General features: G+C 40.6%; 17 protein-coding genes, 1 non-coding gene and 2 pseudogenes across 22 annotated transcripts; 7 read left to right on the top strand and 13 right to left on the bottom strand.

Moving 5' to 3' along the window:
• The first annotated feature begins 93,628 nt into the window (after window positions 1–93,628).
• LOC146639754 (uncharacterized) lies at window positions 93,629–94,842 on the top strand (annotated as a pseudogene).
• A 43,686-nt stretch (window positions 94,843–138,528) lies between these two features.
• stk33 (serine/threonine kinase 33) lies at window positions 138,529–151,850 on the bottom strand. Its single transcript, XM_085354956.1, has 14 exons — window positions 151,827–151,850; window positions 147,003–147,119; window positions 146,390–146,503; window positions 146,159–146,263; window positions 145,843–145,981; window positions 143,320–143,402; window positions 142,631–142,718; window positions 140,800–140,875; window positions 140,608–140,720; window positions 140,390–140,475; window positions 140,243–140,315; window positions 139,741–139,886; window positions 138,964–139,059; window positions 138,529–138,606 (listed from the first exon to the last, which is right to left on the bottom strand). Exons 1-14 carry the CDS (start codon window positions 151,848–151,850, stop codon window positions 138,529–138,531), a joined length of 1,338 nt encoding a protein of 445 aa, XP_085211082.1.
• A 4,580-nt stretch (window positions 151,851–156,430) lies between these two features.
• Window positions 156,431–156,501, bottom strand: trnag-ccc (transfer RNA glycine (anticodon CCC)). The gene has a single exon. It is a non-coding gene; the product is annotated as a tRNA-Gly (tRNA).
• A 3,367-nt stretch (window positions 156,502–159,868) lies between these two features.
• trim66 (tripartite motif containing 66) lies at window positions 159,869–172,761 on the bottom strand. The gene is made up of 17 exons (XM_085354943.1): window positions 172,678–172,761; window positions 171,787–172,000; window positions 170,364–170,493; window positions 169,921–170,037; window positions 169,698–169,812; window positions 169,304–169,450; window positions 168,135–168,252; window positions 167,097–167,920; window positions 165,069–165,278; window positions 163,883–163,988; window positions 163,705–163,786; window positions 163,461–163,611; window positions 162,036–162,895; window positions 161,814–161,937; window positions 161,464–161,538; window positions 160,668–160,820; window positions 159,869–160,557 (listed from the first exon to the last, which is right to left on the bottom strand). Exons 1-17 carry the CDS (start codon window positions 172,684–172,686, stop codon window positions 160,321–160,323), a joined length of 3,672 nt encoding a protein of 1,223 aa, XP_085211069.1. The 5' UTR covers window positions 172,687–172,761; the 3' UTR covers window positions 159,869–160,320.
• Window positions 172,762–179,452: 6,691 nt separating this feature from the next.
• dennd2b (DENN domain containing 2B) lies at window positions 179,453–233,432 on the bottom strand. Its single transcript, XM_085379188.1, has 20 exons — window positions 233,220–233,432; window positions 221,566–221,664; window positions 211,025–212,302; window positions 209,509–209,654; window positions 203,318–203,439; window positions 201,880–202,095; window positions 201,400–201,496; window positions 201,187–201,231; window positions 200,889–201,073; window positions 200,044–200,153; window positions 199,492–199,561; window positions 197,114–197,191; window positions 196,021–196,161; window positions 195,751–195,899; window positions 183,684–183,861; window positions 182,837–182,878; window positions 181,870–181,981; window positions 180,597–180,836; window positions 180,211–180,297; window positions 179,453–179,901 (listed from the first exon to the last, which is right to left on the bottom strand). Exons 2-20 carry the CDS (start codon window positions 221,637–221,639, stop codon window positions 179,867–179,869), a joined length of 3,405 nt encoding a protein of 1,134 aa, XP_085235314.1. The 5' UTR covers window positions 221,640–221,664; window positions 233,220–233,432; the 3' UTR covers window positions 179,453–179,866.
• A 6,254-nt stretch (window positions 233,433–239,686) lies between these two features.
• tmem9b (TMEM9 domain family, member B) lies at window positions 239,687–245,777 on the bottom strand. The gene is made up of 5 exons (XM_085354930.1): window positions 245,581–245,777; window positions 243,977–244,068; window positions 243,765–243,873; window positions 243,333–243,467; window positions 239,687–240,787 (listed from the first exon to the last, which is right to left on the bottom strand). The coding sequence occupies exons 1-5, from the start codon at window positions 245,650–245,652 to the stop codon at window positions 240,632–240,634; spliced, it is 564 nt and encodes a 187-aa protein (XP_085211056.1). The 5' UTR covers window positions 245,653–245,777; the 3' UTR covers window positions 239,687–240,631.
• Window positions 245,778–249,956: 4,179 nt separating this feature from the next.
• On the bottom strand, window positions 249,957–269,143 carry scube2 (signal peptide, CUB domain, EGF-like 2). Of its 2 annotated transcripts, none has more exons than XM_085354908.1 (23): window positions 268,907–269,143; window positions 268,398–268,514; window positions 268,127–268,252; window positions 267,808–267,942; window positions 266,985–267,110; window positions 266,778–266,894; window positions 265,497–265,586; window positions 264,771–264,887; window positions 264,549–264,671; window positions 263,882–263,998; window positions 263,564–263,686; window positions 263,150–263,266; window positions 261,843–261,932; window positions 261,586–261,708; window positions 260,877–261,044; window positions 260,351–260,557; window positions 256,048–256,218; window positions 254,434–254,601; window positions 253,802–253,963; window positions 253,514–253,711; window positions 253,074–253,226; window positions 252,367–252,446; window positions 249,957–251,098 (listed from the first exon to the last, which is right to left on the bottom strand). In XM_085354908.1, the coding sequence occupies exons 1-23, from the start codon at window positions 268,992–268,994 to the stop codon at window positions 250,952–250,954; spliced, it is 3,063 nt and encodes a 1,020-aa protein (XP_085211034.1). In that variant the 5' UTR covers window positions 268,995–269,143; the 3' UTR covers window positions 249,957–250,951. The 2 variants fall into 2 exon arrangements, with proteins under 2 accessions (XP_085211034.1, XP_085211043.1); XM_085354917.1 differs by having other exon boundaries at window positions 260,351–260,554.
• Window positions 269,144–272,352: 3,209 nt separating this feature from the next.
• On the bottom strand, window positions 272,353–274,075 carry sinhcafl (SIN3-HDAC complex associated factor, like). 2 transcript variants are annotated; one of them, XM_085354893.1, is made up of 5 exons: window positions 273,948–274,075; window positions 273,677–273,776; window positions 273,476–273,590; window positions 272,738–272,891; window positions 272,353–272,629 (listed from the first exon to the last, which is right to left on the bottom strand). In XM_085354893.1, the coding sequence occupies exons 1-5, from the start codon at window positions 274,073–274,075 to the stop codon at window positions 272,452–272,454; spliced, it is 675 nt and encodes a 224-aa protein (XP_085211019.1). In that variant the 3' UTR covers window positions 272,353–272,451. The 2 variants fall into 2 exon arrangements, with proteins under 2 accessions (XP_085211019.1, XP_085211012.1); XM_085354886.1 differs by having other exon boundaries at window positions 272,738–272,888.
• A 2,025-nt stretch (window positions 274,076–276,100) lies between these two features.
• On the bottom strand, window positions 276,101–309,832 carry dennd5a (DENN/MADD domain containing 5A). 2 transcript variants are annotated; one of them, XM_085379137.1, is made up of 24 exons: window positions 309,615–309,832; window positions 300,679–300,750; window positions 299,769–299,878; window positions 298,192–298,876; window positions 293,281–293,468; window positions 292,194–292,505; window positions 290,846–291,061; window positions 290,514–290,748; window positions 290,098–290,187; window positions 288,410–288,560; window positions 288,197–288,290; window positions 287,408–287,539; window positions 286,983–287,135; window positions 286,786–286,873; window positions 286,608–286,695; window positions 283,624–283,752; window positions 283,004–283,125; window positions 282,772–282,917; window positions 280,036–280,154; window positions 279,764–279,945; window positions 279,430–279,512; window positions 278,565–278,688; window positions 278,051–278,219; window positions 276,101–277,596 (listed from the first exon to the last, which is right to left on the bottom strand). In XM_085379137.1, the coding sequence occupies exons 1-24, from the start codon at window positions 309,712–309,714 to the stop codon at window positions 277,413–277,415; spliced, it is 3,972 nt and encodes a 1,323-aa protein (XP_085235263.1). In that variant the 5' UTR covers window positions 309,715–309,832; the 3' UTR covers window positions 276,101–277,412. The 2 variants fall into 2 exon arrangements, with proteins under 2 accessions (XP_085235263.1, XP_085235271.1); XM_085379145.1 differs by lacking the exon at window positions 290,098–290,187.
• Window positions 309,833–312,845: 3,013 nt separating this feature from the next.
• Window positions 312,846–322,683, bottom strand: tmem41b (transmembrane protein 41B). The gene is made up of 7 exons (XM_085354876.1): window positions 322,494–322,683; window positions 320,256–320,373; window positions 318,705–318,833; window positions 318,062–318,155; window positions 316,163–316,267; window positions 315,041–315,179; window positions 312,846–314,954 (listed from the first exon to the last, which is right to left on the bottom strand). The coding sequence occupies exons 1-7, from the start codon at window positions 322,588–322,590 to the stop codon at window positions 314,785–314,787; spliced, it is 852 nt and encodes a 283-aa protein (XP_085211002.1). The 5' UTR covers window positions 322,591–322,683; the 3' UTR covers window positions 312,846–314,784.
• A 2,501-nt stretch (window positions 322,684–325,184) lies between these two features.
• On the top strand, window positions 325,185–342,232 carry ipo7 (importin 7). The gene is made up of 25 exons (XM_085379020.1): window positions 325,185–325,366; window positions 327,583–327,664; window positions 329,962–330,115; window positions 330,222–330,380; window positions 330,474–330,630; window positions 330,748–330,837; window positions 330,933–331,027; window positions 332,870–332,954; window positions 333,068–333,202; window positions 333,438–333,537; window positions 333,628–333,704; window positions 333,831–333,947; window positions 334,277–334,366; window positions 334,481–334,646; window positions 334,735–334,895; window positions 335,456–335,584; window positions 337,323–337,389; window positions 337,507–337,632; window positions 337,718–337,815; window positions 337,938–338,033; window positions 338,217–338,437; window positions 339,463–339,671; window positions 339,775–339,981; window positions 340,077–340,193; window positions 340,803–342,232. Exons 1-25 carry the CDS (start codon window positions 325,283–325,285, stop codon window positions 340,898–340,900), a joined length of 3,120 nt encoding a protein of 1,039 aa, XP_085235146.1. The 5' UTR covers window positions 325,185–325,282; the 3' UTR covers window positions 340,901–342,232.
• Window positions 342,233–344,199: 1,967 nt separating this feature from the next.
• Window positions 344,200–347,354, top strand: LOC146639743 (uncharacterized; annotated as a pseudogene).
• A 44-nt stretch (window positions 347,355–347,398) lies between these two features.
• swap70a (switching B cell complex subunit SWAP70a) lies at window positions 347,399–357,292 on the top strand. Its single transcript, XM_085354875.1, has 12 exons — window positions 347,399–347,543; window positions 349,609–349,749; window positions 351,207–351,380; window positions 351,466–351,690; window positions 351,978–352,124; window positions 352,225–352,333; window positions 352,520–352,701; window positions 353,405–353,512; window positions 353,931–354,097; window positions 354,347–354,545; window positions 355,047–355,143; window positions 355,814–357,292. The coding sequence occupies exons 1-12, from the start codon at window positions 347,448–347,450 to the stop codon at window positions 355,930–355,932; spliced, it is 1,764 nt and encodes a 587-aa protein (XP_085211001.1). The 5' UTR covers window positions 347,399–347,447; the 3' UTR covers window positions 355,933–357,292.
• Window positions 357,293–364,779: 7,487 nt separating this feature from the next.
• On the bottom strand, window positions 364,780–473,707 carry sbf2 (SET binding factor 2). The gene is made up of 42 exons (XM_085378896.1): window positions 473,584–473,707; window positions 454,409–454,494; window positions 432,986–433,123; window positions 429,326–429,460; window positions 428,817–428,927; window positions 427,618–427,723; window positions 421,723–421,855; window positions 419,799–419,907; window positions 419,333–419,446; window positions 417,807–417,884; window positions 417,404–417,517; window positions 416,498–416,626; window positions 416,262–416,360; window positions 415,905–416,109; window positions 415,684–415,793; window positions 414,328–414,477; window positions 408,143–408,211; window positions 396,718–396,888; window positions 396,148–396,419; window positions 394,957–395,129; window positions 394,614–394,687; window positions 389,934–390,129; window positions 388,983–389,110; window positions 387,721–387,896; window positions 387,451–387,584; window positions 387,153–387,354; window positions 386,707–386,903; window positions 386,379–386,519; window positions 384,776–384,859; window positions 383,685–383,759; window positions 381,176–381,354; window positions 379,458–379,634; window positions 378,917–379,018; window positions 375,356–375,541; window positions 374,166–374,292; window positions 373,729–373,856; window positions 368,962–369,186; window positions 368,769–368,876; window positions 368,464–368,654; window positions 366,941–367,028; window positions 366,739–366,870; window positions 364,780–366,123 (listed from the first exon to the last, which is right to left on the bottom strand). Exons 1-42 carry the CDS (start codon window positions 473,636–473,638, stop codon window positions 366,025–366,027), a joined length of 5,706 nt encoding a protein of 1,901 aa, XP_085235022.1. The 5' UTR covers window positions 473,639–473,707; the 3' UTR covers window positions 364,780–366,024.
• A 3,223-nt stretch (window positions 473,708–476,930) lies between these two features.
• adma (adrenomedullin a) lies at window positions 476,931–479,276 on the top strand. The gene is made up of 4 exons (XM_085354874.1): window positions 476,931–477,046; window positions 477,640–477,742; window positions 477,852–477,977; window positions 478,102–479,276. Exons 2-4 carry the CDS (start codon window positions 477,648–477,650, stop codon window positions 478,373–478,375), a joined length of 495 nt encoding a protein of 164 aa, XP_085211000.1. The 5' UTR covers window positions 476,931–477,046; window positions 477,640–477,647; the 3' UTR covers window positions 478,376–479,276.
• A 3,976-nt stretch (window positions 479,277–483,252) lies between these two features.
• ampd3a (adenosine monophosphate deaminase 3a) lies at window positions 483,253–496,312 on the top strand. Of its 2 annotated transcripts, none has more exons than XM_085354872.1 (15): window positions 483,253–483,310; window positions 490,364–490,586; window positions 491,108–491,282; window positions 491,711–491,876; window positions 491,976–492,195; window positions 492,299–492,428; window positions 492,917–493,111; window positions 493,249–493,380; window positions 493,473–493,636; window positions 493,716–493,842; window positions 494,360–494,523; window positions 495,249–495,369; window positions 495,571–495,744; window positions 495,904–496,014; window positions 496,136–496,312. In XM_085354872.1, the coding sequence occupies exons 1-15, from the start codon at window positions 483,253–483,255 to the stop codon at window positions 496,310–496,312; spliced, it is 2,337 nt and encodes a 778-aa protein (XP_085210998.1). The 2 variants fall into 2 exon arrangements, with proteins under 2 accessions (XP_085210998.1, XP_085210999.1); XM_085354873.1 differs by lacking the exon at window positions 483,253–483,310 and adding an exon at window positions 487,754–487,778.
• Window positions 496,313–496,778: 466 nt separating this feature from the next.
• lyve1a (lymphatic vessel endothelial hyaluronic receptor 1a) lies at window positions 496,779–498,588 on the bottom strand. Its single transcript, XM_085354871.1, has 6 exons — window positions 498,461–498,588; window positions 498,177–498,360; window positions 497,951–498,090; window positions 497,345–497,524; window positions 497,166–497,238; window positions 496,779–497,068 (listed from the first exon to the last, which is right to left on the bottom strand). Exons 1-6 carry the CDS (start codon window positions 498,546–498,548, stop codon window positions 496,924–496,926), a joined length of 810 nt encoding a protein of 269 aa, XP_085210997.1. The 5' UTR covers window positions 498,549–498,588; the 3' UTR covers window positions 496,779–496,923.
• Window positions 498,589–500,774: 2,186 nt separating this feature from the next.
• Window positions 500,775–535,826, bottom strand: irag1 (inositol 1,4,5-triphosphate receptor associated 1). The gene is made up of 38 exons (XM_085354870.1): window positions 535,808–535,826; window positions 535,600–535,719; window positions 535,324–535,504; window positions 534,885–534,949; window positions 534,742–534,802; window positions 534,491–534,649; window positions 532,664–532,781; window positions 532,511–532,561; window positions 532,335–532,412; window positions 532,203–532,259; window positions 532,067–532,126; window positions 531,887–531,942; window positions 529,449–529,542; window positions 529,243–529,368; window positions 529,093–529,172; window positions 528,118–528,829; window positions 527,221–527,368; window positions 523,196–523,224; window positions 515,494–515,712; window positions 513,198–513,304; window positions 513,058–513,119; window positions 512,169–512,342; window positions 511,946–512,023; window positions 511,771–511,796; window positions 511,464–511,520; window positions 510,378–510,809; window positions 510,114–510,192; window positions 509,477–509,594; window positions 509,352–509,382; window positions 507,321–507,461; window positions 506,975–507,106; window positions 506,204–506,354; window positions 505,952–506,001; window positions 505,059–505,190; window positions 503,654–503,715; window positions 502,910–503,020; window positions 502,656–502,784; window positions 500,775–501,232 (listed from the first exon to the last, which is right to left on the bottom strand). The coding sequence occupies exons 1-38, from the start codon at window positions 535,824–535,826 to the stop codon at window positions 501,070–501,072; spliced, it is 4,668 nt and encodes a 1,555-aa protein (XP_085210996.1). The 3' UTR covers window positions 500,775–501,069.
• Window positions 535,827–536,792: 966 nt separating this feature from the next.
• On the top strand, window positions 536,793–544,806 carry ctr9 (CTR9 component of Paf1/RNA polymerase II complex). Its single transcript, XM_085354868.1, has 23 exons — window positions 536,793–536,955; window positions 538,205–538,303; window positions 538,649–538,888; window positions 538,976–539,093; window positions 539,175–539,264; window positions 539,581–539,837; window positions 539,940–540,047; window positions 540,129–540,365; window positions 540,475–540,693; window positions 540,898–541,081; window positions 541,169–541,257; window positions 541,354–541,539; window positions 541,744–541,831; window positions 541,921–542,069; window positions 542,156–542,272; window positions 542,356–542,501; window positions 542,586–542,657; window positions 543,027–543,162; window positions 543,297–543,452; window positions 543,545–543,687; window positions 543,776–543,872; window positions 543,987–544,099; window positions 544,190–544,806. The coding sequence occupies exons 1-23, from the start codon at window positions 536,911–536,913 to the stop codon at window positions 544,602–544,604; spliced, it is 3,504 nt and encodes a 1,167-aa protein (XP_085210994.1). The 5' UTR covers window positions 536,793–536,910; the 3' UTR covers window positions 544,605–544,806.
• A 1,959-nt stretch (window positions 544,807–546,765) lies between these two features.
• On the bottom strand, window positions 546,766–555,028 carry eif4g2a (eukaryotic translation initiation factor 4, gamma 2a). Its single transcript, XM_085378777.1, has 20 exons — window positions 553,727–555,028; window positions 553,562–553,618; window positions 552,059–552,184; window positions 551,806–551,908; window positions 551,593–551,724; window positions 551,445–551,511; window positions 551,165–551,316; window positions 550,947–551,057; window positions 550,661–550,843; window positions 550,397–550,538; window positions 550,096–550,313; window positions 549,909–550,016; window positions 549,714–549,806; window positions 549,528–549,623; window positions 549,209–549,424; window positions 548,832–549,090; window positions 548,478–548,682; window positions 548,141–548,349; window positions 547,937–548,058; window positions 546,766–547,827 (listed from the first exon to the last, which is right to left on the bottom strand). The coding sequence occupies exons 1-20, from the start codon at window positions 553,858–553,860 to the stop codon at window positions 547,762–547,764; spliced, it is 2,799 nt and encodes a 932-aa protein (XP_085234903.1). The 5' UTR covers window positions 553,861–555,028; the 3' UTR covers window positions 546,766–547,761.
• Window positions 555,029–576,716: the final 21,688 nt, after the last annotated feature.

The raw sequence follows: 576,716 nt of genomic DNA, 5'->3' as shown, positions 1-576,716 counted from the left end.
TGAGAATGTTTGATGTCCCTTCAGTTCATTTCAATCGCAGAAAGGCATTTTGAGAAAATTGAAACAACCCATTTCTTCCTCTGATCTTCTTCTGCTGTACATGGTTGTCAAAAGTGTTCAGCTTTTCTTTGACATGCGATAATGAGCCGGCTATCCAGGTCAAAGGCCCTTTAAATTTGATCTTTTATTTTATAAATGAATTTGTTATTTCTTATGAAGAAATAATAAGTCAACACATTTTCAAAGATTTGAAGATTTTAAATCCCACTCAAGAAGGAAATTATAATTAAGGAATGGAAATAGTTTCGTTGATGCACTGTAATTTTAAAATTAAACAAAATAAATAGCTTTTTAAATGTGAACATTTAATTATAGACCTTATGCTGTTTGTCTCTTCTCCTGATCCTTGTTCTCTGTTCGACTCATCAACAGTTTAGGTCGAAAAAAAGCAGTCAAAAAGGTCACTGAAAACCATTTTACATGTGATTTTTCTCTTTTAGTGGAAATACAACAAATTTTAATGTGCCAGTACACATGCTGCATCATTTAGCTCACTATCACAGGCAGCACACCACATGGCTGTCCCGTGGTCTTTCACAGAGACATTGATTTGTTGCTGTTGCAGCTCAGATCCTTCATCGAACCTTGTCTAAACTATGAATGTTGCAGACTGAAATGGTTACTATGTGATGCATGTGACGTAGGATATTACCCAAGAGGCACCAAACACACCTGCTCCTGCATACGAGGCCAAAAAAACCCCAAGTAAAAGCACACTAAGTCAGCTGTTGGCCATAAACCTTAAAGATGCATTAAAGTCAAGGTTGCACCTGGACTTCTGTTATTTAGTGAGGCAAAAGTTAGTTCACTTCCCATTCCCTGCATGATGATGATGCATGATTTTGAACTCTCGTTCTTACCTGGTGAGATGCACTGCACTGCAGGGATCGCTCTGGAGACCAAGGCCGAAACAATTTGAAGGTCATTTAGGTAGAAGAAGGCTCTTTGCGCCCAGAAAAAAAGCTCAAAGGCAGCATGGTGTGCAGTATTTGTAAGCCACTCTAGAAAAGTACACAGAGAAACTTCTCCTGGCAGGGCCCCGCTGTAACATAAAAGTAAACATCTTTGAAGTTCTTGCAGTGGTGAAGCACCTGGCTAAGCCAACTAGTAGCATTTTAATGTGAATATGGAGAAAAGAGCTCTGTAAGCAGATCCAGAAAGGGTCTGGTGCCCTGTTGTTAGAAGTTCATCATTAGTATTCAACAACTCCCGGCAAAACTCTCACTGTGGTGTAACCGACACATAACCGGATCATCATTCAAAATAATACCTAGGTAAGGTCAGCTACGAGCAAACTGTGATCTTTGGTTACCAGTAATTACTTGCAAATAGACAAATTATTCATATTATTGTCCAATTTATTTGTTTGTGGCATTGAGTTGTGACAGTGGTGCCAGGGTCTCTGCATAAAAGCTTCCCGGACGGTTTAGAAATAAGAAATTATTTGATCTAGTAGAGTACGATGCTACTGAGCATCGAGCCTACTGCTCCTCTACGGAGGACTGGTTAATGCATTTGTGCATTCTTAAATAATGCTCTTGGTTTGAGAGAAAGAATCAATGAATTGGCGGTGAACATACAGGCATTATATGCTCATTGTAAGGCTATTTGAAACAGCTGTGTGTGTGTGCGCGTGATTTTGGTTGTGTGAGTGTGTTTTCCAGTGAGGGCACGGTGAGGTACAAGCCCTGTTCACAGTGATGTCACGCAGACTCTCCGTAGACTGGCTGAGTAAGAGGAACAACAGAATTTCAGCTGGAGAGATCAATTATAGATAGAAGAAAATGAATGGGAAAAGTAATTTAATAAATTATTGACTTGATGTCTTATATCATGTACAAAAGCAAATGAAAAATTAGATTGTGCATTTGGATGAAGTTGGATTTAAAGAGCTTCAAAATTATATTTAATTAGACTATAAAAAAAAAGTGTCATGGGTATATGAAGTTTCACTGGGAAGGGTAAATTAATGATCACATTTGCAGCAAAAGCAAATGATGTGCCAACTAAGAGTGGGGCTGTCTGGATAGTCAAGGATTGGGTGGGGGTGGGGGTTTGAAAGAGTCCACACCACAGTGGTCTTCTGTCTTCCTTTTCTTGAGTCAAATGGACCGATTTGGAGGAAGTGCTTCTCTGCTCTGTAGGCTTTTTGCCGTTAAGAGCTCACTAGGTGCTAAAACAAAAGCACAGCTTTTGCATCTGACAACAGAGTGTTGTCACTTCGGCAGGTGGTCCTTGTAACTGTTTAAATGACAGTCTGTCTCAACTTTGTCATTTTTACTGCAGCTTTTCTATCTTCAGGTAATATTGCTCTCCTATCCTCTCATCCCCTTACTCTCATCATAGGAGAAAACACCTGTAATGTCTGTTATTTTCATTAAAACTGCATCTCCTCTATGTTTTCATTTTTTGTGGTTCTGATGGCCTGTGCACCTTGCGTGGTTAGTCTGAAAGTCCAAACCTGCCTCAACTAGCACACAATTCTTTTAAACACCAGCTATTTAAAAATCTGTGCAAATACTTCCTGCATTAAAAATATTTTTCAGACTCACTTATTCTTACTGAAGCTGTTGCATCGGAATAAACAGATCTGACCAATCAGACCACTGCGTTCTGCAACAGGTGCGCTGAAGCTCAAAACACGCACAGGTACTGAATATACAAAGAGCACAATAATACTATTTTACCTCAGATACATACTGCTCCTGGTCAATCAGCTCTCTGAAATTATTTCTCTGCCTCCTCAGATGTGGTCCCAACTCTGCCAGCAAGAGTTCAAATTGCCCCACTGACATCCTGAAATATGTACAAAAGTGGTCGCAATCCAGCTTCTACTCTTGGCCCAAACTGTTAAGTTCTCTCTGCTGCTGCTTTCTCGTGAGAATTGGACAAACCCAGAATCTCAGTTTTCTTGTTTAGAAACATCAGAACCAGCTCATTATTGCTTGATGTTGACTTCATCTTTTTTCACAGTGCATTTTTTGAGGACAAACTTTCCACAAAAACTAAACAAGCTGGGTGTGTAAATATATTACATGACAAGTTTGGATCTGAAAAATTCTAAATATCACGTTGTTTTTTTGCAATGCGCTCAATGAATAAAGGCCTTTATTTATAGTTTAGTTTGATCCAAACCAAGACCACCCGATTTGGCTGGATCAAGTATTTGGTCCATACATGTGGTCAGTGAGAGGTTTCACACTACTGGTTTTTGGTTTGGACCAAATGAATTAGCTGTAAAAGCACATGCAAATCCATGCTAAACGTCTAAACAGCTGCACTGATTAAAAAGGAACATGTTCCATTAGATGTGTGATTCCAAAACATGGCTAATTTACTTTGTAGACAAATGATACATGTTTTCAATATGAGCACATGATTCAGTTTTTCTGGGTTTGAATTTAGTGTGAACTTTAATTTGCAGTGCTGTTTCATTATTCCAAAGGACACATTCAACACTGAATTAAACATTGGGTTCAAGACTTCGAAAAAAGCAGATATGCCGGATCGCCCAGCAGCCCCGGGAAAGTAAATACAGATTGTAATTAGGTGGAAAAACTCTAAAGTTGGATTTCACTTTCTCCTTTGCATGAACTGTGATGTGAAGAAGCCATGGGACAAATAGGAGGAGAGGGGAGGAGCAGTAGCGGGAGAAGCAAAGGAGGAGAGATGGGGGAACAAAGACTAATTTATGTGTGAGCTTCCATTGGTATCTCTGGGATGTTGTATCCCCTCAGATTGTGTCGCCCGGTGTCTGGAGAGGCAGAATGCAAATGGAGCCGGTTTCTAGGTGAAGTTGGGCACAGTCACAGGCCCGTGTTGGGACCTGGTTATGCAGTTGCTAAACAAGTGTTCTTTGTCATGCCGGGCCCCTGAGGCTGAGCCAAACGAATCCTATCATCTACAGTGTTGTGTTACTTAAGCAAAAATACTCAAGTTTGCAGCAAGTATTTATAAGATGAAAGAACCTCTTCGGGGAATGTCAGAATTAGTTATTTTTCCCCCAATTAATCTGTGTTGAGAGTATAGTTTCATGGTCCATGCATGGGTTCCCCGGTGGATTGGTTTGGTCTGCTGGGGTGTTATTTGCACAATAGTCAGTGTGTCAGAATTCATAGAATAAGGAATTGTTTATCTTCTTTTTATGTTTGCTGATATGAAACCAGTCCAGGAACATCATTATCTAATAACAGACAAGCATCTTTATGAGAATGTGGACTGCTCTTTTTACCAGTGGATTTATTTTAGCAAGGAAAAAAAAAGAATGTCTCCCAATTTGTTTCTCTTCTCTCCCCTTGCTTTTGCTAATCTAATAAATGCTCACACACTGACTAATACTAGGCCAGAGTCCTTGATGAATTAAGAAACACTGTGTTGACTAATTGACAAAATCATTGAAAAGTAAAGATAAAATCCTCACTGTAATTGAATGTGAAGCATCATTTATCTATAGATTTGTACCAGACTGCTTTATTGGATTGCTTTCCTGCGCCTGAAGTATGCTTTAGCAAATTGACCTAAATTCTTATGGGGAATATAAAAATCAGCTAAATTTACTTTCAAGTCCATGAGTTTTACAATCCCTCTAATCATGGAAGTTCAGTGCTTGAATTTCTCTTCATTGTTTGGAAAGGGGGGTAGGCTGCATGTCAACAGGCATTGCAGCAGCCCGGGAACAGAATGAGGTGCTAATAAAAAATGTGTGACTCTACTAATGAATCCGATTCTGCAATTCTGCAACTCAAGCACTTAATTATCATAAGACATTCACTAATGTGCTCATTCAAATGGGCAACACTTTGCTTGGAATAAACTGTATGGCTTAATGACTTGAGAAAAAGAGCCTGATGACATCCTGCTCTCTTATCAACACTTCCCCGAGACTGGCACGAGAGATGATGGGTGGATACGATCAAACTGGCCTGTAAATGAAGCCACTGCAATCACGGGTGTCTTAAGAGTTACTGAGATGTGCCATTTATCCGTGCGTGCTTTATATTTTTATACATTGATCTGGGTTTGTGTACAGATGAGGAAAGACAGACATCTAAATGGTATGTTACTCGAAGTTTAAGTGTAAGGAATTGAAGCCATTGCTTTTTGTTCTAACATCTGCTGGTGAAAGGAAATAAAATTAAAAAAACACAGCAGCAGCAGAGGGCCTTTTGCTCTGAGTTTGAAATAGGTCTACTTTGACAGCCAACGTCATTATGTCAGTATATGATCCATCCATTAGCTGCACCCTCAACTTTTGTGGCATTAATTGCTCTTTATGTTCATACACCTGCTTGTGCACATGTATGTGAGTGCTGCGTGTGAGTGGTGTGTGTGTGTATGTGAGTGGTGTGTGTGCCCACACATATTCACACAGGCTGTTCAGACAAGTAGAGGTGTAAAATTAAATCCCTCAGTGCAGTGGCATGCAGATGATGTGCTTCAATGGCCTAGCTGCTCTTTGCACCAGTGTAATTGAATAACCTACAGAAAAGTCATCACATTCCCACTTTGCTATTCCCTCTCTATGTAACATGTAAAAAGTCCTCTTGTAACTACCTGGGAGAGCAACCCATCAACAGCTGTTAGAGCTGACTTGAAGGTTAAATATTAGGAAGGAATCCAATTTCTCTTGTCTATTCAGCTCAGCGGTGTGTTAGATTGCAGCTGGACTGTGCTTACGGAGTGTGGGATATGAAGTGGGCTAATCAATCCCCTCTGCTTCATTCTCAAATTCCTCTCATATCAGGTCCCTGCCCCCCGGGCAGGCCTTCTGCTTTCCGAAAGCCAATTCCACACGAAATAAGAACTGTGACCTGCAGCTAGAGGGTGAAGTTGAGTTTTCCCTTCATGATTAATCTCTTCTTGGGTGGTTTTCAGAAAAAAAGGAGAGGGGGAGGATAGAGAGAGAGGGTGAAAAAAAAAATAAGAAAACATGCAAGTCGCTGCCTTGTGACCTGCGAGTTTTTTTCCTCTGAATGAGCCCGGTGCACTGGAGCCTGCTTATCTCCCGAGAGAAAGACAGAATTCATTTTTTGACAAGGTTTCATGTTGACATTGAGAAAATGAACTACCCGATTCTATGATTAAACCTGGGCTGTCATAATTGTCATCTGAACCTTGGCGACAATGAACATTTGAGTATTTTTTCTCTCCGTAGCTTCTTGTTTGTATATGTAGCGGCTCAAAAAATGGAGCTTTGATTCAAAGCTTAATAAAGTATAGCGCTTAAATCAGGGTCATATTGCTTTCATTTTGTCATGAGAGGATATTGACATCAAACTGTAGGTAAAACAAATATTATTCATTTACAGACTTTTTGCAACATTCCCTACCATTTGACTTTAAAAGAAATGCACTTGGTGTAGTGAAGAAACTGATGTTGCCTGACCTAAAACAAAGTGGCGTGCTCTTATTTTTGAGCAGATGGGCTGCCAGAGTTGAAGGGTAAAATGATATAACTTTAAAGTGCCAGTATCGCATTTTACAGGTTTTAATGGCATCTGTCACAAAGAGTGGACCTGTCAGACACTACTTTCATGCAGCTGAATTGCCCCTAATGGCTGTTTCTCCTGGTTCAGACCCACTTTTAGATGCAGAGTTTATGTCTGTCTAAGGAACAGGCACGTTAAAAGCATTCAGCTAGAATGAGACGGACCATCTTTTGGGCGTTTTTTTTTTTGTTGTTTTTTTTTTGCTATTGTCCTTTGTTCCACGTTTTTGAGCTAGCTTATCATGTTTGTTAAGGGAAAACTCCCTTGAGGACAGCTATGACTTGAGTGTTAAATGGTCAACACTGAAAGCACCAGTGTAGAAGAAATGGTCTCACACTGGGACCCTAAAAAGGCCTCTGGAAATGTTTACATTTTTAATAGCATAATGATGATACTGCATCGAATGTACATGTACATCTACTCACTCATCCTGTAAATTTTTTAAGTGTGTAAACAGTACATTTGGGTTGAAAACCCCCCAACAAAAAACAGCCCATTTGCCCACATACCACCTACCAAACAAATTGGCTGAGAACAACAAAGTCCAATCTATGTCTGAATATCTCTTTGTTTGTGTGTTTTCCCTCTCCAGCAGGGCACTTATGAAAGTGTTCTTTTGCATCAGAGATAAGGTTTGCTGGCCCACTGGGAAGCAACTGAAAGTGGGTTTTAAAATATGTGGGAGACCATATTCCTACAGCTAGAAGTACCTCTGCGCCAGGCTAAACAGTGGGCACAGGCCTCAACACACACACTAATGGAAGAGTGAAGTAGCATACGGTGTAGGAGTGCAGATTTGGGCCCAGGTAAACAAGGCTCTACCCACTGTTGGTCTAAAGGCCTGTAAGTTATTCATTAAATATATGTCAGTGCTTTCTACTAATTCCCACGGTAACAGCCATATTGTGTTTTCTTTCTTTTTAATTTAAGGTGGCCTGCTTTCCAATTACACACATTAAAGATTGGTTATGATTGATTAAGTTTTTTAAAGCTGCAATAAAGATTTGCCTAAAAAGCTTTCACCTCATGGGATAATATTAAAACAAAACATTGAACTATAACATATAAAACAAAAGTTATAGTTTTTACAAGTTTTCCAAGTTTTCTAAGTTGAGTCTAATAAGAAGCTATGAGAGACATTAATTAAGCTCGACTTTTTCCGTCTGGTGCACAACTGAAGGGCAGTTGCGTTTGAAATAGCTTTACTTTGACACCCAAAGGTGCTCATATTCCTGCATTCAGCAAAAGTATCTCAATACCTTATGTGCAAAATAGTTATTTATAACTTGAAGGCAAATTAAACATAAATATGATGTTTGAGTTTTGAAAGTAGACCTATTTTTGAGATGTCCCACTCTTTCACATCCTCTAAAGTGGAACTGCAAGTTTTACATTAGGTAGGGAGCTCTGCGATGGAGGAAAGAAATCCAATTTACTTTAAGTCTCCGCGTGCAAGACAAGTCCGTAGCTCTTGTTGTGTTGTTATAAATCAGGTTAGAAGAAGAAATGTAAATAGTTATGTTGAGGAAATTGCTCAGAGTAATGTGTGAATAATTATTTATTTCTATTCAGTTTCTGTAACAGATTACTCAATTTTTACTGCTTTTTTTAAAAGTCTAAATTCCTTACCTGTGTCTCATATAACTTGCAAAAAAGTCTTTGTTTTATTGTAGTGGATCATTATATACTGCTGTCCTCATTTTGTTCTTTTATTGCTAAAAAAAAAAAAAGGGGGAAATAGGAGCAGCAATTTATTGAAATGTACATAGAAATATAGTATATAAAGCAAAAATAACGTTTTTACAATTCTAACAACCTTAAAGGACAATATTTAGTATGATCTCCTTTATTCTAACACAGCCTGAACACTGTTAGGGAAACTTTCATGTAATTTCTTTAAGTAGTATTCAGGAATGGTTCACCAGGCTCCTTGAAGGACATTCAAAGCTCTTCTTTAGATGTTGGCTGCCTTTTGTTCTGTTCTCTGTCAAGATGATCCCACACTGCTTCAGTAATGTTGAGCTCCAGGCCCTGGGGAAGAAAACCCATGACTGATAGCGTTCATTGTGTGTTTTACCATCCAGGTAATGCTTTTATTGAGGTGGCAGTTTGTTTGGGATCATTGTCAGTTGTTGGCAAAAAAAACCCAAAAACCATGACATTGATACTGTGGTCAGCAGTGTTGGGGAGTAACGGAATACATGTACCGCTGTTACGTATTTAAAATACAAAATATGAGTAACTGTATTCCGTTACAGTTACCGTTTAAAAAGGTGGTATTCAGAATACAGTTACTTTGTTGAAATAAATGGATTACACTGCGGTACTTTCCTGTTTCATTTTGTCGCGGGTCATGACTGTTTGGGTTTTGCTTGACAGCTACGTTCTGTTGTTCCAGGCGCCAGCGTTATGGTTGCCATGGTTACAGGGCGACGCTCTCTCTCTTTCTCTGCGACTGTGTGTTTCCTGGGTGAGAGAGCGCCTTTTCGTTGTTGTTGTTGTTGTGCTAAGCTAACAGGCAGAATGCTACAAGCATAGCTCTAAAGAATGTAGCATCATGGGCAGTGTAGTCCGTGTTGCAGGGAGAATGGACTGCCATACACGTTATGGGTCTGTGAGCGCGAGGAGGGAGAAAAGGGGGAGTGGAAAGGTACGAGTTGTCATCGAGGAAAAACGGGAGCTGGAAGCATGTAAATATAATAATAACCACTGCAGTCAAGAAGAGTGCCTGAGCCCAGATGTAAGTAAGCTATTAAGACTGGACTGTAGGTTGGCAAGATGGCGTCGTAGCACGAACACCCGTCTCGCTGTGCTCCGGTGAGGTCCCCCGATTATCCGTCTAAAATACGTGTTCACCTGGTGAAACGTTACAAATGTGCGTGGGAGTAACTCTATAATGAGTCTGGACGACTATTTTTCTAAAATGCCTAACGTCAGGTCTAAGAAAAAGACAGCTCCGGTTGTGCAAGCTAGCGACATTGTGGGTCCTATGGCGGCTGAGCCTGAAGAAGCTAACGCCAGCGACACAGAAATCTCTGCTGACGCTGAGGAAACTGGGAGTGATATCGACCCGAATATCCTTGCGGCTCTGAGTAAGATAACTGACAGCATTACAACTTTATTGGATGTTAAAGTTGATACTGTGCTGGCCGCAATCCGTGAACAGACGTCTCGGATCCAGGCTCTGGCGACACGGGTGGGAGACGCCGAGATACGGATTTCAGGTGTGGAAGACACGGCAGGTGTATTGCAGGCGAAAGTGGCTCGACTCGAAAAACAAGTAACTGACATGGCAGACCACATGGACGATTTAGAGAACCGCAGCCGCAGATGTAACCTTCGCCTGGTCGGGCTTCCCGAGGGCACGGAGGGAAATGATGTTGTCGCCTTCATGGAGTCATGGCTCCCCTCCTATCTCGAGCTCACAACTAAAAATGGGAAGATCAAACTAGACCGCGCTCACCGCTCTCTAGCACCGAGGCCGGGCCCCAGCCAGCGCGCCAGACCCATCATTATGAAGCTTCACAACTTTGCTGATAAACAACGTGTGATGGCCGCAGCTCGGCGCCTGGCTACGCAGCCGAACCAACCAACAAGTCGGATCAAAGTCTCCTTCTTTAATGATTATTCAGCGGCGGTAGCCAAGAAACGCAAGGCTTTCGACGAGGTGAAAAGCTGCCTGAGGAAGAAGAATGTGGATTATGCGCTTCTCTACCCCGCCACACTGAGGCTGTTTGCCAACGGCAAGGAGAAGAGATTTAACACACCGGAGGCAGCTGCGTCCTACGCGGACTCGCTGCCCTGAATCCCCGTAACCACCGGAGTACTCCTTTTCTTCACACTATGCCTTAATTAACCGGTGTGAGTACTTGCCGAATCTAGGCGTATATGACTCTTTTTTTTCGTCCTCGCTGCTTATAAGCGACCAGGTGAAATCTTCCACCCCATCGGGCACCGGACGGACTGTGTTTTCGTCTATGGGTAGGCGTGAGTTACGCGCGTGCAATGCCCTTCGGCTTTCCCGACGGGCAGGAGGAGATTGGTTTTTCCCTACATGTTTAGTAGGGCTGTTGCCAAATCACTGTTCTTTGAATGTTCCGTCACACAGCTCTTTCATGCCTTTTTTATTTTTATTTTATTTATTTATTTTTTCAACCAGGGTGTGGTGAACCCTTTGGCTCAATATGCTTTGTGTGATACATGAATAAGTCTAATAATGAGTAGGCTGCGAATATGCACCTGGAATGTACGAGGGGTTCACAGCCCTATTAAGAGGAGGAAGATATTTACTTGTCTAAGAAAGGACGGTGTAGATGTTGCTATGTTACAAGAGACACATCTTGATAATAATGAACACTTGAAGTTGCAACAAGGATTATATGGACAAGTGTTTTTTTCATCCTTCACTACAAGAAGTAGAGGAGTGGCAGTGTTGATTAGGAAAAATGTACCTTTTGTAGTAACTGATTGCGTTAAGGATCTGAAGGGCCGCTACGTGATAGTCAAAGGGATTTTGCAAGGCCAAAATATCTTATTACTGAATGTTTATTTTCCACCTGCCCACCCAACTACCTTTCTTACCAAAATGTTTCTGGAATTAGCCCCATTTCTTCCTAACTCTACCGTTATTATTGGTGGTGATTTCAACTTAATGTTAAATCCGCTTATGGACAGATTTCCACACAGCATTGCAACTCCTTCTCCTCAGGCCAAAGCGCTTCATGCTCTATGCGACGAGTTTGGACTTGTGGATGCTTGGAGATATACTCACCCCTCCGATAAGCAATACACATTTTTTTCGGCTCCGCATAGGTCCCAAACTAGAATTGATTACTTTTTTCTCCCGAAAACTGACTTAGGTTCAGTAGTATCGTGCGACATAACAAGTATAATCATCTCAGATCACGCTAGGGTAATCATGGATCTCGATCTTAAAGCTGCGCTTCATAGGTCCCGCCACTGGAGGCTTAATACCATTATTCTTAAGGATGAGGAATTTACCTCTCACTTCTCTGCAGAATTTAAAGCGTTTTTGGATATCAACACCCCCTCAGCTACTACTGCCTCTGTTTTGTGGGAAACATGCAAAGCTTATGCGAGGGGCCTAATTATTTCGTATTCTGCGACAAAGAAGCGACAACGGATGGAGGAACAAAAATCTTTAGAGAGCGAATTGATGGATAAGGAGAAAACATATATTGCCTCCCCATCACCACCATTATGGCAAGAAATAACCGCACTCAGGTCAGCGCTGAATTGCCTTCTTACCAGAGATGCAGAGAAGAAACTTAAATACACCAGACAGAGGTTCTACGAGCATGGAGATAAGGCCGGTAAATGTCTGGCGTACTATGTTAAGAAGCGCGCAGAATCGAATACCATTGCAGCGATATCTGATGAAGGTGGCCACAAGATATATGAAAACAAACTGATAAATGACTGTGTTAAGAAGTTCTACGAAGCCTTGTACTCTTCTCAACAAGTCCCGGAGGGGGTGCAGCTGATGCATAATTTCTTCACCCAATTCGACTTACCAAATTTGTCAGAGGAACAGAAGACTGCCCTTAACAGCCCTATAACTAAGACCGAAGTGTTTAAGGCTATTAAATCACTGCGAAGTGGAAAGTCGCCAGGGCCTGATGGCTTCTGTTGTGAATTTTATAAACAGTTTCGGGATATTATTGTGGAACCGCTTCTTGATATGTTCAACCACTCCTTCATTACGGGTGAATTCCCGCAGACACTGAAGGAAGCCAACATTTCCCTAATTCTAAAGAAAGGGAAGTGTCCTGATTTGTGCGGATCCTATAGACCTATAGCCCTCTTGAATGTAGATAGGAAACTGCTTTCTAAAATTCTGGCCACCCGCTTAGAAATTTTTTTACCTGTGCTGATAAGGGAGGACCAGACAGGCTTTATAAAGGGTCGAAACTCAGCCACCAATGTTAGACGCTTACTGAACGCTATTGTAGCTTTCAAGCAAAAATCTATTGACGGCCTGGTGCTTTCTCTCGATGCGGAGAAAGCATTTGACAGAATTGAGTGGTCTTATTTGTTGTATACTCTGGGCAAATTCGGCTTAGGGGAGAATTTTATAAAATGGGTCAAAGTTATCTACAATAATCCACAGGCAGCAGTCCTGACTAATGGACTTAGGTCTGATTACTTCAACACTCATAGGGGAGTTATGCAGGGCTGCCCCTTATCGCCCCTTCTATTCGCTCTGGCCATAGAGCCTCTTGCTGAGGCCATAAGGGCGACGCCCACAATACGTAGTTTAGAGATTGGACAGCTGTGTCATAAAATAACCTTATACGCGGACGACATCTTGATTCTTTTGACTAACCCTGTAACATCCGTACCCAGTCTCATTGAGGTGATTGACAGGTTTAGCCATTTCTCTGGCTATAGAATCAATTTGGCTAAGTCAGAGGCCATGCCTCTCGGTACTCTTTTCACAATGCCGGCTACTGTTCCTTCCTTTCCTTTTAAATGGTCTCCTAATGGATTTGTGTATTTGGGGATCTTTATTACCCCGTCTCTCGACCAATTGTACAAAGCCAACTTCACACCCTTATTTGGCAAACTCAAACAGGACCTAGAGCGGTGGGCGTCACTTCCTGTCTCCTGGCTAGGACGCATTGCCCTGATCAAAATGAATGTGCTGCCCAGGCTATTGTATCCTATCCAAATGATCCCCGTCTTGTTCTCTAAGAGAGTACTGAAGGACATAAATGGTTGGCTCACCTCTTTCATCTGGAACAAGCGCAGACCCAGACTCAAGATGGCAGTGTTGCATCTGCCAAGCTCCAGGGGCGGCTTGGATCTACCTAATATTAGATTGTATCAGCTTTCTGCCCATTTAAGATTTGTGAGCGACTGGGTTAGGGGTAAAACCTCAATCTGGTCGGATATTGAGACAGCTCTGTCACAATGCAAACTGAGCGATCTATTATTTTGTAATGATTTTAACGGAATTAAGGCCCTTTGTACAAATCCTGTAACAATCAACACCCTAAAAGCGTGGCGAATTGTCCGCCGTCTTGAGGGAAGATCGAGAATAACATCAACCTTTACCCCTATAATGAATAACCCTGCTTTCCCTCCGGGTTCTTTGGACCCCGGCTTTCAACGATGGTCTGATAAGAATATTAAGTCTCTTGGTGACCTTTTCTCGGGTGGTGAACTCATGTCGTTTGAACAGCTTACCAACAGTTACGGCTTGCCTAGACAGGATTTCTTTCGTTTTTTGCAAATACGACACTATATCACTCACAATACAACCCTTGCTGAGCACCCTGAAGTATCTGATGTTGAGAGGGTTTTGTTTGGGCAACAGCTGACGGTGTCTCTGAGTTCATTTTACCATGTGCTTAATGCTTTGACTACCACTGATGCGCAGGGGATTAGAGGTGTGTGGGAGAGGGAACTGTCGGTAACCATAGATGAAGATAAGTGGGATACCGTTTGGTCTCTCGCAAAAAGGATTTCAATTTGTACTCGGACAAGAGCAATCCAATTTAAGATTTTACACAGATTACACGTATCCCCTCACCGCAGACACCTCTTCAGCCGCTCTCTTTCCCCTGTGTGTCTTAAGTGCAAAACTGATGTAGGGACTTTAACTCACTGTTTTTGGTCCTGTTATAAGCTTCAAGAATACTGGGCTGACATTACAGGTGAACTGGGGAAAATCTTCCACGTTGATATAGAGATGGACCCTTTGTCCCTGATTCTAGGTCTTCCAAGTGACCGCCTAAAAGCGGCGGCCAACAAAAGATTGTATAACACTCTAACATTTGCAGCCAGGAAAAATATCCTCTTACAATGGATCAACGATAGGACTCCCACTGTCTGTGGCTGGCGCAAAATAGTTTTTGAACTGATTCCTCTGGAATACCTCACACACGTTATACACCACAGTGTGGGTCAGTTCTATGGGATGTGGCACCCCTTTTTGGACTATATTGGACCGGACCTTTCCGCTATCTTATTCAAAGGACTACTACACACGTGATCACCACCCGGGCGCTGTAAGACTGACTCACCACCTCTTGTATGTTATATTTTGTATTTTGTATCTTGTATTATGCCTTATTTAAGAGCTGTTGTGTACGTTTTGTGTTTGTACTGTTTTGTTGTTCTGTGTCTACTGTCGAGACACTGTCGTGTTAAAGGAAAATCTGCAATAAAAACAATGATGAAAAAAAAAAAAAAAGACTGGACTGTAGACCGTGTTCGTGTTTTCCTCCGAAAACAATAAGTTCTGTTGGAGCAGCCTTTCAACGCCTCTCTCTGTCTCTCGCAAGAAAAGTTGACCCACACAACAAAGTAAAGCTAGTTTTCGGCTACGAGCCGACAGGGACCCCGCTGTATTAGTCAGAGGTCCCTTTACTACAGTTCGGAGTCGCAGACCTTTCAGTAACAGTAATAAATCACACAGCAGTAGTACATTCACGTTGTTGTAAAAAGCATGATAATATATTAAGTAATCCAAAGTATTCAGAATACGTTACTGTCATTGAGTAACGTAACGGAATACGTTACAGAATACATTTTGGGGCATGTATTCTGTATTCTGTAATGGAATACATTTTAAAAGTAACCTTCCCAACACTGGTGGTCAGTGGTTGAGGATATCCTGAACTTTGCTGGTTTTGTCGCTATTAGCTGCTGTTAGCCTCTGTTAGCTACTGTTAGCCTCTGTTAGCTGCTGTTAGCCTCTGCTAGCTCCTGTTTTTCAATGTTTGTGAAACTTTCTTTAAAGTGAATCTAACATTGTTGGACTTGGACGCTTACAGACATGTTGTGACAATGTTCATCTGAGGTAAAATGTCATTTTTAGGACACTTGAGCCTAACATTAACTCACATGGCATAATCATAGCTTAGTTGTCATCATTGTCAGCTGTCGGGAGATGTGTGGGTCACATATCTAATCTGCTGAAAATAAGTAACTGCAACAATATCAGGAAAAAAATAAGTATGTTTATGCACATCCTTGTGTTTTTGAACCCTGATGTCAGTTGACATGGAATGGAATCATTCCATGTCAGCATTCTCCATGAATCATTCTTCAGTAAGTTTATACGAACGCATCTGTTGCATTCGTTGAAAAAATACAATTAGACACTGATCAGTGTATATCTACGGGTACAGAATTCTTTTTTTGTTAAATAATCTAAGAAAATGACTGAACTTTAAGGACAAACTGCACACTATTCCTATATATGGCAAGTTTTCAGCTAATAGATCTCTGGAAATCACCTTGCTGGTGCAAAAGTACTATTTTATGCCTGTCAAACTGTGTTATCTTGGAGATGTTTTGTAGATTCAACAAAGAAAATAATGTGTTTTTGTGACAGGCTGCTAGTAAAAAAGTACCTAAAGATACAGTTTATCAACCCTGGAGTTAGGCACTTCTTGGGTTCCTTTTTTATGCTTGAATGATTCATGACTTAGCAAACAAATAGACAAAATAGACAAAGAGAACAAGGGTACAACGACTGGATGGAAAATGAGTGAAACAGCAGCAAATGTCTAGAGGAAGCTTTTGGAAGACCTTTAGAAAGCTTGGAGAACTGTTGCTCAAGACCACTTTAAAAAGAAATGAAAAGAAATGATGTCTCCTTGGAAGCAATGAAAGACTTTTTAAGACTGGCCATTAACAAAATTCATGCATACTGTAAGTCATTAGCGTATATTTGTAAAGTTCAATATAGTATCATGTCAATATCAATATGATGTCTCAATGAGCTGAAAGGAGATCCAATGGCAACAGAGTAAAACAAAACAAACCACAACACAAAGAGAAACAGTGGAACAATGCTATAATGTTGACCAGTGCACTGAAGACAAATTTAAATCTGAAGTTCCACATTATAAGTCACTTCTGTTATTTTAATCTAAACAGGGAATTATTTATAGCCACTGAAACTGTCGTAACCTCTTAATAAAATATATTTGTTTAGAGATTTGTTTGTCCTCTAACAGCAATGGCTGGCATTCTCAGTTATTATGGTAAAAATTGAGTTTTAATCTAGCTCTCCATTTTGGTAAGTATGCTTCAGAGTGTAGGCACATATTCATAACCTTTCTGCACAAGCAGCATAAAACTTTAGCTCCACTCCTTAATGATGCGATGATGATGATGTGGAAGACTGACACTTTGTCAGATGGTTTTACCGCAACGGTGAGGGTGCAGAGTGTGAGATGCAGCCACAGTCCCTCTCACCTCATTGTCCTTTTGCAGGATGGAGGATGGAGTGCCGATGCCCTCTCTTTGCACCAGCTACAACTGTCATCTCAAGCTCATTCAGAGCTCCGCAGCACTTAGGCCCCATTTGCTTTTAAGGATGTCTGACAGGACAGCAGCCATGTATGATCAAACTTTACTTTCACTGTGCACTTGTGACAGTTCATTGAGAGAGGCTCTAATGTGCTGTCAGCAGTCCTCTTCACTCAGCTGCCTTGATTTACCTTCCCCATCTGTCTCAGTCAAACAGCACTAAGTTGAGAATGATTGGAAGGAAGGTGGCCTGTTAATTCCACACCCTTGAATTTAGTAAGAAACTCCCTTCACCTGAACAAAAATGGTATTTCTTCATATAATACTTATTCTAATTACATTGTTTGTGAAATAGTGTGCTTGATTTCTAGCCTTGGCCTGTTCCTGTTTAAATATGTAGGAAAAGACTAATCTGTGACTTCCACTTCACATACTTCCAGGAACACTTTAGCAGTAGCTTTGATTATAGATGGGTTTTGCATCGTCAATATTTTATTAGTTTAGCTCCTAACAGCAGATAGGATGGTTTTGAATTGTGAACTTAAAGCTGCGCTAATCAATATTTATGCATAAATATTATTGAGGGTGAAGGGGGTCACTCGTGGGGATGAACGCACAGGGAATTATCACCCGACTCTACGGCAGCTATCTGTGGCACACTTTAGCATCTTTCGGCGTATTGTTTTGATTTTCTGACCCGTATCTTTGCAGTTTTGGTTCACTCTCACAGCCCTCGTCAACATTAACTTTCACAAGCAAGTATTTTTAGATAAAAGCTCTAAAAGCCTGCTGTATGCTATCTGCTCAGCACTAAGCACCAGGCTGACAAAGTTCCCAGCTGGTGAACACACTGGAGTGTTTACCAGCTTAAGACCCAAATATTTTGCTCAGGAGGCAAAACAAAGTGAATGTTGGACCTCCATTCGCCTAGCGGTTAGGAACACATCCTAATGTTGCTGTGTAATAGCTGCATGTATAAATTAGCAATTGTTTGTTGGTAGGCTCTCTAGATCAGCTTCAAAGGTAGATGTTATATAGCTTTCTGGTGTTTACCGTTTCTCTGTGCTGCCCCCAGATGGGCTAAAAACCCACATGTCAACACAATTTTAGGTGAAAATTTATTTCAGTAGCTCAGCTGTAATTGAAAGTAAAGTGACCCAAAGTGCAATGCAACATGAGGAAACAGCATTGGGAACTTATGTGATTATGGAAGTCTGTCACTTCCCTTAAAGTGCTTTTTTAATTTTTTTTGTTGCCATAAAAGAACAACAAAAAAAAAAAAAGAGCACCAACTTGAAAATATTTGGCTTCTGAATGCTTTAATTAATAAAGTATAGTTTCTTCTATTGGAATTTTGTTCAAAGAATACACATGTACTCCTACCAAACCGTGCAAAACCTTGCTTATAAGTGTCCAGCTGTCTGTACAGTAATTAGCCTCAATAATGAGATGGACGAGTACTTACAAGTACCGTGTTTCCTCCTGTGAGTTGGAGCACTGGTAAATTCATTTTTACCATAAGTGTTTTATAGCTGTTATATGTGTTAGTTGTTGAGTGGCTATTGAAACATCAAAATAAATGTGTCCAATTTCATCCTACGATATCACCCCATTGCTTTTTATTCAGTTTAAATTACAGGATGTGAACAAAGCAACTCCACCCCTCTCTGCCATTATTCCAGTGATTACTATGTCCAGAACCATTCAGTGTAAAACGGAGACACTAGCAGTAAGTACAGCTCCTTTTAAATGTTTCTCACGTAATGATTTACTGCACTTGATGAACTGCACCAAAGAGAAGGGAGAGAGGGATCGCTCTGTGTTTGTAAGCTTCAAGACCTCTCTGTCACTTTAGCTCGCTGTAGTGCTCATCAAAAGATGATAATGTTTCTGTTCATTTCATTCTAAGGTCTTCATTCTGGTCTTTTATGATTTAAGCTGCATTTTTGCAGAAGTGGCTGCTTTTACAAGCTGAAATACAAGACTCATGAAAGCCTAATAAATGTGAAAATGAATGACATTTCTTTCTCTCTGTGTTCCTCTTTCTGCTTTGATCATACCATCCCATGACATATCCATCGCCGGCATTCAGCTCCTCCAGGAGTGGGCATAGCCTAATTGGTGCTACGAGGAATAAATCAAAGCAGGAAGTAGGACTTGTTCCAAACAGAGCTCATAATGTACTAAAAAAAAACCTCTTGTGTTTCCTGCAACTGTCCACTGAGTTTACGTGTCACCTCATGTAACGTTTTTCCAACGCTGCTGCAGCTGATGTATGGCTGTTAAAGAGTGCCTGTGATTCAACATTACACAGCCATCCTGTGGGTACCTGTGCTGCTCTCTTGGTCCTTATTCTAATCTTATTTAACAGTCTCTGCCTGACATGCAATTCAATGCAGGCCCCCAGATTGGAGAGTTTCCAAACAATCCTGAGCTCACCCAAGCTTGGAATTGGTTTTCCGTGGAACATCTCCCTCCTCCCTTTGGGCACTTTACCAATTTGACCAAATTTGTTCCATCACTGGTTCTAAGTACCAGAAGTGTTTTCTGCCCACACTTGGACTCGTTTCTGCAATTTGCACATTCTTTGCAGAACATTAACAGCTTTGTCAGGGGCTGAGCTAACAGCTGTTATGGCATGGGGGCCCATGTTTCAGAGGCAAAGAATTTTTACAAAACATTAGGAAGAAATCTGTTCCTATCCTATCCCACAGCTTTAATATGCAAGGCAGGTCTGTCTTATTTAGCATCCATAAGCAGCAATAAATTGCACTGGACTGCAATGTAGTTACAAGCAGCTATGAGGATGTTTAAAAATGCATTTAAAATCATATGTCTCTCCTTTAGGAGATATATTTAACTACTGAACAAATGGGTAATCTGTGGCTGATAACACTGTGCAAGAAAGCTGCAGTGTGTGCAGAGGCTTTATAGCAATAGTTTATCTTAATCCTAAATTCAATTCAGGTTTATTTACATATCACCAATTCACAACAACAGTGGCGTCAAGGTGCTTCACACTATGATGTGAAGACCCTACAGTACTGAAGAAAACCCCAACAATCACACGACCCTCTCTGAGCAAACACTGCAATGGTGGGAATGAAAAAACTCCCCTTTAATAGGACAAAACCTCCAGCAGAATCAGACTCAAATTTATATCATCATATTTATATTAAATTTACATTACCTAAACCACGCTAACTGTTGAGCCTATCCCAGTTGCCTATCCCATTTGTAATGGGATGAGAAGCGTAGTACACTCTGGACTTGTTGCCAGTCTGTTGCAGAGCTAATGCAAGAAAGCCTAAAGCCAATTTAAAATCACCAATTAATCTAACTGTGAGAGGAAGTGAATTTGAACCCAGGACTTTCTTGATGTAAGGTGACATCAAAACAAGAAAACTCCTTACCATGCATGGAGGCTTTTACCCCAAATCCAGCACCCTGAGACTGTACGGTAAGCAGACGGAAGGAGGCTGAAGACCACTGAGTGTCAGAACCACTATCAAGAAACAACTAAGATCAAAGAGTACATCAGGAACATGGTCACAACCAATCGTGTGTTTAGCGAATGCCTCAAGCAGCAGAAGCTCAAGAAAGAAAAGGAGGGAGAAGAGAAACCATCATGGAAGGACAGGCTCCTGCATGGCATGTACCACCAGCAGACAGAAGAAGTGGCTGATACTGAGAAATCCCACCAACGGCTGGACAAATCAAGGACATAACAGCAGGGTGCAAGATGCTAACCGACACAGCATACATGGAACACCATAACCAAGTGGCTGCCTTAGTATAAAGGAATGTGTGCTGAGTATGCCCCGCAAGTCTCCAAGTCGAAATGGCATATACTGTCAAGGGTGGTTGAGAGTGACCGAGCCAAGACCCTGTGGGGCTTCCAGATACAAACGGCAAACTTTTGCATTACATATTTGCATATTCTTTAGTGTGTCCTTTATCTAAGTTGTTTTAATTTAATCAAATCCTGTCAATCAAATGCCTGCTTATATGTGGAGTTTCTATTACTATGCTAATATTATTAGAGTTATTAATCTGCTGAACTTTGTTTTTGTATGCAAATGTGACCCTTGAGTCACAGATGGAGGCTAAAACCTGGGTGTCACTTTTTGACAGTAAGGCCATCCTCATGCTGCTCTGACCCACCTGTTAAATGACTGAGTCAAAAAAAGGAGAGTTTGCTCCGCAGGAACATTATCTGAACTGGTGTATTTTTACTCTAAGTTGAGATAAATGTGCTATGCCACAGAGGCATCTGTCCAGTTGGCGCATACTGGGAATACAATGGACCACTAAAAGTTGATATACTGTAATGGGCTCAGATAATTAGAGTTATAAAATTCTCCATAAATGCCCCATTGAGATCAAGAGTATTAGATTATGCCCACAGAAATGCACGCCCACTGCATTTTTTAATTTAAGGGATGAGTGTTAGCAGAAATATCATTTAGCCATGTGATCACATTGGAGGTGTACATACAGATAAAAACCGGGATGCTTCATAAAGCACTACTTTAGAGTTGGGTGATAAGTGCTTGAATTATAAGTCAGCTAATTTGACCGAGTGATTCTAAACTTTCTGGCAATTCAGAGGCATGAGCTGCTTCAGGCTCCAAAAGTAATTAACAAAAACTTAAAATAATTTGAGCTAATTCTTTTCTAGCTATCTGGTAGAAAATGATGCATTACTGTATATTTTGATTATGAGTGGAAAGAACGCCTTTATCTGCTAACTGAATACCTAATGCTTAGCCCGCTTCTTTAAAGGCGCTGCTCCGGGGGATATTTGCAGTGTGCGTTTTCCCTCCCTCGTTTCATTTGCGACTATCCTCTTTACATACACAATTCAAATCAAAACACTTTGTCATTACATGTCAGTCTTCACCTGCAGCTAACAGCATCTCCGCTTTCTCTGCATGGATATACTCATTATGATAAAGACTAAATAAACTGTGTTGGAGTTGCTTTTATACTGACACATCTTTACCTCTGGTTTTTATTGAAAGAAAAACTCAAAGCTGATGCTTGAAATGAAAAAGGTCCCGTAGATGTTATGAGATGCATAACAATTTAAATGTCACATTTTGTTCATGGGGTAATTGTTTTGTTTTAATTTCCCAAAAATGATTTATCTTTGCCCAGAATTTGTTTATGTTTGATTTGAGCTCAGCTGAATTATGTACACAGCAGCATATGAGTTTGGTATCAATTTATTTGTGTAATTCTGCAGGACTTGTGTGATTCTGGCCTGCTGCACTATAGCAGCCCCACCTCCTCTGCACTGCTGGTTCCCTGTGAAAGCACAGGGAGGAGAGACTGAGAGATTGAGAGCTGGTCCTATTTAATGTCCTCTGATGGGCTCAGCCTGTTCTTTATCTCCCTCTGCATCATACTGCTCTGAGTGGCTGTAATAGCATAATAGACTCATCTGTATTTGTTTTTAGACCATTGACTTGAAACCTTGTTGATACATGTATTTCAACAAATGCAGGTAAAGGATGTGTTCTACTGCCACATAAGAAATAGTATTCTTCCAAAAGAAAAAAAAACAATCAATCAGTCTATCAAAATAGATAAAGAACAGCTTTGTTCATCTTATTGTGTGTGTTTTAGTGTAATGAATTTACAGTTTTCATATATCTGGCCACTGCAGTTATGATGTTGCAGAGCCAATGAGCAACTGATGCCAACTGTATGCATGAAACAAGTGGTTAGACTGCATGAAATGGACATCCTGTGCAAGTAATTTACTGCCATTCACAATTTAATATGATCAGTTCCTATAGTATGGTACTGTAATATGTACTGTAATAAATAAAGCCTTTATGTGTGTAACTTGTTGCTAACTAAAGACTGGCAAATAAATATTTCAGACACGCCAGTTTTGTAGATGTTTGACATTTTGCTGTCATGGCGTTTACTTTGTTGGTTAAAGCTAGACAATAAGATCAATACCGTGCTTGTGTATTGCATGTTTGGACCTACTTACAAAATAGGATTACCATAACATAAGATGATAAGTGGCCATATTAGCAGAAATTAACTGGACTGTTTTTTTTTTCTTTCTTTAGTGGTAAACCACAGTGATATTTGAGGAAAAAATGGAGACAAACAATGGATAAAGGCACCTGTATTTTTAAAGTACCTATTTTGTAAATGCAGTAAGTTGCAGGAGGATTTTTAAAAAATGCTGAATTTTACTTTTCATAGCATTAGCAACCTAAAACATTCCCCTTTGCTCTTCTAGGTAATGCAGCGCCGTATCCAGCTGGATGGGGCTATGTAAATGCAATGCATATGCATGTAACTGCTGTGCCACCCAGCCCAGTATCCCCGCAGCCTTTTAGTGAGGATGTCATCTTCACTTCCTTGGGATATAGATGCCCAAGTCAACACAGCAAACCCTACTTAAAATCTAAGCATATTCAGGCCAGTGGAAGATAACAGGGCTGCACATGAGACCTGTGTTAATGTCTTCTGAAGGGCACTGGGATAAACAGGCACTTGTCTACGTGGTAGAAGGAGGGGTTGTCAGATGGAGGAAAAGTAGGGCTGGGGATGGGAGATAGCCAGATTCTTCTAGGCAACTACAATGCAGCTGAATCCCCCTCCCCACTTCATCTTCGTCTTTCTCCACCCAGCTTTCGGGCCCCAGTCACTCTTATATTGTTTTGTATGAAGGCCAGTGTCCTTATTTATGATTTTTTCTTTTCTTTTTTTTGTTCAATGTGTGTGCAGGGAGACTCCAGTGGTGGTGAAGTTGCCATGACTTTCATTAAAGCCGAGGCTGAATGAAATATGGATGTGGAGGGAGTGAATTAGAGTGATGGAATGGGCCAAATATTGCCTTCGTGGTGTCTGTGCAATATTGTCTTGAGGGGATAGATACTCAGGCCTGAGGAAGGTAAAACCCCTCTCTAAGTTCAGTGAATTCATCAGCAGGCCAGAGAAGTTTGCCTCCATGCAATGTTGATGACCGTTGTGCTTCAAAGTGTCTCGTTGCAAGAGAATAACAACAGAAACAGTGAAAATATCCCTACCCTTTTACCTGTAATGAGGGTCGGGCCTTAACGAGCAAACTCACTTCAATGTTATGTCAACAAATGTATTATGTGGCATTTCAATATCAGTAACACTCAGATAAAAATTATTTTGTATTAATTTAAAGAATAGTGCTGTCAGTGTTAATCTCATTAAAACAGCGTTAATGCCATAACTGCATTAACGCGGCAAATCTCTGTTAGCGAGTTAACGCGGATCGCCCCGTGCGAGGGCTGCACGGTGTCAACGTGTTAGCACAGTTAGCTAATGCGTTAGTGCCCTGCAGCCCCTAGCACGGGGCAATCCGCGTTAACTAGCTAACGGACATTTGCCGGATTAATGCAGTTATGGCGTTAACACCGTTGTAACAAGATCAACGCTGACAGCACTATTAAATATATAAGTCTGAAAAAAAGGCAGAGTCATTCATAAATTTGACACATTTTTCCTCATTATAATACAAAAAATTTTATAAAACAAAAACTTTAACTTACCCAAGATTAAATATTGCCAACAGAGAAATAAAAATACTTTTTCCTCTATTAAAACTACAGTGGAGCATACTGAATATAATATTAAACATTAAATTCAAGTATAAGCTGCATATGTCAGTATCCAGATCAAACACAATCCATCCAACCTGAAAAAAGAGCATGTTTTTGCAAATGCCAAACAGATGGAAGCACAAAAGTACTATTTCAGCACACACTGAATAATTGGCTGTTGACACCAAGTTGTTACACCACACAAGTTGGATCCACTTGGTCCTACCTTGTTGTTATGCAGCATAAACGAAATGCAGCAGAAACAACACTATGAATTCAGTTCATACAGCTTAAAATAATCCCGAATAGGCCTTCGTGTGGAAAACTTTGCAACGTGATACGAGTTCACCTCATGAGTTTATTCAACAGTACCAGCACATGGTTGATTCTCTGAGTCTTTTTTTTAAACCCTAGAATTGAAAATAAATAGGCTCTCCCTCAGATTTATTATGATTACGCCATAATTTGGGTCACACACAAACTGACAGAGTTGCTAAAGGCTTCAACCTTCTGCTGTGGTGTATACATAAGAAATCTACTCAAGAAAACTTTTGCAGTACCAAAAAGTGTATTCTCATCGCGGTGGTGATGTGGGAAGGGCGTGCTGAAGTGGGAAAAGAAAGCTTAATTGAACAAACTAATGAGTAGTTCTTATTTCCACTGGGGATGTGCCAGTGAGATTGTTTGACAGTTTATCTGTGATAAATAAATTCTTTAGGAGCTAATTAGCTTATAGGGCCTCAGGGGAGGGGGGTGTTGAGTGTCCGTGCGTGTGCGTGAGTGTGTTTCTTTATATTTCCATATCTTCAAGTCGACAGTAGTCCTTTTCCTTTCACGCCACCCCCTCACTCATACACACATGCACACACTCCAAACCATTCCCAAACTTAAAAGCATCTCTCATAGAGCTACTAAAGAAGCTAAAATTAAATTGACTAATTAAAAAGAAAACAGATAATCTTTTCTTTAAGTGAACTCAATTTGTAAGATAATGCACAGTCATCCTTCTTTCATGATGTTACAATACAACTACAAGAAAGTGCAGCTTTTTGCTCCAGTCGGAAAATAAATTTTGATCATTTGGAAAAGGATTGTCGAGGGTTACACAACAGGATATAGACCACGCTCATGTTTGAACTATAAATATGGTAAACGGTCTGGTGTAGAGCTGTTCTACTCTAAATGAGAACACAAAGCAATCAGAATGGAGCTTTTGTGCTAACTGATTAGCTTAGGTTATCACAAACAAAAAAGAACATAGCTTATAGGACTTCCTGATATTATTTCATGCACACAATGCTAAAGAGTTCTCTACTATATTGGAAGCAGTACAACCGCTTGCAATGTGCAGCTTTAGCTGGCGCATCTTTGTAAACAGGTTGGCATGTTCTGCTAGCATTCTGCTACTAACCAAAGCAGGTTGTTGCCAACCGGTTGGGGAATACACGTTTTTCCCGAACAACCGGGGGTTGCCAGGGGATCACAGAGCTGTCTGTGGACTTGTGTGATTCTGACTTTACTAATTGATTTCCTAGTGATGGCCATCAACCATTTACCACATACAGCAACCACTTGCTAACCAATCAGAGAAGACACATTTTTCCCACACTATGAGTAGCTGGAGTGTTATTCACTTAACTTTACATTGGCACCATGACTATCACAGGGCTAAAATGGTGGCAGAAACATTAAGGTCACATGTCGGGTTGCCAACTTTTTAACTATCAAATAAGGGACACTCTGGCATGCCAGAAGCACAATGCACAGCTGGGCATAGTGTAAATATGTACTGTATGTTTTTATTATTATTTAAAAAATGCAGTAAAATGCTGACATCCAATTTAATCAATAAAAGAAAAATACAGTAAATCATAACAGAAATCCCATAGGCATTTCCTTTGAAAAAAGGCAAAAGAAATTCAAATAAAATACGGTAAATAGAGGCTTCAATTACCCAGCTTACTTTTTCCAAGAAAATGTTTTGCCTCTCCTAACTGATTCAAGCAGCCCTTTGTCATTTTTGCACAGCCAAACAGAAGTCTTTACACGAATGGTGAGAGTTGATCGAGGTCTTTAGTTCATTTTTGATCAGTTCTGTGCTGCATCTCACCTCCATGGCCATCGAAAACTCCCAGCCTTAGTTCAATCATTGCTGACAGATTTAACCCAGCTATGTTTTTCTTCCCATTGTTTTTTGTAGTTGCACAGCCTTTTCTTTTTAGCAGGTTTATCCATACCTGTTTGTCTTCTGATTATGCTATGCAGACCACAGCAGCTTATTTTTACGAATCACGTATTACTCCTCACATTTGGTGTGTGTGACTAACGGCTGCAGTCAAATCAGATTTCATAATTGTAAGACTGCCGTCTATTGGTCAGAAAGTGGCAACCAATTTTGCTCATTATACAGGATGTCCCCACCAAATCGGGGCAGTTGGCAACCCTAGTCACATGTTTAGTGGTCATGTGTCTGCAAAACCTCTGTAGTTAGTTTGGTTCTGTCGAAAGTCTTCGCTAATAGCAGTAATCGCTGTCGCTAATAACGCACTATATTCCTTTTAAAGTGGAATAAAGACATTCTGATCATAAAGAGGGGTTGTGGCTAAAGTCTCTGTACCGTCACACACTAAACTAGATGACCGCTGATTGTAACCTTAAATTAAAAAGCGAGAGCTGCATCGTTCATCTCATTTAAAAATTGTCCTTTAAAGCTACTTCATGCAAAGAATGAATTAATATGGGCAGCAAGCAATAGCACTAAGTCACATAAATGTCAATCAGTCACTTAATCCCAAATAGCTGCCTGCTAGTATTTTTTTTTTCTTTTTCTTTTCTTTTCTTTTTTTGCTAGTTCACAGCGCTCTGATCGGGACTCCACTTCAGTGGATCATACACATCAGTCACCTTTGCTGAGAATTTCACCTATCAAGGACTTCTATTCTATATCTGTGTTTGGTTGTTGGAAGATGTATGCTACAGCCCGTCCTGATAAGAGCATATCTGCAGTGGGACCACATTGAGGAGTCAGAGGTTGGCCCTATCTCAGCCTCTGGGCAGGGAGTGCATCTGGGCGTCAGGGTCTGGGTTCCCCATGAAATGCAGAGTCTCTGAGGCAAGAATCAGCCAACACTCACTAGCTGCCTATCGCCTCGTTGAATTCCTTTAGAGTCGCCTTTTTCCCACTACAGTACATATTACCTTTATGATGGTATTTGCGGTTGGCGAGTTGGTTTTAAATGCACATAAAATGCACCATGCAGTAGTTACCTTGAAAATGAATGGCAGTAATTTGAGTGCACTAAAAGTCATGCCTTCAGAAAATTAGTATTACTTCTTACTGAAGAGTTGTTTTCTAAACTTTCCTCCTACACAAGTTGGATTGTTAAATGTTGTAGTGTTTTCTTCACTTTATTCAGAAGCGCACAATTCATTGAAATATGAAAGGTAAGTAAGTATCGCATTTGCTGACACACTTTGTAACAGCTTAAGGACCAAAAGTCAGAGTGGATCTTTTAAGTGAAAGCTGAAAGCGGAGTTGCCCTTTACATACAGTACATAACCGTGCACAATGATGAATCCTCTAGAAATGTTTTGAACAGCTTCTGAATAGTGAGGTATAAACTGTCTGAGAAAGTTTGTTGAAGACTTCAGCGAAGATAAACGAAGTGAAAACTTTTCAGGTATACTGGAAGACATTCTTGGTATTGTCAAGGAATCTTCTTTTGTTAATCCATTAAGCGAAAGATTCCCTATGTGTGCCATGGTCAAACATTCAAGAGGGGGACTATGAATTTCTATGCAATCAGAGTGAGTTGAAGTGAGAATTTGAAGAATAGAAAGTGGAATACAATATGTGCTGGTAGAATAGAAAGAACATGATAATTATGCTAAATTATAAAGTGTTGCTGACATCTGGCACCCCAGAATTTCTTTCAACAAATGAAGAGAAATAAACACAGAACAGTCGTCTGTACTGAAGGAATGTAATCCTCTTGCCTCCCTGTGCTCTTTTCTTTTCTACTGACAATGATAATTACAGTTTTTGTTGGACGGCTTTCAAGGATTTATCTCCTTTTTGTATTAATGGCTTTCTGAAGCTTTTAAATCCCAAAAGTTTAATTTGTTGGTTCTGTGTAGCCATTGTGAGTTTTCAATTTTCCATACTTTTGTTTGAAATACCTTTAAGTTGTGATGTGACATTCTTCTTAATGTTCTGTCATAAAAATATTTCCACAGTTCAGCTGCTCCACTAAATATATAGACACTGTGCTCGATTTTTCATCCAAAATGTGAAGCACATTTTCAGTTTGTCCCGGGGTCACTCTGTTTGTGCAGCTAAATGGGTTCGATTCAATACCTGCTCACACTCAACAAGTCCAAAATACATAGTTTGTAATTGCCTTCCAGCAAAACACATAAAAGTGCTTTCTGAATGGTCACCCCTATCAGCAGAAGGCCATCATTTGTCAATGCCTTCCAAAACCATTTTCTGATCTGATACCATTAATGTTAAGGTTTGACTTAGCAAGATTTAGGTATTAACGCTGAAGAAAAGGAAAGAAAAAAGCGTTCTCTTATGTCGAAATCTGTGCCCACTCAAGCTTATTCTACAGTTTGCGGACTCCAAATTCTGCCTGCAATATCATCCTCTCTTTGCTCCTCTTGTGCCCATAGGAAAACGGGCACAATAATATTCCTACTGGCAGAAGGATTTTGTCACTTAGCATGAAAAAATACCCCAACGTGCAAGCTGGGCTGCCTGCTCTGCAGTAAAACGTATTCTAAAATTCACGTTTGTAGCCACTTCTAACAAGCCATCTCGGTTTAAATCAAAGAAAACTCCCTACCACCAAACACTCGTTAGGGCCGCCTTTTCAAAACGTCCTCCATGTTGCAGTTTGGGGACAATAAGTGACATACAGCAGAGCGTATCCCCCTCATTCAAAGCCTAGCACTTATAATCAAGGCAGGTTTTAATCTGACTGAGCCACCTGTGAGGCTTGTCAGAACTTGAGCCCACGGGGGCAGAGCTGGGCTTCATTACTGTGCTGCTGGTTCTGGCCCAGTCCTCCCCTTGCTTTACCTCTCTGCTTTTCTATTCTACAGCACCTTGCAGGCATGGTACAGAAATGAGAGTCGGCTGCTTGGTCCTCCACATCACTCCATGGCCGCAATTTGTCATTTTTCACACGAGATGAAGCCTTTTATGAAACGAAATGAGTTTCCCTAAAATGAAGCACCACAAAAGCTCCATGATTAATTTGCTTGTTAGGCTATTGCAGCTGTCACCTGTGGAAGACATCTGGACAGCAGATTGACTAATGCCAGCAGTAGGGCTGAAACATGGCTCGCTCTCTTTTTCTTTCTCTCTCACAACCTACCCTACAGTCAGCCTTTCAGTGGGCTTTTAAAGGCACTTCTCACTGTTTGATATAGCCCCTTTCTGAGGGGCAATTAATAAGCATTACTTGTGATTGACATGGTAATTAGTTGCATTAATGTGGTCATAAGAGGCTTTGTACAGTGTGAGGGGGTGCAGTGAACTGATGTTAGGACACGAGGAATGAGCACTGCGACCTCACTTAAAAAGTAATTGTCCCTTTGATTACCGCCACTTTTTTGACAGTAATTTTGTCAAAAATTGTCATTGCCAGAGTAAAAAAAAAAGTCAGATTATCCACTTACTAATTGCACAATTCGTTTAAGTAATGCAGTCCATATAAAAACTGGTTTCGGCTGTGATTTGTTGCCATAGTTATAGCACTGCTAAGTCACACTGCAGTAGGTTTGGTGTTCAGGTTACTTGAGGAGATCACACTTTGTTGAACATGTTTGCTATAATGTATAAACAGTCTTTTGTTTTCAGGGTTTCAAATATTTGACCAAACCATGAGTAGTTTGTGTTCCCAGTGGTCCCAAAGGAAACCTGAACTCCAGCCTCCCAGTCCACAGTCAAGCGTGTTTGTGCCGTCTCCACCCACATACCGCCTAATGTGCACTTTTTGTTTGTTTTTGCGTTGTGATTGTTTCAAACCATGGAATTAATTGATATCTTTTTCTATGCAAACATGAAAAAAACGATAATTTTACAGTGCGAGTCTGTGCTCTGAGGATATTTGCTTCATAAACTTTGGTGAAGGATTCCACATTATCTACATTTTCCTGAAAGCTCTTTGTGATGAGACTCTTTTTTTTTTTTTAGGCTGTTTACCTATTCTGCTGCTGGCTGATGTTCAGGTAAATGTCACATACAGCTAGCAACATAATCACAGCTGGGCAGCTGATCCAGTCTTTCACCAATCCAGTGGAAAAGCTCATATATAGTTTGCTGTTTCAGGAATGCTTACGTGGGTCATATCTACAATAGGATAGAAGCAAATTGTTGATTACTTACTGTTCAAAAACATCACTGTTACAATAGTAAGAATAAAAGGATGAACGATTAAAAACAATAGAAAATAGAATGAGTTTTCAGTAAATCTCTGGACAGACAGGAGGAGCTGCAGATTTTCTTTTAATTATAACAGTATATGATGTTTGTCATGAGATTGCATTTAAAGATTGTCCCACATGTCATATTATCTTTGAGTTAGCTACTGCACATCCCATATCATGACAATAAGCATAACTAACATAAAAATACAACTTTATGTTTCTGAAAGTTTCTCACTACACTCCGTGTTTGGGTACATTTAGTGTGTAGATAAAAGTCAGGATAAATCTAGACATCATAAATGATTTTTGTTTGTTAAAGAACTAAGAAAGAGTGAAAAAAAACATTACACCTACTCTAAATGTCACATTTTCTTTCTTCTATGCGAGCTGTTGGAGATCCTAGAACCCACTGCTGAACAAATGATGCAATAGCAAGCGCAGGCTTATTTTTTAATTATTGAGGAATTAGAGGGTAGCATTGGTTTATTTTTGTATCCTGCATAATAAGGAAGCATTTATTAGAAACAAGGCTTTGTTGGCATAACTGCTTTTCAGTAAATTCAAAAACACAATACTCTGAGATTCACAGACCCAGGATTTGATTAGGCTGTTTTGAATGGCATTGGGTGCATATTATGTTATTACTGTGACCAGTTCCTTTCTTCATATAACTGTAAAATTCCAGACGCAGGGAGGAAGAAGGAGCACAAAGTGGGCCTTGCTACTCTAACAATAAACACTGTAATAGCAACATTACTAAAGGACCTAAAAGAAGGCTGAACACACACAGAGATACACTCAGTTAATATCACAAGCACGCTGTGCATGTGTGTCCTTCGGGCAGTTAGGTAAGATATTTAAAGTACTGTGGATGTGCCTGACTAAAAATATACTACTATTCAGGTTCAGGCCACAGTTGTGGCAATCAGATTGTTCAGCGCTCTGCTGTACAGTGCAAATAAAAACACCTCGACTGATATGTAGAACAAACATATGTGCTACGGTTGTTGTTTGTTTAAGGCGCTGCTTTATGCCACCTCACAGGACAGCTAATGACAGCTGCTGTTATTTTTAAGGTAAACTCCAAATGTTTGCAAGGCAATGAGAGTGTCAAAGTTTGTTTTTTTTCTTTTGATTCTTTTACAGTTTCTGTTTACTTTCTACCTCTGCCTTACATTTATTTGTTTAATTTGTCGCTGTTTGTCAAATCAGTAAGCCAGTTTTTAGAAGTGTGTAGTGTTTACTGGGAAAATGATCAAATTCTTTGTATTTTAAAGAGTCAGCGTTTGTGCTAAAAAGAACGCTTCTGCTGCCGATAGACGTTATTCTTCCAAGCTACGGCGCACAAAGGAAACAAGCTAATGACTAACTTACAAGAGCACAGATGCATGTTTTGCCTTATTAGAACGAAACAATGCTCATTTCTAGAGCATAAAACAGCAGCATATAAATATTATCACAGTCATACTGTGTACAGTTATTATATAGTATGGGACTGTGAGAGTGCTCAGTGTAGTGATGTGGTTTTTGCAAGCAGATCCGGTTATTTTCTAATAGCATTTGAATCCTTGCATGATACAGTAAGATGTAAAGGCACTTGTCTATAGGAGCAGCAAAGTGGTGCAGTGATTATCACTGCTGTCTAATGGCAAGAAGGTCCTGGGTTTGAATCCTGGCTCAGGCCCTAAATAACAGGTTATCACATGCTCTTTGATTTACAGTGCAATAAAAAAAAATTGACTTCTTCCCGATTTCTTTGTTTTTTGAATATTTGTCTCACATGTTTCAGTTTATAAAGCAAATGTTAATATTAGACAAATATAACCCGAGTAAATACAAAAGGCCTTTTTTTAAATGATGATTCCATTTATCAAAGGAAAAAGGCTATCCAAACCTCCCTGGTCCAATGTGAAAAGGTAATTGCCGCCTAAACCTAATAACTGGTTGTGCCACCTTTGGCAGCAAGAACTGCTTTCAAGGATTTGCAATAACAAGCAATGAGTCTTTCACATCGCTGGGTAGGAATTTTGCCCGTCTCTTCTTTAGATAATTGTTTTAATTTAAGATAGAGAGTTTTTTAAGGTCATACCAAAAGCATCTCCATCAGATTTACGTCCAGACTTTGACTAGTCTACTCCAAAACATTCTTTTTTGTTTTTTGTTGTTGTTGTTCAGATGTGGACTTGTTTGTGTGTTTTGCTTAATTGTTCTGCTGTATAACCCGAGTGTGCCTGAGCTTCAGGGCACCAGCTGATGGTTGCTGGAGAGCAGAATTCACAGTCCAATCATGTTCTGTCAGTCCTGAAGCAGCAAAACAGCCCCAGATCATCACACTACCACCACCATGTTTGACTGTTAGTATGATGTCTTTTTCATGAAGTGCTGTTTTATACCAGATGTAACGGGACTCAAACCTTCCAGAAAGTTCAACTTTCGTCTCATCAGTCCACAGAATATTTCCCAAAAATGTTTTTTTGGCAAAAGTGAGACACAACTTTGTGTTCTTTTTTGTCAGCAATGGTTTTCTCCTTGTAACACCCCCATTGATGCCATTTTTGCCTAGTATCTTTTATATTGTTGAATCATGAACTCTGACCTTAAATGAAGGAAGTGAGGCCTGCAGTTCTTTAGATGTTGTTCTGGGGTCTTTTGTGACCTCCTGGATGAGTCGTTAATGTGGTCTTGGGGTAACTTTAGTAGGCTGGTCACTCCTGGGAAGGTTCACTAAGGTTCCAAATTTTCTCAGTTTGTGGCTCTCACTGTGATTGGCTGGAGTCGGCTTAGAAATTGCATTGTAACGGTCTCAAGACTGCTCAGATAGATGTAACTTACTTTGTTTCTCATCTGTTTTTGTGTTTCTTTAGATAGATACAAATGCTTTTTCACATCGCTGTAGATCAATTCTTCATTCCAGTGATTGAAGTTGGTGTAGCACCTCTTTTGAGATCAGCCTTTTTTTCTCTTTTCTCTCTTTTTTATTTTATTTTACTAAAACGTAGTATGTTTGTTTACAGCATTTTAAATTTAAACCAGTGGGTTTTTTTCTTGCACTTGTTAAAGTTGGCTTGCCAAGGCAGAGCTGCTATATTTCATTTAAGTTTGCTCCCACAGCAGCATAACAGGTAAGAGATGAAAAAAGGCTTTAGAGTCATAAAATCAGTCTACATCTTACTATGGCAGTCCTCACAAACACTGGACCACAAGGGGACAGAGGGTCAGTGTTCAGTGTAAATGCACTTAACTCCTTAGCTAAACTTCTGCTGCATCCCTGTAGCTACAGCCTCAAAGTCATTTTAGACACAACTGACAGACTAATCTTGCCCCTCCCAGGCACTCAGCCAAATGACGCCTCACTCTAAGACTTCAGATCCCGGCCCGTGCTGTCTCTCTGTGCTAATATCTCTGCTCTCATAATGGCACAACCAGAAATACAAGCACGGCGTGGCATATTGCCATGACGCCTGTGTTTTTGAGATCAAATGACCAGCCACATAAAAGCATAGCCAGCCAAAACACGGATGCAAGCGCACACACAGCCACGATGACATAGGCACACTCACACTACACTACAATGGCTGTCGCAGGGCTATTTCAATAATCCCCAGCATGTATGTTTAATGGTGAGGGCCCAACAGGAAATGATCGGCAAATGAAACGAAGCAGCGGGTTATTACGTACCACTCTGGTGTCAGCGCAGGCCTCCTCACCATTAATTTTATTGTAACTCATTTCTGTGGCCAGAGTGGAGCAAGATTTAATGTTTCCATTCCCCACTCCTGTTCTGCATGACAAATTGTTTTAATAAACATATACTGGGTCATAATAAAGTAATAATAATCCTACCAGTCACCTTATATCACTTCAGTTAAATTTTCCCACAAGCCAACACTGGTTACAATGACAATTACATGGTAGCCAGTCCTCAGCAAAGCAAACACAATGGGCAGATTTAATATAGTTTGTAAATATGATTAGTGTGCTGTCGCGTTATTGGAGTCTAGTATTTACATTTCTCTTCGGGCCTTTTTACTGTACAGGATCAGTATTAAATAAAGCTTTTGCTTTTTTCCTCCTGCTCTCGTTCTCCTACCAGAATGCCTCCCCTCGCTCCCCTTCACAACTTAATGAAAAACGTTGTTGACCGTTAATATTCCACGGATCAATCACCATTTTTAATTTTGCGGATAAATGTGCTATTGTGAAACCCTCAAAGAGCTCTCCCATGTGCGTGCGTGTGTGTGTGTATGTTCAAGCCTGTGTGCTGTTTTTGTGTGTCTCCAGGTTGGTTTCTTAGTGAAAGGGAGAGAATGTGTTCGCGTAATGGCTCATGGTTATTTGCAGGGGCAATTTTATGCTACATTTCAATTATTGCCTAAATTAGTTTTTAGCTCCTGAAGTCATTGCGTCTACCTGCAATTTATTCAAGACACAAATATTTACTCTGCAGAAACAAAATCAGCATGTTTTTGTGTGTGTATGTGCTGTTTTTTTTTAATACAGGAGGTTGCACTAACCCTTTCAACCTGTACAAATAAGAGAAATGAATTCAGGCCATTATGTGACATTTTTGATTGAATTGCCTTTTGGTACTCTAAAGCTTTGTGATACATTAATTCAAACAGTAACTGCTTTTGCATATTAATGTACACTTTGTGGCCAGGGATAAGCCTCCTAGCCTCTGTGCTCCTTTTAAGGGAACTCTTAATGCTACAGTATACAGTGATATTTATAGGTGCACTTGTAAATCAGTTAATCAGCAAATCCCTTCTGCAACTATCCAAAATATTGTGGCAAGGCTTCCCAGGGGAATGACATTTTAGCAGGAAATTATTGCCCATTGACCATTAATCAGCACCCACTTAAGTGCTCTGAACAACAATTATAAACTGTGGTCCACACATGAAACATACAGTAACCAATACAAGAGCTGCTTCTGTAGCTCAAGAAAAAAATAACCAGAATTAAATGTAAAAATGAGTCTAGATTGACCCAACGAGCACAAGAAATTGTTTTGCCATTCAGAACTTAAGACCCGGCTGTGTTTAGAGACAAAAACAACAAAGTGTATTTCAGGAAAAGTTAGGGTTTCATAACTTTGTTGAAAATGGTCACGCTTAATAAAAAGACAACTTTGGCTTCCTGCTGTGCTAACATGTTGTCAGCCCACTCATTCACCCTGACCTACATAAACTTCACCCCCTTATAATAATGGAAGTGTTATCTCCTCAAATAAAACCAGGAGTCAGCTGAGACCAAGGGGAATGGTGGACATGAACAAATAAGGTTAGGGAGAAAACATCCCTCTCTTGCACTGCTATACACTTTGTGTTCATATTTTCTTATATATAAGGGTTTTAAATGACACTCTTTTTCTGATTCTTATATATTTTCTACCTTTTAATGCTGTCTGGCTGTGGATGCATACATAATGTATGACATAATTCTGGTAGAATACCTGACCACTCTTGGTAGATTGGTAGAGCTCATGTATATTGGTTGGTTTTGTGTGTAGGGCTTTGGGAAGGTCTTTCAGACGCTAAATGTTAGCCTTTATCCATTTCAAAATTAGGGATCATTGACATTTTGAAACACCAAGTTTTCCAAATTTCAAAAATATAGCTGTTGAAGAAGTTGAAGAATTTGGAAATAGCCCTCCTTCGTCATTATTGCGTCCACTTTGTGGAATATACCAGTGTCACTGCAACAAAACAGCCTGACACCATGTGTGCATACTTTTTATCTTGTGTAGATCAGAGAAAATACAAAAAAAAAAGGGTCATTTAAAAAAAATGTTTGCTCTACAATCATTCCACTGTGGAGATGTCCATAGGTGCAGTTGCAAGAAGGTTTTCTGTGTCTCCAAGCACAGTCTCAAGCTTGTGGTAGAGATACCAAGGGATGGGCTAGTACATGAAGAAAGCAGGACAGGACGGAAAGGCACAAACTGAGCCTAAGGACCAATGTCTTTGTGCAAGGAGGAATGGGACAAAAACAGCCAGTCCTTTAGTGGAACTTTTGCTCACAGTCCAGCACCATGCAAATTGTATGAAATTCCCCAGAGAATACTGGAACTGGCTGGTCCTCCTTGGGCATCCCGTTCTCTTCACAGATGAGAACAGTTTCACATGATATCAGGGAAGATGACTGCCAACCACCTGCTCAGTGTTCGGCTCCTCTTTATCATCTGTTGCTAGGTGTTAATCATAAAGAGGCATCTGTTGAATTGTTGAATAAAATACAACAGTAATTAGTGACTAAACATGTAATTTACATTAAGATACGTAGATAGATAGATAGATAGATAGATAGATCACCAATAGAAGCTGAAAAATTTGCAGAGAGTATGTTTGTGGTGGAAGTCTGCATGTTTTTCCTGTGTCAGAGTTGTGTGTATGTCCAAAGAGGTTAGGTTAAGTGGTAGCTTAAAATTATTCCATATTTAATAATTAAAATTAATTTTAGATTATATTGTGTAACGGCAAAACTAAATACAGATCAGAAGAGACAAATAACTACTGCCCAACAAAAACAACAACAACAAATGAGAATGTAATATGTAATGAGAAACAGTAATATGCAGAGATGATAATAATAATGTAATAATTAACTGACACATTTACTGGAGTGCTGTTCATATGTATCTATAAAGGATCTATAGTTTCACATTGTGACACAGAAGATGAAAGCTGATGATGATTTAAAGCAATGTAATTTTTAAGTTAGACTTGCAACCTGCTATACAACAATGAAGGCTTCCTCAGGTATATTTTAGGGTTTTCACTGAAACACAACAGCCATGACAAGTGTAATTTCTGAACATCCTTAAAATGCTTATGGTGAACACTCACCTTTTCACTAACCCTTGACAGCAACAAGTCATATAATGAATCTGCTGAGAGAAAGAAAAACATGTCTGTGTGAGTGCAGGGGACACTGGAATAGATAAAGCGGTTTAAATCAAAAGAAGCATGTGTACTGAATGCTAACTATTGTGTACAGGTAGCTCAAAAGCTAAAGCCACTAGGATCTCCTCAGTCATTAGCTTAGCTAGCAAGCCCACTCTGGTCTTAATATCACGAGAGGGAAGAGTTGGTAGTTAATAGTTGGTAGTTGGTGGTTAATAGTTTAACAATAGTTATCTGACACCTCTGTTAACTATGTGCAATCTGACTAGTCAGAGAGATTTAGCACCATGATGGAGCAATGACAGTTTGTTAAATTAGCAAGTGTTGCTACTAAGCTTGAGTTTGGCATCATTGTGCTTGCAGCAAATTGGGAATGGGCCTTTTTCCTCCTTCAAAATTAGTTGTTTGATGTTTTTTACAACTGTAAGGAAGAGGACTCCCTTACTGCATTTATTTATATTGTATTGTCTGTATAGCACTTTAGAGCACACCTTTCACTTTATTAAAAGCACCTTATCAAGCACTTTATGTAGCATTGCACTTTAAGCATGGATTTGCACACAAGCAGTTTAAATATTTATTGTCTATTTATTGGGAATTTTAAAATCAGTTGGTAGCCTTATTTCAGATCCTGCACAGCTGCTCCTCGTCAAGGAATGTGGTGGTTGTCTGTCAGGAGAGAAGAATCGTGATTGAGATTGTTAAGGTTTACCAATAAGGAAAACTAATGCAAATGTGTGTGTGAAATCTAGGGATAAAAGTGTTGAAAATAAGTGTTTGTAAGTTAATGATTACTCACCTTTCTTGCCTGTGTCCTCTTCAAGGTGTTTGGGCAAATGTTTCCCCGGGGGTCCAGACACCATTTAAAGGTTCCGGAAGAGACCATTGGTAAAGAGAGTGTGGTGAATCTTTTTGTGCTTGGGTTTCTGGGTTTTTATAATATTGGGTTTGGTGTAACATTAAAGTGTGAAATATTTATTAATATGTAAATGTGAAAATGTATTTATGTATTTATTTATTCTTATTGATATATTGTATACTGTGGTGGAAGGTTGGGATTTAAGAATTTACCTGAGAGTGGAATAATGGTTAAGTCTGTGACAGCTGAACATATTTAAGGCATTAGAGGTGGATTTTTTGTGCTGTGAAGAAGCTCGACAAGTTAATTGTTGTAAGGAGAGCCATATAGCAAATAAATACTTTGTTCCACTATACTTGCCTTGGTCTGTCTCACTGTGTTTCCAGCCGCTAAGGGCTGCCCTGTTACAAGTGGTGTCAGGAGTGTGTCACTCATGCCACAGTGAGAAGATGATGACAAGAGGTGGAAGAAAGCCAGGCCAAGAGGAGCAGCCTGATGAAGGAGTTGGAGCTTCATCTGAGCTAGGGGCCATGGCAGCAACAAGCCCTGAGAACAAATTGGAGGAGTTGACAGGGTTGGTGAAATCTCTTATGCGGTCTCAAGCAGCCAGAGACCAAAAGTGGGAGAAGGATTTGTCACGTCAGGAGCAAAGGTGGAAAGGCATGCAGCATCAATTTCAGCAAATCCAGCTACAAGTTAATGCTGTAACTGATAAACCTGATCCACCAGAGGCGCCAGCGCCCCCTACAACATCTGAAGAACAAGAACTTGGATTCAATGGTGAAGACATTCCAGTGGCCAGTGGGTCCAGGTCTTTAATTGAACCAAAACTTTTTCCTCTGTCACCAGAAGATGACATTGAACATTTTCTGACTACGTTTGAAAGAATGGCAAACGTGTGTCGATGGCCCAGAGATGAGTGGGCTATTTGTCTGGTTCCCCTGTTGACAGGTAAAGCCCGCACAGCCTAAATTCTTATGGATTTAACAGACTCTGAGAATTATGATAAGGTGAAAGAGGCAATTCTGGCAAAATATGAGATCACTGCTGACACCTACAGACGCCGCTTCAGATCTCTGAAAGTTGAGCCAGGTGAGACGCCACGTGAACTTTATGTAAGATTGAAAGACCTGTTTTCAAGATGGATTAAACCTGAAAAATCAACTGTAGAAGAAATATCTGAGCAGATAATTCTGGAGCAGTTTTTGAGAATGGTTAATCCAGAGCTGGAGATTTGGATACGTGAGCATGACCCGAAGACTGCAAAGGAAGCAGCTAGCCTCGCAGAGGTTTTCACTTCAGCCAGAAAAGGAAGCAAGAGCACCTACTTCAGCCGGGAGACCCACTACGCCCAACCAAGTAAGTCCATTGGGGGTGAACAGGGTTCTGGTCAAGTTCAGGCTAGAAATCTTTCTAGTTCTAGGCAGCTCCCTTCCCATAGACCTCACAATGTGAAGAAATCCTTTAAGTCGTCAGTTCAGGATATTAAATGTTATCACTGTCATAACTTTGGCCATACACAACAATTTTGCCCTGCCCTTAAGTCAAAACCAGCCCTCTCTCCGGGGCGATCGTGGCTCAAGAGTTGGGAGTTCGCCTTGTAATCGGAAGGTTGCCGGTTCGAGCCCCGGCTTGGACAGTCTCCGTTGTGTCCTTGGGCAAGACCCTTCACCCGTTGCCTACTGGTGGTGGTCAGAGGGCCCGGTGGCGCCAGTGTCCGGCAGCCTCGCCTCTGTCAGTGCGCCCCAGGGTGGCTGTGGCTACAATGTAGCTTGCCATCACCAGTGTGTGAATGGGTGGATGACTGGATATGTAAAGCGCTTTGGGGTCCTTAGGGACTAGTAAAGCGCTATATAAATACAGGCCATTTACCATTTATCTTTTGTGTGCAGTTCCAAGACCAGCCACAGAGCCAGTAGGAAAGAAAGCTTGTACTGTCCCTGTTTTAATTAATGGGCGTAAAGAGGAAGCTTTGCTTGACTCTGGGTGCTTCCAAACTCTTGTACATTCTAGCATAATTTCAGGAGAAAAGCTAAGTGGGGTTGGGGCTACAATAAGTTGTGTGCATGGAGACGAACACAGGTACCCCACTGCTGAGGTTTACCTGACAGTGGGAGGTCAAACCTACTTGTTAGTGGTAGCTGTTGTTCCCAGTTTGCCATATTCAGTGATACTTGGTAATGACATCCCCACTCTTTTTGATCTAATACATCAGTCAGATTATGACCCTCAAGTGAGTGCTGAGAAAGACATTCAAGGCTTAAGTGATGAATCTGGAAGCTCACTTCCTCTAGATATGACAGTTGAACCATTTAAACCCTGTCATGTAGTCACAAGAGCACAAAGTGCAAAGGAAATGATGCAAGAACTACCCTTTTTTGAGGAGTCTCTCGAAACGGAGCCAGGGAAGATTAGGAAGTCTAGGGCTCAGAAAAGAAGAGAAAAGTTCAAAGGCTCAGGGGAAAAAGGTACAGCATTGTTCCCTAAGCCAAATAACCAACTTGAGTTTGATGTTCCCTCAGATTTAGGTGCAATCCAAAGAAGCGACCCTACTCTAAAACCCTGGTTTGAGAAGGTAACAGAGGTAGAGGGGGCTAGTCAAGGTCAGGTAAGCTGTCTTGCAGACACTGTTTACTTGATTAAAGGAGGCATCTTGTACCAGAGAAAGGGGAAGTGCGAAGCTGTGGCACTCCCACAACAGTTCAGAGACAAAGTTATGGATTTGGGTCATTCAATTCCATGGGCAGGTCATATGGCTTTTCACAAAACACTGAATAGGATCAGCAGCCGTTTTGTTTGGCCAGGGATGTATGTCCAGGTTTCTGAGTTTTGCCGTTCCTGTGAAAAATGTCAGTTGACCTCAGGCAAAGGAGTAGCGCGAGCCCAGTTGCAACCATTGCCAATTATTGAAACACCATTTGAGAGGCTAGGCATGGATATTGTGGGCCCTTTAGAGAGGAGCTCCACAGGTCATCGCTACATATTAGTCATATGTGACTATGCAACACTGTTTCCTGAGGCCTTCCCACTCAGATCAATTAAAGCTCGTCACATTGCTAATTGTCTTCTGCAGCTTTTCTCTAGGGTAGGCATACCAAGAGAAATTCTGACGGATTGTGGAACGAACTTTCTATCCAAGTTGTTGCAGCAGGTTTATAAGTTGTTAGGGATAAAGGGACTTAAGACCACCCCTTATCACCCCCAAACGGACGGGCTAGTGGAGAGATACAACCAGACTCTCAAAAGTATGCTGCGCAAGTTTGTCTCTGACACAGGTGCTGACTGGGATCAATGGCTGCCATACCTTCTGTTCGCCTACCGGGAGGTCCCGCAGGTTTCCACTGGCTTCTCGCCTTTTGAACTTTTATACGGTCACCAAGTGAGAGGCCCCCTGGATCTGCTTAAGGACTGCTGGGAGGAATCCAAAGCAGAGGGCGAAAACATCGCAGCCTATGTCATCACCATGAGAGAGAGGTTGGAGAAAATGGCATCATTGATGCAAGACAACATGGAAGCTGCACAAAAACATCAAAAGACTTGGTATGATCAGAAGGCCAGGGATAGGGTCTTCCTTCCAGGTCAGAAAGTACTGTTATTGCTTCCCACTAGCGATAACAAGTTGCTGACAAAATGGCATGGACCATACGAGATCGTCAGACAAGTGAGTAAAGTCACTTATGAGCTGAATATGCCAGAAAGAGTTAAAAAATATCAGACATTTCACGTGAACTTGTTGAAGGAATTCCACAGCCGACAAGAGCCAGTCTATCAGTTACTGGTGCGTTCAGTTAAGGATGAGGAGGTGACTGAGAAGTTCTTTCCAACTAACATTCAAGTTTGTGCTTCAGTTGACCTTTCTCATTTGTCTCCTACTGAGCAGGCTGATATAAAACCACTCGTGGACCCACAGCTCTTTCGAGAAACACCAGGCTTCACATCACTGGTTCAGCATAAGATACGGGTGAAGGAGGATGCCCCCGTTCGACAAAAGAGCTACAGAATTCCAGAACGGTTGGTGCCAGTGCTGCAGAAAGAAATAAAACTGATGTTGGACCTGGGAATCATTGAGGTGTCAAGTAGTGAGTGGTGCAGCCCGATTGTTTTGGTACCAAAGAAAGATGACACCCTGAGATTCTGTATTGATTTCAGATATTTGAATGCAGTATCCAAGTTTGATCCCTACCCAATGCCCAGGGTGGATGACCTGCTGGAGAGAGTTGGATCAGCAACGTACATTACAACACTTGATTTGTGTAAAGGATACTGGCAAGTGGCTTTGGCGCCAGAAGCGAGAGAGCTGACAGCCTTCAAAACTCCTTTTGGTATGTACCAATTTAAAGTCATGCCATTTGGGCTTCAAGGTGCACCAGTGACATTCCAACGATTAATGGACCATGTACTGAGAGATGTGTCAGCATTCTCTGCAGCATATCTGGATGACGTGGTGGTGTACAGCCAGTCCTGGGAAGAGCATGTCATTCACCTACAGAAGGTGCTACACTCCATCAGAATGGCTGGACTGACTATCAATCCCAAGAAGTGCCCCATAGCCAAGAGAGAAGTGGAGTACTTGGGCTTTGTAGTTGGCTCTGGGAAGATAAAGCCGCAGGTTGGAAAGATTGAAGCAATTCAGTCCTTCCCAGTTCCGACAACAAAAAGGAAGGTGAGAGGTTTTCTGGGTCTAGTAGGCTGGTACCGGAAATTCATACCTTCTTTTGCAGAGCGATCCACTGTACTGAATAACCTCACAAAAGGCTCAGCCCCCAACAAAGTGCGTTGGACAGAAGACTGTGAGCAAGCATTCAGAGACCTCAAGGAAGCAGTTTGCACACATCCAGTTCTACACAGTCCAGACTTCAACAAGCCATTCATCTTGCAAACTGATGCTTCGGGAGTTGGCCTTGGTGCTGTCCTTCAGCAAGAGGTGGATGGTGAAAGAAGGCCTGTGGTGTTTCTGAGTCGGAAACTACTCGACAGGGAGACGAGGTATTCGACGGTGGAGAAAGAGTGCTTGGCCATGAAATGGGCTATTGAGGCCTTGAGGTATTATCTTCTGGGACGTCACTTCACTCTGGAGACTGATCATCGTGCCCTCCAGTGGTTGAACCGCATGAGGGATGCGAATGCCCGCATTGCAGGATGGTACCTGTCTCTGCAGCCTTATGACTTTACGGTCCAGTATAGGCCGGGGAAGTCAAATGTGGTTGCTGATTGTTTATCTAGGATGACAGAGGACTGAAGCACTTCGCGCTTAAGAGAGGGAGGAGGAAATGTAAGGAAGAGGACTCCCTTACTGCATTTATTTATATTGTATTGTCTGTATAGCACTTTAGAGCACACCTTTCACTTTATTAAAAGCACCTTATCAAGCACTTTATGTAGCATTGCACTTTAAGCATGGATTTGCACACAAGCAGTTTAAATATTTATTGTCTATTTATTGGGAATTTTAAAATCAGTTGGTAGCCTTATTTCAGATCCTGCACAGCTGCTCCTCGTCAAGGAATGTGGTGGTTGTCTGTCAGGAGAGAAGAATCGTGATTGAGATTGTTAAGGTTTACCAATAAGGAAAACTAATGCAAATGTGTGTGTGAAATCTAGGGATAAAAGTGTTGAAAATAAGTGTTTGTAAGTTAATGATTACTCACCTTTCTTGCCTGTGTCCTCTTCAAGGTGTTTGGGCAAATGTTTCCCCGGGGGTCCAGACACCATTTAAAGGTTCCGGAAGAGACCATTGGTAAAGAGAGTGTGGTGAATCTTTTTGTGCTTGGGTTTCTGGGTTTTTATAATATTGGGTTTGGTGTAACATTAAAGTGTGAAATATTTATTAATATGTAAATGTGAAAATGTATTTATGTATTTATTTATTCTTATTGATATATTGTATACTGTGGTGGAAGGTTGGGATTTAAGAATTTACCTGAGAGTGGAATAATGGTTAAGTCTGTGACAGCTGAACATATTTAAGGCTGCCAGTTGTCATTAGAGGTGGATTTTTTGTGCTGTGAAGAAGCTTGACAAGTTAATTGTTGTAAGGAGAGCCATATAGCAAATAAATACTTTGTTCCACTATACTTGCCTTGGTCTGTCTCACTGTGTTTCCAGCCGCTAAGGGCTGCCCTGTTACAACAACAATTTTAGTTTTAGTTCCTGTGTCCACAGTAATATGAATGTAGTATGAATGGCTTTGTTGTAAAACCTTTGGAAGTATACTTAAAAGCCCCAAATTTATGCTTTCCTTCACATTTTCAAAAGTCCTCGAGTGGGTCGGATTGGAGATTTTGCCAGGCCGATTCTGACCCTTAGTACTTATGTTTTACATCCCTGATGTAGCGGTAGCCTGAAAAATATGTGGATTTTGTGGAAATTCCTGGTTTTCCTATAGAAAGTTAGCCAAAGTCAGACTGTAGTGCTTTTATATTTGGAACTTGTCAAATTGCTAATGTGTAACAGTAATGAGCAAAGATTAGCATTGTTGTCCTGCCGTATTTTGCCATTATGGTCTGACTGTTGTTTTTTTAGCAGGATATTTCAGCTGATATAATAGAAGTTTACCATTTTCATGTTTCTTATTGGATCTGAGTGTGTGTTTTTGACTCGTAAAATAAATACTGCCTTTCAGTGTCGCTACTGTCTGGAGTTGTGATGGGCCTGTTGTATGTGGAGGTCTGATCCTCTGTGAAGTTGAGGGCCAGAGTCTGCTTTGAGTTGTATATACGCTTGCCTGTCACAGCTCACAGCAGTGCCACTAATTGTTGTCAAACACCGCTCCAATTTTGCTGGACACCCTCTGCAGTCGAATCAGGAGGGATAAAAAAAAAAGCACACAGTTCAACTCTTTGCCTATCATTCAAATTGGAGTCTTTTCTGGCGGACTCCTGCTGGTAGCCTTTAGTAGCCTCAATTTTCCCTCACACATACCACCGACCCATCCAAAAACCAGAGTGACATGAAAGGGTTCTCTTCTCTTCCACCACATCCATACCATTGACAGTTGAATGAAATATTTATTTATGAAATCTAAAAACATGTATTCACCCTTGACTCTAGATTCTGGGAACATTGACTTCTGAAGCACCTCACCGCCACCAGAGCCTGGCCCTCCAGTGAGTCAATTATGATGGCTTAAAGGAATGTCTGACTCTCTCTTCAAGTGTCTACTTGGCCCTAATTTTTCATCTCAGACTCTTTTCATCTGATTTTGTGCTGAAAACATGAAAACAGTCAAGGCCAGTTCTTTTTAACCTGCACATAAAACTGAAGTCAAGATTGACATATTGGGATGTTTCATATATTCACTGCAGGGCCAATTTCCCCCTCAGCTTTTCCGAGAATGGCTTATGTTTGTGTCATCTGTGGTATAGTGAGGTGATTTTAATCTCATCCAGATGCAAAGTCTACCGCGCTCTCTCTATAGGTTCTGATTATTTCAGGTTTCAAAAAAGTATTGCTTGGACTCTTTATCCCACAGGTCTGATCCAATTTTTACTAACTGTGATAATATTTGAGTTGGCACAGGAGGTTTGTGCTTTCATTGGTTTTTGCTCTCATCACCAAGACCTTCAAAAGGGATGCACAACCTTTACAAATGAATTCATACTTCTGTAATTGTGTTTCATGCTGCCTGCCCAGTGCTGTGTTGCCCTACATTTTACTGCCTCATTTTTTTTTCTTTGCAGTTTTTGAAGAAGGGGAGAAAAAAAGTGTTACTTGTGGAAGCATGATTACCATCGGAAGCTGCTCGTATTTTTCATCGGTTTGTCTTGTGGTACACAGTCAGTGTAAATATGCAGAGGCAAGCCACGTTGTTTTGCAGAGTGGAGACTTGAGGGGGCACTTGTCAGAGACTTTATATGTGATTTCAAATTTTGAGATATTGGTTTTCTGACAGAAAATGATGTCGGGTTTGTCAAATCCCTGAAAATTTGTGTGGGTGTTTTTCTACTTGTAATCGCTCAATTTATTCAATAATAAACAATTTTGCCCAACTGTTTGGATGTGGTTATTGTCAATGAGTTTGTTGCATTTGGTGACTGACTTGATAAATAACAGAGAAACTGGATCAAATCAGATTTAACCATTTGGAGTTTTCATTGACTCATGGGCGATTTTGCCTCAGGGATTTGAGCGGGTCGTCTACCAATTTGAAGGCCGGTGGATTGATCCCTGACTCCTCCAGTTTGCAAGCTGAAGTAACCTTGGGCAAGATACTAAACTCCAAGTTCAGTATCAGCATCCAGTGTGTGTGTGTAAATGTTAGAAAACGTGGGATAGATAAAAGCTCTGTATCCATATATGTGTCATTATTGAAAGTGCTTTGAGTGCTTATCTGAGTAGAAAGGCAGTATGGAAGCCAGTGCTTGATTGCTATGAAACTTTAGCATCTTGGTTGACACTGGAATTGTGTGTGGAGTAGCAGCTTACAGAGTTTGTTTTGTTTTTCCTGTCACTGAAAATTACCAGTTACCATCTGTGCAAGTATTTTTTTAATGACCTACCTGTTGCATTTCTAAGTTAAGTGACCTTTAGTGACTGTCTGAATAATTACATGTGAGAAGTCTACTTGCTTCAACAACTTTAGATGGGATGGAACTTGACGATCTAAAAACTAAGCCTGTGGATCTTTGTTAATATTTGTTTTGCATTGTAAAAATGTGTATGGTGTCAAGGGGTCATTAAAGTTGGTAGCCCAGAACGCAAAAACCACAAATGTTGATTATTTTGTTAATATTTTTACTCCACTGCGTACAACTCTAGACACTGTAGCCCCTCTGAAAAAGAAAGCCTCACATCTTGACTCCCTGGTATAATTCTCAAACAGGTACTTTAAAGCAGATAACTTGTAAGCTGGAGTGGAAATGGCATCTCACTAATGTAGGAGATCATCATTTATCCTGGAAAGCCAGTTTGCTGCTCTATAAAAAAAGCCTTCCGTAAAGCTTGAGCATCTTACTATTCATCACTGATTGAAGGAAATAAGAACAACCCTGTAGCCAGGCTGATAAAATGCTAGAGCTCTGTTGAGCCAGCAATTTCTTTAACCTTTATTAGTAATGACTTTCCTAATGAATTTCTTTACAAATAAAATTTTAGCCATTAGAGAAAAAATTACTCATAATCATCTCATTTAAACCGTTGCCTCACTTGGCCCAGTCGTCGTAGGTGATATAGTTAATTTAGTTAATATACTGTAACTAGATAGTTAATATATAGTATAGGCCTATAACTTTCATTTTATCTCAAACATTCTTGAAACAGTAGTTGTAAAACAGCTAACTGATCATCTGCATGTTTTATTTAAATTTTCAGTTATGTTTCAGGGTCATCACAGTACAGAAACAGTTTTAGTGAAGGTCTTCTTATGTGCTTGTCCTGCTAGACCTCAGTGCAGCGTTTGATACTGTTGACCATAACATTTTATTACAGTGATTAGAGGATGCTGTAGGTACTAAAGGTGCTGCACTGCAGTGGTTTGAATCATATCTAACTAATAGACTCCACTTTGTTCATATAAATGCAGAGTCTTCTTCACACACTAAGGTTAATTATGGAGTTCCACGGGGGTCAGTGCAAGGACCAGTTTACATTATACATGCTTTGTTTAGGCAGTATCATTAGAAGGCATAGCATACATTTTCACTGCTATGCAGATGGCACCCAACTTTATCTATCCCTGAAGCCTGATAACACACACCACTTAGTTAAACTGCAGGAATGTCTTAAAGACATAAAGACCTGGATGACCTCAAACTTTCTGCTTCTAAATGTAGATAAAACTGCCGTTATTGTACTCGGCTCTAATAATCTTAGTCATGCGGTTTCTAACCAGATTCCTACTCTGGATGGCATTACCTCAGCCTCCAGTAACGCTGTGAGGAATCTTGGAGCCGTTTTTGACCAGAATATGTACTTCAATGCACATATTAAACTAATTTGTTGGACTACTTTCTTCAATTTGCACAATATCTCCAAAATTAGAAACATCCTGTCTCAGATTGATGCTGAAAAACTAGTTCATGCATTTATTACTTCTAGTCTGGACTACTTCTACTACTATCATCATGATGTCCCAAAAACTCCCTGAAAAGCCTTCAGTTGATCCAAACTGGTGCAGAAAGAGTACTTACAGTGACAGAGAGAGCATATTTCTCCTGTATCGGCTTCTCTTCACTGGCTCTTTGTTAAATCCAGATTCAAATTAAAAATCCTGCTCCTCAGATACAAGGTCTTGAATAATCAAGCCCCATCTTATCTTAATGACTTTATAGTACCGTATCACCGCATTAGAGCTCTTTGCTCTCAGACTTGGGCTTACTTGTGGTTCCTAGAGTATTTAAATGGGAGGCAGAGCCTTCAGCTTGAAGGCCCCTCTTCTGTGGAACCAGCTTCCATTTTGGAATCAGTTTGGATTCAATAATAAAAGTTAACGTGAGGGTTCCCAATGGTCAGGGACAAATGCAATCGCATGGCAGGATGCTGTGAATGGACCAAACTTCAGTCAGGAGAACGACTGAGATAATCCACCCACAATACGAGGTTAGTGATTAATATACTGCAACAACATGGGAATAGAGCAGCTGCGAGAGAATTTAACATTAATAAATCAATGGTACTGAAGTGGAGGAAGCAAGAAGAATGAGTTGAGTAAAGTTTGATTTATCTGACTGTTTTGTTCTGCTTAATACGCCTTATAATCCGGTGCACCTTATGCATGAAAACACACCCGTTCATCGATGGTGCGCCCCGGTGTGCCTTATGGTCCGAAAAAAATGTTAATATTAATTCGTATATATCCAATTTGTATCATATTTGCTACATCCTGCATTTTTTGTAATTTATTGCTTAAAAATGTCCTGTGCAGTTTGTTTCATTCCTGCGGGGGCGAAAAAACAATCCTACTGATGATGTAAAACACATGTATCAAATATACATTTGGCTTTAAAGGGTTAAAATAATCATGGCAGCAATATAAGGAATAATACTCATCAGTCATCACTTGCTTCAACATAATGAATAAAAATCATGAGACTATTAGACATGAGAGAAAGAAGTAGAAAAACTTGAGAGGTATCATGAGCAGCAGCTTATACAGCTGTGGCTCCAGCAAACATCAGCTGATACTAGAAATTAATTTTAAATAAATTCTAACAACAGCTGATCAAGCTTGAACGTGCTGCTGTTGTTGTTTAGCGCAACATCCGCTGGTTTCCTGTTTCTGGCGCAAAGTGGGAGATAAACAAACAAGAGAGACGATCAGCTGATCATTGATCAGTTTCATGATTGACGTAGCAACAGGGGAGGGAGGGAGAGAGAATGAGGGGAGAAGAGGCAGCTGTGCAACGTAAAGACAGAATAACTCCAGCTTTGTGTCTTTTTTTTCATTCTCCCTGAAGTCCAGAACGAATCGCGTTCCTTTTCCTCTCAATACGGATGTATTGTAATTGGTCCAGCCCAGAGTTGATCATGACCAATTGGCTAATCCACCACCTTTCATTGTTTATACCATTACAAAAACAAACAAACATAAAAATGAAAAAATCATCATCGGCCCACTGGGCAAATGTCCGGGATGCCCAATGGCCAGTCCAGCTATGCTGGTGGGTAACAGGCATCTCCGAAAACGTTAGAGCAGTTATGCAAATATGTGATGTCTTGATGAATCGAGCAGGTATTTGAAGTTTACACAGCAACATTCTCGCATGAAAATATCTTAAAAGTTTATTTTGTGACCCAGAAAGAGTAATATTTTAAACTCCGCCACTCTGTGTTCCTCTGCCACTGCCTCGTTTGAGTTTTAGACGAAATGGATTCTGGGATATTGCATTTCATCATTTCTAGCTGACTGGAGTCCAGACCAGTCAATCAGATTTTTTTGCATCCAAGTCTGTGATTGGCTGGTTTTGTGTCACAAATATAACGGTGTAGAGAAAGAGTTGAGCGCGCACGGGCAGAAATGTTGAGAGCGCGAGCAACACGTTGCGAGGAAGCGCAAATGCAAAAACTGAGCGACAGGGGCTGCTATTGTGTGTGTATGTGGATAATAGCAAACACTGAAATACATTTTTTGCACGCAGAAATGAATTTTGTTCACTCAAATTCAGCTTTTCTTCGCTCAAAATAAATTTCTCCTCAAAATACAACACTTGCACCTGCAAAAAAAATTTATGTGCGCTCAAATTTTTTTTACGTGCGCTCAGAATAGTGGCACAAAAATAACACCATACATGACAAGGTAATTAACAAATAATTCACCAAACAAAAAACAAGATGGGTGGCAACAGGGTCAGCCGCTTGCATAGGTTACATCGTAGGCTCCACAAAGATTCACAGCAGAAGTATAAATCAACCATAATCACAGAGGGGCACCATGAGGACATGCAGCCCACACACAGAGGTCCCATCCAACCAGGTGACTCAAACCAGGAAACTTCTTCCTGCTTTGCTTACAGTTCTAACCACTCCATCACTGTGCCTCCCAAAAGTGCAATTGCATGCTGTGCCATTCGCTACAGTTTGCTAGCAGCTGTAAGAACACTGAGAGTCGAGTCATTAATGAATCCGATTAAACAACTGTTTTTGGCATTTTTGCTAAACAGTGGAAGAGTGCATTTGTTTTGCCCTCCAGGGGATGCTCCTATAATGATGTAACATCACGTGAAAACTATGAATAGCCATGAAGTCCTGTTGCTAACTTCACTATCTCTCCATTACCTGGATGATGGTGCAGTAATGGAAAATGGTGAACCAGTGGATGCATTCCCAGGGACAGGAAATAACAGGACTCTTTTCTGGAAGCTGGCAAGCACTGTGACATTGAGATCCTTTGCATGAAATTACTAAGTTACCTAGGCCATTAGACGCAGAATAAACTAAACGTGCCCCATTTAATCTACCAGACTTTAAACTCAGCATCTTGACATTCATGAAAAGAAGTAGAGAAGAGAGGCTTTAGAGACCTCCCTGAAGGGCAGGCATGAAGAGAGGCAACCAGAGATGGTAATGTGTGTGTGTGTGTGTGTGTGTGTGTGTGTGTGTGTGTGTGTGTCATTTCAGACCCAATCCTAACCCTCTCAGTCACTCAGTCATCTCTCCTTACAACTCAATACTAAGGACCTGTGTGTCTCTGTCTGACACTCTATGTAACTCTTCATTATCCTCCAGCCAAATTCAAAACAGCCCCCCTCCCTCACCTCACAGTGGCGCAGCAGTAGGGGCCCTTTTTGTCAGCCCAGAGTCAAACAAGCTACCCCCACCCTACGCTTTCCAACATGGCTGGAATGTTTTCCTGTTAGTTTAAGTCTCATCTCAACTAATTAATATTTTTGCTTATAGCTGCTGTAGTTCCCATGAGAGGCCCCTTAATTAATCATTTATAAATCTACACAGCCTCCCAGTTTATTAGTCTCTGCCTTTGGCGTTGGCTGACTGCATTGGGAAACCGCAAATGATTAGTTACAGGAATGAAAGCTTTTTTTCCCCTCTTCTCTCACTCCCTTGTTTGCAGCTGATTAGGGCCTCACACAGAGGTATTTCCACAGCCCTGCACTGCACTTTAATTCATTCAGAGCACCTGACACATTATTCACTCTCCCACCTCTCTGATCCTCTGCCTATTGTTTGAACCAATGTTTTTCCTCAGCCGCACTGAGGCATGGCGATCAGTTAAGGATCACTCTCAGCCCAGTCAAAACAAAAGCCACAGCACCAAACATGGAAGAAGGGAATTATAACGCTGAATGAGATCTTGACCATGTGGTGAGCCTGAACTGGCCTGCCATGGAGACTGGCCTGATTTCCGGACGCCCTTTTGGGATCAGGTTGAGGGCAGGACTGGTGATGGGAGGAAAACGCATTCACAATTAATCCCTTAGAGCTAAGGACTTCAAGCCATGTCACAGCGCTAAAGCTGTCAGACATTTATTGGAAAAGAGGCAATATTTCCATCAGTTTAACAGAAAAATAAATTAATTGAATCAGCTGAAAGCAGTGTGGGAGGTTTTCATAATGTCTTTGCACTCTCGGGGAAGAACGCCTCATGCAACAGGGTTCCTTCATCCAATTAGACCTCCGCTGGCTGGCTCACACCAGCCTCACTCTGCTCAACATTCCACCTTATCGCTGCCTTTTTATCCCTTTTATCATCAAAGTGACTGCACTTTACTTTGGCATATAGGTAAAGCTTCCAAAACCCTCCTAGAGAGATGGACTAATTATGTTATAAGAGTCACACTGTGCAGCTCTGGACAGCCTGCTACACATGCAGCCGTGCTGGTTGATCCTAATGTTGAAATGATGTGAGGTTGGATGTTCAGCATTAAACTATACTGCAAAGGAAACGTGGCATAAAACGTAAAATATAATAGCAAAACCTGGACCTCTTGCTGTAAAAAATATATCCCTTGATTACTAGTTTTTCTGTTTCCAGAACACCTCAGCTCTCTGCACAAACACAGCATATCAAACTGGACTTAACTGGACATTGTGAGGTTCATCACAGCTATTTGTTAATCAGCACGGCGGCACACTTTCCCTGCAGATAACACAGGCAGAAAATGTAATCATCCGAGAGTGCAGGAGAGAGAGGGGGAGAGAGACTGCACGAGTGAGGTAATTACATTCACGTTCGTATACATAGTGACAGCAAATGTGTGGCTGTTTTTGTCTGCATAAGGACCAATTACTTTTATTGAAATGTGTAATAATTTCCCTCTTTTTCCATAGTGATGGGTCTATTAATGGCTCAGAGACTAACTAGATCAAAGAAAAGCCCTGCAGAAAGCGGAGCTCCATCTGCACTGTCTTTTGCACTGAACGTCGACGTAAGCCACATTAGTAGTATTTGTGCTCTTTTGATGGCGCCATTGCACTGTAATGCACCGTAAACTAATTCCAGGTGTCATCTCAAATAGAAAATTCTAACGAGAAAACGTCAAACCAGGGATGGAATCAGAAATAAACATACTGGCCAGTACAGTGAGCAAAATGCATACATCCAAACCTTGCAAACAAAGGCCGTGCCAGCCAACAGACTTTACCTCAGGACGCTACCAACAGGACTGATCAGTGTGGTGATTTTTATGTAGTGATTAAACTTGGTCATCTGATGCTTTAGGACGCAAAATGCCATTTTCCACAAATGAAAGAGCAGTAAATGCATATTCAGAGCAAACACTAAACACCAAATCGGTGTATTGTTATATACCATTCATGTCTGTTAGCATTAGTTCAATTAGTGTGCTCCAGAGACCTAAAAAAAAAAAAGAGCAGGAGTGTGAATTGCTTTTCACACACCTCTGTTTACAAATGTGTTTTTTTCATGTACAGTTTGTACTAAATTAAAGAGTCTCCCCTTCCCTTTCTTCTTAATCTTTTTTTTTTTTAATTAAACCAAGACTGTCGTCTCTTTATACAGTACACTGACGGATCACCTTATAATTTTTAATTTCTCAGCAAACTGAATAATTTTTTTGTGGTTTTTAGCTCTTGGTCCTGTTTACCTCCTGGTTGAAATATTAGGTTCATCACTACATGGAAGCCTCTGCACAGTGCCACCGTGTTTACATGTTGTCATAAATATCAGTTATGGCACTTTGATTGGCAAATATGTTATATTCCGTATGTTAAATCATGCTTTAGCTGTAACATTAGTAACTTTAGTAATATTAGAAAATAGCATTAGTAACTTAACTGTAATAGTATTCGTGTGCCAGTGTGTTAGATAGACCTGTTTAACTGTTGCTTAATGCAGATATCTAATTAGCCAATCACATGGATTTACACATGGTCAAGACGACCTCCTGAAGTTCAAACTGAGCATCAGAATGAGGAAGAAAGGTGTTTTAAGTGGCTTTGAGTGAAACATGATTGTTGCTGCCAGACAGGCTGATCTGAGTGTTTCACAAACTGCTGATCTACTGAGATTTTCCTACACAATTATCTCTAGAGTTTACAGATAATGGTCTGAAAAAGTAACAGAGGGATAATGCCGATGCTGATGGAGATGAGGAAGGATCAGAGAGGGACCAAGTCACGAACCATCAACCTCCATGCTCCAACTTCTCTTCTTTTCATGCACATGCCAGTAACCCTTCTGCAGCCAATCAGTGCTGGGAATAAATCGGAGGAGAGAGAGGTTAATGAGGATGACAAAAAGATAATAGGGGGATAATAGATGTGCCAGCACACTGTGTGCATAACAATACCAGAGGTCAGAACAAAAATGACCAGACTGCTTCAAGATGGCAGGAAGCAGACAGTTACTGAAATAACTTCTTGTTACACGCAAGGTACGCAGAAGAGTATCTGTTAATGCACAACACATCCAACCTTAAAGTAGTTGGGCTGCAGCAGCAGAAGACCTTGCTGGGTGCCACTCCAGTTGTCAATGAACAGGAAACTGGGGCTACAATTCATACAGACCAAATGTGGACAATAGAAGATCGGAAAAGTGTTGCCTGCTCAAATGAGTCTTTATTTCTGCTGTGATGTTTGGATGGTAGGGTCAGAACTTGGCATAAACAGCATGAAAGCATGGATGCTTCCTTCCTTGAGATGGTAGCGGTGTAATGGTGTGAGTGATATCTCCTTGATGTAAACTGGGGATTATTTAAGCAACACCTTTGTCAATATCGTTGCTGACCATGTCCATACTTTTATGTCCACGCTGTACACATCTTCTGATGGCAGCTTCCAGCAATATAACGACCGTTGTCACAAAGCTCAGATCAAATCACACTGGCTTCTTCAACATGGGAGTGAGTTCACTGTACTCAAATTCCCTCCATCATCACCAGGTATGAGTCCATTACAGCACCTTGAGGGTGTGGTGGAATGGTAGGTTTACACCATTGACGTGCAGCTGACAAATCTGCAGCATCTGTGTGATGCTATCATGTCAATATGGATCAGAATCTCAAAGGAATGTTTCCGGCACCTTGTTGCATCCCTGCGACAAAGAATTAAGACAGTTCTGCAAAAAGGAGCCAGTGAGCATATATACACGCACGCACTCGAGCTACCGTCTTGGAGTAGAGCATCTGCTTTACTTAACATCTGAAACCGGGCCTTCTTGTAGTGAGCCACTCTGTGCGGCCCTTGACATGAAACAATGATCTTTTTTTTGCGATAATACCGGAGGCAGTTTTCCTCGGTCCCTTATTTTCATCTATTAAACCCTGTCAGTGCAGACTCTCTTGGCAGTTCTTGGCGCTTTGTGTCTTTTGTGTCCCATACAAGGCTGAATGATGAGCGGAAAAAGAGCAGGCACACTTCGAAAATAAAATTTAGTTGTTTTGGCCTTGTTACATCAGATGATTATGTGTGTTCGAGGCCATGGCTTAATAGGTAACTGAAACACACGGCAGCTGTTGTTGTGGACGGCCATTATACAGCGCAAGGGTTTGACAGTAATAACACGCCTGTGCAATATTGTGCACTTTGGCTCAACAACACTACAAATTTTAAAATAAGCATGCAGTTGAATCGGTGCCTCTTGTTGACAAAGCGTTAAACAAAACATTACATTATGAGCCTAAAATGTTATCTGGAACTGTTTATATTCCCCCCAAACTACAGGTGTTTCTTTTTTTCACGTCCACCCCGCACAAATATTCCAACGCTGATTTTTGTCATGCTGTTAAATTAAGCAGAAATAATTTAATAGCGCCTGGTGAGTTGGCACACAGAGGAATAAGCTCATAAAACCTGACAAAAACAAGCAATGCTCCATTATTCTCTTCGTTCTTCTGTGGCCTTGAAAAGTGCGAAGAGTTAACTTTAGATATGAATTTAGCTTAGGCCACTGTGGTTGGCTTCAAAGCTAAAATTACTTAGAAATATATTGTTTTCGGCTGAAGTGTAAGACTGAGCCTTAGGGCAGCTCTTTTATTCTTGCATTGTTGTTTTGATTAGATTTTATTTTTCAAAATTGCACAAAACAGAGTGCAGGCTTTAGCACACAACTAGAATAACTAAAAGCAATATCCTTTGGAGTGCTGCTGTCTTTGTGTACTTATACCCACCTTCTCCATTATTTCTTACTCCGTCTTCCATCTCTCTGTTGCTTTGTTGAACACCTAAATTAAAACAGGTGAAATATTGAAATCTGTTTTATGAATGAGGCTGCTTGTTTCCTTTGATTTGTTCGTGCAGTAATGAAACTCTTATCTCTCCTGCGAGCTATTTGGTTGTGAAATTGCTGCGCCACAAACCTGACACATTAGAAGCTATGATGTGGTTTGGAGGAGATATACCGTAGCATGTGCAGCTGTGTTGTCATTCTAACATTGCTTTTTTGAGCACTGATTAACTGGATTAATAGTAGCTTTCTTATCCAATCATGAGCCACATCAGCAGAGGAGAAAAGCCATATATAAAGTGAGACGGGATGGTACTGTTGACATAACCTGACATCGGTACAGAAATAACATTATTGAATTGAAATATAAACCTAGAATATGCAATAAAGTTATAGAAATTTTATTACATGATCAAAAAGGCTTCAATTTGGAGGTTTCTTTCTCAAAGGCTGATAACTGGAAATTGTTTTATTATTTTATAAAATAAGTATAATAAGAGTTGTAACTGTAAATGCATAAATTCAAGGGTCTGCCTGAAATAAAATAGGCTCTAGAATAATAAATAAATAGAATAATAACCTCTGGAATACTTTGTTATAAAAAGGAGATCACGGTTGACTCAATATATGCAAGTGCCCAAAAAGGGTCCAAAATCGTCACTCCATCACCTCCGTGCGTAACAGCTAGTGTGGTGTGTTTGTGGCCAGATATTTCTATATCGACCTCATCTATCCAAAGGACACTACTCCAGAAGTCTTATGGTTACAAGTTTGTAAACCTTTGACAGCTGTGCTATCATGTTCTTTTTAGAGAGAAGAGTCTTTTTCCTGGCAAGTCCAAACAACCTGTACTTGTTCTAATTGTACTGTCATGAACTTTATCACTTAGCACGCTAACTGAGGCCTGTAGAGTCTGAGATGTAGCTCTTGGGTTGTTGGGATGTGCGCTTCATGGAAGATTTTTGGCATTGTTTAACACACATCTCAATGCTCCAGACAGCCTGCTATTGGTTATCCTCTTAATTTCTGTGGAAGCAGTAATGGTGTTTTTCACAGGACTGCATTGGACTGTGTAGAATGATTAGATTAGATTAGATTAGATAGAACTTTATTAATCCCTCGGGTGGGTTCCTCTGGGAAATTCGATTTCCAAAAAGCACAGCACCGACAGAAGTTTCAGAGTTACAGAATATTATATATATATATATATATATATATATATATATATATATATATATATATATATACACACACACACACACACACACACACACACACACACACACACACACACACATATATAAATACAGAGACAATATAAATAAAATATACGAAGGGGATAAATAGAATAAATAGGAATAAAAAATAAAAATACAAGTGAATGAATTGCACATTTCGAGTATTGAGGTCTATTGCACTGTTGACTATTTACAAAAGTATTGCACAAAAGGTATTGCACAGTGAGGTGAAGAGGCACTACAGCTTAGTTGTTCCCCCCTCCTTTGTCCTCCTGTTTCCCCTCCCTCTCCCCTCCAGAGAGGAGTTAAACAGTCTGATGGCGTGTGGGACAAAGGAGTTTTTAAGTCTGTTAGTTCTTGTCTTTGGGAGAAGCAACCTGTCACTGAACAGACTCTTCTGGTTGTTAATGGCCGTGTGCAGAGGATGCCCAGCATTGTTCATAATGTCCATCAGTTTCTTTAGTGTCCTTTTCTCTGCCACTGTCACCAGAGTGTCCAGCTTCATGCCGACCACAGAGCTAGCCCTCCTGATCAGTTTTTCCAGCCTGGATGAGTCCTTCTTTGCTGTGCTGCTCCCCCAGCACACCACAGCATAGAAAAGTACTCCAGCAACCACCGACTGGTAAAACATCCTCAGGAGCTTCCTGCAGATGTTAAAAGACCTCAGCCTCCTGAGGAAGTACAGTCGGCTTTGGGCTTTTTTATACAGGTGCTCTGTGTTGCATGACCAGTCCAGTTTATTGTCCACCCACAGCCCGAGGTACTTGTACTTGTTGACCACCTCCACCTCCTCCCCCTCTATCTGAACCGGCAGTGGACCTGCTCTAGACCTCCCGAAGTCCACAACCAGTTCCTTAGTCTTTGAGGTGTTGAGTTGCAGGTGGTTTGTGTGACTCCATGCGACAAAGTTCCTCACCAGACTTCTGTACTCCTCTTCCTGATCATCCCAGATACACCCCATGATGGCTGTGTCGTCTGCAAACTTCTGAATGTGGCATAATTCAGAGTTGTAGCAGAAGTCAGAGGTGTACAGGGTGAAGAGAAGAGGGGACAGCACAGTTCCCTGTGGTGCTCCTGTGCTGCTGACCACTGTGTCAGACGTGATGTCCTTCAGCCTGACGTACTGTGGCCTGTCGGTGAGGTAGTCGGAGATCCAAGCCACCAGGCAGGGGTCCACCTCCATCCTGTTCAGTTTTTCCTGAAGCATACAGGGCCGGATGGTATTAAAGGCACTGGAAAAGTCAAGAAACAGGATCCTGACCGTGCCTTTTCCCCCATCCAGGTGTGAGTGGGCTCTGTGTAGGAGGTACAGGATGGCATCCTCCACTCCGACACCCGCCTTGTATGCAAACTGTGTGTGATCTAATTTAGAATAAATAGATTGTAATACAAAGTATGCTTCCGGTTCTGCTACTTTGAGTCATTCAAAAGTCACTAACACGCGAGCATGCGGTGTTCTCAGTTTCTCTAGTTTCACAACTGAGGCTTCGAAAGAGGTAAAACCCAGAGGATGAAATCATAGTGGGTACTCCACCTTTTTATGAAGGATATGTTGCCGGTTGACCTTTTTGTGTGCAGTTTGCATGTTCTCCCTGTGCTTGCGTGGGTTTCCTCCTGGTACTCCAGCTCCCTCCCACAGTCCAAGTCATGGATGATAGGTGAATTGGTGATTCTAAACAGGCTGTGGATGTAAAGCAGATAAAGTGCCTGCTAGTGCATAGAATAAAGGACTGCATGAATGTATGGTTAAAATGTAGCTTGTAGTTTAAAGTGCTTTGAGTGGTCAGTAAGACTACAGGGAGTGCAGAATTATTAGGCAAATGAGTATTTTGTCCACATCATCCTCTTCATGCATGTTGTCTTACTCCAAGCTGTATAGGCTCGAAAGCCTACTACCAATTAAGTATATTAGGTGATGTGCATCTCTGTAATGAGAAGGGGTGTGGTCTAATGACATCAACACCCTATATCAGGTGTGCATAATTATTAGGCAACGTCCTTTCCTTTGGCAAAATGGGTCAAAAGAAGGACTTGACAGGCTCAGAAAAGTCAAAAATAGTGAGATATCTTGCAGCGGGATGCAGCAGTCTCAAAATTGCAAAGCTTCTGAAGCGTGATCATCGAACAATCAAGCGTTTCATTCAAAATAGTCAACAGGGTCGCAAGAAGCGTGTGGAAAAACCAAGGCGCAAAATAACTGCCCATGAACTGAGAAAAGTCAAGCGTGCAGCTGCCAAGATGCCACTTGCCACCAGTTTGGCCATATTTCAGAGCTGCAACATCACTGGAGTGCCCAAAAGCACAAGGTGTGCAATACTCAGAGACATGGCCAAGGTAAGAAAGGCTGAAAGACGACCACCACTGAACAAGACACACAAGCTGAAACGTCAAGACTGGGCCAAGAAATATCTCAAGACTGGTTTTTCTAAGGTTTTATGGACTGATGAAATGAGAGTGAGTCTTGATGGGCCAGATGGATGGGCCCATGGCTGGATTGGTAAAGGGCAGAGAGCTCCAGTCCGACTCAGACGCCAGCAAGGTGGAGGTGGAGTACTGGTTTGGGCTGGTATCATCAAAGATGAGCTTGTGGGGCCTTTTCGGGTTGAGGATGGAGTCAAGCTCAACTCCCAGTCCTACTGCCAGTTTCTGGAAGACACCTTCTTCAAGCAGTGGTACAGGAAGAAGTCTGCATCCTTCAAGAAAAACATGATTTTCATGCAGGACAATGCTCCATCACACGCGTCCAAGTACTCCACAGCGTAGCTGGCAAGAAAGGGTATAAAAGAAGAAAAACTAATGACATGGCCACCTTGTTCACCTGATCTGAACCCCATTGAGAACCTGTGGTCCATCATCAAATGTGAGATTTACAAGGAGGGAAAACAGTACACCTCTCTGAACAGTGTCTGGGAGGCTGTGGTTGCTGCTGCACGCAATGTTGATGGTGAACAGATCAAAACACTGACAGAATCCATGGATGGCAGGCTTTTGAGTGTCCTTGCAAAGAAAGGTGGCTATATTGGTCGCTGATTTGTTTTTGTTTTGTTTTTGAATGTCAGAAATGTATATTTGTGAATGTGGAGATGTTATATTGGTTTCACTGGTAAAAATAAATAATTGAAATGGGTATATATTTGTTTTTTGTTAAGTTGCCTAATAATTATGCACAGTAATAGTCACCTGCACACACAGATATCCCCCTAAAATAGCTAAAACTAAAAACTACTTCCACAAACATTCAGCTTTGATATTAATGAGTTTTTTGGGTTCATTGAGAACATGGTTGCTGTTCAATAATAAAATTATTCCTCAAAAATACAACTTGCCTAATAATTCTGCACTCCCTGTAGAAAGTGTGGTATAAATGCAAGTGTATCACTAACTTTATTTTCTGGCGCTGCACAGGTAGCATACAGTTAGGCTGTATGTGGTGTAGAGTGGAGGGATTTCTTCTGCAATGCTACGACTACACATTTGCACAAGCATACAAGAAGAGCTGTGGATGTGTGTATGAAAACTTCCCTGGCAAGTCTTTGCAGGTTTATTTTATTTTTTCAAATATTTTTAGTGCAGCGGCTTAAAATTCTCATTGCATGAATTCGTCCATCTGTTGAGAGGGTGACTCCCTTGTTTCCAACAAGTTTAATCTACCACTCTAAAATTAACCTGCCTGAAAGCAGGTTAAACATGTAGCGTCTGTTACCATGGTGAGCCAGCCTGAGTAAAGTGATATCTAAACACCCCATTGATCATTGATGCAGTAAATCCACTGTGCTCAAAAGCAAATAACTAATCATTATAACAGTAATATGCAATTTGCTGCGAAGCAAGAAAAGGGTGAAAGAGCAGCTTCTTCATATATTAGCTCTGTTGTCTATCTCTGAAATAATTTTCAAATTTAAATAATCAACAATGAAGATGAAATACAAACCCTGTTATTTCACTGCTACTTCATATCATCATCTCTCATTCAAACATCGCTCCTCCTAATCCACCACAAGAGATTAATAAAGTTATTGTTGCATTTTAAAAATGCTTTTAGCGTATGTCCATAAGCCTTGTGAAGAGCATGTAAACCAAAGTGTAATACTGTAATCTCAAGCATGATGCCATCACCATACAAAAACTTCACCCCCTACCTGATGCAAAGACATTCCTTGCTTATTTTTTGCATATTAGTCACACTTGTTTCAGATCACCAAACTAATTTTATACCACTAAAAGACAAAGATAACCCAAGTAAATGCAAGATGTTGTTTTTAAATTATGATTTCATTTATTAAGGGTGAAAAAAAGCTCTCCAGACCTAACTGATGAATTAACTGTGAATAACCACATTTCTCTTTTTGAAATCCGGAGCCTGATTCCTGCCAGACCTGTTGAATCAAGAAATCACTTACACAGAAGCTGTCTGACAAAGTGAAAAAGGAATAGGCTAAAAGATCTCACAAGGCAAAACATCATGACATGATTTAAAGAAACAGCTGAGACCTATGCATCTGGAAAGACTTTGGGACCCCAGTGAACCACAGTGAGAGCCATTATCCAAAAATGGAGAAAACCAAAAGGTTTGGATTACTTTTTTCCCCCCATGATCAATAAAATAATTTAAAATCTGCATTTTGTATTTACTCAGGTTATATTGGTCTAATATTAATATTTGAGTTTTTTTGTATTTCAAAAATGCAAAAACAACAACTGAGAAGTTTTTCGTGGCCCTGTATCTAGAGTTATAGAGTGCTAAAGAAAAGGAAGAGACATATGTGCGCTGGGTGAGTCAGTGTTGATGGCTGACGGTTACATGGAAAAAAAACAGAGACATTTTAAAGCTTGGGTTTTGTGACATGATGTCCAGTCTGCTTGTCCTAATCTGCTGTAATAGAATCCTGATTTCTTTGACTTAGAGATGAGAGTCACTGTGATATAGTGCCCAGGCACCATCTGCAGTTACGGCCATCATAAAAGGACAAAGAAATATCTGACAGGTTTAAAGAAGAAATTGTCACGAAAAAATTGCAGTCGGAAATTAAGAGCTGAAAATGAAATAGTGAGCACATTATATGTCAGTTTTTGTGTATCGCAGCTATTAATCAATTACCCGATGGGTTTATGAACTGAAAATTAACCAGCAACAATTTTGAGGATCAGTCAATGTAAAAAAAAAAAAATAATCTTTTTCATCTTCTCAGATGTGACAGTTTAATGTCTTTTGTGGTCAGAGTTGACAGTAATTAAATTATCTTCAGGTTTTTTTACTGGACAAATTTGAATGCATCACCTCAGGCTCTGAGAAAGGATAAAAGGCATTTGTCTGCATTTTATGACATTTCGTAGAAAAAACATTGAATTTATTAGCGGAGAAAATAAGTTGCCATCAAAATATGCACTTATACAAGCTGACTGTGTAAGGAATAAGATAGTAATAACAGCTAATAAAATGCATCTATCCCACAACTCAATATCTAGGCAGTTGATGTCATGTAAAATTAAATCCTGCTTTGTGTATCTCTCCTCGTTGTAGGAGTAAATGTAATCTGCTGGGTTGTTGAACACTGTAGCCACAAATGGCTAAACACCCCTTTGTTTTATATATGTCTGTACTTCTTTCACCGTTGTACAGTATACCAGGATGAGAGATGAATCAATATTTGAGATAGCTACTAAATTATGCATTTAAAAGGATGGTAAGCCATTTTGCACTGAGAGCTTCTACATGTAAAGCAGGGCCCTTTCATAGGACCTTTAATGGTTTTGTGGTGTCATTGTGGACCATTACGCTGAAATCAGACCAATTTGATAATGGCTTTCTATTAGTGACCTTGGATGAAAGAATCACAGATAATCTACATCTAAACTAATGCATTTTGTCCTTGCAAGGACAAAGAATTTGGTTTAGAAATTGGCACCTCACCAAATAGAGGCGTCCATTCATCGGTGACGCTCGCACACAAACACACTCACATATACAGTTTATACAAGTGCACGCTGCGATGTCGGCGAGCAGTAAGGGGGCAGCAAATCACCCTCTGACACCAGAGGAAGAGAGGCAGGCTGGTAACCTTGTAAAAGACAATCGCTGAGGCCAAATTTAATGAAATGGCTAATAAAATTATTCGGCATATGGTCCCCAGTAATAAGAAACAGGCATGTCCCAACTTTAATGCTATTTACCCACCTGACTAAAGTATAACACTGATTTGGCACCTATGTCCAGATTGAACTGGAAAATGACTTGCTAATCTGTTTAGGTATTTGGAGTAATTGGGTCTGGTGCCAGTGAGGGGGATTTCCTTGACTGTTGAAAGTCTCTGCTAGTAGTCCATTCCCAGCTCCTTGGTATAATTACTCTGACAGAGCTGTGGCCACAGGGCCTGTGAGCAGGGCTGCTTTTTAAACTGTAAATTATGAAGGATTAGCATTTATGAATTTTAAATCAGGACTGTGGTAGGAGACACTAAAGCTGCTTAGTGATTGCAAACGGCAACGTCTAAGCAGGCAGCTCTACACCCCTCACTCTCCAAGCTGTTCAGTGTGTGTGTGTGTGTGTGTGTGTGTGTGTGTGTGTGTGTGTGTGTGTGTGTGTGTGTGTGTGTGTGTGTGTGTGGCTGTTTATTCAAATGTAGCTCCGCATAAACACAGAATGCTCAGACTGGACTCCCACTATTCGCTTAAAGCGAATAAGGATCTGACATCTTAACATCAGCCCCATCCCAGGCTGTACTGCGTGTGTGTGTGTGTGTGTGTGTGTGTGTGTGTGTGTGTGTGTGTGTGTGTGTGTGAAGTGAAGGAAAGTGAGGCTGTGTTTGCCAACTCATGCGGGGTGCATCTCCCCTGTCACTCCTTCTCAGGCTGGTGTTCTGCTCTTCACTACTGTGTGTCACACTATGCAGAATATCCAATGGGTGATTATGTTAATGGGGGACTTGATCCATGTTAAATTATGCATAATGGATTGATGTGGCACAAAGTCATCAATTAGACAGATATCAGCACTAAAAAGTGTGACACAGCATAATCTTTTTTTTCATGTGTTTTCAGTTGTCAGAATGGCAACTGTAAGACCTCGTGTGCATCAGCACACGCAGGCTAACAACACGTTTAGTTATCCAGTTTGACTGTATAGCCCTGTTATTGTGTTGCCATCTGGAGTTGACCTTGCTTTGTTTCTGAATTTACAGTCATCAAACTCTTCAGCTGAGGTGTGAGTCCATGACTGGCCTGTAGTGATATTTAACGAGGCCTCATGTCACACCTCTAGGAGCTGCCTGCACCAGGGTCACTGAGCCATGACCTCAAGCCTGCAGTGTTCACTGGTTTAGCCAGGTGGCAATAGCAGTAAGGGGGGGCATGGAGGATTTGTTGGGTTGAGCATTAAAAACCCTCCCCATGAGCCGAAGAACCCCAGAGTGCAACATTTTCTCCTTTCCAAGATTTCACACTCGCTCATCTCCAGAAATGCTTAACAAATATCAATCGACACAATACCATCAAAATTAACACAATTTGTACGCGTTTCATCAAGTTTCTGGAAGCTTTTTAAATTGGATAACAAACGGGCAACAAAACTTCACCCAGATATTAAGGGAATCCACTTGGTCTGTTATCCTTCAGGAGACATTTGTCTGACACAAGTTAGGTCCACTTATCACTGAAAATCAATGCAAAGTTAATCTGAATGATCATTTTTATACTTTTTTGTGTGTGGTTTCTTCTTGGACGACGATGCTTCTATCCATATAGAAAGAGGGGTCACTGAACAGTTTCATGAGCATGAAAATGATATAAATCACATGAAAATAATCTTTGCAGTCGCCAAATCTCAATCTAATTGAACATCTATTTCTGAGTCAGGTGTTAGAAAGTGCTCTTTAACACCTTCATCAACTATTTTTTGGGAAGAATTGTGTTCAGCTGTCCAGTAATGGTCTTTTAAGTTTTTAAGTATCAGTGCCGGGATGTATTGAAGCTGACACCTCTTAAATGCTCAAGCACACAAACACCACATTGGCTTTTCTTTCATTTTAACCCTCCCAGTAGTAGGGTACTGTGCATTGGTTGAAGCCAGATTTATTTTTAAATTATTGTAGATGACATTTTTTTCTGATTAATATCTAAGCAGACCACGTGTTTAACTCCTTCCCCCTTTGAAGGCCTACTAGGAATAACCCTTGTTTAGAGGTTTCTGTCATATTTCGGCCTGCTTCCAGAACATAGTTGCTGGGTGTGCAACAGACGTTAGTGAGGGTTATCAGCCTACCAGGGATACCCTTGGAGAAGCTGAAATCCTTTTCTCGGGTTCGTTAAACCATTAGAATAGGATCTGGGCTTTTTACGGATATATACTAACATGTCAAAACTCGTCATTACAGGTGCAGAGGAGTCATCTGTCATCTCTATGGGGGGAAAAGTGTCATGGTCCGTGGTCCTGTGTCTGTGGAATGCGTGATGCTCGGGTAGCCACACCCCCGGGCTGGGCCATCACCAGCACACCTGCTCTCCATCACGGTGATTACACGGAGATCCACTTAATCCGGCGCTGACGGATGCTCCACGCCAGTCCGTTAGTCATCCCCACAGTGGTAACCAGACTTCCACGAAAAGTGTGCATTCTTTTCTGCTTGGAACTTTGTTTAACCTGCCTACTTCTGTCCAGGTTTCTACTCGGCGTCTGCTACCTGCCTGTCCTCCAGCTCAACTGGATCTCGCGGTGCTCACCTGGCCCACTCGCCATTCCCACGGACTTCCTGCCCCCACGGACTGCCACACTTCCCTCCCGAGCTCCCACGGTCCCGTTCTATCGTAAGCCCCTACTCTAACTCAGTCCTGATATGTTTTTCCCGCTTCCTGGCTCCCTAGTAATCATCTCCCCTTTCTATTGCAGCCCCCCGCCGTCCCGATCCCGGCTTCCTCGTGTCATTGTTTCCCCGGGTTTTTAGTTTCTGTTTTGCTCTCTAATTTCCCCGGATCGCCTTTCGTTGTTTCAATAAAGTGTCTTTCTGTTAGCTCGGAGTCTGCGCCTGGATCCTTTCGTGCCCGCGCACCACGGCCCATGACAAAAAGTTGGAGATCTTAAATCTCCATCTCTCTTCCAGTTTTTCTCGGTGCTTAATTTTGACACAAAGTTGATATGATCCTGATTATTCTTCATCCATGTGCAAAAACTGACCACAGAGAGACCCTGCTGATAAATAACTGCTAAAAGTAGACATGCTTAGAAATCTCCAGCGCGTTAGTGGACAAGCCCTCAAAGCTGAGGAACAAAGCCATATTTTGAGCCAGGAAACATTTACGTTTGCATCTCCTCTTTCACCAACCTTTTTGTGCCATAAGGACTGTCTGACTAGAGATCACGCTTTCAGAAAACAGTAAACTGAACAAACAGTGTAAAATGTTACATGGCAAAGTGAGGCCATGCCATAAATGCATGTGCCGCACTACTGTAAAGTACTGTAAAGAAGGCAGCAAGGACTCAAACATCTATGTGAAGTCCACATGAACATTTAAAGGAGTTTTATAACAGTGTAGACCTGACAAGTTAACAATTAACATGTCAGGCAGGTCATCAGCCACATTGACAATGAGTTTGAGTTAAAGCAGGAGACCAGTCTTAGGTAATATTTACCAGTAAATGATGACAGCAAGACCCATTGCTAATCCGTTACAGGAAAAGGCTGAAAAAGTTTCTACAGAGATTTATTTTGTTTGTAACTACTCTTTCAAGAGTTTCTGAGATAAAAGATGAAGTTTCTGAGATGAAGGTTGGAGGTTGGCCTATAATTAGCTAAGACAGCTGGATCAAGTGATGGCTTTTAAGTAATGGTTGAATTACTGCCACCTTTAAAGACCTGTGGCACATAGCCCATTAACAGAGATAGACTGATCATGTTTAAGATTGAAGTATGAATTAATGTTAGGACTTCTTTGAGCAGTCTTGAAGGAATGAGATCTAACAGGCCCGTTGATGGTTTGGAAGAAGTGGTTATTAAAGTTAACTTAGAAGGATCAATTGGAATAATCAGGCCCCATCTTATCCTAAAGTCCCCATAGCACCATATTAACCCGGTAGAGCACTTTGCTTTCAGACTGCAGGCTTACTTGTGGTTCCTGGATATTTAAAAGTAGAACGGGAGGCAGAGCCTCGATCAGGTCACTCTTCTGCAGAACCAGCTTCCAGTTAGGATTTGGGAGACAGACACCGTCTCTGCTTTCTTTAATCACCATGTGTTTATACATTATCATCATAATCATCTTCTCCTCGCCACCAGCTGGTCGCAGCAGACAGCCGCCCTTCCCTGAGCCTGGTTCTGCTGGAGGTTTCTTCCAGTTAAAAGGGAGTTTTTCCTTCCCACTGTCGCCAAGTGCTTACTGAGAGAGGGTCACTTCATTGTTGGGCTGTTCTCTCTATTAGCCCCGGCTCGGACAGTCTCGGTCGTTGTGTCCTTGGGCAAGACACTTCACCCGTTGCCTACTGGTGGTGGTCAGAGGGCCCGGTGGCGCCAGTGTCCGGCAGCCTCGCCTCTGTCAGTGCGCCCCAGGGTGGCTGTGGCTACAATGTAGCTTGCCATCACCAGTGTGTGAATGTGTGTGTGAATGGGTGGATGACTGGATATGTAAAGCGCTTTGGGGTCCTTAGGGACTAGTAAAAGCGCTATATAAATACAGGCCATTTACCATTACTGTAGGGTCTTTACCTTACAGTGTAAAGAGCCTTTGGGCAACTGTTGTGGCGATCTGGCACTATATAAATAAAATTGAATTTAAGTGAATTTTAAACTGATCTTTTTTCAATTTGTCTGCTTAATGACACATTTTTTAAGTGGGAAAACAAAAATTGACTGTGGTTCATCATAACTTTATAAAGTAATCTGTCTGTGATTGCACTTAAGCATACAGCAATAGATTTAAGTCGGGGTGTGGTATTGGTTGGGGGCTTTAGGAAGGTTTTCTGAAAAACAAAAAGTTTAACATGTTTGGTTTTATGGACTTTAAACATAGTTCAAAAAGTGAGCAAATCAGTTTTAATCAGTGTGAAATGTACTTAAAGGTAGGTCTGGTGAATTTGCATAACAGTGGTAGCGGTCTCTTCTTGTAGTTGTGTTACTGTGAGATGTATGCCTTTAATAAAAATACTAATAAAAGAAAATCCAGAGTGTCCCCATCATCAAAAGGACATTTCAAAGAACATTGGAAATCTCAAATGTTGGTTTTTCTGCTTTGTCCCAACTAAGGATCTTCTCCGAACACTCTGAGCATAAGTGGACACATCTTATTGATTTTCTTTCAAGCCAAATTGCATTGATTGCTGTGAATATGGCAGACAAATCCATCTGGTTGTGCGCCTACTGTGACAAAGTGGGGAGGTAGACGGGGAGCTGCGGCTGGGCGTGCCACAGCAGGGGAACAGGCTTCATTACACCAACTGAGAGTCCAGTGCCTAACACAACCCCAGCCCGACCCCCATCCTACGCTCTCCGTCCGCTACTTACCCCCAAATTAAACTGAGAGCTTTTTAATTATTTATCAATACCATGCACTCATCGTGGATCAATCAGTGTGAATGGTTTTTAAACATAATGAAGGAGCCTGCTCCGATGGACTTGTGAAAATTGATTGTGATCTTCGCCATTACGCCTCGAGTAAAGATGAGCTGTGTTGACAGCACTGTTGGTAATTTGAGGTTTGGGCAAAGATGAAGTGGAGCACCCCGGGAGCTCTCCCCCTGCCTAAACACAAGTGTGCTTCAGAAAAGCCAAACAGTATCTGATGCTTAGAGGCCATCTCATGCCACATCATTAATCAAGCTCTTAAACAGGACACCTCATCTTATCACCACATCACACCGTACTCACGAAAGAGGCCAGGCCTCTTCCTGGGGCCACGAGCACCACACATACCTCCTCTGAGAACACTTCTCACAGCAAATTACACTGGTCCTCACCACTCCCAAGGTTTAGCAAAGCTTGATTCATTGTGCTTCCAAGGCCGAACGAACCTAAGCAACCTCAACTTTCCCTCTCTGCTTCCATATTTCTTTCTGGGTGCATCATGTCAAGCAGAGTGAGGCGCTATCCCATCTGGAATTATTAGCCAGAGACACACACAATGCAATCTAATTTCATAGCACCACATTCAATCACTATGAATTCAGTTTCACAGGGGCAGTAAATAAGGCATGGGGTGCAGGTATTTCAAAATGAATTAATGCTCGGAGATGAATTTCTGTACCTGAATCTTATGAAATTAGAAAAATATCACCTGTCGTTCACGTACATTGGTGTCCATTCAAGAGCTGCGAGCAAACACGCTGATATTGAATTCAGAAGATTGTTTGTGAGGGAACAAGCCAACATAAAGCAGGACAGTATAATGAGATTCTTATTTCATCCTTTTTTTATGGTGTTGGGGGGGGGATGAGGGTGGAATTGGATTATGGGGGACTTATTTGTATGTGATATTGAGCACTGCAAAATAAATTCACACCTATTCAAATTGAAATCAGACTTAGGTGCATCAGATAATCCTTTTTAAGATAGAAATAAGAAATAATCTACCCCTAACAAAACAGATATATAGCCTACCTTGCCAAAAGCATTTCAAGATTTTTTACAAATATTTACCAGTCAAGTACGTGCTTGATTTTTTTTTTCTTCCTCCCAGAGGCATAAACAGTTGCATACATATTCATAGGGAATTTGAGCCTGTCTCCCAATCATCATGTCACAAAGAGTCTTAGCAAAAGCGCCTTCCCAATAGCTCAGTTTGTCGCTGGATCAGGAAACCTGATTTTGTTTTGAATCCCGGAGCCTTTTGAGACGTCAGGCTGTATCAGCGAAGAAGCCTGTGATGGCTGCAGTTATACAGCATGGCGGCTCCAGCTGCTCATGAATCTTTTTGAAATGGCTTATTTCTGAGGGAGTGTTGAGACGTAAGCCTGAAAGAAGGACAAGGTTTAGCGTGAAGATGAGCAGAGGGTAGCTGCTGCTAGGATGTGATGTGTTGGTGGTGGTGTCAGTAGTTGTGGTGAGACTGTGAGAGGCTCTAATGTGAGAAGGGATGAAGCAGAGAGAAAAAGAGAGGGTGGTGTTGGTGTCGGTGGTGGGCGGGTGGGTGTAATGCAACCTTGACATGAACCCAAACTAGATGTGAGCTTCAGACACATTTCTCCTGATGCTGCTGGCATCCATATGAGCAGCTTAGTGATTTATCTCCCCGCTGGCTGGAAGCAAGTGGGCTTGCATGATGTCCACTCTGCGCCTGTGTGCACTATAAGCCTGTGGGTCAGGTGGTGTGAGGCCATGTCTGTTGCACTGATCTCTGAGCTAATGAAGACTGTCGTAGTGTGTAGTTCTTTTTTCATCTCAAACCCTGCTGGAACATTTGGCTCGTACAGATGTGACAGCAGAGTGGTAAAAAACAAAAAAAGCAAGTGTGGACATATGTGAAGGCCAAGCCCTTGATGATAGAGTCACCTATTTATTTTGCTTGTGTGCCAGCCCTTTGTGCATTATACAGAGCGCTGAATTTTTTAGACCAACCCAACAGCTATTTGTCCACAAAAAGAAAGCCGGCAAACAAATGCAGGAGGATGTTGTCCAGAAGTTTAAACATCACAGCCCTCACCCTTATTAATATTTCAGTCTCTTTGTGTCCATTACAGATTCTCCCAGTTCTCAAACTAACACTGTCTTCCCTTTTTCATCCTTTTCAGTCTTATTTCTGTGCATTTGTCCATTCAGATACATGTTTATCACATCCTCACGAAAAGCAGCATTCATTGCCAAGGACATGCTGTTTTTATGCTAAGTGGTAAATTAACCAAATGTAAATATATATATATATATATGTATATATATATATATATATATATATATATATATAATTTAAAAAAAAATACAGAGGACACCACACTATATAATTCATCTTGTAGGGAAGATTATTTTATCTACAAATATTTCCAAATGTTAATAAAAAAACTGCAATTTTCTTGTAGTAGTTTGGCTTTTTAAGGCAAGCTTAGGTTAATATTAGAGATGGACCGATCCGATATTACGTATCGGTATCGGTCCGATACTGACCTAAATTACTGGATCGGATATCGGAGAAAAATAAAAAATGTAATCCGATCCATTAAATATCATGAAAGCACCTCACAAAACTTGCAACACGCCGTAACTCACCTCAGAACGTTAGCACGTCGGAGCAGTATGCATCACGTGATAGAGCGGCTGTGGCATGCGGGACCTGTCGGTGGTCTGGATAGCATGTGGAGCTTCGCTAGCAACCTGGCATTTCATCTCCGACAAAGTTATCCCCGAGAGAAGTAAAGCAAGTGTGTAAGTCCATCTCTGAATTTTTGTAAAGCATTCCTGCGTTAAGCTTAACAAGCGACTGCCTCTTCTTGCTGCTACTTCAATCATGAAACTGCTTAACGATCAGCTGATCGGCTTTTCTGTCGGGAGTACGTCTCTCTTGTTTGCTTTTGGCCCACTTTGCACCAGAAAGAGGAAACCAGCGGCTGAACAACAGCAGCACGTTTAAGCTCTATAAGCTGTTGTTAGAATTTATTTAATATTGCTTTCTACTCGAGGATCTTTTTCTACGTAGCTGACGGCTGGTAACTGTGCAGGGGCGGATCTAACAAAGTTTAGCCAGGGGGGCCGATAGGGCATTAACAGGGAAAAGGGGGCACAAAGACATACTTTTCTTTCTTATTCTCATTTAAAATGTCTAGCTTTTAATAAATAATTATCTGACAGCCAAAGTTTTAATTTGATGCAAAATGAATAGAAGTCCATTACTGTATATAGTAACTATTAAGTCTAATATATATATATATATATACCCTAGTAAGCTATAGTACTTTTTCCTTTGTGAAGGTACCATCTGTGCAGTCTGCAATTTTGTTGAAGAAAGATGTTGAATCTATTTAATATTTCTTGAAAAATAATTGATTTCTGTGCATTTTTTTTCCCACACTGCATCAAATTAAGGTTGATTACGTCGATTAAGCATCATGAGGTGGAGCGTGAGGGGTGGTTCCCTATTTTTTATTTATTTATTTTTGTTGTTGCTGGGAGTTGGAACCCTATTAGTTAGGTTGCTTAATATATATGCTAAGTACTCTTTAAAATACCAGAATAGGGAGGATGGTGTAGGTTTAAGTTTATTAGATTGATCAGTATTGCTGAACTATGAAATATTTTTTTTGGATACAGGTATAACAGAATAGCTTTAGTGTAGTTGTTGTTTTAAACTTGAGTATGAACTTATACAAAATGCAGCAAGATATTTAAAAAACAGTTTTGTTGATTAAAAAACACTATATCGGATTCATATCGGTATCGGCAGATATCCAAATTTATGATATCGGTATCGGACATAAAAAAGTGGTATCGTGCCATCTCTAGTTAATATTAGGGGGAAACAATCACTAGTGTGAAAGGAAGCAACATCTAAAAAACAGTACTGTTAATCTTACAATCTCCAGCATCATTAGATGAGATCATGGGTAGGAGCAGGAAAGTAACTGAGTACATTTACTCAAGTATTTTGCCGACGTTGGGTATTTCCATGTTTCTGCTTTTACGCCACAATGTATCGGATCCAATTACTGTATGTTGCAAAATAATCATGTATAATTATCTCTAGTCCATTCATTTCTATAGAAGTAGGTACTTTTTTCAACCTTTGAACAGACAGAAAAAAAAAGAAAAAAAGATTAAGCTGCAATTCCTCAAATGGCCACTTGGGGCTTATGCCACAAATTAAAATAAAATGTCAAACTTTAAAGCACAATTATATTTTGAGAGCCTGGTAGTAAAATGTTTTTATTTTGTTTTTTAATCAAGCTGACTAGCACTCCAAACTTTCAGCCAAATAGAAACATTTCTACCTTAAAAATAAATGAATAAAAAATGCAAGTCCATTCACCGAGGGCTACGTGCATCTTTTATACACAGTCTATAGTGTAGTTATTTCTGTGCCCTAGCTGTAGCTTCATACTTAATAGCGTTGGTTGAGAATGCTAACCGCCTTCTCATTTAACTCCCAGCAAAAAAGAAAAAGCGTGCTTTCCAAAAGGTAGAGCTGTTGTTTGAAACTGGAAACTAAAGTGAAGAGAGTTATTTGCTCTAACCCCCCCCCCCCCCCCCCTCCCCCCCAACAACAGACAAAGAAAGAATAAGTTCATCACATCATGTTGGAGGGGGGGGGGGGACAACATCTGGAAGCCTCTGGAGTCTTCTCTAAAACCTTCCTCTATCTCCCGTTGTAAAGTAGCCGGCAAACACCGACAGAAAAAAAGTTATTTGGGTTGTAATGAGTGACCTTTCCATGAAGCAGCAAACATGCATTTTTATGCCAGGGCATAAATAGCTGAGCTACATAACAATTAAGGTAACCTTTCTGTTTGAATAAGAGGCAATTGCTCAGAGAACTGAAATAACATGAATGATAAATTATTTTTGTAACCCAGTGCACAGACGGTGAAGAATAACGAACAATGAAGTGGGGGAGGGAGAAGCAGTGCCTTGTCTCAATTGTAAATCCCAGTTATAATGCCTCGTTAAAAAGATTTGGGAAGGCGAAACAGAAGCAGACACAGTCTCTCTTTCTTAAAGGTAGACAGGTCTCTGTGGGATTCATTAATGTGTGTCCCGGTGGTAGTCTTCCTCTTACAGCACAATCGCCTGGGTTAGCACCAATACTGAAATTACACCTAATTGGACAATTACTCAAACTCAGAAACCTCCTGCAATAAGCCAACAAGGCTCCTAATAAACACCTTGTCTTCTAATAAAAACAAGGAAGTCATTTGCGTCACCCATGAGGCTCGATTTTTTTATTTTTTTTTTTTATCTGTGCTAAATTTATTTTTAAAATAATTGCATGTGCTGTGAATGAGAATATTAAAAAGGTTGTTGAGAAAGGGGAAAGAAGATGTGTACGAGAGGGAGAGGAAGAAGGACAGCGATGCAACCCTACCTTAGGCTCAGTGTTGCAGTCTGCTCTCCTAGGGGAGAGCTCATTTGTTCCACAGATAAGCGTGCTGCATAACTCTAATATTATTTCTGTAATGCCGTAACGTAATGAAATAATTACTGTTTTGTCTCTCTTTCAACCAACCAAAGCCCACCCTGCTCCCCTCTCCTTTGACCCCTCCCCCGCCTGCATCAGCCACAGACATATTTCCTCCACATGTGAAACATTCATTTAACAACGACAGTCGTAATAGATTTCTGTCAGCTCTGTACTGTTTCCATTAAGATTGCTTATAACAGCTGGTGGACAGCTACAAATTTAAAGGTGTAGCGCAAGCACCCACTCGCCACAAGCCTGTGGTAACTACTTTAAGAGGACGTTTCAAGCTCAATTATGCATCTCCAAGCATATACAGAATTTGCTGTAGCCAAGTTTGACCTTTAAACTTGAAAAATCCTCTCCTCCCTGACGTGACTCAAAGGCTCTTTACTCACAATCGCTTTTGAACCCATCTATCCTCACCCTGACCTTTTTATGGTGTGCACCACTCTGGAAAGTTAGCAACCATTTTCACATCATGCTACTAACGTTAAACAAAAAGACAGATGAATAAATAATCATAGCTGACCTCACACAACTAGGGACAGCAGTCTAACACCTCCGCTGGCAAGGGTTCACCGAAATGCCACTCTCCTGCCACAGCACATGAAGGGACGGAGGAAAAAAAAGAAAGAGGAAAACAACAGGAAGCGGGGATGAGAACCCACAAGAGGTGGACAGTGACAAATGGTGTGGAAAAAACAACACAGGCAGCCATCTGAAGGGAAGACAAGAGTAATACTCACAAATAATTAACTGGGTAAATATTGGAGAGCAGACTGACTAATTACTTCACACGTCTCACTGCGCTCTCATTATTGTTGCTGCTGCAGTTAACCCTTTCCTGCAAGGCGTGGCTGTGCGAAGGCCTAAACTCTTTACAGGAGAGTAGATGACTTTTTTTTACATTTGTTACATATTCATGGAGTTGGAAAACAGAGAGGAACAAACAGGAAAAGAAACACCAGGACAAAACTCAGTTTTAATAGCCACATTGCTGGTTTTGTGCTGTGTGTTTTAGCCAGTTAATAACAGATTGGGGGCATGTTACTAACGGTTATGTGAGTAAAGATCAAACATCTAAAACAAACTGAGGTTCAGTTGTGGTTGAAACTGTCTTGGAGAGCTGTGGATCCAAATCTGTGTTCATTCGGGAGTCCACTTAGGGCTGTCATTATCTCCTGAGGTTAAACTGGGCCTCAGGGCTAGCCAGGGATCTTCAAAGTCATCACTACATCAATCTTCAACAGTGACTGGTGTAGTGATTTTTAAATATTTGAACAAATGGTCAACCTTAATAATTCCTTCAATGATTAAAATATGTTTTTGCTGCTACTGTGAAATCTAAATGTAGCAACTTGCAAATATTGGATATTTTACTCTCCCATTGAACTGCTGATAGGTTTCTTCAAATGTGACTTCGCAGCTATAACCCTCCCTTTTGTCAGTTAGATGGTGCAGATGGTGTGGCAGGTGTAAGGTAAGCTAAACGGTGAAAGAGAAATGTTTAATAGCTGAATGTAAATTGGATGAATGTAAATATAGAGCTTAATCACTGAGAGGAAAGACTATTAAACATTATTTAGCGGCACTTCAGATGAGCTCAAGTTGAACTGTCCTCTAGTTTGTTATGAGAAAACCCTGTTTGCATCACGGCTGTGTAGTCTGTATAGTTTGATTATTTCATAGCTGTATCGTTATTGTTGTATATTGTAACAGCATAAAATATAAACTGATTTCAGATTAATAAAAATATTGAATAAAATATTATTTCATATATTTCATGACAGCGATGGCCTTACATCACTATTATGTCCTCCTCTAGGGCGAGCCTGACCACATACCTGTGTTTGATTCTGATCCACAGGCGAGTAATGATCACAGTAACAATCATTACTGTGATCATTTGCTAGTTATGCCCACTGTCATGGAGTCTACCATAAACCTGATCTTTGAGGTCTATTCTTTTTTATCCAAATGTAGGAGATGTTACTACTGCAAATGTAGTAACAGGCAATTTGATTTAAAAGAATAAATGTAGGTTACGTTTTAAACTATGCATTAATTCCTCACATGATGCAGAGTAAGAAAAGTGTCAACTCTACTGGTTTTCGCTGCACTATTACCCCCGCTGTTAACACACATGTGCAATCCAACATTACACAGATTTCGTACAAGAGAGCTGGCAGGTGAACACAGTTTACTGTCCAATCCAGTTCCCTCTGCGGTTTCATATCCACGGCTGTCAGGTGATGCATTAAAAAAAAACAAACCCTGATTCTATGTAGGAAATTTGCTTGAATGACAAATGTGTGCAGATTTTACAGACAGCGGGTCCAATAAATGTCTTTTAAGACCTAAAGGGTGGGGATATGGGATGCGTGTCTCAGCGCTGTTTCATCATACATTGAAGTTTGAACTAACAGTCCTCAGGTAAACTGGTGAATCGCCTCACACAAGGACGTTTCTCCAATAATCTGCAAGGCAGTGGTTAATGACAGCAGCTGTGAGGCAGGCATGCACCACTTCCAAGCTGATTTAAGTTTAACAAGCCACTCCAGAGTGCTATTGATTCAAATCTATATTTGACAGGATACACCGTGAGCATATATTAAATGGATAAGAACACTTCTTGGACACTCAGAGAGCCTTGCCAAATGGAAGAGAAAGCATTAAGCAAAGATAGGGTGTCTTTTGTTGAGTGATCAGTGTTATGCCGATGTGGCGCATGTGCATCCGTGAAGCTCTTTTATGTTTTGGACATGCAGCTTTTGAAAAAGACTCTAATAAGCATCATAAATACCAGTGAAGCATCTCATCTGCTCTCTAAATACTTCAAATGCTTTTGGATGGATTTTGTTTTAATTAAGCCCAATGTTAAAAGACAGCGATGAGTTTTAAGGTGACTCTAGATTCATAACTTCTTTGAAAAATACCTGCAAATCATCACTACAACTTTGAGATTAAAAAATTATTTTTGTGGGAGAAGCTAAATGTGCCACCTGCCAATGAATGTGAGCTTCACTGCATATTCAATACAACTTTTCTGTTAAGTACCAATAAACTACCAACCAAAACGTGGCACTCAGGGCTGACAGTTATCTAAAAGGGGCTTTTTTTAATGCAAAAATAACATTGCCATTAAACACAAATAGAGTGTCCATTAGTGAATCAACTATATCTCACTAATTAGCAATGTGTTTGAATTTGATCATTATTTTATTTATTTCATTTAAAAAAAAAATCAGGTCAGACGACACAATCTCACACTCGTCGTCTATTTCGTGTAAGCTGTTAAAACTATCTTTGATCAAGCTATCACAAATGTAAATTACATTTTGTTTTTCCTTGCAAAATAATGTCCAAATAATTCGATCACATGGCCAAAAAAATGATCAAAGATTATTTAAAAAAGCTTTTATCAAGTATCAATCCGTTCAAATCTACTGGAGAATTTCTAAAACCTTTAGGAGCAACAACAGCAGAAACATTAATATCATTTATGTGGTGCTAATTTCTCTCATGACACGATCTCTGTGTGAAACTTGTGAGGGAGCTCTATATTCCATTTTACACAAATTATTGAGTAAACATGCTCGGTGCAACCTTTGACAGTTTTTGCTACGTGTTTCAAGTTATTCAAATTAAACAAATGTGCGTCTCAAATGCTGATTGGTTGATTGGTCAAGCTATGGAGACCTTGCTGAACAACTAAAGTGCACAGTGTAAAGTACATTTGCGCAAACAGTAGATTTTTCTACGCACACATGGTGGCGGGTTCACAACCTGCTTTGGTGAAGAAGATAATGAAGTAAACAAACACCTACAGCACGTTTTATTGTACAGTAATTACACTTGAGTTGATGAGGTGTGCGATTGTTAGTTTCATGCCTGGATGACGTGGCCTACAGGAAACACAATTACTCATTAAGAGACTGCGTGGCTGCTGTGGGTCAACATCATTTCAGAATATGATTGGTTTAAGCACATTTCCCCAGTTTTCTTATTCAACCGTACATACCAGCGAGGATGCTCATTTTCCTGGTTGACTATTAGGATGCCTCAATTAAACGGGGATTTATTTTATTAATGCAAATCCTGATTATTATTTTTTTTTAACTCAGATCACAAAAATTTAAAAAACCCCAAAAATGTTCATTAAAAAACTATTTTCATGACGTGAGGCAGGTTAGATTAATCTCTTTTAATGGCTTAATGGAAATATGTAGTATATCCTCTTAATGAAAGTGATGTTGGAGAAACAGCTCAATCAAATCAGGGTTCGTTTTCTCTTTTACAGTCGACAAAGAAAGCCTTAGTGTAGCTAGCCGCAGCTGAAAGAAGCACCAATTTTAAGGAGCACTTAGAGAAATTGCATAGATGGGTCAATAATGTAGGACTACAAAATTCATGCTCTGAACCGCACCTGAATCATAACCCTGGTAAAAACAAGAGAGACTCCCGACCTGCTGCATTTCTGTTTGACAAGAGTTTGACAATCCCCATGACCGAGCAAGGCAGCAGAGGATTTGACAGAGGAGCTGTTCTCCTCACTTTTATGATCTTTAAACCCTTTTTTTTCTGCTTCATGGCACGCTGTGTAAGATGAAATTAAAAAAAACCACGCCTGCTTGATTATATGCATTTTTTGAAGTGAGGATAACAAATGTTTTGAAAATCCACGATGAATTGGGATCTGTTTTCTCCACCAACCCAACTGACAGCTTCCTAATGCTGCCACATTAAAGTGGTTTTCCAGCGCGTGTGATGCAGCTTTAACTAGGTCCCGGGGGCATTGTTAGTTATCATTGCCTACTGCTGGAGTGAGCCCCGGTGAAAGCAATTTTAGCTTTCCTCCCAATCAGTGGTGCAACATGAGAGATGGCCAACGAGAACAAACGGCCCAGCTCACCACTTCCCACCGCCGATCTTATCTGAAATGCTGCTCCCGTCCCGAAAGAGCCCGCTAACGCAACAACCCACCCCCTCCCTTAAAAAGACATGAGATGGTTGGCCCCAGGCCTTCCCAATTCATGCAGATATCCGTAAATTAGACTCATAGAGACAGGCCAAAACGTCCTCTGAGGGTATTAGACATGAGCACTTATGCCGCAGAACATGTGAGAGGCTTTCTGGGAGTGCAGAGGGTATGATCAAAATACATGAAAATGCCATCAAGAAGTCCCACCACAGTCAAGGGTTTACATGTTTCTATTTTGGCCTGTTGTGCATGTTCTGCTATGGCATCAATACACTCGTACCTACCGGCAAGGTAAATTCAAATCAAAAATAATGATTCTTTTTTACCTTCAACCTGTGATGTATTTGTGGGAAAATCGTTTTCTAGGTAGACAGCGCTGCTCTTAGCACAGTAAAAGTGATTTGAAGTGATGTTTTAAGAGTTGTTTCTGCAAGGTCCTGAAAATAAGTGTGTTTTAGATGGATGACCTTGTAATCGTTAGGTCTCTGGTGATTAATTCTGCTAATTCCGATGTACCAATACGGGTTATTATTTATTTATTTTTTTAGATACACAAGTATTGTGTGTATTTTGACCATGAGTGAGTGGCTGAGTCAGTGGACGCCACGTCACTGTCTAAACAACCAATTTCTCTGGTTCTTTGAACTGAATCCAAATGTGAAGGGATCAATTAATCTTAGTGGGTCTTTTATGTGTTTTATCCAACAGCAGGGAGCAAACAAACTACAGCTGATATCACCAAAGCACACACTGACAGGCCACATCTTTGTTCTTTGCAGCCCTTTATCATAAATGGTAGTTATTTGACATTAACTGTAGCATAAGTGTTTGGATGTGCAGTCTTATACATTGTAATTCAGTGGTGATACAGCTACAAGCAAATTCCTGTGAGTTGGTGCTGTCAAGTGCTGGTGGGAGACATCAGAGCTTCCTGTTAAGAGTGAAGCCCTGAAAGTTAAACCCTAAAATAATACATTATGGCTGTCCTTCCAGATTTTACCTTCACCACACAGTAGATTTTAAATAGCGTTATTATGTAGTCTTTTACACAGAGAAACAAATAAGAGATTGAGTGCGAAAGAAACAGATGAAAAAGGAAAACCAAGGGAGGCTCTAGAGCTCGTAAGGTTCATAAGGCATTGCCCGGTCAGACGAATGGTTGGTGGTTTGTTCCCTGGCTTCAATGGTCTGCATGCCAAAGTGTCCTTGGGCAAGATTCAGAACCCCAAATTGCCCCCAATGCATCCACTAGTGCGTGAGTGTGTTTGTGTTAGATAAAGTGCTAAAAAGCGCACAGAACAGAAACACTGTGTGGATAGCTGAATGCGGCCTGTAGTGTAAAATCCCTTTGAGGGTCACTAAGATAAGAAAAGTGCTGTATAAATGTAGGTCAGTTTAATGTTAAATTAAAAAGTTTTTTTATAAAACTAAAAACACAAACATGAAACAAATATGTAATGAAACAAGTTTCAAGTCGCAGTAACTTGGTTTTCCCACCATGATAACAAGCACAGATACTAATAGCTGCCTGGAAACCACATCTGCCTGATCTAAACTCTGCAGTACACTCTAGAAAGTAGTTGGAGTGAGATGAGCTACAAGATAAAAACACCCAAAACAAAAATATGCCTTTTATCTTATAATCTACATGTAGTGTGCACAAGCATGGCAATGAGGAAATAATAACGATTCAAACTGGTTGGATGCCTTTATGGTGACTAAGGCTCTAATTGTGTCTCCCTCAGAGACATGTAGCTTTATAGGCCTTGTAAGGCTTTTTCTCCCCTTCGTTCCCCTACTTCCTCCTTCCAGAGTGCCTAATATCAGATGTCAGATAGCCAAGGTGGAGAAAAAAGAGAGTGGTCTTCGAGACAGGCTGAGTTATGTGGCCGTCTGAGGTCTTATTACCAGTGCACAGCCTACAGGCAGCTTAGCCATTAGGGAATACACTGAGCATCACTCATACATTAACTCAGCTGACCCAATAGCTGATCAATACTGGAGTATTCTGTGAGTTCTCGAGTAGGAATCGGGACATAACATTGCATGATACACCCGACGCTTCCTTCAATTTGGTTTATGATTTTTTCATGTGGTCAGACATTATTTTGTTTTTGTGTTATTACAGCAGTGAGCTGTGCACTTACATATATATATATATATAAGTGTGTGTGTTTGTAAAGTTAAAACTCTTTATTATGACTTTGTTTCAGTATGCGCGTCCCTATATGCTGCAGATTTAAATGCATCAGAAAAGAATAATTTCTTGGCACAGTGGGTCACAATTGAGTTTGTGGGGGTTGATGATTAAGATAAAAACACATTGTGGTGTATTGAGGTAAGTGTCCTGCCGCTCTGTTCAGATAAGACTCCAATTAATCCAGGCTGAATTGCAGTAATGTAAAATAAAGATAATTACTAAATCACCAGGCTACATTGCTTTGATAGATTTTTGTTACTCAATGTTATTGCTGCAAGGAATAAGAAATTAAATGGATTATATCACAGTATTTTCAGATGGATTACAACTGCTTTTAAATAACCGCAAGAGCAATTTCATCAGCCCTGCAATTCGAGAAGCCACTGACAGGCACTGCATGATTCAAATTGAACTTGCTCTCATCATTTTAATAAAGCGCTTCAGTCTTCACCCCCAGCAGGCGCGCTCTCAAGCACACACGCACACACAAATTTTGCGCACTATAGGCTCTATGCAATCTCAATAATAACAATAATAATAGACACATGTTTATGAAGGACACTTTTAATTCCTGCGCAGCAAAGCCTGTCTTGTTTTCAAAACTTGTTTAAATGTTCAAAATCATTCGGCGAAAACAGGGTGAGAAGTAGATAGCTGATGTCAAAGCAGGATTTCATTTTTTTTTGTGTCGGCCTCCAAAGAGTCTTGGTACAGGCGACACTGGGACAATTTGTAGTCCGATGTTTCAATAAACATTGGCCTTTGAGAACTGCTTGAGCGTTTGAAGTTCAAGGTTTAAAAACAGTAAATAGTGGACAAGTAATCAAAGGCATGTGATGAGAGATTTCACGGGTGGTTATCTCCAGGTCCTTGCTGCCATTTCTGTGTGTGCCGGGAGATTGTGGAGAACTCGGCGTGCCAAGTGCCCAGGGCTGCTGCAGCGACTGCTCTCCTTTAAAACCATGCTGGCACAGAGCCCCCTATCGAAGCCAAGGCCTGACTCTGTAAGCATTCATTATGGCATCCATTAGAATAAACATCTCAACCTCCCCCAAGACCAGCTCCCTTGCTTTTAAGTGCCGTTTGACAAGGCTGCATCCAAGCTGCAAAATGAGAACAGTGCCCACATTTTATTGTATTTATTTATTCATTTCTGTTTTTAGGCTTTTTTTTTCAGACAGAGTTCTCCCACTGTTTCTACACGGAAAGCTTTTAAATGTTTGTCTCAGAGTGTTCTTGCCTCCATGGAAAACCGACAGCCATGCCAACAAAGAGTGGAAGAGGGCCTAATTGCTAATCTGTGCTTTTCTTAAGTGCATCGACACAACAGTATAAGGTGGATTTGTGTCAGCACTTAAATATATTCATTAAACATACGCTGTGCAACATTTAAGCTATTTCAATAACATTTCTGTACAGTTCAGGGGAATCGCACTTTCACCAGCTTGAGTGCCAGACTAAAAGCGAACCGCAGAAATTTTAAATGCAAAGGCTCCAAACATCTTTTAAGAGCTGAAGGACGCATACAGAGACGAACTTTAATCAGAGCGAGCTGCAGAATGGAGTTTACTTATTGACGCGATTGATGCAGACAGGCTGATGGTAAATATTCCACAAAACCTCATGAAAGAGGTTGTGAGATTAGAAACATCATAAATGCTGCAAAGTCTAGTTATTCAGGCTTCCACTGTCTCCTGTTTGATAGAACTGAAGTGCACGAGATGGCCAGACTATTTGCTAGTTTGTGCTGCAAGTTTCAAATCTAAAGACAGTCAATCTCTCCTCTGTAGGTCAAGATTAACACTCAGCCCACAGCTTCCTTGTTTACCACATTGCTGAAGACAGATGAACTTGTGATCTTCTTGAGTTTTCATGTTACATTTTAAATTCAAAAGAGAGGATCACAATAACAAAGTGCAGCCTTCAGTGTAAAAAAAAAAGAATGTGTCTTCTCTAATGCGGCACTTCTTCTGCCAACAAACGCAGTCTGGGTAGAACAACAGAAGAGCAAAAAGACAACAAAAGGGAGCACAGAAACAAAGCGCACGCGTTATCATCACCGTTATTGACAATAGCAACAGCAGTAATAACAACAACAAAGGGCATCCTGGGATATCAAGTCACATTTGTTTCTCCATTTGCCGTGTGAAACGTACTGTAATAAGGCTGCCTTTCCACTTTCATTTGGCGTGCCAGGGTTGTCAGCGGGACGTGGACAGGAGGGTTTCATCAGCTCACTTTTTACCCAGCCAACTTCACTCTCAACCTATCTAGGCCAACAGGCGTGACACTTTGCGTTGGAGTACAAAGTCTCACATAAATGAAATTCAGATGATTGGTAAAAATGATATGATACACAAACGCGAGTGTCATCAGGCTGTCATGTCTGCCTTGTTCCCCCTCTTGGTGTGTAGTGGCACGCCTTGGGCCTGCGTCGCCTCGCCTCTCCCCTCCCCTCCCTCCACATGCAGTCCAGGGACGCTGGCCGTCTGGCTTACTGACAGGCAGAGAGGGAGATGAGCTGGATTGGGCTGCGTATGCCCCCTTAATGCAAGCGGAGAAATAAAGAGAGACCAGCAGTCAACAGCTCATAAGTAAATCTCTTTACGAGTGAAAGCGAAACAGACGCCAAGACAGCGACTATGAAACTTTCAGCAGGGCATCATGGAGGTTGAGAGAAAGGGAACGCCGTGCTGTGTTTTAGTGCGTGAAGACGGCACAAAGAGACGAGAAATGAAGAATGAGGGGATTTTGGATGTCTCAGACTGCTTTTGTTTGAGTTTCCGATTAAATTCTGCCGATATTAACATTTTAGCTGACGTCCTTCAGCAATTCTGAAGCAGTAGTCCGTAATTAGGTAAACAACTTTGCAGTGCTGAAGGATCAGCATCGTATTAGATTGAGGTGCTCTTCTTCTGGCGACTTCAGAAATTTTAAATAAGTCATCAGTCAGATACTGAGGCCTCTGCTCTCTGTCTAAAGATATATATGATTGCTTTTTTATACATATATATAACTTTTTCCGCCAAGTAAAACCATCGCCCAGCATCCACCTCTGATTACTAGCTATGCCTGCAAGTCCATCATTCCCCTCGGCAAACAACAGGGGGAGCACTGACAGTAGACACTGATGGTGTTTATTGGAAATTAAGCAAATTGGATCATTTGCTGCTTGGATGCAGTAGAATGATGTTCCTCCTCTTCGAATTTACAAGTAAAGTACCTAATAATGCCAAGCAATTAGGAAGGACTGTCACTACACAACAGGGACTGGAGTGATTGCTAATGTGGATTAGGCTGCATTATCCAGCCAGTGGAAGGAGTAGGGTCGACACTGAAAGGTGGTGTTATACGAGCACCAAGGACAATGCCTTAAATGCCACACTTCAGCAGTGAGAAGGGATTTGTCTCTAATTAATTTTCAAAGATTTCTGTCGTCCGCGTTTCTGAAGGCCAGCCCTGTAGAAGCTCACTAGTGGAGTGCCCTCCAGTAGTTAAAGCCCTGAACAAATGTTCAGCATCATTAAAAAATATCAAGTACCTTCTGCTCTCTCATCTCTCCCACTGCATCAACAGTAGTTCTGCTTGTAAAGTGACAAAAGAGTTCAGGTTTCAGCGTATAGTACAATGCAAAGACAGCGAAAATAAGTAAATCAAACACAGATGTTTTTGAGTTTTGGTAGTTTCTCTTTCAGCTTGTTTATAATGTGCCATTTGGTACATGAGACCAACTTCGGCCCATTCTGAGGGAATATTTCAAGCATTTTTCCTCTGTTTCCTAAACTTTGCACCATAAACGTGACACTCTTTCATCGGAGAAATAGCTGCAGGACAGTTTATCTGAGCTCTGCCATCTGACGAAAGGGTTTAGTGGCGACGAGGGATGTGGTTCTGGATGACAGATTTTAATTACAGGAACACAGGGTAGTGACACTCGAATGACCAGTCGCAGCTTAGCATCAGCCAATCACCGCTGATAACCAGATGATGAGCGCAGAGCGACCAATTAGCTGTGAAAGGGCAGCAGTGCCACATCAGCTATACTGCTGCTATGCTGCATGATCTTCATTGTAGGTGCAAATCTCAGAAGACAGACCGGAGAAGTCCTGTCACAGTGGTTAGATGTGTGGATCTCCCAAGTCACTAAGGAGGTATAAGCATCTGTAAGGCAGGTAGCAGGTGTAAATTATGTCAGTGTTCACTAGATTCCTCATGTGGATGCCTCATTAGTTCGTAATCCTGCTTCAAGATGCGGGCTTCTGACATTCTGTTTGTCGCAGTATGCATGGGTAGCATAGCACCAACACTAGAATAATTACTACAAGGAGAAAAAAAATCATGATTTCAATCTCTTGTATTTTTTTTTTTCGCTTGGCTAGAGTTCTTGAACCAAATATTTGCAGTGCAGCCTCGACTAATTTGCTCGGCTATCATTTTTTGTGCAATGTGTATACAGCAATCAGCCACAATATTACAGCCATCTCCCTGATTTTGGTTTCTTCCCCCTAATGCAGCCAAAACAGCTTTCAGCTCTTGGTTGGGACAGTGATATCCAACAATGTTTATAAGGGTGCTACATAAACACTGACGCACAGTCTCCTAGCAGAACTCTGCTTTCTAACAAGACCATTTTCTATGGTTATAATGTCAGGGCTGATTATTGTATGCTTGGGCTTGTTTCTTGGGCCCAGTTGAGCATATTTTGTGTCACCTGGTGGCATCTCAAGCACATTACATAGAATTAGGTCCATGATTTGTTGAACAAAGACTATTGGCCTTTATCAAATGCACTGTTTAGGAGTTACAGACATTTTATGCATAGTCCCCTGTTTTCAGAAGCTCAAAATAAACTAGACAAACTAACATGATTTTAAAGTTAAGGATTTTTGTAGGGTATATAAAGCACCCTAAGGTGACTCCTATTGCAGTTTGGCACTATAAAAATAAATAAAATTGATTTCAATAGATATTTTTTAATACTTGGATGAAAATCCTTTGCAGTCAATGACCGCCCGAAGGCTAAAACATATGGACATCACCAAATGCTGCATTTCCCTCCTTGAGATGCTCTGCTAGTGCTTTACTGCAGCCACCTTCAGTTGCTTCCTGTTTGTGGTTCTTTCTGTATTTAGTTTATTTTTGTATGTAATAACTGTGTGCTGCTTGCTCTGTTGGGTTGAGATTAGGTGTCTGACTTGTCCATTGAAGCTCTGTCTGATCAATTTTGCAGCATTTGGCTGAATCTGAGCAGAGAGTATAGCCCTGTACACTTCTGTCAGCAGTCACATCGTCAATAAACACTAGTGTTTCCGTTCCACTAGCAGTCATATGTGCCCACACCATAACATTGGGTCCACCACGTTTGATAATGTGGTGTGCTTGGATCATGAGTTTTCCCCTTTCATTCCACACTTTTGTCTTGGCATCATTCTGGTTCAGGTTATTCTTGGTTTCATCCAAACAGTTTTCCCAGACGTGTGCAGGTTTTAATCTGTCCTGCTTGTTCTAGATCGTAACCAGTGGTTTGCACGCTAAGTATTTCCATCATGAAGGTATCTCTTGATTGTGTGACATACGTACCTCCTCCAGAGTGATCCTGACTTGGTTAGATGTTGTGAATTTGGTTTTCTTAATTATGTTAACTATGAAAATAATCCTGTCATCAAACACTTTAGCAGTGTTGTGTGGTCTTAACTCACTAGAACCTCCTTGGGCTTTACATTTAAAGTTACAGTGAAAAGCTATCAAATATAAATTCAGCATTTAAGATAGTATGTCTGGTTCATATGTCACGACCAGAGATGGGCAGTAACGCGTTACTTTTTTCAAGTCCATGATTAAAGTAAAGTAAGTAAAGTAAGGGATTACTATTGCAAAAACGGTAATTAGAATACCATTACTTTCCAGTAGGAATGCTGTGTTACTGCGTTACTAAAACCGTGATTTTTTTCCGAGAATGTCTCACGACAGTGACGTAAGCAAGTGCGACGTTCGTGACAACAGCTGTGTGCAGATCAACAATGGATAATATGTCAAGTGCGGGAGAGAGTATGAGCGTGCAGCGTTTAAAGCGTGGAAGTACTGACCTTACTTTGAGTTTGATTCCATAAAAAGTGACAAAAACATTAGTGTCCGTTATGCGTGGGAAGAAAACTTCTTTTTACAGTGAAAAAAAAACCCTAAACTTCCAAGCAAGCACCGAGTGCGCTACGACGTAATGGGAAATTCACAGAGAAACTCGTGGATTCTTCCACTGACCATTGCGGCACACCTGCACCAGGGTGAACCTCCACCTACGCCACTCCTGCTTTACAGGTGAAAATAGAGCAACAGGATCGCTAGTCTTTGACTTTATTTATTTTCTGCTGTGTTTCACTTGCATCTATTTGAAAGAGTGAGTGTAAACACAAATATATATATATATATTTTATGTGCTGGAATGTGCAGAAAATAGGTTTAAATATTAAACAAATTTCTTCCAGTCAGAATGTTGCATATAATTAAATTTTTGCTTGATGCATAAAGTTAAAAGATTAAAACTAATAAAACAAGTTAAAAAAAGAGACTTTTCCATTTGATTACATTTTGTATGATGGATTATGCAGAAAAAGTAGAATTGGGCTGAAAGATCTATCGCTTTATCACCTATTCAGGTTGTAAATCGTGTTTTTAAAAAGTAACTAAGTAATTAATTACTTTTGAAAATAAGTAATCAGTAAAGTAACGGGATTACTTTTTCGGGGAAGTAATCAGTAATTAGTTACTGATTGCTTTTTTCAAGTAACTTGACCAACACTGGTCACGACATAAGAAGGGACCAGGACTCATCAGGACATGATAATATAGAAAGTGCTTGTCAGTCATTTGTGCAATGTTAATGTTAGATTTTCTTTGAAGTTTTGGACCAAACTCTGGATGTTTGTAGATTACCCCTTGGCATTACATTTAAATGTAAGTGTAATTATAGCAGTAGTTTTGGTGCCTAAATTGTCCCACTTTCTCTTTTTCTAACATGAAAGTCAGTTAATATGTCAGCAATTTTCACAGGAACAACATATTCAAGTTGCTACTTGTGTTTGGTGTTGGCATTGTGAGTTAAGAACGAAGGGTTTACTGCAAAGTATACAACAACTTTTAACAGACAGCTTCACTGCTTGATCACTCACGAGTGAAGCTGTTGTTGCAGGTGTAGTTAATATCCTTAACTGCGATCATATTTGCTTTAGACCAGTGGTTGCTTCACAACTGGAGCCAGGCGTTGCGGTGAGAGTGTGACGCTCAGGCCAACAGCAGCACACAGCAGAGGCCTTTGCTGCTTTACACAGAGCGTAGAGTAGAACATGAACAGCTTCTTGTTATTTTGTAGTCGCAGCCTGCTGGTCTGTAGATACATAGGCATTTGGGCGAGTGGCTGTGAGTAGTGCGGTGTGAATGGTAACACCCAGGACAAATTACATGGCGAGAGAAGAGGGGCCTCTCTCCTGCTGAGCCATGGTGGCATCACAGGGGCGGAAAATGACAAATCCTTGAAAAGGTCATACAAGACGCCTGCACCGTGATACGAGCTTACAGCCAATCTGACAATCTTAATTCAAATCATGACATTCCCCCAAAAAGTAGAACGTTTTCATCTCGTTTTCATGTCAGAACAGCAGCCTGACCTTTACCATGTAAGAACTTCACCGAGTTTTAACAAATGCTAATCAGAGTCCTTCATTAACAGGTCTCTTATACCCCCCCCCCCCCCCTCCCCCATTAGCAATTTATGCATTTCACACTCAGATTCAAAAGAGTAATAGGGTTTCTCTTGTATTCTATTAATACATCTGTCTGGATTGAGCCATCTGAAAATGACATGATGGATTTGAAGATGGCAAAGTGGTCATGATGAGAAGAGAAATGGACATCCTGTAGCATTTAAAAAAGCTAGTAATCTCAGTTAGTAAAACTAGGGCTCATTTCCTGTTTTTCCCCCCATAATAGTCATTTTTAATCTTATAAACTGGAAGAAAATATCTGTCAATGAGTTTTATGCTTCAACCAGCTCTATACTTGTACGGCTACTGTGCAGTACTGTTAGGGTGTGTCCCACAGCCTAATACTACTACACAAAAAACATCATCAAATATTTACCTGCAGGGTTAAAAACCTTACTGCTGCTCACCGTCTCTTTTTTAAAAACTTGTGTTTTTTGTCATAATAAACAATAAAAATCAGAAGTAAATTCAAATATTTTTTACACCAAACTTTGAACTTTTTGTTTGGGAAGAAGCACATTAAGGTGTGCTTGTTTTAGAAGCTTTGACAGATACCAAAAAGCTTTCACTGGCACTTCTTGCCTCTCCTTGCCCTGCCATTACAAAACATTACTAAGTAATGCCCCCTGGAGTGATTTGGTCTGTAGTTTGTTGAAATTATGGTCCATTAAGTAACAGTCCATAATACATTACCTCCATGTGACAGCAGTACATGCCCAAAATGTGGACAAGGAGTTCTGATCTGAGAAAATGTGCTTATAGCTTAGTTAGTTTTATCCTGTTTTTTGTGTTTTGTTTGATTGTTAGTTCTTTTGTTTATTGTGTTTGGGCCACACACAGAAATCTTAATAATTTTTACAATAATAATTGTAAAAAGTGAAATTTTGTTGAACTTTTGCGCTCAAGCGAAGCAGCTATTCAGATTCTTTGCATTTCGCTAACACATGTAACATTAATGTTACAGACTTATTTTAATGCTTCAACAGCGTATACAGCTACAACAGTGTATGGGTATATCCATAAACAGTAGTAAAGATGTGACGTCACCCTTTTGTTTGCGAGCAGATGCATGTTTTGCCACGAGGCAAAGCCGGCAACTGTTTGAAGCCCCAGGCTAGTGGGGGCCCCCGAGGGCTAGCAACCTTTCAACTACGGCAGTGTCAAAGTTTAGTAAAGCGACGGTAGGAGAGCTTTGACTTCCCTTAGGAAAAAAAATATGGCCATTTGTAGGGTTTTATTTGTTATGTTATAGGACTATTGTTGTTGACAGAATATTTGAAGTATAATGATGCTGAATGCTGAAGGGGGCTGTGAATTTTTGCCTGGGGCCCCAACAGAGTCTAGAATCACCACTGTCTGTGAGGTCCCAGTTTGAAGCCTGCCAACTGACCATATTAAAATGTGCTAACATGCCGCTTTTGAAGTGAGAGAAAAAATTGCAAGCCAATAAACATTAACCTGCATAATTCTCCTTTATGACATCGCCTTTAAAATGACACAAAGTTAGCAAATTAAAATAATGTTATTTTAAGCATGGCCTGTAAGTAGTGGTCATGCTACACTGAAAAAATGGGAATTGGCAGGCTTTTGAATTTGCACAAATGAATTTAGTTAATGCTACACAAGCCTCTCATGTTTCTCTTATTTACATGATTAAATAAAGTACCATTTACTTGATTATAAACAATACTGAGACTACTCATTTTTCTTGCATTGATTTAAAATGACTAAATTAGAATACTAAAACCATTGTAATCATGTTTGACCACAACCGGAAATGATGCAATATATTCAAAGACAACAACTAAATGTGATTGGATAATAAGACCTACCTTATCCAATAAGACAACAACATAATTTAAGGAGAGCGCAATTGACCGCCAGATTCTGGAAGACTGTTCAGCCACATGCAACCTTTGGCACTGAGTCAGGCATAGTGAGAAGGTAAGTAATTTAAATACATTTGTTTTAGTTGGGTACGTTTTCACAGAATTGTTGTAGTGCATGCTATATGAAACGTAATCTGTAATGCATCTACATGTTGTTTTTACAGTGCTAGCTAAAGTTGGTATTAGCTTTGTGGCTAAAGCTGAAAAATATTAACAAATTGCACATAGTCGGGAGAAAGCAGCTGTTGTCGGTCAGATATGGAATTTATGCATGTGACAGAGAGCACTGACGTTTTTGATGGCTTAGCAAGTTAAAACGTCACTGAGAGAGCAATAGTGTTTGTGTTACTCGTGCTAGCTATGGCTACATTGGCTAATTAGTCTGGCTGTAACCGTCAGAGTTTCAGAAGCTGGGAGGGCCACAGTGCCATACCTTAATTATTGCTGATGACATGCACTCAAGTTATAATAAGGATCCTGCCACCTTAGACGTGGGTTTAAGAACCTGTGCCCATAAATGCCAAATCATTTTTCCATTTAGTCATTGTTTTAGGTGAAGTGTCACTTACTTGACTATTCTATTGGTCACGGCCAAATAATACAGCAGATATCTACAAGGAGATAAGTTTGTTCAACAGACTATGTCTTATTAAGTGATGTATTGTGAATTTTCCAACATCGGCCCAAAACAAATTAGGACCCTTTCCCCCCCCCCTCTTTTTTTCTAGTTTGTGTAGAACATATGTGAGCTGCTTCTCAAAACATTATGTATAAATGAGGGAAAGATTGGTACTTTAAAGAAACCATTGATGCTCTTCTGGACTGGAATACCTTTTTTCAATTAAAATTAATGTTTTTTGTGATGGTGGAATTTTTACCTTTATGATTACAGAAGTCAAAACATCAGATGATGATAGCTTACCATCTAAACTCCCCATCTCTTGGCAAGTCTGAATTAGAGAGCTCAGCTGTATCGGCCTTTCTAGTGGATTTGCTTAAAGAGGAGATAGCTTAAGTCATTAGGTACATATTCCCTGACATTCTAGAGGTCAACCTTGCACAGTGTGTGACATAAAGAGTATAACTTATAGAAATGGAATGGTACTGGCCCAAAGGGCAGCAGGTGGATTGCCAGAATACTGAAAAACCATATCTGCATTGTACCACAGCATATTCTACATTGTCAGAGAGCTTGGTGGCTGGTACAGAGAGCACGACAGAGCTTTTGAGCTCCGCCCAGTATCCACAAGAATATTCACTCTCGCTTCACTCTGTGAACTCCTTGATACTTATCCATTGGTTGACTATGAGATTGGATCAGTCCACATTGTGACTTTAAAAAGGCATATAGAAATAAAAGGTGTTCATATAAGTGTAATAGGTTCAGTCGCATGTATTTCATTAGATAAATTCTTCTTTTTTATGTCTGATCTTTATAACTTTGAGTATTGGGTATGGATAGCTTTATGAAAACTAAACTGAAATGATTCTTTCTGAATGTCTGAATGCCTACAGAGTCCTATGGGGAGTCCTATGGTCCTAAAGACTGTTTTGGCTGACGGAACCTGTCGAAGGCTCACTCTCTAATGGAGCGCCTGAATCAACTGAGGATCTCATCGTTGAAGTCAAGAGACAGTGTTGTCTTCAGGGCAGTTTCAGACTTCAGTTTATGGATTCCTTGTTTGGGAATGAGTTTCTTAACCTTACCTCAGTTTCAGAAGTAGCAGACAAGGGGACTCTTAAAGCTATTGACATGTCAAAGCCCACAACATGGACATAAAAAAGAGTAACAGAGTTGGTGAAACTCAAGATGGAAAAGACTTTTTCATACAGAAGACATGAAGTTGTTCGTGATGCACCAATGGTGGAGGCTTTCATGGCAAGATGGCCTGCTCTATTTGATTTCCATGAGGTAAGGTTTGCCTCATACACGGTGTTCTTGTGGTATTAGCCTAAAATGGTTAAGGCACAGTTGTTATTTGACAGCCCATTTCTTCAGCATGAGTGATTGCGGCCTTCTTCCAGGTATTAAACCTTTGAAGCTCATTTCTCTGTGCTCATGTTTTCAGATCAACGCTGAGTTTAAGAGAATTGCCACTATCCCCCCTCAAACAAAGTTCCTGGCTCAGCTGGATCTCCACTTGGACAACCTGGTGAAGTTGGTCAACAGAAGAGGAGAGCTTGGAATAATACTGAAAAGAATTGTGGCATAAATGGATAATGTAAGTGATAAAGCCTCAACATTCACTTAACACGATCCTCTTTGGATGAAATTTTATAATTGTGGAAGATTTCAAATGTTTCCCATGATAAATTCTCTCATTTTGTATTTTTACATCTGCTTGTTTTTTTTAACCTTCACTTTGTCAACTTATTATTAATTGCCAGTAAACCTATTATTAATTTGTGTGCCTTTACTTTAAAAACATTCATGTAAAGTACACTATTAAAACTTAAATGAAGGACAAGAGCTGAATGAAGATGCTAATTACATACATTTCATTTCAGTGTGAAGATGTTGATGCTGAGTGTGTTAAGGGAGTGTGTATCTACATGGGTGAAGACCCTGGCATGCTTATCCAGGAGTATGTGGTATGTACTTGTGGGTTTTTTTTTCTTTTTGGACTTTCCACAGTGTGTCATATTATTTACTTGGAAATGACTAACATGGCTTCTTTTTTACAGGGCATGGAAGAACGTGCCATCAGTGAGACTGTTGAAGACACCACTGTTTGAATTTATCTTCTTAAAGAGCAAGCTTCAGCAGATGAAGAAGAGTTGTCCTTGCAGGCATCAGGGTGGCGAAGACTTTGGATAATGTAGCATTTGCTGTGATAATGCTATTTGGACTCATGTATGCATTAAACCTTGCCTACCCTGCTGACCTTCGCTACAACTTTGACGTTTTCCAGAAGGTTTTCATGGAACTGGATGGAGCTAAACTCTCTAAAGTTCTTGCTTTCAAAAACCATCTGTTTCATTGAGAAGTCAAAGACTGCACTTCTGCAATTCTTTGCAGTTTTTCATTTTGTGTTCAGTAACGTTATACTGCTTATGTTTTTATTGCTTTCCCCTCGTGTGACTGCAATGCAGGATAATTTTTCCTTTTGGTATCATGTTGTAAGAAATTTTTACTGACGATTTTTAGCAATATGTTCTAAGTCAACCTTAATGTCCTGCTTACATGTTTAAAATGAAGATTAAAATTCATGTAGGTGTTTGGTATTAGTTATGTAACAATGTCATTTAAGGCTCAACTTAGTTGAAATCTTATACAGGTAAATACATGTACAGAAGCTGAAACTGTTGTCAAATAACACACAAGTTATATTTGGGTAAATCTGTTTATTCATAAAAGCGTGTTGCTTTTTTTTTCAGGTAGTCTTAATTTAGTTTACATTTTCAATTGTGTAATTAATACAAATGTTATATGTAAGAGATGACAGGATCATCTATAAGCACTTTCTTTTATTTGCTGCTGAGGTCAGTTTTTTGTGAAATATTTGCAAATATATTCTCAAACTAACTTTTTCTTTTAGTTATTTCTGCAGGCTATCTTTAAAAATGTGTTAACAAGTTTATATGGATGCGATTTTGGACTTGTTCATGGCAGAATTGCTGCTTTCACTGCTGTTACAGTTTAATAAAGGTGAATTGTTCAGTAGCACTCAGTCTTTGCCTTTTTTGTCAATAATAATCAGTTAATATTTCAATTGAAAAAATTAAGTAGGATTTAAAGCCATAATTTGTGTTGCAGGAACATAATTGCAATGTGTTTACATTACATAATATCATTGCGTAACACTGGCAAATAAAAATAAGTTGGTGTTAAACATTAAAATATATTGACATTATGCAATACATTGATATTATGATAATAGATTAATATTAGTACATCAAACATGATTTTTTAAAGTAATCTGATGTAAATAAAATACTTTGATCTGACAAGCATTAATTACTTGAGGGAAAGTGGAAAATTAAGTCAGTCATACTTATTCATATTATGTGGGACCGATGTACACAGTAAAATCAAGTAAATTGAAAGAACTTTTTTTTTTCAGTGTAGTAGTAGGAAATTGTTTGCAGAGGTAGGGCAGAGGGCAGTCTATAGAAGTGGTCAACAAACCTTTTTGGGGAAAAACCCCCCAAAAAACAAACCTTTTTTCAGTTTATGCCCGACAATATTTTCACGGACTGGCCTTTAAGGTGCCACGGATAAATACAACAAAATAAAACCAGTACCAGTACCCAGAAAAAGATAATTTATTCATAACACACGGGAAAAGACCCAGGGAAACAGAGTTAACAATGAAAACGTTAAAAAATAATGATAAAAACCCTGAAAACCATAAATTTCACACCCGAGCCTCAACTCTCACGCCCTGGTACCAAGCGACTCGGTCCGTGGCCCGGGTGTTGGGGACCGCTGGCCTATAGAACTACAAGTTATTTTGCAACCACAAGTGTCGCCCTCTAATTGTCATTAAAAAGAATGCAGGGTTAAGGCACTTTAAGCTACAGCTATCTTTTACATTACAGTAAATGTCAGTCTTATACAATCCAATGCAACAGCCCTGCCACCAAGTGTTTTAATTCCCAAGGAGAACAAATGTGTACACCTAATTACGTTTATTGCTGAGACGAACAATCACACAGTGTAGTTCAATTTCAGTTAACTAAAGTAAAAGAAATTAAAGATCTTGAAGTTGAAGATCTAAAATCTTGACGAGTTGCTGTCTAGGGAGATTTTCACGCAATATATTCACCAGTGTGCTCTGATTTTTGTTGCACTGAAACAATCCTGAGCTCTTGATGAAATCTAAACATGGGCAGCAATACCAACAGGCTACTGTGTGGACCAGAGGAGATAGGGCAGCAAAGCCCCGCTCACAGCTGGGTGCCCAGATTAATAGGCAAGATAGACGTAGTGTATGTGTTTACTCATCACTCTGATTGCGTCTGTCAGGGACAAAGGCTTTGTTTAAACAGGTTAGGACTGTACAAGACTGAATGCAAAGCTTTATAAATGAAGATATGCTGAGAAGCCCTGGTAGCGGTATAATGACTTCCATCATAAGACACACAGCGAGCTCATCCCTCACATCAGCGCAGCTTGAGCCACCTTTGCATTTGCATATTTAAATCTACTTACAGTATCATACACAATTCCCCATCCTGCTCACAAAAACTATCCAACCACTTCAGAGGAAGAAGGTCTTTTAATATATGAAATGCCGATGGTGCTGTGTCAGTTGGTTAGAGTTCAGGCTTTACAAGGAGCAGCACTTCAGCATGTGACCCGGTGCCGCGCGTATTGTCTGTTTCATTGTAACATTTCTTTTACCGAGGTTAATGAGCTTGACACCGGGTGCCCTCAGCCTGCTCAACAGAGTTACCTTGCACCCCGCCCTCTTTTCTCTCTGCATGCCATCAACCCGCAGCCTAACATCTCCACAGCTGAAAACAGCAATTTCACTTAGCACATGCAGCCAAGGGAAAGTTATCAAGCAGCAGAGTGCTCACCTGTGCTTTTCAAGGCTGTTCTGCAAGGTCATGCAGCCGGGAACGAGCTTGGTCTGTCAGTAGGAGCCTCTGAGGGATTAATCGTCCCTGCACTGTCTTATTCATGCTCTCTGACAAACTGATCCATGACTTTTCCTGCTTGCTAATCATCAGAAACAATTTTAACACCGTGCTGTGCTTTTCTTTTCTTTTCCGATCTAATTATATAATAACAACCAAACGCGAGCCAATTTAAAGGACCTATCTTCAAATGTGTGGCCTCATGCATATTTAATTGAACATGATTGTAGCATTAACAGCTGAATATGCAGCCGGCCTTTTCTCACATTTGTTCCAGCCTTAAGTGAAAGTGCCCTTAAATTAAAAGGCTATAGAAATCAATACAAGTGGCATCCATGGGAGAGCGCACGGCTTTGACAGTCTGTCTCCTAATGCATCTCTCACCACATATTCTGCTCGTGTTTCTAAAAGCACTTAATGTGCAATAAGCAGCTGCCCACCTCAGAGCCTGCCAAATGCTGGAGATGACTTGTCTGAAGAAGCTTAAAAGTTTGGGCTAATGCTATGTTAATGGATTATCTAGCCCTGCCTCTTTGTGAAACCGAAACTCGCTGTGTGGAGAAGCGCTGTCAAAACGATTCTTGACGTAAACTGGCGTGCAAAAAAAAACATCTTACAATCAGGCAAAGTGCTTTTCGAATTCAGTGAATCTGCTTCACATTAATTCATTATAGAGCACATCATGGACCTTATGTTACCTGGCTGATTGCTCGTGTATTTAAGCAGTTGTATTAATATATTTAAAACCACATCAAATAAAATTCACTTCAGAGAGAGCAGAAGGCGCGATGGGGACAATCTAAGCTTCCTGACACACTGAGATGGAGGTCTGAGCTGTCCACTCTGGGTCATTTCCACAAAACAATTTGATACAGATTTCTTACTGGTGGGAGATTGCCTGTTTTCTTCCTCTTAAAGGTATACTTCCTTTCTCGTTACATATCCCTCATCTTGCTTCGGTTGGAGGCTTTATCCCTGCACATACACTCGAACGCGGTGATTTGTAAGAGCAGAAGAGTGAATCTGCAGCGCCAGCGAGTGAAGCTGCGAAGGACTGCATGAAAAGAACTCATTAAAAACTGTGACTCATACACACGCAGACGCTCACAGCTTGCTCCCGAGTTTAGATAATTTGCGAGTAAATCCAAGGCTGTTGTCCAACAACATATTTCTAATTGTTCCTGCACTCACGCATGCTCGTTTACACGTGCGCGCGCACAAGCGCGTACTGTATGGCACATAAGATCTTCCCTCACGCAGTTAGAGTCAAAAATGAAAAATAGATGAGATCTTTGTCACTCAAATGGCTGTGGGCTTCTTAAGTGCTGTCAGAGTACGGATGAGGCCAACATGCATTATGGAAGACAGTGCCTGGCTAAGCACCTCGACTCTCCGCCTGGTCCGCGGCGCAAAACTGTCTAATGGAGTTGAAGACATGGTTGTGTAGCAACCTTAGATTCTATAATAATATCTAAAGTTAGAAGTTAATTAATCTCAGAGGTATATCGTGGGCTTAAAGGCCTCTCCGCACTGTCTGGTGCTGCTAATTCCCTCCATCTGGGGTGCTGAGGAGCATTTATGGGAGTTTACCAGATTAGTCCCAGAAACAGGATCTTTAAAGGGAACTGCTTGTTCTCTTCAGATTGGAGATCTGTCTTCCTTGCAGGGCAGTGTGGGGGATAGGCTAGTAAAGCTCTATTCTATGCTTATGTGACTTGTTTGACTAGAGGCCTAAAAATGGAATGTGCTAAACGGGGAAAGCCTTTTGTTACTGATGTGTAAAGCAGGACATGTATGGAATTCATTTGAATTTGTGCAGAGTGCATGCCTTTCCAATTACACTTGTAGTGGATTTTCTTCCAGATCGTGCACATCCAGAAGAGGCTTAGGTCAGTTTTAGATACACATCTATGTAGATTAACCAAATACTGTGGTATCAAACATTTTGGAATTAGGACTTATCTAAAAGTTGTTCGAGCTGATTAGGTGGCAGAGATCAGTGGCCTGTGGCTCACAGCCACAACTCAGTGTGGCTCACTGGAGCTAAAGTTGCACGCAATAATAGATGAACAATGATATTTGTTTCTTTTGGTTCAATAATATCGTGTCCTCCAACTTTTGGCAAGATCTAGACCTGTCCTGATAAGACCAAGGTCATCTGTTAGGAGTGTCTGCATAGGAAATGAGTGCAAGCTCCCAGCAGACTCAGCAGGGAGGCTGGAGAGTTAATAGTCGCTGCTCTGGTTTTAAAATCTGTCTGCAGTCCTTGCCGAGTTCCCTATTCTCTGACCACGGCTGGCACACAGAGCGGAGACCGTTTGAAAAAGACACACGTGAAGCAGGGGGGCTGGAAGTAAGAGACAAAAGTGATAGTCAAAGTGAGATTTAACAACACAGAATAGGGGAAGGTTCATGTGGCACCGTCTTCCAGCCCTTTCCCCCTAATCATTTTCAAATGTTCCCTTCCGAAAAGCGCAACTTTCTCTCTTTATTCACATACCAGAAATTCAAATTACATACAGTGCTGCAGACTGGATCCAGAGTCGACTGCGTTAGTTAAGTGAATTTCCCCATGTGCCATTTTGGGTGTGCGCGAGAAGCCGTCTTACCTACAGTTTGTGTCAGTCACAGCTGGCAATGACGAATTATTAAGGTGGATTTGACACAGCTGGCAATGACGAATTATTAAGGTGGATTTGACATAAAATGTTGGACGTAGTCCCCCTCTACCTTTTCTCCACCTATTAGTCTCTGAGAGCCTTACTTGACAGGGAGTGCCATCAGCTAGCATCAGCTCAGGCAGCAGAGCTTTCTCTCCTCCCCCGCAGATGCACCTTAGGCCTGCAGTGGTCTCCTCCTCTTCTTTGTTCCGCGCATCTGTTCAGCATCAGATGACAGCACTGATTAGCCTCACTCAGGGTCTTAATAAGACAACTGGAGTACAGAAAGCCGGCACAAGGTGAACACAGACACACAAACACACAGGATGTACAGCTGTAATCACTACATGCTCTTTCTACACTTTACCTACTCCCATACCTTTAACCTAACTATGACTCTGTCCTTAACCCTAATGAGGTCTGGAATACGTCCCTCAGTACTGGTGATCTGTCTATTTTTCCTAATCTCAGCATCTCGGTTGGTAAAGTCCACCCTGCTCGGACAGAGAACTACTTATTATAATTTTCTCATAATGTCGACCTCTGGACTGTATCCAACAGCGCTTCGGGGAGAAATCAGGCTTTTTTTTATTCATAGCGCTCTGAATTTTTATTTGATTTGTTCTCCTGAAATGCAGACTATTTGAAAATATCATTAATCTTCTAAAAAGTTAATCAGGTCACTCTGCTGTGATTTCTTTGAAACTAAAGTGATGCTTTCTGTAAATAACAAAAACTGGAACAGTAGTGTGTTCCTGTCAAATGAAAGAGTAAGAAGCCAAGTGTGACTGTTCCAGGTATTCATACACTGCTGCTGGCCTGCAAATTACACCTCTCACTGTGTCATCATTTCCTTTTTATTCGCAGTTTTCCTGCAGTTATTTGTATGTTTGCTAACACGACAAAAGGGGGCACGAAAATAAGCAACGTCTACACCAATTGACCAGCCTAGCTTGTTTCTTCAACCTTAAACCAATGGCGGTTTATTAAATTCAAACATAATACACAGTCTTCCACAAGTGTAACATGCACAGTGTTGAAGAAAAACAATCATTTAGCTGTTGTTTTTGCTTGCTATTTTTTTTTTTTAGTCAGATGTGTATGTACTGCTGGTACGAGTGGGTGTGCAACCCTAGCTCTCGATAGTGCTGTGTTTCTGCAGGGTGAACTTCTCCCACTCGTCTTCACCATCTCCCCCTCTGCCTCCTGGCGGATGCTCCTCACTCTGATATGTGTGTCCCAGCCCACCTGTTCAGGCCTCATTACTGTCAGGCCTGTGTTAATAAATATCCAGGTGTAGAGCGCTTCTCGGTGCCTGTACTTCATCACCAAGGAGCTCAGTCTGCTGGTCGCCCCCTCCTCTCCTGCAGCAGGGCTGACAGGAACCATGATTACACTGTAAGCACTGTAGTTATTCACCTTCTGCCCAAACTCCGACACTGCACTCCATCTTACACAGGGACACGCACACATACAGCGCTCATGTGCACGTACACACCTTCTTACAGGAACACACACACACACTGACAAACAAACACTCGCAGATATTTGCTCTTTCATTCCCATTAGTTTTTTCCCCTCCAGTGCAACGGGGTGTGCAGGCAACATGGACGACATGTTGCCATTTGCACTGTACGAATATCCCTACAGCAATGTTTGGTGACGGCACCCTCACGAAATCATTATTGTAGTGTAGGTCCACCGTGCTGAGCACTTAATCATGCATAACATGAAAAACATGTTGTTTTGAAATACAGTCCAACACCTTCCTGTAACTCTGTAAAAAAAAAAAAAAAAATAGGCTGTGTATTTTATAATCAGATTTTTGCTGTTTAAAAAATGTCATTCTGAGCAAGTAATTGTTATGTCAAGAAGAATGAAATCTCTTGAATGTTGCATGAATCAGTTTTTAAATGTGTGATGTTTGTTCTCTGTTAACAGTCTATCTGACATTTTAGTTTTATGTTAGCATGCATTTCACCAAGATTCCCATTGTGTGCCATTTACAGTGCATGTTACTGTGCAATTTCTGTCTATGATTGACTGCTAAAAGTCTTCAGGTGAATTCAAAGATTTCTTTTTCCCGGTGCACTCAGACAGCATGTTTCAAACACAAATCTGCTTAATTCAAGTATTTTATGGAAGTATATGTCAACAATCACTGTGCAACAATGTGGAACAAGAAGGGACACTGATACTGTAACCAGAACCAGGAAAAAGTAGCCTTTTAAATGATTTTAACCTTAGGTGAAGTTCACATAGACTATATGGAAAACCAAATCGGGCTTCTCCAAGTGAAAAAGAATCACGCACCCAGCCATGCAGTCTGCCTTTACAAACATTTGTGGGGGGAAATGGGTCGTTCTAAAAAGCTCACTGAATTTGAGCACGGTGTTATAGCAGGATGGCACTGTCTGTGAAATTTCTTCCCTTCTAGAAATTCCGCCATTCACTGTAAGTTCTATTCCTGCAAAGTGGAAGCATTTAGAAACCACAGTGGCAGATCACAAAATGTTACAGAGCAGGGTCACAGAGTGTTGCGGCACATTGTGCTTAAAAATCACCGAGTCTGCTGATTCAATAACAACAGAGCTCCAAACCTCCTCTAGCGTTAACATCAGCTTGAAAACTGTGTGCTGGGAGCTTCATGGCATGGGTTTCTATGGCTGAGCAACTCCCATAAGTATAATGTTTAGGTGTTTGAGGGACAGTGAGAAAGGGCACTTAAAAAGAGAAAGAGAAAAAAAATCTTCTGGATCACCTGTTGAGAGAAAAAGAAGAGAAAACAAGCAAAGAAAACAGAGCAACATACTAAACACAACACCATCACATTAATCTAGCTAAGTGTAAACAGCAGTGAATACTAAATATCGAATGTTGTTGTGTAGCAAGCAGGACCGACAGTGCACAATGTGCTTGGAAATAGCAGCCAATAAAGGTGTAGTTTATGTCTATGAACGGTGAACACCCGTGTCACACCTGTGTGGATCAGCGCGCTTGTATTCAAAAGGTTTCCCCATGTAATGGTCTGCTAGAGGTTGTAGAGAGACATAGCCCTGTCCCCCAGGGCATGAAGCAGGCATGGAGGAGATCCAGCCTCCAGACATCCAGAGGCCCCAGAGTGCGAGAGCCCAAGGAGGACCACCGGAGGGGCATCCGTGACTTTTGTTCATAATGCTCATCAAGTCTATTATAGATAATAATAGTCATTGAAGTTGTATACATGCTATTTGTGAAGCACAATAACTTTTTTGCATTGACTTTTTGTGATGTGGTGATGTTTGTATTTTAGTGTAGTCAATTATCAGAACTAATACATCATCATCATAATATTGTATTAATGAATTAGCCATTTCACTCTCAAAATGTAAACTTTAAACTAAAAGTTTGTAAGATAGTTAAATGCTCTCCTCAAAAGGCGGCTTCGAATTACAGAGCATAACTGTTGAATATAAAAATACGAGTGGGTAATTCTTTTCAGCATAAAAAGCATATGTTTACTGTTAGGAGTACTTTTATTTAAATGACAGAACAGAACACTTACTTATAACTTTATTATACGTAGTCTATAACTTTACTGTTAACTTTACTAAACCTTTAATGAGGACTCGCTTTTAAAGTACAATCAATACATTTTTAACTTTGCTTCCTTGCTCACACAGTTCACTGAATATTACAAAACATCCCAGCTCATTTCTCCAGAAGTAAGTATTAATCTTCAAAATAATCCTGGCAGCTTATTATGCAATCACAACTCCTCTGTGTGTTTTTGTGCAGGCCCTTGTCTCGTTGCATTTATGAGGTCAGTGTGTCTGAGTAAGTGGGTCAGCCAGGCCTGTGTGAGGGCTCTAGTCTCAGCAGCTCTAAGCAGCCGGCGCAGTGATGGCGGTGGCCTAGGAAATGACAGGGAGGACGCAACCACTTGACTCTGGAGAAGCAATCAGACTCTAAGGGGTTTAATGCACTGCCTTGGGTCTGAGCCACAGCAATTGGGTTTGATAGCTGTGTCATTATGTGAGGAGGACGTCTGGAGGTCTTCAACGGCCGGGGATTAGAGGGCGGACACAGAGACGGAAAAAAGAGAAGAGGAGGAGAGCGGGCGGTGGGAATCCCTGTGTCTGCTACTTTGGACGTAGGCCCCCTCTCACCTCCCTCATCTCCCTCTTCTCTCAGTGATTTCCTTCCACAAAAGTGACAAATAAAGCAGGCCTTAGGGACACAATACTCGAGGTCACTCCCACATTGTGTTTCTCTGCTTGTTATACACCAGACATTTTAATTTGGTGCCATGTGCACAATTGGAGTTTATTTTTCGCAGCAACAGCTAATTAAGAGAATATCAGTGACAGTGTCTAAAGCCTTTTCTCTCTTTGCTTATACGCACCTCTTCCTCCCCGTTACCTCTCAGCGCAGTCTTAGCGCAAATCTGAGAGATTCCGGGAGAAATGACAATTACTGAGTATTTGACACGTAAATCTGACACCTCACTATAATATCGCTAGGCAATTTTGACAGTCTCATTTAGTGCTTTAAACCCAATGATATAACTTTCTCAAGGAACGTGTTCACAAACAAGTTGCGACTGTCGAGTGAGAGCTCACAGAGCAGCCTGTGCTCATGAGTCTATGAGTGAGAGCGAGAGTGAAAGAAGTCAACCTGTGATGGATGCGATGGCAGATGCTAGGGTAAGAGTTGTCATCAGCGTTCCCAGCACCTTATGGAAGAGTGCCAGGTATGCGGCTTTGATTGGGCCTACTGTGGCTGTGCTGTTTGCCACAGCACCGCTTTGATTAGTGCCTCCATGAAAATGTATGCCCTATGCTCAAAGAAAACTGGGGGAGTAACTACCTGTCAGGAAATCCACAAACAAGGCTACTTAGAGCATGGGGAACTGTATATTTTAAAGTCTAATATTTCGTTTCGTTTCATTGTGGGGGGCTTGCCAAATCCCTGCTGATACCCCACCCAAGCAAAAGGTCCCCCGATAAAGAGGTGGTACCCGATAAGGAGGAGGTACACTGCTAGCCCCCAACCCGCTTGTGCGTGCACACACAGACACAGACACACACGCACACAAAGATGAGAAGGAGAAAGCACTCTCTCAACCACACAACAAAGGCTGTCTGCCAGATGCTGTGAATACCAAAAAACCCCTGCAACACAAAATATATAAATTAATCAGAGTGCAGGTAAATAAATAAATAATGTATATGAGGAGCTAATTAAATGTGTTTATTCCTGTTATCATATGCTGCCCTCATTTCCACCACTTGAAGTCATGAATCATTAAGTGGCTGCTAAATTGGTCTCTGGGGCTGTCCTAGTGGCAGGGGGCGGTCAGATCCTGTCTGGCAGAAGGCAGGTGTGCAGCGGACGGACGGATGGCCTGTGCTCCAGTAGTCCTCGGACAGTGGCGCCTGACAGAGGGGAAGCAGGCATCATGCTGGGAGGTGAGCGGCCAGAGGAGAGCCTGTAGCAGAGCGGCTGACAGGACCGCCCGTCACCACGCTGGCTCCGCTTTGATTAATGAGGGCATTTGAAAGACAATTAGTGGGAGCAGATTTGCCTTCAACTACCTTATCAATCAGAACTCTTTTAATTCAATGTGTAGCACCCTCTGCACCAAAATGAGTGTGTAAGCATTGTGCGTCAGGGCAGGAACAGCCTGCCAGTCAACAGGAGGTGGGAGAGGAGAGCCAGAAATACAAATGACAGTTCTCCCAGGACTTTAGAGACATACGAAATGGGGTGGGTTGTTCAGCTTGTAAATGTTCAAGTGAAGGCCAGATTTGTCCTGTACTCTGCTACTTATTTTACCATCACATCTGCAAGAAATCATCACTCATGATTCGACTTCCCTTCTAAAAACCAGTTGGTTATTATAGCTGGTTTTTACATGTAGTGGATTAAATGCTGCTATTTTGTAGGAAACCTGGCATTACAAAGAAATGTGGTATCCTTTTGTCTTTTATTAGCTCTGTTCATGTCACGTCTTTAAGCTAAGTTTTGAAGACCCAAGGTTAAAAATAGTAACAAAAATTAAAGGAACAGTTTAAAAACACATCAGATCTCAATAGGGGAAAAGGTCATGCTGGATTTCTATACTGATATCGACTGGGTAATGTGTTAAGAATGAAAGGATGCCACATCTTTTCATGGAAATTAGATTAATCATCCTACACAAGGCTAAATTCAAAGATGCCTGGAAAATCAAAGTGGGAAAAATGATGCAGCAGACAATTCCATTTTGACAAAATTTCACTGCAGCAACTAACAATGGTACTCAGTAGTTTGTATGGCCCCCACGTGCTTGTATGCATGCCTCATAGCATTGGGGCATATTCCTAATGAGACAACTGCTGTCCTGGTGGATGTCCTCCCGGGGCATTACTGAGCTCTTGAACAGTCTGAGGTGCAACCTGGTGCCTTAGGATGAACTGAAACACAAAGTCCCAGAGGTGCTCTGTTGGATCAAGGTCATACCTAATAGCAACCAGGGTGCCGCTGGCTAGCCTGTAGAGGTTTGTGCCTCCCTTCATGGATATGCCGCACCATTGATGACCCACCACCAAACCGGTCGTGCTAAACAATGTTACAGACAACATAATATTGTCCACAGCTTCTCCAGACCCTTTTCCGTCTATCACAGATGCTCAGGATGAACCTGCTGTTATCTGTGAAAGACACAAGGCAATAGTGGTGGACCTGAATATTCAGGTATTCTATGGCAAATGCCAACTGAGCTACATGGTGCCAGTCAGTGAGTACAAGGCCCACTGGGCCCTCAGGTCACCCTTGTGAAGTCTGTTTGATCAGAGACATTCATACCAGTGGCCTACTTTTAGGCCTTTTAGGCCTCTGGCGGTGCTCACCCTTGTCCTCCTGCTAATGGGTTAGGGTCCTGTTTAGGGTTAAGGGTTCTACGGTTCTGCTTAGCTCTCCTGTGCTTGGAGACACACAAACCTTCTGACACCTGGAGGTTTGTGTATTGCCCCATGCTGCCACAAGTGACAGTGACCCTAGCCAAATATAAAATTACTAAAAAAAAAAAAAAAGCAGTCAGAAAAGGGCTCCACCTCTAAAATAGTTCATGTTGATGGTTGTCTTATTGTTGCCCTTCTAGTGCACCAACAGCAACATATACTATACTCTGATTAAAAAGGTGTTCCTTTAAACGTTGCGCAGTGTATGTCAGCCAGCACAAATCCACCAACCCTCCAATTGCAGAACCCTCTAATGGTAGAATATGGTATATCATCTTTAGATGGAAGCTAGCAAGCTAACTTTTTTCTGTACTTTATTATAACAGCAGGTAGAACAGCCACACTGATCATTTTATTCAAATTTAAAGAATTTGGACTGTTTTTAACTCCAAGTGGAGCCTCGGTCTTCCTTTTTGGGAACTGAGGGAGTCTTTGGAAATGGCTAATAGCGTCAAACTGGTTTAATGTTTACAGTGTGGAGAATCAATATAAATGACTATTTAACAAAAAAGCATGATCATTACCTAAACCTAACCAAAGAGGTTTGGTCCCTTAAAATTAGAGAATGAAAAGAAAGCAAATAAAACTAGAAAGATTTGCATTTCCTGCGAAAATGCAGTGTGGATGCTTTAAAGCTGAAGCTGTATGCAAAAACTAGCTGAAAAAGCTGAAAAGTTGCAGAAATTGTAAAAACTTTGCAGAAGCAAAGGAACTTTGCTAAAATGGAATAACTTAGCAGAACTGCAATATCTTAGAGGAAACATAATACTTGGCAGAAATACAATAGCATAGCAGAACTTAGCAGAAATATTGTAACTTACCAGAAACATGATAACTTCTCAAAAATACAAGAATTTAGGAGAAATAGTATAAGATAACAGAAAGAATATATTTAGCCAAAAATACTTAAGCATTACAGAAACACTATGATTTAGAAAAATAGTACAACAGAGCAGAAATACTGTGATTTACCAGAGACACTGTGATGAACTATGAATATTGTAATTTTAAATCAATACTGTTTTAGCACAAATACTATAATTTGACAGAAATACTATATTTAGCACAAATCTTATAAAATAGCAGAAATAGTATGATTTAGCACAATAGTAATAACTTAAACAGAAAAATTGGAAAAGCAAAATGGACAGCTGAAAAAATGCTGAACATGCTAAGGGTCCCTCAAATATACTTGTTAAATGAAAAAAATTGGCAAAAAAAAATATAACAGCCACACAATCACAAATATGGACACATATGGAAACACACATGCACAGAGAGAGACACACACAAGATCCAATTCAGTCAACCAGTCTAAATATATTGAATTTGAATCTTACAATGAGATCATCCCATAAAAAGGCTTCCTCTCTCTCTCTCTCTCTCTCTCTCTCTCTCTCTCTCTCTCTCTCTCTCTCTCTCTCTCTCTCTCTCTCTCTCACACACACACACACACACACACACACACACACACACACACACACACACACACAGAGAGAGAGAGAGAAGTAAGTTTCTAGCTCAGTCAAGCAGCCTTGGAGCTGCTGAATTTGAATCCACCAATCAGAGAGCCTGTGCACTTTTTCCCGCCAAAACAGGTGCACGCAGCACAGAGAGACACAGGATTTTTGCAGTCTATTTCTCATAATGACGACTCCCCTCAAACAAATGACCATAATTTCCTAACCGTAGGGGCTAGAACGGTCATTCTTACACCGTTTTGTTCAGAAGAGATGGGGGAATCTTCAAGTGTTGACAATTTATCATTAAAATATGAATTATTAAAGATAATTGACTTCTAATGCACCATAACTGAGTAGAGCAAAGCAAAAACTGCCTTGACTTGCCCTCAAACAACGCTTTCTAACTCTAAATCTATTTGGAGTATCAATATCATTCTTTCACCGTAAGAGACAGCAGGCTTTGGTGAACAATCATGGAAATTTTCAGGTCTCTGTGGAAATCCATTAAAAAGATATGACGAGAGAAAAAAGTGGTTCATTTCCAGAGTTTGAAATCTGAAGAAATCTGAGCGAAGGACGAATTTCCTACCCTCAAACAAGTCTAACTCATTTCAGAACGGTAATAGGTGAGAAAATAATTCTTGAATTGTGAGCGTCAGGAGTGTCTGAAGATATACTGGGACAAGCCTTATGTCTTAACTTTGCTTCGTTAAGGAGATATGACGATTCGAATATGCCTCTCATTACAGAAATCAAGCGGTGATTTTGAACAAGCTCTCCATTGACTTTCTATGGAGAGTTTTGCGACTTTGTGTTGGTCTGAGGAGATTTGCCAAAATTCTATAAATCCCACAACAATGATAGTGACATTTTCGGAAACCCAGCAAAAATACCTACGTTTTGATGTATAATTTGTGGAAGTTGAGTGAAGATTGAGCAAGTAGCAAGAAGTTGTTCGGACATGAAGAGAAGACTGCAAAACCTTCAGTGGCACACTGGAAGCCAAGTGCATAGCAACCATAACAACGCATGTATTTTGTGAAAAATCACAATTTTGCAACTGAAAACTTTAAGAGGCATAAAGGTAAAACGGTAAAAGATTTGAAAAAGCTGAATCATACCTGAATAGCCCAATAATTTGAGAACATTTTAAAGTTTGAATGGTTGTTCTACGTGAAAATATGAGGAAGTAGTTAAGTTTCAGAAACAAACAAATTTTAGCAGAATTGCAGAAGTTTCCCATTCATTTCAATGGGACAAATTAAGCTTAATATTTTAAAAAGTATAATAGTGAAAAGCATCCACACAATAAAAGACATAAGACATAACCAAACTGGAAACAAGCATGTAATTTATGCCTTGCCAACCTCCTTGCCTCCTTATATCGACGTAGTTGGACTTTCTAACAGAACTGTTAATGGTCAGCATTCAAAACTACTAAGCTGTGTGGCGAGACATTGATGCCAAAGGGCACCTCGTGAGTAAATCTCTTGACAACAGCAGCCTCAGACGAAACAGCATTTATGTGAAGAATTTGACGCCCTGGGATGAGAACACGTTGATTATTATGATGCTGCTTGTCAACTGAAAACCTATATTTTGTTGACCTATTCATCAACCCCGAGCTCAAAAGACAATTTATAATGTCTGAACCCATATTTCGGAACATGATGTTGACATAATGACTAATGCTGTTTGGTGAGTCTGATTTTAACCCATCATAATTACTTCGTTGTTGCTTTAGAAGAAAGCAGGATGTTTCATTTATATTTGCTGCCATTAGCCAGAGAAATAATGGTCTCAATCAATCTTTTGTACAAGGTTTTCTAATTGTTACGACTTTCTGAAATTAAAAAATCAAACCACTTATGAAACGGTGGCTGCAAAGGACATTATACAGGATATGTTTTTTTCTCCATTTCATGGTGGCTCAGAAGAGAGCTAAACAAATATGTATGCAGACTTCATCTCAATGCTGCAGCATTTCTTTTTATTCTTTAAGCCGTCTTCTTATACAATTACACTTGTCAATCAATTGAAATGAAATTTTTGAACTACTGGAGAAATGATGTAGATCTACCAATGCGCTTAAAAGTCTAAAAGATATGTTTTCATAAAGCTGAAAACAGGCAAGTGAGGAAGTGTCTCTATTGATCCACCTCCCTGTAAATAAAACAGGGGCAATGGGCAAAAAGAAACAAACAACCCTGGCAGAGGGATGGGGAGAAAAAAAAATCAATAGGTTCCCTCACTGGTGGGTCTTCTCTGGTCAAACTATTCTCTCTGGGTTTGACTTTCTGCAGACAGGAGGAAGCACACAGCCAACATTCTCTTGATTTCCACATTTCTTTTATAATAGGACTTCACTGTGAATGCAGCTCGTGTGCATTTAATCCACACAGCTACCGGAGAAGACTGCAGAATTGTGCGGTTCGGGGTTTATCACACAAATGTTACTGTGAGTTTTCAGAGGGGCTCGTGTGATTCTATGCTTATAGTTTAAAGGAGCACGTGACCAATTTCAAATATCAAAATCAGTTTCTGAACAGCGTGATCTGTGAAAATAGTTGTGAAAATGCTTGTTTGAGTTTGAAACAGTTACTCAAACAACTCAGTTGATTGTTTTTAGAGTGGGTCAATCATTTAAAGACACTGTGTTGCATTACTGTAAATCTAAGATACTTGGTTGTGTAAAACTCTCTACTAATATTACATAACAACTGCAGGTAGGGTGAAGATAACATGGTGAAATATATATAGTAAAGCTATCTTAAATAAATACAAACAGTGAACAGACCTCAAAGTAAAATTCCATCCGTCAACCCTTTTTTTTATTGTTAATGATTGATTTAAAAAAGAAACTGCACAGTGTGTGGACTGAACTTTCTCAGCTTCTGGACTGAGGCATGCCAGAAAAAAAGTTTGAGAAGCTGGACTAAATTAAAAACTCAAACCCCCGAAAAAGCAGATCGAATTACTTCATCCATCTTTTATTTACAGTCTGTGGATTCCCAAGAACTTTTTCAGTGAACTAAAAAGTTTCTTCAGACCCCATACAGCAAAAGCAACGCTGTATATAATGTAAGAGATAGGAGATTTTGTGCTGCTGCTCATTGATATTTAATATTTGCAAATGATGTCACTCAGTCAGTGCATGACAAGACAGATATGCAGGCTAAAAAATTATTGACTTTTTCTTTCTCATGGGTGATGGAAAAAGCAATTGCTGAAAGTCCGTATTCAGCACTGCAAGCCATAAACCCAAAGTGCCTGAGCGTTGTGCTGTCCTCTCCACATGTGACTTTCTGAATACAAGACACTGTGGCAGGTCCTACAAGGGAGAGATGTATGAACTATGCACAGTTTTTCACCTAAACTGAGAAAAGAAGCGCTGTGCAGTTGGTCCTTGGTGTGTCCAGACTAACAACAGATCATTACATTCTTACAAGTGAGGCTCCTCTGGTAAGTGAACTCTGCTGGATCCCTCTTGTGTCTGACCTCTGTAACCCCATCCATCCTTCCATCCAATTTCCAAACAGCTTATAACAACCCCCTAGTTTAGGGTCACTAGTCTAACCAGGGCTAACGCAAACAAACATTCACACTGACATTTACACCTACGTCCAGTTCAGAATTGCCACCACACATTAACTTAACCTCACCTCACTTGGAATTAACCTAACACATATGTATTTGGACTGTGGGAGGAAGCTAAAGTACCTGGAGGGAACCCACACAAACTCCAAACAGAAAAGCCCTCTCACTGCTAAATTTGAACCCAGGACCTTCTTGCTGTGAGGCCAGTACACCTTCCTTGGTTGGTATTATTTTTCCCTCGTAATCCCATCCGGGAGGGGGGGGGGGGAGATGATGCTTTATAGTTTTGTGTCACAATCATGGATCTAATTGGGGCACAAGATCTTGGTTTATTTGCCATCTCCCTGTCTGTGTTAAATGTGTGAGCTTTGTGCCAACAGATTGTTTTCAGTGATGAATGAAATTATAACCAGATCACATCATAAAGCATCAACAATTAAGCCATGAGTTTAGAGCCTTTGCTGAATATAGAAGAACGCGTGACATCATCTTGACGGGGCAAACGCATTTAATCGTCCTATTTCCGTTATCCCATTTGATGTATTTGGCTGCAGAGTGGGTAAAACCAGGACAGTTGTGGACATTCTCCTCTGCATGCCTCTTTTTCTTGTTCCAGCTTAGTGGGCAATAAGCAATGCTGCCTGTTTCCCATTAGCAGTTTTATTTCACGGGAAATTTGCTTCCTGCTTGCTGTAATTGGTATGTAGGCACCTCCTGATGTGGGCATTAGAATTTTTAATACAATCTTTTACACAGGTGGGAATGTGCATATATTACCCTTTTACTTTACTTCCACAGTATTTGATTGCCATTCACAATTATTTACACTTATATTTTGTGAAACAAACCTGGAGATTATGGCTAATGTTTTGTTTTGTTTTTTTGTTCAAACGCTTCACAACGGCGATCCTAATGCTGAAAACTTTTTTTTTCTGCAAAAAAGCAGAATGGTTTCAACAAAAGACACCACTGTTTAAATCTCAGCAAAAGCAGACTTGTAGTAAAAGGCAACACACTGAGACGCTTCTCCCTAAAGACACAGTAACAACAGAATTGGCAACAACAAAAGGGCCGCATACAACATGTTCTTTTAAGATTATTTGTCCGTGTAGCAAGAAAAAAGGAGTTACTTACATCCTGCTAATTAACTCTACCGGCACCCTTTTAATTCATAATATTTCTAAAGGTTTTGGTTACTGCAAATTGATAGTCAATTGTGTGGTTGGAATTCAAGACACATGTGGTACTTAATGGCAAAACTGCAGCAAGTCTTTTATCCAGCAAAGGCCAGAGCTGGGTGCCATAATGATATTCATTTTCAAACAGGAGAACATTCTAATGGGCAATTAAGATGATCAAGCCTGCCAAGATACACGTGAGGAACGGTGTGCTGGTGCCAGTGATTACATGTCCTCCACCCCTGCCTCCTTCCTCCGCTGGCCCGGGCTTTGTCTTATATGTGTGCATAATAGCAGGAAGGGAAAGAGGGAAAAGGCTCCAAAAGCACAATATAATTGAACTTTCCACATTATTTCTCACTAATATGTGCTGCCACTTGGTCTCATTAGTGGAATGATGTGCTCTGCCATTCTGGAATGAACTCTTTGCCCAAGTAATTAAGGCTCCTAAAGTTTCTAGTCCTTTGTTTAAAGAATTCGTCCTTGTGCTCTCCATGCCCCATCAGCTGCCTAATTAGCAGGGCCTTTGTGTGATTAAAAATTCTCACAGAGATTCCGTTGGATATTTTCCTCTGTTAATGAGTGTTTGTGGACAGCTGGGAATGAGCGCGGGCTCCCGCCTCGTCGGACCTCCTGTGCATTGGGCAGACCTCTGTCAGAGCCCAAGAGTGAGAGCTGTCATTTTCGTAATGGGGATGGAAATTGGTCAAAACCTACCAAGTCCCCCACAGGAATGGAAATGCCTTGAAATATAAATGAGGATGAATATTCATATTTCTTTGACTTCAATAAAAAAAAAAAGTGCTGAGTATTAATATACATGTCTGTCAGTTAAGGCAGCACAAGGAACTCGCTGTGCCGTGTCTGCCCATTAACGCAGCCCTTGGCTTCATTTGCTATTATCCTCAGGTTCTTTTTCTCCCTAAAGTTAGGGTCAGCCCCTTCCACTGAGAATTGCACATTGGAGGCTTTCCTTTTGTTACAGTTCTCCCACTTAGTGGAAAGCGAGAGAGAGAGCGAGAGAAGGAAGGCCCTGAAAGAGCCAGAAAGACATTTAATGAAGCCCAATCGGAAGTAAAGTAAGCAGGGGTCAAATCCAAATGAAAGGAACAAGCCAGTTATGTGTGCACTTGGAGGACAGCAGAAATCCAGAGGGAGAAAAAGGGGAGAAAAGCGGCGACACTGAGAGGAACGGGAAGTAGTTCACACCGGTTTAGCTGTCTGGGACAGAAGCACTTCAGCCTCGCAGCCGATTCCCTCCAAGCTGTCTTCATTTGTCTCATGATGGACTCACAATGCAGCGACAAAAGAACGTTGATGTAGTTGTTCATACGATAGCTCATTTCTGCATATATATTTAAATAATCAGCTGAATCTGTTTCACACATTGCCCCCAAAATTTCAAACAAAATTTGAATTTGCACACTTTGAACCACAGTCAGCATATTTTTTAAAAGATCCGTGTAAACACAAACAAGTATAATGTAACTATACACTTCTCTTGTACTCATAGTGCTACTGTATGATACGACATCTCCTAGAAGAATTTTGATTATTAACCTTTCGATGTGATTTTCAGACTCATTGAGGATGCACAGAAGTGTCCAAAGTGAAGGTTAAAGAGATTAGGTTGATTATCAAATAATAAATCAGCCAGCGATTTTCCGGCCTCACATGATGTATTTGTTGATGTTTGGACCCTGTCTCCCTGCCATCTTATCATATTAAATTTGCATGTTTTTTTGATCTATAAAAGGCCTTTGATGTGTTTACTCCCCTTCTCCACGCATTAACCGCTATTTATGTATTCCTGTAGACCTCTCACAGGAATCCTTCCATGGTGAAAAGTTGGGTCCTATTTGGATGGAGTTAAATTTCCTGGATGCATTGAGCTCTGGGTAATTTGTTTGTTTTTAATTAAAATCTAATGTAGCTTTCTCAAGGCCTGGAAACAGTGCAGCTCTGCCCAGTGACTGGGGGATATTTAATAAGCTGCAGTGCTGAAAGTTGTTTCATTAGGTGTGAAAAGGGCTGATAACTCAATAGCCACCAGCCAAACATCCTCTCTGTGTTGGTTTCCTGCCTCTTTAATCTGTTTTTTATTCTGCTTGGCATGCTGTAGCAGTAAAGGGGACTTCACAAAAAGGAAAAGACATTCATCACCATCGGGCCTCCGACAAACCAGGGTGACAGAGCGAGCCAGCTAGTTTGGCTGCGAGAGGAGATGATCAGACTGCAGAGCACCACAGCACCTTGTGTGAACTTAGGGATGAAATTGTGTGTTTATGCGCTGTCATTTCATTTGTGCATCGTGTCCTTTGAGTATAATCAGTAATTGTCTCACTTTTGAGTAAATAACATCAAAGCCCCATAGCCATCAACAACATGTTCCCCCATCTATTTCCCCTTATTTATTCCATCCTTATCTTTATACACCAACATGGTGTCAAGTAATAATAATATGTGCATAAAGGCTGCAAAATCACTGATATTTAGAGATATTCAGTACAGCGCCCATCACAATCAGTCATCTTTTAACTCTTTACCCCTTGAAAAACTATTAAGAATAACCCTTGAAGCTCTTTTCTGAAATGAGTGGGTTTTGTCATATTTCAGACCTGCTTATTAAACAAAATGACTGGGTTTGCATCAGAAGTTAGTCAGGGTGGGCTCTGCCTGCAGCTGCCTTTGGAAAAAAAAATATCCTAATGGTCATCAAACCACATCATTGCTGATATATACTGAGGTGTCAAAACTTGTCATTAATTATTTCACTTCAGTGAGGTTTTCAGGCATTCATTTATTCACAGCTCTCTTTAGGTTGTACCACAGCATTTCAATCAGGTTGAAGCCATTACATTTTTCAGCCATTGTGTTGTAGATTTGCTGTTGTGCCTAGGATCACTGTCCTGTTGCATGACCCAATTTCACCCAAACTGTAGCTGTCATTCAGACAGCCATACATTTATTTTACTTTAAGATTCCTTAGTATAAAGAGGAGTTTATGTTTACCTGTGGCTTTTAAACAAGCATAAATCGTCACCACCTCTGTGCTTGACACTTGGAGGTGTCACGTGTATGACAGAAGCTGGACTGTCAAGGCAAAATTCAATTAAACCAAATAAAATACACATATATATAAAAAAAATCTAAACAATGAGTTCATAAACTCCCCGAGCTCCAGAGGCACAAATCAACACAAGATAAACAGGCTAGAGATTGGAGCAGTAAGCAGTCTTGTGTCGCAGGCTTGAGACACAGATGATCTGACAAAGGCCAAAGGGAAGACTACAACCATATATACACAGAAAGTAATGAATGTAGAGTGGAAACACTTGGGGAACAAAACACAGCTGAACCAGATCAGAAAATGAAACACGGGGAAGTAACACTGAAAACAATGCACAAGAGACGACAACTGAAAATATAACATGAAGTGAAATGACAGAGACCTAACACAAAGACACATATTTGGCAAGATACGAGAGATTTGCTGGGACACCCACTCCTGAGAAGATTGTGGTATTTTGTTCACACACACCTGAATGCCCCAGACCACCAGTTTTTATACAGGTGCTCACAGGTATGATCCAAATGTTCTATCATAACATAAACTGTGACAAAAAGTGGTTAAACCAGCAGGAGTGTAACATACACTTTTTATGCAAACAACTGGTACAATAAAATCAGAACAGACAACATCAAAACATCCCAATCCTGCGTACACAGTGTACACAGTCGTCAGTTCTCGTAGAGGAGTTTCTTTGCCATGTTGAGCCATTAAGGTCCTGGGCATTTAATCAATGTGAAAATCTACAGTAGAGGTTTTTTCCCTCTACCTGAAAAATGTTACAGGCCAAGTCTCTTTCTTCGTTCCATACTGAATGTATAACACAGTCCCTAATTTGCTGCCAGAGATCTGTGGCATACTTGAGTGTTCCCCCTCCCTCATGCACTCACTCCTTCAGGGAGGACTTCTGAAGCTTACAGTAATAAGGCGACAAGTATGCCTTCGTGTGTTGAACTACATCAAGCCCACTAATCCTTATAGAGTGATGCCGCCCACTGATTTAGATTGCCATTATGTGTTTTATAAACGTTCCACTCTGAGGTTTTATATTCAAAAAATCTGGGGAGGTGGAGGTGGAATAGACAATGTAAATGGTCCTTTCATTACCATTCATCCCTCCGCATGCCAGAGTTTAACCAGGGCAACATAGATGTGCTCACTCAATGGCTCTGTTCCACCTGAGATGAAAGGCTATTTACATCCAGCGATGATGATGATGATGATGGTGATGGTGATGGCGATGGCTGTGGGAGCTGGCATCGTTTCCAAGCGACCGGGTTTCCCAGCTCGCTGTCATTTGCCAGGCTCTAAGAAGCATACTGCTAGAGCTTTGCGGAAACTGTGGCCAACACACCTAATTGACCAGAAGCACTGTGCCTTTAAGTGAAAAGACAAGTAGAACACCTGAAGAAATGAATCTCCTCCTCCTCTGTAGATGTATGTGACCGCACAGAGCAATCCCAGGTCGCCGCTTTATAACTGTGAAGCCCTATAATTGTCTAATTTGAGATACAGTGTAGCTTGATCTGTAAATGTGAAAACCTTGGGAAAGTGGACCACAAGAATAACTGTAAAGCCAGAAGGAAAGTTTTTTATTTCATGCAGCCCTGATAAGTTGATTGCTGATAAGTGTTATTCATTACAGTGAGCAAGCCAATTAAAAAGACAGTTTTATCTAATTTGATAGTTAGACATAATTTGAAAGAATTTAGACTGAAAACTCTCAGTTAATAGTGTGGTTTAATTTAATTTTACACTTTCTTTCCAGAGTATTGGATTAAAAGGATTGAAACTTTGTCTTCCAATTGCACAACTCCATTGGGCTATTTAATTAGCCATTTTGCTGCTCAGACATGTGCATAAAGCAAAACCCCATACTCCATATCCCAGAAAATAAATGAATAATTAAAATAAATGTATGCTTAAAGGCAATTAAAGCAGTAACTGCTTTAGCAGCTACATTAGTACCACTTGTCCCAGAAAGTGTCTGTGAGGAGAGTAAAAGCGCACACGCTAGTACTGCCTTGTGGTCTTCTGGGTGGAAAATGGCTCCACAGCAAACTTGAGGTAAGAAAATGGAACAACTGAAACAGGTTCCTCTATTTTTCATGAATAAGGTCACTTATCAGTGAATGTAATGTCACCAAGTTCTCTTCATCAATTCAATAACAGTGTGAAAGTGGAAAAAAAATAGTTGGGTCATTTCTTTGTAATACACCCCTGGGCTTTTTATTATGACTTCATTTCCCGTTGTAATATTGGGACGTCTCTATAATTGTAAAAGTGTAATAGACTCTAATATAATTTCATTTTGAACCCTGAATGGTCTATGCCATCTCTGCTCAATTTGAGTAGAATAATGATTTTTAATGTCCACACATGGCTTCCTGTGACCTTATTCAATCTCTGGGCTGATCAGGAAATATATTGATTCAATTACAGTGCTGATGACAGGCGAACAGAGGAGAGGAGGGAAAAAAGGTCAGCATATATTTGAAAATGTAAATCTTAACAATGTCTTTTAGGTTTGCCGGAGAAAAAAAAAGCCATTATCAAATGCCATTTGGCTCCAGTGGCATGTAGCCTTCTGCCTTTTTCTCCCACACCGATGGGAATAGTTAGAATATTTAGGATATCCATAGTGGATTTTTTCGTTGTCAGCATGTGAGTTATATTCAGAGCATGTGCCTCTATTTTGCTGTTTGCTGTGATTGTAGTGGAATATAATGGTTCGCATTACTTCTTGAGCATTACATGTCCACAACTGGCCTTCCTAATGACCTTGAGGTAATGACTTTACAGTGCTTTTGTATATACCGCACAGCTCTTTTGCTGCATAAGCTTCTCTATAAGTAAGTTAGCTTAGGCTGTCTGCACTCAAACACTGAACAAAACCCTCAAATTCATGCCTTTTCAAATTACATGCACACCACACCAGGCTCTGCTAATTATTTGTTTGGTCATTAAAAACTCATTAAATTTAAACTGTTCATTTGCATACCGCTGTGTGTTGCATCATAAATTATTAATTGTAGATAAATAAATGAATTCAATTAGAAAAGTAAGTAATGTAACATATGCGCCGGCAGAGATCTCGTGTTCGTCTTTCTTTTGACATTGAGGGTTTTTGTTTTTTTCTCTCTGGCTTCAGATAAACAAAGTGCCGCGGCTCCTTTTTCAATTGTCCGCATCAAAAGCTCGTCATAAAACAAATGAAAAAAGTTATTGTTGAAAGGGAATGACTGAACAAAATGTGAACTCCAGAAAGAAGATTTGAGGCAGTGCTGACGATTGCAGATCACAGCTGCTTTGCCGAGATGAACATGCTAGTAAATTCTTTCAGCAGACAAAAGTGGAAAATATTTTTCTTTTTTTTTTTAATGTTTTCTCCGATTAACTCCCCCCTCCTCCTCTGTTGTAACTCTTTGGCTTTGATGAATATGAATAAATTGAGTTTTTCTCTTGCTGACAAATATTTAAGCAAACCAGCCAAAGAAAGGCAATTTTCTTTAACCCAACTCATTACTTCACATCTGTATGTGTTTTGTGGTTGGATCATCTTGTCTCAGGGCTCAAACAATATCCCATCTCATTCCAAACAATTACTCCGCAACCCAACTCTCGTGCTTTTACTTTGTGTGTGCGTGTGTGTTTTATAACTGCTGCTGTTGCTGTTTGTGCTGTTTCACTTACTTTATATGCCCACTATTTTCCAGTTCCAGGGATTGGTAAATGTTCACCCTTTTTCAAATCACTTCATTAATTAAATGGGATTGGGAAAGGTTCTGAGCTAATGGATTAGACTGGGGCTGGCTGGTTCAGGCCTTTTACCAGAGGTCACATTTCATTTGCTGCCTATGTCAAGCGACCAGCAGCAGGGCCTCAGAGGCAATCTAATCAATGTCTGCGTGCCATAGCCCTTGAATGAATCCATTAAAGTTATGTGGATGCATCCTGCACAGAGGGAAAAAAAACGTCTCCAGATAACTCTGATAGAAATTAGCCATGAATTAGGAGAGAGGCTGGGCTCATTCTGGATTCCAGCCAAAGCAGAATTAATAGGCCATCAGAGCCTCTTGTGTGTTAAATCCCATTTGTTCGCCCGTGGTTTATGAAAGTGCCTTCTGCATTGCTCCTGGTTTGGTGTGAGACCCCCGAACACCCACCACAAAACTTCGCTCATTAAATAAATTTCTGGGAGGAGACGAAGCAGGGAGGGCTGCAGATCAGGGACAGAGCTGCAATCTAGGCCTGTCTTGTTGGAGATGATCATTCTGAGGGGCCCGGCTGAGTCGGGGTTGTGATTGCATTTGGGGTTTGAATGGTTTTAGTCTGCAGCCAGGAATGGAGCTAAGAGGACTTTAGCTGGACACTGGGGGAACAGCAGCCGCGTGGGCTTCTTCGGCACCAACTTTATCTAAGCAGTGTCCACTAATCCCGCAAATTGATCCTCAGTGTTTCTCTGTTTAAGCAGAGGAACAGCTCTGACCAAATCTCTTTGGAAAAGAACGTCTGAAATGCCTAAACCTATCAGAGGGAGAGGTTTCACCACTTCGTGGCACACCATCATTATTTTCTGTATGCCTGAAAACATACTGCATCATATGAGATAATTACTGGACATATTTTACATGCTTTTGGCATGTCTGACTCACAAGTCAGAGTGTGCAGATTGTTGCTTATAATGCACTTGCGCATTGTTATCTTCATCCCTGCATGCTTGTTTGTCTGTGCAAGTGTACACACTTCATTTTAATTTCTATAAAAAAATTCAGTTGGACCAAATAACCAACATTATTACAATTCTAACTCAGTCAGACAACTACCATTTCAATCTGTCCATCTTATCCATTTCAGGGCCGCGGGAGCCTATCCCAGCTGTCATGGGGCAAGAGGCAGGGTACATCCTGGACTACACGCCAGAATGTTGCAGAGCTAACACAGAGAGACAGACAACCATTCACACTCACACTTACACGTCCTTCTTGCTGTGAGGCAACAGCGCAAAACAGAAAATAGAGTTTAGTTTAGCTCTAAGATCCTCCAAATATTGTTACAGGCACAAAATGGGGTGTGATGAGCATTTTTTTAGCAAATAGCTACCTGCTTTGAAACAATTGCTGACTAATACCAACCAACCACAGTCCAATCAGCTCTCCACACGCTGAAATGGTGTGCATGACCTAATCGTAACATGAAAATTATGCACGTACACGGCTGTGTGGGACCACAACATATGAATTCAGGATACTTAGATAAAGACAAACAATAAGAGAAGACAGAGTTGTGCAGTGTAAATGTCAGTGTTCATTTTTCAGCATGACAATGGTCTCAAAAACTTTGTTAATATGGTACAAAGCATACTTGGATAGAAGAACACACAATGGAACACAATCAGTCTTAGACTGGCCTTCTCAGAGCCTGGACCTCAACATTATTGAAGCAGTGTGGCATCATCTTAACAGAGAACAAAAGACAGTCAACATCCAAAGAAGAGCTCTGAATGTCCTTCAAGAAGTCTGGACTATTCCTGAAAACTACTTACACAAATTACAAGAAAGTTTGCCTAAAAGAGTTCAGGCTGTGCTGAAGGATGCAGGTGGTGATACAGAATATTAACTTTCAAATTTGTTAGACTTGTTGAAACTCAGTTTTTCCCTTTTACACTGTATTTGCATTTGTATCTTTGCATGTTTCAATAAATCAGTGCATATCTTTGCCATTTTCTTTACAAAATATAAATAAAGGAGAGAAGGCTCGTAAATTTTGCACAATACTGCAGCTTCCAGGTGAAAAGTGAAGCCAGTTACAGAAGAAACGAGAAGTGCCTCACTGACTAACTACATTAGCTGCATTTAACAGTAGCTACATGTTACATTTGGAGGGTGTCCTCACTCTATACCCAAAGTGTTCATGTGTGATTGCAAATCTCGCCACGAGCACAGATCTCTTAATGCCCCAGCCATTATACTACAGCTAACTTACTGTATAGTCACACATATTGACATATTAAATATTCAAATCAACCTGGTCCCATGATGCCTGTATTTCAAAATATTCAGTTTGTGTTACTCAAAAAAGCAAATAAATACAAATTCTTTTTTTTTTTTTCATTTTCAGGTTCGCGTGTTAGCTTAATTAGCTAGTTAGCAACAAATAACACTTGCTGGTTACAGATGTCAGATTCACTATCTGAAGCCTATTTTTGTCTGCTGAATAATTACTTAGAATAATAAGTGATAAATCATTTTAAAAACTGTAAACTGCATGTGTGCCATACGAGAATGGAAAGTTAATGAGTGCAGAGCCTCGCAGACAGTCGAGTGGGCAGGATGTTTTCAGTGGCAAGTTAATTACGAGTCTTGTGATGTAGCGTCACAGACGGCAGATGTAGTGATCTGCTGGTAAAAAGCAGGTAATACTAACACGGTTATTGAATGTCATGATGTCACAAAAAAAAGTTGCAAACTTGGAGGTTTTTAAACTGAAAGTTTGGAGTCAAAAATGAAAATAAATAAATAAATGTAGTTCCACGTTCATCTGAGCCACTGTATGCAACAAAAGGCACACATACTCACCTTGACAACACGACAATAATCGCCAAATGAACTGTTCCCAAACAAATCAAGCATTCAACCAATATAACATGGAGATGTGCAACTCAGAGGGGACGACTCAAACTGCTGCTGCACAGAGGAGTTTGCATACTGAAGCCACAGGAGAGCCATTACAGCTCAACCGTTCTCTTCACTGCACTGATAAACAACAATTCCCAGAGTCCCCTAGTCCTCCATTGTCCGAATTTACATGAGGTTTGGGGGCTTCGGCACATGCGGGTGATAGAGGTCAGAGCAAGTGTGTATCCACAAACACACGCAACACAAGGTGAACGAAAACTTCCCCTAAAACGGCACTGGATTCAGAAACTTTTAAATTGCTTGGATGCAGAATTACACCTGAATGTACACATATACTGTACTGATACCTATGAATGCGTGCATGAAGCATGCACATGGTGCGTTCATGTACACATGCACACGCATGCCAGTGCAGTTATTTTCATGCTGTTGTAGACACACTATATGCAAATGAGATCTAAAATGGCTCTCATGCTTGCCCTCTTCCTCCGGTGCCAGAGTCACGCATCATTGTCAGCAGCCAGCAAAACAAGATGAAATAAAATTCTAAGCCGTCCTGGCAGTCAAGGACACCATTCCCTCACCGTAATAGCCTGTATCGCCTAGCCACTCCATGTGTAGCTTTTCTTCATTGCTCTGGGCTTTTATTCCTGGCAATAAGCTCTTTATCACTCCTCAACACAATTCATTTAAAACCACCGTCAAGAAGCAATCAAACCTTAAGTAAGAGGATTCAAAGTCAGTGTGTTATTGTTAAGCAAAGTAGCATTACTTCATTTACATAACGCACCCAGACAGAGATGCCAAATAGGTAATAATAAAGAACAGCATGAAGGAAAATAAACAGTTAATATTTGTTCTCGATGATGGGGCCCCAAATTTAAATTCAACACTTCATGCGTCCGTGTTGTTTCCTCTTCTCTTCTTTCTCCGGATTGCCTCGATCCCTGCCTGTGGAATGGCATTATGTTTAGGTTAGTTGTCTTTCTGCCTTGGACACCTATGATTTAGCAATTCTTGACATATCCATTACGCCACACAGATTGGCTGTTGTCCGTTCCCTGTGTCTCGGAAACCTATAGAAATGACATCTACCCTTCCATTTTTTTCTCAAATGTCCTCGATTCACAGGTGGTGCATTTAGAAAGAAGTGGATTCTAATTTCAGGAGTGTTCTCTTACTATTAACTATAGCTACAGGAGGAACATCAATCTTGACAAGGTCTTTTTGAGCCATGTCTAAAAATGCAATGCCATTTTGTGTTTTTCACCTGCTCGCCACAGTCTGACCGTAGAGGGGCATTTCGATTGCCGGTTTTAAGATTAACTATCTGCTTTATTTTTCTCTCTATAACAGTGTTTGGGAAATGGTTCACATGTCATCACTGTATATCTTTTGTATGTTGATTGCTTAGGTAGAACAACCCATCTCATCTCTCCCAGAGCAGAAAGTCAGTCAATTTTATAACAGGTGCAATCAGTGTCATCATCAGCACCATCATCTTCTTCATCCCTGCAGTGTTTACTTTACTGTGAGCTTCATCTTCCACCTCCAGCACCTCTCTCATTGATGTTTGCTCGTGGATTGATCTTCATCCTCACATATTTGCAGTTCTGTTGAATCCTAATTTTTAAATTCATGACTTTCTACAATAATTGATCAGGTGAAAGAGGAAGTTCATCAAGCAGCAATTGCATCAACCTGTGAAAACAGACACACACACAGCTTAAAGTGTCCTTACTGATAATGCTATAATTTTCCAATTTCTGCCCTTTTTTTATCTCCATGTACCGTACTGTGCAAAAGTCTTGAGCCACCCTTAATTTATGTTTTGCAAAGAAAATGGGAAAGAGGTGCTAAAATGCAGAAATTTCCTTTAAAGTAATCTTCAGGGATATTTCTCCAGGCTTCTTGAAGGGCATTCAAAGCTCTTCTTTGGATGTTGGCTGACTTTCCTTCTGTTCTCTGTCAAGATGATCCCACACTGCTTGAGCCCCAGGATCTGGGGAGGCCAATCCAAGAATGATAGTGATCCCTTGTATGTTTTTCTGTCCAGCTATGCTTTTACTGCACAGACAGTTTGTTTGGGATCTTTGTTATGCTGAAAAATGAACAGTGTTTGCCCAACAAACACTTTCCAGATGGTACTGCATGGTGGAAGCAAATCTGACGGTACTTTTCTGAGTCTATAGTTCTATCAGTTTTGACAGGATCTCCAACACCACGGCTGAAATGCAGCCCTAGACCATGACAGAGCCTCCACCATGTTTTACAGATAGCTGTAGACACTCACTGTCGTATCTCTCTCCTGACCTTCTCAGTGCATACTGAGGACAATTTCACATTTGGATTCATCACTCTATGTGAGTAGTTGCCACTGATTTTCACCCTAGTCCTCGTGTAACTGCATACCTCAGCCTGTTCTTTCGATTTCCCTTACTTAAGAATATCTTCTTGATAGCAACTAAGACCATTTCTGATGAGACTTCAGTGAACAGTAGATGGATCTGTTGGAGGACCAGATGTATCTCTCAGATCCTGTTTTAGGCCTTTGCTGGATTTTTTTCCTATTTCTTAAGGAAATGACTTCGATAGTACTCCACTTGGCCAGTTTCCTTAAATGTTTTAATGACACACTGGACACAATGCCAAGATATGCCAAGTTTTGTGGTAATGGATGTTTGGGGTTGCTGGTTGGTGTATATCTGCCAAACTGTGTTATCATTGGCATTTTTGTAGCTTCAACTAAATAAATTGGAATAAATAAGTGTTTTTGAAACAGGTTGCCCAAATACTTTGTAAATACTTTGTCATCCCTTGAGTTGCTTGAATGATTCATAGTTCAGTCTAAAGTGGAACAAACAAAAGAATATGTCAGCCAATTTCCAAAGAAAATTTTCAAAAGAGCCTCAGAAAGTCTGAAGAACTATTTCTTAAGATGGTTTCAAAAAGTTATAAGAAGGTCTGGCTCCTTTGAAGCAAAATCTAAAGAGATATATAAAGGGGGTGGCTCAAGACTTTTACACAGTACTGTGTTAAATGATCCTTTTCCATAAATTTGTCTTCTTGAACGATGACCTTGAGCTTGAAACTTCCACTTCACTGTATTTGTTTCATTTAATTGGATATAATAAGACGGTCCTTCACAAACGCAGAGGTATTTAGAATTAAGTCACAACTTGTGAAGCTGTTTTGATTGAAGTTATTATCCACCTAATAAATTGTGGTGTTTGTTAATCATAGTTATATGTGTGATGGTTTAATTCCATGTCCACTGTCCCCTTGTTCTACTGCTTTCCATTTAATATGGCAACTTCATCACCAGGGAGATTAAAGCTAATGCCTAAAGGAGCACAGCCCAAAATTGAAAAGAATTAACTCTAATTAGCACACTGACAAATGGCTAATACGGTGGCAATTGTTATATTTTTATTATATAACCTGTAATCGTACCCTTGAGAACCTCATTTTAAGTTATGCTGAAATGAGGTTGAGGGTCATTTTAATAAAAAAAAATTCATTTTAATTTAGTAAAATTAAAAACGCAGGGTTAAAAAGAAGCATTTCTTCTGTCACAGCTCTACTCTTGCCAGGGTCTTCACCCTTCATGTTGCATCCTTTAGCAAGTGTGGCACAGCACCTAACGATACGTAAGCCCACCACATCAAGCTCAGCATCATTACACCGACACCACAACCCCAGCAGGCAGTACAGCACATAAAAGACCCTGCAAACGGTCCCATCAGCCTGTAAACTCAGCTAATTAACAGTAGCTTCATGCTTTTTGTACGTTGCCAGCTCTGCGTGCTTCTTCAAGGCCACAGGATGTAAGCCATGCAACAATCTGCAAGCCAATTGTCACACACCGAAAAAGTGAGACGGGTAGTAGTGAGCAGGGATTTACTGGCTGTGATAGTTATTGAATGGAGTATTTTTTTTTTCGCCTTTGTCACCTGCTGCTTGCCGTTGTCGCTGCCCTCGCCAGCGTCTTTCCTCACACAGACAGTAATGAAAATAATAATAATGATAAGAATAGCATCACTTCAATCTCACTTTCAGTGATTACATTGTTCCTCCCGTTTCCGTTTCTGCTTAAATTATATTTAACTTCATCTGCTGTGGTCCGCAAACAGGATTACTGGTACTTATCTGAAATGAAAGTGCATTTTTAACGCAGTTTAATAACGAGAGTGGAAAATCCAGTCCATAGCAATAAAGCTGAAACTAATTCATTTCGATGGCTGTCGGCACAGAGTGTTTCCATTCTTCCTCGCATGCCCATTCTTACTGTTTAAAACTGTAAAAGAAAGGCGGCAGAAGGCCATTTGTGTAATCTGCCGCTGCCTGACACGAACATGGTGATCACAGAGCCACTGAGGAATCTTCATCCAGCTTTTAAGAGGCTCTTCAAAGAGCCACTAAAAGGCTGGCTTAAAAGCAACCGAGATCATCAAACTCTGCAACTTTTCTTAAGAGTCTTGAGCAGAGTGGAGGGTGAAGGGTGTGGACCGGGGGGGGATGGAGGGCGGGGGGAGGAGAAACTACCGCATGTCCTCGTGCATCTAAAGTGGTCAGCAGTTTGAACCTGTCCGTGCCTCCTGTTCCATTATGGAATAGTAACACAGGGGCCTGTTTGTTCGCCAAACACAATTAACAAGGTTTCTGCTGCACATCAATAGTGCTATTTGCATAGGGTATTGATCTGAAGTCCTTATAATCACAAAATGTTAATTGCACCAATTAATTCTCAATCTGTTTGTGCCCTTGTCTGGCCGCCTTGAGCCCTGAAGGTCAGTGTGAAAATGAACTGCTCTTTGATTCTCCTCCAGGAAAAGATTTTTCCCAAGACAACACACTTTGCTACTCTGAAATCAAAAGGCCCTACCATCCTTTATCATTATTATCATTCCATGTGAGTAGCAGCTAATGGGTTTAAAATCTTGTGATCTGATTTGTCCTTTTAAGCAAGGTTTTTCTTGTCTCGTTCATTAACCAGGGCTGGCTCCACTTCTCTGCAGCAGAGCTGTGGCTATTTACACCTCAAAGACACAGTATCCCCTTTATATTGACTAATAAGTCATTTTCTGAGACAATGCATTGCCCATTTGATTCATAGCCCATACACACTGTGTGTGAGTTTCCTCTGTCTCTGGTCCTGCTACACCATGTTATTACATGTTGAAGCATGACCTCCTGGTTTATTGTCTGTTTGAGATGATCAGAATAATAAGTCAGAGCTGTCTATTCGCTTCTCTTCTGTCTGTAATATGTAGGTAGGCCTCGCTCCTTTCTTCTGTGCCACACTCATATTTTTTCTACCTAAACATCACAGCGTATATATCGCTCTAATTATCATTTTAAATGGGGTATACATGCATTTTGCATATACTGTATACATAGTGAAGATAAACAAATGTGAATAATAACACTACACATTTAATATGACTTATTTAAGCCACAGGAACTAATTATATTTTTTGCACTGGCTGTATTTACCAGTATTGATTGCAGTCTCCGTTAATTGCTTTTCCCTCTATCTTGATACAGTCAACAACAAGAACGCAATTATAGGTTTTGCAACGTGTTTCGCTGATATCTGTACATAACAGTGCACAAGGACCTCTCTTCCAGTCCCCGTCATCCATGCCTGAGCACAGCCAAATGAAAAATGAGCCACCCTGTGTGAAAGATGAATTTCAATCCACTACACCTGTGCCACCCCACCAAATGAAAGGACTGATTGCCTCCAATTGCATATTTAAAATGCTTAATTCCTCCATTAAGGAACCTATTTACATGAATTAGGGACAATTAGCATTTTCAGACCCACTTCAACTTTGTTCGCCCCCATCCATTAACATTTGAAAGTGTCGGCTGCCAGACACAAGAAAGCCCCTCCATCTGATTTGTGCTGACCCCCTATGATGGCTGCCTGAATGGACTTTTTTATCTGTACCACTTCACTAAGGAGGAGGGAGGGGTGAAGAGGATAAACTGGGGGACTATAGTAAGTCACCTCATCGTGGTTAATCAACAAAAGCCAGTGAATGAAAGACAACAAAGTGAAGGGCAAAGGGGTGTCTAATGGAGGGCAGCTAAGGTCCAGGTCTTCAGCATTACACACCTTTTATCTAATAGATACTACATTCATTTAATGCAGTCGAGCTCATGTTTTGTCCCTCTAATAGTGGGTTACACACTGAACTGCGGTGGAACGCAGACCGTTGTTCAGTGTGGAAATTATGAAGAAAAAAGTTTCTAAAAGAGAGGAGGATGAATTTTAGTGTGTACACCTCTCAGATTTGTGAAATTACTGAACCTTGTAGCCAAATCCAGTCGACATAATGGAAAATGAGGCCTCTGTGAAGACTGTTTGTGCACAGCCTTGAGTATTTCCATCGGTCAGCAATTACAGCTTGTGATTCAAAGCGCTTACACATCCTTAAGATGAGCTTTTTGATGGAAGAAAAGCTGCCATCCTCTAATGAAGGTGACAGAGGCCGCCTTATTCTCCAGAGAATTTATTAGAAGGGGAAAAAAAGTGGGGCGTCGCATCATGTGAGTCACACGTAATGCGTTTTATTGTTGCAAGAGAGGAAGGGAGAGCTTGAAAATACATTAGTATCTCTTTGAGTTGCATAAACCTTTGTGTGTTTGTTTTTGGTTGTGTACTGTATGCACGTGAGAGAGGGAGAAAGCGAGGGAGTATGATTCTGCAGACATGTACGCTATGTTTTTATGGGTTATGGGTGCAGTAAATCATATGATTTGCTCTAAATCAACATCATTTTTATTATAATGTACTTTTTTTTACTACAATGACGAAAGAGGTTTGAAATATCACCTACACGTTATCACATTTCAGCAAAGAACATCTGAAGATTTGGAAATATCGAGTCAATGTCACGTACTTGCATTTAACTTTTCTTATACTGCCGCATACCTCAGGCTTTATGCTACTTTTTGCTTCATTTCATCCATTACTGACTGTTAACCTAACAGGCTAATGCATCATATTGACTACACTCTGTCTCTCTGCTTGTCACACTGGGCATTTGCATATTGAATTGCATCACATGACACAGATGGATGCACTAAATTGGCACAGTCAGCAAGAACAGAGGAGAAATTTCTTCATGAATTACATTTCAAAATGAGCAAAACACCACTAGATCTGCAGCTTTGTCAGGACTTTCTGAGTTTGGGTCAGATAGCAGAGCTCTGTGTGCCACATGGTCAGATCATGTAGGAAGTTAACATACAGGTGGTAGTGCTGAGTATTTCATTCTTGGGGAAAATTGTGTAACGTATACAGTTTGCAAAAGCAGAAAAAGAGATATTCTCCCATTGACCTCAAGTGGTATTAAACCAAGAAAACACCAATGAAGTCCACGATTCACTTTAACCATCTTAAATTCAAACTTGATTAAAAATTCAAATTAAATGTAAAGAGAGAAAGTGCAACAGAAGCAGGCTGAAAAGGCCATCTGTTAACTCCATGGCAGAGTGGAAAGGTTGTTTTCTGCTCTGTAGCTTCCTTAGAAAAATGAATTTCATCTGACCAGAAGTTTTGCTAGCTAGAGGGCTTTGCTCTTGAGCTGAATTTGTACAGTAAAGGGAGTGGGTCGACTTGAACTGGCCTCCTCGCCGGTTCAAATACCACTTTGTACAACAAGAGGTAACGCTGAGATGGCTGACCCTAAGTTTGAAACACTCTGCTCAGCTGCAGGAGTGTCTTTGCAAACACCATGAAGAAATCACACTAGCTGCGGCAGAAGGAGCGAAAGCCTATTCATGCAATCATATGTAAACATCATCACATGCTATGAAATGTACAGCGGGAAACTTTTATGCCCCGGCCACCTGTGTTGCCTTTTTCCTTTAAATCTTGATTGGAGGTGCTGAAGATGACTAACAATCAGCTTCTGCAGAACATCCGCTGGATTTTTGTGCTCGCTGCAGCTTTAGTCGATAGATTGCATCTTGTATATTCCTTTGCTTGTTACATCCAGTATGACTTCCCGAGGCTGACTGATCTAGCCACATTCAACCTGAATGTTTGAGTACCTCTGTGGGTCGGGTGTCAAACCACATTAAATGGCCTTAAGTTATTCTATGTGAAATTAAACTGTGGACGGCATTGTTGCCTCACAGCAAGAAGGTCGTGGGAATCCACCACTGAATCTATTGAATCCACCAGCTGACTGGGGGTGAGCTCTCTCTGAATACTCTGGCTTTACTCCCCTGGTCCAAATACATGCATGGGGTTAAGTTAACTGGCAATTCTAAATTAGCTGTAGGTGTGAATGTGAGTATGAATGGTTGTCTATCTCTCTGGGTCAGTCCTGTGATAGAGACTTGTCTAGGCTGTACCCTGGCCCAATTTTTATGGGCCATTAATTGCTGTAGCTGTTTTTTATGTTGATATATATATATATATATATATATATATATATATATATATATATATATATATATATATATATATATATATATATATATATATATATATATATATATATATATATATATGACAGATATCTGCTCTATCTGTCTGTCATTCCCAGATTTGATGCATACATCGTGAATATTTGAAGCTGTTCCTGTGGCCTGGGCCAGGTGTTTAGTGTGTGCAGAAATAAAAAAATAAAAAAAACAGCAAACCAAATATACTGAGAATCTAGTTTTAAAAAACTAATTACGTGTGGGGTTATTTTACTTATTTTTATTACTGTTTGACCACCGACATCAGATGGAGCCGCCATGTGCCACTCTCATGAAACACCTTGCAGTCCTTCCAATATTTAAGGGCACGCCAAAGGACAGGCAAATACCATCATCTCACTGGATTTAGCAGCCTTATTATACTCCCTCTGCACAAACTCCTTCTATGATATTTCAAAATTGGTAACTTCCATACTCTCCAGCAATTCATGACAATATAATTCTTCTTCCCTTACACTACACAAAGAGCCCCTGATATATTGATTAGGACTAATATGATCGGTCCCGTTTTATCATCATAAATGGTGCATGAGATAGTGTGCAGATAGCATAAATCTCACTCCTGACAACAGATGCTAGTTTAAGTCCACACCACACAAGTTAATGCTATAATGAACACAGCCTCTTTGAATGCACATATTGTCTGTATTGCTAAGGACAGGTCCTACTCACTATCATAATTGTGCTATTGATTACACATAACTCATTTTGTCTGATTATGATTACAATTTCACATTGACTTTCCGTGTGCGATGAATTCACTTTCCTGGTGTCACTCTTGTTGACTTGTATGATCTATGATTCATCGATACCATCGACTCTCCCAAAGTTCATCCATCCATATGTGACTGGCACACCAGTATTTTACGTTAAAAAAAAAGATTGAGGGGAGGCAATCTGCATGTCAGCAAAATGTCACCATAATTGAGCTCGGCTGATGTTATTGTCCCTTAACGAAGTTCTGGCTGTTTTATAAACAGGGCTGGGACAAGAGGCATCAGTCACAAGGGAGACTGTTAACATCACCAAGGACAAGAGCACCTCATAGGGAGGGCCACTCTCCCTCATATCAATTTAAATACATTGATTTATTTATCTATCTTCAAGGTGTGGCTATCTATCTATGCATTGGCTCACTACAGCGATGGCAGATGTGTTTACAGTTTACAGAACAAAAGGAGAACATCTACTATTTACAACAGCAAGAAAGACAGCACACCGAGGCTAATTGGAAAGGGCCTGTCACTGATTATAGACACACTAATGCACACCGTTTGCGTGTGTGTTTGTGCGCGCACGTGTGTACACATTGCCCATCTGTGCCCTGCGTGGGTGCATGGCTATTTGGTCCGCACACACCTGTGTAGCTCTGGCAATTGCTCCGCTGGTGGACACCGCTGTGACAGTGAGCTGCCCTCAGAGGTCTCTGGATATCCAGTGTAAATCCAGCCCAGTGGAGCTGTGAAAAAAGCTAATAATATGTTATTGCAGTCTAGGTCCCCCCGTCGCCTCTCCATCAGAGCACCACTGTCACCTTACACATGGACCACTGTGTGATAATGGACAATAATGCGGAGTAGCTGAGAGTGAGAAGTCCAATCTGCCTCCTAAGTGGTAAAAGGGCTGAGAGGAAAGCACAGCCCATATGCTGCGTGAGCGCTCCTGACTCTGAGGCCGTGTGTCATCTTATCATGAACCTGTGGCCACCCCTTTCCATAAGGCGATCACGCTACCGATTATTATCTTATTTCATCAATCACAAAGGTTCCATCTTAACGAGAGGGGGGACTGCGTGAGATTTCTCAATGCAAAACTCACTAATTACTTCCTCTTTCCCTGAGAAGTAAGGCTAATTAGCGAATACAACTCCTCAGCTTTGTTTTTGTTATTACCATTTCTTTTTTTTCTAGTGATGCAGATACTTAAACCAGCAACACTTAGGACCATTGCCTAATTGTTTCATCATGATGTGTTTATTCATATTTAATGTAGAAGCATTTTCTCCTGCAAAAACACGGTCATTAGCGAGAGCTCTGCAAAGAAATAAATAAGCAGATTTGTTGTGAGAGGGTTTAAATTTCTCAAAGAGAATCTAAAATGATGCTATCAGTTGTGACTTTAGGCATGTTTGCGGCTAGTGAAGCACCGCTGCCCGTAATCCGGTGAGCTATTGTTGTGATTTCTTTGTTTAGAGCAAAGTTTTACAAAATAACCTTCAGAACATAAATAACAAGTCCGTTTTAAAACCTAAACATATTAAACATGCTTCCTTTGATCAGGCTAGTGTATCTGCTGTTGCTTGCAGTGAACCATTTCCCTTTAGAGGAATGTAAAAAAGCACAGTGGTAGTGCTTTCAGCCAGACTGAGGCCTCTAGTGGCAGCTGAAGGTAACATCCTCGCCAGTAAAACTTCTCTTAAACTTTCAGTATGACTTCATTAGTTAAAGGTTAACGGCAGTTGTTGAATTGGTTAATCTTCTGAACTTTTATAGTCTAGCCTTTTATACCTTGCACCTACAAAATACAACTAATTTTCCCATCACTGTACCTCTTCAATGGGTGCTTTGTGATTAACACACTGCCAGCTGTCACACAAGCATCACAGCCGCATAACTCCTCAGGTTAGAGTGCATTTAAGACAGCAAATTACGGTCTGCCTTTCTAATTGTAATTTATTTAATGCTGTGAGGGCGCAGGGGGCATTTTATTTTCCGTCCGATGATTGAATTTCTGCCTCCTTTCCCGAGCTGTATTTTGGTGCGTGACCATGAGCTTTGTGGTTTTTCAAGTCTCATGGGACCAATTCCTATTATTTACTTGACTGTGACCCTGTAACGTGACCCTTGAAGTCTCTCATTCTCCAGGAGCCTTCTTTTAAATTGCTCATCTAATGGCGACCTGCATTTTTACTGAACTGTAATGAATGTTCCAATTACGCTGAAGGTGATGGAGGCGATTTTCGTATGATGGAAGAGGTGATTGGATCTCCCACACTCCATTTCACTATCTCTCTGCTCTTCAGGCATTCCCACAGACCTGTGGTCAACGCTAGCAGTTGGGAGGAAGCTAAGCCTCCACTTGTGGTAATGCACCCTCTCAGTGCACTGCCAAGCCGTGCACCAATGAGGTGACTACAGAATTAAGTGCTTGAAATAAATGAATTCATTCTGGCAGAAATGTGTCAAATGACCTTTCCGCTGCTCATTACACATGGTCCACATTACACCAGAGAAATGCTCCTGTTGTCTGGGGCTCCTTTGTCCCCCCCCCCCCCCCACCCCACCCCCATCTGCCTTGTCAAAGGGGAATGGTAATTAATTGAAATCATTTCCATGTGTTAGGTTGTGTGAATCCCTCCTCAAGGTGTGTCAATGGGTCGATAGATATTTGGAGTGTATAGTGGAGTCAGGTGATAAGAACTCCAGTCATACTGTGCTAAATGACTGCAAAAGCTCCATAAAACCAATTCAAGGGCAGATGAGTTTGAGGGCAACAAGTAACAGAAAGAGAGGGGAAAAGGCATTGTCCCCAGCGGACTGTATTCTGACAGCAGACGATGGTCACTATCCACAGAAATTGCAGTGTTTTGGATCATTCAAGGCTGGGCACATATTTCATTTTCCACTCTTTTTTTCCTTCTGATTAAAAGGTTGTTTGTGAGAACCCAAGAGTCTCCTTGGAGGTGGCATCCGCCTGCTTGACTGAATGCGGGGCATTTCACCGAGCTCTGTGCACAAGAGAAGGGAGCTTATCCAAATGCAGAGGCTTGCCTGTCTGCCTGCCAAAGAGAGATGTGGCTTTAAGAGGGCCATACATGGCGTTGATTAGTTTTACTGAGCGGTTATGCAGAGACCAATAAATTAAATATGAATAAATTAAAAATGTACTCTAGCAGAAAATTGCTTGGAAAACAACCACCTCCCCATTAAAATATGTATAGTAATGCCTTTTATGTGAAGTAACTTGGGATTAGATATCACTGTAAATTAACACACCATCCAACCGTAGTGAAGAACTTTTCACTTTTAACAAGGACTTATAAAAGAGGTATTTACTCCAGTGTGTTCAGTAATTAATTTGATATTCAAATGAGCTTACAGTATGCATTATAATTGCAAATATCCCAAATAAGAGTAGTTTTAAAAAGGGGGTAGTGTCAACAAAGATTGATGAGGCATGCTTTGAAATTGCCATCTGTTTCAAATGTTTACTTGACGCCGGCACTTCCCCTCCCCTCTTCTTCTGTGGAAATAGAGGCATCATGGCATCCTCCCGCCATCCGGGCCATATGTATCTGTTATTTTACGAGGGGAGGTACGCTGCGGTGTAATACAGCCGCATCTCCGCACACATCGCAAACACTGAAGGGGCTCGAGAACATCGGCATGTGTGATGAGCTCCCGCAGATAACGTCTCTGCAACATTTCCATGACATTGTAGCTGTGTTCCCTCATTACCACAATGTCATAGCAGCATTGTGAGGATGTTGGGTTGGGGTGAGGATGGAAGGGTGTGTGTGTGTGTGTGTTGGGGAGTGGGGGGGGTCAGCAGCAGGTATCGGGCTTAATTAAAGGGAGCTCTATTAAGGTTATTGAAATGAACCCTCCCCTCCTCTCCTGGAGCAACTCCCTCTACACTCCTCAATGGAGAAAGGTGGATGAAGAAGGGGGTGGGGAGGGGTGTTTGAAGAATCCTTGCCTCTTTTGACATTAGCCAGCGTGCACACGTCACACAACTACTTGCCACAAGTGCCTCTTATGCACCCCACCTTTGCAGGAGTGACACTGTTTCCCCCCCAAAAAAATGGGGCTTCAGAGTTTTAATCCCTCCAGCCCATCAACCCACCCACTCTTACTTCCATCTGTCGGGAGCACTGCTGGAGGGAAAAGGGGTGGGGGAGGATTGGAGGGAATGAGGGGGGGCATGGGGCGCATCCCTCGTTCCATCCCGACGAATTTTCTAATTTCCTTTGCTTCCATGCTTTGTCCCAAATTCACGCCCCTAACCTATCCACCATACAGCCTCTCATTCTTTCCCCTCCTCTCCCACCTCTGTGCTCTGTTGTTTTGGCAAAAGGAGTGAAACTGGAGGCTGCTGTTTGCTTGAAACACCATGACAGTGTTTTAACAACATCTGACTTTAGCAACATAGTTATGACTCTTCCATGTGTCCTTCATGAGTTTCACTCTGTTAGAATTTGTCCCAACCGGAGACACATATAAGCACTCCTATATCTTGCTGTACGTCAAATATCCACACCCCACTGCTGTCCTCTTTTTCTCAACTTATCACCACAATCATAAGGCAGAACCCAAAAGGAAGTATGTCTGAACATTTTATTTATTTTTCCTCTATGGACCACGCAGATATAAGCATACAACATATTAATTAGTGCCACATCACATGGGTGTCACAGTTTTAATGGGCAGTGGCTCAAGCAATCAATTCTAATTACAGAGCTTCATGCACAAAACTAGGTAGCTTCAGGGACGACACCCTGTGTCAGATTAACTTCAGGGAATTATTTCAGAATCAATTCAACAACTCACTACCAGCTACCATCTGCTGTTCAAAGCAGTGAGTAAACAAAAATCATGTTTTCAGGAATCACCCAGTCCTTTTGGCAAGCAGCTTTAATCAAAAATAATTCACATCTCATTTGCATATCTATTCACTATGTTAGGGAACATCACCTGAGATTACTGTAGAATGTCTGCCTGGATAAAATTTGACTTAAAAAAAAAAAGAGTCCACTCATTCAAGAAAAAGTGCAAACTACATTTACACATACACACTAAAACACAGAGCCTGTGCATGAAAACGGGGCCCCATTGTTGGCACTCATTCACTTCAAGATGCAAATGGGTGGATTTGAAATTCACCCTCTGTGTGTTATGCTTGGATACTTTAATGTTGTATCTATGCTGGGGATTATTCTCTCTGCAGCGGAAAAACCTGTGCTTGAATGGCAGTGCCCTCAAAGTAGCTCCTACTGCTTTCAATGGCCTCCAAACGAGATTAGACCCGTGGCTGCCCCCAGTCCCAATCCTCTGCATTCAGATGGAGCGTAACCAGCCTGTGTGACAGTTTTTCTGTTTTGACACTGAGAGGGTGCAGTCACTGCATATCGGACGTTTTGGAATTGAGAGGTCAGAACAGAAAGAAAGAAAATCCCTATTGCTCACTCTTTTTTTGTTTGTTGTTTTTTAAATAATATCCAGTAATCTGCACGAGTGTTTTCTCTCCTATTTATAAAGCAAATAACCTAAAGTGACAAATTAAAAAAAAAAAAAAAAAAAGACAAAAATTTATACCTAAACAGTTTACAACAACTAAAATGAAGACTTAGGGAAGAGAGAGATGTCAAGATAAAACATCAAAATCTTACCTAACCTTGTTGTTGCTGTAAGCTAAAAGTATCAGTGTTACACATCAGACTCATTCAGGCTCCACATTTGGCAGCAACTATAGAAATGCATGAGTCTTTATGTTAGCTGTTTGATGTTCTAAAACAATTGGCTATTTAATACAAATAATTTCTCCAGGAGTTTCTCCCCATGTGGGAGATTATCTCAGACGGAGTCTCTTTCTTTTGGCACACGGCAGTCCTGAAGCTGAAACTGAAGCTGAATCAGCTGCAGTGGTTTTCGGCCTCTTTGTACTATTTTCACAGTTATGTGACACTGTGTTTGCTGCTTAGTGTCCGGCCATCACAAAAAGGCCGCACCATTCCTAGTATTTACATTCACATTACTGTTAAATAAGAGATCTCAATTAAATAACAGAATGAAAAACAAAACAATAAATGTATGTCCAACACAGCCACAAAAGGCCAGGTTTGTTTTTGTTTTTCTCTCTCTTCATGTTTTATAATGGGATATGGCTCATTTTTTAGTTTTATTCTAAATGGTTTTCAGTCTTGGAGCTAGCTGGTGGTTTGCAGGGACCAGTTGTACTTTACTGGGGGTAGAAAGTCTCTGGTCGTCTGCCTTACTTGGGTTTGGGGGATTGTTTCTGTCCTGAACTGAGGTCCTTCTTGTCCGTAGGCCTACGCTGCTTTGCACTCGGCTGTGTGGAGAGTTTAACAAGAGCATGAGACTGCAGGCATAAGACTCATATTAATCTTACATAACAGAATTAACTATGACACCCATATAAAAAAAACAGCTGCATGGCTACACCTTTATTAACATCTTCTAACATCTTTAAGAGGTGAATCTGGCACCATCTAGTGGTAGTTAAACATGAAAGCCAATATACAGAAATTTAGCTATAAAAAAACCTTCTTTTTTTTTAATCCAAACGGTAAATCAGTAGACATTTGTAAACTGACATTTTAGATTAGACATGTATGCTGCTGAAAATACACACTAAAGAAAACTTTAAATTAACCAAAAAACATAGGATGTAGGAGATTCAACAGACCTGTGTGGTTGCTGGCTGTGCTGGGGTGTCAGAGCTGTTTATTTGTTTGTCCTGCTGAAGACTGCCACTGCTTTCTTTAGTCTTTATTCCACCGTCCTATGATAACCACAGGGAAAACACGAAACATGGACTTCATGACCACACATAATGGCCTATAAAGAGGTAGTTTAAAGGAAAATTCAGGTTTGTCTTGTTTCATTTTAAACCTTTGACACACACACACACACACACACACACACACACAAACACACACACACACACACACACACACACACACACACACACACTGAGACTCAATTTATGTGAATTATTAGCAGTATTAATTGCTAACAGGAATAAAAAGAAATCAAGACACTGACGACATTACAGTAACTTTTAAAACTGTGTATGAGTGCTTCTAAAATGTTTTTATATTTAAAAGAAAACTTTTAAGGAACCAGGGAAATTTTTTTGGGTGGGAAATCAGAGTAAAGCAAGCATGTGACAAACACATCACACCAGCCATTATGATATAATACAGATGAAATCTAACAACTCTGTAACTCTGTTGTGCTGATCATAAACCTACAGCGATGACTCAAGATAAAACCCAATAATTGCCAAAAGGGGAAAGTGGGGTGTTTAATAGTGAGTGATACAAAACCTACATTAATCACATATAGCACTTAAGTAGATAATAAGAGACCTTAAGAAACACACATTTGGGGTCCTAAAACACATACATAGGCAAGTAATGTGAAAATGTTGAGAGAGCTGTGCTAAAGAGAAACACATTACCAGTTTAGTGGATGTGGAAGATATGTCAGAGCTGCTGTGTCTCATGCAGTTGCTGTTAGTTTCTGCTGAAAATGCCGGGTGGACCGGGACTGAGTCCAGGTTTGCCTCAGAAGTGATGAAGGGTGAAACTTCTGAAGTCTTATTTCCTGTTTTGGAAGTTTTTTTAGCAACATCTACATTAGGTAGATTCACATGCCTTTGGTTTATCACTGTCATCTGTTTCTTTATAGTCTATGCTAAATGAAAACAAATGCCTCACATTTAAATATTACATTACTAAGTCAATATCACTGCCTTGGCCTTATTTGGCAACTTTTCCAGATCCATTTATACTGTGACCTGCATGTCTGCTCAATTATATATCAGGAGAACTCAAATATAGTAATCAGCATATTAAACTACAGCTTATCAAATGATAGCAACAGTACTAATAAAGTGATCAAATCAAAATCAAAATGATCAAGTGATGACTTGGAAGATTTAATTTAATCTTCATTATTACTTTCTTCCTGCTCCAGGTACTGACGCATCATCTCCAGCACATTGGGTGGTACAACAGGCATAGTAGAGTCACCCTGTTTGACAAAGCGCACTATAAGAGCTCTTCATGCGACTTATCTGAAGTTCATGAATGCTGAAAGTGCCTTACTGTAATCCAGGGGTTCTCTAGTAGCTGATTAGCAGACATTCGGTATGCGGGGTCCACCTTCAGTAGGCAAGTCAAAAGATTTTTAGCTGTTGAGACAGACTCAAGACGATCAGTGAGTGTTCGTAATACCAACCTGCCCAGTAAAACTGCACATATGAAGCATTTGCGCTGCTACTTTATATTACCATAAGAATGTGATTAAGATCATGAAGTGTTACCTGCATCACTGACTGAGGCCCAGATGGGTTGAGAAAATTTGACTCCAGTGTTCATTATCTTCTTAAGTAGGTTTTTCCTTGTTTTGGAGACAAATGGAGGTTCTCCACACAGTCTACAGGGACACATACCTCAGACATGTGCACTCATGAATCGTGTACATGTATAAAAATAGTACGTGTGCGCCTACTTACAACATATACATAATGACTCCTATGCTCCACACGTCGCACCACTGGGTATAACCTCGACCGCTCATCATTTCAGGGGCTGGCAACAACACAAATGCACAAATGTATGACTTGGTCTGCATGAGCTACAGAAATTTGTGGTGGAAAACCACTTTGTTAAATGATGTTTTTTAGCACCAGCAGCGCTGCTGAGCCCCATTTCAATAAGTTAACACTATAATAATGTGTGTGTTATGTTTTGTCACCATATTTGCAAGGACACATACACATGCAAACTGAGTGACACACAAGGTGAAAGTGCAAAACCACAGTTAGAGGTAGTAATGAGCCATAAAAGTTAGAGATGAATACATAAAGGTGGAGGAGGCTCATCTTTTGAATATATTATTATATATTTTTAATATATAATGATTTATATCTTTTGTAATGTATTTTAAATTATATGCTGGATCTACAAAACATCCTTTGTGCAACCATGAAACACTCCAGAGACATATTTATATGCTGAGAAAGTAACAAAATGACAGAAGGAATTTGCAGGCATATAGCCCAGCACATAATTGAACAATTATACCAAACAGGTGCTAATGAATCAAATCATTAACGTGGCTAAACCAAAACCATTAACTGTAACAGAAACAGCTGTGTAGGAAGGATTAAAGTGGCTGATACCCTGACATAATAAAAAGGTAAGGATTCTGAAACAGTGACAGTTCGAGCTAAAAATCTTTAACCGTGAAACAAAATGAGCCTCAGCAGGAAGACAGAAGGTGGTCAGCCTGCAATGCTTGGTCTCTCACAGGCCAACATTTTGTGGCAAACAGGTTTTTCTGGACGTGTAGTCCAAGATCATCTGTAGAACCACACAGAAACGGTTACGGTTCAAAACAAAGAGGCAAGCCAAGGAAATAGAGTGCAGCAAACAATTGATACATTAAGTTAACATTACAATCTGAGGATTTTCCAGCATTGCCGTCATGGAAGACTTCCAGCCAAATAGCCAATCCTCTGATGTAAAGACAAAGCCAAGTTAACTCACGTATGCAGAAAAACACGAGATGTGGGGTACAGAAATGGAAGAGCAGGTGCTTTGGGACAAGTCATAACCTGAAATATTTGGCTCCAAGAGGAGGCGGTTTAGTCGTCTGAGTGTTAACAAGGACCTGAGAAGTCCTGGCATTAAACATCATCAAGAATAAATTTAATTTGTCCCAGACTGAGTACCTCAAACGTACAACCAAAGTTCTAAAGATAAAAATTCTCCTAATATCTTTGATAATAAAAGGAATGAAGGGACACAATCCCAGAAAACGCTGATCTTAGTATCACAGAGTAAGTCAAGGATTACCAAAGAGAAAGTGGCAGCTGAGGAAGCATAAATTCACTGAAAGACTGGCAATAACTTTATTCCAACTTTTACAAACAGTTAAAGTGAAAATCTGCCTGTAGAAGAATCGGTACTTTTTAAAGGCATAGGGACACCACAGTTTGTATCCCGTTAAGTTAAAAGATAAATATTACTTTTGAAAGCATGACCACTTTACTGGTTTTTTCACAAGGACTAATAGCTTTTACACTGCATTGTAGATATAAGTATATAATAGCATATTTAGTCATAACATTTAACAATATACTTTTTATATAAAAACAAAAACAGCATTTTACAGTCCATTTATGAATTTTGCAGTCTGTATTTAAACTTAAAAATGTCATAAAAATACTTTGGCGCCCTCAGTGGTAGAATCAAAAACAGGAGTGATCTCTGCTACTCTGTTCATCCGCACTGTCATCGTGTTGGTCAACTAGCATGCTGCAGAAGATCCAAATATCTTACCCATATAGATAAGGGTCCCACAGGCGTGTGTCATTATGTTTTCGATCCCGACACCACCTGTCTTCACCGATAATCCAAAGTCTGCCACCTAGGTGGAGAACAGCACTTAGGAAAAAGGTGTCACAAATAAACATGATTCAGTCATGCTGACAAAATCCATATTAGATTCTTTGTTAAAGGTGCTTCAGTAAGGAGCTAGGCAAGTAACATCAATACAAGCCGACACTATACAGAATTTTTCTAGGGGAAAAAAAAATCGCAATACTTGCAAAGTTTTAAAAAAAGAAACTACTCTGAAAAACAATTTATGCTCTGCTATGACAAAACTTTCTAACAACATGTACTATAAGTGTGTTAGTGTATGTGCAGCCAAAGACAAAGACAATCCTGGCCTTGTTTTAACTCATACACCAGGTATCTGCTTTGTCTGGCTCGCCATCAATACAAGCAACATGCTGTGCTCAGCATGTCATCTGTTTAAAGACGCAGTTTAGACTCCATTTGTAAAGGTGGACTATAAAGGAAGACCAGAGGGAGACTATCATAATGAGATAGTATTTAAAGCCTTTACTAACTATAGAGGAGACAGTGGGCGAGGAGAAGGCGCCTATTTGAGGCTTTTTCTCAGTGTGGCAGAGAATGGATAAGATGCATTTATGGAAAGCTCTCAGTTTGGTTCAACATTTTACCTTGACATCGATTTTGTCACCATCCTTATCAGGAGAATTTTTCACAAGAATGTTCTCAAGTTTCAAGTCCCTGTGTACAATATCTGTAGGATGTGAAGAAACAGGAAATTTTACACGGACATAAAAGCTTCAAATATTTTTATATATATTTACAGGATTAGGTGCTGCAATAAATATCTCAATCAATTTTTTTTTTAAAATTAGAAGTAGACCAGTGGTTGCTTAATGATGAGACCAGTGATAACTATTTAACTTTTCATGAGTCATAGATAAAACATCAATCCCAACATAATTATTGTAATATTACCTGTGCAAAAGGCAAAAACAAAAATGTGGCTGCATTTTGGAGGTTACCTGCATTTTCTAAGTAGTTAATGCTAGTAAAGCAGGGGGCAAATGTCCCCAAAGGGAGTTATAAATACTAACTTAACTAAGCAGATTTATGGGTTGGGCCAGTGGAACATGACAAAACCTTTATGTTAATATTTTGACTTCTTGTGTTGAATTATAAGCCAAGAATTGAAGAAGCGAACAAGAGAAAAATACATATGTAGCCTTTCATCAAGGTATAACTTTATGGTCAGTCACTAGAATAAATTACATGTTCCATACATGCTAACACAGTTATGTTTTTCCTGCTTACAGCAGACCAGGCTGAAGGGCCTTGTTAACTTAGCACAGAGAGGGAAGGCAGGAGGAAAAATACAATTTGCCCTGGGCAGTCCTATTCAGTGCACTATTTGAAGCAACCAATTATACAATGCAACAGTGCTGATGGTGTGTGAAAGGTAAGTTAGAACAAATGATGTGCCCAAAACAAACACCTGAAAATGTTTTTTTTTCTTTTGTCTATTTAACATTTTTTTGGTATGGTAATTATTTTTCTTTAAAGTGCTTTCTGTCACCTGAACTCTCAATTTCTTTTTTCAGTTACGTAACAATTATACACACACTAAAACAGAAGTACCAGTTGTTAAATACACTACTTAGTTCTGCTTTTTTTCTAGTTACTTAATGAAATACTAGTGCAAAGAAATTAATTTCGAACTATAAACTACACAATATAAGGTTTGGTGCATTTAATTCCATTAAGGAATAAGAACAATAAGGAACAATACAGTTCACAGATCCACACAGCAAGCAACTACCAGTGATGCGGGAACCAGAGACCACTGCTGAGGTGAAGTGGGCAGCTTATTTGTTAAAATTTTCTCAGCTTCAAAGCGAGTGATTGAGGAGACTACCAATAAGACAGAAGCATACCACTGACTGACATATGAGGGGTAATTCATTCGAGGCAGGCAGTGGGCAATTACTTTTTCCAAGGGGCAACATGAGAAACTGGGACAGTTTTGGACAGTCGCACCAATAAGATAAGATAAGATAAGATAAGATAACCTTTATTAGTCCCACACGTGGGAAATTTGTTTTGTCACAGCAGGAAGTGGACAGTGCAAAAGTTATGAGGCAAAAATTAGAATACAATAAGAATAAATACAGTACACAACTGTACAGAATAGAATAAAATACTATATACAGTAGAATAAAATAAAATAAATATACAATAAGATAAAAATAGAATACAAATACAAATACTATATACAACTGAGTAAAAATACAACGATGACAGAAAGGATTATTGCACTTAGTATTATTGCATATGTATGGATGTGTGTGCTTGATCAGTTAAAGTCTTTATTATGGAGTCTGACAGCAGTGGGGAGGAAAGACCTGCGAAATCTCTCCGTTAGATGAACTAAACTCTGCTCAATATTAACTTTATATCTTCAGAAGCTTATTGGCGTGGCCCACCCCAACAGTCCCAGTTTCTCATGTGGCCCATGGGGAGCAATAATTGCCCACCCCTGCACTAGAGTGTTTCCTAGACAATCAGAGCCTGGTATGTCCGCTAGCGACAAGCGAATCACTTCCTGTGTGGACGCCCCTTAATGTGCCGATGGTACATTAAGGGGCGTCAGAAAAAATGTGATCTACAAATTTAAGCCAAGTTATGCAACTTGTCATTTGACAAAGAAAGGTTTCTGGAGAGCTCATTCTCATTACTATCATTAATAAAGATGAAGCCGAAGAACACCACCACAAAAGGACTTTCCATGTGAAAAACTCCTGTTAATTAGTATTGTTCCCTAGTTTGTTCTACATTAGTCATTAGCCACATGAAATGATGCCTCATTACCAAGAACTGTCCTAAATTACCTCTAACCTCAGATTTTACCAAAGGGGAAACAGCATTTCCAAATAAATGGTTTAATTAAAATGTTTATTTCCTGGCAGCTGGGCATTACTGCCATTTTATCAAAATAAGACACCTTGCTACAGTGACTGAAAGCCCTAATGGCAAGGAATATCACATCATTGAGGGCAAAAACAATTTGAATACAATAATGGCATTATAGCACCAGTATAAATTAAATGAAGCACAATTCATTCAAAACACAGGCTGAACTACATTTTTGACAGTATAATTAGCATAGATTAGATCAATCTAGAAAATGACGTTACCTCTTTTATGAAGGTGCACAACAGCATCAGCTAAACTACAGATTATATCCCTCGTCTCGTCCTCTGTGAAGAACTTTTTCCGCTGCAACAGCTCCCTCAGATCACCCCCTTTGCACAGCTCAGTAACCAAATAAATCATCTAGAAACGAGAAGATAAATGCATCTTACTATACAGTCAATTTGTGTGTTCATCAGTAATATTTATGCAGAGCGGCATGCAGCAATAGACACAGTGATATGTTACATGCATTACATTCACCCACTCACTTAATTATGCTAATTTTGAGTTTGTGATTTAAAGGATAGCAACGCTTACCGTGGTCGAGCGGTAGACTGCCTCAAGATGTATTATGTGCGCATGATTCATTTGTTTGAGAAGGTTTATTTCGTTATCCACCATTTCTACTTTCGAACTTCCTGCCTAATGCAACAGAAAGTCAAATCACAGCTGGATTTGTTACCCTCCAAATATAAACTTCCCTTATTAGTGCAACTTTTTAAACACATTAAAAAACAGGCTTCCTCGAGGGATGCCAAACACACTCACCGGTGGTCTGCAAAACGTCTTAATGGCCCATTTTGTCTGTGTCTCTATGTGGGTGGCTTCATAAACAACTCCAAAGGCACCTTGACCCAATTTATTTTCAAATTTATAAATTTCCTATGGGCACAAAAATACTAGAAAACATTAATACATTTGTAATATCCATCTGTTCACCGTCAGTCATATACAGCAGAGGATTTCCCCCGAGCAGGTGTTGAAGACCTCAGGATCATTTCACTGTTGTTTTTCAAAAACATTATGTCCTAACTTAAGACCTGAATTGCAAAGTTGTGAAGCCCTCTGAAGGAAAAAAAACACACCAGTCTCTGGAGCCGCAGAATATAGTATTTTTAATCAAGTTACAAATGATTAAGTTGCTGCTGCAGTTCGCTCAATCTCAGGTCTAATTAACTTGATTGTTATCTGTGTGCACGCAAGACTGAGCACTGGCTGCTTTGGATTTAGAAAAGTGAGCAGTGAAATTAACCAATGAAGGAGGCTATACAGCAGCAAAGTGGAGTTTGGTTTTCTAATACTGCACATAGTGTGTAAAACAGACGTCATCAAAGACTAGGTTTTACTTTGTCAGTGGGATCGTGTTACAGGATCAACATACCCTGATGTCTCCATCATTTTTCAGCCGCATATCTAGCACATTCCTCTCCGACGTGCATCTACTGGTCCGCACAGACTTCAGGTTCATATCTAGTCCACTAACATCTCCTTTTGTCATCTACAGAAGGAAGGAGAAGGCAGTCATAATCTTTCTTGAATTGGCATGCGTATAAAAAAAATTCATTCTTAACTGACGAGCAGCTGTAATCCTTTGGCTAATCAATTTTTTTAAAATACTAAAATCTGTCAAATTTGTCAAATATTGGTATTACAGCAGGTTTTTCTAAAACAAATAAAAAAAGCAAAGTGATTTTTATATTGTTTTATCTTAAAATCCCAACATCATAACAAGATTATTTTTCATCTTCTAGTCAGTCAAGAAAAGTAATAGCTTTCCTTCATGATCCAGTTTGCCATCATTCCTAATCATTACAGCCCAATCAATCCTTGGCAACCATGTTTCTAAACCCTAAGGCATTACATGTGTCGTGGTAAGAAGGCTTAAAAATAAGGAAATGCTGAGAGACACATAAATATTCTCCAACGCAAGAAATTATCACTGCTAGTTTCAAGCAAGTGTCAACGATTACGTTTATTTTTTAAGCTTCAGCTACTAATGCTGTAGACATTTTTAAAAGTTTCCTAATGACTTTAATTCCAAAAGTCTGGTGTTCAAATAGTGTACAGAATTACTAAAACTTTACTTCTCCCAGTCTAAGTTGTCGCCTTTTTTTCTGGTTTATGGTTTATGACCAAAACTCTTGTCTCTGTCTGAGCCCATATTCACTTTAAGCACAATTTACCCAGCTTGAAAAACAGTCTCTAAAGCCAAATTAAATGTAAAGCAATTATCAAGTGATGGCTGGGAGCGATGAAGTGGATCCACCACACGCACAGCAATTAATTATTAACAAGGAAGTGGTGTCTTTAACCTCTTCACTCTGATGCATTATTTTAGCCCTGACAGGGCTCTCATAACAGGCCTGTCTCTCCCATTTTCTCCTGTCTATTTTCCAATCAAAAATGATTGTGACAGCCTCTGGAAATTCCAGTCACCTCAATCATAGCTCATTTGTGGAGACAGCAGCATGTGATGAGTGTATCACTGAGGACTTGAGGAGACTGGAGGAGGGTCTCAGCTCCTCAGGTATCTCCCAGACAGAGGTGACTGGTCCTTGGCCCCAGATCTCTGATGCAAAGGAAATAGGATATCAAGTTCATGTTCAGGTTAGGGTGAGAGGTCTGACCTTAAAAGGGTCACAGACACAGGTCTTGAATTGCTTTAAGCCTTGTGTGCCTATCTAGAATATCTATACCTGTGATTCTAACAATTCAATTGAAATGCATGACTTACTTAAATCTGTTTGTTTTTTTAAACTTAAAGTCAAAAACAATTCAACAATACAAACCCAAACTAAGGGCCTTAAAGGAGCAAAGAAAAGAACCGAAGAGAATTAAAGTAAAGACAAGCACTGTACCGCCACCTCTCCCATCAAGATTTTTTTTAAATGTAAAACATAAATGCATCTGACAAAAGCTACAAATTGCCTCCATTGAGGAAATTCACTGAGAGGTTGTGCTCTTTAGTGAAACAGCCACTGACAACACTGAAGAATTGCTAATGGAGTGGCAAAGACATGGTCATTTAGTGGCTTGCAAAGCATGGCCACTTGTGTTTGTTGCATGACCAAATTGCTGGAAATACAATTGGGATTTGAACCACTCTGCAGTGGTGGGGAAGAAGTGTGCCCCTGTGCCACCTGTGTACCTAAAATGTTTTCCATTAAGGCTACGTCTTCCTTCCAGCTACCCCTACATCAGTACTTACAAAATGCGAAATTTTGAAACCTCCCTGAAGGCTAGACTCCTTATTTTCCTTTTCTTGACTTGATTAAGAAAGTGCTGGAGTACCACCAAAATCTATGTATGGATCTTCTTTCCAATCTCTATAGCACTGACCCAAGAAAATACACATAATTATTAACTAGAGCCAGTGAGGAAGGAATTGCAGTGATGGCACAAATAACAAGTCTGTTTTCAACCACAGACACACTGACGGGTGAGCAAACATCAGTACACCCTTTTATATTGAATTTGGTCTCATCTCCAGGTTCAGGAGGTAGTAATTAGAGCCCCAGGTCAAGCCCCTACTTGTCCCACCTCTCCATCATTCTGTCAGACAGCAATTTCAGCTTATTTACATAACTAACTAAATATACAAATGTTTTCCAAATATAAGCATGCTATAACAAGCAAAGAGAAAAGACACATAAGGGTTCATTTAAAACCTTTTCCTACTTTTCTCTACTTAAAACAGCTCTTCTTTCATTTATTCATGATCATGTACATGTAGTTTTTCTAACCCATCAGTGTCAATCATATGAAGCAAGGACTCTGCTGAACATAAAAAGCAAGAATAGCCCCTTGCTGTGGGAAATGATATACATAATGATTTTTGTGATCTTATAGACTAAACAACAGATTTAGTTATCTATTAACTGTAGTCAGCCAATACTAGAAATAGTTGGTATAGATTAGCTGTAGCATACTAAAGGTTGATGAGATTGCATGTAAGTGAAAAATGTTGGTAAGCACACAGAAAAACACTTAGCCCTCTCTGTTTGCCCAGACCAATAACATGTTACACATTTCAATTATTGTTTGAGGCCTTTAGAAGTTCATGTTTCTTTAATTGCATAAACTGTAGGAATAAGTTGGACTCAAGCTCTGCGGGACTGCCTCTAGCTGTAACGAGCAGCTGCTTAAATATCGCCTGAAAATCAAACAAAAACAAAATCTTCCTAACTGCAATTAAAATGTACACTGCCATCCGTTTTGCTCGGGCCCCAATATTACATTTTACTCATGTGAAACTTAATCATTTATTGACAGCTTGGCTTTGATGACAAATGATAAACTTCACAGTCCTAATGAAGCGTGGAATTACATTACCTGATGAGGCAAGAAATTGCATGTTTAGAATGCGAATATCCCATCTACTAAGTTATGGAGTGAATCCTAATATTATGCAGAGATAATCAAAGCTTCTGGTCTAAATGCACTACACCAACAACATTAAGCCATTAAAGCACACACCAGACTAACTAAAGAGCAGTAAAATTACACTGTACCTGGCAGCTGATGGACAACAAGACTGACAAATAAAATGGAGGTGCAACTAAGTTGCTGCTCCCTCACTGCAAACAAGAAATGCATGCAGCTTTCCTATAAACAAATCATTTTAAAGCCGCCCCCCCCCTCAAAAAAAAATCCTGCTGTGTTCAATGGTCATGTTTGATAAGTGTCTATTGGCAAGAAAACACGCTTTGCCAAAAGGAAGCAAAAGATCAAATTCTGCCATTTGCTCAGGGCTCTCCACATGTTGCTAGGAGATAAGGGCCAACAAATTCAAATTTTCTCATTGGTTTAATCCTGGTTAAAGCTAATCTCTGCCCTTGCTGGGTTCAGCCTTGGGAAGCTAGGGTGGCAGACGTGTAGGAAAATGTAGGCCAGTGCAGAAACAAGAACACCTCAAATTTACATCGATGAGAAGCCGGAGAAAAGTCACATTCATATTGGAATACACAAATGGCCCCACCTGTCAAATACTAATGTCATAACAGCTTCTACAGTATTCATCTGTTTTTTAAAAAAAAAAGAAGCAGTGGGCCTCTTTATGGCCAAATAAAGTTTTAGGACACTTAAAACTACTCCCTTTTACACAGACTGTTTCACATAAGTCAATATGACAACAATAGTACACAAGTGTTATTAATCACATCATTTAAAGCTTTTCTTATTAGTAGCATCTATGTTTCATGTCACCTGCTAAAAAAGTGCTAGCATTTAAATTGTTGTTTGACCGATTAGAATTCAGCAGGTCATTTACATGGATAATGCCGAGTAGAAACTGCGAAGTGACTTTATATATCCAGCTAAAAAAAGAAGTCTTTTTTAAAGAGAGATCTGACCAAAAGGGCAGCAGAAATTTCAACAAATATAACATAAAAGTTCTATAAAGATATTTTAAGCAGCCCTTGATACTTACAAAACATGGCATTTCGTTATTTTATATGGAACCCATTCATAAATGCTGTTTACTACTACTAATTACCAATATAAGCAGACATTAGACATTAAAAAAAAACACACAGAAACGTCTGTAATCACTTTTTGGCACACAATACTATTTCATGTCAAAATGGCTGCAGTTAAAAGGGAATGCCGGGTGGTTTAAAATAAGAGGACAATGTTAAGAGCCAAGAAACATAGTCACTATAACCGCATGAAACACGCATTCAACATCGACTACTCTAAAGTATTGAATAACCGGGTCATTAAAATGAATGTTAAATTATTGTCCTGCTCGGTGTGTAACCTCTGTCATTATACTGCCAGTTAATCTAACACAGAGCCTCAATCCTAACACTTGACGCTTGTAACCAAATGTGCTAGTTAGATAATAACGATAGCTAGTTGAAATCTACAATAATTATATAATTATATTATATAATTATATTATATAATTATAATAATAATAATAACTGTGATATCCCAGAAACGGCAGGGAGACATTCGGTATCTAGTAATGTAAAAAATCAGCTACTCCTCGCATAAAAACAGCGCAGAAAGCTTTAAAAAAAGTGACTTCTTTAATAAGGTAACGTCTCCCACGGTTACACGTTGTCATGGCAACGAAACGTGAGGTTGCAAAAACGTTTCCTCTTGAGAAGACAGCGTTAAATAAAGGTGACCCCACTCATACACGCACGGCTGTACAGTGTGTACAGTGTTGCGGCTGTAAAATTCACCAAAAGTTTCTTACCTGTTGGAATGAGACATTTTTCATTCAGCAGGTTGTGCTTCACGCGAAAACTTTTTTTTTTTTGGCGAACGACTACGGGAAGCCAAGAGGGACAGAAAGGGAGTTAAAACTCCACTGAGTCAATAGCGAATGCTTCAGGGGCTAGTAGTAGTATATTTTTTTTTTACCTGATGCTTAAAGAGAACCCTATTAATAATGAACCTGACAGAACAAAAGAACAATTCATACCCGGATATTTAAGCATAAGGAGACATGTTTTTTCTTTGCGGCATCTTGAATTTTTCTTGGTTCTTAGTCTCCATCTAGTGGACACATGGAGAGCTTGTCTGGTGAGTTTGAGTTTTAGATTCATTTTGGAATAATTATTCAGGGATGGGAAATTAATGTTTCCCAGGATGCCTGGAACTGGAACTGGTTATAGAGGGCCGCACCAATAGGCTTATAAAGAAATAAAATTGAGCAGAACTGAGTTCGGTGTATTGGTGTGGCCCCTTGGGAAAATGATCTCACATTATGTTTATCATTTTAGATAAGTAAGAAAACATTTATATTAATTATTGTTTAGAGTAAGATCCTAAAAGACACAAGTGGTGAGTAAAGCAAACTTTAGACAGACTTCTTTTTCTTAAACTCTGAGACTTGTTAACTCAGTCAGATGTTAACACGAGCACAACAACCTGACACTAGTGCAGCCTTGCAACCACAATGTGGTTTCTACACTAATATATAGAGCCAGAGTTCCTGTCACATCAGAAAAAAAAGAAAGATCTACTCCAAACTCAGAGCTACAGTCATGTTTTATTTTTTGACATTTCCTTTGGTGTCTGTTGATTTTCATTTGACTCTTTTAAATGTTATTTGAAGGTTGTTTGTTTGTGTTAATTTCCTTTTACACTGAAATCACAAATGGCTTCGTGAGACTCATAATTTGTAGTTGTGCTGGATCCAGGTTCACCCATTTTATCTTGCATTTAGAAATATAAGAATGTTGATGTAATGCAGCTATTTTCTACCCACAGAAATCATGTATTTGAGAGGATATCGCTACAAGAAGTTAGAAAATAATAGTGTGTATACCCCTAACATCCAGCTGTAATACAAATCAAGATAGGGAATCATAGTTCTATCACATACTGTTCCTGTTTGGAAATAATAATTAAAAATGTAAATTTTACTGAATTTTAACAAACTAATTTAACAACTACATTTAAAATGTCATTTGAAATGTTTGAATAAAGATGGTATTCTGAAATGCTTAGCAGATTAGTTCCACATATCTGGTGATGAGTGCAAAAGGCTTGAAGTATCCAATAAGCAGTTTTGTGTGGTAACATGTAATTAGTAACCACTGACTTCCTTCGTTAGGCAGACTTCTGCCTTTTATCTAAGGCATTATTGATCATTTTGGCCATGGACTTGGAGCCACTGTATTCTCTACAGTCTACACAGTGCTTAAGGACCATCACATGATAAATGAGCTTTGTAAAAAGCTTGGATATCTCCAACTAATTCTCTGCTCCAAACACCTCCTGGAAGTGGCAGCACTCTTTCTGAGCTTGTGCATATCTGCTGAGCAGTCCTGCTCGCTGCTCACTAAGAAGACTGGAACGCCCATAAATGTGCCACGGAAGAATAAAGCAGTTACACAGTAACCAGCAACCCAAGCACTTAAGGTGACTGAGTAAGTCCACATTCACAGTTTTGTTTTATTTTTTTACTGCCTCTGTGATGTTTAAAATGTGTAATATACTGAACTGCTGCAAACCTACAAAATAATTCAGTAAAATAAAATCCCCAGTATGTTTACTTTATCCATTTACAATTTACATAAACATGCAAGGAAGCACACAGAGGTTATTTGATTTACCCAGTTAATGGAATGCTTTAAGATCCAGTGTGAGTCAGAAGTGTCTTCATCCCTGTGCTCCTGCTCAGATTTACTCTTTCTGGCCACAAACATAAGTGAACTTTGTGCAGGGAATCTCCAAATCAGTGTGTTGGAATGCAGACCATAGCTGACATGATACCACATGGATCCTCACACTGATGGGCTGATTTAAGAAATGGGGCTCATTAGTTCATGAAAGTAAGTCATCCAGCTCAGCTTCAGTAACAGCTAACACCAACAACTACATGTATGGTCACTGACCCAGTGCTGCTTTCCCCTTGGGCCTCAATGATCTGCCACAGGGCACTCTTGGCATACAGGAAGGACATTTGGTCACTTCACAGGCTCCCTCAGGATACACCTGCAGCTTCCTCTTTGACACATCAAAGATCAAATGCAGTATATCATCTACCAACTGATCAGACTACAAAAACGATGAATTTTTAGAAGCATGGATTTCTTTATTGTCCACAAACTGCAAAAATTGTGAAAATTGCTGAGAAACTCGGTAAATCATTTGGCAAAGTGACTGGATGAAAACTGTCTCCCGGTGACCATTGTTTTATAGTATAATCTAGAACAAAAACAAGTCGAAAAATATGAGTGTTTGTTTTAAAAGTAATCAAATCTTAGCCAGTAGCATAAATACAAGTGGAGGGTGAAGCAAAGTAAATGAAAAAGCTCTCTGAGAGGCAGTGAACACAGCATGATGCCAGCTTAGTCAAATTATGGAACAAAGATTACTATATTTACTGTGCATGGTTTCTCAGAGAGGGCAAACAAGCTAATTAATTTAGGCCAGAAGAGAAGAAGATTGAAATTTTATACCCTTCTGCAAACCATCATTCTATTACAGCCTGTAAGATAAACACTGAGTGGTGGTAAAATGTGCACATCGCTGATTCCAAACCCATATGAAACAGACTGTAAAGGAGGTTTTCTTGAGTCACATTAAACTGATATAGTGTATTTCGTTTAGGGCCAACAGAAACAATAAGGAAAACCCATGAGAGTCATATATTATATATCTTTGTATGCTATAACAATATTACTGGTTTAATGAGTATATCAACATAACGACAATGGAAGCACACTCTCCAATAAAATGTTGGAGAATCACCGCAGAACAGCTGGGGAGAATACGATGGTAAAAGAAAGGGAGTCAGTATTTCCCTGCTTCACAAGGCCTGTGACTCTAAATGTGGCACGGTTGTTGGAAAATTGTTGCCTGTTCTAATGAGTCAAACTTCTGCTGTGACGGTTGAGTCAGAAGCAACATGAAAGCATGCGTCTGTCCTGTCTTAAAAAGTGTGAGGACACACTTTGGCCATCTTAGAACTAGTTTTAAACAGCACATCATACATGGGTATTGTTGCTGACCATGTATAGTGTATACATCTATTAAAGTCTGCTTCCAGCTGGATAACACACCATCTCACATAGCTTAACTCAAATCAAGCTGGTTTCTTGAATATAACAGTGGGTACACCGTGCTCAAGTGGCCTCCACAGTTGCCATACTTCAGTCCAATAGAGTACCTTTGGGATGTGGTGCATCGAGAGATTTGCATCATGGACGTGCAGCTGACAAATGAGCAGCAACTGCATGATGCTGTCATGTCAGCCTGGACCAACATCTCTGAGGAATGTTTGAGCATTTTTAACAGTATGATATCTCATTATAAAGCAAAAAGAAGAAGAAGAAGTAGAAGAAATAGCTCAATGCTTACTAACTGTTTCCTATTCTTTTTCTAGAATAGAATGACGGCAGCTGTTTTTGTGGTCAAAAACATGAATGTCATTTCTTGTTAGCTGAAGGTGAGACTCTTTCTGTTAATTCCAGAGAGGGCTAAATAATTCTCACATCACTGTGCTCTAAAGTATTTAGAGTATTTATATTTCATTACATACATTTAATCTGTGATGGGAAGCATAGCAGATAGATTAGATAAATGCACAAACATGTAGTAATTTTCCAGAAAAGAAAGGTTGAGATTGGTGTTTGCTCATCTGCTTTTCCAGCCCCGTTGTTCCTCAGCGGAGCCAACTTGATGATGTTACAAGAGCTAAGTGAGCTGTTAAAACTGTCCCTCTTCCTCTCTCCAGTGTACACAGCCTATCACTGTGCCAGCTGCTCAGACATGCTGTGAGTTGTCTCGCAAACACCGGTGTCCCCTGTGAAAACTCAGTGAAAATCTCTACCACTCTTCAGTTAGTGCTAAAATTTAAGGATTTGGCAGAAAAGTCACGCAACACAATACTGACAAGCAGCCTAAAACAAAGGCAGGACATTTATACCTCTAAGATTATTATGCACAACAGATGATTTGATAAATGTGCTTGTGTCACACAATAAAACCACATCTAATTATGCTTCATCCCATTCAGAAACATCTATCATCACCTTTTGTGAAGCGCCTTTTTACCCGTTACCCCACTTTGTGAACACATTACCTCAACGAGGTGATGTAGGATTTTCACATTAATACCATAGGTGCTACTAAAAAGCTCACACCAGTTCAAATCTCAGTGACCTCGACCTTAAGTTTTCCAAAACTCTTGTCAATGCACATACAGACACATCAGGGGAAGCTTAGAGTTCGATTTCTTACCCAAGGATACTTCAGCATGAGGAGAAGGAGTCGAGAACTGATCGACCTTATTTTCCAATTGGTACGCAACTCACTCTGCCAAGTGAGCTACCGCCACCCTTAAAATGCATCGCCCGGGAATCGAACCCAGCTCGCAAGAATGGGAATCTTGCATGATACCACTACACCAGCGATGCTCGAGATGCACCAACCTTAAAGACTCCTTAAGGTGGATGTGAGGTCTGTGGAATTGTCAGCTCTGAATTTCAGAGTTCTCATAAACAGAATCTATGGCTAACACACACACAGGCACGTTACCAAGACTATAAAATGCCAGCAGATGTTTCCAGGTGTAACGTGCCAGTTAACCTCAGCAAGGCACACAATTTAGATCCCCTCTCTGCCCCCTGCAGCACTAAAAGACTCCAAACTTCCCTGCGTCACTTTCCAGCTCGTGTTTTTCTCTCACTGCATTTCTGTCTGCCCTTTTCATTGTTCACCAAAGGTCACAGAAGTGTCTCATTATTATCATGTGATGTTTTACGTGAAGACTGAAGACTGAAAGGTCACAAGCCTTGTTCACAAATAAAACATAGCAAGAGGCCTCCTGACCAAAATAGTGTACATATAACAATTATTGCTGTGTGTGTGTGTTGGTTAAAAATAAAAAAAACAGACTGATCTCGAGAGGAGGATAAGCAGTGTAATGTAAAAACAGAACTTTCTTCTTTGTTCTTAAAGCACAGGCTTTTTGCAGCAAACTACAAAAGTCACAGAAGTCAAACTGCAACTTGCACCAAGAGGGGGGTTGTTATTTTATTTTTACAACGCTAACACTTTAATGCATCACCAGGGGGCTTCTGTTAAATGTCCTTCTCTCTCCAGGAAACCCTTAAAATCCCTACGATGAATCTCGCCTTCCATTGTCTGATTAAAACTAAAACAAATATCCTGATGCAGAAAATCCTATGTTAAGTGAATTCTATGACACTTAGAACTCTTGAACTTCTACTTTTAAATATGAGGATTGTTTTGTTTTTAACTTTTTTAAATGTTTTTTTTTCACATGCAATTAAAACATCGCAACTTTTTTTCTCCACAGTTTGTGTGACGCGAGGCAGGAGCCAGCAATGTCTCCTGGGCCACGTTGAAGGGTTACATCACGTCTGTGCTGCCGAAAGAGTCCAGCAAGTTACTTCTCCCTCTCTCTCTTTAATGCTCTCCAGACAATCAGATTCATTATTACATGCTATGTGTTCTGATGGTGTTCTGTTTGAAGTGGCCATGAAAGAGCCTTTTAAGAACCGTGCAGACTAGGTGGGCGGTGCTGTCTGCATGACTCACTTCTACATACATCAGGGCAAAGAAGCGATGGGTTTTAAGAAGCATTTCATTACGTAAAACTAAAAGATAAAACTTCAAATGATGCATGCTAACTGATTTATGACTCGGGAATATTCAAAACAAATGTGAAAAGAAACTCGTAAAACTCATGGTGATGTGCATTTTGCCCTGCTCGCAGGCTTCCAGGAGCTACTAACCTTTAGACTGATTGCTTTCTTACATTTGACAGATTGAACTGAAGGTTTGGGTTACAATCATAGGTACAGGCCGATGATAGTGGCTGCTTTGAAAAAAAAAAACTACTTCAGAGCAAAAAGACTGTCAAATCTCAAGGAAACAAGTGTGACTAATTACACAATTTTTAGTTCTTTAGTCTCATCTGATTAATTCTTAAAACTTCTGTCCGCTCACAAAAAAATCTCTCTCTACTTTATGTTGCATCAAAGCAGTTTGAGAGATTATTCAACCAAATATATTTTTTTAAATGTCACGAAGGTTTTAGAAGTAATAAAAGAGTCTTTTCTGAATATTTTTGCAGTTTCGGCTGTGTAATTCTGAGCACTCTTACCACCCTTCCACACACCATTAAATAAGCTATAAAACACCCATAACCTCGGACTGTATGTGACATGGCAGTGACAGGATTTTGATATAAAGTTAACATTGCTTCGTTTTGATCCAGCATTTAACCTGCTTTGCAGTTTGTAATATGTCCCTGTATACGTCTTTTCTCCCCATTCCCCTTCCTTAAGAACCACTTCTTGACAGTCACCCTTCCACTGAGACTGTTTCAGATGAGACAGGTCTCGTGTCTGGATTTCTTCTAAACAACACGGCTTTCATCTGCTGTAGATTTTTTTCCCCTCCACTTTCCCATTTTTTGGAAATCACCTTGCTGTTGCTTTTTTATGCCTTTTAAATTGCGTTATTTTTTGCTTTTATAGCTCAAACTAAATAAAATTAGGGGGAAATGTGTTTTTCTGACAGGCTGCTAGTAACAAAGTGCTTAAATATACAATTTAAATGGTTTTTTTTGCTAAGTTATCTGTTATGTGTAGACACAACACTGATTAACCCTTGAGTTAGGTGCTTTTTTATGCTTAAATGATTCATAGGTCAGTTTTAAGTGGCTTAGCAAACATGTAAAATGAGGAGAAAAGCGGCCAGTGTCCAAAAAAAGAACTATCTCTCAAGACCACCATAAAAGTTACAAGACAGTCAGGCTCCTTGGAAGCAAAATATAAAGAAATGACAGGGGAGTCCAGACTTTTCTGCAGTACTGTATCTTAAATAAGAATGCTAACATGCTTTTTTTCATGAATGCGTTTTATTGATATTAATATTTGTGCATTTATAATTACAATTACAAAAAAGGAAAAAAGACAACATTTCTCTTGAAACAGTGACAGCAACTATGGCAGTTTTCCCTTACGCCTATTAGATCTACTGATGTCAAAAGGAATAGCATTACATATACTATACATTCGCTACTTTTGTACATCCATCGCCATGAGTCACACAAAGCGTATATTAAGCTGCAGGAACCAAGTACAGCATAGTTAAAAACAGGAAATGCGCTACAGCGTTTTTTTTATAAAATTATGCATTTCCTTTCGACAGTAATTCTCTACACACAGCAGCAAGTACATTTTTATACTCATCAGTAATCAAAGATAACAACACCTTAGACTTTCAGTAAGCCTGAGACATCCCGATAAGAGAAGAGTGGAAGATTTTGCTCCAAGAGAAATAATTTGCAATATACATACACAAACTTATCTGTTAGCTAAATGTGAAATTTTACATTTCATGAACTGTTTGCTCCAGATATTAAATTCTCCAATAATAAAAATGCCCCGGTGAGCTCTAACAGTGCTTACGGTGCCCACGATCTCTCACATCCTGTCTTCCTCTAATCTAAACAATTTGCTGCTGCTTTTCAAAAAAGGCTACTGACACACATAATTATAACAATGATCAAACCTATGTTAATTGCCTGCAATCATTCATATAGTAAAATCAAAGTTTATACAGTGACACGTGCATAAATGATTTGGAAACTCGTGAATATGGTAAGTACAGAATTTACCGACAAAGTTTCAGAGTACTGCGTATAATCAGGGCTATGATGACCTGAAAAAGTCCACTTAATAAAGATGCAAAGTGCGATTAATAAGCATCCAACTACAGCATCCTCTGTACAAAAAAAGCATGTGATGAAAGATATATAAGGTATTTTATGTTAGCAGAAAATAGCAAGCAGTGCAGTGTATCAGGAGCATATGCTTAGCCGGCAAAATATGACATGATAAAGGAAGTATTACAGCATCACCTCACTACATGGCTGTAGAAGCAACAAACCGAGATCCACAGAGGTATGACTGCGTAACCTATACAATGTGACCTTCACTTATTTCCATTTTCGCACTCAGCCCCTCCGATGAGTTGCATGGATAATAATGACTCCTGCATTAGTTACTACTCTCAATCCTATTTTCGCATGTTTAGCTGCCATCAGATGGCAGTACTGTCATATCACTGCAAACCACAAGGTTGGCTTGCTTTTAGAAACACTGGTGCATTCCCTCTGGCTGCTAAATGAAAAAAAAACAGCATATTTATAAACAGAAATAACATGTTTTCTGCCATGGTTGCGCACTATTAAGCTCTAATTAGAAATGATGCCTCCTCGACTTGAGAGACTGCCTCCTCTTCCTCTTCCTGTGGCACTGCTCTCTTCTCTCTGGCCAAGGGAACCCGCTCTCAGTGGTCCTGTAAGCCTCGTCGTACTCATCGCTGTCTGAATCCACCTCAGCCATGGGGAAGACTCTGCCTGGGAAAACTTCCTTCAGGTTGGAGGTGAAGAAGGCCTCGAGGCTGCGGCCTGCTTGGGCCACCTCAGAGTCAGGCTGCAATGACGGGGGGGGGGGGCAGTAATTATAGTAAAGTAGTGACCAGTGATGATATCGAGACTGATGTATATACACAGAAACAAGCAGAATTTAGACTTTTAACTTACGTAATTGAACTTTGCACAGTTGCGGAACATGAGATACATGTCGGCCACAAACTCATCAGGTGAGCTGTAACACTGGGTATTCCCCTTGCTCAGCTTGGCCCTGATCACAGACAGGTCCATTGGCCTCTTGATGATCTGGTAGTAATGGCGTGCCTGTGTGAGAAAGCAGTGGCATTTAAGACTCTTATATTATCCCCCCAGCCACTTTGGTTCTCTAAAACCAATTCCAATTTAATTATCTCAGGAGCACTCTGCTCTTCAAAATGCATCACATTAATGTTGCATGAGCTCCATTATGTATCATTGTGACAGACGTGCTTCTACCTGTGCACAGGGTGCATGCTTGCATCGCAGTCTTAAACTAAGTTAGATACTCAAGACCTTTGATAGCATATGGTAACATGGAGGTGACCTGTTTCTCTGTTGAAGTTTTGTTTATGGGTTACAAAACAGCTTAAACACAATGCACAATGAAATGTTGCATAAATAGATAAGTGTAAGCTGATTTAGGCATGAATGACAATTATAGAATGCCTCAAATATCATATAAAATGAGCTTCGTAAATACTTTATGAAGAAGAAAATGTATTCAGCACAATTTTAAGGCTCTAAGGATTCACTCACTTGGGCAAAAACTGAATGTGAGCAGAGCTGTGTTACATATAAAACCCATGAGGGAAACTTTAGACTGGTAGTAAAACTCTTAACTACTATGTGTCTGTAAGTATAATGAAAACATAAATATATTCTGCAAAAATAAATTAACTTTACTGTAAGAAAATGTTGATTAGCTTACGAGTGGACTGACGGGCTCTTGGAATGGCGCACTCAGGATGTTACTGAGGATCAGAAGTGTCAGCCGCTCACATTTCTGCAAAGATTCAGCCAAACATGAATGAAAACTGGCGCGACAGAAAGAGAAGGATCACAGTTAAAGAAAAACTAAAAAAAACATTAGTTATTGCCACATACATTTTTTATAGCCATTTTGATAAGTACGTAAACACTCGTTAGTCATGATATTTATGGAGATTTTTTTAGCATTTAGATGAACCCCCTCGGGTAATATGAGTGACAGCTGTGTTACCCTCTATAACATAGCAAATTGACTGCTATAAATAAGTTTGTTCTTATGAATTGACCTACTTTCTGGTCACATGGAGATAGCAAATTTGCTGATGCATTTTCTCCAGATGCTCTCTCATTGTCACCGTTGTATTCGACACCTTGGTGTAGAACATCTCTGCACAGGGTGCACACCCAGTCACCTCTGAATGAGGGAAGACACATTAGATTAGCAGTACCAGCTTTATGTAAACTGTTTAACAGGAGGTGTGAGGATTGTGCTGAAATTTCACGTGAGCTTACGAGGGGAAGGTCGGCAAAGGGGGGATATGGCAAGAGAGGTGGAAGACTTTTGGACAGCGATCACAGCATAGCAGGTCTCCTCCGATCAGACAAACGGCACAAAAATCCTCACTCTCCAACTCTGTGCTGTCTTGCTCAGTCTGGACTTCCTCTGTGTCTCCGGGAACAACGGGATTTGCAATCAGGAGCGGCCTCTGACCTGGACCGATCTCCTCATCCAGGTCAGAGCGAAGCGGTTGCGGGTCATCGGTGGTCAGCTCGGGTTCAGAGTCTACATCGAGCTCAGATGCCACAGAGCCCTGAGAGTCTGGAGGCTGATCGGAGACCACGTCAGAATCAGTCTCGCCCTGAAAAGTGGGGTCGTATACAGGCTGGATGTCGGACTCCGTTTCAGCATCACCTGATTCTGTATCTGCATCCAACCCTCGGCCGTCTGGTCCCGCATCTGATTCTGGATCTGCCTCATACTCCAGACTTGGCTCTGAGTCGCCACACAGCCCCATCTCTGCAGACTTCTGCTCAGCTCTACACTCCAGTTCAGCCTCAGATGAAGACGGTGCATTCAGGTCAGAATCTGGTGATGCATCTGAGTCAAGCTGTGGGTCTGAATCAGCCTGAGAGATGACTGCTTCCTCTGACACTGACCTGGGATCAGAGTCAGAATCCAGATCCAGTTCATAGAAACTTGGTGCCACATATTCAGAGTCAGCGGAGAGCAGTGTGGATTCTTTACGAGGAACAGGTACCCCTATGTTGCTGTCGCTGCAGTCTGATTGTGCGGTGGACTCATTACAAGTTTGTCGCTTTGGTGCTGCAAGCACGCGGGTGGCCCCACTAGTCTCAGATTCTCCTGTTATTCCCTGTGTTTACCAGAGAAGAGAAAGGAAGGGATTTTTTTCATATTACAGTTTAATCTCTTAAAACCCTCATGCATAAATACTACAGAGGACAGCAGCTAGCCAGGGTCATCCTAAATTACCCCTAAAGCTTACTAGCCAACACACTTTAGCCATAACCAAGTAAACAAATGAAATAAATGGTGTGGTGACAGCTAATTATATGCCTGCTATGGTGCTTCTAACTCTTTAAACCCTAACCTAATTTACCCTTTAAACCAGGGGTGGGCAACTCCAGGCCTCAAGGGCCAGTGTCCTACAGGTTTTATGTGTATCCTTGATCTAACACAGCTGATTTAAATGGCTAAATTACCTCCTGAACATGTCGTGAAGTTCTCCAGAGGCCTGGTAATGAACTAATCATTTGATTCAAGTGTGTTGACCCAGGGTGAGATCTACAACCTGCAGGACACCGGTCCACGAGGCTTGGAGTTGCCCACCCTTGCTAAAAATGCTAACCGTGACGGGTTAGGGTTTAAAGGGTTAAAACATCTCCCTTCTTGTTTTGAATGAAACAAATGCACCACACCTGAGGGAGGGTTTCGCTCTTATCCGTCCCACTGGCAGGTAGAGGGTCACTCTGTCTTCGTCCGTGTGGTGGGAGCTGAGACACGAGTATTTTGAGACGCTCGAGGCAAATGACTGGAACCCTGGGCCTTGCAGAGTCGTTCTGAACATCACTATTAATTTAGAGGGATGTAAAAATAGGTTAACAAGCTGTTTTCATGATTTGTGCATGGACTGATCTTTCATTTTTTTAAGACAATACATACCTGCTGTTGCTGTTACTTGAGAAGCTGCATTTCTTGTTGGCATCAAAACCAATCTCTTCATTTACGTAAGTGATGGGGTGATCTAAAAAGTATGAAGAATTCAAGCAGTTGAAAATGTGAGGTGTTTTTTTTTTATTGACTATGTCAGAAAAAAAAATCTCTGAGTGTTTTCAACCACCTGGCTCTGTCTTATAGGACATTAAAGGAGGTTCAGTTGAAGTTTCCTTGGCCACACAGAGCACCCCATCTGATGCTCTCCTCTGTCTGGGATCCAGCACGTAATACTGAAATCAGAATAAGCATTAAGTAAAACTCTTTTAATAATGTACACTTTTATTGATCCCCATGGGGAAATTCTTCTCTGCATTTAACCCATTCACTCAGTGAAACAGTGGGCAGCCACCAGGGAGCAGCGTGTGGGGATAGTACCTTGCTCAGGGGTACCTCAGGGTAGCCGTTCAGGGGATTCAAACCCCTGACCTTCCGATCATGGGGCAACCACTTTACCTACTGAGCTATCCCTGCCCCATCAAGAAATAAAAAACTCCAGCACCATCTTAGTCATTAACTCCAGCAGCAAAATATGCTGTTAAACCAAATAATGGCTCCTGCAGGTTTCTACAAGCACGCGATTTTTCAAATGACAGAAACTGTCAAAAATGATTGGAAAAATGGGCTCCTCATTCCCTCGCTTATCTCCTGAGAAAACTGTTCAACTAAACGCCTCACAGATTTTATTATTTTTTCCTTTTTTACAAGAGTACTGCACAGATTTAGTATCGCACTCTCTGTCAGACGTTGGGAATTTAACTATTAAAACTGATTTAGCAGAACCATCGTTTTGTATTCTTTCTCCCTTGCTCATTTTCATTCTCCCGCCTTATCAAATTGAGCACCTCCAATATATGCATAGCACCAAATCAGAGGTGTGGGTGCACCGTGCCAAGAGCAGCTGATTTCGCCTAAGCTGCTAGGCTCAAGCAGAGATGAGAAGTGGGCTTTACACGTGCACAGGTGTGCTAAGCTCACTTCTTTCTAACTCTGCATTCCTTTTATCCTGCTCTTTCTGCACCTCCAGAAGGCTTTGCTCTTTCTTCACATGGCAGATGAATTCTTAAAAGCGCTTGAAAAACAGCAACCTAGTGACAACTGAGCATCTTAGTCCATCGATGCAAAGTGGATCTTGGTATTGTTTTCGCCTCTAGTTAGTTTTGGAGTTACAGTTTTTATTGTGGAACTGTGTATCACCAGAGATGACAGTGCTGAACACACATGTGGCGAGTGCACCTCCTAACTGTGATCAGTCCTATTCTCCCTGACAGCTCAGCCTCCCCACGTGCAATCATATTCTGATGCGGGGTTACCTTATTTGCAGCTCCCGCTTCTAGGCTACGAGCCCATCCTGTGGGCCTTTCGGCGTAAGGGCTGGCGGACGGGGCTGCCAGTTCTGTCGGGATGCTCTGGGAGCGCCTCTTCCTCCTCGAGCACACCGAGCCAGTGCTCAGCCTGCTGCTATTCTGCACATCAGACACACACTCGTGGGCTGTCACTGTCACCTCCAGGGATGTGGATCTCTGTCAAAAAACATAAATATATCCACACACACAACTGAGCTGGGGTTTCAAGCAGCCTTGCATGCACAGGTGCACCTGTTCATGCCATTAAAAACTGAAAGGAGACAAAAAAAAAAGTGGATGGACACACACGGGCACACACCAAATGAACAAAAACATCACTCAGAGCCTATTCAGGGAACACCTCAATCCTTACAAACATGTTGAATATATTAGTGTTATTGTTGGAGCAATGAAAGCTTTGGATATCACACCAATTATCATATGTAAATTCAACCCGAGAGCTACAGTGTGGCCCTTTGATTAAGCCACCACTCTCACAGTTTCTCTCATATATTACAGTTTACTGATCCAAGTCTTCCAAAAGGTTTTTTTAAACACTTTGGCTTGTGTCTCTTTTTCCGGTACACCATCACACATTTTCAGGCCAGGCTGACACCAAGCACATGCTCCTTAGTATCATGCGATTAAAACACTCACCTGATCTATGCCCCCTGGGAAACGTATGCAGGATTCAGGCTGTAGAGGAAAATAGACTATAATCCTTCTCTCTGGAATCACGGAGGGGTATGGGAATTTATCTCAGTGCAAACCAGAACTAAAAAACTGGCAGCTCACACTATTCCCTCAGCGACTCATTAATGACAGGTTAAGTACACAAATGACTGTGCCCAAGTGGCTTTATATCACTTTCAGATGCTGTGACTTGAAAATGTAAAAATAACATATCTTTGTGGTAGTAATCACCCATCTTGAGAATTTTTAAAGAAGGGCGATTATGCGGCTGCTAAAACCCCTGGCATCACGAGTGATTATGATGAACAGCGAGCTCCTGGATTTAAGCATGCATTGAAGTGCTCGGCTATAATTGTCAGAGCAGCTCTTTTGTTTTCCCATCATCCCTTCTTTTTGAAAGCAAGAGCAGCTTTCTGTTGCGCCATCTGTTTTTGAGGCTAGCTGTCAGCTGTGGGAAGTGATCATTCTGGCATTAATATAAAGTGTTGCTTTTGGTTTCAATTGTTAATGGATATTAATTAAAACTGAATGCCGCCTCAAACGCTCCAACACTCGTCTACATGTCAATATTTTAAAAATATACAATAGCCCTTTCAAAACGCGTAAATCGCGGCTCTCCGAGCTTTTCATTCGACTTAAACGTCCCGTCATTAAGCAATTTCTAATGCAGGCTTTGGTGCCTTTGTGTAAGCAAGTGTTTGAACGTCTTTGTTTTCACAGGAAATAGGCTTGACCAAACAGTAGCGGGTTCTGAGAGGCACATATAAACAGCTTTGTGTGGTTTACCATAGCAGGGTTAAAAACTTCGCTTGAGCCTCTAGAAACTTTGCAGAACCACGTGTGAAGTGAAAAACCGAAGGCTGAGGTGCACAAAAATCCCACCGCATGGCTCGCTTTCATCTGAGGGCCAACTGTCAAACAATGTTCGCAACTCTGCTGCTTTTAAGAAGCTTTATGAAGCTGGATTTAAGCAGAATTTTCTTGTTACAACGAGGAGCGTACAAGAAGCACACTGTACATAAAACGCTATTTTTAGCTGATCGGCTATTCTCAAGGTGTCGCCATGTTTGATTTGGCAGATTTCTATGTTGGTCGCCCTTCCTGACACGACAGCAAAGAGATTTCTGTTTCATTTGTATAATCTTTTGCTTTAACACACATTTTTTGTTTGTTGTCTTTTTCATCTTGTTTTTTTAATATATTGTAGCTTCAGCTCTTTTTTTTAATGCATGTGCATATGGGTATATATTATATTGCAATATCCTCTGTTGGTGAGGTTCCATTTTTAGCTTAATTTCTCACCCTGGCATCTCTGTGGTCTTTGACGGTCAGTGCAGAGTTGGTCCTCTTTTGCTCTTTTCTCACACCTGATAAACACAGCAGCAGCTGCTGCTGTTGGACAGGACTCTGCACCCTCCTGCCCTGTTGTAGCTCTTGATCCAACATCTCCCTCCTTTCAGCAACCGCTATTTGTCCACAGGTCTCCTCCACACGATGCGTTTCCACCCGGTTCTCTTCACTCATTGGATCCCTTTCCAGAGCCGTGTAGCTGAGCTCCTGTTGCAGAGATCTGCTGGTCGATAGCTTCCCCCGACGCCGGTTTGGTCTCCCACGCTCTGCACTTAGCCGAGCCTGGGTATTTGGAAGAACTTCTTTGCGGTGTTGATGATGAGAAAGATAGGACTTAGACTGAGAATGTGGTTGTGAGTCAGCAGCTTGTGGCTGAGATGCAGATGCTCGGCTGCGGCTGAGCTGATTGTGCCTTCTGTTTGGGACAGGTGATGCAGGTGGAGGACGCTGCAAGGAACTCTCCTGGTCCCAGAACCTCTGGATCTGCTGGTTCTGGTGCTGGGAAGCAGAAATATGAGCCGGCTGAGCACAGCTGGAGTTATAAAGTGTGGTGTCCAGCTGGCTTTTGTCCAGACTGGGAAGATCTGGCTGCGAATGAATGCCATGAAGGCAGCACATCTGAGGCTCACAGCAGGCTTGGTACCCACAGCCCGGCTCTCGTCCTCTGTGAAACACTGGTGGCAGAGTCAAGCAGGTAATGGGCTGGGGTCTCATAATACTGGAGCAGGCCAACCCTGGGGGATAAGCGCAGTTTCCCCCCTCAACAGTCAGCTGACCTGCAGAGTAACAGAGTCACAGTGAGAGCCCGGTTTCAGAGATAGTATTTCACATGTCATGCATCAAAATAATGCTGATTAATTATCAAACAGATATACATAGTTACGGTTCCTTTTGTGCCTACTTAACTTTTTTTTTTTTGAGTGAGGAGGTTTCTCCTAGAAAAACATGTTCTTAAAAAAAGTCTTCTTGCATTAACGGATTGATTTTTACCTAAACAGGAAATTTGTTTCGTCCAGTAACTAGCATCCCAGTTGAATTTTATCTTCACAGGACTCCAAGAATCTGAGTGGTGTGACGCCTCAAGCAGCTGCTGCATCTGGAGTGAAATCTGCAGGAAAGGAAATATGAAAAAGATGGAAGATCAACTTTATTCATTTAGGGTCAAATCACAACAACAGTCACCTCAAGGCACTTTAGATTGTAAAGACCATTAAATGATAGCGAGGAAACCCCAACAATCAGACAACCCGCTGTGAGCAAGAACTCGGTGACAATGGGAAGAAAAAACTCCCTTTTAACAGGAAGAAAACTCCAGCATATATTTGTAGATGATTATGCATTTCCTTTGTTCCTTTCACTAAAAATATGTCATTCAGTTTTTTATAATAAACTAAATCAACACAAGGGATAAAACATGCTTGTTAAAGTGGACTTCATATAAAGGTTTTTATGATAGGGCAAGAGGTGGACTACACTCAAGACAGATTTCCAGTTGATTCACATCCATGAGCTGATTTAGAGGCACCAGTTAACCCAAAGAGCATGATTTGGACTGGGACAAATGCGAAAAAGTGATGCGGTGGGCAGCTTGAGGTCCACGCACAAGGCCCCAAGCTGCCCACTACACCACTACGTGACAAAAGAGTCAGTGGACAGATGTGTCTCCATACAAATCATGAGACCAGAAAGACAAATGGATGCAAAGTAAGTTTAAAAGAACACTTAAGTGGTTTAGTTTGGACTTCCACAAAGAGGCGAATCTCCCAAAACAGTGGATCCTGCACTGCTTATCATGCAGCTTTTCTATTTTTAAACCCCACCTAACAGGTAAATGTCAAACTCCAGGCTGCCAGTACAGAGCACACGGAGCCTTCTTTCTTTCTCATGCTGAACTAAAGCCAGCAACACAACTTCAGCAATTTTCTCAGGCTGCTCCTTCAAAAAAAAAGTAATCTCTAGCAAACTGACCTTCAAGTACAACTGGAGTTCCCCTTTAAATGTAAATGTGTGGCTTCTTTTTCAAAGACGATAAAAAGAGACTTCACACTTGTTGTTCTACTTTACAAGAAATTAATTATCACTTCTCTCACAGGACCGGACTTTGTGTGTGTGCGTGTGCATGTGCGGGACGACGTCTGTTAACTGTCTCATATGCATACCAGAGCTCTGCTGAAGAGCACCGGGCTTGTGCAGTGATGGGTCATAGCCCAGGTGATGAACTTCTGAATATGGTCCAGCTGGCCACATATCTCTATTGCCCCTTGCAGCTGGTCCTCCAGACGCTGCTGGAAGCCCTCTGCAATCTTCTGCAGAAAATTAAAAAAAACAAATGTAAACATGAAGTTTTGTGTCCTTACTTGCAGAAGGCAAGCCTTGTGATTGGACTGCAGGTTAATCAACAGACAGCTTTTGACAGATGTAGGTGCTGGGATGTCGGTTTAAGCAGCTGCGACAGCTTATCACGAGCTAGCGACGGCATCGTGGCAGTTACAGATTCTTTGCGTGTAGATTCGTGGCCGGCAAGATGATTAGATGGAAAGAGAAAGTAATTACCTCCAGTTGCTCTATTAATAGGTTGGCTCGTTTGTTAAGCTCGTTCATCATAATCATCTTTGCCATTTTAATCTGGTTCTCTGCCTTCCTGTGTGCAATCTTCACTCCGTGAAGCCTGGAAAGACAGAAAGGGGGCAAATGTCTCAGTCCCTCCCTAACCCACCATTTGTGGGCAAAGTTGCTCAGAAATTGGATTTTAATGACAGTGTGGATGAAAACCAACCTCTCCTCTATTTGTTTAGCGCTGTTCTCCACTGCAGACCTCTTCTCCTCCACCTGAACCATCAGACTCTCAAACAGCCACTGCTGATCCTGTAGGGCCTTTCCGATCTGCACCACCCTAAACACATGAGAGATCACAGCATCCACCAGAAAGTTCACTAATTTATTCTTTGAGCATGACGAACACCAGAATTGAATTTGTTTCCCCCGAGGACAAGACATTATGCAGGTGACCTTCGCAGCACCTCCTGCTTTCTAACATCACAGAAAACAAAAAGGTATGAATACTTAATGAATGTTAGGCTGGCCAAGGGTAGTGTATGCAGATATAGATGATAAAACTGACAAGGCAGTTAAAGAGTGTTACTGCTCACAGGAAGTTTTTTTTAACCTGTGGTTAGCCCTTCTCGGCAGTGTCCTTGTGCTGTGCATCTGAGGACTGACCTGTGGTTTTTGTGGGAGGACAGGTGACAGCTGCTACAGCACAGAAGGTCACATGACTCGCAAAAAAGCTCCAAGGGCTCCTGTCTGTGAGAGTGGCACATGAGGAGGGACCAAGGATACGACCCCGGGCCTGAACGACATACAGAGAGAGGAGGGGGAGGGGGGCAGAGCAGCAGTCAACAGGCAGTTCACAGTCAGGCCCACAGCACGCAGCATTAAAGTAAACACATTAGAAGAAAAGAAAGACTTGCAGTGTCATCAGCCTGTTTGCTCAAAGTTTGCTCAAATGGCATGCAGGATCACATGACAGCCTCTAACTGTCTTCTTGATAAGTTATGAACACTTTTTATTATTCCAAAGTGTCTTTTAATGTCATCAGTATAGGACAGATATGCTGATGTGAAATACTTAAAGAGCTGTAAATCCTTAGAAGTCGCCTCTAAAGTGCCATGCTGACCAGACCAAGCCTCAGTTCTTTAAGTTGTTTATTCTCCTGCTAGCTAATGGTCTGAATATAAATTCTACTTGTACCTTATACCTGGATTCTTTTTCTTTTTTTTTAAATGTTGAAAATAAAAGTCAGTCAGTGCTCTTACTGTTGCGTTAAACATACATGAAAAGAAACTGAAGAAAACTGAAGAAAACTGTTACCAGTTTTGTTGACAAGCATTATTAAAGCTGACCTAGTGCTATACTTTAACACCAAAATAATGTTGTGGCACCCGAAGGAAGCTGAGGTTGCAATTGTATGTGTTAAAGTGTTTAGTGACAAAGATGTCAGTGTTTCAGCTGCTGTCCAACTGGCTTTTGAAGTACCATTAGCAACATCTCACTTTTAATACACACGCTCTAAAGTGCTTCTCACCTGTACCTCTCTCGCTATATAAGAAGCTTTTGGCGCACAGAAAATCCATCTAACATTAGCTGGATAATGCTAATAAACGTACCCTACTGCTCTCTGGTGGCCGGCTCACCTCAGCCAACCCCCCTCCTGCCTGCAGATCATCAGAGATCTCTGTGGTAGAGAGCTGAGCATCACCTTGTGTGCATCAGCCTGATCTGACTGACCACATCCTGTCTATCAGCGCTGTCACACGGTTTTTCTCACAAGTACACAAACCAAATGCTAACCCTCCCACATCACAATAATGCTGTCTGGGACGTGCTCATTATGATTTGACAACTTGTGCAAAAGCAGCTGGCAACAAAGCTGCCAAACATACGCGATGGGCTTAAAATAGCAAAACACTAATATTAGCAAAAATGAAATCATCCGAGCACTGAGACACGTGTTAAAGACAGGTGCATAGAAATACATGCAGCTATCATGCATTAATCATTGCAAAAAGACACCAGTCCTGCTAACTATATAATAATGTGTTATACAAGTCTGTAAAGCCAACAAATCAAACTAATGTCTTGCCTTGTCCAGTAGGAGGCAGGGAGCTGGAGCCCCTCTGGTGCAGTTCTGGGAACTGGGTGGCACTGGGCCTCTGTTGCTGGTGTGATTCCATGTACTGGGAAGTGTTGGGGGTTCTCAGATGCTGGTGCACATCTGTGCACTGGTAACACAACCACTTGTTGCAGAGCGTACACAGACTCTGTGCAAGAGTCGGCTCTGTGCACTCTGAGCAGCTCTGAAAGAGAAACTTTGCCTTAAGTCATACAACGAATACACAAACACATGACAATGTGTTAAAAAGATGGGGTGGCACATGACATGTCAGAAAAAATTGTGCTGCTGCTTCATTTAAGGTGGAATCACACTTTAAGGAGCTGTTATGCGTTTGCATGCTTGCAAATGCCTCCGAGAGTCTTTGTAGAGCGACTCGTGTGGATAAATATAAGTACCCAACCAAGAGATTATCTAACACAATAAAATATCTAACACTGAAATCTAAAAAAGCTGGTTTTCATCAATAAAATGTTCAAATGCTCTCTCTTGTTTGTCGTCTTTAGTTTCAAAATAAAAGCACAGAACCTATAAGAACAAAGCACTTTCACTTTTATTAATGTATCCTTGCCAGGACATTTGTCATCTATAGTTGATCCTGCCTAATTTTGGAGCCGTGAACAGCACCTCTGGGATAAAATCCGCTTTTGAAACTCTAGTCCAGAGACAACAGTAGGAGTATTCCAAACATCTAACAAGACTTTTGGGTTGAGAAGAGGGCAACACAAACATAAGAAACATGCCAGCTTTATACAGAAAGTGCACGGTGCACAAAATGCCACATGAAAGAAATATAATTTCCTGTTGTGTCAAAAAAGAAATTAAAGATAGGAAACAAGATTCAAAAATGCGACAACTTACCTTCTCCATTTCCGTGCTTTGCGAGAGGATGTGTTGCCTTCTCAGCGGGAGGGAGTGAAGAGGAGAGGGAGAAAGAGAACTGCCTGACGCCTCAGCAGCAGAAACACTGAGGCTTCTACCTGAGGCAGGAAGCAGTGTACACCGAGAGGTGGCCCCAAAGGAGGCGGCTTACATGACAGGCTCACTGTGCTCTCTCCTCCCCCAGATCATCCAAGTGTAGGACCCCTCACTGCAGACGAGGAGAGAAGTGTCATTTTCATATTCATTCACTGCTCGCTGGTGCAGCCAACAAAAAAAAAGGGAGGGAAAATCTAATCCTTTTTCTTAAATAAGCCTGTGCATAATAATTGGGAATTAGGGAGATAACATAATTATTTTTTGTAGGGCAAAATATCCCCGGAAGCCTTTCCAAATTAAAGGAAGGAAGACCAAGTGACCTACAATGAGCAGGGAAGGAGAAATTGTAATGCAAGCACCTTTAGGTTCTTTGCAGCAGGCAGGATTAGGTGATGCAAGGCTGAGGTTTTGTCAGGCTAAGTTGAGCTGGGCTAGGATGGGCCAGCTGTGGCCTTCTTCCCTTCGTCAGCACGAGGAGGGGACAAGTCCCAGAGGGGCTACACTCTAACGTAGCTCACGGAAACGGGGTCAGGCTCTGATGGGACTAGGATGCACTCCTGCTATTCCTTCTAAAACTACAAAATCAATCAGGACGTTAAAATGAACAGAGCACTGTAAAATGAAAGTAAAGAAGTACAGATGTGAACACAGAAAATATAAATATAAATATAACACTTGCATGTCTTTCAAAGATACAGTTGCAAGATAGTGTAAAAGCAGAGAAACGAAACCAAAGAAGAGGTTACTGCTTAAACCAACCAAAACTTAAAATAGTTCCACATCAAATACCCAGAAGCTTTGAATTAAACCAATGTGGCATCTGGACCTATGAGAAAATCTGCCTAACAACAACCCTTTACAGTCTGACCTAAAAATCTGACAACTTTCTCATCCTTGGATACTTCAGCGGGGGAGCTCAGAGCAATCCCATTCCCCATTGTGAACTCAAAGACCCAATTTGAAACACAATTAGCCAGTCGTGGTGCACCCTGTGTCTCGTTCACTCAGCTCTGTAGCATTTTCAAACTGCGCACTCGCTTTCTCTGCAACCTGCACAGCGTTTATCGCTCACGTTGAAACCTCCCGCCAGCTTCCCTGCTCTGCTAAGCTGGCACTAGATACGCATACCATCTCCGGAGACGTCACAATTATAGAAACCTGCGCTATGATCTCTCCCTTGAAAGCACCTCCCGAGTAACATCTATTAACACTGAGGTGATGAGGTCACAGAGAAAGCGGGATTATCTTCAACCACTCTGAAATTATCATGCTGTTTTACTATTCCTCCCTTCAATCAACTCACTGTTACCAAATCCATGAACAGGAAAGAAACGTCTTCACTTTTCACTCATCAGATGTTAATCAAGCACAAAGTCTTCCTTCACAAAAGGCATCACATGTGACAAAAACATCCCGACCTTCTAACTCAATTTAATTTAAAGATAGAAACAAGTCTTAAACACATATTTTCCACATCATGTTTATCTTTTGAATGTGGGCTAGTTGAACCGGTATAGCTGATAGGCTATAAAATAACATGACATTTATTTTCAGTGTTATTTATTTTAAAGGGGTGTTTATAATTTTTTTGTCACCAGGGGGCAGAATAAGCAGGCAGACGAACAACTCTCACATATTATTGCTCTTTAGCTGCAATGGCTACCTTCTTAATAAACTACTTTCCACATGTGCCAACAACACAATTTAATATTCAAATGTAATATTACTGACATCGGTTCAGCCTCAGCATGTAAGCCATAAATCCAAAAACACTGAACTAGCAAAAGACTCATAAAGCTGCACAGTAAAAATTCCCAGTTCGTCATTACACTGGCAATACTGTTGATATTACAGGTAGTCTGTAATTAAGTGTTCTGTGCAAAACTCCTGAACCACCCCTCAAGGGGTGAACCTGTGTTGTGTTTACATAACAGGCAACTTAGCAAAGAACCAACAAGGTGATTCTCAAACAGCTATTAGCCAAAAAACTGGCAAAAACCATAAAATCTACAGCAGATGAACAGTATCTGAAAGTCATGTCCTTAAGAAACAGGAAAATATCCAGCAAAGCAAAGCCTCATCAGAAATGAGCTCAGTAGAAGCATGTCATTTTTAAGAAAGGAAAACAGGGAGAAATGAATGAGGTATACCAAATTATACAAAACTGTGCTGAAAATCAGTGGCAACAGGTCTTATGGAGTGATGAAATTTGAAATTTATAGTCCAAATATTGTCAATAGGCATAGTGGAGATCAAGAGAGACTTACTACAGTGAGTGTCTAGAGCCATCTGTAAAACACAGTGAAGGCTCTGTCAGATTTGATGGGATTATGAATGCAGAAAAGTACCATCAGATTTTAAACCACCATGCAGTACCATCTGATTGGCAACAGCTTCGTAGCTCAGGATGACAATGCAAACCCTTTGAGCATACCTGGATAGAAAAACATACGACTGAACACTGTCAGTCATGGACTGGCCTCCCCAGAGCCCGGGCCTCAACAACAGCAGTGTGAGATCATCTTGACAGAGAATGAAACAAAAGGCAGCCAACATCCAAAGAGAAGCTTTGAATCTTCAATCCTTATGAAACCTGTAAAACTATTCCTGAACACTAAAGGAATTGTAATTACACTAAATTACAAGAAATCGTCCCTAAGAGAGTTCAGACTGTGTTGAAAAAGAAAGGTGGTCATGCCAAATATTGACTTTCAAGCTTGTTGAAATTGTAAAAGCTCAGTTTTTTGCTTTTTTTTTTTTTTTTGCATGTGTTTCAATAAATCATTGCACCTATTTCCCATTTTCCTACCAAAATATAAAGAAAGGAAGGGTAGCTCGAGAATTTTGCACAGCACGATAGGTTAACCACTGCATTTCATTTATAGTAGTACATGCTACAACATTAATATATAATAATATATATGCAAAACATAAAATAATATTGGATTAAAATTTGTTAACTATAGGGTGCTGCAGCTCTGCAGCACTAAGGATGCTGGGAGCTGCGGTCCTCTAGCAGGCTTCTCAAATGCTAATTTGGATTTACATTAAACTACATTTCTTTACATTGAAGCAAAAGAAAACATTTGAAATTAAACTTCACTGAAAAAAGTATAATATTAATATAATATTCATAGCAAAACTTACAGAATAAGGAGCTCAATTCACGCAATAAATAAGAGGAAAAACATATCGAGAAGTTCATCACAGCCAGTGGCCTCTAAAACGAAATTGGCCTATATGAAATCCAGAGCCGTGCAGAAGTTATTTTATGTGAGTCAAGTCACAGGACATGCCACAAACTAAACAAACAAAAAGTTTCTGCACACCACTAAGTCATGGGGTGTATAATTGTGAAAGAATCAATTTTTTACCCTCTTTATCTTATCGAGGCGTTAAAAAAATTAGTTTTAGCTTAATAATAAATACAAGTTCATCAAATTATTGCAATGAATACCTGTTTAGTGTTTAGGTTGCATTATGACTGAACTGTAAACAATGTAAAACAGCACATCCGTATCTGAATAGCACCCAACCCTTGTGGGAAACTTACATTAAGCGTGAACAGTAATGTGTAGTTTTTGTATTAGCCCACTGCATAAGGCTGTGGGAATTCGGGATTTCCTGTGATTTTCCTTCTGGCGTATTACGCGTTCGGCTACCTGTTCCATCTGTTTATGGATGTGCTGTCAGCACCTTATTAAAGCTTCTTCAAATAACAACAGCAAGCACGTCAGAGACATCGCAGAGTACCTGCCCCTTCATCCACAGCCTGCCTCTGCATCAGCAGCCAGCGCATCACTGAGCGTGATATTATTTTTTAGAAAGTGCGCATGAGATTCCGCCCCTATCATGGCATCATGGTGCAATCCACAACACAGAGAAGGACAGCACGCAAACACAAAGTAAACACACGGATACTTTCCACCACTAAGCAGCTACAAACTGTGCCTGTGTACAAATTAAATCCCCTCACGAAGCGCACGGCTCGTGCAAAACATCCTGTCAGGTAAACATCAGTGTGCGCGCGTGTGAGGATGTCACAGTGTTGTTTTTGGTCCGGAGGAAACGAGACTGTCTGCCGAGAAACTCCGCTTCTGTCAGCCTGCCCATCACATCTTGTGCCCTGCGTCTGCACAAAGAGAGTTTATCCTTTCTTTTTCTTTTTTTCTTTTACCTTGACCCGAGCATCTCCGAGTGTTGATCCCCCTTCGGATGTCGCTCTTTGGCCCGGACAAAATTTTGGAGATTCCAAGTCTCGCAGTTAATCGTGAGATTTTATAGTCCTGCAATACTTCTGACGTTTCTCAAGGCTGAAGTGTGACACTTGGCGAGAAGACTGCAAGTTTACAATTAGAGCCCACCGTCACTGAGCGATACAAAATATTAACGTGTAATACCTTTCGAAACTTAAATGCAAAATTATGTATAAACACGTAATTACAAAATTACAAACAAATCATCAACGTGACCAAAATTTAAAACTCCACATTTTTCTGAAAACGGGAATCGTGTGTCAATTTCTGAGTAAAAAAAAAAAAGGTGCAACAGTGATAAAATATTACGCATTTTATCGCCGAGTTACTGCAGCATCATTTCAGCTGTTAAATTTCGGAGATTAGCTGGAATTCATAGTTTAATTGTGTTTGGTCTCTGAAGCGTTTTGTAACTATGTTTTTTTAAAGTGTTGTGCATTATCATTATAAAACATGATAGCGTTTTAAAATCAAGCAAGCATCTGAAAATCATAGATGACTTTAGTGCCTGACTAAATGTACAGAAATTCAGCGGACATGTGAATGGTTCATTTAAAATCTCAACACTCACATCAAACATCAACATCAGGAACATGTATGACTTTAAAAGTCATCTAGTTAAAATAAAATAAAGATATGGAATACTTTATTATTAAAGCAGTGAAAACATTCAAATATTTCTTTTTTAAATCAGTCAAGCGAGTGAAGCCGGCGTTCATAATGGTCACAAATAGAACATTAAAACATTTTCTTAGACAGCTTAAAGAAGTAGCAGGTATATTCCCAATTTAAGGCATCACTCTACACACTCATCCTTTCCTGGTCTTGAATTATTGATACTATAATCTGCAGGACCGTTTTACTGCAGCCACTTGGCCAGTTTACCCCATTTGCCCTGCTGATGTGGGCAATGTAGCAGCACATATCCTTGGTGTCCGCAAGTTAAAGTACAGCCATAATTTTAGCAGTATGTTGGTGGTTTTAGGACCTTATACTTTTACTTGATTTTTAAATTTGATACTTTTTTTTGAGTATGTCTTTATGCCACTGTAGCTGCAATCAATTTTAAAGGAAATTATTGCACCTTTTACTTTTTTCCTAGACATATTTCAGATGAATATTAGGAAAAATCTGTTTAAAAATAAAAAGATGTTTAAGTAACAGAGCCACCAACCTAAGAGTTGGATTCAGCTGCAACATTTAACTTCCTGACATATTTTGGGTTTCATTCTGTTTATTAAGTGTTGCATGCTGTGTTAAGCAGCTTTGACTTTATTGTGCTACGCTGTAAAAGAAAACCAATATCCTCATATGAGGAGATACTTCTTTTTTCTTTTTACGTAAACTTCCTGTTCAAAGAGGAAGTTTACAGAAGTTAACTAGAAGAAATCAAAATACAATCTCAGGTCACAGGAAGTTAAAGTGGTAAGAAGCTGTAATGTCAGCTGGACTGGGGGATTTTAAAACTCCCAGTTATTACACCTATGAATGATAATATTCCACAGTAAAATATTAAATACTAGTACTTGTGTGTATTTGTTTGTTTGTTTGTTTGGTTGCTGTGACCTATTGACCTCTTGTATTAATTCCCTCCTATCTTTCTATTGGTGTCTTTTATTATGGTGGTACAGCTTTTATCTTGCTATTACCCATGTGCTGTAGTCATTCTTATTGGTAGCTTTTATCTATGAACATAACTCGTTATTTTTTATTTTTTTTATCCGTTATCAATGTTTGAACCTTTTATTGTTTTATGTAAAGCACTTTGGTATGCCCAAGGCTTTTAAATGTGCTCTATAAATAAAGATTGTTGTTGTTGTTGTTGTATTTACTACATTCTGAAAGCATAATTGTAGGTTCACTGTTATTATAACTTGATTTCACAACTTTTGCTCAAGCAAAAAAATTCTTTCATGGCCAGCTCTTTATCCGAAAGTCTCTGCACGACCACTTCACATCAAATGTCACTCTTAACTGCGATAAAGACACTGGCAGGAGAAAAGCACCACGGCACCTGGAATCAACAGCGAGCCGCTCAGTTAGGAGAGCTAATAACAGCGTGGCAGCGACAGCCACCGGAGTGATGTGCACAGACGTAATTAGGTTACCAGCAGCATGTGGTAGCCGGTGTTAGACTACTGCGCCTTTTGGGATCTTACCAACCTAATACACAGCTTTGGGAGAGGCTGTCATTGAGATGTCAGCGATAAAAGGAGGTGAGTTTTCATCATCAGGCAAAATGTGAAATATATGTCTATGTCTGACTGGGAAGTCTGTACTGCTTTGGGCCTTGTTTTGATAATGAACGAATACAGTTTAATAAGGTTAAAGAATAAAGAATAGAATAAAGTTTAAGTTCAATGCTTACACTTGGACACTGAAACAATTTTAATGATCACTTTTAATAAAAGACTGTAAAAATCTCCAGGAAGAGTTCAAACCATCTTCTTCATTGTATTGCATGTACAGTTTTTGAATAAGCTTTAGGTCAAACAGAGAAAAACACTGTCGTAAAATAATGCAAAAAGGAAAACATATCTGTACATCTACGCCCTCCTGCAACCCATTTCAAGTCACATACACTCACAAACTCCGATAACACTCTTCACAAGCACGACTAGACATCAGTGGTTACTCTACGACTCACATGCTGTGTACCGTCCTGCTATTGCTATCTCATACTATAAACATAGGCTGAAGAGCATCACAGCTTACAGTGAAATAATATGTACATGCTTTTAGAACATTTAAAACAAAACAAAGTATGAAAATGGGAGTCGTCTTGACGCAGAGACTTGAAAGATCAGGTCGTCTCCTCAGTTCTTTTTGTGGAGAAACTTCATTTTACTTCCTGGAAATAAAATACATGAATCTATTAAGCCGTGTAAAACGAAGCCACGAATATTCGGTATAAAAAAAAATCTGATTTCTGGCAAACATCCATGTTTAAGTTCTTATTGGTGAAGCCTATCACAGCTAGCTCGTGTCATGTGAGATATTTACAATAAAAAATAAAGTGAGAGTGAAACTGTGCAGAGGTTTGGTAAAAGCTGCTGTGTAGCTCTGCCTGTTCAGATGACATTAGCATATGCAGAATAAATATTTGATATTTCTGTTTATAACTTTCCAGCTCCTAAAATATGTCTGCTTCTGAACTCACCAAGGCCTCTGAGGAACTTGTTGACTCCACTCTGCTCTGTGTCTGGCAGCTCCTCCAAATATTGATCTACCCGCTGCTCAAACAGACCTGTCAACACAACAGCAGAGATTTTTCTTTTTAAAAAAAAAGGAAAAGGAAGGGTAAAGAACGAGAATATGAAACATCAATACTTCAGGGAGCTGCTTTGATTCAGTGAGAAAGCATGCTGTTGAAAAACTTTCAGCCACTAGAGGTCAGTGTAAGTGCAATGCTTTCTTCTGCACAGAGAGCACTAGGAATGCAGGGGTGGAAATGCACAAAGAAAAGCAAACAGCTTTCTCATGAAATGTTTTAAGGAAGAAAGAGCATTCATAGACCCAGCTGACACTCAGAGAACAGCAGTCTACCTTTAGCTCGTGTCTTTCTGAGCTCCCGGTCTTGGATGAACCCTGCAAACATCTGAGACTCCATGAAGACTCCCAGGAAACGTCGGATGCTCTTCGATGCCACTGATTTGCGGAAGGCCTCTCTTTGGAAAATGCGCTCCCCACGCTCATTCTGAGTGATAAACAGGGAGTAATGTCCAATAGTCTCCAGGAAGAAGCGGATGAACGCCTCCGACACCAGGCTGTTCAGCGAGTTATACTCTGTGGGGGATAAAAACGAAGGCGTTAATCGATAAAATAGGCCCACAGCTTTTGTTAAACCTTGAAGTTCAAGAATTTTGCTGTGCTTGCAAAGTAAAGTTGTCGAATAAAGACCAAACCTCAGTCATGTTAACGACAAAATTGAGACATAACAATAATGATGTGACAGCTTTGTGCTTATCCTATGTCAGAAGATGTCAAGTGAAGCACAATGACACTGCAGGAAAAACCTGAAATCCTGCCCATCAGAGCACCCAGAGCTACAACTGTCATTCAAGGCTAGTTTACCACAGGTCAATATTTTTTACTTATTTCTTTTCTTGATTACTCGTGTTGTTATTGTTTTTTATTACTTTCCACTAATATTAGCACAAGAAAGCTAATTGTTGTAGTTGTAGTTTCATTTTCCCCTTCACCTACAGTCCAATGAGGCTATACTGTGGGTTGCACAAGTGTATTGGCTTTCTGGACTAGTGAGAACTGGTTATGAGTGGCACTTGGCACATGTAACATAACCACACAGAGTGTTAGCTGTTGGTCTTGGAGGGGAATTTGGAAAGCAGAGATAAGACTGTCTGAAGTAGCCTTAAAAAAACACAAATGATTTGGCCTTATTATGTCAAAATTCTCTTTGTTTCTGTGCCGTAAAGCATGTTGTGACAGCCCATTACAGGTAAGCCATTCATGATTCCTTGATAAAAGCCTCATTTCCACACCAGGAGTCAAAACCTGGCCTCCTGGGTGAAAACCGGGAATCCTGACTGCGAGGGCACATGGGAGCTACACACAGAGACATTGACACATTAGAAACAACTGCACTTATGCTCCAGTCAGCTTGAAATGTACACTACTACCACCAGAAACAGCATTAGCTCATCTCAAAGATGAGCCTTTCATGACTCACTGTCAGCCGAACAGAAGACGTCATTTCCCAGCCAGTTTCACAGACTTGTAGACCGCGCTCCCTGTCGCCCTAATTAACAAGAAGAACATCTGCCGCGTTAAACCGAGAGATGTTCAGTCGCTTATTCACCTTCGTCTGACTCGCTGTCAGAGTCCTGAGTGATGATGTCATTCCTCTGCTCCAGCGCTTGCTCGAGAGCTGCTTGAAGTTTCCGCGGCAACAGCGATGCCTCGTCATCCATCTACAGACAGTTGAAAGTGCTGCAGTTACTACAGATGAACAACAGTGGCGTGGAGACGATGCTCTGCAACCTTTTACGAGCATGACTGTCTAATTTTTGGAATAAGAAATGTTTCGATCTTCCTACTCGACCTGATACAGTCAGGGTTTTTTTTGGTTTGTTTGTTTTTGTCCCTTACTCATGATAGCTCTTATCTGCTAACTTGAGTTAGTTACTGCTGTGTACGCACATTATTGAGACATTTTGCTGTGACAGATGTTTCACCACAATTACATGTTGCCACAGAAAACCAGGATACCCAGGAATGATCTCTGCGGTTCCTCTTAGTTTTTTTTCTCTATTTCTTTACTGTTGTCCTGCTTTCTGCATTCCTCTCTGTCTTCCTGTTTGCCTAGGAAGGTATGTTCTATGTCTCTCTTTCCGTCACTTCCTGTGTTATTTTGTTGCTTTTTTTCTTCCTAATGTGGCTATATTTTTACTTCCTGCCTTTGTTCTTTTCACACCCTCATTGTTGTCAGATGTAGTTCACCTATGCATTATTGGCTTTTTTCTTGGGACAGATCACCTCTGTGTGCTTCATTACTTCATCTAGTCATTACATTCCTATCCTGAGTTTTGAACTTTTATTATAATTATTAAATTTTTCTGAGTTAAGTCACAATTAAAGCTGCTTTTACTTATTAATATATTGTTCCAGAAATAAGAAATGCCAATTAATGTTTTTGAGCAAACGACTGAACAACATGTAGGGTGTTAAAGGAAATTTTCCATTATCTTTACATTACCACTTGGGGCACAGTGGTCACTGCTCATGCTAATGCTAATGGTTTTCTTTTTAAATGCCATTAGACCAACCTGTCTAATGAAGCGGTCAGTTCCCAGGTCGACCATTAAAGCCTAAAAAAGAGAAAAGGAGGATATCATTATTTGATTAGCACACATGAGAACTCTTTGATGAATTATTTAACTTTAAAGTCCACTGTACATAAAATGGTCAAAGCTACATGCTACAGCACAATGTTAGATGTAAACGTACTTTGGACAAATGTCGCAATGAATGAATCACAAACTGGAAGAGTGACAGAAACAGGTTTCTGGTATCGCGAACAACTCGTTATTGGGTCAGTCTTAACTCTGATTAACATGGTCGCTTCTCAGTTTGATACATTAATGTGGCCCACGCTGGGGAAAAACTGGGTGTAGTAACACTTTTGTAACAAACTAATGGCCATTTCATTTCACGCGGCTTCTACTGCCAAAATATTTATTTTATACGAAAGAAAGAATCAGATGGAGAGCACAGATGCCATCCGTCCATCCACATTGAGCCATGTGTGATACAGACCAGTGTAGTAAAGTCTTGCCACACTTCACTTCACCAAGATTCTGTTTTGTAGAAAGACTTGGTCTAAAACCTGTAACCATTATTTTTACTGATCAACTAATTTACCCCGGCTGGGTAAATTCATCATTTGGACGTCACCTGGCTCGTTCCCTAGTATAATAAAAACGGAGACAGAAAGAGAAACAGCCACAGTTGCCAGGTCATAATGGAATTACTGTGAATCTGTACTGTTTTAACATGTCATCCAAACATGTCATTCAAATCCCTTACATTCAGGACTCTACGCAGCAACATTTACACATCGCTGACATCAACATGAAAATTGAAAAATTCATGGTCTAAATACAATGTACTCACCTCTTCTACAGGCAGCTCTTTGAGTTTAGGCATCGAGCTGGAGAGCAGCCCCACCAGGAACGGAGTGGGACAGCAGACGATATCCAGCATGGACCCTGGCAGCACCGGGATAAAGGTGTGTTGCCAGGAGAAGGGGTAGAGGAGCGCCACCACAGCATGCATGCAGCTGGACAGGGTGCTGATGATGGGAGACAAAGAGGAAGGCAAACACATCAATCATGTTTAACCAGATTAATTCAGACAAGCTTGAAACAGGGAGTATAAAACGCTGAAAGGGTTGTGCAGTCAAGCATTTACTCAAAAAGCACCACCTGCTGTGGTCATGCTAAGTTGAACGTTATATTCTTCTTTAAAATGCAATGTTTGGAAAATCATTACTACTAAATCACTAACTGGGGCCACATTCCAAACTATTGGAGCACAGCCGATGTATTTCCATCACTACACTCCAATTCTCCAAGTTAAATGACTATTTGATCCTCTTTTCCCTGAAACTGTTGCCTTTAAATGAGCCATAACAGTACAGCTAAGTATTCGGACTCTTTGTTCTTCCTGCAGCTCTTCTAAGGTGCAGCCAGATCCAACAGACTGTTCTTGAGCTTCCACAAATACACTTGTTTTTCTTTTCTTTCCCCCCAAAGTTTTTACGTTATCAGAGCTTATTATCACAGCTTCTGGAAAAATTAATGCCTTAATTTATTGCACTTCCACTTCTCGCGCCAACAGTTAACACCATTTACTATAGACCACAACGAGGAACCGTAACCCCACAAACTGCATTATTTTGAGATTGCCCCACTCTGTCTGCAGGGGTGGCGTGACTCTGACATGTTGCTATGGTTAAGCTGGGGTCTTGTTGACGCAATAACAAAACGCAGCAGCTCGGTTTAACTTCGACAGCTGTGGTATAACATGAAGCTCACAAATAGCAGCACGTCTTTCTCACGATCCGTCGCTTGTTGACAGTGGCTGACCCCGCCCCCCCTCCAGACTCCCCTCAGTCTTCTACATACTGTCCAGTCCATGTACACAAAGAGAGTGAAAATAAACTGTGGGTCCAATCTCTCTCTCTCTCTCTCTCTCTCTCTCTCTCTCTCTCACACACACACACACACACACACACACACACACACACACACACACACACACAAACCACTAAATCAGTATAGCTCAAGACCGAGACCAGTGATCAAACATGGTATATGACGCACGTTATCTGAGATATATACATTTCATCAACAGCAGTACAGCAAACAAAAATTCCTCCCTTTTATGTGACCTATGTCTGTTTCAGCGCAGAGAAACTTTACTGAGCAATATACAGAGAAAACTGACAAACTCCCACAGCTTTTTTTTCCACAATATCCATTCCAGCTACATGTCTGCCAGAGATTTTTTTTCTGAACTTCCCATGAGTCAAATTGACAAGATTAAAATGTTTTCTAGACAGGGTAAAATAAAATTACATCAGAGAAACCCAAAGGCTACAATAACCACAGCATTCAACCTTTCTTTTTTTTTTTTTTTACATTTCACTCACAACATGAAGCACTTGCAGCTTTGCTTTGGCCAGTCTGATTTCCATTTGCCTGAGGTGGGCTTGATAATTCCTAACAGATCCCGTCTCCTGGGTTTGACGAGTTCCAACAGGGAGTGATGGGGCACAGATCTCCGAAAACCTTCGCCACAGGCTACACACAGCCCTGCACACCACTGATACCAAAAAGGATCAATTACACTCATTCCCCGACCGCATACTCCTGGGAGAAAATGAACTTGCAACGAAAACACTCCGCACTACCAGAGGTTGCCACTCAACTCTGGAGAACGAGTGGGACATTCCCGTTTGATCTAGACCAAAGCTTCAGGCATACGCAGGTCATAAAATAAGAAGAAAAAAATGCTTTTTGGCCTCCATATACATTGATTGGTAAAGAATAGTAGAATGTAAAAAATAAAACAGTTTGAGTTAAACAGTAAAGCCATATTTTTTCCTTGGTACAGTGTAGATAAGTACAGAAGCTGGATTTTAGCCACTCAAAATTGGTGGTACCAGATAAGATTATAGGCCTTTATATGGCTTTTTTAGCTATGACATCAACATTGCCACAAAGTCGGTCAGTGCCACTTTATTCTAAATATGAAATTCCACTGAATTCAATTTCATTTATGTAGCACCAAATCACAGAAAGTCATGTCAAGGTAACACCTTTCAGTAATAGAGAGAAAACAAACAACCCTCTTTGAGCAACCACTTGTTAATAGTGGGAAGGAAAAACCCCCTTATAACAGGAAAAAACCTCAGTCATCTGCTGTGACCGGTTGGGGTTGAGGGGAGGAAGATCAGGAAGAGGAGGAAATCTTTTCAAAACCACTGAATGAATTAAAATTCTTTGGTTTGTGACCATCAGAAGTATAAAACTAGCAGTACTTCTGTCTCAGATGTACTTTCTGTACTTTCTAGTGCTAATTAGGAAATTTAACCCTACAAATCAAAATGAAGTAACTGACAAATAATCCAAGTCGGAGGTGGAAAAAACTGCAGTTCTTGGAGTGTCCACTTGAGACAAGTCGTCACAGACGCTTGTGGTAAAATTTCCAACTAAACTGCATTCTTAAGCAATTTTACAGCTTTGTACAAAAATATTTTTGGTCTCTGTGGATAGTTTCCCCCTTCATAACAACTGTACTGCATTTGGACTTTGTTAAAGTTAACAGTCCAGCCTATTTGAATCATACTCTGACGATATAGCTCTAGCACTCCTGCTAGGCTTCGCTCACAAATTTGAGTCACTGAACTGGACTTCTTGCCCGTGTTTGTGTTGCAGGTGCCTTTTGGACCATTTTGAATTAAATATCATGACTAATACTACTATGTGTTCATTCCAGATCATTCAAGAAGTTTAGTGCTTCAGTTTTGAGGAGTAAAATTGTAGTATTTTATTTATCTGTTAACGCTAACTAGTAAGTACCCGTGTCTTAGCATTGCATCTCTAAAGTTTATAGATGTAGCTTTCTAAGGCCTCGGACAGTGAGTGACTGCTAGAGGCTGCTGGCTGAGTCTAGGTGAAACTGGTTACAAAGAGCATGGTGTGCCAAAAACCTCCTTGTGGTAGATTTGGTTGCAAACAATTTGCCTTGACCACCCTCAGGACACTAACCGTTTCTGTTTTGCGTAACACTATTCAGTTTAACTCTTGCTTGAAAATAGTTTCCAAGTGTTTGCGGACAATTTGGCATCTACCATGCAAACTGCAATAAGGGCAGTCTGCTAGTGACCGAGGTAACTGCAAGGAGGTTTTTCACTAAAGTACCATGGCCCTCTCTGCGATTCCCAGAAACCTTCAGAAACCACTCACCAACCAGTGACAGAATACACACTTCACTGGTTGCTAGGCAAACCGACCACTCTGTAGGCCTGTGTAAAAGGGGGTCTATTTTACCGTGACACACTTGTTTTTTCTGTCGTGACTGATCGTTACCATATGGTGGTTACCCAGTCTCTAGGCCTGTGTGACTGAGGCCTAACCATGCTTGCTAGCTTGCTTTGCTGATAACTTCCACCCTTTATTAAAGTCCAAAAGCACGTGGGTGACATCACAGTAGGCATGTCCAGCTTTTATATGCAGCCTATGTACAAAGTAAGAAGGCATAGGTTAGCATTTAGCATTATTGAGAACATGTTAGAAATTACATGAGTTACCCTAACGTAGATACAAGAGCACAAAAAAAATCGGTTTTTGCCATTCAATGACACCCAAAGCAACAAAGTGTGTGTCAATAAACTTGCTGACGTAAACATATGTAAATATACATGAATTTCCATAGTTTAATAGACTACGTGCACGTTAGCACATGCTACTTCCGGTGCGGAAACCCCTGTGGGGAGCTTTGTTTCCGGTGTCCTATTCGCACCCTGTTTACTGTCCAAAACAAGTTAAGCAAGTGAATGAATTAGTGATGGGTCGTTCGCGAACGAAATGGCTCTTAGAGCCGACTCTTTGACGTGAACGACGCGAGCCGGCTCCTTATCGCGAGCCGTCACGTGGGTTTTTTTTTTTTTTCTTTCTCTCAGCCTCTCTCTCGCACTTTTTTTCCGCTTCACTCTGCACGCGAGCCTTGTGCTTTACGCTGGGCAGAGGGGGGAGGGGCGGTAGTTACACTCAGTAGCACAGGAACAGAGCCAGAGAGAGAGAAAGAGAGGCAGGGACAACAACATTAGAAAGGTATAGTAATCATCCACAACTATTTTCGGTTGCAGATGATAAAGGATTGAGAAAGTTTATTCATGCAGGTCCATATGACAGAGAATATGCATGTTCTTTTAGTTTTCATATTATAATTTATATTTAATTGTGTTGTGGTTTGCAGTGTTTTGTGTTCTTTTCACTTTAAATTTGTGAAAGGAAAAAGCTGAAAATGTAAATAGTTAAAACTTGAAATGTGAATAGTTGATTTTTGTATTAGATGATTTATTTATTACATTTTATGTGGAGTGAATAAATAAAAGTATATTTACGGTGGCCCCTAGAGACAAAGCACATACAAACTTCAAATCACGTACGAACTCTGAAGCATGTACAAACTCCAAAACACGTAAAAACACGTACAAACTCCAAAACACGTAAAAACTCCAAAACACGTAAAAACACGTACAAACTCCGAAGCACGTAAAAACTCAGAAGCATATAAAAACTCAGAAGCACATAAAAACTCAAAACACGTACAAAAGAACAACAGAAGTGCTCCAGGATGCTGGGCGCAGTGTTGAGCCTTTGTTATCTTGTGGCTACACAAGCCAGCAAGTACCAATGACCGGATTTGGTGTGTGGTAATAACAGGTAAATGAACTTTTTTTTAAATTATTTGAATATATATATATGAGTGCCTGTGTATAAATACACAAACAATACACACATGCTTTCAATTGTGTAATTTAAGTGATCTAGTAGCTCTGCTTTGGAAGTTCAGTTCATGCTAGAAATGTGTTTTGGAGTTTGTACGTGTTTTGTCTCTAGGGGCCACCGCATATATTTATATATAAACATATATAAATAAAACCACTTGTTTTTACGTTAGTAATTCCTTTTGTGCATAATTTTATATTATTGTTAATAATAAATTAATTAAAGCAACAAAACAACCTGAAGAGCCGGTTCGGAGCCGAAAGAGCCGGCTCTTTTTAGTGAGCCGAACCGAAAGAGCCGGTTCTCTAAAAAGAGCCGGAAATCCCATCACTAGAATGAATCAAGCGGCGATTTACATTTCTATAGATGTCTTGGGCATTTACCCAATATATCTGTAAATGATGTTCATCGACTTGTCGATATTTTTTCCCCCGCGCCTCAGAGCAAAAGAGAAAAGGGATTCAAATGTTATATTTCTCAGTATCTGTAAATACCGGTCCCTCGTTTATCGCGGGTGTTATGTTCTAAAAATAACCAGCGATAGGTGAAATCAAGTAGCCAATTTTATTTTTTGACGGTGCAAAACGTTTCGTGGACATCGTGGACATACAGTACTGCTGTAATTTTGAAGGTAAGTCACAACATACCCTTCGTAAATACTAATGTATAGAAACCGTTACCAGCAATCGTTCAGCAATTTTTCATTTTTTGCTTTTTTTCACGGTTTGTTAACATGCTGTGTAGGTGTGTACTTCACTACCTGATATCGACATAATGGGAAACATCTGGCTTGACTATTCTTCACCTGTAGTTTGAATGCTGAACATTTGCCTGTTTAAATCATAAGAACTGTCACTATACAGAGATGTGCTTCTGAATGTGGACGATGTGTCTTCTGATTCTGTAATGCAGTTCTGCTTGTGTTGAGTGATGTAAACAATTGATCGATCTAAACTCTTTAAACGTCAAAATTGATCATTAGATTTTTTATGACACAACAGTGGTGAGTGTTTCCACCTTCTGCTCTTTGTAACTTAACGCGATCTTTCCGTTTTCGAGTTTTGGACATGATTTTGGAGTATGTCTTCGCAGTAGCGATTGACCGCAAAGTAAAGCTACTTGCTGATTGTTTTTAAATGTACTCTTAATTTGATCTGTTATTGTATATTTTACACATGTTTGTATGGGATATTGTATTTGTTTTAAATGTTATATACCTATGTGGTATGTGACTTTTGTTGCTATGATGCCAGGTCTCTCTTGGAAATGAGATTTTTAATCTCAATGAGATTTTTTACCTGGATAAATAAAGGATTAATAAAAAATACCGGAAATGTACAACCCCACATCCGGTCTCAAACCAGGAAGTTAGCATTTTCTTGTGCACAGGGTCTATACCTTTTTACTAATAAAAACTACACCACAGAAATTAATTTGACTCATTTAATTTGATGGAATACATCTATGTTTCAATTTATGATGCCACTCTCAAGAAAAGAAGAGAAAAAAAAGATCCCGAGAGTTCAACAGAGATAAAGTCTGTTCAGAGCTGTTGTGTGTTGAGGTTTGGGAGCTAATCCTCACATATTAGCTCTCATGGGTCTGCTGGGCCTGGTTTAATGTGTGTGACAATGAATTGGCAGATACTCCAGGAAACATGGGATCGGGAGGCTTAGTATGTGAAGCCCAGAAGAAGAGTAGGATAAACTTCAGTATTCAAGAAAAAGAGAGGCAAGGCTGTATCATCACATGCTTTGCAGCTCTGTGTTGTATCAACCAGTCTTAGGACGGTTTGGCAAGATGAATTCCACAGACAGGTCTGTAGAAGACCAAACCACAGCTGTCACTTGCCAGCTGATCCACAAAACCACTCCTCAGTGTTAGGCCTCCTTCAAAGCCCCTAATAACACCTAGAAGTCACACGAAGTCGCAACAGAGTACATGCAGAACTGTATAGCAAGGGAAAGCTCCCAGTGGTGTATTTTTATCCTTTTAGCAGAATGTTCTCTGCTTGCTCCTTTAGCCCCACAAATGGTTTTCCCTCACTTCCTGTGCACAAGGGTCTCCAGCCACGGTCTCAGTCAAACAGCACAAACTATTTTACACTGAGAAATGGCCCCCTGATGGAAAACTCCATACATGTTCTTATTAAAACCACAATAACATCCGAGTTTAATCAAGGCTGTCTGGAGAGCAAATGTAAGTGTGCAGGTGTCTTCCGTTACATATGCTCACTGATGTAAAAATCAGCTGGTCAGACTCATGTAATAGCCACATCTTTCTCCACTGAAACATTTCACATATTTACAGTGCGTTGATGAGTTGAATACCACATGGGAAAGCGTATGAGTTGCTAAAAGTGGTTTTGGCTTTGTACCAGCTCTGCAGAACATGCCAGAGAAAGCGTCTGAGAGCAACCGTGGACTAAATGAAACAAGCACGCTGCAGTACCTGCTGATTTGAAAATGCCTACAGCAACAGCAATAATTCTACCTGTCTGAGCGCTACAGTCACCACATTGATCATAATATTGCAGATCTGCAGCTGCAAAACATGTTGGCAAGCTCCACGGCTGCAGTTCACTTTCAGGCAATTTAGTGCAAAACCAAAAACACGACACCTCATACGTGATTTTTTAATATTTTTTTCAATCGTGTAGTTTTACTGTAAGAGGACACAGGAACGGCTCTATGCAGAAACACAAACAGCCTGCTGCACCACAGAAAAGTGAGCTTGATTAATTCACCATGGCTGTGAGAAAGGCTTTCAGCTATTGTTTTGTTTCCCTTCACAGTTCCCTCCTCTTTTCACTGTTTTCTCTAAAAGCCAGACTTCTCATATTTCATTAAATTCTTTTCTCTTCTTCGCTGCCCGCTCAATTACTCTTACGCAGCTCTTTCAGACATACACTGATAAGTGTATAAAGTGACAAATCAAATTAAAATGATACAAGTACGATTTGGAATTTGCCCTCATGTTTATTATCAGTGCATGGAGAGAAATTTGTGCCTGGTGTATCTAAAAACTGGCCATTAAAAAATTGCAGGTTTAATGTAATTTTTTCATTTGCACAAAAATGCATTGTTAGTTATTTTAATTAAATATATTTATGCGCAGCTGCACAGAATCATATTACCATATTATTAATATCTGTAATCTAATATACAGCAGGAGTATTTCTCTGCTTATGTTTAACAATAAATCCAGACATTTAATTTGGTAACCGTTCTCAGCTCTACCCTGAGGGCTGACAGTGACTGTTTACATAAGCCTGCAGGACTGACAAAATTCATTCAACATCTGCAGGTCACTTGAGTAAAGCAATTACAGAGCAGCACAGCTAATGCTGAGTGTCTGTGAGTAGACATCCAACTAGTTTTTACAGGCATCAGAGGGTGAATGACTTTGTCTTTTCAGACTTTTGTGTAGAAGGAGCAAAATTTCTGGAAATAGCAGCAAAGCTCTCGGTTCATTTTTACAAGACTTGATTGAACGCAGCTATTGCCTAAAATAGCTTTTCCTCTCGGTTCCTTCGTGTCTTGGGTATACATTTGAGGGGAAAGAAACATATATCACGGTCTGCTATGGATTATGTGCCAGAGACGGAGAGGGTGTAGCTCTTTTATCACATGAGTCATTAAAGCTGCACAGAGATCATGTTTTAAAATTAAATAAAAAGACTGGAGCACTGCATATACACATGCATAAAACCATAGACATTAAACATGGACTGGTTTGAGCAGATCAAACATTAAGAGGAATCTGTCGAGAACGCTGCCTTATTAAACGTTGTGTATGTTATTTTTGTTTTGTGTAAGTTTTATGTCTCCTTTCTTTACATTTTAACTGACCTTCTGCTTCTCAGTTATTTAAATTTGGGAATAAATCTGAAGTGGGTATTATACTTCAGTTTATATTTCGGAGCTTTTAATAATTAGGTACAGTGTCATAAAAGTTTTTGCCCCCTTTCTGATTTCTTAGTTTTTTGCATTCTTGTTTGAGTTAAATTTCACTTGCCTTATCCAGGCTTGATAACTGAGAGATCCTTTAGGCAGCTAAAAGATCTCAAAAAGCAATAAATCAGACAAAAGGGATTTCCAACGAATCACAGTGAGAGCCATTATCCACAAATGGAGAAAACTTGGAACAGAGATGAACCTTCCCAGGAGTGGCTGTCCTACTGAAGTTAGTCCAAGAACGCATTGACGAGTCATCCTGGAGGTCACAAAAGAACCAGAGGAACATCTAAAGAACTGCAGGCCTCACTTGCTTCAGTTAAGGTCAGAGTTCATGATTCAACAATAAGAAAGAGACTGGACAAAAATGGCATCTATGAGAGAGTTCCCAGGTGAAAACCACTGCTGACCGAAAAGAACACAAAGACTTGTCTCAAAAAAAATCCTCTGGATCATCCTCGATGATCTTGAGTTGCATTACATCTGCTGTAAAACCAACAGCACTTGATAAAAAGATGATCATACCAACAGTCAAACATGGTGGTGGTAGTTTGATGGAGTCGCTTTCCTGCTTCAGGACCTGGACGACTTTCCATTATTAATGGAACCATGAATTCTGCGCTCTACCAGAAAATCCTGAAGCAGAATGTCCGGCCATCAGTTTGTATTTTGAAGATCAAGCACACTCAGTTTATGCAGAACAATAATCTAAAACACACCAGCAAGTTCACCTCTGAAAGGGTCCAAAAAAACTCAAAACAAAACCAACAAAGGTTTTGGAGTGGTCACTCCAAAACCCGGAATTTATTAGGATTTACATGCTTCGGTATGACCTTAAACAAGCCGTTCATGCTCAAAATCCCTCCAATGTGGCTGAATTACCACAATTGTGCAAAAAAAGAGTGGGCCAAAATTTCTCCACAGCAGTGTGTAAAACTCATTGCCAGCTATTGCAATTGCTTGACTGCAGTTCTTGCTGCCAAAGGTGGCGCAACCAGTTAGTAGGGTAATTACGTTTACATATAGGGCCAGGTAGTTTTGGATAGCTTTTTTCCATTAATAAATTCAATCATCATTTAAAAACTGCATTTTGTATTTATCTGGTTATTGCTGACTGATATTAAACTTTGTCTAATGAACTGAAACATGTAAGTGTGAGAAACGTGCAAAAAGAAAAACAAGAAGAAATCTGGAAATTTAACCTTTAGATGGTGGTAAATAAAAAGACACCTGGTCACCAAAGTTCAAATAACCCTGAGGGGACAAGAGCAGCTTCACAAAAGTTCATGACAATCCATCTAAGAGTTGTCAAAAATTATAAATGTAAACTTGATGTTTGGAAATGTCTGAGGATCACCAGAAGGTATAAGACTCTATTCTCTGGAAACCATCAGTATGCTTTGTTTATCACTTGAGCTAGATATTACAAAGATCTATCAACATTGACTGCTATTTGCTAACATATCATAATAATACTCTATCTCGAGTCACTTTGTGATTCCCACCCTATGACTCCTCGATGCTATCAGCTCCGCTAATGAGCAGCTCAGACAAATTTTCTCCGGGGACGCAGAGCGCGAGGTCACTTGTACGTAGGGAGTGAACGTGACATCGTAAGTCAAATGGTGACAGTTGAGCCACAGATCACAGAGGGCAGAGTTGCACACACAGGAAGTGCATTCCTTCCCCTCGCAGTCACTGCCCCCACTGATGTTTGTTTAAACTGGGCTCTGATACATGAAGAGATTACTTCTCCACTCAAATCTCCTCCCACTCCACCCTTGACTCCAATGCTCTTAAAGTACCCCTCTCTTTTGTGTAAGAAGAGGACACTGAGTCCTTGGAGACTTCACATTTTACCTCTCCTTTGAAAGCGACCCGTTACACCTCTGATATCAAAACTCCACTCCTGCTTGACTTTTTCTTATACTTACCAAACATCAGACATCAGAGTGAAACTGTTACACGTGCATCTGTCAGGCTTCAGTTGGCAAATCCACAGCATAACCCTGCTATTACACGTCTCTGTGTTTAGAAGAGGGATTCCAATAGGCCGCATGAGACTAAGGCAGCCCTGAAATTTTCTAGATACAACAGATTGGACACTAAACGGCACTTATCCTGCAAGTTCCTCTTCAGAGTGAGTGTGATGTGTCATCGCACAGATTGGAACAAATTGAGAATTTAATTTAATATAGATTCACAGCTTACTGAGTGGTCACGCGGCTGATGTAAGTGATCTCTTGTTGTGCGCTGCACTCAGGAACGCAAGCTTCTTTCCAACTATCCTTAAACTACTTTTTGATTTGAGATGGCAAGGAGGCAAGGAAAACCAAACCAGTCTGTCAGGGCCTCTTAGGCCAAACTTTTTTCCTTTCGGCTGCTCCCCTTTATGAGTCGCCACAGTGGATGATTTGTCCCTAGCATCCCTCTCTGTCACACCAACCATCTGCATGTCCTCCTTCATTACATCCATGAACCTCCTCTGTATTGTTCCTCTTTCCCTTCTGGCTGGCAGCTCCATCCTTTTTCCAATATATCCACTATCCCTCCATGCACATGTCCATCTTGAGCCACTTTAATAAATCTAACACAACTGGGAAAATAAGTATAAAAAAAAGATTTGAAACTAGACCATAAACTCAGGAACACTTTTTGCTGAGGTCACGAAGCACAGGAGCTGACTTGTCTTTTCCCACAGATTTCAATGTACCCAGACGGCTGTTTGTTTAAGGCACTCTTTCTTTTATATACAGCCTTTTGTAAAGGCACAGAGGGAAAATGCCTGTTATAGCCCACACTGAAAGAACACAAGTGTGTTCCCATTTCAGTTGCCAATATAATCACAGTATAAGTAAAACGTCTTTCAGCAGCTCCCTCATTTTTCATCAGAACTTTGTGTCTGGTCTCAAACCAGGGATCATGTTTGTGTGTGTGAGGCAAACGTGTTAACCGCTACACTAGAGAGATGCATCTATATAGAAAATGAAGGATGAAGTCTGAGTCTTGAGGCTGAAATCTGAAATTTTGGTGTTGTTTTTAAAAAATTTCCAGGAGAATTTGAAACAAATTCTACTGGGAAAGAAACAAAATGTCTGAAATTACCCATCCAATGAGATACTTTTTGTATATGCAAATATAAAGTATGCACATATGGTTGCACAGGTCAACTTTGCAGACCAATTCTTTAACTCGAACACTTACCTGAGTTTATCAGCCACGAAGATGACTCTCCGCTCCAGCAGCAGCGAGGCAAAGATGCGAATCACCTGCCGCACGCTGAGACACTTGAACAGACTTTCAAAGTCCACGTGCTCCAGTCGGGAATCGGTGGGCCGCCTCAACTCAATGACCTGAGTGATCACAGAAAGCGTGAGTCTGATTTACTGAGTGCACTTTGCCAAAGTGTACTGAGCTAACGGTCGTAAACAAAAAGCAGTTGTGTTTTGTTGTGCCTGTGCCTGTAGCTCTGACCTCATTTCCTGCACCGGGAAGGAAGGTTTTTACTTTGATAATCTTCCCTGGAGCGGGAAAGGGGGACTCCATCAGACTCCTCATGAAGGGATAGACCAGAGCTGCTGAGATGCCTCTCCGTCTCTCTACCTCATCCAGGATCTGAAAAGAGGATGTTGACAATTAATGGAAACATACTGTTGTGGCTTTAAGCGCTCATGGTTGTCTAGCTCTCATTTTCTGTTTTGAAAAATAGCAAAGGCATCTATTTCCATGCCTTTGTGTGAGGAAAATTCCACCCAGTGTGCCTGTTTTGGTCCAAGCTGCCTCCTGTCTGGAAAGTTGATTGGGGAATCGCTCATTTTGGAGGTCATATGATACCAACCCTGTTGCTCTCTCTTCACACACATACAGCTTCCTCTGAAAGCAAACACTGACCTCCTTCTTTATCATGATAACTTTTTTTTTAATAAATCTAATTTACATTTGAAACATCGCAAGCATTCTCTTGCTCTCTTTGGGCATCTGCTAAGGGTGCTTAAATATCACAGGATCCAAAACTAGTTAAAGTTTGGCTCTAGTAAGTAAACACCAGTACAAATTAAAGGCACACACCCATACTGATAGTGTGTGAATACTTCATCAATATGGGGAAGTTATTCTACTTTTACTCAGTTACTGCAGTCTCATTGGGCAACTATATATATATGCACCATATCCTTAAAACATTCAACAGTCTGGGTTGAAATAATAAAGGAATCAGATAAGGCTGAAAGAGTCACACAGAGTGACTGCTCTGTTCTGCGTTAGCACCAGTGAGAAAAAAGCAAGAGAAACAATTACTCTGGGAAATCAGAGGGTTACAAAAAAAGGAAAAGAAGCTGAAACAAGCCTTACTGACAAACAAGCGTTCGGCACAAGGTCTGCTGAAAGTCATTTCCTTCAGCTATGAGACAGGTTAACCACAGCTACAGCACCGCATGCAGAAATTTGGCTTTTTTTGTGTGTGTGTGTGTGTGTGTGTGTGTGTGTGTGTGTGTGTGTGTGTGTGTGTGTGTGTGTGTGTGTGTGTGCATTTACTGTGTGTGTGGCTAGAGGACAAGACTGAACTCACTGTAGAGAACAAGTCAAAACAGCCCAGCCTGCTGATGACACAGTACACCTCAGGAAGGCGAGGTCCTTTCCCAGTCGGCTGCAAGAGAAAAAAGAATAAACTCTTTACCAGAAGAGACCCATTCAGAGATATCCTTTAAAAAAATGATAACTATAAATGCACTTGAAGAAAGGGCTTAGCAAGGTAGCCCTATACCCAGTGCTGTCCAAAAGTCTGGAGTGACACCTCTTTTCTTTATATTTTACTTCCAAGGAAACACATTTTTTAAAGTGGTCTTGAGCAATAGTTCTTGAGGGTTTCTTGGCTGTTTTGAGCCCAGTCCTTGTACCTGATGATCTTCACAGGAATATTTGTTTTTGCTTGTTAAGACACTTAACACTGACCTATGAATCATTCACGCATAAACAAGGAACCTAAACTCAAGGGATGCACCAGTGTTGTGTCCTCACATCATAGAAAACAAAGAATCAACTTTAGACATTTTGTTACTTGCAGCCTGTCACAAAAACACAAAAACATTTGTTCACATTTCTTTAGTTCATTCTATTAAAGAAAACGCCAAAAATAACTAAATTTAAAAAGCAGCCGTGGCTCTGTCATGGTTTTGGGCTGCACTTCAGCCAGCGGTGTTGCTGGAATTAATTACAAAAGGACAGAAAAGTACCATCAGATTTTGATCTGTCAAGCAATGATCCTAAACACGCTGCATACCTGGATAGAAAAACACACGACTTAACATAATCAGTCACGATTGGCCTCCCCTGAGTAAGAACCTCTACGTTATTGAAGAGTAATCCAACAAGGGGCGATTCAAGACTTCCAAACACTACTGTATATAATTACAAATACATAAAGGGACCATAAAACTACACGGATGATAACGTGAAGATAAGTTGCTTAAATGTTGTATGTGAAGTCTTTGACTCAATCTGTCATCTGAGGTGAAAGTCTTTCATGCGGATAAACATAGGTGGTTTATCTGCTCTGTCTGATCCTATCTGCTGTCCTCTGTGCGCTCAAATAGAAACACCGGGAGCACAGACACTTAAAAACACGGACACAAATGAACACAGGCCACACAGACGAATCCACTTGTCCATATTAGGAATACAATTTTCTCCACTAGTTTCTCCTCTGCCTTTCCAAATGGATGATTAAATCAACTATGTGGAGCTTGATTCAAGTCCTCAGGAATGCTCGCCTGCTGCCAACTGCTGGACAGACAGCGGGGAGGAAACAAAATTACTGGAGGAGAGCAGCTCACCTCTCTTCCCCATCTCCCTATCTGTCTCTGTCAACCGTCATTAAAACCTGCTTCCATCAAAAACAATCTCAGATCAACAAAGCGGATCATGCATAAGAAAACACTTTGCTGATCTAAAATTTACCAAGAAATCTAAACAGCACACACGCTCCTGGTAAGCGTCTGAGACCGTGCATGCTGCGTGCACGCTTTTTTTCCCTTTCGTTTTTAAAGGCAAACAAAAATCGCCAGCACATTAGCAGAATCCCACACAGTCATGCTCTCCACCCGCAAGCTAAATGGGAGGCTCAACGAAACACTTCAAAGCATTCGCCAGCCTAATTACGGAGAGGAAATGCTCCAGAATGACAATGTTTGGATTTTTCATGGTTTCTTTTTGTCTTGCCTCGCTCGAGAAACCGTTGTTAAATTCAATGAGTCAGTCCTAGACTCATTGAATTGAATAGACCCATTTCTGTAATATACTTACATATCTATACTATTGCTAATATATATTGTAATATATCTATATCACTAAAGCACTTCTGGATGGATGCAAACTGCATTTCGTTGCTCTGTTCCTGTGCATGTGCAATGACAATAAAGTTGAATTCTATTCTATTCTATTCTAACTGGGTTTTTATCTTCAATTATTATATTTTACAACATTTTCATGGGCTTTTTATGACTGCGTTCTATCTTTTAAGGCAATATTTCTTCCCAAGTGTATTCAATTTAAAATGCAACAGAGCTACACATTTCATTAAACATATACTTATTCAATTACTGTATTTTGTAGCCACTGAAATCTCACCTGTGTAGTTTGGGTGTTTGTTGCTCTGCTAACACTATTTAAAGTATTTACTGGGCACACACACATGCTGCTCAGCTGCTGTAACAGTAAGTGCGATAATCTTTGTCCGCATCTATTTTTTCAAGCGTTTCACACCCTGTTTAGTTTTTCATGTTTTATTTTTGACATTATTATTCTTAGCGATTTCTTTCCTTTTCGGACAAAGCACACGGTCACATCAGCAGCGCCACAGGAAACTACACCGAGTGTTCAAATAAAAGCGTCTGTCACAACAAACAGGGGCTCAGCGGGGTGTGAACAGGGAGATGAACAGCGGCTTACCAGCAGGCGCCTGCAGTACCCAAACCTCCTGCTGCCGTCCTCCCCAGTCAACATGAAGGAGAAGGTCTCGCTGAGGCCAAAAACAAATATATGCACATGAGGAGCAACGCAAAGACACAGAGTCGTGAACACAACGGCAGATACTTGTGATAAAACAGAGCATGATTGTATTGGGCCTGGCATGGTTATACATTCAAACGGTGCAGCAGGTGGAGTGCACAGATAAAAGGGTGGAGGTGTGTGAAAGATTATCATCATTATTATATTGTTGTTGATTAAATAAAGTACAGTATCATTTATTATCAGTTATAACGTCCACTGTGGCTTTGGGTTTAGTAAAAATCCACCTTTTACAGAACGGAGCCAAATGGAAAAACTTTTAACATGCATGAGACGTCATTTCAGAAGCTGAGGTATTCAGCAGAGGAAAACCTAAACCTCGCCTTAGAGGGTGAGGTGGATGTGAAATTTCTATAGTTTCTGTTTTTTCTGTTGCCCAACAGACAGGAAAGGAAAGGAATTTGACACTGTGTGGAAGACTGCTGGACGTACCTGCTGTACTCTGAGACCGGACTCCAGTCTTTGGCATCTGGGAAACAGAACTGGGGAATGGCTTTGAGCCTCTGTTCTGCCTCCCTCATCTGCTTGGTGGGCCTATCCAGCTGTGAGGTGAGGAGAGTATTCCAGTCAGCTCATCCTCCTTCACATAACTCTGTCATCCTTTATTAAAATCCCCCATGGATGACCTACAAATGACCAGACTAACTTTTCTCCTGTTCAAGGTTAAACTCCCTCATGTCCTCTCTAATTCAACTACACAGAGAGTGCTCTCTGGCCGTGTGAGATTAACTTCTCCCAGTGTACACGTCAGCTGAGAAGTAATTAGAGAAATACTCTTTCAGGGTTTTTCCTGTGGCGTGAATGGATCCTGGTTATTTTAAATTATAAACAGACCTACAGGGCTTTAATTTATAAGCTGTAATAACCCGCACAACTTCAAACAGCCTGCAGGGTCAAATGTGAAAAAAGTGTTTCAAGGCTCAAAATGGGGGGAAATTTTAGAAACCCTCTACAAGATCTTTTAATAGTAAGAATAATATCATTGCAGTAACTGCTTTTATAAGTCACGTAATAATAACACTCAGGAGGTTCTGAACTATTTATGCTTTGGAAACCATTCAGTGGTGACATATCTGTGCACAGTTTGTGATTTCTAAAAACCTAGTGACGTCGGTTAAGGAATTTTATGGTCACTGACACGATAGACTTGATTTTTTTTTCAATTTCTTTGCTTGTTTGCTTTGTTTCAAAGCAATTTGCACTCTCTGCGTTCTTGCTACGCCCCACGTAAAAGTTGTCAGAGGTGACCAGCAGCAGGACCCAGTTGCGGCTTTTACCTTGGGGAATTGGTAGGTGACCTCTGGGGAGTAGGAGTTCTTGGTGGGTTTCTTTTTCAGAGAAACAACCACAAAGTACTCAAAGAGTTCTCTCTCCTGCCACTCGATGAGCTGCAGCTCCAGCGTTCGATAGCTCGGGGCTCGTCGCAGGATGGACTGTAACTTTAATAACCTCTGGGTGTGAGCTGAGAAACATAATACACGCAAAATTGTCAGTTTTTTGTAGAGAATGAAATCTGAGGCTACAGCAGGTCAGTCAATTAAACAGAAGGTATCTGAAAAATGTGCGCTCGCTAACCTTTGAACCTGTCGTCCGAGTCGCTCTCGCTCTCGCTGTTGTCGTCTGGAGACACACAGAGAAAAGGGGTCTTTATGGGTCAGGGTGCTTCTTCACAAACATGTGTTTATGTCACAAAAGGGACACAGAGGGAACGCTACGTGGGTGGCTGAGATACAAATATTTACTCGCTTATCTGGACAGAAGATGAAGGGGAATATAGAGAAGCAATACCTCTCAGAGATGCAGTCTCAACATTGGACATGGAAAGCTTCTTCAACCTCTTCTTCCCACGTTTAGTGCAGTAAATGGAGTTGATCCTCTGGACCAGCTGTAGACGGAGGAAGGAGGAAATTCTATCAGGAACTTAAGGTTTTGTTTCTCTTGAGCCTAAGTATAGGAAGCAGAGATGTGCACGGCCAAAGCTAACAGTGTGAAATACAGTACGTGTGTGTTAAAGGGTGCAGACAAATACAACAGAAAGGCATTAAGGGGAGTTCTTGAGAAAAAGGCAAATTTAAACAGTGATTACACGCACCAAGGCACTCTATCTTAAAACATCTATTCCAAACTGTGGAATTACAAGTGATCCAGAGCTCCACTGACTCTGACTGAAACCTGAGATGGCCTGTGAAGCGGGAACACAGAGTGAACACGGTCGGAGCTCTGCGAGGACTTAGTGTAGGTGTTTTTGTACAATTTCGCAGTGTGTACCTTGGGGATCCTCCAGTGCCTGTGTGAGGGCAGGGTATCGGTTGTGCTACAGAGGCTATCATCCAGCAGGCCGCAAGGTGAGGGCGATACACCAATCTGGGGGAGAAGCAGCATTTCGTCGTGGCTGTAGCGTTTGGTCAGCTGCGACATCCGATGGCTTTTCCTGTCGCTCGGAGCAGGCAAGTGAAGGGACTGACTGCTGGGCTTGGAAGGCAGCTAGTTACAGAGAAAAGAAAGCAGCAGGTTTGGTACCTTTCATTCACTTGTAATAACACTTAGCTTTAAGCAATATCTTTATATCTCAGTTACATTGCGCAGTGATCTGCCTTCCTAGTTTTTCATTTCCTGTCATAAAGAGGTGTCCAACATAAGGCCCGGGGGCCAGAATTGGCCTCTAATATGGCCTGCTCGACAGCTTTGGAAAGAGCCTGAATTTTGGACTTCAATGACAGAAATTTCCATTTTTTCATAGAAATCTGTCATTTTAATGGTGGTTTCAGAGTACAAAGGGGGAAAAGGACATATTCTGTCAATTAACAAGAATTTTTATTTTATTTTATTTTCTGTTTAATAATTACAGGACAGTCTGTGCAATGAGCTACAAGAACATTTTCGGTAATTGTAACAGTGTTTTCTTACAATTTGAACCCAGTGTGGTGCTGACTGATTTTATTTTTTCATTTACTATAACAATGTTTCTTTATTATGTAGAAAAACTGACAAGTAATTCAATTCAGTTTTATTTATATAAGACCAAATCACAACAACAGTTCCCTTAAGGCACTTTATATTTTAAGTTGACCCTACAATAACATAACAATAACATTTATTTTTTAAATTGCACTTATTTTTCTTTTATTAAAATATACCAGGAATTAAATGTGTAGATTAATAGCTTTGCACTGACAGAAAGGTCAGTTGCACCGGTCCGTATGTGGGCCACAATGCTTTAATGTGTTAGTGTCAATGCAAACAAAACATTAAAGCATTTAAGCAGGAGAATACGATTTATTGTGAAGCAGTCACAGGGAGTGGCGTTCAAAGGAACAACTTAAAAAAGCATGTGCATCTTCAAAGCAGGGGTTTTTCCTGTACATGTGATAACTTGAAACGTTTGTCATCTTCTCAGCGCTACTCTGGAAATGACTGACTTCTCTGATGGACTTCTCTATCAAAAGTAGCGGTTCAAACAGTGTTTACAGCAGCGTTAAACAATGCTTGTTGTTACCACATGTACCCCTTTTGTCCCTTCTACTTTACATAGTGTGAGGCATGTGCCTGGCAATGAAGTGAGCAGACTAAATCAGCAGATGGCCCTTTCTGTAAACATCGCAAGGTCTAAACACGTCAAGCTGTTTCCTGGAGTGACTCAAAAGAGGTGTGAGATTCTTTAAAAGACGTTATCCAGGTTTCATCCGTGACACCCCGAAAGGGTTACCTGAGGCGGAGAGTTCAGCTTCCTGTCCATGACGGACCAAGAGCGGTTGTTCTCCAACAGACGAGACGTACGGCCCAAACTCCGCCGCTTCAGGTCGACGTCCTCATATGGATTCTCCTTCTCTGTGGGAATAAAGTGAGTGTTCACGATAGAAGTACAGCTGGCAACAGTTTGTGTAAGCAGGCCGTTTCTGAGAGAGGACAGATGAGGCCGAGGGGTCAAAGAGGGTAAATAGAAGGCGATTAAAGGTGTCAGAGGTCCAAGAAAGCCTCCCTAGGTTATTTCAAAAAGGGATGAGTGATGAAAGGTAAGTCAAAGGACATTCACAGCCGACTCAAGTTAATTCCCAACTGAGTCACTGTCCAGATATGCAAACTGTAGTGAGAGAGCAAAAGAAGAGTACATCATGAGTTCCACAAAGACCTTTCCAATAACCACTGGTTCTTTCAAGTATACATCAGCTAAGTATATCATTTTATGTTTGTTTTTTGCATAAGACAATCTAATAAGGCATCTGACAAACAAGAGTTCAGGTCTCATTTGGCAAATTATTTTAGGCCTGCAATAAGCATAGATTTTGCTACCGCTCCATAGTTGTCCTTCAGTCACTAAATGATGGCAGGAAAGCAAAGAGCATGAACATTACAGAGCATAGCATGGCTCTCGCTGATGTCACCTGGCAGGGGACCAACTTCAATAAAGACAGAACTTGTGTAACACCACAGTCCGTGTCTATTCAGACATGTGCTCTGAGAATAGCTTTTTGGCAGGGTCTGAAAAAGGTTGTGAGAAAGAGAAGAAACCACGGCGAAGAACAAAAAACAGAGCCAGATGGCGTCGAAATGCATGAAGGGAACTTTTAAAAGAAAGAAAATCAGTGTTATCTGGCAACAGAAGTGCATCTGGTAGCTGTGTTTTAAAGGAAAACCCGGTGAACCCTCCAACAATGAGAGTTTTTTAAGCACCTAACTTAAAAAAATGCTTGCATAGCTTTGTTCAGTTACCTATTTTTAGGTTAATGATTTAACCTGGACACACACATCCATGCACAGACAATGTACACTGGATGGGGAGCGTCGGGGCGTTATGTTGTGTCATGCAGTCAATTAGTTGAGTGGAGTTATTTTTATGTGCATCATTAAAGCTGCGGGGCAGAATCAGAGGGCTCAGTCTGACCCCACATTGTGCCGCTGCGCCATTAAACCGAAGCTATACTGTAATGAGAGCCTGCTGGGAAAATCATATGTCTCTATAGCTGCTCATGCACTGGAGGGTACTAATCTGCTGCTCTGATTACAAACATCAGGATCTCTCCCTAACACACTCCCAGACACGCAGCATTACGCAGGGAGGGGACACACCTCAGCTGCACACTGTGATTGTACACACGCACAATAGACGCTCTGGGCAGGGCGAGGCTCAGAGCAAACTACACCAACAATGTCAGGATCAATTTACCCTCTAAAGTGGCGATCTTGTACCAATGCTCAACCACTGAAACAAAACTACATCAGGGACGGACGCTATAGAAGAACCTCTGGCAGGACCGCAAACCGTACAGCGCCTCCGTCACGAAGACAGTCTCTCCCGTGACCACGCCGGCGACGTTTTGTGGCAGAATGTACAGTATTTCAGGCACCATAACAAAATTACAGCTTGCTTTATGTGTCTAAGGTGCATCTGTTTAATCGCTCGTTACACGTAGCAGACAGTCGCCCAGATTCATTCATTCGCAGTGGGGTAAGAGCAGACAGCTGAATCATTGTGTCAGTGGTGCAAAGGGTGTGATTCATCAGCTTGTAAACAGATCAATCACCGGCACACCATTTATCAGCTACACTGGTTAAAAGCACTTACACGGTTCCCTGATGTCACAATATATCATGCAATCGTAGTAACACTGTAGCGCAGGTCAAAAAAGGCCAGCGATCTTAAGATAAACACCTAACATCAAGCACAAGTGCCAACTGACAACAAGTGAGTGGGCGTCCTTCCAAGAAAGTCAAAGAAGTCAAAGTTCTCATGGGAAAGAAAAACATTTATTTATTTATTTAATTCTTTTCATTTCTTGCATAGTCAGTGTTCATGTATTTTCATCCGACATGAAAAAGAGACCTCACATCTGGGAACCATCGCAGCACTTTGTTTTATAGGGTCTTTTTTCTAGCCAGCGTTACCAGGGTACTTCCTCAGGTTAAGAGGAACTTTGAGTGATGCAGGTATACTGTAATTGGCTAAAAATCTGAATGTAGCTATTTAGAGAGCAACTCTTAAAGATGAGATGGAGTCCAGACTTTAATAAAGGGAAATAAGATGCAATCTTGATTAAATATAAAACTCTGCACTCACAGTTCCCTTCGGTTTGCTAGTGGGCATCCACCCCATGCAGCAATGTGGGGAGAAAATGAAGACGCTGACCACAACAAGAGGTGACGCTGAGCTACCAACCACTGGCCTGCATTACATCAGCCTCAAGAGTTTGTTGAGGGGCGAATACAATCAGAATAAAGGCTTGGAAGGAATTTGGAACACAGGGACATCCCCAGTGGGTACTTACCCACAGGTACTCCCCAGAAATTGTTTTGTTTGAAAGCAGCTTTAATGTCAGCTTGCTTTGCATTTGATTTTTATAATTACAAATAGCAAAGAGAAAAACGTGTCAAGAGCAAATATGAAACACATTATGGGAGACCTAGACTATATATATATATATAATCTAAACATCAGCAAAAGGGTTTTTTTCCTGTTTCTTTCCGTACACGCTTACTTGTTGAGTTCAGAGAATATACGGGAGGTTGTTGTTCTTTGTAAAAGATGGCTGTACCGTGTAATAAGATACACAAAAACCCTCATTTCCTACCAGCGTGGCTGCTTCTCAAATGAAACTTTAGTTTGAAAGCTTTTGTTTGAGCACTTCAACTCGAAGACAACATCTCTGTCGAGAACAGGCAAAGATCGGGAAAAGTGCGTCTCCAACCCGCAAACTCTCACCCTCACAGTGCCGGATGAACAATAGGAGCTTTGTTGCGAGTCACATGAAAATCCGTCATGACTTGACGCGCTATCTCAGACCGCTGCACATCCTCAGCCAAAAAGAAAAAAAGAAAAAAAACAGAAGAAGAAGGAGAAGAAGAAGTGCACTGACTGGGAAAAAATGGTTATGCTTGTATATTAAAAACATCCTACCCTTATTTAGTCATCACTGAGCGTTTATAATAAAAATATTGCAGAGTGTGTAAACTGTTTGGGGATTTTTTTGTTTTTTTTTTTGTTTTTTTGCACAAGTTTCATCATGAGCTTGCACATCGCACTGACACATTTTCACTGCATTAAATATGTACCGAGGGAGTTGGCAGCTGAACTGGGCAAAGGGCCTGGGGTCATTTGCTAGTGGAAAGGAATTTTGGCTCCTCGACGCGTCCAGCATTTCATACACAAATTATCTCAGACAACAAACCAATGATTTGACTTCTCTCCGGCGAGAAACGCTTCATGAAAATGTAAGAAAATGATGCTTAGCAATTTTTTTAAAAAGCAAATCTGTGACCACACAAAAAATTCCATCCTTACTCTAACATTTGGTGAACTGCCACTTACTGATTACTGATTACATCTATCTGCATCAATAAAGGCATTTCACTGTGGGAGTTCCCACTGCTCCTCTTCGCCCTGCTGATGCCGGATAGCAGAGTGAAAATGCAGATACCCAGTCGATCTCTACAATAAAATTCAACCCGTGCAGCCACATGTTATCCATTAATCTTATTTTCAGGCTCAGTGCTCACTGACTGCTCCCACAGTGGGATTTGTTTTCCACACCCCACACATTTCTACATGAAGCAAAAGCGAAAAGGGGGTGGGCCACCATGCTTATTACAACTTTAAGAGTCACTAAAACATAATAATAATAATAATAAACATCCGACTTTGTCTGCCAAAGCTTCTGTTACAATCAGACTAATGATATGCATTCAGCACCCACTTTATTAGGTACACCTTGCCAGTACGAGTTTGGAGCCTCTTTCACCTTCAGACCTGCCTTAATTCTTCATGTGATAGAGTCAACAAGGTGCTGGAAACATTTCTCTGAGATTTTATTCCATATTCACATGACAGTATCACACATTTGCGGCAAATTTATCGGCCACACATGAATCTCCCGTTCCACCCCATCCCAAAGGTGCTCTTTTGGATTGAGATCTGGTGAGTGTGAGGGGAATTTGAGTACGGTGAACTCATTTTCACATTCAAGAAACCAGATTGAGGGGATTTGAGTTTTGTGACATGGTGAGTTATCCTGCTGGAAGCAACCACGGTCAGCATCAATACTCCAGTAGACTGTCTTGCTCTGTTGATACTAAGGCTACGTTCACACTGCAGGCGAAAGCGCATCAAATCCGATTTTTTTGACCCTATGCGACCCATATCCGATCATGGTATGACAGTGTGAACGGCACAAATCCCATATTTTCAAATCCGATCTGGGTCACTTTCGTATGTGGTACTGAATCCGATACATATCTGATGTTTTAGAAAGCAACTGCTGTTTGAATGGTCATGTCGCATTAAATCCGTCTTTTACGTCACTGACACAAGACAGACGCCAATTATCAGCGCTCGAGAAGACATCGTGAACGCTTCCTGTCCATCCAGTGTAGATGTTAGTGAAACTGTTGGGAAGACAACGTGAACATTTTATTTGTACTGTATAATCTGCAGATTCTGACAGAAATCTGCAACTATCCTTTGAAGCACAGCTCCTCTCTAAAACAGCAATAAGGATCATTACTTATCATAACTTAAAGCAAAAATTGGGAAACATAAAGTCTGAAGTCTTTATTTTAAGGACCATCAGTCAAACAATATTGTTTGCTCTGGGTCTAAACAGAGTGCGTTGTGTGTGACGTCTTCTTTTGCGCATGCGGGCCGCTTTAATTGAGCATTAAGACCTGCAGTGTGAACGTAGCCTAAGAGGTCCAAAGTGTGCCAAGAAAATATCCCCCACACATTACATCACCAGAAGCAGCCTGAATTGATCCAAGGCAGGGTGGATCCATGCTTTCATGTTGTTTATGCCAAATTGTGAGCCTACCATCTGAATGCAGCAGCAGACATTTAGAATCATTATACCAAGAACCATTTTTCCACTTTTCTATTGCCCAATTTTAGCGAGCCTGTGCCAACTGTATCCTTAGTTTCCTGTTATTAGCTGACAGGAGTGGTTCCCAGCCTGGTCTTCTGCTGCTGTAGCCCATCTGCTTCAAGGTTCAATGTGCTGTGTATTCAGAGATGCGGTTATATATAAATTTCTGTTACCTTCCTGTCAAATTAAAACAGTCTGGACAAAAATCTTCTCTGATTTTTGGCATCAAGAAGGCATTTTCACACAGAGAACTGCTGCTCACTGGATATTTTTGTCTTTTTCGGACCACTCTCTGTAAATCATAGAGATGGTTGTGTGGGAAATCCCAGTAGGTCAGCAGTTTGTCAAAAACTCAGACCAGCCCGTCTGGCACCGGCAACCGCGCCTCGTTCAGAGTCACTTAAATCACCTTTTATCTCCATTCTGATGCTCAATTTGAACTTGAGCAGATTGTCTTGGCTATGTCTACAGATCTAAATGCATCGAGTTGCTCTCACGTGATTGGCTGATTATATATTCGCGTAAATGAGCAGTTAAGCAGGTGTACCTAATAAAGTGGCCAACAAGTGTAACTAGTGGAGCTAAAACTTTTTCACATGATTTGGGTGTCCTTGCCTTTGATTTCCTTTATAGTACCTGTATCATTATATGTTTGGAGCAAACCGATTTGAAGATTATAATTAATGCCTCAGCTGTCACATTACTCTTACAACAAATTTGTATTTCCTTCATAATTCATATGTAACCAGACACCTGTTGTAAAAAAAAATTACCATGGACAACTTCCCTAAAGACCAAGATTGCGTATAAATTGCCTTTTGTTGTCTCAACATAAGTTCAAAATACAAAAATATTCAGTTTACTATCACAGAGGAATAGAAAACATGAAAAATAAATGCAAATTCAAGACACAAGAACCAGAAAAATGTTGTATGTCTTACTTTGAAAGGTGACTTATACAGTAATACAAATTACAGATCAACGATCTGAAGATCAGTTAATGTTTACATCTTGTCTTGTTTACAGTGTACTGAGCCAGTGTGCTTACCTACTATGTCCTCATAGGCATTCTCCTCTAAAGTGCTTTTGGAATTGGGTCGGCTCCGTGCGTCTGTGGTCAGTGCGCCATTCTCCGTGGGCGAGGACGGATATGAAGACGGCAAGCTGGCAGCATCCTCCGACTCACACGACTCTCTAGAAGAAGATAAACAATTTGAAACAGACCAAGGTGCTGAGGCAAAATTACAAGGACAAGTCAACACGAGCCAGTGTCTTACTCAGAGCATGTCAACACGTGATAGAGGACAGAAAAAGTGCAGGTTGTATTAAAATATAATCCAGACAGCTGGCCCTACTTCTAAAATGCACTACTTGTCATCTGGAAGAACAGAAACAGGTGGTTAAAACACTCCTAGTGCTGATAAGCGCATTAAAGTCAGCGTTTGTCCTTTAAAAAAAACCCTAAATCAGAAGAATTAATGTTGAAATAAAAGGATCATGCTCCGATCACCGAAAAATTCTAGATAAGTCCAAAGTAAACATGCAGATATCTTACTATTCCTGCGTGTTGTCTGCACAGTGTAAAGCACATGCCACATGTCGAAGCACTGCACAAACTGTTAGCGGAGCTACATCGGCGCAGGGATCTACAGTACGGTCAAGTCGCGCCATCGACAGCTTGTGGCTATAAGCTCGGTCTGAAATTGCTTGAACCACAGGAATGTTAAACACAGAGTCACAGGGATGAATGTTTAAGGATTTCATGCCCGTTTCACACACGGGGATGATCTGGACAGGCCCGACGCTCACAAAAAACAACTGAGGACTTCTGATAAAGAGGATTATGAAAGAGTTATAGGAGCAGACCTTTTTTATGGGCCTGCATACATTTCTGGATAGGATCTGGCATTTCAAATCCTCTGTCAAAGTATTATTTTTCAGTGGCAACCTTAACAGCTGATTCAAGAGCTAAAACAAACTCAGGACGTGCAGCAACCTTGCAAACGGACACACTGATGAGAAGCCTGTTGAGCTTCATCATCAGCGAAGCAATTAGCCATAATGAACAAGCCTAATTTCTCACAAGGCAGTCAAACATGTTTGATGAGTTATCCTCTTAAAGGAGATGAAGCCAGAAACTAGGTCCAATGCCAAATTATAACATACCACAGAAGTTTGTCATTTAAACTGTCAAGTTTGCAGAGTTTATTAATGTACAGACTGGGAATGGTAAATGTGCAGTTAATTCAAAATCTGTAAACTACCTGTATAGCTCCAAGATGCTTTTTAAAATATTTCTGGGGATGTTACATGTGGTATGCATGTAGTTGGAATATGCAAGATCCACAAAATATTACGTTTTTATTACACTGTAAGTGCATGCCAGGTTTCATACTTTCTCCCTAGCCCTTCAAAAACTTCCTGTTTTAAAGTGGTTCGTCCTGTTCACTCAAAACTCCAGACTGTAATAATAAAGCATCGTATTGTGTGGTAATGTACAAGTTTCCTGTGCTTATACTTGTGTGATTACAGACACAAAAGCAGGCATTTGATTTTTGCCTCACCTGTCCCGGATTCTGATGGGGGCACTTCCTTCGGCCTTTGCCGTTCGTGTCGTGCTGGGTGCAGGGGTCGAGGGCAGCGGCGGCGGAGACTCAGAGGCTCTGTCTGGAGGTAGTCCATTGGTCGACGATGCACCCTTCTGGTCTCGATTGGCGTCGTATTCAAAAGTGCGTTTGGGTTTAGGTAAGGGGTTGACTGGTGTGCTAACAGAGTTCTTTTGGCTCGGTGGTTCTGGGCTCTCGGACCTGGCTGAGCTCACACTAAACCTTTGTCTGAGTTTAGAGAGCTTGTCGGGCACCAAAGCGGTGTCCGGTTCAGTGTTCACTGAACAAATGCTGCTGCGCTTACTGGTACATGTGCTGTCCAGGTCGTCCCCTATCACAAAAGACTTTTGTCTCGTCTTATCCGGCGCGTAGCAGTTACTCAGGTAACGTGGAGGGGGTGGGCTGGGATTCTCCTTAAGGGCTTGCTCGATCTTTTGTATCCTGTTGAGGACCGCTGACGTCTCTTTGCGAGTAGACAGGGAGCGCACGAACGGTCCCGTAGAGTCTGTCTTGCCGATCCTTTTCTGGAAACGTCCGTTTTTGTCTGGAAATCCTTCCTCCTCCTCCGTCTCTGTGAAGGAGCATTCAGAGAATGCCGTGCTCATCCTGCGAACCCCCTTAAAGTCAAAAGTCTTCTCGCTGCAGGGAGAAGACAGCAGGCTCGGGCAGCCCTCGCTACTCCCTATGCGCTCCCCTCCTCTTTTGTCCAGACACAAGCTCATCCTAGGCAGAGACACCCTTCTGCACTCCCATTCTGAGATCTTCTTGCGGATTGTGGCAGGAGGGACACCTGTTGCTGAAGAGGTGAGAGAGAGGGCGCGCTTGTGGCCTTGGTAAGAGGAAGGTCCCAGTGAGAGCGTGCTCCAGCTCAGTGTCCTACCATTAAGTCCATCTCCTGGAGCGAGATCCCCTTGTTTCTCCTTCTGCTCCTGGGCGCCCTGACTTTCCTGACAGGACTTGGTTTGAGCTGGAGGCTTGTAGATGGAAAGCCTGTTCTCCAGGCAGCTGATGCTCTTTGACTTGGTTAGACGCCCCTGGCAGTCAGGCTCACTTGGGAGAGATGCACCGCTGCACAGGCTAGCTGTCTTGTTATTCCATCCACCGCGTAGCAGAAACCTGCCGTCAGTTCTGACGTACCTGCTCTGCTTGCCAGAGTTCTCACTGTCGCTGAGGAGCGGCTGCTGGCTCTGCCGCTGGCTGGCAGAGAGAGCAGGACACGGTGATGTAGACTGGCACCTGAAACAAGGCGGAGAGAAGTGTGAAGAAAATTTACATTTAAAAAAAATATTTCAGACTGACAGATGGTAACAAACCAGTGTCATAAAAGGTGCCAACAAGTCCGCGTGCAAATGTGGAACAGATGGGAGAAAACTGTAAAGAATCAGCCGAAAGATTTGAAATCATTTCCGAGATCAAAGACAGCATGAAAACCTGAGCCACGTATTTAGAATAACCACACTAAAGTATTCTGTCTCTGGCAGCGCGGGATTCAAATACAGGCCAAAGGAAATACAGACTACATTAAAACGCCACTGCGGATTTTTCCACATAATCAAAAAAAACTTGAGGAGAATCAGTTTGGACCTCACACAGAAAGGAGCATGCCAAGCGAGATTTATCTTACCTGTGAAAGTCTCGCTGCTCCGCTCAGGTGCACAAAACTTTTGCTGATCCTTGCAGCTAAGTGGTACTAGGTGCTACTGTGTTCTCGCACTTACTGCAGACTCTGCAACCGTTTACCTCACACACACTATCACACACACACACCTTTTCTCACGGTGCTCACCCGCTTTAAGATTTCCACAGAGTGCCAAATTTTCCACTTAACAGCAGTTTAACCTACCACTCATAGCACATCAGGAGCTTTGTCATGAGCTGAAAGGTGACTAACTCTTGTGAAAGTGAAGTGTTGGGAAGATCTGATGTCATAGCCATGGTTAGAATAACAAGAGCTATGGGAGGAGGAAGCTGAGGGCTGTGGACTATGATCCAACAATGCAGGTTGGGACAGATCCGACTTCACGCCTATCTGCCCATCCCTGGTTTCACTCTTCCTACTCCAGGGTGGAGAAACTTATACAAAAGCTGGGGGCTTGGTTGCTGAAGCCATGGCGGATGCATCTCATCTTACTTGCTTTGAAGGTGTACTGTATGAGAAATGAAGACATGACCTCACATCTGCAGAGTTTTAATGGTAGTTTCCAGAGTTACTCTGGAGTAAACTGAATGATTAATAACACTAACACTATTTTCATCATAAGGCTGAAATGTCAGTGGAGACAAAGGAAATATGACCAAATATGATTCTATAGTCCTTTAAAAGCAGGATCCCACTGACATCTGGTCCTTCACAATTTACAGTAATTCTCATGTTTTAATATATGAGGATAAGCAGCCCCTATTCAATTTAATTTAATTCAATTCAATTCCATTTTGTTTACAGCGCCAAATCACAACAACAGACCCTGTAGATCCTACGATAATACATACAGAGAAAACCCCCTATGTGCAAGCACATTGGCAACAGTGGGAAGGAAAAACTCCCTTTAAACAGGAAGAAACCTCCAGCAGAACCAGTATCAGGGAGGGGCGGCCATCTGCCGCGACCGGTTGGGGTGAGAGAAGGAAGACAGGATAAAAGACCTGCTGTGGGAGAGAGCCACAGATTAATAACAAATGTGATTCAATGCAGAGAGGTCTATATTAACACGTACTGGGTGGGAATGGTGAATGAAGAAGAAATACTTAATGCATCATGGGAATCCCCCAGCAGCCTACACCTATTGCAGCATAACTAAGGGAGGATTCAGGGTCACCTGGTCCAGCCCTAACTACAGTGGGGCAAAAAAGTATTTAGTCAGCCACCGATTGTGCAAGTTCCCCCACTTAAAATGATGACAGAGGTCAGTAATTTGCACCAGAGGTACACTTCAACTGTGAGAGACAGAATGTGAAAAAAAAATCCATGAATTCACATGGTAGGATTTGTAAAGAATTTATTCGTAAATTAGGGTGGAAAATAAGTATTTGGTCACCTCAAACAAGGAAAATCTCTGGCTCTCACAGACCTGTAACGTCTTCTGTAAGAAGCTTTTCTGTCCCCCACTCGTTACCTGTATGAATGGCACCTGTTTGAACTCATCATCTGTATAAAAGACACCTGTCCACAGCCTCAAACAGTCGGACTCCAAACTCCGCCATGGCCAAGACCAAAGAGCTTTCGAAGGACACCAGGAAAAGTATTGTAGACCTGCACCAGACTGGGAAGAGTGAATCTACAATAGGCAAGCAGCTTGGTGTGAAAAAATCAACTGTGGGAGCAATCATCAGAAAATGGAAGACATACAAGACCACTGATAATCTCCCTCGATCTGGGGCTCCACGCAAGATCTCATCCCGTGGGGTCAAAATGATCATGAGAACGGTGAGCAAAGATCCCAGAACCACACGGGGGGACCTGGTGAATGACCTGCAGAGAGCTGGGACCAAAGTAACAAAGGTCACCATCAGTAACACACTACAACGGCAGGGAATCAAATCCCGCAGTGCCAGACGTGTTCCGCTGCTGAAGCCAGTGCATGTCCAGGCCCGTCTGAAGTTTGCCAGAGAGCACATGGATGATACAGCAGAGGATTGGGAGAATGTCATGTGGTCAGATGAAACCAAAGTAGAACTTTTTGGTATAAACTCAACTCGTCGTGTTTGGAGGAAGAAGAATACTGAGTTGCATCCCAAGAACACCATACCTACTGTGAAGCATGGGGGTGGAAACATCATGCTATGGGGCTGTTTTTCTGCCAAGGGGACAGGACGACTGATCCGTGTTAAGGACAGAATGAATGGGGCCATGTATCGTGAGATTTTGAGCCAAAACCTCCTTCCATCAGTGAGAACTTTGAAGATGAAACGAGGCTGGGTCTTCCAACATGACAATGATCCAAAACACACCGCCCGGGCAACAAAGGAGTGGCTCCGTAAGAAGCATTTGAAAGTCCTGGAGTGGCCTAGCCAGTCTCCAGACCTCAACCCCATAGAAAATCTGTGGCGGGAGTTGAAAGTCCGTGTTGCTCGGCGACAGCCCCAAAACATCACTGCTCTCGAGAAGATCTGCATGGAGGAATGGGCCAAAATACCAGCTACTGTGTGTGCAAACCTGGTAAAGACCTATAGTAAACGTTTGACCTCTGTTATTGCCAACAAAGGTTATGTTACAAAGTATTGAGTTGTATTTTTGTTATTGACCAAATACTTATTTTCCACCCTGATTTACAAATAAATTCTTTACAAATCCTACCATGTGGATTCATGGATTTTTTTTTTCACATTCTGTCTCTCACAGTTGAAGTGTACCTCTGGTGCAAATTACTGACCTCTGTCATCATTTTAGGTGGGGGAACTTGCACAATCGGTGGCTGACTAAATACTTTTTTGCCCCACTGTATATGCTTTAGCAAAAATGAAAGTTTGAAGCCTAATCTTAAAAGTAGAGATAGTGTCTGTCTCCCGAATCCAAACTTAAAGCTGGTTCCACAGAAGAGGGGCCTGAAAACTGAAGGCTCTGCCTCCCATTCTACTTTTAAATACTCTAGGAACAACAAAGTAGGCCTGCAGAGCGAGAGCGAAGTGCTCTAATAGGGTGATATGGTACTACAAGGTCATTGAGATAAGATGGGGCCTGAATATTTAAGACCTTGTATGTGAGGAGCAGGATTTTGAGTTCACTTCTGGATTCAACAGGAAGCCAATGAAGGGAGTTTTTAGGACACCCTGATAATAATGAATTACAGTAGTCCAGCCTAGAAGTAATAAATACATTTTCAGCGTCAGTCTGAGACAGGACATTTCAAATTTTAGAGATACTGCGCAAAAAAAAGAAAGCAGTCCTACATATTTGTTTAATATATGCATTGAAGGACATGTGCTGGTCAAAAATGACTCCAAGGTTCCTCACAGTGTTACAGGAGGCCGAGGTAATGCCATCCAGAGTAAGATCTGGTAAAAATTGCATTTTCAAGATTTTTAGGGCTGAGTACAGAAACCTCAGTTTTATCTGAATTTAGAAGCAGAAAATTAGAGGTCATCCAGGTCTTTATGTCTTTAAGACATTCCTGCAGTTCCTGCAATTGGTGTGTATTATCTGGCTTCATGGATAGATAAAGGCTGGTGTCATCTGCATGGCAGTGAAAATGTATGTATGCTATGCCAGCGATGATACTACCTAAGGGAAACTACCTATATTAGGTGGTTTCCGAAAAAACTGCAGTAGTAATGCAAAAACAAAGTGAGGTTTATGGCTAGTGTAATCTGCAATGGCTGCAATGTTTAAAAAGAATTTCAACTTTCTTTGAAAAAAACCTGTCCTTTTTATTCTTATTATTCCATTTTCTACAGTGCGGGGACAACTGCTACAACACTGAGGGGATCACATTTTTAGATTTTTATTAAAGGATGAATATAACGGGGCTATAACATGACATGGTGCAGTTTTATTTTTGGGGGGGCACTGTCCAAAAGCCTCGAGCCACCCCTCATTGCCTCATATTTTGTTTCCAATGATCCGGACATTCTGGGAACTTTTAAAGTGGTCTTGAGTGATAGATCTCCAGGCTTTCTTGAGGTCTTTTTAATTTTTCCTGTGGACATTGGTTACTTTTTTCCAGTCCTTGTACCTAACAACTTTCAGAAAAATGCTTTTATTTTGTTAAGCTACTTAACACTGACCTGTGAATCATTCAAGCATAAAGAACGCACCTAACTCAAGAATGTTATGACTACACCTAAGAGAAAACTTAGTAAACAACCAATTTTATATTGTGTCTTTAGGCACATTGTTACAAGCAGCCTGTCACAAAAACACATCATTTGTTCCCATTTCTTTAGTTGAGTCAACAAAAAATACCAACAATTACAGTTTGACAAATATAAAATAGTATTTATACACCAACAAGGGGATTCCCAGAGAGCTTTTAGCCACAAACTTTCATTTCTCAGCATGCTGTGTATTTTCCTAAAAAAATTAAGGAAACTTGGCAACTGGAGGACAAAAGAAGCAGCAGTCCTAAAAAAACAACAACAGATGAACAGTATCTCAAAGTCATGTGCTGAAGAAATAAGGAAAAAATCCATCAAAGGCCTAACACAGGACCTGAGCGATACATCTGGCCCTTCAGTTGATTCATCTACTGTTCAGCAAAGCCTCACCAGAAATGGTCTCAGTAGAGGGATGGCTGTCAATTAAAGAATTCTTAATGAAGGTAAACAGCCAGAAAAGGCTGGGGTATGCCATACACAAGAACTGGACTGAAAACAAGAGGCAACAAGTCTTACAGGTTGGGGATCTTCTCAAAATTGACTGAATAGTAATGAATGCAAAAAAGTACCATCAGATTTTGAGCCACCAAATGGAAGCATCTGTCTGGCAAAGGATCCATTTTTCAGCATGACAATGAACCCAAACCCACTGCCGGTGTAGTATAAGAATATCTGGATAAATTGGCCTCCCCAGAGCCCGGACCTCTACATTAATGAAGCAATGTGGAGTCATCTTGACAGAGAACAGAAAAACGGCAGCAAAATACAAAGATGAGCTTTGAATGTCCTTCAAGAAGCCTGGAGAACTATTCCTGAGGACAACTGAAAGAAATTACAAGAAACCTTGCCTATGTTGAAGAATAAAGGTTATCATACCAAACACTGACTTTCAAGATTGTTGGAAATATAAAACCTCTGTTTTTGTCATATATATTGTATTCCCATGTATGCTTGCACATTATGTCTGCACCTATTTCCCAAACCAAAAAAAAAAGCCAAATAGACCCCATGGTTTCATGAATACAATCCTTTTAAAGCACTGATGTTAATCAGCAGTCAGCATGTGTTGCAGTGTTTCAGTGGGGAGCTGTTGAAAAGAATTTGTCTGGGAAATTAAATTCCTACTGCTTTCCTGGCAAAACTCCGATCATAAATTCTGCCAAGGACTACGTCTGCCACAGGAACCTAGTGAGGGAACAGCATCTCTGAAGCTAAGTATCAACTGGAATGTTTTAGTAGCAACCAGACCAAACACTCAACAATGCAATCCTAATACCACTAGCAGTGCAGTTTATTGAGTTAATCATGACACTATTCATTTTCTCCCTGGGGTTTTACTTTGGGAAAGATTGGAAGTGCTGTGTTTCCATGCCTAACAATGATTCCACAATGTGACAGTAAACAAGCAAAAACAAGATGATCTGGGAGAAAACACTCACGCTGGCTTCATGCTGGGCTTTCAGAACATCTTAAAGAGAGAACGCAGCATAATTGTGCACAAACTGCTGTGTCTTCACTCTGACATGTCTGAACTGATTTTCACCCCTCCTCCAAGAGGCTTTTTCAGTTCTAACACGAAAAGATGTCCCAGGTATTTAAACCCTAGTGGAGAAAGTCCCAGGAGGTGCTTGTTGACCCACTATTAATCATGTGTGCATCGTATGCACAGCTCTCGTCCCACAGCATTTCATTCAGGCTGAGGTCATTGTAACCCTTGATTTTATTCTTTTTCAGCCATTCTATTGTCAATTTGCTGCTGTGTTTGGGATCCTTGCGCAGTTGCATGACTTAATTTGGGCCAAGCTTTAGCTGTCCAACAGATGGCTTCACGTTTAACTCTAGAATACTTTGGTATGCACAGGAGTTCATGGATGACTCAGTGACTGCAAGGTGCCCAGGTCCTGTCGCTGCAGAATGCGCCAAAATCATCACCAATCCCCCACCGTGCTTTGTTTGGATTTTCACCAAACATGGAGCTGTGTGTTATAGCTAAACATCTCTACTTTGGTCTTTTCTGATCAAAGCACAATGTTCCAGAGATTGTGGTATTGTGTAAACACACACCCCAAGGCTCCAGACCAGGAGGCTGCAGAAACATCTGCTTTTATAACGGTGTTCACACTTGCTGATGATCAGTTTTTCAAGTGCATTTGATTATCAGCACCTGGTTGTTATTTACTCTCTTCTTTCCTATCAAAACAGTGAGGGTGTACTTAGCTTTCACAGGTCTGCACAGAATCCTGTGAAAACTTCCTGTCTTCACACGCCACTTGACAGCTTCATATTATTTCAGTTGTAAACATAAAATAATACGAGTATAAGAATAATATTAGAAAACCAACTGACCTGTAGTCTGACTTTGAAGACCTCTAAATTAGATAGTCAAAACGTTGTGCTGAGCTTCACCTTTTCTATCAGATTTTTGCCTATTCAAGGCTTTGGGTGCTTTAAGAGTTGTAAAAATAAGCCCAGTTTAGTCAGCTTCAGATGGACTGGCCACACATACAGTACTCTACAAAGAGCTGAATGCCAGTCACAACCTGGCCTCTGGCTCTTACTCAGGCTTCCAGGGCATTCCAACCACAAGCCACTTCCCGTTACTGACCAGGATGGAGAATTCAGCCTGTTCCCTAAACTTATAGCTCCGCATGTGCCGACTTTACCAGCTCTCTGTCAATTATCAGTGCGTAACACCTAAATATGGCAAATGTGTACCAATGAAAACAGTGTAGTAGTCTTCACTGTAGTCTTGCAGGTCCATGTCCATTCAGAGTACAACATCAGACGAAGATCCTGTATTTGGACAAGTTTCCAGTTTCAACTCATTTTAATCGAGACTTTGCCCATGTGCTGTTGCATATTAAAATGCTCCCCTCCTGGGGCTTCACAGTTAAGCACAAGCATAATTTGTCCTAGAAATTTATCCTTGGTTAATTTCATACGTCGGTGAGAATCCATTGAATAGCACATAAATCTTCTCCATCTGTTAAAACATCTGGCTGCATCTCACGAGCTTTAAATATGATCTTAAAGAGTCTTGTGTAAGACGAGTCCCTGAGGACTACCAGCTGCCAATAATAACAAATACTTTTATTAAGAGACGCAGGTTAAATGGACAAATGGGGTGCAAGGGGGATGATGAGAAAGCTTTGTGCTACTGCGATCAGTGTTTTACTTACAATGACTAGTTGCGAATGTTTACTATGGAGAACAGTGTGTACACAGTAATACCTAAAATTTGTTATACTAGATTTATGACACTGATTTAAATCCTAAGTACCCACTGAGACTTTTACCCTCATAGAAATCCCAGCAACACCACCTCAACTGTGCTGGATTTGTTTGATAGTAATAAACATTCAGTATATTAGATTAGCACAAGAAGAATCCCTCTGTTGTGAATGTATTTAGCTTAACAGTACAGACATACGATATTTCTCTCATTTTAATTTGTGCTCGCACTCAAAAGTCTGCAAATGTTCTCCTCTCTGTTGTTCAAGACTTACTCAGTTTCACTCATGAATTAAGGATGCAGCCACATCAGCACATAAGTATAAACACAAGGAATGTCACACACTGCACCGGGGATTCGATGCAGTACCACAAATTATGCTTTATGTGGTTTTCCATTTGCATTAGGCCTGATTGAAATGAGCAGCTACAGAAACCAGCTCCATTAGGTTACATTATAATTCTATGTAAGAAATGCTCTCTTCTGTGTGTCTTGCTTCATCAGAATGAAAAATGAGAAAAGGAATAGAAATCAGCAACATCCCTGGGAATCATTAACTATATAAGAATAATAGAAACCATGGATTTAAAAAAAAAATGCTGTTTAAAATCAGCTATGGCAGAGTCGTGTAACAGCTTCAACAAAGACAAAAGGGTCGTTCTTCAAATATGTCCAATTTTCAGGATACCTTAAAAATGTATTTCTTTTTCTAATGTTTAAATTTAGACCACAGTATCATATAAATTCATGAATTGACATGAAAACATGCCAGTTGTTTGTTTTTTTTAATCTCTTTTTGTACATTTACTTAAAGACCACGTGTGGTGGTTTTTTTGTCACACTGCTTAAAGGCATTTATAAAATATTATTTCTACAGTCTCTTCAGCACATGAAGAAAAAGAAGAATGCAACAAATCAGGAGATAATAAAGCTGATTTATTATTTATTAGGTTTGTTAAAAGTATGCATGTGCAGCCATTTATTTGCTGCAATACTGAAAATATTTGAATTCTATATATTTCAATTTATCAACATATGAAATACGACACATTTTATTTGATGTGACAGGAAATGTGACTCAGAGGGGCTTTTGACAAATTTGACAGGATCATAAAGAATTATATTTTACAAAGCATTTGTAAATGAGTTTTCCCGCAGTATGTCACTGTCACTTCTCGACATGCTGACACACGTTTCAGCTCAGTATTCAGTTCAGGGCTGAATGGGGCACTTGTCCAGGAAACAGGATCATACTTGCAAAAGCTTTGGAAGCCTTATCATGACTGACAATCATTAGTTGTTTTTTTTCCATGAGTGAAAAAAATAGGAAAATATGGATAAATTCGAGCAGTGGATTTGTTTGTCTTTCAAGTCGAGTCATTTGGTCACTTTGAAACCACTTAATGCTCCCTGAAATGCACATACCCAAGCCCACCCTGTCCAACATGTCACTGACCTGTCAGGGACGTCCCGAGGAGCTTTACCTCCTGCAGCACGAGGTGCAGCCTTTGAACTCTTGTTGGCAGTCATGTTCGTCTGCAAACCACCCGCTCACCTACAACACAGGGATATCAAACATTTAAACATGGGTTTTATACGGAATATTAAACCATTTATATTGTTTGTATTTGTCGTGAATATTTTCAGGATATAGAATCATAGAGCTAAAAAGCTTATTTTAGTTGCTCTCTTATTCCCAAGGAGTTGCCACGTCAGATGACTCTGCAAATTTTCATACTGGTCCTGCTGCAACCCTCCCAGGGACTTGTGTCCCCTGCCGGTCTCAAGCCAGAGATCTTTTGCTAAGTGAGCATATTAACCACTACACTAAGGAGCCACATAACAAAACACAAAGCTAACAGAAGGCAACACTAACTCTACTGATACAGCACCTCTCATGTACATGTGCAGCCAAAAACAAATGAATAAACAGATACAACATAGCAGTTCTTTCATCTGTTGTGGTTATGGGTCTATATAACTGTAGTATCAATGTGTCAATGCAAGGTTTTGAAACAGCAGCTGTTACTATTATCCCCCATCAATGGTAGCTTTACTACTATTGCATCTGACAACTTTTCACAGTTCGGGCTAATAAAGAAATCCTACAGAGTTTTCCATTTCACCCCATCTGCCATCTTGAATCTCCAGTGTAAACACTGCAGATGACTTTCAATAAACTGAACGTAAGTGGCATAACTGACAGAGTATGTAGACAGTATTGTGCTGGAGAAGCCCCGGAGCTCCCGGCACAGCTGTGGGGTTTTTACGCCTAGAAAAATTTCCTTTCGGAATCAAAGCATACGGGTATACAGTGCTGCCAAAGAAAAAGCTAAACTTCTATTTAGCAAGCTCTTTATAAACATTATGAATCATATATAAATACATATATTCACATGTGCTACTCTGCTGATACTAACATTAAAGGTTGAGTTCAAACAAAGTCCAGAAAACTAATTTAGCTTACTTATTTCTAGAATTGAAAAGAATACAGATTTTTTTAAAACAAAGTTAATATTTAAAGACTCTCATAACGCTTAAACTCATATTTGAAACCCATCTGTTGTGCATAGGGTGGAGGTCAGGGTGGATAGATGGGTAGGCAAACCCTCTTAGCAAATAAAGTGCTAATTGCTTACTCACCATATTGTACACATAATACTATAGGTCTACTTTTGGGGAAGGAGTGGGGCTCTTTAGTTATTATTATGCTAGGACAGGAAAGCTGTGAGACAGAGCAGAGGAAGCCACACGGCAGATAGGCCCGGGCAGATTCCAACCAAGGTCTCTGCAAGAGTCTTACGGGCTATGGATTACCCACAGTACACAACAGACATTCAGGGTCTGCTATTTTAACCCACATCCTAATCTTTCCATATGCTCTTCATGCTTTGCCTAATTGTAATCAATGGCTCATACTCAAGCAGTATGTCTGGTATCACACAAACATATTTACCACCTTTCACGTCTAAAATAAGTGAAAAGAACATAGCAATGAAAATACTATTGAGCGTGTAATTGTTTTCATCCTAAACAACCCTCTCTTTATAACACTATGAAACGCTGATGTAGCACTGAAACTGTTAAGTCGTTCTTCCTAAAACATTTACTCAAGTTTGTCAAAGCAGTTAGTTAAAGCCTCCCTTCAAACTGAGGGCCAGTGCCCCTGAAAGTGCAGCAATGAACCTTTCAAAAAGGCTCAAAGCAATTGTTCTGGTGCATGAGGAGGTCAAATGGAGATCCCTAGAGATCAGAGTTGGAGGATAGGAGGGTGCTTGGCAGCATGACTTGTTTACAGGAAGCTGTTGTATGAAGAAGCCAGCCAACCAGTAGTGGAGCTGATTCCTATAGAGACAGATGAGAAGAGAGAGGGAGCATTCCTGCTGTCAGCTATTTCCTGTGGATTGTGGACTGGGCTAGAACGACGAGGCATGCATCGTTATTTTCATCCAACACAAAGAACGATTTTGCCTTGTCCTGTATACGACTCCGCCAGTGCTGCTGCTCCTCTGTGAACCATAAAACCGCAGAGCTCAAAGTAAAAACAGAACATTAGTCCCAAAATAGGAGGGAAAATGTGGAAAGTTGCATCTATTTCCTGTCATCCAAATAGTTACGTAAGATTCATCATAAGCATCCACTCACATGCCTCGGAGAGAGACAGAGTCATCAATCAACATGCTGTTTGATCTAAAATTAGAGAAATTCTCAAATGATTTCTACAAATCACATGTCCGGCATCGAAGACTATCCTAATACGCGTGTAACTATCTAGACTGATTCACGATGGACTAAACAACGATAAAAATGTAAGAAATCATGCTTGACAGGAAAAAAAGGGACGTTGAGAAAAACATTCAGAGAACTTGAGAAATAAAATCTTTCATCTTATTCAAAATTTGACTAAGTTAAATTAGGAAGCATGAATCCAGAGACACTGGCAGCTGTGTAAATATGATTTATACCTGATTAAAATATGGTGAGTTTGGAGATGATATTCACTCCACTCTCTTCTCTCTGATTTGATCTCTAACACCTTAAAGAAGCGCAGAAATAATTTCTTTAACATCATTATTACCTTATGTAGCTAACTTAGAATCAATTTTAATCTGTGTAAATTTATTGTTTTCATTTTTTTTGGACTCAGAAAGCTATAATCACAGAAATGGGTCACAGAGGCCCAAGATGGACATTTCAGTGTAAACACCAAGGCGTTAGCCAACTGACTTCCTGAGGTCTGATACCATCTCTCTACACAAAATTACTGGCTGTAAACAACCACTTCTAAGAAAGCTCTAGAGTACCTTTAAAGTGCATTCAACCACATTCAATACAACTTTTCTCTTGAGATGTCAGAGCCAAGGGCAAGCTAACGGTCAACAACTGACGAAACACTTGACATCGCAGAGTGTTAAAATCTTTGGGGTTTTACGGGGTTTGGAGGCAGGACACAAAAAGGCACACTTTAGCCTGAGGTTGCTGTCCTGTTGTTGTAAAAACACAATTCTTCTGTCTCCATCTTTCCCCCTCCGTGTCCACTCTTTTCACCCACACGTCCCCGTCTTGCTTTTTCAGATGTTTCTTTCTAAAGGGTTTGTTAGGAGGAACTTGGATATGTGAGGATGGAGGAAGTCTGATAATGAAAATGGGGCAAATTTGTCATTAAGCAACATAACACAAAACAAAGCTGACTTGACTAACCCTGACGTTTGTAGTGCATTCCTGAATAAGTTGAACTCTTAACTTCCAAGTTCCAATTAGGAATTTCAATCTGGAATGTCCCCTCAACTAGGATTTCCAACCTGACACGTCAGAGCAGCCCTAGCAATCCCAAGATAGCAACTCAAGATAGCGGTACTGAACGTAAACAGGAGTAAAACGGTAAAACTTTTCTCTAATGGCACTGTTCTGTATCCGTGACTCACTAAATAATCCATACGCAGAGCAGTGACTGACACTGAGGCTCTATCCATGAATATACTGTAGCGGTATTTTTAAGCTCAATAAAATAAGTATTATGTTGTATTGCTAGCGACACTTGAATGCCTCTATCTTGCTAAGAATCAAAACAAATCTTGTTTTCCCATGCCTTTTCCTGAACGTTCTCCAACATCTGAATTCCGAGGTATCTGGAACACAGCATTACATCAGGGGTGTCAAACATAAGGCAAAAGGAGAGTGTGGAACTGCTGAATAAAGCAGCAGTCTAAAGATCACATGTAGGCCTGAACCAGCCTGCAAACTATCTTAATCGAGCTCTCTGCAGAGGGGAAACCGAACAATCTCACAAACCCCAGTAAGAAGCAGCATTAACCATTAAGCTAAATAGCCTTGAGCTGGATGACTAGACAAGAGTTTGTACTGTTATTCATCTTTTTTCCAATTTTTCCTATGAAGCGGTGCATAACTGACAACTGACAAGATAAAGGTTCATTTAAAAGCTGTATACCATTAAAATAGTTTTTTTTAAGTAATAATATTTTAATTGTAACTTGTAACCAAGTTACCAGTCAGCTTTTTTTTCTTTTCTTTTTTTTGCTTGTCCCGTTTGGCTCTTTTGCCATCAGAATTATTGTCTAAAGGCGAAGAAAGATGCCCAACGGATTTACTTTACCAAATGGACCATCCCAGCCTTGCCGTATTGGTCTATTTGACTCACCTTTTTTTTATTGTTTATTTTATTTCATTTTTACTTGCTAAATACGGGGACAGATTTGACTGGGGAAAAGAAAGGGGAGAAAGAAAGAGGGAAAGAAAAACAGCGGGGAAGAGGGATGGGGATAAAAGGCAAAAAACAAAAACCAACAAAATAAGCAGACAAAAAATACATATATCGATCACCTGGATCACCTGTTGAGAAAGAAAAAAGAGAGAAGAAGCAGAAGAGAAAAAAAAGAGCAACATAATAAACAAAATCACGATGATCTATGGGAATATAACAGTAAATACTAAATATTAAACATTATTGTGCAGCACATAAGATCGAAGGCGCACAGTGTGCTTTGAGATAGGAGCCAAAAAGGATCTGCTAGAGGGTGTGGGGGGGCCACAGCCCCGTCCTCCAGGGCATGAAGCAGGTATGGAGGAGATCAAAACTCCAAACATCCAGAGGCCCTCAGAACACAAGAGACCAAGGAAGACCAACGGAGGGGCAGCTGCGCCACTATCCCAGAAAGAGTTAAGGAGAGCCCCAGATGAGAGGTCACTCAGCAGCCGCGAAGCAGAAGCCAGGGGGGGTTGCAGTGACGTGCCCGTGAGCTCCGCCGGCAGCCAGCTGTGCCAGAGTGACCGAGCCCCAGGCCGAGAGGCTGAGGGCTCCAGTCAGCTTTTCAATGTGAAGTCCTTTTCTTACTGTAACACTGTATCATGGGCTCATTACAGCGTCATTTTTTGTTTTGTTTTTTTTTTTAATTTAATATTAGGCCTCAATTAGTTTTAAAATGCCAACTTTCCATCTTAAGTAAACATGGGTGGAAAATTATTTAAATTTAATAAGACTAATAAAAGTTCAGGGACTGGACTTTAACATCTCTAGTGATGAAGTCTTTTGAAAAGCTCAACAGAAAGGAGATTCTGCAGGAGATGGAGCATAATGATCCACTGCAATTTGCATACAGGCCTTGTAGGGGCGTTGAAGATGAAGCCGTGGTTGAATAAATTTCCTGTATCGTCGTCTGGAAAGGGCCAAAGCCCATGCTCTGCTCCTATTTACTGACTTTTCTTCATCTTTTAATTCAATCCGGCCACATCTGGATTCCCAATATGCAGATGATACGATGACTGTAAGTCTTCTTTATGGTGAAGAGTATTCCCATGGGCCTGTTGTGGGTGAGTTTGCTTCTTGGTGTGATCAGCCATTTTTGAAGATCAACACCCTGAAACTAACAACATCCAGTGCACTCAAAGTCACATTGTTTGGTTTCTGTGACCAATACATTTTGTCTGTTTGTCGCTAGCCAACTTATCATCCTGTTTTACAACACACTGAACCACAATGCACTCTTCTAGCTAGTTAGGCTAGTGTAAGCTAACTCCCCAGGTTCATCCTATATATGGTCACGTCCTGCTTAAAAAAACAAGTCCTATGAGTTTGGCATTTTGTCTACACCCAAAATGCCGCTAGCACATCCATCCTTTATTTACACTATTGTCTCGCCTAACCATGTCGACTAACACATATCCGCATTTCCAAGCAACTGGCCTGCTTCCTCTTCTTTCAAATCTTAGCTTAGCAAAACATCCAGACTTAGTCAGCTAAAAGTTTTTCTTCCTTATTTTCTTTTTTAAGCGCTACTTCTTAATCCCTTTACTTCAACCTCAACGCAGAGATTAAAAACTATCTGGCTGTTTTTGCCTCTGGCATAAAAACAAATCCTGTAAGCCAACGTGTCACTTTTGGATATTCAACACCATCGTCTTAATTAGCTAGCTTTGCCATTTCAGGGTTTTTCCTGGTTCTGTCATGTTCATGTCCAGAAGTATTATGTGATTACATATCAATGACGCATATGTTCCCCCAGCAACAGGAGCATATTGATGAAATGGGACCATGACAGTGTCTCCATTAGACTGTTTGGCCTGGAATAAAAGAGCTCTTTGTGCTCAGTGTGTCCTTGAGAGGGAGAGATGGTTAAAAAGTAAGTCTTTTATCAGTCTGTAGTCTATGTGTGTGTGTGTCTTTTAAAGAGAGTCCACATGTCCTTGGCACTGTCACTTTTGACATATTATCTGATACATAGTTCTCCCCGCAACTTGCAGGAATGTGCTAATATTTGCATTATCCGTCAGACCTTGGCTGCATTCAAAATATTAAAGTCTGTTCTCAGAGGGTGAAAGGAAGCACAGCAGAGGGGCAGAAACACCTGGAGTCAAAGCCAAAACCTTTGTTCTCATTCAGTGTAAGGCTACACAAATACGCACCTGGCTAAGAGCAATCTTCACGGAACCGCTTAACTTTACGTAACATTTTCATGTTATTATCAAGACTGGCAAACTTTAAAAATATGCATCAGAAGCAGCAGACACAACAGCTTTCATAAACAGAGCTGCCTGCCTCTTGTTTCTCTGCTTTTCTGGTTGACCTGGTTCTCTATTTCTGCTGATCAGCAACCTGACTTCAAGGTTTTTCAAACCACTGCAGAGCTCACAGGCAGCCAAAAACAAATGGGGAAAGGAAGGGTGAAAATCTCTGCGAATTCTCAACTCTTTCCAGACGTCACAACTTGCTGGCAGACATGAGTGCAAAAGCCCACACACTGATCCACACCATTGTTTCAGTACCTCCTGAAAGACCAGTTTTGTCCCCAGCGGACAAAGTCCGTTGAGCCAATTTGAGCCGAATCATGTCAGCAGAGCAGCGTGGGAGTTGAGGTACAGATACATATTTTCAGAAGGGCACCCAGGATTTGATATTCAACAGGATGAATACACATAAAATCATTTTCACTACATGTAAAGATTGTTTTTAGGCATTTTATAAGCCAACCATGATGGGAAAGCAAAAATTCCCATCTGAAACTGAAAACCTGAAGTATATATGTGCATTGTGTTCATAGTGAGACTCTCTGGAGACCCATTTGAGACTCTAACGGCCTCTATCTGTCTATGTAAAAGAAACCCACCAAGGTCAGTGCTACTGGCAGTTGCACATACCCATACCTATATAATTACACTACCACATGTTTTGCCATGCTGCCACTGTAGCTCGATTGTCCAGGTGGAACCAATACTTCTTTTTTTATCTCTGTTTTTTTTTTTCAGGGCAATCATGGCATATTTTCTCCTTGTGGAAAAGATGAAAACCCCTTCTGTATAACCTAGATATGAGCATGCACAGCTGCAGAGGCAGGCATGTGGAAAACAGGCTTATGTCCATCTGAGCTGCAGCGGGGAGGTGGGGGGGGGGTGGGGTGAATCTGTCACAAAGCTGACCTCCAACAGAAAAGTCTTTGACTTTTCCAAGGACACAAAATGTGCTCTTGTTTGCCAAATTCTTAAAGCTTAAGTAAACAGAGAAAGAGATTAGCTTTACTAATACCTGCGTGGTTCATTTGTTCTCCTATGAGTCATTTCTCAGAATCTATCAGTTTTATGCAAATTAAAGGAACAGTCGAGTCTAGAAATCTCATTTTTCTAAAGACTGTTTCACGGTGTTGCGCAGTTTTGGAGATCTCAGCTGTAGAGATGTATAACTTCAAGGGTTCTTTCCTTGTAGTACTCAAAGAACCAAAAAAGTGCATTTAAAATATTCTGCAGCAGTGTCTCTTTCCAGAAATCACAGCCCTGTTGCTCAATAAATCCACAAACCTTGTTTTTTACCAATACACACCGACCGAGACTATCACTCTGCGTGAGCAAATGTTCATCTGCCCACCACGGGAGACTCAGTCTACTGACAGCGTGACACTAATCACTAATCAGCCGCCCATCCTCGGCTGAACCGTAATGTTACCCAATTACTAACAGACAGCCAAAAGAAAGCAGTTCTTACATGAAACAGTTCATAACAAGCTATATGGATTTCTTTATTTTCTCCCATGTTGGACGAGGGCCAGCAGCATGACCACTCATTCATAACCCAGTTTCCACTGTTCATACACTTTCTTTTCCCATCACTAGTTATAAAAACTTAAGAACAGCTGGCACTGGATTCTTTTGGCCATAAATGTGATGTTTCCCCGAACTTCACCGCACAGTTTTAGTTAGAAACAGAACAAATATGAGCTGTTTGTGGAGCACTTAAAATATGTGGATCAAATTACCCCCTTTTTTTAGGCTTCGCTGATGAACAAATCCTGAAGAAAACAACTGGGCTCCCATTGATTACACTGGCATTAGCACTCTTGACTTAAAGTAGCCAGTGAGTTAATTAATATAACTGGACGTGATCTCATTAGGGGAGTCATTACGCATGTGATGACTGAGACAGATAAAGACGTTCCTCGGCTTTAGCTGTTTTGAGTTCAATAATCTGGAAACTCAAGTCAATATGTGCTGATTAATGGCACTGGGAAAATTATGCTCCGAGTCAAATTCACTAGCAATTCATTAAAGATTATAGGCTGTCTACTTTATAAGGAGGCTTTGTAAATGCAGCGCTTGCACCATTTATTCTGAGTATCAACAGGTTGTGACAAGTGTTTAAGAAATAAAAACACAGCTGAGAGTGTGTGTACTCCAGACATCCAACCCGAGCGCTGCTCGTATCTCAGCACGCAACTATACATGACAAATGTAGCCCCTCGAATAAATATAGTCAGGACGTCTTACGGCATGATAACGTCTACATGATGATGTTTTGTTACCCTGACATGGCATGCAAAATCCTATTAAAACATTACGACCCATTAACTATACAGCCCAGGGGGGCGCTTATAAACGGTTACATATAGAGGTTAAGTTACACAGTAGCTTGAGGCTTAATTTTTACTTCACATGAAATAGCTTGAAAAATATTTTGGATTTTTATTAAAAGACAAACAGAAAAAGGCTGTAACCAAAGTCTTTCTAAAGCTTTGTGGAAATCCTGCACTTGTCATCTTTAATGAGAAAAAAGCAAAAAGCACTATTGAACCAGAGGCACTGTGAGTGGGTGAGAGGAAGTGTAGTCGTGTTGGCACTGCAGCTGGAGAGAGCTTGAGAAACTTCCTAGGAAACCTTAAGACACACCAGTCGTAGATTTCTTTTGGTAAATGCAAAAGGGATTAAGCTTAAGGCAGTTTTACACTGTGCAATTCTGGGCAGCCCCAGAGGAAAGACGACTAATATAAATGAATCACGATGGCATCTTTGGTTTGGCACATGGAACGGTGAGTGTCACTACGTTACGCTGTAAAAGAGGTCCATAGCTGGCAGCTCTGAAGGTCTTGCAATCAGTGTTAGCCAGACAAATTTTTGACAACAGAACTGCTGCTGTGACTGTAGTCTACTAACAAAGCACCATGAATAGAGCATCATATGAGGTACTGATCAACCTAACACCAGCGCTTGTGAAAACCAGAACACCAGTGATATAGCAGCTCATCCCACTCATGATCCATCACAATTCACGGGTTATTGTCCAGTACAGAAAGAAAGTGATATGTTTTGCTTTACTTCATGAGCTAATGAGAGGTCAGGCAGGCTCTCAAACACTCATATCAAGGATAGAAGGTGGAAGTAAAATGTACTAAAGTAAAACACTGGGATGCCAATAAATCTAGTTTGTATGTTGAGGCCGCAGCATGGTGACAAACAGTATGACTAAGAGTGTGCCTTAGACCTAAATCAGTGGGTAATACTGTATGCCTGAAAGTTAATATTAAGTCAGCATAGCATGACCTTCAATGAACTAAAATCCCACGGCGGAAAGCAAGGTTAATATAGTTTCTTAGCTGAGCGACAGCAGATCGATGAGATCAGTGTTTATAATCCTAGAAAGAAACACACACCTTATTGTTCTGTGCTCTCTCCACAGGTGTGACATCTGCTGTGTTTTTAAGCCACGTGAATGTGAGAGCTGAATTGGTTAAAACAGTCACAGGCGAGCCAAAGGCACCGGCATCATATGTCTCCTTTCTGCGTAGATATAGTCACATAAGATTAAATGCTTTCATGAAAGGCAATGAAAAGCTTGCTTTCAAAAGAAGCTTTGTGACTTCTGTGGCTGTTTGAGGGAAGCTAAGGGAGATGGTCTTGTGATCTGCAGATTTATGACTGGGAAATCTGTCAAAACCGGCATGTTGGAGAAATACACCCCCCAGATCTGAAGAAATGTGGTTGAGGATCGCTTTAGCATGACGGTGAGGAAAACTACAACCTCAGACCCTCACGATTCTCAGTAAATCCCAATGAACCTATCTTGAAGACAAAAACAACTCTTGATTGTGATGTTGAGTGAACAACGGCCCGTTTAGGCTAGACGCACTCCTGTTAGAGTGAATGGAGAACAGAGAAGAACTTCCTCAATAGCTTTGTGTTGACAGTCCCATCCAGTGAGAGGGGAAGGTCATTGTTTGATCTGCACAATGGAAAGGCTTTTTTAAGGGAGGAAAAAGAAAGCTTAAAGAAAACCGCTCACAGCCATAGGGTTTGCATTATGGTGAGTGAGATAAGATCATAAGGATTTAGGCTGTAATCTGTTAAGAAAACTCATATTCAGGAACCAAAACATTCAAGAAAGACAGCCACACAGCTCTCCATACTTAACCTACACAAACCTCAGTGTAGTGAAAACACTCTTTTCCCAGCGTTGTTCTAAAAAAAAAAAAAGGTGCTTTTAGAAGTTTAAATTGCCTGAAACAATTGTGATACATGGGCCAGATTTTCCCCCTTTATCCAAGTAAGTAAATGCACATGTTTCAGAGAATCACAAAAAAAATAAAATAAACCAACCCTGGACCTGCATCTGCGCCAAAGCCAGGTCAGAAGAAGTTAAATTAAAGGCTCCAAACTAAGAAGTAGAGCTGAAAACACGTACATGATCATTTTAACCCACAGAGGTGTGATTAATGATACTTTTTAAGGACTGCTACATCACACGAAATGCAAATGATCTCCAAATGTGTGGCGCAAAAAGCGTTAACAGATAAAACTGCACATGCACAAGAGTGTAAAGGTTAAAATACGCAGAATGCATGTTTTAAAAAGTATTTGGGTTTTTACCCTTCCCTGGCCAAAACAACAGAAGTCACCCCCCTCACCATAAGCCTGAACTCCAGCAGGAAAAAGGACACAGGGTGCTCAGTTCAGAGTCGTGTGATCTGGAGTCTTGTGCTGTTTTCTTACTTATCTGCTGGTTTGACTTTAGGGATGTTTGACCGATAATAACTAATTACAAAGCCCGCAGAGTTACTGCCTGCATCCGCTGGGACATTTTTCTTCATTCAAAGGGTCAGCTGTCGGGGGGGTGAAAGCAAAGCAGTCTGCCGATGACTGCACTTCATCGTTCAGCATGCCATTGACCAAATATGGTCACATGGAGACACTTTAACGCACCTTGCAACTTTTTAAAAAGTTATTTTCCACCCCTGCTTTGTCCCACTAGCTGCTTTGTGACAAATTAAACTTCCTGCCGTAGCTCGTCGGGAAATTTTTGTTTGTTTAAAAAAAAAAAAAGCAGACGGCTTTTACCTCCGAGTTTCCCCTCACATCCATGGCTGCTGGTATTTTGAGATTATAATCCCTTTGCGACGCACAGATCCCGTTCGTCTACACGGTGAAAAACTTTGGCTGGCTCTGCCGGATACCTGCCCTTCTCAATAAACTGCGACTCATGTCTTTCCAACTAAAACCGACCAGAAAAAAAGAAAAGGAGGAAAAAAGGAAAAAGCCCTCCTGCCTCCCCTCTCCTTTCTCTCACAGACTGCTGCAGAGTACAGAGGCTGGGCTTGTTACCTTGGAAACGGGTTGTTTGCCCACTCCCCCCCCCTCCACCTCCCTTCCTTCTGCCCCTTTGCCCTCCTCCCCTCCCCACCCAGGCATTCAAGCCTCTGGCCTCTTGTTTATTGTCAGGACGAGTTGAGGAGCGTGGATGAATATTCAGGAGCCGAGGGCTGCTGATGGGACGAATCCGCGCTGCCAGAGCTGGCTGCTGGGCATTGTCATGCTGAAAAATGCTCCACAGCACACACAAAGATGCCATTCATATGTCCAAAGTGAATGGGAAACACTGACCGAGTGTTGCCCACATGTGCAAATGCATGTTGGCCGTATAATAGCGTTTCATTAATGATAGAAAAAGATCCCTTATGACATGTTCACCATTAAAGTGCGTACACACATGAAGACTCCTCATGTTATTCATTTGTCCTCCAGCAGCTTCACCAGAGTGCATTCAAAGTCAGTCAAACACGTTATTTTTAAGGCACCTTTTCTAACTTTTAGCTCAAAATGCTTCGTGATGACTCAAAGCACAATCTGGTTCTTACAGGTCCTGTTTAATAAAAACTGCCAAGCGTCTGTTCCTCAAACTAGAGACTCCAGCGGTGTCCTCTAAAGCCAGCTGTGCACCAGGACTGTGCTGTTCCCTGAAGGGAGAGTACACCCCAGGGTGGAGGAAACGATGTGCAAGAAATGAGACTTGGAACAAAAATCATCTCTTTTTAGTCACCTTCACATTAAAAGGAAATGCACAGATCCACCCATCTTGTTCTTCAGCTTATCAAATTCTGAGTTGCAGGAGGCCCTGGAGCCTATCCCGGCCGCCGTAGGGCGAGATGCAGGATGTGCACCCTGGATAACCAGTCTACCACAAAGAGACAGACAACTACTCACACTTACAGCTACAGCCAACTTAGAATCACCAGTTAACCTAACTCCATGCGTGACTTTGGACTGTTAAAGGAAACTGGAGTAGCTGTTCCCATGGGAACATCACACAGAAAGGCCCCCAGACTGGACTCTGGTCTGGGACCTTCTCACCATCGTGTCCCCCCTTCAGACACTCAACTAACCAAAGTTACTGCTTCTATTAATCAGAACAACAGTTTTTAGTTACAGTAACATGATAAATTCAACTTTTAAGTTAATGAGCTTTATTTATTGAGTAGCACCATATGCAGAACAGTTATAGTTTACTAAAATTTGGGTGTTTTTTCAACCCTACGCAGACCTATAAAAAAATCATCAGATTTGTGATGACTGATTCTATTAATCATCCATCTCTGACCACCTCATGATGAGTATGGCGTGATATCACTTTGTAATGTTCACTTAAAAGCAAAAAAGATGACTAAGAATCCCTGAAAATCTGTTTCATTCCTGACCTCTACCTTTAACCTTGTTGCACAGATACGCAGGTGCACTCCAAGATCCCATGTCATCACTTGTGGGTGTGGTTCCAGGTGTAACAGAGGAGAGACCTGGCAGGAGACACCAAATCAGACTCACGGGTGATGCTTTAAGCCTAAGGGCAGTGATTTTTTTTTTTTTAAAGCCAGGTGTTACATCAGTAAAAGTTACATCAGTCATTTATAAACAAGAGAAAGACACACTCATTTCAGCCTGTAGTGCGGTGTTATGGTGAGGTCTCGCATCCAATTAAAAAAGGTTTGCACTGGACACAAATAAAGGAATTTCTAATATATGTTTTGTTCTTTTGGCAGAAGTTGATGGAAGTTCAGAGAAAACCGTTTCCAACTATTTCACAAGAGAGTTCCCTTTGTCATCCATGGTTATCTGTCTGTACATTTCTGCCCCAAACACTGAAGGAGCACCCATAAACATTCTCCTTTCAGTCTCTTGGGGTGTCTTATCATCCCACAAGCCTGGGAAGAGAGAGGAAGTCACAAAACTCAGACATCCGTGATCGCGGTTCATTACATGAAGTCAGCAGGAAGCCTACAGATCAGTGACTGTGCAGCTTTTCTTACAGAGACCCCGTCAAATCCTTTCAAGGTCTCATAAAGATCGTCCTTCCTGAAAACACTTCAAATCCGCACATTTTCAGCACAAAAGACTTAGGCACTAACAGCTTTTTGTGGGATTTTTTTTTTATTTTCACCACAACATAATGTGGAATTCATTGTTCCACTGATCACAGTGGCATCTGGACTTCTCATTAAAAGCCACATCCTCTTCTCACAGGACACGGGAGCATCAAAGCACAGACTCACGAGCATACATGAAATTTTACCAGACAGGAAAGGAATCCCAATTAAGACAGATTTCTAAAACTTTATGTGAATCCCTTCAACCTCAGTTTCGGGACTAACCACAGAGCTCTGACAGCAGACATCGTATTCATTCGTTACACACCTCCTGGAGCTGCACTCATGAGGGAATAAGCAGTAATCTCATCCAACATGAACAACAGATACGATTACGCCTCATCTCTGTGAGACTTTGGCCACTGACACGCCAGAGAGAAAATCATTACTAAGCCTTTCTTTTTCCTTCCTGAAGTTTCAATGAGAAGAGAGGACAAGAAATCAAAGTCACAGCACAATTATCCCCTAAATAGTGTAATAAACACCATATTGAGTTTCAGAAAAGGACCCAAGGCAGCTCTTTAACTTCCCGATTAAGTTGACGTGTCTTTTCAACACCCTGAGATGCAGCCTGACAGCACAGAGGGAGAAGATGCAACTTGTCGAGTTGACACAGCCTCTTCACTTCGAAAGAAGTGAAGAAATGGGCTGGAAGTGTCTCTTTTAACTGTATCTGACATCACTCTCAAGAGACTCTCACTTACTTTTCTTTGTATTCGCACATGTTTGAATGCACAAAAGGCCAAATGGTACTGTGGCTGTTAGGATCAGTCCATCGTTCACCTTAGAAAAGCTAGGTAGTATCAGCCACCTTGAGGGTTACAGTAAATAACAGTTATCAGCTGGTTCTGTGTTATAGAAGACCCTTTAAGAAAGGGGTGTCAAACATGAGGTTTGGGGGCAAGAATTGGCCCAGGAAAAACTGTAATCCGGCCCACTGAGCGGTTTTGGAAAATATGAAAGAGGGCATAAATATTTTTTCTTTTAACTGTATTTTTAAAGGTTTTATTTCTGAAAGACATCCCCCACAGCCATTCGCCCTTTAATAAGTAGTTAAGACACATTTAAACAATTAAATGACAGAAAAGTTGCTGTTTACTGTCTACTATAGAAATTTCAGTTGAAAACAAAATTCATCAATCAACAAAAACTACAAGACAATCTGGGCAGTGTCTTAGTAATTGTCTTAATTTTACACATTGATCATGTAGAAATGCACTTATTTATTTTATTTTTATTTTATATCAAGATATCACAGGGATTAAATGCTTAGTTAAACACCTGGTGTCGGTGTAAAGGTCTCAGCACAAGATCAAAATGGGACGCATGTAAAATGAGTTTCACATCCCTGCTTCAAGGGGAAAAGGGGGATTGCAGTCTATGAGTAACCATGATCACTCTTTGATTATCGAGGGGGGAATGTTTAACCGAAGCACAAAACTTTTCTTGTTCTCTCAGTCAAAGTAACAATAAGATGTTATTGTTTCTAAAAATGCTCTGAATAGCTGCAGCTTTCACAACATGATGTGCTGGCGGAGCAGCAAGCAGAACAGTTTAGTACAAGGACATTCCTTTATCTCATGGCATTTCAGCTTCTGACCACACAGCAGCCACAACATCAGTCCGAACTGAATCAGAAACCTTGAATGCAGCGATACGGGGTAACATTTCATATACTGAGTATGCACATATGTATATACATATAATATTTATGTTGACATAACCATCTCATTCCGAGGATCTGGCTTTCTTGTGGGTACAAAAATAGACTCTAAATAACAAAATCAGTGCATTTTAAGAAGACTTGGCTTGAGGTAACAACAGCAAAATGAATGTAAGTCAGTGTAATGTATTGTGGAGATATGGAAACATGACTGTCTGTGTGTGTGTGTGTGTGTGTGTGTGTGTGTGTGTGTGTGTGTGTGTGTGTGTGTGTGTGTGTGTGTATTAGTAGGGACAGGTTTGACAAATACCTGGGAAAGTCATTTAAAAAATTGAACGGGAGCTTGTTGGGGCATGAAATAAAATAAACACAGATGGATGTAAAAGCCATCGATTCTGCACTGGATCAAATTCAAAGTCTGAGGCGACCCCTGTAGGCTCGTCGATGCAAGTGCAACAGTAAAACTGAGAAGAGCTACTTTCCCACATAAACATTAAACACTGAAGTTATCATCTGACATCGATCTAAATCACTATCTGCGAACTTTTTTTTGAGTCACACACCTTAATTATATCAAAAATGACTAAGGTATCGTTCCGTTCAGCTGTTTTTCTTCACAGAAACTCTCTAAATCTGCTGCAAAAACTACAGCTTACTTTTAAAAAAGGAAAGTTTGGTTAGATTTCTATACAAAGAACATTTAAGGAGGTAAAACAAAGAAACAAAGCCTACCTGACTTTCTTTCTTGGAGCTCAGTTAGGTCACTGATCCATTCTTGCACAGAGCCCGTGTCGCTCTCTCTCTCTGTGTGTGTGCGTATGTGTGCAGCTTGAAAACTGCTTCTTCTTTTTTTTACTGGGGAAAATAGTCTTCTCGGTAGAACTGCATGCAGAGAGAGAAGGGAAAAAAGGAAAAGCGGACTGCACAGGAAACGATGACGTAGCTGTATGGAAATCACTGAGTTAAATGAAAAGAAGATGGTTGGAGTTATCAAACATCTGCAATTTAACTGGTTTGAATGCTTGTATGGGACTTTTCTCTGCGAAATCCAAATTTTCATCATGACACGGTAACTTAATGGGTTACTATGTCAAGATGAGAAGTAAAAGAAGAAGAAGAAAATGCCTGTCGAGTTTTTTTTATTGACCAAGCTGAATCCCAAATTAGTATTTTTCCATTGGTAGAAAAACTGTTGCCAACACAGAGAGGACAAGTTATGAAAACAGAGATTTACTAAGCCAGAAAAGCACCAGACAAAAGAACACTTTAAAAAAAAAACGAGGTATTTAAGGCTGGATTACTAACATGTCAAAGTTTGGGAGATGTTTGTCTCCACGGTTCCCAGAAATGCATTCAAGCAGAAAGGTTTCTCCCTTTTTTTTTAATCTATTGTTTTTCTTAGTTTGGTTGACTTGTGGATTTAAACGATTTAAAGTGATTGTCAGAGTTTAGAAAAATCGTATACACGCTGTCACTGAAGGGAGGCTTCCCAACTAACTTTGAGACCGGGGTGTTTCCAGGATTCTTGCCTCGTTTTTGCCACAGGAGACCAAGAACAAAGCTCGCGGAGGGGGGGGCTACAGGAAATCTGAATATTTAATCACAACCAAAAATCAGTGCAGAAATCTGGTGTAGAAAATCTGACATGATTCACACCCTCTTACAACATCTAAACATAATTTTGTGTTTTGAGAAGTCGGGGGCGGGGGGCTGAGCTATTATTAAGACGTTTTACTTGAGTAAAACCTGTAATCCAAATCAGGCAGCTTAATAGTGCACAAGTTGCATAACTAAAATAAAGTACCTGATGTAAACATACTCAGTCAGTTGATATAGATACATATATACATATATATATGAATAAAAACTTCTCTTGGTCCTATCCATGCTGTCATCTGATGCTGTTGGGTGTTATAAGTACCAGTGTCACAGGGTTACATGAGAATTATGCTTCCGCGTCAGCTCTGCATCAATTTATGCCATCACCAAAGCCCTAAATCAAGCTTTCCTCCAACCTCATATCTACAAACGCCCCCTCTTTGTGATGACTTGGTTACCAGTTGTATTGTTTATTAACACGTATGTTGAAATAAAAGCTAAAATGATGAGGAGCCTCATATGGTTCCTGCTTTTTTGTGGCTCTTTTGTGATTAACATGTGACAAACATGACCTGAACCCGGGCAGGATTCTGGTGTAGATACAATGATCGTCTTTGTTCTAAAGTAAGTTGGTATTTTATCTTTGTCCTGGGACCTCTGCAGCATATCAGTCAGCTCAAAAAAACAAAAACAAAAAACCCCCAAATATATAAATCGTAATAAATGACAACAAACTAGTAGTTAAACGTGTTTTCTCAGGGCTGACCTGGGACCAATGTAACGAACAGATTACAAGTGCAAGAATCAGAAATATTACAGAACTTTATTTCAAAGTTAAAGGTACCACATATACAATAGTTAAGAACACTTTCAAATGTCTCCCAGCGATGGCAGTTCATCCACTCTGCCCATGTACTCACACAAACTATACACAAAATAAATTCTGTCACAGAAACCCTGCCTGTTAGACAACAAGGACACTGACTGTGGACGTGATGTTTGACCAAGCGTTTAAAACCCCCAAAAAACCTGCTAAACCAAAAGACGTGACGCTACATTTAGGCAGTTGGAGAGGGCACAGATTTTAAAGGGCCACTAACAGCCGATAACCAATAGCACAGCTACTGTAAGTTCATTATGACATCGAGAGGAAATCACATTGATTTCTGCAACAAGGTTCAGGGAAACTACTTGTTCAGTTACCAAATTTAATTCAGTTCATTAAAATGATTAATTTCACACCAGTTATGAGACATTAATAATCATGGTAGGAAGGAAGGATCGTAAACACATTTAGAAAAGATTTATTTATAAAACATGCATTTTTAAAGCAGGAGTATTTTACATGATTTTTCTTTTCCTTTTTGCTCCCATGGTGAGAGCAGTGATCGTGTTTGTTTTAGGGTGGAAACTATCGACCCCGCTAAATGCCAACAAGGTAACAGCCAGTTATGACCAACATCTGGATGTTTTGGTCAGAAATCAAGTGTAATCAGACTTCTTTGGACTAAGAGGACTCTTAGCTCAGATTCATTAGTCAAAGAATAAATTGTGTTTTAGGTCTGTGTATTTAAACTGTGCAAGAAATTAATTCAGAGTAACCTCGTGTGTTGCCTGCAGACTAAACCAGAGCCGGGAATGATTTCTTACCTATGTCCACCTCTGATGCACCACACACGTTTAGATTTGATTCAGAAATGAGAGAAACGAAGCGATATAATTGGAGGGCGTCTGTCACAGTGTTTTTCTGTTATTGTTGTTTTTTTGCTCCACCATTTACTTAATCACGGTTTTTAACTGAGAACAACATGGCGGTCAAACACAGATTTCCTCTGTTCCTGGACCTGCCTCCTCCAGCGCTGCTGGGCATGCTCCACTTTGTTCAGGACGTTGGATCGAGAGTGTGACCGGGACAGCACGTTGTGAGCGTTGGCGAACGGCTGCTGGTCCTGAAAGCAAAGTTAACACAGTGAGATTAAAAAGTCTGATGTACGTCAAACACGAGCGTCTCGGTAGTTCTTTTTAAGACTCAAATGTACATTTTAATGACCGTCTTGAAAACAACAACAACTAATAAAAACCAACACAGTTAACACACATGTAGATGTCCTCTGTTCTGTTTGGGATGTATGTATGCTGACAGCTGCTCAAGCCGGGTTAGCAGTGAGAATCATTTAAATTAACAAAAGCCTAGTCTCCGGTGGAGTGTTGTTATAGCTTTGTATTTTCTAGTTTCCTTTCACATTTACTTTATTATGATTGTTTTCAATTCAGTTTGGTTTCTGTTGGTGTCCAGAGTGGATTTTCTGATTTCAGTTTTGGTTTTTATTGTTTGAAAATGTTTCGTTTTATAAGTTTCACTGCTAGTTTAAGGCTTTTAAATTGTTGCATGGCGGCAATGTGTCAGAGGCAAGATTTAGAAAATCAGTACAAGTAAAACAAAACTTTTGGAAAGAAGTTAATTAACAGTCTTGTAAGACACCATGAGTCCCAATAAACATGTCCATAAACGCCTCATAAGGCAAGTTGTAATGAAATTTTACTAAACTAAGAAACACTAAAACTAAACCCTAAAACTTTATAATTTACTAAAACTTTATTTTAGTTTTCAGAGTTCACAAAATCTTTTTTTCTTTTAAAAAGTCTAGTGTAGTTAGCTAAAATGTATCCAGATGTTAGTTTAGTTTTAGTCAACTATAATAATCTTCTTTACTGGATATTATTTAAGTAAAAAATGGCTATGGGATTATGTTGTGAGGATGGGAAAGGGAAAGCCCTGTCTGACTAAAAGCAAGAGCTTTAGTCAGACAGTCTCTCTGTATCGAGCACTAAACATTACAAGCCCACCATTTCCTCTATAATTAATGTTGCAGGAGTCCTTCCGCTTTTATTGGTTTTGCTTGCAAATTTTTTTTTTTCTTCATCTAATTCATGTTAGAGCACAGGAGAAACATGTGGTCTGAATTTTGACTACAGGCTTTGGGATAAACAAGACAACGCAGCACCTCAGCTGTTTGTTGTCAGCTTATTCACCAGAAAAACAATATACTGACAAATCTTAAACTTTTAGTGGCAGCATTAGCTTTTTGTACAGTATAAGACAAACACCACAATTCTTCTTGCCTAAACTTTGCCAGTGAAACACAGTGAGACTGCTTTGCACCCACCTCCCACAGTCAAAGGTAGTCACTGCTTTTTTCTCTAAACAGTCTTTCAGACTGGAAATTAAATTAAAACAACCAAACTGTCTGCTCTTACGAAGAAATTTGAGCATTTTCACAGTGCCTTTTTATTAAATAATTAAAAAGAGAAAACAGCAAGAAGTCAGGAATCTACTGAACTGTTTCCTTTTTGTTTCTTTCTCCTACTTGATACTGCATATGAGTGTGTTCTGGCTTTTAAAAAGTACAGATTAATGAAAACACAAACTCAGGCTGATTGTTCACTGTGCAGCAAGCGAGCAGCATGAACAAATGTAATAAACAGACCAATGTTTGACTTTGAAAACTGACACGTTAAAGTGGGAATCCTTTCAGTCATGTCAATTAGGTGACACCTGGTGGCATCAGACAATGTTTGAGCTCACAGATTTTGATGGTGAGGACGACTAAAACCAAAATATCTTTATCTTATTTAAAAATAACAACATAATCAGCCTGTTTCCATCAATTTGTGAATAACTCTGATCTGATTTTATGTCTCCTGTGGTATCAGTTGGTAAACAGCTGGGAATATTGACAGGAGTTGGTCATCTCTCTGAGGAATTCGTTTCCTTCCTGCCGAGTGAAGCTCTTCGTTCATTTTAATCGTTTCCACAGTGGAAAAAAATGCAGAAAATGAGCATCAGCTCGTCCTGATGAACGATAGCAGTAAGTGCTAAGCTTACTGACCCATACACTGCATTTCCTGTGAGTATGTTACAGTAAGGGTCAACTCATATTTCACAAATTATTTTCACGTGAATCTGCAGCAGCAGGAAACCTAAAGCTTCACCACTACTTTTTCACATCACAGGTTGTGTTCTCACCCACTGCACCACAACCACACTTCCTGTCCCAGATCTTTGTCATGCCCATGTTCTTATAAATAATCACGATTTCACCATCAGTAATGTAGCAGCTGTCATCAGCTTTCTTTTAACTATGTTGTGAACAGAAGGTAGTTACAGCTTGTTTTAGATCCTCCCTGCTCCCGTGTTTGCCTGCGATTGTAGTAACTACCGTGTTCTCCAGTCTTTGCTTGAAACATGCGATCAGATTCACTTGAGGCATTTTCAGCACAGCACAGCACCAAAAAAGGGTTTGAAAATTAACAGAGGCACTTGTAAACTTTTAAAGTTTACCTACAAAGGATGACTCCCATGTGACATTTCGGCCAATGGGTCCACATAAAAATCCTCATAAAAGGAGCAGAAGAGTGGCGCAGCAGCAGTGAAAAGAAACTATACAACAATGCTCTCAGGTGGAGTGCTGTAAAATTAAAGGGACCACATACCCCAACATCATCGTCGCTCTGTATAAGCTGCGAGTGCCCAAACAGGCGCCTCTTCAACATGGGCTCCAGGAGAGTCAGGTAGACCATGTAGAGCAGCAGCAGACCCAAAATGGACAGGTACATTATGATGGTAAACTGAAAATAAGAAACAATTACTGTGGGATTGCTCGTTTCCTGGTTTAGAAGAAAAAAAAAAAGTCACTGAAACAATCAGATGTCCTCTAAGCTGAACAATAATCCATTAAGTCACACACAGCATGAGTCACATGATAGGCTGGCTGTTTTTCATTTTTGCATTTTGCTTTAGACAAAAGAGAGGCGTCACAATAAAAGTACAATAAGACTATAAAACTAAAACTCAATCATTAGATACAGCCCTGCGTCACAGCAAAGAAAAAACAACCACGACTCTTTGATCTAACTTGAATTTACCTTAATGGTCCCCGAGCTCCTCTCTTCATATTTACACTCACAGCGTAAACAGTACGCCTCCACATCTTTCCCGTCCACTGGCATGGGATCAACCACGTGGAGACAGTTGCTGACGAAACATTAAAATTAACAAGCTTTCAGCTTTTCAGCTAAACAGACCAAGGACAACTTGCATCATTGAGAGAAACACAGCGACGGATTTGTTAGCATACCAGTCCTTAAGAGAGACATTTTGTTTGTAGATTTGACCCTCGACTTCTCGGTACGGCGGACAGATGCATTTACAGCGGATGTCCTCTGAATTCTGCAACAGAGACGGCAAATGTTCATTTTTTTGTTTGTCAAACACATTTGCACAATATATGGTACACAAAAGCCTACACATTTCATTAGTATGCAATTATGCAATTAATTCATTATTATGCAAATCATAATAATCGGGCAGGGATAGCTCAGTAGGTAGAGTGGTGGCCCCATGATCGGAAGGTCGGGGGTTCGACTCCACTGAACGGCTACCCTGAGGTACCCCTGAGCAAGGTACCGTCCCTGCACACTGGTCCCCGGGCGCTGCACTGGTGGCTGCCCACTGCTTCACTGGGTGAATAGGTTAAATGCAGAGGAACTATTTCCCTATGGGGACTAACTAAACACTTTACACTTTACACTTTACATCATCCCAAAATAAACTTAGAGGATATTTAAGCCCAATATTTATATTTGTTCATTTAATAATCTGACATTCTGATATATCGGATGATTTCCTTTTCTTTCAGACAAAGAAAACATAAACAGATTCATTAACATTTTTTCGTGTGGTTATTAATTTACTCGTTTACATTCTGCCCAGCTCTGCTCAGATTAGCTGATTGTTGTTTGTGCCGTTTCAATCAGTGTTGCCAACAGGGAAGATGTTTAGTGCCCTCTGATGGACAGACTATACAACATCAACACCCATAACATGGCAGAAGGATGTTGCTTGTCTCTTTTTAATTTTTTTAATTTTCATTTAATAACAGCTTCTATCAGCCATCAAATTAGTAAAACCAGGAGTGTGTTTGTTAGGATTGATCTGTTAATGAAAAGTAAATCTGAGTAAATGATGACTGAGTGGACGATGCTGAATAAAATGCCGCGATGCTGTTTTTAAGATAGATGGATTCAAATGGAGAGCCTGCATTGAAGCAATTAAACTCTGGGGTGAACAAACTCAGGCAGCTGAACTCTGGCTTTCTCGAACTTAAAACTCAAGAGTTGCCTGTGTGAGAGGTAATCAACTTGGACTTTATGGTCAGACACAGTTTGTTGAACCTGCTTACTCAACCATAACACTGATTATTATAGTTATGTCGATACAGGTTACAGATGTCACACGCATTCAGTACAGTCACGTGACAATACCTGCATCTTTGGTTTTTACTCACTTTTTTTTTTTTAGATGGAGTGTCATTATTTTATTTAGATACTTAACTCCTTCACTTTTCTCTATTTAACTGTGCTCCTACTTTACTGACCCCTTTCGTCCTGTCGTAATGTATTTTATCCAGCTTTATGTTTAATGTTTTGGCCGCTGTTAACACAGGAACTTGCCAACTTCGGGATAAATAGCCTCTTTTTTCTGTTCTACATCCTCACCATCAAGCAGCAAACATAGCAGCCACATTCGCGCATTAGTTAACTTTTCTGACATCCAACTGTCAAACCCACAGCGACAAGTCATCGTTTAGAGGAGATTGAAAGAAAAAGGCATTTCATTTCATCCAGCCATCATCACCATTTCCTCCACATAACTAGCTAAGTCTGCTAACGTCAGCCTTACCTTCGCTGTCACTTGGCTCAGCAGCACAAAACAAGCCAGGAGGAGAGCCTCGAGAAAAAACACCCACTTCATGTTTACAGGAGTGCAGCTCGTTAACAACACAGGTCCAAATGTTTCCACGAACAGCTCCAGCAGTGTGAAGCAAACCCTAACAACTGACAAGATTAGCCATCAAGCTAACTAAACAGCAACAATCGTCAGCTTCCTAGCAGCTGACTTGTAATTTCCGGAAATGGCGGTTGTCTTCCGCACACAGTACTGAGCGGGCTGTGCTTGGTTAAAGACATAATAAACGATGTCCGGCGGGCGGGACATTTCAGATAATGCCAAATAGCTGCTTGTTTGTCGCCCATCAAAGGTTGTTCGAAATATTATCCAACATTTAAACCAGTTACTTTCAATTAATTGGGTTATATTTCTACAAAAACAAACAAACAAACAAAAAAAACCAATAAAAGTAAACTGAACTGCTAAGGACGTGAACAGAGGCGGAGCCAGACATTTGAAACACCCGGGGGCTTAGCCCTAAAGGGTAGTATGCATGTGGGATTTTTTATATAATTATTTAGCCTTGTTGTGCAAACAAGCCTGCATAACTTAATAAATGTAGAATTTGAAAAATAGTAAACCTAAAAAGAAACACTAGGTACGAGATACATGAGTACCTATGATACAGTGATACTTTTGGTAAACAACCATTTGACTAACATGTGTCTCACCTGGGGCCCGTTCTTCGTACGTCGCTTACTACATCCAAGATCAAATGACACATCCAAGATCAAATCATCGCGCTAACCGTGAGCTCGCTAATCCGGTTCCCCGAACACACCTGCTGTTGACGATTACTACAGCTGGACGCAGTAATGTGACATCACTGGGTGTAGTAAAAGGGGCTACGCATCGATAGTAGAAACATTGATCGGCAACCCTCTGATTGGTCGGCGAAAATGTCGAAGGAGTGCGCTCGGCTCGGTATTTTTCGGCAGCAGAGCAAGAACTCCTGAGTGAGGGATTTCAGGAGTTTCAGAGTTTAATCAGAACGCAAGGGAACACTGCAAAGGCTGCAAAAGCAAGGAGCGAGGGCTGGCAGAAAGTTGCTGACAAATCAAACTCGTAAGTAATTTAATAATAATAATAATAATATATTGGATTTATATAGCGCTTTTCAAGGCACCCAAAGCGCTTTACAATGCCACTATTCATTCACTCTCACATTCACACACTGGTGGAGGCAGCTACGGTTGTAGCCACAGCTGCCCTGGGACAGACTGACAGAAGCCAGGCTGCCATATTGCGCCATCGGCCCCTCTGGCCAACACCAGTAGGCGGTAGGGTAGATTTATTATATTACACTATATTATCCAATATTATATTACATTACATTATATTATAATATGTTATATTTTATCCTCTTTCACATTAGAGCCACGACAGGACCCACTAGAACATGGGAACAGGTAAAAGTGAAATATAAGAATATCCTACAGAATGGTAATATTTATCACTTATATTGCTTTTAGTCTCTTGGAAAGAGACCCTGGAATAATCTGTTTGTTTATAACAGCAACCAAGAAAAGGGCAGAGGAAAAAAAGACAGGTGGTGGTCCTGCACCCCCTCGTCAACAAGTTGGTTAAGTGAATAATACCCTCACGGGAAAATCGATATCTCTCTATGAGCACACTGTCGCGCTGAGCTAAAGGATCCTGTCTGTCCCGCAATATACGCTGAATTCTGAAAACTCTCCTTATCAATCTTGCACCTTCCGCAATGGGTGGCTCGCGTATACGGACAGGACATGGCTGCGACAGGCTTCCCAAATCCACCTTCGCTTTTATAGCCGTGGTCTCTCATCTTGATTACACGAAGTAATTTACAATTGCTACTCTGAAATATGAATTAAATCTGTAATAATCACATACATGTAATAGAATGTTAATAGTACATTTCCCTTTTTTAGGAAATGACCTGTGTGAAATCAATAAATGGATCAGGTGCTGCATTGTCTTTAGTTACATTGATAATATTTATTTATGGTGAAACAGTGGTGGAATATCGCTGTTGCTTTCGTATAAATGAAGCGGACATACCTGCGTGGCCGCGATCTAATCCTGTTTACATAAAGTAAACCTGCTCCCGAGCAGGTTTACGCTTACGGCTCTGTTGCTATGACAGCAAGTCCCGGATGAGCTTCGGGGAACCGACTGATCCAGGATCACGCGAAATCGTCAACAATCTAATCCGGCTAACCTACTTAGCGAGGTACGAAGAACGGGCCCCTGCTCTTGTTCCATCTCTGTTCTGTCCTCATTCTGCATCTCCCTCTCTGTTCCTCTCTCTCCCTCTTTGTGCTGACAATCATCAAATATACAGTTGAAACCAGATATTTACACACTCTTCAGATCAAAACACAAACACTTTTTTAATTGTAACAGACAAATCAGACTAAATGTTTATTTTTTTAGATTGATAAATATAAAAAACATATTTGTTAACTTTAAGAGTAAAGAGAGAAACTATCTGTATTTCTTAATTGTAAATGGCACCAAATTGTATTCAAACTTGAGCCACACTTATGGAGCTCCACAGTTCTTTTTCTGGTGTTTTGGTTGACATCTCTGGATTTTCCCATTTCAAAGAAACAGGCTCTGTGTTTTGCCTTATATGCATCCACAGCTGTGCCACCAATTTACTCACATGGACTCTACTAACCTATCAGAAGCTTCTTCAGCTCAGAATGGAATGTCTGGAGTTTTCTTATTAATTAACAATAAACTTAGTGTATATGTAATCCTAAATTTGATGAAAGTGATAAAAAATAGACAGCTCTGTCTCTCTTTATTCTGACATTTAACTAATTCAAAAGGTTACTCTAAATTGACGTTGTACAGTAAAAAAAATGTTCTTGTGTTTTCCATAAAGTGTATGTAAATATCTGGTTTCAACTGTGAATATACTGCTGTGTATTGAAATTCCTCTTGTTTTGCATAGAAATATACTGAACAACATACAAAGCATAATATATAAAATACTACCAGAGTTTTTTCTTTGAAAGAAGCTCCTTATGTCCATTCTTGTATATCAGTACATTACTGAATCCGATTTATTTAGCCATGGAGGGTAACAACTGAAAATATGAAATAGACACACATGTAAGCTAAGACTCTCTAAAGAAACAGCATTGTTGTTGTTCGGCTTTTCATTTCGCCATTTGTTGATTCACTTGAAGAGAAAGTAACGTAATATGGGTCCCATATTACGTTACTTTCTCTTCAAGTGATCAGTTTGATATCAATCTTTCGTGATACACCGTCATATTTACATTATTTGTACAGTACGAATGATTTGCTTTGGTACCTGGTTATACTTCAGTTCTCCTCTGTCTGCCTAGCTCCGTTTCTCCAACAGCGCACTCGTAGGCAGCAGTTGCCCCGCCCCGCTTAGTGCCTGAGCTCGGATCATACCAATATTAGGGGGGATTTATGCACAGTTGTAAATTCCCACAGTGTGCACTATGTGCTTCGAATATTGTGTGTAGTTTTTTGCTTTATACAGTTGTCAGCCAGGCATCTAACTATGAAAAAATTACACTCCAAAAGACCCCGGGCTTCTGAAAAAACAACCCGGGCTTAAGCCCAGTAAGCCACCCCCCTGCTCCGCCACGTCACGTGAAGATAAATCGAACGCACCCTTCGGTTAGACAAGCTGGTAAAGAGCAGGTGTATCAAACTCTGGTCCGGGGAACACCAGGCGGGTCATTCTTCTTGGAAGACAATTATTATATTATCATTGTAGGTATTATCATTACTTACCTTACATTCTAAAGTGCATTGTGTTTTGGCGCTATATACATAAAATCTCAACTCAATTAAAACGCTAAGATAAATAAACAAATCGACCATTTATTTTTATAATTTCTTTATAATTTTATCTTTTTTAGCATTTACACTTGTGCTCAAGAACTATTTTGCATTATAAATATTTTCGAACCACTTTTTTCATATAGATTCTTTTCGAATTCATGGGGTTGATAGAAAATGTCCTGCAACTGTAAAATGGCCTTTATAACTATGGAAGATTGGGGTTTTTTTTTTCAGTGATGAAACATCTTTTATTATCCAAGATAAATCCAAATTATGTGCAACCTTGTTACTCTAATTACTCTAGTTTATCCCTGTCTCCATATCATTTTTGATAAAATAATCATGTTTTTTTCTTGCAAGCATTTTATCTCAAAAGTTCTACCTACTAACTCAATAATAATAATAATAATAATACTTAATAAAGACCAACTTTATTATTCCTCTGGAGGTGTTAAACATATACAAACACATGAACTTGTACAGAAATGAGAAAAAGTGGTTGAAAGTGGTGGAAATCAGTTTCCGGTCTTTATTTACAGCACATTCGATGTACAAAATCATAAAAATATACATACTTGTTTCATCTAGGAGAGGTAAATATAGTTTACTTCTATTTTACAGAACTTTTCATGTATTCATGGCATCACAAATTGTTCCGTTTCTCTGCAGAGTAATTCGTTGTCTTTGGTTGCTAGTGACCTAGCTGAAGCAGTCATTGTCTTGTGACTAGTTTTGGAAAGGAAAAGTATTTTTTAAAGAACAGCAGTGCTCATCCAGACACCTTAGAAGACCAAATACGTGAGCCAACAGCAAACGCAGCCATGCTATACCATTAAAGTGTATGTAGCTGCTACAAAACATTAGCGTTTCACCTAAAACTTTTTACATCATATACAAGACATTCATCAGAATAATTGCTTTTGTGGCAGGGCTACTTCTTTTGCAGTGCTAATTTCCCCAAGAAAACTTGTGTGCGCTATTTGTTCCTGACATTTTTGCAGTATTTCTGTCAGTATTTCATGCCTACCTGTGCAGGCCATGTTAAAAAACTAAATGTTAAACCTAAACCTATATACAGTGTTACTGACATTCAGCATATATCTGTTCGTCTATCATATTTGTTTTTCATCCAAATGCAATTAGAGTCCCATAATGCCGCCATGCACAGTATTTCTCAACATTCCAATACCCAATTTGGAATTTAAATCCCAACTTTAAAATTTAAAGGGCCGTATAATGTCATTCATCTGCTGTTAGAAGTATTTTCCAAATGAGATCTCCTAATTCCTCTCCGAGGAAGCCCATATAGATCTGTGGTTTGTACCACTTCCTCAGTTAAAAATTTCACTTTTCCATTGGGATCGTTTCATCAGGTGCGGTCCTCTTGTCCAACACGTAACCTTAGAATGCGCAGGGGTCAATTGATAAAACACATAAGAGGGTCCAGTTTCTAATTTAAGCTTATTATGAAAAAATCCTGGAACCTTGTGGCAACTTTTTATTTATTTTTTTAAGGACGAAGGAACCTCAGGACTTTGGACCGCAGGAAGCGAATGAAGGATTTGGGGAACATTTCTCTCGAGTCTTGCGCTGTATAATTGAAGAAGTTTTGTGGGTGAGCCAGCACGTCAAACAGTGCCTTCATGAGCTTCTTGTCCTGAGGGGGGGGAAAAAAAAAAAAGAAGTGTGTTATCCAAAAGAATTCCTTACAGTATGTAGTCTAAGGAGCTTGGAAAGAAAAGCGTCTGGACTTCTTTAAGTTGCTTGAAGACGTTTCACCTCTCATCCGAGAAGTTTCTTCAGTTCTAAGGGTCAAATGGTGGAGAGTCCCAGATTTAAACCCAGTGGGAGTTTCCCCCCAAAGAGGGACAAAGGACCCCCCCGATGATCCTCTACCTAATCACATGAGCCAAGGTGTGAAAACGGGTGTAGGTAACAATCAGCCACGGTTTCGGGGGAGCTCATTGTGAAACCTGGCCCCACCTTATCATGCGAATTCCTGAGGTCAGATGGCCCAGGGTGTGAGTGGGCGTTAAGGTGTCTGGGAAGGAATCTCAAAACTGGATTATAGATGGCAGACAGTTGGTGTCGTAAACCAGCGCCTCTGTTCAAAGATGGTCGCTCACAGTGGACATAGATGGCTTCTTTCACTCCTCTATTCAAACCGTCTGTCCTCTCTGTCCAAAATGTGAATGTTCACATTTTGGACACGTGATTAAGTAGAGGATCATCAGGGGGTCCTTTTGTCCCTCTTTAGGGGGAAACTCCCACTAGGTTTATATCTGGGACTCTCCACCATTTGACCTTAGAACTGAAGAAGCTTCTCGGATGAGAGGTGAAACGTCTTCAAGCAACTTAAAGAAGTCCAGATGCTTTTCTTTCCAAGCTCCTTAGACTATGATGACCTGGATGACTGAGAACCTTCACAGACTTACAGTATGTAATTTTTACACATAGGAAACCACAGTGACACAGGTGTCACTGTCCCTTTACACACAGAGGGAAGTTCCTATTAAAGTTTCAACACTTACTCTCTCACAGTTTTCTTGACAATAAAATGGGTCGGGGCTCTTATGGGTTCATGTGAGCGGTACTCTGTATTTCTACTTGTTCCCAAAAGAGGGTGCTACATGGTCACTGGAGCCAAACCACTAACACAGTGAGGAGTCAAAACTGGCCAGCTGATCTTTGTCAAATAAAGTCTAAATGGTCAGCTGAAAATAGCCCATGAGATAAAACAGCTAAAACTCTTAATGAGCAGGTTAGTAAGTCAGGAATGCAATGCTTTAAAAGATGAAAGTAATGGATAAATGTAAATATATACAGCTTACACTAAAGGTTTTAGGTATTTTAGACCTACTCAGGCTGGAGACCACAGTGCTCCCTGTTAAACATTTGTATAATATAATTATAAAATCCTGATACCTTAAGTATTTCCTGGTGATGCTCTGAAGCATATAATCTTCCATCTCTGACGATGTCTTCTATCAACTCTTGGTAGTCCTCTGAAACAAATAACGTTCATAAATAGCTTAGTAAGAAAAAACAAACTAGATTTAAACAATATTCAGAGGTATCATCGGTTTATTCTTTCTCAATTCATCAAATTTAAAAGGGATTGTTCAAAAAACAAACAAACAATAAAACAAATGTAGAACCCTACAGAAGACTTAATGGAAACCGCAGTTTCTACAGGCAGGGGCAGATTTTTTTTTTTCCTCTTAAACGAATGAGGCACACAGTATTCGTTACACCCCACCCCCCAAAAACAAGGGACAAAAACCCACAGACATCTTTTTCCAAGTTGTCTCTGATAATCCTCAGGGAGGACACCATGTACCAATTTCAAATAACTATGGGTCGTAATGGCACCCAGCACACATTGTCTCTTCTGGGCCATTAAAAAAAAGAAAAAAAGAAAAAGATTCCTGCCAGGCCAAATGCTGCATGAATGAAATGAAAACACTTTGCTCTGCTTCTGAAAGATAAATGCTGAATGAAAATGAGGATTTCAATCATTTATATTGGAAAAATGAGAGACACAATATAGTGTGCGCTGGTTTGGTGGGACCAGGTTGTGAACTTACATGGAATTACAGTATTAATCTTATTTCCAAGACAAACCATCTCACCATCATACGTCACATATGGAACCTGGAAGCCTTTGCCGCTGTTTCCCTCATTGGACCTGAACTGTATCCAAAGCCTCTTGGAGCGGGAGGTGAAGGCAATGGGACGTTCGTACGTCTGACACGTCTCGTAGGTCGTCACAGAGTTGGGGAGAGCTGTGAGAAGCACAGAGGAAAGGCCTTAATACGTAACTACTGATGAATATGAAAACCACTCTTATGACATTAAGAGATGTTTTTCTACCACTGTGCCGATTCATCCTGCTCTGTACACACAGACTATATTGTAAGCAGACACTTGTTTTCATAACTTCTGAGGATTATAGCGTTTTAAAAAAAGGATCATAATCGTAACTTGAGCCCAAACCAAAGCAAATCCAACCTAAAACCCCTGTGTTATATTTTATTTGTTAGTTAAATGGCACAAACACAGTAGAACTCACCGCTTTTTCTCATCACCAAGTAGTCTCCACATTCATCCTCAATAGGCAGGTAGATTTCAGGGACAACAATAAGGATCCTGCGTTTGGGGGGAGGGTTAATGATCCAAGTGCACTCGATATTCGCAGGATAGTTTCCCGGGTAGTTGGGAGATTCGATGTAACCTGTAAAATCCCCGAGCTCTCCTCCACATCGTCGGTCTGTAAGTGACACAAAAATTAAAAATATCTCAAATGGAATTCTAATATTGGAAACTAAAACCCTGCCCCACCCCCTACAGATATACATACTTTTGCACTGCATGATGTTAGTGGAACCATCATAGTCGGTGGTGGTGTTTCCAGGGCAGGTGACACAGTAGTTCTGACCAAAATCCCCTTGATATGTGCCCATTGGGCAGCGAATGCAGCGGTGTGTGCTGGTGTTGTAGTAATGTCCTGGAGAGCACTGCACTGCAGGAGCAAAGGCCAGCGATAGAGAGCTGTTAGCTGATTTAATGCCACCAACATTCGGGGTACAAAAAAATCGTATCCTACATTATACCTGAAAAATCTTCAGTTAAAACGTTATACATAAAAAAAACAAAACACAACAACAAAAAACTCTGCGCTTGAGTTAGAACGGAAACTCTCTGTGCCTGGTAAAAACCATACAACAGCTGCAGAGGGCAGCAGAGTCCCTATCAACACCTGCAAATGCTACACAGTGTTTTGAAGTCACAAAAAAAGACTTCAAATCCCCAAAACAACAGATGGTTCACTTTATTTCACAAGTCTGGCAGGCTTTCATAAACGTTCTCGGCTCCAAAAGAACCATTTAAACCCTTCGTTTATATTAAAGCTAAACTAAAGCGAAAGCTAAAATATACCAGGCAGACGTTATTAGGTTTTATATCCAGTGACATAACTAAAATCTTTCATACCTTTGGTCTCACACTCCTGAAATGAGACAGCCCCGATGCGCCGGGTGCCCAGGTCCCCTCCACAGGGGAAGCAGGAGGTGCGCCCCACCTCTGGTTGGTACGTTCCAGGTGGACAGAGCTGGCAGGGGATGAAGCCATCGTGGGAGTGCTGACCAGGGGAACACTGACCTGAACACACACACACACACACACACACACACACACACACACACACACACACACACACAGTTAGAAGCAGGAAATGCTCTGTCCACTTAAAAAAAAACAACAACAACTTTGCTTTACTTTTATTTAGCAAAACTTAAGAAAATACTAATGGAAAAAATGCTGTGTTACATCTCCACCTCTCACTGCGTGTAACTCCTGGGTGACTAGTACAAAGTGGATGTGTGATAGCTCGTCTTGTTTAGTCTGTCAGGCGAGATGTGACTCTGATAACAGCACAGGAGGAGAACAAAACATGGTGGCTCCTTGAGCTTTTTATTCAGGACTGAAAGAAGTTAATTCATATTCAAGCTTCTTCAGATTTACACAAAGCAAAACAACTGCCAACGAGATCTTTATCGAGGCACCACTGCTTCCTTTGTACCTTCACAACTTTATATTTAATTTTCTGCGGCTGTTGCTTTTTTTGGATTATTTATTTGATATAAATATCTATAAAATATCATACATTTTTTAGTAGGTAGTTAAATAACACACAATCTCTTTTTTCATTGTTTATTTATTTGTTTTTTAATTTGGTGCAGTAAGACTGGCTATGAGAGGGGTCTGTGTCAGTAGGGAAAGCTGAAAAACATTTTTTTTTTTAAATGCAGTTAAAAGTCTAAAATTCATCCCTTCCTTCACACTCTCCAAAGCTGCGCAGTGGGTCAGTCTTTGGCAGGCTGATTCTGGCCCCTGGGCTTTATGTTTGACAGTTGCTTGGCATTTACATGTCACCATAAAGTAAAAAAGAGAATTTACTATTTATTTATTTGTGACCTGCTTTCTGAGCCCTAAAGGTGACTAGTTTTTGCACAAACCAGATTAATACTGGCTCAGGTGGTAGAGCAGGTCATCTACCAATCAGAAAGTTGGTGAAACAATCCTCGACTCCTGCCTGCATGCTGAAGCATTCTTGGGTAACATACAGAATTGAGTGTGTGTGAATGTTAGAAAGTGCTTAGCTACAGATAAAAGCACTGTATGGGTGCTTGGGTGAGTTGATTTGACCATTTTAACTGCTTGTAAAATTAAAAATTAGCATTAACATTTGGCTGTAGGATCAGTCAATCTGTGAAAACTTGGAAAACACAGATTTCTGAACCTGTCTTTAATTTGAAACTTGGCACCTGTAAAGTTTTGATAGCACATGATCAAAATCTGTCCACAGACAGACACTCAGAAATCTTCCAAAGCACTTAAAATAGCCCTCGTGGTAGGTTCCTGTCTTGTGACATCTCCAGGATTTCAACACATACAAAGTCAACACACAAGACATTAAATGTCAAGTTGCTTGCAGTAAAGTATGTTTAAAGGACACATCATAAAGAATTAAGACAAACCAGTTTATAATACACTATAAAATTTTATTGTTTGATGTTTTTTAAATGTTAAAATATGGTGTTTTACCTCCACACTCTGAAATGTTTCGAGCTCCCACCACTTTGGAGACTTCTCTTCCTTGAGGTGTAGGACACACCTCACAGGACATCTGTCCCTCCTCGTCCTGATACGTTCCAGCTGGACACGACAAACACCGTCCCTGATCGCCATCGTAGTAGGTCCCAACACCGCAGCTCACTAAGACACAGATGGAAAAGGACATCAAGAGAGATTAAAGTTTAGCCGTTCTGTGACATACTTGTAGCGAGACACTGTTGCATGCCCGTCTCTAGTGCACATAAAGCAAATGTCGGCCTACAAAGTTTCTCCAAAGAGTTGCTAAGCATGTGCTGACAGTTTTATCTTTGTGCTATGCTAAGTTGAGGGGGAAAAGTCATATTTTTTGAATACTAAACACACAGAAATATTTTTCAGACAGTAATTCTGTGATATAGAGTCAATTACAAACAAATGTAACTGTTTGAGGATGATGGAACATTTCCGCAAAAACTAAAAACAAACACTTAAAGATAAGCCATCCAAAACAGACGTTAACGTTTGAACTTGTAATTAAAGTCAATTTAGTAGACAGATCAGGTCAGGTGGCGCTCATGGACAAATAACCACACCATAAGAGTGTGTGGGTAAAAAAAGAACAATGCGATAAGCAGACATGAATCAACAAATATAGCAGATTGCCTCGTGGTTACACACAATCAAGCAGTCCTAACCACAGCGTAGATGTACACAATAAACACCGCAGCTACAGTGAATGATGAGACCATTAAAGAAACCCAGATCACAGCTGCCTCTCAAGTGTAATCAAAGAGGATCATGTAAATACTTGAACTGGATAAACACAGTAAAGAGCAGTGAGCGCCAGCTTTAAGAAGGCAGCTGAGCCTGAACAATTATTTATCTGTTGACAGCGTTTTCCTGCCATCTTAAAGGTATCACTGAGCTCAGTGTAGATTATTGTACCAGAGAGTGGTGCATTAGGCTGTATGGTTACAGGCCATCTTTATATGGCACCACACAATCAGATGTGAACAACGTGCAGGTAACATATCAGGACTGCATCATGTAAAGTAGTGATGCTGTTGTGATGCCTATATAAAGTTCTAGAGTCTTCAAATAGAAAACAGTAGAAGAGCATGTTCGTAAAATGTTTGTGAAATATGCCCACTGGATTCAAATGTCAGATTTGTGTCACTAAACAGAGTACGGCTTGATACTAACAAAGGATAACCTACATGATGCCTAAAGGAGAGATAAGTACATTTATCTTAGCTACAACTGTGTGATAAGATGTCAGCTATGAAAATGCTTGTGCATTACATTAACACAGTGTAACTATTGCAGGTTTCAGGTTCAAGTCTCATTTTAACTGTGTCTTCTTGTAAACTTTTGCTTTTCAATTACATTCCCTTATTGTTGGTTATTCCCTTTAAGTCAACTTTTATTTGTCTGTTTAACATTTATCTTTATTGATCTGTTTTACATGATTGTTTTGCACTTTGTTCAGTGTTTGCTGTGCCTAAATGAGCTATACAAATAAACTGATCTGAAGTTATGAATTTTATTTGCTTTGGACTGCATGAAACACACACATTAAAAGTCCAAATGCCATTAAAGTACATTTGCAAACCAACCTAAAACAGCCATGCAAAAACAAAATCATGGGGACAAAAGAACAACAGCCTCTCCCAGTGCTGCCTTTACTGCATCCACACCTACACCTGTCTTAATACTTGACACAACATGGCTGTGCATCAGAGAGGAACTTTAAATGCCAACGTAAGCACCCTCAGCTCTTTTAAAAGCAATCACAGCCGCAAATCAAAGGGAGAGCTTCCCTTTTATCGTATAAAAGCGCAAACACTTGATTAAAGGGGCTAAAACACTGTTTTGCTTTGGTTCCTCCCATTCAGACTGATGCCTGTAATTAATTTGGCAATTACTGTGTCTGTCTGATAGCCGTAAGAACTTCACTTGAAAACTAAAGCTGAGCTCACACAAGAATAAATCAATTAAACTCCTGAGACTTTCGAGCAAAACGTGCCTCATATGTAGCCTTCAACCGGGCTGAAAGAAAACAACCAATATCAGAGAGAGCTCGACACACAAAAGCTTTCACACAGATCCATTATACGTGGCTCTGTAGACTGTTAGGTTTTCGTTGGGAGAAAGAAAATGTAATTCTATCAAGAGCAGCTCATTTTTGAAGCCTTTTGTTTATTCTAAAAGACCACAAGGAGCCATCACTGCATTGTCCTCTAACAGCTTTTATTTGACAGAGGGAAGCTGTGAGGGAAGAGACAGTGAGAGTGAAAAAGAGGAAAGAAAGAAAAACTTGAAGTCTTTCAAATGCAAAGAACGGTTCTATAGAGTTCTCGAATTGATGGCCCCAAAGAGGTTTAAAAGACCTTTCACCTCTATTCAAGTCCCTGGTTTTTGCCTACTTGATGACATAGGAAAACACTATGGTATCACAGTAGTAAGGAGCTGAACCCAATAAAAGAGGTCAGGTTTCTGAATCCCCCCATTCTACTTGGTCCAATCACTGCTCGCGCCCATCAAGCAGGGGCCCAAACAGCTGATGCTAATTGATTCCCATGGTGTGGGTGAAGTCAATTCTCTTTAGCAGTTTAGTGGCTAGGGGTCATGCAAAGTGGCCCCCAGCTGGGGTGCAAGGGTAGTGGGGGGGGGGGACAGCACTTAAAGTGCCAGCTTGAATCAACAGCACTTCCTAAACATCTCCAACGTTAAAACAAACACACAAACAAGTTCACTGCGACACTCACATGGATGTGAGAACATGTGGACCTGTGGACACGTTCACATGAAGCCTCTTATGTATGCTTTGGTTGTTTTCCTGCACATAAATAATGTAGAGTTGAAATAAATTTTAGACTCAAAATGATCATGTTATTAATAAGCTAACATCACAAGTTATTTAAACTGAACCAATGTCCCGGAATATAAACGTTACTTCAACCAATAACCCAAACACAGCACAGAGGAGGAGGAGCTGCCACGCTTTAAACTGTGCACAGTGTTTTCTTCAAATCCACAGAAGACTGTGTTCTTCTCAAGGAGTGAGAATGAGCTTCAAATGGGGTTTTCAATGGAGTGGGCAAATTGAAAAGGACTAAACTGCACTCCAAACTAAGCCAGAGCAAAAGATGGGGGAGGAGGGAAAAATATAGCTCCTTTAAAGAGCTGGAGGTTAAGAAGAATGCCTTTCAGAGCCCCCCTCTCCTTTTTCCCTCCTCTCCCAAATTACATGTCTACACCCTTGCCACAACCAATAGACTGCCTAATGTTGACCTGAAAGCAAAGCGGGGGACGGAAGGAATAAAGACACTTAAGATGTGAAATAAATCATGTCAGGAAAGCTTAACAGCAGACGTAGCTTAAATGTTAATGATGAGACCAAAGAAAAAAAAAATTACAGGGAGATGAATGGAAAGCAAAACTTATGACTTTCCCTCAACAGACATTATCTCATGAAACTACAGAGCGGCTATAGTTTGACACATTTTTTTGGCCATCAGCCATATTCCTGAGATCTGGGGATAAAGATCTGGGCCTACATTAAGTTAAAACATCCTCAACACTGACGCATATATTGAACAAAGCGCATACTGCCTGAATAAATATTTAGACATCACAATTTAGGAGGAAAGGCACCAGTTTCCCCTCGCTGATACTGAGAAGATGTCCAGCACGCAGCCAACACATTGTGAGGCCTGAAAATAGGGGCATACAGTTGCAGCCGCCAGAGAAAACACAAGCCTGCCTTGAGCTCTCCACCATCGACAGCCCTATTTAAAGAGCATTTTTCTCCAGCGCAGGTTGTATATAAAATTCAAGCAAGAGGCAGCAGGAGACCTGCCATCAGCCCTAACGTTACACTTTTATCCCATGGAGATGCTGGAAGATCTCGCAGCTTGGAGGGCCAACAACAGCTTCTCTGTTCTTCCACACAAGCTCGCTTTCCCCCTCCAACTTGCTCATTACAGAATGTCTGCAAACCAAATATGGCATTCATCTGGCCCACACCTGCTCCAAATCCAATCATTAAACCCGCCTGTCTAAATATATCTCACTGGCTTGGGCCAATTCAATTACTTAAAGCCATGACTATGGGTCTACTGTGTGTATGGGGTATGCTCACAAGTGCTGCTGCCTCAAAAAACAAAGCGGTGGGAAAGATGAAAAGCATTAACGTTTCCAGTAGAAGTTTTGCCTGGATTAACTGTTTGTGCTCTGCTCGTTAACAGGATTTCTACAGTGAATAAACACTACACACATAAACTCAACTCACCACATTTTCTGCCCAAGAGCATCTGTCCTGCTATGCAGTGTCCTGGCAGCTCTGCCAGCTGGCTCGGACTCCTGGATAGATTGTAGTCTGCTCCGGCAAAGTGGAGGTGGAACTGCTCCCGGTTGATGGACTTCCGCAGGGTCCTGATGGTCTTCCTGAGCCTCTTCTCTGAACGGCGGCGTGCGCAGTTCACGTCACAACCCTCTGCTGAGAAAAGCACTCGATACTGCAAGAGTTTCCAAAGCAAGATTTCCTATTGTTCACCTGCAATAACCTACGATTTCATGCCTAGATTCCCATAAGCTTACTTCACACCGCTAACGCAGAAATCAAGGAAATTAAACAAAAACACCCTTTGCCCCAAATCTAGAGCCCATCACCAGAGCCAAGTCAAAACAGGAGATACTTTTACACAGCTTGGTTTGTTTAGTGACAAACAGAGCGGCGAAAGACAGATTTAAGAATCATAATCACAGGTCGCAGACAGACAGGCGGGCAGCCAAGCAGAAACCACAGAGAGACCAACCTGTTACCTCCTCTAGGTTCACATCCAGCTCAAACTCAGCAGTGATTGAGGAGCCGTCCTCCTCGCCGGCCTTCCTGCCATGGCGGCTACGCATTCTCTGTCCGGATGAGGTGCAGCGCAGGCTCACGTAGCTGAACTGGACATTTTCAGTGAAGAGAAACTTCCTTTCTGTGAACATGGGACACAACAAACCCCCAGCAAGCACAACAAAGAGAAAAATTGCACAGTTGTTAACAGACAGGAAACATTAATCACATACAATAATCTTTGGTCATGCACAGTGAAAAGCTAATAGAACAAAGGGGATGCAATGGCAATGAGATGTTGGTTTCCTTTCAGTGTCTGTGAGGGATGTACCACGCTGAGCCCCTTTTGTAGAAGCAAAATAATCCTACAATCAGAATCGTGTTTGATTGATAGCTAGGTCACACACAACTGAAAGGCATCCTGTGGCCAATTACATCCTCCCTGTCACTGGCAGACAAAGTGCTGTGCTGAGATGTGGAAGACACTCAAAACCACATCACTTTCCCCACAAATTTCTTTCACATTTGCTCTTGGTTTTTGGTTTTCTTTGAAGCATCTTTAAGGTCTGCTTCAGAGTCTTTAGATGTTGGCAGTTTTCGGTAAACCCAAAATGTTTTTTAACCAGCAACATAAAGACGATATAACTCTAAGTCTTGTGCTTTGAGTCGGCGTGGCGCTGTACCTGAGCGCGCTGAGTTTAGGCTCTCCCTGAGTTTCTCCTGACTTCGTTTTAAGTTGCACCTTGCGGTGCCAGACTTAAAAGTGGCCGTTGTCTTAATGCGGGCAAGGCTGGCCGTTTCTCGACCTGCACGACAGGGGGACAGAAAATATCGTTATCAAGTGAAGACAAGTAAAGCGTGACCTACCTGTTCCTGTGTTACTGTTTTCTTTGGCAGAGCGGAAAAAAAAAGATGTAAATCTGCGATGTCCTGTACTTGCCTAAGCAATATGAGCCACTGTTGTTCTTTTGTGCGTCAGCCAAGCAGGGCAGAGGCATTCCACAGGTCACTGTGTAGGAATCCTCCGTCCCTGAAAACACACGAGGCCGTGACACAGGGACCGACACTGACAAAAGTAAGGGCCAAAAAAACAACTAAGACAAAAGACAGGCAGCATGTATGAACATGAAGTCCGTCAACAGACTTTTCACTCAATTAAATCTACAACTGTTGAGCTTACTGACTAGTTGCACTTCCACCTGACTGAATTGTGCTGTTTGAAGACATAATATACAAAAAGTATCCTCGATGTATCATAAGCTTCTTCACCAATCCACCCTGGTCCTTTTTATCTCTCTCTAACTAACCTGTGAACCTGCAATTGTCAAAATATCCTGATTTAAATGTGGGACTTGTAGCAGTGCTAATCCTGCTGGATTAGTTGACATGTTTTGCAGCTGCTTCACTCTGACAGCCCAACACCAGCCATCTGCTTCATATCAGCAAGTAGCTCTTGTTAAAAAATTTTTATTCACACCCCCAGTTAGCTGTTACCACAGCAACAAGTACTTTTCTTGGGGTCCGCAGAGAGTCAACAAGTAAACTGAAGAGGGCAATACGATAAAAATAAACTATGAAAGAGACAAACCATCAATTTATCTAATTCAGGGAACCTATCCCAGCTGTCATAGGGTGAGAGCTGCGGTACACCTTGGACAGGTCATCAGCCTATCGCAGGGCCAACACAGAGAGATGTACCCATGCATGTTCTTGGACTGTGGGAAGAAGCCAGAGTACCCAGAGAGAACTCACTGTGAGGCGACAGTGCTGACCACAGCACCACCCAATGATAAGACCATTAATGTATATTCCACATACATGCTGTCTTTTTATGCAGCTTTATTTTATTTGGATATTCTTAGTTTATTAGTATTTCATTTCATTATTTTTTTTATCTTTAATGTCATATCTTTCTCAATTTTTTTTTTAGGTGCTTCTAATCTATTTATAGGTCATTTTATCGTCTATTTCTTAATGTTTTTGTTCTCTTTTTAATTTATTATATATATCACATATTATTGCATATTATTTGCTTTGCTTTATCACTCTTTGTTCTCATTATCTACTGGTTAGTCATCTGTGAAGCGCTGTGAACTGCACTAACTTGCATGAAAGATGTCCATACAAATAAAGACTGATTGCATGACAGATGATATATAACGTAGCCAAAAAATTGCTCAGTTATTAAACCAACACACCGGTTTATCGCAGCTCACACTATACAGAGATCTGGCTCAACCAACTCACCGCTGCTGATGTGTACTTGAGACTGGCAGGTCAGAAAGCAGCGATCCCCTCCCTCCTGCTTGCTACAGTTCAAAGTAGGTTTAGATGGGGGCTGTGCAGGTGATAAACCCTCAGCCGCTAGATAAAAACCACAACAAAACTCAAACATGTTCAAAAGCAGGAAGGAGGAAGATGCACATGAAGATGAAGAAGCACAGAAAGTCCAAAATCCTGACAGCTTTGTAGCATTTTGGATGGATTACTCAAGCACAAGAAAATTAAAGAGTAAACAAATAAATAAATAAAGAACAACTCAAAGTATCTCCTGTTTTTGTCCACAAAGGTGTTTGCTGTCACACTTCATCACTGCACAATTTCCATTGAGACGTGACAATAACAGACCTGCTTGTCATTCAGAGACAGGTGCTAACCTACCGATGCAGTCCTTTTTGTTCCAATGTAGCTTATAGCCGGGACGGCAAAAGCATTCAAATCCACCCACGGTGTTCTCACAGCCATGCTCGCAACCGGCATTGTTCACACTGCATTCATTTATATCTGGGATGGGAAAAAAAATAAAAAATGGGGAAAAAAAGTTACTCTTTATCATTTCAGAGATCGATTTCCAAAAACGCCAGTGAGCAACCACTCACATCTATGTGCTTAATCAAATAAAACATTTAAATGCATCAAGCACTTGTGTGTTATGCTGAACTTGTTATGTGTAGTGCCCTCCACCCAACTTAGTCTCACCTCCACAGTGGGCCAGTCCATACATGGTATAGCCTTTGTTGCACAGACACTGAAAACCACCCGGGGAGTTCACACAGGTGTGATCACATGTGCGCTCGAAGAAGCATTCGTCTATATCTGTAATCAAAATCAGGCAGATGACATAATAGCAGGGCAGTCAGTTACAATCTTCGCCAGCAGGAATTTCCCCATCTAATGACGACCATTTTCCTACTCAGTGAAGTGCGACAGGTACATTACACTACAGCAGATTAAAAAAACAAAAGCAAAAATACTAGCTTTTCATAGAAACGACTTCTAAAAAAGAAATCATTGTCATCAATCATGCCAAACTCTGATGCAAAAAAAGGTAAACAAAAGTAAACCCCAGAAAAAGGGTTTACATGCTCCCTGATGTATTCAACTCTTTAAAGCCTGAACCATGAAATAATTGTCAAGTAATTCAAGTTGAATAAAATCACACTAATGATGTAGAAGTCTGAAAAACTCAGAAAAATTCAACATGATCCTAATTTTCTTTTTGTAAAAAAGAAAAATCTAAATGATTTAGTGATTTAAAAAAAAAAAAAGAAAAAAAAGAAACAAGAGAGAGATGTTGTAAATGTCATCATTATCTTGTTCATGCAAGTTCCTGTTACTGCTCCTGCAGCTCAGGAGCCACGTCTACCTTGACAGGAGCGTTCGTCTGTCAGCAGCTTAAAACCTTTTCTGCAGTTGCACTCAAAGCTGCCGATGGTGTTCTTGCAGGAGTGATCGCAGCCGCCGTTGTTGACCTCGCATTCATCGATATCTGCGGGTGAAACAAGTGAGATTCTAAGAACACATTTTCACATGCAGGTTTGTTAGCGTATTAAGATACTATCCCTCGTTGTGAAGACGGCAGTCTGACCTTTGCACGTCTTCCCATCTGGCTGAAGCGTGAAGCCAGCGGGGCAGCTGCAGCGCACGCCGGTGGATGTGTCTTTGCAGGTGCAGTCGCAGCCGCCATTGTTCACGGCGCAGGTTTCTAAAAATGCAACACGTCTTATCACTGCATGCAAAAGACCTTTCTCCTAGTGGGGAATGCTGTGCTTTCCATTTGTGACAAAATACTAGAACTTAGCAGAATAAAACGATTTCCTGTAAAGTACCCTTTAAACAATTTCGTCCACTGATTTAAAAGGTTAAATTAACGTGCAGAATTTAACAATATTGTGCGTCTAACGTCACTGAGATGTTTGGATTAGGGCTGACCCGTACAGTCTCACCGGATGAGACTGCATACCTAATAAAGTACCAATCACACAATGTTTTACATGTATTGAGTGACCCAGAATCACACAACTGATGAATACTCAACATAGAAGAAAAGATTCACATGCTTTCCTTTCCAAATGGAAGGAAAATGTGAAATGTACCACACTGTCACATACGTGTATATTTCAAGTGAGATCGGCGGTGAGAAAGTGAGCATGCAGCCATTTCACAGTTTGCTCAAAAGACTGAGGAATGTATCAGTTTGCTAGAAATAAACTCCTCTCCCCACTCCTGAGGGCTTCCTGGAAGCTTCACACGTAAAAAAACAACAACCAAAAAAACCCACACAAATTCAAAACTGGGGGAGTCTTATTATTACCCATTAACAGCCTTCGTTTGACCCGCTTGTCCACCTCTGTAAAGGACGTGGCATTGTGGTCCAAGGACTCTGTGGTGGCTTCATCTCGCTCTGTGACACACAAAACCAGAGTAATGCTTTACTGTTATCCTCAGTGAGTGTTTATGCCAGCCATCAGGGCGCAGATGTGTTTTGACACTTGAGATGTTCAGCTTGTGGTGGCTTGGTGTGTGTCAGATAACACGGCAGATCAGAAAAGTGAATCACGGAGACAACGTCGCAGTGACACGCCCAGACCTCACACACACTGCTGGCTTGGAAGGAGAGATATTACCCGCTATCTGACGGCTGATCCTTATCCTTTACAACTGCTGTGTGGAAAAATGCACGCTGCCTAACAGGAGAACTGATAGAGAGAAAGAGGGATCCTCTAATTTCATCCATTCGTAAGGGTAGCCTCCTCGTAACGCAAGAAGAAAAAAAAAAAATAGTGTAGGCAGCTCCTGGACTTCGCCCACCCTGGGCTGAAATCTAGATCCATTTTGCTACATACTGAACATAAATGAGTATATATATGTATGTAAAAACAATTATCATCAGGTTAAAACATTGTATACATGTTTTGTGTTTCTTTGTTAAAGCTTTAAAATGCTGTAAACATCATCTAGATTTGAAAGCATGACTCCAATTAAGTCATAAAAAAAGTTCATCTAGCCTACAGCGTTATTTTATTATTGGGTCAGTTGACACTTAGAGTATGACTGCTTTCAAAACGCCATATTTTTTTAAGGCTGAACCATTAGGATGGGCTTATTATTTGGCATCTTTGGAAAAATGTTGCAATGTCACTTAGCAACCTTGCACGCTGGTTGGAAAATGATGTGAGGACATTAAAGATAGTAGAGGATATTTGATGTGATGTGTTTTAGATGACAGAGTGGTCTAATGTGCTTGCTGGATGGCTGGCTATGGAGTGGGAAACATTATCTTTACCAGGCAGGATTGGAATGACAAAGATATCTTCACCATATTAACAGCTCATGGAGATAAATTTTTGTCTCACCTCCTTTTTATGCATGTACACCTACCACCTGCTCACCTGATCCTAAGCATGCTTTTTTAAAAAACAACAACAACGTATATACAGTTTGTATGCACGGGCATATACTGTCCTCTCTTCCTCCAAAATTCAATAACATATCAATCATAAAAAAAATGATGTGTATCCCAGCATTTCTTTCACTACAACATTGTGCTCACTGTTTTGCATTCCTCGTCTCACCTCAGTGTCAGCCTGCTTACCTACACATGAGCTCCTGTCAGGCTGCAGAGTGTACCTGCTGTGACACCTGCATATGGAGCCGTTCTCAGTGTCCTCGCAGATGTGCTGGCAGCCTCCATTGCCATGGTTACAAGTCACTGTAAGGTAAACAACATGCAACTACTAATGCAAATAATCAGTTCAACATAAGAAGCCCGATGCACTTGCGAGTGTTAGCGTGCACGTACAGATGCAGTCTCTCTGGTTCTTGGCCAGCTCAAAGCCTGGACGGCACTCACAGGCCACACCCCCTTTGGATGTCTCCTTGCAGATGTGGGCGCAGCCGTGCTCCTTATTCATACAGTTGAGGCCCTCTGGATAGAAAGAGGGAGAGAGGTACACAATGAAACTCTCCTACAGTGACTGACCAGCTACACACAAAGGCGCACATACTGAGAGATTAGTCTGGAAACTTGAAAGACACTGATTGTTCTCACGCCCCTACACAAGCCAAAAACATCCACTGCTGCGTTATTCTTAGCGCCTCTACAGAGGGAACAAGAATCTAAAGTTCATTCCCCAAAAAAACCTCCAAACAACAAAAAACAAAACAACATATTCAATGGTGATTTGTAGCAGCATTTATATGGACGGGTCACAGCTGAGCGGATAGGTCCACTGGGATATAAAAGGGTTGTCAAGACCCGATGGAGTGGAAAGTAGTCACATTTGAGTCGACTTCAGTGAAGGAGACGAAACAAAGGCGCTTCAGACTAATCTGTGACACAGACCGCATAGACCAGAGTGTTGCAGTTATTGACTTATTTTGTTCTGAGGGACACAGAGATCCTTTTTCCCACAGCATGTTGCTGTTTCAGATGAAAGCTCAGTGACAGGAGCCAGCTTGAACCTGTCACCCCTCATTGTGTCATCAGTCTCTTGGAGAATCTGCCACATCTTTCTCTCTCTTTCTTTTTTACTAGTTTTACACAATACACAGGCATCCACAAACACACAATCTTTTGTAGATGAGTTAGCGACTATTTCAAACTTTGTGTTACATATACTCACCAACAGAGCGGTGGATGCACGTGTGCTGGTTGTCGCTGAGGAAGAAGCCCTCTTTGCAGCGGCACTCGTAGCTGCCCATTGTGTTGACACAAGTGTGCTGGCACCCACCGTTGTTGAACTGGCATTCATCCACATCTACAGGACAGTGAATCGATCACACGAGTAAACAACTTACAATGCTTCAGGTGGGAGGTATTCACTTACATAAACCAACACAGACCGTCTTCAGCGTTTTATAAAGCATGAGTTTACACAGCTGAGGACACAAGCTCCCTGTCTACCATGAAAGATTGCTTATTTAGTTTAAAGCTAATCTTACCTAGACAGTTATGTCCATCATGTGCCAAATGAAACCCATCATAACAAGTGCAGCGATAATTGCCTGGTGTGTTGTTGCACTCATGCACACAACCCCCATTGTACTCCAGGTCACATTCATCAATATCTGAGAAACAAACAACACATAAAGGTTGGGGTGGGGAGAAAAAGCTAAAAATGCTAAAACATCTTAGGCTCTGAACAATTAGAACAAGGTGTGGCTGCAACAGGAAGAAAAGAAATCTGTGGCTAAACATTTACACAATGCTTACCTTCGCACTGTTTTCCATCGCCTTTAAAACCTGCTTTACACGTGCACTTATAAGAGTCTTGGGTCGTTTGACAAATAGCGTCAATGTGACAGCCATCACTTCCCTCTGCGCATGGATCTACAGGAATGCATTATCATCAAAAACACGTTAGAAAATTAACAAAAAGGCGACATATTTGTGAGAATGAAGCCGGAAAATTCAGATTTAACTGATAAAAACGAAATAAAAGAGTATGAGTCGAAATGGGGGGGGGGGGGGGAAGTCCTGTGAAAACCTGAATGTTAACAACATGCCAAAAAACAAAACTTTTTGGAAACGTTTATGTACACAGAGCGCGCAACCTGCCACGGCAGTGCTGTTTTTTCCTATAATACAAAGTTGTTAGGAATTAGGAGAAAATGCTAAAAGTCGCTGCTGGTGAAACGACATGGAGCGCACTCCTGGGAAAAGCGTGCGTAAAGTCTCCACGACTGCAAAAGACAACACACACACACTCACTACAGTCCCACCTCGAAACTCTGGAAGCGCTGCGCTTTGGCGACTATTTAACAGGAGCAAAAACAAACAAAAGTCCCTTGCAGCCCAAACAGCTCCCATGGTGATATGATCCAACTTTAGAGGTCTTTCTCAAAAGGACGCGTACGCACTGAAGTCGCGAGCGAGCGTCCGCCTCATTTTCATTCTAGCCTGTCAATCCGCTTCACAAGGCGCTTTTGAGAAGAGAAAGGAGTGAGTGAGTGAGAATAAGAGCGTGCGTGCGCGCGCGAGCACGTGAGAATGGAAAAAACGCTTTTGAAGCAGGGTTGAGTCAATAGAGGGAAGCCAAAGAAAAGCGGAAGCGTCAAGTGTGTGTAACAAGCATCACAACGGCAGCGCGCTGCAGAGGCTTCTATTTTGAAAAAAAGAAATGCCCGGAAGTGTTATGGTAAATGCTAATTTACAAGCTCCTTTGAGTGGCTTTAAAGTCTAAACAGCGTTTGGTGTCTGTGTATGGTAGCACGGAGGCGAGCGACAGTCGACAGTGACTGTTGCTTAGCTGAAAGCGATTTACTCGTAGGGCATCGTTTCGAAAATGACGACCTGTGGTCGTTCCAGGCGCCGGTTGCCTCGGTAACCCTCTAATAAATACGCTAGAGGCAGAGCAGTTGGAATTACTTACTCATGGGCTCTGGTTAGAGGTAACCTAGTGGTAAATATGCTACAAGGTCATGTGTCAATCAACAATATTCTACATTCTCATCAGTAGTCGCCTTACTGCTCGCCTGGGATTTGAAATAAAAAATGTTTGTCCCGAAGTCCCACCCACTTCGGTGTTTCGCCCGGAGTCGCTTAATGTCTTTGCCTTTCAATGATCTCTAGTGGCCTTATCGGTTTGAATCGCTTCCAGTGTGGACTCAGCTGCATATTAAGTTCTCTCAATTTTTACATATGTAATATAAAATATATGACATAACATAAGAGTTTACATGTCAGATAGCAAACCAGATGTCACCGGGGAAACTCTGTGTTGCCATATGCGTTTTTGTTAGGGACACACCAAGTCTTGTTTAAACTTTAAGTTGACTTAAGTTTTAAAATACTTACAGGCTTTTTTCACTGCCGTTGTAATGTTTTACGTGCACTACTGTGTGTGTATATATACTACGAGTGCATTAAGCTAAATATTAGCTAACTAGCTACTCCTGGAAGCGAACGTTAATTAAAAAAGCGTGGTTGCTAGGCAACGAACGATTTTAGTTCTAATTGATAATCGCTACACGAAAGACGCCTTGTTTACCAGTCAAATAAATAGTTAACTTTAAAGTCAGGCGTTGTTGTGAAAGCTACAGACCTGAGTAAGAGTGGAGTACGTACACTTGCTTCAGCAGGGCTGTTAGCTTAGTATCGACGTTTACATGCATTTATGAGCTTTTACCATCGGACAAATAAGCTAACGATGGTAGAATTTGCTAAGATTGCACCATACTGATTTTTACAGCCGCAGTTTTCCCTACTGTGACTTAGGTTCAATTATCAAAATGCAACTCCAGTTGTGCAATATAAGTGAAATCCCAATCTAGCCAATAAACAGGAACACCTTTAACCCCTGCAAACAGCAAAGGGACCAAAAGCTCCATCAGCGTTAATGTAGCTCTTTTCCACCACCTGCTGGTGCAGAAAAATATGACAGGCCGCTATTTTTTTTTCTATTTTTTTTTATTGTAATACAGAACTACTTTGTGGTACAGTATAAAAAAACAAAACAAAACATACATTGCATGTTCAAAGGAAGCGCACAAAATTTCTGAAAGGCTCTACACCAATTATCTAAAAATTTCAGTTACAAAAGTTTTTGTAATAAATAAACATAAATTACATAAGAACCATAACGGAAAGATCAAATAATTCTTTAAGGCACATCTGATATCCCAAAATGTACCTCTTAAAAAATATGGCAACTCCCTAAGGACAAAAAAAAAAAGCTTATTTTCCAGCTTAAAAGGAAGCAGCATTTCTCCTTTTAATAAGAATCATAAACATGTTCAGCATTTAACAACCCTGCCGCAGAAGATAATATATTAAGCAACTTTACAGAGCATTGCCTGTCAATTCTTTTAGTTTGAGACCACTTATAATTATGTAAAAAAAACAAAAAAAAAGCAACCGTTATCACTGCAGTATTAATTTGAGACAGTATGGCAAAAAACTGCAATCTGAGCATTATTTTTGACATGACAAAGACAAGAATGATTGTGAGACAATGACTTAGGACAATTAGAAAAAAAATGCAACATTATTGCTAAAATAATGGATGCTTTTCACAAGCCAATTTTGGTTGAGCAAGGATCCATCGCTTTACACCTGAAGTAGCAAAAGCGACGGACGGCCCCAGAGCACTTCTCACATTCAAAACGTCTGCATAGTTTGAACTTTGACAGTCGCAGCCATGACAAACACATTTCATTAAAAGCAATTTTTTTGAATGGTGATAATGGGAGCTAAAATGTAAAGCAACTTCAAAAGATGAATCACACAGGAGGAGGAATGTTGCTGCTCACTGTTGTGTTTAGAGAAATGTATCTGATCAAAGAGATGTGAACAATGTGAACATGTGGTAAAAAAGCCCGTTCTTTTCTTCTTGTTGTTAAAGTACATGTTTTAACAATGTTGGGACACACAAAAGCATTTTCTTTTTTTAAACAGACGTAGTGGTTTTCTATTCCTGTTATTGTTTAAAAAAAAAAAAAAAAGTTTCGATGTTCCAACAGCCAAAATATTGTATTTACAAAATCCACTAAAAAACAAAAGCAAAAAGCAACAAACAGGGATGTACTGCATGCATGGTCGAACCACATCTATCAGTTAATGTGCACACACTGCTGAACAAATTTAAAATGGAGTGTTTCAAACTTGTGGCATGCTAAAGCTGTATACATGTCCAAAGATTACGTGTTCTCATCTATATACACATATTAAAAGATCATTAAATCGATAAAGAACAGTTATACTAGTGATCCCCGGTGTCAGGAAAAAGCCATTTTTGTATTAAAAATAAAAAATAAAACAAAAATTCAAAGATTCATTTGCACTAATAGACAAAACAGCAAAATGTTGAAGTCACGCCACTCACAAAAAAGCTGGTGTCTTTCATTTACACACAATTTGACAACTAATGAAAAACAAAACAATCCTGATATGTATAAAAAAGGTGACAAAGTATTTACAGAAGGATGATCATGTCATAAAAACAAAAATTATAATCCAGAGTCAAAAGCAGAGCTTTAGCAAAATTTGTCTCCTCATCCTATAAATAACACTAATGCCCTTAAGGTTTTTTTTCCCCATTTGTGCTTTCTATAAAAAAATAAAAAGGAAGGAAAGTAAGAAAAATCAATTCTTTACAAAAAATCTTAAAAAATACCTATATAAAAAGGAATATTACAAAGGAAAAAAGGTCTACATAACTGTCTATGGGAAAGAGGAGGAGCAGAAATGAGAGGTCTACCACTGGAGACAAATCCAGGTGGATGCCATGGATAACCCCAACAGGGAAATTCAACAACAACAATAGCATTCACCAGGTTTCTTTTATGTCTTCTGGGTGTTGTGTGTCCGGCAAGTGTGTGGCCACTTGCGTGGGCGATGTCAGTGTCTTCTGTTTTTTGGAACTGCAGCAGGGCTTGAAAAGCCGGGGATCAATAATCACCTCTCCAAACCGACCCTTGTAGACAATCCCACAGCACACCTTTTGTCTAAAAAGTTAAAAGGTGAAAAGTTACTTAAACAATGCTTAATCTTTTTTTTCCGTTTTGAAAAAGATATAAATTTTTTTTCTTCAGTGTAGTCAACGAGTAGCTTGCCTTTTCCAGTAGGAACGGTCCAAGAAGGAGAAGATAGAGGGAGCTGAGCGTCTTTGCTTGGACTCTATGTCTGAGCCATCATCTGACTGGTTGCTGTAACTGGGAGACTGGGCAGGAGACACGCTGGAGGTCGTGCTGTGTGCATCAGAGTCTGCTTAGGAAAAGGGAATATATTAAATATTATCATATTTACATTTGTTTGGTAAGGTTCTGTTGAATTCTAAATATTTTAAGACAGTAATTTAACCGATCACTTATTTAGCAGAAAGTTAGCCACCATTTCTAAAACTGATCAAAACTTTTACACTTCATGGTTCAATGACTGTTTTTGACAGCAAGTCATCACTTTTTGGATTTTAGAGGAATGAATTTGCTTTTTTTGTCCTACTACACAGTTACACATGATTATATTATTATTAGTTTTTAAATAAAATTTGATCAGTGAATGACATTTATCCAGCACCCAAATTGGCAATTAATTCTAATTAACTTTCAGCCCTGAGATGAGCCTGAAGCTAAACAGCGTGCCCTAACCCAAACAGCCACCAGATGATGCTAGCAGTTGCTTTTAATTAGCCAGAGAAGACAAACATAACAAACCCAAGACTGATGGACAGTGAGAATGAGCTGCAGCTAAAGTGTTTAAAATCAGTTGTTTGAGGGCTAAGAAAAATGTATTCTGCATCTGTCAAGATTACTAAGAATAGATCACGGTTTAATGTTTTTAAAATGACTCACTCTGTCTCTTGAACTTGTGCAGCTTCTTTAGCTTGCTTTTCTTCTTCCCATCTCCATTTTTTATCTTCTTGGGTTTTGTCACCTTAAAGCCTGGACCTGCTCTTGCATCCACCACCTGAATTAGGTTAGACACAACAAGTCAGCAGTCCATTGAATGGGACAAATATGCACTAACAGTACCAATAAGTGGATATAACTTACATGGTTCCAATTTTTTTTGGAGCCAAGAGGCAGCTTTTTCCACCTTTTCACCAGTAAGACACAGGCGTTGCAGATGTCTCCAACACGATCCTCAGAGAGCCTTCAAAGAAAGAAAAAAATACACAAAAAAAAAAAAATATATATATATATATATACACACATAAAAAAAAAATAAAAATACATGAGTCATTAATAAAGTATGCAAAAAAGAAAAAAAAACTCAAAAAACGAATGCACAGATAATTCAATATGAATAAATGCGAGCTCTTACCCAAAACACAGCCTGAATGTCTCCTCATATCGACTGCTGTCTGTGAATCGAGAACTGGAGGACTTGGTCTTGCAGATGCAACAGCCTTCGTTACTCCTGTAGATCTTTGACTTGTGAAAGCCAAACATAGTCTATTTCTTGGTCGGTGTTAGGGTTAAAATCCTGAAAACGGAAGGAGGAATAAAAATATGAGCACACGATCGGTAATTGTCCCAGTCCCACCTTTTCTAAGCACCGTGGATGTCTGCAGACAGTTGTGCTTTCTACTGCTAAAAGGGGGCGGTCCCTACACGCGCACACATACAGATCTAGGAAAACCCGTCCACAACCTCACAATTATAATAAATCCTGCAAGAAATCACTTTTTTTAAACTAATCGAAACATAAAACTAATAGTGCGCAAACATCTGAAAATGCCCAACTACATTTGGCTAAAGCCGTAACGTTGAGGAATTTAAAGTCAAGTCACGGGAACACCAAAACACCAAAAAAACAAAACAAAAACAAGACAGCACGAACACTAAACGCACGCTATATCGCCATGTTATCGATCGTCTTATCACATAAAGAAGATCTGAGGATCATCCACGCGGATGCGGGTCCGAGTCGGGATCTTAAACTTTCAAGCACAGCTCGGTTAACGTGGGGACGTCACACGAGCAGCGTTTTACACTCGGTAGCAGGCATTAATACCACTTTTCCAAACATCACTGCATGGATTATATTTTACTATCTAGCAAACGTTAACAAAGTGAGATTGCGAGCGATTACACGTTGTTTATCAGGAGATTGGTGTGCGCTGGGAATCCGAAACAAAAAGCGGGCTGTAAGCGGCGCTTTCTGAAGTGAACAAACAAAAAGCTACCGTGCTATTCGTTAAAATGCGCATCTCTAAATAAGTCATACTTATCAACTCATTGCATTTAGTGAATGTCACTGAAATTTTAACAAAATGCAAAAAGTTGCAACGAACACATCCTTCCCTTTAAATTCAAACTTTTGCCCGCTAGAGCGCCAAATATGGTTCATTGTTGTTAGCCCTTAGCATTCCAGCTAGCCTACTTCGCTACCAGCACCACGCCACGCTCTCGTTCACTTCCACGTTATCCCCATTGTCGAGACTGTTAGTCTTAAACGTTTGGCGCGTGACATATGGAAAAGCACACGTCAGGTCACCACTGCACCACATTACGGCTACTCTTCACGTACATAACGAATAAATAAAATCTCATAAATGTAATATCAGTGGAAGAGACATAAGACTGCACTTACCGAACAAAAACTTTGAATCTTCGCCGTGTTCCTTTCCCGCACTGCGCATGCTCTTACTACAACTGCATACAGCTGGTCATTAGAATACATTTGCATAAAAAACCGGAATGAAAACGCAGAGCTTACATGACCATATAAGGCGTGCAGCCGTTGGGTTTGAACCTGATTCCAACCAATCGCTGACCCCTTCGCGTACTCGCCGGAAGACATGAATTCTGGGAAGCGTAGTGAACAAGCGAGGCGTTGTGCCGTTGTTAGATGTGAACGGACTGTCTTGAAACTCAAAATCCCACAAGGCACATGGCCGAAGCCTTTAAAGAAAAACACCTCTTTGATATGGCGCGAAAGAGTTTGTTTACATTTTCTCAGCCGAGAAAAGGCATTCAGCGGAAATATGAATGTACAACAGCCATTTAAAAGCTATCAAATCAAGACTGCAGGACCTAAAAAGCTCATTCATCTAAATTATACATCTAAATATGCATTTAAGCTTCCCTTTATTGCACATTTTAGTTACTGTAAGCACTTTACTTGAATTCAGGGCAGTAAATAAATTCATTATAATTTTTATATATATATATATATATATATATATATATATATATATATATATATATATATATATATATATATATATATATATACACACACACACACACACACACACACACACTATTATCACTATTAGATTAATCAACAATTCTGTTAAATGTGCCATTTCATTTAAAAAAAACAAAAAAAACAAAACCTAATTTCTAAAGCCCAAATTCATATATTTAAGTTTTTCTCTAGCAGCTTGTAAAACTCCAGAGCTCCTGGAGCAAATAATATAAATGTGTTAATGAAAAACAAAATCACCCATTTGAATGCATTACAGAGGCTTTATTCTTAATATATTTTTACACTGTACACTGCTGCTCACTTAGTAAACACTACATTACACCGCTATATCAATAAATGTACAACTGTATTGGAAAACAAAAATATATATCTCCCAAGATGCTTGTGTGTCGGGTCGTACACAGATGGGTACAACACAGTCATTCCAGACGTTGTTGGCACAGGTAAGAAGTCCATCACATATTCTGCACAGTAAAGTGAAATGTCTATAACGGAGGAGGGCCTGGGACCATCTCAAGACGCCCTGATATGGAGTTTACAGGGAGTTTAATTTCTCTTGTGGATATTGCATAGCAAGAAAACATGATGCGAAGGAAGAAAAATAAAAATCAGGAGACGACGGGGGGGGGGGGGGGGGGACAGTCCTTTTGCTCCTCACATGGGAAGCAGGAGATCATTCCCATCACAGGAAGCCTACTCAGATAATCACAGTTTTTTATGTTTGCAGAAGACAACAGCAAATGTAGTGTAAGAGCTGTAATGATGGCAGGAGAAAGGGGCTGGTTGGAGGTGTTAGCATGAAGGTTGTAGTTGTGATCCAGGTCGCACAAAAAGCAGGGTCGAGCATCTCTTGGAGAACTTTGGGGTTACTTTTCTTAATCGCTGAATACAGGCTTAAAACCACACACACACACACACACACACACACACCAAGGATCTTCATCTCTGCTGAAGGTGCTCCTTGTGAAAGATTTTGCATACTTGTACTTCTATCAGGGAAAGGCCTGAATGTAACAGCCCACGTGGTGAATCACCTAACGCTCTACAAACTTCCCTGTCATACACACACTTACAAAGCATACATCCACATCATTTGCTCCAAGCTCTGCGTTATGACATTGAACTCGGAGTTGATAACAGAGCAAGCAACTTGACCAATTTAACAAAATAATACTGTTTTTTTTTCCCCCCTCTGAAAATATATTAACAGTTTTGATCCCCCACTTTCCCTTAAATATAGCCGTCGCCAGCAGTTCACGATAACGGTGAAAATATTCAGTTTTCAGTAAAACATTATAGCACAAGTAGGTCAATAATGTGTAAATCATGGTTCGTAATAGAAAACATATTTTTAAACATCTAATGGCAACATCGTCAAGGATAAAAATAACAACATATCTGGAAAGGCTCATTGCACTTAATATATGGCAAATGTTAACAGTAGCTTTAATATAAGCCAGAAAGTCTCCTTTGTTCAAGCCTGTTCCTGCATATAAAAGGTTCAGTTATTCTTTTTAGTGGTCCCCAGTGATCGTCCTGGTCAAGTCCAGTGGGTGGGAAACTGGTTTGGCTTTAGATGCCAACACCTTTGACGAGTGAAGCCTCCAGGGTGATGTTGAACTCCTGCAGAGTCTGCAGTACTCTGATCAGAGCGTTTACCAGCGAGCGGTCCTTAATCAGTGCAGTGTCCTCATACATCTGAGAAGTGATCGGACAATCTGCGAGCAGAGCGATCCAGTGATGGAGCAAATGGTCCCTGACAAAAGATGACACATGTGGAGTTAACAGTGTAGCTTAACACGTGATGCAGTTTTCAATAAAAATCACAAGCTGTGGTGGAATAAAAGCAAACTACATTACACTATGCTTAAAACCTGACATCAGTGTATCAGCAAAGACTGTTTTATGTCTCGAGCTTCACTAAGAAGTTTTATTGCATCCACTTTGAACACTCAACTTCCTTTTTGTCCACAAGAATATTAACAGTGTTCTAAATGTTTATTGAGTCCTTTATTTAGTTTATGGACTTTTTCATCTCATCTTTTGTGCGGATGTTTTCTTTTAACGCTTATACACGCTAACAAGCCAAACTAACATAACCTCTCTAATTTTGGCACAGTCACATGTCGATGGGCCCAATTACTCTTATTAATTAATGTGTATTATCTCTTTTTAGATGAAACATTAGCAGCATACGTGGTCCTTCCTACCTTGCGCCCAGACAGACGAGCATTTGGAACTTCCCGTCCTTGCCGATGTTTCTGGGAGCGTTGTTGATGGCGCGCATGAAGCGGCAGAAGTGGCGCACTCTGGTTTGCCAGTTTTCATCCGGGGTCACCTCACGCTGCTCAGCACTTTCAAAGTAAACTTGTGCCTTTTCTGTGTTTTTTTTTTTTTTTTGTAAAACAAAGGAGACCACTCAGTTAACAGTTTTTAACAGTATTTAAAACACACACTACACCTGAGAGGTAACAGCAAAACATTGGTCTACTTTAACAAAAAAAAACAAAAAAAAAAAAAAAAAAATGTGAGGCCTCTTTGAAATTAAAGCATTTTTCAATAGAGTAACAATCGATCAACATCAACAGACATTTCCAAAGTACTCGTACACCACAATGTACTTTGCAGATTACTGCAGTTGGTTGTTGTTCTTTATTGGGACACAGGCTTTTTACCGTTTGTCATTCAGTTATGCAGGATGCAAGTACAAGCTTGAGTCCTTACCCAAAAAGTCCCAGATGAAGACATTTTTAAAGAGTCGCGGTGATTTGAAACCGTGCTGGAAAACTTGCTCCAGAGCCCAGACGAGGCCGTACTCCCCACAGAGCAGGAGGGTCAGGCTGCCTCTCTGTGGAGAGAGCAAAAATACATGCATGCATTTAGAGCTCGTTTCAAGTTGCCTCAAAATTGCTGACTGTTTTTTCCTGAAAATGCCAATTTAATGGATCAGCTATCCCATTAAAATGCCAAACCACCTTCCAAATATGTTGCAGGAACAGACAATGGAAAGGATCATTACTCCACAGCTTTCTCTGTGGTCATATTTAAATGAATGAGAACTCCAAAACATTTAAATCATCATTAAACTAAGAGACCATATACACACACACACACACACACACACACTTCAACGTTATTGTTCTGTTGGTGTGTTAAGGAGGTAGAGCAAAAGTGAAGGGGAATTCCCAGTAAAAAAAAATCCTTTGAAACTATAATGAATGACTTTTAAAGCCTGTAATCAGCAGCTAAGTTACAACACACTTTAAAAATCTTCAATTGCAGTTCTCCTTCTCCACCTGCCCGAGTATGTAATAATTATCAACATTCAAGTTCTATTTTAGTTCCTCCAGAAGAGGAAAATTAACAGACAGCACTCTAGGTCAAAATAATAATAATAAGCTAAATAAGATCATTAAAAAAACCCAAAAAAAACCAGCACAAATCCCTCTTTTTTATATTTGAACTATAATACAGGCAGAACAGTTACTGAGGGGGGCTGGGGCCACCGGAGCAGACGGCTGCTTTTTTCCCCATTTGTGATGAATAATAGAAGTACATGTTTGGGCCTGTCTAGACTGCCGTCTCTCACCTCCTTCTCTGGCTTGTGGAAGTGCTTTACAATCCCATTGATGGCCTCTCCCACTCCCTCCTGGATCTGACCTGTGTTTAGCTCTGGATGAAAGAAGAAGAAAAAAAAAAAAGTTCAACAAAGATACTGAGAGACAACACAAGCAGACACATGACGGTAACTCCCAATCCAGGTTTAAAACAATTTGTCGTTGTGTTTTCTCGTTCAGGCGTTTTTGGGTCGTTTCTTTTTTTTAAGGCAAGATTTTAATCATTAGCAGGTGAGGAACAGCTAAATCCCACATCAAAGGGTTTTTTTTTTGTTCTTTGTAGAACAAAACGCTCTACAAACTCACTTGGTTTGCTGTTTGGCGAGATGGTAACAAATCTCCTAATCATTCCCGGGGACTGCTGCATGGGAGGTGTGCGGCACATCCGTTCATCGTTCTCCGAGCTGGGGGTCATCAGCTCTCCCACCAGGATCCTCTCCAGGCTGCCGTCATCCACGCCCTTCCCCAACCAGCGGCCGCACGGAAACCTGTGAGATGAGCACGCCGAGTCGATTTTTTGACAACCAACTGGCCAAATCGGTATCGGGTTCATTTTTCCACCAGGCGGTAATGCTTACTTGTAAGTGTGCCCCGTGATCTCGTTGCGGACCACAACACACTCCACCAGCCACTTCGCATAGAGCCCTGTGTTATCATGACCCATCTGCACTGTGGTGAGTTTGCCCAGGTTCTGGCACTGAGACAGAAGGACCCAGATTAATGTCAAACACCCAAACAACAAAAAAAAAAAAAAAAAATAATCACATTTAGACTACAGAGTTTCTAAGATAAGATACACAATCTTTTTTCCAGAAGACATGAAATTCCTGTGTTAGAGAAGCCAGAACATTAAATAGAATATATATCAAACCACTTTAAATAATCCAACATAACTCAATGATACACACTTTGTTAGCTACACCTGCAGAACTTCTTGTTAATGCAAATATCCAAGTATCATATGGCAGCAACTCAATGCTTTCAGGCAAGTAAACATGGTCAAGATGACCTGCTAAAGTTAAAACTGAGCATTAGAATTGGCTAAAAAGATGATTTAAGAGACTTCTGCTGGTCTGAGCATATCAGAAACTGATCTACTAGATGGGTTATTCTTAAACAACCCAAGGTTTAGAGCACAGGTCTGAAAAAGAGAGACTACTGAGTGAGCACCAGTTCTGTGGGTGAAAAAGCCTTATTGACCCCAGAGGTCAGAGGAGAATGGCCGGACGGATTTGAGGTGAGAAGGAGGAATTAATAAGTCATATAGTGATATTTTTACAACAAAGGTATGCAGACGAGTGATTTTTGGACGTACAACATGTCGAACTGTGAAGCAGATGGGCTCCAGCAGCAGAAGACAACAAAAGAATGGAAAAACGTTGCCTGGTCTGATGAGTCTTTTGCTGCAATATTCAAATAGTAGGGTCAGAATTCGACACGAACAACATGAAAGCATGGATCTATCCAAACTTGTATCAGTGGTTCAGGCTGCTGGTGGTGGTATAATAGTTAGAAGGATATTTTCTATATTGACCCCGATACAAAGTGTGTACAGTGATCCCTCACTATAACACTGTTCACCTTTTGCGGCCTCGTCGTTTGGCAGATTTGTTTTTTTGTGTGCAATTTGCATGCTTTTTAATTTTTTTACAGCACATTTTTAATCAGTCTCCTCTGTGCCACGTCTCCTTTACAGTACAGAATGCGTTCAGCTTGTCAAATTTACATAAATCTTCGATCGCTAGCAGTGTTACTCTGAAGTGCTGTACTGTATGTTTGTAAGTGTTCTCCCCAACATACACAACAATGTCAATGAAACGTTTTGCACCGTCAAAGGCACCTGCGGTAGTGAGAGGTTTTACAGCCTTAAAACATCTATAATAATTTAAAAAAAAATAAAGTTGGCTACTTCACAGATTTCACCTATCGCGGGTTATTTTTAGAACGTAACTCCCGCAATAAACAAGGGACCACTGTGTTGTAAAATGCACTTAAACTGACTACTCAAACGGCCTCCACAGTCACCAGATCTCAATCAAATATGGGGTGTGGTGGAACGAGAGATTCACATCAGAGATGTGCAGCTGACTAATCCGCAGCAACCGTGTGATGCTATCATGTCATAATGGAGGAAAATCTCTGAGGAATGTTTTTAGCACCTTGTTGAATTTATACCATGAAGATTAAAGACAGTCTTGCAGACAAAAGGGCGTTCGACTAGTACTAGGCAAGGTGTGACTACAATACAGGAGGTTAAGTAAAATTTTAAATAAAAAAGCTGAATATAATACAATAAAGTAAATAAGCTTAAAAATATAAATAAAGAAAAATCAATCAGAATAAAAATCGCTTGCTAAATATAATAAAAACCAGCACAGCAAATGTCAGGTGGCATTAAAGTGACTGAGTATACAGAGAGTGTAAAGTGTAGTACACAGTGCAGGGTTGAAATATAGCTAACGAGATGAGAGAGCAGATAATTCTTTGCTAGAAAAACGTGTTGCATGTGAAGAGTCATTGCACGAGGTATGAAATATTTCCTGTGTCTATCTTTATTGAAGTGGAGCTGAACAACTCTGTGTTTACATCTCTGGCTTCTTTGCACAGTTGGAGGAGAAACGTTTGAAACAAAAACACCATTTCACCAAAACAGTGTGGCAGAGAAAACAATGGCAGTCAAATTGTTACCTATGCAACTCATCCAGCAGCACAACTGATTGATTTTAGCATGAAGTGCTGTGAAACTGGACATTTTTCCTAGAGTAAGCAATTTAAATCAGAAGTCTCAGAGTTTGTGTGCCCAGGGGTCTTTCATCAGGGAGAGTTTCTAGGGACTCATCATTGTAATCCAGATAAAGCTGGTTTGCCTTTGAGTCACATGCTTGCTGCCAATTACTCAGGCCACACAGCACTTAGAACAGTTTGGGAGAAATTACATTTGAGGAGTTATTTATGACAGATGGTCAGCTTCTACTAGAGAGAGCAATAACTGTTTTATTAGTGCAGTTCACATTTGTATACATGCACTTTTTAATGATAGACCACTGTTTTATTATATTATAAGTGGATTACTTTGTGGACCCTTCAGCTATTGCTTGCAGATATCAGCTGATATCAAGTCCCTGGGGTCCAAATTTGATAACCATCGATTTAGATAATATGGTTAGTAACAGAGTTATATTTCTTTCCATCTGTGCTGCTTTCTTCCCTAATTGCAACACTTACTTTTTTGCAAATTTACTTACTATATTATCCAATTAAGAACCCAGTTGTAATGCAGTGGAATTGGCCTTTATATGAGAATTAATACCAACCTCAAAAGTAATCTCCAGAGTATTTCTGGGGACCTGCAGGACTCCGGTCTCCGCCAGCTCACCAGAAACACACACCCAAGGGTTGGCTGTGAACATGGAGCCACCCAACTTCTTACTCGGAACAACCACCACGTGGTAGGGGATCACTGAGAGGCAGAGGGAAAACAAAGGTTACACAATGAACTGAAATCCATAAAAGCTGGTTGTTCATGGAGTACAGGGTCAGGCTCACTGATGGTTGTGAAGACGTTGGTGAAACAGAAGTAATCCACAGCATTAAAGGACAGGAGGTGGTAAAGAAATTGCTCCTTCTCATCGTCACAGCGCAGGAAGGCGTAGCGCTTGTATAGTTTCCTAAAAAGAAGAAGATTGTTAGAGAAATTAAATAATTTCTGCTACGATTACAATTAAAAGATAATAATGCCTTGGTATATACAAGCACAAGACATGATCATTTTTGAGGTAACTGTTTAGCATTAGGTGAAATAAATACCACTGTAAGGTCAATAAAAGGCAGACAGAAATCCCCTGACCCACTTTAGTACTCGGATATCAATTATGAAGAAAACTGTGAATTATTTATGTAGAGGGGAACTATAGCATGATGCTCTGAAATTTCAAGAGACTTAATGCATTATAAATGGTTAGATCACATCTTCATTTCATATGACACAGACATTGCTTCACAAAACAAAGAAAGAAGGTCAGATGAGCACACACAGCAGGGAGAAAAACAAATCCAAAGATCTTTAATCTGCATCAGCGTGACTTATTGCAGTTGTTCTGACAAATAGTGACCCTGCGATAAATGGAAGCACATATAAACTCTGCTGTTTGTGTCCTTTTGCTCACTTTGTAAGCTCGTGATCTGAAAGCAGCTGCTTCAGGTGTCTGGAAAGGAGCTTCTTCTCCATAGAGAGACGAACCCAGGCTCGGGCCTTGCCCACATCTGTCTTAATCTCGCTTATGTTCTGAATGTGCCTGCAAATAAAAAATAACAACAGATTTAGAGATTAGAGGGAGGAAGAACTGATGCTAGATATCAGACATAGAAAAATTTGATTCCTGCAGTGTCACAGAAGTGCAAGGATAGGCAATACTTCAACATATTATCAACAATTTCCAGTCAATTTTATTCATATAGAACCAAATCACAACAGAAGTCTCCTCAAGGTGCTTTATATTGTAAGATAAATACCTTACAATAATACAGAGAAAGCCCCAACCATCAAACAATCCCAATGAACAAACACTTTGAGGACAGTGGGAAGAAAGAACTCCCTTTTAACAGGAAAAAACCTCCAGCAGAACCTGGCACAGGGAAGGGCAGCCATCTGCCGTGACAGGTTTGGAGTGAGAGGACGAAGAGAGCCAGAGATGAATAATAATTCATGATTAAATGCAGAGTGGCGTGTAAGCACATAAAGAGTGAAGAAGAACTAAAAGTCTGATATCTGACATGAATATATCTTGTTTGCTCTCAGTGGAACAACCAAGGTGATATGAATGGATTTATACAGGTGAACACACAAGTGTGTTGTCTAAATTTAACTGTGTAAACTTAAATTAATTTCCGCCAATCTGGAAACCAAGCTGCCATCGCCTGATGATTTACTGTCTGGGGGCAATGGACAAATGTTTCCAGGCTCCTGGTGTAGCTACATATTTTCCAGATAAGAGATACTTTATATCAGGCCGAAGACCTCCTGCTCAGTCCAATCATGTTTCCAGTCATTTCTTTATAAGAAGACTTTTTTTTTTTTTTTTTTTTTTTTTTTTTTTAAGTGAATAGAAAGCTAAATAGCTAATACACAAAAATGCATTCTTGCTCTCTGTACAGACCTTTTGATTGTATGTAGCCAAAGTTCACACTCACGTAGTTGTTGCACATTTATATGCAGAATCTTCTTAAAGAGATTCAGATTCAACAATTCAACTCAAAGAAGGAAGCAGATATAAACAAATGTTGATGTTTAAAAAGCTTCAGCACCCTAAAAGAATATTAATCTATCAACATTGTAAGAAACTGACAAATGAAAAGGCTGTATTAATTAACTAAAAAAATAAAATTTGAAAAAATTTCAGCATTGCCTTTCCCAGTCTGACAGATAATTAAATACAAAGTATCCTGAGATGCTGTGACCTGGCTCTGTGTAAATAAAACTGTAACTGATGCTGTTACACACAGACCAAAGTCTGTCTCTGTTCGCCCCATGTGATGTTTCCGCCGTGGCCGTCTCGCCCCCGCGCCATCGCTCCGAGCCACTATCACGTCTCTGACGTCCAGACACATTTCCTTCCAATCCACTTGTGCCATACGCGCTTCTTCTCCACCTTCCATCCCCCTCCCAGTCTCCACCCTCCACGCCCAATCACGTCAAGTAACCCAGTTTTCTGTGCTCGTTATCGCCATAGCAACAGTGGGAAACACCTACTACATGAAATGTTATTATTAAACGCACTGCAACACACGCGAAGCTTTAAAAATGTGAGATTAACTCCCTGTTAGGATTAAATGAAGTATTATGATGGTGGTTGCCTCTTTGCCACCGTGTCTGTGACTGTGCCGTCAGACGTTTACGTGAATGCGGAGGAGGCTCCATCCACCAGTGCGGAGTCGAGCTGCATGTTTGTGCCCCAAGTTGACCCCTCCTCTCCTTTCCACTCAGTCAGACTGGCGGGAGGTCTGGTAATTAGGCTGGAAGTAACACGCTGTTACACATACACACACACTTACGCTGTGTCGTCTTCAAACAACGCAACCCCAGACTCCTCAACCCTGGCTGGTTATGGCGGGTAAACATGACGAAAGTGATGCAGACACACACATACATGCATGTTGAAGCATGTAGATATAGAGCTGTCGATGATGTTAAAACTCTTGGTTTTTAAAAAGAATAGACCAGATGACAACATTTTGATCAAATTGGGGCAACAAGGCTGGCCTGAGGGTCTGGGATGGTGATCAGTGAGGGTTTTTCTGTATGTCGTGTCCTCTCTCCATCTTATGCAGTCTCATATCTCACGGGCTCCACAAAGGTGAAACTGCTTTTTGTATAACACGACTACTACGGACAAAATACTCACCTTTATGCCTTTTTTGTTTTTAATATGAGAGTCTACACATGTATATATGAACTGTATAATTATGTGGGATGCATATTTATAGGTTATTTTATTTAATTTTGTACTTTATTTGAATTTTTCTGTACTGCCTTTTTCTGGACCTTTGCAATCCTGGATTTTTCTAACAGCTTACAAATTATCTTTATTTTGTTATTATTATCATTAACTAAAACATACAGTTATAATATGCATAGCAGAGGTGGATCTGGATGTTCAGTGCAGTGGTAGGAATTAAAAAATAAATAAATAAATTCTGATTAGAAAAATAACATCACAGCATTTAAGCAGAATTACTTCATGCTTTTGTTTATATCGTAAAAGTAATAAGAAAATCCTTCTCTAAATATAAATGCTATTATATTAAACTAATGGTATTCCTGCAAATACTGCTGGTTTTATAGTATTTTGTTTGGAGAGACTATAGTAATAATGTAACCCCACAGTGAAATCTGCAAGTTTTATGTGTGTCTTATTTCAGGATATTGGAATTTTGGACGCATGAGGATACACAGGATCAGCCCAGATTATTATGATAGGGATATAATAACAATATTGCGTTCAATGGTCTACCACAGGGGGGCAGTATCAGTCTAAAATACATTGGTCTGAAGGTGCCCATTTCCAGAACATCTTTGAGTACTTTGAGCATGAAATGATTTCATTCCTCTTTTATTCCTTCGCTGAGGTGCACATTTCTGCAGATGCCTCACCTCATGTCCTGGATCAGGGAGATTTTCAGGGGAGGCATAACCGATCCGCCGCCGTCAGATTTACGTCTCTCGGTGTCATGAATGAACCCTGGAGTAAAAGAAAGAAGCGTAACTGAAGCAGAAGCCATCGGTTTGTTAAATGACTGCGATCATCAGCCGAAAGGATTTTTGTTCTTACCTGGAGGCCCTAAACTACCTGGGGTTGCATTTTTCTTCTCTTTGCTGTCCTGGTAGTGCAGCAGGTGGGACCACAAGGCAGATTTACCCTTAAAAGAAAGAGAGAAAACCGGCATTAGTGCTACACTTCCCCCGAGAGCACTGTATGTTAAAACGGGTGTGCATGCTGACTGCAGTCATTTCTTTTTCTTTCCTGACCTGTTTAACCTGCAGCCCGTGGCTCCAGATCCTCTCCAGCAGGTCACAGAGACTTGCAATCAGGGTGTTTTCCTCAACACCGGTAATGCTGACTTCTCCGTGGCCCAACTCCACAGCCTCACGCCCCATCTTCTCTACCAGCATACGTTTGGTCTGCAGAGAGACAACAATTCAAACCTAATATTTGTTTCTGAGCAGCCGAAAGAAATACCTTAAAAACAGACGATTCGTGTAGGTAGAAAATGCTTTTTTTGGGGGGTTTTTATGTTTTGAAAATTGGTCATAACTCTAAATAACACTGCATTAACAGCATTTAAAGAGCGTTAAAGTAGCCAAAGAGAGCTTCATCCCAAACTTCAATCATAACTGAGTTTTATACGTGATGAGTTTTAATCTGTGAAACCAAAAACTGGTGATAGGCAAACCTTGTTCCTGCACTCCTTTAGCAATCCTTCAACAAATTTCCAGTTAGTCTGAGCGATGACAGACGGTGACAGGTTGGACAGTTTAGGCTGTCTGATGGTTGTGCCCAAGTTTCTGGCTTCCTGGATGTATTTCTGATGAAAGAGAGAGGATTTAGTTAGAGAGTACAATAACGTGTGCTCATGTCACTATATCTACAACAAACAGCTCTGTGGTTAGACACAGAGCTGGTGTCGCTCTGTATGGGAATATTAAATTGAAGCGCGTCCTACAGTTTAAACTACAAGGATCAAGATAGGTCACAATTTTGGAGAAAACTGATAAAATGAAGCTGCATTTTAATTACATCACTGCTTATCAGTTCCACCTCCTAAACCCACACCTGACACACACAAAAGTAACACTGATACTCAAACAAAGCTCAGCTGCTGTACGTGGAGGAAAAGACCACATGCGTGGACAGGTACTGCGCTCTACGGACAACCAACACATACCACGTCCACAGTCACCGACTTTAGACAGGGCTTGAAGGACTGCGAGAGCCAGTAGTAGTCAAGAAACAGCAGGAGCTGGAGCTCCGGAAACAAACACTCTACATGCTGCGAGTGTGAGGGCGTGAGTGTAAGGCAAGCAGAAAAAGAAAAGAAATGAAATGTGTGAGAACAGGTGTAAGAGCAGACATTGATGGGAAGAGCAAACAGACAAGAGATCATGCAAAATGATATCAAAGCTCAAGCAGTCCATCTGTGTGAAGGAGCCGATGAAAGAAAACACTGTGGGGGCGCTCTCACCTCTCTCTGGTCATTGTCTAAATAAAGGTGCTCAGCGTGCTGCTTCTGCCGATCCCTCCTCCTCCACTGAGCCGGAGCGCTCCTCTTGGCCCATCTGTAACACAGAAAAAGAAACAAATGTAAAACAGCCATCAAACCCACACATCAAAGGTTCATTTGAAATATACACTAATCACAAGGGGACAGAGACAGTAGTGAGCTACAAATACTCACTTGTTGCTGGTGGGTCCAGTGGAGAGCACATCAGACTGCAGTCGGGGGAAGAAGCCCTGCTCGTAGCGCCCCTGGCCGATCTTCATGTCCAGCAGGTGGGGGTGCAGGGCAGTGTGGTCGATCTTTGAGACTCTCATCTCAATGGCTTTCTCTGTGGAGGTGTGTGAGGGGTACACAAGTCAGCAGAGGGATTATATCATCATGTTTCAAAGTCACCCTACTTTTACTGCTGAGATGTGTCCGTTTGATTAAATGTCTTCTTTCTATCTTACTCTTGAATTTAAAAGATGATCCGGTGAAGAATTTTAGTTAAGTTATTCCAGCATCTAATACAAAAAAATCATTTAGGATTGAAAAGATTAAAAATAAAATTTAAAAAAAACCCCAAAAAACAAAACAGTCCCATCAGTAAAAGATATAGCTTTTTGCCATTTATGGAAACAGATCATCAATAAAATGATTTAATGGATATCCTGACTTCAAAATTCCAGGAACAACTGGAGTAAATAGAACAGGTTCATTGTTATACCAACCCTGTCAAGTTATGTTGTGAAATTCAGATAATGACTAAGAACTTTTCATTTCAAATTTAGAAACCAGATGACAGCAGAAAAGAAAACATAAAAAGCACCCACAGAACCAAGAGAAATGACAGAAAAAAGGCTCAGAGCAGATGTTTTGTTGTCTTCAAAAGAACCAGCCGAGTCATGCAGCTTTACACAGTGATTATTTTTATGCTTTATTAAAAACATCCCCCCACACACATGGGCTGTGTGAGGAAAAGCTCCCACGATGTTAGAGAAACAGAGAAAAATAATACTACTTCCTGTTGTCCATCAAATGGCAATAAAAAACAAAAGCCAAAAAAACAAACAAACCAGGGGGTGTGAGATATTTGAAGCTGCAAAAGCGCAGCATGAAAACGGTGGAAAAACACTGGCTGGGTGAAGTTGGAATTCACATAAATGTTTTTTCTTGTATAGGATTTATCATCAACCCTTTAACCTGTACTTGTTACATTATAGCTGCAGGAAAGGCTTTGTTAACCCTTTGAGATATACTTTGAGTAATTTGATCCGATTTAAAATTAAAATGAGGAAAAGAGACTGTCTTTTATTTACTGACAAACATTACTTTAGATTATGTATTGGAGCCTGCTTAGAGTCCTTTTGAATTAAATTTGGCCATCACTGATGTCCACTGATGGCAAAACAGACGTAAATCATGACATTAAACCTCATAATAAGCTTCCTAAGTTACTCAGTAAGGGGTAATTCTTGCACAAATATCTCAAAAGGGTTAGAAAACTTTTTTCTGCAACTATATCAGTAAAAATCAATAACAGATCAACAAGCTTTGGAAAAACTGTCATGTGTGCAATGCAGTGAGGATCTCATAGAGGAATTTATTTTACAGTAATATGTGAAAAGTTCATGGTAACATTTGCTTCATCTCTTATTCACCCCTTTCTCTTTTCACATTCTCCAGACTCAGCAGAATGAGCAAGAGCATCCGTCCATGCTTTTAAAAGCTTTCCTGCATAAACCACTGCCAGTGTGACTTATTCCAAATACAAGGTTAAAGGAAGTCTATACTTCCTCTATGAGCCAACCTAACTTAACACATTGCACACATAATTGAAAGAACCACCACCCTAGATTGGTTGAGATAATGAGAACAAATATTACGAAATTCGGTCTCGGCCTTCTCCGGCTCAATGACATGAGGTCCAGGAGCGATAAAGTCAGCTTTTTCAAGACGCTTTTTAAACAGGGTGTCTGCAAGCAAGACAGCAACAACCAGTCAGGTAACTAAAGACAGCAAACCTCCAGAGGTCTGTCAGATTCGTACATAACTGCACTGCAGATTATTGAGTTCTGCAGTTTTAAATGCTTCTTTAATTACAATCACAAACATTCAGAGGTCCATTTCTTTTAATAGTTTTAAATTAAAGACACTCCAGTGAAGCTGTTCATTCTCAATGCATAACCTGCAACTTTTTTAAGTGCAAACCTATCAAGAGTTAAGAGAGCCAAATTCAAACATTTGGAGCTTTGAAAACAATCCCACCATATAGATTAATGTTCCTCCTTTTCCTCCTCACCTGCTTCTTCGATGTTTGTGCACTTCTGATACATAGAAGTACGCAGCGTGGGCGTGCGCACGTTCAGCATGCGGATCTTATCCACGCGAGCATCAAACACCCTCAGCGTGTGCTCCTTCTCCTCGTCATCGTGACAGAGGATCTTACTGTCGATGAAGGACGCAAACATCTGCGTCTCCAAGAAACGTGACAGGAAGGGCAGGTAGGGTTCTGGTTGGTCAGACAGGAAGGAGGCCTGCACACAGTCACAAAGGTACAAGATATAAAGATTACATATATATTATGCTAAATCATTACTATGCTTTGCTAACAAAGCAGCTATACCACTTTACCTTGTCAAAGTTCTGCATCTGGTCTCGATTGGTGAACCAGGACTCTTTGTCATGACTCGGCTGGATGACAAACACCTCATAGTCTGCAAACATCTGGGTGAACCGGTTAGCGAAGACCTCGCGCACCTGGATGTTGAGCTGGTGCATTTTCAACTCTTCCTCGTCACACTGAACCCGCCCATCCTTGTTGCTGCTGGCATCCTCTCTGACCTCCAGCTGATGTGCATCAACATTAAGAAACATTGTTGTAAATGCTGATTTTGACCGATTACAATACAAAAGAACACAAAGTAAGAAGGGTCCGAAAAAAAGGAAAACGCTCATTCAATGAAGAAAAGAGGCAGAAGCACATCTATTTTTCACGTCACCTCTTGTGACTTTTATCACATTTATAGTGATGAAGAAGAAGTAGGGTCATGGGAAAGATGGCCAAGGACATGAGTCTTGATTTATGACCTCATTTTAACTGAACATGTCAGCATGTCAGCTGGACAGATGCCAGCGCCAGGCAGCTAAAATAACAGAGCAGGGCTGCCACTGTGCAGGAAAATATCCAATCCACTGACGTGACCTGGAACGCCATTTAATCAGGACCTGGTTTCTTTAATAGGAATTCAGCCGTGCCTTTAGATAGGAATAATTATAAGGTCAGACCTTGACGATGCGCAAATCCATTCAAGGAAAGCTAATGTTGCCCACAACAGCATAAGCTGCTTACGCTGTACAGAGGCCTTCTCGAAGCATCCATTAATTCATCCGTCAGTCTTTAGACTGAGTGCATCTTATTCATGTACCGCAAAGCTGAAAAATAGTCACACGACTCAGAAATGAGTTGGTGTATTTAAAAGGAAGAGAAAATATTTTAAAAAGCAAACCACCTCCTTTTGTGTACTGACAAAACATGTGTGTTTGTGGTGTAAGAGGGCGCCCCCTTATGTTTGCTGTCCCTTACTGCAACGATGCTGCTAGTAACGGATGGTTATGGATGCACTTTAACTCAGACTTCACTCATCAATATATATTCTAAGAGTTAATTACCTACTTATAGAAATATATTAATGCCAGAAGAAAATTTATTTTCACTGCAATGATTTTTCTACAAAGAAGAGGACCGTTAAATATTTTAATCAAGCTAAGCTCCTGTCCTAAAAATTAAAACACCTCAAATGAATTTCCAGTTGTCAATAAATTCATTAATATAAATATATTCGTAGACCTGGTGCCCAATCTAAAGCTCCTATTTTTACCTACTTAAATGATCAGTCTTGGTGATGTAACTAAGCCCAGTGAGTCACACGTGGTCATTTTTGCAGCCCGTTTTAATTAACGACATTACATCATTTCTCACCTTGTCTAAGCTGACACCTGTCCGCTTGACCAGAGCCTGCAGTCTGGCAATTGTCTCATTCTCTCTCAGCAGGTAGGAGTTGAGGGGTGAGGCCAGATTGCCGTTACGCTTGTCAGAGACCATATCAGCTGCTCGGAAGCCCCGGTACTTGGCCTGGCTGTCGCTGGAGTAAATGTTTCCCTCTGGAGACACGCCGAAGGACATGAGCACCTCGGAGATCTCCTGAATGAACTCGAGTTTGTTGGGAAACTGTGGCAACTCCTCTGGCAGTTCAATGAAGTGATTATCAATGTCCACAAAACACAAGTTTGCCTGGAATAAGAGAAATAGCAGAGTAATGATTATATTACATTTAACAAAGCTTTACAGACAGTTATAGTATTGTAATATTATAGATCCTGTTTTTATACATTTCATTCAGTTGGACATTCCAGCCCCCTGAATTAAAAAGGTCACTGATGACTGAAAATATAAAGCTGACATGCTCAAGAGAGCAATAACTGACTCTGAAATACCTACACTGTGTAGGTTATACGAAGAAAACGTCTAGTTCAAGTTCAGTTCATTTCCAATTCAGGGTCACGGTGGGGAGGAACCTATCCTAGCTGCCATAGATCATGAGCGGGTTACACCCTGAACGAGGCACCAGTCTCTCGCAAGGCCCTGACTCAGAATCTGGTTGTTTACAAGATATTAATCATCAGTGAAAGGGATGATCATCATTCAGCCATCCCACAGCCCGGTCACGAACGGCTCTACTTCACCTAGACCAACTGAAGACCCACACTGCTACGGCATTAGCGCGTCTATGCATTGCACCAAACACGAACTTTTATGTTTTCTCATACTGAGCAGCATTATTATTGCAACAACACATCATCACACAAACATAAGGCTGAAATGAAATAAAAATATCAAGCAGCAAAGCACAAATCAAATCAGTGCAGAAGCTGCAACACAGTTTGTGAGATAAGAACAAATAAAACCATGAAATTAAAGATTTGGTTTCTGGAGCGGTAACACAGTCAAATATTAGACATGACGAAGGTTTGCACTCAGTAACTCAGACACTGCTCTCTGAATGTACCTCCTGTGGCAGCTCTAGCTTGGTGCGGTCATCCTGCCCATTGGAGTGGAGGCCCATTAGATACGGCACAGGAGCATCGAGGAAATGGAGAAGGGAGGCGGGCAGGATGGGAACGTACACATGCTGCCACTGGAAGGGGAACATTAAGGCTGTGATGCTCTCTGCCACAGTCATCAGCCTCTGGTAATCTGTTACACACAAACAGACAAAAGATAAAGATGGGTGTTTGTAGCAAATGCAGCTCTGACATCAGGTTCATCGTCTGATCTGATAACCGATCAAATCTTTAAAATCTTGGTTGATCGTTGTCGTTTCCTCCATTATGAAATTTACCAAATGCTGATGCTTTTATGCATTTACTAAAAAAAAATATATTGCACAACACTTCCCCCATATCTGAAACCTAAACAATACTCGAGCCAGTAAACAGCGTATGACAGAGGTTACGCAACATGACTGTTTGAATGTTATTTTAATAGGATTACATTGTTATTGCCTTGTCTTCTGTTTGCTCTCAGAGTTTGAAATCCAGCAGCTGCACCACATGACGAGACAGCTAATCCCGCTATGTTTGCAGTAGCAGTGTTATATATGACCTTTCATCTGCTTGATCACTTATTGGCTGGGGTCAAAAGGTAAAACGTGGCTGATGGTGGCAGTTTGAGGGCAGATTCAGTATTGACGGCACGTGTGAGTGACCTAACTGGAGTGCTTATACTTTGTTACAAAACTCTTTTGTTATTCTCTGTTCTGTACTTACAGGAATGAGCTGGACTGATTACCAACCTTTAAGGAATTAGCTGTTATGACACACAGAATGTGGATCCTGTCTACCTTTATGGAGCAAACTCGCTGTACCAGAATGACAGGGAATGACTTCTGAAGAGCACAGTTGATGTATCCTGAGCAGCCCTGGGTGCTTTACTATCAACTGAATCACTTTAAGTATGGTATTTGTTCCTTGTTGCAATGCCACTCTAAATGACAGCCTATTACACACAGCATTTTTAAGGCACCAAACTAGAGATAAACTGGCATATTTCTCTTGCCTGATCACACATTAAGTTTTGGTTCCTGTAAGGCCCCACCATTTCTTTTGAACACAAACTCCACTGGAGGGCCTTTTGTGGAGTCTTTTGGAGGATCCAGACTCTGAAGTGTGACACAGCTTGCCAGCTGGCACTCTGGCCAACATTAAATTCCTTTATCATGACTCCACACAGCAGCACTCCGAGTTCAGGCTTTTGCACTTGAGCCAACTGGTATACATGTAAATATATGTCCAGTCCTCATCTGCATTCCTCTTCTATCCCGCTGACACCTACTGCAGATTCGGGAGCAGCTCTGCCTCCCCCGGTATGGTGCCAAAATAAATACCTTTCCTTCATTTGGTCATGTGCTGGTCCATGAGAAGAGACTCTCACCCCAGCCTGGGCCTCTCCCTCATCCCTCTTCTCAGCAGGCTTCCTCTCCCAGGATGGGGACATGAATACTAACATCACCCATCTCCTTCTTAAACTAGGCCACTGACAAGAAACCACTTGAACAAAGGGTCAAGCATTGTCGCTTACACCTAAAGCTGCATGACCTCACCAGTTTAGAATTATCCACACTGAGCAGTGGTAGAAGCTGTGACGGAAGAGTTCGCACAACATAGAAGTGAAACTCAGCACTGTTCTGATCGAACAACTTCTTGCAGCAGTCTCAGATTGTGTCACTAACAGAGGGCACTTGCTAGTTTTGAGCCATTACTATATTAGCAGTGATTAACAGGGAATAAACAAGATAAAACACTCTGTGCTTTCTCTGCAGATGTAGATTAGTTAAGAATAAGGAAGAACTTTTGTGACATTTTGGGCTGACACAGATCCTAAAGATATCATTTGCTGCCGATTTTATTTTGTTCTATGGAAACAAATTCAAATAAACTCTTTTGATGTCTTTTGGGTCTCCATACCATCTTTAAATATTTAGCTAATGTCACACAACAGATAACATCGGTCACTCATTTTGGTAAATGTCATTTTATTTGCCAGTAGGCACAGATCAGTCAGCAGTGATGATATGAACCTGAAGCCTGACTACAGTTGTGGTCATGGGCGCAAAATACCATGACATTCAAGGGCATGAATGTCAAGGTATTTTAGACTTATGATTTCTTTTCCCAGGGTGGAGTGATTGTACAGCATACTACTTAAAAAAAATGAACTGGGTGCACACGTTTGAATTTATTTGGATTATAATTTTTTTTTATTCCCACAGGGTCAAACATACGTAATGTCAAATGCAAACTGCACTTCAACCAGGCACTCTTGGTAGCTATAAAGAAGAATACTGGGTGGATATTTAACCGGTCTTCTTGGCAGAATTGGTTCCTGGCACAGAGTCAACTGACGATCCCGGAATCTGCAGTTGTTTAGAAATGGCTCCAAGAGACTTTCCCAATGTGTAAATCTACATTTCTCTTAGATCTTCACCAATTTCCTTGGACTTTCTCATTGTTCTGAGTATTGCTTAATCTGATGAGTTCTGTCAAACAATTCTGTTGCTGGCACAGAGAAAATAGACTGTAGATTAGAGAAAATCCAAAATAAATTAAAACAATGTATACTGTACAATCATTCCACCGTAGAAAAAGAACAGTTCAAAGAAATCATTAAAACCTCGCAGTACCACGACATTCACGCCCAAATTTATGTAAACTTCTGACCACAACTGTATATGAGAGAGATCCTAGATCAGATGCTCAGTTTTTACTATGAATAGCCTAGAACACTAAATATTTTAAGAATAAACCGATATAATTTTCTCGATTTAAGTGACTCGGTCCCCTCACAACAACAAAGACTACAAGATTTTTCATGGAAAAATCTATGAAAACGATGATACACTGGAAAGCTGGCATTGTTTAATGATTATTTGTGTGTTGCCAAAATCCCAGCGTGATTCTGTATAATAGTGCGACAGCCTTAAAACACAGAACGTGCAGACAGGGGCGCAGCATCATATTTGTTGTTTTTAAACTTGATTTGTTAAATAGTAAATGGACTGATACTTACATGGTGCTTTTCTACTCTGACTGAGCACTCAAAGCACTTTCTTATTGCAAGTCACATTCATACAAACATTCATGCAGTGCTTTACTTTATGCTTCAAGGACACTTCAACATAATGACTGGAGGAACTCTGAGCTGGACTCTACAACCTTCATCATTTAATCTACCTCAGATCTGTGCATTTGCACTTCTCCCTTACACCTTTTTGTCCCTCTGACTTCACCTGTCCTGTCACACTCGACTTCAATAACCTCATGTCAGAAAATGACCAAGAAATAAACATAAAAAAATGCCATCTTAACTGTAGTAACAACACACATAGTAGTGTTAGTGTCTGGGAAGGACAGGAAGAACAGATTGTATTTGAACATCTTGTCCTCTACAGCTTTGTGGAAAAGATGCTATCTACGCTGTTTTTTTCTTTTAATCAGAATTTCAGTGTTATTTTTAGCACATGCCACACACTGTCGTCTCCTTATTTGCAGAGCATCCCCCGCCTCGGTGTGTGGCGTCCCTTCGTAAAAATCCCTCAGCTCTTCCTCAGTGGCAGATTGCCAAGGCTTAACTCTCCACAACACCCTTCACATGTTCTGCAGTGATGAGCCTTATGGGGGTGAAAAGAACCATGATGTCACTTCCAACCAATAATAATCATCCTGCATCACTTCTCTCCTCCCTGTCTCCAGGTTGCCTAGCAACACCACAGCTTTCCCCATTAAGAGCTTCTCCCTCCTGTGGGCCCTGCAGTTTTGTAAACCATTTGCTTTCGCTTGCAATTGTAATGAATCCCATCAGAACATCAGATCCATCCTTAAGGGATCGCCAAGTTTCTCTGTGCACACGCACGCGCTTTCTCTCAATGGTGAACACTGAACAAAAACTACAGCTTTCTAGCTAACAGATCCTATAAAATTAGGTAATTTAATGTGAGATGATCATTGTGGACTCGAAACTGATTTGTATTACTACTGAACGTTGCTGAAGTAGTTTTTTTAAATTCCTCAGTTGAGCATTGTTTTTCTCAATTGAGCATTTTTCCCAAGGACACAGGATACATAGATAGACTAAGGAAGGTTATCCTGCACGAGATGGAACAATATGCTTAAAACAATTGTTTCAAACACCAGATTCCTCTGAGCAAGGCTTCCAAAACCTTGGAAATTTCTCTGTCAAACAATCCCCTCTTTCCTTCATTTCTGACAACATTTCTTACAACTGTAATGTGAATAGCAAGGTACTACGCTGCCTACCAGGGAAATCAGAACATTTTTTAATAACTTTATCTGTATGGCAGCCAGCTGTTTATAGTAGAAACACATCTGATTTCTGATATGGACAATATGTTGTGCAAATGAGTTCTGACCAAGATTAACACAGGCCTTATTATTATTATTAGACCATATAATGTTTTACATTTTCTTCCTGTAACTAATAATAACGACACGGTGAGACTAAATATGACTGAAAAGACTAGAATGAATATACAGTGTAACAACATTTTTGTGTGATTAGCAATCTAAGTATTCCGTTTCCTTTGTTAGACATCCTTCAAGCTCCCCAGATAATACCTAGTCTCATGGGATGACAGGGACATGTCCCCCAGCTCCAGAGAGATCTCTTGAGACACGACTTTACTAACAGGATCACATGACCTCACCACCCGCAGAGAAGCAGATGTTTCATATCATTTACAATTAGCTTGTCCTTTCAGCTATTTAGAAAACATGTCCAATTTTAATGAACTGTACAAACTAATGTTAAATTCAAGCCTGACTGCAGTGTATTTGCATATATATTTGACACTTATGCACGTGGATGATGAACATGTGTTTAGGCCAGCAGACCAGCTACTTACGCTGTGAGTAGAGCAGTATCTGCATCTCTAGCAGGGCACACGTGAACAGCTGAAGAACGTTCTCCACCCCCAGCAGGTTAAACATTTCACTGATGGCAAAGTCAAAGAGAGGCAGCTCTGATGTGCTTGGCCTCTGGCACACCACAGGCCCGTAGACGCCTGAGAACTTGAGGGATCGCCCAGAAGGTGGCAAGGGAACCTCGTAGAGGATGTTGTAGATGTAGCTCTCTAGGGGAAGGGGTGGGGGTTGTGGGGAAGAGACGGCCTGATGAAGCTGCTGCAGCACTTTGCTGCAGGCCTGAGCGAAGGCCATGGGTGTTATCAGGCAGATGCACTTTGACACGTATAGCGTGTCGCGGCTTATGTCGTACGAGTTAAAACGCTGCAAACGAGAGATGGCGGGCGCGGCGTGGAGCATGGGACGAGAAGGGGTGTGTTGGCGTCTCTGGTCCTCGGGTCCTTGTGGGGAGGTGGGAGTGTGCAAGATATCATACTGCTCTGCGTTGTGCATGTGGTAAAGAGTCTGCATGGCACTGCAGATCTGCTTACTGGTCACCTCCTCGAAGAAGGTGAGGGCAAAGCCATAGGTCCGAGAGCCATCCTCTCTGGTGATGATAAAAGAGTGGAACTGAGGCTCCCGAGAATCCATCTGCGTCCTGAACGCCAGACCCTTTGGCATACAGAGCTGCAAAAAGGATATACAGGAGAGGATTCAGAGAGCTGAACAAAGACAAAGGGCTCATCATGGAGATGAAACTGTAGCTGGATAGATTCAAATTTTTTCCTGCAGATCAAACAGGCATGATATAATGTTTTCATTTCCGAGCTTTAGAGACTGCGGTAAGATCGCTTTCCTCCTCTCGTTGCGCGTCTTTAATTCAAATTAATAATCTCCTGACTCACAGACACAACAGCAAAAATTATTTAAAAGTGAAAACAAAATTACTATACAATATCTTCATATCACTGAAACAGTTCACTACATTAAAAAAAAAATACTTATACATGCTTTACATGGAGAATTGTTGATTTGCTCCTTAACAGATCTATCTTATTCTTAAGGCCTATCAGGATTTTTCCAAGGTCAAAAACCATAGGGGTCCAAGTGATTTGATCATCACATCAATTTTTCACTGACAGTTCATCACGAGCAGTTATTCCACACTATGTTTACCTAAACCCTCAATGTTTTTACCACCCTGTCATATGCCAGCTACATCCTTTACTCCATTAGAGGTCCCTTAAATCGATCAGCTGAGATCAGTTGAGAAAAAAGTTTAACCTGGGATCAGCCCACTTCATGTAGACGCAGGCTAGTTTGTCTGTTTCCTCTCTGAATGACTTTTTAATGTCTCCCACACAGCTGCTTGTTCCTTCCTGTGTGGATGCCCTATAAGAGTAGGTGTTACCTAACAGAAACCTCTCTCTTGTTTGTTATTTATGGCCATTTCTATTTTTTCAATATTATATCCAAGTGAAATATTTTTATCGCAGGCCTGGTGATTTGCCTTTGGTAGAAAGCCAAGAAAATGTTTAAAATTTAAGGGTTCTTAAGTTGTATCAGCATCATACCATACCATGCCCACTGCATCCTGGTCAAAAGGATTCCACTCGACATTGTCTGGATAATGTGCTAGGACTTTGGATTTAAAGGTTCTCCGCAGTGGACTCTGCTCAAAATTCTCACCTGAAAGTCAAACAAACAGAGAGTGCAGAAAAAAAAACAAAAAAAACAAAAAAAACAGGAGACAAACAGTTAAGAAACCAGATTTCCAGATGCAGACGCAAGAGCAGAACAGTCGGCTTAAAAATGTCAGCTGCAGCTCCAGAGGAAAGAGCACATTAGCATATTTGTCTTGAGAGGAAAATTGTATTGCATCAAATAAAGCTGCCAGCCTCCTGCCGTAGAAGGTAAACAGGAAAATACACTCAAACAGCAGGATTCGATAATTTAAATTAGATCATAAAAAAAGAATGAAATATAGCCAACTTTAACATATCTCGATGCTTCCTGACAGCTTTATTGGCAATACAGAGGGACACGGAAAATAATCAGTCATAGAAGCGCAAATTGAGTTGATTCAAACCCAGAGCTAAGCAGAAGTGATGCACATACCAAGGCAGTACTGAAAAGTCATTCAGAGCGTAGGGGGAGAGTAAACACTGACCAAGCAATGGCAGTGCAGGCAGCACTGAATTTGTGTGTGTGTGAGAGAAACAGAAGCAGTGATTGTCAAACATCAGCTCGTTGTTCAGCTGCTGCTGAAGGAGGTGAGGGAAGACGGAGGAGGGGGAGAAGAGAAATCAAGAGTGTGCAAAACAGAAAAGACGTGTCCCCACACCTGTACAGAAAACAACTGAAAACACAGCTGTGCAGCAACAAAAGAGGGCTGCCGAGAAAATAAAGTGTGCCGGGTTTAAAGGGTTTAAGGGTTAAAGCTGAACTTAAGTTAGCAGGAAGAGAAGTGTGTGTGGTGGGAAGGTTACCTTCATTTCCCCTTGCCAGTTTTCCTCTGGCCCCATCTCTGAATTTAGTAGCTTCTATATACTGGCATAAAGCTACACAACAAATAAAAAAAAAAATAGAATTAAAAGCCTGCTTCTTAATGGGTAGCGCATCACTTCTTATGTTGTGTTAACAGATCACACAGCTGAGAACAAGCTGCACACTCGGGGGACATCATCGCGTCTGGGGACAGGTGGGTATGTTAATTCAAGTCAACTGGTGGGGATATGACACTAGGATGCTGTGTTTCGCTGTGTCTTTACTGGATCATGCAAATCCATACTGCTGCAACAACAGGGATCCACAACAACCAAGTTAGCAGCAGCACTCTCAGCCAAACGCTACCCTTAACTAACATGCACACACTGACAAAGTTAGTCTACTACTGTCTAACTGTTGAAATCTTTACCAAGTACATCCATGTCTGGTTTCCCAGACATGGATTATTAAAGGCCTCCGCTTAAAAAAAAAAATAAAGTGGGCTAGGGTTAATCCATGTCTGGGAAACTGAGCCATACAGTATTAAACTTTTATTCATGAGTACTCCAAGCAGAAAGGTGTAGGATTTTTCTTTTTTTTTCTTTTCCCACGAATGTAAGAATAAGGCTGTCAATTACTAACAATTAAAAAATGTGGCAAGTGTTATCTCTGTGGCCGGATACAAAGAATAAATAACCACAATAATGAGTCACAGCTTTGAAGTGGGTGACACATTCATCATTAGCATTACACAGTCCACATACATTGCACTCAGTACTCACCGAGCACAGTGAATGTGGATTAACACAAACCTGCAAATACTTCCTAACAAAGACCCTCTCTGAAGTCCTTTTGGGAAACATTTCCATATGTGTGATCCGCTCTAAAACATACTCAATTTCATGCTGGAAAACATGTCATGGTTTGGCAAAGTGCGCCGATGTTTAGATGCTATCAGCAAAGAGTCATGGGTTAGATTACAATGAATGAGCGCCCTTGTTTTGCAGCTCTGCAGCTCAGTTTCGATTTTTATATTTTACACACACACACACACACACAAAAAAAAAAAAAAAAAAAAAGACCCTCTGCAGTCCTTCCAGCCAGTTAAACGTTCTCATGCATCGCATTGAACAAACATCAAGGAGAGCAAATTACAGCAGTATGTCAACCCCAAAACATGCCTCTGACTGTTTTCTAGCGACATCACCTTCAAAATAAAGCTTTTATCAGGCTACTGTGACCTGTGAGATCCATGAAAATCAGTTTACACTGCTTTTATAAAATGACTCAGTAATGACACGTGCACACAGACAAGAAACGATCGCTTTCTCAAGTCTGGAGGATTGCATTAATTCGCTCTGCTGCACATTAGCATTTTACCAAGAACCCTAGCTAAACTTTTTGAAAATGATGGATTAAAGTTATATCAATAGGAAACATCAGATGGCAAAAGTATCCGCTGGATTCAAAAGTCTTATCCTTTTTTAATCGGACATTAATAAAAGTGTTGACTGACGCGACAAACAGGTTCACATTAGAGTCCTCAGTACAGACACACAGATCCTGGCAAGGGAATAAAAGTCTTACGGATTAAGTGCTTTAATCTCTTGGTTACTTTCATATCCAAACAGCCCACGGGGAAGAAACTAGGCCAGGAACACATCTCAGACTACAAAAACCCCAGCAACTGAAGGCAGTAAGATTATTAATTAAAAATAATTACATATGGTGATAATTCATAACAACCTTATGTAAAGCACTTAGGTGTCATTTGATTTTCCTTAAGCAAATGTAAAATGCAGCACAATTGATGAAAAATGGCATCTGCTACTCATGAGGATGTAATGTAGGTCAAACTCAACGACAGAATGCAGACATGGAGCACGATGGATTCAAGCTGATTGTTAACCCGTTCAGTAGTACAACAAACATCTGGAAGCATCTGGCTGTGCAGCAAATAAGAGATGGCATGTTCTTTTAATTTAAATAACAAAATCAACTTAAAAACAAACACCTGGCTCTTAAGCTACTACAGAAAAGTTTGTTGACTGTGAAACTCATGAGCACAGATGAGCAACGCCTTATAGGAAGCCACAACAAAACACTGCAGAGGTGTGTAAAATAAAGCAGGCATAACAGTCCTTCCCAAAGAAAACACATACGAGGGTCTAACGTTTCATTTGCAAAAAACATGCAGAGCTTTTACTAAATAAAGGCGGCTTTGAATGAAGAGTAATGTTACTCAGATTAAATTCCAAGAAGTAAAAGTTAACCCTGCGAGTTCTAAGTTATCCCTACTTTTGACTCTAAAAGGGGCGTCCACACAGCAAGCGATGCACTCATTGCTCATCACTTTGTCGTTGATGATCAGTCATTAGTGGACATTCTAGGCTCCAGTTGCCTAGGTAACCCTCAAATGTAATTACCACCCTGTCGTAAGTCAATATGCAGTATCCTGCACTTTTACTAGTAGAACTTGAACTTCTCACATCGAATTTGATTAAACTTTAGTTCAGGTCCCGCCCATTTCCCTTCACTTTCACTTGAAGTCGTAGAAAGTCACTGACTTCCTGTTGTCTTTGGTTGGCACATCACTGCTAGTCGTTTCCTGTGTGGATGCCCCTTGACTATATGCTCTCAGAACATGTACATTTTTAATTGTTTTCCCAAATTCAAGTCAATCCAAGTTTGTTGCTTTTCTCCAAAACTCTGGGTTAGGGTTGTGCTCATCACTTGTCATGACCTAGATGTCACAGTGCAAACAAAGAGTCTATGGCAAATTTACAAAGCTTACAATTCTAGAAAAATCTCCATTTATGTAAATGCAACGACCATAATTAAATGCTATTTTTAACATGTGGCTGGAAACAGCCACAGTTTTACAATATTAAATTTGAGCTTTATCAAAAACTAAAAATATCATTCCCAGATTTGCATTTTCCACGGCTGTCCACACAGGATGATGTGGCTGTTGCGTTACATCATGAGGCTTAAGTGAAGCTGCCTGAGACAGGTGTTCACTTCAGCTTCATCTTTATAATTAAAACTAATTACAAGCCAACTGCCTCACCTGGAGAAGCCATTTGTTAACATAAACACCAACAGACGCTACAGTGTAAACATCATCTTCCTTTGTCATATTCTCCAGCTAATGGACTGTGATGTAATAGAGTGTGGACCGGTAGCAGTGGGAGTAGAGCGTCACTGAGCTCCTCATCCTGCGAGCCAGGGACCACCCACAGCTCTGCATCCCTCCTGTGATCATGAACACACACTCCTACTATGGCACGGTTCACTAGGCTAGACATAAAGGGATGCACCTCCCTGACTGTAAAGCTATATTCAAACACGACTAAACTCCCTGCAGCACAAAGTGTTGTACAGACTGCTGACACGTCAAAACAGCTCAGCAGCAATAACGTCGACACTCATTCACCTAGCGGGCCCGGCACTGGCAGAACATGATAGCTCACTCACAGCCTAAACTCCCCGCCATCACAGCTCATGGTCCCCTGTGTGCTTTCTGTGAGTTTAACAAAAAGATAAGTTCGATTTTTTCCCCCCCCACTTGTTACAGTGTGGGATGATTTCTAAGCCGACACCAAAGTTGCTGCCTTATCGCATTCAATTTAGTTGTTAACATGACTTAAAAGCTATTAGCCAAAAACACCAGCACGGTGTTTCTTAGTTAGTCTGGAGGTAAAAAAAAATGTGTTTAACTCTGGAACACTAGTTTGCAGTTTTGTAACGCTATCACTAACGTTGCATATATTTTACCCGAAAAAAGATCGTTCCCATTAAAATACATTAAGGTACCCTATTCACATCTCATACAACCCTATAAAAAAGGGTCTAAAATTAATGAAAGGTTAGGGACTGATTAATGAAAAAAATTCAACAAAAAAATAAATAACAGAACTGGGAACTTGACTATAAAACTTTTTGACCAGTGGAAATTACCATTAAGTGATCTTTAGTCATCGCATATGTGAAAAATCCCCCTATGCTAGTGTTTTAGGTTAAGAAAAATGTCGAGATGTCAAGAAAATCCCATAACAGTAATTGACCTTTTAATAAAAACACTATCATTACACAGTAGTACAACATACAAAAAAAAAAACAAACAAAAAAAAAAAAAAAAAAAAAAAAAGGACAAGCTGACCGCATAAATAAAAGACAAGTTCTTTTAACTGTCAACACATCATCTGATCACATTAAACTATGGTCAATTCGCAGACTGTATATAAAAGATGGTAACCCCTATTGTTAGATCACCCATTGGTTACTGTAGCCCTAGCACTTTCCATCTTTTGTAACATCTATATTTGTAAATGGCTGTGTTGAGTAAGGGAAGAAACCAGCAGACACAACACCCTCTGTGGTGATTTTACAACTAGATGTTCTTTTCGGAAACCAGACGAGCTGCCTTCACTGACCCAGAGGCGCAACGACAGCAGCGGTCGTCTTTATTTATTGTAGAAAGATGTCTCGAACCCAGTAATGTCAGACTGTCAATACTTTTAATATAATATCTACACCAACATCAATAAAAATATCTTCCCTGGATATAATATTATACCACGACAGGTTTCATTTTTTTTTTTTCCATAGTAAAGTTTTCAACTTGTCATACAAAGGAGAGCTTATCACAGTGGCTCCGTCTTTAAGGTAATTAAGCTGAAATTCAATAACCACTGAATTTTAACTCCCACATGTTGAACACTGCAGTAAAACCACCATCACTCACCACTCAACATTGTTACACTCTTGTACAGTTGCCAGTAATAGTGTTATTAGCTACAATGTAACTGCTAGGTAGTATTCATTCCCTCTTCCCTCAGGAAAACTGTCTCTGACAGATTAAATGGTCAAAATTAGTTCACCTTTGATAAGGAAGCTGAAATATGGCACATAACCTACAAATACCAGACAGGCTAATATCAGCAGTTTATCTACAGAGTGGCGAGAAGATGCCGTAGGGCCATAAAACCTGGTCTAACACCGCAGCAGCCTAAAATTTCAGCACACATCTGCTAGCAGCCAGGGGATTGAACTGCGGAAAAATTTGACCTGGTGGAAAAACAACCTTTTACACAAGAATGTGCAGGTTTAATTACTCTGCCATGACTGGGAAGAATGTAAACCTTCATCATTCAGCAAGTGGAGTTTAAAAGCCATTCTACAGTTGTGCACAAGGATAAAATATTTGCTATTTTAAATCAAGATAAATGTGAAAATAACACCTGTTCTTGGATATTATGATCAGTGGGGAGTAGGCTTCCACTTTTGGCGTTTCCATTTGAAATTCTATTTTAAAGAGACCGTAAATGTAATTTAATATAAAACAAAACAAAACAAAGAAACTTGGGTCTCTTCAGCTTTGCACCATCAAGTTGCAGATGCTGTGAATGTTCTTGTAGCTCCAGTAGTTCCAGCCCATTGGTAGCAATGCACAGACCTCAAAGCTCCGTAACTGCATGCTACACGCCAATATGCACAGCGGGGGGGATATATGTGGTTAACCTCAAAGCATTTGCCTACAAACTTCTACTTACAGTCTTTTATTTTTTTACCAGAACAGTTTGATATTTCCAACAGTGAGGTTGAGACAACTCATTTCAAATTTTCAGTCCTGCGGGCAAAAAGTAGCGCTTTCCTTCTGCTTGATATATTAAAACAAAAACTGAGGTGTTATCAATAATAGGATCAATCACTTGGCACAGCATGGCCAGCTTATACAGCCAGTTCTTGTATGAGGTCCCCTATATTCAGCGCCATATAATTTTAGCTGTACACTTTGCCCTGGAGGATCACGAGGTTTCTAATAACTCTTCAAACTGCATCAAAAGCTTCACTGATGCATTTTCAAAGGGATATTTTAAAATACCGGCCAGGTCCAGAAATACACAGCTCTGAGTGAAAATATGAAAGACGACATTTTGCATTTAAAGCTTTCAGCTTTCATGTTGAGCCATTCAACCTCATTTGTTTGCCGAGTCGGATTCGGGGACAGAGAGGGAGAGAGCGAGAGAGAGGCTGCCTGGGAAATTCAAAAGAGATGTTTAGCATTTGAATAGGTGGAGCCTGTCTGCATGTGTACTTATATCCTTCAGCTCCCTGTGCTTCCAGCGTGGCCTGTGAAGCCGCAGGGTCATACATATGCTAATCAGGTCCTCCCTAAGCTGCCAAACACCACGCTGTAAGAAAGTTTCGGTCATTCTTTGTGGATTGACTGTACGTGAATCACCACTGGATCATACTGAGAAAGAGGAACCGGCATGCAGAGTTTCATTTAAATCTTTTCTTGTAAGATGCCTTCAAGTCATTTAAAATGTTTCTCAAATCTAAATATGTGCAGTTTTCTTGTTCATAACGTCAACATATACTCATTTCGGATATCACCTTTTGAGGTCTTTTAAGGTCTGTGACATACAGCTGTGTCGTTACATTCAGATTTTTAGGGTTATTTATTTAAAGTTGTGACTACTTCGTCTTCTTCCTCTTAATCCATGATTTCTTTCGCCTTGTTCAGATGGCCAGATCTCCTTAGGTTAAAGCCAAAACTCTTTTTGCCATCTTCTTGTATCACACACACACACACACACACACACACACACACACTCACACACACACACACACACACACACTCACTCTTCGGGACAACTAACCAAAACTGTAAACCCCCAGGTATACCTGTAGCACATGTTTAGCTGACATGATCATACATACGCCATAACAATGGAATTTCCACACCATTTCCTCTTTTCAACTCAGACTGAAACAGCTGATAAGGGCAAGCCCCTAACCTCGTTCTACAGTAAACAGCAGCAAGATGCAGTAAGTAGAACAACATCAGTGAAGTTTGACCTCAGAGTCCCGGTTTGCATGTCGAAGCAAAGTTTCAGTCTAGTCAGAAGGCCTTAAGAGAAACCTCATCACGCACGCAGAAGCATTAAGTATGCAGGCGCAATATGCAGGTGATTTAAAAATATGCAAACCCAACCTGCAAATTATATATTCATCTGTGTCTTTCGCTTGTGTCCAAAATGAGCTGTTACCCACTCTGGGTAATTTTAGTGTCTTGAGCGCTGAGTGAAGAACAACACAGCTGTCAATTACACAATAGGGCCTTCTTAATTCGTAGCTTTGCTGCTACACAATGGTAGCAAACCACAGTTTGAAGAATGGAAATCAATCACACAGCACAGCAATATCCCCACTAATACATGGCTGTCATTTTCACAGTGTTTGCTTTGTTGCACGTGTTGAAAAGCTCTACTTCGGAACTGTAAAATGTAGCTTTACTGTATCGATGGGAGGCCAAATCGCCGCATTAGTATGGACGCTTCAGACAACTCGTGCTTGGCGCATGGTTGGGTTCAGTTAAAATGCAAAACAGGGCACGTATCTAATTTTATTTTGCGAATTCAAAGTGAATTTTGTGCTAAAGACGCAAAAAAGGAACTTAATTTAAGGAAGTGAAAATAGGAAGTTGGGGGTGCTGAGGCTCTGAAAACTAAAAGGATTTTTGGTTAGGTTATTCATCTGAGAAGAACAGACGCTTCTTTCAACCACAACAGCAACTCTGCGGGGCTCGCACTACCTGCTGAGTCATAATAAATCACACAGATACGGGAGAGAAAATAAATAACAAAAGAGATTAAAATCAACTCTTCACTGAAACTGATCCCTTTTAATCACTGGACTGAAAGGACAAGTTGAAAAAAGACAAGTGCAACTAAAGACTAAAAATCAGGTTTAAAAATGGCTTCACTAATTGGAATGGTGCCTCAAGTGAGAAGAAGCCTACACCCCTCAACTTGATCACTCTCATTCAGCTTACAGCTAGGTGACATTACAGCTCAAGAATGTAAATATCGTGTTAAAAGACATCATGTGAGCTGACTGGACTGGCATTTTTCTTTCAGCATTCAGGGGCTTTCCCTTCAGTAGAGGCAGGTGCTCTGGAAACCCCTGACAATATTACCGCAAGAGAGAGAAAAATGATGGAGATCTCAGAATTTAAAAAAAACAAAAAGCACTGTGGCCATGCTGTCATCGTCCACAGATTGTATCAGAGCCCTGGCTTTCGAGGAACTCTTCATCCACAGTTTCACATGCACATATATTCACAAAAAGCTCAATTTCATCCACAAGCCATCCTCATGCAGGTAAACTCATGACAAAAAAAGGACCTCAGTCTCTAAGCAAAGCAGTATCAAGGTGTGTAAGTACATGCTGTCCTCTTATTAGATCTTTAAGCTATTTATGTAATAGTCTGTAAAGGGCTGGGTGTGCTACAAGAGGAGGAAGAGGATGGTTACATGTTCAGCGAGGGTCTCTGGTAGATGATGAGAATGTCAGAGGTGGGATCTGACCGGTAACCTTTTGTGTCGTTACCTGAGTACCTGGTCTCCTCTAGTGAAAGCCACGAGACAGTAGGACAGCCTCGTCACATGCAATTAGATTACACTGGCATCAGTGTTACAACAACACCAACCCTAATTTCACTGTAGGCAAAGCGTTTCCTTATGTAAAATGTGTACACTGCGTAGCGTCAGCATCAATTCACACGAATACACCCGGAGTGTGAAATGCAGCAAGGACTCTATCGACAGCCTTTGAATTTAAATGCATGTCAGCGCTTTAAACGAGGCATAACCAGCCAGTAATCCCCTTCGCTCCTCATCGAGCATTACAAACAAACAGGCTGGGAGAAGATGAGCTAGGCCTGGCGTTAGGTTCGCTCTGTATTTACCCTGAAAACATACATTAACCGAATTCATAGATGACATGCACAAAAAAAACATTACAGTCTCATTATCAACGCCGACTCTTTGTTATGATACCCGTTCATTCCTCTCTTCTTCTTCTTATTTTTTTTTTTTTTTTGCCCCAGCATCAGCCCGACATTTACCCAGATGGCTAATGTGCTTACCGGACAGTTCGTCGGGTTCCAGCCCGCTTTCGGTGTCGAGTCCGCAGATCACAAAATAATCTGCGAACCGGCAGGAACCGGAGCTGAAGCCGGTGGTCATTTTGAGACTGGTCCGGTGGTACCCTTATCCCTAAAACAGGGAGCATATTAAAGGAACTCGGAGAAGTGATTTCTCCGTGCCATTACCGACGATACGCTGCTGCGAAGCTTGAAAATCACTACCGACACTGAGCTAACCTGATCAGCTCGCAGCAAGGGACATCCTTTCGAGCGCCTTCACAATAAACCTTTATACAGGGGGAAATCGGCCTTCAGAATAAAAGTCAAGAATAAATAAATACATATATATAAATTTAAAATTTTATATGAGAAAAAAATATAACAGCATATTTTATATATGCTAATCATATTGATTATGAGGAAGACTATAGTACGAAACAACTATAACTCTAGTATGTCTGTGAAGGTTCTCAGTCATCCAGGTCATCGTAGTCAAAGGAGCTTGCAAAGAAAAGCGTCTGGACTTCTTTAAGTTGCTTGAAGACGTTTCACCTCTCATCCGAGAAGCTTCTTCAGTTCTAAGGTCAAATGGTGGAGAGTCCCAGATATAAACCTAGTGGGAGTGACCCCCCACAGAGGGACAAAAGGACCCCCTGATGATCCTCTAATCGTCTGAGCCAAGGTGTGAAACTGGGTGTGGGTCCCAATCAGCCAGAGTTTCGGGTGAGTTCATTGTGAAACCTGGCCCCACCTTATCATGCGAATTCCTGAGGTCAGATGGCCCAGGATGTGAGTGGGCGTTAAGGCGTCTGGGAAGGGATCTCAAAACTGGATTATAGATGGCAGAGAGTTGGTGTCGTAAACCCCCGCCTCTGTTCAAAGATGGTCGCTCACAGTGGACATAGATGGCTTCTTTCACTCCTCTTACAAACCATCTGTCCTCTCTGTCCAAAATGTGAACATTGGCATCCTCGAAAGAGTGTCCTTTATCCTTAAGATGCAGATGGACTGCTGAGTCTTGTCCTGTGGAGGTGGCTCTTCTGTGTTGTGCCATGCGCTTGTGAAGTGGCTGTTTGGTCTCTCCAATGTAGAGGTCTGAGCATTCCTCGCTGCACTGTACAGCATACACCACATTGTTAAGTTAAAGGAAGCACTCAAAACGTGCGGCTATCCTAAATGGGCGTTCTTAAAGTCAGCAAAGAGGCACAGAAAAGAAGACTAGACACCAGCGAGGGAGGATAAGAAGGACAGACGCAACAACATTGTCATCCCCTATGTAGCTGGTGTATCAGAGAAACTCAGGAGAGTTTTCGCCAAGCATGACATCCCAGTGTATTTCAGACCCAGCAACACGCTCAGACAAAAACTGGTTCACCCGAAAGACAAAACGCCAAAACACAAACTTAACAATGTGGTGTATGCTGTACAGTGCAGCGAGGAATGCTCAGACCTCTACATTGGAGAGACCAAACAGCCACTTCACAAGCGCATGGCACAACACAGAAGAGCCACCTCCACAGGACAAGACTCAGCAGTCCATCTGCATCTTAAGGATAAAGGACACTCTTTCGAGGATGCCAATGTTCACATTTTGGACAGAGAGGACAGATGGTTTGTAAGAGGAGTGAAAGAAGCCATCTATGTCCACTGTGAGCGACCATCTTTGAACAGAGGCGGGGGTTTACGACACCAACTCTCTGCCATCTATAATCCAGTTTTGAGATCCCTTCCCAGACGCCTTAACGCCCACTCACATCCTGGGCCATCTGACCTCAGGAATTCGCATGATAAGGTGGGGCCAGGTTTCACAATGAACACACCCGAAACTCTGGCTGATTGGGACCCACACCCAGTTTCACACCTTGGCTCGTGCGATTAGAGGCTCATCAGGGGGTCCTTTTGTCCCTCTGTGGGGGGTTACTCCCACTAGGTTTATATCTGGGACTCTCCACCATTTGACCTTAGAACTGAAGAAGCTTCTCGGATGAGAGGTGAAACGTCTTCAAGCAACTTAAAGAAGTCCAGACGCTTTTCTTTGCAAGCTCCTTTGACTATAACTCTAGTAGTATTTTTTTAAGAATAATAAGATTTCCAGTTAGCCACACTTAAGTTATTTACAGTGATCAAAATTGATACTAAATCATCACCTTGGCGCATGGATAAAATTCATACCTAGACATATAATCATGAACGAGCGATGGTTTAAGTCTAAAAATTCTGTCATAATTTAATATTAATAATATTTCCAATTGACACAATTGAAATTCAGTTACGGTATTCATTTAGAGCAATTTATTCATTTAATAATTTATTTATGAACCCAGAGACGCTCAAAGGTAGTGCCCTTGGGCAAGGAAAGATATCTGGCATTGCCTCCCAGAAAAACTGAAAGAATTAAAGTTATGTATCCATCATCTAAACCAGCTGCATAAATGTGCTACGCCAAGGTTGTGGTTTCTGAGCTTTCATCTACCAGAGATTTTAGGTGTACTGCTCAAGAGCCAAAGTGTACTCGTGCATCGTAAAAAGCAATGGATTAGCTGTACTTTTTCATGGAAGCATCAAAGTGTGGTCTTCTAATATTCTATGATTTTAATTTGTTGAGTACATTAGTGAAAGAAGTCCGTGTGAGTATTGTGTGAATATGTTAGGGTGCGAAAATATTTGTAGAGTAACATTTCAATGAACTGTACTGCAACAGTGGATGCTGATACAAGTAACTAAACAAAATGTAAGTTGATTTAATAAAGAACACCACTGCGTTGTCATTCCTCTAAGTGTTATGACACTTATGTCACGTTTTTGTTAATTGCTAAATCAAAGCTAAACGTTTCCATCTGTTATATTTTAAAAACATTACCGTTGCTACACATGCAAAACTAGATTACACTTAATGGGTTATTTTAACCAAACAGGCCGTGCTGCTTTACAGTTGTGTTACAATGTCACCACCTGGTGGCACTAAATAACTAACGACTGCGTTCTTTGTTGTATATTTCAGTATTATTAAATATGTGCACTGTACAGACTATGTTCAGAACTCACATTGTGTAAAGAGTTTAATGACTCAATAAATACATATTTAAAAAAACAGAACAGAAATGTGAAATCTGTAAACACTTCATACTGCAATACATCACTGCACAGTATAATACTGCTTTTTGAAATGTTGCAGAGGGATACAGAAGAAGTATCACACATTATCACTGATTGGGTAAGACGATGGGGGGGGGGGGGAATTAACCAGTTGGTATAGTAGGTTAAGTTGAAATTAGGTGTAAGGTTTAAATATTTTAGAAAAAGTTACCAACTATCATTTGTTGGCATATTTAGCATTACAGGGGAATAAGAGGTTACTCATAGCTGCAACAGGAATCATTTCACAGCATTTTGCTACTTTACTTAACGAAGGTTCTTTATCCATTGCAGATGTTTCAAAAACAGTAACCAAAAAAAACCATTTAACTACTGTAGCGCTGTCTCCTCCTTTTACATCAATTAATGTTTATGCAGTCTTTTAAAATCTGGGTTTGAGAGTTTAATATTCATACAGTAGTACAGTAGATACACTGTCCATTAAGACATAAGCAAAAACATGAAATCTCCTGATGCACAACTCTAAATATGCATTTTTAAGAGATCTAGGTTAAGATTTGTTACCTACATGTACATTCACTCCGTCTGTTAACTGTCCAGAAGGTTTTTAGCAGCAGGAGCAATGAGTTACCTTGGTACACAGGCAACAAATCTAGAGGGAAATATAATCTATAAGCTTTTTTTTTTTTTTAATAACAGGACAAACAGCCATTCAAAACACTTTAAAGAACACAATCTAGCAACATAAATCAGGCAACACAGCACATTTCCCAAGGTGAAGAAAAGGAAGCAGTAAAAGCAAGGCAAGGCTCAGACACTGCACAGTCTGTTGGCAGTCTTATTGAGCTCAATGGTCGATCATCCATCATATTAAAATCACTAGTTAGATATTGTAGGGTGGAGATGAATGCAGATGATCACAGTACATTTAAAAAAAAAACAAAAAAACAAACAAAAAAAAACAAAAACAAAGCAATCTCAGCCTTTGACTTTTAAAATTTACAAACCAAGACAACTGTGTTGACTTTCAAGAATTGTTCAGTACACCAGCAAGATCTACATTTACTGTTTAAATAAAAATACCAGCTAGAGATCCTGAGTTTGACACTCTGCAGTTTGGATGTCCTGTGAAAAAAAATATTACATTGGCCTAGTCTGTACTTTAAATACTTTCAAGCGTTCAGTAGCAAAGTAGATTTATAATATGGAAACATGGCTGAAAGAAAAAGGGAAGTTGTCTGGCAGAAGCAGCAGGCACACTTTTAGGAAGATCACTGAATTACTCACATGTCAACAAAACACAAACTTACAAAGATCAGTGCTTACGCGTTTCCTTTTCTCTACATATTAATGTATGCCCAAACTCTGCATATAGTCGCCAGAGCATGGACCCTGTGTCAAAATGCACTTTGAAAAGACTAAAATCCCCTTTGAGAAGTAGTGTGAAAATTATTGCTATAGTGCTAATCAGATTCTATTAAGTAGACAAATGCAGGAGAAATAAATATTAAAACGGGAGTGGGTGTTAAAGGTGCTACTAACAGGATGTAGCAACTCTTCGGCTGTTGTCCAAGTGCCTGTTTGTTGAGTATTTAGAAATAAAATGTCCAGAATAATCTGAACAAGATGCTGATTACACTGTTTGATGACAGAGTTCCTAAAAAGACAACACAGGCACGTTATTCCCCATGAAATAAGGCCATGTGGAACAACTGTGACCTGCACTTTAGGAAAGCATCCTGCAAGTGGCACCTTTTATTGTCTGAAGAAGATCATACAATTATATAACAAGCAGTGCATTAAATAAAAACAACAAAAAAACAGTTTCTAATATTTATACCATGAGTCACAGAAACCAAAAACAACTTGTGCAAGCAGTGGACTGTTTGTACTTTACATCAGGAACAACCCACCACTGCATGCATTTTTGTGGTTGATGAGTGCTTGGCAATTCCTCCACCGCCTACGAGATGGATGCGGAGCAGCTTCAGTGACCGCTGCATGTTCCTGAGGCGAGGTAAGGGAGATGTTGGGATCAGCCAGCAGATGAGTTGCTGAGGTGAGGTGACGGGCTCTACTCTAGTTTCTGCTGCAGCTTCTTCTGGAAGCAGACGGGTAAAACCGAGAGCACGGCTAGTACACCGAGCACAGCCAGGGAGTTCCAGGACACGGCTTCGCCTGCCGTGGTGAGTTTGTACAGTGTTGTACCTGCGTTGATTGCTACAAAGGATGGTGGAGCCACTCCTGTTGATCAGTGTGGAATGAAGGTTAGTCATTGGTGGAAAACATTACCGAAATGGATCCAGCAGTAGAGAGAAAAACAGTCTTACCAAGAAAGGTGCCGATGAAGAAAACCCCCAAAGGCACATTGATGACAGGTGAGGTGATGTTGATGAACCAGTTGGGTAGAAAGGGGGTTATCCTCAAGAAGATGATGTAATTGATTAAATGATTTCTATGTTTATCAACCTGCCATTAAAAATAAAATATAAGAAAAATCATGAGCAGAATATTTCTGAAATTACAAACAATAAATAAATGATCAGCTTTTATTAAAATCATGTTGGAAGACTGCTGTGCTGTGGAATACGGGGTAATACTGGGGATATTAAAGCTCATCTCATTAAGCAATCATTAAAACATGTATAGCACGATAGAGAGAGAGAAATCAAATTTAAAACCCATCTCTTCTCATACAAAGTCTTGACTAATTCAGTCCAATCTTATCTTAAAGGCCTCATAGTACCATATCACTCCAATAGAGCACTTCACTCTCACACTGCATGCTTCCTTGTGGTTCGTAGGGTATTTAAAAGTAGGAGGCAGTCTTTAGTTTTCACACCCCTCTTCTGCGGAAACAGCTACCAGTTTGAATTCTTTTTTTTTTTAAGATTAGGCTTAAAACTTTCCTTTTTGCTAAAGCACATAACCCTTAGTTACCCTGCAATAGGCCTAGGTTGCTGGGAGATTTCCATAAAGTACTTCTTCACTCATTACAAGCTTACAAAGCACTTTGATCATTAGTTATTATTAATGTCTGGTCCTCTTCCACAGCAGGTCGTTTGTACTGTCTTCCTCCCCTCCCCTCAAACCGATTGTGAAAAATGTCCACCCCTCCCTGAGCGTGATTCTTCCTGAGGTCTCTTCCTGTTAAAAGGGAGTTTTTCCTTCCCATGGTTGCCAGGTGCATGCTTAAAGGGGGTCGTTTGATTGTTGGGGCTTCCTCTATATGATTGTAGGGTCTTTACATTATAGTATAAAGCATCTTGAGGTAAATGTTGTTGTTGTTGTTGTTGTTGTTATTTGGCAATATATTTGTGGGTCTTTAAATGCAACTCAAAACCAGTACAACTAAAGCAAAGCACAAAGAAAATGCATAAATATATGAAAAGAACAAAAAAACCCAAAATAAAACAAACAAAAAAAAGGTTCTTTCCTGTCAAAGCTCCTACCTGCTGAGACCATTTCTGTGCTCGCTCTGTGAGATATCTGTAGACCACTGGTCTGCCCACCAGATATGACAGCATATAACAGAACGAAGCACCCAAGCCAGAGCACTGCCAACAGACAGAAAATGATGAGTGACTGAGGAAGATAATACAGAAAAAAAAATATCTCAAAGCTAGAAGCAGAAATGACTCTTCTTGTACCTGACTCATAAAACATTTAGAGTCCTTCACAAATTAAATATGTATCTCTAAATATGATTATTAACTATAATGCAACACAATTTCCATATTCCATCGCTTTCATAATGCTAGCAGCAGAGGTGAGGTGTTAAGAAAAGCTGCATGTAGTTTCAAAGAAAAGGTCTCTGGGTTTTCACACTAACCAAAGCCCTTCTTGGCTGTAACAGCAAAAACATCATGGTTTAGTGTGAACAAGGCTAAACCACTAGTGTGAATGCATCGCGTATTTACAGGGGAAAAAAAAGTCCACAAGAAAAAAAAACAACAACCAGCCAAGTGGTCACAGGAGACTATGATGCAACATAGTCACACGCAGCTGTATGCTGTTCATGCAGGTACTGAGGTTAAACTGGTGACAATGTTAAACGTGACATTTTCATTCTATCCTTGCATGTTTAAATGTGGAATTTCCCTTCAAAAATATACAAAAAGCCACGTGATTACACTGCTGTCTGCTCTACATTTACAGTTGTGGTTGGAAGTGTTGCATAAATTCATCATGGGCATGAATTTCATGATCATTTTAGGCCACAGAGTGAAATTATTGTACAGCATACATCTTTAATGACTTTAAAAACAAAAATTGTGTCCACGAGTTTTAATTTATTTTAGAGTTTCTTCTAATCCATACAGGGTTGAAAATATACATACAAGCTAAAGCTAAAAAGTGGTGCTGAAGGTTCTATAGTGTCTTTGAATGTGACAAAGACTAAGTAGTGATCATGATTAACTGGATCTTTGCCAGCATAAAAAGGATTGTTTGGTCAGACCAAAGCACTGACAAACATCATGGCAATGGTGGGAAAAAAAATCAAAAGAACTCAGTAAAGTTCTAAGAAGGTGAGCTTTGGATTTACAAAAGTTGGGATTGTCTCTTGGAGCCAGTTCTAAACAACTGTAGATTCCAGTTGTACAAGTTAATCAGACAAGTCACCACTTTACCAAGGTCTGGAAGAAGGCCTTGAGAGGATATTGGCTAGGATGTTCAGGAACAACCAAACCAAGGCTATTTGGTCACAATGATAAGAGTTATATTTGGAGGGAGTAAAGGTGAGGCTAAGAACACGATATCAGCTATAGCCTTAGTATCAGGCTCTGGGGCTGTTTTGCTGCACTGGTATTGGTACATTGGAAAAAATAAAGACTACTTCCAAATTCTCTTCTAATCAACAGCTACAAAGTTGAAACTTTGACACAGTTGTGTGTTCCAACAGGACAATGATCCCAAACACACCAAAACTGGTTTTATAACAGATAAAGATCAACTTCTGGAAGAGCATTTCCAAAGCTCTGACCTCAACCCTTTTGAAAATGTTTGGATTGTGCTTAAAAATCAACTAATTTAAATGTGGTAAGATGGAAAATTTTGCAAAGAAAAGTGGTCAAACATTCAGCCAGACTTATGCAGGAGGTTGATGATGATGGTTGCCAAAAGCATCTGGTTGTGGTGCAGCTTGCTAAGGAACATTTAATCAATCACTTTTTTCCCCCTTCTTTAAAGTCATTAAAGATGTAACCATAACTGTAAATTATAATTCCACTGTATGAAAAACTTTAAGAGATGTAATCATCCATCTATTTAACAAAAGGCTGTGGCTTGACATCCTTACATAAATAAACTCAATGTTTTTTTCTTACAAATTTCATACTGTTCTTACTCACCAAGCACACCAAGAAAAGAGCCAGAGGGAACGGATAAAGATATCCAGACAGTATGCTGAGGAAGATCGATCCAGGGATTGCAAAAGTCTGGAGGCTGGTAAAAGTGTTAAGGTGTATTTCTTTAAAAATGAGCTCCACACAAGATTCCTCTTCCCACTTAAGCCCTAAAAGAAAAACCCACTACAATGATGGTAATACTTTGTCTGTAGGTTGAGCAGTTAAAATGAGATTGTGTGCACACACTAGATTTATCCTCAGAGACATCCAATATTGGATACAAAGTTCTGCTTGCTTGACTTTTACAGCAGACTTAGAGCTGACACTCTGAAAGAATTATTAGAAAAAATCTGAGTCATAAGTTTTACACGTGGGAGATACCACTGACAGTTCTGAAAGGTCATACATGGTCATACTTTGTCAGGAATGCCAGCTGAAAGATTCAGTCACAAGAAACTAATGAAGCTGTAGCCAGAAAAAGACAATAAAATAATAACTTCAGTTAACACAAAGTTAACTGAATAGCTAGTGCAAACTATCAATGCAAACCAGACAGCTTTACTTACTCTGAACTACTTTGCTGAGGTTCAGGCTAAGTAGTAAAGTACATATTTTACATAAAGGGTGATGTTTTCTCCAAGGATACAAAACATATGTTGCAAAGTAGGCCACCAACACCTGGGTGTAGTAGGTGTCTTTGTATTTAGACAATACTGTTCCCAAAGCTTTAGCATCATCCATGTCTTTGGGGATCTTGATTTTCTCCATTTCATCACTGGAAAAAAATAAAATAAATCTTGTGTCAGTCACAATTTACTTAAAACCCTTTCCAGTCGTTTTTAATATATAAAAATCAGCAAATGATTATGTAATTGGTTTGTGAATTAGCACTACCAGTGAGAATAGTGTGTTTCTTAGCAGGTATGTTCAAAATTGAAGCTGTACAAGTACAGAGAAAAACTCTACATGCATGTTTTACTATTATGGGTCCAACTCTTCTAATGAACCATGTCTACCAGCAGTTAATAATAATTTATACTTTACTGATCCCCGTGGGGAAATTCCTCTCTGCATTTAACCCATTCGCTTAATGACTGGATCTGTCCGGTTTTCCATTGCCAATTTCATGCTGACATATTCTCTTACTGCTTCTAAATCATATCTCAGCAGTTCTGGACTTGAACACTATGTCAGAATTACTCTCATTTTTAGCCTTTTCTTCATTTACCTAACAAAAACTGCCAAAATCCACCAGTACAGAGCTCCTAATAACTAAGTATATCAGGAGTGCACTGGTGCCTGGCTGTCTTGGTTAACTCTTCACTTGATTAACTATTTTACTAGCAAGGCATTCCAAACACAGTCACAGCTCACCTGCACTTAAAAATAGCGGAGGCTTGAGTTCAAAGCAACCCCTGAGGCCATTTACTGTATCTCCACTCTGCTATGCCCCTCTATTTTTCTTTTATTTACATTTCTAAACAAAGAGTAAAGCCTCTCCAAAGAATTTAAAACAATCTCCAATGTCGCAGCTAAACACTGAGGGAGATTATGCTTTTGAAGCAGCAAATGGTCTCAAAAGACATTTTTAAATGCATTTGTTTTCATTAACCTTTAAGCTGAAATCCTAACTTCATTGAATAAAGATCCAAACATTATGTGGTTTGTCTCCTTTGCCCCAAATTCAATTTAATTGCACAGCATTTGTATAGCTCCACTCTACAACAGTCCTGAGGGCACTCAGTAAGGAAAAGACCACAAAATATTATAGAGACAATCCCAACTAGTTATAAAGCAATTTCTGTCAGTTTTTTTATACAGAGTATTTTATGAATAGGTACCGAACAGAACTACTAACAGAAAGTGTAACTCATCATTAGCTGGGGAGAAAACAGTCATCAAGATAATGACAGCTTTGCCTTCAACACAAGACGACCTACAGCTCAAGCTGTGTTGTACTCAGCAAGATGTTTATTGTTTGTTTGTTTGTCTTTTAACCATGACTCATCACCATTCAGTTTTCAAGCCTGTGTGCCACTGAATGGAAATAAAGTTATATACACCCTACCTGTGAAACAGCAGAAATTAATCTATTAAACAGAAAAGCAATGTCTAGTAAAATCCACTCCTTCAGATCTGAGAAGTGTTTTGGGTAAACTGTACTTCATGCTGAAACAACCACACCAGGGCAACTTACTCAGAAAGCTCTGGGAAGTTCCTGTAAACAAGGTACATGACTGAGGCAGAGCAGGTGAAGATGGACACCAGAATCAACAGAGACATGCGTGCTGAGCCCCCTGCGCTATGCTGAATCTCTGTGGAGAGAGAAAGTAAGTCAAACACCCGGTTAACATAGAGTAAACTATAATCAGATAAACATCCTACAAGTAAGCTTTTGTATAATTAGCATCACTCATTTAAGCCACTACGGGGAACCGAATCTCTCTCTCTCGGGAGAGAGAGACACTTGTGGCTATGGCTGAGACTGTCTCTTTAATGATGCTTTCAGCATAAACATTATAGAAAGAGAGAACTGCAATATCTAACTGTGAGATCTTAATATATGCAGAGAGGAAGTGCTTTTTTTTTGCCGTTTGCTCATTTAAAACCACACTACTACACTGCAGCACACTATGATGGTCTGCCAACACATACTGAGTCTGGTGTCACATACATATTTGATGATAGCTTATGACACTGATGATAAGCTGACACCTGGGAGTAAAATATGAATGTTATGGTTTTTAATTGTTCAATTAATATTTAAAATTTGTAAGTTTTTGATTGAAGCTGACTTTACCATCAGCTTCAATCAAATACTTGGCACTAATAAAGATTATGCTTAAAAAGGTGCGGTTAAATACATTCTCAACAAAGTTTGTGTGACATAAAAACACAACTGAGCATGACGTCAGAAAGCAGTATTGCCATCTGGTCACTCCTGCCATTGAGATGCATCTTGTCTGATCCAATCAAGTTGGACAGATGTAATCACTTGCAGCACATTCAGAGGTGATCTGAGACAAAGACACTTCATCAGTCCACACATAGCTTTAGAATGAGTGTGGATATCACTTCCCAGCACTTATGCAAATAAACCTCATAGCTGTGTGCCACTTTCCCTCTTTAACAGCAGGACATAGCTATGCACTTCTGATGCCTTGTCTGGTGGAAATTAAGACTGAGTCTATTTGAGGCATACATTTTATTAAAAAAAAAAAAAGAAAAGAAAAAAAGATGGACCTGGCCAGCAGGACACCAGGCTCCAAAGTCAGCTGATTTTCCAGCAACTCATTAGCCCTTTCTGACAGAGTGTGGGTGGTTCCTTATTCCTTCATTATTTTCCACTTGGCACTCCCCAGTTTTATCTTCTTGTCTAATATGGTCACTTCCAGTTCCAAAAAGCCCATAGACAAATGCCAAACTCAAGGGTTTTACTCTACAAAGCAATGTGTTAAGTCAGCATGGCTACGTCCACTTTATGGATCCAGGCAAACCGAATCAACCAAAAGATATGATAAACTCAAAATGCATCTCTATACGTTTTTATGTTTGTTTGTTTTGCTGGTCATTTAGACAAGAAGGAACAAAGTTCATAAGAAAAAAAAAACCACTTCAGCTCTGAACTCATGCGAGTCCTTGACTAAAGGGAAACACTCATATGTAATCCACACGCCATGTGTACAAGGTAAGTACAATACCTGTGAATATGTAATAAGGTTCACATACACCCTGTAACCTTAGCTACTTTTGACATTGCTGGAGTACATTTGCACTTTACTTTTTCATTTACAGTTCATGCAAATCGATACATTACACTTAATATAATAGCTTTTTGACATGAGCTTTTTAAATGCAGCTCGAATGAAGTTTAATTAACAATGCACAGTTAATTAAACTTCATTTACACAAAATGGTTAAATATTACTTTAACCCCCCTCAAAAAACATTGAAACTGAAATAACTTTAGAATTACATTCTGCACATTTTTCTGGAAATAAGAGCTTTTATGATTAATCTTATGGAGTACTTTTTGTCATATCCTTACTTTACCGTTGGAGGAGATGAATACTTCCCCAACCGTCTTTGTTAACCAGCAGTTTATCTTTTCGCTGATAAAAGATTTAGTAATTTAAACTATTAGGTTAATGTAGGTATGCTGACTAAACATTTAAGTTATTACACCTTAAATGAGGCTGAGGTGGATTTTTGGCCAACTTTGTGATGTGTTGTTTATAAGGTTTGGCGATACAAAGTACAGCATCGAAATCAAGCAGGGCTAACTTTAGCTAGCTGGTTCAGGCTGCTTCGCAATACGTAACGGTCTCAAAGTTAAAAGGACGCAGTCGAGTGGTCATATTGCTTCATCTGTCTCTATTTGCTTTCCTCTTCTTTTTCGTTAACGTTTAACAATTAGCTACCGCCATGAGCCTACCTTTCAGGACTTTGGAGTTACTGGCATTAGCCTTCACCTCTTCCTGTGCCACGGACAAGCCGTCCGTGTCTCTGGTTTCTCTCCGCTTTTTGGCCATTTTCTGAGATAACGTTAAGATTAGCGGTACCGAGATGTAGTGGAGTAACAACCGGCAAGTCGATCGAGTGACACCGGTATGTCGACAGCCTGATGACACGTTACACTGATTGACCTTTTACCTTACATTCAGGAGCAAACCTCCACCATTTACAACAGCGCCCCCAGCGGCAGGCTCGCCACATTCTGCAGTGAAGTCTACTTTCATATCTTAAAGACATTTTTTATTGGTTATTATTCAGTTTTATATTTAAAGTGTTTCATATTGGAAGAGAAACACCTAGGAAGTAGGTTAAATGTGCAGAGGTTTTTTTTTTCTGTTCTCAAACTGATCTCCCTGAATGTATGACTTTCACTCTGCAACTGCAGGGAGATTTGGGAAGGAGACGGTGGAGAAAATGGCTGGACTTTACAGCTTGTGGCAGCACCCTTTGATGCATAGAATTAGTAATGCAGACTTGTTGACGTATGTATGTGTGGATGTGCAGATGTATGTACAGGTGTATGTTATCTTCCCATGACCTCATACTGTTTCTGTTTTTTCTTTTTTCTTTTATCTTGTTGCATAAAAATGTTCCTAAACAAATAAAAAGTGTCAAAAAAAAAAAACTGATCTCCCTGTTGGAGCTCAGTCTGGGGGGGAGTTATTTTTTTTCTCCTTATCTTTCCTCATATTGTGCTTTTTCCATGTTATACCCCTCTGACCTGTCTTCCCCATGTGATGTTTGTGTAATGTATGTATGGTCGGTAGGGTAAGACGGCGCTGGCACGGCTGGCAGCCTTAACCCAATTTCCCTCGGGATGAATAAAGTATGATCAATCAAAATACAAATTTAAGGTACTTTACAGTTTATACTCTTCACACTCTGTATCTGTATCTTGCATGAACAAGCCTTTAAAATATTAACATCATATATTAAATTCTTTCAGAGAAAATTACAAAGATGAGGGTGCAGACAGCCCTATAATTTATACAGATGGTTCTTCATTATAGAGAATTATAGAGAAACAGTTGTCAGTCGGGATTTTATTAAGGACTTGCACTCCAGAAGTAAAAGCAATCAAAACATAAATCCAAAATAAACACATACATCACAATAGGAAAACAAAACAAAAAACATACAGATGTACATACTGCACATACTTTATTTTGATTCTATAGACCAACTATATTTAAAGTTGGGGTCAAAAGTTCACAGACACTCATCTTAGGCATGTATTTTTATAAGTTTCAATCAATCAATCAATCAATCAATCAATCAATCAATCAATCAAGCCCTTTATTTATCACATGCAAAGTTTACACCTGCAATGAAATTGGAATTTGGAGGAAGTCTTACTTCTTCATGATTCCATCCTGTTTGTGCAATGTACCAGTACCACTGGCAGCAAACAGCCCCACAACATGATGCTACCACCACCATGCAAGACAGCTGGCAGAGTATTTTTAAGTTTGAAAGCCTCACCAAGAATAACTCTTCCAAATATACCTCTTCTTTTTATTGCTAAATAACTCAATCTTTGCCTCGTCTGACCTAAAAAAATTTCTCCAGAAGGGATTTGGTTTGTCCATGTGGGCAGCTGCAAATTTCAATCAAGCTTGAAGGAGTTGATTTTGGAGCGAGGGTTTCTTTCTTGTTCAGTACCCTTTGAATCCACGCTGGTGTAAATCTTTCTTGCTTATGTCTTCAAATAAAAATCATAGCAGTGAAAATCATTGCATATGATTAACACCTTTGGGTGGGATCCCAATGTAAGTTTCAAGCAAAGTTCACAAATCATCTGTGTGTGTTTTTTTTATTCTTTTAGCTGCTCCTTTTAGGGGTCATTAAATGATACCATATGCATCCATTTTACTCTATCCTGCCTGGGAGCTCCTTATTCAACATAATTTGTACAACATACCAACTGTCTTTCTTCTGCTCGTGCACAAACTTGCCACTACAACTTTGTCTCCATCATTAGAGGTGACTTATTGAGAAACAAGGATATCCCTCTGGCATACTTTTTTCCCAATGAAAAAATATTGGATCTTATGGTCTTCCACCTCCAACTCAACATCCTGTCTTTTTGTCAGTTCCACTGTCATCAAAAAATACAATATAAAAGGTCTCACTTCAGTCTTGTAAACCTTCGCTTTCATTCTTGCTATCCTTTTGTCATGCATCACCCCTGATACTCTCATCATCCATTGCTTTTGATGTTTGCCCCCAGTATTTGAACTCATTTAAGCTTCCCTCTCATTCACATCCATGCATTCTGTCATAGAAACTTTATTTCACACTATCAAATGAGAATGTAAATCATTCTAAGCTTTGTAACTGGGACTTTCATAATGAATAGCCTTAAATGACCTTTATTTATGCAAAGAAATCAAGAAATAAAAGGCGTTAAAACTAAAAGTTTTTTCAATCGTTTAATAAATGCAGCCAGTAGGTGGGTCAGCTTCCTCATTTTTTTGAATTTCAGTAGATAATATGATACCATGTAGCTGGAAACTACACCTCCCAGAGCTCCACGGGCGCTACCGGAAGTTCGTCTTGCACAAATTTGGCGCTGATCTATCCGGGTACTTCATTCACTGCTTCCTTTCGCGCCGGGTAACCGGAGAGCCGTGCGTCCATGTGCGCAGTGACTGGGAATTGATAGAGCTGTGATATATTGAAATCCGAGCCGTAAACAGAGTTTTCGTGATGGATCCCGACGCTTTGGTCGAGGCCCTTAGGGGTACGATGGACCCCAATCTGCGGGAGGCCGCGGAGCGACAGCTGAACGAGGTAAAAGTTAAGATGAAGGCAGTTGTGGCGCGGTCTTGGTTGGGTCGGGCCTCGGCCGTTCACAACATCAAGATGGTGCGATCACGCAGGCTGGGCTCTACTGCCTTTAGTGTGGCAGTTCAGGCGTTCATATCCCCCTCGGCTAGCAGACTGTCTGATTGCCCAGACTTTAGTTGCTGTTTTTTGTGCGTGATAAACGCGATGTGATCAGTCCTTTTTGTGATTAGGTGATAACACGCTCGTGTGGCAGTTACCAGCGTCACTATTAGCCTCATCTTCAGCCAGCTGTGCCGCTAATGCTACAGAAGCTAACGGTTGTTGCCCTGCCGAAGCGATAAGTGTGAGCTGTGCTCGTATCGTTTCTGTACAATTTCGACTAAATTCAAGGCTGACACGGCGGAAGAACGATTCGAGCGGCTTATTGAGTGGCAAAAGAGGCCGGCCAAATGCAAGGCAAGTGGAAGGCAGGGTATTTAACAGCGGGATACTGGTGTCTAGCTAGGTGGCTAATGTCAGCTAGCTAACTTCGCTACTTGTTGGATGAGCTGCTGTAGCTCCGCTACATAGCAGCTGCTCACGTGTCACTGGCAGTCCCTGAACTGTTCACAGTATTTAACTACGCAATAAAATTTACATAATCGGTTATTTTAGTACAGTTTGTCTTGGCTTCGCCCGTTATAGAATCGTGGGCTTCACATCTACTGCGTGAAATGTGTAACGAAATAGGTTTTCCGAGGTCCGTATGAGCTAAAGTTCAGGGTTAGCAACTATCCTGGTCGAGGCAGCATCCGCACTGTGTGACTAAAAAAAAAAATGTCTGGTCACACTAACAATTAGTTTTATTTCTGATATACGGAAATTAATCTGTATAAAACAACTGGATACATTTTTAAGGTCTGAGAGCGTATTTGGTTTGTTAATGGGGATTAAATGCGGGACAGAGTCCTGCCATCCTGTAAAATTAAACCACCATCCCTGGCACTTCGTAGCAAACTGATTTGCTGGACTGCTTTAGGTGTTTGTAATAAAAGTTATTGCTGCAAAGCGTCTTAATTTCATGTGCCATTGAGGACCTAACTGGTGTCGTATAGTGATGGAGTTGGACACATTTCCAACTCAATGAGCATAACATGGAATAATCATTTTTTGTTGTTTGGAAGTGCACTAGCTTGCATGGGCGTACCGAATGAAATGGTTGAGTTTGTTTATTATTCAGGCGCTAATGTCTCAGTTATGTATTATTGGCAATGCTTGGGGTTAAGGTTTTGCTTTACACCCACGTAAGCGTTGTTGCTTCCCTTGAATGGCAGAGCTCGGAGTATTTTCACAAAGCTGGCTGGACCTCCTGGAGTTTTTTTTTGTTTTTTTTTTCTTCTCTCAATAGAAGTCATGTCTTCTGGAGGAGGATGGAGTAAATCTGTGGTTTCTAAATGTGGTTCTTTGCTTAGTCATAAACTCTCACTGCTTTTCATGGAGAATTGTCAGTTGAACAGTGAATGAAGCTTAAGATAAATCAAATTCATTGACCCTTGAGCTGCAGGACATTAATGTATTTATCCGAGACTGATCATGCTTTTTTGGCTGTACAAGTTAGCAGGTACCAGTCTGATGTCGCTTCTGTTCTGGTGATGATTATTACTTCATCATGTTTTAGGTTGGAAAAATGTCTTGTCTGATGCTGTAAAACTGACTCTGGCTATGGGATATTTTTCCTCCCCCTGTAGTAAATAATTTTTTAAAAATCCTTCAAAGATCATAATATTGCAGATTTGTAACAATAAGTCATGTATTTCTGTTTCCAGTTACTCAGCAACAGTGATGTATGATTATCTGAGTACATAGTGTGTGCTCAAACTGCAGGTTAGACTTGGACCAATTCAAGTATACTTAAATGCCAGCTCAAAAAGATTAATTAAAACTAACTTGAAGTCCAGCACACATGAAACGGTACTAAAAGAGAGATGATGGGGCGTTGGTTAAACGGGCTACCCGTATGCTGAAGGGCTACTGTAGGAGCCTGGGTTTGATTCTAACCCAGGCCATTTTCTCTGTGTCACTCTGCCTGCTCTATGTCTCTCCTTTCCTGTCAGCTCTACCATCTTGTCTAAAATACTAATAATAATGAAGGCAAATAATCACTCTTTAAACAAAGAGAGGGGAGATGTTTTGTCTTTATAACCAGCTTACGTATATATATATTTTTTCAATGCTTACAGGGTCACGCCCGGGTAAATTTTGTGTCCACGCTGCTTCGCGTCACCATGACTGATCAGCTGGATTTGCCTGTCAGGCAAGCAGGTGAGTCAGAACTTTCTCAGCAAACAAATAATTATACAGTCGTAGGATTAAAAAAAAAACAAAACAACAACCAACAAAACAACCAAACGTTTTTGCTAATAATTATTGTTAATCGCAGTTGTTTTCTTTGAAAGAAAAGTGACTCATCATTGGCTTTAATGTTCTGTTCATACGTTTAGTGTATTTTCTGAGTCAAACTATTTTATGACTTGAAACCAAATCCACAAATAAAAGACGTGATTACATTTATTTATTTTAAGCATCTGTAAAAATGTTCTCACTTCAATTTCAGTTTATTTCAGTCCTTGAGCATGATCAGTGCTCAAGGACTTGGTCAGGAAAATTAATTTAATGTTTTGGTTTATTTTAAGCTGTTATTGCAAACCTTAGTGTGCACTGAATCCACCTTGCTACTGTTTGACTTTTTTACCGCTTTTATCCTACACTTTAGGATAAAACTGCATTAAATAAGAAAACACATCTATTACCTGCGATTCCCAAGTTAAAGAGGTCGATTATATAATTTTTTTTATTTTTTTTTTAAACAGAGTTATTAAGTGATGATCTGTGATTCACACTTGTTTTTGTGAGGCTAAAGTACCACGCTGAAGTGCATTGCACACGTGGAGTTGGTTAAATATAGCTTCAGTCAAATGCTGCTCTCTGAACATAGAGCTTTCCCTCCACTGACACCTTCCTCAAAGTTAAAATCTGGGCCAGAGTTGTTACAGAAAGTGCACACATAACATCTTAATTATTGTGCACACACCTCCCAAGAATACATGGCTCTTCCAGCAAATTAAGCTGCTATAGATCTGTGCTCAGGTATTATAAATTACTTTTTTAGCCATAGGGGGGGAAAAATGTCAGACATTATTTTGCGGTCCAGACTGTACAGAAGCTTTGGACTAATATCAACAGTAAAGCTGATTACAAACTAATGTCTTGATTTATTGTTCTGGCATGTAGTCACTTTGGTTGGCCAGATTATTGTTTGCAGCCTGTCTGGTTTGATGCTGGTAGGCTGTCCAACACAACAAAAATGCTTTTTAAATTTTTGAAATATGAGTGGCGCTGCTTTAGTGGTGATTGACAGTTATTAGATAATTTTTTTCCCATAAATAGATTGATCAGATGCATTGATGGCAGCCAGCTGTCTCTGGGCATCGTGTTTGAATGTAGATTTGAGTTGTATTTGAATACGTGTTGACAGGATGTGCAGCGTGAGTTGTGTTTCAAGATTTGTTACAAAGTAAATACAGAGGTTGAAAGTATATTGTGTAAACACATTTTCCTCGTGGTCATAAATTTAATTTATGACACATTCCTAGGGACTTTGTTGTGCAGTGTAGTCATCGGTGAAAGGGGGGCGGAGGGCTGTGCTCCATCAGCATTGATGGGGTGGATTATGATTGACTCGCAGTTGCTGTAGGCATTCGTGTTGACCTCCGCTCTCTCAGATGCCTTTCCTTGTGAGCCACAAACCTCATAGTGAGGCCCCCACACTGTAGATGTGAACCCAGCTGACACCCTGGTGCTACATTCAAAACTGACCTACAGAGGGAATTTATTTCTGCAGCATAGGCTTTATTTGGTGCTCAATTCACATTGCTGTGATGTACGCCGCCATAATGATGATGGGTGTGAGTTTAAGGGTTGCATGAAGTTGGTGGCTTATTTTGATATCCCGTCATGAAGAGAAGTATGATTTTAAAATCTCGCTTTCCATGTTATTTTTCCTTCTGGTATTTGAGACTGCTCTTCTTTGGTAAAATCTGTCTGTCTTGAAGTCTTAGTTTGTGTATTTGTCCATTTTATACCCATTTTAAGATAGCAGATATATAGCCTTTTACCTTTTCTGGGGATCGTATACCCATGTTTCCTTTTCATAAGTTCACATATCGTTCCCCAGAATAAGTCTTTGGAGTGTCTCTCAAACGTTATGGTAGGAATCATGTTTTCAGTTTAATAGTTTGCTTTCATTTACGTTAAAGCTATCAGCTATTGTCTTTTGATAAACCCGTCACACCTCTTTCCTATACAGTGAAGTGCTGTCAACACTCCTTAAAAGTCCAGTTTCGCTACATCTCAAAGATAATCGAAAGAGCGTCAGGGAGCAAAACTTGAAACAGAGTTCCTTTAAGTCTCTTCTTCATTCTCCACGTGGTTTCCGTGCATTCATTTGGAAGCTGCCTAACTATTTTTGCTAAAATGTAATCTTTTTTGTGATGTTGATCACTGTGTGTGTTGCATTTCTGGGCTGTGCTCTGTAACCTCTGTGTTCCCCGTCTGTCCAGGTGTGATTTACCTTAAGAACATGATAACCCAGCACTGGAGCGATGGAGACGGTTCAGGCACAGAGACGCCTGTTAATAACATCCCCGAGGAGGACAGGCAGTTCATTCGAGACACCATAGTGGAGGCCATCATCCACTCCCCCGAGCGCATCAGGTAACCACAAACCCCACTGGATGAGTAGAGAGAGGAGGAGCTGAGGAGAGTTTGTCACTCTTGCATTAAGTTACCCAATCTGAAAGTCGTCTGTTGAACTTTTCAGGGTCCAGCTGACAACATGTATTCACCACATGATCAAGCATGACTACCCCGGCAAGTGGACGGCCATCGTGGACAAGATTGGCTTCTACCTGCAGTCAGACAACAGTGCAGGGTGGCTGGGCATCTTGCTTTGTCTTTACCAGCTTGTCAAAAACTACGAGTAAGTCAGTTTTCTCATTGTTGACCTTTACATGGTCTTATACCACACGCCCTGGGTCTAACATTGAGCTTGTGGACCTTGTGTATGAAACAGGTACAAGAAACCAGAAGAGCGTCAACCACTGGTGGCCGCCATGCACATCTTCATGCCCATGCTGAAAGAACGCTTCATCCAGCTGCTCTCTGACCACTCTACTGACTCTGTCCTCATACAGAAACAGATCTTTAAAATCCTCTATGCCCTCTTCCAGGTATTCTTTGGTTTGCTCAGCAAAACCATTGTTTATTTTTAATTCTCCTTCTTTGACACACATCTTAATATCTGGTGACACTGGAGTAAATGACTGGTTCCTTGTCTCCTTCCACAGTACAACCTTCCTCTGGAGCTCATCAACAGACAGAACCTGACAGAGTGGATGGAAATCCTGAAGACGGTAGTAGACAGAGATGTGCCTCCGGTAAGTAGGGAAAAAAGATTTCCAGTTTCCACAAGGTGTTCACATTTACCTGCTCCGCATGCTGACTGCGATACTGGTTCCTGTCTGTGCTGCAGGAGACGATGCAGATCGATGAAGATGAGCGACCTGAGCTTCCATGGTGGAAGTGTAAGAAGTGGGCCCTCCACATCTTGGCTCGGCTCTTTGAGAGGTAAAAATCCAATAATTGTTCCCTTAACTTGTTCAGCAAATGATAGGAGCAAGTTTAACACACAGACTGCATGTTTAAAAAAAAAAAAAAAAAAAAAAAAGTAAATAAAAATAGACGCACCGACTGGGTTTGGACTCAGCATTTTTGAAGCGACATTGATGAACTATACTTGGATTAGTATAAGTTAATCCTACTAGACAGCAGTCACCAGGGCTGCTTGTGTTGCTACATCAATCTTCCTCACCCTTCACTTTAAGCGTTACAGTGTCCCCCAAAAAAATTCTCACCTCCAGTTAGAGCAGGGCGATATGGCCAAAAATATTTATCACGATATATATTTGAAAATTTGCGATAACGATATAACTGACGATATAATTGATGCGAGACAAAATACAACTCCACAAGACAACCTTCCATTTATTTTCACTTAAACAAGAAGCTGGTTTTTATGTACATTAAAGCTTTATAAAAATGTAACAGTGCAAATACAAATTCCTTGCTGAAAGTTTAACCAAAAGGCATTTCCAGTAGAAATGGGCTGACATATCCTGAGCATAACCATATATAATATCCACTGAAGTTAAAAAGAGGTGCTTTGCAAAATTAAACTGCAGTATGCAATACGTATTTTTCGGACCATAAGGTGCACGGGATTATAAGGCACATTAAGCGAAACAAAGCAGTCAGATAAATCGAACTTTATTAAACTCATTCTTCTTGCTTCCTCCACTTCTGTACCATTGATTCATTAATGTTGAATTCTCTGGCAGCTGCTCTATTCCCATGTTGTTGCAGTATATTAATGACTAACCTCGTATTGTGGATGGATTATCTCAGTTGTTCTCCTGACTGAAGTTTGGTCTGTTTACAGCACCCTGCCATGCGATTGCATTTGTCTCTAACCATGAAGAACCTTCACGTTAACTTTTATAAGTGGAAAAGTGTTAGTGTTCGTCCTCCAGCTTCCCTGTTTATGTTATGCTAACATAGCTGTGTCGCTAGCGATTACGTAGCACATCATTATATACCAGCTAGCCCAACTTCAGTAACCCTACAAACGTCACTGCTGTTTAGTTTCCTGTCTTCATTTATGTTGGAAGTGATAGCAGAGCTGTACGTTTGATTTTTTTCAGAAATCTCTCAGTCAGAACATGCAATATCATGCTTAGGTAACTAGCGAGCTAACTTCCGCTAGCTTCCCGCTAACTTCTAACTCTGTTAAATGTAATAAATTTTGTTTTAATGGATGCCTGGAAGTTAAACTTTATAGTTACACCTGGTAAAGCAGCAATGCTGATCGTTTTATTAAAGATGAAAGAATTTAGACAGTTTTTAACGCTCAGTGATGCTGCAGTGTTCGTTTGAACTGAAGAATAAGGAGTTTAGGACCCAGATTACTCCCAGATTTAAGAGCATCTTAGTCCGACAAATACGACAATAACGACGGCCGCTTGCATGTTCTGCAAAAAAATGTGCTTTGTCGTGTATCTGACGGACAAACACCAAACCAGTTCCACATCACTGAAGTTGCACCATTTTTACAAACCAATTCTGGTTCATCTGTTTCACTCAACAATCGGCCATGTGCGTATGAAAACAAAGGCACTGCGCATGCGCGTTTTACTCATATTCTATCGCGATATTTCATTTTCCTATTGTTGCCTAACATTATACCGGTATTACCGTGAACGGTATAATATGGCCCAGCCCTACCTCCAGTTATTATGAGGAAAGAAACTAACCAGTTTTTTGTACCAGGCTGTAAATGTGCTATTTAATGGTGTTTTAATACTTCAGCCCTAAAGATTGCCACTCGGTTTAACATTCATACTCTGTTTGCAGGTATGGAAGCCCAGGAAACACAACCAAAGAGTACGCAGAGTTTGCTGAACTTTTCCTAAAGGAATATGCAGTCGGTGCACAGCAGGTAAGAACTTTGGAAGATGAAAGAGCAGCAGCATCTCACCTTTTAAATTGAACTTTGTTTTTTGGAGTGAAACCCACAAATGTAAGGAGTTTCTTTGCACACTTTGCCTCTAGGTGCTGCTGAAAGTGTTATACCAATACAAGGAAAAGCAATATGTGGCTCCCAGAGTACTCCAACAGACGCTCAACTATATCAACCAGGGCATAGCGCACGCTCTGACGTGGAAAAACCTCAAACAACACATCCAGGTAAAAATTCAAAATGCTTAAATGTGCTAGATATTTCACAATTATGTATAAGACTGTTAGTGGTTTCTGGAACACTTTGAAAAAGAGCAGTGAATGAACCTTGATAACTGCAGTTTAAAGTGCATCTTTCCATTTGTAATGATTGCAATGAGCACTTTGATGTACCGTTTCTGTCCAAGAACAAACCTGACATCTGTGTTGATGCTCGCTGACCATTGTGACTTTGATCTTTCAGGGCATCATTCAGGACGTGGTTTTCCCCCTCATGTGTTACACAGATAGCGATGAGGAGCTCTGGCAGGAGGATCCATACGAGTACATCCGCATGAAATTTGGTAAGCTGAGACGATCAATGCCTGAAATCCAAAAGAGTCCGTGCATGAGTGATGACTAACAATTACTCCAATCTGTGCTGTCTCTGTCAGATGTATTCGAGGATTTTATCTCTCCAACAACCGCAGCCCAGACGCTTCTCTTCACTGCCTGCAACAAGAGGAAAGAGGTGAGGCCATTTTTTGTTAATTGTATTAAAAATTTATACCCTTTTAAGAGGGAGGAAAAAAAGAACTATCCCTATAATCTGTATTTGAGGTCCAGAAAATAATAAAATGTTCTTCTTACTGTTTAGGTGCTGCAAAAGACTATGGGCTTCTGTTACCAGATTCTCACAGACCCCACCTCTGACCCCAGGAAAAAGGACGGCGCCCTTCACATGATAGGCTCTCTGGCTGAAATCCTGCTCAAGGTAAACGTCTCTCCACTGGCCCGTTTTCTCCACTTATCTGGCAAATCCTGTTTTCTAGGCACAAACTAAAAGACATTTAGTTCCACTTTCACTCATGTGTTCAGTTGCAGATATTGCACTGATGGTGAAAACTGCTCTTTACTCGGTTGTACTTTATTGCAGTCCATTTTAATACTTTCCTAGCTGTGGGCAAAATATCAGTGCTGAAGCTGTGTAATTATCAATCATCTGAATTCAGCCTGCATCCTCTTTCTGCAAACCACTGCAAGTGTAAACTGTTTTGATTGCCTCGTGAAACTTACTTTTTTCTTCTTCCTCGTTTTATGCAGAAAAAGATATACAAAGACCAGATGGAGTTCATGCTGCAGAATCACGTCTTCCCCCTGTTCCGCAGTGAACTGGGATACATGAGAGCCAGAGTAAGTGATCACATAATCCACATAATCACCAGTCGTCAGACTTGTGTGATAATAGCACGGAATAACTTTATGTAGGATGTGTTTAATCAGTGGTCCTGCCACCTTTTCCCATAGGCTTGCTGGGTGCTGCATTACTTCTGCGAGGTGAAGTTCAAAAATGACCAGAATCTGCAAACGGCCCTCGAGCTGACCCGCAACTGTCTAATCAATGACAATGAGATGCCAGTTAAGGTGGAGGCCGCTATCGCCCTACAAGTTCTCATTAGCAATCAGGAGAAGGGTGAGATAATCTATTCATGGAGCCTGTGATACTAAAACACTAAAGTTCAGTTCCCATCTAACAACATTTTTCCTTGTGTCGTTTTTAGCCAAAGAATACATCACCCCCTTCATTCGGCCAGTGATGCAGGCACTCCTGCACATCGTCAGAGAGACGGAGAATGACGACCTCACTAATGTCATACAGAAGATGATCTGTGAATACAGTGAGGAGGTCACTCCAATTGCAGTGGAGATGACACAGCATTTGGTAAGTGCAGACATGATGGAGGCTACATTGTCATGGCATAATCTCACAAAGATGCCACATAAAACTGCTCCTATAGAGCAATAAATGAGGAGAGGGCTGTCATCCCATAAGGAAAAAAATGTTGTATTCATTTTTTTTTAAAGAATTTGAAGATTAATTGCAAGTTTCTCATGACAGATAAAGTACCAGTGGCCTGATTTTTAATAAATATATAATATCCCTGGGAAAGGAAGAATCAGTATCGCGATTAAGTGTCCTGTCATGTTTCTGACTTTTCTTCCCTTTAGCTTCTTTATTTTCCATCTCATGCACTGATGACTGATGCTGAATGTTTGCAAAGTGACTGCAGTTCCTCTTTGCTGCTTTTAACAGAAAGCTACAACAAAATCCCCCCCCCCCCCCCTTTCCTGTTTTTGTTGCTTTTCCCTTTTCAGAAGTGGAGCCTTCATATTAATCAATCTCCTGCCTGATGATTCATGTGTTGCTATGAGGTTCACTAGAAAGTACTCTGCTCATCATAGACGCAGTCGTAATGCTCTTTCCTGTTTGCTCTCTGGCAGGCCATGACGTTCAACCAGGTGATTCAGACGGGCCCTGACGAGGAGGGAGGGGATGACAAGGCTGTGACCGCCATGGGCATCCTCAACACCATCGACACACTGCTGAGTGTGGTGGAGGACCACAAAGAGGTTAGCATCATAGCCACCGTAGCCGCTGCCCACATGTACACCCCTCCCGGCTGATCGCTCATCTCGGTGCCACTTCCTCTGTGGAAGCGGCTCTGGTCTGCTGCTACAGCGTTCCTACCAACACACTCGAGCCACCCACCAACTCCTGGGAACACGCTCTGTTCTCACCATGTTCAAAATGACTCAGAGGCTGAGGCAGACGCTAGAAATAGAGCCGGGGCACGCTGCCACCATGTCTGCTGAAACGCAGGACTACTGCTGCTCAGTCAATAAGCACTCTGGGTTTTTTAAATTGCGTAATGGTTCTGTAATTCAGGATTGTCAACATGCATTGCTTTGCTGCACCAAAGTGGTATTATTTTATTTGACCTGTGGATTTGGGAAAATGGAAATGTAACCAAATCAATGGCTGTAGGTGCATTAGAGGACCTAACAGCACAGATGGTATTGACTCAAATAAGTGTTGTCCCAGGTTACAGTTAGTACAGTTGGGGAGTTCTAGTCCAAAGTTTCCAAGTGGATCTGGAAATTTGTGTTTTCAATTCAAATTTCCACATATAACAAGTAGGGGTGCAACGATACACAAAATTCACGGTTCGGTTCGATACTTTGGTGTCACGGTTTGATATTTTTTCGATACAAAAAAATGTTCATGCCTTTTTAATTTGTCATTTATTAAAATTATAAATATATATTTAACTCAAAAGTAGTTTTTAAATTTAATGTTGCTGAAACAAAATAATAAAAAAAATCTATCTGATCGAGGAATCACTCATCTTTGGAAAAGAGAGTTTATTACAGAGAAATGGCTCTTTCCAAAATAAAAGCTACACTATACGCTTCTTCTGGGCTATATTCTCAGCAGCATATTAAACATATCAGGTCCCCATAAGGAGAATCATGTGCTAACGGCTGTCTAAATGACTCGGGTAAAGTTTGTAGCATGCGTGCTTGTTGTTTTTGTCTGCTTCCACTTGTCTTTGCACTAGGATGCTGTTGGTGTAAATGTGCAGTCATATTTGTTGTGTTCCCACTAGTGCTGTCAGCGTTAATCTCGTTAAAATGACATTAACGCCACAACACGGCAAATCTCCGTTAACAAGCTACCGCGGATCGCCCCGTGCGTGGGGCTGAACGGCCAACACGTTAACGAGCTAACTGCGCTAACACACTAGTTCCCACCAATGTAATTGAGCATTGCGTGGCACATCCGACACACTGTTTTACTTTTGTCCATGACGCGCTTACCTTCAGGGTCATGCTTCACATGAAGACCAACATGGTTCCAAACGCCACATCTGAATGAGGGTGGGGGAGGTTCAATTTGCCATGTTGCAAGGAGAGCTTAACTTCTGTCTCGCTAGCTTGCCCTGCGCTCAGTGAATCTGCGTTCGACTACTCCGCCTAGGCTGCACTGTCGAGCGCAGATCCACTGAGCGCTCAACACAGACAGCATCGTCAGAAGGAAAGTTGATAAAATAAATTAAAAATTTTGTATTGTTCGATACATATGCGTACCGAACGGTTCAATATCGATAAGAGTATCGTTGCACCCCTAATAACAAGGTTTGCATCCAAAAGACTGTTTTCTATTAAATCATTTTACTTACTACTCGTGCTAAATTTAAGAGCCTTATGTGACGCAAAAGCAATATAGTTTTGATCTCAACAGCTGCATCTTCTTTAGTGAAACTGAAAGTGAATTCTGAATTTTCTTTGATGTTTTGTGGTATTTCAGATCATCCAGCAGCTCGAGGGCATCTGCCTGCAGGTCATCGGCACTGTGCTGCAGCAGCATGTACTGGGTAAGGGAGACCGGTTCTTCCTGTGTTTCCACTTTCCTCCCGCATGCTGGTCTTAAACTCTTTGTGGTAAACAGATCGTGTTTACCTCCAGTGATGCACTTTGGATTTTACCCCCAGAATTCTACGAGGAGATCCTGTCCTTGGCCCACAGCCTCACCTGCCAGCAGGTGTCACCGCAGATGTGGCAGCTCCTTCCACTTGTGTATGAAGTCTTCCAGCAGGATGGCTTTGACTATTTCACAGGTACTTTGATTTTCCAATGAATTTTTCACACCCTGTGTAATTTTGTCTGTCTGTTCAGCTGAGTGAATAACTGTCTTTCTTTCAGATATGATGCCTCTCCTTCACAACTATGTCACAGTTGATACGGACACCCTCCTCTCTGACACTAAATACCTGGAGATAATCTATAGCATGTGTAAGAAGGTAAGGTGCTGCAGTTTATTCTACATAATGTGAGATGGGCTTTTTTTTTTTTTTTTAATATTCAGGCTAAACTAGTTGCTGAGCGCGATTTTGGTGTTAAACCATCCTGTGTGTTCACACAGATCCTGACGGGCGATCCAGGTGAGGACCCAGAGTGCCACGCAGCCAAGCTCCTAGAAGTGATCATTCTGCAGTGCAAAGGCCGCGGCATTGATCAGGTCAGTGTTAAATAAAGACTGCATCTACGCATCAGAACAATGAGCTGTTACATTAAAAAGAGCATCACCACTTGGCTGTGAAATAAAATGTAAAAGTAGATTTTTGTTGTACAGTTCCTGCTTGGGATTTTTTTTGTATTATTATTCATTTATTTATTTTTAACCTTCATCCTGCCCTTGAAGGTTGTGCCTTTGTTTGTGACGACTGCATTGGAGCGTTTGACGCGGGAGGTGAAGACCAGCGAGCTGAGGACTATGTGCCTCCAGGTGGCCATTGCTGCACTGTACTACAGCCCTCCTCTGCTCCTCAACACTCTGGAGAATCTCCGCTTTCCCAACAACACAGAACCAATCACAAACCACTTCATAAGCCAGTGGCTGAAAGACGTTGACTGCTTCCTGGGGTAAGACTGATGTTTTTAATACTGCGAATCGCAGCTTAGGTGTGCGCCAGTCAGCAATTGAAGATGCACAAAACACATTTGCTTTTATTTCCCCAACTGACATTGAATAGTAATCACTGTTAATCAGCACGAATGACTACTCGTAAATTTAAAACAGGCTGTTAGGGCCATTTCTAACAAAACCCTGCACTTGTTTTCTTTATAGCTGCATATATGTTTATTAGTTTTTATTATCCATTTAGCTTGTCACTGATCTTGTAAAAGAACTTTTTAATAGTATAGGTACTTTGGATTTTGGATTAATAGGCTGTATTTCTCACTGTGAAGAAGAGACTGGGAATGAATCACGGTGTTGTCTACAAGCAGCATCAGGCTCTGTCTATGACGCTGTTTGCTGATTTTTATGGCTGCGTTAGTTCTTGTTTTGCTGCATATTCCCCTCATACTGAGTTGAGATTACATTAATGGAGCTGGGTACTGAAACTGCAATAAAAGCCTCCCAACAAGGGAAGGGAGAGAGCTTTTCATTTGCTTGTGGAGAATTTCAAAACGTTGACAAACAAAGAACTGTTGTTCCAGACTCCTGAACCTTTTGGTCTAGCTTTGCTCCTGTGGTTCACTGATGCTGGTGCTCAGTAAGTGTAGAACAACATGGCAGTTAATGTAGTGGCCTGTTGTCACATCTGACCGATGGCTCTTTTTTAGAAATGTTGGGTCGGTGCAGCTGCTGCGTGACTGGAGGGATATGCAGATGAGACACTGAGGGAGGGAAGAGGGAAAGTCACCTTTTTTAGGAAAAATATTTGTCTTCTCCAGAATTAACTGACTATTTTTATTTTAGTTGATTTAAAGGTTACCTTGAAATCACTATTAACAGTCTGTCTGCTGGCAGTGAAAATATTAGAGTATAAAATTAAAGTGACTGGCCCAAGCGTCTTATCTCAGTATATCTTGTGTTGACTGTTCATCCTTGTTGAATCTCAGAAGATTCAGCACCTTTTAATGCTTTTACTCCTCTCTCTCAGCCTCCATGACAGGAAGATGTGCATTCTGGGACTGTGTGCTCTCATGGACCTCGAGCACAGGCCTCAGGCCATCAACCAGGTGGCCAGCCAGCTTCTTCCAGCAGCCATCTTGCTTTTCAGTGGCCTCAAGAGGGCGTACGCTTGTCGAGCAGAGCATGAGAACGAGGAAGACGATGACGAGGAGGATGGGGAAGAAGAGGATGATAATGGTAAGATGAAGATTTTTATTTATTTCTTTTAAATGTGTCTAAGCGTTCAGCGTTAATCAGGGAGGTAATGTCTAAATGTGTCATCTTACGTCTGTAATTATAGCGGAGCTGGGCAGCGACGAGGATGACATTGACGAGGAGGGCCAAGAATACCTGGAGATGCTGGCAAAGCATGCAGGCGAGGACGGAGACGACGAGGACTGGGAGGAGGACGACGCAGAGGAGACGGCACTCGAGGGCTACACTACAGCCGTAGATGACGAAGATAACTTGGTGGACGAATATCAGATCTTCAAAGTCATTCTACAGAGTAAGACCACAAGCTACTGATGGCCTAAAAACAAACCACTATATGCATGTGTATTTTTTTTTTTCACTAATTGATGTCACCTCAATGTGGTGCAGATCTCCAGAACCGTGACCCAGCATGGTACCAGGCGCTAACACAATCCCTCGACGAGGAACAGGGCAAACAGCTTCAGGACATCGCCACACTTGCAGATCAGAGACGGGCAGCACATGGTGAGGCCCGGCTAAGACTACCCAAGTTTGCCAATTTAAATCTTGTGGTGCTCTAAAGTCTGAAAATAAAGTGCTTTTGTATGTGCTGCTTTTTCTTTTTCATTGTTGTTGATGCAGTTGTACCTGTAATAAAAACTACTTTAGCATTCACTGCCTCCATCTAATTGCATTTCAGACTGATGTACTGAAATAAGCCATTATTGGCTCAGAAATGCAAGGCATAGAAAAAAAAAGACAAAAAAAAAAAAAAAGACGCTTGCCACACGAAAGAAAACATGTCTAAAATCCCACTTCAGTAATAAATGGGATCTTCCTCACCATTGCAGCTTTGATAATGGACCACAGCGATGGCCAAGCAGTTTGTTCCAGACTTTCTTTGGTTAGACTATCTTTTCCTTCTTCATGGGGGCCTAATAGGCATGCATAAACAAATAAATAGTAAAGGCTGCCCAGTGGGAGTAAATCAAGGTACCTGTCATGGTAAAAAGATAAAGATTTTACTTGGTTGTTTTGGGTGAGCTGCATAGCTGGACAGCAGTAAATCTTGAGCAAACAACTGTTTTCTGCTGTTTTATTTTATTAAAAAATATATTGCCCATCTTATTACAGAATCCAAGATGATCGAGAAACACGGCGGATACAAGTTCACAGCGCCAGTGGTGCCATCTACTTTCAACTTTGGAGGCACTGCTCCAGGAATGAATTGAGTCATCTGTTCTACTTTTTATTACTCCGTGACTGATTGTAGTGAAGTGAAAAAAGAGAAAAAAAGAAAAAAAAGCTTGTGTTGTTCCCTTAAGTAGTGGTTCCAGAACTGGTTCTTCTCAGTCATTCTTCAATCTGTCAAATGGGGGAAATTGCACCAAATTGCAACAAGTGGCTGGGGGGAAAAACGAACCAAGAACTTGAGCACGATGCAGGAGATGATGATGATGATGATGATGATGAAGAAGCTCTGAACAGCGCTGTCTTCTGGAGCCCAGCGTGGAGGGGGATACCATGACAGCAACTCTTTTTGGCTTTGTTTTTTTGTTGTTTTTTTCTCACTTACACAAAATTTGGGGGATTAACCGTTAGAATTGATAATGGGACTAAATATTTCATTATCACTGTCATGGCCATTTGGCCTAATAAGATTATACCTCTGGTAGTGGTGAAATCAACGTTATCTTCAGCATAAACAAAACTCATGTTTATGTACATACAAGCCAAGGTTATTGTTTATTTTTCAAGTAGCCTTGAAAAAAAGCAACCAGAGGCATTTGTAAGGTATCAACAGCTGTATTCATATGTAGCATATTGGATAATTCATAGCACTATGTGATGCCTGATCTCTGTAAATTAATAATACTAGCACTTTCATATTGTTCAGGTCTCCTAGCCCTCTGTATCAGACTGCAAATTTTTTTTAAATTGAAAACTATTTAAAATGAAAACAGCTGTAACTTTGTTACTTTGCAAGTGATTTCTGTAATGGCAGGTTGTAATAATCTGGTTACAGAGGGGATCAGTGGGCGACTTCAGGAAAAGAGAATGCTCTTGGTGTTCACTATTGGCTGCAGGACAAGTGTGAGCACTGACAGTGCAGTTGGATACATCTTTGAAGCATGTACAATTGGACTTATCGTGAAGGTCTCAAGCTTTTGGTTGGTGTATGGATGAACCATCTATATATACAACAACATATTAAAAAAAACAAAAAAGATAAGGGAATTCATGATGACGAGTGTCTCCTTATCAAGGCTCGTGTCTTTACCTGCTTTAGAAATGTGTTTCATGACGAATGAGTAAATAACGTTAAACTTGGATGACTACCCCTCAAAAAGCAGCGCTCTCAGGTGATCACAGATCAGAGTTCTTTCTTTTTTTAAATTAAGTATGTGCACGATGCTCTGGTAACCACTCAAACAAGGTTATCCTAGGTAACTCAAATGTGAAAAAAACCCATTTTACTTAACTAAAGCAAAAATAAAAACTATACTTTGGGGGGGATGAACTGAAATGGTTTTGTGACCTTGCAAAAATATAATAAAAATGTAAAAGCCAATATTCTTAGCTTTAGTAATTGTTAACTTGGTAAAAATGTTACTTTTGCAGAGGTCTTTATTGAGATTCTGGATGTCTACAGGATTGTGAATTAGCTTCCTTTAAGAAGTTTTGTGTTTTTATTGTAACACCTGATTTTCCTAAATCTTACCTTCAGTAAAATGAAGCAAATCAGAAAGTGGGTTATTTGATAAGGTTTGTCAGATACAGTCCAACAGCACCAACTTGGACCAGAGGTGGTGTATTAAGTACAATTACTTGAGTAAATTTTTATTCGTTTCCGCTTTTCCCCACTAAATCCTGGAGGGCGGCATTGTACTCCAGTAACTGTTTCGAGCGCTTAGGTTGTTAGCTTAAGCTACCCAAAAGTCAAAGTCAACTTTATTGTCAGTTTTGTGATACTGGAGGGCATGCAACTAGAATAACTCAAAAATGAGATCCAGATAAATATGAGGTGTAAATATTATGGACTAAAGCCAAAAAATGGTGTAGCTACATATTAAACTAATTGTAAAAGTAAATATACTTTGTTTACTTTTACAAAGTAACAAATTTTGTTATGTTATTTGATTTTCATTTGGGTGGTTATGCTTCTTTGTATCTAAATGCTTCTTTCAACACTTTCCAAAACAAGTATTCATTACAAAATTATTTTAGATTCCCACTCTTAGAGGAGGGAAATCACGCCTGTTGTTGTTTTTCTTTTCTTTTTCTTTGTTTTCCCAAAACAAGTTTTTAATTCTGTATTTATTTCTGATAAAATGATCTTAATTATTGAGGCCCCTAACCCTTTGAGTAGTTCAGGTCACCCCATGTGAAAAACAAAATACTGGAGTAACCTCTGAAGACGTCCTTAAGCGTTGCCCTCGAAGTTGCCTGGATTTGAAGTATTCTTTTGGGTTCAGGTTACTTTATCTGTAACCTTAGCTAGATTTGAGTTAGTGTAGCAGGTTACACTTACCTAATGAGTGAAAGATCACCTGTTTAATCCCAGGAGGAGACAGAAATCTGTTTGAGGTTGTATCAGGAAGAGCATCTGGTGTAAAACCTAAGAAATCAAACACATGGGAATAAGTAGATTTGGTCTGCAGGGGGAGTCATCCTCACCAGCACATTTTCAACACAAATTAGAATAACACAACATAATGAAGAGATAAAAAATCCACGTAGTGGTCAGTATGAACGTCCAATAACTTGACCTGCTTTTGTATACCATCAAAAGTATATGTGGAATCAAATTGCAGCACCGAGTCCAGGTAGGCAGTTATAACATGTAGAACTAGGAAGTGGAGGTTATGCTCTCCTCCTTTAGGCTCTCAAACTTTTTCCAGCATGCTCCCAATCCAGCGGCTGGGACACTCTACAAATAATTAACAATTAGAAAAAAGGGGCCAAATCGGTTAATTTTATTTTTAGTTAAAAACAAGCCAGCTCTCTTCTGTCTGGCTGCACATGTTAAACAGAAGGCTTGGACAGTAGATGGGAGGAGCAAGGTTACTCAGAGCTGTGTCCCTGACGTCACCATATCAGGGATAACGGCTCTTCTTGACATCACAGAGAGCCGAGACTGGAAAAAGAATGTTTAAAAGTGTTTAAAGCAGCCTGAAGTGTGCGTTTTTGTCTCACGTGGATTTTTGAAGTCATGAACGACCACATTTAATCCAAACACCTACCAACGTAGAGCATAGCAGGCTCACTTTAAAGTTACTTATTCATGATTAAATAAACTGTTGACGTGTTACTTGGTTTTAATTACTCAGGTCAACTGACGTAGCAGGTTCAGCTCTTTCAAGGTTACTGCTGAATGTAATGATGTGGGTGAAATGTACAATCCTGAACTCTGGCCTGAAGGGGCTCTGGTCCGGCGTTTTTATGAACCTCGTAAGCCCGGTACGGTGGTGCCAAGCTCAGTGGATCCAGCAGGGGAGATAACTGCGCCTTTTGGTACCAACGTATCAACATGAAGATGCCTATTCGGGTATTATCTTACAACTGTCGTGGTCTACGTTTGGGACAGAGTGCAGGGGACAAAGCTCGACAGATTGTTGTGGACAGTCTGCTTGCAGAATGTGACATTTTATGCTTGCAGGAGACATGGTTGTCCAAACAGGACCTGGGAAAACTTAACTGTCTAAATGCAAGTTTTTTGGGAGTGGGGGAATCAACAACTGATCTCAGCACAGCTATAGTCAGAGGCAGAATACCTGGAGGGGTTGCTGTGCTTTGGGACAAAAAAATAGACCCTGTGATAAAGCCCATTAGACTGGATGTAGACTGGTGTATTGGTATACAATATACACAGAACAATAGTAGTTTTATCATTCTTAATATTTATACTCCCTATGAATCTTGTCAAAATGAGCAAGAATACCTCAGTAGGCTGGCTTTTATTAATGCATTTATTCAAGACAATGATACTTACAGCATATATGTTTTGGGTGATTTTAATGCTGATCTCACAGACAGCAGTTCTCAGTTTGCTGACCACTTAACTCATTTTTGTCAAGTTAATAATCTTATCTTGTCTACCAAAGTGTTACTGCCTGCAGATAGCTATACATACATAAGTGAAGCCTGGCATAGTACATCATGGCTGGACCACTGTATCTGTACAGCTGATGGACATGCAGCTTTAGCAAACATGACTATTAGGTATGAGGTAACTGTGTCAGATCATATACCTTTTGGTTTTACTGTGAATGTGGAACAAATGCCAGCAACAACTGGAAACAATATTGCTAATATTGCTACCAGTGTAAAATTAGACTGGTCAGCTTGTAGTGAAGATGATTTCTTAGCTTATCATAGTAATACCGATATACATCTGAACAACATTTCTTTGCCGAAAGAAGCTATTTTGTGCAAGGATGTTAACTGTAAGAATGCTGTGCATAAACATTTACTCTGCTCCATGTATGATGATATAGTGACTGCTCTGCATGAAAGTGGCACACTGCTTGATAAACAATATAAGCATAAGAAACCTAACATCAGACCTGGCTGGAAAGAACATGTATCCATGTACCATGATGAAGCTCGCATAGCTTATAAATGTTGGGCCATGGCTGGAAGACCTAAACAAGGCCCAGAATTTGAACAGAAAAAATGTGCGAATGCCAGATATAAGTACGCTGTTCGCTTTATAACTAAAAATGAGCAAATGCTGAGAGCAGATTCTTTGGCCAGGAAAATGTTGTGTAATATTATGGCAGATTTTTGGAAAGAGGTGAAAGCTCTTAATAACTGTAAACCATCTCTACCATCAACTGTTGAAGGTGTTTCTGGGGCAGATAACATTGCAGCATTATGGAGACAGCATTACAGTGCGTTGTTTAACTGTATAAAAAGTGAACCATATGAGGACAATCTTGACATGAGTAATGACACAATAAGTGTAAGGACACATGAAGTATATGAAGCCATTCATAGGTTGTCTGATAATAAATCCTCTGGTTTGGATCACATCACTGCAGAACATTTAAAACATGCTAGTTAAGGCTAGCTCCTCTTTTAGCACTCTGTTTCACTGGGTTTATGATTCATGGCATATTACCAGACTCAATGCTGTGTATTTTACTGGTACCAGTTATGAAAGACAAAGCTGCAAAAGTGAGCTGTTTGGATAATTACAGGCCGATTGCACTAGCCAGTATTTTATCTAAGGTGTTAGAAAGAATCTTGTTTGATAGAGTTAGTGTGTTCATCTCTTCTCTGGATAATCAGTTTGGCTTTAAACCAAAGCACGGCACTGACATGTGCATATATGCACTCAAGGAAATAGTCAGGTTGTATAGGGCTAAAAATTCATCTGTCCTCATGTGTTTCATTGATGCCTCTAAGGCTTTTGATCGAGTGAACCACAGAAAACTTTTTGATAAATTGAAGACACGGGGAGTTCCTCAGTACATCGTGAGGATTCTCTCTTACTGGTACGCTCATCAGAACATGCAGGTTAAATGGGGAAGCAGTATTTCTGCCCCCTTTGGTGTCAGCAATGGTGTCAGACAGGGTGGGATTTTGTCTCCAATTTTATTTAATTTATATGTCGATGATTTGTCCATACAGCTGAGAGCCTGTAACACTGGGTGTATATTAGGTGAAGCACTGATAAATCATCTTATGTATGCAGATGACCTGGTTGTTTTTAGTCCAAGCAGTGCTGGGTTACAGGATCTTCTTAATGTCTGTACTGAATATGGTGTGCAATATGACATTGAGTACAATGCTGCTAAAAGTGCTGTTTTGATATGTAGAACCAAGCAGGATAAACAGCTAAATTTCCCTTTGTTTAAACTGGCACAAAAAACTCTTGAAGTTCATAAAAAGGTGAAATATCTCGGTCACTTTATTACTGAGCAAATGAATGATGATGATGACATATACAGACAACGATGTAAGCTCTATGTGCAGGCAAATACTATTGCACGCAAATGCAGCTTTTGTTCACTTCCAGTTAAAGTGGCTTTGTTTAAAGCGTATTGCACACCGCTATATACTGCCCCCTTGTGGTCATCCTACAAACAATGTAGCATGCAGAAGCTGCATGTTGCATATAATGATGCGATGAGAATCCTTTGCAGGATACCTAGAAGTGGTAGTGCCAGCCAGATGTTTGTAGCTGTGGGTGTCTGGACTTTTAAAGCACTTTTAAGAAAGTTAATGTTCAGTTTTAGAGAACGACTGGATGGTTCGAGTAACAGTATAATTTTAGCACTTACAGATCCGACAGTGAGTGGTTCCCGTTACTCATCCAGTCTCAGAAAGCACTGGTTAAAGTGTTTGTGTATTTATTGATTTATTTTAAGTAATTGTGTTTTATGTATATTATGGTTTTATATTTTTACAAATGCTTTATATACTTATTTATATACATATATATATTTAATGGTATACCTTGTGTTGTGTGTGTGTGGGGGGGGGGGGGGGGGGGAGTTGTGTGTGTGTGTTTCTTGTCTTGTTTTTATGGACATGTAGTCTGCCAATAAAGATTGAATTGAATTGAATTGAATTGAACAAACTTCCACTAGCAGCGGGACGCATAAAAAAAACTAAACAACATGTGGCGCTATCACACTTCTCCCTTTTTTGCGCCCCTAGCGCAGCGCTTCTCTCTGAGAGGCGGATAGTTTCAAACCCGCAAACATACGCAGAGAGGGAGACGGACGGAGAGACACACAGACACCTCCTGCGGTGCTGCTGAGGGACAAAATGTGGCTGCGAGAGGAGCTTTTGAAATCCATATGGCACGCATTCACAGCCCTGGACGTGGATCAGCGTGGAAAAGTCTCCAAGTCTCAGTTAAAGGTGCGTTTCGGTTCTTTTTTTCTTCTTCCAGTTCAGAGCCTCTTCTGCAGGACACTAATACTTAAACTCTGCCGTTATTTTTACTCAGTAACGTAACCGCTGAATAAATGACACTTCCTGTATTCACTGTTTTTTTCTGACTTTATGTGTGATAAACGCGGCTGAGTTGGTTTTACTTAGTTAAAACTTAGTGAAAGTAAATCCGTGAACTTTCACTCAATTTTATACGTGTTTCCCTCAATCACAAATTATGCTGAGTGCAGGGATTGTTACAAACGTGGGCTTAAACATATAATCATGTTATCATAAACATATACTGTCAAAGAAAATCCAGTTTCAGGCAGCTCCACTGTAGAAAGAGGTGGTGTTTTACTGTATGACAGCCTGGGCCTAAGTTTGTTTGCCTGGTGGCTCTGCTGTCTGTGTGCCCAGCCTGACAAAGACACTGTCTGACTTCAAGGCTCCTGCAGGGTTTTTCATCTCTAACATATGGACACTGCAGCACAGCCAGGAAAACTGAAAAAGTCCCTATTTATGGAGATGTATTTATACACACTGCTTGTTGAACTATTCACACGAAGCCGTAAAACCTTTTGTACCCTGGTGCATTAACGCAGTCGCACTAATCACCAGGGACAAGCTTTGTTCTGAGGAGTGAACATTCATCTTCAAGAACTGGAGTTAACGCTTGGTCAGCAGTGCTTGTAAATGTTAGAAGTGTTTTGCATGCATATCTGCAAACATGAAAACGGCGAGAGTGAACCCAAGCCTAACCTTTAATTTAACCTCGTGTGTGTTATTTTGAGGAAGTGTAATTTGACATATGTTGAGGTAATGTACTGTCCAAAAGCTGGCCTTCATCTTTGTATTTGCTAGGAAAATAGGAAATAGGTGGAGCGATTTATTGAAATGTGTGCAATGATAGGTGGAAATGCGGAATAGGAAGCAAAAACATTTTATAAAATTCATACAAACTTAAAAGTCAATATCCGTCTTGGACTTGAACTCTCACGCAGCTTTGTTGCCATTTATTTAGTCTTCAGGACTAGCTCTCCAGGCTTCTTGAAGGACAATTAAAGCTCTTCGTTGTTTCTGTTCTCTGTCAGGATGATCCCACGCTGCTTTAAAAATGTTGAGGTTTAGGCTCTGGGGAGGCCAGTCCATGACTCATAGTGTTTCATTGTGTCTATCCTATCCAAGCATAACCACCTTGGTGTGCTTTTACTGCACTGGCATTGTGTTTGAAATTATTGTCATTCTGAACAATTAATCCAGTGCCAATCAGATGCTTTCCAGATGATATTGCATGTAACAGATTCAAATTTGAGGGTGCTTTTTTTCTATATTGATAAATGCAGCTCACACAATGACAGAGCCTCCACCCTGTGTTACAGATGACTGTAGACACTCACTGTTGTACCTCTCTCCCCTTGCCTCCTCCATACATACTGATGATGGTTTGAAACATACATTTCAAATCTGGATTCATCGCTCAGTAAGATCTGTTACCACTGATTTTTTTGTAGTTTGCCTTCATTAAGAACGGCTTCTTGATATCCACCTGTCCACTGAGACCATTTCTGATGAGGCTTCAGGAAACAGTAGAAGAATCAATTAAAGGGTCTAGACTGGAGTTTTTCTTTTCTCTTAAGGACATGACTTTCAGATACTGATGTGCTGTAGATAGTCTTTTGGGTCTGGCACTGACAGGGAGCTATTAACAAAGTGCCTAAAGATATTATCTTAAAATGGGTTCTTTGCTAAGTTGTCTGTTAGGTGTAGACACAACAGTGGTTCACGACACATCGAGTTTAGAGCCTTCTTTATGCTTGAATGAGTCATGTGTCACCAGTAAGTGGCTTAACAAACAACAACAAACAAAAATTTCTTCTTAAAATTGTCTCATACAAGGACTTAATGAAAAAGGAGTGAAAAAGCAGCAAATGTCCAAAGACCTTCAGAAAACCTGGAGAACTTTTTTTTCAAGACTGCCATAAAAATATCCAAGAAAGCCCGGCAGCATCTGTTCCTTTGTTTATTGTCCATTTATTGTTGTGTTTTTCAGGTGCTGTCTCATAATCTGTGCACAGTGATGAAGATCCCACATGACCCTGTGGCCCTTGAAGAGCATTTCAAAGATAACGATGAAGGGCCTCTCTCCAACCAGGGCTACATGCCTTACCTCAACAGGTTTATTCTTGACAAGGTGGGAGCAAAGAGCCTTGGTTCAAATGTTGTTCTCAGTATGGATACTTGAGACTTCTAAGAGATGTGAAAACTAGAAGTTGGTCAGTTAAACACTATGACATGTTAACACTCTCTCAGTGCTCGCTGAATAACAATGACTGTGAACACAAGCTGATCACGGGGTGGCGCCATAGCTCACCTGGCTTAACCAGGTGAGGCTTCTGCAGACTCCTGGGTTTAAGCCTGCCCCAGACCACTTTCCTGTGCATCATTTGCCCTCACTTTCTCTCCCTACTGTCTTCTCCTGTCAAGACAGTAATGCACCAAAATAAAAAATCTGGAATATGCAGTGTTCACTTTAACATGACGGGTTTCTGACTCACTCGCTTTAGCATCTTGTGCAAGAATGCTGAGACTTCTGAGACAAGACTCGGATGACAAATGCGTCATCCTGTTTGATGATACAAATTCTTAGTATTCAGCAGTTTTTGACCTTGTTTACACTTTAAAATGTGTCTCACCAGCAAACATCTGCTCCACATAGTCATTTACACCCGTGACTCCAAGCTGTCCAGCTGATAAGTTGTATTCACATTTTGTTACTGCTCACGTAACACCAGCTTGAAGGCCCTCCATGCAATAAATTAAAATCTTAATAAGCTGCTGTACATGTGCATACATCTCAAAGCATGACATGTCTACAAAGGACATATGGTCAAATGTGTCACCCCAACATTGCTCATTGTCTTTGATACTGTGCGCTTGTGAACTGCTTACCCGTCATGCATTTTAAAGCTAACTGCAAACAGGCCCTTTGATGCATCGTGTTGTCGACACTAAGAAGTGCCAAAGCTTTTATTTACACTGGATATCACACTTTGCCAGGAACAATCCTCAAAAGGCTTTGTAGGACGAAAATTAAAAACGCAAAAAAAAAAAAAAAGTAGTCAGTTACACAATAAAAATAGTAAAAACCTGCCAACACACACTTCACACACGGTTTTGTGGCACTGAAAACGATGACTAATCATGGTCTGTTTTGCTCAGTGCACACAGAGTAGCAATGTGTTTTGTTTTGTTTTTAATCAATGCAATAATGGTTTAATGAATGTTAATGAAATCTGTGAATAAAATGAGTTTCATCCTCACATACTCTTGGCACAAGTGGATCCTTGTGTCTTCGCTCTGCAGCTTAGCAAGCGGCAAACGCACGACAAACGTGCATTTTATAAAAGTTTGATAAAACCGAGCCAGGAAACTGCTTTGTTTCTCTCTGTTTTCTCGCTTTTCTCTCGTAGGCTCTGACTTGAATAAAAATGAGGCATTTAATTACATCACGTTTGCACCTCACATCCTGCAGACTCGAGGTTTTGAAAGCTCTAAGCAGTCTCCTGCTTAGCATTTGTAAACACGAAACCCTTGATCCTTTGTGCTTCCGACTTTGAATTTGACTGAATTCTGCATTTTTAATCTCAGGTATGTGGGGATTTCGACATAATGGAGTTCAACAGGATGTGCTGGACACTTTGTTACAAGAAAAATATACACACAAAACATTTGCTCATCTCAGATAATGACGCTTTCAAAGTGTGGTGCATTTTCAACTTTCTGTCAGAGGAGAGATACCCGCTAGTCATCGTCATGGAAGAGGTGAGGATCCCGTAGTCTGAAATGTTTTACCATTCCCTCTACCAAAGCTCTGAGCTTCAAGTAAAGCTTCTACATATCTCCTTAGATCGAGTACTTCCTGCGAAAGCTCACGGAAGCCATGGGGACTGTTTGGAGTAAAGAGAGCTTTGCAGAATATAAGCAGCGTCAGAACTCGAAGAACTTCCTGACTGCCTGGGAGCTGATTGAGCTGGTGGGAATGGGTTACTTCAGCAAAGGTTTAAACCACCAGATCCTGTCCATGGGCATCAATGAGGTCTTCAATGAGCTCATACTGGACGTTCTCAAGGAGGTCAGAGAGGATGTTGATCTGTTATTCTGTATATTTCTCATATTTGCAGCTTCAGATTTCCCATCTAAAAATCTCTGAACCGTGAGCTTTCACGGTTTTGCTGCCACTGAGATAAAAATGTCAGCTTCCTCAATGCAAATTCCCTCATCTCTCACTGCATTATTCTTTAGGTGGCTTTGCACCTCTGGCTACACTAACCCTCCCAGACAGCCCTTTGCAAGAGACTTTTTAACCTTTCCAGTGTAGCTACTGTATTCATATGTTCTTTCCTACACTGTGTTTTGAAGGGATACATGATGAAAAAAGGGCACGTCAGGAAGAACTGGACCGAGCGCTGGTTTGTCCTCCGACCCACCTCACTGTCGTACTATGTGTGTGAGGATCTCGAGGAGAAGAAAGGAGACATAATTCTGGACCAAAGCTGCTGTGTGGAGGTAAACAGCTGACCTGCATGTCCTACATGTTCCTTAAACGAAAGACTTTAAAATGATGAGCATACGCTATAGCAGCGACTAATATTTCTTTCTCCTGCAGTCGCTGCCAGATAAAGAAGGGAAGAAATGCCTTTTTATTATAAAGTGTGCTGACAAAAGCTTTGAGATAAGCGCGTCAGATAAAAAGAAGAAGCAGGAATGGATTCAAGGTACTGACTCATCATTTTCCGGCCCTCTGTAATTTCCTCATCATAAAAAGGTCTCATCATCACTGTCTCTTCATTTTCTTTAATGTTGCCTCTGAATTTTTGAATGTCAGTGTCTGACTCAACGTAAAATCCATAATGACTAAATGTCGTGGGAATAATTCAGCCGGTGACTCTGTCTTGTGGCAGCTATTCAAACGTGCATCCAGCAGCTGAGGCTGGGGCTGCTGTCTCCTCACCGCGAGGCCCGGCTCAGGCGCTGGGAGCTCCGGCAGAGGCAGCAGGTGGAGGAAGACGACCTGGCAGAGAGGATGAGGCAACTCCAGGCGGCCAATGAGAGCAAACAGAGAGAGCTGGAAGCCATGAGAATTGTCTGTGCTTAAGTCAACTAAAAACTCTAAAAGCCCTGTCATGTGGGAGGAAGAATTATGACTGCCTTGGTTACAGTAACATTTGCTCTTCAATGAACAGAGCCTAGAAGATTTAAACCTTTATAAACCTAACAAAATATATATTTCATATATTTTTCATGCTACATAGATTCTTTTTTGGGGGGTTGTTTCTGGGGTCCTGAAACTAATCCAGGAGAGAATGAAAAGTGTTGAAGCACTGCTACAGTGTAACCTAAGTTCCAGAGAAAATCATGGTGCTGTCCACTTCCTATTTATTTCTATGTATTCAGTTGTTTTTTTAAGAACACAGAGAGTTTAATGTGACACTCACAGTGAAAAAGGGAAACAAAACTGCTATGCAAACTACTGTTTGTGAACATGTCAGTCATGGACACCTGCATCCAGCAGCAGGCCTGGGCGTATGATTCTTTTAGAACTTTAGAAAAGTTATACTTTCTCACTTCTGCTTTTACTCTGCCAGATGGCTCTTTTTTTTTATTGTTTTGCTAAACACACCCTGGTGTTACTTAACAAAATATACCTATCGCTAATTGCACTAGAAATAGATGCTAGCATTACTTGTGTGAAGTTCAGCTTTAAGTAAAACCAGTCAAGAACTTCCCTGCAGGCTAATGTGGCTTCCAGTCAAGCAACTCTTTCCTCTTTTTTGGGGGTTTTGCAGAAGATGGAAGAGGCTGCGGCTAAAGCGGCGCTGGAGGAGCAGAGGAGGAAGCAGACTCAGTTAGATCTGCAGGATCGCTACAGACTGGACTTGGAGAGAGAGAAGATGGTAACTAGTGTGCCTCTCACAACACCTGATTGCATTGTGACACAGTTTTATGTATTTTTTTTTTCTAAGTAAGAAGAAAAAGAAATGTGTCCGGTAAACGGTGACTTTCTGTCTCTTGGTTTTGAGTGTCTGATTAAGCCGTCTGTATTTTAAGGGAAACAAAGGCTAAAAAAGCTCAAATTATCCATCGCAGGATGCTGACTCATCTTTGGTCTGAGTGTCAGATGAGCCAACAAGTTAATCATCCCCCCAAGTTGAAAAACAAGACAGACAAATGCCTTTGTAGAGCAATAAAAGGCGATTTGTTTTGCAGTAGAGCATACTAACAGTTGACGTGTAGATAACTGCTCTGAGTGAAAGAGCCCATTGATTAAAAATGTGGATGACTGTGCGTGTGTTTGTGTCTTGACTCATTCAGGTGCGTCAGCAGATGGAGGAGCAGGTGGCCCAGAAGTCCAGTGAACTGGAGCAGTACCTGCAGCGCGTCAGAGAGCTGGAGGACATGTACCACCGGCTGGAGGAGGCCTTAGAGGATGAGAGGCAGGCCAAGCACGATGAGGAGGCCATGCGGAAGCTGCAGGCCAGGTCTCGAAAACACGCCCACACACACACACGTGCTACACGGCATGTGGATACATACAGGAAGTAAATCTGGTGATGTCAGCTCCCTGTTTGTGAACCCGATTAACTGACCTGAAGTCTTACCAAGGCTCCTACTAGTTTTTAACTCAGTCACTTTGTGGTTATGTGGTCAATTTATTTGATTTTCCATCCGTCCGTCTGTTAAAAGTGAAAACAATATCTTAGGAATGCTTGGTGTGTGTTCATGTGTAGCCTGCTGGAAGAGGAGGCAGCCAAGAGGGCAGAACTGGAGCGGATCCAACAGCAGCAGCAGAGGGCGCTGTCTCAGACCGAGGCAGAGAAGCAGGAGCTAATGGCCGAGCATCTGGCCAAGGAGAGAGACCTGAAAGCAGCCGTGCAGCAGCTGGAGAGGCTGCAGAGGGAGCGGCAGGGAGCAGTGAAGCAATATGAGGTCAGCTTTCAGAAGACAGAGGCCATGTATCTCACAGAACTGTGTATATCCTTACTGTCTGATCAAGCTTCTTTAAAATAAGATTAAAAAACATAATGCCCTACTTACATTATATGTTCATGCATGACTTTGACCCCTAGTAAAGGTGAAATGGAAAAGCTTGTGATAAGATTATCTTCTTCTTCCTCCTCTTCTTCTTGCTGGTCCCCCTAGGGGTCTCCGCAGAGGATCACCTGCCTCCATCTGATCACTCTTTTTCTCTTCTGTCACATCAACCCTCCTTCACTACCTCCATGATTCTTGCCTGTGGTCTCCTTCTCCTTTCCTCCTGCCTGGCAGCCCCATTGTCAACATCCTTTGTACAATCTATCCACTTTCCTTCCTCTGCACATCTCGAACTCTGTCTCCTAACAAAAAAACAGATTCACTTGAAAATCGTTTTTATGAGAACAGAAACAGTTAATCGTATAAAACACCTCTGTTTTCCTACCTCACATACAGGAAGTGACAAGGAAACTTGAGCGAGCAGCTAACAAGACTAAGACTTGGAAAGACAAGGTGGCCAAGCACGAGGGACTGGTGCGTCTTATCCAGCCAGGTAGGAGGGCTCTTCGTTTATGAATTTCATTTCCATTTGCACCGGCCAGAGGCAGCATCGTCTAAGACTTCAGTCCAGCCTGATGAATGACTGGCGAGCTCTCACATTGTAGAGAAGTATGGAAAAATCTGGGGACTCTTCTCTGTGTTTTGCAGCAGGACAAGACATTAAGAATGGGTCGTGTTATGAGAATGGTTCTCTGAACTGTTAATTTAGTCCGCGCCAGAGGTCTGAGTCGTTGTCAGTTTTACGGCACTCTTGGTAATAAAAAAATTACCCGCGGCATGCCAGACCACACCGAACTAAAGCCGCTTAGCCAAGGAGCCCTCGATTTATGACAGAAGCATTTATTTGTAGTGTCAGTGGACTGAATGTCGAAACACTAAAAAAATGTTGTTGAAATAATCTCAGGTTGCTCTTTGTCAGTTTTGTAAATGGATGGTTCATTAATATTTTCTGAAAGCCCATTGTCAGAAAGAGGAATCATTCAGTGGTTATGCAACAGACTAGCAGAGCCAAGCTCACACTAAGCTGTATAAAATGAGTTTGACGCCCCTGGCACAAATGTTTTCTCTTACTCGGCAGAAAAAAAGAGGAACACCAGCGATCGGTTTGTCAGTACATCTCGCTGTAATTTTTTCATCTCTTTTCTTTTGACCCTCTCTTTTAGGTCACAAAGAACCGCAGAGGATCACTAACTGGGGTCCTGCATCGTTCACTGACACTGAGCTGGATCTGAAGAAGAAGTTGTGGCAGGAGCGTAAGAACCAGGGAGCTCAGACTCAGTGATTTATACATGGATAATTCAGTGTTTGTGTCCGAAGTCACCCGACTGTTCACTGCTTTGCTAGTTTCTGTATAAGAAACCCTATCAGTGATAGCCTTTTTTTTGGAGGCCAGGTAATCATATACCTAAAAAACAATAAAAATAACAAAATGCTCACAAATTGACACAAATGTTGACGGTAATGGCCCATTTCACAGATAAATCCAGATTAATTTGACTGTATCCAGTACCATTAACTGCAAATGATGACATTTTAAATATATTCTACAACACACTTTTTAATTTGTTTATTTTGCAAATTACTGGCATCCTGTAGAGCAGGAGTTTCAAACATAAGGCCCCAGAGACAAAGACTCCAATTCCGACCGCTGGACAACTATGAAAAGAATGCATAGATTTGGACCTTTTAACTGTGTTTTTATAAGTTTTAAAGCTCAAGATCAAAGTGGACTATATGTGGCTCACAGTGAGCATTACTGTACTATATAGTTCATGTAATAGTAAAGAGTTGAAGAAAGAACCCTGCTTTTAAATACAAAACTTTTACTTATCTGAACATAATAAAATAAAATGTAATCTTTGCCAGGTCACAAAATTATATAAATACAGCCTGAGATGAACAACAGCACACGAAGATTACATCTTGTCATTATTTATTTAGCAGAAACTAGTCCAAAATGCACTCAGAGGAGTTCATGGTCGGCTCGATAACTCCAAGATGTGCCGGTCCCTTGGTTGCAGTGCAAGCCTGAAAGCCTCCGCTTTTATAGAGGTGCTCACACTTGCTGGCGATCAGTTAATCAAGTGCATTTTACTTTCAGCATCTGGCTGCTGCTGGTTCCTATGAAAGCAGTAAGGGTGTAGTTAGTTTTTCACACACTGCTTCTGCATTTTGGCTTAACTTTGTTAAATGAATAATGACACGATGTAACAGACAACGTGCCGTTGTGCATCTGAGGTTGTATTTGCCTCATTTTAAGACCTAAGGAATATTATTTTTAGTATGTCCCGATATGTAAAAGGGTGTTTTTCTTTTCCCCCGTATGTATCATCTTAATTTTAAGTCCTCTGTGTCAGCTCCTGTCATGCAAAGATATGCGTCCTCATTTTATTGTCCAATGATTGTGGGTTTGCTTTTAGGATGCAAACAAGTTACTCTTCTGCTCTACTTTTTATCCCAGTGTCTACAATTAAAGACTAAATAAACACACTCAAACATGGCAGACAGAAAAAGTAGGTAAAGTAGTGAACAGGCAGTGAGTTCTTTCACAGCCTCTGACTGTATTGAAATGTCACAAGTCTAAAGGCGCTTGATAACATGAACTCACCAAACCACGTGAAAAATGTAAAAAATGGTTTACTTCTCTGAGTCACTTGTAGATGTAGAGCTTCGAGGAATTTTCTGTGACAAAAAATCAGATCCAAGCCTCAGAAGTTTATTTGTTACCTTGGAAGAAGATGTTCCAATTTAATAACAACCATCTCCTGAGAGGCGATTAAAAGAGGTGATGAGCTGAGATAATTTGATCACAGGTTAACATCCACCTTTTTATTTTATTCATTTGAGTTTTCCGTTTTAGATTTTATTTAGATTTTATTCTCATCTCATGTGCTGTATTTCATGTTAGTACTTTGCTTTTTTTTTTTTTTTTTTTTAATATTTCGACTTGTTAGAAGACTTATTGTAACATAAAAGGAAAAGGAGGAGGATATGTGGGCAGAAATGTTTGTTATACTGTCCCAGGTCATTAACTCTAGATGAGTTAATTGTGTCTGTTATAACCAACAAATTAAAGCATTGTTTCATGACTGTGGACGTGGCTGTTCTCATTTCACAGTTTGAGAAGAGGCTTTCTACAAATAAATGTAACTAAAGAACCCAACAAGCTTTCCATTTTCTACTTGATTGCAGTCATACAACATCCAGCAGGTGTCAGCAGATGAACACGATCCTCAGTCACGCTGAGGAGGGACGGGAGCTTTAAACCGGGACTGCTCAGGCTTAAGCGGAGCCGTGCCCCTCGCACTCCTCATGGTTGTCGCTTGTAAATAAGCCCGCTGTCATTGTAAAAATGTCATTTTGGCTGTTAGAGAAACAGCAAAACTACTCAGGGTGAGATATTTAGTTGTTGAGACTACTTAGAAAATAATTAAAACGAATTTCCTGTGACCCCCCCCCCCCCCCCAGTTTAAAGGAAATCACGGGAATTTCAGCTTTGGTTTTGTATTCAGTTAGTCTGGGCTTGTATATCGGACATATGTCATATTATATCATGTATTTGTATTAGGTATTGCCATAGTGATTCTTCTTCAGGGTGGGATTGGGAAGCTTTACTGGTGAGTGAGCCCGGAGCATTGACAGTTCTTCCACGAATGTTGAGCAGCCTGGTGAACACATCACCTGGGCATGCCTTCACAGCTTTCAGCACGAAAACAATAATAGGGCGTGGAAAATAAAAGTGAAATAATACGGCCCAAAACCGTTTGTAGTTTCAGGCATCCCTGATTCAAAATAGAGATAAAGTTGCTGAACTACTTGAGTCACTACCCAAATATGAATTTAATTGGACTCTGAGCAAACTACTGCCAAAGGTAGCAAAGACATTAGTTTAATTACACGTCGTTTTCACCCAGCTGCGATTCTTTAAGACCGCATGGAGCCAGTGCCTGACTACACAAACAGTACACAATAACAGAACCCATTTATTGTTGTTGTTATTTATTTTTATCCCTACCCTTGTCTTTTCAGTTAGGTAGCTTCATTCAGACTTCTTGAAAAGCAACGCAGATTGGATGCACTGATCTGATTTGCGGCAGATTGAATGTCACGGAGCGGGCCCACTATCAGCCGCAGCATCACTCCAGAAACTTCCACTTTGGCTGGTGCAGACGCTGAAATGAATATCAGAGAGAATGCTTCGGATCAGCGCTTGGCCTGGTTACCTGTCTGATCGTGTAACAGGTCTTGTAGGTGCTTTACAACATGACTTCATTGTTCCAGTAACCACTAAAGAAGATGAATCACTTGATGCACGTGACATGCAGCGGTGAGGTCTGCGTGTGTCAAAACACATCAGTTTGTGCAACAAAGAACCACTGTTCTTACACGTACTGCTCACCTTTGTCTTCTTCATCCTCATGTTTCAGTGAAAACAGAGACAGCATTGCAGGAACATTGTTTCGGCATCAAGCTGTCATTTCGGGCACTTGTTTGTCTCTCGTCTTGTCAGCCAGGCAGCTCGCCTGCACAATGCACGTTTATAGTTTACAGTAAAAAAGCAACTCGCCTTCATTTGTCCTTCTGAAAGGAAACTGGGAGTTCATTTTGAGTTCAGGAGATGAGATAACGACCTGCACACCGGTCTAACAGTCAGCACCGTGCACATATCTCTATACTGGCAGGTCACTGATAAGATCAGGTGTAGAAACAGATCAGTCAAGGCTCTGAGCTAATAATGTAAACGGGATTGTAGAAAAAAACACTAAACACAACACAGACTCTGCTTTTATGGGTGTCTTGCATGATGATATACGATTAACAGGGTTTGCTGTGTGATAAACAGATTTGGTGTCCACATTTGTTTTTAAGAGGTATTTATATCTCAGAATCTGAGAAAAATGTGCTGCTTTTTATTGCAAATACTATTCTCAGAATTGTGAGTTTCTGATCTCCGTAGCTAAATTGCACAAGCCCTCTGCATTCCAAGTAAAGGCTATCTCTAGCTGTCTCACCCTCAAGCTCATGTGTTCGAATAGCACCCTAATGCCCATAACCAATCCATCTGATTCCTCTCCAAAACATCCTCATAGAGACTGATTTGAAACTGGAACATCTTATGGGATTGTCTGCTGGTGAAAAAATGTCTGGCAGATGCCTGTTTTCTGGGTTAGATGGCTTCCCACAGTGACCTCAGCCCTGAGCGCTTCTATAGCTGAATGGGCTCAGGGTTCAGCTGCAGAGAGAAACTGTGGGTCACTTACACAGGCAAGTGAAAAACATCAGGGCCTCAGATAAATCACTCAAAATGGGCCAAAGAAACAGTCACGAAAGCAAACACCAGCCCTTAACGATACAAATCAAATGTTTATTGTGCTTTTCTATTCATGGATGAGCGGGCGGTGTCTGGATAAGATCATCTGGAGCATGCACTGGATAATCTAGACCCCCATGTGCTGCCCGCAGTTGACATCACCCTGATTTCCAAGGGTGGGACTCGATGATGTGTGTCAAGCTAAGTGAGATCAGCGTTTGGAAGTGTTCTGCTGAATTTTGGAGCAGGTGCCCGCAGAGAGGCCCGCAAGTTTGTGAAGCGGGAAGGACCCCCAGCAGCGGCGAATGAACTCTCAAGTTGCCTACATGACATGACATTCATGTAAAAATTGCTACATAGCAGGCATTCATTGCAGCCACAGGGCTACATGGATATTAGCCTTGGAGGAGCAATAAAATAAATCAGGATCATCTGTCACTGGGGTATTTTTGGGGCCTGCGGGAAGGCCAATCAGCTTATTTCTGGAGATGTTTTATTGGACAAGAAGCATTTACTGCAGCTGTGACTAAACACGAAGAGCGCGATCCAAAACCAACAGATACGTGCAATGTTTAATTTATAGACCACTTTTCATGTGGAAGCAGCACGCTTTCCAGCCAACCAAGACTAATCACAGTGAACTCAAGACACATGCAGCCAAGTTACACAATATCACTGTTACACAGCAATGCATTTAAAACACTGCTGCTTGTAGGGGTAATAGAGGCTTTCATCAGTAATTTGTCTCAAACGTTGAGAAAGAAATCACTTGCACAGGCAGTAATGTACACCACCTCATGCTATCGTTATATAACAGCTTGGAGTTTTCATCCTAAAATACTTATTCAATTGATGTGCATGAATTTGGTGCAATCCGGTCTTAAGGAAGTAAAACCCCCATTTTTATCTCTGGAGAAGATGATTCCTATCATGCCATTCCACACAATCTTGCTGGATAACTTCCGCTGCATCCCAGTATTAACGGGCCAAGGTCCTAATCCCCTTACCCAAAGCAAAATGCTAAATATGATGTGTCATAGACTCTGTCCAGATGTTGGCCTGCTGCAGCTCTGCACCTGCTGCCAGTACAAGCCAGCTGGGAGATTGCATTGCTTGACAAATACTCACCACTTCCCTCCAAAAAAGTGCCTCACCGCTCTTCTTTTGACCTCAGCTTCCTCTCTGAATCAAACCTTCGAGGGACCACACGAGTCCTGTTCTGCACCGCCAACCAGGCGCCACAGCGCCTGAGCTGGGGCTCCTGCCCAGTCCCATATTCATTGTTGGCAAGTGAGACATAGATCATCATCATCCTCTCCAAGCCCTGTTGCTGGCTCAGATCAGAAAACATCAGTTGAAGGGGTGTCTGATTACTGCTCATTGATAGGACATCCTTTCTTGAAGATGAGGTGCTCACATGAGGACAGAAATTACAAATAGTTCTTCCTGTATCCTGTGACTCTATCTTATGTGTGACATGACAGCAAATGATGAGCAGCTTTGTTTTGTTTTTTTTTTACCTTGAACTCACTGCTAAGGTCAGCATTCAGTACTCACTGTACTTCTAGAAAACCTGTTGACAAACCTATGAAATTCATCATGTGATTGTGGTGTGTTAGCACTCACCTTATTGACAGAGCTGATGCTCTGAGATCACAGATAATAAGTCATAAAACCAGAGTACAGAAGAAGTTAAAATGCCGAGTGCTAAATGAAAAGCCAGAAGATGACCAAATCTATTTTTGTTTATCCTGAAGGGAACATACTGCGAGTGCTAGGACTCGATTGCCATGTGTTAACAGTTACATGGAAAGTTTTCACAGGACTCTATTAAATGATGTGAAAAACTAAGTGTGCTCCATGTTTCAGTTGATTTTAGAAGAGCTTTTAGTGGGAATAACTCTCTCTGCACGAGTCTCTGACACCCCACTCTTCCTTATAATGTTGCTTTAGTTCATTGAGGCTTGATGTGTTGATGCACAGCTCTTTTAACGTCCCTCCACAGCATTTCAGTCATGTTGAGGCCTCGACTATTGATTGGACCATTGCAGCACCTTGGTTCTTTTCTTTTTCAGCAATTCTGTTGTAGATTTGCTGCTGTTGGATAACTCAGTTCAGACCAGCTGTAGCAGTCAGACAGATTGCCTCCCGGATGCTTTAAATAAAGAGCAGTTCTTAGTCGACTCAATGACGGCAAGGTGCCGAAGTCCTGTGGCTGTAAAACAAGCCCCAAATCCTCCACTCTCCATTATCATGCTTGTAGATTTGTATGAGGTGTTTGTACTGCTGTATTTGGTTCTCTGTGCAATACACTGTGCATGGCGGCCAGACGTCTCCATTTTGGTCTCATCTATCCAAAGGACATTGTCCCAGAACACTTGTGGTTTGCTGAGATGCAACTTTGCAAACCGAAATTGCGCTGCCATGTTCTTTTCGGAGAGGGGACGCTTTCTCTCAGGAATCCTGTGAGGGGAAAGTTTGACCTTTCTTTCAGCTGTAATCCAGATAAATATGAGCTTCAGCTAACAGAGAAATCATCACTAGCTAGCAGATGGCAGACAATCCAGTCTTACACTGCTGGCTGCTTAGCTTCTACATATAAACCCAAAAACATTCCTTTGGTAAACATTGTCTGAGAATACAAAACAGTTACACAATAAAGTAAACTCTGAGTCATTGTTTTTCGGACACTTATGACAGATGGATGGTGTAAATGTGAGGAGACATAAAAAAATGGCAGGCGATTTATATCTGACCTGACATGATTAGACTGGGAGCTCTAACAACCAGACGATCCACTATGAGCCAGCACTTGGCGACACTGGGAAGGAAGAACTCCCTTTTAAGAATAAGAAACTGGCAGAGCCAGACTCAGGGTGGAGCTGGCATCTTCTTCGACTGGCTGGTGAGTGAGGGGAAAGGAAAAGAGGAAAGGAAAAGAGGAAAGGAGAGCTTTGGGAGTCTGGAACAAAATAACAAATTTAAACACTATTTTTTTTTAACATGGGGTGAAAAGAATCTGGCTGAATCAAATCAAAAGGCTGACTCGCTTTACTCCATGGTTACACATAAATCACTTGATTTAAAACATTATTTTCCTCTTCGATGTCCTAAAACCCTGACAAAACAAACCAAAAATGCCCCTGCTGGTAGTTAGGAGCAGTCAGGGCTCAGAGGTTTCTATGTGAGATTGACTCCTCCAACCTGCATATCAAAGTATCTTTGGGCAAGATACTGAAGCCTTAGCTGCTCCTGATGCACAGATTGGAGTTTGTCTATTTACTACAATGTCACCTTGATTCAGTGCAAACATATCCATAATTAAAAAATTTGTATTGCATTGGTAAAGAAATACCCCCATTTGGCTGTGGGCATTCACTCTTCCCTCTGCTTGCATGGAAACACAGTTGTCATCGAGATTTTGGCCCCAGATCTTCAGCACTCTTTGGGGTCTCCTGGGTGTTTCCCTGTCCCTTTTCATTTTCCACTCCTCCTTCTCCTGCGGTTCAATAACATGGCCTCCACCTCCTGTTTGCCTCAGCATAATACCCACTCAGATAATGATGCAAATAATAAAATAAAACAAATAAACAAAACAAAAAGACTAATAAGATGAGCTTACAGAGAGTTAAATGTGCTCCTCTTGGAAAATGCAGTTGATTGTGACCTTTTACTGGCAGTGTGAGTTCAGTCTCAGCTCGAGGCCAAGTGTACCTGAGACAATGTGGGCGCCTAGTTCATACATTCATTTTTGGCAAGACTGTGGGATTACTCAGGGTGAGTTTCTATTTATTTATTTTTTTCACCAGTCCCAGAGGCACCACTTCCATCCAGACAAGGCAGGCAACTGCTTGAAGTCTAGGGGGCATGGGGTTAACAAAGTTTAAACTAGTGCAGAAGTGGCAAAGTGCAAAGTCTGCATGTTGCACAAATAGGAGAAACCTGACTCCCTTCAAGGGGGCCCCACCTGACTGCACTCTCTCCAGCTGAAAGTAGCGTGAATGATTCTGTTTAAACAAACCTAATGACAACAGTGAGAGCCAATCTGTGAAAATGAAGACGAGTTATCCTTCTGGGACTGAAGAAAGACAGGAGGAAAAAGAGGAGAAGAAAAGCAACACAGCAGTGAGTGGAGCGGATAATTACTATTAAATATAATGCTGAAAGAGACACTCGAATAACATAACTTTTACTATCTAGCTATCGTCTTCTGCTTAGCTGTGATAGGGCGAGAGGATTCATCAGCTAATTTGATCCCACGCATCTCCTCACACTACAAAAACTCAAAATCTTACCAAGTATATTTGTCTTATTTCTAGTCACAAGATCTCATTACACTTAAAATAAGACAAAATCAGCTACAAAGCGTCATTCCAGTAAGATACAGGAACTTGTTTCAAGACAGTGAATTTTGAAACTAGAGAATTTTCACTCGTTTCATTTTCCCCCTTATTTCCAGGTAAAATATCTTGATCATGAAACAAGTGAAAATTCTCTAGTTTCAAGATTCACTATCTTCAAAGAATTTCCTATATTAAGAGATATTGGTGATAAAACACTGGCTGCGGTGCCATCTGTGAATTTTCCCTAGGGCCCCAATAGACTCTAGAATCGCCAGTGCCATTTTAAGGCCCCACTAATCTCGCGCACATGTTCAGATTAGGAAATTCAAAATTAGAAATGGTCATCATTTAATCCTGCCTTTACTTCATCACTAGGTAGAAAAATATATGAGCACAAAAGGAACAGGTAGTTTCAAGTATGTTTGATTTATTTCCAAAAAAAAAAATAATAAAAAAAAAATAGCGTAACCACAAAACATGGTACAAAGATACAGTAACGCCGCTGATATGGCTGAATAGTTTGTGTTTTTCTTCTTTTGTAATGAAAAACTGTGAAGGCTGCATAAACAGAGGACAGATGGGACGATAAACTCTGAAAACAATCACGTCCTACATGATATATATTCTTTAAAAAGCCCTTAAAAGACAGAGCCTGTCCGAACAACAACAACAACAACAATGTCCATTTCATTTTCAGAAAAACATGTCACCACAAACAAAGAACAGGCCACTCGGGGGGTTTTGTGCACCAGTAACAACACATTGAAGAAAAAAGAAAAGAAAAACTCAGTCACATTAGAATTAAAGTTAGAAAAAGTATACTTATGTTTAGTACATACAGTATATAAAACAACATGTCATGTAGGTATTTACAGGAAAACGTAACGCCACCACACTTACACAGTTACACTTTTAATAAAAATAATAATTTACATTACACGAGACAAAAGTGTTAAACCAGAAGTCAATGAACATTCGACAAAACAGAGGAAACGTCACATTTTTAAATTAAAACAAAACAAAAAATCTCAGGTAACTCATTTGAGCTCACTGTGCAAAATCTTTCCATTTAATCTGTCACGAGGAAACGACACATGCACATTGCCAAGTAATGCCTTTAGCCTCGCTGTCCGCATCTGTCAGAAAGTCTATATTTGATGACGAGTGCATACGTTAGCGCTAAGTGCAAACAAATTGCTTTTTAATGTTGTGCATTAAAAATCTCTGAGTTTTTGGCGGTTCATACGTTTATGTAAGCAGCAATAACTTTTTCCTTGTAGTAAAATAAGATAGAAATTCTTTTACAAGCTTTTTTTTTTTTTTAATGTTTTTAAGTCAAAAACTGAACCCACAGTTTGATTGGCCAGTGATATTGCTTTGATCTATGTACATCTAGAACAGGATAACATGTCCTTGGTAGTGCAGTCCCCTAAAACCTCAGCTTATGTTTACTTTATCCCTGTCAGGGGGGTGGGAGTGGGGCACGCTGACAGCAGAGGCAAATTTGGTCACCCGATTCCAACTGAAGCTCACCTGTGGAGTGATGACAGGTTGCTAAGTAACAGGCAGATAGGTGGATGGAGAGTATCCATCCTCCACTACCAGGCACTTAATTCACTGTTTGGTCCCCAAAATGAAAGACATCTAAAAGTTGGATAAAGCAGCTGTCGCGTCTCGACCGCCCGACGCTGCCTCTGATGTCGGTGATGTCGTGTTTACTTCACGCATCAGAGATGCAGTTCTGGATCTTGTCTATCCACACTTGAGCGCTGGGAGCATCTGAGGCACAGAAGTTGTAGACTCTCTTGCTGGTCTTCAGCTAGAGGACAAATGGGTGGAAGGACAAAAGGTTAAATGGCAGCAAAAAGGGCAACAATGTCACAAATTTTCATCCCAATTTAGCACACATTTTAAACACGTTTACAGAATTCCTGCTGGATTGTTGAGGATCAAATACTTATTTCGCTCGAAGACGTGCAAATTGATGCATTACTTTCATGTAAGGTTTTTTTCTCTGGATGTTTCTGGCTAGAAAATGGACGGATGGACCAGGTTTCTTCACAATTGAGCAAACTTCCCTGAAATTTACGATGGGATCAAAAAGCTGTTTCCCTCACTGTACGTTCCTACCCTCACCTGGTCTCAATCTCTGAGTAGCGACCGAAAGAATAATATTATAGATGGCGTAGCTCTCCCTTAGTGACAGCGGTAGGAGCTCAGTCATTCAGGAGGGAATCAGACTAAAGCCTCTATGACATGCTGCAGTGCAGGCAGCGAACTCACGTCAAGTAGTTTTTCTATAAAACATTTTGGGAAAATACCGACACCCATAATGCAACACTCTATGCAAGACCATATTAATCCAATTGTATAATATAAAAACAACTTCCAGATAAAATATAATATGTAGACCAGTGAATAAATGTGTACTCACATCAAAGAAAGCCTTTTCACTGATGTGCTTTGGAGCTCCTATAGTGGGCGCGGCCGTCATCACGGACTCCACCTCTGCTAGATCGATGTGGCCTCTGCAGTTCGTGTCCTCGCCGGTGTCGTAGTACCTCATCTGCAAAGACGAGACTGTTAAACCTGCAACCGGTCACTCAAACTACAGCAGGGTAGTGCAACCTGCTCACCTGGTGTTTTGTAATGTCCAACACGAACCAGCGAGGCTTCCAACCTTTCAGCAGTGCTCCACGTTTATACAGGACGCCCTCATAAGACCTACAAAAATAACAGTTGTAAGATTGGATGTTATGCGTCGACACTTTTAACCTCACATTAGTCTTAAAAGCAGAAATCACAAGAACTCTGGTATTTTGTTAATTGCGATTTTAACCGATTCCATCAGAGTCAGAGTCCCAAGGAGAGCAGCTGACAGAGGTAGTCATGAAATTTTGGATGAAGTCTGCATTAGCCAAAACTCCTGGCTCCAACTCCGCACATATCTCCGACAGAAGTAGCACACGCTGCTTCACAAAAAGCCACAACTAAACAGTTGGCACCCTTTCTCCTCATCCTCGTTGTCATCTGTTCATGAATTTGCTATCTTCCACTACACATGAACCTATAAATGAACCCATATGCTGACTTCAGTGTCCTCCACGTTTATGTGATGTGTAGTTAGTGGTTCCTTCAGAGGAGTCGCCAGGGCACCAGGGAACATGACACCTGACGCCTTGCAGTGAAAATTCAGTGTTTTATTTATGATTTTCACTGTTTTTGTGTCTGACTTCCTGTCTGCCTGATGCAGCTTCATCAAAAATAGTCGTTGGGCATATTTTTTTAGCAAAGCAGAGTAAAGAGGACTTTATGCTCGAGCAGTGGGAGAGTGACCTCTTTCAGGTCCACTCCGGCGACCGCCTGCAGTGAGCTCTGATGTCAGATGGAGGCAATGTTCAAATATGTGCTACAAACGGTCTGTGGCCCACTGTTGTTCGTGTTGCTGTCGGTCTAACAGCTAACCATGTAGGAGGGTTGTGTTAAAAACAATGAATGGTGTCACTGCAGCCACTGTCCGTGCTTTTCGTGTTTTATTTTTTGATAGTTGTTTTGTTTTTGCAGTTCTCCCGTTCCCGGTGAACTCTGCTATCCTGCTGTGTTCGGCACTAGCTTCCAGTCAGGATCTCGGGCGGGCGAAAACCCCTCTCCACCCTCTGTCCTGCTAAAAAGTGGACAAATTTGTGGGACCACGAGACATCAGAATAATGTAGGCCATGTTTTGTGATTTGGATGCAATGAGAAGGTGTTGAAACATGGAAAATGCTCGCTGATAAGTAATATCTGGTTTCTGATTTACTTGCTTCATCTGTTAAAACTTTAGCCTGTCCGAACATTATTTGAATCAGGAGGAGCACGTATTACACTGAAAATATACTCATTTTTTTTAAACATAAAGTAGATTTTAATGACCATATGTCCACCTCAGGAAACGATCCAGATATTGGAGCCAAAAGACTGTACTTTAACCTCACAGTAATTTTAAAATTACACACCCAGAGTTTAATAGAGTACAGACAATTCTCACAAAACATGACACACAGCGTACCAGAGCGCTGACTCATTTTCCAAAACTGGACTGGCCCCTCGGCAACAGCTTGTCAGCGAAACAAATGTGGACTTCTAATTTGTTCCGGAAATCGGGAAGTTCACGACCCACCTGTTCTCCTCGCTCTTGGGGGTGAACTGGTTGTAAAGTGTTGCGGCGCGGCGGTTGATCCCATTGGCTGTGGCGGTGCTGTGGTCCTCTACCAGAGCGCTGTCTGGCAGGTGCAGCATGGAGCGCCGCTGGAAGGCCTGCAGGTTAGGTGTGGAAATGAGGCCTGAGATGGACAGCGAATCCTTACAGAGCTACACACGAACAAAAAAGAAAAGAAATATTTAGACAATTAAGCAAATGCAAAGCATATGACTGCCCTTCTATGTTCAATCATAACATGTCATAAAGACTCCTCCAGCACGCACATTTCCCTCTTGCTTGAGGTCCTCCTGAATGCTCATTCTGACTCTTTCCAGAGTTGTCTGCCATTTTTCCGGGGCCTGGTTAAGCTCGCTCTCTAACCTCTCGATGTCCTGCAGCACAAAGAAGAGCCGAGTAAAGTTACCCACAAAATGACAAACAGAACAAACATTTTAAACAAAAGCTGGGGTCTCTTACAGTGAGAAGCTTGGTGATGGCGTCCGGCTGGGCGCGGCTCACGCTGCTGTAACACGGCCAGACAATCCTCCTCTTGCTGTTGGAGATGGTGTGCAGCTCCTCCGAGCTCTCCACCCTCACAGCCATCGTCCTCCAGTCGTAACACGGCCCAGTCGACAGGGTCTCCTCTGTGAAGAAGTCCCATTTATTCAGGCTGAGGATGCTGATAGAAGGCTTCAGGATCACCTGAAACACAGACATCACATGGCTTTAAGGAGAATTTAATCTAATTCTTTAATCTAATTCAGTTTTATTTGTATAGTTCGTCTATAGGGTTTGCTACTAATCGAATGAATTGGTTGTTTTATCCCAGTCCAGCATGCCAAAGCACACCAAGGTGCATTCATTGGACTGTGAGCGTGTGAATGTTAGGTTAGAAAAGCCACCAGTGCTACCCTTCAGCCTCCCAGCTGATGTAACTATGGTATGAATTCAAAAATTCGAGGTAATTTCAGAAGCTAAAGGTCACTGAGATTTCAACTTATCTGAGATCAAGTTATTGTCTTCATAAACTTGGGTGTCTGCACCAGCAGCTCGCCTGTTGTTGCGACAACAATTCCCCATCAGCCTTTCATGTTTTTTTTAAGAGGTTCTAGAAATGATCAGTAGAGTTTGCTTCCCTCTGTTCCAGAGTTTGTGGCATAAACTAGGGCTACGTCCACACTAGCCCGGATAGATTTGAAAACAGAGTTTTCGTCTGAAAACGTTCCGCGTCCACACTAGCGTTTTAAGTCGTTGTTCACAGAGTTGTTCGTCCACATTAAACGACCGAAAACGCTTATTCCAGTCCTGCGCACGCGCAAAAGCGAGTGAGAATTCAAGAATTTGAAGAAAAGCTATCTGGAGCATGTACAAACTCATATTAATCTTTTGTAGGGCTGTCAAAATTGACAGTAATCAAAACAACTGCTGTATAATGCCCTCCGCTATCTTTGTTTAATTGGCCACATGACTGCATCACATGACTAAAATGCGTCATCGCTTTAGAAAGTCTGCGTTTCCGAGTGTCCACACTGCAACGGGACAGCTGCGTTTTGAAATGTATGCGTTTTCGAGAGCGTTTCCAAAACGCTGCGTTTTTCCTTGAGGAAAACGCCGTCTCCCGTCCACACTGAGACGGTCCAAACGAAAACGCATTAGTGTGGACGTAGCCTAGGAAAGCTGCATCACTGACAGGTTAGCGGTGCAGAGATTAAAGAAGATTCAAGACCATTTAGGATTTAATATACACATGGGAGGATTTTTAAATCAACTCTGTAGAATACTTGAAGCCAACATAGCGCTGCTAAAACTCGACTTGTGTGTTTAGCTTGTATGAAGTCTCGATACGCAGCAGTATGCTGACCCTGGAAAGTCCAACAATCTACTGTGGCAACACAATGTGTAACGACTGTCTCCTTGGTGCTTTCCTATGATGATGCTCAACTTGAGATCAAAATCAGCAAATGATAAACAAAATAACTGACTGTTCAGTCTCTGTAGTTAATAAGTGTCAACTCCAAACTCACGTTGGCCACTGTAACCAAATTCTTGGTCATATATTAGGTTATTCTTTAAAGATTAGTGAAAAGTCAGTTTCCAAGATTTATATTAAAAAAATGTCTGAAACAAATTCTTTGCTGAACTTTATCTCATCTGGTCCGGCTGTGAACAGCCAAACAGCCAACCTTTAGTCCGACGAGAAAAACAAAGAAATGTTTTCACCCTGATTCACTTTGTTTCGGACAGACTTTCAGACCAAGCACAGGAAGCGGACCAAAAGCTGAAAACCAGGTCATCAGACTGGTTATCCGCATTAAAACGACACATGACGTTCACTTCGGCAACAATGTGGGCGAAGACCTATTAGGTGTGTGCAAGTTTTACTAAAATCTGACCCCTGCTCTAACCTGTCACTGTCAATGAGAGCAGGATGGAGGTACATAGTGTAACCACCTGTGGAGTCCCTCAGCCTCCTGGTAGATACACAGATGGTATGAATTTCAAACTCGTATGTCGGGTCGTTCTCGACTTAGTGCATTCACAAACTTGGGTGTTGATGTGGGTCGCTAATTTCATCTGCCCGCCTACCCGGCAGGTTGACGACAATACCCCGTGAGCCTTAAGCGGACACAACTAAACTAAACATATTTTAGGTGTGAAAATCAACCTTCATCAGCGAAAATGTTGGACTATGAAGCTTTCTTGGTGTCTACTGACTGCAGTCCAGGCTTCAGGCAGTTGTGATATTAAAATGATCCCTTCACGTTGGCGCTAGCGACGGTGATGGCAAAAACGTTCCACTTTGCGCAGATGAAACAAACTCAGTGTTTTAGCCTCAAACTCTGACAATAAATCATTCAGCTCGGAGGAGCCAAAACATCCAAGTGTAGCACGTTTGAGCGCTGCGTACTTTAAAAATAAAATATTATTGTAAACATGTTTGATCAGTGCACAGGCTACAAGATAGGACAGGCGAACGATTTGCCGTGAGTACTCAGGATTTGGCTGGAACATTTGTTTTCAGTCAGCTACACGGCAGAATTTTATTATTAATGCCGTTCAACCTTGAAACACTAATCCTCATCTTATTTTTGTATATTTATGTTTGCATGTGGTGTAACCACAGACCTACAGATGACGAGGATTTCTTCGGTGAGGAGATCTGATCCAGTTCTCAGTGTGTCACATCATTTACAGGAACTTTGTTTTTCTATCAGTCTCTGAAGAAAATATAAACTAAAGGTCCACAATACCATAGTTACCGATTAAAGTTTTGCTTACATGTGACAGTAGCTTTCCAACATTTTCCATCATTCCATTAAGGGAACAAGGCCCCAGTCACAGGACTACAGACTCGTCTACAAGCATCTGGTTGCTGAGAAAATGCTGGGAAAACGATTCTAAAGCACCAGACATGCAGCCCTGCAGCCCCTTAGCAACCGAATGTCACCAGGGAAAAACATGTATTCCACAAACAGCTGGCAAAAACCTCCTTGTGATTGGTTTGGCTTCTTACACCTTGCTGCCATCTTAGTTTGCACGAAGTGACAGACTTGTCTACAAACACCGTCCCCAGCTGCTCTTCGGCCTGAAACTATGAAAACTGACACAAACCAGGAATGGAGACCATTTGACTTCAAAGTAAAAACATGTTGGCTGCAGCACTGAGGAGCAACTTTTACTTTGAAGGCAAACCTGTTGCTCAGGAGGTAGAGCAGGTCATCTACTAATTGGAAGGTTGTTGGTGGTTTGATCCCTGGTTTCTGCTCCAGTCTGCATTAATAAGTTTCCTGGGGCCATACTGAACCCCAAATTGATCTCACATGCATTCAATGGAGTGTGACTGTTAGAAAGCACTTAGGCTTAAAAAGTGCTTGAATAAAGGAGGCAAGTTGTATAAAGTGCTATATAAAACCTGTTCCATGTAACATTTCTTGTTTGCATCACGCTTGCTCGGCTAGTAGTTAACGTTTATTGGCAAACAAACATGAAAAACTACAGGCAATTGTGGCAATCTGTTAGCAACCTAAGCAGTTGAGATTTGAGGGTGATTTGCTTACGTTTGCTGTCAAAGTAAATGGTCAAGTGTTAAATGGACTGGTTCTTCTACAGAGCTTTTTATCAGCACATGGGCACTAACAATGCTTTATCTTATTTACACACACATTCATACAAGCACTTTTTTCGACATCCAAGTACCTTCTATCTAATATTTACACACACTCCAATAAATGCATAGGGAGCAACTCGGGGTTCAGTACATTGCCCAAGAATGCTTTGGCATGTAAACTGGAGCAGCCAGGGATTGAACCACTAACCTTGGATGACCTGCTCCAGGAACCGCTGCCAACCAGTTGGAGAATACACAGTTCCCTAGCAACTGGTGGCTGCGATCCAATCCAATACGGCAAATAAGCCTCGAGCAATGTTTGTGTGATGCCACGTGGAGGTAGAGGAATCACTGACCCGTATTTTATCCTGCAGTGGGTGAAGTATCCTGATCATTTACATCAGGGGTGTCAAACTCATTTTACTTCACATTCAGCCCACTTTGATCTTAAATTGGTCAGACCAGTGAAACTCACCTTTCTCTTGGTGTAAAGCACTTTAACTACGCATTTAACCCATTGATCTTTATATACAAACAAACAAATAGATTTTTTTTTTTACATGTTAAAGAAAAGCGTGTCAATACGACTCTTTGGGCTTAAATTGTAAGAAATAAATGTGCAAATTGACACAAAAAGTTCTGTTAGCTCATGCATACACTGTCCTGTAATTATGTATGTTTCTGATGTAAACCAATTGTAACAAGCATACATTTCTATAGCAGACAGTAAAAAAGCATTTAATTGTTTATCTAATGTTTGTTTGACACCCCAGATTTACATGGTAAAGTAAGGTGAGAACATTTTTAAGTAGCCTAATCAAATATTTTATAGCTATCCAGCTTTTATATCTGGACCCTCCTCGAATACTTTAAATGATTCATAGTTCAAAATGAGCCTACACTCGGTGCTCGTCTTCTTTTAAGACCAGTTTCACTTTTTCTGATTGGTTGGCCTTCACAAACAGAAGTTTAGGAGAGCAGGTGTGTGACACTGCTGTCCTCATAGTCATGTTATGTTTATGCTGAAGGCTCTGGCTACTAAACATCCTTCTCTGGATCCACAGCTGCACGAATCAACTATAGCTGCCTGATGTATAGGTTAAGGTGAAGGACAGAAACTTGAAGGAAACACTCACTTCATTCTCAGAGGGGCTGTACAGATAGTTGAAGAAGATGGGACTCCTCCGGTGCATCCTGTTGATGCAATCCCAGATACAGATGCCTCTCCGGGCCTGCTTATCACCCTTATCCTCAAACAACAAGCCTGCAAAAAAACACACAGGATAAGCTGACGAGGATGTGAAGCCATTACTGTTTTGACTGATGTAACAGCTTCCTGGGTAGCTGTGTGCATTCATATCAGAGATCTAGTTTCCTTTATTTACAGTGACAGAAAAGCCAGAATCTTGCTACCCAGGGAAGTGGTGTTGACGAAGAGGGGCCAAGAATCTTTTCAAATCAATAAAATTGTTGTGACTGTTAAGGAAACCACCATAGGTTCATAATTCTGTGTAACAAAGCATTTTTAGAGAAGAAGAAAATAAAAGATCCCCTCTGGTTAAAGGACACTGACCGTGTTCCAAGCGCTCGTAGTCAGAGTCCAACAGGAAGTTCTTGAAGCGGTTAGAGATGTGATGATAAGCCAGGAACTTCAGATAATACTGATTAAACTCAAACTCCAGAGGATGCTGCTCCAAAATCTGCAAGGATATGAAAAGATGGATAAAGACAGTTAGAAGGAGGTCAGCGTGTGGGCGACAGCTGCACCGTGTCCCCGTGTAGCGACTTCGCATCTATCCAGTGTATAAATGACCAATCGGAAACAGGAAAGAACCTCTCCCGCCTCTGTGAGGGCAAAGGTCAGTGATATCATCGCCGTCAGACACAATCCAGACTGAGCCAGCATGACTGCTGCTCCACGGTTCCCATCAAGCGGTGCGAGGTGGCCAATCACGGTGTCGAAAATTTGAGGCCACCTGGGTCTGCTGGCAAAAACAACAGCTGTTTTGGAGATGAGGCACTTCTATTTTGAGCTCTTGTCCGAATCCCCTGCTTCACCCCTCGTTTATAGCGCTCCAGACCCCCGGGTTCCTGCCAAACCGTCTTAGCTGCCAAGCCTTCGGTTTCAAAAGACAAATGCAGAAACTATGTGTTGATGTAAGTGTATGGGAGTGGGCCTGTGTGACCCGAGGAGACACAAAAAACCCCCACTGCACTCTCTAAAGTTAGTATTTCAGAACAGACCCGGTTCTCCGGAAATCATCTGTGTGTGTGTTTCATTCTTAACTTGAGCCCCCTCTCCCCCCCAGCCCACTTCCCCCAAATCCTAAAGCACACGCAAGCCTTCCTAGAGACTCTCAATCCCCAAAACTGTAATCTTCCACATGCGGCTGTAAACAAGCACTAAAATGTGAAGAAATGCCGAAACACGTGAACACGTACATACAGCTCAATGCTGATCACTGTACTCATGGACCATCTGTGCAGCAGCCTCGCTGCTCACTCCCCGGGTCCAATATGTTGTTGTGATTACACGTCCCGTGTTGGAAAGTGCTAAACTAAAACAATGCACCGTTACTGACAGCAGAATCGTTCGCTTTGACCCCTCGCTCACCTTTTCACTTTTCGAGGAATGTGATGAGCTCACGAACAAGCAATGAATGACATCCAGTCATGAGGGGAAAAGTGGAGAAGAGTCACGTAGCAGGGGCAGAGATCAGGGTTCAGCGTACCTGTGGTACCTATGGCAGAAGTGAGACTCACCTGGTGCACACAGTCCAGGAATTGGAGGAAGATGGGCGTAAAGCCGCTACCCTGGCTGCTGGGGCTCAGGTTGCTCCTCTGGCTGAACTTGTGGCCGAAAGACAACCATTCTTTCTCCAAAAGGACCTGAAAACCCTCAAGAGTCCGGTAGAAAGGATCGCTCAGCAGCTGCACCAAGGACACAACCTGCCGAGAGGAAGAGAGAAGCTGGCTAAGGAAAAACCCTCAATACACAAGTTCAACTTGAATGAAACAAACAAACACCCTGCAGTGTAAGAGCATGTTGTTCACATCACAGATAACTCTGGGATTAGTGGACAACCTGCTCTATCATCTCAGCCAGAGCTGCTCCTCTGGAAATATTGAGAAATAAACACATTTTATGAACGTTTTGTGAGATGCATTTAGCCTTTCTTAGTAAGTAAGAAAAATTGATTGATTGAATCGTGCTCTCGATGTAATTTATCTCACACACAAATGCAAATATGTCATCAGCCAATCATATGGCAGCAACTCAGTGCATTTAGGCATGTAGTAAAGATGCCCTGCTGAAGTTCAAACAGAGCATCGGAAGTGGGTGAAAGGGTATTTTAAATGACTCAGAGCAGCGTAGTTGTTACCGTTAGACACGTTGATCTGAGTATTTCAGAAACTGCTGATCTACTGCGAGTTTTCCAAACGACCATCTCAAGAGTTTACAGAGAATTTTTCCAAAAGGAGAAAAATCTTCAGTAAGTGGAAGCGTGTGATAATGTACAGTAACCCGAATAACTGCCTGTTAAAACAAAGGCATGCAAAAGGTCATCCTTATATAACACCTCACACTTCGAAGTGGAGTGGCTACAGCAGCAGAAGACCACACCAGGTGCTGCTCCTCTCAGATAAGAACAGGAAACTAAAGCTACAGTTCAGACTGGAAAAACATGACCTGGTGCGATGTCTCGATTGGGTCTGAATTTTGCAGTAAAAACATGAAAGCACGGATCCATCCTGCCTTGCCTTCAGGCTGGTGATTTAATGGTGTGGAGGAAATTTTCTTAGTGCACTTTGGCCCCTTCATGCCAGCGGGATGGATCTGCAGCTGATAAATCTGCAGGAAGTGTGTGATGCTATCATGTCAATATGGACCAAAATCACCAGTACCTTGTTGAATTTATGAAATGAACAATCTGAAGGTAAAAGAAACAGGTATAGCTATGAAAATTCAGATTTCTATTGTGTTTATTGTATCTGCTAGCATACAGACTGATGAGCCACAAAGGAGAGGAACCCCCATTCACTCGTATGCTGCTTTAACAGGTACCTCCCACTACAACATCCTCCCCGATGACTGCAGCCTCTTCTAGCAGGACACTGCGCCTCACCACAGACACTAATAAAGGAGGTCTGAGTGGTGATCCCACCTTTAATCTTGGGTTGTTCTGGTGACATGAAGGGCGCCTGATGGCTTTAATGCTGTGCCTGATTTGCCAGTACCTACAACACGACCTACTTTTATTTAATATTTTTATCATATATAAGTTTAAAACCCTTACATTGTGATAAATTAGATGTTGAAACATCTTATCACTAAAGGAAAGTGGCAGCTGTTTCACCACATCTGTGCATATCGTTAGTTTTTTCCACTTGTCATGGATGGTTGCAATTTAACACACTTTAGTTTAAAAAAAGAAATCTGGATGGCATGATTTTGCTTTCTATCCCCCCCTAAAAAAGCTAAATGCAATCTAAAAATGACCCTTCATCTGACAGTGCAATGTTAAAATGATCATCTGCTATCAATAACATTTATATAACGCTGGAGCTTCAGGCACACTTGAGCTCACTCCACGAAACACCAGTTGAGAATCGCTTGTCTACACATGCAATCTGGTTGGCCCACTTCCCTGCCCGCGTCTTCTCCAAGACGGCTAATGAGCCCTGACGCGTGTGGAATGAGCGGGAAGAACAGTGTATGGTTTCCCCGTGGGTTTACAAGAACATCCAGCCCTGAGTGGTAGAAAAAGCCCCCCGCAACCCAGCAATGACATGAGCCCCCCTGCAGCAGACTGAAGAGTGGATTTAAAAAGCGAGCGCGGAATAAGAGGGGAGAGCGTATAAAGGCAGAATGGCAGAAGACAGGAAGAAGAAACCGAAAAAAAGAAAGAAGCATTCAGAAAGGCAGCGAGGATGGTTCTGCATCCTGCCTGCTGGGTGTCTATGGTCCATGGCAGGAGAGCCAGAGCATATGGAGCCCATTTGCCTGTGCGGGTCGATCTGGACCTGGCGAGTTGGAGCCGGTGGCCCGTGGAGAAAGATGCTCTGGGCCGAACACGTGCCCCGCGTAAGGGATCCACAAATTATACTTTTAAACAGCAGCTCAGGGCTGCACAAACCCCATAAACACATCTGAGGGACACACACTTGCAACACCATACATGTGCACTTTAGCAGGTCAGCATGGAAAATATGAGCTCAGAGAGCAAATATGTGAAGAAAAGCAAAGTTTAGAAGCGAACGGACACCGAGAATTGATCAGGATCTAAACAAACTATGAGTTTTCATGAATTAAATCAGCACAAATCAATGACATAAGGCCTCGAGACTTCAAACATTTTCACTTTATCAACACAGTCGGATCACCAGTCAGTAAACTGAGTGAAACGGCCAGAAGAAGCAGGTGTAGTCTGAACGGATGCCGTGGGTGTCCGTGGGGAATCCTTAAAAATGTGATCAATGTCCAAAAATCACATTTAAGTGTTACAAAACGTGTTTTTTTGCTTTCAGTCTTAATTTGTGAGTCTAGAATGACAGCAGGAGATACATAAGAAGTTCAGAGGTACCCTCTCCCCCTCACATTTAGCCTCTTTTTAAAAAGGATACTCCAAAGCTCTGAAGCACTTTGTTCATCGGAGTCAAAGAGACAACATTGCCGTAATATTGCAAAACACACTGAATTAATAGCTCAGCTGTGTAAAGTGCTTTGAGTAGAGCACTCAGGTGGAGTAGAAAAACGCTAAATTAGAATGAGTCCATTCAGAATATGAATTGAGATTATAAGTAGTACTTTTGAATGATCTCTAGTTTGCCGTGATTGCAGAAGGGTTGATGGCATTCAAAATACCCGCCCTGTGTTTAGCGGTTGAATGACTGTGCGGCTGCATCTGGATCCTTTTTACACCTATGAGTTTGCATTTCTGCGTTTCTTTTCATCCTCGCTGAACACTTTGTCCCCACTTTAGTGCAGATGAGGGCTGATAATGAGAGTTTTTACCCCAGACGCCCTTCCTGATGGGGATCTTTCACTGGTTGGGCAAATATGTAACCCACTACACTTGCAAACAAATGTTAAAAGTTACTCATAATAAAGTAAACTGTCACCTATTTTCTGTTAGTAATTAAACTTTAATAACAACTTTTTAAACTCCAGTTTGTATCTAGAAAATCTATATGTGTGGAAAAATACCTAAAGGACAAATCTTGCACCGTTTTAAACCTCCCTCTGGATATTTTGCCCTTCTTCACATCTGTCCCGTTTTCTTTATGTATTTTTTATGAATGGCGTTGGTGCATTTTTCTCACTTGTGTGGTAATGTCCCAGCCGTCCTCCAGGCTGAGCAGAACAGATGAGCCACTGTCCATAAGCTCCACCAGAAACAGCGCCAGCTGCAGGATCTTCTGAAGCTGCGGGAGGCCAACATATGTGCATGTGAACAAATATGCTAAACACAGACCCAACATTTATCCTCTCTGTGCATATACTGCCATGTTTGGTCTGCCAGTAGACTGCCTTCTTGTTTCTCACAGATAGCATTTGTCAACCGTGTGGAATATGTTCAATTTAAGGCCGCTGGGGGTCAATCAGATAAACAGCAAGATAAGGGGTCTCCTCCCACTGCATCGCTGTAAATCTGTTTCTCTTGGGAAAATGGCTTCAGAGAGGATTCACATAATTTATCCATTATGTGAATCTGATACACAGGATGAAGAGAAAGAGTGGACCGATGGGTCATTCTCACACGCTTTTAAGAGTCAGACTCCCGCGTTAGATCAGATGGTTTCTAGACCTGAATGCTGTCTGTTTGCAGATCATAAAAATGGCATGCTTTGTGTGTTTCATTACCTGCTGGATCCATTCGGAGTCTTCCAAGGCTTTGAGGAAGGAGTCCTCCGAGTCCGACGAGGTGGCGCTTGGAGCACAGGCCCTCAGCAGTTTTTTAAAAGCAGCTTTCACCTGCCGTGTGTCTGCAAAGTCCACTGGCACCAGCTCACAGTTCAGAGAGGAGTCCACTCGGAGGCCCTGCAGACAGAGGAATGTAAATTTCAACTAAGAGAAAAATACAACAGTGTGCGCAAAGTACAAAAAACAGATACACCACGCCACTAAAAACGCTGCCTTTATATCAAAGTTAAAGGAAATAAAACGGCTCATTTCAGACCGTGGATGAACTGAGGTGCTGAGCGCAGCCCAGTGTGTAATAGATAAGAATTATAAAACTGCGAATCGTGCAAACTGCAGAAGCGCAAGATGTTTTTAGTCGACACGGCTCCTCGGCATGCTTCAACGGTGTGTGAAATATGTTTCTTGATGCGTGAATGAAAAATAGAGAAACAAACTGAACTGTGTGACGCACTCGTGCACTGTCCTGCACTGTGGTGGACTTCGCCTCGCATTTATAGACTTGCCTTTAACCTCTTGCATGCTGTAACTGTTAAAAGGAGGGGAGCAGTGCTGACGTCAGTGGCTTCTCCTGCAGATCAGAAGTCAATCTACTTGTGTCTTATGGATGAAAGAACAGCTAGCCAAGCAGAGATTGCAGACAAGGACACGGGTAGCTGCACACTCCACGGGCGAGAAGTCATTCCTGTTACAGACGCTCACGGTCTGATGACAAAATTTACGTCATTTGGACCCAAAAACAACACCAGCAGACTATCAGACGCCAAAACTATAACACACCTCTCAGAGGCTTTGTATTACAAGTTGTACTGGCACAGGTGAGTCTTTGTAATTGTAGGCTATTTCACTGAATCAGCACACTTGGATTAAAAAAAGTGAAAACTGCATAAATGCATAAGATTAAGTGTTTCTGTGAGTTTAAACACAAACCGTTTCATCAGATGTGCTAGTTTTTGACTTTCTCCTTATAATTCCACATGAATTAAACCAACAATTATCCTTTGATACATCAAACTATTCCTGTGCAAGACAACCTGGCCTGAAAACTCCAGACAAACGGCAATGTTTTACAAATCCATTTTACAGCAAGTAGCATGAGCTAGAAAACCCGTGTCTTGATGCACGCTCAATAATCCAGGTAAGGAAAGTTAATCTGTTCATGTGAACGAAGCGTTTTCAGTGAGAGAAACTGTTCATCCACTCATCCAGGTGACTTCGGTGTGACTGCAGATCCCCCTTAGTCTTATAAACAGCACAGCCTCATTGTCAAAATCTCTGATCAACGGCCACGAATACTATTGACAGAGACTTGTGGCATCACAGGTGAAAGATGGTTCAGTGATGGTCTACGTCACTGAACCATCCATTAACTCCACCTCTACAGACTTTACAACATTTATGTTGCCTCAGAAGTGTTTAATTTAACTATATTTTGACTGCTGGGTCTCTGTTAAAAGTGGTGTTCTACTGGACTTCATTATACCCCTTTACACATCTACTACACCACCACCAATAAAACATAATTTAACACATATGACAGTGTAAGAAACATTATAGGTTTCATAAAAGAGGCCACTGAGTGCAAATATAAAACGATATACTACAACAACTCATAGCAAACATGTCCTCTCAGTCTCCGGCCGCTTTGTTTGCATTCTCACCCTTAGATGTGACTTTTCCCCGAAGATGTAAAGGGCTGCTTGATGTTTGAGGAGTTGAGCCTGCAGACTGTGGCTCCCTGCAGGGGGTGCCAGATCCTTCCCTGCTAGTCTGGCACTCACGTCGGCTGCCAGCGGATGCTGACCGAGTCTGCTGCTGGAGCGCAGGCTGGCCCACATGCCTGCAAACACACGCGAACAGAAGTCACACACACACATGCATGAGCCGGCTAGTTCGAATGCCAGAGATGTACACATGCTGTCAAACAAACTAAGACCGAATGATGAACAGCGCATGACATGCGAGCTACGTTTACATGCACAGCAGTACAACGGCTATTATGTAAACACCTTCATTCCTTCAGTCCATGAACAAAGCGACTGCTCTGAGAGTCGGATGTGCTGGGATATTAGAAGCAGAAGTTGCTGGAATTTTTAGCAAGTCAACAAGTCTAGATGGTGTTTCTCTGAAAACAGCATGCAACGCCTTCCAAGCAGCATGAACCACTGCCAGAAGGACGTGATTTTTCACAATAATCACTTTCAGGCCTTTTTCAGTTGCACTTGCGGAGTTATCAAACCACAACTGTCAGCTGCTGTAGCCGGGTCAATTATACAAGAGCATAAATTGGTGAAGTTTCAGCGACGCCTCGATTCAGCACGTTTAAACCGACGGGCTTCGTAATTAAAGTTTACAATGAAAACCGAACACAAGCTGTCCGTTTTCTTTTCCTTCAGACAAGATCAACAATGTAACTGTTCCCACCTGACTGACATACCTGCTGACTGTTGGTTAGACCTTTTATGATTGAGAGACAAACAGGAAATCAAACCACGTCATCACCACTGCTGGGGTGGTCACTTCTGAAATGTAATAGTTTCCAGATAGTCTGCTTGGCAACTTTTTGAATCAAATTAGTGAAAAATAAAAGTTAATTTCTATTTGAATACCCATCTTAAAAATGTCTCCTCATTAAGCTGCAGTTAAATAAGCTTTGCCCAAAGTTAGAACAGTAATTCTAAATGATTATTTTTCCAGGCTGAAGATGAAACGTAATAAAAAGTACTGCTCTTGTCCTTGACGCGGCTAGCTCGTTTTGACTCTGGTCGCCCAGAACTACAAGCACAGATTTGACCAGCAGACAGAAGGTGATGGAAATCTTAAATCTTAGTAAATACTACTAAACATGAATGAATGAATACAGCCCAGATGTTCAGATGTAAACCCTGTAAACAGATTGTGCATTTTCATACGCAAGCAAGGGCCATTACAGTCTGAGCTCCACTGACAAAATGATTTTACTTTAATTAGATTTAGTTTATTTTATATGTTCGAAAATAACAAAATGAGCACAGAATAGGAAGCCCCAAAATATTGGCCACTGCTGCCGTTGGCGGTGGATTTCCAGGTGTTTGTAAGCAGGGATTGTCAAAATCACTTTAGATTGCGGGCCACATACTTCGATCTAAAGTGGGTCAGACCTGTGAAATTCTCCTTCCTTTCAGTGTAAAGATGTTTAACTACGCATTTAATCCCTGAGGTATCTTAATGTGAGATAAAAGAACTGCAAGTTCAACACTACGTCTAAGAGTTATGAAGAAATGCTGCTGTAGAAAACGAGCGCTTATTTATTTACTAAGAAGTAATTGTGCGAAATTACAGAAAAACTTCTGGTAGGTCCCAGAAAGCCCTCTTAATTATTAAACAGAAACTTTTTGTTAATTCACAGAAAATGCCCTCTTTTAAAAAAATGTGGGCCTATTGTGACAAAAACGAAATGATATTTCTGTATCAGATAGCGACAGGGTCTTTTCTGTCATTTAATTTTAATGTAATTTTTCAAAACCATTGAATGGGCTGGATTGGATTTTTAATCCGGACCTTATGTTTGACACCCCTGCTGTATGATGTTGTGCTCAAATTTGGAGAGAAAAGCATAAAAACCATCATTAACTCCATATTTATTCTATATAAGCGCACTTTATTCCAATTAAAACTACACATAACTAGTTGCTCACACACCACTTGTCTAAACATGCAAAATATCTAAGAATTGTCATCTCAGATCTTTACTCGTCAACTAAATCCTACTCCTTTGAGTCAGGCTTACAGAATATTCAAGCTGTCTTTATTACACTGCAGGATCGCAGGGGCCTCATTTTGTGTGATTCACGATTTGTTGTGCCATAACAAACAGCTCACCCCCCCCAGCCTTAACTTGCCGCTGACTGACCACAGTTAGTCCTGCTGAGCCAACACATTAACAATGGAAAAGACCACATTAGAGCCACCACTTCGGTTTGTGAAAAACCACAGCTCCCAGAGGAGCGCCCACAAAGTCAGTGAAGATTAGCACTGCGTCCCAGAAGGTCTTTGTGAGGCATTTGCAGCACAGTGCACTGTGACCCTCGGCGCGGTTAGTGAGCATTTGCGTAGGTTAGGAGTGTTAAAGAAGACGAGAGGTGCTGTTATGAGTGCTGGCAGAGGAGAGAAGGAACAATATCACTATACCTTGATTGGGGATTTTCTCCTTACTGGCAGGCTTTTGGTTTGAGTGAGTGAACAGTTTATCTCTGTACTCAAGCACTGGGTGGATGTTTTGTCGAGGAGACAGGGCGAGGGGGTATGGAAAACACAAATCACGTCAACATCAAATGAACCAACACGACCACCAACCCTACCAAAGATTTCAGATTACAGACTAAAACATGCAAATGAGGATCGGCTATTATTTATTCCGAATGATCGAGTGAATGATGGTTGCATGCATGAATAAGATTGTTTGTGGTTTGGTTATAAATGATGGCGTGAAGACAAAAGGCTCGTATTTAAGCTTGTTTTTTGGGGCTTTTGCAGATAACACATGCAAATAAAACAGTAATTAAATTCACATGAAGTTCAAGGCACAGTTTTGCATGGCAAATCCTCTGGATCTTAAGAGAAGACGTTACATAGCGTTACATAGCGATGGGTTAAGTAAAACCCTGTGTCATCCTTTTAGGGCATTTACAAAAAAAAAAGAAAAAAAAAGATGACTCACAGTTTCAGCGACGCCTTAAAATATTTGACCTTCATCTGACTAACACGTCGGACACTTTGTTTCCAAGAAATCACATTCCAGTTCGAGCACTCATCGCGATGTGTCAGCTTTGACGGTACATTAAGCTTTTATTTGATAAGTTACAATAATGCTAACGTGGCAAGAAATACGGGTCACAGTTAATGCAGTTAATGTAGCCCCAAGTTTCTCTTATGAGATATAAATCCTTAAATTTCACATAATTATATTTCTTGAAGTTGAAATTGGATGCACGTTTATAGCTATAAGGTACAGATGGCCCCAAAGATAACCAGCAAATAGCTGCTTGATGCTTTCAGTCTGGGGAGTAATGCTTCAGAGGTTACCCAACACTCATAATGTACGCTGTAATCACAACTCCTTAAAGTATGGTGTGTCTGAAGAGATGCAGAAAGCACAAATCCCTGTTTGCTCACTTTCTTTCAAATAACTATGTAATTGTAACAGTTCTGGTGTTTCATATTTCACCAGGCAGCAAGGACGCACATGAAGTGCCAAGCAGGAAACAGAGAAAACCACTCACCTCCTCGAGTAAAGCTGTTTGAGAATGGGATGTCTAAATGGACAGGAGCCATCTTTGGCATCCTGGATATTCTCCTTTCACTGCCTGGAAAACATTCACACAGCACACAGGTGTCCATTACAAACACACGGAGTAAACAGTGAGACACGAGTGAGATCTAAGAAACTAAATCAAATTTGATTTTAGGATCACTCATTGTAGCAACTTTTGATCAGACTTAAATCCCAGTTTTCCCATTAAGAACCATCAATGTGACCCGGGTTATTTAAACACATGAAAATTCAGTTAAATCGTAAGCATGCACAGGATTTGTGCTTGTGTGTGTGTGTGCGTGTGTGTGTATAGAGTTTATTCAGGATACAGGCAGAAGGAGGTGAAGTCAGAGGAGATGGATTGGGTGGTCAGTGACCTCAGGCTGTCCTTTGATTCTTACACAACCTTTCATTGTACAAAATTTCCTTCTTAATTTCAATAAATATCACACTCTGTAATGCTCCCATACAGTCACTCTCCCCTATTGCACTCATACACACACAAAGATAAGGTGGTAAAAAAATAACTGCTGACCAGAGCGAACACAGAAAGGAAGAGAATGACTACCTGAGAAAAAAAACACACAGAGCCGCAGAAAACTAAAATAACTTTGTGGAGTGCAAGTCTGCAGTTTTTCTGAAGATGTGAACTCTGCATGGCCTCTTGTCCCTTTTGAAACGAACTTGTTCCCCCCGCCCCAAGAAAAAAAAATTGTAGTACAATTATGGTCAGTGTAACGGAGCAATAAACGCTGTAAAGCGGCATACTGTAAAGTTGTCTGATATAAGGTAGCAACCAATTTTTGCAAGTTGGATTTACTGGAGATTTACACGACTTGATGGTGGAGGTCAGCCACAACCCGAGTAAAAGGTTGTGCTCTTTCTCATGCCCTACAGTTTGACCAACAGCCTTTAACGTTCACTGATAACACTGATGGCAGCCGTCCATTTATTGTACATGTCCTCATTTCAGGCACTCGGCACAGATCATGGGTGTGCCTTTGTGGGAAAATGGAATGAGAGAGACGTCGTCGGTGTTTGACTTACGCCGAAGATTTAAGGCTCAGAAATCAAAAGAACAGAAGCATTTTGTCTCCACTAAGTCAGAGACTGAAACAGGAAAAGGAGTCAGATTCTCACATCACTGAGAATACTGAGAGAAGTTTGAAAAAGCCTCGCTGTTGCCAATCTTAAAATTGTGAAACCACAGGAATGTTCGGCCTAAAAGTTGGAACCAGTGAGTCCGTGGTGATGAAAGGAGCTACCTCAAAAAAATGTAAAGATAGTTCTCAGATAGAGTTCACAGATTATAGCTACCACTAATTTCTTCCCATGGAAATGGTCAATATACTATTCTTTGGTTCTAAAATTGATGAAAATGTGGGCTGAAAAATACATTAAGAATAAAACATGCAAACCATGGCATAACTGGGACTGGGTCTACCATCAGCACAGTGGACAGAAAGTAGGAGATGCATTTTAACAAATACCAACACGAATCATTATGAACCTTTATGGTGTTTGTGAGACATAAAATATACAGTGAACATTACAATCTTCTTGAAGTGTACCTGGCGAGAGGCCTATCAGGGAGCGGTTGGTCAGGGTGTTGTTTCCATTCATTTTAAAGTAGATCGGGATGGAGTCCAGAATAGCCTGCAGGTACTTCTCCTGTTCAAGACTACTGGATGAATCTGAGGATGAGGCAGGGGCTAAAAAGAGAAAAAAAGTGAATGACTTCTATAATAAAAGCTGTTTGAATAACAGACTTTGTGATAAGTTTTATAAGGAAGATTTATATGAACATTAAAAATAATTTTTTTTCCACTAGTTGCTTCATCAGAAAACCTGTAATCATTTACAAACAGAACATCTGTGCCTGTCAGCACGTAAGCACACCTGTTGAGGACGGGTTCTGCGACTTGAACAGCCCCACTACACTCTTGCCATGAAAGCCTCCTGAGCGGAGCAGAACGGCTTTGGTGCGCGGGTGTTTCCAGCACACAACAGGCAGACGGTTGTGTCTGAAGCAACGGGCTACTTTGTGTAAACCGCTGTCCTGTACAGCCTGAGGAACAACCAGCAGTCCCGGGTAGCTGTCACAGAGAGAGAAAGTGTTAACATCTGTCTAACATCGGTGAGCTGCTGCAAAGCCACACAAATATGACCGCAATTAAAAAGCCTCCTGCAGAAGTTTGTGTTTTTGCACACAGATAAGAACAATAATTCAGTCAAACATCCCCTCCGCAGGCCTTTTGAGATTCTCAGGCTTGCCTACTTATGAAATCGGTGACATCAGCACATGTAGGGTAAATAAGACAACCTCTAGGCGAGAGGCGGTGTACCTGCGGCACAGCGAGTAGAGTCTGTTCACGGCCGTGATCCTGAACTGCTCGCCGGACTTGGAGCGGGACGAGTTGGCGGTGATGGTGCCCATTCCCAGACGCTGGTAGTCACGGAAGCACGACTGCTCCACAAGCTGCTCCATGGTGGACTTCTCCGAAGCTCTCAAAGTGCTGCTGGGTGGCGGCTCACCATCGTCCGATACTACAACACAAACAGCATTTTCTTCAGTTTGTTTTTCCCCCCTTTCCCATTCTTCCACATCCAAAAGTCACCACATTAAAATATGTCGCTTCTCACTTGAAATATCGTCATCTTCATGCCAGGTCATTCTGCTGCCTCTGTCATTCTTCTTCAGCGAGGGCTGGCTACCTCGGCCCATGGTGATCTTTCCAGCCCTCTTTGCTCCCTTGACAATCGTCTTTGACAGTGTTCTGCGAGGAGTACAGAGCAGAAATGATTTACTGTGGCATCAAAACCCACTCATAACAATATCTCAGATAACCATGTGTGAGACTGTGTGATTCATGCACGGAAACAACGCTCGGTGAGCTGGCACGCACTACAAACCTGAACCCAGTGTTTCTCTCTTTTTGCTTTGGAAGGATTAGCTGAGGTGCTGTTTGTCCTGCAGCAAATGCAAAGGAGCTGAAGATGGACTGTGGGTAGCGGATTCTCTGCAGGTGCTTCCTGAAGATCTCCACCATCTCTGAGCTCACCTCCTCATCAAAAGCCACTTTAATCAGCTGCAAAAGACAGTTGGTTAAACAGACTGCTTAATCACACAAGCAACGATTCAAATACAGCATTTCAAGTGCAAACTGCAACGGTGAAAAATGAAGCAAAAAATGCTGCTTTATCATTTATGTTTACTCCAACAAGGACCTCAATTTACAAGAAGAACTTCAGGTTGTATGAAAAAAAAGAGGTAAAACGAGCAACTGAGACCATAAACTCACGAGGAAAGAGTGACAATGACACTAATCTGACCTAAGTTCAGTCAGTGCACTTAACCTCTAGACCATGTTTGTGCTGTTTGTGCCTTTGGGGCCATTTTAAATACATAATCTTACACATAATACGGACTGCTGTGTGTTTACTTGAACTAAGAATCCACCCCAGAAGTTGTGCTTTAGTTTTGGTGAATAAAATTTTATTATTTAGCACTAATTAACTGTAATTGCACTTTGATAACCAAGCTACGGAGAGTTATTTAACTTCTCATACATATCTGGTGACTTCTGGCTCCAACACAGAACAAAATGCCAAAAGACCAAAAATGCATGCCACCACAAACCAATCAATGGATGATGTCACAGTGTTTTTTATACGGTGGGGCATCGTGACGCACTTCGGCAAATTGATTTAAGAGATTTGCTCATCTGTACCAATCTGCCCACATATGGTTTCTGCACAGACACGTACACGCACAGAACAGCACAATAAAAACTGTAGAGATGGCCACACAACAACAAAGTGACCCGCACTCACTTCCATCATCCCTGGCAGTAAAAAGACAGGAATGAGCCATAAAATTTTTACAACGGTACATCCAAAGAGTAAAAACACATGCTTGGCTGAAAATTATAATGATGTGCCACACCGAATGTTACGGTGTAATTAGTTGTCCAATCTTTTAGTTTGTGATGTGCTTCTTTTTTTTTTAGAATCTTTTGCAGCTCACCGAGTAACGAACGAGATCCAGTTCATAAAATAATGTGAAATAATATTTGAGTACCACATATTAAGCTTCAGGCTTCATCCTCTCCCAACCAAGCAATTGAACATCGTGTATTCATGCTAATTTGAGAGAAGCGTGCTTCAGTGTCTACCTGAAACGTTGCAGAGCGGAGCTGCAGGCCTTCCTGCATGTTCTGCTGCAGCTGGTTCTGGATGCTGATCTTCTTCTCTTTGGTCAGAGTGGACACTGGGAAAGCTCTGATCACTGCCTGCTCCCCCACTGCATACAAACACACCAGCATCTTGTTATTATACATACAACCCCAATACTGCATGCCCATGATGTTCAGTCCCTCAGGTGCATTAATGCTGATGGCAGCTAACATATCTGGACAGGTGCCATCCGTGCTGAAAGGTATATACAGGTTTTAGAGCAACATATGCTCCGATCCAGAGTACATATTTTTCAGGGAACACTAAACTGCTTCTATTACAAAAACATGGCTTCATGGTAAAAGACGTGTGTGCTGAACTGGCTTGCCTGCAGTCCAGACCTTTCACCAAGTGAAAACATTTGGTGCATCATCAAATGAAAGAAGACAAAGAAGACCCAGGACTGCTGAGCAGCTAGAAGGTTATATCAGACAACAATGGGACAACATTCCTCTTCCAAAAGTTCAGGAGCTGCTCTCCTCAGTTCCCAGACATTTATGGATTCAATTAGATTCAGTTCAGTTTTATTTATATACCAATGAATCACCACAACAGTTGCCTCAATGCTCTGTGGTTAAAAGAAGAGTGGATGCTACACAGTGATTTCTTGAGACATGTTGCTGCCATCAAATTCAGATTCAGTCTTTTTAAACATTTGATGTTTTTTTATGTTCTGTTGTGATTAAAATACGAGATTAAGAAATTTGTAAATCACTGCATTCTGCTTACATTTTAAACAGCGTCTCAACTCATCAGGATTTGGGTTAGTATCCGATGCCCCTTACTGACAAAACAGACTTTTGCTTTTTTAGTTTAACACTGAAAATTAGCCAATAAAAACAAAACATATGAGTATTTTTCCATTTTATTGAGACTGTTTTTGTACTCACCCAGTGGATCATGTGGGATGCCTTTAAAGATGACGCGGTACGTGGTGAGAAACAGAGCTCCCTCTGCTGGCAAGATGTGCGGGCCCCCAAGGAGGCCCCCTGTGGCCTCCTCCCTGCCATTGGGGTCCAGAAGCACCCGCAGCCCCTCCGCAACCAACTCTTCTCCAGGAAGCAGCGCTGGACGCAGAATCTTAGGCTGAAAGGTAAAAGCATAATAACCCATCACGTCTACAAACACATGCGAGATCCAATTTAGACATTTTTCATTGACAACAAGGTGCTCAAAATTAAGCGCATGTGCGTCACTGAAATCAATTTGTCTTCATAATGTCAAATCACAGCACCGCATGAATTTCTTGGACAAACTTAAGCTACGCACAAACGTCATCATTGAATAAAAAAGAAAAAACACCCCACACATCTTGCAAGCACACTAGTCATCAAACGGCGTTCAGAAATTAAACATCCAACAAAAACAAATTCCTACTCTCTGCGGAGGCCAATTTACCATTTCTACTCTCCTGAAAAACTCATGATCTACTTTTTAAGTGAAAATGTTTCTGTTTTATGCAGCTCACTGAACCGAGTAAGGACTGGTTTTCACTTTATGTCCTCAACATCTGGAAACTGACTGATGTTCTATAGGTGAAAAAAAGTGCATCACAACAGACCTTTGTAATCATATAATTCAAAAAGCAGCTGATACACAGTACATTCTGTTCCCTCTTTTAATCATTTTGCAATAAAAAACAACAACAATAAAAAGGTGCAGTAATGTTACGTTGGAACACATACTTGTATAAGCGGCGTCTTTTAACAGTAAATACCTTACATTTTTGTGCGAATGCTGATTCAGCTGCAATGGCTGAAATTAGTTTCGGTTTAAACTCGCTTTCCCAGAGACGCATGCGACTGACTCATGTCTTTGTTTCGCAATTTGCTTGATAATTAACTGGCTGCCGAGTATCTACTAAAGCAGTATCTACTATACAGTGGGGCAAAAAAGTATTTAGTCAGCCACCGATTGTGCAAGTTCCCCCACTTAAAATGATGACAGAGGTCAGTAATTTGCACCAGAGGTACACTTCAACTGTGAGAGACAGAATGTGAAAAAAAAATCCATGAATCCACATGGTAGGATTTGTAAAGAATTTATTCGTAAATTAGGGTGGAAAATAAGTATTTGGTCACCTCAAACAAGGAAAATCTCTGGCTCTCACAGACCTGTAACGTCTTCTGTAAGAAGCTTTTCTGTCCCCCACTCGTTACCTGTATGAATGGCACCTGTTTGAACTCATCATCTGTATAAAAGACACCTGTCCACAGCCTCAAACAGTCAGACTCCAAACTCCGCCATGGCCAAGACCAAAGAGCTTTCGAAGGACACCAGGAAAAGTATTGTAGACCTGCACCAGACTGGGAAGAGTGAATCTACAATAGGCAAGCAGCTTGGTGTGAAAAAATCAACTGTGGGAACAATCATCAGAAAATGGAAGACATACAAGACCACTGATAATCTCCCTCGATCTGGGGCTCCACGCAAGATCTCATCCCGTGGGGTCAAAATGATCATGACAACGGTGAGCAAAGATCCCAGAACCACACGGGGGGACCTGGTGAATGACCTGCAGAGAGCTGGGACCAAAGTAACAAAGGTCACCATCAGTAACACACTACAACGGCAGGGAATCAAATCCCGCAGTGCCAGACGTGTTCCGCTGCTGAAGCCAGTGCATGTCCAGGCCCGTCTGAAGTTTGCCAGAGAGCACATGGATGATACAGCAGAGGATTGGGAGAATGTCATGTGGTCAGATGAAACCAAAGTAGAACTTTTTGGTATAAACTCAACTCGTCGTGTTTGGAGGAAGAAGAATACTGAGTTGCATCCCAAGAACACCATACCTACTGTGAAGCATGGGGGTGGAAACATCATGCTATGGGGCTGTTTTTCTGCCAAGGGGACAGGACGACTGATCCGTGTTAAGGACAGAATGAATGGGGCCATGTATCGTGAGATTTTGAGCCAAAACCTCCTTCCATCAGTGAGAACTTTGAAGATGAAACGAGGCTGGGTCTTCCAACATGACAATGATCCAAAACACACCGCCCGGGCAACAAAGGAGTGGCTCCGTAAGAAGCATTTGAAAGTCCTGGAGTGGCCTAGCCAGTCTCCAGACCTCAACCCCATAGAAAATCTGTGGCGGGAGTTGAAAGTCCGTGTTGCTCGGCGACAGCCCCAAAACATCACTGCTCTCGAGAAGATCTGCATGGAGGAATGGGTCAAAATACCAGCTACTGTGTGTGCAAACCTGGTAAAGACCTATAGTAAACGTTTGACCTCTGTTATTGCCAACAAAGGTTATGTTACAAAGTATTGAGTTGTATTTTTGTTATTGACCAAATACTTATTTTCCACCCTGATTTACGAATAAATTCTTTACAAATCCTACCATGTGGATTCATGGATTTTTTTTTCACATTCTGTCTCTCACAGTTGAAGTCTACCTCTGGTGCAAATTACTGACCTCTGTCATCATTTTAGGTGGGGGAACTTGCACAATCGGTGGCTGACTAAATACTTTTTTGCCCCACTGTAAGTCAACAGTCAGGTCTGCACCCTGCGCTGCTTCGGCTCCTTCTGGCCTCCACAGTCAGCAGAAACACTCAGTTGTTCCATTGTCACAAATGTGCACGAGGAGGGACGTTAGATCATTCACAACATTTCCCATTAAGGCCACAGCTGACCTGTGGGAACGAAGCTCCAGCCAGGAGATAATAGCTTCTTGTCCTCGAATGAACAGCGAGACCAAGAAGAAAGTCCCTCTGCACCTCATTACTGCTGCAAGCTCGGCTGCTTATTGTTGCTGCACCTTAAAAGCATGCACTGCTTTCCTTCTTTAGGGTTATTGCTGCCATTACTACTATTCAGACTTGTCACAAAGCCAGAGTCGGTGTTGTTTACACACTTTCAGCATGTTTTGGCATGATGCTCGCAGCCCAAGATGGAAGCCTTATCCGACACATAAACATGTGAGTAGCTAACCAAAAGCTGCAGCAGACAGACAGCTCTCCGCTGTGTCCAGGTTGCTCCCTAAGCAGCATTGGCATAATGTTTTAATGCATGTATAATTGTGTGATTTATCAAAAGCTGGCAGGCGTGTGGTAGAGCGAGGTCCAAAAGACTAAGTGGTAAAATATGAAAGCGTGATGATATCTGGAAAACACTGGATGACATTAGCTGGATGCAGAGTTGCAGCAAACCAGACCAAACTGAGCACGTGGACTAAACTAAGAGACATGAGTAAAAGTCTTCATTAAGTCAACAGTGCAGAAGAATACAGTGTTTAAAATTAGTCTGTGGTTGTCTGTGTTAGCTCTGCACAGACTGAAGACCTTTCATCCTGTTTCAGCTATAGCATGCTCCCCTCTGTAACCCCGATTTAGATAAGCGGAGGAGGACAATGGACTGGATGGATGGAAGCATTATGTCAAGTAATCCAGATTTATTTTTCTCAGTTATCAATAAAGCATAGAGTATATATATAAAATATAACCATCGCCACAGTAAATGGTAAATGGACTGATTCTCTCACCCATTCACACAAGCACTTTCTTCTATGCTTTTAAGCGCTTTCTAGCTAACATTCACGCACATTCATACCCTGATGGATGCATCGGAAAGCAACATGGGGTTAGTATCTTGCTCAAGGATATTTGGCATGCAGAGCGGGGGAGCCAGGGATCAAACCACCAACCTTCCGATCAGTAGATGACCTCCTCTACCTCCTGAGCTACAGCCATAGTGACGTCAGCTATTAACCATGGCGGGGCAGAGCTCACTAAGAAACCAGACACGCCATCAGGAAAGTGTTTACTGAGGTCTTAAACAAGTAGCAGTCGATAGACTTTTGTACAATTTGATTTTATTTTGCAATCAAAAGATTCACCCCCTGCTGGCCAGTGGTGAAACTGCAGGATTTAAGGAAGGCTATACCCATCTTTTAAATACAGTCTATGACATAGAACCAGATGCCTCAGATGTGATCTGCTTTTTCATATTTGCCTGTTCAACGAGTTCTTTTGGAATATAACTTTTAGCTTGCGCCTGTTGTTAGATGATAAGTATGTGATGAAAACTTAAATTAACAAACTATGAAAGCGAATTTTTAAGTGTGTTACCAGTGGACTCCTCACCCATTTGTAGTAACTTGCAATAATATGGGTCAAGTTCTCTATAGGTTATTATTATAAATGGAATGAAATGGATCTAAAAAAAAGGTCTGCCCCAATTGATCTAAGGCTTGGCTATTAGACAGATGACTCTAGGCTTTCTCCTGGAAACTACTTGATCAGTTTTCCCCCCTAATTGTACTGTCATTAACTTTGAATGTGCTAACTAAGGCCTGCACAGTGTGAGCTGTAGCTCTTGGGTCTTTTGCACTCTCTCTGAGCATTGCTTTGTCTGAATCAACTGCTGATGATCAATTAATCAAGTGCATTTGATTAGCAGCATCTGGCTGCTGTTTACCCTCCTAATTCCTATGGAGGCAGTAAAAGTGTATTTAGTTTTAATCATTTGAAGACTTTTTCATGTGAATGTAGCTGCATAAATACTGTATATACAGCTGCTGGGTCTATGTAGCATAGAGTCCCAGCAGCTTAGTGAGAAACAGCACTCACCTTCTGAATAGGAGGTAACCTCCTGCTCTCGCGGTGAACCGCCTCCAGCGCCTCAATCTGCATAGCTACAATGCCTGTAGGTCAGAAGCTGGGGTCAGTTACCACGTGTACACACACACACACACACACACACACACACACACACACACGCACGCACGCATGTGTGTGCTTTCTATCAGGATGTGTATTTACAGGTTTTGACATGCCAGGAGTTTAATGAGCTCACAGGCCTCTGTTGCTGTTGGCCTGAGCTGAGAAAACACAAATCGAAGGTTTTACTCTGAATACAGCTGAGGGAATCAGGGTGGTGACAGAGAGTGAATAAATACAGTTAGTGCTGTACCTGGGATCATGCTGTGCAGGCTCTTAATGTGCTCCTGTGTCACGCCGCTCTCTGTGCACACCTTATCGATGAAGCGGGCCACAAACCGAACCACAGAGTTGGCGACGTCGCTGTTTTCCGAGTCCTCAAACCCACTTTCAGTATCAAAGCTCTCTGCCACACTGCCAGCAATGCTGCAAACACACACGATGACACAATGAAAATGAGAAAGCTCAAGCCACCATGCCCAGGAGGAGATCTGATCCTAGATGTGAGAGTTGTGTGCTGACAGACATGGATTTAAACATGCACTGTGCTAAAGAGCAGTGAAGGTGAGAGTGATTTGCAGCCTGGCATGAGCTGAGTGCTGATGCCTGGATCGCTGGCTCAGACTCTATTATCCAAGGAGAATGTTTCACATGAGAAACTGATGCAACTTTCCTTTTGGATGCACAAATACTAAGTGATGAAATCCAAATGTCCTCTGTGGGAAGCAAACATGTCTGGGGTGAAAGCAAAAGAAATTGAAAGAACTTTTCCACATAAATACATTCTTGGCTGCAGCTTTTCTCTCATCTTATTATAAATAGAAACAAAACACATTATAAAATAGCGACATTGTGTTCTTGTGCAATTAGGAACAAAATATAAAAAACTGCAAAAAGCTACATCCTCCTGACCTTCAGTTAAACAAGAAATGACAACAAGAAAATCTACATGAATACCCTTCGGTTTTCAGGGCAAGACATTTAAGGAGGGGATCTTCCCCTGTTTAATTGTCTCCACAGTTGGTATAGAACATAGGAAATCACTCCCACTCTTAATTTGTTTGGTTTGGGTGAGTACAGCGTAGCTCCAGTATAAGACAACCTGATGGTTTTAAAGTTTCCAGCAGAAGTAAATGAGCCGCACACTTGTTTCGTGCAGTAGCGATGTGAGCCCACAGGATGGATGTGGTCCGGAAACAGAAGGGGAGCTGCGATCCATTTGGCTAAATAGGAAGGTATCATGTAGACCGCAAGCTCTGCCACATCCACCCACATGCTTATCATCACCTTATTAAGAGAAGCACAGATACTCCCAAATCATGAAACCCAACATGGAAGTTTCCTTCCAGATAAGACTAATCGCTCTACCTTGCAAATGCAGAACAAGCCAAAAAACATTAAAAAGGTTGCAGTCGGGTTTAAGATGTTAAACCGCTCTCCTGACCTGTTTGTCACAATGCTGTTACTGCCGCTCTCCCAGTCAGTTGCAGGGGTGTTGCGCAGCAGCTTGTTCTTGCTGCTGTCCAAAGGCACCAGCAGGTAAACCATGAGGCTCGCGTAGTGGATGGCCTGGCTGAACACGGTGCTCTCCTCGTTCTTCACGAGCTCCTGCTGCTTGTCTTTGCTCAGACTGGGCCATAAACGCAGCTGCTCTGCTGCTAGGTCCATGGCTGTCTGCTCTTCATCTCGGTCCGCTGCAGGCACGGCACCGGCATCCTAAAGGAGGTAGAAGCAGAAAATAAACATCTTAACAGCCTGCTCAAAAACTTGTTTTGACATTCATACTGTCTTTGAATGTAACTTTGCTAAAGAAGCCAAATGTCATGGTTTGTTGAGCTACTTAAAACCAAGATTGCTTTGAAAAGCATTATTTTGCATTTATATTCGGATATTTGCTTGAAAACTACATATTAGTAATAAATTATAATAAAATTATTTTCTCACTCTGATTTTTAGTTTAATAGACTTAAAATTGTTACAAAATGTGCAACAGTCCCTCCTATCCCTGTTTTACCTTTAACGTGGCGGTGACGCCCCCCTTTTCCTCCGGGGTGTTAAGATAAAGGGCTCGGATCTGGCTCTGTACTTCGCTGTAGAAAGTGGCTTCCCAGAACTGCTGGTTGGTCCAGATGGGATGGTCCTGTATGCAGGTGTAGGCAAACTGGTTCACTCCCGGAGCCAACTTCTACAAGGCAAAACGGAGATCACACAGTGAGGACAATGTGGACAAAAAAAGAGAAAAGAAGCAAGATTACACAGCAGGCTGTTTGGTGGTTAGTTTTCTATGTGGGGCTGATTTTTCACTGGATTTGTGACCGACACTGCATGTTTGTGTAGACACGCGATCTTGTGTAGAAAGAGAAAAGAGCCCTCGTGAATTTAAATCTTGGGGGTTATTAAATGACTGACTGATGGAGTAAAAACATAAAAAACAACCTAAAACAAACAAAAAAAGGATAGAAAAAAAAAGTTTATGTCAGCTCCGACAGTAAAAGACACTCACCAGATGTTTGACTGTCGGGCTTAAAAACAACGAATGACAGTCTCATTGTTTACAATTAAATATATGTTAGGACAGCAACTGCATTTCCTGTTTTCATAAAATTGAATTCATGTATCAACTAAAAACCTGACAAAGTCAATCAAATCCTTTTTCACCCCCCGTGAGGACAAACACACTGGAGCATGTGGCTCCACAGCCAAACAAAGGCACACAACTTCATTTTAAATTCTGATGGAAATCAAAGCGGGGACGCAAATCATCTGCGGTACTCGGCAAAAGTCTTGAATCAACCCTAAAGAGGCAGACTTTCTTGGAATTTGTAAAGTGCTCTTGAGCAATAGTTCCCCAGCTTTCTGAAAAGCTATCAAAACTTTTCTTTGGACACTGGCTGCTTTTTCAGTATTTTTCAGAAGAATTGAAGAACACCTTCAATTTTCAATCGAACAATGATTCCAAACACACAGACAATGGTGTAAAAGCAAACCTAGATAGAAATAAACGCTCAAGTGAACACCATCAGTCATGGTGTGGTCTCCCCAGAATGGAGATCTCATCATTACCGCAGCAGTGAGGGATCATTTTGAGAGAGAATGGAATTTAAAAAAGGCAGCAAACATCCAAAGAAGAGCTTTAAATGTCTTTCAATAAATCTGGCGATGTATTCCTGAAGGCCACTACTAAAGAAATTACAAAAAAAGTTTACCTAAGAGTTCAGGCTGTGTTCAAGCATAAAGCTGGTGATTCTTTCGTGCTTGTTAGAACTGTACAGACTCTGTTTTTGCCTGATTTACTGTTTTTTCAAAGTATGTTTAAACAGGTTTCAATAAATCATTATAATTTTGTGTGGTTCAAGACTTCTTACTGCATAAACACAATTATCAAGCCATGAAAATACACATTGGACTCAGGTCTAGAGCCTAAACGTTTCTCTTTTTGTTCTCCTGAAGATAAATAAGATAAGATAAGATAAGATAACCTTTATTAGTCCCACACTTGGGAAATTTGTTTTGTCACAGCAGGAAGTGGACAGTGCAAAAGTTATGACAAACGCTCCCCCAGCCTGAGCTAAAATATCCTGCATGCATTATTGGAGATATAACTTCTTAAACAGATAACAACTCCTACTGATGAAGCAGCACACGTTCTTGTGCCTACACTAGTGAAAAACAGTGTTGTTGTTTTTCACTAGTGTAGCCCAAGCAGTGAATCACCTGCTGCTTACAAAAACAGATTCTGAACATACTGTACCGTCCTCAGCACAAGACATGAACGTTGCTGCACACTGTACTGTAATAACACATGTTTAACCACGCTGGAAGTGGTGGGGAAGCAAAAAAATAAATCAATCACGCCACGAACAACACGATCCAAATACAAGCACGCCGTGCCATTAAATTATCATCACAAACCAACCGCCCACAACCGTCCACCTCCCTTCAAAGTCTGACAGCCATATGTAAGGCTGAAGGCTTTTATTAGATTAGCTTCTGAACCCTCCCCCTGAGCCGGACACAACACGGTGGTTTCTATTATCACTTTATAGTTTGCCTTTGAAGGATGAGAACTTTGGAGGTGGGGGTTACTGTAATTATAACAGACAGAACCAAAACAGTTTTATTCCCAGTGAAATGGGCCAGAAGCCAGAAGCCAGGAGAGCTGGGAGCTAATGCCCGCAGCTGCAAGCACATAGCACTGATAACGCAAGTCTTTCTGGAGCTGTGTCTTGTTAGCGGTTTATGGGTGTTAACAGGTCAGCGGTTTTTCTTCATAATTCAGACAAATGTGTTTTTCCGCCTTAATAACACATGTAATTGAAGAAGAGCTGGCAGATATGTCTTACTGTTTAAAAAATGTGTAGGTTAAACCTCTTGAAAGAAAGAATCATTCTGACATGTTGACACACAACCGAAGCCGAGCCCTCCTCCGCTCGTCTAATATTAGATTATCCAAATGAAACCGCTTTTTTGGGAAACATGACTCTGCTGAGCGCAGCAGATTTTCATGAGTTTTCAAGGTGTTTAAAATAAGAAGCAATAACATCCTGCTGGCTGATGACAGAGGCCAAGACAGATTCAAATGATCACAATTTAGAACAAGAATGTGAAATAACAGTGTAGGTTACTAAAGGTCAGCTGTTGTTGTTGTAGCTTTTTACCCTTTATTTAATGTTTTAGGTGCATCATTTTACATTGACTCAAACCATGAATACTGCAGTTATATAGTGCAGCTCTGCAGTGGTAGTGCAGATCCCGCACTGGTTGGGGCATTTCTTTGTGTCTCCACAGGTACCTTCAGCCCCACAGATTAAAGAGGCAGGATATACCATGCAATGAAAGAACTGATATGATATTAAGATATACACTCACTGACCACGTCATTCCACCTGTTCAACTGCTGTTAACTCAAATATCTAAATTAGTCAATCTCATGGCATAAAAATAAACACTGAGGCCTGTAGGCATGGTCAAGACGACATGCTGAGGTTCAGATGGAGGATCAGAAATGGGCACAAAGGTGAATTAAATGACTTTGCTGAACTGCTGATGAACTGAGAATTTCCCACACAACTATCACTAGTGTTTACTAGTAAATGTCTGGAGTCAGTCTGCCAACTTGAGGTCAGACTGCCTCGAGCTGACAGAAACACAAGAGTAACGTCAAGTAATTCACCTGTTAAAACTAAGGTAAGAGCATCTCTGAATGAACAACAAGCAGACGGGCAACAGAAGTATAAAACCAATGCACCATCATCACCTAAGAACGGGAAACTGAGGCTACCAAAACAGAAGATTGATGTCTGATGAGACTTAATTTCTGCTGGTACATGGCATGTTATTCAGTTCAATTCAATTCAGTTTTATTTATACAGTCCCAAATCACAACAGCAGTCACCTCACGGCGCTTTATATTGTAAGGTAGACCCTACAATAATACATACGGAGAAAAACCCAACAGTCATATCACCCCCTATGAACAAGCGCTTTGGCGACAGTGGGAAGGAAAAACGCTCTTTTAACAGGAAGAAACTTCCGGCAGAACCAGGCTTGTTTATGGACGTAAACAATGGTTTAAGGCTGCTGCTGGTGTCATGTTGTCAGGTATATTTTCTTGCCACACTTATCCATCCCTTTATGACCACAGCGTACCATCTTGTGATGCCACAAAGTTCAAATGATCTCAAACTAATTTCCTGAACATGACACTGTACTCCAATAGAGTGACTTTGGACTGGGGTGGAACAGGAGATTCACATCATGGATGTGCAGTTGACAAATCTTCAGCAAATGTTTGATGTTGTCAAACAGTTTAATATGGACCAAACTCTCTGTTTTGAAGGCAAAAGGGGGTCCAATCCTTGTATTTTCCATTTGTAACAGCTCCTCCTGCAGGGCCTTGCCATCAACTGTTCCTAAATGATGCCTCAGCACTATGACACACAGTTTACCTCTCCTTCCATTTAAACCACTCGTACTAGACACAGATTTCACCTGACGCTTAAATGCAAGCTGCCGGAAGACATACTTGTAGACAACATTAGGATGTCATTATGAGAACACGTGTAGATAAACTGTTTCCGCAGAGCTAAATTGATCACAGCTATAAATAAATACTGACAAATAGGAACAGAATAGCAGCCCCCTAGATGGTACTGTGTGCTAGCCTTTGTCAGTGTCTTGCAAGAGATGCTGCGAGGGAGTGTGTAGTTTGTGTAGGAGGGTCCGAGTGTGTGCGATTTGTTAGTGGCTGTACTTTCTTGACTTATCAGGAGTTTTGTAGGTCATTTCGACCCAGGTTGGCTCTTACTCATTTGTAAAGCACCAGACAGATGTGCAAGGAGGAAGGGAAAAGGGAAGGAGAAAAGAAAGGAAAGGGAGGAGGAAAGAATAGAAGGAAGCAAAGATGAAGGGAAGGAGGGAGCATACCACTATTAGCCCCATCTGGCTGTGTGATCGGTGAAGAGGAGGAATGCAGGGCTTGGTAAAAACAAGCTGAAAAAAACAAAATAAAAAAACACAAGGGGAGACAGAAAGGAGAAAAAGCCGTGCACAAGTCACAGTAATTAGGCTATCAGGATTTAGAATCCCACTTTGAACTCTGATTTTATCCAGAGGTTCATAATATGATTGATAACCGCCTCAGCCATGCAGCGTTATGCATGTCCGCTGTCTCTGAGATGGTGAATGTTGTCGCTGAAGGGAGGACGCACTTGCATGCAGACTGCTATATCTGATACGTCGTCAGCTTCGGGGCAGCAACATTATTTACGGGCTTTGGAAGAATTCATAGCATTCCTGAACTTTTGATATAAAAACAATCATCATTTCTGGAGCAGCCTTGAGTGAGAATGCACGCTTGACCCGAACACAATCCATCTCCGACTTTTGCAATTCTTGCACGAGTGCGCGCATTGCGAGGAGAGCTACTAAAGTCGTGAAGCGTCTAAAAGCCTGCCTTCAAATAGCGTATTCAAGTCAAACAAACAAAGAAACACATGCCGACAGTCATACTAATAAACATGCCTATCGTGGCATCCACAACTGTGCAAAAACACAATGTACAAGTAACATAAATGTTCCAAAAGAAAAATGAAAACACAGATACGGTGAGGCATTTTGGAGATAGTCAGGGGTCACGGAGTACGTCATCTTCCTTGTGGGGACAAAGTGGAGAGCAGTTTGACAGAACGAGCTGCCAAATGCCTCCAGGCATAAACTCTGGATGAAAGAATGCTAACAGTCAAGTGCTCTTGTTGTGCAAGTCATCCAGTCTTGTGTTTGGGTTTTCAAACGGCTGCTGCATTCAATCTGCATTTTCCCCCACGCGGAGGCATTTAATCTGGCGACACATTCAAATGTCAGGAGAAAGGGATCAGGTGGGGCAGTAAAAGGGCAGAATAACACTTCCATGCATCAATGACACCCGTTCATCTCCTGATAAACCCACATCTCACTAGACAATGCATAAGAGAAGACCTCGCCTTTAACAAATGGGCCGCTGTCCAAAGGCTGCGAGGCATTTAAATAAAATTTACCTGCACAGGCCAAATGACATGCATGATTTAGACTAGACATTCTGTAATATTTACACCGTTTTAGTGTGAGCAAAACATTCAGGGGAGGGATAAGCTGAGGGGAAAGCAAAACAACTTAATAGAGAATTTGGGTCAATAACATAGGGTTTTAGTGTGAATTATATGGCCAGCCATAAGAATAAACACGGTCTCTATCCAGCAGCTTCAGGGACATGAGCTGAGAGCGAAAGCGAGAGAGAGAGAGCGCGAGAGAGAGAGAAAGCTTCCCACATTACCCGACCTGGAGACTCGAAGGCCGTGGGGACAGTGCCACTGTAAGCATGAACACACTGTGAGCCTGCCAAAGTCTGGTCAAGAATATCAAACAGGAACTTGACCAATGTCTGACTCCTAACCTTGAACTAACAGTCTTTAAAGTGCACTGTCTGAACAGAGGAGGGATAATTTTTACCCAAAGTTTGGCTTGTAGTGCAAAAGGAAAAGTTTTTTCCCCACAGTGAGAAATGTGCATCATTGATTAAAGTGTGCTTAGACTCTGACTTAAATGAAAACAAAAAATAGAAACTCATTTATCTTTGAATCATTTTATATCAAAATTGCAAAAATTCCTGCTTAGGAGACTCTTTCAAGACTGTTACAATGGAAATTATTTGGAAACTTGGAAAACCTTTTCTCATGCAACAATGGTACTGGACTGTTACACTTTATTGCAACAAATCAAACTTCGGCTGTGGCTACAATGTGGCTTGCCATCACCAGTGTGTGAATGTGTGTGTGAATGGGTGGATGACTGGTTGTGTAAAGTGCTTTGGGGTCCTTAGGGACTAGAAAAGCGCTATACAAATACAGACCATTTACCATCTAAATGTGTGGTTTATTGGGACTGAAGCCTCTCATTTATACAATAGGTGCCTTTTAGGTGAGCATTCATCACAGCTTTATTACACAATTATGGAAAGTCCTGCAGAAGGCTTACTAAAGCAGTATTACTCAGGACAAGATAAATGACATGCTCTTGTTGTTTTGTGTTGGAGATGCTTATGGATAGACTTTGCTGCTTTCTGATGGTGCACTTATGTAATGAACTAAGACAAAAGCCTTCTAGGAACAGCTGGAAGCAACAGCCTGCCCAGACAGGTTAGTCTGAGTATTTCACAGACTCCTGGATTTTTAAACATTCAACGCAACCATCACTAGCATTTACAGCGGATGGTCTGAAAAAGAGCTTCAGTGGGCGGCACTGTCAGTCTTTTTGTGAAAATGTCTTGTTGATGCTAGAGGTCAGACTGCTTCGACCTGACAGAAAGGCACCAGCAACTCAAATGATCACTGGTTATAACTAAGGTATGCAAAGGAGCATCATCAATCATCAATGCACAACGCGTTGAACCTCGAAGCAGATGGACTACAGCAGCAGACGTCCGCAGCGAACCTGAACAATAAACGAAGGCTCCACTGGCTCACCAAAATTGGACAAGAGAGTCAGGTCTGGTCTTGATTTTTACTGCATCATCTGAATGATAGGGTCAGAATTTGGTGTAAACAATATGACACACAACATCCATCCTGCTTTGTATCAACACTGCAGGCCTTTGTCATGCTGTAATGGTGTGGGGGATATTTTCTTGGCATACTTTGGTCTCCTTAATTCAGAGGTTGGCAACCTGTGGCTGGTGAGCCATGGGTTATAATTAGGGCTAACCGTAACCCCCATTAGTACATATACTATATGTATTAATTTATTCTCTCCCATTACATCTGTCCTCCGTCAACCGCCTGTGTTTCTATAAAGGTTCCTTTGATGTTGAAGGCTGCCGACGCCTGCGTTAGTACCAACTGAGCATTGTTTACCACAAACTACCTGAGTATTGTTGCTGACCATGTCCACCTCCTGATGGCTGCTTCCAGTAGGAAAATGGACCATGTCACGAAGATCAAATTATTTCAAACTGGTTCCTTGAACATAACAATGAGTTCACTGTAGTCAAATAACCTCCACCGTCACCAGATCTCTATCCAAAAGAGCACCCCTGGGATGTGGTGGAACGGGAGATTCACGTCATGAATGTGGAGCCGAGAAACCTGCAGCAACTGTGTGATGCTATCATAAGAAAAGGTATTTTAAGATAATCCGGCCAAATATGTGCAGGGGCTCTTCAGGCAAACACAACACTAAAACAAAAAAAACGTGACTAAAGGAAGGAAAACGTCAGGAGGAAGGAGACAGTAGCCTTTTTCAGAAAAGACATTTTGAGCAGTCACTGTAGTAATATTAGTAACAGTTTAATTACTACATCCACATGATTTACAGCTTTGGCATGCCACAGTGTCTTTATGTGAAAGCAAAGTAAGAGCATCTATCAAAACTCCTACATCATGTCTTTCTAAGATTGTGTAGGGTTGAGTTTAGATTGGCACTATATGAGGGTTGGGTGACGAATATATATCGACTATCGTTTTTCCAAGGACAAGTTATTTATTTATTTGCCCATGAGTAAGCTTGCTAATAATGATGGAGCTAATAGAAGCAGTCAGAAAAAAAATAATAACGCTGTTTTAACAGCACCCTCTTTCATCTGCGAGCAAATGCACCATCCTCAGAGTGCGCCCAAATGCTTGTTGATGGACCTGCAGACTCTGGTGATAGCCTAGCATACTCAGCCGGATGGTGGACACGTACGTGCTCATGCAAGTTAGTCTTGCTTGAGTACTTTACTCGAACAATACGTCTGCACAAGCGGCACACCACTTTGGTTCCATCCTTAAGTTTGCCTCTTTCATCCCAAATTGGCGACTTTATATATATTTTTTAGTGCTGTCAGTGTTAACGCGCCGTCATCACCGATTAACAATTAACCCATCTGGAGCGCAGACTGAGTCAAAATCCCTGAAATGTCTCTATCAACGTTTTTCGGGCAGTTTGTCCAAAGTTCGTTCATTCTGCGCCTCAGATGGGTTGATTGTGTTAAAAATTTTAATCGCGTTAATCGTGATGACCGCGTTAACGCTGACAGTCCTAATGTTTTTTATGGAAATTAGTTTGTCCATGTTCGGACTTCTGTGTTGCACACGTGCAAATCAGTCTGTGCATGATTACATTGCTCCGCCCATCAAAAGGTCTGTGCATGCGCGAATATATTGCCCATCGTCGATTATTGGACTGACGATTGTCAGTTGGAAATTTTTTACATATCGCCCAACCCTACACTATATTAGAGATGGACCAATCCGATATTAGGTATCGGTATCAAAAATACTTTTTGATACAAGATTTTTCTTAGCTGCACACACAAATGTGGAAATAATGAATAAAAATATTAAACATGTACAGAAACATGTGAAACAGGGTATGGAAATCAATTGTGAGATATCAGATCATGCATGCCTCACAGTCCCCACCCAAAATGACAGCTGCTGCCATGCTCCATTACCACGCTTTGTTTTTCTCACATTTCCACTGCATGATCCTTGTTTTAGAGATTACAGACATTTTTGGCAGATTCCTTCGTGACCTCACTTTACTTTTCCCCCTTTGGATGAAACACAGCTCAGTGCTGTCATTAATTCCAATCATCTGTAAACAACAAAGAAAAATGGCTTTCTCTAAATGTCTTTACTTCTAACAAGCTGCCTGTGCCACAAAAGGCATTATTTTTAATCTTCTAACTGAAAAGGGAGGAAATCGCTGCAGTGTGTGGTAACTGTGACTTATGATCAGCTAACATAGTTGAGACAGAAACCACTTTGTAACGAGAAGTAATTTTACATGAGAGAAAGTTTCAGTCCTGGTGGGTTTGAAGAGAAACGAGAAAAACAACAAATATCAAACAAAGTTACATCAGCCTGTGGCATGTGAACTGAATAAGTCATGTGGTGGCACAGAGCAGGCCAGTTCCCAGTCCAGCCCATCAGGGTACAGCACTGGTATCCAACAAAAAGCCAGTGTGGACAGTTGTGTCTGTTCCTATAGCAACAAGTAAGCTGCAAGGACATAGTTGTGGTTGATTAGATGATTTGGAAACCAAAGGCCACGGCTGGCTTTAAAATACTGTGTGCTTCTAGCAGGGGTCGAAAAGTCAAGTAAGCAGTTCTTTCTCTGGTTATTCCCTGTGTAGAAACTTCTCTATTGTGAAGGCAATGTTAAGTTAAGGTCAACTACCACTTGAAACTCTTGGGCTGCCAGTAAAATTGATGATTGAGAGGTGTGTGGCGTGGGTCATGGGAAAAAAGAAGGTTCACTGACATGGACAAGCATGTAACAGACGCTGTATCCAGCTTGTGGTTACATTTTGACTGACATGCATCTCGCTACCCAAATATCTTCAATAAAACTAAGACAAAGCTTATATATCTGCATTTTATTAGTCGAAATCCGCTGTTACTGCACTTCACTGTTTATGCATTATCACACTTGCGGTGGCAGTTAGGGCAGGGCGAAGACAAGGGAAATGGTTAACAGTTCAGTTCCTTAAACCAGCTGTGTACACAAGCCCATCTACTATTCACAACAGCCAGCAAGAAACCAAAACAGAGAAATTCACAAGACCTCCAAAGTGGAATTACAGACAGTGATGGTCCAAAATACTGACAGGAACTGCCTTGTTTAATGTAATCCCCAGAGCTGATCTGTTCAACAGGAGTCAATGTTTGCAGGTTCAGTTTGATGAGATTTAGGAGCAACATATTTAACATGTTTAGGCTGACAGGTTTAAAAGAGTCCAGTCCGGTACCATCTGTCAATGCGCTGATAAGCTCAAATCAATAATTTATCTAAGATTGTTTTAAATATTTAGAGACAGTAGTTTCACTTATTAAACTAGACTATATGCATGGCTAGAAACCACAGGGGGTAAGTGAATATTTGCATACAGCTGTGTGGAAAAAGAAAGTTCCCAGGTATTAATGCAGTCATGTGAAAACCTAAGCACACTCCTTGATAGATTATATTGTAAAACCACCTTTAGCAACAATAGCTTTCAACGTGGTTGCAAAACAAGCCCAAATAATCAAATCACCCCTTCACCACCGTGGTTAGCAGTGGGTAGGTGGTCAGGTGTTTCTGCTGATATGATGGATTTCTCCATTTTGGTCTAACTGTCCAAAGGACATTGTTCCAGAGATCTTGTGGTTTCTTCAGATGCACTTTTGTAAACCTAAGTCGTGCTGCTACACAATATTGTCAACAGTATTTTTTCTTCTGCCTTCACAAGCTTATGAATTCAAGTGACATGCCATTCTTAATATAATCTTATGATGTTTAATATGATATTGGCCCTCGCTTTGCAGCTATACCAGCTTCAACTCTTCTGGGAAGGCTTTCTACAAGGTTTAGGACTGTGTTTATGGTCATTTTTGACGATTCTTCCAGAAGTGCGCTTGTGAGATAAGATGCCGATGTTCGACGAGAAGGCCTGGTCTCCATTAATTCATCCCAAAATTGTTCTATCGGGTTGAGGTCAGGGCTCTGTGCAGGCCATTCAAGTTCTTCGACACCAAACTCACTCATCCATTTATGAATCTTGCTTTGTGTATTAGTGTCAAGTCATGTTGAAACAGCAAGGGGCCATCCCCAAACTGTTCATTCGTCACTCCAGAGATCACGTCTCACTGCCCTAGATTCCAGCGGTGGGGTGCTTTACACCACTGCATCCAACACTTTGCATTGTGCTTGGTGATATGAGGCTTGAATGCAGCTTACTTACTATATCAATTCTTATCGAAGCATCAAAGGTTTGCCTAGTTCTTCACAGGACTGCAGAAAGCCTGGGGAAACTTTCTTTTTCACATAAAAAAGTTAAACTGATCCCTTAGATGACATAGACGGCATTGAGAAAACAGGTGGAGCAAAAGATTTACATTCAAGGCACACATTTCTATGCTTTGATAGAATTATTATTTCCTTACCCTGTAAAATGCTGTTGACAGGGGCAGCAGTGCAGCAGCCACCGTGAACTCCTCAGAGGTGGAGCAGTCCTGCGGGGTGAAAAGTAAGAGAGAAGTGAGAACAGGGCAGGAAACAAAGCATGGTGCGAGTCTCGGAGAGAACATCTTTTCAACCCTACTATCATCAGGTTTGATAACTTTGTGTGAAAATATTTTATGATGTCAACACAATTTTAAATTGCACAACAACAGCAGAAACATGGTCTTTGAGGGCTCTGCTGATCAACAGCTACAAATTAGCAATGCAGAAATGTGACTTTGGGAGAACTTTGGGTGGCAAAGAATCCATCTTCAGCATTTCTAACGTCCTGTTACATAAAGACACTGTTCTGTTAAATGTCAGGGCAAAGCTCAAAACTAGGCCTGCCAAATCCCCTCACTCTGCTCTTTTGCACCGTTATGACATATGCTTTCAATCTTCTTATATAATTCCTGCCTTGACACGACTGTCAAGTGTGTCCCAGTCTTCAATTTATTGATATTGATTCAGCTAGACTGCCATACAAGGCTAATTAAAAAAATAATAATCACAAAATGTTGCGTAAAGTGCAGTTATTTTGGCCATTAATCAAGCATCCACGACCAGCCAGAAAGCAAATTCAATTTTCTTTTTTTTATAGGTGTTTTTTTTTTTATTTCAAAAGGGATTGGTTGAAAATATTCCCTCTTTGACATTTACACACCATTCCAATGAGTCTCTGTATCTGAGACTGTTTCAGGTCAGAGAGGCGGTGCTTAACAGCACTTTTAAAAGGATGGCATTAAGACAAAAAAATCACTACACGGGAGGCTGAAGGTGGGAGGCGCTTAGGGGCCCAAACTAAACTTTTCTTACACAGACCATAGAAAACAATGGGGAACAAAAGAAAAAGAGTTGAGTTGGACTCAAAAGTGCTTCACCCACAGGAAATTGGTACTTATGTGCAGTAAGCTTTGTTGGGATTTATTCGTTGAACTCTGCAAATGAAAACAGCCAGAGGAAACTTGATTTAAGACCATGTACAAACAACAGCACTGATTTTGACCTTGTGCCGCACCGGATAACCCCGAGTCATTAAAAAAAACCCCAAAAAAACCCCTGTATGACAAATGTTTTCATATTTAATGTATTGGTTTTGGACCAACGTCACGTGAAAACGAGACTCTTAAAACCATGACTGTGTTCTTCAAAAACAACATACTATCTGAGTGCTTCATTTTGGAGAGGGAGATAGGCGGAGGAATGCTCCACTTTCTGATAGTGGTCTGTAATGGGGGGCCCTCTTGCCGCCACTCCTGAAAATGCGCACAGGCAAGAATGTACAAAGGGGAGAAAATGCAAAACACATGAAAGCCAGTGCCCCCCCGTCGACAAAGCAACACAGTTTCTGCTTTAGTTTTCTTGTTGCTAGTTTTTTTCCTTCTTCTTTGCAGTCATTGGGGCTGTGGTAAAATGTTCCAGCTTACTGGAGCGGCACCAAAGCATTGTTTACCCAGCATCCTCGACAAAGCTGCAGGTCACTGGAGTTCATGGACCCCAGACAAAATAGAACAACAAGTGGAAATGCACAGGCAGAAGAGTGTGACTATTTTACAAATGAGTACTCTTCCAAGGAAAAAAACAGAAATTTAGCGGTGACCGGAGCCTTTTTAACCAAAATGGTCCAAGAATGGCTGGAGGTGGGAAAGGGGAGGGGTTTAGATACTTCACCATATCACCTTTCATATAAAGAAGACTTAATCGGCTTCACTTAAGCCACACTTAACCTCCACCTTAATCTCCTGTGAGCAGCCAGAGAAGATAAGTGACAGCTCAAAAGCTTTTGAGGTCGAGTAACAAAGTGAAGAGATAGCAGTGAAATCTCCAGCAGATTAGACTGAATGAGTGCTTGTAGTCCATCAAACACTTGACAAAAAGTTACTGCATTAAGCACTCAGTCATTCTCACAGCGTCCACACGGTTCATGGTGGGGAACTCGTCCTTAACATATGTTATTTGGGTTTTCAAGAATAGAGGGAGAAGATGATGTTGCGGTTTGCACGGACACCCTGCAGCCTCCATTTCCTTCCATTATTTACTATGTGTCTAACCTTTTTCCCTCATTCTTTAGCCTGCTGGAGCTATAACAGCGAGGATGACTAACACCGCTATTCTGTTTCAGACACGTATGCACTGGACAAACACAAGGAGGCTGTCAGCATGTGACACAAAACGCTGTAGGATGTGAGCAAACACTAACTTCCTGTGTTAGCACCTTCCAGGAAAGCTGTGGGATGACACTTGTGGCATGCATTTATGAGACTTTCACGGCAGAGGGCAAACAGAGCAGCGCCTGCCTCATAGCCTATTACTGTTAATTGCGTCTGGAATTACGAATAGGAAAAGGAATTAGGCAAAAATAAGCAACATAGCTGACATTTGTGTCACCCGGATGAGCAATAAACAGAAATTCCGTAGTGAAAGCAAGATATCCGATTAGCACTGATGTTTACCTGGCCACACTGGTGCACATCCTTGAGAAACATTTATCCGAACATGGGAATGATACTAAGTACAGATTCCCAGTGACCAGTGAGTTACATAAGGCAGTCCATTAGGACCACTAAGGCAGACAAGAGGGCATTTTCTCACAGCAAGAGACTAATTTATGAGCTAAATAATGTACAAATGTAATCACTAATAACTATTAATGGAAATGTTCAAAGTGATTAAAGTGCAGCGGGTAGAAATTAAGCTAGAGGGGGTGGACGGGTGAGGGTAAAGGGTACATCAGCGTTCATCAGCTCAGATGTGGCAACATGCAGTCCATATAGGACAGTTAGATGGAGTTCACCCTCCACCCGACAACAACATCTATGCTTAATATGCATTACTGTACACTTTTCCATGTCACACGTTTGAGGTCGGGATCATAAATGACGCATGGACTCTGCGCCGAGGCGATCTCTTCCCATAGACCTCGGACTCTGACACCCTCTCACAGTAAACCTCCATTCGGAGCGTGTCCGTGAGCACCATCATGACGCTGCAGGCCATGAGAGAGCAGAGCACAGAAGGCTAATAATCCTATCAGACAGGAAATGGTTGGAATGCCAGGACACATCCACAGCAGGGCTTGTTCCCCCACATGGTTTGCGCAACTTTTACTTCTAAATGCTAGAGCATTGACCAGCGCATGCACGCACATGCGCACGCACACTCATATAAATGAGCAATTACCATAAATGCCTCAATAAGGGGGGTATTACTCATGGCAGAGAAACACAGCAGAGATAAGGCCAACAACAGATGTTTAAACAGGAAAAAATGCACAACTGTAAATTTCTTACAGACACTCACAGATTGTTAGCGCGCCTAACAAGATAGCCAAAGAAAGAAAAGCTAGTTCATACATACTTCCAAGGTACAGTTTCATCTGATTCCAGCGCCTCAACCTTTAGCCTACTCTGTGGCGCACACATCCTGCTAACTCTTTCAAAGGAAAACTCTGATTGTAACCAGAAAACAGAAAAGTCACACAGCCGTTGACAGTTTAACGATAAATCTTGTAAGTGGTTTCTTAATGATGATGTCACTGCAAATCAACGTGTCAGATCAACACACGCGCCACAAATACTGAGGCGGCCTGTGGCTGTCATCACGCAAGAAGCATGAACATTTTTTGCAGAATAGGTCACTTTGGCTTTGTGAAGCTCTGAAGGACCTTTGAACACGCACACACAGACACAATCCGGCCGGCCGCGGCGCGCTCTGTGACATCTTTATGGGGTCCTTGTTTTGCTGGGTATTGAAACAAAGGCGACGTAGCAGAATTTAAAAGTAATAACTGGCCCCACATCTTAAAATGTATATTTAGATGCCAGACGAACACAAGACCGAGAGCTGCAAGCCAACCTGGCTTTGAGACCAAAAACAAACAATAAAATCTTTAAAAACAACAATAAATGATTCTAAAATTTTTAGAGAAAGGCTGATTACATACTTTGTTGCAATTCATCAAAGTGTACTCCACGTCTATATTTGTGAAATTATTACTTTGTCCTTTGGGGTACTAGCATTTCAGCAAACATGTTTTGTTTTTATTCTTTTTAAACATGTTCATGTCTAACATGTAGTTTACAAGAGCAGAACAAATGAAAATAGTGAATATTAGCACAACTTGGATGTAGGTTTACTTGCTTGAATTGCAGACAGCACTAAAGATACAGATGACCTATTCATTTTCCTAGAGCATACCTGTTCAACAGGTTCATTTGTTTGGGTGAAAGAAAAATTTAAGCCCAGGTTTGCAGATTTTGTTCTGATGGTGAAGACCAAATGACGCACCAGCTTTCATGTAACAACATGAAACAACATGAAAGCACGCATTTGATTTATACTTGAGATAGAATTGAACTAAAGAGGCTGTGCAAACGAGATTTTGGTTTTATAAAGCCTTGGTAAATGCAGACCAGCGATAAAGTCTCTGATCCTGAAAATGAAGACAACCAAATGCCAACAAACTACTTTTCTCTTCCTGTTCTCGAAAGGCCAAATTCATCAAAACTCCATTTGAACAACTCTGAAGCAACGTGCACATTTTGCACGTCCCTAGCAGATGGTGGGATTAATTGGTTTTCTGTTATTTGGGGGGGAATGACTGGAATCTCAAGTCACTCTATAAATGCTGTACTTTTTGACTATTGCTTACATTTTTAAAATCCCTCAGATGGGTTTATTCACACTAATAAAACAAGGGGAACTACCAATTAAGACCAACTGCTCCGTTTGAGTAAAGCTTTACAGACTTTTTATAAGCTGCAAAAAAAAACCAAAAAAACAACCACACTACGTACTTGCTTTGACAAAGAGCTGAACCACCAGGAGGGCACGAAGAAGACACAAACACAGTATCTGATTAACATTGAGAAGCATTGTTAGGTCTTATAGGTCATAAGTCTCATGACACAAGGCCAGACAGTTGCAAATAAAGGCAAACTTTATATGGCTTCAAAGTAGATGTGCCTGATCACAGCTTTTACTTTGAAGATGAACTTTCTCCTTTTCCGGTTTGCATAGCATTTTTTTTATAGTTTCACGATGGCGTGGAGTGTTTTGCAAGTTTTTGCAGACGGGATGGCATCTTCCATGAAAACCAGCAACTGCAACCTGCTAGAAACAAAACAATCACAAGGCCATTTTGGATGCACTACTGTGTACGTCTTTACGACCAATTTCACGCTAAAACTACCAACAACCACTCACCAAACAGTGATGGGATGCACACGCGACTGGAGGTTACCAGCAGGCAAGGTCACTTATCGGTCTTCAAACTTGCATGACTGGGTCTTACCGATTCAATTTCACAGCGACTGCAAGCAACATCCATTGAACAATCGCAGTCTATTGGGGAATATGCATTCTTCCCTCGTGACCAGGGTTTACTAAGTGGTCGCCAACATGTCCCTAAGCCTGTGTGAGACCTTAAGCATTACTATCTGACTCTCTACAGCTAATCTTTTAAACTCATAAAGTCTACTTTGTGATACTGAACTAAAATATTTACATGGATCTGAAAAACATTTTCCTGTATATCAGCTTTAGAAAAAGTGCTTTGTTAAAATAAATCTCAATATTTTGTGGGAATAACACGGTAAATTTGACATTCACAGTTTGGGGACGACAGCACTGAGTGTCTCAGTACAATTTCAGACTTGCATTGTAAGGAGGAAAAAATCCTTTAATTCATATAAAGTTTTGATAAAATGCATTGCTTTATAAGGCCACACAGTCTCTAAGCCATCAGGTTTGTGTAGTTCATTCATTATTTACTTATTCACCATCGATTTTCTTAGAATAACAGAAAAGCTCGTAATCCAAGATGATGTTTAAATTGACTTTTTTGTTAAAAGCAACAGACCAAACCCAAATCTGGAACAAATAAAGACTTTACAACATTTCAGTACTTTAAACAGTTGATTGATTATCAAAAATTCAGGTATTTAAATTTCTCGATTAGTTGACTGATTGTAGAACGTGACCCCCGCATTGCAGGGGGGAAAAAATCCAGGCTTTTCTAAGGCTGACTGCTTCTTCCTATCTGCATGGAATATTACTGTGCATGTTTACAGTACAGATGTAACAGTCTGTGACTTATGTTGGCAGGTTTATCTGTCACGTCACTGACCTGAAGGGCACAGTTCATCATACGAATGATGTAGTCAAACTGTTGGTGGTCCAGTATGGCGCGGTTCTGCTGAACATGGAGACTGAGCTCCTCAGTCAGACATTGGCGGGCTGCCTTGCCTTTCAGCGCACGCAGTGCAGCCGGCAGCGTCTGTTAAAGTGAAGAAAGAGGGAAAGAAGGTTTTAGAAAGAAGTAACAGACCTGTGAAGAGAAGTCAATTAGCACAAGAAACAGGAAACTATTAGTAATTTAAAACTGTTAAAAAAACTGAAGACAGGAAACCTTCATTGTATAAAGTATTTGTCAAAAGTGACATTCACTACAACAACTACAGGAGCACCTACAGTGCTATGAAAATTATTTGCTCTTTCCGGATTTATTATGTTTTTGCAAAGATAAATAAATATAAAATGCTGTTTCTTGCAAACCTATCTGGCCCTATGTGAAAAAATAAAATTCAAGCACACTTGGGTTATGCAGCAGGACAATGATCCGAAACACAGCAGCAAGTCCACCTTCGAAGTGGCCTAGTTAAAGCCTGGACTTAGTTTAAACAGGTCCTTCATGTTGGAAAACTGTCCAATGTGGCTGAATTTAAACAAACCTGCAAAGAAGAGCGGATCAAAATTCCTCCACAGTGATGTGAAAGAGTTATTGCAAATGCTTGATTACAGTTTTTGCTGCCAAGGGTGCCGCAACCAATTATTAGGTTTAGGGGGTAATTTTACTTTTGTTTGATGAGCTGAAACATTTAAATGTAACAGATTTCCAAAAACAAACAAACAAACAAAAAAAACAGGAAGAGGATAAACACTTTTGCACAGCACTGTATGTATGTCAAAGACTTACAAGTTCACGGGGTGTTCAGAGAATTCCTGCTATGCATTTTTACCCTGTGTGCATGCAGATGCAGGTTCAGGTTATATAACTCCTGTATGAAGCTATAAGGATACATAAAACAACTGGCACTCATCCCATTTTAAACACACTGGAGTCATATTGGACTGAATGCTCACCTATGAACTCCTACAGATGAGGCTGTAGTGTGGAATATAACTTTGAGGAAAGATTCCTGTTCAGCATAAATACTTGCAGGAACAAACAGATCAGACAGGAATTGATCAATCCCAGTTGTAATTATTGCTTGGCAGCTTAGCCTGGCACAGGGATGCAGAAAGATTGATCACAGGCCTTATTTACTCCTGCTTCTAGGTGTCTGTGTACCAGCTGGGACATAATAGGACGATAAAGCTATGGAGAGACCCGCTCCTAAACGGCCTGAAGCTCTGGTGTTACCCAAAGCACGGGTGCCTTATGAACTTGTTTAAAGGTAGAAAAATAAACAGTGTGCATCACCTTTTCAGTCTCCAGAGTCTTGTTGTAAAAGATGAATGAGATGCAGTTTCTCACGACCTCCAGCCTGCGAGCGCTGTTAAACACAGAGTAACTCTTTCCCATGATGGATGCTGGAAAAAGCAAACAGATCGTTGATGAGTCATTTTAATTAAAAATTTACATGCAAAAAATTCTGTGAAATGTATTTTTTGCGCATAATAAGGTTTTAAAGTGAGTCATACCAACAGGTGGTCCAGCGGGTACTACACACTTTTTCTCAGTTCGTGTAGGAAGAGGTGCGCTGCTGTGTTTTGCTGTACCCTCCTCCATAAGCTTCTCCACCTTTTCTTCATGCAGCACGGGAAAAGGTATCTGGTGCACGCGCAGGTGGGATCCCTCAGACGGCCGAGGCACTTTCTGGAATGCCATGTGGGGGTTTGGGTTCTCCTAACGTACAACAACCAGGAAACAACATGGATTAATGGGACAGATTTGGAGCAGCACACATGCAGAGCAGGCTAAAATGAGGAAATCAGACGTACACGGCACACCAGCACAACAGAGGAAACTTAGCAGTCGTTTGTTGCACGAGGACTTACATTTCTATAAAGCTGCTCGGAGAGCTCCCTGATGTGCTTCTGAAGCTTGGCGGGGTTGACCTCCTCTTCCTTAAAGCTGTCAAAGTCCAAGGCCACCAACTGCAAAGCACACCAACAACAAAGAAAACAAAATGTAAACTAGAAACAGGGTCAGTTGATTGAAAAGGTGTTTATGTACGAGCCTCTCTATTTAAAGTTAAAGGCTAAGGTTTCGGTGGTGCGTCACGGTACAGTACCTCATCAAACAGATCGCAGGCTCGGTAAGGTGGACCCCTCTCTGAGACAAAGCCGGCAAAGGCCATGCCATCCAAAACCTTGGTCAGGAAGTCATTCTCAATGAGGCCTCGCTGGCCCAGGAAGGCAGTCTGGATAATGTCAGATTAGAGCATTCACAATCACAAACCTTGTTCATATGGATTTACTACAGACTGCACACCAAGCAGCCATTTTTAGAACATGATCACAAAATATCTCTGCAAGGGGGACTTTTATATTGTTGCAACGTGGGCAAGTTCTTCAGTGTGCGGAGAAAGGGAAATAAATCCAGTTAGAAATGACTACATGCAAATGAATTTAATTTACTTTACACATAATTATATGTGCCTGTGGCTAGAGGAGATAAAACAGTTCACTCGAGCCCCCCACCTCCTGCTCCAGGATTCCAGGCGAATAAGCAGAGCTTTAGTTTATAATGCGATCCATGTGGGGTACTTTGAGGGTGATTTGCTGATGGGTTACCACGGAGACACCACAGACACGAACAAACAAAAACCCCGGCGCAAAACAAAAATGTAAACCTAATACGTTTCATATGGCTCACTGCCGGATTTGCCCAAGGTTACGGGACTGTGTCCGAAGCTTGGATAAACAAACGGATACCATCAAGGAAGAGTCACGAAGATTCTGTGACACGTTTAAAACAACACGCATACACAAACGCACGCATTAGACACTTCTGACAAGTTTATCTGTCAGGTCTTTATGTGCGAGTCCGCCCACACTGCTGGCTAAAGGAGCGCAGGCAGATTGATGGAACGTCGTGTTTTCTAGGGAGGAATTGCTTAACGAGCTTAATCAAAAGGTCATATATTGGCAAAAATGCTAATTTTAGCCCCGGGAATTTCATGACCTGGTTTTATTACCTTGTGAAAGTGGATCACGGGTTCAGAATGGATGCGGATGAGCTGCAGGCAGGACCTGTAGCCCTGAAAGAGTTGTGCAAACAACCTGAGAAAGACTGCTCTCACCTCCTTGTCCTGGAACACACACACACACACACACACACACACACACACAACTCATCAAGCAGCTATGCCACAAATGCAGTCTGATAAGGTAATTATACAACAGACATGCTTTTTTTTTTTTTTCTTCACTTGGGTTATGGGTTACCGTCAGTTAGTACCCCCACTCCAACGCTAACCTCCCTGTGATAAGAAACCTTTTCTGGGCAGCCCGTCCTCCTCGTGTGGGAAGGAGAAGGACATCACTCCTTGAGACACTGAGGAACTTAAATGAGGCCAAATGTTAACCCCGCTGACTTACCAACAGCTTGAGGTTGGAGGGTGCGGTGCGAGGTGGGGGGAACGCGTTGTCCGCTATCTCCAAATCCGGGTGTAAAACCTAAGAAAATGAATTTAGATTCAGACGATACATTTGTTTTCGTTTATCCCAAGCATTTATGGAAAATAACTTGGAATGATTCCAACATTAACTTAGGGAATGCTGCGGGTGCACAGCGAGTGACCAGGTAATGTGGTAATCAAGAAGTGCCTTATTATTTCATTAGGAAAGCAAACATTTTATTAAACAAAATATAAGAATTAGCATTATTTCTCTATATATGTGTAGTGATGTGTTTGTCTTTGTAAAGGATGAAATGACAGGTGACTTCTTGTGCAATCAAAGAGCTCTGCAGCACCTCCTGCAAAAAACAAAAACATTACCTGATCATCCCTTCAAGTTAGTCTCCCTGTGACTTCTAGGAAACATACGTTGCACTCGGGCAAAGTTCAGTTCACTCCATAAAAGTCCTGCTGTGACTACCTGCATGTGACAGTCTCTGATGGCAACTGGATCATGTTGTCTGTGTCAAAATACACGCCTTCAACCATTTTTGATTTTCAGGAAGAGGAGAGTCTCAGAGTGTGGCCGGGAAAAAAAATAATCAAAAAACAACACGTGGCACAGATCAGATCAAGTGTTCTTCCTCAGCTGTCTCAGGATATTACAGCCAGTACTGATTCTCCAGCCTGTTGGGGCCCAAAACAAAAATACACAGGGGGCCCGTCCAGCCACAGGTCATCCCCATTCTGTTCTAAATAATGTGACATCACCAACAACAGTCTATAAAACAACAGGTAAAGTGTTACTAACACTGTAACTACTAGTTTCTATGTTCTTTTAGCCTACTAGCTATGCTAATAAGTCAGGTTCCAGGTCTGACTCCTGGCTCTGACCTTGTCACATCACAGTGGAGACAGGTGGGGCCCACTTAGGGAGGTCATGTGTCTTTTGCTATCCTTGGAAACTGAGGGCACTGCTGTAATGTACAATTTGCCTGCCTTGCTTAAGGCAAGTATTACAGCAGAACAACTCGGTGACCCTAAGGGATAAATTCAGGGAGTCAATCTAGGAGCATGTACCTTGATACCCATCTAACTTGATGAGCTGTCTTCAAGCTGGCCGACATGAGTTGTAGCTCAATCCTTTGCTCAATAACAGTGATGGAAGCTGGCTCAGGTTGTCAGCATTTGTTCTTTGTGCACGTGTATGTTCCACAATTAAATTGCAAAGCAGGGTTTCTAAGGAGAGATTTAAATGTTGCAAGGAGACGACCTTGAAAAGGTCAGGTATGTTTTTTGCTTTGTTTGGCCGGCATTACGGAACTTTCTGAGCACACTTCGTATACAGAACACAACCCAATCTATTACTCTATTATATAATGTTCAAAGAAAAGGAACTTCGGGAATATTTAAAATTTTGGGGTGCTCACTTTAGATGCCATCATCTTTAAATAATGTGGTTTTAGGTGTTTTTGTGTGCATGTGTGAGTTTGCGTTTGGGCTCACCAGGGACAGGGTAGACTGTGTTTGGTGTAACAAAGGTTCAGGTAGCAAGGACAGGTGGATACACTCAGGAATCTTTATTGTTCCTCCATCCAGGTCAGCAATGATAACATCCAACTGATCAAAACACACAAAACACTGACAGGTCAGGTGGTTTTACTGCTGCTGGAGGAAGCGCTGTGTGGTAGACATGTCTGATGAGAGTCAAATGCAACCAGCTAAATATAGAGAAATCTTTTAAAACCCAGTGTGCAAAAACAATCTGAAAAAATAAAAATGTCACTTTCGCTGGTCAGTAGAAAGAAAAAGTCCTTAAAGCAAGACCTGCTTTGAGGATATCAAAATAAGCCTTTAAAGACTTTAAGTTGTCTGTTAATGATTCATTGTTACCTTTTAACAATTTCTAATCTTTAACTTGTGCATGAAGGTAGGACAAATTCCTGGATGTCTGTGACACGTCTACACTCACCAGATCCTGGATTTCGTTCTGAAACATGGAGTGCACGCCGATGATGAAGGGCGTGGGTGAACTCAACACTTCCAGCAGTCGCGAAGGTAGAATGGGGATGTAGGGGTAGCTGTGTGCACGGACACAAGCAAAACGCACACATTTACTCGGAAGAAAGATTAAGAAGAATTATGCAACGATTGGTCAACTATGAGCTTAAAATATACTTCCCCGCAGGGAAGAGGATGTGATTTGATGAAAATGGAGCTCGGATGACTAAACTTATTTCAAGTGATAAGAGAGCAGTAAAGCACGGAGGACATTTATACGTAAATTTTAAATGATCATCATCATCTACAGGAAACTTGTGTCAAAATTGCAATAAACCCCAGATAATTTAAATGTAGAACACTGTGTGTGGACACAGTGTTTCATATCATGTTAATACATAGTGGCTTCTAATTCTACCTGAACAACAGAATTACTCGAGACCACGATTGTGTACCAGTCATCTGAAACGCCCGTTACTTCTGTGCAAGTCCTGTTTTACATTTTCCAGTAACAAAAGGGTTTTTTGAGACGTGTGACTGTGTTTGTGCAAACTTCCAGCAGCTTAGACAGACAAATAAACCGCTGCTGATTTTTGCTGTTCTTGTTGCTGTTGGCAAACTTAGACCAAGCAAACAATGAAGGATACAGGCACACAACGCAAGGAATGGCAGAGTAGCATCATGGTTTTAGTGCTTTGATTGCTCATTTGTTAATAGGAACTAAATACACTCGCAGACACTTTATTAGGTACACCTTGCAAGCAAAGAAAGGGATCCCCTCAATTCTTCATCGCATAGATTCTGCAAGTTGCTGAAAAGATTTCTCCGAGATTTCGCTCCATGTTGACACGACAGCATCACGCAGTTGCTGCAGATTTGCCGGCTGCTCATGCATGCCCACATCTCAAGGTTGCTGTATTGGACTGAGATCTAGTGACAGTTATTCTGCTGGAAACAGTCATCAGAAGATGGGCACAGTGTGGTCATGAATGCTGTTCATGCCAAATTAGTCATCTGAACGTTGCTTCAGTGCTCAATGTGTTGTTCTTTTATAACCGCCGCTCACAGGAGACTTCCTCTTTTTCTATAAACCCTAGAGATGGTTGTGTGGGAGAATCTCAGATCAGTAGTTTCTGAAATACTCGGACCATCCCACAGAGCACCAACAACGATGCCATGTCACTTAAATCACCTTTCATCCCCATTCTGATGCTCAGTTTGAATTTCAACAAGTCTACACACCTAAATACACCTAGCTGTATGCCAGCTGATTGGCTGATTAGATATTTACGCTAACAGTGAGTTAAATAGGTATACTTAATAAAGTGGCAGATGACCATATATCTCATACTTATAAATATTTATATGTATTAGCATCCTACTACACCACATTAGATCAACTTGATGTTGGTACTTTGCTTTCACATAAAGACACGGTGGCACGCCATGGCTGGAAATCATGTGGATGTAGTCGTTAAACTGTTACTAATATTACTACAATGATGGTTCAAGACGTCTTCTGTGAAAAAGGCTTACTGTCTCCTTCCTCCTGACGTCTTCCTTCCTTTTGCATGCTTTGCAAAAGGAAGGAAGATATGTTTCACAAGGGAGAGTGATGAACAAATGTATTGGAGAAAGGTAAGGAGGTTATTAACCACATACATCTGAGTCATTTCAAGCAAACAAACAAAAAAAAAAAAGAGGTTAAAGAAGGTTAAATTGTGTGACTTTAAAAGGTGATCTAATGTGGTGGAGAGAACTGTTTTTACAGAAATGAATGAAAAATTAACAAAGTTAATGATCAGTCAGATCACAAGCCAAGAAAGTCACAACTGCAGTCAATGGAAAGTCACATGAGATTCTGTCTCATCCAGCCATATCAAACACATACTCACCTGTATTTAAGAGGAAACATGAGGGCTTCCAGGGCACGGCATGCCTCTCCAAGCCGCTGGTAGCTGGTGGAGTGGAATAAGACCTTATGTTCTGTCAGAACTGCACAGAATAGGCTAAGAACATTTTGGATTCCTGAAATGACAAAAAACAAACCAAACCCCAACACAGAATGAAATAAATGAGGTATTTGCTGGAATGTGACGTCCACATTTTCCAGATCATTCATCTAAAATTGATTTGTGAAGGCCTTTCAGACTTCAACAACAGATTACAGCAAACAATGTGCACTTGGAAGTTCTCTGATAACCATAAAAGCTTCAAGCCGGATCACTGAAATTCTAAGGAAACAATATTCTGTACGCTCGTTCCTGTTAGGCGGAACAACGTGAAGAATGTTAATATAGAAAGTTCAGAACTTCATCTCATTGAAATTTGCTCCGGCTGTGATGGAAAAGTACAGAATAACTTCAGAGGGCATGAAAGGAGAACGCAAAACACTGACAGCAGTGTAGCCAAGACCACTTAAGGCTTTGTATGCAAGAACAATTATTTTAGCATCAGTTCTACAAGACTACAACACAATGTGGTTCTGCTTTTGCTGAAGTTGTAAAAATTTTATTGCACGCTACCAAAAAAACTTTTTGGGAAGTGCACTTAAAAAAAAGAAGAAGAGTGTTACAGTAATGCAGGCTGACTTGTGCCAGTTCTTCAATTAGTATTACCTCTTTGTTTTATCACCTCCTGTCTAAATGAAGCTACCACAGTCTGTCTTTGTATGTGGGCACTGCACTCTCTGTTTACTATACACACAGAGCAAATGTATGCAGATGGGAACACTGAGCTAAATTTATATATTCAAATAAATGCATAATTGAAAATACAATGTTTTTAAAAATATGAATACTTTGAACTAAACTGAAAGGGCAAATTCACTTTTGTTTATATTTCTTAGCTTGTATTATTATTTTTACTACTGTTGTTATTTAGTGCAGCTGCATTAATTGGAAATAAAATTACAGTGACGCTGTGTAATCTGCACTGTGTCCACTAGCTGTGAAAATAAATCTGCATTCAAATAGGACAGTTTCTACTGAACCATTGAATATAAAGGTAGGTGAAAAGTCATCTCTGAAAAACAAAGGAAATTACACACTCTCATACAGTATAAATAATATTTCAAAAACTGATGCGACAATCAGGAAGAATTCTAAGTTTATAGTTCCTGTTATTGTTTCCTATCAAGCAACTGACAGACCAATTCATCACACATCGGAGTGATAAGGAAAGAGGAACACCGGCAGACATATCCGCGCCGCTGGGGGCGCTGGGTCTGGAGTCTGGCTGCCTGAATGGAGCGCTTCAGTAATAAACAGGAAACGCGCACCTCAAAAAAAACAAAAAAGGAAAAAAATCTTCCTTTTTAAAATGAAAAAGCGTGACTTAAAAAGTCATAACAGGCACCAAATGATGTATTTTTGTCCGTAATTTTTACTGAGATACCGAGGCTTCCAATTCACAGTCACACCTCGTGTTCAGGTGTTTGCTTATCTCATGGAAACAGCGACACGTTTCCGAGCCCTAAATAAAAGAAGTGGCAGCAAAAACAGAACAGACAAAGGCAACAAACAACAACAGTCGGGCTGTTGATGGTCGGATTTATCTCGCTCCCGGCCGGGGGGTGGTGTTGGGGGGGCTGTACTTCCTGTGCAGTGTAACATGTTTAACACACATTCCTCTGTGGTGACTCGATGACCTGTGCGCACAGAGCGATGTCCCGACCTGCCTGTCCCCATGCTAGTAGCTGATCCTTATATGGATGTAAGGACGAGCTAATAAGTGGAAACAAAACGCTTACGTGTAACTCATCAACTGACTTTCCAATCAATGTGCAGGAAAGTCAGGCTTTAAGGTCAGAGGAATCATTAACTCTACTGTCTAACTATGTCTGTAACTTTCAGTTTCCTGCACCTTAATAAAAAAATAATTATTATATAACAACCTGTGACAGCAGCAGGAGAGATTAAAAAAAAAGATTATGATTTCATATTCTTGCCAAGAGTGGAATAAAGAATAGATAATACCGATGCCGTGTCTACATATATAGCTTACAGACACGAGATGGTCAGGACAGTTTAGCCTGAAAAAACCTGCAGACAAAAAAACAAAACATGCAGACTGAAATAATTGAGGTGGTTTCAAAACACCATTGCCTGAAGTACATTTGTTCATTTATCCAACATTAAACTTCTGATAGAGTAAACCTGACTTTATAAGTTAAATTACAGTCATGGTATACTGTAAACATCACAAGATGAAAATATCAAGAATGAGTACATTCAGTATTTGATAAATTCAGCGTCACTGTCATGAAAGTAAAACGATATGATGCTTTTATTGGGCGTTATAGGTGCATGAGTCATTTTAGCCATTGGTAGGTGGTTGCCAGGCAACTTATAATCATGTAGGAGGAGTTCCCAGCCAAACCAACAGACAGTTTTTGTATTACAGTAAGTAACTATAAAAAGTGACAAATTGTGGCTTTGAGGTTTTTCTGGCTAGCTATTTTTCCCTTCTGCTAGCCTCTGTTTAAAGCTATGCTAACAATCTCATTGCTTTAGCCTTTAGCCTAGTTTAGTGTAGATTCCCTGCGCCGTGTCAGAGGTACTTTTCTTCCTGAAAGTCATGATGATACAAATATCATAAATATGACATTTTCTGTAAACACCTGGGTAGGGCTGGGCTATATCATACCGTTCACAGTAATACCGGTGTAATGTTGGGCAACGATAGGAAAATCAAATATCGCGATAGAACGTGGGTAAAACGCGCATGCGCAGTGCCTTTGTTTACATACGCACATGGCGGCGATGCAGAATGAGAAGAGCGAAAGTGGACCGTTAAATGAAACGAATGAACCAGAATTGGTTTGTAAAAATGCTGCAACTTCAGTGGTGTGGAACTGGTTTGGCTTTCATCCGTCAGGTACACAACAAAGCACTATTTTTGGTAGAGCATGTTAGCGGGCCGTCGTTATTACCGTGTTTTTTTTTGGAAAATACGGCACACTTAAAATCAATCCTTTGATTTTTCTGAAAATCGACAGTGCCCCTTATAATCCCGTGTGCCTTATGTATGAATTCTGGTTGTGTTTACTGACCTCGAAATGATTTTATGTGATACACGGCGCTCGAAAATCTGTCAAATGTTTCAGTACGACTTTGCTAAGCTACGAACCCGCAACGCTTGATGGATTGTCGGAGCGTTACGGCTATATTAGGCAGGAGCCTCGCGGAGTGATACGTACTGTGCTTCAACATAATATTACCGTATTGTGTGTGTATAACCTCTTTTTTTGTGGATTTTGTGGATGTTATACATGGTTATGCTGAGGATATGTCGGCCAATTTCCACTGGAAATGCCTTTTGGTTAAACTGTCAGCAAGGAATTTGCATTTGCACTGTTACGTTTTTATGTAACTTTAATGCACTTAAAAAAGCTGCTTGTTTAAGTGAAAATACATTGATGGGTTTTTTTTTTTGGCACTAATAAAGTTGAGAAGTTGTAAATTATTTTGTCTAGTGTCAATTATATCGTCAGTTATCGTTATCACAAATTTTCAAATGTATATCGTGATAAATATTTTTGGTCATATCGCCCTGCTCTGGGTACATTTAGCAGTGTTCAGATATCGGTTTGCATGCAGAAGAGTACCTGTCTATTCATTTTCATTTTCAAAATTATTAACAGAGCGACCGAACTGTAATCATTGCGCTATTCGTACGTGACTCTAAACATTAGAAAGAAACTAAAATGTGCAGTTCATCTTTCCAGCACACATGTACTGTATCCTACTTGCTGCTCTGAACTGCAAATGTACCCTCCTGATTAAAGGAAGCAGGTTTAGGAAAACTGACTGGTCGTGATTCGTTATTATGTCAACATTATTTTGTTTTGTGTATCCAAATTGGCAACAAATGCATGCTCTGACATGACCCTAATTGCATATATCGTGTAAGAACACCTACCCCTCCCAATCCCCTTGCTGCTTCCAAACAAAACGAGGATGGTGTTAATACAGTCAGGATACAGAATCTACTCTGATGTGAAGCACATTCTCCTAATCAAGAGAGACCAAATGAGGGCCAACTTTCCATTACAAATCAGATTTCAGGTGAATTAGATTTAATCACACTCTCGGCTTACATATGCAAAAAGTGAAATAAGCCCCGCTGTTTAGGAATAACCCCAAAATCTGCAAACATAATGCAGAAAGTTCACAGCGTGGCTTTTGCCAATTTGCGGGTTTTTTTGGAGTGCTAAGAAAAACAATAGACACACTCCCTAGGTGGAGGTGGAGGTGGTCAACAAGTACAAGTACCTCGGGCTGTGGGTGGACAATAAACTGGACTGGTCATGCAACACAGAGCACCTGTATAAAAAAGCCCAAAGCCGACTGTACTTCCTCAGGAGGCTGAGGTCTTTTAACATCTGCAGGAAGCTCCTGAGGATGTTTTACCAGTCGGTGGTTGCTGGAGTACTTTTCTATGCTGTGGTGTGCTGGGGGAGCAGCACAGCAAAGAAGGACTCATCCAGGCTGGAGAAACTGATCAGGAAGGCTAGCTCTGTGGTCGGCATGAAGCTGGACACTCTGGTGACAGTGGCAGAGAAAAGGACATTAAAGAAACTGATGGACATTATGAACAATGCTGGGCATCCTCTGCACACGGCCATTAACAACCAGAAGAGTCTGTTCAGTGACAGGTTGCTTCTCCCCAAGACAAGAACTAACAGACTTAAAAACTCCTTTGTCCCACACGCCATCAGACTGTTTAACTCCTCTCTGGAGGGGAGAGGGAGGGGAGACAGGAGGACAAAGGAGGGGGGAACAACTAAGCTGTAGTGCCTCTGCACCTCACTGTACAATACCTTGTGCAATACTTTTTGTAAATAGTCAACAGTGCAATAGACTCAATACTTGAAATGTGCAATTCACTTGTATTTTTATTTTTTATTCCTATTTATTCTATTTATCCCCTTTGTATATTTTATTTATATTTGTCTCTGTATTTATATGTGTGTGTGTGTGTGTGTGTGTGTGTGTGTGTGTGTGTGTGTGTGTATATATATATATATATATATATATAACAATTCTGTAACTGTAACTTCGGTCGTTGCTGTGCTTTTTGGAAGTCGAATTTCCCAGAGGAACCCACCCGAGGGATTAATAAAGTTCTATCTTATCTTATCTAAATACGTCTGGACTCCCTCATGATTGAGTCATTGCGTATCAGGCACGTCGGTTCTTTACCAGAGCACGTATCGCCTGTTCAAATCATTTAAGTCTGGACCATTAACATATTGTGCAAACACTGCAATCCGAAACCACAAAACCTAATCAAATCTTCATTATTGGCTCCTTCTACCCAGACAAAATTACAGAAACATTGATGGGACACAGAGAAAAACGCACAGCCGTGCTTGAGACGCATTTCATGTAGAACTAATCCGAGCTCTTAATGGCTCACCGCAAAAGTCCTACAGTAGTGGAGTTTGCCACTAGGTGATTAGCAAAGTTACACAGAGCATTTAAAAATCTGATAAGAATAAATGTGAAATATGTCAAGCATAAAGGCATTTTACTAAATAAGCTGAGACATTGAATGCTTTAAAACTTATGTTTTTAAATGTGACTGCTGTCAGATTATAATAGCTACTAGAAATACTTACATGGTGATTGAGTCTACAGTACATGATAAACTGCAGCAGGGTAATGTTAATAAATACATGACAAGACATTTAGTCATTTCATTTCAGATACAACAATGAAGTCATAAATAAGTCATGTTGTGACTCATGATTGCTGGTTAGTAGTTATCACAGTTCCTTGACCCACCCAACTGCTGGAAGAGTAGAGCAATACTCTTGGATGTAACGGGCAGCGTGTCGTTCAGGGGTGTCTGGATGAGCTGACGGTCTCCTGCTCCCAGGCTAAATAGCTTCTGTAAACAGAAAAAAAAGGGCGTGACAGTCAGACAACAGCAATAGAACATTTTAACGACCATCACGTCTACAGGGTTGAGAAGTCCAACGACTGACAGTCACAGGACTGTTCTGAGCCCGTGGGGCATGAAAAAGATGCATTCTATTCAATGCAAACACTGTGCAGACCATCTGAATAAGTCTTTTTCACACTAATCAAAAACATAACTGATATGGTGCACAGCTGCATCAATATAAAAATGATTCATGCACTGCAAAGATTCAAAAACATATTTCCAAAGTGTGTACGTGTTGTTCAGATCAACACAGACTCTAATCAGTCACCTAAAAGCTGTGCTGTAATTATTCTCACAAATACATCCTGATTCACACCGTGTGCAGGTATCCTCTGATATAATCTCACAGTATCATATAAAGGTCTCATGGGGTCCTCATTCACACAATTCCTGGCATACCTGTATATTCAACTGTGTTTTGTTTTGACAAATGAGTCTGCTTGGGTCTGGCAGACTTGAGGACATGAGATTTTTTGTGGCGTCTTGCTAGAGAACAGAAGGGGCCAAATTCTTCCTTCTAACAGCACATTATCCATCATTTAAAACAAAATCAGATGAGAAAGCGAATGTGGCAGAATGAGCGGGCTGCGTTTTTGTTCCGGGTGTTAAATAAATTATCTTATGCCTAGCTTACCGGAGCATTATCTTCTGACATTTGGCCACCAAAATACATTATGACATCAAGAGGGATCCTAATGCAGCGACAGTGCAGTACAGTCCTCAAAAATGCTACAGATAAAGTTCAAGAGATTTTCTTTCTTGCTCCACTCTAAGAGTTTATTTCATGGCAGAATGAGCAGACTAGAACTTCGCCTGAACCCTGAACATGATGGTGGTGACTGGCTGCAAAGCAAACATCAGTCTGCATCACTGAACCTCAGTCATCCACTTACAATCTGGCTGAAAGCAGAGCAGGGTTGACATCAACAACCAACTAGCACAAAGTCCTGGACCTGTGCCCCCCTCCTTGAAAAACCACCCAACAGCAGAGCTAGACAGTGATATGTGGACATGTTCTCTCTTAGGTCAGACTTACCTGAGATCCACCAGCAACAGGAACCAAGAACGTAAAAAGGTTGGCCACCAATCCCTCCAAAGGGAAACTCAGGCTATCGATGTAGACCGTGTAGATCAGCCCTAAGCACCCCTGTAAGAACAACACGTGGAAGACAACTAAGACATGGAGAAAAAGGAAAGAAGCAACCATCAATGTGCTTAATAAGTGTCTGCATTTTCTCTTTTTGGGCCAAGAGCAAAGGATCCTCAGTAGGTAAGGTCTGCTAGTAAGGTTATTACCATGGATGGTATGACTGGCCTTACGCCAGCACAAACTGACCTTAATGAAAGGCTCAAAGTTTCTTATACACCTGAGACTCCTGTACTTTCTGAAGTGCATGCCTACATTACACCCATTTTACAGACAGAACAAAGCAGATTAGTATCTGCAAGACGAAAATCAGATTTGACAAAAATTCTGAGAATTCTTCTGAACGGTCAGAAAAAACATTTTTTAAATCAAGATTTAATCGTGCGGTGTCTTATTACCCGGAATATTTCGGGATAATCCAGCCTGGACACGAGAATGAGACTTTTTGGTGCAAACACTTGAGCTGGCTGGATCAGGCCATCCTCTTCTGCCTCCTCATCTTCATCGCCATCAGCTTCAATGTTCTTTGATCCCTGAAACATAAAAAGAGCAGTCGTTACTTTATAAGAAGAAGCACCTTGAGGAGACTGTTGTGATTTGGCACTGTATAAATAAAATGGCCTTTAACTGAATTGAATGCAGCCAAAAGAAATGTTAAAAATCCTCCTTTGTCTACAGTGAGCAGAAAAAAAAACATTCATGAAAGGCTGGACAATTAATTATCCTCTTTCACAATGTTGCATTTTAGTACAGCCAGCAGAGCCACTCTGTTAATTTCTTCAATTACGATGATGCTAATAAAAGATTTCTCCAAAGGGACCAAGATTAAACGAGATTTGCTTACAGAAGAGTCAAAAATGACTTTAGGAAGTTCATCCTCCTTCTCTCCTAGGATCACATCATAATACAGCAAATGCAAAACATCAGTGACAAAAATACCAAACAAGTTAACAACTGCACAGCGCTTAGTATCTGTTGTGTAAGATAGAAAATTTACAGTTTCGATCTGGTCTCTATTGAGATCCACGAGCTGCATTACGACACTGATACGCCAATCTCTCGGCGCTCATTCCAAATAAAGCCTTTATCACAGTCTAGTATATTTCTCCAGGCAGTCAAAACATGCCGCAAGAGCTTAGGTATCTCCAGCACCAAGGAGTGCAGGATCAAAATATCTGTTCTATCCATCTGAGAATTTGGGGGGGGGGGGGAAGAGATTTGGTTCAATTATTTAACAAAATACATTCCTGCGCCGCCTGTCTGGACGCTCTCTGAAATCTAGCTGAGCAGATAAGGACGTCAACTCAGACAGTTAAGACTGTTAAAACACCCTCACGTTTCAAGAAGATCTTCAGCGCTCTGAAGTGAACGCTGGAATGTTTGAGGTACCCCGATGGTCTCGATGAGACCAAATATAGCCTGACCTAATGATTAATATGAGCGAGACAGATAAAAGATAAGGCCGTGTGGTGGATAATAAACGTTTATAGGGTCAGTCTTTATGCTACAGCATGTAATCTACACCAAGCAGACACGCATCTCGGTCAAGTGTCTCTCTATCAGACACAAACATCTCAGTTAGTTTAATCTGTTTGAGTGAAGCGTATCAGTTAAACTGTAAGACAAACTGTATTGTTTTCATGCTTTTTTTAAAAGCCTAAAGATAGCTTCAAAATTAATTAGATTAACTTCTCACTTTATAAACTAATACATTATGTGCCAACATCAAAATCAGTGCAACGCTCTGCTTGGAAGCCCTGATTCTTTCCAAGAAGCACGGCACTTGGGCATACATGAGATATCTAAATATTATTGTAAAACAAGCATGCCCCCCCCACCTTGGGGAAAAAAGGCACTCCGTGACTCCCCTTCAGGACAATGTGGCTGACAACATTACAAAATCTGCTTCAGAATCACTCCACCACCTGCACCATAGCAAAGAGTTCAAGGCCTTGACCCATTTTAACTGGAAAAAAAGCTAAAACAACCCGATACTCAAGGCCCCCAAAATGATCTGCTGCCAGTGTCCCCGTGCCAGACACCCCCAGAGGTCCAATGTCCATAACTCAATGGATTGAAGCTTTCCACGTGGCATCAGGGACTCTTGCACATGTATTACTGATTAAAATACATATAAAAACAACAAAAAAAACCAAACAGAAATGAGGTTTCTCAACAGTTTGTATTGACTTTATTTTACACACAACCACCTGCTTCAGGTGTGGGGTTTTTGACTGAGTGAAAACATTAAGAGTCCCACTTTTCCAACCTGGCAACAAAGTTTACATGTTGAGATACACCGGCTCTGTGATTGTACATACGTTTACACTCCTCTACTGCCACAAAAAAAAGTGTTCAAAAATGTGTTTTTTGAGCATAGTACGAGTTCTCCCTGTAGTCTCGATCATGTCTGGTAAATATGTGGAGCATTATCAAAATTGCATGAAATAGAATTTCCAGAGGTCATCCTCGTGTTAAAGTGAAATCCTGTCGCTAAAGTCCTCCTACTCTTCACAATGAGGGTGATCCACTTATCTGTAAACCCTAACATGCTTTTCACAGACTTCACCAACAAGAGGCGAGCAAAGTGGAAAAATGCACTCAGTTATGCAAACTGAGGCATGCTTTAATACAAATGTAATTATAATGTGATTCACACAACAAGTTCAAATGCTAATGAGAAAAGGATGCACTACAACAGAGCTGAATTCAGGCATTCCACCAAAGTGACTCGTTGCTATTTTGAAGTTGACACATTTCTCTTACGGGGCTCGATTTCAAATTTCCCTCAAAGATGTTAAAGTGATATAACTGGAATGTGATTGATGACTGCCTTCCACATGCGAAAGGATGTGAGGTCACAGTGGGCAGAGTGACAAAGAGTCATTTAAGGCCTCCAACAAAGGCCAACACAGTGAAACAATTATCTTGGTATTGTGTGGGCCTCTGGCAGGGAGAGAAGTTAACAAGATCACTGGTAAGTATGAAAATGATCCCAATGAAACTAATCTGTAGTAATCAATAATTTATGGGGGTTTTGGACATTGGTGCCGTGACCACTAATCTGCAATCAAACGCAGTCTTGTATGCATGAGTAAATCACATGCCGAAGGGGAGCAGAGGCTATCCTGTCTTTCCTCGGCCAAGTCACAATTTATTAGGCTGGATGCAAACAGGCTGTTTTATAATAACGCCCGACATTCTGGAAGACATCAACCACGCGACAAGCATTCCTGAGAACTAAAGAAGAGTGCCAAAGACGGCAATAAAACAAAAACAAAAAGCAAATCAATAAGCCTAAAATGAAAACAGAAAGTCACATTGCCCAAGCTTCATATCCCTAAGGGTGTCTAATGGTTATGAAAAGCACACAAGAATGACAGTGACCTCGTTTTGGGGAGGAGGAAGAAACCGACTTCAACATTTTGATATCAGGGGCTTACAAGGTGATGATGTCATGCACTGCTTTCTACTAAAGAGGACAGGTGACTGTAGATTTGTATTATTACTGTGGCTCACATGGCAGCTCAAGGGGTTACAGGTGATGCACCGATCTGACATTTTGATCAAATATCAATGCGATCACTGATGATCAGATCATGTTGGTTACAGCCAACACATCATTAACACTGCACTGATTGCTAACAGGGGAGTTAATGTAGCATTTAAGAAGCTAAAAACTAGGAAAAAGCAAAGATAGAGCAGCTGGAAGGTATTTCACTTCCAGCTGTTCGCAAAAGTTTTTAAGATAAAACATAAAACGATCGAGTGAGTTACAAGGCTGAAAAACTCCAACAGCACGTTATGATTTCTCTCTTTTACTCAGTGGCACATAATGCTTGTTTGAAGGCTTCTGCTGCAATTCTAGTAAAATTGAATACTGTCGCCAACGGGTTCTTGTCCACTCCACTTTACACATGACATGCTTGTGTGGATCTGTAAACGGTGGTGGGTTCAGACTGAGCAGGGAATAAAGGAGAAACTCTCTAAGCTGAAATGAGACTGCAGATGAGTTCATGTAGTTCACGTTTTGGTCAAAGGTAGAGACTGTGGAGTACCTGCAGGTTGACCTCGGCCTCGTAGAAAGTGAGGCAGGAGCAGTAGTGTCGGTCTGAATCGATATCTGTCAGCACAACGGTGAAGAAAGTGGGTGCTTTCCGATCTCTGGACAGCCTCCAGCCTCCAGGCTGGCAGAACTGAAAAGACAAAAAACAGTAAAATGACGTCACATAGGAATCCACAGAATCACATCTCACTTACAGTAACATTTGGTTACTTTTGATTTTTTTTTAAATAAATTCAGTGGTTATGACACCCACTGAGACTTTTTGCTGGTAAACCAATCAAACCTACAAATTACTGTGAAATACTGCAGCAGGTCCTAGCTGAATCCCAACGCCCCCATAAAGAGCAAAGACAGGATGTCCTGCTCTGGGGTTGCAATTTCATCTCCTATGCATGCCACAGAGCAGGAAGTGGCATGTTCAGAATTTATTTTCTTTAAAAATCGTCAGCGATGGTGCCCGTTCTAATTGAAGGTCTGAGCATGAGAGGAAATGTCGCACACAAGACTTACAGGGACAAAAAACTCCAAAACAAAAAACAGGAATTAAGCAACTTTATACATTAAATCAAAGCTAAAACTGAGAATAACAACAAATATTTATTTATCCTACTGTCCCAATTTCTTATTCAGATTTTTAAATGACGAATCATCATTTAAGAAAACAACACATCTGAAAGGCGGACCTCTCTGTTACACCGTTTTATTGATTCAGACTGTCCAGGGTATAAGTTCGGACAGAGGTTTAGATATTCCATGAGAGAGTCCTGTTCTCCCAAAATCTTCCAGGAAGGACTTATTATTTAGACTTCCAAACATTCCTGTTTACTGACGATTTAAGTATCACACAAATCAATAATTTTCTATGCGTGACAAAACTGAGCCATTTTTAGAAAACTGTGGGCACAGAGAGAGACCATTACAATAATAAGAAGCATCTTAAACAGGTTTTAGGTCCCAGAGCAACAACAGCGTGAGTCATCTCCAATCCTGACACAAAACATCTGCAAAGTGTGGAAAAAAAACAAGCTTCTCCCGATACATTGTCTGGTTAGACAAAACCGGTTTATCAATCTATTGACTTTATAGTTAGAGACATAAATTGCTGTTGATGTTGCCTTCACATAAACACTTGCAATTCTTCAAGCTCAAAATAAACCTGCCCACTGTTTGGAGAAATAGATGAATTATTTGTTCTTATAGATAAACTTTGAATAGTTTATCTTCCAAAAAAAAAGAAAAAGGAATAAATAAGCCACGTGGCACACGAGAGCACAGAGGGCCAAAGTATAAGTGGCAGGCAGGCATTTGGTCAGAGAGTTGAGTGTTTGTGTCTGATCCTTCTCTTGTTTTTGCAGGAGGCCCAACTGGCTCTGGTTTTGAAAATGGTGTTTAGACTGCTCCTCAGGGGTTACGCAGGGGATCACCGGACACATGGAGGAAGAGAGGAGACCGGGTTAAGGAGGGGCAGCTAAGGGCAAAAACAGATGAACAGATGGGTAGATAGCTGGCTCTGTACACGAGGTAGTGTCTCTTGGGCAGCAAATGATAAGAGGTCAACTAAAAAAAAAAAAAAAAGGAGAAAAGGGAATTAAAGGGGAGGGCTGGAAAACAGAGATTAAGAGAGGAAGGGAGGAAAGAGAGAGATGGGAGGGGGACAAGGGGCCTGTTCAACCTGGAGGTTCAGACCAGGATGCCATCTTCTAGCAGATACAATAGCCCACAGGAAATCTGTTAAACCTGCATTGTGGGGAGGTGTGTGTGTGTGTGTGTGTGTGTGTGTGTGTGTGCGCATGCATGAATGCTCGGGCCAGACAGGATCCAAGGACAAGTGCGGATAACTGTGCTCCTGTCCTAAAGTATTCCAACTATGCCATTCATTGTTGTCAAAAAAGAGACAAACACATTTGGGACCACATAGCTCAGAAGATCACAGGAGATAATAACATCCTGTGTGTGTCTGTGTGTGTGTTGTATTTCTCCATGTGTGTTTCCGTAGTGGTGAACATATGTGCGAGATGGGGACTATGACACGGTGACATGCAGGCAGCAGATGAAAAGATGATGGTGAAATGATGAATTGCCTTCCATAATGTTAAATAAGTGTTTAAGTCAGGGGTTTCTCTCCTGTAGGTCTGCAGAGACACTTCAGGGCTGGCACAGGTTCAAAGACACTTGACTGAGTTTGGTGTTTAGTAAACTTCATGGTATTCAGGGACCAATGCTTCCAGACAGACATCCATTTACATGCAACTTATCACTGTCTACATAAAACATGACTACGTATCTTTGATGTAGCTGGATCCGATTCAGACTCTACAAAGAAAGTGATTCCACGTATCCTACGCAGCTGCATTTTTATAAAAACGTGTCTCATTTCCGAGGTTTTAAACACTCAATGCTTATGACGCTACAAGTTTCAGGCCTGTGCAACAACTGAGTTTGGATCCTACACTAAGGTGTTCACATATGGTGAATGTTTGCTTGATTAAAACTATTTCAAGTAAGATGAGTATACTGATGGTCTCTCTCTGCAACCTACTAGAAAGGAAGGGCATCTCTGAAGGTCTGCAGTGCTTTTTACAAATGTTGTCATTTTAAATCAACTGCATGTAAACATCAATCCGAAGAAATCCTCTGTGATTTGTAATTAAGTGTGGATATACCGATAGTAACACTTTTCTTAAGTTATTCCTCTTTAAAAAGGAATTGAATAAAATGTGGCTTAAGCGCAGACTTTGTTTTAATTTAGTGGCCTAACAAAAATATTGCATTTTTAAGACTAAATGATACCAGAATTAAACTTTGTAGACACAGCGTTGTGGTTAGGGTATACCTGCCACCAATGGGACCAGGTCAGTAGAGTTTATTACTGAACTGACTGCTAACTGACAGACTGACAAAAGTAGCAGTGTAAACTTCAATGTAGAGCAATCGTTTCAGGTCAGACTCAAGAAGTCTAATATCTGTAGAATGGATGTGGTATTACAGACTGGTTTAGAGGCCTGGCGCTAAGCATGTTCACCACTGCATCCTGGTTTGGAACCTGATGTGATGAGCGAGGGGTCGACTGAGAAACTGTGGTACACTCAAGCTTCATATGGCAGCAGCTCTTCAATCACAAGGCATGGCAGCCTTAAACCAGACCATGCTTTGTCATGCTTTGACTCTGATGGGGACCATGACTTACAAAGTTTGTGTCAGTGAGATGTGAAACTAACAACCGAGACAATAATCTTGTAAGATAAATGTTTACTGAGGTCACAGATCAGGTAGGATGGGGGGCTTCTATGCTTCTATGCTACATTCTTCAAACAGAAACAGTAACTGCTATATAGGACAGATAGATTCCAGAGACCAAGCAGAAGGTAACAAAAGGTGAAAGCACTGACTGACAGGATCAGACATAGGCTACACACTGACCTATAGCATGACACGGGAATCAATTACAGAGCAACACGTGCTAACAGTTTAGCCTTTATACAGCTAAGAGAAAGGACATCTCCTGGTCCAAAATTAGATCTCAGTCAAATGACAAAGGATCTCTGGGACACACTTGCTCTGCTGATGTCAGAGGCGAGCTGAATGCAGCCCTCCAGCTAAACCTACCACGTCGCATCATGTGCTACAGCCCAGCATGACTGACTCCCAACCCCACAATTCACCACCCCATCAGTGATATTAGATATGCAGTCTGACCTGGTAAGCATCGTCACAGCACCAATCAAAAGAAAGAGAGAGAGAAAAAAAAGAAGGAACACAGCTGCATTGCCTGAACAAGACACGGCAACATTCTTCTATTATGACAAGTGATTAAAGCTTGCTTAGGCTGGTGCGGCCAGCTTAAACAGGGGCAGCCGCCATCACTAACGATGACTAAGGAAAAAGAGTCAGAGACAACGATATCAGCTTTGTTTTCCACCAGTATGACACAATTGAAACATGACTGGAAAGCGGGGTTTAAGTGTTTTCATTATGACCACAACATTTCAGAGTCCTGTACTAGGAAAAATACAAACAGACTCTGAAGGGTCATAAAACCTTGAAAGAGTTCCCGTCACCACCAATGAACTCTGTCCCGCAAATCCTCCACGAGAGAATTATTTCATACTCTGGTTAGGTTACTACATCCAAAAGTTCTCGCATGTTTTCGCTCCGCAGCAATAAAATGTGTATAGACCGAGCTGTCTCCTCTAATCTGATCGTCAACAAGAATGACCCAAAGTGGATGAGAGAAAAAGGAAAATATTTTCCTCTACAATCCTCTAATCACATAGGCGACTTTTTGTGTATGAGACAGAGGGAGAGACCTGGAAAATGCAGGAATATGGGCAGTTTTTAAAATGACAACACATACAAAACACAGAAGCTGAGTTCACACACACTAACATTTGCATTCCTAAAAATAACTGTTCTCACATCCTAAAGCGGGTGTTACTGAAAGGAAACACACAAAAAAAACAACAACTTCAACTTTTAAAGAATTCCAAGACAATGCTGCCAGAAAAATCTAGCAGCAGATGTGCCCTACACCACGTGCTTCCATCATCCTTTTCCCTCTACCTTGCTCTTTCCCCATTCTTATGGAAGCATGCCAGGAAGACAACACAATGACGGAAAGTGAAGTGCAAGGTGTCAGGGGCTGGCCGGGGGGTGAGAAGGTCAGCGGCGTGCAGCCTAGCCAGGATTCCATCTTTATCAGGTCTGCAGGATGAGCAACGGACAAAACAACCAGAGATGGCCGCGAGCGAACAAACATGCTTACGTCCACCCCCCACACACCTCATCTCCTTCACTCAAGGACACCAAGATGATGACAGGAAATGAAACGGTCAACAAAAAACAAACAAACAAAAGAAAAAAAAAAAAAACCTCCCACACCATAACTCCCAAACACTTCTCCATGGTTACAGTGACTTAATTCACTTTACTGCAGCACAGATGCATCACAAAAGCCTCTGAGGTGACATCTGATCTCCTCAGCTCTGCTAGTTTGAAAGTCTGGTTTACTTTACCTGTTATGTAATACAGGAGACATATGGTTCATTTTAAAGATAGATTATTTTTAGACAACCATGATAGAGCACAGCATGTAAAAAAAAAAGAAAAAAATGTCAAGTCAGGCAGTGAAGTAAGAGTCATCTAGCAAATATGGCAAACACTAATGCAGTAATGTACACAGAATTCCGTGCTTCATAAATGCCACATGTGTAATAGGAAATGTAACACTGGAAAAGGACCCCGCTACAACATGTATTTCAAGCAAAAACGTAAAGAGTTTTGTTTTTTTTTTTTTAAATTGCCACGCACAGTCCCACCACAAGCTTGCAAAGGACAGCTTTGCTTGAGGGCAAATACTTTACTTCAAAAACACTGCATAAATGAAAACCAGGCAGCTCACCACAAGCGGCTTGAAAATAGAAATGCAGAGACGGGAAAAAAACTAAACATCCCATTGGAGAATTAAACATTCCTATTTATAAATCAACCCACTGTCAGTTCATCCTGTACCCAAACCTTACTACTTCAGCTTCACCTTGAGTTAATATGGGATGTTCACTGTTTGGCATGTGGGATCCCAAAGTTTAGATTGACTCTCCGGTGCCAATTCAGTCAAAAGTAGGTTAATAGACTCTGTATCTTCCAAGAATGAATAGGTTGAATCATAGTTCAGTCAGGAATCTGCCATAAAAATGTACTCAAGAGTAGAAAAATTCCCTGTCGGAATCCAAGAAAAGTCCATGGACTTTCCCCATACTGTTTAATAGTAGTATCAAGCGGGAAAAATGATATTAAAACCACCTGAGTAGTATGAAAACAATCATAATCAAATAAATTCTCCCATTGTGATGATGGAATATGTCAAAATGGACAAAAAGAGCAGTAAAAATCAACCGTGTAAAGTCCTGGCACTTTGTATACAAAACGAAAAAGAAACAACCAGACTCGATAAGTCATGTATGAACATGTTAATCACTTGTCAGCATACTGAACTTCTTAAACAAGATTAAACTGATGTCAAAGTCTTCTAAACACTACAGGATTTCACAATTCAAACGAGGTGTCTTGCATTAAACAAAAATTACAGCTTGGGATTTCACAAAGTAAATAAATGAGAAGTGACCTATTGGTAGATGAGTACAGCACATATTATGCTGCACTCGAGAAAGCGGACTATGACTTTCAACACGTAAAACGCAAAAACTCGAGTTGGTTTCCAGAGAAATGTACGAAAGTTACAGACAGTTCTTGATATTGCCCGACTTTAACGTAACGTAATGAAAGCCGGGTGAAAAACAGACACCAGCAGACCGAAACAACCTGTCAGGTTCCTACATTTGTGACAGCCGTGGGGAAAAATACAAGCATGGGTACCCGGCTTGGGTACTCATCCTTGTATTAAAGAACGTGGCAATGAAAAGGCGAAGCTTTTAGCAGAACTGGCTGTTCCTTTCAATATTTACAGAGATATGCTTGACATATAGTAAATATTTGTGGAACAAAGGATTAGGCTTCATTATGATTCAGCGTGCAGCGAGCCACAATTTGCTCCAAATAACTGTCATACTTATTACATAAGATCATCTTCTACCTAAATCATCCTCTTTAAAGACAGTGACACGCTTATAAATACGGCTTTATTGTACGTTTTGAAATCTGCTTGTGTCTCTCACAACAGATAGCAGGACTCTGATTATATTTACTCTACCAAAGAACCCCGATACCTCCCCGGGATCTGGTTCACACTCACATCTGGCATTCAAATCTAGACTGCCTGCAGATGTGCATCTGACCTTGGAGCACTTCATCCTCACAACTGAGACAGTCCAGGATCTATCCTAATTTTGCAGCACTGCCTATAAAAATCATCCTGAACACCTCCCGTGTCCACAGGTCAGATGTGCGGTGGGTTAGCTTTGTCTACCACAGCATCCTTTATGACAGGAACACCAAGGGGACTAAAATTAGAAAGTGGGAAACAAAAGCTAAAAATTAGGGGGTGGATGATTTCAAGGATTTTGCTGTCAGTGTGACTGCAAACACTATGCAAATCAAGGTAAAAATTTAGTTTGATGTCCCATTAAGGCATTAAATAAATCACCACTAATAAAAAATATTAATTGTAATCATTGTCTCTATGTGCATAATGAGCATGTGGGACACGTGAGCCTGTATATGCATATAAAAACAGATGGACTGAATAATTGTAATGGGCCTTATTTTTAAGGTTTTAAAGCACCAAATTACTACAGGCCCTTTTTTTTAACCCAGGAGTAGGTAAACATGGTTGTTACGGTTATCTGTAAAAAGTAAACACGACACATCAAAACACATTTCTGAGCACATGGAGCGATGCATGAAAGAGCAGGGTAAACAGCTTTATCCTGATGTTGTCGATCAGTACAATGGCCGTCCAGCTCAGAAAGATAATAGCTTTGTAACAGGTGCTTCCTCCACTGCCTTGTAGGGGCCCTGGCTCAATATCAGTACTCACCATAGGTTCTGCTCTCACTTCTGCTGTCCTCCAACCACAACATGTTTTGTTCCTCTCCTAACTATACACTAATGCAGTGCGTGGAGTAAATGCAAAACCTTAAAAAAAGAAATAAACTTGCTACAGAAGGTCTGGTGTTGTTCTCAAAAAACAACAAGAGATGATATCTGTGACGTACTTCAGACGTGGTGACCAACATCTCCTTTTCTACCCAAGCAACCGGCAACCTCTGTCGCTGAATCGTGAAAGCAGGGTTGTAGGGTTGCCAAAACATGCAGCGTTCATATCCTGTATGAGGTTTTATGGATAGTGATGATACTATTCAGTCAAGTGGGCTGTGGGTTAATGGTAATATTTATCCTCCTTTATACCAGAACAAAATCAGCTGGTAACCGTTCGTTTGAATGTGGCGAATACATCCGCAAGTTTGGTTTTATAGTGAAGATGCTGTATAAACTGTGGGTGTGACCATTCAACCATGCTCCCTACAGGACATGCAGCTCTTAAACCCACAGAGACTACCAGAGTTTATCAACCACCCAGCAGAGCTATGCAAAGAGCCCTAAAGTCTTCCTAGGCTACAAGAAAAAAAAAAAAAAAGAATTCATTAGTGCAACATATTATTCTGTGACTGGAATTAATCGTTTCCCCTTAGTTTCAGTATTTTTTCACCTGAAATTTCAAATATGTTCAAGTTCAGCACAGGGAGTTCAGATTATTATAGGAATATTTTGCTGGAAAATCATGTTTGAAAAGCACAACGCTGAGACTGATTTCAGAAGCTGGGTCTGTACACCTGCACTCCTGAGAGTGATAGAGAGATATTTCAAAGATAAATATTTAAGGCACGTAAGTAGAATTCACAAGTGAGGGGAAGTAAGGGACTCTGCAGTTATAAGCTATGTCGCCAGCCACTGGTGTAGTCATCATCAAGTAGTCATTCACATATTTACTAGCAACTTTCATTCACATGTAACCACGTAGGGGAATGTTTGGAGCAAGCATGTGGGTGGTTCAGGATAGCCGTGGTATCCCAAAACTGGCACCATTTCACAGCTATTGTTTTTGCGTAGGTCCCAGTGGCACGTGAGATTGTTATTAACCATCATCACTTTCATGTATTGTTTGCTCGGAAGGAGGCTTTCCATGTTATTCTCAAACTTGAAGTCGATTAGGAAATAACATTTCTGTTAAGTGGACAAGTCAAAAAGCTCTGCCTGTATTTTATCTAGAAGTATGTGAGCTCTCCTGTGTACCGTGGCTCGATTTCATCCTGTGTATTCCCATTTCCTGGTTAGCTCATATCATGGAAAGTCCTGCCTGCTTGACAACTCCAGCTTTGTTTCCTGATGTGTTTAGCTTCACTGGCACATAAAGCATTGATTACTCATCTGTGGATCTTCCTGATGTACACATGGTCCCATTTTCCCACTAGCTGGAAGGGCTTCCTGCTATTTGGAATGCACTGTTTAGTTTCTCTCTCATAGCTTTACAAACATCAGAAGACTGACGTGCAGCGCGACATGTCACACATGAGCCAATCCATAAGGTGATATAATTAGGTTTCATTCTTTCATAAGTCAGTTATTTGGCAATTAGCCTAAATCGGACTAACAAGGCCTGCTGATTATGAACAATGCAGTAAAGCTTTGTCATGTTTTGCTTATCCAACCAACAGAGAGGTTAGATAAATGACCCCTCATAGCTGAAAGGGTGAGTCTTCTCTCAAGTGAACTGAACTTGACCTAAGCCCAGATGCTAGGAGGTTTAACAAAACAGCTTTGGTGTTCTGGTTAGATATGAGACAAAAAGCTTCAGTTATGTTTGGCTAAAATCTTAAACTTTAAGACACTTGATGGATTAAAAGAGATTTTTAAGGCATTAAAGCAGAGTACGCTTCTTTCATTTGTGCTTATTATATTGCCTAACCTGTAGAGCTGGACGTACATATATGACATAGATGTCACTGGGTGCTATTTAATAGATCATTTTTATTTTATATACTATATTCCCATAGTTAGAATATTGAATATTCTTGAACAATGCTAAACAAGTAATCATGTTTTTGTGTTTTTAATCGACTATATTTTATCAGTACAAAACATTCTAGGGCTCTCGTTCTAATCGCTGTGTGTGCACTCACGTTACCCTTCCTGTGAAGCGTCTTTACTTTTATCTTGGCTCCTAGATGGGTGGAGACGATATGCAACATAACACTGGACAATCAGGGCCTTTATCGCCTCTCTGAGGAAGAAAAAAATGGCATGCAACTCTTCTCAATAACAGTTTCTATCGAAACACTTTGTGGCAGATCTCTGAACCTCAATACGCTGCACTACAACTGCAGCTTAGTGCAGGTAAACGAGTCACTTACTTCCCATAAGGGTCGAAACTGCTGCTTCTTAGAGGGAGTAAAGTTCACCCAGCATACCACTGTTATCATGCTGTACTCCTTTTGTTAAATTCTTTTTCTTCTTACAAATAAATATTCAGTCTCTTTATCATATCATATTATATCAAGGTCAGATTTTTCTTAGCCATATTGCCAAGCTCTATGAGGTGAGTAGAACTAGCAATACGGTTAATATTGCTCTTATATATTTCAGCCACACATAACAGTCAAAAGAAAACAACGAGTACGGGAGGAGTTTGCTTCAAAAATAAATTCCAGATTTAATCTACGAAGGTGGTTGCTATTGTATAGTCATTGTAAAGATCATCTATATGATTCTGCCAGTTGAAAAACACTTCCATTGAGGGTTTTTTTTTCCATTTTCATTGCTTAAGTCCTTTGCAGGACAAGAGCAAGATGACGAGAAAACAAATATTTACAGTGAACATTTTAACCTTAAACATAAGACTTAAAGACTCTGTTTGTTTGTGTGTTGGGTGATGTTGTAGCAGTACTTTCACCAGGAGGGTGTTTAAAAGAAGCCTAAAACTTTTTAAAGTCCCAAATTGAAGTGGAGAAAAGTCTACCAGCAACTAAAACGAAACGGTGGCAGATATCTTAACAACTCTACTGGATCAGCAGAGAAAATATTTTTTTTCAGGTTTTTTGTCTTTTTGTTATAACAACAAATAACTTAAACACAGTTTAAGTTACGACTTTCTGTTTTTTTGTGCAGTGGACTAAATTTGAGTTTCACTATGATTTCAAGGAACATTTTTACTTAAGGGGGGGCGCAGCCCAGGTCTTGCTGCAGTCAGGTCCAAGACTTCGTCTTCCTGAGAATATCTCTAATTAAAACCACATTTTAAATTTCAGTTAGAATTTCACCATTTGTACTCTGGCCCAGTGGACATAAACTATCCACACATGACACTTGCAGTTCACATTTTTCTAATAACTTGAGCATCTTTTCTGGAAGTGAAGCCTTGTTTCTCATTACAGCAGGGATTTGGAGGAAAAGCAAGAGTTCAACAAGTTAAAGTTCTAGACAAGAGACATGACACATGTGAGTCTGGTCAAGTCAGGTCACATTCCTTTAAAGGAAGATGGGCCCTGAAGTTTAATGTTTGAACAACAACAAGCAGAGAAACAAAAAAAAAAAAATCCCAAAAATCTCTGTTGTAAGATCATTTGCTGTTACAATACATGTACTTCTCTGCATTTGATGCAGGTACTCTGTGTGTTTGCATTTACTGTATATGCCACAGGAAAAAAATGCAGCCTTTTCAACAACAGAACACAGAGTACAGTAACCTTTCTCCAACTTATCCTAGTGTCTCTCTGTTATCAGCCAGCCTTGGATTAGCCTACTGTAGGAGCACATGTGATTTAGTGTTGTTTGGATGCAGGACAGAAATTGCAATGCCTCCAAGAGCACCATATGCACTACAATCCCTACAACTTGTAAACTGAAACAAGGAATTTCCAAAAACACAAGAAAAAAAAAGTTCATAAAATAGCAGTTATACTTCTTAGAACTCAGTATCGGAAGTTAGACCTTGTCTCAGTATCGAAGCATAGCCAATGCAAAACCACAGCTTGGATAGACAAACTGATTTCTAAAATGCTTAGAAATCACAGGTGTAGCTAGAGAGAAAAAAAGGGAAAGTCAATTGGAGTTTTTAAGGTAGGCTGTCACCGATTTAGTTTTGTTGCTAGTAAACCTGTCTTGATTTCAATCTTAGACTTTCAGAAGTATAACACCCTTCAACAAAAATAATTGAGGTATGAAGTTAATATAACACTATGTCTTGTGTTTAACACAGCAGATGATCAGAACTGACTAACTGATAATGTTTGCTCCTCAGCCCCCACATCATTAGCTGCTACAGCGCATGCTACCTTACTTAACGGATGCCTTATGTGCTAATTACAAATAGCTAAACAGCTAATGTTAAAGTATGTACTGGACAGGGAAGTTTATGATAACTGGGCTTGACTTCATAAAATTCCTCATAAAGACTGGGGTGTTGGTCTGTAAGATGCTTTGCCAAGTTTGCTGTGCTACTGTTTATGTGTTCAGCTGCTAGTGAGGAGAGAGGCTGATTGTTAGCTACAGGCTTTTGAATTCAATACTGTTACAAATGAGTAAAGGAGTATCTAATCCGATCCGTGACTTTTTAGTATCAATTAGTAACAAAGTATCTTTTTTTTGACAACCATCCGTGGTACATATACTGCTTAAAATGCCTATGGAATTAAGTATTTTCAGAGGTATGGTATTAGTATCACTAACCTGCAAAAAATTACTAAGTAACAAAGTAATGTGTCGTTGGGACAAATGTTAACCAAACCACAGGCTTGTAAAGGGGAAAAAAGGTTAAAAGGTTAAAACTGTATTTGCTGCAATAACTCCACATGCCAACATTTGACAAAGTCATTTATATCATAGTTACTTGATTTATTCATTCCTACTTTTTAGCCTAGATGTGCTGCATATGCTGCATATCCTGTCGACAGAATTTTCAAGGACTGTTCTGAAGAATGAATTTAGGTTTACCACTGACCACTATATTGGGTCAGTGGGATAAGAAAGTTCAACTTTGGGCAAACAGCAGAGACGTAGAGCTGTGGATAAATGAGGAAGACTAACACTTCACCTCAGCGTGACAGACCGACCCTCGTGTCAATCAAGAAAACATCCAATTTTAGTTTTAAGGACCACGAAAATGCATACCAGAGATGACTCAGGCTAGTGTGAGACCATAATGTCGTCTGAATATTTATTGTAATGCTACATCTTCAGGCACTTTCATGCTGGCTTGACTGATTGGGACACTGTAGGCGCCATTTGTGTACGTGTCTTTCATTTACCAATTTAAGGAAATTATTGCTGTGGAAAGTATTAGTACGATGCAATTAAAGCCAAGATTAAATTAATTGTGGAAAATGGGAAGAAAAAAAAAAAAGCCCCCTGAGGTCACGATAATTATTTCAATCAGTCAGAAACCTAAAAACAATAAAAATGCACACTGAAGCACATACCAGGGCTGGGACACGCAAATATTTTTATTATTTAATAAATTATTTTAAGGAATAAGCAATTGTTACATCTGCTGACAATCATTTCTCATTAACTGACTAATTATTTCAGCACTGAATTATATAGCACTAAAACTTCACTTTGGCCTTTTGCATAAAATGCAGAGCCCCAACCGGAGCGCACTGTGGTGAGCCCTGTGCCTAGCACATGATCAAAGGACACTGATTTGAGGCTACATCTACTGAGGAGATGCTTTGTTTTCCTACCGGGAATTACAGAGGAGACAGCAGGAATGAGTCTGTTGACAGAACATTGTCCGCAGGCTACATGTAATAGACTCACCCTCATGTTCAACACTGAACTTTGTGGTGCTTAGGAATGTGTTTGACCTCTCAGGCATAGTTGTTAAGATACTTCAACTCACCCAACACGCATAAACACATGGAAAGCCAAGTCGAGCATAAACACAAAGACCTATCCGTTTCTATTGCACAGTGTGTTGTGTATGTAACTCTCAGGGGATGATAATGTCACTTGAGTTAAAGTATTATATAAGAGATTTTTTATGGGCCTCTAAATAATTTTATTTAACCAAACTAATACTAGGTGGTCAAGTCAGAGATCAGCCAAAAATGAGAGGATTTTTTTTTTTTTTAAAAAGAAGAAGAAGAAAAAAGACAAAGTGTGTAAATAAAGTGACGGGTCACCACTCATTGCAAGAACAGGTTTAGTGACCCCTGTGAAACTCTGTTGAAGGGATTCTTCTGAAAGATATTGGTGTTTTGATGCTGCAGTACTCCAAAATCCAAAATTAGGTGCTAATCTGGTCACTTTGGAGGCCATGGCATGTGCTAGAACAGCGGTCCCCAACCCCTGGGCCTCAGACCGGTACCGGTCCGTGAGTCGTTTGGTACCGGGCCGCGAGAGTTGGGGCTCAGGTGTGAAATGTATGGTTTTCAGGGTTTTTATCGTTTTTCAGCGTTATTTTGTCATCGTTTTTATAGTTAACTCGGTTTTCCTGGGTCTTTTCATGTGTGTTATGAATAAATCTTCTTTTTTTCGGTACCGGTACTAGTTTTATTTTGTTGTATTTATCCGCGACACCTTAAAGGCCGGTCCGTGAAAATATTGTCGGGCATAAACTGGTCCGTGGCATACACTGTGGATGGTGGGACTACCCTTCCTTAAGAGACCAGTCGCATCAGCCTAAAAAATGCGTAATTGAAATGAGGTAATCACTCAGTCCGTTTTTTTAATGGCAGCAACCCTTCCTACTTGACTGGTCTTGATTTTGTATTCTATTTGATTGGATTTTGTCGTGTACACAAAACATAATGATTAGTACATGCAGGATTGTGCAAAGGTCTTGAGCCACCCCTGATTTCTTTATATACTGCTAGGAAAATGCAAGTGATCTATTCAAACATCCGAGAGCAAAAATGGAAATAAAAACAAACAAAACTGAAAGTCAATATTTGCCGTGACTTCTTTTAATCTATGACACAGCTTGAATTCTTTTAAGCAAGCTTTTTTTGGCATTTTTCAAAGTAGTCTTCAGGAATAGTTCTCTGGGTGTCTTGAAGGACATCTAAAACTCTTCTTTGGATGTTAGCTGCTGTGTGTTTGGGATAATTACTATGCTAAAAAAATAAAGCAGTTGCTAATCAGACCCTTTCCTCATGGTATCACATGGTGGATCCAAATCTTACATTACTTTACTGCAGTTCTACCTACGCTGCAACTCTGCAAGTCCATCAGTTGTGACAAGATTAGGGCTCAAATTGTGATCATAAATATTTTGTACTTGTAAATCAGACTGCGTAGCTGTGAACTGAGTTTTATAACCTTGTAAATCAAAATATCTCAAAATGTTATGTTTGTGCGTCCACAGATGAGAGTTTCTGTGTAAAAAAGATTTGTGTTCGTGAAAAATATTTACACAAGTTACAATTTTTTTGTTAGGTCTGTTTACAGATACAAAGGAAAAAACTATGTGTAAAACTTTGTGCTCAGGATCCCTCACTTGTGTGCGAATTTCAACTTGCAAGTACAAATTTTGACCAGATTTTTTTTCCTTTCAGCTGATTGGTCAATGTCCACATGTGCTGCTCTCACCGCTAACTAGAGCAAAGCTCCCCAGCAGCACTGGCTGAAATGCAGTTGCAAACCATGACAGAGCCTCCACCATGTTTTATAGATAGCTGCAGACACTCACTGTGTTATCTTTGGCATTTTTATAGATTAAATAAAATACATGGGAAATAAACGATGTGTTGTTACACTTTATTACTAGCAGGGATAGAACTGGTTCTTTGCTAAGCTGCCTGTTATGTGTAGACTGGTTTATGCACTGAGTTAGGTGCCTTTTTTATGCTTGACTGACCTTCATAAGCCTGGAAACCTGTTGCTCAAGAAAACTTTGAAACAAATTACCAGAACGTCTGTGTCGTTAGAAGCAAAATAATAACATGTCCTCTCTCTTTTTATGTCTGTCACCTTACATCAAGATCTTTTTAATCACTAGAATCTTGAATTTTTTTCTTGCCATGAACGTCATCTTACTTAGCAACAGATTTATTTATTTTTTGCAGCCAGTAATGACATAATAATTTTTTTAAACATGTGCATAATTAATAACTCATGACTGATATTTCAATTACAGTGAGCAGCCTGTATTCGTAAATGTTCAAAAGAGAAATAAAGGTTGTCTGAGTGGGATCATTATAATCGGTTTTAACAGACTTGATTTCTTTTATGTACCATTTGTACAACAAACAACAACAACAACAACAGAGAGAAACCTTTTCATCATAAACTGGCGCAGGTAGAAGACATGAAGGTTTTTAAGGTGAAATATGCAGGCATAAATTACAACTTTAACCAGCATTTTGCACTTTAACCAGCAAAAGCAAGCTTGGACAAGCTTTTGTGTGTCTTGTTCACAAATAGATAGATCAGATCAAACAGCTTTAAGTCCATGTGGTTGTCTTACAGTGTAGACTTTACAAGTACTATTAATAGAGCCCATAAAACAGGAAAGGAAAGAGTGTGTCGGAAGCAGAAGACTTTTTGAGAGGGAACAACAGAGGAAGAATAAAAAAAACTTAATTTGATACCAATATGGTGTCAACAACTGTGAGCAGCTTATGGCCCTTAACATGCACTGAGATTTAAAGGGTGCTTGCAATTAGACAAGCAAACTCAGTAGTTCAAAAATAATACCAGACGGTCTTAATTTTCGCCAAAGTAATACTCTGACAGTACTGCTGCCCACCAGGACTAGTGCTGGGTAATGCTTTAACATCTTGAATATGACCGGTAACTACTTTAGTTTATGAACGAATAAATATTTAGTTAAACTAAGTATTTCTGGCACTGACCAGCAAGGGCTGCAACTATTAAACATAAAGTTAATTGGTAACACATTTCCCTACCTATTACTGTAGGACCAGGCTTTTTTTTTTTTTTTTTTTTTTTAATTTTTTAAATTGGCAATGAATAGGTCTTTTCCCTATTTGGCTTAAATAAGCCATCGTCTGTAAAAGCATGTCTAAAGCCACAAGAAGACCAATTGGATAACTGAATATGTTGATGGGCTAGCTGCGTGCAAGTAAATTACTCTAGAAATATGAAAATAAGCAGCCTTAGACTTATTACAGCTCACCACATTCATTTTGAACAGAATAAGCAAAAAATCAATAATCACATGGCGAGCCACGTTTAGCCTTCTGCATCATCATTGGATTCAGGTTAACCTTTGCATCGCTGTGTCAGTCATATTTACAAAATTCTGCTTAGCTAGCTTCTGTCACCTGACGACTCAGTGAGGACCTTCACAGAAAAAGTTAACGAAAACCAAACATAAATTTGTTTCTACCAACAGTAATGGGGGGGAAAAAATTTTTTTTTTTTAAATCAACCTATAAGGAAAAATTGTTACTTCTGTTTATTTGCTAATGACCCAGATAGCAATTATCATTGCTGAAATTTGGTAAAATACATAATTAAAACATTTTTTTTTGATTGCGAAAACTCCTAGGGGGTCCTAAAGTTGCACTACCTTCAAAGTTAGCTAATTTACAGTATAGCATGAGGCTGTGCCCCAATTCTGAAAAGCGAGGTGATGGAAATGTACTAGGTGCACTGACCTCCATCTACAGACCTGGCTCATCCATACCAGATGAGTTCTTGGGCTGGTTCCTATCATCATCACTTGCCTGCAAAGATTAGAAACACATTTTTCCGAGCGCAAGTTGTAAACGCTTTTTCTTGGTGCATTCCTCATCTGTGGTTATTTAGTCTGCTGGGGGCCTGTTGTGACCGCAAAATGCTTTTCGTGCTCAGCTTCATCCACTGATGTGCTCCTTAGTGTTTGTAAAAAGCAATTTTCTTTTTCATGGAGTGGAGAAAATCTGCAAATAATAATGGTTTACATACCAGCTCAAAACAGGGCCAAAATGCAAATTGCTGAGTGGGTCTGTTAAACACTATGGTGTATCTTCATTAAAGCTTCAAAGTTGGAATTTCAGTCATTTGGCCCCTGACCAAAGTTTGTCACACACAACATAGTAGGAAAGTTAATTTCTGGAACAACCCCCTCTTTCCTGTCCTTGCTTACCCCTCTGGGTGCTTTTTTTGTTTGTTTCTAATCAAGAAGATTTGAAAGACTTGAACATATGAATCCTATTCAACATGTTATTCAACAGTCCAAACTAAACTTGCAAATACTGTCATATCTTCGAAGTACAAAATGTGATTTTTGCAAAAAAAAATAAAAAAATACGTCACTGAAAAAAAACTTTTTTCAGTGCCTTTAGTGAGAAACATCATCCCTATGCTTTCTTTGCAAACTGGGGATTGCAGTATGTCTTAATTTGAGTCCAGGCTGACACATAATGAAGAAGCATTGGTGGGGATCACTCCGGAAAGATAAAAATTCACACACCCACACAAGCCCAAAAAGAATGCTATGCAGGTCCTCAATGACATCTGGAACCACTAAACTAATAGATTCAGCTAAACGTGTTTCAGTGTTGCTATATTTAAACTAGAGGAATCTTTGACAGGATACTTGAGGGATGATGCAGAGAAAACAGAGCCACCTTGGTTTCTTTTTCTCAGACACACTTAGAGTAAACTAGGGTTTGAACTCAAGAAAAAAAAACAACTCGCCAGTCTAGAGACATTCTCTTCATTTCATTTCTTGAACTACGCCAGTCACCGATGCGGTTTGTCGGCTTTGAGGAGCATTGTGCTTTGCTGCATGACACACGGTTGCTCGTATCTAAATAATGACTCCCAATGAGACATTCCTGTCGGCCACCAGCAGACTCAGTTAGTTACACAGGAAGACGCCGGCATGCCATTCAAACCGCCCACTCACAATATGTCCATTTGTGGCGGAATAACAGCCTCACTTGTCCTCATCTGCCTTATAAATACCGCTGCGTAAACAAAAGTCGGAATAATAGCGTCTCTTTGACCGTGACAGAGATCCTAAAGATTTCAGCTGCAGCCATAATACCTTACAGCCATCGTTTAATCAATGATTTAAAGATAAACAAACCTTTTTTTGTAAATCATCTAAAAGACGGAGACAGAACTGTAATGTTAAACTTTTAAATCTTCAAATATTATATGAAAAGTATAAATTATGAACTCCACTCCACAAACTACTCTATCATAGTGAAAAACTTACCTCATCTAAACATGACTTTTTGTGGAATGCCAAATGTTTGCATAAACTAAGTTTATCTTGGCGTAGATATCTGACCCACATTATGCAACTTGTATGCGGTGAAGTTACAGAAGGGTCACAATTTAAAGGAAAAAACAAAACAAAAAACAACAGAGTGTCTTAGCAAGGTGTCGAGTGACCAACCCTGACAGCAGTTTTAATGGATCTTGGCACAGAGTATCTCCCTGAAACACTTCTGGATGGCTGAATACCATTCTTCCACGAAATATTCACTTTATTTGTTGTTTTGATGATGGCGATGGGGTGGAGAAAGCTGCCTAACAGATGTGGTCTAAAATCTTCCATAACTGTTCAAGAGGGCTGAGATCTGGTGGCAGCAAAAGGCCGTAGCATGAGTCACAAGATAGGAAAAATACATGCAGATCCACGCCAAAAAGCGAGGCAGGTGACGGGCTGAAATATGTATGAAACACACTGACAAGAGCAGAGCAGTTTTATATATTTATTGCATTTGGTAAGGTGTAACGTTTGGCGTCCACCTGCTCTCCATCAGAGGACAATCAGGAAAAAGTTGGTCTGATGAAGAGCATGTGTGCTCCAAACTTTACACCCTACCAAAATGCAATAAAAAGATAAAACCTGAGTTTTGCATGTGATCACAGAATGAGTCAAATATTGTAAAACCATGCAGCGACCTCTCTGGCCCCACTGATGTGTTCATCCTGGCAATGATCACTTTCATGACAAGATAACATAAAGTATTGATTTACAGTGATCTTTCCCTTATAAGGCAAGGGTCTCGAACCTGTGGCTCAGTGTGACTTTGACTCCAAAAAAAAAAAAATCGCTTGACCTGCAGCTGAACTTCAGTCAAAATTAAGCTGAAACTGGTCAATTTTTGAAAGTTTCACTATTATTTAAAGTTTTGAAGCTATATATTTTATTGATTATCAAAGGAGGCTACTTTTCATTTGACTGATGCCCAGAAACAAAGAAGTCTCAAAGTGGGTGGCATAGCTTTATTCTCAAAGTACCCCAAACAGGCTGGTAGTTAGGATTAACAGTTTTAGTATTTTCAGTACTATACTTTCTATAAAACCTACTTCTTTATTATTATTGTTATTATTTTAAAACACATGGATCAACAATATTATACATGAGCTAAAACTTAATATTGTTTTGCAGAAAAAGAAGAAATCTGGCAAAGCTGTGCAACCGTTTGGTTGTTACATTCAAGTCAAGCATTGAGGAGAGCAGGCACTGCCTCGGTGAAGTGAGAAAAAAAATGAAACAATGTACAGATGAGCAGGACAGCATCATGTGCAAGTACTGCGTTTGGATGCAAAGTCCTTTTGCTGTTTTCCCTCCCTGCTGGTTGCCTGAACCATTTAGCTTAGTCATTAAAAGCTTATCTGCAGTAGCTAATATAAATGAACAAAACAGATATAACGCAGGCGCTCATGTCCTGTGCAGTAAGATACTGTTAACTGCTAATGTTACCCCAGAGATTGACAGTTTTCCCAGTGCTGAGAAGCAAATATTTGTTCATCCATTTTATTGTCCATATAAGGAAAACAGACCCCCAGTCACAGACCCCTTAGTCACCCTGCAGAAGAAAAAAGGAGGGGAACATGCTAGTATCTATTCCCTTAACATGACTTAACAGGAAGCTGGAGAGAGAATCAGAAATGGAGACCAGATAGCAGGGTGGGCAAAATGTGAAAAGGAGACGAAAGGGGTTACCCAATTAGTGACTGTGAAAAGGGTTTAAACAAACTGGAGTAAACAATTTAGCTGAAACAGGAAATGCCAATATCTGATACACAAGCTCCAAAAGGGCAAGAGAAAATTCCCTGGGGTGTCATCTGTCATCTGACGCTGAAAATACTTCAGATTTCTTTTTTTCCCTGTGACAAATGTTTCTTATGATGCAGCGCTTTCCACAAAACACATTTCCTACCATTGAACCAGGAAGCATGTAGTGTTATTCAACAAGGTCCACCGTTAAACACGAAGTGGGGTCAGCACTGCACGGCACAATCGTCAGTCACAATGACGATGGAAATATTTAGATGCCAGTCAATCAGAATTAACTCTATCAAACAAAACAAAGCAAAACAAGTGTACACTAAAGGTGAAATATCACAGTTCTCTTAATGAGACGTGCTGTGGAGGTAGTGGTAAAAGAGGCCAAAGGAAGGGTCAAATTTCTAGATTTTCCCCCCTCGTTACTCATAAAAGCTCAGTTTATCTAAAATACTGCGGTGAAAATGCCTTTTTGTTGCGAAAGGTCGGAGGAGAATCGCCAGACTGCTTTTATGCTGACAGCATGGCAACAGTAACTCAAACACTTGCTACAACCAAAGTATGCAGAAGAGAATCTCTGAATGTACAACACATCAAACCACAATGAACCAGACGGCTTGTAGTAGTGGAAGAACAGGGAACTGAGGCTACGATTTCAAAGGGCTCAACAGAAAAGGACAATTAAAAAAAAAAAAGGGGGAAAATCTTGTCTGGTTTGGCGAGTCGATATTTCTGCTGTGACATTAAGACGGTAGGGTTAGCATTTGGTGTAAACAACATGAAAACATGAATCCATCCTGCCTTGTATCAATGATGATAGAATTTCTGAGCCATGTTTTCACCCCCTTGTTGCATCTATGCTACAAAGAATTAAGGCTAAATAGCAGGTGAGTGTAAATTGGCACTAAATAATCACAACTTTTAGAAACCTTGAGCCCATTTTGAGTCGTTGTGAGTGCAGAAGTGTCATGTATCATGACTTGCCATTTCCACCCCCTGAGGAAAAGCTGTTCCCTCCCAGTCCTTTTTGGGAAATCGCTGAATTATCTTTCCACATCCCTCTCCTGAACCTGCAGGTAAAAGCAAAGACAAAGACTGGTCAGTCATTACAGAACACTTTTAGCGCATTAACATAGATTAAACAGGCGCCTCTGTCAGTGCGCCCCAGGGCAGCTGTGGCTACAATGTAGCTTGCCATCACCAGTGTGTGAATGGGTGAATGACTGAATGTAGTGTAAAGCACTTTGGGGTCCTTAGAGACTAGAAAAGCGCTATACAAATGCAGGCCATTTACCATTTACCATGAACAGAAAAAAGTCATTACTGTATACGTATTTATGTATATAAGTCAACCAATTCAGCAACATGTTGATATGTAATATAACAATACCTCAATTTAAAGATTTCTCTTTATCAACAAATAACAAATGAAAGTCAGCATGAAAGGATGTAACGTGTAAAAAGGCCATTACTTGGTTTCTCCTTTATCTGGAAAAAAAACCCAAATCATCTGATGATTTCTAAGAAAAGTCACAACAGCCAGGAAGTGAGAAAGTGCTGAGCATTAATAACAAGAATTATTTTTACCTGTAAAAGGGAACTGAAAAAAAAAATCGTACTGAAAAAAAATAGAAAATACATTTGTTAAAAGAAATTTAACATATTATGCGTGAAAGTCAAATAGGTTGAAAGGATGAGGATAAATGTATCAGAGAACTGGGGAGCAATTCATGCCAAACAAAACCGAGTTTGATCAAATCAACCCCTTCAGGAGCTGGAACTGTTGTCTGTTTTTCAGTATTTCCTCTTTTTTTTTTTTTTTTTTTTTTTTTTTTGAGACAAGTCAGCAAATGTGGCTAAAATCACAACAGTACCAGTAAATTCTTTAAGTTTATTTCTGGATAACAGTTAATAATAATTAAAAAAAAACAACAAAAAACAAAACAAAAACTACCTTATTAAATAAACATATTTAACCCCATGGAGAAAAATCTCCTCGGTTCCTTCAATTTATCTGCTTTAACTGAAGATACGCTTCAAATAAATTGAGTCGGTGTGAGACGGTGTGCTAAAAGAATCGAATCATGGTTGATGAATACCACCTATCTTTTTGTGAATGATCTTCCAGCATCGCTGCAGTATTATCACCAAAACCAATTCAATAACTCTGAAATGCATTCTTGCAAAGTTGGTGAAAAACTCGTTGTGGATAGAATAATGAAAAAAGTCCTGATGAGACTGAGTAAGGCAAGATGTTTAAGGAGGAATGCGTGTGTGAGAGAGACATGAAAATTACAACATTAACACAAAGCAGGCCTGTTTCAGTGATAGCGTATGGACAAGCAAATACTAAGACAACACTGAGCTTATGGTGTGTGTGAGAATACTTTAAGTTATTTATCAGTAAACTTCTACACGCTTTTATAGAGACTAAAAGCATTACAAACGAACTTTGTAAGCTTTTTAATTTCATCTTTTAACATCTTATTTTTGCCGTTTTGAGTTAATAAATGCTGGGTTAGCTCACTCGAATTCCCAGTTACGATCAGTAAATTACCACCCTAGGTGGTAATTTTGTCACTGAAGATGTCCAGTGAGGACAGTCTCCACTTAAATTCATATTATAAAAACCCACTGCTCCAAGCTAAAGTCCATAATTAATCTTAAATGCATATTACTGTGAAGTGAATACATGAAATTACTGAATGATCTGAAACATGTTGCCTCTGAAATAAACCCTGCCATTCACTTTTGTTATTTCCCTAAAGAAATTGTTGATGTTGGCAGGAAAGCATATATACATATGCAGTACAATGTAATGTACAATTCGATGTCATCCACACTTAGAGTACATAGTGGTGACAGAGAGCTGGATACCGATCTATAGCAGTTGTAGTGAACTTCCCATTAGTGAGGTTGACCATCTAGAGCTTTACCGCTGAAATAACTCCCTCACCGATTTCCCCCAGGACCCCATATGGCCGGGTCTTGCAAAACCCCAAAACCAAAATTAGATGCAATAATTCACTTATGCAAAAACAATATGTATGTAGGACTTGATATATGACTGCAGCATTCTTGTTTAGCAATGTTGAAGGCTAATAAAAAAAAGCAGCTTTTATCTAATTAGGGAAAAATTCCCCCCACTTAACATGCCAAAAACTGTTTCACAACATGCATTTTGTCACAATGTATTGCCTGACCCCATGACTTCATCTTCACGTTATTTTAAACTCTTAGTCACTCTCTGACAGTTAGGACACCCTTTCTATTCATCGGCCAAGAGAAAATTGCCTTTTATCAGGAGAGTCAGAATCAGAATCAGAATCAGAAACTTTATTGTCATTGTCATGAGAACAACGAAATTAAGAATGGTCCCCGATCATTGCATCATCCCTAGCAATATCAAAATATAAATAAAACAATAAAATTCAATAATACTAATAAGATATAACAGTAAAACATTCACATACATTCCCACACACATGCTTCAGACCGTGCATAGATTAACACAAGAGTGGCGTGATGGACATTTTTTTGTAGTATTCAGATGTGTTATTGCAGTACGAAAGAAACAGACAGAAATTGAATACATGTGTCTCGTTTTTTGGAATCCTTTTAACTAAACTGTATAAATAGCCCTACAGAGGTTTTTTTGTTTATGCAATCAATAAAAAATGTTGTTTTTGCTGTCACATATGGCGCTGAACATTTTTTGTAGAATCTCGATAATTAAAACACACTTTGAAAATATTTTTGAATTTACTACATGGAAAAATTTAAAAACAAAAAAAATTCCACATGCCACAATCAAAAGCATGATGTAAGTATTGGCTAGCACTAAAATCATATAAAACAGTTACAATGGTTAGGGAAATCAAAACCAAACCATGTGCCTTTTAAACATAATTTATAACCTGCAACTTTAATTTCAGACAGTAAAAAAGAAAAAAAAAAAACCTCAAGAAGCCACACAAGGACATTTCTGGATGGATTTGAGGATATTCCATCTTCGGATGTGTGAGGACACTGCACAGCATCGTATGGTAAATACAATCTGTCAGTGCTGTTAGGAAGAGCGCCAAACCATAAGCAGCACCTGTCAAGCTCAGCATAGGAATAAACAGGGAGGTTCTTCGAAAGTCTGCGTTTGTATGTGTACCTGTGCTGCAGCTAGGCTAGCAGCTCACGACAGCCTATCAAATATGGGTGTAACACTATGCATACTCCTCATGAAATGCACTCACGCCCTTTCAGAGACAATTACTGTCAGAGATCTATTTATGTCTCCATACTTGCTCTCCTGGGACAAGCTCCACTTGGAACGTTTCGACGCACCAGCTGCTGTCCGTCAGCGATAGCATGCTAGCCTTGATTCCTGCCAGTTTTATGGCGTGCCGAGTGTCAACTGACCTTGTTGCACGACCAGAATCTGTAACTGTCCTGCATACTCGGCACAGATTAACCAATCGGCCACCATTTGGAGTTCAAAAGTCAGATATCAGAGACTGTAAGTGAAAGATGGGCAAAGCTTGTGGAGATGAGAAATTATGTCTGTGAGCTCAGTGTGCACTTTTCTGATGAGTTTATGGTCTTTATCCTTATTTTATGTCTTTCTGAATACAATGTGATGTTCGTTTTTTTAAAATTGTTTTATTTATTTATTTATTTTAATAATGTTGGTCCCATCAGAGTCAGTTTGCATCACTATACAAATACATTTTGATGTGCAACAATTTCCATTTCTTTTCAAGGTTTTCCAGCCCCCCCCCCCCCCCAGAAAAACCCAAAAAAACCCCCAAAAAATGCTGTGACTCAGCAAGCTATTCAACAGACTGCTTATGAAGCCCCTGTGTCACAGTTTGGCAATAGGTCATATGCCAAGGGAAGCAGAATTGCTTGAACAAACAGGGAAAAAAAAACCCCACTGCAATACATTATCGGAATGACATGAGATCCTACAGCTGCAGCATTCATGCACCAAGCGCCTCAAGCCTGCTGTCAGCAACGCCATGAAATGTAGACCGCTGCAAAGGACAGTAGGGCTGGGCCATATTATACCGTTCACGGTAATACCGGTATAATGTTAGGCAACGATAGGAAAATGAAATATCGCGATAGAATGGGAGTAAAACGCGCATGCGCAGTGCCTTTGTTTTCATACGCACATGGCCGATTGTTGAGTGAAACAGATGAACCAGAATTGGTTTGTAAAAATGGTGCAACTTCAGTGATGTGGAACTGGTTTGGTGTTTGTCTGTCAGATACACGACAAAGCACATTTTTTTGCAGAACATGCAAGCGGCCGTCGTTATTGTCGTATTTGTCGGACTAAGATGCTCTTAAATCTGGGAGTAATCTGGGTCCTAAACTCCGTATGCTTCAGGTCAAACAACACTGCAGCATCACTTAGAGTTAAAAACTGTCTAAATTCTTTCATCTTTAATAAAACGATCAGCATTGCTGCTTTACCAGGTGTAACTATAAAGTTTAACTTCCAGGCATCCATGAAAACAAAAGTTATTACATTTAACGGAGTTAGAAGTTAGCAGGAAGCTAGCGGAAGTTAGCTCGCTAGTTTCGCTAGTTACCTAAGCATGATATTGCATGTTCTGACTGAGAGATTTCTGAAAAAAATCAAACGTACAGCTCTGCTATCACTTCCAACATAAATGAAGACAGGAAACTAAACAGCAGTGACGTTTGTAGGGTTACTGAAGTTGGGCTAGCTGGTATATAATGACGTGCTACGTGATCGCTAGCGACACAGCTATGTTAGCATAACATAAACAGTGAAGCTGGAGGACGAACACTAACACTTTTCCACTTATAAAAGTTAACGTGAAGGTTCTTCATGGTTAGAGACAAATGCAATCGCATGGCAGGATGCTGTAAACGGACCAAACTTCAGTCAGGAGAACAACTGAGATAATCCATCCACAATACGAGGTTAGTCATTAATATACTGCAACAACATGGGAATAGAGCAGCTGCCAGAGAATTCAACATTAATGAATCAATGGTACAGAAGTGGAGGAAGCAAGAAGAATGAGTTTAATAAAGTTTGATTTATCTGACTGCTTTGTTTCGCTTAATGTGCCTTATAATCCCGTGCACCTTATGGTCCGAAAAATGCGTACTGCACACTGCAGTTTAATGTTGCAAAGCACCTCTTTTTAACTTCAGTGGATATTATACATGGTTATGCTCAGGATATGTCAGCCCATTTCTACTGGAAATGCCTTTTGGTTAAACTTTCAGCAAGGAATTTGCATTTGCACTGTTACATTTTTATAAAGCTTTAATGTACATAAAAACCAGCTTCTTGTTTAAGTGAAAATAAATGGAAGGTTGTCTTTTTGCGCTAGTAATGTTGTGGAGTTGTATTTTGTCTCGCATCAATTATATCGTCGGTTATATCGTTATCGCAAATTTTCAAATATATATCGTGATAAATATTTTTGGCCATATCGCCCTGCTCTAAAGGACAGCAACTAATTTATCATGCTGAAGCACTTTGGCCTTAATGGGACTGATGGCCTGGATTCGGAATTGTATGCAGAGTATTGCGCAAAGGTTTTAGGCACTTGAGATGTTTAGATTAATTCAGAAACATGCAGGGAGAGTCAAAAATTATCTTCAGCCACAACAAGTTGAAGGAGACCTGCAACACAGACGGTATGGGGTGGGGGCTGTGGGGGGTAAGCCTTAATCTAACATCACACAAGCTATGTACAAAAGGAGGCAGAAGACAGTGAGACTGCCTAAGTCAATGGTGCTGTTTGAGTTGACTGGAACCACTTAGGGAATGGATTTAACCTCACACTCAGGTAACGTCCTGCTATCTATCTACCAGCTGCTGTTGCATGAGAGCGAGAGAGAGACAGCCACAGACATGTTTATTTCCTACTTAATGCATTAAGAGAAAGTAAAACGTGCTCTGCGAGCTGAAGAGCCTCATTCACATACAGCGATCAACAACTTAGTTTGCGTCTCATGTGCTCTGCAACACGCTCTCCCCTCACACGCGCTCAGATTAATACCAGAATACGACAGAGCAGTGCAGGAAATAGCTAGCCCCTGCATGAACTCATTTACATTAAGCATTCATTTTTTAAAAATCAATCAAACAGACAGAAACTCCCTCGGTCTGCTTTTTCTCATTTTGAAATGCTGAATGTATCAAATTCCCACATGCATTCATTCAAAAAGACTGCAAAGGTGTGAAATACAAACTATTGCCTTGACTGGCAAGTTGTACAGGCTATCACTCTGGTCATCATTGGCCCTGAAGTTCATTGGCAAAAACCCTAGGACCCACCTGCGAAGTTCTTTAAAAACACTGTGCATGCGTAGCAAGGAAAGCTGTGTACCACTGATACCAAGTCAGAGAGTTAAGTGACAAAAATAATTTGCGTCATTAACTTAGAAAGCATTGATGTTTTCCATTTACAGGCTAAAAACAAAGAGAAGCCTGATGTTGTTTACACAGAAAAGCATGTGCAGATATATCATGGCTTGTGCTGGTAGAACACCAGTCTGCCTGACTGTTACATCTTCAGGTTTTTACAGCTCCTCTAATTGAAATCACATGCTTCGAGTCCTCCAGGTTCTAATTTTCAACCGCAGATGAAAATAAATGACAGAATTCCTCGCATTCCACGAGGCTGCACTCTCGTATTAAAACAAGCCGTGCTTTCAAATATGGCCCCCCTGATAACTATAAAGAACCCCATTGGAGAGGATAATAGAACCCAGGCCTGAATGCGAACATGCTAATTTGAACATCCGCTGGCACGACACGAGGGGAGGATACAGTCCAAAATCAACGCATGTTTATTTATTTATTTTACAGTTTTTTGGCATGTACTAAATATGCCCAAGCCTTTCCAGCTCAATAAAGCACAACCTCCGTGTGGTATGGCCCAACAAGAGGGCTGGAAAAAAAACAAACAGAAAAAACAAAACGTGAAATAAACGATACATACAAATAATAATTTTTAAATGTCTTTGGGGACTAACTTACTAGGAACATTAAATATTGGTGAAACAGCCTTTACTAAGTGTTTAATAAGGAGATATGTACATTCCAGAAAAAACATTAAAAGCATAGATCTCGTAAACTGACACTTCGACGCCAGCAAACTCTTATCAAGGGTTTGTGGCACACGGTAACAGCTTATAAAAAAACAAAAATATTCCAAGTGTCCAGGAGAAAGGGGGAAAAAAACGTGGCTGTTCCTGTTTGTTGTCTTCCTAAAATCCTTTATGTTTAGCTTTAAACTGACTCCTTTCTTTGTAGTTTGTAGCTAATTTGAAAAAGCCCAGTGATTTGTTTGACAAGCGTAAAAAAAGGATCATCATTTGGTCAAATCTAATCGGCCACTTAAGCAATCCTTACGCCTTGATTATAGTCCACTTTGGACACAAATGGCTGGAGACTCAATGGCTGAGTAGTCATTCCTTTTACACTTCTTTGAAGTCTCCTTCAAGTCCACCGCCTGGGGGCGCATGCTCAGTTGGTGCATTGGAATATATATTCTCCCCGGACGAGTCCACGCAGTCACACAACAGGCTAGCACATCTGAACCAGGCAATTTTTTTGCCCCGAGGACCAAAGTGGATACTAGCAGACACGGAAAGTATAATCTCGCCTTTAAACTAAACTCTAGATTTGCTAGAGTCAGTGCGGTCAGTGGTCACTGACACAATTGCAACAGGTATTTTGTTTGTAAATGCAGAAACTCGAGAAATCTGTGGAAATATTTAGAAAACAGTCATCACACTCAGATGGCGAAATGATCACTTTTCGACTGCCTAGTTTGAAGCGCCCCTGTCAATGACCCGGAGTGTTATGTAAGCAGCCTGAAGCTCATGCACGATAATATTTTATGTAAAATATGATCATTGTTTAAAACGTTGCTTAAAACTGACTATAAATGTAAATAGTTGCAATGCAAATCACAAAGGGCAAAAGATTCAAGTCGCTATCTCAGAGGAGATGTAAGAGGTGGCACGGAAGTGCTGTAACACCGTGGCAATCCCCATCGCTTTGTGGGCAGCTCAAGAAATACAATATTTTGGATTTGATATTGGATCTGACTCTACATTGGGTATTGATTAAATCTATGGGCGATTTTACTGAACAGAAAACTGTGACAGGACGAATGAAAAAATGCTTTAACTGTTCTATTATTAACTTGAATACATTTCTCACAGTTCACTAAATTATTTTTATAGGGATTATTAAATTCTATAGCCATTCTGCAGAGTTTCATGCAGTCTTTCTCCACACACACACACACAGAAATATGTGACTTAGATCGAATGAACCTAATAATTTATTACTCAGTTGCGTGATTTAGCACAGTCCCAACAACAAGTGAAAAAAAAAAAGTTGTTAGTCTTTCTTGATTAGAGCAGATGTTTCTCCTCTTAAAAAGAAAAAAAAAAACTCAATTTATCTTTCTGATTTATCTTCCTGCTGTTACTGTTGATAAAATACAGCCAGATGCTCATTTTACCATGTATGGAAAAGGCCACCAGTGGACTCTGCCAGTTTACGTAACATGCACGTCACCGTCTAACCTCATTTTGGCCCAGGCACTTACACAGGTGGACCATTCTGGAACGGGTTCACAGGTATGGCTAATTCACTTTCTGTCACTTTACTATCACTACCCGAATATAAGGAGAAATTCCATGCATAAACCTAAAAACGTGATTTACTTTAAGCTATTACAGTGAATATATAATCATCGTTTAAGCACAAACATTCTGCTGGATCTGCTCCATCCATAAGAGTTTAGGTTGACAATATAGTCTCCAGATGTGAGGAAATATGGCTATGGTAGCAATCTTCTTTATTCAAACAGTCACAGTGTGGGGAGCAGCTCCCATTGTCTGAATAGCAACACAGTCGACGATGCTCAGTCACAGTTAACCTGAAGATAAACTTGTTTTAAAATCCTCAGCTACTATAGAGGTCTCCTGTATGAAAACATTTGCATGCAAATTCTGTAAAAGGCCAAATCTTTCCTGTAACATCATCATCGTAGTACACGGAGGCCCAGATTGACCTCAAAGTTGACCACGATCAGGAAACTAACTTGTTCTGGATGTCCTGTGTTCAAGATAGGCAAAGAAGTGAGCTTTGGTTTTATTTGCATGGTGAAAGGGTACCACAGATTAGACAACTGTTGATGTCATAATTAGCTGAGATCAACAGCTAACTCAGGAAGCTTAGTACAAACATGCAAAAAGATAAATTCCCTTTAGGTCATGCCCAGGTCAAAAGCCAGGAGAGGAGCTTTAGACAATTACAGTCAGTGCAAAAGAAAGTTTTCACAAGAATCTGTGAATTCCTGTGAAAAACTAACCTAGCGGCCAAGTGCTGCTAATCAAATGCACTTAATTGACTGGTCATTAGCAAGTGTGACTATAAAAGCAGAAGTTTTGGCAGTTTTCAGGTGTGGAGTATTCAGTTGTGTGTTAACACAATACCACAATCTTCCCAGGAGTCCCAGTAAATTCATCCCAAGGTCAGACCGTGCAGTGCTAACCCGAGAGCTACAGCCTCCACAGACGTCAGTTAGCATGTTAAATGACAGTTCATGACAGTACAATTAGAAACAGACCGAATAATTACGGAGATTAGAGAGACCTTCTCTCTAAAAAAGAACAACACAGCTTACGTTTGCAAAGTTGCACCTGAACAAACCGCAAGACTTTTGGAACAATGTCCTGGACTGACGAGACCAAAGTAGATATGCCCGGCCATAATGCACGGCACCATGTCTGGTTTAAACCAAACATGTCAGCACACACAGTTCGTACCAACTGTCAAGCACAGTGATGGAGGCATGATGATTTGGGCTCGTTTCCAACCACAAACACCTCTGTATACCAAAGTACTCTAGATTCACGTGAGAGCATCTGTGTGACAGTTAAAGCATGGCCCAAACTAGGTCATGTAGCAGGACAATGATCCCAAACACAGCATCAAAGAATGGCTGAAAATAAAAGGATCAAGGTGTTTCAATGATCCAGTCAAAAAACCAGACCTCAACCTTGCTGAAATGCTGTGTTAGCACCTTAAGAGAGTTAGGCATAGGCCACTTCAGTGAGAGAGAGCTTGATAAAGTAATACAGAAAATCTTCTAAAGGTGATTCAAGATGGTGAATCACGTGGAGCACTTGAGTTTCTTACAGGACCTGCATAGACCCTTTGAAAGCTTTTCACATGACAGCAACTTCCTCAAATGTGGATTACAGTTTTGTCCGCCTCCTCTCTGCTCACAGCTTGAAAGCTTTGTTTTCCATCTCAAAGAATAATTTAAACCAGTTTCGATATTCCACAGACAAGTGGTCCCCAGTGGGTTTCTACAAACTACATAAACATTTAAATATACTAATCAGTCAAATTCTCACCAGTTCCACTTTCACTCAGCTCATGAAAACTAAAAGCTGTGCTGCTCTCTTATATTAATGTCTTACTCATGATTCGGGCGGTGCATGTGGAGGCAGTTCCATCCAAAGAATTACTCCCTTTTCTAGCTTTCATCAAACAATTAGGTGCAATTTCTTTTACAGCCTTCGGTTACATGTGTTGATATAATTCTTGAGACTAGTTTGTTTATAACAATGGCAATACATACACACTGAGTTTATTTGGGATCAATACTGTACCCATTCCAATGTTTTACAGTATTTTGTGTGGATCGAGCTGTATCCTACCAACCCATTTCATCTGTCTCAATATATTTATCCTTAAAATGTCACAGTGAAAATGGTTCCTGCCATGAACTTCACTGTAATTTGCATAACCACAAAAATCACAATGCTCTAATTGTTTAACACCTTTCAACACACTGTGACTGGGGCAACAGGAGCCAGTGGAGTTTCCCTACATATCAGTTTTAAACTTCAACGGAGAGGAAGGAACTCCCCCATTGTGGTCAGGGTTCTTTCCACCACAAAGTTTAATTCCAAACGAGGCGCTGCCAAATGTGGAGCCCAAAAGAAAACAATCAATGGAGGCAGCGAATCCAAGAGTAAAAGCAGAAGTGAGTCAATTCCACATCTGCCATCTTACTCAGTGCAAGAGCCATAAACTCAAAACTTTGTTAACAGACAGTCTCTCTTGGTGATGAAAAATGCAAGGACTGGTAATCAGGGTGCAGGAGAGCCTAATTTTTCTGCTTACATAGGGACCTAAAAGGATTTCAGGATTACAGGAGCAGTGTCACAAATGTTAAAGTTGAAACAAATATTTATTTTTATCAAGTAACTAATTATACACTGGAACAGCAGATATTAAAAAAGATGGATATTAAAGGTGTAACCTGTAATTAACTTTTCTAAATAAAATAAAATAAAAATAAACACTTGAATCGTTATAAATCTTCTCAACGACTGGCTGTTTTGTGTTCCCCTCATTAAGATAGATGACAAAAATAAAGAACTGTGAAGTGCAGATTAATGTTGAGACGATTTATATTCTCCTGTCCTTGGTAACCATTATTATCTTGTCACTAAACTAGAAGAAAAATGGAGAAAGTCACTGCAAGCCCATTTTGAAATTTATTATTCACAAACCTCAAACTTTCAGCAAATTTTTATAAAACAACAACAACAACAAAACAAACAAAAACAAAGGAAAAAAAAAAAGAGTTTTCCAGAAACACAGAGCCAGCCACCATTTTCAATGTGTTTGTTACCACTAACAACAAAACAGACCACATAACTTACAAAGAAAAACGACACATGGCAGCACTTTATAATCCACATACATCATGAAATTAGCATCCCTGAACATCAGTGGAGCTTACTAATCTAACATCACCTACACAGGAATAAATGCCTTCCAGATAAAGCTATGTCAATATTGCAACAAAGTTTGTAATAAAGGCCTAGTGTGTCTTCGTCCCAAACTGTTATGCACCCATAGCTCAGTTCAGTCCTTCCTGTGCACATTCACTGTCATAAATGAATTCTCAGTACTGTGCAAAAGCTTTAAGGCATCCTTCATTTCTTTATATTCTGCAAAGAAAATAAGAAAAAGGCGCAGTAATCATAACAGTTCATATTTAGTATCACCACCTTTATACTCCAGATCTGGCCCTTTAGTTGACCCATCTAATGTTCCTCACACACAAATCATCACAGTGGAAGCCATTCATAACAAAGGGAAAAGGGGAAAAAGGCTGGGGTATGTAATTACACAAGAACTGGGCTGAAAATCAGATTAGAGCAGACACATTTGAAATTCTTAGTCCAAATTTGCATTTGTCACGCTATAAGATCATCAAGTTGCACAGAGAAGGTCAGGAGAGAGGTACAACAGTGAGCCTCTACAGCCTTCTGTAAAACACAGTGGAGGCTCTGTCATCTGAATTTCAGCCATTGATCTGGGGGGGGAGGGGGTCCTGTCAAAATTGATTGAATTATGAATACAGAAAAATGCCATGAAGATCTCGAACCAGCATACTATTCCATCTGGAAGCATCTGATTGGCAGGGGCTTATTTTGTAGCATGAAAATAATCCCAAACAACAGCGCCACTGCATTAAAAGCATACATGAATAACGGACAGTGGAATAGCATCAGTCTCCCCAGAGCCCAGACCTATGTAATGTAATGTAATATGTAATGTAATGTAATGTGTGCGTGTTAGTCCCCGTAGGGAAATAGTTCCTCTGCATTTAACCCATTCACCCAGTGAAGCAGTGGGCAGCCACCAATGCAGCGCCCGGGGAGCAGCGTGTAGGGACGGTACCTTGCTCAGGGGTACCTCAGGGTAGCCGTTCAGTGGAGTTGAACCACCGACCTTCCGATCATGGGGCCACCACTCTACCTACTGAGCTATCCCTGCCTGTGACCTCAACCCATTTCCATGTATGATTATGCAAAAAGAAACAAAGGATAGCTCAAGACATAGCACAGTAATATAAATGTAAAAGCATTGTTTTTTTGTGATAATATGCACTTAATGATAAAATGAACAGCCCATGTCAATCAGCCCCACTGAACAAACTGCCTGCGTCATTTTTTCCAAACCTAATTTGTTTTATTATCAAATTCCTGGTAAGAAAGTTTTTGTTCCAAATAGAAAAAGCTCCAGGAAAAGTTCTATATTTCATGCAGTCTCTAACAAGCTCCTTAATTACGCAGGCATAAACAGAAGACAAGAAGGAACCACAAAGCTACAGATGTATGACTGCATGTCAAATAGTGCTCGAACTTGAAAAAGGATGTGATTCTGTAGATGAAACTACAACCCTACGTGGTGCCGATCAACACAAGCAAAACAAGAAATGGTCTAATGGCAAAGTTAAGCGAAAGTTTAGGAAGACAGCCATTAAGATAAACCTGAGAAGCAGCAATATATGCTGTTTATAAAGCATTTCCAACCTGATCGAATAACTGAGCAAAAAAGGGGACAAAAGATTGAAACTCTTAACAGTAAAAGTGACATCCTTTTTAAAGAAAGGCCAATGTGCTTCCCTTGAAAGTGGGTTCAAAAGGCAGCACAAACACACTTGTTAAAGGTTGCAACAAAAAGTCAATTCATGGAAGTTTTGGACAGAAAAAAAACTGGCATGGAATTATTGCTGGTTGACCTATTAAAAAAAAACTTCCATCTAACTATTTTTCCAAAATTTCCATGATACTGATATGAAGACAACTTACTGTGTTTTTCCAAATATACTTAAGTTTATAGTTACAATTTAGATCAAATTTTCTAGTTGGCAGTAGGGCTGCCACGATTTGTCGACTAGTCACGATTACGTCGACTATCAAAATCGTCGACGACTGATTTAATAGTCGACGCGTCGTTTGAAGCTTTGTAAGATCACAAAAGACGCAGGAATAAGTGGCAGGATTTAAGAGTGTAATAACGGACTGAAACAGAAGATGGCAGCATTGCATGTACAAGGATGTCAGCTACCGTTAAACCCCGAAGAAGAAGAAGAAGAAGAAGAAGAAGAAGCAGCTGTGTCCCAGAATTCATAGCGCGGCCCAGCGCAGTTTCCAACAATGGCGGCAGCTAGTTAGTTTTAATGTTACTCTTATTATTCTTTCTGGGTCACAAAATAAACGTTTAACATATTTTCAGGCGAGAATGTAGCTGTGTAAACCTCAAATATCTGCTCAGTTTATCAAGACACCACATATTTTCAAAAGCGCTCCGACGTTTTCGGAGACATCTGTTACCCACTAGCTCGTTAGCGAGCCGGGGGCTAGGTCACTAGCACCGTGAGAACACCGGACTCCCCGCAAATCGTTTTCAAACCCACCGCCGTCTTTCACTCCTCAGGTTAAATATATATGAGTCACTTAGATAACTTAAAATGTTATTGTTTGGCTTTTTTTTTTTTTTGTATTTTATTTGTTCCTGAGTAAATCAGTTTGTCTGAGATTAAAGTTATAGTTTTTACACAGCTGAATAAACGTCAAACAGACAACTGATTATCAGAAGTGTGAGATGCTCCAGAATATACTCCAGTGTCCTGTTATATTTTAGATAGCAAGGAGTTTATTAAACTTCACCGAAACAATCTGCAAATTTCATTAAAATTTAATAAACTATCATCTTGTCTTTATTTTTAGTTAGCACAGACCTTAAACACTTAAAGCTGTAAGCTAATGATAGTTATATAAGAGCAGATGCTGCTGGTGCAATAAGCTGTAGTTTTACGTCCAATGGATGATGATCTGATTAGTCGACTAATCGCAAAAATAATCGGTGACTAGTCGACTATCAAAATAATCGTTTGTGGCAGCCCTAGTTGGCAGCTTCGCATTTCTTGCATAACTGGAAGTTATGTTTGTTAGAAATAAACCAAACCCCAATACTCTCCCATTTGCCAGGTTACAGCTTCTATATTGCACTATTATTAAAGCTGGGAACAGCCATTTATCCTTGATAGAGATCTCTGAGATACACATTTGACGTCTACATCTAACCACATTTTACTCTTACAACTAGCTGAGCATCATTCCCATTTGGGATATTACGGGAATCTCATCAACCCAGCAACCGGCTGAATCCATGCCATCACTGATTGCCTAATCAGACATGTAGGTAAACCTAATAGAACAGAACATAAGAAACTTTTGCAACACACCCACTGATGACATTACAATACAAAACCCAACGTGGCTCAAATAGTTGGCAGTTCGTCTTGTAACCGGAAGGTTACAAGATATGGCAGCCTCGCTTCCCTCCACCAGTGTGTGAATGTGAGAGTGAATGAATTGTGGAATTGTACAGTGCTTTGAGGGCCCCGAAAAGCACTATATAAATGCAATCTATTATTATTATAATTCTTGTAAAACCACTTGAAATTAAAAGAGAAAACCTTTGCTTCTGTTTTGCCAGGAATGCTCTTATCTAGTCTGTATCTTGAAACCAGCCTTAATGTGTTTCTGCTGACCGCGATCCCACCGTAATCAGAGAAACAGCTTCTGTGTGCAGTAATGTTGTGGTCATCATTAAAAGAGAAAATCCAAGAGGGGAAATACTGCGGAACCCAAAGCTTTTCCAACTTATAAACTACTCCCTAACTATGCTCAGAGTTGTCACTCTTAGGCTGAACTAACAAGTGGATGGACTCTGGCACAGAGCTTTCCAGGCAGTAGCAGAAGGTTTCCAGTGTGTGGCCTCAGAATTAAAATCTTGCATTTTGCAGATGACGTGGTACTTGTGGCTTCACTGAGCAGTGACCTCCAGCTTGAGGAGAGGAGGTTTGCAGCCGAGTGCCAAGCAGCAGGGATGAGAATTAGAGAATGAGAATTGTTTATGTACATTTCTAAACTCATTGATGGAAATGAGCTGCAAGTGACCTGAACAGTATGGATACAAAAAGCAGAAATAAGCTTCCTGTGAAGGGTGTCTGGGTATTATCAGTGATCAGGTGAAGATGTTTTTTGGATGTTTTGGAGAGCCACTACTCCTCAAAAAGAGCCAGTTTAGGAGGTCTGAGCATCTAGGATGCTTCTTGGATACCTTAGCGAGAGGAGGCCCAATTCGGCTAGCTTGGGAATGCCTCTGTATCTCCACATATTAGCTGGAAAAGCTCTGCTCTGCTTGGACTGCTGTCCCCACAACTCAGACAAGGAAGAGTCCAAAAACAGATGGCTGCGTGGACTCATATTACTAGTATGCCTGATAATCACACATCTAAAGCTGCAGACTTGCATCTATCAGGGTACCAATAGCATTATCCTATCTTTAAAAGATAGCAGTAGATAGAAGTATTTTGCTCTTATGGAAGGTCTTCTTTCTTTGTTTTGTTTTTTTCCAGGACTGTGCTTGTTACATAAGCCGTTGCCCAATGTCCAAACTCGAAAATCCAGACCGTAGAGTTTGGGCTCTGTGTCTGTGAAACACATTCCAAAAGCAGTTTGATTCAATAAAAAGTTATGATACACCACCAATAAATTGTTTCAGAAAAGCAGCTGGGCAGATGCTTCTTTTTCACTTGGCAAATTGCAATTTATGGGGAACCGCATGCCAAACCGTATATAAACCTTTGCCAGTAAAGGGAAACAGCGCCTTAATGCAAAAGGAAAAAGCCAGGATACACTGCGGGTTCGATACAGGCTGCATCCTTCAAACGAGGCGCTTTCACATTCCAACTCATTCGTGAAAATAATTCCAGGGTTTATGGCTCATGACACTAGCCCCCAGGGACACAGACTCAGGTCCAATTTCTAAAAGAGGAATCTGCCGGTTATATTCCTTGCTATCAGACTGACGACTGCACATAATTTTTTATATTTCAGAGGTACGTAAATGACAAAAGTGTGTGCCAGCTATAGGTTCAACCAACAGCAACAAACTCTGGATTTAGAAGGGGCCAAACTTCAGTGTTTTATTGCTTGTTTTAAATCACTTCAGTCTGGTGGACCAATCGCACAATAAGTGTGATCTGAACTATATTTCATGAATTGGGTCATCTGCCTGGTAATGAAAATATCACAAATAGTCTAGCTGGATTTATGTTGACACTCAGGGGACACAGAAAAGAAATAAAACAGCAATTTAAGCAAGTTACTGAAACTGGGTCATGCGATTCCAAAGAAAAACAAAAAGCAGACCTAAGTAACAAACAACAGCATACATGTGGAATTATGGTAAACAAAAAATACAGTGTATGGTATTGCAACTTCAGCCTTACGTACTTGCATGCATGAGCTTGCATTAGAAAAGCTCCACTGCCACCAATTTAAATACTTACCTGACTTTAAAAGCATTAATGTCATACTACTACAATAATAACCAACAGCAATTCATTATTTTAAAAGCTGGAGTCTAATTTTACTACAAACTGTGAGCCAGCCTAAAACTCAACAGATTGTGGGCTCTGTGTTATTTCTAGCAGATCCATTCGTAGTAATCTAACAATGAGAAGTGGGTCAGGGCAGTGGAGCAAATGCCAGCACAGAACAGGAGGGTTAATGAGGACCCATGTAGGGATCCCTGGTTTGAATTAATGAGCGAGGTGGCCAGGAAAAATCTGCCGTCTAGACAAGCTGCTGCACATTACCGTGAATAGCATGCCTTCAATGAAAACACTCTTCTCACTCAAGTCATCGCTGTGGAGAATTCATCTGTTTATTTTCCTAACAAATATAGAAGGCAGTGCGATTTTCAAGTTCTGCTGCTTACAGACACGGGCGTTCCTGCAGGACTGGTGTCCAAACCATCACCCGATAGGAATACAATTCAGTCAGGACTTCAGGAATATTTTTGTCCCCCAGAGAGGCTTCCACAGAGATAAGACATAATCAGCCACAACTCATGCTAGTGGATTTTTACAGCTCCCTCTCTCTCCCTGCAGCTAACTTCTTCATCATCAGGAGGCAGGCAAAGAAAAGACTTAACTCGTGGCCCCTGCGTCTTCTTGTGGCGAGACCATCTGAATGTGAATCCATTCAGACTCTTCGGGTGACGCCAGGAACATTTTGTCCCCGGAGCACAAAATATTCATTTGTCAGTTGGCGCCGGGGTGCACAGAGCTGATGAAAAGCACTGTTTACCTATTATGCATAGCAAGCGATGGTGACTGAGGGGATTCAGCTGCTCCAGCCCCCTTCTGAAAGCACATGGCACTGAACGGATGCCATTGAAAAAGTGGCCGGGAAACTTTCTTTTATATCCTCAATGCAGATTAGATCAGTTTTTTAAACTTTCTCCAGGCAGCTCATTATGCATCACTTTCACAGGATAACAGTGCATCATGAGAAGTGATAAACTGTAGTACCATTCATGTCCTGTGCACAGCACGAACAATGCGTGCAATGCCAAGATGTTTTCATGGCTTTATCTATGAATGCTTGGAAATGTGTGCAAAGCTGTTTCCTGTCTTGGATGAAAAGAATGCGAGGCTGGACCTGAGGTACAGCTTGTAAGTGGAAGCATGAGGAGCAGTGGAGAGGGAAGAGGAGGGAAAAGGACACTGGCCCAGAGCAGGCACTGCCCTTTTGTTGCAGCTGTATAATGTTACGCCCATCATGAACCACTTCAGCATTCTTCCAGCAAATAAATAAATAAATACAACACAACAACTCGCTGACAAATGTGGCTACAGCGGGTAAATACAGACCGGAAACAGAGCATGCAGGACAGCTGAGGTGCAACAGCAAGCGCCCCCCCCCAAAAAAAAGAATACACAACATAGAAGCAAAACCGGCTACCAATAGCAATCCTGACCTGGCTTGAGTAAGCACACAAATATGATAAAGGAGGAGCTAGATTTTGGTTTTATGTGGCTGAATGGCCCCTTAGACCTGATAACAGGTTCACGATCAACAGGGCAGGATGTGACAGATTTTTTTTTCTGAATCCACGAGAAGTTTCAGCTGATCCAAGTCAAATATCCCAACTCCTCGTGTGTAAACATCCACTGGTGACTTAACATCAGGCGTGTGCTTTCTGTGTAAACACACGCCCGCTGGATTGAGCGTGTGGCTGGTTGAGGAGGAGGGGGTAAAAACCAAAAAGGAAGAAAAAGTATCTCCCAGTCTCGCCTTGTAGCCGTGTGGCTAAGCTAGCGCAATGCTATCTAGCATCAACATCATCACACACACACTGACTGACGGCCTGGACATAAACCTCAGCTCCGCCAGCTCAATCTGAGAGCCAAACTTACCGGCTTTCTCCTGATCGTATCCCACGACAGTAAAATAGTCAGCCAATCTAGCCATGTCTGCCGCTTTTCCCGAGATTTACCAACACAATTCAGCATTTTTCCTTCTTCCAAAGCACAGCCATGTTTGACAGAAGGAGTGTCACTGCGCTTGCGTGCAGGAGCGGGATACATCCATGGGCGTGGGCCCTCTCGAGTTTACAAATACAGCTCTGTGCTCCAGCAGAGGCTCGTTTTGGCCCTCAAGCACTGTTTCTTTTTATAAATCGAGGGCAACCAAACCTACAGCCACCAAAACCAAAATAATACTATATTTTGCTATAACTGTGTGAAGTTTAGGAAAATTATTTTTATTTGAACGGCCTCATATCACAGCATTAGTCAGCTCATGGCACAGTTGTAAGTAATATGCAGTATAACAGAAAAGAAACCAAGCAATTCTAATAGGGAATTTTATCTAGGCCACTCTTGGATTTGCTAGAGACTCTGTAAATAGAATAGAATAGAATAGAATAGAATAGAATAGCCCTTTAGTGTCATTGCATTGAATAAAATAAATGGAAAACAGAAGAGACAAGATATATACAGTAGAACTGCTCTAAAATGCAAACAATTAAAAAAGAAACACACACACTCACTTTCACTTAGTAATGTAAAATATTTGCATCAGATTTTTAGTCAGCAGAAGTTTCCATGTTACTATATCACCACATGCTGTTTTATTATCCATGCTATGCTCTTTTTTTAGCATGGTGATTGTGATGTAACATCTCTTAACCAGTGGAGTGTGTACAAACCCTTAACCTTAAGTGCACATTGGCTAAAGCTAAAACTGGATTTTCTGATTTATTTTTACTTTTTATGCTACGAACTCCAACGCCAACTGCAAAAATTAAAAATCCCCATGCAGGGACTATTCCATAGACGTACAAATTTAATGTAACATTAATTTTTTTAGTTGTTTTTGTGTAAAAAAAGGGGTCAAATATCGTGTTTGTGCAACATATTTAGTATCAATGAAAAAAAAGAGAAAAGGACAAGCCGAGTAGCACGTGTCGATGAGTAATATGTGAGTGAGAGAGACAGGCATCCACCACCACCACCTTTGCTGTCAACAATAGCAGGAAGACAGCAAGCAATTTCCTCTCTCTTCTTCTTTTTTTCCCCCTCGTGCTGTTCATCTGCTAGAAAAAGGACACAGGTAGTCAAAGAGTTGAACCTGTGGCAGAACATATTAAAACTCCTTTTTTATAAAGTGTTTATCGCAACACAAGAATGATCATTATGTAAACAGACCCCACAGCACAATGGATATTTCAAGGTAATAATTATGACTTACCTTTGCAATTTGTGCTTTGGGGACTGACAGCCTCTTTTTTTCCCTCTCCTCCCAAACATGACAACTGTTGCTCGGCTTTTCTGACACACAGACCTACTCATGCATTAAACTGTAAGGTTGTACAAAAACTGTCGGGTCATCTTACCAGGACAACATCACAAAGGACTTTCAAAAGATTGCTATATAAGGAGCCAAAAAGCACTAGAGGAGTTTTGTTGTCATGATTGCACCATCTCTTGTTGTAAACTCTGGTAGGGGAATTATTTGTCCGCTGGAGGCAATTATCATTACAAAGTGCTTGCAAAACATTCGCTGGTTTACAACACATGTGTTTGGCATTTATGTATTTTTTTTTTAGTTTGAAATATGACACCAAAGAATGAGGTTGTCTGAGTTATAAATAAACTCAAGAAAGTTTTTAATTATAATGATATACGAATTACAGGATGCTGGTGCGCTACAGGGGAATTTCAAGCGTTACATCGTCTTTAATTCAGTTTGAGCTTTTCTTCCCCATAATTGAAAGTGAAACAAGTATCAAAACTGAAAGAAATACTTGGACCTTCTCTGCAATGTTAATTTACACCATATCCAGTGCCTTGTGGAAATTTCTGTACTGGAATTTCTATTCTGAAAAAAAAGAGAAAAGTTGGTATTTACAGCATTTCACACACAGGGTCATTCTTGGGTGCATATTACCTGTTTGTGCTCATCTCAAATACAGACACACACTAGATCTTCACTAGCCGTGGCTCAGTGAGATGAGATAAACAAAGTCTTAGCCTCCCCAGCTGGTTATTTTTTATGCAATTTTATGTGATTTATTTATTTATTTTCGTCCTCCCTAAGGGGCTCGTAATAAGCATCTGTCTCACGAATCCCACAGACAGTTTTGATTTTCCGCGCTGTGGAAATCTAAAACATTTTCCTGTGTTTTCGTGTAAAAGCAACATGCAAATTTTGAGTTATAATGAAAAAGATATAAATATAATAAAGTTCAAACTAATGAGACATGTTGGTATCACCTGTGTGAACTTGCATTCCTAAGGTGAAAAGTGAGGTGAGATTACTCACACACACTGGCACACTGAGTTAATATTGTTCACACGTGACAGTTCTTTTGTAACTTTATTTCTAGTTAATTGTAAAATTCCATTTCACATTTATCTAAATAAATTTGTGGTAAGCCCATAGTCAAATATTTGCCTCTTACAAACAAAAACATAGAGCATACTCTGTTTATAGTTGGGAATACATGTATTATTTAATCCCTTATTATGTTCAGTGTCTCTTTCAACGTCTCAAATTCATCATCCAGTACATTCTCAAGCTAATGTGGAAGTTCAGCACATCAGGGAGTGCCCTGAAAAGGAGTCTGATGAAGCATTCCTTAAATTTTACTTCAAACAATTAGCCAGATGGACTGAAAAGAGCATTAACAAAAACTATAGCCGTGTGACCTTAAAGTCCAAATATTACAACTAAAGTTCAAATATTACAGCCACAAAGGAAAAGCTCTTTTCTTTCTGTGATTAACACCCACTGGAGAAAGCAGCTATCTGACGCGAACATGTTGTACGTTTACTGGCACAGTGAGTGCACTGTTTGACTTACATAAATAATGACTACCCATTTGGTTATACACACACTTAAATTCAAACAAACAAACATTATTTTATTTTTAAGAGTCATGCTGAGGTGCAAAAAGAAAAAGAAAAAGAAAAGAAAAAAAGAAAAGAAAAAATCTAGTGCTGTGACTCACTGAAAGCATGAAAGAAGAACACAATGACAGCAACTCTTAAATTTCCTTTAATGCTTCATGTTTAATGCTTTTTCAAATGCATTCCTGAAGTTTTAACTGCTGTAGTACATGAACAACAGCGCAGCAGTAGTGTACTGGATGGGGTGGGGGGGAAAGGATGAGAGAATGAGTGTGTCACTCATTAGCCCCTCCTACAATTTTTGTATAAAGGGCTGTCCGTCTGGTGTGTAGGAGCTATTAGCAGAGTGACACAGCTGCCTTACAGAACTAGAAGCAATCTCAAGAAACCTGTGGAGTACTCTTTCCCAGCTGATTCTAGAAGAAGAAGAAGAGCTTTCTCATCCAACTAAAGAACAGAGACTAAGGTATGTGCACTTGCCTTTAAAATAGACATTGCTTAGATTTGTTATGCCACTAGCTGATGGCTTTATCCTTGCTTTTTTGAGGTCAGGGCACAAGTGTAGAGACAAGAACAGGTTATCTGTCTGGTTATATAAGCAGTTCAGCTCTTAATGTGTGCGTCTGTTAAGGAGTTGCCTTTAAGGTGCAAAGCATCCAACAGGGGCAGCATACCATGTGCTGTTTATCATATTATTGCACATAATTTTGCTGTTTTGTTCTATTTAATCAGGTGACTGAGTTGAATTACATTTGTTTGTGAACTATTTTTTCCTGCTTAATGGGAGACTGTGTCCTTCACAGTACTGGCCAGGGGCCCAAAGCATGGTTGTAGGTTTACTTAGCCCAGCAAGATCTGACCTTAGCTTAACTTTCTAAATAAATGAATGATATGTGCAAATAACTTGGCTTTTGGACTCTTGTGTAAGCAAGCACACTTATTACAGTATGAAGGAGTCTAGCATGGACAGAAGGACAGCAGGAAATTTGTATAGTTAAATATTAATAAAAATGTACGAGTAACTAACTATTGATTTTTTTTTTTTCCTTCTCCAAACAGGAGCCAAAATGAAATTGATCTTCCAGTCCTTCATCTGCTGCTGTTTGCTGGCAACAGTAGCACACTGTGTGGAACTTGAAGTGAATCCTGAATTGAAAAAGAGGTGAGTTAACTGAGGCATGATTTTCATTTGAACCCGAGGCAGGGTGTGACACTCAGCATTTCAATTATCTACCTTGGACTAATGGCATTTTTTTCCCTTCCTCTTACAGGCTAAGCATATGGCTAGGAAGCAGACTGAGGCGAGATGTTGACACCATATCAGTAGAGAAGAGAGCAGAGGCTGAGCACCTTGTCAGACCAGAAGACATCAGGGATGCATTGTTGCCACATTCCAGGTAAGATCGTGCAATTCTGACAGTCTTATTATAAAGTAAATATAAATTCAAGAAATCCAAAGTCAGCTATTAACAGTTCAGGATTGAACAGTATAGACTCATGCCCTCTCCCTTTGTCCTCCAGCACTGACATCCACGTCCGGACCAAGAGGTCTTCAGGCTGTTCCCTGGGTACCTGCACAGTGCACGACCTGGCAGATCGTCTGCACCAGATGGGCAAGTTAAGGGGCGGGAATGCACCTGCCCACAAAATTAGCGCACACGGATATGGCCGGAGGCGTCGCTCCCTTCCATCATACAGAGTCTCACTAAGGCTAGAGAAGGGCAGGCTGAGGCCCGTGTGGAGCACGGTTGACTCACAAGTTCACAAGCTTGAGGCCCTCCTCAGACGGACATGAGCACCACTTTGCAAAGGGAGTTGGGAACAAAAGTAAAGGAGTAGTGTCCTGTGCGCTCTGCTTTAAAATTCTTGAAGTGCCTCAGACTACAGCCAAGTATGCTCCAGCACATTTGTTCCAGGCTGGAGGACTGAGTCAGTGAATCAGAGCAAAACTGGCTGCAGCTGAGTTTGTCCAAAGCCCGAGCCTTGCAATGAGCTCAGCAATGTACAACTTTCAAAGAAAAACTGCAGCTGCTTATAGACACTGGATGGCACAGCATGGAGCAAACTACAGGTGCTGCTCTCTGCATGGCAGAGGAAGAGGAAGAGTGCTAATACCTGGCAAAGTGGACTCATCCTCTCGATCAAGGGGGAGGACTCTTCTAATATTCTGGGACTTAACACATTTATTCCTCAAGGCCAAGACTTTGATAAGTGCTATCCTTTAAGGATTTGTGCCATTGTGTTCCATGAAACTGTCAGTACTTGTCTGCACTTTTCCATTTGGACTTAAAGTCAAATGAATCATCAGGAAAAGACATCTTCATCACAATGCCAAACACGAAGATAGGCTCCACAGCTCTAAAGCTATCAGTTTATATCAAGTTTTGGACACTGTATAAGGGAAAAATGCCTTAGATTATGTGATATACGTGCCAGTTCTTAATGGACTGAAATATACTTGAAATGTTATTGTTTGTAAAAAAACACAAGTGCAATCCATATTTGTTTTTATTGCAGGTATGTGTAAATATGAATTACTTTATTTAAATATTACATAGGAGTTACAGTAAAGTACTTATACAGATAGAGATATTTTTGTACAGGAAGAAATATATATGGGCATTGTAGCTATTTGTCATTACTCTTGCAAACTGTGGTAATAGGATATCTGTTTTAGAGGTATATTATATATTTGTAAATGTGTTCTATTTTATTTGTGTCGCAGCAATAATGTCATTCAATAAACATTTTGCATACAAAATCTAAACCTTGTTTGGCTCTCCTTTCTTTGTGCTCCTGGCTCGTGTGAATTCAAAGTGGCACTCTATTGTCTGAGGGCAGACTGTTACAGCAAAACAAAGAGCACCTGGACTCTGTTAAGTGTTTAAAGGTTCTCATTAGAGCCCCCCTCCCTTCTCTTGCTGCATCCCCCTATTTATGATCCCACTCAAAAAAAAAAAAAGGGCAGACAGGTTGCCAGGCACATTCCTGCTAGGTTCAGCTCACATTTGCTGGCTCTCTCGACACCACAGAGCAGCCCTGAAGCCACTGGAGGAGGCTGAGGCTTTGGCTACATCTGTGTTCAATGGAAGATGTTTGGGACACAAGTCGGCTGATGCGGGGGGTTCCGGTTTAACATTCTTTCCATATCATCCCAAAAGCTACTCAAACACGGCACCGATCAAAACGTTCCCGTTCCAGCACAACAAAGACCGAACCAGATTTAAATCATTCAGATGTCCCATTTTCACCCCTCCTAAACCATTTAATATATTCAGAAGTATTCACAACAATGAAATGTGCACTTTTTAACACTCATTTAAATCACAGAGGGAATAAAAGATGGGTCTTTCATATCAGCTCAAAGATTATTACTACTCTTTCTTTGTAATTTGAATGATAAGATTCCTGCTTTTAATTTAGTGGAAATTCATATTACAGCTGTTCAAAGTGCAGGTAGAAACAAAGTGAGGATCACAGCGGTGTTATGTGTCCTCTATTGCCATCTAGAGATATTTGACGGCCATAACTGCAATATTATGGCACAATTTAAATTGGTATTATTTATTCACTTAGGTTAGTCAGCTGAATGAAATTATTAATTAACAGTGTTGGGTGAGAACCTTCCTTTTTTATATTATTAGATTACAAATTTAAGTTCTGCCTATCCCGATTGTGAGCATTCACAGTTAAAAAAAAAAACAAAAAAACAAAAAAACAACTGAATGGGCGATCGTGGCTCAAGAGTTGGGAGTTCGCCTTGTAATCTGAAGGTTGCCGGTTCGAGCCCCGGCTTGGACAGTCTTGGTCGTTGTGTCCTTGGGCAAGACAATTCACCCGTTGCCTACTGGTGGTGGTCAGAGGGCCCGGTGGCGCCAGTGTCCGGCAGCCTCGCCTCTGTCAGTGCGCCCCAGGGTGGCTGTGGCTACAATGTAGCTGCCATCACCAGTGTGTGAATGGGTGGATGACTGGATATGTAAAGCGCTTTGGGGTCCTTAGGGACTAGTAAAGCGCTATATAAATACAGGCCATTTAATATAGTTTTTGTTGTAAAAAGTTTTCATTTGAACGATTTAGATTTGTTTTCTATTTTTGAAGTATAGACAACTGATACATTTAATAATTAATATAGAACAGTAACTAAAGACAAAACGTGAACCACAAATTACAGAATAGCAAAAGAGCCACACATAGTGCAATAAAACTGAAGCAAAGCAAATGTGCCATCTAGTGGTAAATCAAACGATGGATTTCTTAAATATTAATTTACTTACACTTCGTCTGGGAATTAAATTCCAAGACAAAAGGAAAAACCTGCAGGAAGTAAAACTGTAAAGTGTTCCTCATCACTGCAAAATCACTCTAAGAATAGAATTCTAACCATGTAACGGTGTCACTCCTTCAGTAAGCCAATCAGCTGGTGACGCCAGAGACGTTTTGTCACTGGCGTCACCAGTCTGACTGTGGCATGGTGATGCATCAGCAAACTGATGAGTCTAGACCAGCTGGTAAAAAACCTTACAGACATTTCACAGCTTACTGCAGACTAAACTCCAGGTGTTGCTATTAAACTCAAAGAGCTATCATGAGAATTATTTTAGGTCCTGCTTGTTGTCAGCTAAGATCCACTCACTATTTGAAATTTAATACCCAAATCCAAATGACTTTCATCTGGAAAATGCAGAAAAGAATTATGGTAACAATGAGATCCACATACTTTCATTGTTTGAGGCACTGCTGAGAGGAGAGGGGACAGGCGAACACTCTATCTGATAACAATAATGTCAATCAAAATGATACAGGCCCAAGACTAAGAGCTAGGCCTCTGAAGCCGACTCTAAAAGTACCTTGACAACCTGAGCTGAGAGGATTATCCTCATAATCTCCACCACTATCAGTCTAAATCTGGGACTGGACCCGTTTGTGGTTACACCAGTAAATCTGAGTCCTCTTGTGAGGCGATGTGAGGAGTTGTGCAGTATTCACTTACAGCCACTGTCCACTTTATTAAATACACCAGTTCAACTGCTTCTTAATGCAAATATCTAAACAGCCTGTCAAATAGCAGCAACTCAATGCATTTTTGTAGACATGGTCACGAAAACTTGCTGAAGTTCAAACTGAACATCAGAATGAGGAAGAAATGTGATTAAAGTGACTTTAAACCTAACATGATTGTTGGTGATCTTCTGGGATCTTCCCACACAACCATTTACAGAGATCGTTCTGAAAAAGGGAAAATATCCAGTGAGCGACAGTTCTCTGGGTGAAAATACCTTGTTGGTACCAGAGATGCACGGCGAGAGTTTAACCTCCTAGGATGGTTTTGTCAAACACTATAAAGTCACAATAGCAAAGAGAAATGAAAAATGCATGCCATGAAAGAGTTTGGGTTTTAGGAGGTTAAGTTGATAGAATGGGAGCAATAACTCAAACAACCACTCAATACAAAGAAGGTAAGCAAAAGGGCAGCTCTGAACAGATAACATATCAAACCGTGGAGCAGACGGGATATAGCAGCAGAAAAGGACAATGTTTGCCACTACTGTCAGGTAAACACAAGAACCTGAGGCCAAAATTCATACATGATAACAACCAGAAGACTCTCTCTTTGGATGATCTTTGGATGGATGCTATGTAAATTTATTAAGAAAATGAAATTATAGCAAATTAAGTCAATGCACAATTACAGGCTTTAAAAAAATACCCCCTTTTAGTGAAAACCATTACTTTCTTTGTAGGTCCACGTGTTTATCTAATGCAGTGGTTCTCAATTGTGGTGTAGTACACACTTTTCATCAGTGATTGGAGAAAAGAGTGAGTTTGGGATTGTAAACACCTTTTCCCTAGCTTCTTGAAGTTAGACATGCTATGAAAAGTTTGAGAACTGCTGATGTGATGTGTGTGCCATGCCACTTCTCGGCAAAATATCCTGCAGTGCAACAAATCAACCACAAGAGGACATCTCTGCCTCTAAAAAAAAGGAGCGAGACATTTGGGGGAAAACCTAACAATTCATATACTGAGCTGCTGTGAATGTAATTACTACTAATATTAACCTGCCTCATAAAGTTGTGGAAGGTCCATTAATGGCAGACTTCAGGATTCGGTTTTAGCTCATATCCTCGCACTAAGATTTGGCCATGAAAGAGTTAAGGATGGAGCGATGTGTGCTGCTGGCTGGTGGGTGAGAAATCAAATACTTTCTCAGCAACAAGAGCACAGCATGACTTAGATGTTTCTGAGAGACCTTGAGCACAGTTTCAACTCACTTCAGACACAGCAGAGCCTGAAGAGGTGAGTGGACTTATTCGACATACTAGTCTAGTAGCTGAGATGGCCACCATCATAAAGACTGAAAGGCAAAAATCACTTTAATTTTTCCTGCTAGGTCTTCACGTTTGTATCCATTTTTCTCCCCGTCATATAGATATTGACGGGGAGAAACAAATTCTATACAGATTTGTTACACTGTATGCGATCATTTGTCACTCGTAACAAGTTTATGTGTATCCATATCTAAACCGCTGATGCATAAAAAGAACACAGACTTACGGGAAAGTCTATCTGACAAGTGTTATAGAATTGCTGAAAGAAGAGCGGCTTGATATTAGTAGTTGAGTGCTTTGTTTTTTATCTGTACTGTTTTCCAGACCCTGGCCACTGAGAAAGATGAGAAGAGAAGACACACCTCTTTTAAAACAGCACTCAAATCCCGGCTTAGGGAAGAGTGAGTCCTTTTCTCCCCCCCCCCACCCCTCGCTCATGTCTATCTCTCTGCAATGTGGTTAATGGCTTTCTCTTGTGTCATTGGCCTCCCTGTCAGATGTGACATTGACAAAGAACCAATTTGGGGACTCAGTCAGCCACAGCAGTGAGGTGTCTGAGAAACTTTTTTTTGAACGATAAAGACAGCAGAACATAGCGAGCTGAATCTGAGATAGGTGTGCGAGTGCTCAGTTAATGGCCTCCTGAAACCTCCTAGGGGTCTTACACAAGTAGTAGGAGATGATACATGTTTCCACATTATAGTGCTTTTAAATCAGACTCACAAATACGAGGGTGCACAGACCCACATTAGCACAGTCCAGTGCGAGAACCATTACAATACTCTTCACATTAGCGTCTAATAATGCTGCCTGCAGACCAACACCACTCTCGGACATTTGATCCAGTGTTTCCAGACACACGATCTGAAAGGTTCTTACGATCTAGAACAAAATGTTTTCCTGCGCTGAGGAGTCACAGATAGATTGCAAACATTTGTAATTTAAGCGACAGATTGATCACAGTGTAGCGGTGCAGTGGAAGTTAGCTGCAGGCATATTCATAGTAATTTGCTAAATATCTTAAAATTATAAATACAATTAGTTTTATTAACGTAAGGAAACAAACATCAATCTACTTTAAAAGATAAAACAATGAATCAGTAAAGCCTCCATTAAAAATTTAAATATGCAGTGGTGTAGTATATAATATAGACTCCTAATCATAATATGAATATATTACATGCATATGTATCTGTTGCTTTTTTATTTTAAAAACCTAGCAAACGGATATGATCATCATCTTTGCTTTGAACTCACAGTTCATACAGGGGATCAGGCTGACTACATAAGCCTCCCATAAGAGAAAATAACCCTGGATCAGGTAACTGTTTTATCAAATGACATCAACACAAATCGAGACAAGGGCACGCTGATGTTAGAATAAATAAATAATAAAGAAAAGGCCCATTTAACCTCAAAAATCTTCTCAACAAACATATCTGTCATTCTGTCACGAGCTGTTCATTTATGGGTTTAATTGACAGAAAAACAAATGAATTAATAGAATATTGATGCTATTGTAGATATAAGCAAACTGATACTTAACCAAAAATGGCTCAACCTCTTTACATAACCTTTGAGTTATGATCTTCTCAAATACTTTCATAACATTAGAAGTTAAAGTCACTAGCCTATAAACATTGTCTACCTGAGGACAAACCTTTTCTGGTGCTCAGAAATTGTGCCACACCTGTTTTCAATTGCTGTTATCTAATAAACACGTGTGCAACAGCATCAGAATTGAATAATATGAAAATTATTTTAATGTACTGCCAAAAAGCTCAGTCTGTCTATTGTTTTAATATCTACTGAGTAGTGACGGAGGATAGTGACTTATGAAAATATGAAATATCAGGAGGGGTCCAGTTTTTTCCAGCACATTCATAAGACTGTGAATTAATGACTAAAAAGGACTCTGGTGGTTATACAAGCAGGAGTCTGTTTTCCTCTCGCCATTTCCGTGTGTGCACACCGTACAGTAGGTGACACACAGCTGTGTGTTTGTATCAGAGAGCATGTGTTCCCAATGGACAGAAAGCAGAATAGTGAAAAAGAGCAGCAGGCTATGTCTGACTTTGACTGAAACCCTCCCTTTGTTGACGGCCAGTTTTAACACATTCACAGTACTAGTAGCACTGCCAACATTATGCCACTGGCTCCTTTAAATAGAAAGAGATGGTAGACTCCTAAACTGCAGACAGCATCTCTTAAGGTATCGCTGAATCTGCGCATACCTTCTTTAGAATCCAACTTGAGATGACGACACGTTCAGATAAGGCTATGGCTGTTGTGCAGATAAGGTAAGCACAACAGGTTAAATGGTTGTGAGGTTGCTATGGTGTAAGCTTCTTCTTTATCTTCTTCTGGCTGCTCTGTTTATGGGTCACTACAGCAGATCATCTGTCTCACCAACCCTCTGCATGTCCTTCTTCACTACATCCTCAATCTTGTCTCTAACTTTGTCTCCAGACTGCTCGACCTGAGCTGTCCCTCCCACTGAAAAACATCTTACCATCTTCTAAGTCTTCCACTTCCAGCTTCCACCTGCTGTCCTTTTGTTAATGCCACTGTGTCCAAACCACATCATAGCAGCTCTCACTATCTATAGAAGGCATAGGTGTAACAATTCTCCAAAACCACACGCCATTTTTTTATTCTCCCCACAGCCGTGATTGCATGATCATGATTGGATCATACAGCTTTTACCAGAACAGAGTGCTGTAGGCTTCAGCAGCTCCAAATGGGTGTCAGTGTATAGGACCACAGCAGCTTTGAATGAGAAAGTTAACTTAAGGAAATCATAAGAAAGAGAAACAGGAACCTGAAAGGAATCCAAATTGATAAAAATAGCAAGTAAAAGTTTAAAAGGGGAAGAATCCAAAATTCCAGCTGAAAGTGGTTGAAATATTTTTTTAAAAAAGAAAAAAAAGCCTACATCTCCTGTTAAATAAAAGTAAACAGTTCAAATTTTGTTAAACAATGAGTAGATGTTGGTATTATTACCCAAAGGTTAGGATTAAATGTACTTATTATAATGGATATTTGGTGTGCTAGACTAAACATAATAGCCAAATAGTAAGCAGGCCAGCCTTGTGCTTTAGAACAGGTGGGTTTAAAAATTATTTTCAGGGTTTTGTGCAGGTTAACATGTCCAGGTTTCAGCAGTAGATTTGGATTGGATGCCCCATTCATCAGTTACCACATTCTAAATATCATTACTACATATTAGACCATTCATTTTGTCTTTATTAAGTACACTTTAGTATAAAAGACTCATCTTACTGTATTTACTTAAGTTATTTCTGCTATAAATATACAGTTTTCACTTTGAGAAAAATAAGAAATGACTGTGAGTCAAAAAAGAAAAGAAAAGAAAAGTGATTCTTGACTTATTGACCCATAATCTGGCAAACATATCTCTCGTGAATGATAACAAGTCATTCTGAGAACATTTTTGTCACAGGGTAGGCGCTGCAATCAATGTTTAACAAAGAAATATATTTTTATTTATTTATCCAGATTAAGTCTCATTGGGAATAAAAATATATTTTTCAAGAGAGATCTGCAGAAGATGTCACCAGAAGTCGCAATAAATAAATAACTAAATAAATCTGAATATAATGTAAAACGCAGAGTTGGTAGAATAACGTTCTAAATCATGGCGACTAAATTCTATTCATCAACATAAAAAAGTCTATGGGGGCAAAACGCATTCAAACATCGCCAGTCATTTTTTGGCAGACATGTTATAATGCAAATGATAGAATTACAGAATTGGCCCGCACGGATGCTTTTTTAACCCGTGTTCTTTTATCTGAAATGACAGCAGCGTCAAACGCGTCAAATGACAAACAGACATGAGAGCAGACTAGGAACAAACATGAAGGACATTCACGCATTTTTGCATCTGAGTGTGTAAATCCCACTGAAGTGAAAGCTACTGAGCCCAAAACAACGCAAGAAACAAACAAAAAACTTAAGCAGTGCTGTTAGTAAAATGCGGCTCAACAGATTTAATCTATAGAACACATTTATCCAGTAAATAATCTGTCGCAGATAGAGCATACAGACAGACGATTTTAAACCGAAACTATGGACCAGTCTGTGTGTTCAGCATGAGCTCCCGCGGTGACCTAGAGAGCCCCCTTTACTCCGAGTTCAAGCTCGACTTACCTCGTTAACCCATCGACCTTTCCGGTGTTGTGCCAAAAAGTGATTGTCTGCCAAAAACTGATTTCCAATGTTTCTGTGTATTTTTTATGTGTAATATCTTTACGTATGTTCGTAAATAGACTTCGGTGAACAGGGTTTACAAAGGGGTTATATAGAGAATTAAAACAATATCTGTTTTTCAAGTATCTTTACAACTCAATGCTATTGTACTTACATTATAACCAATCCGGTCCTTTATCCCCACTTAAAATATTTTTACGGAAATATTGTAATATTTGCTGCCATTTCTGCTGTCCTCTTGGCCAACTTACTCTTACAAAAGACATTTTTAATGTTAATGAGATTTTTTTTTAACTGGATAAATAAAGGTTATATAAAAGTCACTGCCAAAAACTGATTGCGGCTTCAACCTTGTTACACGAATGTTGTTTGTGGCTCAAGATGACTTTATGTCATCCATGAGGGATGCATTTGACATATGTTTCACATATTATAGCCCAACAAGTTACTTATAGCAGTTTAAATACGAGCAATCAGTTTTTGGCAAATACCGGAAATCAGTTTTTGGCAGACAATCACTTTTTGGCACAACACCGGTAAATCCTGGCACAGATTTTCCTCAAAAGCCACCTCGCAGACCCGCCCCCTCTTTTGTCAGTCATGCGGTGCAGATGGCGTGCATAGGTGAGCGGTCAGGCAAGCAGAGTGCAGAATCGGTCAGATTTAATTTGATCTCCTATCAGAATGTAATGTCGTGTAAGGCGATGGACATGCAGACGCTATTAAAAAGGATGTAGGCCAGCTTGAGGCCGGCCTGAGGTCAGGTTTAGGTTGAACTTTGGTGCTAACGTTGTTGTTGTTGTTTGAAGGCAGCATTCATGGCTGTTTCAGCAGCTGCTGTCTATAAAAACATTCGTCTTTATGTATATTTTATTTCATGTTCATTTAACTTGATTCATTTTAATATTATAAAATGAATCAATATTATATTATATTTATTATATTTAATATATTACAAAGACTACATCGTAGGTCATTCCTCTATTTAACTCTGATATATGGGCGAGGGCAGTTTAGCACACTGAACATTAGGCTGTATTGCAAGCACAGGCCAGGTCCTGCTGTAATTTGTGCAAAGTCTGCCAAATAATGCATATACTTAGTCTTGTCTTTCACACTTATCAGTTTTTTGTTTATTCCTTTCTATACACAAATATGTTGCCTTTAGTAGTTTTTGCTTACAGGTAGCCCTGAAAAAAGAAATCACTCAGAAATGAGGAATCCCAGTTTAATCCTCACTGGCCTTCGTTGTGAAGCACTGAACTACAGTTTTTTTATGAAACAAAAGCATGGGTTTCATCTAAATTATTTAGGTGTGTGTGGCAAGAGAGGAAGTTTAATGATTCATGAACCCATCAGCCAAGTGGCTTTGAGTCTTTCTTTCCAAAGTGTTGTTGTAGAGCCATAAAGGCCCACGGTGATGGTGATGCATTCAGGATACTGTGTGTCCTGATTGATGAGCTTCCTGGAAACACCCTGGCAGAACAGAAGCCGCCTCAGATTACAATGTACCACGCAGTCTTTCTCTGTTGTTGTTTCACCACTACAATGATAATCAAGACACTGTCTGTTAGGTCACGTTTTTGGTTTGATATACTGTAAACAGATTGCGTGTATATACTGTAGTTAAAATAAGGGATTTTTTTTTTCAGTTGTAGTGTTGATGAGAGCTAAAAGAGAATCACTGCTATTCAAAAGAGGAGACAAAAAAGAGGAGTTTATTTTAACAGAAGACTTGCATTCCTTTCATATCTGGTTAATGTTGTTGAACTAACTTAACTAATGGAAGTTATTCAAAATTCTTTCAACATATGTCTGGTGGGGATTTAATGAATTTTATGCAGGTCTGTTCATTATTTATATCAAAGTATAGTACACACAATAGTGTAGTTTATTTTTATGTAACTTGTAACTTTACAAGTCTTCAGGTCGACCCACTCTGATTTGCCTAGAGGTGTGTGTGTGTGTACTAAAGTCCCATTTTTGAGTGCACACTAATTAAAAAAAGAAAAACTTCACATTGCAAAAAATAACTGGTGTTAATTTCTGTAAATAGCTTATGTGAGTTCTTAATATAAACAATTGTATTTCTCAAAAATACAAGACAAAGAATGCTCTTTAATTTGAAATTCTTGGTTACAAAAGTGAAGAAAATGTCATTTTCATTCAACTTTGAGAGGAAGTTGTACCATAAAGTCTCAGTACGTTATCTAATCTGAATTGAACAACGTTCACGAGTTTCCAGATGTTATTCTAAATATAACTGAGAAAGTGTTTTTACATATATGCATATTTTTCAATTTTAAGACCCACTTTGTAGGGATGTACGTTATCCTGGAGGAGTGTGATAATTCAGCCCAAGTTTAAAATATACTAAGAGGCATTAAAAGCACAACAATGCAGCATTTTCATACAACATTTATTCATAAAATGACTTGTAATAATTCATAAATAAATAAATACATGCATATCTAGAAAAGTACTTGATGAATGAAGAAGCTATAATTGCACCGCAATCACTATTGAGCAGAAAATATCGTGAAAATTCGATGACTTAATATTAATGTTACTGCAGTTAATAATGATATTAAATATTACTGCATTGCGCTGACTGCATTCCTTTATATAAGAGGTGTTAAAAACATCATGCATGACATGAACTTTAGCTTTTAACATTTTAACAAACAGTTCACTCAGAACTCTCTAGGTGGTGATGCTGTGCAATAGTTGGATAATGAAACAGAATAGAATAGAAATATCCTTTATTGTCCCTTACTGGGGAAATTTGGGTGTTCCAGCATCAAAGTGACAGGCAGATGGAGCACGCAGATTCAAAAAACAATTTGCAGCATAATGAAAAAAATACAGTACAGTTAGTAAGTTATTAAAAATTAAAAAAATTATTAAAAACAGAAAAAGAAAAAACTGTGCAAATAAGAGCAGGGATATTAACGGCTATAATGTAACTATAATATAAACAACTTATTGCGTTTGTTGGGCGCAGTGATAGTTATAAAGTCTACCTGCTGCGGCGAGAGAGGACCTGCGATGATGAATGCCCTGTCCCCAAACACGTGCACAGGTAGATTTCCCTGTTTACAAAACACCACACAGTAGTCAGAGCATTTAACGTCCTGACAAGTACTGCAGACCTCCTTTGCACTCTACAGTCAGAGACTTCAGACGCCGGCCATTTTACTGATGCTTCTGGTCTCTTGCAGACATGCCTCGTCAATTTCTAAAGGTGAATCTGAGTGAGGTGGAGGAGGAGACGCAGTTGCTTGCAGAGAAAGTATATGCATCGGCATTAAAAGAAGAAGAAACCAAAAATGCCTTGTCGATGTTCACGATGCCTGAGGACTGCCCAATTGGCCTCCAGCAAGCCAAAGACCATGAACTGCTTAAGGAGCTGGCAGAGCAGCAGTCAGAGGAGACTCTTAAGAGGTAAGTCCTGCTTGGACTCTGAACCGCAGATCAGTCTGTTCATGCAAGCAAAATTATCCTAGTATAAAAAACAAAACAAAAATCCCTTTATAAGACGTATATTTTCAGTTTTGCTTATTATTTATGTGGTGTTAGATATACATGAGCCAAGACTTAAAGTTTTCAGTCTGCTCCTTTTGATTTTTCTTTTGTGGTCTTGATTCTGTATGATGTAATATAGTCTCCTTAGGCACACAGCTCTGACTGTTAGCACTGAAGCCACACCCACCTGTTATTTAAATCTTTTCTTTTCCATAAAAATGGAAGGTGGGGGTAAAGGGGGATGAACTAAAACAGATTGTGCAAAGTTCAAACTGTAAATAATGCAAAGCGGCTCTGTGGAGTCTAATGATATAAATGTGAAGTTAAAACTGAGCATAATAGGCCCCTTTTAATGAGTCATCTTACCATGATTTTAGGTAAAGACTCGTTCATTTAAGTGAGCTTTGCACCAAATGCTAATCAAGTTGCTGACTTTTCAGGAGGAACAGCCTGAGGATGATTCGTTCCAAGTCACTTTGCCTACAAGTCCCAGCCAATGCAGATTGGGCACGCCTAGTGACACCATTCATGTCCCCCAGTTCCACCAGCTCATCTGTGCAGGAAAACTGCCCTGATTATCAGAGGGTTACTATTAGTGGAGATTACTGTGCTGGTGTAAGTACTCTCGTTGAAAGTGCCAACTGGTGTAGTTACATACATATACATCCCATATGTAATATTTTGAATTTGAATATTAAATGGTAAAAAAAAAAAAACTCAGACAAATGTGAAATGACAATATCTTCAAATTGAATGTAGCATGATTTAAGTGTGCAGTATCCAAAAAATCGAATTATTGGAAGTAGAGACAACTGCATGTCTTCCTGCCACCCTCTGAAGGAATTAATTCAAAATCTTAAAAGTGCAAAACTGTCTACATTTTGAAGTATAAAAGATGAATTTAGATGCCAGTCAAAGCATTGTTGCTTCAAAATCTAGCAGCCAGTCACTGCACAGTGTCCCTCCATGATCCAGTGTAGCCTTCACTATTACTACTATTGGATTAGACTTGAATTTATGTTTAATGCTCATCCTCCTCTCAGATCACACTGGACGACTATGATCAGGCCGCCAAAAATCTGTTTAAAGCTCTGCTTCTTCGAGAGAAATACTCAAAGCTAGCCTATCACAGATTCTGCAGAACAACGAGCAAGTTCCTACGAAGTGCTCAGAACACGACCTGGAGCGAAGAAGATGAGGTCCTTCCAGGTATGATGTACGAAGCTGAGCTGTATGTATAACAAAATTTAAAAACATGCTTTGTTCTAATTTATATGAAAGTAATGGAAAAACCTTTGCGACCACCAGACATGTGCCCATGTTCAGAAGCTGGGGAGGATCCCTACTGCATGGACAACATCCCCAAGGATCTAAATTATAAACTGAAGATGAAGGATGGGATAGTTTATGTGTATGATAATGAAGAGGCTTTCAAACAAAACCAGCCTCATGACCTTCCTTACCCAGACTTGGAGACCTTTGCTGTAGAGCTGAGTCATGTGCTTGCCATGACTGCAGATGGACCCACGTAAGTTTCCAAAACAATTATGCAGACATGCTGGTTGAAAAACCGGTTATCATCCATTCTGCACTTTTTAGAGAATGAACTGAGTGTCACTTTCAATTTTCAGGAAAACCTACTGTCATAGGAGACTAAATTTCTTGAGTTCAAAATTCAACCTCCATGAGATGCTCAATGAGATGGCTGAGCTCAAGGAATTAAAACGTGTGCCTCACAGAGATTTCTACAATGTTAGAAAGGTTAGTATTCCATCTCTGGGAAGTGAGGCAACCATTACATCTGACTGAACTTTAAAGTGAGTGTAGATACTAAAGCATGCTCTGCAAACTACCCAGATTAACCTGCAGCTGTTATCATTTAATTGCTTGGCAAAAAGCACTTTGAAGAACTTCTGAATGTGACAGCAATGTCGTTTGTAGAGGAGGCAGAGCCTGAAGCCTCAGGGGAAGCTTCACCAATTACACCATCCAAAGTAAGAGCTGGTTCTGCATCTTTGGCACAAAGTGAAGCACATTTTCAGTGCTGCTGCTCCTTTTGTCACAACAGAGCATCACCTCCACTCTGAGATCCATCTGGAAAGGAAAAGCTAGTTGAGGTGGTTCAGACATCTGTTTTAGTTGCCTCTTGGATTGCTGGGCCTGAATACCTTCTGAGCATGCCCAACTGGGAGGGGTTAAATATAGGATATTAGTGCGTGCAGACTGAACATACGGTTTCTTTCTTGCAGGTGGACACGCACATTCATGCAGCTGCATGCATGTCTCAGAAACATCTGCTCACCTTCATCCAGAAGACGTATCAGACTGATGCAGAACGTGTAGTTTTAGAAAAGGGTGGACAAAGAATGACACTCAAAGAGGTTTTCCAGCACCTCAACAAGGACCCCTATGACCTTACTGTGGACTCTCTCGACGTACATGCTGTGAGAAATATTGTCTATTCTTTTGAATTCAAATATTCCATTAAGACAATATATTTAAGAATTTCAGATTTTGTCTTTCTGCTGCTTGCATCATTCTGGGATTCTGAATCACACTTTATGATTTATTACATTTACAGGGGAGACAAACCTTCCACCGCTTTGATAAGTTCAATGCGAAGTATAACCCAGTGGGAGCCAGTGAGCTTCGCGAAATCTTCCTGAAAACTGACAATGTTGTTAATGGAGAGTATTTTGCTTGCATCATAAAGGTACTATCATCATTTGTAGCATTTCATCAATTTCAAGACGGAGTGATGCAGAGAAAACTTGATGCACTCTTCCTCTCACCATTTTTTTATAGGAAGTGGCCCATGGCCTGGAGGAGAGCAAGTATCAGCATGTAGAGCCACGCCTGTCCATCTACGGAAGGTCTCCTGACGAGTGGTACAGTCTGTCCAAGTGGTTTATTGACCACAAATTATACTCTCCAAACATAAGGTGGATGATTCAAGTGCCCAGAATATAGTAAGTGCTTCATGCTGAAAATGCAGGCTTTTAATGTAAATGCATTTTGTGAAATCTAAAATTTACTTTTATGTTGCAGTGATATTTTCAAGCTAAAGAAGCTGATACCCAATTTTGCCAAGATGCTGGAGAACATATTCCTTCCTTTGTTTGAGGCCACAGTCAACCCACAGAAACACAAAGAACTTCACATTTTCCTCAAATATGTAAGATTTGTTGTACCAAAACAGATCTCAGCAAATATTATGAGGATCAGTTTTGCACAAAAAGATGTACTTCATGTCTTCAAATGATGCATTTATGTGCAGTATAATAATAGTTGAGTGATATAGCAGACTATACTGTAGTGGTAAGCAGATGCACCCATTAGGGCAATGAAAATATAATGACGCATCAATATGAAAACATGTCTTTATAATATAAACTGGCTTCATAAAATGTAAAATTGTTCAGAAATACACTGTATGGGCAAAGGTATTGTGTTCCACTACTTAATATTGAAGTACAGGTGTTTTTAGTCCCATTGCCACAGGTGTATAAGCTCCTGTGGGTGTAACCTGCAGGTGGCCCAGTACGTCTGTCCATATATTGCACAATATAAAAATAACTGACTGTTGATTGGTAACATTTGTGGAAACAAATGACTAATAACCATTTAATATTAATACCTGCCGGGCTTCATTAAAAAATCCCAGCAGAAAATGACTGTTTTTGTGGATGCAGGTGTCTGGCTTTGACAGCGTGGACGATGAGTCCAAACACAGCGATCACATGTTCTCCTTCAGGAGCCCAAAACCAGAACAGTGGACTTCAGTTGAAAATCCTCCATACAGCTACTACATCTTCCACATGTACGCAAACATCATAGTCCTCAACAACCTCAGAAAGTAAGTATCATTCCCCAGGTACGGTGAAGTATCAGAAGCAGGCAGATTGAATTTACTTGATGTCTGCTAAATGGGTGACTCAATATAAGTATATGAAACCCAAGGTAATTCAGAGTTCTGCACAGAAAGGGAGAAAAATGCAAAGACAGTTAAAACATGTCAACTATATGTGTATATCATGATATAAAGCTGTATTACTCTACCCTGTAATGATTAATCTTTAGATGGGGAAACACAGACAAGAAATTAGGGTTAAGATGAAGTTGCAGACATGCTTTAAGCCCCAATTTAAATGTTTTATCTCAGATGTACAGAAAGGTTGTACCAGCAGTGAAGACCATAAAAAATAAAAGCTGATTCATTTTTTAATATTCTAATTTTGGAAACGCACAGACGGCTTAAGAGGTATCTGCCCTGCCGAATAACTGACAACTCCTTTGTGTGACAATAAGAATACTTTTTTCTTTCGTAAACACATAGATGAAGGAAGACTTGACATGGATGTAGGACATGTTAGACCCTGACCTAGCAGTGTGTGTCCAGCCCTCAAAAGACAGTTTATTCTGTCACTTTGTATAACTGTCAGTGGAAGAGTGACTAATAAATTACAGGAAAGCCAGTTCTGAACTACTTGATGCTTAAAGCTGATCGGCACTCGGTGTGATGAAGATGATTAAATGCTGTTATGTGATGTTGCTTATTATACTCTTCTGCGTCTTGTATAGAGAGTGTGGACTGAACACCTTCCAGTTCCGTCCCCACTGTGGAGAAGCTGGATCACTCACTCATCTGGTCTCTGCCTTTCTCACTGCTGACAACATCTCACATGGACTCAACCTGAGGAAGGTACTCACGACTGTCCCGAGTTATAAACCAGTAAACCACAAAGCATTGCTTATAAACTGCAGAATATCCCAAAGGTCACCGCTATAGTACGGACTCCAACTCACTCAGCATTAAGATAAAACACACAATGACAGTGTGTACATTTGTGTGTTTTCCCATCTTTCACGTTCACGAGCAGCACCTCTGTCAAACTTCCTACAGAGCCCAGTGCTGCAGTACCTGTACTACCTAGCCCAGGTACCAATTGCAATGTCTCCACTCAGCAACAATGGCCTGTTCCTGGAATACTCCAAAAGCCCGCTAAAAGACTTCCTGCACAAAGGTCTGTGTGTGTCCCTGTCCACAGATGATCCCATGCTGTTCCACTACACCAAGGTAAAAAAAAAATAAATAAAAAATCTACAGGAAACTGTGTTTTCAGGTCATCATTCAGTGATCCAAAACCATTGTTTGCCTAACTAATACAGTATTTGTTATTTTGATTCATTTCTGTAGTCTGAATAAAGCTTATCTGCTATTTGTGTATCCTCTGAGGAACCACTGATGGAGGAGTACGCCATAGCAGCTCAGCTGTGGAAGTTCAGCACCTGTGATGTGTGTGAAATAGCCAGGAACAGTGTGCTGCAGAGTGGGTTTTCTCACCAGGTGTGGTCACATCCTTCATTTGAAAAAAGACAACATAAATTCTGTCTTAGCAGGCATTGGTCAACTCACACAAGATCTAATCATCCTTTCTTCCACCTACTGTTGTGATTACTTTTGCAAGGATAAGATGCACTTCCTGGGAGAGAACTATCTGAAAGATGGACCCGAAGGAAACGATATCCGTAAGACCAACGTCGCCCAGGTCCGGATGGCCTACAGACACGAAACGCTGTGCAATGAACTCAGCTTCATTGTTGATGCAGTGAAGGCTGAATCTATGAATTCCCACAGCGAGTAAAGAGGACCTCACATTTGACAGAATCGAAGCATGTTGCACTCTAAGATATCTACATTTACCTTTATTTATTTATTTTGTAAAAAGTGCCTCTGGCTGGCTGTGATGGAATAAAAACTTCAATAAAACTAAAACTAAAAGAGCAATACTTAACTAATTGCAAATTAATAGCAGATGGGTTTTCTAAAATTGAATTGTAAGGGACGATGCTCAAGTATTCAAAGGCAAAGCTGTGGAAGCCCACAAGATCTCATAGAAACTTTTCACAGCCCATATCAGACATTAGAGTTACCAATGAGAGAACAAACAAACAGTTTGCTTAAAACAAGCTTCAGTGACTTTTAAAAAAGCTTGAGAGATACTGAAGAGTAAAAACTAGAATAATGTGGATTTAAGAAGTGGGTAAACCTGCAGAAAAGCTGTTATTATGAGTTTTTGTTGTGTAGAACACCAAACCCGTATGAGTATTTAAAATCATTTTATTACAAACACTGCCCTCCAGTGGCTAAAATGCACCATTTAACAGAATACAAAAAGAAATCACGTTACAGCCATTCTGTCTCTTAATTTAACACAAATCGAGGATCACAAACAGTTTCTCATCAGAATAACGTTTACTGTGCGTCGTCGCCCACTTCTATCCTCTCATCTTCCTCAGCAGCTTTCTTGGTTTCTGTAGGGGTCTTCACACAGATCCACTCTTCTGTCTGGATGTACTCTTTCTGCTCTTTCACGTCTGACTTCTGAGAGCAACGTCTTCTGTTTTTTATTAACAGATGGACAGGAAAAAGATGTAATAATATGCAACAAGAGAAACTTTATTGTGTTTTATGTATTATAAAAAAAAAGCTCTTACAATTTGAGGTATGTCAGGATGATTGTTATAAGCAGAAGAAGCGCACAGGAGCAGAAGATGAGCACAGCTTTTCCTAAAATATGAAACATGCACACTGTTGATAACGAGGCCTTTGCCTGTCTATTAGTCTTGTGCTGTGTTAACTGACTGTGACAGAGTTCAGATTACGAGTCCCATACCTGCAGTAAAGCTTTGTGAGCTGCTGGCAAAGCGGGCTGGTTCTATCTCACTGTCGAGCGTTTCAGGAGTCGAGGAGGAAGATGTGGATGGTGGTGTTGTGGTGTGGTGTGTGTGACCCACGCCATGTGTGCTCTTCAAAGGACTGTCAGTTACTTCATCCATTCGTTGTATCGCTGCATCTGTGCAAAGATTAGACGATTTTCAAACAATTCTGATTATTTTTTCTTTTCTTTTGTACTTCCTCCTGTTTGAAATGATGATTATGTTTTGGAAAGTGCTAGGAGTGTATTGTATGTATTTGAAAAACCTTCGATAAAAATGCTCTCCAATGTTTTTTTTTTTTTTTTTTTTTTTTTTTCCCCATCCTAGTTATGTGGAATATACTAAAATGCTGCTGAATACAAATTAAAATCCAATGCGAATACAATAAAGAATCAAAGTTTGTGTTAAGAGTATTCATTAATACTAATGTATTCTTATTTACATAGACTATACAGCAGACCTGTTTTATTCTTTGAATAACAAAGCTGTGAACAGCATGCACAATCACTTTTTAAATATCTTTTGTCTCTTCATAAGTAAAATGCAGGTGCAAAGTTACTCACCTGTCTCGTTGAAGCAAAACACATCAAACTTTTGTTTTACGCTGGCTCGCCAGGGCACCAAGCCGCTCTTATTCCTGCCACAGCTGGGAATTGGGTGGATGCGGGGAATGACTGCGAAGTGTTCATCAATCCATCCAAACCTGAACAAAATATTACATTAGGTGCTCCTCGTTATATTACTCAGAGGTGATACTGAGGTGATTTTTTTCTCTCACTTTGGTCTCACCTGCATGTTTCTAAACCTCTAGAAAGAGCTTTCTGTACTTGTGCTTTTGAAGCAATGTTCAGTCCAAAGGACCAGCAGAGCCTGCGAGCTTCACTGGCATTGAAAGCATACTCAGGCTGGTTGAGCTCATTTAAAGATGTGACCAGCATTACTCCTGCAATACTTTGATTGAATCCTGGGGAAACTGGAAAAAGCATATTTATATTTACTATATATGGTAGTACAATAATCTATATATATATATATATATTTGTACATATTAGAAAATATGTGAAATAACTTACCTCTGAGGTTCCTTATGTCAGTCATTTGAACAGACAAGGCTGAAGTAACGAGCAGCGCTGCTGGGAGGCAAAGCCAGATGATGTTCATGACTGGTCAGAGTAAAGACAGATGAATGCTGGGTATCACTGCTGCTGCAAGGTTTATGTGTCTCTGAGCCAAAAGGCACGGTTAAATAGAGGTGATCATGCTCACTGGGATGTGTGGACTCTGTCACTGCCAGAGAATAACGGAAAAGGAAGAAGGAAGTAGTGCACATGGGTCAGATCAAGAGCCATCCTATGTTCTGGGAGCAGGGCTCAGGAGACGATAAGTAATACATCAAAAACACTAATCTGCAGAAATTCAGTAGAAGGGGAAAAGCAGTGCACACGTGTTCCCATTCAGCATTTTTAATGTGAAATGTTGTTAAACTTCAATAAATAAGTTATGTTTTCAGGTTCAACTGCAACCAGTATTTTTACAGGCACAAATATATATATATATATATATATATATATATATATATATATATATATATATATATATATATATATATATATATAAACACTCACATTTACTTATTAGAATTCTCTTTTGAATCTTATTACATCGAAAAAGAAAGTTTATTAAAATAGTTTGCTTACTCTCTTTGCACTGAATAGAATTGCGTACAGTTTTGTTGTACTTTTTGTGTGATGAAAATAAAGAGTCTGTATATAGTAATTCTATTCTATTCCATGATTCTGTACAAACAATATATTAAAAGGATAAAGTGAAAGCACAAAAGGTGGGATTTGCAGTAGAGTTGTGAAAGTTTCTGAAAACCATGATGTAATACACTCGAGAAGAGATTCTCTTCTGTCCTGATGATTTCCTCTCTCTGGGAAATTCTCCATCATGTGTGCGCTTATTATCTTTGGTCTCCTCAGATGAGCCTTTGGCACGCGGCCTCCTATTTCCACAAAAACATTTCTCCGCAAGCCCCGATGGCAGGAAATGACGCAGAGCCTGCTGACGAAGATGCAGCAGGGTTTTTGACAGATGTGAGGTGACACTCTGGATTAGAGCAAGAATGCTCATCGTACATATCACCTCTCTAAGAGTGGGGTTTGCATGTCCTTAAAGTTGTTATAGAATTAAACTAAATTAGACTATGAGACTTTCAAATGGGAACACAATAGAATTTCCCAACAGGTCTTGGTGAGAGGATTTAGACATTTTTCCAGCAAAAGTATCCTGTGGCCTCTGTTTGCACAGTTGCATCTGAACAAAGCATGGTCTAGTTTTGCAGTGTGGATACACACCATCACACCACACACCTAACGCAGACCCTGTAACCATAACTATAGCCCCTTAACTTTATCGACTATTACATTCTAACCCCCAACCATAACTCTGACCCTAACTGCCCCCTTTTATAAAAATTTTGTGGACATTGGCAGGTTTTTTCCCCCTGCATTCCAAAACTATATCATAACAATGTGATTGGATACTTGCAATATTGACCCTGGACCAGCATTGAATATGATGATCCAGGAACAACACCAATATGGGGATATCAGATTATTCTGGAACAGAGTGGAGATATTTGGTCTTAATGCACAGCTCCATGTTTGGTGTTTGGTGAGAATCAAATACAGCAGACCTCAACTCAATGGAAATGCTGTGGTGCGACTTTAAAACATCTGTGCAGGAATAAATGCCCCCCAAACTCGATGAAATGGATCAACAAAGAAGAATGGGCCAAAATTCTGACACTTCAAGTTATTGCTGCTAAAGGTGGTTTTACAAGCTACTGAATCATTGGCAGTACTTAGTTTTCATAGCAACGAATATTTGTCGCTACTGAAATGACTAGAGGAAATATTTCAGGCACTTTTTATTTAAAGGAGAGGTGACAGACCATAAAATGAACAGAGAACGGACAGCACAGGCGGCACACATGTGCAAAGACAGAAAAGGAATCATGAAGTCTAAACAGTGCTCGTTTACAAGAAAAAAAAATCTCTCATGGCACAAATGAGAACCATGAGCTGAGTATTGCACTTGAAGAACTGCTGTGGAATGTGCTTACATTTGAAACATTTTTTTAATAGAAAAAACAACAGATAAAAACATTTTTCTTTAAATATGTATTAAAAGTCTCTCAGGGACTTCATTATCTATCAAACCTGAGAGATTCTATTGTGTAGATAAATATACAATGTTTCTACTGTGGCATTTAATGAAAAAGTGCCATATTCAGCATTCAAAGTACCAGAACCAGAATGTATAATTACAAGATCTAATTTAATTAAATATCTATTTCAGCACACAATATAATTGGTCCCTAAACAGAATCATCTTATCTTTTGCTGCAGCAAACATCCTTTCAACTTTTCATTTCAAGCAAGATTATAACTTATCTCTGCTGACCATGAAGAAGGCCTCACGAGCCATAAAGCCTCCCAAAATGTCTCTGACCCTTGAGTATCGGGGTCATTTGATTCAAGTGTGTCTGATGATATGGTAAACTGGCAGAGACGTGATGTATGAGGTCTCTGTTATTCTGTTTAGCGGGTTCTTTCGTTGCACTCTTACACCCAGTCCAAAGATCTCAATCAGTGTCTCACACAAAGTTCCTCTTCCCTTATGTGTCCTCGTGTCGGTTGTAATAGTCACTGAAGAATGAATAAATACTGAACACCACACACACAGCCACAAACAGCGTCAAAGTGAGCCATAGAAGCCGCCGACTCGTGGATACCTTGGGGCAGAACTCGCCTACAACAGCCAGGACTTCCTCCATCCTCCTGCAAAGATAATAAGTTCATATAGCAGGTGACAAAATATTGGGCAGGGGAAAGTGCTCATTATGGAGGAACTACAGAAGTTTCTTTAAATTACAGACATTATCTAAACTATAAAAAGACAGGGAAAAAGACCGTATATATTTGTTGAAATAATGGCTGTGGAGGCTAATTTTACTCTCACTTTTAATCCCACAAGATTAATTTAGCGATACGCATGTAAAAGTTATATGCAGCTGTGCAACCTTTGCAAGCTGTGCAAAGGTCTTGAGCTTTTTCCTGTAATTTTTTAAAGTGGTCTTGAGCAAAAGTTGCCAGACATTGGCTGCGTTTTCACTCATTTTCAGTCCAGTCCTTGTACCTGACTATTTTCTTTCTTTTTCTTGTTTTGACAAATGAATCATTCAAGCATAAAAAAGCCAACACATAGCAAATTAACAAAGACCTGACACACGACCTGAGTTGATCCATGTACCGTTTATGTTTGCTTTTATGCTCTATTTTCACATATGTTTGCAAATGCTTCCATAAATCACTGCACAAATCACTGAGTGTTTTGTGCTTGGACTTATTAATCTTTTCTGTTTTTTTATGTGTTATACATACATGTGTTCAGCACTTTCTGGGTTGGTTTCCTTATTTTTATGCCTTTCTAGTTTTAGTTTAGTAATCTAGGTTCTGTTCATGGACATTGTTTGTACTCAGTTCCTTGTTTCAGTTATCCTGCATCTTACTGTTAAGTCTCTGTCTCTGTTAGGTGTTTTCCTGTTTTATCTTGGTGGTCTTTCATCTCTTGTTCTTTGTGTGTAATTCTACTTCCCTTGGTGCGTTATTTCTAATTAGTTCCAGCTGTATTTCCCAGCTGTTTCCACTTCCCTCATTACTTCTTGTAGTTATTGTCTCCATTTCCCCTTAACTTTCGTTGAGTTGTCCTTGGCAGGTGTCTTACCTAGTGCTGGTCTTTCCTTGTGCTTTCTATTGTTCCCTGAATGTTTGCTTTCCTCATCTTAATACGTCATCTTGGATACTTTCCAGACTTTTTAAACCTTGGTAGCTGTCAGCATTAAAAGCTCACCTTATGTTATTCTGTCTCAGCGTCTTGCATGTGGGTCTGTAATAAGGTCTACCATCCCCACAGCAACTCATGAGAGAAATGAGGTGTGGCTAAAGACTTTTGCAGAGTACTGTAGATATAAACTCACTCTTTGTGATTTTAAAAATGGGTTTGTGGTGTTGTTATAATTTTTTTATGTATTTTCAATTAAATGTAACATTTTGTGTGTAATAAAGAGATTCATCTTCCACTGATCATGAATTATTTACAAAAAGAGCACAAATAATTTGTTGTGCTTATATCAATACTATCAGAGATGAGCATAAATACACAATTTATATTTCCTTTTCTAACATGACAGAGTGAGTTCACCTGCTGTTCTTAAGCCTCTCTCCGCTCTCTTCGTCCTTATTTTTTGTTTCCAGCAATTTGTCCGCAGCACTTTCGTCTTCACGTTTTTCTTCCTGAAGCGCCTTGCCTTGCTTCAGTCCATCTTGGTAGCTGCGTTTGAAATATTCACATTTACAAGTGAAATTGGGACACACAACTGAAATGATTTCTGATAAACAACTGTGTCATCACACTGTCCGCTTATCTACACTAAAAAGCAGAAGAGAGGGCCTCACCCTTTTTGATAGGCCTCCTCTTCGATATTTGCCTTGATCTCGGCTCGGAGCTCCTCCAGGTTTACTGAAGGCTTGGCTGGCTCATTTTCCTGCTCCGACACACTCTTTCCACTGCATTGTTTCAGATAGGAAAGAACAATTAGCCTTGGACACCGTGACGATCACAGCAGACGTAACAAAACACTGTTACAGTCAGGTTCCATCACAGTACTGCGGCCCGGTCGTATAACGGATGAGACGCAGCGCAGGCCGAGTGGGATGTGCATCCCACCATCACGAGAACGATGAGTACAAACGAAAAACTGTGATTGCACTTTGCACATTTGTTATTGCGATTGTCCTTAAAGAACATCTAGCCCAGACACTGAGAGAGCTCTACTCAGGCTGACTTTATAACTACAATATGATTGGAGCCTTGTGCCTGGACTTCATCAAACTCTTTCATAAATGTTTAGATTACTGGATAGCAGTCCCGTAATAGCATATCCCTCAACTCTAGCTTTTTTTTTTTAATGCTTTCAGGTTTATTTTTACCTCACTGGAATTGTTTCTGCACTTTAAAAACATCCTGAAGGTCACAAAAACAAGCTGAAGTCCCATCTGAGCGCTTTTGATAAAAATGATTAGAAGTTCAGGGGTGAGAGGACTGAGGAATGACCTTGAAAATTAAGCAGTGGCACGTGACTTACATGCAGCCATGTATGTGTGTGTGCACGTGTAACAATATTAATACAAGAAACATACCATTCTGTTCCTGGTTGTGCAGCCTCTGTGGAGGTGGTGCCTTTCACGTCATTTGCTTCACACTGAGGAGAAAAGTGTTAAAAAAAATCGTAACCCTAATCTAAATCTTAATAACAAAACAGTATTTGCTACAATTGGCTTTACTTCTCTGGATGAACATATGCTTTAACATTTCGGGCCTTTATAAACTTTATTATCTATTTTTGATTTTTCAGTTCCTCTTGGAGAAATACTAATTTCACATTTCAGAAGGTTTTTGGCACAGTTACATAACCCTTGTTTTTGTGCTATGGTCTGTGTATTTTGAATTTTGTACACACTCAACAGATGTGAATTATCTCAAAAAGAAAAAAGAAAAATGACAGAGTGATACAACAGTTTTAACCAAGGACAGCAAAACAAATCTGACTAAAACTGTGTTGTGAGGACTGCCTCGAATTTCTTGAGCTGACATTGTTTTTAGTGATTGTCCCTCGAGAGGATTCAAGTGTCCAGCCAGGTTCCCTTCACTGTGCCAGAAGAATGTCACAACTTGTTTATGGAACCAGATTTGACTGACTGCTAAGCCAGGACAGATCTAGCCTTTCCTTGACTTTCCCAAAGGAAATGAAGGTTTTTCTAGCTACGTTCACTTCTGGTAAACCCGGAGAACTCATTGATGACATAGATTGAAGTGATGAGTTATTTATAGGATCAAGCTCTACTTGTTCAGAAACTAATTTTGAATTTGCTATCCTGAGATGCCCAGTGATACCTTGCATAGTGTCCAGCAGCACCTGGAACCTTGTATTGGATAAGCAGAATACCTGGAGAGAACCCAGGAAGGAAGATGCAAACTCCACTTTGCACGCAGGGTCCTCTGATCAGTAATCATTGCTTTAATATGAGACAGACAGTCTGATACTTTATGGACTTTATTGTACCAGTTTCGACTCATGTCGATGGTCAAACACCTGAGTGACCCTGCTAAAGTAAAGTAAACTTCTATAGAAGTAATCTTCTATATGCCAGATATTTGGTGTTAATATGTTTCTTATAAAGATGAACTATTTTAGCAGGAACTCATTCAGAAACTCCACAGTTTTATTTCAATGTGCTACTGAGGACTGCTCTGAGAATCAAAGAGAAAAACATTTGTTTGTATCAAGCAATCTGTCACATACGACACATAAAAAAAGTTTTAAAAAAGTACTTTTTCCTTTTAAAAACTGTTTGTGTCTGTAAAAATGCCAGCTACATTTACAGAAATACTTGAGTGGAAGTATTTTATTTTACAAGAGATGAATATGTTGCCCACCTGCTGAGAAACTTTAACTCAGCAGTTTATCTGTGAGCGTGGGTGTCATTGTACTAAATGCTTAATACATCATTTCCCATCATTTCTCATCAGGAAAGGAAGACCTACCAGGACAGGAAGAGCAGCACCAGTTGTGGGTCCTGCGTTGGAGCCTTGGCCAGCTGTGGCCGGGGTCTGACCCGGGATGTTAAGAAGATTAAACTTTGGCACCACCGCTACGCTCACCCTGCGTCGAGGCACCTGGTCGGGTGAAAAGAAGACAAAACATGGAGCACTGTGTTTTACAAAAACAGAGTCACTATAACTTTTCTTTTTTGTAAAGAAAAACGAAACAGAAAAAAACTGTAAAAACGGGGGAGGGTGAGACATTTTTAGGTGTGCTCGCAGCATGACAGTATGGTCATACTTGCCACCCACTTTGGCGGACGGATTTATCTCTGACCCTTTGGACTGGTCAGTGAATAGGAATCATGGTCCCTAGAGGCGCCGATGGGGACATAATTTATAGGGGCGAGGAGGTTAAGACCATTATCCTCGTCTAGTCTCTTTATTTTATTTTATTTATTGTTGTTTAGGGTTCAATTTAAGATTCTTCAGATCACTTTTAGAGCTCTTCATGGTCAGATGCCTCCGTATAATAGTGAACTTCTGTATGGAACCATATCTAACTACTAGCTCTCTGAGCTCAGCTGATCCTGTTGGTGATGCGTCAGAAGAAGTTAATGACAAAAGGCAAAAGGTGACTGTGCTTTTGAATTTGTGGCCCCCAAGTTGTGAAACTCGCTTAAATAGAATTTTGGATCTGTGGACACTGTTGATAACTACCAACCTGTACAGATTTACTTTTATATTTTTAAACAGCTACTGTGAAAAATAACCATGACAATCAGCCAAGTGGTTGAATCTTTATATTGCTTGTTTTGTCTGACTGGCAGTTGCACATCCAAAACCTGTGCAACAACGTGAAGCAGAAAAAAAAACACAAAAAATTCATTGCTTACCTTTCCAGGGATGAGGGGCATTGGTCTACATGGACGTGGAAGTCCATCGTCTTTATAAAGAGAGACAAAGAACCAGCATTAATAAAGCACAGTAACCATTTAAATGCTGATGTTTCTCCCACATCGACAGTAAAGCTGCTCAGTAATGCAGCATTAGTACACTCCAGGCGCTGTGGGAATTTCCTAGCGGAATATACGAGTGAAGATGAAGCCAGCAGCGGTGCTGAAAAGGGAACACAAGTGTAATCTTACCTCCAGGGTCTACAGACACTCCGTAACGAGTCGAGTTCTGGTTGGCCAGCTTCTTAAACTCCATGAGCTCTGCATGGTCCTTCTCATACGTCCTCTTAAGATTTTCCACATACTGCATCATAACCTCTGTGGCCTTGTTCATACGCTTCTCCTGTTAGACAATAAAACCAGTCTAAGCAGGCTTAAGTTACAGCATGAGCACAAAAACAAGAGCTTCCACTAAAAAACTGTACATAGAGAGGAAATCATTCAACAGATGTACAAACCAAATACACAATAACCTGTGTATTTATGGATTTGTCCAACATATCTTTGACTTCTCCCATCATGTTGCTGATATTTTAAGTGAAGTTAAATGTTTTTAAAGGTGAATTAATGACACTATAAATAAACTGAAAACACACAGATTATTTATTTGATATTATGGGAAAACACAAACAAGTATTTCTCTAAAAATATCCACACTCATCATGAATGAAAAAGAGGAATTAATAGATTGCTATTAATAGATTGGTAGCTGTACACAAAAGCAATGATTCATCTGATTGATTTGGGGTTTTAAATAGCTGAAGCTCTTTTCCTGATGTTTTCATTAGCTGGCCTGAGGTCAGCCATGACATCAGATAAAAATCCTTCAGCATAATTTAAAAAACGCTGCCAAACAGGCATTCCTGGAGTACCAGTTGTTTAAACAATAAGCTGTTTCGTGTATTTTCGCAGCATGTTTCACTAAATTGTATAAAATTCTCATTCGTCTGTGTGTAACTGCACCTGGCGAACTGCGCCCACTATCTCTGCTCTGCTGGAGAGCCGTGTGGCAAGCCTGTGCAGCACTGCTACCGTCTCTTTTAGGCGCTGATAGGCTTCGCGCTGCTCCAGGTTCTGCCACATCGGCGCAGTCATCTGCAAGAAACACAACATGTTGTTGCAAATCTCAGGAAGAGAAAGTGTGCGTCCTTTATTGCACCTGAATTAACTCAGGCAAGAAAAATATTTACTGTGGGACACGTCCAGGAAACATTCAATAAATGAATGAGCACTAAAGAGCCAGGGGGAAATCTCCTTTTGTTGTAAGTTATCATCTATCTTACATCAGCCTCTGCTTTCGAGGACCAACCTTTAGCGCTCCTTTGAAGTTGTCTAATTCTTTTTCCGTGTCCTCCTCAGTCAGGTTCCTCTCCCTCTCTGACTGCTTGAGTCGCGTCTCCAGAGTGTAGTTGTCATTACGAAACGCCAGTGACAGCTGGACGAATGCATTCTGTAGAAAGAAAGCTAATGCAGTTCAACACTCAGATTAAGAAACATATTAAAATGAAGGTGAGCTGCCTGTGATCGCAACACATGAACTCATTGTAAATAGTCATAGACGGGAGTCGGTGCACACGGTTACTGATGTGTGAGAATCAAGCGTCCCTGAGATGAGCATGGGGAACAAACTGTGAGTGTAGCATTCGACCTCTTGATGTTTTGTTATGTTGATCAAAGCTAATCTGCAGAGGTTTTTCCAACATACACGCCTGAGAGGAAATCTATGACCTCTGACTGTCCTGATCCAGACACATCCCAGAGGGAGCAGCGCGAGAGGCTATAGTCCGGGGCTTACAGCGTCACAGATGCCTGGATTTTCTCCACAGGAAATCACACAGAGTCTCTTTGGACTGATCAGGAACAGAAAAACACTTTCCTGTTGACAGAACACCACCGAAGCCAGGCAGGCAACCTCTGACGACCATGTAATTGTTTTTGCATCTCTTGTATAATTTTACAACTTCCATGAGCAACTTTTACCCAAGAATATCCCCAGCAGGGAATTATAAAGTTTTTATGATTCTAAGCATCTGCTTTGGGAACACAACAGGTTATTACAAACACTTGCACATGTACTTGAAAAAGCTCAAACCTGAGTGGAACAATCCATCTGCTTCCAGTGTTTGAACACAAGTCACTGTTCAAAGCAAACACTTTACTGCTGGCAGTCACTTTTATGATTTGCTATATTCTAACTCATGTGCAGCTAATCACTGTGGATAATTTAAAAGGCGCAAGTCAGAACGTTAAAGCAAATATGTCTTATTTGAAAAGGAACATTTGGAATCTGCTTAAACTTATGTTTCATTTTTCTTTTCTTTGTTTAAAGAAGTAAATTACATTTTTAAATTGGTCGAGTCTCCACTCCCTTCAGGCTTCCAAACGTTACATAAGATAAAGTGTCTTTAGCTTCTATAGAAACATATTTGCTCATTTATTTGTGTAAACTGACTTTGTGCACAGAAAATATGTGAATGAGCTTCAGAAGTGCTGTTAGGTGGATTTTGTTACCATCATTTAGCTGTTTCCAGTCTTTTACTAAGATTAGTTATCAAACTAACTGCTGTAACAAAATTATTTCCCAAATTTGCAATAAATATTACTTTATATTACATCATATCGACTGGCATTATTAGGTAAAATTAGATTTTCACAGATACATCAGTATGGAAGTATTTATTGTCTATTTTCAGTCAAAGTGATGCTTGGTGTAGCCTCAAATCAGTCCCAAAGGTGCTCAGTTTCCTGTTCTTAGTGATAGGAGCGGCACCCAGTGTGGTATTCTGCTACTGTAGTCCATCTGTTTCAAGGTTTGATGCATTGTGCATTCAGAGATATTTGTAATGGGTGTTTTTTTGAGTTACTCTTGCCTTCCTATCAGCCCAAAAGCAGTCTGGCCATTCTCCTCTGACCTCTGATATCAACAAAGCATTTTCACCCAGAGAACTGCCACTCACTGGAAATTTTCTTTGAACAGACGATTGTTTGGAAAAACCCAGCAGATCAGCAGTTTCTTACTCAGACCAGCCCATCTGGCACTGACAACCATGTTATATTCAAAGTCTCTTAAATCACGTTTCCTCCTTATTCTGATGCAGTTTGAACTTCAGTGAGTCGTCTTGATCGTGTCTATGTCCCTGATCAATGCACTGAGTGCATGATTGGATATTTTCATTAATAACGTTTGAATTAGGTGTACCTAATGTAGTGTACACATGCATAAACAGAATAAGGGCCAGTGTGTCAGTATTGCTCCCTTTTAATTTACAGACTAAACCCCATTATCCATCCTCTTATCTAGTTCTTGGTGAGAATATAAATTCAGAGATCAGGTACCAACCTCAACTTCTTTTTCGCTGAGTGGAGGAGCACTGGAATGAAATGAGAGAATGGAAGCATTACTCATAACAGTGAGATAGATGGTTATAAATTAAATGTTAACTACAGCAGCAGGTTGTTACACACCAGCCAGGCAGACCCCGATGAAGTTTGAGTTTTCTCAGCATCAAGTCTGAAATGTTGGGCATGGCGTCGGATCTTTCATTTGTGTCACTGGTAGGTGTGTTCAGTGATGACGGCGAATCTGCAGACACAATGCTACACAAATTAGAGCTCAAAATTATTTCTGGAGAATAATTTAAGTTTAAGGTAATTTGATATCTTCTGTGCAAGCTGACATAAACCAAATAGGAGATAGGAGGAGAGTGTTGTTACTACTACTAGTCCCATATAAATACATCGATCTTTGGGTGGTCAAACCAGTTCTCACCGGAGTAAATTCCAAGCAAAATCTTAGTGATTGGACTTTTTAAAGTCTCAGAACATAAGCATAATTTCCTCTTTTCATCAGGTGCTCTGTGGTTCACAAGCTTTAACAATAATGCCATCTGCTGATAAAAAACGAGAGCACAAGTTTCCTTTCTGCTGCAGTACTGTCAGGGGTGGAATAGAGGTAAAAAAAACAGAAAAGAAAGAAAAGAAAAAGTCGTCATTTTCTGAAGCGAATCAGATTTCAGGAAGTGCACACCCTCAGTGTGCTGAATGTGCTTCTGAAAGTACTTTCTGTCTTACACAGGGCAAGAGGGCAAACAAGGAGCGTCACCTTTTTCCTGTTCAGCAGCTTCGCTCAGCTCTGGTAACTTCGATCCCACGATGCTTTGGTTTCGCATTAGCTTGTGCTCCTGTGCGCGCGCACACACACACACACACACACACACACACACACACACACACACACACACACACACACACACACACACACAAAACATTATGGCATTTTTATATAATTGTTACAACATTCTACCAAATGGACAGCTGGCACATAAAAAGAGGAAATGATAACAATAAGACTGAATTGCTGCTTTACCTCTCTGAGTTTAGACAGCTTCTGTGCACCCACCGGTGGGGTGGGGAAATCCTTGTACCCCGAAGTCTTTAAGCCAGCATCCTTGGGCTTGTCTGAGAAACTGTCCTCAGTTTCTGAAGGGAAAACCGGGGCTCCATTTCTAGAGTTAAGACTGCCTACAGCATCCCAGGAAACAGCTCTCATTAGTGGTGGAAAGGCCCCAATAGTCTTAATCTCTGCTGTACACGGTGCCTGTTGAGTAGAAGGTCTGGGCACAGGCTTGGCGACCCCTGTGGCTGGAGCCTGGTTTGGACTTCGATTTGACTCGTCTGATTTGTTGACAACTGTAGGACTCTTGGGTTCACCGTTTTTCTGAACAGCAAAACGAGGTGTGAGAGTCCCCGAGGACACTTTCCTTTTGTCAGCTAACTTCCAGTCCACCAACAGCTTTCCCTAAAGTTGGCAAGATATGAGAGAAATACTGTATGTGCATTTCATCAGGCATTAAAGCGGTTGGATAACACTCCAGTTGGACATGTTGGTGCTTCATAAGAGAAGCTAGGGTAGCACTACAGCATGCTTGTGAGGACAAACTAGGCTTAGGGTGAAACAGCATTTTGGTACACTGTATACTGTGTATACTACTGTATTGACAATAAAGCTCTTGAATCTTGAATTCAAAGAGATTTTCAAAGATGTGACCTCTGACCGTGACCTTGAGTTCAAAGAACTCATCATTACCAAACAAACTTGAAGCAATGTGATGCAGAGCGGGCCAAAATTCCTCCACAACGCTGTGAGAGACTGATAAAGATAAAGATTTCGAGGTATTGCTGCTAGAGGCGTCTCTACAAGCCACTGAATCAGGACTGCATAGAGTCCTGTGAAGTGTTTCTTTTTCACATGACTGCACAGCTGAGGTTGGTGTGAAATTCAGACAACAGACAACTTATAATATATACCTGAGAATAACATAATAAATCTTGACAAAGGTCACAGGGAGGCGTTTTGAATCTTTCAATGATCAGTTGTGTTTTTCCTCGTCACATTTGACATTTGAGTTTTGGTGTGTAAATAAAAAAAACACAGTAAGCCTGTTGATCGTACCTCCTGGTTCTGGCTGGTTGCATCAGGCTGCTCCCTCCCTGGAAACACCTCCTGATACTACAAGAGATAATAACAACTTTCTTCTGTTAAAATTTACTAACCTGATTAAAATTTGCCCAATGGTGATTTTTTTTCTTTGTTTTGTTCTGTTTTTTTTTTCCAGAGACAATGTTCCACTTCATATAAAGCAAATTAAATAGAGGAACATTTAAAAAAACACACACAAAAAGAGCCAAATGTGGCAAACATGTCATACTTCACACCACTGTGGGTGAAAGCTGTTTAACAGTGAGATCAGTTTCTTTACCTGGATCGTCTCCGAGGGTCCTGCTGCTGAAAGAGCAGAAAACAACTTACAAATCATCTTCACCAACTCAAGGAGTGAAAAAATGACGCCAAATTAGGAAAAAGGTTAAAAATGAGGAGTGTAGTTTATTGTTAATAAATCCAAAGAATCCAGACATGAGACAGAAAGCACACACCGGTCTGAGGGGCCACAGTAAGTGAGCTGCTTCTCGATGAACACGGTGAGGATGATGGCGTTGGAGTCGGTGAAAGACCTGAGGTAGCGGGGTTGTGAAATAAAAATTGAAGCTATAAACATCTTTAATTTAAATGAAACGCTCAGACACCAGCTTCACACTCATAAATCTATGTGCAATGTTTTAGTTTCTATGTTTGTGTATGTTTGTGCGTGCGCGCTACCTGTGGGCGAATCAGTGAGGCTGCTGGTGGATCGCCGGCCTCGGCGTGTCAGGAAGCGATCGCTGACCTTCTTGGCCTCTTCAAGCAGCTCCAGGTTCTTCTGTCGATCCTCCTCGGAGAGCTGCAGCTCCGGGAGCGGATCTTTCACCAGGTCAATCACATTACCTGTGCTGTCTGAGAAAGATAATACACACGTGACACACAAATGCACACAGACCCGTAAAATTTCTGCTTGTTTCTGGTACCAAAATATAAGCAGATAATATGCCGTAAAAAACAAAACAAAACACAAAATTAGGCTTCAAAATATATCAGATCAAAAGTGTATGCTCTGTTGTATCGGAGCAGCTGTGTCTCAAGTGTATTTATGTGGGATTCATTGGTCTAAAATCTCAAAGCAAGGAATAATTCACGGATGGATATGAGCCAGGAAATCAGGTGATGAGTGCTCGCCAACTTGGGGATGATTTTATCGTCTCCTCTTCTCGGAAACGGGCAACAAGCTAAACATCAAAAGTAATCAAAGCGCCAAAAGCATTTCAAGCATGTGTGAGTCTCAGGATGCAGATGACCAAACTTAGTCTTAATGTTGTAAGAGTTCTTGTGTATCCACGCACAGTGAGAACATTAATTTATCTTTATACATCGCTGGACAGGTCTTTCAACAAATCTGATTGAAATATCTTTTATATAAAAAAAGTCACTGTGAGAAGTCGCGATTTGACACAGTGTTAAAAATGTTTACCTAAGAACGGTTTAGTTATGGAAAAACACTTAAAAATAAAGTGGAAATTTTTTATATGGTGCTGCACTACATCAAATAATAACTATTACATCATAACACTGTAAAAACTACAGTGATGTATGTGTGTTTGTGTGATTTACCCACCAATTGTGGTGATGGGCACCCCGGGGGAGCTTCTGACCAAGCGAGCTCTGGGACTGTGTGGTCTGAGAGAGAAAACTGTGATGATCTGGAAATGCTGTCTCTGTTTCAAATTAAAATTGAGAAAGCTACTGGACGATTACCTGGCCTGTTCCAGCGGACGCCCATCCTGATGGACAACCTTAGCCTGCTTTGGGTAGACGATGGTGGGCGCAGTCATGACAACAGCTCGACTTTCACCTGGTACTAACTGTGCAACACAAAAAAACTTAAGTGTGCATCACTTAACACATCAGCCAGTTTGTGATATTAGATTAAACACAACCTTAATAAGGAGCAGATCTTTTTAAATTAAGCTTGAACTTACACAATAAAAGGGTTAAAGGTAGATTTTGAACATTAACTTAAACCTTAAACTACATATTCCAAAAAAACAAAAAAAGAGCCAAATTTCAACAAACCAGTTTAAATCTGGCACTAACAGGAGAATATTGATTTGACCCACTTAAGCACAAAGAGGTCTGTCACCTCTAGTAGGTTATGATGAACACTATTGTGGAATAGCTTCAAAAGGCTGCTAAAGGTAAGTACGCAAATAAATACAGACTGACATGAAACCCTTATTCTTTGAGAGGTGCTCTTAAAGCTTATCTTTGCAATAGATTCTTGAAAAAGGAGTCTTTCTGCTGCAGACAGGCTGCTGATTCACCGTGGCTCTGTTCCTATAAGGGTGGATACTTTTATAGTGTTGACTTATGCACTGAAGATTATATTACACAGTTTCATTACTTTCTTCAGAGATTTCTTATCTAGCTTGTGTGTTTATGAGGTAAAGGTCACTCTGAGGTTTAGCCTGTTTAACTCTTTATTATCTCTGGGATAATTAATGACTCAAACTCAGAGTCTGCCCCATTAAGATCTGTCCTTAAAGTCTTTGAAAGCATTTCTAATCTTTATATATTTCAAGGGTGAGATCGCTCAAATGGCACACAGATAAAACTTCTGATTATTACCATTACCATCACCACCAGCCTATCACAGGGCTAACACAGAGAGACAGACAACTATTCACACTCACGTTCACAGCTATGGCCAGTTTGCCTAATCCCACTAACTGCATGTCTATGAATTTGGGAGGAAGCCGGAGTAGCTAGAGAGAACCCACGCAGACATGGGGAGAACATGCAAACTCCACAGAGAAAGACCCAGGATATTCTTCCTGTCAGCCAACAGTGCTAATCTCTATGCCATAAATACTGAAAAAACTAATAACTCAGACAGATCAATTAAGAACAAACCCCCCCAAAACATAACCAATCACAGGGATCAGGACAGGAAATGCTACTGATGTCACAGAAAAATGCAGTAAACTCTGGTGTTTTAAACACAATATCATTTAAAGTAGTGATGTTTAGCTGGTGGGGGTGGGGTAGGGGAGTCATGTGACATTAAACAGACATTAAACAGATAGAGGATGTGGTCATTGAACGGGAACTCAAACCATGGCTCCAAACCTGAGAGCCCAGTCCAACTCTGGTAAACCTGAGTGGACTTGTCTCCCCGAAGACGTTCTTAAGCATGTTTTTTTTTATCCTGTTGTATTTAGCTTCATAAGTAATTTTAGATATAAAAATGACTGAGGCCTTGATCTATGTGACCTCACAGCGGGCAACAGGCATCACTGGACAGCTACATTTCCACTATAAGGAAACTACAATCATTTAAGTTGTACAAAATAGTGACATATGCATCTATGCAAGTTTTTACAATACTTTTTTTTTAACGATAAGGAGCAAAAGACCTGCATTTATAAACTTTGCCACACATTTTCTTTTAAAAGTTGGTAAATTGCTTTTTCCCATCTAACCAAAGGGCTCAAATTTGTCACAAGGGACATGAAGCAGATATTTTACAGAGCCAAGGTATTTGTCAGATAGTAAAAAAAATCCTGCTGTGCAAACGTAAAAGCAGCTTTTACCCTTTTTTAAACACCTCACTTTACCTTGGCTCAGGGAAAGTTATTATGACAGCCGAAGTGACTTTCAAAGAATCGTAAAGCATTCATCAGTCACCGGAATGAAATTCATTTCCAAACATTTAGTGGGAAATAACTAAAACATGAGTGCAAAAAAAGGAAAGTATGTACCAAATCAGTTGCCAAAATTTCACTTTGTTAACTTCTGTCATTCTTTGCAAAGCACTGCCTTGGTCTGACAACAGCAGGGAACATTTGTGACAGAAGAAGGCTTAGTTAAGGAAAATATTGCTTTGCTCTCACTTGAAAAGGAATGAATCAGTGACTTCTTCAGTGAAGGAACTTTTTTCTGAGGGAAAACTCAACATTGATAAAAAAAAATTCCTTTCAGGGCCAAATGAAGTATGAAGTCAGATGTTTTACCTAAAAACAGAATATCAAACAGGGACAGCAGCTGCACTTACTGTGCTGGGAGAGCTCGGGGAACTGTCCATCTCCTCTGGAGAGTCCTCCTCTTCCTCAGGCAGTGTGGGCATGGCCGGGTGCAGAGAAGGGCGAGAGCGGGTGTGCGGGAAAACAAAAGGGGTCTCAGCAGCAGGCGAGGCGTCACCGGACTCCTTGAAGTTACAGTCACTTTGTTCGAGAGGAGATGTTTGCAGCAAGTCTCGCTCTTCTTCCTGGAGCTATAAACACACAGAAAACCAAATACATGCATTTTAAGCATGATTAGAGGCATGCTGAGGAGAGCTCCTTCCGATCAGCAGCAGTTATTAAACTAGTACTTTAGCCACTTTTCTTTCTGCCTAACCACAGCTAAAAAAAGGATAAACCAGAACTAAGAAAACCATTGCACTGCACAAACAACTCCCAAAATAGCTCCATTCTGCACATTAGTGAGATTTCCCAGCATACTGTACATACGCATCTCACAGGCTGAATGAGGCAACGAGCTCCCGAGGGGCAGCGCAAAACAAACAGAAGGACTTCTAGATAAATTATGAAAAAATGATTTAGTGGATGGTGGATGGAGGATTACTGAGAGGAAGAGACTCATGTCTCATTCACATGAAGGCAATCAAAGTCAATTAATTAAAGCTTTCCTGACTAAAATTATACAGTGCTGCCAAAAAGTATTTGCCTTCTTCCTTTTTTAATTTTGCATATTTGTCACATTTACATGTTTCAGATCATCAAAAAAACTAATATTAGATAAAAGTTACCCATGTTACTTGCAGTTGCAATTATTAAAAAAGACTAATCCAAGTTCAGTTTCACTAGTCACACCCAGGCCTAATTACTGCCAGATCAAGAAATCACTTAACTAGAACCTATCTGACAAAGTAAAATAGGGTAAAAGATCTCAAGAAACACCACATCATACCAGGATCTAAAAATCAGCTGAGAAACAAAGTCTATCTATTTGAAAAGTATGACAAAGCCATTTTTAAGGCTTTGGGACTCCAGTGAACCACATTGAGAGCTTATTATTCACTTATTCACAAATGGAGAAAACCTGAATAGTCGTGAACCCTTTAAAGAGTGGCTGGCCAACCAAAGAGCACATTGACAACTCATCCAGAAGGTCACAAAAAATCCAGAAGAACATCTAAAGATCTGCCGGGCTCATTTGCCTCAGTTAATGTCAGAGTTAATGATTCAACAATAAGAAAGAGACTTGGAAAAAATGGCATCAAAGGAGAAAATCACTGCTGAGCAAAAAGAACAGAAGGGCTCAACTGACATTTGTGAAAAAAATATCTTGATGATTCCCAAGACTTTTGGGAAAATATTCATAGACTGTTGAGACAAAAGTTAAACTTTTTAGTGGTCCACCTCTGGTTTTGGAGTGGCCTAGTCACAGTCGAAGCCATTAAGGCTCAAAAACTCTCTGATGCGGCTGAATTAAAACAATTCTGCAAAGAAGATTGGGCCAAACCCCCTCCACAGCGATGTAAAATTGGCATTGGCAGCTATTGCAAACACTTGATTGCAATTCTTGCTGCCAAGCTTGGATTTGACTAGGGGCATTTACTTTTTTCACACAGGGCCAGTTACCAGGGTAATATTTTTTTCTCCTAATTAAATTAAATCACCATTTAAAAACTGCATTTCATATTCACTCGGATTATCTTTGTCCATCCATCTTTTCTGCTTATCTAGATCAGACAGCTGGAGCCTATCACAGCTGCCACAGGAAGCCAGTCTGGTGCAGGGTCAACACATAGATACAGTCAACCTTTCATATTTACAGTCATCACCAATCAATCTAAGCTCATGGATGTTTTTGGACTATGGGAGAAAGCCAGAGTACCAAGAGAGAACCCAGGCAGCAGACCTAACCATTTCACCACCGTGCCGATATCTTTGTCTAATATTAAAATTATTTTGATGATCTAAAACATGTAAGTGTGAAAAATACACAGAGATATAACAACATATGGGCAGCATTAAGAGGAAAAAGCCAACTGCAAACAAACTGAAGCAGGATTTAGTTTTGAGGAGAATGAAAATGAGAAAAATGCCTCAAATTTGCCAATTATATAAAAACCTAAATAATCTTGGCCCCAAGATAAGACCCAAAGAGCAGGGAACGATCAGCGAACATGAATTTAAATGAGTGCAAAGATTAGTGTAATCATCAAAGCTGAAGCTGTAAAAGCTGTGTAATCAAAATTTATGATGCAGCTCCTGCAAATGTGTACATGTAGAATATTTTATTAAGAGAAGAAAACAAGGCTGTTTGATTCAGTATATATCATAGTGGTACATGTGAAAACAACAAAACTATTAATCAATTCTCAATAAATGACTTTTAAAAACCACCATGTATTCATTTTACAGCGTTCAAAGTGCTGTCTTATTGAGTCAAACAAAAATGTAACAAAACCACATTATCACCACATCTGATGTTCACACTGGAAAAATAATAATTTATTTGTTTCAGGTCTGAGCTGTTTGAGCTGATCTTTACCATGGACACTGCAGCAGTTACCTGGCTCCCTGAGCTACAAGCCAACCTGACTTGATGCGTGCAGCTTGTTTGAACCATTGTTTGAACACACAGCGCTTCCCTTTTCAGTAACAAATTTATGCAAATCACATGTACTGTATTTTTAAACCACTCTGCGGAGGAGCACGGTGCACTCATGATCTACACAACTCCTGTGTGTGCTAATGTGACGCACACATTCATTTGATTTCACCAGAAAAAGAGAAATTTACATAGGTCCAATCAGCACAGATGTGAGCCTTCTTACTGCCTTCTCTTTCAAATCACGTGCAGCAGCTTTGAATAATATGCGCAGGAAAGTGGAAGGTGTGATGAATGAATGGTTATTTCAGAGGTATGGCATGTGGCCGTGTGATGGACGAATCCTCTGAGAATTCAAGGACAAAATATGCTGAGTGCTGCTCAGTGTCATCACAAAGATGACAAGATCTTGGGAACATATGGGGACAGAAAGGCTGTGAGTCACTGGGGAGGAAATGGGTTGTTTAACTCCTCCCTGCGAGCAGCAAGGACGTTTCCTGAATGCAGGGACAGTGTCATATGCGACGGAAGCATTTAAAACAGATGTTTTTATACTTTAAAGCGATATTTCACTTTGGCAGAAAAGAGTTAGACAGATACTGGTTGCTTTGTTCTTGAGGAGAGCCAGGACGTTTTTATCTTCTTTTTTTTCTAATTCTGTAATTAACTGTCTTAAGTCTTCAGGTGCTATTTATAAATTTAGAAGAAAAAAACAAGTTTGAGGTCCTTCTGAGTTACTCACAAATGAGCTACTGGTTATTTCTAGCTAACTGCTCTTGAACTTACTGAACTCATGAAACTATTTAATTTTGTGCAAAGATTTTTTATTCAGCCATAACCTGATTTGTTTCTAATTATGGACAGAAATATTTAGACAAAGAATTTGAACAATAAAGGAATCGATGATTATGTTTTTGTTAAGGCTCGCTGTGAGGCAGGCAAAGTAGGATCCAAATGGAAATAAAAATACAAACTAAAGTTGCTCAGCAACAAATAAGCCATGGCAAGGAATCTTACTGAGAACACATGAGGGAGAACATGTCAAAGAGCAGAAGGAAACTGTGGACATAAATACACACCAGGTAATTAGGGAGCAAGAAAGCTGAGGTAAACAAGACTCAGGCGAACAGAATCCAACTAATGAGACAAGGGGAAGCAAAACTAAACACACCACAAAGGGGACAAGGGACTATCAAAATAAAACAGGAAATAACAACCACTCAATCCAGGAGTACGACATGTGAACTTGAAACAGGAACAGGATATAAACAAACATGGGGACATATCCGACTGGGGACACAGAAAGGGATTACAAAAGGTGATATAAAATATAAAATATATAAACCCCAAATACAAGATTATCAGAAGTACAAAACCAGAAAATCCCAAGCACCCTAGAAACTCAAAACTCTGGGTCCAAGACCCAGGGACCAAGAGGAATTCTAAGAAGAAGCCCAAACAAAGTCAACCTACTCTGCAGGAGGTTAAATGGTGTGGTGTTTATTCAGCAGACCGAGAGACTGAGATAAATATTGCATAGTAACTGAATCACTCTAATTATTTCCTGCAAAGGGGGGGGGGGGGTGAGAACACAGGGGCCCGAGTGGCAATAGTTAAAGACTTCTTTCCTTTACTTGCACAAAGAGAAGTAAAACAAAAGTACTTGTTGATTTCATGAGGAAGCTTCATTTTGCAGCGTACTTTAGTGGTCACTTTTTCTGTGGAGGGAGAAATAAGGACCAGCATCCTGCTCCCCTCCTCCTGTTACATAAGCTCATTCCCTCTAGCCAGATTTGTTTAAAATTTGGTTGTGTGAAGCATAGAGCACAGGGCCAACAGAGGAAGTGGTTACCACGCAGTCGCAATCTGAGATAACAAGTCAGAGGAAGTGTCAGAAAGAAAAAATGGATTGAATGAGGGAGCAGACTAAATCCACAGGCTTCAGAAAATGCATGGTCACATATGAAGGCGCAGGAAACATGAGACAGAGTTTCACATGCAAACAAAAAACACTTTATGTAAACTCACACCAACAGTTATCTAGAATATCATTTACCCACAAATATTCATGCACATGTTTGTTAAGGCTGCAGAGACCATAACTAAACTGAAACTGCATGCGTCCACCACTGTGGATAGTCCACTGTGACCAGCCGATCATCTAAACCTGTCCACAGAGAGCATGCACCTTACCTGAGTCGGGTGCTGTAGTGCTGTAGAGAGAAACACACACACACACACCGCGGCTGATCTCTCCAAGTCAGACCGACTTCCCACAGTCAAAGCGTCACCCTCAGCCTTTCCTTCAGAAAACTCCTCTACCCTCAGGGCTTCTCCTTCCTTCTCCCGTCCCCTCTGTTCCCTGTCTTTTTTCAGCAGCAGCCTCTCTTTCACTCCTGGGAGCTTTGACCATTTAAGGAGAAGGGCTCTGTGAGCTGCTGTGCAGTGTGTGTCTCTCTGTGTGTGTTTGTGTGTGTGTCAGACCGCTGCTCCCCTGATCATCCCTCAACTTAACTTAAAGCTGAAGAAAGATACAAAATGATGTTATTGTTGCTTCAGAGTTTGTGTGTGTAAGTGTGTTATTTTTTCACTTTTTACTTTGTCAGATGCGTAGGACACTTTTTTGCATGTTGTGGTACGTTTGCATGTTTGTGAGAAACTGATGGATCGATTGTGCCTGCCTGAGCTGTGTTTACTCTGCTGGCTAGGAGGAATCCATGCATCCACTTCCAGGCTCTTGAGGTCCATTAATGTTTGGTAAACTGCCCTTCCAAAGCTTCTGTTATTTGTGCTACTTTGTCTTAAAAGTGCTGAAATCATCTTGAGTTTTGATGGTATAAAAAAGGAGGACAGCAGTCACATTGTTTGTATGAGTACAGCTGACTTTTACAGCAAATTACAGCATAAAATTTTTATTTAACATGGGCTTAAGTCTTAAGTAATCATGTGTGAAGGAAACAGTTGTTAAAAGGAGGAACTTGTGATAAAAAGTCAGCTGTTTTCCTTATTTGATACGACTATTGCGATGATTATCTTAATGCTATTTTGCCAATAACATTCTGCTGTTTTATTAAGCAGGCAATGATGATGATGATACTAGAGTCTACAAATAAATTAAAATAAATTATCAGATTATTGTTGCAGACAAACTAATTCCTATTTTACCCTTTTAGCAGGTAATTATTTAGTCCATCTGGTGACTAAACAATTACCTGCTATAAGGGTTGCTCCTGGGGTGGGTGGGGATTTTGTGTTTCAAAGGGTCACAAAATAACTTGTGATTATAATTTTATCTTCGTATGAAAAAATAAGTACACCCCAGGATTCAGTAGCTTGTAGAAATACCTCTGGCAGCAATGACTTGAAGTATGTACGGCTTTAACAGTGTTTCATATCGTTGGGGAGGAAATATGGCTCACTTATCTTGAAGTGTTGCTTCAGTTCATTGAGTTTTATGGGCATTTTGCATTACGCACAGCTCTGCTGACACCTTGCCACAGCATTTCCATCAGGTTGCAACACCTTTTCTTTTTCAGCCACTCTCTTGTAGATTTGCTTCAGGGCTCGGGATCATTGTCTCGTTGCATGACCCAAATATGATGATGTTTTCATTTGTCCAAAGGACATTGTTCCAGAAGCCTCGTGGTTTGTCCAGATGCAGCTTTGCAAACCTTAGCCATGCTCTTCTTTTTAGAGTGAAGAGGCTTTCCAAACAACTCACAGTTCTTTCAGTCCATATCTAATTGTACTGACATGAACTTTAACATTTAACATGCTAACTGAGGCCTGTAGAGTCTGAGAAGTATTGTACTGTCTGACCTTGGGGTGAATTTGCTGGAACCTCCACTTACTGAAGAACGCAGCATTTTGTAAACACACACCTGAATGCTTGAGACCAGCAAACTGCCAAAGCCTCCACTTTTCCAGAGAGGCTCACAAATGCTGATGATCGATTAGACAAGGTCATTTGATTATCAGCACCTGGCTGTGACATACCTCCCTAAATCCTCTGGAAGCAATACTTACATTTTTGCAGGTCTGTATAGAGTCCTGTGAAAAATACATTTTTTAAACAGCTGTATGTACAGTCTAGTAATTTGGCCCTATTTAAAGCCAACCATTTGTATAATTTCCTATCATCTGCCAGAGACGTCCTACTCATTACATACCCCTTGCCAAGTGATGAATATTACTCACTTTACTTTATCTGGTTTTAATGTGTTTTTATTTAAAGCTTTTTTTCTTATATACTGGTTGTGCTGTAAACAACCAGTATATAAGAAGTTTATGATACACCACCAAGTTTATAAGACACTATTATGTAACTTTAAGTAGATAAGTGTTAACTTTAATAGAAAATAAAGGCAGCCATAATAATATAAACTAGCTCCACAAGAACGCATACTTCTTCCGAAACATATTTTACCACAGTATCTCATCAGCTATCGTAAAATAACGATCCTAGCATATGTATCTATTTTTGCATGTTTGTATGTTCCTTATCTCCTCCTAGACGAGTGGACCAAACTTGATAAATCTTTGCTGAAACACTGCTCTAGGTACTCTGACTGCAAGCATCTAGATGGCAGACACAAATATTTTATAAAAAATATATTTGTATGTTTGATGGTTCAACAGTGAACTAAATGGGATTAGATTAGATGCACAGTGCATCATAACATGATACTATACCTTTATAGGACAGGGTTTTTCAGGTTCATTAAATGTTTGTGTCCTGCTTCTACATGTTCCATTAGGAGATAAAAGTACACTGTCACTTATTTTTAGGGCAACTAGAGTTTATTTAAAGAGTAAAAAAATATTATTATTTCCCTTTTAAAGAAGGGGCTAGAAGTAATATTCAATGAAACAATCATATGAAGTACAAACAGCTTATAACTGCTACTAAAACATTAGCAGAAATCAAATTTAGTTATTTTTAATCATGGCCTAAAGTCAAACGAAGCAGTCACACTTTATCTTACATTGGCAGCCAAACATATATACACATTTCTCACAAGTCACTTCAAAAACCATAAAAGACATAATAATCACACCTAACCTTCAGTTCTGCCTCTCAAATATAAAACAATAGTGCATTTTACAGTAATGGAACAGAAGGAGCGCTTACTTACCGTGCTGTAGCTGCTTCCTCCTGTGCCACCTGTGAGAACCAGAGCACAGACAGAGAAAACAGATTGATTTGCATTTAACAGGAAAGCATGTGCAATGCAAATGTCAGGGGAGAGTTAAAAAAAGAAAAGACTAAGTGAAACATGCAGAGAGAGAGAGAGTGAAAGAGACAGAAACAGAAACAGAAAACAAATAGGGAAGAAATAAATTGAGTTTTCTGCTCTGTGAGGCTCTTGCCAGCAGCATGATATTCATCAGGTTGACAGAACTACTGGAACTCCCGTTTCAGGAAGTATGTTCCCCACAAACCACCTTGATAACTAGGGGCAACAATAACCTGGCAACCTTAAGTGCATGAGGTGTTTGAGCCGCTGGTTGAAAGCTCTTGTCTGCTGCTTTAGGGGCTCCTGATACCAGGCAAAGGGTTTAAAATCAGCAACTTTCAGACAGAAGCACCCTCAGAGCTCAAAATCAAAGTGTCACTTTAGAGGTAATGAAAGAGCTGCTCAAGAACAAGTATTATTCCTGCATAAGAAGACACAAAGGGGGATACAGTACTAGAAACACTCTCAACTGGGTTTATGTTCCAGCTGTTGAATTGTAGCTTATGAAAAAGTGCAAATCAGACTCTGAAACATTCTGCGTAATGCAATGCAGTCATTCACAGCTAGTATTTACCTTATAAATCCTTTCACAAGTCCATGAGGGAGAAAAAAAAACGTGGACTTTTTTTTTCCTCGCCAGATCAAATTCTTTCTATTAGTGGAAGAAGAGTTCAACCTGCCTACAAATGAATTCACACTCCAGCTTCCAGCTGTTATTTCCACCTTTCTCTCACCTAAAGATTGCCCCGCGAAAGAGCGCACCGTTTACAGCCACCACATACCAAGCAGAGCACAGAGACCCACTGCTTTTCTAAATTATTTACATTCAGGCTTCAGGGGATCTTTAAGCTTTAAGTAACCTGACTGTGCTTTGTTTTAAACAGAGACATATAACTTAAAAGCAGGTTGGTATGCCTAGTGTTCATTTAGTATCCCAGATCAATGCTTTATTAGTTCTAGGAAGACTGAAAAGTGTATAAAATAGTTTTACAGCCACCAACACAGGCACTGCAGCACTCAGAGACATTTAAAACCTGAATATTTATTATTCTTAATCATACTGTTTGCTAGTTTATAATGAATGATATGAATGATAGAGAGTTGCTCAGCAGGTTCACCAATACAGTCCACAATAAAAAACCCTAGCTGATGGAGTGCTATGATTATTCCTCAGTGGGATGAATTTCACTGATTTTAGTCATATGATCCTTAACACAAGATGGTTTTTATACACTGAAATAATTCCTGCATGTTGACTGAAATGAGACGATAAATATGGCATAGCTTTCCACAGACTGTATAAAACGATCGAAGCAGTTAACTTAAATGGGAAGTTGTTGTGTATAAAGTTGAAACTTGCATTCTTTCTAATTGCTAGTCAGGCTAATTTGGTAGCAAAAGTCTGATCTTACTGAAAATTAACCATTTTTCACTTGATTTATGACATTAGTAAACACTGATGTTGTGCGAGGGTAACACACCAATAAGCCAATAAAGAAATAAACTGAGCAGAAGTGAGTTCAGCTTATTGGCGCGACCTTCCACCACAGTCCCAGTTTCTCGTGTAAGCTTTGGCCTCCTGCATTTTGTAACTCATTAAAATACATGAGTGAGTGCAGACTGCAGTCCTGTCAGCTTCTCAGTTAGATCTACTTCTCAGTTGTGCAGCATTCATCTTGCTTAAAACACACTGCAAAAAGCTGAGTGTTCAGTTGTTCTCGTAGCTACGTTTGTGTTAAGTTTTGCTTGTCAAAACTACCATCCATAATCCCTCAGGACAACATTACAGAACAGTTCTAACTAGCAAAAAGGTGTAAAAGGGATTATATAGGTTATATAGAGAAAGAGATTATATGGGATATAGTCTTTAGTTGTATTGAAGTTTTATATGTGTGCATGTATGAATGTGGAGAGAAAAGAGACGTCCTCATAGTGACAGTTTACTATTACACACTATTCAAATCAACAGACGTCAAACAGAACAGAATAACCTTTATAACCATGTAAGATAAAGTGTTTACTGTTCATTCTGACGCAGCCTTTGCCCGTGTGGATGCAGCTTCACATGCTAAGCAAAAAACAACCATAAGTGTACTGGAATATAAACTTTAGATGGGGGGATAAAATAAACAATTGCACACTGAGGCAAATACTGTAAGTTCATTTAACATCGCATGAAAATATAAATCCACCCACTGGTTCACAGGAATTTCTACAAGCTCCAAACTCTGTATCACTAATAAACAGTTACATGTAAGACTGGCTTGTTTTTGAGAAAGCAGAAAGTGGAAATATTTGACCTTTCTTGACAAGATGGGACACAAGTGACCTTTGCTTTGGCCAAAGTACCTACCGCAATAATACATGTTGCGGTAGGTACTTTAGTGTACACATTAGTGAACAGATGTATGTAACATACGGTGTCCTTTCTGATTTCTTCTTCTTTTTTTGCATATTTCTCACACTTAAATGTTTCAGCTCATCAAACAAATTTTAATATTAGTCAAAGATAACCTAAGATGATGTAAAATGCAGTTGGTAAATTGTGGTTTTATTTCATAAGGGAAAAAGCAATCCAAGCCTACTCCTAAACCTAATAATTGTATGTACCACCCTTTGATAACTGATCATGAGACATGCTGGGGGTGAATTTTGGCCCACTCTTCTTTGCAGAATAGTTTTAATTCAGCCACATTTGAGGGTTTTTGAGTATGAATGTTTTTTTGAGGTCGTGCAAAATCATCTCAATCAGATTTAAGTTCAGACTTTGACTAGACGAGACTACTACAAACCCTTTAAGAAATAGACTTACTGGTGTGTTTGGGATCATTGTCCTGCTCTCTGAGCTGATGAATGGAGATTCTCATTCAGGAGTTTCTGGTAGAGAACAGAACTCATCCAGAACTCGTCCAGGTGCTGAAGAAGCAAAGCAGCCCGAGACCATCACACTACCACCACGGTGTTTGCCTGTTGTTATGATGTAAGCCAGATGTGACAGGACTCATCAGTCTCATCAGTCCACAGTTTTCTCTTTAAAAATTCTCCCATTGATGCCATTTTTGCTCAATCTGCAGAATCTGCAGTTCTTTAGATGTTTCTCTTGGTTCTTTTGTGACCTCGTGGATGAGTAGTTGATGTGCTCTTGGAGTAATCTTGGTAGGTCAGCCACTTCTGGGAAGGTTCTCCACTGTTCCAGGTTTCCTCTATTTGTGGATAATGGCTCTCACTGTGATTCAAAGCCTTTGAAATGACTTTGTAACCCTTTCCAGACTGATAGACGCCATTGACTTTGTTTCTCAGTTGTTTCTTTAGATCACTGAATGCTGTGTTGCTTTTTGAGATCCTTTAAGCTGCTTTACTTTGGTTTCTATTGTGATTTCTTGATTCAGCAGGTCTGGAAGTGATCAGCCTTTGGTGGGGTTGGTGACATTGAACTCAGATTTCCAAAAAATGCAGTTTATTGCAGTTAATTCATGATTTAAACAGGGAACAGTTAGTTTTTCACACAGGACGAGATAAGTTTGGATTGCTCCTTTTCCTTTAATAAATGAAAACATCATTTACAAACTGCATTTTGTATTAACTTTGGTTATATTTGTCATATATTATTTTTTGATTATCTGAAACGTTTAAGAGTGACGTTAAGCCTCTAAAAATATGTTTGTAGAAAAAAAGTACTTGAACTTCAGTGTGTTTACATAAAGCATTAGTCTACGTCCTCTGCTTTTCCCCATGCCCCATTTTGATAGATATCATACACTCCCACCAGAGCTCTCCGCTTCCCCCTCACTGTACCAGCTGCTGTGTGCACAGTTTATTTCCAGACATCCTCAGGGATTGCCATTATAAAAGGAAGTAGCTTTAATTAATGTGCATCTAACAGAACCACATTAACACAGAAGATGGATCTCTGATATGCATACCATTCATGGACTTCTGTGGAGGCTCACTGACTTCTGGGTTTAATGGAGGTGCAGGAGGAGAACGCTCTGTTCCACACGCTTCCTCAGGTTCAGCCGTTAACCGTGTGGCATCTGCTTCATGATCATTTGGCAAATTTAGATCTGGAGACTTCAGGAAAATACAGACAAAAACAACTGATTGCTACTGTTTCCACTGGATTACAAGTAAAATAGGTGATGGGCTTTAAGGCTGTACACATGAAAAATTTGTGGAACACTTTGCTAAATCCTGTGAGAATGTTTATGTGATCCTGCTGATTGTGCTACTGCATTACCACAGAAAATGCAAATAAATGAGCATTGCTCTTTTTTGGAAGTTGTTTGGAATCATCCGCTTCCAACAGTGGATCACAGCGCAGGTAAAAATAGCAACAAGAATAAAATTCTACTGACCAATAAAATGTCCATTTTTCCATAGAAATAATACATTAGATTGAAATAAATATTTTATAGAATGCTGGTGGGAATTCTTCCACGTGGTTTTATTTTATTTAACCCTTTCACGCATAGTGCTCACTACAGTGGACAGCTATTCAAAGGCTGTTTTCTTGTGTTTGTGTCAGTGTTGATGGTATACTTGCACATAAACCACTACATTGGACACTGATGTGTCACTCCATATCCTGTCACCCACTGGTCAGTGGACTGATTAAGTGAACATGTAAAAAACTCTTTGAAAAGTACATGTTTAAAAAAAATGAAGTTCAAAAATCTTTTTTCATGCCTAAAGATGAATAAAAATACTTAAGAAAAAAATCCTGATTGAGCTTGTCATAATTGTGCGTGAAAAGTTTAAATAAAGATACAATTAACTTTGATTTTATGTAAAGCAGAGATGGGTTTCTAACACAGACAAACCTGAGTTGGAGCATTTTCTGTGATCCTGGCCTCCAGCATGTTTAGCTCCTCATCAGTGTTTGCAGCTCTCCCCAGAGCCTCCTCCACCCTGTGAGTGATCCCTTCCATCCTCACTCTCACCTGGCTCACCCTCTGCTCGCTCTTCCTCACCAGCTGGGCAGTCTCCAACGCGTTGTTGACCATCGCCTCCATCCTCCTCAGGGTTGCCAGAAGCCTGTCTGTGGTGTCCTGCTCTGAAGCTGCTCCGTCTGTGATACTAACAGGATCTGTGACCACTGAAGCATCCTTCTGATCTCTCAGCTCTTTCGCCGCAGTTCTGTCTTCTTCTTTTCTCTCTGTATTGCTTCCTTTGTCAGTATGAAGAACTCTATTGGTGTTTTTTTGCTCGGTGTGCTCCTGTGACGATCTTAGTGATGCTTGCAGGTGGCAGACCTGCTCCCTCATATCAGTGATCGTCTGCTCTGCTTCCCTGAGCTTTGCTTGCATCTCAGAGAGCTCCTGAATTGACTTAATGTCTTTACTTCGGACCTTAGCCCCCTCTACGCTGAGGGCTTTCCACCACTTCGCCACAGCCACCTTCTTGGCCTCCTTGATGGGAATCTGGCTCCCACTCTGACTTTCCTTTTGTTCCCTATCCCAGGCTCTCTGCTGATCCTCCACCTTCTCCCCTTTATCCTCCCACACATACTTGTACAATTCGAGCTCCTGCAGCCTGAAACCACCACCACAGCTTTATAAACATCACTGTAATGTCTATAGTTACTAAGGGGTACTAAAAGTGCACTTATCCCTGATACGGTCTTGCACACGGAAGATGGTAACTGGTATGATTATGTAATGGAGATGCCCATAAATACACTGTAAAAACCAGACACTCGTTTTATTAGCTTAGCTTCTCAGAAGAAAGACTAACATCAACCAAAACCAATCTGTTACCATAAGAGGAGAAAGGGAGGTTACAAATAAATCACATACACATTGAGAAGCTGCTGCTTGATTCTTGCCTGTTGCTGTTGAGGAAAAGGCCTCTCCTGCATTTCCACAGGAGCACAGTCCTGTTTGTGAGAGAAGACGAGTGAGATTTCTTAATATGTACATTACTGCTATAATGAACATCATCCTCACCCTCTCGAGATGTTTATTGTGAAGAAGGTGAGCTATTTCTGCACTCGTGATCCTTTGGATGATGCTTTGAATATCGTCGTGCGTGTGGGATGGGAGACTTATATCATCTAAAACTCTGTGATGTTCCTGCAAATGAAGGAAGCATGAACTACATGAAATGAGCGGTGCTGTTAAAAGATAATCTGCAGGCAGCAAGCATTACTGACCTGCTGCATATCCTTCATCTCACTCTGCAGAGAGCGATGGTTTGGAGGCTCACGACTGTAAAGTCCCTGAGGGCTGATACAGTGTCTTTCATACCTGTCAGAATTCAGCAGAAAAAAAATCACTCATTCATAAACCATGTGTTTTGTTAAGATAATTTATAAATTTTTCAATTCACATTCACAGTGCCTGAAAAAGTAAGCCAGTGTATAAGTGCCAAAAACTGCAGTTGCACAAAATGGCCAGTTGAGGATGGCTGCAAAAGGGAATCAGTTTACATAGACATACAGCTCACATAGAAAGTGGCATGTGCTTAGAGCAAGGGTGTCAAACTTATTTTTCATGGCGAGCCACATGCAGCCCACTTTGGCCCTAAGGGGGCCGAACCATCAAATCTCCTTTTCTTTCAGCGTGAAGAAGTCACATATTTAACTGTTTCTACATGATAAAGAAAAAACTGCTGTGACAAAGAAAGGAATCCGTCAGCACAACTCTGGACTTTATAGAATTACACAAAAGTTTCTGTAGCTCATTGCCCAGACTGTCCAGTTTCATTGGCTTTGTTTTGTTTTGTTATAGAAAGAAATTTCTGTAGTAGAAAGTAAAAAAAACAAAACAATGAAACTGTAATTGTTTATTGATTAATTACTTTGTGTAGTATGAATGACCATAAGATAGGTTGTTATCAATAAAGATGTAAAAGTAATAAAAGTAAAGATAAAAGTCCTTAATTTATGCTTGTTCTTGTTTTTGGTGTGCAGCAGATCAAACAAGTTAAGAATTAGAAATGACTTCAATCGCACATTTAGGCCTCTGAGACTCATTGAGACACTCTGAGGCATGGTTTTGTGGTAGCATTTTTTTATTCAGTAATTTCAAAAACCTTATTTTTGTGCAATTACCACTATACTGGGGAGAACACACATGAGGTTTAAGGCCCGGACAAGTTAGAAACCTTTTGTCCTCCACGATGGAAAATGGCTGAAAATAAAAACTGGGATCACTTAAGGCCAGTTCCTAATTTTATAGACACTTTCCAATATAGTTGAAATCCAGCCAGATGCTGCTCATTTTACATTTCCCCTCTTTCGTTCCTTCACTTTTTTCTGACATGCTAGCAGTAAAATACGGTGTTGTGCCAAAAAGTGATTTCCGGTATTTGCCAAAAAATTATTGATGGAATTTAAGCTGTTTTGGCTTGTTGACCTAAAATCTGTCAAAGCTTCTCTTGTGGAGAACATCTAGTAATTTAGAGCCAAAAAGAACATTCCTATCGCGAAGCAGCTGCTGCAATCAGTTTTTGGCAAAGTGACTTTTATTATTGGGGTAAAAAGTGTCGTTGAAATTAAAAATGTGTTTTTCTAAGGAGATCTAACCAAGAGGGCAGCAGAAATTGTAAAAATAACATCACAGTTTTATAAACTTACTTGAAGTGACGAAAAAGGACAGAACCGATGATTATATGGGTACAATTACATCATAAAGATACTTCCAAAACAAGTAATTTCTTTATTTTATATATAACCTCTTCATAAATCCTTTTTATTACAGTCTATTTACTAATATAAGTAAATACATTAGATTTAAAAAAACAAACAAAAACATAGAAAATCACTTTTTGGAAGACGATCAGTTTTTGGCACAACACTGGCTCCCCCTGTCTCCCTGTGTACCTGGCCTATACCATCACGCTTCCTGTCATCAGAACGTCTGCCCCCCTTCCTTCTGTCACATAATGGTATGACCCCAGTCGCTCTTTGCATGTGATTGGTCGCATCTTGTGCCCATCAAAATAAAGCTACTCACTCGCTTGGTTAATTCCATTAAGGATTAAAGTTATGCATTATTTATGCTAGCACATCAGCTTACTAGTGGGCTAACTGATGTGGGATTTTGTGCCTTTAGGTTATTAAGGCAATTGTCTGACAAATAAGTTTCATGTACAGCTAATTTTACTAACAGCCTGTCCAGGAAGTCTGCATTCTCTCCCCGGTTTTGGGGAGTAAAATTCTAGCATTTTTATTTTTACTTTTGCCCAATTAGGAGCTACTTGTGTCTGTGGATGCAGTAACGCCAAAATTGATGGTTCAAAGTGAGAGCTATGCTGGTAGCTACCATAGTGATAGTGATACCATAGTGATAACTACCATAGTGATAAGCTATGCTGGCTATATCCATCTTTTATTTCCAGACATGGATATTACTCGTGTTAGAGAGTCGAGATTTCCCAGTCTCTGTTGCTCTGATTTTCATCCTCCCTTTTTAAAGCTACAGTGCAAATCATAACACAGTTTGCCACTCAGTTTAATAGCGTAGTATTGTGCTAAACTTGATTCTCCTATAATTCTCAGAATCATATGAATCTCAAAAGGAGCCCTTTTGAGAAGTGAAAGCAACAGTCAGCACCATGTTACATTTATAAGCAATTAATTAAAAATACCTCTGAAGAACTTGGTTTGAATGTTCGTGTAACCTCATCAGCTCGGATTGCAGACCCTACAACACCGGAATAGAGGAACATTTTTCTAGTAACATCTGATTAGCATTCAATATGATGTCATGGCATTTAAAGTATCGAATATTCTCCCTTCAACTCTAAGCTCCACAATATCAAACATACCTCTATCATTCTGTGATTCTCCACATGAGCGTTCTTCATCTTTTCCATAAGAATGTCTTTCTAGACAGTTAAGGTTAAAAATTTTTTTTAAATGTGACAATTTCAACTTTCATTGTTAGGAATTTTTTTTACTTACCTTTGATATTTCTCTGTCTCTCAGTGTCAACATAATCAGAGTTTCCTCAACTCCAGCCTGTGAACATACAGGCTTTTACTAACAACACAAACTCATTACAGTGTAGAAACAATTACACTCATCTCTTCTTACCCTCAATTCAGTGTTGACCTTCCTCAATTTGTTGAGGCTTTCTTCGGAGCATGTTTTCTCAAAGATGAGTTTTTCATTCTGTGTGGAAATGAAAAATGCTCGTTTATGTAAACATCAGCTTTATTTTATATAATGGAAAGCGCACAGATTGGGCATATTTTTAAGATGTACATTACCTTGTCTTCAAGCCTTCGAATATCACTCTGAAGACATTCAACCTCATTGCTCTGAAGATCAAAAAAAGAGACTTAAATGTAAATAGTTGCCATATAAAATAAGCCGAACGCAGCAGAAAGTTTCACTGTGGGACTGCTGAGAGTTTGACATACCAGTTTGGAGCAGCTATTCTGGGTCCGACTGGCTTTCTCCCGGGCCTCTTTAAATGCTTGACGTGTCTCCTCCAGTTCTTCTGTCAGAGATCTAACTCTCACTGCTGACCTCTGAGCACTTCACATGACAAACAAACCAAGACAAGCAAATTACAAGGTAATTACATGACTGACTACATGAAAAAAGATACTGACAAGAACAAACCAAACAATTAATAAATTAATAAATGTGTGTCTATGAGAAGATTGCTTAAGGAAAAGTCTGAAGGGCCTATTTGTGCCATTTGGAGTAAGTAACTGATGCTTATTATGTTGTTGATGTTTTTTAAGAAATGGGCTTGTTATATATGTATGGTGGGTGGAATGATTGTGAAGCATGCATTTTTTATGGCTTTAAAATTTTAAAAAAGAATTGGGTTTTGGATTTTTTTAAATGTTATGTTGAGTTTTCTCTAATCCACACAGGATCAAAAGAATATATATATATATGTATATATAAATCACCAAGGTCGGTTTACTTCTCATTAGTGATCACGATTGACTACAACTGGTAGTTTCTCTTTATCAGCATAAAAGGGGTTTGTTTTACAGCACCAGCATGGTGGTGGTAGCGTCATGCTCTGGGGCTGTTTTGCTACCACTGGTACCGGTAGTGGAAAATGGATGAAATGATGAAGAAGGCTAGCTACCTATTCTTCAACTTCACCTCAAATCAACAGCTACAAGGTTGAAACTTGGACAGAGTTCGGTGTTCAAACAGGACAGTGATCCCAAACAGACATCAATACTTCTTTTGGAATGGATAAAACATTAAGCTTCTGGTCTTCCCAAAGCGATGACCGTAAACCTATTGAAAATGTATGACTGCACTCCAAAATGGGGCCTCGAAATCAATCATTTTAAATTAACTCCAACAGTTCTGCCAAGAAGAAGTCAAATCTCCATCCAGAATTTTATCAGAAGCTTGTTGACGGTACCAAACGAGTCTGGCAAGTCATCTTCACTTCATCCCTTCCACCAATCTAAATTAACTCTACCAATTCTGCTAAGAAGCATAATCAAATATCCTGCCAGAAGCTTGTTGATGCTTACTGAAGGATTCAATTGAGGTGAAACTTGCTAAGGGATGCTTAAACAAATATTAATGGTGGTGTATGTACATGTATTTAGAGCCTTTATATATTATTTTGCCCCTGTGTGGATTTGAGAAAGTCTAAATGAAGGTCTTGCTTCTTTGGTCATTAAAGATGAATGCTGTACAATCATTCCACCCTGGAAAAAAAAGTACAGAGAAATCACTAAAAGCCCAAAATTAATAACATTTGTGCCCACAATGAGTTCATGTGAACTTCTACCCATAGCTGGTTTTCAGAGTTTATCTTATTTGTTTAAATATGCTTTTGAATATGTAGTCACTTCACAAAGGTGTGTCTGTTAGGCCTTATTCATATGAATAAGTTCACATAAACTAGTTTCACAATAGTTTGATACAAGTTAATCTGAGCAATCTGAACACTGATCATGTTCAGAGTTAAGATATATTTGTTAAAATATACGTGTTGTCCAAACCCGAGTTTACCTACATGAAATATGTGCAGTCTATAATGATTGGTATTGGTATTTCTGCTCATTTTTCAGTCATTAGATGTTTATTACACTTTTAGTGATCAGTTTCTCATTTTTGAAGTGCAAATAAATGATATGATATAGTTGAATAATAAAACTTGAATAATAAAACAATCTGCTTTTGCTGGACGTTATTACAGTAGTGTAATCTTACATGCTTGAAATGCAGTTAACTGTGGGAGAAATTAGTTTATTCTTCACCTGACCAGCTTTGCTCGCAGCTCAGTGATGTCCAGAGTGAGCTGCAGGTTTGTGTCTTCACATTGAGCAACAGTCCTCAGCAGACTACTGTTCTGCTCACTAAGTTTGCGGTTGGCATGCTTCAGTTCAGCCACTGTACATGACAGGTCTTTTCCATCGCTGAAGCCAAAGAAATGGTTACTAATGTGTGAAATCAAACTGATTAGGGAGGCAAACAGAAGCAATGGTTAAACTAGAATAAAATATCCAACCAGAAACACAGCTGGCCTTCTGATGACGTCTCTTCACTTTGACAAAATGACAAACCCAGCCCTGAAAGGAAATCAGGAGTAATGAATTGTTTCATATTTAATAAACTGAGTCTCAAAACTCCGAATAAAACCTGGAAACACACCATTTGCATTTACAGGCTCTTCAGATGTGTTTGGCCGAGGTACATGGCTGCTGTCCTCATCAGTACTGTAACACAGGAAAACTGAGTGATATCACAGCTGATTAAAAAAAATATTTTATTGATAGAAAAGTAGGGAAAAAAATAAATTTAACTGCATATGGCCTGCTGTGTTTGTAAAAAAGATCAAATGTGATAGACATTGTGGTAGACCATCTTCATCCCTTCATCTTTAAATTATTCTTCCCCTTGTTTTAAATGATTACCTTCAAAGGTAATTATTTAAAGTGGAGCTAACTTAAAAAAAGTCAAAATAAAAATATACTGTTGGGAACTTTAATCTGTAGTAACAATATATTTAATTGGATATGAAGCTTTAGATGTAATGCCAAGGTTGCATAACATCTCTAATAAGATCCCTTGTGTAGAGTTTAAGTCTCACCTGTCCTCGCTGCACTGGGTGATCCACGTCCTCATGGTGGAGTGAAACGTCTCTCTGCTCACATGTGGGTCCTGACAGTCAGGGTCAAGCAGCCGTTGCAGGGCAGCCAATCGGTCCTGCCCTGGGCTCTGAGCAGTCATGGTGTGCAGATACTTGAAAATGGTAGAGGCTAACACTTCTCCTGAAGGCAAGAGGGGAAAAGGAGGAAATGAAAAAGACGTCACACCATTACTGCACCGTTTTTTTGTCTAAATGAAATTCAGTCCATCTGTGTACCTGATTTGCTGCTATTACACGTATCATACACGATGTCAAGGAGTTCATGTTCAGATAATCCGCTTGTGTCTTTGCTGTCCTCAAACACATCGTTCATCCCACAGCCAGATGTCTCCCACACTTTACATGTGTTAGAAAATGTTAGAAAAAGAAATGAATATGCTGTATACTTGTTTGATACTAATACTGGATAAACTGAAACACTCACCATTATTGTCGTCAGACATTGTGTTTGTTTCTCCTGAAGCCACAGAGAGCAACTATGCTGGACAGTCATGTCCCTGCATGACCTGAAATTTAAATAAACAAATGCATTTTTAACTTTGTGCATTGTGTCTGGAGGCTAAAACTAACAGACTAATATCATAAAATTGAACAGAAATTGGAATTACGTATTATCTTTGATGCAAATTGGATCATAGATGGTTTTTAGAAACTAAATCTAGCCAGTCTTCATAAAAAATGAGTTAAAAAATGCAGGTTTTCAGACAGTACAGTTGTGTTAAAGAACTGTCACGTGAACCAAATTTCCACCTCTGAAGATTTCTGCAGGGAAGACAATTCATATGGTTTACAGTTAGATTGGAAGACACATATGTTTTTGGTCTTATCTCATATAGCCTTTAAACATTTATTTTTAAACAGAAACAAGTCAGAAAAAAATCTTACTTTTCAGTCCGGAAAGGTTTTCTGTAAAGAAAATCATTCAGTAAGAAGCATCACCTTATTGTTTGTCTTCTACTCTTTAATTCTGAAATACTGTGAAGTCTTCAAGGTGCTTCTTTGGTTTTCAGGACTCACATCAAAACCAGCTGACATCCCCTCAGCCTCCCTCCACACCCTCCTCCCACTGCTTGCCAAAATGCAGCTCTGGAGAGGTTTGTGACAATGATGCACACAGTAAATTTAAATTCACACGTTTAACACATCAAATGCACAGTCTCCCCTTTGAATTCAGCAAATGTAGGAAGTAACTACCTTCCAGTGTGAGTGTGTGTGGCAGTTTATTCCCAATAAAACACTATTGTTTTATTGTATTGTAAGCGATGGCTCTCCCATTGTTAACTAAATTCGTCTTTTTTTTGTGGCAGTTTCTCTTTGAGTTATAGTAATGACTGTATTTTTTTCTACAGTCATTGAGTCATAGTGTTTATGGTTTCTGCCCGGACATAATTTCAGTTGCGCCATCCGTGTGTTTCGGAAGCATGAATTAGCTACTAGCAGACAACGGGTGGAAGAAATTGTATTTTTATTTTTACAATTTTTTTTTAGATAAATCTAGCTTCGGGTCGTTTTGGTTATTCTTTCAAGATGTCTCGAGGCTCTATCGAGATCCCTTTACGGGACACAGATGAGGTAAATCTTTCCGTGAACCTGTTTTCACTAAGAGGATCTAGCTGTGCTGTTAGCCGCTTAAGCTAACTGCGGATAGCCTGAGCTGATGTTGTGTACCTGCTTACAGAGTGGCATTGTAACGAAAGCCTGGTGTATTTGTTTGCAATCTGGAGTTTAAACATAGTGACATTTTAATACTTGTCAGCTGTTCCAACTCCTTAAATATGCGTTCGGCGCCTGTGCAAAGCTTACTTATCGCGATGTTTTGTCGTCGCCGTTCTCAGTGATGCAGTAAACATTAAATTCTACTGAGGTGTTTTCTATTTAATTTAAGAGCCTGATAAGCGTTGTGGTATTTCAACACATCACCGAATTTGTGACAGATGTGTTGTAGTTGCAGGCAGTCGGTTGCATTAGTGTTTAGGCTACGTTAGGAGTGGACCAAGTATTAGAAACATATGCCAGTAATAGTCAGTATAACCAACACATTTATTGAACCTTGTAAGCATTTGCAGCAGCAAAGTTTTTCTATTAAACTGTGTAGGTCAAGTGAAATCTACCTAAGAAACTGACGTTGAAGAATTAAATGCAAAATGTTTTTTTTGTTAAACATATTTTGTTAAAATAGAAAATATGCAAGAGAGAAGATGGAAACCATTTTTTAAAGTAAAAATATAAGTACACACTTAATGTAAAATTAAAATCAAATATTCCAAAATTAAAGCAACACTATGTACAGTACAGAGTTATAAAGTCTGATGGCCACAGGTAGGCATGGTTATCAATCTCTGGGTTCTGTGCATAGAGGATGGCACTGACCAGCACAGACTCATAAAAAATTGGGAGCATCATCCCATAAGTATTAAAGTTCATTCATTAGACAGTAAATACAAGTTTGATTCTCCTTGTAGAGGACTTCTGTGTTTTAATCAGTGTAAACACCGAGGTATTTGAAATCCCCCATCGTCTCCACACAGACCCCATGGATGGAAATGGGGGTCGCTGGAGTTCTTGGCCTATTCATGCCCACAACCCGTTCCTTAGTCTTTGCTACATTAGGATGCAGGTGGTTTTCTTGCAGTGCGTAACAAAGTTTCCAGTTTCTAATTCATAACACTCTGAATTGATACATGTGTCAGGATTTACACTACTATTACAATAAAATAATATAATGCACATATAATCTGCATAGATATGTTTTTCCACTGGCAACACCATGCATGCTGAGATACTTACTGTAATAACATACATACATATCTGTGTTTTCCAGGTCATCGAGCTCGACTTCGACCAACTTCCTGAAGGAGATGAGGTCATCAGTATCTTGAAGCAGGAGCACACGCAGCTGCACATTTGGATTGCTCTGGCGGTGAGTCGATACATCGGCCCTAGACTTCATGGTTGTTGTTCTACAAATAATGATTAAGCTCTTTTTTCAGTTTATCCCAAACGTCAGTGTGACAGCTCGAAGTATTTTGTTTTCTCAACCCAAAATACAAAGATGTGACAGAGAAGCAAAATCGCACATTTGAGAACCAGAAAATTTCAATAAGTGAATTTTAAACAGTAAATTTCTTGTCAATCAGGTAGTTCTTAGATTCAGATTAATTACTGCATCAACTGATGTGTGTATAAATGTTAATTTGATGAAACGTGTACAAACAATGTGAAATTCCAATCGAGTGTGACAGTTTTCCTTCTATTTCTTCTTAAGTTGGAGTACTACAAACAGGGCAAAACAGAAGACTTTGTAAAGCTTTTAGAGGCAGCACGTATTGATGGAAACCTCGACTACAGAGACCACGAAAAAGACCAGATGACCTGTCTGGACACACTGGCAGCTTACTATGTCCAGCAAGCACGTAAAGAGAAAAACAAAGATGCCAAGAAAGAGCTCATCACACAGGCTACGCTCCTGTATACTATGGCAGACAAGATCATCATGTATGATCAGGTAGGAAAAAAAGTAGCATAGCAGGTGATAAATGAGGTTATGTTTCTTGCATTTCAAGTAAATTGAACATACTGTTGTCTCGATCAGAACCATTTGTTGGGAAGAGCCTGTTTCTGCCTGCTGGAAGGAGACAAGATGGACCAGGCCGATGCTCAGTTCCACTTTGTCCTCAACCAGTCCACTAATAACATCCCTGCTTTGCTTGGTAACTTGAATATGAAACAGCGTAGGACTGAAATGCACTACACTGATTGACTGAAGTAATAACAATGTTGTTGTTAAACAGGTAAGGCTTGCATCTCCTTCAATAAAAAGGATTACAGAGGAGCATTGGCATACTACAAAAAGGCTCTGCGTACAAACCCCGGCTGCCCAGGTAAACCAATAACATGTTATGTCTTTAAACAGTCCCCGCATGCCTGTATTTAATTTATTATTGTTGTTGTCATGATCATCAATATTATGATGAAAATATTATTGTTGCAGCAGCAACAAGAGCCAGCATGTTCATGTTTTATGTGGCAAAGATATGTAGGTAATGAGCCACTTCATTGTTAACTTACAAATACAATTTATGAACAGAAGATCCTTGATTTTAAAAACACAGGACCGCAGATAATATATTTGCCCTTCACTCATATTGGTTCTAAAACGAATGTTCCCAACTTGTTCTTTGTCTTGTTTTTGTGTAGCTGAGGTGAGGCTGGGGATGGGCCACTGTTTCGTCAAGCTCAACAAACTGGAGAAGGCTCGTTTGGCTTTCGGTCGAGCCCTGGAGCTTAATTCAAAGTGTGTGGGAGCGCTCGTTGGTTTGGCTGTTTTAGAGCTCAACAACAAAGAGGCAGACTCCATCAAGAACGGAGTGCAGCTCCTTTCGCGGGCCTACACCATCGACCCCAGCAACCCCATGGTGCTCAACCACCTCGCCAACCACTTCTTCTTCAAAAAGGTAATCACGGCTGTGTTGTTGAAATGCGGTGAAAATATAAGTTTTAGCCTTTCGCTGTTATTAACTGTTCTTCGTGCCTATGTGCTTTCTGCTTCCTCTCAGGACTACAGTAAAGTGCAGCATCTCGCTCTGCACGCTTTCCACAACACCGAAGTTGAGGCCATGCAGGCTGAGAGCTGCTATCAGTTAGCTCGCTCGTTTCACGTGCAGGTACGATCCCAACCAGCCGCGTGCAAGCTTGTTATTGTTTACTGAGATCGCCATTCATATCTGTGCTTTCTTCTTCCACAGGAGGACTACGACCAGGCGTTTCAGTATTATTACCAAGCCACTCAGTTTGCCTCGTCCACCTTTGTGCTGCCGTTCTTCGGCCTGGGGCAGATGTATGTATATCGAAGAGACAAAGAAAATGCAGCACAGTGCTTTGAAAAGGTTTTAAAGGCTTACCCCAACAACTATGAGACTATGAAAATCCTTGGGTCTCTCTATGCAACATCTGACGATCAGGAAAAAAGAGACATTGCAAAAGTGTGTATTCTCATGTCACTTATCTCATAGCTTGGAAAATTGTGCCAGACATATTTTGATAAATATGCTTAATGGTTACTGGATATATTCCACTGTTTTTGTTTCATAGGGGCACTTGAAGAAAGTAACAGAGCAGTACCCAGATGATGTGGAGGCGTGGATTGAGCTGGCACAAATTCTGGAGCAGACAGACATCCAAGGAGCGCTGTCCGCTTACGGCACAGCTACGCGCATCCTGCAGGAGAAGGTGCAGGCCGACGTTCCCCCCGAGATTCTCAACAACCTGGGGGCTCTGCACTTCAGACTGGGCAACCTAGGGGAAGCCAAGGTAGCTAATAATATACCATAAATGCAGTTTAACCTGAGAGCTCCTGAACTAAGTATAGCTTAATTTAGTTGGGAATTTATTCAGTTAATATGGAACTGCAGAATATTACTGGATGCCTGTGGTATTTACTGATCATCGAGTGTACATAACTCTGTATAAATAGTAGAGCTAATTCAAGACGGGGTCATGTCTTGTTCCCACCAGAAATATTTTCTAGCTTCTCTGGAGCGAGCCAAAGCCGAAGGAGAGCATGACGAGCATTACTACAATGCCATTTCTGTCACCACCTCCTACAATCTGGCCCGTCTGTACGAGGCTATGTGTGAATTCCACGAAGCCGAGAAACTCTACAAAAACATCCTCAGAGAACATCCCAACTATGTGGATTGTAAGCATGCATCGATAAAACATGAGCCTATGAAAAAACAAACAAACAACAAGTTTCCACTCTGTGATTGTTTATTTTGGCCTGCAGGTTATTTGCGTCTTGGAGCGATGGCTCGGGACAAAGGAAACTTCTATGAAGCCTCCGACTGGTTCAAAGAAGCTCTTCAGATTAATCAGGTACAGCCTGGTGTTAAATGTCATCGATAGACAAAGTCTGCTGCAAAAACTCTTTTTTTTTTTTTCTTTTTCCATTAAGTGATATTTGTTCTGCAGGATCACCCGGATGCCTGGTCCCTGATAGGAAATCTTCACCTGGCCAAACAGGAGTGGGGTCCAGGTCAAAAGAAGTTTGAACGTATTCTCAAGCAGCCGTCCACGCAGAACGACACCTACTCCATGCTGGCTCTGGGTAACGTGTGGTTACAGACGCTGCACCAGCCCACCAGAGACCGTGAAAAGGTACGTGGAAACCTGCTGTCGGGACACCGATTGAATATTTAACTGTGTGAGAGAGCTTAAAGAACACTTGTAAAACAGCATAGCAGTTCACTGAATGCTATTGCTAAATAAACACAGGCAGCTGGTTAGCATAGTTGTTACAAAGTTCAGCTATGTGCAGGCACTTGAGTAAAACGTGCTCGCTGGTGATAAATGTCTCGGCAGGAAAAGAGACACCAAGATCGAGCCCTGGCAATCTACAAGCAAGTCCTGCGAAATGATGCCAAGAACCTCTATGCCGCCAATGGCATCGGTCAGCCACTCTTCAGTCTCTCTTATCTTTTTTATCTGTTCTGCTGTGTGTGTTTTGCATTAAGTATATGCATATATTTTTATGTCTAGGTGCTGTCCTTGCCCACAAGGGCTACTTCAGAGAGGCGCGAGATGTTTTCGCGCAGGTGAGGGAGGCCACAGCCGAAATCAGTGATGTGTGGCTAAATCTGGCTCACATCTACGTGGAGCAGAAGCAGTACATCAGCGCCGTGCAGATGGTAAACGCCTCACTTGTGTTAAACTGTTACAGTTTTTGTCTTTCCTTTGCTTTTTCCATTTAAGTTTTTTTCTCTCTGTCTGACAGTACGAGAACTGCCTGAAGAAGTTTTACAAATATCAGAACACAGAGGTGCTGCTTTACCTCGCACGTGCGCTCTTCAAATGTGGCAAACTGCAAGAGTGCAAACAGATGCTCCTGAAGGTAAAATGAAATCAGAGGCTTATGCTTCATTCTGCAGTGTGGGGGGAAGTGTAACTCTGTCTTTCTGATGTTCCTACATCAAGGCCCGTCACGTGGCGCCCAATGACACAGTGCTGATGTTTAATGTGGCCCTGGTGCTTCAGAGACTGGCCACCCTTGTGCTTAAAGATGAGAAGAGCAACTTGAAGGCTGTGCTCAGTGCTGTCAAAGAGCTGGAACTGGCTCACAGGTAATGATTTGATTTATGTTCCCACCTCCCTGTCTCTTCCTTTGGCCGTCCTTTACTAATCCTGCAGTGTCATCTCCCTCACAGGTACTTCAGCTACCTCAGCAAGGCTGGAGACAAGATGAGGTTTGACCTCGCTCTCGCTGCTTCTGAGGCCAGGTCAGTCTGAGTTGTTTCACAGTTCAAAATATTCCTTATTTAGTTTATACTGATCCTGGGTCAGTGCAACCTTTTAGTTCATCCACAGATTGTTTTAGCTTCTTTCTGAACCCCAGTCTTCTGATTGGCTGCCCCTCATAAAACAGCAGGTTTGTGGGGTTGTGGTGTGGATCTGGTTCCCACTGACATCATACAGACCCAAGAGTAGAAAGACCAGTTTGAAATGGAGTGTGATGATTTGGCAGTACTTCTATCAGTCTTTAATTTAATGAGCTTTTTTTTTTTTGGGGGGGGGGGGGGGGGGGGGGGTGCTGTGTTTGGTGTCTTTTGTAACATAATTTGGAATATTGGTGTGTTTTGGGAATGCAGGCAGTGCTCTGACTTGCTGAGTCAAGCTCAGTACCATGTAGCTAGAGCCAGAAAGCAGGACGAGGAGGAGAAAGAGCTTCGAGCCAAACAAGAGCAGGAGAGAGACCTGCTGCGCCAACAGCTGATAAAGGAACAGGTACCTTTTTTTTTTTTTATTTAAGTAATCACCATGATGCGTTTCATTTTGCCCATAATGTCTGACTGTGATTCATTTTTTAAATAAACTAATCAGTCATCTGTTGGGTTGTCTCAATAACTAACTTTCTTTAGGAGGAAAAGAGGAACAGAGAAGTGGAGGAGCAGAAGAAGCTTTTGGAGCAGAGAGCTTTGTATGTGGAAAAGACCAAGAACCTGCTGACCTTTGCAGAGGGATCAAAGGAAATGCCCAAAGAAAAGAAGAAGGGCAGCAGTGGTGGAGGAGGACGTGTGAGTGTTAATACGGCTAAACCCAGCAGCGAGCTCTAAACTGCACTTAATGCATTGTGGTTAACACTTTTTCTTTTGTTTTTCTCTCCAAGCGTAAGAAAGGAGGCGACATGGACGATTTTGTTAATGACGAGTCTGACGAGGACCTGCCGTTGAAGAAGAAGAAGAAGAGAAAGGCCAGTAGCAGCGAACAGGAGGAGGATGAGAAGGGAGAGAGGAAGAAGAAGAAGAGGAGGTAAGTGTTCTGCAGTGAATGCAAAATGTTGTTTAGTCTGACTGCAGAGCACAACATTTAGATTCTGGGATTCAATTTTGTGTTGCAGACCTGCTAAAGGAGGAGAAGATGACAGCGATGAGGAAGGAACATCACGACCCAAGAAGCAGCGTAAACCCAAAGAAGGACGCAAGAAGATCGAGAAGGTCCGCTTTAGTCATTATTTGCTGTTTTTCTCTGTCTCAATTAGTTTTCAGAATTTACAAAATCAGTTTTCAGCTCCAGTTTCTCTTATAATTGTAACATCTTTCTCATTTCAGTCTCAGCCTGAGCGTCTGCCTCCGTCTCTTAAAGGAAAGATCAAATCTAAGGCTATCATTTCGTCTTCTGAGTCCTCCTCAGATGAGGATGGACTGAAAATAGCAGAAGACAGGTAAAAGCTTAATGTGAGATTTTTACAGTATTACGAAGCCTTGAAAACATTATTTGACACAAACCTCATGGCGCTCTTTCTCCCATCCAGACATCAAAGAGACAGTGGTTCGGGATCTGACGATGAAGTCGGCCACAGGAAGCGCATTGCATCTGACAGCGACTCCGACGGCGGCCGTAACCGCTCCGGTAGTGAGGCAGGCAGCCCTCGGCGCTCCGCCGGCTCTGACGACGACGAATCTGGCAGCGACCGTCCAGTGAAGAAGAGAAGGGTGCAGAGGCAGTCTGACTCTGAACAGTCGGACAATGAGAGCAAGAGGAGTCGGTCGGGATCAGATGATGAATCTAGGGCTGGATCACCCGCTCCGGCATCGGACCGAGGATCTGAAGCGGGATCGGACAACGAGGGCTCCCCACGCCGCTCTGACAACGAGGGCTCCCCACGCCGCTCTGACAATGGCTCCGAGCAGGAGGCCTCCAACAACGAAGATGATGACAGTGATTAACTCTTCACATCACCCAGACTCGTGTAACGCTGAGAAAACTCTTAAACATCTGCATTTTTGTTTGAAATAAAAGCAGAATTTCTGTCCGTATGAGAATTTTTTTTGCGCATAGCGTTTTGGTCACATCTTACTGGGAATTTCTTTTCTTGATGTTTTGTTAAAATTTGCTAAAATGTGTAAAGAAAAAAAAAAGTTAAATAAAAAAACCCCAAAAAATTTGTTGCTTATTTTGTACAGATGTTTATTTGCCTTTGAAAAGTACCGGTAAGGTGTGCAGGGGCTGTAAACCACAGTAGAGCATTAAAAAAGGTGTCCTATACTTGTGCTCGACAGCAGGGGCATCGTGATGTGATCAAACACCTGCTGAGTTAAATCAGGTCGACACATCACTGTAATTGTTGACTGCTATGCCTGGTTACGCTGATGTTCAATAAGACTACTATTCATTCATACTAACAATGGGTTCATACCACATCTTTTCATCTCTATTTCCTCCACAGTCATAATTTGTCATGCAAGTACAGGTATATTTATATTTATGTTTTACATTTTTGGTAAGGTGGTGTTGATAAAATACTGAGAGAAACACTTGATTTAACATTGTTTTTACTTGTGTATGAAGACAAATCACTAAAACTATAGACAAACATGTAGCAAGTACGTAAAAGTCATAACAATTCAACCTGCAGTAAGCACCATCTGCTTTGTTAGGTACAGCCGTTCAACTCACACAACTATCCAATCAGCCAATCACGTGGCAGGAAGCTCATTTAGGCTTGTAGATGTAGTCAAGACAACCCACTGAAGTTCAAATTGAGCATGAAAATGGAGAACAAAAGTGATTTAAGTGACTTTGAATGTAACATGGTTGTTGGTGTCAGTATTTCAGAAACTGACGGGATTTTCTCACTCAACCATCTCGAGGGTTTAAAGAGAATGCCCCCCCCAAAAAAGGACACATGCAATGAATGAGTGATGGTTCTCTGCTTTGTTGATATCTGAGATCAGGATTTTTTTGAGGCAGCTGTGATTCAAATTACCTGTTACAAGCAAAGTAAACATAAAGTCATCACTGAAAACACAACATGTCATGTCTTAATGGCCACAGCAGTACAAGACAACAGTGGGTGCCACTCTTGAACAGGAAACTGAGGCTAAAATTCCCACAAGCTCACCAAAATTACACAATAAAAGGTTGGAAAAATATTGCCTGCTGTGATTAGTCTCCACTTCAGCTACATTGCTACATGATGGGGTCAGAATTTGGTGTAAACATAAAAGCATGGATACATCCTGTCTTGTATCAATGGTTAAGGCTTCTGAGGGTGTGTGATAGTTTGTTTGGGCCCCTTAGTACCAACTAAACACTGTTTAAACACCACAGCCTTTGTATGGTGGCTGACCATGTCCATTCCTGTAGGACCACATTGTACCCACATACCTGCTTCTAGCAGGATAATGTGTCATATCACAAACCTCAAATCCTTTTAAACATGACAATGAATCCACTTTATTCAAATGGCCTCAACAAGCACCAGATCTCAGACCAATGGGGCACATTTGAGATGTGGTAGGAGATTCATATCACATATGCAGCATCTGTGTGATGCTATCATGTCAACATGGATCAGAATCTGAAGCATGTTTTCAGCAGCTTGTTCAATCTATGCTATAATTTTAATAAACTGAAGGTGTATGTTTCTAAATCAAGGACACTGCCTCTCACCTACCTACTCCATGATGTGCTGGTCAGTCAAAGGCACATGTTCAGTAAGACAGATTACCCAAATGCACCACTGAATAACACAGGGAACCATTACCTGCTGTGGCTCTCTGTACAATTCCTCCATCTATTAGTACAAGTATACACACTGCAGTAGATGTACACCCTTAACACCCTACACATCTTCTACAGAGAAAACAGCAGCATGAGAGGGGCACCTCAATTTCAACTTTATATTGCAATTTTATGTAGTGTAATATACACTACAATAGTCACTTCATAGTGTCATAGTTTCATAACTATGTTCTTGTGATCCGCGTGCTTTGTGGCCTAAACCTGAGAAGTCACAGCTTTTTAGGAGGACATACCATTTTTCAAGTCTTATGACTTTGGCTGGGGAGGTGGAAAAAGGACACAGCAGGACAAAGCCATCAACTGTTAAACTTTATTTAAGGTTGATCTGTAGTTGTACACTCGACTTCTAGCACACAATGTTACAACACTCCAGAAGAAGAGTACACAAACAGTACATTCTTGGTAATTTCATGAAGATAAAAAGACCGTTTAAGAACTTGACAAATATGGCAGATGGACAAAATTTCCACAAGTGACAAACAACCGTAGCAAAGGAAACCAAGCTTTGGCTGTCTCAATGTCAAAACCCGAGACATTCAAGTATAGTCCGAGAAACAGAGGTATATCCTTATAAATTAAAAAAGAAAACAAAAGGCCACACAGATTCATTCCTGACAGCACAACTTGTTTCATACATAAAAAAATCCCTCTCGATTCATTAAACTACAAGGCGGTAACTGAAATCACACCGTGCAAGTAAAACAGGCCTCACCCAGGTTAAGAAATGGTCGATTTCTAAGCATTAGTCTCATTATAATCATGGCAGACAACAACGTCATGATCACGTTTAACAAATCAAGGGAAGTTAAATTTTTACTATTGCAACGACTCATGATGTTTAAGCAAAGTGCATTTAAAAACTGATTAGCAAATGTAGATTAAAAAAGGAGAAAGCCTCTTTGCAATGCGAGCTCCCTCTTTTGTAAACAGTTTTTAAATAATTGCGACAGCACTTGGTGACTCCTACCAGATGTAAAAAGGTGACAAAAATGGGTCAAGTTCTGGGTGCTGGTGCATTTTCCTGCTAAATACTGTCTACTCTTAAACCCAAGTTGATTGAAGTGTATAAAACATCTGCTGTAGGACATCAAAGAGAACAGTATAGAAACTTGGAGCATAAATAAGATTTGTGATGCTGGCAGAACAATCTCATTGTGAAATGAACTGTAACAGTGGTTACAAGAAGAGCGTGAAAGACAGGAGGAAAAAAAACAAAACAAAAAAGATGGAAAAATAAGGAGGGAAAAAAAACCCCCAAAACAAGTCTGCATCTGATAAGACATGGCTTTGGCCTATTCCTCAGTACTCTTCATCCTCTGACTCCTCCTCTTCTGCAGTCTCCAGCCAGGTCAGCCACTGATTCACCTGCACCAGAACAACAATACAGCCACTGAAGTGTTTCATTTACAAATAGGCACAATGGTGTCAATGGAGGCAGTCCACACAAAGCCATACTTCAATGGCTGCACATTACCTGAAATAATGCTTTTCCTTTCCCTGGATACTCTTGGGTGAGATCTTCTTTCCATGAAAGGAAGGCTTCCTCTTCAATTATTTCCATGTCATAAAAGTTCACATAGTAGCGTAGCAGCATGCCTAATTGGAAAAAGGAAAATAAGTTAGCAACCAGCTTTATTTAAGGTTATGTTTTATTGTAACTGCACATGCATGCACGCACCTTTAGGGAACCTCTTGGCATTGCAGTGCACCTGCAGGGCATACAGTGCACTGACTTGCAGCTCAATGTGATCGTGAAGAAACTTTTGCAACACCGGCTTGAAAGAGAGCAGGAGCTGCTTCTCTTCCTCCAGCTGGTCCTTACTGGGCGATGCATGCTGCTCTTCATCATCGTCAGGGTTGCTCTCGTAAGCAATGTACTGCAAGAAACTGGAGGACCAGAAGACCAACACACGTTAAAGCACTTGACCGAAAACCACAAAAATACAGTGGCTGATGGCATGTGCTTGCTTCATCAATGCAGACCGAGTCACTATAAATACTGTCCACTGCTGTACCTGGTCATGAGAATGTTGACAAAGCCTCTGTCGGTGTGAAGTTTTGGAGAGATGTTGTCTTTGATCCACTTGTAGATTGACTGCGGAGAAGGGTCCACTTTGATCTGCTTCAGCAGCTCCTTTTCCAGCTTCATCAGTGGGAACAAAAAGCTGAGGCCTTTACCCTCCAGAATCTCCAGCATCCGGTCCTTGTTCTGGTCAATTTCTATGGGAGCATAATTACTAGTCAGTAATGGGGAAGAAGAGAAAAAAAAACAAAAAGAACCCACACACCAATTCTTCCTCCTAAAGAGAAAAGAAAACCAAATGACACTGAATTTAAAACCAGTGTGGCCAGTGTGTCCTTTCACCTACCAGGCAGCATCTTCTGCATGTTGACCTTGCTCTGCTGGAAAAGGTCAGTCAGCCACTCACGGTCTTTCAGTTTCACCAGTTGCTGCAGACAGAGCAGGAAGAGTGGGAAATGTGTGCCATTCTCCAGCTGATGGGCCAAGTCTGCAATGCTGACCAGATCAGCAATGATCGCTCGTGCTGCAAACTGAGCCAGGTACGACTTCACCAGTGGGATTTCTTCCTCAATCTTGGGACACTGGTCCAGAACACCCAGGAAGGCCTGTTTGAAAATGTGCGGCAGGCACAAGGTTAATATGGTGTATTTGATTACACTGTCAATTTAAAAAAAAAAAAAACAAAAAAAAAAAAACAAAACAAAAAACTTTAATGAAACTTGCCTGCAATATGTTGTCACCAGTGACGAGGCCCTCTGTGCAGAGGGTGTGAATCAGAGTGCTTGCATGTTCCTTATCTTCATCTGAACGATCGAGTGAGCAGACTATGATCTTGTTCAGCATCTCTGACAAGAAGTGTTTGGGGGCCTTCATCTCTTTCACAGCACTCACTGCATCGTTAACATTTTTGTTGTTTAGGTAGTCTGTGAGTAGTGTCTCCTTTAAAGATGAGGGGGGAATAAATAAAAAATATCAGGCTATGAAGGCCCCATATATAACACATTACTTAGGAAGTCATGGGTAAAGCTTTGAACAAACTTACCGTCATTTTGCACAACTCTTCCTTTGTGGGAGGAGCCTTTTTGTTAGACTTTGCAGGTTTTTCCTGAATTGGAGGAGGATTGGCTTTAAGACCAAGCTGTAGGGCCACAAAAAGAAAACTTAGCATGCATTTCCTGAAACTGCCCCATCAGCTCTGCTCACATGTTTTAAGTCTATTGTCTGTTACCTGTCCAACTGGAGAAGGCATCATTGTCTGTGGCGGCAGCTTTGGCACTTGGTTTTTATTCATAATGAAGGACTGTGCTGGCCTCAGACTGATCTGGAATGACGGAGTATTAATGCATCAGATTAACCACAATTTATTATCACATAATCATGTGCAACAATGACACTAACAAACCATCAATGTAAGCAGCTGTACCTCATCTGCATTGACTTTCCCCTTCTTGCTGAACCTTGGAGCCATATCCTTTGACTGCATCTGGACTGAGTGATTCTGTTTATGGTTGAAAACTGGTGAATTTCTCCCCTTTGAAAAGTTTAAAAACAGAATGAGTATTGCACTGACCATCTCAGATTAAAACAAACAGAGCTGAACTATAATGTACCTGGTTCGGTTTTATGAACGGCTTGCTTTCATTTTCATATGGCTGGTGTGACCCATTGCTGTTTCCACTGTGGCCATTAAAGAGTGGGCTGCTACGGTGACGACCCATGGTTGGTGAGTAGTGGTCCTGAATTACCCCTGGAGCACTGCCGCGGTGGCGACCCATGGTTGGGGAATAGTGGTCCTGAATTACCCCTGGGCCTGTGCCGATGCCACTTCCTACACAACATAAGACAGAGCCTTTAGAGACTGAAATCGCTGCATGAGTTACACTTCAAAGAAAGCAGCATGACTCTACATACCAGGCATTTGTCCAAACATGTCGGCCAGCCCACCAAGAGTCTCCCTATCATACTTGATCTTTCCTGGAAGGAAGGAGGAACTGTCCATGAAGAAGTCATTCCTTATTGAATCACTTGAAGGTGGAATAAAAACGCCCAAATCCTACAAAGCACAGAAAAAGTCAGGATCCAAGGATACACCGATTGTGGGCTACATTAGTCATCCAGCAAATCAGATCAAGCCTCATCAGCCTGTGATAAACTGAAAGGATATGGTCAACTAACCTTTACTGCATCTTGACGAACTTGGGTAATAGTCTTTGGTCCATTGTCAACATAAGCTTTCCGAGGCACCCAGTTGTTGTGTCGCAGCTCCACCGTGTTCTGCAGCAGGAAGCGAATCCGTGCAGGCAGATCATTGCTGTTGGTTAAGGATTGCATGCGAGCAAAGTACTGGTCCATCAAAGACTGTAAGCGAGAAAAAGTAAAAATAATTTAAAAAAAAGTTATTGAACAACCAAGGACTTCAAGACAAGACTCATCTTTTTCAGTTTAATTTCCACACACTCACCTTTGCCTTTTCATGATCAAGTTTAGGACCAACTGTTTTCATTATCTGACAGAGGCATTCCAAATCTTCACCAATATCCTTAAGTGGGACTCTCTTCTTCTTCTCCAACAGCTTAAAGAACAAAATAATTAAACAACTGTTAATTTCTTACACCACAGGAATGAAAACTGGATTTTTGATAAAACCATCCCATGTACTTGCGCTTTATTAGAACTTACTGTTTTAATGCACTTGTGGAGAATAGATTCATGGATGAGGTTGAGTTTGCCCAGTTCACCGATGAATTTGATGTTGCCCAGCATCTTGATCTTTGCAATTGCACGCTGTTCCTCCTCCTCAGAGGTGAGTGGGCTGTCATGTTTGTCGAAGTCTACAGTGGATTGAAGAAGAAAGAAGAAGAAGAAGAAAAAAAAAAAGTTTAAATAACAGCTCTCAAAAAAATCCTTGACCAAATTCCCATTTTGTAACAGTCCACAGTTACAAATGCAAGTTACTCACGGTCAACATTCCTGGCACGATTCTCAAACTCATCTTGAAGCTTAGAAATCAGAAGCCTTCGGAAGGTCTGCAAGACAGAAGTCATTCAAAATCCAGACAGAAGATACTCAACAGGAGTACAGAGTACATTTGAATGCTTAAAACTTACACTATTCTGCTTTTGTGTTGCCTGACTTTCTGTTGTTGGGGCTTCAAAGTTTGGTGCATCTTCTGCCAAGCGTAGACATAGTTGAGCGTACAACTGGCTATACTTGGGCTCTTCGAGGGCTTTGTCAACAATCTTGAGAAACACAAAAACGCATTAAGATCCCATTTTTAAATATTCTATGAATAGGAGAACAGCAGTTAGGAAAATACTCACCAACAAGATGATTCCTTTTAAGACAACTTTTGAATCTACACCCACATTGAGGAGCTCCAGGCATAGTTTGTCAAACTTCTCAGGAGTCAGCTTATTAAGTATGCTGAAGGCGAAAGAAACGTTTGTATTAAAAATCTTAAATGATAATACAGCACAAACAGCAGCCTTCAACACCCATATTAAAATGACATTTAAACAATACAAATTACAGTTTACGTAAAATAAGTACAAATCCGTTTAAAGGGAAACGTACCCTCTCACTTTTCTGAAGATTGCATCATTTTGCCCTTTCTCGTTGGAGGAGCTGGCATCTCGTCTAGTGCTTCGAGAAGGTACCCATCTCTGAACGCTAGAACCTGGGGTTTTCCCCAGGAACTCGCTATAATCAACAAAGACAGCAAAGGTTATCAGGGAAATGGTCTTGTCTTGCTGATATTTAGCCCGGATTTGGTTACACAGACAACATAGTTAAGAGTCTCACTTTTAGCCAGGAATGACAAATATTGTGCTCCTACTTGAAGTTTGCGTGACTTATTATAGAACAAGTTATGGTACAAGTCAGACCGCTTCAATTCACATGCTGCTGGTTCAGTGTTGCCAGTGTCATAACGTTCACACTGGCAACACTGAACCAACTTGTAAAACTGCTGTGACAGAAGGCTTTGAAATTCCAAGATTAGGACTTTATTTAGATTCTTTAACCTAAACAAAAGGAAGCTACTGTCCTACCAGGGTACTGAGTCATATCCTTACATTTTTAGCCATTTTCTTTTCAGCTTCACTAAACCAACTGCAATTTGTTTCAACATGAATATGGCAGTGAAAGTTACACTCTGTTCAACTGTTTTAGTAACATTAGAGGGAAGCTACTGGAGTTTCTTGTAAACAATGATCTATTTCTACAAGTAGTTTAAACCAGCCTCAACTGGTCTTCTCCCTGCCAGTTCTGCTCCCCACCCCCCACACTTCAGGAGGCAAACAACACACTGAATCAGGCTGGGTTCAACTGAGCCACAGTCACCACCACCACCACCTGCTATGACTGTTTCTCGCTTAAGTAACTGCAAACAAATCATGTTTATTCAGATTGTCTTATCTACAAAAAAGCAAAAGAAAAGCCCACACATCCAGTTATTGCATATTTTTGACAATTTCACCATGTGATAGTACACAGCTACAAAGTGCAGACAAAAGACTGCAAAGTTCAGCATAGTACTGATAAACCACAGCTGAACAACCATCCTGGAACACCCAGTTTTGTAGTTAGATTACAAGGGCTCAATTCTGTCACATATAATACTTGCATTTTACTCATGTTGTTACACATGAAAAGACCTAAAGCATGAAGTCTAACCAGACAGTCATACTTTACTCAGGTTTATGCGTTTTTGAAGTTGATCACTAGTAGGTTACAGCAGTTGGCAGTTTGATAATTTGTGTTCTCAGTTCATTTTCACTGTCAGTGCACATTTCAATTTAGCATTTGTTTAGAAGTTGTCAACTGTGTGTTCTTTTTTCCCTTTTTTAAATATTAGTTTAGGGTCACTTTTGAAAAAAAGACAATATAACAATTGGGGAGTATTTGTCAAGGGTAAGATGTCAGACTGATGACTGACACGTCCATTTATGAAATTTCAGTTTTGAGTATAACAGGTGAAACACTAATTGTGATTCTTGTAAACATCTGTATGTGGATGATGTGATGACTAATGTGTTACATGTATAATAAAGTAAAATAAAAAACAACAACAATCACCTGTTGCCGACAGTTTTGGGATAGTGCTGAGGTGCACCCCCACCTCCTCCCCCTACACTGTGATACAAAAAGAGGAAAAATGTTTTTTAACTTAACATTTTGGGAACTATGTGAGAGGTGCTTGGGTGTAAATGGAGCCAGACATGGTGGAGTAATGTTGAATACCTGAAACGAGAAGGACCTCCTGGTGCGACGACACTCTCCACTTTGGCGGCTTGACAAAGAATATCTGAAAAGAATTGAGTCCTGGGAGTGGGGGGGGGGCAAAGAGCTACCTGGAAGTCAAGACACAGCAGCATATTAGCCAAGACCTAACGTGTATGTGTATGACACCTAACGTGTCATACACAAACAAGGCCACAGTAGCACATCTGACTGTTATGAAGACACATGCAAACACAAGACAATAATACCCAACGTACTCTTTCGCTTTTGGTTTCCGTTTAGTACGTTTCAGGGAACTTGCGAAGGTACATCAACGCTAACACGTGTCCCCTTACCAGTAATGTGGAAGCAGAGCATGCTAGCGTTGCGTAACTGGAACATTTCCTAGCACAACAAGCTACTGAGAAGTCAACGCCCGGTTTTCCATTATCTATGTTTATTCAAATTACCTTTTGAAACTAGAATATTGCATGGAGATCTATAAATCAGCTAGAATAAACGTAATCCTAATAACAATTGGCATCGTCACAGGAAACGCTTTGTGAAAGTAGGACAAATCTATAATTTTAACTCCACCGACAGCGGATAAAAACATATTTGTTAGTACACGTTTAGTTACCCGTTTTCTAGCATTCCCCACGAATGTTTGAGATTCCACCGCTACCAAAAACCCCAGCACGCTGGTAAAGAGTCTTTTGTTTAACCAAAACTCATGTTTAATATGTCAACCAAACTGTCACGAACTTATACATTTTTTAATAATTAGAAAATTCTTCACCCTAGTCAAGCTGGAAAATCCTAACAGTGGGATTGATGAGGCCTTTGTTTAGAAACCGGATGTCCACGCACCGACATTTTGGTTTTGTTCTGTAGGCCGCCGGTAAGCTATGAGCTAACAAGCTGTAAACAACTCAAAGCCTTCAGTCTGGCCATAAACCCCATACCTCACAACTTATTCGATGCTGACCAGGCGAATCAACGCCAAAGAAGACATATCTAACTTGATATTTTGCCGCCGCCCCAAATTCTTATCCACCATCACCAACTAAAGCGAACTTTCTAGTAGACCGGCTAACCTTAGCCAGGCCAAACAAAAAAAAAACCCCGCAAGATCTTACCTTTACAAAAGGAACGTCAGCTTAATTGTTTTCTTGTCAACCAAGAGATAAAAAATAAAATCAAGAAAGAAACGAGAGCTCAAAATTAGTTTTTAACCTATAAGGGTTATGCAATGTCGCCCTCAAGAACACGACGGCTTGGCTCTGTTAGCTACTTGCTACGGCGAAGGAAAGAGCGACGGCTGTATAGGTACGTCATATGAACTCTGCTATTTGAATGGGATGGCTCTGACGTCATCACCCACGCCCTGCCGACGGTCACATGTTGCGTTTCGCAATTCAGTTTCACCCCACCCGCTAGGCAGGTTTGTTTTTCTTTTCAACGTCGGGAGACATACAAGAACAAAATCTGACCACTATTTAAGAATCACGTCAGGCCACATCACTCACTTTTTCTCGTGTTAGGGACTACTTTCTGTCACAGAGTAGAAAAGCTTCAAACCAAGCACAAACTAAAAGAATTACGCAAGCGGTCGAACCTTTTGTCTCATTAAGTAACCATCATGAGGTACAGTAAGTAAATAAACCTTTGCTATCAAATGCATTTGGCTCTGGTTTATCTGCTAGGTTTTTATTTACATATTATTTCATCTGCCTTTTTCCAATCTTTTCAATCTTCGTTTAAAATTATGAAATAATGTGGTGACATTTCAGACTGTAATAAAATTGAGTTAACTGACCTTAATATGACATGGATTTGTATTTCTATTTTGCCTTTTGATTTTATATTTTAATTCATTCAGTGGTTTAAAGTGGATACAAATATTAATATTATATTATCAAAACTAACCTTTTTTAAATTGTACTGGTTCATACATTTGACATGTTAGATTTTCCACTTCACTCTTTTGACTGCTTAATTACATATGTTTTCATTGAACATCTCACATTTCCCAGCCATATTTATAAGATGATGTTTTGCTTGTATCCACTCTATATTTTTTTTTGTTATTCTGAATAGGTGGAGATTGGCATGTATAAGGAAAGAGATGTCAATGAAGGCTAGATGTATTGTAACTTTACTCATGGAACTACACTAACTCCATTAGTGAAACTTAAATCTAGGGCTCTCTTTTCCAAACACACAGTCAGCCACAGAAGTTGCTGGGTTTTCAGTCTTTTTACTCAAAATGTTGCAGGAAAAAGATTAATTCAATTTTATATATAACACCAAATCAAAACAACAGTTGCCTCAAGGCATTTTATATTGTAAGATAAAGACTCAATAATACGGAGAAAACAGAGAAAACCCCAACAATCAGATGACCCCCTATGAGCAAGTGCTTTGGTGTCAGTGGGAAGGAAAAACTCCCTTTTAACAGCAAGAAACCTCTGGCAGAACCAGGCTCAGGGAGGGGCAGTCATCTGCTGCGACTGGTTGGTGGTGAGGGGAAAAAGACAGAGCAAAGACATTTATTAATGCGTGTTCTGATACTTTCCAATCAGCCATATTGATACCCAAGTGCAACTAGCCAGAGATGTTTAAATCTGTTATGATTAAAACATTTATATTTAGTGGTTTAAAACTCTGCCAAATCACACATAACAAAGCTACCTGCTATGGCAAGAGAGCAGCTGCAAGTAGCCCAATATCTCCACAGGTACTGGATATAAAGTATTTGTATGAAGTTGCCACAGATATGAATACTTTTGAGAGGATTTTCAGTGAATTCCAGTGATTTTCAGTTTGCTGAGCATGCCAAAGTTAAAACACTCATCAAATATATCCCTAAAATTTGATGTGGCTATTCTAAAAGAAGAATCATATTGTTTCAGCAGTCACTAGACTTCCCCTGAAGCATACTGGCACAAAATAACATCCTCTTCTCTCTCTGTTCATCTCTTCAGAACAGCATTTGTACAGACAAACTCTTTTTTTCTGGCAGTGTATTAACAAAGATCTCTCACTTTGTCTGCTCAGTATTTCTTGACAACTTTGTTAGCTAATGGACGCGAAGGTCTGGAGTGTGATGTTAATAAGAAGTTATGTGGATTGTTTGTATGATATTGCCTCACTGGCCTAGCTAGATGAGTCACTTCCTCCACGTACCAGTAAATGACTACAGAGCAAGACTGTACAGGTAACGCCCCTTTGTGCTCAGATTAATCTGTGCTTCCCATTGTACACAATAAGGGCAGTTCTAATCTTTCCTGGTATGATGATGGAATCAGTTCCGATAAGAAGAAAATATAATGAAAAGTAAGTGTTTTCCTAGAACTCACAGGTTTTTCCTTTAAGGAGCTTTAATGTACAGACAGTTTAGATCTATGTTTAACCAGCTGAAAGTGTGAACCAGTGCTTTTTTGCTGACTTGCAATTAGACTTGCACATCCAGACTGTCAGGAAAATTTTGTTTTTTTAAATACATGTTTGGCTATTGAATTTTAAAAAATAGTCACAGTGAGGAAGAAACCCTGGTGATTAGAGTGCAAAAAGTTTAACGTGTTTATGAGCAGTTTGTGTAATGAGGGATGTTTCCTTTCTTTGACTAATTAAAAACACGAGGGGATACGTAGTTTCTCACATTACAAATGGCAAAATAAAAAGTAGGAAATGATAATGTTGAACTATTTCCCGATATAGATGCAGCTGAAAAAAAGTTGATCTTAATTTGGGATTATTTAGCAGCCAGTTTGCAAATGGGTTGTTTATTCAACTGTACCGTATGTAAATGTAATCACAGAGTGACATTTATCAGATCTGTTGTTGCAGGCATTTGTAGTGACACACACTGATTAATCCCATCGCTTGTGAAGATGTGTGTTTCACCATGTTTATTTTATCATTTGTCATAATAGTCAAGGAAGCTTTAAAGTTCTTTCTGTGCCTGTAATCATGTGCTTCTTCACCTCCGAGGGGCATCAATCATTCATCAAAAGCAAATTGAAACCAGTTGTCTCACAGTAAACACAGTAAACAGTTAATTAAGCCCAGTGTGCCAATAAGGTGAGAAAAGGCTGGTCCAGTTCCAGTCTGAGCTGGCTTGAAGTTAGTTATCACTGCACCAAAAATATGTAGAATACCAACTTTATCGGGCACATTCATTTATGTTGTAAGTATATGACTGTTCCTAATTAAGAGCGAGAAAATATATAAATAAGTTACTAACAAAAAAACAGACATAAAAGTTGATGAAGCTTACCCCCTACATTTAACCGATCTATAACTACATAGGGGCAGTGTGCATTTCTGAGACTCAGGGGTAATTGCAGGATTACTTAGTCCTAAACTGTGTCATGCCTTTAGGTTGGCAGGAAACTCACTGTTAACAGAGCCAGTTATTTCAAATTATAAGGTGAGATATTATTACTTATTATTGAAAATGTTGGTGTTGACAAACAACAATATAAATTTGAATTACATAGTAGATGGGTCTGCTTTTCTGTTAGGAGAACTCCAGAACAGCTGCTGAGTGGATCAGGCAGATGATATTGCTTATTACTCCAAATTTCAGTAAACTCCAATTTGTTTACTAAATCTAATTTAAAATAATATTGATAATATATATGATATTTTTTTTATAATACATTTTTAATTTATAATTTAAAATCTAATTTGATCAAATAATTTCAAATTCATATTTTCTTTTTACACATTAATGAAAAAAAATTCAACCTTGAACATCAATCAGCTCCTCTGGAGTGACACCTCACAGTGACTGTACATGCTTCGAAGTTCCTTTGAGTGAAACCTCTTTTTAACTCGACTGAGCGGCAGTTTTAATTATGGACATGAACAAAAACAGATGTGTCCTCATTGTGTCAATACGTCCCAAACTCTGCCCCAAAGTACATTGAACTGACTCATGCTCATAGATCTACTGTCAGGTCGAAAATAACTTGAGCCAGAACAGGAATCTAGTTCTGTGGAAAACTAAGTCGACTCTTGCTGCTTCCATAGGAATCAACGGGGTAAATAGCAGCTGGGTGCTGATAATTAAATAACCTTGATTAACTGATTAGCAAGTGTTACCACCTCTATTAAAGCAGAAGTTTTAGCAGTTTGCTTTTCTTTTCTTTTCTAGTTCAGATGTGTGTTAACACAATACCACTGTCTTCCCAGAAGGGAACATTGCAACAAATTCAGCCCAGGGTCATGGTGCAATGTTCAGAGAAACTGCAGAAAACCCAAGAGCTACATCTCAGAGTCTATTAGAAACTATCATTATCACTATTAGAAAAAGACTGAACAAGAATGGTTTGTTTGTAATGGTTACCTGGAGAAAGTCTCTGCTCTCTAAACCTGGCAGCACAGCTGAAATTTGCAAAGCTGCATCTAAACAAACTGCAAGACTGCTGGAACGATGTCCTTTGAACAGATGACACAAATGTGAAGACTTTTGATTATAATACAAAAAATGTTCTTTGCTAAAAACCAAACACAACATATCTGCACAAGCACGGTGGTGGAGGGGGGATGATTTTGGGTTGTTTTGGAGCCTCTGGACCTAGGCACCTGACACTTAGTTGACCATGAAGTAAAGTAATTAAGTGATTAAATGTGAAAAAACTAAAGCTTGGCTGAAACTGGATCATGCAGCAGGACAATGATCCCAAACACAAGCAAATCTAAAATCTAATGGCTGAAAAAGAGAACGATCAAAGTGCTGCAATGACCCAGTCAACGCCCGGACCTCACCTCGATTTCGACTCGATTGAAATGCTGTGATGGGAGCTTAAGAGGATCTTTAAGGGAAACAAATGCCTGCAAACCTCAGTGAACCAAAGGAATGCGAAGTAGAGTAGGCCAAAATTCCTCTACAATGATGTGAGAGACGGATAAAGACTTACAGAAAATCATTCAAGCTCTTGCTGTTAAAGGTGGTTCTACAACCTGTTGCGCTATTAACATGTTTAGTTATAAAGGACACCCGCATTTAGACTTATTCATGAGCATAATATCCAGAAGTCTGCGGATGTGTTTCATAGTTTTTCCTAACAAGCTGTTGACAGTTAAACGTCTTCATGATTAACATGCTGATTCACATGCTTCTCCTCTCGGTGGAAATGCTCTTTCGCTTTCCTCCTTGTAAAAAGATTTTTGACGTTAGTTTTAATTCAAAATTCACAGTTACAGTTTTTTCCAGTCGCTAACAAGCGTTTGTCCAAACAGTTGTCACATTTGCAAAACTCTAAACACAATTAGCACAGCATCGGTCTGTTGTGGCCATACCATTCTTACATTTCATGTCGTGTTCACCCAATATGCAGTCAGTGAACACATTTCCACAATGCTTACATTTTCTTAACAGACAAGCTATACCTCCCAACAAAATTATGGACTGTTTTTGTAGTATTTACGAATGTTAACACACAACATCCCACAATAGCAAAAACAATATTCCAAACCGTAGATACAGTATAAAAACCTCTGCTTCTGCAATGATATCAGTACAAAAACAATATCAATATCAAAAATATATATCAGCTGATAATAAACAAACAATTGAATAATTGACACACAGCTGATTTATGTTGGGTAAATTGGGCCAACGACAGCTTCTTCCATTCTGGCTTAGACTCAGTGGGGTTTATAAGGCAAGACCTTGAGGAGTGATGTTTTTGGAAACAAAAAAAAGACAAACACTGTAATGTCTGGTCGAGGAAGAGTAAGAGCAAGGGGCCCAGGGAGAAGAGCAGGCCCAAGGAGAGGGCAAGGTAGAGGTGTAAGAATGCGTGGTGGTGGCATTCCAAGGGCTGCAAGAACAGTAGTCAGTGATGAAATTCGTGCCACTATCATTGACCATGTAATCAACCATGGTCTTTCACTAAGAGAGGCTGGTGAAAGAGTGCAGCCCAATTTGAGGCGGTCAACGGTTGCCTCCATTATACGCATCTTTCAACAAACCAACAGGTAAGTATTGCATTTTACATGGATTGTTTCTATTCTCACTTGACATGTCAATATGGTCATACAGTAATGCATATGTTGAATTTTTTGTCTTTCTAAAGAATGCAATGTCTTCCACCCTCTGGGGGAAGAGGAAAGCTCCTCAGTAATGATCAGGAGCTTGCCATTGTAGAAATGGTTACTGCAAATAATGCAATAAAACTGCGTGAAATTCAAACTAGAATTGTGGCGGACCATGAGATATTTGACAATATCGATAGAATCAGCCTCACAACCATTACGCGGACATTGTCCAAACACAGAGTGCGGATGAAGCAGCTCTACGCTGTTCCCTTTGAGAGGAACAGTGAGAGGGTCAAGGAGCTACGACGACAATATGTCCAGGTATAGTGTATATTCAATCCAATGTCCAGTTCTATAAGCTTTGCACTTTGCAAGTAGGTAACCTACACAATACTAGGTTACAGTACAGTATGGTATACAGTAATAACATGACTTACATAAACTTTGTTTCAGAGAGTTATGGAATTGGAGGCCAACCAGGCCCCTCATAAATTCATATACATCGATGAGGCAGGATTCAATCTGGCCAAAAGGCGTCGACGTGGACGAAATGTAATTGGAAAAAGGGCCACAGTTGATGTGCCAGGACAGAGAGGGGCAAACATTACCATGTGTGCAGCAATTGCAAATGCAGGATTACTCCTTCACAGATGTCAGGTTGGACCCTATAATACAGAGCGCTTGCTTGCCTTTCTCAATGATCTCCACCAGCGCCTGGTTCCAGAGCAAGGTCAGGAGGGTGAAAACATGAGGACCTTTGTAATTACCTGGGACAATGTGGCTTTCCATCACTCGCAAGCAATAACAACATGGTTTGAAGTCCACCCAAGACTGGTAAGTCTCTTCCTTCCACCCTATTCACCTTTCCTCAACCCCATAGAGGAGTTCTTTTCTGCATGGAGGTGGAAGGTTTATGACCATCAGCCACATGACCAGATGTCCCTCCTCGAAGCCATGGATGCTGGCTCCAGGGACATCACAGTTGACGATTGCCAAGGGTGGATCCGACATACCAGGCGGTTCTATCCCAGGTGCATCGACTTGGATAACATCAGATGTGATGTTGATGAAAAAATGTGGCCTAACCCTGAAGATCGCAGAGATTAGATGCAAAGTTTTTGCCTTTTTTTAGCCCCCCTCCCCCTCCCCCCCTTTTGATCTTGGCTTTTTGCTGTTGTTTTTTTGTTCAGAATGCTCTTGTGTGTTTCATGGATATTTTGTTCACTGTAAGCAATACTGTAAAACTTTCTCTGTCCTATCATACTGTGTTTCTACTGTACCTCCTGTAGTAAACAGTAAAGAAACATAAACTTGTTTGCTTTTTACTGGAATGCTTTTGAATGTGAACATTACTGTACATGTGGACATACAGTTACCAACCAAGACATTTCTGGTGTCAAAATGGTGGATTGCATGTTTCGCATGCAAATACCTGTAAAACTGAAACATAAAAGTCTATGCAGTTTTTGTAATGTCAATAATAGCCAGTATTTTGAAACCTGGTGTACTTTGATTGACTGCATGTACCTTGTGAAGTGAAAACAAGTGTTATTCTTTGACAGACTAATTTCATTTTGAGTCAGATTTATAGTGTTTTTGTACAGTTAGTGTGTGCAGAGAAAGATGTGTTCTATTTTGAAATGAAGAGTTAGTATATATTTAACAAAATGTATTTTTGAGAAGAAAATTATCCATTTGGCCAATTGTGTTTTGTAGGTGTGAGTCTGTGTTAAGAGTTTAGAAAAAGTATCTGAAGTATGGGTAGGCGCTTGTTAGCGATTGAAAAAAACTGTAAAAAAATAATCCTACACATACAAACGAATAGTTCACTCTAACATGTGCTCCAGCTAGACATTAAATCTGAGCCAAACTGTGTCCATCGCTCTCCTTTTAAATCCTGTTTGATAAATTTTATCCAGATCAGTCACTCTGAATAAAACAGCAGCTTTGCGCTCAGGAAACAAACAACATTTGCTTATCTTGTGCAGAATATTACGTTACGACGTTAGGTTATACCGAGCAGCAGCTGCCCATGTTAAACTGTGACTATTGCCAGATAAGATGACATTCAACAGCGAATTACAAGAAATCTCTCTCATGGTTTAAAACGAGAGAAACTGTTTTCATTCAAAGCTCGAACATTATTACAAGAAGGACATTATGAATTTCATTTTAACCATCACAGGGGACTTGAAACCACAGGGAGAGACTTATTAAAGATAATTGAAGCTGTCCCTCAGAAAAACATGCATGACAGTGTGTCTCCATTTTTCCCACCTAAGATGAGAAAATAATTTATGAAGGACTGCAAGATCTGAATATATGACTCATGAAAACTTGCAGCTGATTTACACTTAATGCTCGATACATTATGAAGCCAGTAGATGGCGCAACAGAGGTTTGTAGAAATCTTTCTATTGTTCAAACAGAAGGCATCAGTCGTGCTCATTGCACTGAGTGCAAACTGACCGACTTAAAATTTCTCGTGAGAATTAAAATGGAGTTTATTTTTATTTTTATAGAAAATGTAAAAAGGTTTATTTATTATTTCTATGATTCAGTTTCTTTTTTTTTTTTTTTTTTTCTAAATGACATCAGAAACAGCAGTATGCGACATTACGTGATGGCAGAGCTTCAGTTCATCCTTTGTCATTTTTTTTTTTTTTTTTTTTAATAAATAGGACAGGGGGAATGAATGAGAGAAAGAGGGGGAGAGAAAGAAAGAAAACCAAAGGGGAGAAGAGACGGTGAGAAGGGGGGGGAAGAGAGAGAGAAAAAAAAAAAGAACTCCTGGGTCACCTGTATGGAGAAAAAAAAAAAAAACAAACAAAAAAAACAAACAGAGGAGACAGCAAACAACAAAGAGCAACATAATAATAGAGAAAACAAAGCACCATCACAATAAACTAGCTAGTCATAGATATCAGTATTTACTAAATAATAAACGATATTGTGCAGCACGCAAGATAGACAGCGCACAGTGTGCTTTGAGGTAGCAGCCAAGAAAGCTTTAGTCCGCGTCTGTGAATACCCATGTGTGCATACCTGTGTGGATCAGCATGCTTGCATTCCAAAGGTTTCTCCATGTAATGATCTGCTAGGGAGTGTGGGGGGGCCACAGCCCCGTCCTCCAGGGTGTGAAGCGGGTATGGAGGAGATCAAAACTCCAGACATCCAGAGGCCCCCAGAACACAAGAGACCATGGAAGACCAACAGAGGGGCAGCCGTGCCACTGTTCCAGTAAGAGCTGAGGAGAGTCCCAGATGAGGGCTCGCCCAGCAGCCGCGGAGCAGAAGTCAGGGGGAGTTGCAGTGACGCGCCCGTGAGCTCCGCCGGCCCCCAGCTGCGCCTGAGTGACCGAGCCCCAGGCCGAGAGGCCGGGGGCACCCCACCTCCAAAGGGGCCCGAGCGAGCCCCAGGCCCCAGGCCCCGACAAGCGGCCGCCAAGGAGTGAGCCGGTGTGTACCCGGACGCCCACCCCCAGACACAAAGAACCACCAACACACCGACACCTGAGGGAGTCCGCCACCGGCAGGGGAAGTGGTGGTGGGTGGAGATAGGCCTCCAAACCTTGGAGGGCCTGAGGTGTCCCCAGAGAGGTGGCGTCTGATACCCAACCTGACATATAGACACAGACATACAGGCACACACAGACACAAACATCCATTCCCACCCTCATGCTCTCATATGCACTCACTCCACACTCAACCAACGTGGAGACAGACATAAAGAGACGCTGTACACACAATCACACTCCCCAAGCGTACTCTACAAACCGGGTCTAGGTACCCTTGCCCCTGGAGGGGGGAATTGCACCCAGACCCAGGTGGTGTTACCCTTTTCCCTGCGGTGGGGAGAGGCAGACCACCCCGACTCCGCAGCAGCAGGGAGGCCCCACACCCCAGACCGCAGTCGGACGGCCAACTCCTCCTACTAGCCCTCCCGCTCCAGCAGGCCGCAGAGAATGGGGGTGGGAGAAGACTCCAAACCTCCCTCCACCCGCTCATTGTAGTGTTGATGCATATGTGTTCTAAGGTGCAATTAAAACCCAGGAGGGCATGGAGCTACCTGCCAAGGAGCAGCAGGCAAGCGCATAGTCCCTCCTGCTAGCCCTCAATGACTAAGTGTATTTAAAATTGAGAGGTGGGCAACGACGTCAGGGGTGAGGTATACACCCTGATGGTAATTTGGACTCCGTGAATGTGCCCACCCCCAAGATCCTATATGTATGTGTAATGAGAGTGTGAATAATGTGAATGTCTAAGTTGTGGGATAAAATTGAGGCAGAGGCAGCCAGAAGGGGACGGGGGGGGGGGGGGGGTAGCCTCCTCTGCACCCTGGTGACATACCCCCACTCCAAGGCCCTGCATGTGTGGGTGGTTGTGGAGGAGCGGGAAGAGGGAGGCAGCTGGAGATGGGGAGGGAAGGAAGGGAGGGACAGGTAACCCCTCCCTGGGGCCAGCTCCCCCGCTGACCCCAGTCTATGATTCAGTTTCAATAATACTGCAGAATGCAAACAGAGAAATTATTGAAAACCCCCAAATCAAAATCATCTTATGGTACTTGTTGAGGACCTACCTTAGTTTCTAAATCTTTTACTAAATGACTAACAGTAAACGTAAAAGAAGTCTTACAAACATGCTGATATTGGCCTGTGATGTACCAAACAGCTCAGGTTTTGACCTTAACATCATCATAGCCTGTTGTTTAGGACTCGCAGTAGAAGGTTCCTGAAGGTCAAACACCTGAATATGTGTTGTTCTTTAGAAGAAACACTGACAAGTTGAAATGAAGACTGATTCCTTGTGTAATTTTTAATGTAAATGCATGTTCATACTTAGATTCAATGTAATCAGAAATATCCCAAAAAGTTTCCTGTAGTAAAGTACTACACACATTTTGAATGACAAAAACATTATAAATATTTAAGTATTACTCACAGGAACCCTCAGATGAGCAATAATCGGATGTCGAGAAGTCTACTGATATGGGGCTGCATGTATGTACTACAAAGATCTGGACCTTAAATACATGCCATAACCCTTTTTGTCTCCTTGCATCGTCTACTTTTACTGTCACTATTAAACATGATTAACACATAATCTTAAAAAAGATGTCATGTAGCCTATTTCTTTTTGAAGAAAATATATGTTATGATTATTTTAAGCTGGACCTGCAGTAGTTGCAAAGGTTTTAGTAGCTAGTAGTGCCATGGAGAATATTTATTAAAATGCATTATATACATTATGATAGGTTTATAATGCTTGGAAATTAACTGGGAGACAGGAAAAAAACACCCCTATATATGCTGACATGTCTGTGAATGTGTCCAGCTGCTTTAAGATGTAAATTTGCATTTATTCAGATTTCCTTGCCTTTTATGTTTAACACGTTCTTCCCTCTGAATCTTGGACAAAGTGCATTTTTGGTCATAAGCCATTCCAGGGACACACAAACACTTCAGGAGTGCGAGCTTTATACCTGCAGTGGCAGATGGGTCAACAAGTTTAGAAACCGTCCATTAAGGAATCGAGACAGCAGGGGAAAAATAATCCTCTTTGGAATGCAAATTAAATTGACTGAAGTCTCAGCATACAGAACATGACTCACATTAGGAACAACCATAGTTTGGCTGAATTATTCATACACACCGACCTTTTAAACCCTGCACCCGTACAGCAGCACATAGGTGGTGTCATAAACTTGTAGCACTTCCCCAGCTTGCACCGCCGCCTCTTGCTGCTTTGATTTTTCCAGGACTTGTCTCTTATATTACGAGAGATTTCCCTTGCTTTCTTATTATCTAAATGTCTCTTTAATTTTCCTTGTGGGGTACATGACAGATATGGTGTGTGGCCTGAGATAAAACTGCAGTTGAACATACAGGACTTTAATATTCTGGGCACACACTGCATGAATATGCTGAGGTAGAGCAGTGGTGGCTGTCCTGTGCGCCAAATTGTGTTGGGCTTGAGGGACTGTCTGAGTCATCACTGACAGGCCCAGTCTCTGATTCCAGCTCTGCTTCTGTGCAGGCAGGGCTCTACCTGGGGCTCTGAAGGTATTATCAGGAGAAGAATACGTTCCCAAGAGACAAGTTAAAGTGTTTTCTCTGTAATGAGCCAAAAGTGGAGAAGGAAAAAATATTCAATATCTAATTTTTGGGCCGCAAGAGCAGTTTTATATAGTGAAAACATCTATGAGTAGTAGCATGATTGTGGAGGAAGGCATGATTGCCAGGTTGGTCCTCCAGGGGTCGAAATAGAAACAGACCTATTTCAGTAGGCTACTGGAGCATTTCTGCTTCAATATTCTTTTTACTGAAGGAATTATTTGTCTACTAATTTAGTTTATGTCCAAATAACTGCAAAAGTAATGACATTCAAATTAACTGTAGAGTGACCAATTTCTTCAAAGCCACATTTAATTGTTCTGAGAACATGAAGTACTACTGTGTGAGATGATTTTTGTTTCATACACTTTGAAATTTTCATGTGCCTGTTTTGATTAATTTTTTGTACATATTTATGAAAATACACAGAAGAGTCACAACAAACCAGCCTTTCTCCCTGAAGCATGGAGTCTACTGAACTCGCTGAAATAATTTCCCCCAGGGATCAATAAAGTATTCTGATTCTGATTCTGATTCTGAAATGAAGAACCTCTGTTGGAGGATGTCTTAACCATAAAGGTGAAATTGAGGTTTATTTATATTCCCCAAATAACAACAGTCCCCTCAAGGTATATTATAGTGTAAGGGAAATACCCTACAGTATTATGGAGAAAACCACAACAATCCAACATCGCCCTATGAGGAAGCACTTTGTGAAAGTGGGAAGGAAAAACTTCCTTTTATCCTTTTAACAGGAAGAAACCTCTGGCAGACATAGGCTAGGGGAGGGGCAGCTATCTGCTCTACATGTTGGGTGGTCTTTTTAATTCTATAGTGTTTAATCCAGTTGTCACCCTTCTCTCTTTGTCACAATTTTCGACAGAGCTTTTCCCCATACATCACAAACAGTTCTAAGAAATCCAGAAAAACATAGCCATAGTGTTTTTTTCTTCCCTGCCACTGATCAGCTCCTCATTCAGCATGTTAGTATTGCCATTGTCTCGATTTTGCCTTGATGAAATTAGCATTTATCTCAAAACACCAGCCTATTATAGAAGTACAGGATCAGAGAAATCAATGTACCCTTGCATTATATTTGTTTTTTTATAGTCCCTTCAAGTAAAACAACAGCCTAGTGAAAAGACTCAAATACATTGTTATGTACAAAACCATAGCGCTCTAATAAGAGGTCCATGGAGACTGTAAGGACCATAGTTCGTCTTTAACCTTTTGGGGGCAGGGATAGCTCAGTATGTAAAGTGGTCGCCCCATGATCGGAAGGTCGGCGGTTCGAATCCACTTAACGGCTACCCTGAGGTACCCCTGAGCAAGGTACCGTCCCTACACACTGCTCCCCGGGCGCCTGCTTAGTGGGCTGCCCACTGCTTCACTGAGTGAATGGGTTAAATGCAGAGAAAAACAAGTAATTTCCCCATGGGGATCAATAAAGTATCCATTATTATTATTATTATTAACCTCCTGGCGTCCACATATGTGGACATGACATTTTGGGTTATTTAGACCAAAATACTTAATTTTACTCTAAAAGCACCTGATATCCACTTACGATGACATTATACTGCTACTGTTCTATTGAAATTTTAAACAAATATCCATATGTGGCTCTCATTTTTCTTAGAAACAAAAATCAGGTCAAAAAAAAATCTGGCAATTCTTTGTTTTTACATTCGTTGGGTCCCAATATGCCCGAATATCAAAGAGAAATTAAAAATGCCTGCCATGGAAGAGTTCTGGTCTTAGGAGGTTAGAGTGGGCCATGTTACCTTTTAGCATGTCAGTTTAATCCAAACACAGTACTCAATTTAGCCATAATCTCACCAAACTGTGGGATCAAAAAAAAAAAAAAAAAAAAAAAAGGATATAAATAGATGAATAGATACATGCTTCATTCATTCCCTCAGGGAAAAATCGGGCATCATGTAGCTCACGAGCATGATAAAAATTGTTAAAATATCATAAAAACCGTAACTGTTCTTAAACTGGTGCATTAGGAGCTACAGGAACATGCTGCCTCTTGGAGAAATTAAATTTAAAAGTGAAAACATTTTGAAAGATGTGGACACAGTTGTTCGATTAAAAACAGATTTAATTTTCCTGAGATATGGCTAAAAGCCTTTTCTTCTTAACACATGTTGCAGTACTACTTTAGTTGGTCACACCATAAGTATTTCTTATCGCATTATCTTATGTCAACTAGCAAAGTTAACTGAGTGAGTTTATTGAGACAGTCTGCAATTATAACTTACACTGGTTGTCATAAGTGTGGCTGTGTCACGTTACTTTTAAATGGTTGTAACATCAACTACATGTGGAGGCTGTGGCCGTGCAGTGATAATTGAGCTGGCTCAGCATATAAGTGAAGCTATGTGGGCTCCTGTGGTGTAGTGGTATAACACATCTGTCATGTCTTTGATAACAGAAGCACCACAGGGTTTCAATCCAGTGTAGCTTAACAAAGCTCTCTTGCTAAGTGATAGTAGGAGCAGTAAGGGCTGTCGCGGTACATGTGCCACAGACATCCATAGCGGCATCAGTTCAACCATCAGTTCAACTCCAAGCAATAACCCTGTCCACAGCCACAACGTCAGCCAGCACAGCCAGGCAGAGCAGCTGCAGCTGTGTTGGAAAATGTGCCTTTTGAGAGGAGGAATGAGCGGTAAATGTGTAATGTGTCTCATAATGTGTCCTTTCTGTAGGAAGGATGGACTGGATTAACAAAAGAATTGTTTCTATGGATCAGTGACTGAACAAAGTATTGCAAAGGGACACAAAAGTTAATGTAAGGCAACACAAAACAATTTTGGAAAAAAAATCATCCTTCAGGGACTTTATATAAACAGAACATGAGGTTTGTTGTGTTAATCTGGGAGGTAATTTTGGCTTTCTAATATGCAGTTTAGAGCAGACAGGAAGGGGAGAGATGAGAAATGATTCCTAGCCAGACTCAATGGGAGTACATAGACAGCCCATCAAACCCCGTGTCCATCAAATCGCTAACCTCTGATACAGAGAAGCTTCATGCACAGAATAACTAATTCCCCAGATTGTCCGTGTGAGAGAGCTTGCATATATTGAGTAGGATGGATACCAGCTGTCATAAACACACTACCTGTGACCTTGTCTGGACAGTGTCCTTACCCATCAAGCCATCTTGCAGCCAGAAGGTGGCTGGCTACTCATTCCCAAAATAGTAGGTGACAATGCACTATATAAAGAAGTGAGGCATCACTGTGGTTGGGCTTAGAAAAATAGAGGAGGTGTTTCTTCTCCAGCGTGAAACCATTCAGTATAATATACTGTCTGCCTTGGGTGAAGCCGTTCTGTAAGGGCAAAGAACTAATGTACTGGGCAGCAGAGAAATGTCTTCCTTCAACAGCCAAACAAGTAATAAAGTCATTTATCAAAATCACAGTGTGGCAGTCTGAGGCCGAAAAAGGGCGAGCAATAGATGTTTATTAGCTATCAGTGAAAGCTTTCTGCTGCTTTCATTGAGAGGTTCAGGGCATATGGAGACATATGGAGTTCTAGTTAAGGGTCTGCTATATATTTTAGTGACATGACCTGTTTCTCGCAAATTTAATGTGGACTACTATTTTTGAGTTAGTGTGCAGGACAAAATCTCATATAAAGCAAAGCTACCGTTCAGTGTTTTTGAAAACTGTACTTAAGAGACGACTAACTGTGGCATGCATAGCTTTAAAAAAATTCATTTTTTTGTGGGAGGGGGTGTGGGCAGAGAAAGCCATAGAAAGCCAAACTATAGAAGAGCCGCTGTTGTTACTAGCTGGGGAAAATAATATGTCAGGTATTCAGAACATGAAAAAAGGACATAGTAATAAGGATGAATAGATTTAAAAATACATCAAGCAATGTCGTGCAGCAAAGGTTACGTACTCTTGAAGAAAGAAAATTCAGAGTGCTTAATGAAAAGAAAGGGAAAAAAACTGCCTTGTTAGCGGTGTCATTTTCACACTTGCATCCTTGAACCCCCCCATTGACTCCACTAAATAAATTCATAAATAAAAAAAACTGAAGGTTTTACTTAGACAGCAAGGAACTCATGAGTTGAACCTCTCCTAACAAGTAAATAAGAACATGAGACTTTTTTTGTACTCTTAGTGAGTCAGAATCACCTTTTTCTGCTCCTCCTGCCTGAAAGAAGACAGCTTTTCTGTTTATCAGCCAAGGTTTTCTCTTTCCCGCTTTGTTTGCAGAGTAGGAAGGCAGTGCACAACAGATGAATGTGTTGCATGTTTTGTCATATAAATATTGATTAGCTGTATTGGCATTTATTTTGCTTTCCTGGGACTAAATATAGAACTGCTAAAAAAGCGCTGAGATATCAGGCAGCTGAGGAGATCAGACCATCCCTCAATCACTTACCTTCTTTTGTTGGGTGACCCTTTCATCAAATTGCTGAATATTCATGATCTACACAGTGCATGTTGTGATTATCAACACTGCTGATGGTGGTTTACTTTTCCTTTTCAGATCACTTATGTTTATGATTTTTTTTCTGAATTAACTCTGAATGACTAGATTATTCCCACTACCCGCCCGCTTTCTTCTTGCAGGTTGACATGTATTGGTACTGATAGCTAACTCCCACGTGGAACAGGCTTTAGTTTTGTTCTTGGAGTGCATTACACATGTTGACAGATGTCTTCCCGCATAGAATCAGACAGAGATAGATCTCAGCAGAGCGGAGTGACAGGGTGAGGACTCGGCTGAGCGACTGAGAGACAGGCTGAGGTAACGTGACCAGGCCCGAGATCGTCTGCTCGGCACTCGTACGGCTGAGCTGAGCTGCTGCCTGTTTGTCTCTTTATCTCTGTGTCCTGCTACTCAAATCTGCTCTGGGAAATACTAAAGTCTTGTCTGCAGTTTCAGTCTGTCATCAGGGATCACAGCTATTGTACTTTGGGCTAAAATTTACCTGCATCTGCAGTGATTTCTCAGAGCTCATCCGGAGCATATTAACAACACAAAGGGAAATGCTATGTGGGGTACGTGCCACACTCCGAAAAATACCCAACCTGCCTTACAGCTTCAACTGCTAAAAATCTAATAGTGATGCAATGGTTCTCAGTCTGTTTTATCTACCATAACCCTGCAGCCTGAATCAGAGGAGCTACAGATTTCTTTGAATGGATCGAAAACTGGTAGTTATAAAATTAGTCCTTAAATATAACAATACTAGTACAACACATACAACTCATTCTGTTAAATGTTTCTCTTATAGTGACATTTTCTTTGTTTCTGTATTTGTTGTTATTCTTCTTATTGAAACAAATTACCTGAAAGTAACTGTTTCTATAGTAAGTTTCTAAATCAGATCCTATCGAGCGTATGGAGAAACTTCATATGTGGAAAAACTTCAACCTAACCACGTGGCAGCTTCTTCTTACACTTCTAAATGCAAAATCAAGGCCAGGTTTGTTATGTTGACTGTGAATATGATTAATATTAAAAACCGAGGATGATTCTGTCAACAACAGCTTCAGAAGATTATGACCCCTTAGGTACTCTCATGGTAAGGGCCTGAAATATCAGTTTTTTTTTATTATCAAGATGCGATCAACAGGAATCTCTTTTAAGGTAGACTTGGATAGTTAGAGTTTTAACAACTTTCTGTGTCAGCTGTTGTACTTCTAAAAAAACATTTCTTTCAACAGCCGCATCACAAATTTTTTAGATATTTTTCAGCAAACTTTCTGTCACATGGAGTTATTGAAATGATGGAAGTAAACTGAATTAAAAGAAAATAGATGTGCATAAAACAATAAAAACAATTATATAGAGTATCATGACCATCAGAATAAGTCATACTGTTACCTCTGTAAAGCCTGAACCATGAAATAAAAGCAAAAACGTTTTATATATTTTTGAAGCTGAAATTTGACTTTTTATTGGACCTTCTGACAATTAAAAAAACAGAAATTAATTTTCATAAATCAGTTTAAATTTGTATCATTTTCACTATATCTGGCATTTTTGTGTAATTCACTGCTCAGAGTAGCACTGCATGTGTCTAACTCTAAACATCAGGTTTTTCCAGAAAAAAAGGATTACACTGATCATGTACAGGTCTCAAAAACCTGTGTATCAAATATGATACACTTGGTATTACAGGGTTAACTTGTAAAAAATACTCAATGCAAAAATAATTTGCATAAATATACATTTAGTTTCCGTAGTGCCGTTTTTAGAGTCTCATTTACTTGGATAAGCACATGACTGTGTTTGGTAGTGTACTGCAGTGGGTTGTTGCTGTATGAGTATATATACTTTTAAGTTTTAATTACACCCAATAATCTTTAGCATCGCTTCTTGTTGTACTGTTTAACATTCAGTGGTAACTGGGATGGGCTCCACCCTTACAGCAGCATGATGACACGTAGTTTAATCATAGTATCTCTGTTCTGGTTCTTACTTAGTTTGTATGTAGTTTGGGGTACTTTTTTTTACATTGCTTCATGTATTATTATCACTTCCTACCTGAGTTTGTTATTTGTGTTTAGTTCCTTCAGTGTTCCCCCCTCTCATTGTCCTGTGGTTAAGCATTTGTTGTCAGTGTGCCTTGTCTTCTTGTTAAGTGTGTCTTTTGATTGCATTACCCTTTTGATAACTTCCTGTTTTACTTTGAAGTCTGGTTTTCCTTCATGCACTGTGTCAGTCTTACTTGCCACCTTGTGACTGTCCTGATTGTTTTCACTTGTCTAAACCCTTTCATCCCCCTCCTCTCTCTCATTGGTCTTGTCAGATTGCTTGTCTGCCCTCCCTGCTGAATGCATCTTCCCCACATGTTACCGTCTACATTTTGTTGTGTTTATGCGAATTTGGTCTGTTTGGCATTTTGGGGCTTTGTTCTTGCCTAAATAAAAGATTAGACTTGTTCAGTGTCGAGTCCTCCTCCACCCACTCCATCACGTGGCACACAAACATTTACATCTTCTTTCTTAACAAGCATCTGAAGACACTGCTGCTATTTGATTATTATACATGAGAATGAGAAGATTTTGTTTGATGAAAGGGCTCTGGCAGAATAATAAGTGTTCATGAATCCACAAAGAACGATGGTGATACATAACATGCAATGGCCTTGCAGTAACCTCACAGAGAAAGGAAGATTTTGTGGCCATCAAGCAAACAAGTCTCTGCCTTAATCTTGCTTTTGAGTTGAGCTAACACTGTTTGACAGGATGTGAAGTTGTTCCCGGGCTCTGTGTAATGCCGTTGGTGTGGTATGGCGCTGACTTGTCATAGCACTAGCAGTCTGATTTCTGTGCCTGTAGTTGGAAGGAACATTTAGGAATGCAACAGCAAATACTGAGCTATAAAAACTAAATGTTGCACAGTTGTGTGATCAGTCCAGACCATTGCTTATGGCACTCAATACATACTCTAAATATTTAAATGCTGTAACCAGAACTCTTTGGGCCTAATGGACCTTCCTGCCTACGCTGAAGAAAAATGGACAAAATGTGCATATAGCTTTCTGACTGCAGTGAATCTCAAATGCCTATTATGAAAATTTGCACTTTGAGCATTAAAGAAAAAAAATAATCAGCACATCTCACAAAAAGATAAAAATGAAGTCGATCAAACTAACAAGTGTTATCTGGGTAGGTAAAGCCTGATGTAGCTTTTCCCTCTGTGCCAACAGACCTCCTTCTCAGTACGCAAGCCATTAAAATACACCACGAAGCCACACTTCTGCACGGGGTGACATGTTCCTTCATTACCATGAATGTCGGTGCTGTAGTTTATTTTGATTCAAACCCACACACGGCGTCTTGCTGCCTGAAAATCTCACCAGCACATAAAATGTATCCCCGGAAATAATCAGCAACATTTTTATTCCCGCTTTAAAATTGCTTGTTAAAAAGTGGACTGCCCAGCTGTTAGTTCCTGTTTGGAAGTTGTTAGCCTCATTTAGAAATGAAACTATATGTGCAAGTAATTTTTAAAGCTTTTGTCTTCCTTTTTTTTTTTTTTTTTCTTAAATGACATCAGAAACAGCAGTATGCGACATTACGTGATGGCAGAGCTTCAGTTCATCCTTTGTCATTTTTTTTTTTTTTTTTTTTTTTTTTTTTAATAAATAGGACAGGGGGAATGAATGAGAGAAAGAGGGGGAGAGAAAGAAAGAAAACCAAAGGGGAGAAGAGACGGTGAGAAGGGGGGGAAGAGAGAGAGAAAAAAAAAGAACTCCTGGGTCACCTGTATGGAGAAAAAAAACAAACAAACAAAAAAAACAAACAGAGGAGACAGCAAACAACAAAGAGCAACATAATAATAGAGAAAACAAAGCACCATCACAATAAACTAGCTAGTCATAGATATCAATATTTACTAAATAATAAACGATATTGTGCAGCACGCAAGATAGACAGCGCACAGTGTGCTTTGAGGCAGCAGCCAAGAAAGCTTTAGTCCGCGTCTGTGAATACCCATGTGTGCATACCTGTGTGGATCAGCATGCTTGCATTCCAAAGGTTTCTCCATGTAATGATCTGCTAGGGAGTGTGGGGGGGCCACAGCCCCGTCCTCCAGGGTGTGAAGCGGGTATGGAGGAGATCAAAACTCCAGACATCCAGAGGCCCCCAGAACACAAGAGACCATGGAAGACCAACAGAAGCTTTTGTTTTCCGTATAAGGAAAGGAACTCAGAGACGAGCCAGAAAGTATGGAGAGACTTATGATTTTGGTGCATTTGTAACATTTCTTGATACAAAAAATATGTATCATTGTCACACCTATCCTTTGATTAATGCTGTATACAAATCTATACAAAAACCTTATTAGGATAGGTTACAATTACAATAAGCAGCACAATAAAATGTGCTTTTACTGCTGAGAAACTAAGTTCTTCTTTTAGGAAATTCATATGCATGGTTTTAAAATAGACTCTACACTCGCCCCCCTCTGTTGGTGTTGAAGCTTGTTCACGAGGAGGGGCGTAAATCTACTGGGACATTTTGGCTCATGGATATTCAAACCCTTCTTACAGCACAGGGAAAGTAATGTAACAGGAGCTATGGAATGCAAACATTTTGTTGGAGGTGCAAAGTGTGTGACCAATGCTTCACATTTGGACAGCACACACAAACCCACCTCTCCTGGTGAAAATGGTGTGAAGAAATGCCTCCTTTGTTCTTTTTCATTGTCATCCTTGCTTTGCTAAACATAACTGTGAGCCACTCCTGTCGACTTTATTTCTTCTCAGCGCTCTCTTGTTGCACTGTGAATGTGCTTTTATATAGTGCTGTGATTTTCTGTGAGATTATAGGTTCTTTAAAACACAGAGATGTGCTTCCAGTGAAATTGTTCCGACAAACATTTTGGTCTTTTTTTTTTTCTTTTTCTTTTTTACAAAAACTGATGTTTTGACATTTTTTTTAAGTTTTATTTTTATTTGTTATTTTCATTGAAGTTTAAATAAGCCATGTCAGTTACTTCATTAATGAACTTGTCACATGGCTGTTTCATTCTTTTTCATCAGCTTTACAGGACTTTCCACAGGAATTTCCATCATGTGTAGAGTAGCAATGCAATAAATAAAAAATATTAGGTGTTAAAGTGTTGTCTTCCATTATGTCTTTTTATTTTGCAACAAACTGCCAAGAATAAAGCGTGCAGCAACAAAACTACAGTTTGTTGAAACCAAAAGTAAAGAATTCAAATCGAAAATGTGCTCAAGAAGTAAATAAAGTGATGACTTGTGCCGTCCATCTATCTCTCCTGAACCTTTTACCTGAATTCCATATTTATTACAACCTGGTCCAAACAAAGTCCTAACTGCTTGCAAAACTTTACTTATAA

This window comes from Diplotaxodon limnothrissa, linkage group LG1 (assembly GCF_057381915.1).
Source record: "Diplotaxodon limnothrissa isolate DT_005_m linkage group LG1, D_limnothrissa_male_GT1.1, whole genome shotgun sequence".
NCBI lineage: Eukaryota > Metazoa > Chordata > Actinopteri > Cichliformes > Cichlidae > Diplotaxodon > Diplotaxodon limnothrissa.
Note: the sequence above shows the minus strand (reverse complement) of the source record. Positions and strands in the feature narration are given on the sequence as shown.

Excerpts from the sequence above, each read along its gene's own strand:
- ipo7 (XM_085379020.1), top strand. The coding sequence starts at position 325,283 with ATGGATCCCGACGCTTTGGTCGAGGCCCTTAGGGGTACGATGGACCCC. Across the intron at positions 332,955-333,067 it reads ATGCAGTCGGTGCACAGCAG|GTGCTGCTGAAAGTGTTATA; the intron begins GTAAGAACTTTG and ends CTTTGCCTCTAG. Across the intron at positions 334,647-334,734 it reads CATTAGCAATCAGGAGAAGG|CCAAAGAATACATCACCCCC; the intron begins GTGAGATAATCT and ends TGTCGTTTTTAG.
- eif4g2a (XM_085378777.1), bottom strand. The coding sequence starts at position 553,860 with ATGCTGCTGTGTCTTGACTTCCAGGTAGCTCTTTGCCCCCCCCCCACT. Across the intron at positions 551,909-552,058 it reads ATCTTCAGAAAAGTGAGAGG|CATACTTAATAAGCTGACTC; the intron begins GTACGTTTCCCT and ends TTTCGCCTTCAG. Across the intron at positions 548,683-548,831 it reads CATGCAGAAGATGCTGCCTG|AAATTGACCAGAACAAGGAC; the intron begins GTAGGTGAAAGG and ends ATGCTCCCATAG.
- adma (XM_085354874.1), top strand. The coding sequence starts at position 477,648 with ATGAAATTGATCTTCCAGTCCTTCATCTGCTGCTGTTTGCTGGCAACA. Across the intron at positions 477,743-477,851 it reads AATCCTGAATTGAAAAAGAG|GCTAAGCATATGGCTAGGAA; the intron begins GTGAGTTAACTG and ends TTCCTCTTACAG. Across the intron at positions 477,978-478,101 it reads GCATTGTTGCCACATTCCAG|CACTGACATCCACGTCCGGA; the intron begins GTAAGATCGTGC and ends TTTGTCCTCCAG.
- dennd2b (XM_085379188.1), bottom strand. The coding sequence starts at position 221,639 with ATGACTGCCAACAAGAGTTCAAAGGCTGCACCTCGTGCTGCAGGAGGT. Across the intron at positions 200,154-200,888 it reads TCACCTACCAATTCCCCAAG|CTGGATAGGCCCACCAAGCA; the intron begins GTAAAAGCCGCA and ends CTCACCTCACAG. Across the intron at positions 180,837-181,869 it reads TGACAGCGAGTCAGACGAAG|AGTATAACTCGCTGAACAGC; the intron begins GTGAATAAGCGA and ends TATCCCCCACAG.
- tmem41b (XM_085354876.1), bottom strand. The coding sequence starts at position 322,590 with ATGGCCAAAAAGCGGAGAGAAACCAGAGACACGGACGGCTTGTCCGTG. Across the intron at positions 318,834-320,255 it reads AACTTCCCAGAGCTTTCTGA|TGATGAAATGGAGAAAATCA; the intron begins GTAAGTTGCCCT and ends ATTTTTTTCCAG. Across the intron at positions 316,268-318,061 it reads CTCTTTTCTTGGTGTGCTTG|TGCTCTGGCTTGGGTGCTTC; the intron begins GTGAGTAAGAAC and ends GTCTGTTGGCAG.
- irag1 (XM_085354870.1), bottom strand. Across the intron at positions 523,225-527,220 it reads TCCACAGAAGTCCATGAATG|GTGGCACAGGAGGAAGCAGC; the intron begins GTATGCATATCA and ends TGGTTCTCACAG. Across the intron at positions 512,024-512,168 it reads CCTCACTGATTCGCCCACAG|GTCTTTCACCGACTCCAACG; the intron begins GTAGCGCGCACG and ends CCGCTACCTCAG.
- swap70a (XM_085354875.1), top strand. The coding sequence starts at position 347,448 with ATGTGGCTGCGAGAGGAGCTTTTGAAATCCATATGGCACGCATTCACA. Across the intron at positions 354,098-354,346 it reads ATGCGGAAGCTGCAGGCCAG|CCTGCTGGAAGAGGAGGCAG; the intron begins GTCTCGAAAACA and ends GTTCATGTGTAG. Across the intron at positions 355,144-355,813 it reads GGTGCGTCTTATCCAGCCAG|GTCACAAAGAACCGCAGAGG; the intron begins GTAGGAGGGCTC and ends CCTCTCTTTTAG.
- stk33 (XM_085354956.1), bottom strand. The coding sequence starts at position 151,850 with ATGAAAAATGTCTCATTCCAACAG. Across the intron at positions 140,721-140,799 it reads GGAGTCATTATGTATATGTT|ACTGTGTGGAGAACCTCCAT; the intron begins GTAAGTAGGCGC and ends GTGTCCCTGTAG. Across the intron at positions 140,316-140,389 it reads TAGAGAACCCCTGGATTACA|GGTGACTCTACTATGCCTGT; the intron begins GTAAGGCACTTT and ends TTTGTCAAACAG.
- lyve1a (XM_085354871.1), bottom strand. The coding sequence starts at position 498,548 with ATGAACATCATCTGGCTTTGCCTCCCAGCAGCGCTGCTCGTTACTTCA. Across the intron at positions 498,091-498,176 it reads AGAGGTTTAGAAACATGCAG|GTTTGGATGGATTGATGAAC; the intron begins GTGAGACCAAAG and ends TATTTTGTTCAG. Across the intron at positions 497,525-497,950 it reads GTTTTGCTTCAACGAGACAG|ATGCAGCGATACAACGAATG; the intron begins GTGAGTAACTTT and ends ATCTTTGCACAG.
- ctr9 (XM_085354868.1), top strand. The coding sequence starts at position 536,911 with ATGTCTCGAGGCTCTATCGAGATCCCTTTACGGGACACAGATGAG. Across the intron at positions 538,304-538,648 it reads ACATTTGGATTGCTCTGGCG|TTGGAGTACTACAAACAGGG; the intron begins GTGAGTCGATAC and ends TTTCTTCTTAAG. Across the intron at positions 541,082-541,168 it reads ACATCCCAACTATGTGGATT|GTTATTTGCGTCTTGGAGCG; the intron begins GTAAGCATGCAT and ends TTTGGCCTGCAG.
- dennd5a (XM_085379137.1), bottom strand. The coding sequence starts at position 309,714 with ATGACCACCGGCTTCAGCTCCGGTTCCTGCCGGTTCGCAGATTATTTT. Across the intron at positions 283,126-283,623 it reads TCAGATCACGAGCTTACAAA|GAAACTATACAAGCGCTACG; the intron begins GTGAGCAAAAGG and ends TCTTCTTTTTAG. Across the intron at positions 277,597-278,050 it reads CTCGTCTGTCTGGGCGCAAG|GGACCATTTGCTCCATCACT; the intron begins GTAGGAAGGACC and ends ATCTTTTGTCAG.
- scube2 (XM_085354908.1), bottom strand. The coding sequence starts at position 268,994 with ATGGGAGCTGTTTGGGCTGCAAGGGACTTTTGTTTGTTTTTGCTCCTG. Across the intron at positions 256,219-260,350 it reads GCTCTTGGGCAGAAAATGTG|TGAGCTGCGGTGTTGGGACC; the intron begins GTGAGTTGAGTT and ends TCTGTGTCTTAG. Across the intron at positions 253,227-253,513 it reads CTTGGTGATGAGAAAAAGCG|CTCTCCCCAACTCTGTGACG; the intron begins GTGAGTTCTACT and ends TGCTTCTCACAG.
- sbf2 (XM_085378896.1), bottom strand. The coding sequence starts at position 473,638 with ATGGCTAGATTGGCTGACTATTTTACTGTCGTGGGATACGATCAGGAG. Across the intron at positions 421,856-427,617 it reads TCTACTCTTCCAGCAGTTGG|GAATCCAAAATGTTCTTAGC; the intron begins GTGGGTCAAGGA and ends TTGTCATTTCAG. Across the intron at positions 386,904-387,152 it reads CTCTACTCGCTGTGCCGCAG|CTACCCGGGACTGCTGGTTG; the intron begins GTACACCGCCTC and ends TCTCTGTGACAG.
- ampd3a (XM_085354872.1), top strand. The coding sequence starts at position 483,253 with ATGAGAAGAGAAGACACACCTCTTTTAAAACAGCACTCAAATCCCGGC. Across the intron at positions 492,196-492,298 it reads ATGACTGCAGATGGACCCAC|GAAAACCTACTGTCATAGGA; the intron begins GTAAGTTTCCAA and ends TTCAATTTTCAG. Across the intron at positions 493,112-493,248 it reads ACTCTCTCGACGTACATGCT|GGGAGACAAACCTTCCACCG; the intron begins GTGAGAAATATT and ends TTACATTTACAG.
- trim66 (XM_085354943.1), bottom strand. Across the intron at positions 163,989-165,068 it reads AAGCGGGAGCTGCAAATAAG|TATTACGTGCTGGATCCCAG; the intron begins GTAACCCCGCAT and ends TTCTGATTTCAG. Across the intron at positions 163,612-163,704 it reads TCAAGTAACAGCAACAGCAG|TGATGTTCAGAACGACTCTG; the intron begins GTATGTATTGTC and ends CTAAATTAATAG.
- sinhcafl (XM_085354893.1), bottom strand. The coding sequence starts at position 274,075 with ATGTTTGGCTTTCACAAGTCAAAGATCTACAGGAGTAACGAAGGCTGT. Across the intron at positions 272,892-273,475 it reads GCACAAGTTCAAGAGACAGA|CAGACTCTGATGCACACAGC; the intron begins GTGAGTCATTTT and ends CCTTTTCCTAAG. Across the intron at positions 272,630-272,737 it reads GACCGTTCCTACTGGAAAAG|ACAAAAGGTGTGCTGTGGGA; the intron begins GCAAGCTACTCG and ends TTAACTTTTTAG.
- tmem9b (XM_085354930.1), bottom strand. The coding sequence starts at position 245,652 with ATGAAGTGGGTGTTTTTTCTCGAGGCTCTCCTCCTGGCTTGTTTTGTG. Across the intron at positions 244,069-245,580 it reads TGAGCCAAGTGACAGCGAAG|AATTCAGAGGACATCCGCTG; the intron begins GTAAGGCTGACG and ends TCTCTGTTGCAG. Across the intron at positions 243,874-243,976 it reads AATGTCTCTCTTAAGGACTG|CAACTGTCTCCACGTGGTTG; the intron begins GTATGCTAACAA and ends ATGTTTCGTCAG.